Source organism: Hyperolius riggenbachi, chromosome 3 (assembly GCF_040937935.1).
Source record: "Hyperolius riggenbachi isolate aHypRig1 chromosome 3, aHypRig1.pri, whole genome shotgun sequence".
Taxonomy (NCBI): domain Eukaryota; kingdom Metazoa; phylum Chordata; class Amphibia; order Anura; family Hyperoliidae; genus Hyperolius; species Hyperolius riggenbachi.
In genome coordinates, this window is record NC_090648.1 from 376,754,060 (window position 1) to 377,235,883 (window position 481,824).

Sequence of the window (481,824 nt, forward strand, 5' to 3'; positions counted from 1 at the left end):
CCGAGTACGGCGATACCACATGTGTGGCACTTTTTTGCACCCTAACTGCGCTAAAGGGCCCAAAGTCCAATGAGTACCTTTAGGATTTCACAAGTCATTTTGCGGAATTTGATTTCCAGACTACTCCTCACGGTTTAGGGCCCCTAAAATGCCAGGGCAGTATAGGAACCCCACAAATGACCCCATTTTAGAAAGAAGACACCCCAAGGTATTCCGTTAGGAGTATGGTGAGTTCATAGAAGATTTTATTTTTTGTCAAAAGTTAGCGGAAAATTGATTTTTATTGTTTTTTTCACAAAGTGTCATTTTCCACTAACTTGTGACAAAAAATAAAATCTTCTATGAACTCACCATACTCCTAACGGAATACCTTGAGGTGTCTTCTTTCTAAAATGGGGTCATTTGTGGGGTTCCTATACTGCCCTGGCATTTTAGGGGCCCTAAACCGTGAGGAGTAGTCTGGAAATCAAATTCCGCAAAATGACCTGTGAAATCCTAAAGGTACTCATTGGACTTTGGGCCCTTTAGCGCAGTTAGGGTGCAAAAAAGTGCCACACATGTGGTATCGCCGTACTCGGGAGAAGTAGTACAATGTGTTTTGGGGTGTATTTTTACACATACCCATGCTGGGTGGGAGAAATAACTCTGTAAATGGACAATTGTGTGTAAAAAAATCAAAAGATTGTCATTTACAGAGGTATTTCTCCCACCCAGCATGGGTATGTGTAAAAATACACCCCAAAACACATTGTACTACTTCTCCCGAGTATGGCAATACCACATGTGTGGCACTTTTTTGCACCCTAACTGCGCTAAAGGGCCCAAAGTCCAATGAGTACCTTTAGGATTTCACAGGTCATTTTGCGAAATTTGATTTCCAGACTACTCCTCACGGTTTAGGGCCCCTAAAATGCCAGTTCAGTATAGGAACCCCACAAATGACCCCATTTTAGAAAGAAGACACCCCAAGGTATTCCGTTAGGAGTATGGTGAGTTCATAGAAGATTTTATTTTTTGTCACAAGTTAGTGGAAAATGACACTTTGTGAAAAAAACAATAAAAATCAATTTTCCGCTAACTTTTGACAAAAAATAAAATCTTCTATGAACTCACCATACTCCTAACGGAATACCTTTGGGTGTCTTCTTTCTAGAATGGGGTCATTTGTGGGGTTACTATACTGCCCTGGCATTTTAGGGGCCCTAAACCGTGAGGAGTAGTCTTGAAACCAAATGTCGCAAAATGACCTGTGAAATCCTAAAGGTACTCATTGGACTTTGGGCCCCTTAGCGTACTTAGGGTGTAAAAAAGTGCCACACATGTGGTACCGCCGTACTCAGGAGAAGTAGTATAATGTGTTTTGGGGTGTATTTTTACACATACCCATGCTAAGTGGGAGAAATATCTCTGTAAATGACAATTGTTTGATTTGTTTTACACACAATTGACCATTTACATAGAAATTTCTCCCACCCAGCATGGGTATGTGTAAAAATACACCCCAAAACACATTATACTACTTTTCCTGAGTACGGCGGTACCACATGTGTGACACTTTTTTGCAGCCTAGGTGCGCTAAGGGGCCCAACGTCCTATTCACGGGTCATTTTGAGGCATTTGTTTTCTAGACTACTCATCGCGGTTTAGGGCCCCTAAAATGCCAGGGCAGTATAGGAACCCCACAAGTGACCCCATTTTAGAAAGAAGACACCCCAAGGTATTCCGTTAGGTGTATGGCGAGTTCATAGAAGATTTTATTTTTTGTCACAAGTTAGTGAAAAATGACACTTTGTGAAAAAAAAACCAATAAAAATCAATTTCCGCTAACTTTTGACAAAAAATAAAATCTTCTATGAACTCGTCATACACCTAACAGAATACCTTGGGGTGTCTTTTTTTCTAAAATGGGGTCACTTGTGGGGTTCCTATACCGCCCTGGCATTTTACGGGCCCAAAACCGTGAGTAGTCTGGAAACCAAATGTCTCAAAATGACTGTTCAGGGGTATAAGCATCTGCAAATTTTGATGACAGGTGGTCTATGAGGGGGCGAATTTTGTGGAACCGGTCATAAGCAGGGTGGCCTTTTAGATGACAGGTTGTATTGGGCCTGATCTGATGGATAGGAGTGCTAGGGGGTGACAGGAGGTGATTGATGGGTGTCTCAGGGGGTGGTTAGAGGGGAAAATAGATGCAATCAATGCACTGGGGAGGTGATCGGAAGGGGGTCTGAGGGGGATCTGAGGGTTTGGCCGAGTGATCAGGAGCCCACACGGGGCAAATTAGGGCCTGATCTGATGGGTAGGTGTGCTAGGGGGTGACAGGAGGTGATTGATGGGTGTCTCAAGGTGTGATTAGAGGGGGGAATAGATGCAAGCAATGCACTGGCGAGGTGATCAGGGCTGGGGTCTGAGGGCATTCTGAGGGTGTGGGCGGTGATTGAGTGCCCTAGGAGCAGATAGGGGTCTAATCTGATAGGTAGCAGTGACAGGGGGTGATTGATGGGTAATTAGTGGGTGTTTAGGGTAGAGAACAGATGTGAACACTGCACTTGGGAGGTGATCGGACGTCGGATCTGCGGGCGATCTATTGGTGTGGGTGGGTGATCAGTTTGCCCGCAAGGGGCAGGTTAGGGGCTGATTGATGGGTGGCAGTGACAGGGGGTGATTGATGGGTGGCAGTGACAGGGGGTGATTGATGGGTGATTGACAGGTGATTGACAGGTGATCAGTGGGTTATTACAGGGAAGGACAGATGTAAATAATGCCCTGGCGAATTGATAAGGGGGGGTCTGAGGGCAATCTGAGCGTGTAGGCGGGTGATTGGGTGCCCGCAAGGGGCAGATTAGGGTCTGATCTGATGGGTAACAGTGACAGGTGGTGATAGGGGGTGATTGATGGGTAATTAGTGAGTGTTTAGAGGAGAGAATAGATGGAAACACTGCGCTTGGGTGGTGATCTGATGTCGGATCTGCGGGCGATCTATTGGTGTGAGTGGGTGATCCGTTTGCCCGCAAGGGGCAGGTTAGGGGCTGATTGTTGGGTGGCAGTGACAGGGGGTGATTGATGGGTGATAGGTGATTGGCAGGTGATTGACAGGTGATCAGTGGGTTATTACATGGAAGGACAGATGTAATTAATGCACTGGTGAATTGATAAGGGGGGGGGGGGGGTCTGAGGGCAATCTGAGCGTGTGATTGGGTGCCCGCAAGGGGCAGCTTAGGGTCTGATCTGATAGGTAACAGTGACAGGTGGTGATAGGGGGTGATTGATGGGTGATTGATGGGTAATTAGTGGGTGTTTAGAGAAGATAACAGATGTAAACAATACATTTGGGAGGTAATCTGACGGCGGGTTTGCGGGCGATCTAATGGTGTGGGTGGGAGATCAGATTGCCCGCAAGGGGCAGGTTAGGGGCTGATTGATGGGTGGCAGTGACAGGGGGTGATTGATGGGTGATAGGTGATTGGCAGGTGATTGACAGGTGATCAGTGGGTTATTACAGGGAAGAACAGATGTAATTAATGCACTGGCGAATTGATAAGGGGGGGTCAGAGGGCAATCTGAGCGTGTTGGCGGGTGATTGGGTGCCCGCAAGGGGCAGGTTAGGGGCTGATCTGATAGGTAAAAGTGACAGGTGGTGATAGGGGGTGATTGATGGGTGATTGATGGGTAATTAGTGGGTGTTTAGAGGAGAGAATAGATGTAAACAATGGATTTGGGAGGTGATCTGATGTCGGATCTGCGGGCGATCTATTGGTGTGGGTGGGTGATCAGATTGCCCGCAAGGGGCAGGTTAGGGGCTGATTGTTGGGTGGCAGTGACAGGGGGTGATTGATGGGTGATTGATGGGTGATTGACGGGTGATTGACAGGTTATCAGGGAAGATAGATGCATACAGTACACACACAGGGGGGGGGGTCTGGGGGGGGGGGGTCTGGGAGAATCTGAGGGGTGGGGGGGTGATCAGGAGGGGGCAGGGGGCAGGGGGGGATATAAAAAAAAAATAGCGTTGACAGATAGTGACAGGGAGTGATTGATGGGTTATTAGGGGGGGTGATTGGGTGCAAACAGGGGTCTGGGGGGTGGGCAGGGTGGGGGTCTGAGGGGTGCTGTGGGCGATCAGTGGGCGGGGGGGGGGCAGATCAGTGTGTTTGGGTGCAGACTAGGGTGGCTGCAGCCTGCCCTGGTGGTCCCTCGGACACTGGGACCACCAGGGCAGGAGGCAGCCTGTATAATACACTTTGTATACATTACAAAGTGTATTATACACTTTGTATGCGGCGATCGCGGGGTTAACATCCCGCCGGCGCTTCCGTATGGCCGGCGGGATGTTACGGCGGGTGGGCGGAGCCAGTTGCCGGGGGAAGCGCGCGTCATCAATGACGCGATCGCTCCCCCGGCATGCCTAAAGGACGCGCCGCCTGAAGGCGTATTGCGGTCCTTTAGGCGTCCACTTTGCCGCCGCCCATGGGCTGTGGGCGGTCGGCAAGTGGTTAAACTATGATGTCACTCTTGCCAAGCTAATTGCTTGTTATATTATGTAATCTGATAATGATGCAGAGCACACAGATCCTTGTCTTTGCTATATGGATGAATTTGTTAAACCTGCTGTATGTAATCATGGAGATGACCAGGATCTGCCCCAGATATACAGTGATGTGAAAAACTATTTACCCCCTTCCTGATTTCTTATTCTTTTGCATGTTTGTCACACTTAAATGTTTCTGCTCATCAAAAACTGTTAACTATTAGTCAAAGATAACATAATTGAACACAAAATGCAGTTTTAAATTAGGATTTTTATTATTTAGTGAGAAAAAAACTCCAAATCTACATGGCCCTGTGTGGAAAAGTGATTGTCCCCCTTGTTAAAAAATAACTTAACTGTGGTTTATCACACCCGAGTTCAATTTCTGTAGTCAGCCCCAGGCCCGATTACTGCCATACCTGTTTCAATCAAGAAATCACTTAAATAGGAGCTATCCGACACAGAGAAGTAGACCAAAAGCACCTCAAAAGCTAGACATCATGCCAAGATCCAAAGAAATTCAGGAACAAATGAGAACAAAAGTAATTGAGATCTATCAATCTGGTAAAGGTTATAAAGCCATTTCTAAAGCTTTGGGACTCCAGCGAACCACAGTGAGAGCCATTATTCACAAATGGCAAAAACTTGGAACAGTGATGAACCTTCCCAGGAGTGGCCGGCCGACCAAAATTACCCCAAGAGCGCAGATAAAACTCATCCGAGAGGCCACAAAAGACCCCAGGACAACATCTAAAGAACTGCAGGCCTCACTTGCCTCAATTAACCACTTAACGACCGCCTAACGCCCATAGGCGTCGGCGGGTCGTTAGTGGTATAGCATGGAGCCGCCGATCGCGGCTCGCCGGCAAAATGTAAACACGCGGGGCTGAAATCCCGCTGTTTACATCACACGGCGCTGCTGCGCAGCAGAGCCGTGACATAGATCGGCGATCCCCGGCCTCTGATTGGCCGGGAATCGCCGGCATCTGATAGGCAGAAGCCTATCCTATCAGGCGCAGGATGGATATCCGTCCTGCACCGCTCGGAGGGTAAGGGAGAGGGAGGGAAAGCCGGGGAGGGCGGAAAGCGCTCCGGAGGGGGGCTTTGAAGAGCCCCCCCCCCGGAAAGTGCGGGTAGCCGGCGGCGATCAGACCCCCCCCAGCAGGACATCCCCCTAGTGGGGAAAAAAGGGGGGGGGGGGGAGTCTGATCGCCCTGGCTATTTCCTGATCGGTGCTGCGGGCTGGAGAGTCCACGCAGCACCGATCAGAAGAAAATCCCCTGGTCCTTAAGTGGTTAAAGTCAGTGTTCACGACTCCACCATAAGAAAGAGACTGGGCAAAAACGGCCTGCATGGCAGATATCCAAGGCACAAACCACTTTTAAGCAAAAAGAACATTAAGGCTCGTCTCAATTTTGCTAAAAAACATCTCAATGATTGCCAAGACTTTTGGGAAAATGCCTTGTGGACCGACGAGACAAAAGTTGAACTTTTTGGAAGGTGCGTGTTCCGTTACTTCTGGCGTAGAAGTAACACAGCATTTCAGCAAAAGAACATCATACCAACAGTAAAATATGGAGGTGGTAGTGTGATGGTCTGGGGTTGTTTTGCTGCTTAAGGACCTGGAAGGCTTGCTGTGATAGATGGAACCATGAATTCTACTGTCTACCAAAAAATCCTGAAGGAGAATGTCCGGCCATCTGTTCGTCAACTCAAGCTGAAGCGATCTTGGGTGCTGCAGCAGGACAATGACCCAAAACACACCAGCAAATCCACCTCTGAATGGCTGAAGAAAAACAAAATGAAGACTTTGGAGTGGCCTAGTCAAAGTCCTGACCTGAATCCTATTGAGATGTTGTGGCTGTGACCTTAAAAAGGCGGTTCATGCTAGAAAACCCTCAAATAAAGCTGAATTACAACAATTCTGCAAAGATGAGTGCAAGTTATCGCAAACGCTTGATTGCAGTTATTGCTGCTAAGGGTGGCCCAACAAGTTATTAGGTTCAGGGGGCAATTTCTTTTTCACACAGGGCCATGTAGATTTTGAGTTTTTTTTCTCTCACTAAATAATAAAAACCATCATTTAAAACTGCATTTTGTGTTCAATTATGTTATCTTTGACTAATAATTAACGGTTTTTGATGAGCAGAAACATTTAAGTGTGACAAACATGCAAAAGAATAAGAAATCAGGAAGGGGGCAAATCGTTTTTCACATCACTGTATATATTAACATCACAGAACAAGATATGGTGTTGTGTGCCTTTAAAGGACTTCAAAAAAGTTCACCAAGAGCACTAGTTGCATAAAGTTCTTCATGGTTGTTTGGGTAATCACCCACTGTCCAGAAACTTAGGGGCAGAAAGAGCAATCATGAAGCTGGGGGGAAAGGGACTATAGCATGCACTGTGACAGGCAGCTAAATAAAAAAAAATCCTCCCCAGCACTGCTCTTTATGGCCGCCACTGCAGGTTACCACCAGGGAGAGTGCTGGCAGGAGGTAAGGGAACTTTCGCACCAACATGTTGCATTGTAAAAACACTTTAAGGACAACTGATGTGAGAGAGATATGGAGGCTGACATATTTTAGTTACTTTTAACCACTTGCCGACCGCCCACAGCCGATGGGCGGCGGCAAAGTGGACGCCGAAAGGACCGCAATATGCCCAAGGGCGTTGCGTCCTTTCGGCATGCAGGGGGAGCGATCGCGTCATTTATGACGCGCGCTTCCCCCCGGCAACTGACTCCGCCCACCCGCGACGACAACCCGCCGGCCATTCGGAAGCGCCGGCGGGTTGTTAACCCCGCGACCGCCGCTGCAAAGTGTATAATACACTTTGTAATGCATACAAAGTGTATTATACAGGCTGCCTCCTGCCCTGGTGGTCCCAGTGTCTGAGGGACCACCAAGGCAGGCTGCAGCCACCCTAGTCTGCACCCAAACACACTGATCTGCCCGCGCCCCCTAATCGCCAACAGCACCCCTCAGAACCCCCCCTGCCCACCCCCAGACCACTGTTTGCATCCAATCACCCCCCTAATAACCCATCAATCACTCCCTGTCACTATCTGTCAATGCTATTTTTTTTTTTAATTCTCTAAACTGCCCCCTGGGGACTCCTGATCACCACCCACCCCTCAGATTCTCCCCAGACCCCCCCCCCTGTGTACTGTATGCATCTATCCCCCCTGATCACCTGTCAATCACCCGTCAATCACCCATCAATCACCCCCTGTCACTGCCACCCATCAATCAGCCCCTAACCTGCCCCTTGCGGGCAATCTGATCACCCACCCACACCATTAGATCGCCCGCAAACCCGCCGTCAGATCACCTCCCAAGTGTATTGTTTACATCTGTTCTCTTCTCTAAACACCCACTAATTACCGATCAATCACCCCCTGTCACTACCTGTCACTGTTACCTATCAGATCAGACCCTAATCTGCCCCTTGCGGGCACCCAATCACCGGCCCACACGCTCAGATTGCCCTCAGACCCCGCCTTATCAATTCGCCAGTGCATTAATTACATCTGTTCTTCCCTGTAATAACCCACTGATCACCTGGCAATCACCTATCACCCATCAATCACCCTGTCACCCCCTGTCACTGCCACCCATCAATCAGCCCCTAACCTGCCCCTTGAGGGCAATCTGATCACCCACCCACACCATCCGATCGCCTGCAGACACGCCGCCAGATCACCTCCCAAGTGCATTGCATCTGTTCTCTCCTCTAAACACCCACTAATTACCCATCAATCACCACCTGTCACTGCTACCCATCAGATTAGACCCCTATCTGCCCCTAGGGCACCCAATCACCCGCCCACACCCTCAGACCCCAGCCCTGATCACCTCGCCAGTGCATTGCTTGCATCTATTCCCCCCACTAATCACACCTTGAGACACCCATCAATCACCTCCTGTCACCCCCCTAGCACACCTACCCATCAGATCAGGCCCTAATTTGCCCCGTGTGGGCTCCTGATCACTCGGCCAAACCCTCAGACCCCCTTCCGATCACCTCCCCAGTGCATTGATTGCATCTATTCTCCCCTCTAACCACCCCCTGAGACATCCATCAATCACCTCCTGTCACCCCCTAGCACTCCTATCCATCAGATCAGGCCCAATACAACCTGTCATCTAAAAGGCCACCCTGCTTATGACCGGTTCCACAAAATTTGCCCCCTCATAGACCACCTGTCATCAAAATTTGCAGATGCTTATACCCCTGAACAGTCATTTTGAGACATTTGGTTTCCAGACTACTCACGGTTTTGGGCCCGTAAAATGCCAGGGCAGTATAGGAACCCCACAAGTGACCCCTTTTTAGAAAAAAAGACACCCCAAGGTATTCTGTTAGGTGTATGACGAGATCATAGAAGATTTTATTTTTTGTCAAAAGATAGCGGGAATTGATTTTTATTGTTTTTTCACAAAGTGTCATTTTTCACTAACTTGTGACAAAAAATAAAATCTTCTATGAACTCACCATACACCTAACGGAATACCTTGGGGTGTCTTCTTTCTAAAATGGGGTCACTTGTGGGGTTCCTATACTGCCCTGGCATTCTGTGAATAGGATGTTGGGCCCCTTTAGCGCACCTAGGCTGCAAAAAAGTGTCACACATGTCATATCGCCGTACTCAGGAGAAGTAGTATAATGTGTTTTGCGGTGTATTTTTACACATACCCATGATGGGTGGGAGAAATTTCTCTGTAAATGGACAATTGTGTGTAAAAAAAAAAAAAATCAAAAAATTGTCTTTTACAGAGATATGTCTCCCACCCAGCATGGGTATGTGTAAAAATACACCACAAAACACATTATACTACTTCTGCTGAGTACAGCGGTACCACATGTGTGGCACTTTTTTGCACCCTAAGTGTGCTAAGGGGCCCAAAGTCCAATGAGTACCTTTAGGATTTCACAGGTCATTTTGCGACATTTGGTTTCAAGGCTACTCCTCACGGTTTAGGGCCCCTAAAATGCCAGGACAGTATAGGACCCCCACAAATGACCCCATTTTAGAAAGAAGACACCCAAAGGTATTCCGTTAGGAGTATGGTGAGTTCATAGAAGATTTTATTTTTTGTCACAAGTTAGCGGAAAATGACTCTTTGTGAAAAAAAAAACAATTAAAATCAATTTCCGCTTACTTGTGACAAAAAAAATAAAATCTTCTATGAACTCACCATACACCTAACAGAATACCTTGGGGTGTCTTCTTTCTAAAATGGGGTCACTTGTGGGGTTCCTATACTGCCCTGGCATTTTAAGGGCCCTAAACCGTGAGGAGTAGTCTTGAAACCAAATGTCGCAAAATGACCTGTGAAATCCTAAAGGTACTCATTGGACTTTGGGCCCATTAGCGCAGTTAGGGTGCAAAAAATGTGTTTTGGGGTGTATTTTTACACATACCCATGCTGAGTGGGAGAAATATCTCTGTAAATGGACAATTGTGTGAAAAAAAAAAAAAAAATTGTCATTTACAGAGATATTTCTCCCACCCAGCATGGGTATGTGTAGAAATACACCCCAAAACACATTATACTACTTCTCCTGAGTACGGCAATACCACATGTGTGGCACTTTTTTGCAGCCTAACTGCGCTAAGGGGCCCAAAGTCCAATGAGCACCTTTAGGCTTTACAAGGGTGCTTACAATTTAGCACCCCCCAAAATGCCAGGACAGTAAACACACCCCACAAATGACCCCATTTTGGAAAGTACCCTTCAAGGTATACAGAGAGGAGCACAGTGAGTCCGTGGCAGATTTCATTTTTTTTTTTTGTCGCAAGTTAGAAGAAATGGAAACTTTTTTTTTTGTCACAAAGTGTCATTTTCCGCTAACTTGTGACAAAAAATAAAATCTTCTATGAACTCACCATGCCTCTCAGTGAATACTTTGGGATGTCTTCTTTCCAAAATGGGGTCATTTGGGGTGTATTTATACTATCCTGGAATTTTAGCACCTCATGAAACATGACAGGTGGTCAGAAAAGTCAGAGATGCTTCAAAATGGGAAAATTCACTTTTGGCACCATAGTTTGTAAACGCTATAACTTTTACCCAATCCAATAAATATACACTGAATGTTTTTTTTTTTATCAAAGACATGTAGCAGAATAACTTTCGCGCTCAAATGTATAGGAAATTTTACTTTATTTGAAAAATGTCAGCACAGAAAGTTAAAAAAGTCATTTTTTTGACAAAATTCCTGTGTTTTTTGATGAATATAATAAAAACTAAAACTCGCAGCAGCAATCAAATAGCACCAAAAGAAAGCTGTATTAGTGACAAGAAAAGGAGGTAAAATTCATTTAGGTGGTAGGTTGTATGACCGAGCAATAAACCGTGAAAGCTGCAGTGGTCTGAATGGAGAAAAAGGCTCTGGTCCTTAAGGGGTAGAAAGACTGTGGTCCTCAAGTGGTTAAACAATACCAGTTGCCTGGCCGCCCTGCTGATCTATTTGGCTGGAGTAGTGCCTGACTCTCACCAGAAACAAGCATGCAGCTAATCTTGTCAGATCTGACAATAATGTCAGAAACACCTGATCTGCTGCATGCTTGTTAAGGGTCTATAGCTTAAAGTATTAGTGGCAGGGGATCAGCAGGGCAGCCAGGCATCTGGTATTGCGTAAAAGGAAATAAATATGGCAGCCTCCATATCCCTCTCCATACAGGTGTACTTAAAGGGATACTGTAGGGGGGTCGGGGGAAAATGAGCTGAACTTACCCGGGGGCTTCTAATGGTCCCCCGCAGACATCCTGTGTTGGCGCAGCCACTCCCCAATGCTCCGGTCCCGCCTCCAGTTCACTTCTGGAATTTCTGACTATAAAGTCAGAAAACCACTGCGCCTGCATGCCCGTGTCCTCACTCCCGCTGATGTCACCAGGAGTGTACTGCGCAGACACAGACCATACTGGGCCTGCGCTGTGCGCTCTTGATGACATCAGCGGGATCGAGGACACGGCAACGCAGGCGCAGTGATTTTCTGACTTTAAAGTCTGAAATTCCAGAAGTGAACCGGAGGCGGGGCCGGAGCATCGGTGAGTGGCTGCGCTGGCACAGGATGTCTGCGGGGGACCGTTAGAAACCCCGGGTAAGTTCAACTCATTTTCCCCTGACCCCCCTACAGTATCCCTTTAAAGGTTTTTGACGTGAGTCTCACATCGTTTAGAGCTCATGTAGGTTTCTAGACATGAGACTGACATCCTGCACTAAATGCCACCTCCACATACGCGGTCCCATTGCTGTTCGTGTACTCTCGTCATTCATTAACCCTTTCCCTGCCAGCCGATTTGTCCTAAATGCGAACATGTACTGCCAAGCAGTTTTTAGACATTTTGCACTCATTTGCTTTACATAGGATTTTTGACAGGAAAACCTACATGAAACAGGACATATTATATATATTTTTTTCCATAATGAATTGGGCTTGAACAAATTAAATTTTGTACTTTTTCCGGAGATAACATTTTTGAGTGACATGAAAAAAAGTGAAATAAAAAATAAAATATTTTTCTGTTGTGTTTTTTTTTTCTAAAGAAGAATTATATTAACTGACAAAATGTTACGGTTTGTAAAAGCCCTGAATCTGCTGAATACAATGATACCAGATATGTATTGGTATCCCACTTTTCTGTCCTGGAATAGGTGCCACCAGTGCAGGTAGCCAGATGTGGGTGCAGCTAGTATAGATAGCCAGGAATAGGTGCCCCCCTTCTGTTGCCCCTCAGCAGAGCTGGGGTGCAGCAGTCGGTGTGTAATTACTCACCCGAACACTGGCTCTGGCCACCCGATCCTGTGCGACACGTTTGTAACCAGCCTCGTCACTGTCACATTACACCGATCCTTCGCTCACTGCACTGGCTACCAGTAAAATGGAGAATACTCTTCAAGATTGGACTGCTGACATTCAAATCACTGCACAACTTGGGCCCTGGATACATGAAGGACTTGCTGAAGCTGCACCACACTCCTCACAACCTCAGATCAGCAAGATCCATAAACTTGGTCACCCCCAGGAGTGCACCTCAAAACCTCTGGAGACAGAGCTTTCTGTCATGCTGCCCCTACTCTTTGGAACTTCCTACCACACCTAGTAAAGACAGCCTCATCCCTGGAGTTATTCCAATCCAGACTGAAAAGCCACCTGTTTAGCTTGGCTTTTCCGGACGTATAAAATTCTTCCTCTGTAGCACGATTTACCAATCAACCAATAATTGGTCTGAGCCATGCTTATGCGCTTTGAGACCTATGGGAGAAAAGCATTTTACAAATGTTATTTGTTGTAATCACGTATCATACAGGAAACAGGAAGAAGAGAGCAGGCGGCTGCCGGCAGAGGACACACGGCATGGAGCGAGCGATCGGGTGAGTAATTACACAGCGACCACCGCTCCAGCATCGCAGTGAGGCAGAGGAGGGGGGCCCATGTAGAGGGAGGGAGGAAGGAGGTCGGCCCCCCTCCCTGGTGCTTACACCGGGGGAAAATGCCAAATAACATACTATGTACATTGTTGGCAGTTGGAACCTTTTCCAGCCACAACGTATGTGCTTGGCAGGGAAAGGGTTAAAAGTATTTTATTTAATTTTTTTACATTTATTAAAGTGACCATGCCACATTAGAAAATAAAATATATATTTTCTCTGTACAGTTTTCTAAATTGGTCTTTTGTAGGCATATTAAATAACAATGAAACATTCGGACCCAAAGCGCATAGGCTTATCTTAGATCAGTACATAGTGATGTGTGCAGGGAAAACAGTTATGTGATCATAAATGCCAAACAAATGCTGGGTACACACCATGCAATTTCCCGCCCGATCAACAGGTGATCGAACGGGAAGTTGCATCGTGTGTACCCGATCCATCGTGTAAACCCAAGCTGTGCACAATGTTGGAGCTAGTAAGGTCTGAGTTCCCTTACCTCAGTGGTGTTGACTGTGTCTGCAGCTGCTATGCGCTGGCCTCCGATGACAAGAACCTCAGTTTTGACAGCATTTTGTTTTAACCTCCGTGGCGGTGCACTTCTGTCTGGAATAATGTGTCAAAAGCAGTACATTTTTTTCAATAATTTTAGACCTCCAATTCTTAAGTCATAACTCACCAAAATATATCAGAATAAATGCCTGGTAGACATTCTACATGTAAATAAAAGACTGGAACACAAATTTGTTAAAATTGTTAAAATTTTACGCATTACACCCGCAACGCGTAAAAATGTACTTGTTGATGTCTGCAATAGCTTCCTGCACCAGCAGTGATGCGTAAAAACATACGCATGGCGGCCGGCCACCAGTCGTCAAAAATTAAGCTAGCTGGCAGCGGGGGACCAGAGCAGCAGTGAGTGACTGCGAGGGCACAGGATGGCTGCAGGGGGCTGGTAGAAGCCCCAGGTAAGTAAAATCATTTTTTTACAGTTAAGGTTCCCTTTAAATGCATCAATAAACTGAAAAAAAAAATAGCAAAACTGTACAAATAAGGCAGCAGATTATATACAGTATACAGGATGTACATGCAGTACAGTGAATACCTAATACACCTCCCGTGTGTGGTATATCTTGAAACAGGGAACGGCACAGAGGGTAACATTACAGTCAGGGCAGTACATTCGGGATTCCTTATAGATTGTTTTCCCTTTAGCATCAGTCTTGCCGCAGCAAACCACACACATCCTGGTTGGTGCATTTTTTTTTGGGGGGGGGGGGGGGGGGGGGAGTTGGCGGTATGTAGTCCATAAAGTGACGGCAAGTTAGGCACTCAGGATTGACCACATACTAGGATGTGCGGCACCCAACTCTAGCAGCGGATGATGAGGTCTGGTACTTCTTGCAGATGCATTTGCAAACCTTCCAGATAAAGTCTGCATGCGTTCCTGGCCTGTCACTGTGCATGCCTTCTGAAGGGACTGTTCCAGCAGACTGCGAGGTAGAACGTCATTGCCTGGTTGGCTCTGTCCATCCAACCCATTGTGTTATAGTTTAGAACGGCTTGAGGCTCATTGACTACTTTACTCCCTCGTGTCCTCGTGGTGACAGTTGATGCATCATGGGCCGTGCTGAGGAAACACTCATCTTTCTTTTCCCTCCAGCAGAGAGCTAACATTTTTCCCTTCTGCCACGCAACAATGTCCCCTTTTTTCATTTTTGTTTGGCGAAGCTGGTTGGCATTTCTTGACGGTTAGGCCTAACAGTGCCGTAGGTATACAGAATGCTGTTCCATATATAGGCCTCAATTCACTAAGCTTATCTCCTGTCTTTAATAACGTATCTAGAGTTGTCACCATGGTGATGAGGCAAGTAGTATTCAGGTAACATTTTACCTCAGGCAAACCTAAAGTTAACTCTTCTGTCTTTAAGTTAACTCTTCAATCCTTAAAATAACTCCAGAGTTAAAGACAGGCTGTTAATTAACTGCGTGTGAAAATAACCACAGAGGAGGTAACTTAACTACAGAGGAGGTAACTTGAGTAATGAAGAGATAAGATAACTCTCACTGTGTGGTGGTAAGTTTTCTTTTGCCTTATCTCCAGCATGATCTTAGTGAATTGAGGCCATAGCCCATTGCGGACTCGCATAGCATATAGCATTTCACTCAAAAGCGGGCCCTCTTGGATGCTTTGTACTGTATCCAGGATAGTCTCCCCTTGTAAGCCATCAGGTTTTCATCAACACTTCCCTCTGGGGTACGTGTTTTGGAAGTTTTCCTCCACAAGCTGATAAACCCAATTTTTTTTCATCTTTGGCGCAGTCCAAAACGGTATTCAGACGTTACCATGCCAAAGAAGGAGGTAGCGATGATCTTGTTAGTAGACCAATACCATTTCTGCAGGAGCTTCCCCACAACCCCCTGCAGAATAATAAGTCAGAGGAAAAGCCATAGATCCTCCTTAGTGACCGGCTCCCACATCCTGCTCTTTGAAAAGGGCCCTCGTGGAGCAGTCAGTTCTTGCAAGGCATAGCAGTTTGTCTCCACCACTATCTTCTCAATGACAGCGTCACTGCAAAAGAGCTGCATGTACGCCAGGGGGTTAAGCTCGCAGACGATCTTCAGGCCGGGCTCCCCAGTAAAAGGGAAATGTGGGGGCGGTGGCGGAGCCCTAGTTGTGTCGATGGAGCCCCAAACCCGTACATCACTAACCTTGGTGGTGATGGAGTCACCGTCGCTCTCGCAACCTGAGTCAGATGACAGATCCCCAGGTACATCAATGTCACTAGAGTCCGCCAAAGTCTGCAGATCCGGATCGCTACCTTCGAATTCCATCAGCGCTTCCGGTGTGAGACACCTTGAAGCTGATGCCATAGAAGGTCACAGGCAGAGAGTAATCAAATCCATGCGGCAGGCAAAGAGAATAGTCGTAATCCAGGCAGAGGTCAGTACAGGCAGCAGGCAAACAATTGTTGTAATCCAAGCTGAGGTTGGTACAGGCAGCAGGCAAAAAGAATAGTTGTAATCCAGCAGAGGTCAGTACAGGCAGCAGGCAAAGAGAGTAGTCAAAATCCAGGCAAAAATCGGTACACAGATAATCAAATCCAAAAAATCAGCAGATCACACAGACAGCACTTGGTCAAAAACAGCAGGGAATCAAATGGCTACAATGCATTGGATACAAATGCATTCGACACATTTGTATCCAATACAATGCAGAATTAGGGCCAATTAACTTTAGCATTTTTAGATTTCATGCACCTCCCCCATGACGTCACGCCGCATCCGCTCATCTGATTGGCCGCCGGGTCCCTGAAAGAAGAGTGGGGCTGTGGGGATCCTGGCAGCCATACACTGTTGCAGGCTCACGGGGAGAGCAGGGAGGCATTCTGAAATTCCGCTGCACATCGCCGATCGTGCGCGGGACTCTGAAAATTGCAGGAAATCAGGTAATTAGCTGGCCCGCGCTGAGCACGGGGTTACCACTCCTAGCTAATTTCTCCCACCCTGAGCACAGCTCGGGCTTACCGCTAGGGAAGTTAAGGGAACCCAAGGTGAGAGGGATATGGAGGCTGACATGTTTATTTCCTTTGAAATAAAGTTCCTGGTTGTCCTGCTGATCTTCTGCCTCTCATACTTTAAAGTAAACCTTAACTGAGAAGGATATGGATGTTTCCTTTTAACCACTTGAGGACCTAGGGCTTTCTACCCCTTAAGGACCGGCCACTTTTTTTCCATTCAGACCACTGCAGCTTTCACGGTTTATTGCTCGTTCATACAACCTACCACCTAAATGAATTTTGGCTCCTTTTCTTGTCACTAATAAAGCTTTCTTTTGGTGCTATTTGATTGCTCCTGCGATTTTTACTTTTTATTATATTCATCAAAAAAGACATGAATTTTGGCAAAAAAATGATTTTTTTAACTTTCTGTGCTGACAATTTTCAAATAAAGTAAAATTTCTGTATACATGCAGCGCGAAAAATGTGGACAAACATGTTTTTCATAAAAAAAACCCCATTCAGTGTATATTTATTGGTTTGGGTAAAAGTTATAGCGTTTACAAACTATGGTGCAAAAAGTGAATTTTCCCATTTTCAAGCATCTCTGACTTTTCTGACCCCCTGTCATGTTTCATGAGGGGCTAGAATTCCAGGATAGTATAAATACCCCCCAAATGACCCCATTTTGGAAAGAAGACATCCCAAAGTATTCACTGAGAGGCATAGTGAGTTCATAGAAGATATTATTTTTTGTCACAAGTAAGCGGAAAATGACACTTTGTGAGGAAAAAAAAAAAAAAAAAAAAGTTTCCATTTCTTCTAACTTGCGACAAAAAAAAAATGAAATCTGCCACGGACTCACCATGCCCCTCTCTGAATACCTTGAAGGGTCTACTTTCCAAAATGGGGTCATTTGTGGGGTGTGTTTACTGTCCTGACATTTTGGGGGGTGCTAAATTGTAAGCACCCCTGTAAAGCCTAAAGGTGCTCATTGGACTTTGGACCCCTTAGCGCAGTTAGGCTGCAAAAAAGTGCCACACATGTGGTATTGCCGTACTCAGGAGAAGTAGTATAATGTGTTTTGGGGTGTATTTTTACACATACCCATGCTGGGTGGGAGAAATATCTCTGTAAATGACAATTTGTTAATTTTTTTTACACACAATTGTCCATTTACAGAGATCTTTCTCCCACTCAGCATGGGTATGTGTAAAAATACACCACAAAACACATTATACTACTTCTCCTGAGTACGGCGATACCACATGTGTGGCACTTTTTTGCACCCTAACTGCGCTAAAGGGCCCAAAGTCCAATGAGTACCTTTAGGATTTCACAGGTCATTTTGAGAAATTTCGTTTCAAGACTACTCCTCACGGTTTAGGGCCCCTAAAATGCCAGGGCAGTATAGGAACCCCACAAATGACCCCATTTTAGAAAGAAGACACCCCAAGGTATTCCGTTAGGAGTATGGTGAGTTCATAGAAGATTTTATTTTTTGTCAAAAGTTAGCGGAAAATGACACTGTGAAAAAACACAATTAAAATCAATTTCCGCTAACTTGTGACAAAAAATAAAATCTTCTATGAACTCGCCATACTACTAACGGAATACCTTGGGGTGTCTTCTTTCTAAAATGGGGTCATTTGTGGGGTTCCTATACTGCCCTGGCATTTTAGGGGCCCTAAACCGTGAGGAGTAGTCTTGAAACGAAATTTCTCAAAATGACCTGTGAAATCCTAAAGGTACTCATTGGACTTTGGGTCCTTTAGCGCAGTTAGGGTGCAAAAAAGTGCCACACATGTGGTATCGCCATACTCGGGAGAAGTAGTACAATGTGTTTTGGGGTGTATTTTTACACATACCCATGCTGGGTGGGAGAAATACCTCTGTAAATGGACAATTGTGTGTAAAAAAATCAAAAGATTGGCATTTACAGAGGTATTTCTCCCACCCAGCATGGGTATGTGTAAAAATACACCCCGAAACACATTATACTAGTTCTCCCGAGTACGGCGATACCACATGTGTGGCACTTTTTTGCACCCTAACTGCACTAAGGGGCCCAAAGTCCAATGAGTACCTTTAGGATTTCACAGGTCATTTTTGTTTCAAGACTACTCCTCGCGGTTTAGGGCCCCTAAAATGCCAGGGCAGTATAGGAACCCCACTAATGACCCCATTTTAGAAAGAAGACACCCCAAGGTATTCCGTTAGGAGTATGGTGAGTTCATAGGAGTTTTTATTTTTTTGTCACAAGTTAGCGGAAATTGATTTTAATAGTTTTTTTCACAAAGTGTCATTTTCCGCTAACTTGTGACAAAAAATAAAATCTTCTATGAACTCGCCATACTACTAACGGAATACCTTTGGGTGTCTTCTTTCTAGAATGGGGTCATTTGTGGGGTTCCTATACTGCCCTGGCATTTTAGGGGCCCTAAACCGTGAGGAGTAGTCTTGAAACCAAATGTCGCAAAATGACCTGTGAAATCCTAAAGGTACTCATTGGACTTTGGGCCCCTTAGCGTACTTAAGGTGTAAAAAAGTGCCACACGTGGTACCGCCGTACTCAGGAGAAGTAGTATAATGCGTTTTGGGGTGTATTTTTACACATACCCATGCTAAGTGGGAGAAATATCTCTGTAAATGACAATTGTTTGATTTTTTTACACACAATTGTCCATTTACATAGAAATTTCTCCCACCCAGCATGGGTATGTGTAAAAATACACCCCAAAACACATTTTACTACTTTTCCTGAGTACGGCGGTACCACATGTGTGACACTTTTTTGCAGCCTAGGTGCGCTAAGGGGCCCAACGTCCTATTCACAGATCATTTTGAAGCATTTGTTTTCTAGACTACTCCTCGCAGTTTAGGGCCCCTAAAATGCCAGGGCAGTATAGGAACCCCACAAGTGACCCCATTTTAGAAAGAAGACACCCCAAGGTATTCCGTTAGGTGTATGGCGAGTTCATAGAAGATTTTATTTTTTGTCACAAGTTAGTGAAAAATGACACTTTGTGAAAAAAAACCAATAAAAATTATTTTCCGCTAACTTTTGACAAAAAATAAAATCTTCTATGAACTCGTCATACACCTAACAGAATACCTTGGGGTGTCTTTTTTTCTAAAATGGGGTCACTTGTGGGGTTCCTATACCGCCCTGGCATTTTACAGGCCCAAAACCGTGAGTAGTCTGGAAACCAAATGTCTCAAAATGACTGTTCAGGGGTATAAGCATCTGCAAATTTTGATGACAGGTGGTCTATGAGGGGGCGAATTTTGTGGAACTGGTCATAAGCAGGGTGGCCTTTTAGATGACAGGTTGTATTGGGCCTGATCTGATGGATAGGAGTGCTAGGGGGGTGACAGGAGGTGATTGATGGGTGTCTCAGGGGGTGGTTAGAGGGGAAAATAGATGCAATCAATGCACTGGGGAGGTGATCGGAAGGGGGTCTGAGGGGGATCTGAGGGTTTGGCCGAGTGATCAGGAGCCCACATGGGGCAAATTGGGGCCTGATCTGATGGGTAGGTGTGCTAGGGGGTGACAGGAGGTGATTGATGGGTGTCTCAAGGTGTGATTAGAGGGGGGAATAGATGCAAGCAATGCACTGGCGAGGTGATCAGGGCTGGGGTCTGAGGGCATTCTGAGGGTGTGGGCGGGTGATTGAGTGCCCTAGGGGCAGATAGGGGTCTAATCTGATAGGTAGCAGTGACAGGGGGTGATTGATGGGTAATTAGTGGGTGTTTAGGGTAGAGAATAGATGGAAACACTGCGTTTGGGTGGTGATCTGATGTCGGATCTGCGGGCGATCTATTGGTGTGGGTGGGTGATCAGTTTGCCCGCAAGGGGCAGGTTAGGGGCTGATTGATGGGTGGCAGTGACAGCGGGTGATTGATGGGTGGCAGTGACAGGGGGTGATTGATGGGTGGCAGTGACAGGGGGTGATTGATGGGTGATAGGTGATTGGCAGGTGATTGACAGGTGATCAGTGGGTTATTACAGGGAAGGACAGATGTAAATATTGCACTGGCGAATTGATAAGGGGGGGTCTGAGGGCAATCTGAGCGTGTAGGCGGGTGATTGGGTGCCCGCAAGGGGCAGATTAGGGTCTGATCTGATGGGTAACAGTGACAGGTGGTGATAGGGGGTGATTGATGGGTAATTAGTGGGTGTTTAGAGGAGAGAATAGATGTAAACGCTGCGCTTGGGTGGTGATCTGATGTCGGATCTGCGGGCGATCTATTGGTGTGGGTGATCAGATTGCCCGCAAGGGGCAGGTTAGGGGCTGATTGATGGGTGGCAGTGACAGGGGGTGATTGATGGGTGGCAGTGACAGGGGGTGATTGATGGGTGATAGGTGATTGGCAGGTGATTGACAGGTGATCAGTGGGTTATTACAGGGAAGGACAGATGTAATTAATGCACTGGCGAATTGATAAGGGGGGGGGGGGGGTCTGAGGGCAATCTGAGCGTGTGGGCGGGTGATTGGGTGCCCGCAAGGGGCAGATTAGGGTCTGATCTGATAGGTAACAGTGACAGGTGGTGATAGGGGGTGATTGATGGGTAATTAGTGGGTGTTTAGAGAAGATAACAGATGTAAACGATACATTTGGGAGGTAATCTGACGGCGGGTTTGCGGGCGATCTAATGGTGTGGGTGGGTGATCAGATTGCCCGCAAGGGGCAGGTTAGGGGCTGATTGATGTGTGGCAGTGACAGGGGGTGACAGGGGGTGATTGATGGGTGATAGGTGATTGGCAGGTGATTGACAGGTGATCAGTGGGTTATTACAGGGAAGAACAGATGTAATTAATGCACTGGTGAATTGATAAGGGGGGTCAGAGGGCAATCTGAGCGTGTGGGCGGGTGATTGGGTGCCCGCAAGGGGCAGATTAGGGTCTGATCTGATAGGTAAAAGTGACAGGTGGTGATAGGGGGTGATTGATGGGTGATTGATGGGTGATTAGTGGGTGTTTAGAGGAGAGAATAGATGTAAACAATGGATTTGGGAGGTGATCTGATGTCGGATCTGTGGGCGATCTATTGGTGTGGGGGGGTGATCAGATTGCCCGCAAGGGGCAGGTTAGGGGCTGATTGATGGGTGGCAGTGACAGGGGGTGATTGACGGGTGATTGACGGGTGATTGACAGGTGATTGACAGGTGTTCAGGGGGATAGATGCATACAGTAAACAGGGGGGGGTGGTCTGGGGGGGGGGTCTGGGGAGAATCTGAGGGGTGGGGGGTGATCAGGAGGGGGCAGGGAGCAGGGGGGGGGGGATAAAAAAAATAGCGTTGACAGATAGTGACAGGGAGTGATTGATGGGTGATTAGGGGGGTGATTGGGTGCAAACAGGGGTCTGGGGGGTGGGCAGGGGGGGGGGTCTGATGGGTGCTGTGGGCGATCTGGGGCAGGGGGGGGGGGAGAAATCAGTGTGCTTGGGTGCAGACTAGGGTGGCTGCAGCCTGCCCTGGTGGTCCCTCGGACACGGGGACCACCAGGGCAGGAGGCAGCCTGTATAATACAATTTGTAAACATTACAAAGTGTATTATACACTTTGTATGCGGCGATCGCGGGGTTAACATCCCGCCGGCGCTTCCGTATAGCCGGCGGGATGTTGCGGCGGGGCGAGCGGTGACAGGCGCCGGCAGAGGATCGCGTCACGGATGACGCGATCGCTCCGCCCATGCCCTTAGAAGGACCGCCGCCTCTGTGGGTGAGCCGGTCCTTCAGGGCTCCACTTCCCGGCCGCCGCTGTGCGTTAGGCGGTCGGGAAGTGGTTAAACAATACCTGGCAGACCTGCTGATGTCTTTGGCTCCAGTAGTGGCCAAATCACACACCTGAAACATGCATGCAGCTAATCCAGTCTGAGTTCAGTCAGAGCACCTTATCTGCATGCTTGTTGAGGGGCTGTGGCTAAAAGTAACTGGGATTATTTTAAAAGGAAAAATCAGTTTAGGTTCTCAGTTTAGGTTCCCTTTAAGCCATAGATCCTGAAAAAGCATGCAGATCAGATGTCTATGATAAATCTGACAAGATTAGCTGCATGCTTGTTTCAAGTGTGTGATTCAGATACTATTGACCAGAAATATCATCAGGACTGCCAGGCAACTGTTGTTTAAAAAGAAATAAATATGTTAGCTTCCATACATCTCACACCTTGGGTTCCTTTTTAGCCAGTTTTCATTCATCCACTCCTGAAGCTCAGCTAAGCAGGTATTTATTTTTGGAATGGGGTCTGTCATGTCAAGTTTGAATGACAAATATAGCTGGGTGTCATCAGCATAGCAGTGGTATGTCAAACTGTTTTGGGGTGATTTTCCAAATGGCAGCATGTATTATTGTAAACAACAAAGGGGACAGTATCGAGCGCTGGGACACACCATATTTTAGTAGAACAGGGTTGGACCAGTAAAGCTCCAAGGCTACCCTTTGTGTTCTGCCAGCCAGGAAGGAGGAGAACCATTGGAGGACTAAACCATCAATGCCACCGTACTCTTGTAGCCTGTTGAGCAAGATTTCACAATCAACTGTATCAAAAGCCAGTGAGAGATCAAGCAAAGTCAGGATGGGACATTGGCCTCTGTTTTGGCCACGAGTAGGTCATTGCAAAGCTGTACAAATGCTGTTTCACAGCTGTGGTGCTTTAAAGGATACCCGAGGTGACATGCGACATGATGAGATAGACATGTGTATGTACAGTGCCTAGCACTCAAATAACTAACTATGCTGTATTCCTTTTTTTCTTTCTCTGCCTGAAAGAGTTAAACATCAGGTATGTAAGTGGCAGTTCCTGTCTGAGTCAGGACTGGGTCAGACTACAGTGTGACCCTCACTGATAAGAAATTACAACTATAAAACACTTTCCAAGCAGAAAATGGCTTCCGAGAGCAGGAAAGAGATAAAAAGGGTCAATAGTTCATAGATTTTAGCTGCGACATACTTCAAAAAATGTGTCATTGAGCAAAAACAATAAAACAGTAAAAACTTAAAAAGTAGATTAAAATATAACATAAAACTGTGGAATATCTTAAAAAGTCATTTTTAGGAGAAGGAGGATAGATACAATTGTCCTGTAAAGCCAGAATGTGGGGGGGGGGGGGGGTGTCAAAGTTCCTTGAGAGCCTAGCTTCAAGTTGGAGCTACGCAGTCTTCTCCGTAACTTTTCCCAGAAAGGGGAGGTTGGAGACAGGTATGTAGCTGCTCACAATATCTGGATCTAGGGATGGAGTTGTGGCCTATTGATTGGTATAAATGAACAATGGTACACGTTTTTAGTCTTTCGATACACAAATACATACAATTTTTCCTTTGGCATTCAATAATACCAAATTGGAAATAAATACACACATTTGGTGTTTCTACATTCAAGAAACAATGAAAAAATAATTTAAAGGGACTCCGAGCAGTGCAGAAACTATGGAAAGATGCATACCATTTTGAAGCTCTCTTTCTCCTCTTTCCAAGGATATATAAACCGCCACCCTACGCCTTTTAGCTTTCACGGTTTTTGCGATCGAAATCGCGGCCGCCGCGATTTCGATCGCAAAAATTAAAAAGCGTAGGGCGGTGGTTTATGTGTCGTTGGAAAGAGGAGAAAGAGAGCTTGAAAATGGTATACATCTTTCCATAGTTCCTTGTATTACACAGGACGACTTTTCCCCAAAGTCAGCAGCTGAATAGAGCTGCCGACTTTGGGGAAAAGTCGTCCTGTGTAATACAAGCAACTATGGAAAGATGCATACCATTTTGAAGCTCTCTTTCTCCTCTTTCCAACGACACATAAACCGCCGCCCTAAGCCTTTTAGTTTGATATTTTCGTGATCGAAATCGCGGTGGCCGCGATTTCAATCGCGAAAATAGCGAAAACTAAAAGGCGTAGGGTGGCGGTTTATATATCCTTGGAAATATGAGAAAGAAAGCTTCAAAATGGTATGCATCTTTCCATAGTTTCTGCACTGCTCAGAGTCCCTTTAACCACTTGCCGACCGCGCACTCATACCGCGCGTCGGCAAAGTGGCAGCTGCAGGACCAGTGACGCAGTATTGCGTCGCCAGCTGCAGGCTGATTAATCAGGAAGCAGCCGCTCGCGCGAGCGGCTGCTTCCTGTCAATTCACGGCAGGGGGCTCCGTGAATAGCCTGCGGGCCGCCGAACGCGGCTTGCAGGCTAAATGTAAACACAAGCGGAAATAATCCGCTTTGTTTACATTGTACGGCGCTGCTGCGCAGCAGCGCCGTAAGTCAGATCGGCGATCCCCGGCCAATCAGCGGCCGGGGATCGCCGCCATGTGACAGGGGACAGCCTGTCACTGGCTGCACAGGACGGATAGCGTCCTGTGCAGCCCCGATCACCGGGGATGAGCAGATAGGAGAGGGAGGGGGGGAATTTTGCCGCGGAGGGGGGCTTTGAGGTGCCCCCCCCGCAACATGCCAGACAGGAGGAGCGATCAGACCCCCCCTGCACATCATCCCCATAGGGGGATAAAAAGGGGGGCGATCTGATCGCTCTGTGTGCCAGCTGCTCTGTGCTGGGGGCTGCAGAGCCCACCCAGCACAGATCACAAAAAATAACGCTGGTCCTTAAAGGGGGGTAAAGGGTGGGTCCTCAAGTGGTTAAGTATAAAAAAAAACCAAAAAAAAAACCCTGCTGACTCCCCTTTTAAAATATCTTTTGTTACATCAAAATTATTTTTTTTTCAATGTATATGTATGTAAAAAAATTGCTCTGGTACTGAGAGCTGATTTCACTGACAGTAGTGAAGTGGGGAACTTCAGCCTAAACAAACATACTGTCATTAAGTTACATTAGTTATGTTAATTAAAATAGATAGGTAATATAATCTATTACCCACCCTTTTTTAAAAGAACAGGCAAATGTTTGTGATTTCATGAGGGCAGCCATCTTTTTGGTTGAAAGGAGGTGACAGGGAGCATGAGACACAGTTCCAACTGTCCTGTGTCCTGATCACCTCTCTCAGTTGCTGAGCAACGTGAACAACAACATAGGAAATCCCATCATGCTTTGCACAGCATCAGGGAAAAAAAACCCAGGCAGTTTTCTTTGATGGGTGGAGCTTAGCTAAAAATGCAGCTAAAAACGATGCTTTGGTAAGAAAAACAAAGTTCTGATGCTGTGAAACTGTTAAAGACACCAAGCCTTTTCAGTTCTGCTGAGTAGATTTTTAGCCCGCAGGTTCACTTCAAGGAACCTTGAATGTCTTAGGACATGAAGTGAGGGGAATCCCTGCATGACGACACAATCAGCAGTAGCAGCCTGACAGAGGTTCTTATTTCCCAAAATCTATCCGGAATCTAATAAAAAATAAAAATAGTTTTCACTGGGGTTGGGATTTAAATAAAAATTCCAACAAATTATTTTTTAAACATTTATCAATAATTGATCACAGCATTGGAAAAGTCATTTAATTTTAATAATTATCCAGAATAATCCCTGGGTGATTGCTTGGGCGGAGATTCCTGGGGGATTTCTTCACTATTATAACAAGGATGCAGAGACAGACGTGACATCTGGTTGGCTCACACACCTCTCCAGTACACGGGCATATGTTCAGTTCACAAAGTTTTGCCTCACTCTAAGTCCACTTGAAATTCTATGTATTCTTTAAACCTAAATCAATACTCATTACACTCTACCTCCAATTTATAAGTTTGAAAAGCCCCACCCTTCCTTTTGAAAATGGGGGTTGTCTTGCCACATAAGGTACAAAGACCCAGGACTGGGATATTAGGCTCACAAATTCACAACAAACCTAGAAAGTTTAGCTGCGTGTCAGTGTTCTTCCATCTCAATTCCACAATTGCATCCAGCTCCTAAGAAATGCGCTTGGTCCTCATAATATACTCCAGAAAGTGGTGCCCAACAGCACTTTGCATGTAAACACCTCTATAGTAACCGCAAACAAACAACTACTCATTCCACAATACTTCTCTGTTACAATACCATCACCCCAAAAATATTTGCAGCCTCCAGCCAATAAGTGACGGACAAAAGAGACAATGCGGCTTCCATGCTCGAAGTATAAACGCAACATTTTGAAAAGCTATATTTTGGAAAAGGCAGTTTACCATCTCACTTCATTAAAACGTCCACAAGAAACAACACTCCAATGTTTGGAATCCTCTATTTGGGGAGACTGGATGACGAAACATGGAATTATTTACTCAGAGAGCCAAAACCTGACATAAACAGCACTGTACTCAGGAAAACCTCAGTGATCAAGTTTACTAAAAATGACTAATTATGTAAATGAAAATTAGGGGGCCAAGACTCACACAAAACATTTATAAAGACCTCATCTTAAATATAAAGGTCAGATTTTGTACTTGCAACAACTGATATAACTGGGAGGAACCTTCGCTAGCTGGATAGGATAAGCACAATGTGCCCATCGCTGATCTGCCTTAAAGGGACACTTAAGTCAAACAAAAAAAATGAGTTTTACTCACCTAGGGCTTCCAAATAGCCCCCTGCAGCTGTCCGGTGCCCTTGCCGTCTCCCTCCGATCCTCCTGGCCCCGCCGGCAGCCACTTCCTGTTTTGGTGACAGGAGCTGACAGGCTGGGGACGCGAGTGATTCTTCGCGTTCCCAGACACATTAGCACCCTCTATGCTGCTATATAGTATATGATATATGCTATAGCAGCATAGATGGTGCTATTGTGGCCAGGAACGCGAAGAATCACTCGCGTCCCCAGCCTGTCAGCTCCTGTCACCGAAACAGGAAGTGGCTGCCAGCGGGGCCAGGAGGATCGGAGGGAGACGGCGAGGGCACCGGACAGCTGCAGGGGGCTATTGGAAGCCCCAGGTGAGTAAAACTAATTTTTTTTTTTTACTTAAGTGTCCCTTTAATTAGGGATACCTAAGGACATGTGACATGATGAGATAGACATGTGTATGTACAGTGCCTAGCACACAAATAACTATGCTGAGTTCCCTTTTTTTCTTTCTCTGCCTTAAAGAGTTAAACATCAGGTATGTAAGTGGTAGTTCCTGTCTGAGTCAGGACTGGGTCAGACTACAGTGTGACCCTCACTGATAAGAAATTACAACTAGTTTCTGAGAGCAGGCAAGAGATAAAAGGGTCAATAGTTCATAGATTTTATCTCTGACATACTTCAACAAATGTGTCATTGAGCAAAAACAATAAAACAGTAAAAACTTTAAGGTCCTATAAGAAAGGTTATTGTGCAATCTTGAATCATTTCCCCTCCGCCAAGACTATGTTCAATTCTATGGAGAGAAGAGGGGGGAGAGGAGTGAGGAACCATTTACTGTGGTCAAATGCAATTGGCATTAGGTTTACCCGATAAATAACCACCAATGCATTTTAATGGTACTATTACCACTTGAGTGTCAGTTTTTGAAAACGTTCTGCAGATGCGATTTTGTGATGGCTGAAACCCAGACACAAAAACATGATACTGCTCAGGGTTTTCTCCAGAAGTGCTTACTTACAAATTAATGGCTTTGAATTTCCCACATTTTCTATCTTTTAGGCTGCTTACACACCAAGACGTAAACGTGCGCCTGTAACGCTCCCCCAGCGCACAGCAATGTAACACAAGTGGGCTGTTCACACAGCCCACGTTGCGTTACATGTAACGCTGCACGTTCTGTGCAAAGTGCAGCATGCTACGGCGTTGGAGCGGCTATAGCCGCGTTAGACTGTTTGCACATGCGCAGTGGGGGGCGGAGAGGAGGCGGGGAGAGCCAGCTACAGTAGCCGCGCACATGGCTACTTAATATTCACTGCACTGGCGGGCGCTGATTGGCCGGCGGGACCACGTGATGCGGAGTGTCTCGCTCCGCATCACGTGGTCCCGCTGGCCAATCAGCGCCACTCTTGGAGACATTATAGGACTCGAGCCGCCTAACGCGGCTCACTCTGCCGTCGGCTCTTGCAGCACCATACGTTGTTTTAGGTGCACGTTATGCGACCTTAACGTGCCACCTAATGCAACGTCTTGGTGTGCAAGAAGCCTTAAATGATCAGCCTTATCTGTTCTGATCAATTTTTAGAAACATTTCAACAAAGTATGGTAGATTGGTTTGAGTCTTCAAACAATACAATTAATCAACAAAATTGATTGAATTAAAAAAATGCCACATTGAGTCTGCATTCATTGTTTATACAAATGAGCCTTGGGCAACAGAGATGGGCACTGAAATGTAAATAATTTTGACTTTCATTCAGATATCATGTAAATTGTATGTAGTTTGAAATTGGGACCTCCTATCAAAACTGACAGCTCCAATTGAAAACTGCATAAAATGTACATGAAATCTGAACACAAATCCAAATTCTTTGCATGTCATTGACCATCGCGGCTGGCAAAACAGGATACTTCCTTATCCATTTTGACCTCACAGCACTGTATGTCTCCTAGTAGTGGAACTAGATACAGCTCTACACCTCGTCACCTTAGCACTAAATGCAGCAAGCCAACGCACAGACGCAAACAGCTTCAAGGGTTTGCACCCACCACCTGCAAGTATAGAAGTCTCTGCATGCCTCTGGCCTCAGGAGTGAGGGACTCGCTAAGTATCATATCACACTAAGTGCATATAAACCATATGAAAATGGATTGAGTTAGTGCAGTGTTTGTACCACGACTGCACTGCAATTGCAAATGTAGAAGAATTGAACAAGCATTTGGAAAACCGCATGCAACAGTAGCTCCATAGTGGATAAACTGCTCATGTCCAGAAGAAACTGTATGATCTTATGTAAACCACGTGGATGCAATTCCTAAACACTTAATAAATAGCAGACAATGGTTAATGAATTCAGTCCAGGTTTGCTTGATCACTTCTTATATCCCCCACTTGAGGATCAGTAGAGGTGCTTTTGTATCATATCCTTTAAGCTGCAACTCCAAGGTTACATTTCAAATATATTCTGTGCCTGAAACTTTTCCATGTTATTGAAATTTGGGTGAAAGTTCTTTTGTGTAATCAAATTTGAAATTAGTCTTAGCAGCTATCTAACAAGTTGTTTTGAATGTCCTGAGTGCTAGAGAAGTGTCGGCTCCCTTCCTATTGTATCCATGCCTTCATGTTCTCATCTGAGTCCCACCATCTCTCTGTCACCCCAGCCTCATTAAAACACTCTGCTTTGACATATTTTTTTAAAAACAATCCTCTTGACCCTCCTCTAACCTGCCCAATTACCATTTTGTCCTGAGCCCATCACTCCGCAGTCTGTGAAAAGCATTTCCCACCTTCTCACATGGGGATCTCTCCCCTGCTAGACCTCTAGTGTTCAGCCCTTGTTGGGCTCGCTCAGATGAAACAGGAGCACCAATTTAGAGGACGACCTTCACATAGCTGGACCTACAGGTCACAGCTTCCAGGACTTGTCTATAGTCTCTAATGTGCAGACCACCCAACCATTGCTCCATCCGTAGGACTAGCATGAAGGTTAATGTTTTAAGTTGTGTTAAAACTTTAGGTTCATTTGTAACCAATTGCCATTCAATAGATTTAATCTTAAGTCTAGCTGCAAAAACTAGGAAACTTGCTGAAAACCATGGCAACAGTATAAGAGTACAGTATAAGGTTTGTAGTTAGCATTACCGAGTAATCTCCCGCTCTTTCTCTTGTCCCATCAGTTCATAACTCTAAAGCAAGATACATCTCTTCTCACCACTAGAGCTTTGCTCAGTTTAAACGTTTTGCCCAAATCTGTGGTAATTGCTGGCTCACAGCTGGAAGAAATCACTCCCATCTCAGCAACAGCTAACAACCAAGCAAGAAAGATTTTCCAGTGAGACATGTGAACATTTTTAAAGGAACAATCAGACAACACCAGAGTCATAGCAGCTATATTCCTATGTAGTGATCTGATGAAGATTTACTTATTTAAAAAAAGAAACAATTTAAGAGAGGAAATAAAGCCTTCTGGACATCTAATACTCCACTCACTTTCCTAACTAGACTTAAAGAGACACTGAAGCGAAAAAAAATTATGATATTATGATTTGTATGTGTAGTACAGCTAAGAAATAAAACATTAAGATCAGATACATCAGTCTAATTGTTTCCAGTACAGGAAGAGTTAAGAAACTCCAGTTGTTATCTCTATGCAAACAAGCCATTAACTCTCTGACTAAAGGCCCATACACACGTCGGATTTCCGCGAACGACGGGTCGTTTGAACGTCCCGTCGTTCGCCTGCTAAATCGGGCGTGTGTACAGACTATCGTTCGTTTGATAAGAGTGAGTTTGATCGATCCGCCCTACGGATCGCTCAAACCCACTCTTATCAAACGAACGATAGTCTGTAGACACGCCCGATTTAGCGGGCAAACGACGGAACGACGGGACGTTCAAACGACCCGTCGTTCGCGGAAATCCAACGTGTGTATGGGCCTTAAGTCTTAGTCGTGGAGAGGCCTGTTATCTGACTTTTATTATCTCAACTGTAAGTGGACTGTTTACTTTTTCTCTGCTAGAGGAGAGGTCATTACTTCACAGACTGCTCTGAAAAAATCATTTTGAATGCTGAGTGTTGTGTAATCTGCACATATTATAGAATGATGCAATGTTAGAAAAAACACTATATACCTGAAAATAAAAGTATGAGAATATTTTCTTTGCTGCTAATCTTCTAGTAATTATTCATAGTACACAACCAATTCACTATATCATATTTTTTTTTCGCTTCAGTGTCTCTTTAAATGCCCTTCCTGCTGATTCTGATTACCCCAGGTCCAAGCTGTGTACAACGTGCGTTGAAGTTGCATGAAAGCCGGAATTATGAGCAGGGATAACCAATGACATGCAAATATTTCCGAGTTCATGCAGGACTATGCAATTTTTTTATGCAAATATATACAGCTTAAACATGAACCAATCAATTAAAACCTTGCTGGGACTTGATTGGTTCATTTTCACGCTGCATACATTTGTATACAAATTTAAATAAATCTGCATGAACTCAGAAATATTTGCATTGCAAATAATTGATCATCCCTAATAATGAGATCTCATTGACCACCGCAGTGGAGCCTTTCGAAGGGGTTATTGATGCCTCCTGCATTAACCTTCCTGGCGGTAAGCCCGAGCTGAGCTCGGGCTATGCCGCGCAGGAAGATATCTCAGCCCCTGGTGGGGCGATTTGGGCCATTTAAAGTGCTGTACGCGCAGCTAGCACTTTGCTAGCCGCACGTACAGCTTGATCGCCGCCGCTCTGCAGCGATCGCCCGCACGCAGCGGCAGAAGAGGGCCCCCGCCAGAGCCCTGCGCTGCCCGGACCAATGAGTTCCAGGCAGCGCTATGGGCTGGATCTGAGGCGTCTGACGTCAGGACGGCGGCTGACTTCCATGACGTCATTCCGATCGTCGCCATGGCGACAGGAGAAGCCAAATGGGAGCGCGTTATATACGCGTTCCCCTGTTTGCTATTGATGCCAGCGACGATTGCACTAGAGGGACACATGCGCCCTCTAGTGGTGTTTCATGTAGCTACCACTCTGGTAGCTTTACATGAAACCAAAAAAAAAAGATTAAAAAAAAAATGATTTTTGCCTATTTGGCAAAAAAAATTAACCGCCAGGGAGGTTAACTACCTGTTGGACAAAAGGATTAATTGTTCCATGGTCCCTAGTTAAAGAGAAACTCCAACCAAGAATTGAACTTTTTCCCAATCAGTAGCTGATACCCCATTTTACATGAGAAAGACAATGATTTTCACAAACAGACCATCAGGGGGCGCTGTGTGACTGATTTTGTGCTGAAACCCCTCCCACAAGAGGCTCTGAATACCGCGGTACTGCTGGCAAACTGCCACAATGTAACAATGTTCAGAGACAGGAAATAGCTGTTATTAGCTGTCTGTAACAGACAGAGCAGCTAGAAACAGCTAAATAACCTGCCCACAGTAACAATGTCACCATGTAATAAATGTCAGAATGTGAATCTGGGAGAGGAAAGATTTTACAATGAGCAAACACTGACTAAATCATTTATACATAATTATGGTAAAAAATGAAGCACTTTTTTTACTACATTATTTTCACTGGAGTTCCTCTTTAAGAATACTAGCTATTAATACCCAGCTGACATCACCGAATTCCAATACCTGATGTCAGATTTTAGTTCTGCTTACCACTGATCGCAGCAGAGTAGAATGACAGTAACTCATTTCCATTGTCTTTCAAACACAGGAAGTGCAGCCATACTGACTTTCAGCCAAATCTGCAGGAAAATGAAACAGATAAGAGACAAGTGAAGGTATCACAGTATCTTCATTTAACTTTTGTACATTTTGCCTTGCTCAACTCCAGAACTATTGTTACCTTACTTTTAGACAGTGTGAAACGATGCTACAACCTTTATGTTCTTAAAGGATACCTGAAGTGAGAAGTATATGGAGGCTGCCATATTTTCTTTTAAACAATACCAGTTACCTGGTAGATATGCTGATCTTTCTTCCATCAGTAGTGTCTGAATCACACACCTGAAACAAGGATACAGCCAGTCTAGTCACACTTCAGTCATAATAGACATCTGATCTGCAAGCTTGTTCAGTGTCTATGGCTTGAGCCACCTCTGCCCCCCCCCTCCTCCTTCAGTTCACATGAGCATCCTTCTGCCTTCATGTGCCTCCTACAGTTCCCCTGTGCCTCCTTTGGTCCCCCTTTGTGACTCCTTGTTGCCCTTGTGCCTCCTTCTGTCCCCATGTGCTACCTCTTCCATCCTGCGCATGCCTCTGTCCTACTGTGTACTCTGTCCTCCTTTGTGCCTCCTGCTGTGTCCCTGTGTCACTCCTTCTGTCCCCTTGTGCTATCTCTGCCACACTCCTGTGCATCCCTCTCTCCTACTGTGTCTCCTACTCTGCCCCCCTTGCCTCCTTATGTCCTCTTGTGCCACTATCTGTCCCCATCCTCCTCTTGCACTCCCCCAGCCCAGTATGTAACTGCAGAGTATACCGCAGCTGTGCTCTCACCTCACCTTTCGCCTGATTGTCATTGTCCACAGTGTGATGCAATTTACCGGAGATATGGAGCGGGGCTTTATGCAGCAAAGGTAAAAAGCAAGAAAAAAGCATATTGTGTTTGTTACATGATTTTTGTGCGCTCTCATAGACTTTAAATCTAAATGCAGATGCAGGAAACCTACAGCATGCGCTATGTTTACGTTACAGCAGGCTACTGCAAATCAACAAGCATTTCCATTAAAATCTGTCAATCCATTCGTTTTAACAGGTGAAATAAAAAAACTCAAACATCATGCTTTTGTTCATCTTTTTTTATTTTTAGTATTTTTTGGCATCTTGTCAGGGAGAAAAAAATTCAAAATAACAAAAATATTGGTACATGAAGTATGACAAATAAGGGATACAGTAACCTCCTCACCGTCAAAGCCCAAGGGTAGCACCACTGAGTGATGTACTCAGAAGGCCAGTGCCACCAGCAGGACTCTCTGGCTAGGAAAAGATTTATTTATTTTCTTGTTAAAAAAAAGTTTTTACAAGGTTTAAAAAAAGGCACAACACAGCCCAATAGAATACAGAGTGAGGACGTTGGTGAACCCCTTGTGTGGTGGGCAGCGGGGTACTTCCAGGCTGGCCGCTGGCGTAGCGGCAGGGTAAACTGGAACATAGAGGAATACAATGGACATACAACAACAGTAGTGGATTGCCAGCAGCACTAGTATGGCCACTTCATTTGATAAACTGGGGGCTGCCTTCAAACCCCATGAACATCTTCCCCTTTATCCATGAGACAACAAACCACCCTCCCCCGTAACATGCCATAAATACATTCAACAGCCCTCGTAACATTCCCCCCCACCCCACTCTGTGTGAGCATCTGAACTGGAATATGTCCCCCTCTGCAGCTTCCATCTACGGCAGCCATGCAGAGGGGTAAAGCAGCTGATCACATGCTCCCTTGTACAGCCACTACATTACATTGGATTGTACAAATCCTCCTTCTGCCTTGTGGAGGGATCTTGTTCCCTCAAGGTTTGCTGTGATTTTAAATCATGGTTAGAGGAGATCTCCATGAGGCATCAGTGGATCAGGCTTTCAACAGAAATATTATTTGTTGTTTATTTCTTTAAAAAAAACAAAAAAACTGTCCTTAAAAGTTATCAGCTGAGGAATTCTAAAGCACTTTCTCTAGCCAGCTTCACGTACTTGAATGAGTCAGGACATTAGTGGCACGCCAGAGATTGTTTTGCAGGTTGTTTTCGTGTAAAAAAACAAAAAACAAAAAACACGTGCATTGGCTTTCATTAATGTCATGTTTAAATTGTGTGAGTGTGAACTACAATGGAGACTGGATATAGACTTTAATACAACGCCTGCATGCAAGCGAGTTAGAATGATGTGATCACTTTCAACCCAGTACTGTTAACAGGCCCATAGAACTGTATGGCCAGTGAGTTAACATGCAGAATTATTCTGAAACGCAACTGACCCACTGTGAACCAGCCCTTAATGGAAGTTTTGTTTTTTTTTAGAAACCAAAAAAACTCGCAAAACGCTCTCTGGTATGTCAGGGCGCTATTTGATTAATGACTTCATAGTCATAGTATAGATTTAAGGAGGAATTAAGGTGCCCATACATCAGACGATGTATGGGCAGATCAACCAAGAGACAGATCGCTCTGTGATCAGAGAGATCTGCTGCCTGCCAATACAGCAGAGGAAGATTACCGATTGACTTCAGCATGAAATCTCTTGGGAATCAGCCTTCTGACGCCACATCTGCCGCCTCGCCATCCCCGCACTGTCCACCCAAATGTAAAATGTGCCCCTTCCGGTTTACCTGTCCATGTCCGCCAATGGCTCCATGCTCCGTCCGCAATTTGCACACACACGCTCCACATGCGGATGGAGCATGGAGCCAGCGGCAGACAGAGACAGGTAAAGTATACTGCACGGCGCACATTTTACATTAGGAGGGACAGTGCCAGGAGTTCAGTCGCTCATCACAATATCACATGGCGTTACCACCCCACATCTGATCGAACACGTGGGCCCTATATCTTGCAGCATGTCCAAACGATACATGCAACTAATTTCGGTCCAAAATTGGTCACATTTTCGATCTGGCATGCTCTTGGCAGCACTGATTTTTTTCTAAACGGGTGGTCGATTAGCCGACAAGTCGCCTTATATATGGCCACCTTTAGACTGCACATTGCATAATGCACACGTTTTAATGTGTGAGTACTGCTATGGACACTGCATGTGTTATAACTTCTTAAAGTACCCCTGAATCTGGAAGAAAAAATTTAACGAAGCCCATGGTGGGCTAGATTAATTCCTCCTGAGTCTTTTGATGCTGTTTGTTGTCGTCAGGATCTCCTCCATTCCTTGTCCTAGGTCCTCTAAGTGTTATACTGGATCCCTCCATGGAATACTTTTCTGGAAGTTCCCCTGAACGGTGCAGAGCAACTCAGAACTGCTCAGGTGCCAGTTCCAAATCTGGCATGCACAATAAAAGTAAGCACTTGTTCACAAGAGCATTCTTTCACTGCACATGTGCAGTTCAGAATCCCTTGGCACTGCTTAGAGGAACGTTCAAGAGGTTGGAAGACGGGACTGGGCATGGGGAGACACTGACAACCATGAGCAGCACCAGGAAAATCAGGAGAAGGTAATTTAACCCATCATGGGCTTCATTTAGTATCTTCTTCCTTAGATTCAGGGGCATTTTAATTCAAAGCCTGCATGCAGCAAGTTTGAATAATGCAAATAATTACAACACAGAGATGTGAACGTGTCCATAGAACAGTATGGGCAGTGAGTTCAGCTTCAGATTTTTGCTGCAATGCAATAGTGTGAATGCACCCTTAAAGAAAACCTGAACTGAAAACTAAAAGTCAAAATAAGCATACACAAGTCATACTTACCTTCCATGTGGTCTACTCCTCAGTGTCTTTCTCCTGTCCCGCGTCCTGTTTGTTCACTGTGATCAAGGGAATTTTCCGTCCTCCATTTTGAAAATGGCCATTACCGAGGAACAGCTTTCTGCTCAGCACACAGTTAAACTGTAACATCGCCCACTTGAGCCATAGGGAAACGTGGACATTACCTGGTACATCAGTTTTCCTCTCAGCTATAACTGACAGCAACTGATATTTTACCAACAGCAACTGATATATTTCAGATCTGACAAAATATTGTCAGATCTGGAAGGGATTATTGTCAGAAGAAAATGGTGAGCTTCTGAGAGGAACTGATGGCACGGTAACTATGTAATGTTTATTTGAAGTTACCTCATGTGTTTATTTTAAATATGTTTACTCAGTACAGGTTCTCTTTAAAGCGGACTTGAACTCAGAACTTCCTCTCTGCTCTAAAAGATCAGTTCTTTGTTACAGCTGATACAAATCCTGCAATAAATCTGCAGTTTGTCTACTTTCTGCTTTCATGGAAGCAGACATTAACATCATGTGCTTTCAAATTACCTTATCTGCCATCTCTGCCATGGCAGTCAGCTGACATAGCTCCGGAATCAAATTACAATTTAGTCACAGATGTGGGGGAATTAGACAGGCTAAACTCTCTAAATACATACAGGGTGCATTTCTCTATGCGTTAGTTCTATCCTATGCAAGACTTCAGTTCCACTTTAAGGACAATACAAATGACCACAACTCTATTTGGGAAATAGCTCAGGTGTTAACTAAATCTAAATGTCAATTTCAAGGACACCTGAAGTGAGAGGTATATGGTGGCTGACATATGTATTTCCTTAAATATGGCAACTTGCATCCTGCTGATCTTTCTGGCATCAGTAGTGTCTGAATCACTCACCTGAAACAAGCATGCAGCTAATCTAGTCAGACTTGTTCAGGGTCTATGGCAAAAACAGGCAGAGGATCAGCATGAAAATGCTACTTGCCCAGTTAACAAGCTGATCCTCTGCCTAGGATAATCTCTGCATTACTGATCCAGCAGAGGTATGCAAGTCAGTCTAAGTCTCTGCCAGGATTCCTGATCCAGAAAATAAAGATGGTGGCCCTTATATTCTTCGCACTACAAATTGCCTTTAAAAGTGACCTAAAATACATTTCAGCAATATAAACTGAGTATATCATACTAATTCACGTAACCAGAGTTCAGCTTAACTAAAAACTGCATGGGTTAATTTCCAGCAAATGGAGATTGAAGCATATGTAAGTGGAAGTGAAAGTAAAGAGATATGAGTTCCTAAGCTTATCGGTTAGCGAAGACATCCATGACAGTAAAAGAACAATAAGGGCCTGTACACACTGAAGATCGCTATGTGCAATCACAAACGCAAAGAGATTTTAAAATCGCATAAGGTATGTTTTTTAATGTGTTCACATTTTTCTTGTGCGTCCTTCAACAGTAAGTTGCAAGGTCTCCTAGGATTTGACCTAAGAAAAATGCAATGCAATCGCATCATGTTTATTGTATGCGATTTTTCAAACAGCACTCAAAAAGCTGTGCAGTCTCTGCAATTGCAATTTTCTAAAATCGTATCGCATTACTGTGTACAGTTCATCACTTTTAAAAAGGCTTTGTGTTATAGGCCCTAAGGAGGCTTGAAAGGATACAGGGAAAAGTCTTCTTTCTCACACTGAGAAACCTCCTCCTGACACAAAAATAGCATTCTCCACTGTGCATCTCTGGAACACACAAAATCTCTGCAATGCAGTTTTCATTGAACGTAACATCGGATTGTATATTAATACCATATGCTCAGTTTACATTGCTCAGGTTTACTTCAGTAAATCAGAAGATGATCAATCGCTATGGAAGTTCATAATATCTCACCTGCACAGTTCTGCCTACCTCAAAATTGTAGTGTTCACCTCCCAACAGGAGGAGAGGGAGAGCTCCATGTGAGTGTCATGGCAGGTGTGTAGGAATGCAGAGATCTCACCACAAGTGCCCCTGACAGACAGAAAAATCTATTTGGTGGATGACCTATCCATTCTCTGCCAGACACTCAAATATAATAATTAGGTGGAGTAACCCTTTAAAGATTATGTAGGAAAAGCATCCTGACCAACACTAACCAAAAACGGAACATGATTGGTCAGATAATACAAAAATATTTAAACATGATCAATTGCTTCGCTCCTCAAGAACACAAGGATCCACTTCACCTATTGGTGCCCACGTGAGCAAGAGAGAACTTGTACAACCCAATAAAGTCAACAGATGAAAATTGCTGTAACTTGCATCTCAAGTACATATTACCTAGCTACGAAAAGCTTGCAGGTGTAATACCTCTGTGGAGCTTTACCTGGGAGCAGTGACTTTTTTTTTACTTTAAAAAAAAAAAAAAAAACTGACGAAACTGCTTTTTGTAGTGTACAAATTCAAGCAAAAACAAAAAGACAAAAAACATTGAGAACCATTTTAGATATGGCAAATGATCCATACATAAAACACGCAAACACATATCATACATATCTCTATACACATGTGCGCGCCGGTACAGTCTATATGCACACACATTTTTTTCTACTTCTGCAGGATGGCCATCTTCAGCACCCCCTTTGATTGTGCCAACAATCAGAACAATGTGGGGGGTCATTCTGCCGAGATGGGGAGCAACAGACAGACACGTACACAGAGGAGTAAATCGTTCGTTAAGGACCAGGCGCAGGCATAAACCACGAGAGAGAGAGAGAGAAAATTATATATTAAGTAAAAAGGCCTGAAAATTCAGGTTACACATTACTTACTCCTCAAAACACACCAGGAATGGAGGTTTCTCTTAATTCATTTTTTGACACAAAAAAATTTCAAAAACACCCCCCTCCCCCCAATATTCTTACTCTAAAAACGTAGCAGTGCCAGCCATTTTGCTCAGTAAAGATATGTCTGTAGTTTAGTTACGAACCATTTTATCTTCTTAATATATATTTATCATATAGCTTTTTTTTGTAGTGTTAAGCTTTATAACTCCACCACCCCAAAAAGTGAACGTTTCTTTTAATAAAAAGAGATTAAGTTTTCAGCTTAAAGAGATGAGAAATGAGGCACGGTTATCTCTTATGGTATATAGTGACTTCTGACTTGTACAAAGCAACTTAGAGGTGTCTGCACAAGGGTGACTCCCCTAAAAGAGTTCAGGATGACCATGGGCTACCAAGACCCTTCCAGCAGATTTTCTACAGTCCAAACCAAGGAAGGAACTCCATAGTCAACTTCTTAGTGTTTTTTCATTTCTCTAATCATATTTACTTGCTTTGGCAAACAAGCAAAAAAAAAAAAAAAATCACAGTAGTGGTAGACCATTTGTTTCCAAAACTTTTCAAAGGCTGCTTACTCAGGAATACTGGCAGAAGCCATAAATCATTGACCTGCTTTTCAAAATAAAACTTTAAATTTCATTAGACTTGTTGCTTTTCAATTCTCTTGACGAGTTTTGCCCAGTAAAATCTTTGCTGCCAACTTGCCCATAATTCTGTAGGACTAAGATTTTCCCATAGAACAGAGATACACAGGATGGACTGTGGCCGAGATATTTAGCAAAGTAACAGTCATGAAGGCCACAGTTCCCTGAGTACTGAGGCCAATCATAGAGCCCTTTTCTGGTGGGGAATTTTCAAGTCATTGCCTGAAAAAAACATTCACAAATTATGGCGGGATTCATCCGCACCTCCCACTGCTTCCAGAAATCTGCAGGATATGCTGCCAAAGAGCAACCAGTCAAATACCAAAACGAGTGATGACATTATGGTGGTATTGTCAGTCAAAGTAATATATGGGAAATTCCTGACACTACACACTCATGGTGATTTTCAAGGCATGAACAATACCACTCATGAGTACACAAGGGCCCTTCGACAAAACACAAGTCCCTTGCAAATCAAAAAGCATCACAAATGTTTGTAGTCTAGCCTTGTTGCAAAATCTTTCTTTGGTCTTCACAAAGGGCATTGAAACTGGTGGTGGATTAAACCTAGAAAAGCAGACTGAAAAGTTTACAGAAAATGAACCCAGCTGTGCAACAGATCTGTTCTGGTGGAGTTTGGAATTATCTTGTGATTGGTAGTAACCTTTGACCTCACATGGTGATAACTTACTGGAGCAGCCTAAACATTCTAACAGGGGAAGCTTTAGTGGGCACATATAAATCCCTATATTAGCTCATCTTTCACTTCCAAGGCCTCCTTTGAACCCCTTATTTAGACCTGAACTATACAGGTTCTTGATGACTATGTGGATTCCTGAGATTGTCAGAGGCAGAAGGGGGGAGGGGGTCGCTGCAATCCAGGCAGAGAAAAATCTGCCCAATCCACCATTGAATATGGGAGGTAAAACCTAATATGTAACAGCTCATTTAAAATGATCCAAAATCTAATGCTGTAAACTAGGGCAAAGGCTTTCTTGTGAGAGCCTCTAATATTCTAAACAGCTGCAAGCAAATACTTCTAGATTTGGATTGTTTTTTTTTTCTAAACAACAGCATAAGTTATAAACCCCTATGGCAGATCTTTAGGTTGAGGTGCTATAACCAGCCAGGCTACATCCATACAGCTAGGTTAATCTTTTTAGATGTATTAACAGCTCGTGGTGACCTGCAATCCTACTATGGAATTTCCATCATCCAGTTCACATAAGCAGGCAATTTGCTGTTTGTGGGAGTGACAACATACTATCTGCAATCTCTGCCACATATAACGTTGGCTGCTTATAGTCTTGCTGCAATGGGAGATGTTTAGGCAAAAGTTCATTCACATATAAGGTGGCGGTGCTGTGACATAAAATAATATAACTGCAGGGTAATAAATTGAGTGTTCTCAAAGTAACACATCAAGTGCAGATTGCTCCTGAAAAAGAAAAGATTTTGCAGGCAGGCAGTGGATATTATAACTGTCTTAAGCAGGCATTTTTCTTTATTTGACAAGACCTTTATGCATGTTTAAGACTCATGCATGTTTCTGCATAATGTTTAAATTTACTTTATGTATTTTTAGACAAAAATGTATTTCAAGACATGAGTAACTAAAGATGATCAGTTCACCCCATCTACCTTCTCCTAAAGGAGAAACTATGTAGAGGCACCTGATCAATTTGTACTTCTTAGATTGGTTGTGAACATGTTACTTCTGCTTCCTATTTTAACAACAGAAGTGAAAAGTTACCTTTGCCAGTCAATAAATAAACCTTACAAAACACATGCTTATGTGGGAGAATCGGACCATATCTATTAGCACCCCTAAAACATATTCGATCACAGCTTCTGTGGGCAAGATGAGGACACTGATGCAGTCACATGTCAAAGAAGTTAGAACAGGTCCGACCTACAAACTGACTGCAACAATTCACTAAATTTATGTCTGAAAGGCCAAAAACAAGAAGCAATTTAGGTTCTTTTTAATGCAAGTCCAGAAGAAAAAAATAGATAAAAAGCTTGATAGTTGGTTAAAAACCAAAAAGATCTTGGCCAATATTCATATCTTTTGAGTTGGGCTGAGCTTGTAGGACAGAAACGTCATCTCTTTAGATTAAAAGTAAACTTTGTGTAACAGTTTAATTTGCTTACACCATCCAGGATTGGTGCAGCAGACCCCTGACGCAGCTGCATTCAAATATTATGACACAGGGCCCAGGCAATCTCTTATTGCATTTCTGTGGGAAGTCTCTGCTAAGTTGTAGACAAGTGGACCCACTGAGGACCCGATGAGATCAGTTCCACCCTTGAACGAATAAAGGAATCTAATTTGGTCCTGAGGGTTTGTGCTGGCACCCCAGAACTCCATGAAACAGATCGGCTGCTGCAGGGAGCCGAAAGGCAGTGCAAGGCTGTGAGTGTGTGTGTGCGCAACTCCACCGCCCAGGGTGGAGAGAAGAAATAATTCATCAACTAACACTGTTGTCCATGTAACAGGGCCAAACGGGACTTCCTTGGCTACCCCTTGGGATGGATGAGGTCAGGATGACTCTTCTAAGGCATTGACAACTTGCTCCAGGATGTCTGGACAGTGATCCGCGATCTGCTGCAGGATGGCATTGGCAAATTCTTGCAGTTCCGCACTCTCGTGCTCACACTTCTCCAGTTCTTCGCTCAGCTGAAGGGAAGAAACAGAGTCGTTAGGACAAGGGAAGGATGACAATAGGCACTACCTTTTACACTGTCAGACTACTAAAATAAATGGAAAAAAGATTGACAGTAAGTTTATTTAATGTAATCCAACAACAGATCACTAATGACAAGACTATACACTGCAGAAGATGTCAGAGCTGCATGTAAATACAAAAGGAATAATGAAAAAAAAAAAATCACCTCAGACTCTCTCTCCCCCACTCTTTGTAAGAAGACCTCCCTTACCACACACAAAAAACCTTTATACTCGCCAAACTGCTGGTAAAGATCCAGCAACAATGACATTTTTAGCCTTGTCTCAGAGAGGTATTCTGCTGTGGCATTTCCTTAGCCAGGCCTTCAGTGTCATCTAAATTGGGGCATATATGGGTGGTGTGGTGCATGTGTCCTGCTCACACTTTCCCCCTAGCTTGATTAAAGGGCGACATGGCTCTGGCAACATCCTTTAGGGTAGAGGTGCCCACACTTCTTTGACTTGTGAGCTACTTTAAAAAATAAAGTCAAAATGATCTACCTATGCACAATTTTAGGAGCACAATTGTATATAAAGAATGGAAAATGTAGTGGGGTTGCGATCTACCATGAAGTCTTTCACGATCTACCATGAAGTCCTTTGCAATCAACCTAATGGGCACCCCTGCCTTAGGGTGAGGGCCAGGGAGGTGCATTGTGGAATGTAATGTAGACAGTTGTGAGACTAGGTGTTAGGAATTGTGGAAGAGGTTGGTGCTGGCCTGCCATTCTCTCTCCAGTGCTGGTCTATGGAGGAAGGTAAGGGCCTAGGGGGTTGGAGGATGACACATGGACAGGCAGTAGTTTAAATGGCAGGAATTACATCACCTCCAGAACGGATGATGTACCATGTTATTAGGGAGGGTCTGGAGGGCATTCTTAAGAGTTCAGTGGAGCTTCAGGTTTAAAAGCTCCTTCAAGGGAACCTGAAGCAAGAGGTAGATAAAGGCTGACATATTAATTTCCTTTTAAGCAAAAACTAGTTTTCAGTTTTAAGCCTGGCTAGTATTCAGACACTACTGCAGCAAAATAGATCAGTGGGGCTGCCAGGCAACTGGTATTGTGTTTAAAAGCAAATAAATATGGAAGTCTCCATATCCCTATCACTTGGGATGTCCTTAAAGAAAAAAAGGTATAGTCACATATGCACCTTCAGAATGGTACATATGGTGTTACTACATATGTACTTTAACACATCTACATAAACGCGTGTCGGGACTGTTAGTTCACATTTTGTGTTCACGTTTTTCCGCACATTTTTAAAATCGCACAGCTTTTTTTTTCCACGCAACTTGCACGTTCGCATACTGTACATGCCATTGGAAATGTTTCCGGAAAACCATACGCGTTAAACGCGAACGCAAAAGCCAAGGGAGACCCAGGAATTGCAGCGGAAAATGGCACTGTAAGTGTGTTCCCCGCCTTAACCAGTTCACCTCCAAGGGGTTTTACCTTAACGGAACAGAGCAATTTTCACATGTCAGTGCTCCTTCCTTTTATTCCCTAATAACTTTATTACTACTTATCACAACAAAATGATATATACCTCGTTTTTTTCGCCACTAATTAGGCTTTCTGTGGGTTGTACATTTTGGTAAGAATTTTTTTTATTCTAAATGCGTTTTAATGGGAAAAATACAAAAATAATGAAAAAAAAATCATTATTTCTCAGTTTTCAACCATTGTAGTTTTAAAATTAAACGTTCTCCTATGGATAAAACCAACACATTTTATTGCCCAGTTGTCCCTATTATTAAACCATTTAAATTATGTCCCTATCACAATGTATGGCGACAATCTATTATTTTGAAATATAGGTGTTATTTTTCGGTTTTGTTTTTTTTGTCCGGTCCATAATTACAAGTCCCTATGTAGTAAAGTAAAAGTCATTTTCCCTCATAAAATATAGAAGAAAAAAGCTCAGTCCCTAAGGCAACTATTAATGTATTTTTTGTAAGCTGATTTTTTTCTTTTTATAAATGTGGGGGGGGGGGGGGGGATGCTTTGGAAGTGTAAGGTATTAATTTTATTAATATTGTGTATAAGTGTATGTGTATGTATGTGTAATATACCTTTTGGCCACAAGATGGCGCTAGTGAACACTTTCCCGTTATGGGAAGTGTTCACTATATTTTTTACATTTTGTTATACTGTGACGGCTTCCTGTTTTCTGAATGGACGTGGCCGCTGTTCGCGGTCACGTCCATTCATTCCAGGCATTGCGATTGGGTAGAGGACTGCTCGGTCCTCTTCTCCAATCACTTAACACGGAATCCCGACGGAAACGGCGGCGGGAGCGGCGCGCACACGTGCGGGGCGGTGGCGGGAACGTGCGACGGATTAAAACGTCATGTTGCCGTTAACAGGCTCTAACATTACGTTTTAATACCATACAATGTCATTAACTGGTTAAAGTGCACGAGAAGCGGCTCAGGTACCATACTTACCTGGCGCTTCCTTAAGCCCCCTTTAGGGGGCTCCGGTCCCCAGCAATTGAGCCCGAAAGCCTGGCCGAGTCGCGCTTTGTTGCGCATGTGCGTTCCAACCGGGTGCACTCCCCCATCACCCTCCCGTCCCTGGGAGAGTTCTGCACCTGTGCAGGCTGCACTCAGGGTTCTGTTCCTGCACAGGCTGCACTCGACCAGGCTTTCGGGCTTAATTGCCGGGGTTCGGAGCCACCCGGGGAGACGGCGAGGGACTAGCGGCCTTAAGGGGGCTTAAAGGAAAGGTCAGAGGAAAAAAAATAACAAGTTCTACTTACCCAGGGCTTCCTCCAGCACCTGGCAGCCAATATGTCCCTCGCTGCAGCTCTGGTGTCCCGGGGTCCCCTCCATTGCAGATGCTGACCTTGCCAGGTCAGCATCTTCTGCGCCTGCGCAAGTGCGCTCACATTCAAACTCACGTGGCCTTAAGCGCTCTGACAGGCACATAACCAGCGTGCATGCGCAGAACGATCCCAACCACTGGATCGCGAATGAAAGCGGGGAGAGGTGGCGCACTTGTGCTGGTGCAGATGATTCTGACCTGCAGAAGTTGGCATCTGCAATGGAGGGGACCCCATGACACTAGAGCCGCGGCGAGAGACACATCGGCTGCCAGGGGCTGGAGGAAGTAAATCTTGATTTTTTTATTTTCCTCGGATGTGTTCTTTAAGGAAGCCCCAGGTAAGTATGGAACCTGATATGCTTCCCAGGGCATCTCTATAGCACATTAAAAAATGCATGCCAGCGATGTGACTTATTGTTTAAAACCACCCTGGCATTCTAATACCTGCGCCAGGGTGGCGGCGCAGCAGTTCTTACATTTTTTTAAAAAATCATGAAGCTAGCCTAGCGCTAGCTACATGATACGAAGCCCCCCCCCCCACCCCCCCCCTGCGGCACCCGGCGCGTAGCTTCGATCGCCGCCGGCGCGTACCCACGTAAGGAAATCCCGTTCTGAACACGATTTCCTTAAAGTGAACCTCTGGACTAAAAATCGACTCAGCAGCACTGAAAAGGCCTGGTGTTTCTTTAACAGTTTCACAGCATCAGAACTTTGTTTCTCTTATACAATTCTCATTTTTAGCTGCACAGAAGAAAACTGCCCAGGCTTTTTTCACCTGATGCTGTGCAAAGCATGATGGGATTTCTGATGTTGTTGTTCTCGTTCTGCTGTTTTGGTGCAATTTTTTTTTTTTTTACATTTTGAATTTGACATTTGAAGCCTAGCGCATGCAGCTGGGAGGGGTAATCAGGACACAGGACATTTGGAACGGTGTCTCCTGTTCCTTGTCACCTCCTTTCAACCAAAAAGATGGCTGCCCCCATGACAAAGATGGCAGCCCCCATGAATCACAAACATTTGCCTGTTCTTTTAAAACAGGGTGGGTAAGAGATTATATTACCTATATATTCTAATTAACATAACTAATGTAACTTGATGACAGTATGTTTGTTTAGGCTGAAGTTCCCCTTTAAGGGCTTCCCCCGTCGCCATGACGACGATCGCGATGACATCATCGACAATGTGACGTCAGACGGAGTCCCGTTCCACCCATCAGCGCTGCCTGGTACTGATTGGCCAGGCTGCGCAGGGGTCTCGGCGGGGGGGGGCAGTTACGCGGCGGATAGCGGCGCATCGGCGGCAATCGGGACCAACACGCAGAAAGCAAAGTGCTTGCTGCGTGTTTTGAAAAGAAAATTGTGAAAATCGGCCCAGCGGTGCCTGAGCGGCGCCCTCCAGCGGTCATGGACGAGCTGAGCTCATCCATACCGCCAAGGAGATTAAAACAAAAAAAAAACTTCAATTTGACCTCTTCTTTTTACATTTAAAATTAGCAGAGGCATTTTTACCCTATTTCCTCCTACTTCCACAGCCTGCCTCACTGCAGAAATTTGAGGCAGATAAGGACTAATGTGATTATTTTTTTTGCACACATTATCACAGAGCAAACCAGAACCTTTTTTTTTTCTTCATTCAGATAGCTGACTAAGCAGCGAGCAGCGGTGACATTGCAATGAGAGCAGCAATCACTGAGTGCACAGCAGGAACAGCTGAAATCTACATCTTGTCAGAGGCTAACAGCCACAAACAGCATGTAGAATTTACCTGCAGCGGTCTTGGAAAGGTTAATAAAAAGACACTTTTTGGGGGACTCATGGCCGTCAGTTATCACGCACACAAAAAAAAAAAAAATTACTTCCTTGTCCCTGGGACTTTTTTGTACACGTAAGGCTCGGTCCACACTTGTCCAGTTGCAGATCGGACCTGTTTCAAACGGATCAGTTTATTTTAAAATGTTGTCCTTTTGTAGCATACGTTTCCAGTCCGTTTAAACGTATGTCCTTTCTTCATGTGTGTTTCTATTGGATAAGAGATGATGTTGACGGGAGGAGCAGGCAGTAGGCAATCCGTGTTTGCCTTTGTTTTGTGTGCAAAAGTTCTCCGTGTAGAAGAAGATCTGTTTTTGTGTAGCCTTTCACTAACCCTCCGTGTATCTGGGGTCCGTGAAAAACCTGCAAATCCGAGCTCTCCGTTCGAGTGTGGTAAGACGGTCGCTATTTTAAACATTGGTATCCGTGGCTCCGTTTTTCTCCCGTTTTTTAAACAAGTGTGAACCAACTCTGAGTAATTAGGAGATACTTGATCTTGTAATAGTCAATCCATTACACTATCAGAGATTAACAAAAACTATGGTCATATCATATATAAATAAAGCTTAATAACATAATATTTGTTAATATCTGTAACAAATTAAAAGAATTATGAAATGTTTAAAAAGCATGTATACACAATTATGGAGCACTTCCAAAAATACATATGTCTCAAGGGGTCCTTGAGAAGTATGTCCCTATAATTGGGGTTACTTGGCTAAGTGTCATTAATCAAGAGGAATACGGTGTAATAGTGTTCAGAAACTCTGGTTAGGGGACTGCAAATAACAGACCACAATAAAAGTTATTTGGGGATTCTAACTTTTCATTGCTCTGCAAAAAAAAAAAAACATTCATTTGTTGCCATCTCTGTCACTTTTGGAGAGATTTTTTTCCTTTTATGGCTGAACTGAAAAAGATATAATTTCCCAAAGAAGGGGACATAAAACCGTAATAAAAATCTAATTCTAACCGATTACCACACTAAACAAAATTTAATATTTTTTGGCCCTTGGATTTGAAAGTTTTATTTACAGGTTGCCGGGACAGCGATGAGGGCCCAGTGTGCCCCATCATATGCTGGTCTATTTTTGGGGTGGTGGGAGAGGGAGGTGGTTTTTGGCGCTGCTTTGGAGCGATACCAGTCCCATATCTTGGGCTGGCATCGCTTCACTGATGACATCATATTCTTCTGGGATGGCTCAGTTGAATCGTGTCAGGAATTTATTGATTTGCTTAATGACAATAACCTGAATATCCATTTGACATCCCATATCTCAGATCAACAGGTTGATTTCCTGGATCTTCGTCTAACAATGGGGGGGGGGGGGGATAATCGAATCTGCTTTAACCCTTTTCGCAAACCAACAGCAACTGATAGTTCATTACACTTTCTAAGTTGCCATAAACCAGATCAAAAGACAAACCTTCCAGTTGGCCAGTTCCTCATGCTAAGAAGGAACTGTTCGGAACACGAGGTTTTTTAACAGCAAGCCCATAATTTAACGCAGCACCAACGAGATAGAGGATACCCTAAGAAGGTAATTGCTCGTGGATTTAGGAAAGCTTGGGAAGCTAATAGAGCTGATCTGTTATGCCCCAAAAATAAAGCAGAAAACACAGCTATCCAATTTATCACCAATTACAACAATCAGTGGTCTGACATCAGACAAAAATTGCAAAGACATTGGCCCATCTTATTATCTGATAACCATTTGGCCACGGCCCTAAAGCCATTTCCATCAATGCCAGAAGAGCTAAAAACCTCAAGGATATCATGTGCAACTAGATCCTTGGGAAGTGGTTTTTAAATTGTCACAACAGTAATAATTGTGTGTAGTTAGGGCTGGAACGCTGTAGCTATTTGAATGATAAACCTGAATAATGACACATTCCGACTTCTCTGTAATGATCCGCAATTGATTTGCGAAACTTATAAGCGATGTAATATTGAAAAATTTTATAAAAATTTTGAAACTGGGAAGTGGTTTAAGACTTAGGGGTAGTCACCCATGTGGCAACTGCTGTTTGCCAATACATGCCCCCAATCTGCTCAGTAACAAATGCCTCGGGAACAGAGACTCTCCAACTTTACCAATACAATAACTGTAGATCCAGTGGTATTGTATACCTCTTGAGTTGCCCTTGCAATAAGATATATATATATAGGGCAGACGAGAAATCAACTTAGGAAGAGAGTCCAGCAACATTTATCAAATATCTCGCTAGCAAATGGGGACCACAAAAATCACAAAAAACTAACAAGTGTCGCCTCCCATTTCTTATTCCATCATCAGGGGAAAACAGCAGGTTTAAACGTAGTTGCTTTGGAACGTATAAAGATCGGCCCCAGAGGAGGGGATGTGACCAAGTGTCTGTTACAAAAGGAATTGAGATGATCTACCAAATGGCGAGTAGAGCTCCTAGAGGCTTAAATGAGGAATTTTCCTTTAAATCATTTCTTGGATAAGTATCAAATACATGTTGTATAATTATTATTCTGTTTTGGTTTACATCACAATGAGAACACAGGATATTAGGTAGCATGTGGGTATGCATGCTTATTTCACTTATTTGCACATAAGTGTGGTAATATTATGCGAAGGTGAGCGCAGACCACTCAGGATTTTTACACTTTTTATCGGTTGTTTTCATGTGGGTTGGTGGTCCGGTCCTTGGTGAGTGGACTGCTTCTGCCCATTTCTGATTTGTTACCACTAGGTCACATTGCATGTATATTTATTTTATCAATATATGGGCAGTTATGGTCCTAGGTAAGTGGACTGTACCAACCCAATTAGATCTATCATATCACTCACGGGAACGGTGTTCACCAGATTATTGTAATATGAATAGACACGATTACACTTAGACTGGACGGCTTAGCTGCGTCAGGCTGGTTAGCCTGGCTCCCCTAGAGGGCGGAGGTGATGCTGAGTAATGCAGTCTAACGGTGAACAGTTCCATCCTTCCGTGCGGCGTGAACAGCCGCGAGACTCCGATGTAACTCCTTCCCCTCTGTTTGTGTGACGTCACAGAAGCAGCCACTGCTGACGTTTCGGGAGGAACTCCTCCCTTTCTCAAAGCTAGGCTAAGCTAGCTAGGCTAAGCCGTCCAGTCTCTCTTGCCTCGCCGCCGGCCAGGGCGGGCAAGATCGAGCGGCTCCCTTGAAGAAAACTTTGCCGCCTGCCTATGGATCAAGAGTGGTGAGATCTAATTCATCTACAATGGCCTCAATTCACAGAGCATTATCAAACGTTTATCAAACACTTTGTCAAACGTTTGATAATTTACCTCATGTGTAAAATCTCACTAAGGTGTTATATATTTGTTGAACGTTTTATCGGTAAAACATTCGATAAATATATAACACCTTAGTGAATTTAAAATGAGATTTTACCCATGAAGTACATTATCAAACGTTTGATAAAGTGTTTGATAATGCTCCGTGAATTGAGGCCAATATAAGTGTTGAATACATTATTGATATAACAACGAACAGGGCATAACATCCCATTAGACTTTAACAACATCAGAGACTTCTCAACAACAGTCCAGGTAGCCATATTACCCCACGGACACTGCTCCTTGGACTTTCACTTATAAGTCACCTTGAACCTCTATCCTCTATAAGGAAGTCACTGTGCAATTAATATACTGCCAAATTAGGCCCAGTGCACACCAAAACCGCTAGCAGATCGTCAAAACGCTAGCGGTTTTGGGAGCAGAGAGCAGATATTTGGCCGGGTGCACACCAAGCGGATTTTGTATGCGATCCACCAGCCGCATCAGTCAGTGAAAACGCTTGGCTATTGTATTTCAATGTGTGGTGCACACCGGCGGTTTGAGGTTTTTTAGCAAACCGCAAACGCGCAGCAGGAGGCGCGTTTGCGGCTTGGCATAAACCTCAAACCGCCGGTGTGCACCATCCCATTGCAATACATTAGCCAAGCATTTTTCCAGGCGGATGCGGCCGGCGGATCGCTCCAAAAACCGCTCGGTGTGCACTGGGCCTCACTACCATCCTTGTGCAAAACGTTCTTTGTGCAATATGCATTTGCAGCTCATGTGAAACTGACTTTTGGGCCAATATAGGGAATTATTCCCTCATCTACCTCAGGTTGATTTTATTATTCACTTTATCAATTTTATCTACTATTAAAGTTTTTATGAATTCATATTAGCGCAGTCTGTTACATATTTCTGTTTGCTACATTTACGAGGAATTGGGGTCCCCAAACAGTACTAGCAGCTCTTGGAGCAGGCGCAACACTATCCGATCACCCCGTTTTTTTTTTTATCTGTTTGTGCTTATAAGCCAATTGATCAAAAACCTCTACTTGATGGTAGGAGCTCAAAGTTTCCCATGGTGAGTGTTAGGGCTGGTGCACACCAGAAGAGCTTTTCTGAGAACTTTGTGATTTTAAAAGCTCCTGCTAATGTTATCCTATGTGTGTGTGCACACTGGAGTGATACAATTTTGTAAAAATCCCCCATAGCGTTGCATTAGCAAGAGCTTTTAAAATCTCTAGCATTTAAAAAGCTCTTGTGGTGTGCACCAGCCCTTATCCTTGCGTTATGGACGTTCAGTGCCGATAGTGACCTCTGCTGATTTTATGACCCACTGCAGGATTTCCTTTACCTGCCTTGGTGCAGCTACTGTACCAGGCCATGATGAAGTATCTTCATAAAGTAACCAGCAGCTTCTGGCAAACCTTAGTGCTTCTTAGCTCTCTCTCCAAAAAAAATAGGATAAAAAAACAGAGGAGTTCTGGTGCTTCGTCAAATACAGTTAAGGTGTTGTCAGCCCAGGACAGATCCTCTGCGATGGTGACTCGCAGAAACTTAAAGAAGAGAACTCTCTACACAGCCTCTACTATAATTATTATTGGTTTGTGATCGATCTTTTTGGTGGTTCTAAAGTCCAGAATAACTTATTTGGTCATATTTGTTTTAACAACAGGTTGTTAATGTCACAACGTGCAGCCAATTTCTCAACTTCTTCGTCTGACATAAGCCCAATGACAGTCGTTTCAACTGCAAATTTTATGTTTGATTTATGGATAGGCTGACAGTCATGATTAAAAAGCGAGTAGAGGAGAGGGCTTAAAGGATACCCGAAGTGACATGTGACATGGTGAGATAAACGTGTATGTACAGTGCCTAGCACACAAATAACTATGCTGTGTTGCTTTATTTCTGCCTGAAAGAGTTACATATCAGGTATGTAAGTGGCTGACTCAGTCCCGACAGACCCTCACTGATAAGAAATTCCCCTTTTTATCTCTTTCTTGCTCTCAGAAGCCATTTTCTGCTCGGAAAGTGTTTTATAGTTGGGATTTCTTATCAGTGAGGGTCACACTGTAGTCACTTCCTGTCTGAGTCAGGACTGAGTAAGCCACTTACATAAATGATATTTAACTCTTTCAGGCAGAGAAAAAAAAAAAAAAAAAAGGAACACAGCATAGTTATTTGTGTACTAGGCACTGTACATACACATGTTTATCTCATCATGTAACATGTCATTTCGGGTATCCTTTAATACACAGCCCTGTGGCACGCAAGTGCTCAGGGTAAGGGTGGAGGGTGTGTTTTCCTAACCGGACGCCTTGAGGTCGGCTAGTAAGAAAGTTTAATAATGAATTGCTTGCATTACTGATTTTATGCCCGCTGTATAAAACTGACATGTCACCCCACAATATATGATGTTACTCTGTACTTATAAGGATTATAATCTAGCTGCAGTATATATTGATCACAGTTTTAAATGCGTTTCTAAAACTGTCCCATTGCTTCTAAAGTTATTTGTTCCCTTCTTCCTTAATGTAGATTTTATCTCTGCACTCCTCATCATTCCTGTGCAAATCTTATCACCATACCAGGGACAGAAGTATGGACTAGTCAGAAGGCCGTCATACTGTAAATAATAGGAATGACAATTGTACTATAAAGCAGGGCTAAAATCAGTAATGCAAATGTAGGGCATGATGATTTAGAACCTCATTTTAGGGCTGGAACCCACTACAAAATGCTATCGCTATTTGCAATCGCTAGGTGTTTTTTATGAGCGGTTTGTAAGCGATTTCATTAGTGTTTTCAGTAGCAATTTTTAAAAAGTGTAATCAATTTGCCAGTGGTTGTGTAGCGATTAGCGTTTTTAATTCTAATTGGTCCTTTCAATTAATTTTAAGTTTCTTACAGTGTGCAGTAATGTAAAAACGCTAGCAAAATCGCTCTGTGTAGGTTTTGACGAGCGATAATGCCAGCGTTTTATATACTTTACATTGCAGAAACGTTAATGCTAATTGCTAACGATTATGGTAAATTTGGTAATCACAACCGCTCCAGTGGAATTAGGCCCATCCATTAATATTAGCTGAACGTTTAGGGAAATTGATAGCGGTCTGAATCGCTCTCTAAACACTCACAAAATCGCTCTAGTGGGTTCCAGCCCTTAAAATATTTTAACCACATTTGAGTATAAGCACACTATAATAAGTTAATAACACTTTAAATATAGCTAGTGCAATATGCTGGTATGCTTTCTTCAAGTGACTACACTTAATACAGACTGTACGTCTTAACAGATGCCTATTACTGAAGTCCTAATGAGAAACTTTTTGAACCAAAAAGGGAAAACAAGACAGATAAACATCCCTTGATCTCTTTTCGTTTTCTCACCTGTTCTGTGGTCAGCGTCCTCAACTTTTGCTCCCAGGCTGCCCGGTTTTCGTCCCGGCTGTAGGATTCTGGTGGATGAAGTGCATTCAGTATCTGGGGGTCCCTGTCCTGGCACAGAGATGTCAGGTGTCCGATGTATAGTTTGAGTTTGCTGCGGTTTTGGTCGAGATCTAGAAGGGGCTGGATAATCTGTGGGGGCGGAGAGAGAAAACTCATAAGTGAAATAACAGGAACATTGGGGTAACAACGAAACCTCTAAAGTTACAGAGCAGCAAAGTAAGACAAAACCAGCAACCTTTATCACAGACGTATTCCAGATCAGCATAAACTCTTAACTCTTTAGTGGCCTAAAATGGACCCAGCTGTGCTAGTCCCAGGCTGTCCATAACAATGCAGCATCATGGACAGGACAGTGCTGTGAATGTCCTGAGCATATTCTTGCTAATAGGAAAACAGGAAAAAAGAACCGAGAGCCGAATCTAGTGTAGTATGTTCAAAAATATGGCAAATGTATTTGACTGAGTATATACTCACAAGTGTGGGTCACCACGCAGGCGACCACTGTGAAGACAGGTGGGGAGAATTATTACCTGACCCCACTCAGGTTAAAAAGTCGCTCTCTATAGACAGGAAAAAATAGGGGAAACACCCCTCCACCAAGGGTGGACAAGATATGTATAATAATGGATAATAGAGGCGCCAAATCAGGATAAAATGGGTTAAAAACCGTTTAAAAAGAGGGGGTGGGTGGAACCGCTCCCCTTCGTAAATGACCAGGCCAAATTTAGCCGTAAATATTGTAAAAGATATTTATTTTACAAAGCAATATGTCTCCAAATAAAGTGCAACGCGTTTCACGGGCAAAACTCCCGCCTCATCAGGCAATAAACAAAGGAGAACACAAGTGTGGGTCAGCATAGAGCCAGAGCGCCTCTGTAGGCGCTCTGGCTCTATGCTGACCCACACTTGTGTTCTCCTTTGTTTATTGCCTGATGAGGCGGGAGTTTTGCCCGTGAAACGCGTTGCACTTTATTTGGAGACATATTGCTTTGTAAAATAAATATCTTTTACAATATTTACGGCTAAATTTGGCCTGGTCATTTACGAAGGGGAGCGGTTCCACCCACCCCCTCTTTTTAAACGGTTTTTAACCCATTTTATCCTGATTTGGCGCCTCTATTATCCATTATTATACATATTCTTGCTAATATTAGCCTCTAGGTGACAGGTTCAAACAATCTTTAACAACCCTGGCGTTCTATTACCTGCGCCAGGGTGGCGGCGCAGCAGTTTTTTTTAATTTTGTTTCTTTAAATCATGTAGCTAGCCTAGTGCTAGCTACATGATACCCCCCCTCCCTGGGCGTCCGCCCCTAACGCTCGATCGCCGCCGGCACGTACCCACGTAAGGAAATCCTGAACGGGATTTCCTTAAGGGCTTCCCCCATTGCCATGACGACGATCGCAGTGACGTCATCTACATCATCGACGTCGTGACGTCAGACAGAGCCCCGATCCACCCCTCCGCGCTGCCTGGCACTGATTGGCCAGGCTGCGCAGGGGTCTCGGCGGGAAGTCGTTACGCGGCGGATAGCGGCGCATCAGGGGTGAGCGGGACCAACACGCAGCAAGCAAAGTGCTTGCTGCGTGTTTAAAAAAAAAAAATGTGAAAATCGTCCCAGCGGGGCCTGAGCGGCGCCCTCCAGCGGTCATTGACGAGCTGAGCTCATCTATACCGCCAAGGAGGTTAAGGGCAGTGTAATCAGAGGCTGGAGGGCATGTGGAGCCAACTGAAGTGATACTGCAGTGCCATCTACTAGAATGTATGGTAAAATTATGTAGGAAATGCAGGCATACAGACGTTCCTAAATATATTAAAACCTAAACAAGATTAAGAGCTAAAAATGCTAACTAAAGTACACAGAATTCTCAATGTATTCCAATATTGTATTGTAACATGAGCTTATGTAAATCAAATTTTACGCGAGTTAAACAATGGTTTACTAGTGAAAATTATAGCAGATTCTATATTGTGCTCTATATGGATATTTTGAAGCTTTTCTGCACAGTTACATTATGGAGAGTTCTCAGTTTAGAATTGATTTGTGTTTTAGAAAGATTTATGTATTTCATGCAAAGCATAATTTAAAGAGACTCTGAAGTCTCATTAAAATCAAGTTTTTATATTAAAAATGTCTTTAACATGATTGCCCTAACTAAAACACCGCACCGTGGCTAAAATCGAACGAAATCCCCCCTAACTCCTCCTCGCAAAATCCACGACTTTCTTGGTCGTGGATTTTGCTGCCCTGTGCGCTTCCGTGAGAGGCAGAGCTTTAAGCTGCAGCTCTGCCTCTACACGCGTCTATCAGCGCGTACCTCCGCCTCTCTCAGTGAAGGAAGACTGAGAGGGGCGGGCGAGACGGAAATGCGCGCTGATAGACGCGTGTAGAGGCAGAGCTCCAGCTGAAAGCTCTGCCTCTCACGGAAGCGCTCCCCGCAGTGTGCCCCGGGGGGATTTAGTTAGATTTCAGCCGCGGGGATGCAGCGTTTTAGTTAGGGCAATCATGTTAGACATTTTTAATATAAAAACTTGATTTTAATGAGACTTCAGAGTCTCTTTAAAGTTCAAGCTCACCCTCAAGGATTTTTTTGTACAGGTGTATGAGTAGCTGAGCCATTAGCCACACAATTTTCATATCTCATACATCTGTTTCAGGGAAAGTCCCTTTGAAAAAGTCAGCCACATGACTCATAGGTCTTTGAACAAAGTATTAAGCTGCCAGCAGATTGGAAGTTTCTTCCACTGCAGAGAGCCATCAGCTGACATGCCCACCACCTTCGTCTACTCCCTCCTCTAGACCAAACCATGGAAGTGGGCAGGGGTTGTTTTCCCTTTACAGGGAAAAAAAAAACTAGTTAGCACTCCCTCCAGCACCTCCGTAACCACCCAATGATGGAAATGGGAGAGGAGCTTGACATCACATAGACTGGTGGTTCTATTCAGTGAAGCTGCATCTGATAATTACTTAGAAAGACAGAATTGCAAACCCAGGCAGCCAGCCAATTAAAAAAAAAGTAAAAAAATGCTCAAATGGCTTATGTGCAAAACTTTGCACATTGTTAATTATGATACGTTCCATGCAATATGCATTAAAAAGACCAAGCCTGAACTAGGGCTTAAATACCCAGTGTAACCATTGGAACGCTCTATAATTCCACTAGCAAGTGAATGATAAAATCGGTCTTCGTCTAAAGTGGTTTACATATGGGTTGACTGAATCTGCCAGTGATCTATGAGCCCCAACATATATGTTTTATTTATTTATGTATTTATATAGCACCGACATATTATGCAGCGCTGTACCTAATATATTGTCTTGTCATTAACTGTCCCTCAGAGGGGCTCAGAATCTTCTGGTCCCTACCATAGTCATATGTCTATGTATGTATCATGTAGTGCATGCATCATAGTCTAGGGCCAATTTAGGGGAAGTCAATTAACTTACCTGTATGTTTTTTTGGAATGTAGGAAGAAACCAGAGAGCTCAGAAGAAACCCACACAGACACAGGGAGAACATACAAACTCCTTACAGATGTTGACCTGGCTAGGATTCGAACCGGGGACCCAGTGCTGCACGGCGAGAGAGCTAACCACTACGCCACCATGCTACTACTACTGCGGTAGATTAATCGCTACTCTCTGATTGATTCCCAATCGAAAAACTGTTGGCCAGAATCAGCCACCTTTGACGAATGTATAGTTAACTTTACTCAAGTGTATTTGACAACAAAGGCCAGACTACAGAAAAGATTTGACTGCGAAGTCCTCTGTCGTGCTCACAGCCCGATCTATGTAGAGAGTACCAAATCAATGATTCTCCATAAAATTCCAGATCTCAAGAGATTCCCTGAAGAATTCCAGTATTTCATTCCATGAAGAATTCCACATCTCAGAGATTACCTGTAGCATTCCAGATCTCAGAGATTCTCTGTAGCATTCTAGATCTCAGAGATTCTCTACAGAATTCCAGATCTCAGAGAGTCTCTATAGAAATCCAAATCTCAGAGATTCTCTGTAGAATTCTAGATCTCAGAAATTCTCTGTAGAATTCCAGATCTCAGAGATTCTCTATAGAAGTCTTAATTTCAGGGCAGGACCAAATTACAGTAGGTGGAAACAAAACCTCTCTAGATTCAACACATCTCCAACATCTGTCCTAACCTCTCCTACCCTTGATAGTTTGAAAGGTGTAAAGCAAGTTTGCTTAATATATTTAAGGGTAGAGAATTAATGACGGGCCACCAAAGGGCTTTTAAAGAGATCCTGAACTGAAAATAAAAAGTCAAAATAACCATACACAGGTCATACTTACCTCCTGTGTAGTCTACTCCCCAATCTCTTTCTCCTCGTATGTGTCCCATTTGTCCACTGTGATCAATGGAATTCTCAGTCCTCCATTTTAAAAATGGCCATGACCCCATAACAGCTTCCTGGTCAGCATACTGTTAAACTGTAATACTGGCCATTTGAGCCATAGGGAAACATGGACATTACCTTGCACATTCAGTTGCAACTGACAGCAGCTGATATATAACTGACATCAACTGGTATATTTCAATTCTGACAAAATATTGTCAGAATTGGAAGGGATCACAGTAAGAAGAAAATGGTGAGCTTCGGAGAGGAACTGCCAGTGAGGTTAGTATGTAATATTCATTTGCTGCTATGTCATGTGTTTATTTTAAATAATTTAACTCGCTTCAGGTTTCCTTTAAGGAAGGATGTGGTAACCTCTGACCACTCCTCCATCAGATCTTGAATATCATTCCTCCATATAAGCAAGGGTTTTTGAACAGCAAACTTGTCAGTATTTATTAGTATGTTATAGAGTAGAGAAATTATCCCCATATGATCCGAGTGGCTTCGTAATTGTTCTACATAGTGAGAGTGCATGATAAAATCATGTCTACCAAACGGTGTCTAGAATGCATGGCGGTGCTGAAAGTAGCGAAAATACGAAGAGTTCGGCAAGGAGTATTGAGTTTTAAGGGCACTGAACTGCATTATTTCCCATCCGTCTGTAATATCTCTTTGTTTTACAATGCCTATTTCTACCCATATACAGTACATGAGTTAGGGGATAGTTAAGAATTCCTTTTTTTTTTTTTTGCGTTGTTCCACCCTCTCCTCCCATCGAAACGTCCTGGTCAAAATCATGTTTTTTTTTTAGATCTTCCACAAATGGGGCATTGATAGCCCCCCATCCACCTCCTCCTGGTCGAAGAGAATAAATATAGCCATGGTGTGGTACAAGTTTACATACCTTAAAGGACACCCGAGGCGAAAATAAACGAAAGAAATAAACGATTGTGTCTATCTTCCTTCTCCTAAAAATGACTTTTTAAGATAGTCCCTAGTTTTATTTTATGTTTAAATCTACTTTTTAAGATTTAATTGTTTTCGCTCAATGACACATTTATTGAAGTATGCCAAAGCTAAAATCTAAATCTTTCTAAACAATTGACCCTTTTTATTTCTTTCCTGCTCTCAGAAGCCATTTTCTGCTAGTAAAGTGTTTTAAAGTTTGAATTTCTTATCAGTGAGGGTCACACTGTAGTCACTTCCTGTATGAGTCAGGAATGAGTCAGCCACTTACATACCTGATATTTAACTCTTTCAGGCAGAGAAAGGAAAAAAGGAACACAGCATAGTTATTTGTGTGCTAGGCACTGTACATACCCATGTCTATACCATCATGTCCCCTCAGGTATCCTTTAATTGAAACTGTCCCGTTAAGTTTGAGAAGATTTGACAGAGTTGAGCTGACTATGCAGGCACACATTATGTTCTGGACAGCTCTTTAGCATGAGTGTCTATAAGGCCAGTGGTAACAGGTATCTCGCGGTTGATTCTTCAGTGCAGTGTTCAGATGCAAATTGGTGGTCTTTCTTAATGTCTGATTAGTGCACTGAACCACAGGGAGGGAGGGTTGTTATGTACTGTTTGTATGTTCTACACCTTTAAAATTAAACAAAAACAACAAAAAAGTTGAAGAACGGGCGAGCAGGCAGATAGGAGTGTGTCTAAACACATGGATGAACTTTGGCAGGATGCAAATTGTTATTAAGTTAGCACATCCTATAAGAGGAAGAGGCAATGTGCTTCAAGCTCACCGAACCAATGGTTCAATGTTCAGAGAATAATAATGCCTTACGTTTGAGGTGATTTCAACGCCTGCGTATTTCATTTTACCAATTATCTGTAATGGTATATTCCTCATTGTTGAGTCTGCATGGGAGTTCAGTGGCAGTAAAAGTGACTTAGTCCAGTTTATGGCAAGACCTGTGTGCCAAAATGTAATCTCAACTTAAAGTGCACCTAAACTAAAAGGGATATGGAGGTTTCCTTTTAAACAATACTAGTTGCCTGGCAGTACTGCAGATCACATTGGCTGCAGTAGTGGCTGAATCACAGATCTGAAACAAGCCCGCATCTAATCCAGTCTGACTTCAGTCAGAGCACCTGATGTGCATGCTTGTTGAGGGGCTGTGGTTAAAAGTATTAGAGACACAGGATCAGCAGGAGAGCCAGGCAACTGGTATTATTTTAAAAGAAAAAAATCAATTTCCTTCTCAGTTTAGGTTCCCTTTAAGGGCTGTAGCTAGAGGTATCAGGGTCCACCAAATATAGCAGCAGGATGTCTGCGAATACAGATATCCTCTCACCCACAGCCAGAGTGATTTATACCAAGAATTCCCTATACACCTACACCTGTATGGAATGCTAATGCTTGGTACACGAGAGGTAATTTACCGTCAGATTGACGCTTGAATCGATTACTTCTAACAGGTCCAATCTGATTTCCAATTGTTTTTTTTGATCACTTCTATACAAAATCGTTCGGAAATCAAATAAGACCTAGCGGAAATTATTGGTTCACCATCAATCTGAGGGGAAATTGCATTGTGTGTACCAGGCATTTCAATTTAGCGTGCAGACCAATTTCTACTGGTCAATTGGTAATTAAACTGTAGAACTAAACCCCAGGGAGGTATTATAAGGTCTCTCAAACCATGTGTAATACTATACCAATCTCTATGACATTTCCAGCACTAATTGTTTAAAGTCCTCATGCCAAAAAGCAGGTCTGGTGTTCACATCTTTGTTCTATAGTATACCATCATTACTGATGGCAGACAAGAAAAGGATACCATCATTACTGATGGCAGACAAGAAAAGGATACCATCATTACTGATGGCAGACAAGAAAAGGATACCATCATTACTGATGGCAGACAAGAAAAGGATACCATCATTACTGATGGCAGAAAAGAAAAAAAAAATAGCTCCAACTTCCATTATCAATAACCACACCCGCTAACAATGTGATACACTGAAAAGTTTTTTGTATAGATATACATATGCACAGAGGGAGATGCTGTTTGCTTGGCAGTTGGAAACAGACGTTATTTCCCACAATGCAACAAAGTTTCCAGACTGGAAACAGTCATGGCCATGATATCACACTGTGGGAGGTGTTTCACCACAATATCAGCAACAGTGTTCTCCCCAGGTTTTTTTAGCCGGGTCCTCCACCCGGCTAGTTTTGGTGACCACCCGGCTGTCATCGGCTCACCTCCTCCTGTGCTGTAAGCAGAGTTGCTCATAGAAGCACTGGTCATGCATTCTGTCATCTCGCCCCACCCGGCTACTTTTTCATGCCACCCGGCTAGAAAAGAATTCTGGGGAGAACACTGAGCCATACAAGAACCCCCTGATGATCTATTTGTGAAAAGGTAAACATTTCTTGTGGCAAAAGGGGTATTAGCTACTGATTGGGCTGAAGTTCAATCTTTGGTTAAAGTTCCTCTTCAAATGCATTCTTAAAAGTGCAGCATGTAAATCCAACACATTTATGAAAACATTATAAAAAGAAAAAGATTGGGACTATATTGTGGCAGTGAACAAAATATTATAGCGTTATCCTCCCTCCTACCTACGCCTAACATTAACACCTGCTGATTTGCACACTGTAATCTCCACCACTAAGGGCTTGATTCACAAAGCGGTGCTAACTGTTAGCACGCCTGTGAAAACCCCCTTAGCATGTCTAAACGAGCTTTTCGAGCGCAAAACTTTACGCGCGCAAAGCTTTATGTGCGTAAAGTTTTACGCGCGCACTGCACAGAGCGCAGGGCGCTCCGCACGAAGTGCCCATTAAAGCCTATGGGACTTTGCACGCGATACTTAGCGCGCAATCTGATTGAGAAAACCGGTGCTAACCTACTTAGCACCCTGGTTAGCGCGCCTAAAGACTTTAGACGTGCTAAGTAGGTTAGCACAGCATAGTGAATCAAGCCTTAAGTGTCCCTCCGCCAATATCTGTGCAGTCTTCCGCCACTTGTTGCTAGCAAAACTCAATTTATAGACTGCACCCCTCCAGTGCTAAAATTATACACTGGGTGCAGAAATAGATGCAATTAACATTGCGGTCTGTGCTGTGTCCACATTACCAGGCATACTGAGGCACCCAAATCAGCTACTTTGCTTTTAAATTTCCTTCAAGCAGTATGGTTGCCCTTAGTTAAGCAGAGTGTTACTGCAGTGTGATTTGTTCTGCATATGCTGTGACATGCTCTATCAGGTGTGAAAAGATCTGGGATGGGAGATACGCCTTCTTTGTCGTGTCACATTCACAGTCTGTGAAGGTGGCTAGAGGGGTGACATGTCTCAGTGCACGTGGGTTTAAGGGCCTGTCAGCACCTGAATCTGTAGCATTAACAGCTGTGACTGGAGCCAGGCCCTGCTTATACAGCACTGGGCTGAGGCTCCAAGGGGGTCTTCTCTGTATGGCATGGAAAAATGGATAAATGAAACGTGCACTTTAGAACATTGGTGATAAGACTGCACTCAGCAGCACTTGACAATCAGTGCTAAGATTCCAAGAAAAGTACTTGCTGCACTGCTGCCACTATTAACAGAGATGGCATAAATGTTTACCTGGTCCATATTGTAGGAGGTGGTCAGCTTGTACTACACCAGTTTACATGCTACCAGAAGGAGAATTATGGATGAAACACAAATTTAATCAAACATTTCTGCTTTTCTCCATAAATATAGACGTTGCTTAGCCAACTATTGGGCGACCATCTACAGTTTCCTTGAATTAGATGACCTCTCCTCCTTAGAAAAAAAATGTAATGGGAGATATGGTGGCGTAGTGCCATAGTGCTCTTGCCTTGCATTGGGTGCCAGGTTACTGTATGCATTTTATTAGTATGATCCACCTGTGTTTGTGTAGAGCACTCCCACAGTCCACAGTTCAAAAACATAAAAATTAGCTTATTGGCTTTCCCCAAATTAGTCTTTGACTGTGACAGGGTAGGGGGATTAATGCCCCTCTGAGAGATAAGACTATGTACTATTTTAAGCGTTGCAGAAGATGCCATTGCTATATAAATACAAAATAATTAAAAAGAAACTAAATCTCCTCAATATTATTATTTAATATTGTGCTGATATGTTCCTTAGCGCTTTACACAGTATATTTAGTCCCATCACTATCTGTCCCTCAGAGGAGCTCACAATCTAATCCCTACCATAGTCTAGGGCCACTTTTAGGGGGAAGCCAATTAAGTTAAGCGTATGAAATTATATATATATAACGCTGACATCTTCTGCACCGCTGTACAAAGTTAATTGTCTTGTCACTTAACTGTCCCTCAAAGAAGCTCACAATCTTATCCCTACCATAATCATAGGTCTATGTATGTGTAGTGTATGTATCATAGTCTAGGGCCAATTTTAGGGGGGATGCTAATCAAGTTATCTGTATGTTTTGGAAATGGTTTTCAATCATTCAGCTATGCCTTTAACTAACTAAAACACTTACTCTGATTGGTATTTATAGAATTTATTTTTTAATCTCCAAGAATTGACTGGCACGTTCTGCATATTCATTCACATCACACTCAAAAAAATTATCACAGGACATGCTAACTGGGAGTATCAATCTGCTGTAATCATTTCATCAGTCCCACGTCTGTAAAAAAAGAGGACATCTGCTCATCACTGTAATTGTGCACTGAAACAAAGGCTCGGTCCAGTAAAACAGAAGATGATGCCAGAAGTGGCTTTAATACCACTTTCTGCTCTGGGCAGCCATCATACAGCAGGAAGATGTAGGATTCACAGCAGACTGAACTGTTGCTATGGCAAACTTTTGGCAAACTTTTGGCAATTTTAGAAACCCTATGCAAACTGCAATGGAAAGCCAATTTATAATGACATTAAACTGCTAACTATTTTGCTTTGCACGGATGTGTTTAATATCAGTTACTGTATTTAACGGGAATGGATTTCCTCTTTGAATGCACAATTTTCACTTTCCTTAAAGAGGCTGAACCGCAGACATCTGGCACAGACAATGGATGCAGAGCCACAGCAGGGGCTGAGATTTACAAGACATCTGATTTGTTCCACATGATGCGAGGAATAAAAAATGGAGTTTGTACATGACCATTGTATTGACAGAACCCTCACTGTTTCCATACATCAGTTCATATTACCACCTGTTTCTCAACAAGCACTTCATAGCCTCTTCCCTATAACTGTCCCTACAAAGTAAGGCTGCTTGTTCAGGTTTAAATGCTAAGAAACAATTGAAGCGTAAGTTCAGGCGATTGATAAAATCATCTTGGTGTAACAAAGCAGCCATGTATCTACTAATCTAGTCATGAAAATTGTTCTCCTGTTCGTCAATAAAATTATGTTATCTAGGAATAGTCACCTTGGTAAAGCCAACAGGCAGCTCCTGCATTTGCTTCAGACTGTAAATGGGAGAGTTTTTCAAGTTGCTTTATATAATCCGTCACAACACAGGTATCTGAGTGAATTGCTAAGCTGTGGCTTGTAAGGAACCAACCACTACCATTTAGATAATCAGGATCTTCCAGACTCTGCTATGTGATAACAGCAAAATTCTGCAACAATTTAGCACTGGTGCTATGGATGGAGTTTTGCACCAAGTGTAGTTGAAAAAAGGGGGAAACCTTGATGAAATCATGACTGATAAGCCAAGCAAGAACACATGCACTTTTAATATTTTACCTTTTAGTCCTGCCTGGACTACTTAAGGCTCATACACATGCTCACCAAAAGTCTTAACTGCACAATTAGCAAACAACTTTTGTTGTTGAAACAAACCAAAAAAGTTGTTTGCTATTGTTCAAACTAATAATAAGATGCAGCTCAAGTCAATCCAACTGTTGGATAACACTCTAGTCGGCATTCCCAAAAGATTAATAGGGCCTCTGAGCATGCTACCAGGCTACCCCAGCAGTTGAGAGCCTGACTGTCCAGATAGCACCTCTTCTTTCATGCCACCCATGGGCTTACTCTAGGGAGCCAAGCACAGCTCTCTAGTGAGTTTGAATCTCCTGTTTAGTAAGCCAGCACCTATTCAGTAGGCGACCTTGGGCATGTCTCCCTAACACTGCTACCGCCTATAGAGCCCATCCTAGTGGCTGCAGCTCTGGCACTTTCAGTCTGCCAGGAGAAAAGCATGATATAAATGTTCTGTGTCTTGTGTGTCTAGTACTACATTTCAGGGCTATCTTCTGGATGATGGGCAAGTGTCTCCCTTAGCTACTCCTCCTCATGTAAGGAATACTGATTGGAATTGGCAGTATTTTCCACTTCTCCTCCAGAGGTGCTCAAGGGACAGGGGTAAAACCATGCCTCTGGGGTCCTGGGGCAATTGCCCCCTTTGCCTCTATGGAAACACTAGCCCTCCAGACATCATAAACAAAAGTCTAAAGGTAAATACTCACCACCCGACGGAGGAAGATGGTTCCAGCAACGTCCCCCTCACAACGAGCATTTCACAATTCTTTTTTCCGGCCAACGGGTATGCGCAACGTCACACAACTGGCACGAACAGGAAGTCAAGCGATCCCTAAGTCGTTGGGGATTTTAAATATCCGATCCGCCGTGGCGGTCATTATAACGCTAAATGACATTTGCGTACCCACATCACAAGATTGCGGGGGAAAAAATCACTTGTCCTTCTCCGAGGAGAAGGACGAGAATATAGTCCCAATCCGGTCGTCGGAAAAAAATCACGTGGTGTTATGGGCCTTAAAGTGAACCAGAGACGAAGCAACCTCATGTATTTTACCATACTATCAGCCCTGATGAAATCCCGGACTGAGCATTCAGTCTGGCTTTGCTCAGGAATCATAACTGAGTCTGATGTATTTTCAAGCCCAAGCCTGCCCCCTTCTGACTCTACTATAATGATTTCTGAGCAAAGCCAGACTGAATGCTCAGTCTGGTATTTCATCAGGGCTGATAAGAAGCAGGCTGAGCAGTAAAGAATGAAACAGAGAGCAGGGTAGGTGTTTTCTCTAATGTTCCCACTGATATATATGGTAAAATACATGTGGGTGCTCAGTCTCTGGTTCACTTTAAGAAGAGGCCCAAACACTTCCTGGCTCCATCCAAAACAAAGAGTTTTGGTTGTGTTTGCTGCACTTGTGGTGATAAAACACATGAATTCACAACTCCGATACAGCAGAGACAAGGAGTCAGAACAGGCTATGAATGCTATTTTCTGTAACTGAAAGGAAAACGCAGCGGGGAATGCTTGATTATCGCTGTCATAACACAGGAGGTGGTGAGGGAACGCCAACATCTGTTTGTGATATTATAGGAAAGAGTCCTTGCCTTGTACAAAGCTTTGAAGTACAGGAAGAGCGCTATAGGAAGCTGCTAAACTGAAGGGCCTGGTTAATTTATTACATCTAGGCAAGGGCCATAATAGACACTCCAACAATACAACAGGGACATACACACATATGCACATTTTTTTGTGTTGAGGATGTTGACATGAGAAGTTGTATAGCTTTTCTTAAATGTCAGGAAAATGCCCACTGCACCAATTCATAGATTCTCATCTCCTCAATAGTGACCTATAGATGACTACTCTCCCTCCTAGCCAGCCTCAAATACTTCTCATTCAGTAAATGGGTATGCAGGAAGGCCAGAGAGTAGAAAATCCGCTTTCCTACTGAAAGCCTATCATGGCTGTCAGTCTCTAGTAGGAAAGGGGGCTTTAGAATGATTGGGGGAGGAGAGCAGGCAGTAGGAGGTCACAGAGAAGGAGATACAGGTCTATGAGTGGAGTAGGTCCATAAACACACCCACAAATAAATTCTTACAGTAAAATTGCATGTGAGTGGCGTTACTTGCCTCAGTGTTTCCCAGTGGGAGGGCAATCCAAAAATGTTGTATTACTTTATGTAAGCCCTGCAACACTTCCTTCCATCAGTGACAATGTGCTAGCCACATGCACCCTCTCTAAATTCGTACAGGACTGGGTTCACTTTGCACCCTGTACTGATACACAAGTAAAATCATCATGTTAGAATCATACAAGAGGCTAATACTCTGAAAGAGCAGTATGTTAAGGTACCCTGCAGGGATTAGACTTTAAAGTGTACCTGAAAGGTAAAAAAAAAAAATGGCCCTATGGGTTACACACCTTGAGAGGGGGAAGCCTCAGGTTCCAAGAGGCTTCCCGTCCTCCTCTGCACGTTGGTTCCTGTGCTGTGACCCCCTGGAAAAGAGCTCGTCGACAGCTCATGCATGCTTGGATCCGCTCGTGCTCTGGCAGAAAAAGCGGAGCCCAATCGGCCCTTGCTACTGCGCTTGCGCGAGTAGTCTGTGCCTTAGTGCAAACCCGATCTGGCTCGGCTTTTCCCATCTGAGCTAGAGTTGGTTTAGGTGTGTGTGTGTGTGTGTGTGTGTGGGGGGGGGGGGGGGGGAAAGAGAGATGGGGTGGTGAGGATGTCCCCCCCTTCTGAGGTAAGTATCAAAAATAGCCCACAGCAAACCTCACAGGTTTGCTCTAACTAGATTGCTCAGGTGACAGTTTTGGCTGAGTTCTGTATAGATGTGTTGCTAAGCGTTCTGTTGCCACGGGTGGGAGGGGGAACACGATTGTGTGGCACATGACGAGTGGGAGAGGTAGGGAGGAGAACATTGCTCTCAGATGACGCATCGGCCAAGAACCATTTAAAATGTATGGGGCCAAAGTTAGATTAATGATTATTTAAATAAAGGGTTAACACCCTCTGGCTCTGGGTGCACACCTGGTATACGGAGGCAAAAAGCGATGATTTCTATTACTCGGTTCACTGTCCTGAAGTGATGACTTAGGAGTGTTCCATTTCTTCAAGGGTGAGTGGTTCTATGAAGGTAACACTGTAGAGAAGACCACTGAGACTTTGTACTCTGCAGAGATTCACTGAAATCGTATCCATGAAAATGGGCCCAACAGGTCTGATACTGGAAATAACATTTGGTGACATACAGAGATTTCCTGAGATGTGAAACTTTACAGAGATACACTGCAGTTTAGTACTGTATAGAGATTTTTGTTTGAGATTTGGTGTTCTGCAGTGATCTGATATGCAATTTAGAGATGTGTTAACCAGTTTTGTTTTTAGGCATAGGCAATCCAGGCAGATGCCTGGGGAGACAACTATAGGAGGGGATGCCACAAACCTAGTCTTGGCACACTATTCTTTATGGAATTCTTATAGCCAATTGCTTGTCCAATTAGAAAAGGATGGATGGTAATTTTAATACCTAAGGCCCGGTTCACATTAGCGTTCGCTATCAGGATTTTCCGGATCGGATCCGGAACGCATACTGTACAAACGGAACGTACGTTCCGCATAGCAATGTAATGTCTATGCGAACGTTCACATGCGTCCGTTCCGTACGTACCGGAGCCAGATCGGATCCGGACTCTTTTCCAACATGCGCTATTTTTTGGGTCCGGATCTCCGGCCCACGCATCCTGACCGGAGCCTGACCGGAGCCTGACAGCACCATCAGGCACACAGAAACCAATGGGGAACGGAAGGCACAAAACACACTGCCTACAAAAACCTGACATTCTACCCCACTTCCTATGCGTATCCAAGCGGCCATTTCGGATGGGGACACATGGGCCAAGCATGTCTGGAGTGGAGCAGCAGTGACAGACGTGCTGGAGCTGTTTTGGCAGAATGTCGGAGGTGGAGGTGAGGCCTACAGCGGAGGAACCTGATTCTACAGGTGCACCAGGTGCACCTTCTGCTGACCCCAACATTTTGTTATTTAATTTCGCTATTTTTTGCCCACAGATCCTGATGGCAGCCTGATGCAAACGGACCGGATCCTGATCGGATCCTGATCAGAACCGTACGGTTCCGATCAGGATCAGGTCCTGATCCGATCAGGATCCGATCAGGATCCGGTCCGTTTGCAAGGCAAAACGCAAGTGTGAATGGGACTTAAATGGGTACTATGTACTGGGTTAATTGGTGCAACTCTACTAAAGACCCAAGCTGTACATAAACCATATCATGTTTATAAAGTGGATACACACCCCTCAAAATAGTTATAGAAAGGTTTTTTTTCATATGGATTCATTGGGGTTAGGTTAATGAGATGCATATGGTCTGGTATGTGTGTATCCTTTCCAAACTTATTCTATGAAACAACATTTTTTTCTATGTAAACTATGAATATAAAGCAATAATAAATAAAAAAAAAATCACTTACCTAGGGCTTCTGCCAGCTCCCTGCAGCCAACCTGTGCCCATGCCATTTCAAACGATCCTCCGTTCCCCCGCCTCAGCTCACTTTTCTTCATGCAGTGGAAGCCGACTTCTAAGTTGACGTCCACTGCACCCTGGCCATGTGTATCCTCGTACACATTCCCGTGGCTCTTGCAGTATAATCCCGTTGACGGGAGTGTGAATGAGGACGAGCGCGCGAGCGAATTGCAGCGGGGGAGCGGAGGATCGTTTTGCAATGGCATGGGCACAGGTCGGCTCCAGGGAGCTGGCAAAAGCTCCAGATAAGTGAAACTCTTTGTTTTAAAGAGAACCTGTACTGAGTAAAAATATTTAAAACAAACACATGAGGTAACTTCAAATGAACATTACATGCGTTGAAAGACATCCATGGCTACAATTACTAGGTAATGCCTAATGATGTTGATCCAGGGATTTTATCTGATTGCCATCTGGAGTCGGGAAGGAATTTTTCCCTTTAGGGGCTAATTGGACCATGCCTTTTAAGGGTTTTTTCGCCTTCCTCTGGATCAACAGGGATATGTGAGGGAGCAGGCTGGTGTTGTACTTTATACTGGTTGAACGCGATGGACGTATGTCTTTTTTCAACCAAAATAACTATGTAACTATGTAGTTACCTTGCCATCAGTTCCTCTCAGAAGCTCACCATTTTCTTCTGACAATTATCCCTTCCAGTTCTGACAATATTTTGTCAGATCTGAAATATATCAGTTGTTGTCAGTAAAATATCAGTTGCTGTCAGTTATAGCTGAGAGGAAAACTGATGTACCAGGTAATGTCCATGGTTCCCTATGACTCAAGTGGGCGATGTTACAGTTTAACTGTGTGCTGACCAGAAAGCTGTTATGGGTAATGGCCATTTTCAAAATGGAGGACGGAAAATTCCCTTGATCACAGTGAACAAACAGGATGCGGAACAGGAGAAAGACACTGAGGAGTAGACTACATGGAAGGTAAGTATGACTTGTGTATGCTTATTTTGACTTTTAATTTTCAGTTCAGGTTTTCTTTAAGGATACTTCAGTTCCACTTTAACATAAACAAATTACTTTTCAGTTTAACTGTACACTTCTTCTGTGGCAGGCTTTAATGTGAGTGGTTCTGTGGGCTCAGTATTGCACTGCGGAATGTAACAGCATGCGATAAATGCTGGAAATTATGAAAATAGTGTAGCTAAGGCAGTTTATGGTAGATATTTGCAGGCCTGGAAGTTCCCGCAGAGAGTTGGGAAGGAGGAGATGGACCGTAGGTGAGAACACTATACAGTACAATAACACCCCACGCTGTGTCTCTCACATCTCCAGGGTTCTCCAGTACAAAGCTGCGTGGTAAGATAAGCAGTCATTAATCCTGCTATTCAGGGGCCGATTCTGGTGACAAAACACAGATAAAAGAGGAAATGGACCGGGGCAAAGCATGTTAAGCGGAGCAGTGATTCACAGAGATGTGTGGATGGGTTTAAGCAAGTGTGCAAATCTTATCTATCTGTCCTAATAAAGATACAGGAGCCTGTGCACTGAAGTCACTAAAATAAAGGCTTTAAGTCTATTGCCTTATTCTGCTGCAAAATGATAGATCATTTCTGTCATGTCCGATCTTATTTTCGATCGTTTTTCTGATCGATTTCTCATAGAAGTGAATGGAAAGAGATAAGAAAAGATAACAGAATCGAATCGGAAAATCGAATCGGAAATTGATCAGATGGAAAATCAATGGAAAAAATGCGTTGTGTGCATCCAACATAAAGCATAAACATTTGATCTGGATGTAGTGCAACATAAAACCTGCGCATGCTGACAACCTGGGTAGGCAAAAGGAGTCATATAAACGTAATGGAATCTGGCTGTTGTGGACAAAAGCAATAATCTGTCCCAGTTAATTTAGCATGAATTAGTTAATGCTAAATGACATGCAGTGTTTTTCATAAGCAGTTATGCTAAATCTAGAAAAGGAACTCCACCCTTCTACAATATCCACGTTTTGTTGCTTTGCAGGCAGAAATTAAGACACACAACATAATGTTGTCAGCTGTATATACTCAAGGCAATTTATAATTGCCAAGTGAATGATATAAGAGCAAGAGAATTACCCCAGGGGCACCTGGACACCCAGTTCCTCCTTTCTAAGGGCCGGTTCAGACTACGACGCTCCTTGTCCACCACTCGTCCCGGAGAGCAGGAATCATGGGGCTTCCTTGTTGAATTGTAAAAATTAAATGTGAATCCGACCTAGCAACACAGAGGATTCTCATTGGTCCACCATGAACCAATGAGTATTCCCATGTTGCAGCAGGATTCCCATTGGTTTTTATTTATTATTTTTTTTTGCAATCCAATGAGGTGCCCCATGCTTCTCCTGGTCACTGATCCCCTGCAGTGGACCGAACGGCGGTGGTAGAACTGAAAATCCACTGGACAGGTGAGCGTTTTTCATGTGGTTACCAGGCTAGGGGGAACATACATCATTTGGTCCCATAGCCTTCCACTGTGTCCAAGGTTGTGACAGTGTGACTAACATAGGATGCGATGCGTTCGCCGTCCGATTTTGCATTTTCTTGTGTTCTCGGAATTTTCTTTAATAAATGAATAACACACCCCTCTTAAGACAAGACAAGTGAAAATGTTCTTCTCCTGAGAAAGAGGTCCGTATAGATCCTAGGGGTTAACTGTGCAACAAAGGGTGCATCCCCGATATGTAAAGGTAAATAGTACAACGTATGGAATCCACACTATATACAATAAATCTATTCTTACTATAATCTCCTTAGTAACAAATTCAGTTAAAACTATTTGTACATCCTATTTTATTACTATTTAGTATTTATATATTTGCTTTACAGAGTATGGCCCATATGAAATTAACTTTTACAGAGTTATATTCTATGAGATAATTTTCATCTTCTCTTTAAAAAAAACAAAAACAAAAAAACTTTTCAGCATTTTACAAAGAACCCAAAATTGGTGAAAAGTACCATCAAAATTATTTTGAGTATTTTCTTGCTTGCTGGCAGTTTATGACAAGGTGTGAAAATACGACCTGGGAGAAAATGAAGGAGAAAAAGTAAATTGTATATGTCACTAACTGTCCGTCAGAGGGGCTTACAATCTAGTTCCTACCAAGGTAATTTGTGTCTACATTGTAGTCTATATGACAATATTGGACAATTCATACAGCACGATGCATCACCTTCAATTGCCTGACGCACGTTTCATGCTGGATTCACATACCTCTGTGCATTGTGTGCTCTTCACTTTTTTAGTCAAGAAAGGCATGTGACGTTCCCTCCTATCACTCTCCTTTTTCCACCTCTTAAGAGGAGTGAATTCTTCATGGAGTCATTATGGGGACCAAGGGGAACGAGGAGTGGACAACACACAGTGGTATGTAGATCCAGCATGAACATACCAGTGTGCTTACCTTAGGTAGCTTTTCCTCAGGCTAGGTGTGTTTTAAAGTTACATTCTGAATGTAAAGAGTCACATGTGCAAGAATTTGCACACTGTAACAACCTCATTCTTGGCTATTTAAGCCTGCTCCTGGAGATGGCCAGTTCCGTCCGTTCTGCTTTGTGGTGTTGTTTTAATTATTATACTGACAATTTCTGACCAGCTTAACGTGTGATTCAGGCTCCTATTGCCAACCCAGCTTATACTCTGATTCTGCCTTTTGAATAGCTGCCTGCCTCTGCCTTGGTCTGGATAATGACTTTCTGTCTGTTTGCCACCTCAACAATGTCTGACATGTCTCTGACTTCAGGTTGCCAAGCTCCACTTCCAGTCCTATCTGCCTATACCTCAATACAAATTTATCTTATCTTTTTGTCTATGGTGAGGCAATTTCAGGTCCTGTGACCTGGTAGCTATCTGCAGTAAAGCAGTCAACTGGCCAATAGGGGTAGTGGCCCATGAACCCTTAGAACACATGACCTAGGAGAGCCCACACCAACCACTGGTGCCTGTGTCCACAAGTTCCCTGCTAACTAAAAAACTAACCTGTTTGCTTTCAGTTGCACCACCAAGCATTGAAATGCAATCAAAACAGTTACCACTAATCACAGTTAGAAGTCAGTTAGCTTGGCATCCATGAAAAGGATCACGCAGACATGGAGTCAAATACTATATATATATTTTTTGAGGGGGGGTCATCCTTTATCCATTTCAGTGACTGTAAGCTTTTTATTGCCTTTACTGGCTGTTCAATGTAGCATTGACTGAGTATAGCTTTTATGTATCTTGATTTCATACTGCAAAGCAACAAAGTGTGAATAGAACATTATTTTAAATTACCATAGGTATGTATACAAAAGAAGACAAGTTAATCGAACCATGATGTCTCTCTGGGTATAAAGGCTAGGAGTTGCACAGCAGCCCCAGAGATAGATGCCTACACAGAAACGTACAGGAAAACAAACAGGATGATTAACCACTCTGCCAGTACAACAGCCTCTCAGTACTGGGTTTTGTTTTTTTTTATTAGAGATACACTTTTTTTTCCATCAAATCTCTTATACCTCAACCAATATGCAGTCTTTTGCATCATTGATTTAATGCCAAATTTTAAAAAAATGTATTCTAACTTTGGAAAGTGTGCCAAGAGGTTATAAGCTTTATCCTTCAATGTAACCATTTTAATTCACTTTACAACAGCCTTATTCAGCTAGTATGAGGTTAATAAGGGCCAAGCGGGTGGAAGGATCCATTCTCCCCTGGGGGAACTGCGTGTCATGGAAGGTCAAAAGGTAGAGACCATCCAGAAATGAGATGTTACTACAGGCCGCTGTGCTCATGCCAAGTGACACAGAGCTATTTCAGAGATAATTCTCTAAAGTACCGCCAGGAATGTATGACCCCCACAGAGCCATCGGACGCTACAAGGGAGATCTTAAAGTGAACCGAGCACCTTTTTTTTCACTCAGGACATTTCTATAGCACATGAAAAATGTATGCCGACTATCTGTTTCATTATTAAAATAAACTTTAATTTTACCTTGTATTTTACATTCAAAGTTGTTAAATTGGCCTGTTTGAGCAGGCCTTCCGACCGCCCCCATCCGCAGAGACTTCAGGAACCTCTAATTGTTTTATTGAGCTAATTGCCAAGAGGTAAACAATGCCTTTCATCAGCAAAGGGGGTGAATAATTAGGAGTGTGTCTTCAAAGCCATGGTGTGTGTCAATGTGTCAAGATAGCATCTCTGACTTCTGTAAATAAGGAATGTGAGAAGGGGAGGGGGGAACATGGCAGCTTCTATGTCAGGAGAGATTCTAGTGAAAGAGAATGTGGTCAGTTCCCTTTAAGAGCCTCCGACCAAAGCCAAACCTGGGGAGGTGGGATGGGCCGGCTGTAAACAAGTGTTATATGTATTTCCCCTTATTCCCCAGAGTACGCATCAATGTTATTCTGAAGAGCAAGATAAAAAAATGACCAAACACATCTGCACCATCAGAGTGTGTGTGTGTGTCAGAGTGTGTGTCAGAGTGTGTGTGTGTGTGTGTGTGTGTGTGTGTGTGTGTGTGTGTGTGTGTGTGTGTGTGTGTGTGTGTGTGTGTGTGTGTGTGTGTGTGTGTGTGTGTGTGTGTGTGTGTGTGTGTGTGTGTGTGTGTGTGTGTGTGTGTTTTGCAGCAGTCTGTCACAAATGGGGAGATTTTTCCTCACTAGTAAGTCAAGGGACAGGAAATGTGGTATAATGCTTGTTTATTCTAGGTTTACCCTGCTAGTCAGAAATAATTCCATTTGGTCCTTTCTCTGTTAATCTTGAAAAGATTTCCCCACTTCCTGTCTAAAGACAAGGCCGAAGATAGACCATCAGTGAAGGGAGGCTGGTATGGGGCCCAGAGAATTATAGGACCATGCCAGTGGGGTCCTACCATGAAGCACATGAAGGCATTTATCAGATACTTGGTCAGAGCTGCAAGCTCTGTGGGGGATGCTTGCTGGTATAATCATGTCATAGCAGCACCAGCTTTCCGTTTGTCACAGAGACCTCTTGACGCCCCTCCTTGTGAATGCATCTTATCATTATTCACTTCAGTCTCCACCCCTCCCCATGTGCAGACAGTGCTGACTGTTGGCAAGAGCTTGTAACTCCTGTTCACATTTGTACATAAGTTTATCTTAGTATGGAGGTTTTTTTGGTCTCCTTCAGCCATACTCCTAGGAGTTCTGGTTCACCATAACCTTGCTGGGCAATCTGTAACATTTGTACATGTGATTCTACTATTGTGTAGATATTGACAATGGAGACAATGCTAACCAGATCAGAGAAAACTGTAACTGATCTCCTTGCTATCTGTTTCCAGTTCTGAACAGAGCTGATAACCAGGGTTATGCTACAAGGAATTTCCAGGACAGGGAGACAGTGAGGAATACTGCTTGTGTGTGAGGTATGCATGTAGTATGTCTTTGTATTTAGTGTTTTCTATACATTATGTACAGATGGCTATGTTGGTTTTGGATCTGAGAGCTCATGCATACTTATGTACATGTGAATGCATTGTTTCTTAGGTGTTTTGTCATTGTCCCAGCTCCTCAGCCCAGAAACAAAACAAAAAAATGCATGTCATCTGTAAAAATGCATCCTGTCATGTGGTAATGCAGAGGATAGAAATGCATGTTTATATGAAAGCTTCATAGGTCCATGCACATCACAGAGCATGTGAAGTACACTAACGTCACCATAAGGCTTGGGACACACTAGAGATTGCGAAACGCAATCGTTAGCGCTTTGTGAAGCACTCTGTAGGCGATTGCAGCTGCATTTTCCAGTGATTACGCTAACTCATATACTATGTACAGTATATGTATACAATATGCTGCATGTCCTGCGATTATGATTTCCAAAATCGCAATCGCTCTAGTGGGTTTAACACCATAGCTTGGCATTAGCAAAGCTGTTTTACAAGTACAAGCATATTAAACGCATATTTGATGCATGTTACAAAGAAAGTAAAGTAGCTAATTCACTTTAGTCAAAGGAGAACGTGAATGTAAATGGCAGAAATGTGAATAAGCCCTTGAATCAGAACTCTAACCATGTGAAATTTCACCTGTAGTGAGAAAACCCCATGCTCACCTCGAGGACGGCTCCTGATATTCTGTAATTGTCTTCATAGGCCTCTTCTCTTCCCCAATGCTGTGTTGGCTGTGGTGAAGATGCTCCTACACATATTTTCAAAGATGACCACCCTTTCCCACAGTTCCAATGACTGAAAGCAGCAACGGTGGCCATTAAAAATGCATTGGAGGGACCAGTAATTCACCCCCAACATGAACGGGGGAGGCAGAAGGAGGGAGCTTGGGTGAAGTCCTGCATATTATGGAAGCGGAGAGCCAAGCACTACAAGGAACATTCCTGAGTCGTCACATTATGATAAGTTACACCTATGAGTGGATTTTAGATTTTGTCAGGACATTTACTCTAAATTTTCCTTTAGAGGGAATTCTTAAGCTCAGATCTCTACAATCCTGGGATTAATGGTAAACATTATTTCAGCTCCATTAGCTTTTTTATATATATAAGAATTACTGGATTAGTGCAAGTGTTAACATGGGTGTAAGAGTTCCTGCTTGGTGCAGATACTCATGCAACAAGATGTTTATTCCAGGGCACTGGTTACCAGGGGCTCCCCCAACCCCCCCCAACCCCCCAACCCACCCCCACCCCCCAAATATAGGTTGGACAGGTTTTGTGGACCGATTTGTAGGTCAGACACAGTATCTTGAATTTGATTCTGGACTGGATAGGAAGCCAGTGGAGGGATTCTAGGAGGGGATCTGCCGTGGTGGAGCGATGGGAGCAGTGGATAATTCTGGCTGCCGCATTCATGATGAACTGCAGTGGGGCAATGCAATGTATTTGCATGATTGATTTCTTGCCCTGCTTTTCAGATACTAGCATGTATCTCCTGCTGTTTGCAGTTGAATCTTCTGACTATCCATTCTCAAATAGTCAGTGTGAGCTTAACAGCTTATGAGATGTGTACCGGAGGACAAGCAGTGCAGAGGAACTATTTACAATATGGGAGGAGAATAATCACTTTAGAATCAATAGAAACATTTAAGAAGCACATTTTTCAGGGAGCCATCACATATACTCCAGCTAGTTTACAATCAGTATAGGCACACGCTAATGGTTTACACTGTACATTGTGGAGGTGACATGCAAGAAGTATAAAATGAAGCAAGTAGACCAAGGTTTAATTAAAAAATAAATAAAAAAAAAAGTACCCCAAAACTTGGAAGCCTTATACAGCAGGAGAGATTGGTAGCGCTTTCAGACAAAGGCTGTACCAGAATAAGCCATTTGCAGAGATGTGCAGAGCTCCACAATATGGACAAATTTACACAGCATGCATTCAAAACAGGTACAGCAAAGAAGGGCATTAGCTTCAGTATAAATAATATGTGCACAAATTATTTCCTACTAGAATTCCCCATGGTGTTGACAGGCCCTCGAGGGAGGGGGACCCCGTCTGCCAATCTCTCCTGCTGTACAAAATTAACATAAGTATACTATTGGGCTAGCTGCATTCATGTGCTTCAACCTGCATTCAAATTTTTAGATTAGGAATTAGTGCATAATTTGCATCTGATTTGCATTCAAGGCATGTATTTAGCCCCTGTGGGGCTCTGCATGCCTCTGTTGGCTTCAGTTTACAGCCTGGAGCGCTGTCACTTGTTTAATGTCTACTTGAAAGCCTTAGTTCTGCCTCACATTTTTTTCTATTATATATCATAGTAAATTTGCTAGAATTAACATCGCACAAAGTTTTGATTACCATATTTTTCAAACTATAAGATGCTCCTAAACATAAAACTCACTTAGGTTTAGAGCAGCATTTTTCAACCACTGTAGTGTGCCGCGGAACGTTGCCTGGTGTGCCGTCCTCTTCTCCCCCTCCCGCCCGTCCCCGCCGCTGTTATTACCTTAGCAGCGGCCGCTCTCCCCTCTCCAGCGCATGTATATTCTAGCAGCATATCTCCCGGCTGCTCTGTATGTGATGTGCAGGAGGCAGGGCTCGGTTACCATAGTAACGGCAATACATATCGCCGTTACAGGAAGCCGCTGCCCTGCTTCCTTCTGCATCACACAGAGCAGCCGGAGATACGCTGCTTGAATATACACGCGCCGTAGAGGGGAGAGCGGCAGCTGTTAAGGTAATAACAGCGGCGGCCGCGTGGACGGGCGGGAGGTCACTAAACTGGCTACACTGGGGCACTATTCTGGGGCACTATACTAGCTATACTGGGGCACTATTCTGGCTATACTGGCTATCCTGGGGCACTATACTAGCTATACTGGGGCACTATTCTGGCTATGCTGGGGCACTATACTGGGGCACTATACTAGCTATACTGGGGCACTATTCTGGCTATACTGGGGCACTATTCTGGCTATACTGGGGCACTATACTGGGGCACTATACTAGCTATACTGAGGCAACTAAACTCCCTACACTGGGGCAACTATGCTAGCTATGCAGCCGCACCCTAGCCCCCCCCCCCCCATAGCCTGCTGCGCACGGCACTGTCCACTAGGTCGCGCAAACAACCGGGGGCCGCATCCCCCCCCCCCCCCGCGCCGTTCACCGGAGAAAAATTTGGTCAGACAGTGTTCCCCGGGCCGGAAAAGGTTGGGAACCACTGGTTTAGAGGACAAAAACCAGGGGGAAAAATGTATATATGAAACCTGGTGCATCCATGTGAAGGGGTATCTTGTGGATTATGCTCCCAATGTACCTCATGCCCCCTTGTACCTCTTGTGTCTGTTTTCTCCTCTGTTCCCCTTGTGTCCTCCTCTATGCCTATTTGTGTCCCCCTGTATAGGCACCGTACAGGGAGTCCCCGACACTTCGGCAGGTTGGAGGTTCGTATTGGCAAGCGTTCACAAGTCAGGAACTCCCTGCATTTGAACTATAAGATGCAGTGACTTTTTTCCCTGCTTTTGGGGGAGAAAAAGTGTCTTATAGTCCATAAATACAGTAATTAATTGCCATTATCACCTGCATGAGCTAACATAGTTCCCAAATATCCTTGTTTTGAAACAAAAGAACACTGCCCCAACTTCTTCATTATGTGCACATCTTAAATTTGATGTACAGACCTGTGTAACTATCTGTATTTCTCAACTAAATATTGTGTTTATGTGACTATTTCTGCTCTTTACTAAATGTAGTGAGAATAGGAAGGACTGGTGTTTTGGAATATGTAAGTCTTGTCTTTTTTTCCATAAATTCTTTGTGGTATGTGTGATTATAGGTGTGGTGGGAGTCTGACTGAAAATGTGGCAGAGGCATATTTTAATGGCATCCCTTTTATTTCCTTGGGGTGTATACGTAGTCAGGGAGGGTACACTAGCCAGTCTTTTCCTGTGTGTACACAGCTGATGCTGCCCACCTCCTCCCTATGTTGGGCTGAAAGAACAACTTTTGCAGCCAGCACTGCAGCTATAGCTCAAGAAAGTGTAATCTCCCTTTTCCTGCATAATGGGCAAAAAGCAATGAAACCTTCCCAGATAAACTAACTCTCAAACCAGAGTCTACACCAGTGCTTGGGTATTCATTCGGGCTCAAATTGGTTTGAGGAACATCAAATCAGAGTTTAACCGGTTTCCATGGCCAGCTCAGTCCCCTGACCTCAACCCTACTGAACATTTGTGGGACAAAGTCCACTTCAAAGCTTGTAAATACCACCATCCAATCTCACCCAACTTAGAGCTGCCATTATGTCAGCATGAGCATACATTCTTCAGCAATGGTATCAGCATCTTGTTGAGTCCATGCCAAGAAGAATATAGGCTGTGATCAGAGCTAAAGGTGGACCAACTCGTTATTAGAGGTGTACAACCCCTCCAACAGAGGGCAAAAACATATTCATAGAGTGGTTTGAAGTTGGAATGTCCCCAACACAGATAATTCCTACACTTCCCTTTTCTAGTGATACCCTGAGATCACAGGAGAGACCTGCATGTAACACAAACAGGAAGTGAATTTCATTCTCTCTAAAAGGGACACAGACAATGAGTAAACACCTGTGTGGGTTACAAATTAGCTATGAAGAAAGTGCAACCATAGGTGTAATGACATGTTATGCAATTTGCAGTTATCCAACCCCTTTTGTGAATAAGCCCCTTGTTGGCTAAGAACGGGTTACAGAGCGCTCTGGGAAGAGATCACCCAGCTCCCCAGCAACAATGCATGAATAAGCGGCAGTTATTCTGGAGAGGGGAATGAGCTGCAGGTTCCCAGAGAAAAGCTCCACTTTCACAGGTGCTCCAGCTCTTCACATTCCACTAATTACATGCTCTGTAAGTTCTTCAGCATCAACAAGAAGGGGGGGGGGGGTTATGAGAACCCCCCAGAAAGGCAGGATTAAATCCTGATTAACCCCTTCACCTTTGCCTTTCAGCTCCTCCAGCACGGCAGGAGTTGCGTTATTGGGGACAAAGCGATACTTTCATGATGTAATTGTTCGGGGAAGGGTGCGAAAAGACATTCCAATTTTTTTTTAGATTAAATTTTTTTTTCACTTTAAAGGGGAACTGAAGAGAGAGGTATATGGAGGCTGTCATGTTTATTTCCTTTTAGACAATACCAGTTGCCTGGCAGCCCTGCTGATCCTCTGCCTCTAATACTATTAGCCATAGCCCCTGAACAAGCATGCAGCAGATCAGGTGTTTCAGTGGTTCAGACTTATAAGTCTGATCTGACAAGACTAGCTGCATGCTTGTTTCTGGTTTTAATCAGATACTACTGCCGAGAAATAGACCAGCAGGGCTGCCAGGCAACTGGTATTGATTAAAAGGAAATAAACATGACAGCCTCCATATACCTCTCTCTTCAGTTCCCCTTTAAGTATTTTCCCACTGGTTGGGATCATCAGTTTTATTGGAGAATGTGACAAGAATGAGAATAGGTCAGTTAGGGAGCTGAAGGCACAACAGAGATGGATAAGCACTGCAAGCTTTACTTAAGATTACTAGCTTATACAGAAGTGCTATCATTGCCTTTCTCCATAGATATGTTTTATTGTACAGGAATTGTGTAGCTGCTCTCTTTTCGCTCATATTCTATAGCAGTAACATTACATGTCTGAAGACGCACTATACTTTAGTAGAACTCCTCTCTAGAAACAATATGTTCTACAGGAGTGACATCACTACTATCCAGATACTCCATGTTCTGACATGACATCACTACTCTCTAGACTAGACGTTATATTCTACAATCGTAAATTCACCACTCTCTAAATACATTATATTTATAGGAGTGAAATAACTGCTGCCTGGACATTGGCTTGATATAAGGAGGAACTGAACTGAAAATATCGGAATCTATAAAATTGCTGTTTTTTTGTTTGTTTGTTTTACCACAATATTTCTTTATAACTTAGTCAGTTAGTTGCAAAATTCTTCCTCCCCGATTTACAATCTGAAATTTATCACAGGTGGCTACATCATTAATGCGGTCAGGTGCCTCTCTGTGGACTAGGATAATAAATAGGGTTCAGAGGCGCCCACCTTATTTATAGATCTATATAAGATGAGAGGTAATCTTACTTCTCCATATGAAAAGACAACCACATTATTGGAAAGGATTTTATTTGAGCACCAAGGTAAGGCAACTTCCCCCACACAAAGGTATGGCCAACTTACATGTGTGCTCAAATAAAAACCTTTCCAATAATTTGGTTGTCTGTTCATCTGGAGAGGTAAGATTACCTTCTCCTATCTTGTATAGATATTTAAATATACTGTACAATTTGGGTGCCTCTGAACCCTGTTTATTATCACAGTCACACCTCCTCAGGAGGTTAAACCTTTAAAGTAGCCATACACTGGTCGATTTGCCATTAGATCGACCAACTGACAGATCCCTATCTGATCGAATCTGATCAGAGAGGGATCGTATGGCTGCCTTTACTGCAAACAGATTGTGAATCGATTTCAGCCTGAAACCGATCACAATCTGTTTGTTGAGCTGCTCCTACCGACTGCCCCCCCCCCGTATACATTACCTGAAGCTGGCTCCGGGTCCTCTTCTTCGCGCTGCACCGTACCGTATCCCAGCATACACTGTGTCACTCCGGGACCAGGAAGTTCAAATAGAGCACCCTCTATTTGAACTTCCTGGTCACTGGCGTGACACAGGAAGTTCATGTACGCTGGGATGGAAGCAGGAACAGAGCTGTGCAGCGCGGAGAAGATGCCCGGGAGCCAGCATCAGGTAACGTATACCTGTATCGGATCGGCCGCCGCTAGTGACACGCTCCCTACCTGCGGGCGATCGACGGTAATTTCCCGCACGGTGCGATCGACGGACCGATCCGATTTCAGGAGGAAATCAGATCGGCGGGTGCGTTTAGCACGAACCATTGGCAGCAGACTCGATCTCAGTGATCGAATCTGCTGTGGAAACGGCGGCAAATCGGGCCAGTGTATGGCCAGCTTTAGTCTTACTGTCTACTAATCCTAAAGATCCAAAGGAGAACCCAGTTCCAGTTAAGTCCTGAAGAGCCGAGCTGGGACAGTTATTTCCCTGCAGGCTTATGCGTCGGTTGCAAGGATTGCAATCCACCTTTGTGAGTATAAATTGTTCACAATATACACTATCATAACCTAAAAAGATGATACTGCACAATTACCTCCTCTCTCACCCTTAGGTGACAGACTCATCGCTCTTTCCTATATCTGTGGACTATTTGTTTACTATACATTTCAAAGCCAAAATAAATATCTCCTAGAATAGGGCTTTTCAACTTTTCACTAATTGTACCACTTTTATCTCCTGAAAATTTTCAAGGACCACTAGTGTGCCAGTGCAACAGATTGAACCAAATCGGGCTCATCTGTTACCATCAGAGTGTAGAGCCGGTACTGCTCATGCTCGCACGTTAACAAGGAGCTTTTTAGGGGGTCCCAGCACTGGATGGATTCCTTCTACTGAGGAAGAAGGGGGAAGCCTCTTTAGGATCCAGAGCTTCAATATAGGTAGCCTCTCACCACCACCAGAGAGCTGAGCAGAGACTTGCCACAAAAATCAGCTCCCCCTCGTTTGTTCCCTGCTGTGCCACCCTGTGGAATAGTTCAGATCAGCGGTAACCAGGCCGCAGTGAAGAGACAGCTTGACAAACGGTGCAGTGACAGCGCATACACGTCAAATACAGGAAGTGGCCAGTGATGTCTGGTCTCTTCGCAGCTGATCTAAAGTCTGAAGTATGCCACAGGGCAGTACGGCAAGGAGTGAGTGAAGGGGGAGTCGAACTTTGTGGAGGCAGAACGGGACCAGGACAAGCTGCAGGCAAGCAATCAAGTGGTAGGCAAACCTGGAGCGTACCACCTGGCAAACCACAAAGTACTGCTGGTACTCCACAATGTACAGTGTAAACCATTAGCGTGTGCCTATACTGATTGTAAACTGCCCCCCACCCCACGGCTCCCCGCAAGTTTTTCTCAGAATTCAGAATCTGAACGGCGGAGCTCTGCAGAGCTCATGTCTAGCTATGGCATCACTGGGAGGGCGGGGCTACATACCAATGTTGATATAGGAAGTGCTTCTGATGCTCAAACCAGGATAATTCAAATAAAGTGGGTCTCCTAAATAATTTACTACATTCTTATATATGTCACTACAGTGCATCTTAAAAGGAATGTATAAAAATGATTTACATACAAATATTGAGTACGCCAAACAAATATACGTTTGTCAAGGTGTAATTGAGATGACACTACTAACAACAGGGATTGCTCAGTAAACACCAGCTATAATAAAGGCATTCATGCTCAGAAATTCTGAGAAACACTGCTCTACAGAGTGAAATCCGAGCTCTGCAGATACAAAATATTCTACAGTATTGATAACATTGCTCTCTAGAGGGTCATTTTCTACAGGACGGACACACCTGTTTTCCAAATAGGATATATGTCACAGGAGACGCATCATCGTTTTCCAGTTAGATTTTACAGGAGTGACATCACTGCTCTCCACAAAACTTATATAGACTTTAATAAAACAGGGTTGCTTAGAGTTGTTGGATGTTATAAGCTAATCTAAGAAAGCTACAACAAAACAACAGAAAATTAGATTTTAGGTGGGTGCAGTCTGCAAAGATGCTCCAGAAATATTACAGGAGTGATATCACTGCACTCCAGAAATAAGTTCTATTTTACAAGCATGACGTCATTACTTTCCAGGTACATTTAACTGAGGCATCACTGCTTTCCATACTTGCCTTACAGCTGAAAAATAACCCCAGATATAGGTTATGTCACACTACCTTTTACAACTAGTATCTCTCTGACGTACATCTCGGGCTAGTTGCACTCCTTGAGGTCTCTGCCTTGATCCTGAGCACCTTTTCACTTTACCAATCATAGCTTATTGTAGATACTTTGAATAAAAAGAACAGGATTTTTGACCCCAAAAATGACTTTGCCTAAAAAAATCTCAGTTTATATTTTGATTGTTGATGCCGGACACCTGCTACAAGCAGAGTGGGCATATGGAAGGCTGCCTTTCCTCTTTCCAGCTGTCAGGAATCCCAATCTTTGTTTTTTACCAGTCTTCTGCTGCCTGTCATCAACATCATTCAACTTTGTAGTGGATTATGATCCGCAATGAGGCTTGACCCACAACGAGGCTGAATGATGGCGACATGATACCAAGTGAGGGTACAGCATGTTCTCTCTGTGTTTCTGTGGGCTTCCTCTGGACACTCCAGATTATTCCCATATTAAAAGAATACAGTTAACATGACCAATCAAGGTTGTATCATTAGTGGACACCTTGAGGACGCTGCAGAAGGTGTGAACTATATAAATACACACTAAATAATAATACAGCAGTGAGTAGCAGAGAATAAAAATGGTAGACCGGATGGCTAGAACAAGGGAAGTTAGCCATAGTGATCTCAAACTGGCACATTCGCACTACTCTCCACAATACCGTTTACTCTTTCAAATTATACTTTATATGTATACACTCAGCCTGCAATGGCTATAAAATAAAGGGCAGAATCAGGCTGAACAATAAGGCAAACTGAAGGATGAAGCATCTCTCAAAGGGCTAATGAGAGTAGTTTAATGACAATAGAATTTGATCCCAGTGGCTGGACCATGGGCAACACTGGATAGTTGATATAGAATATTGAGCTCATCTCAGACATGCATGGATCGTTATGAAATACTGCAGTCTTAAAATAGGGTGCATCTCGCTCATGGTGGAAGCAGCCTTTAAGAAGGCAAGCGTGGGCCGATCATGGTCCTTGTGAGCAGACAGGCTATATTCGTACAAGCTTTGTTGCGGTTCTGACTTTGGTTTCCTTCAATATGCACAAAATAACATTAAAGGCAACAGTTGAAGTTACACAAGCACAACACAACAAAAAATACAACACAATAACTGTGCCATGCAAACAGGACAGGCTGCAACATGCAAAAGGTCTTATGACAAGACCTCAGTTACTGAATCAAAAGTACGTTCTCACCGTTCTGAACAAAATGGCTGACCTAATCATCTCATTGGCTATGCCCAAATACCCTCCTCATCATCCTGTTAGTTGACAGATGATGAGGACAGAGGAGCCGTCAAAGAGCAGCATGAGGGACAAAACAGATATCTGGTTAGTGACGAAGAAACACAGAAAAATGACATTATCAGCATTCAGAAAAGCTTAAATTGCATGATGAACTCATTTGTTAGAGGATCAAGTGCAGAAAGGCCAGTATGGATAGCCAGACAACAGGTCACAATGAATGACTTTCTGGAGTTACTTTACCAAGACCAAGGTGAAGAAAATTGGAACTAAATTCTCTACCTGGATAACCCAGCTGAAAGCTGATTGGCTGCTTTGTGCAATAGATAATTTGTAACTCAGTGCCTTTGTGCCTTATGCCTGGCACAGTAACTTGAATATTAATAGGGTGAATTTTGAAATGACCAATTATACTATGCAGCAGAAAGTTTAAAATTAAGGAAACAGTTAATATGGTGTCCTGACTGCCTCGCCTGATGCTCATTAAGATTATTTCAGAGTTAGTAGACTCAATCCTACACGGTCTGGGATCTGGGTAGTCAGCTTCTGCAGGTCTCTCCTGCCTTTCCCATTTTCTTATATGGAATGGAATATATGTAAAACAATGTGCAAAGTGTTGCAACCTGCAGTCATCAGAAGAGATCTATTATCTACTTCGGACAGGCATGCCCAAAGTCTGGTCCGAGGGTCAAATGCGGCCCACCGAGCCTTTTCTGGTGGTGAAGCTCTCTACAGTTGTTAATTCCATGTGGTCCATAGGCCGTAGCTGTGGTGCCGCATGCAGGGGCCACCTTGTATTGCCACTCTGCCTCTGCTTTCCTGTAGGTTATCTGCCACCACTGTAGCAATAACAGCCACTGATTAGCAACTGCCAATTTACCAGTAGTACCATGCCTGCATGCTTGAAGGTAATGCTGACTGCACATGGTACAGCAAAGTCCTAGTTATCCAGAACTCAGGCAACAGGAAGTCTCAACTAACTGGCATGCCTGAGGGGATAATGGGGACTGTTTATTGGGGGAGGATTGCCAGCCTTAAAATGCTCATTGATCCTCCAGCAACATCCTGTAGCTCCTAGCGGCTTTCTGGTGTCCGTGCACAACCTCCGGCGTGTCATGTGACCTGACGCGGGTCAGGGGACACTCTGGGAGACGTACATGGAGGATGGAAGGCGGAGAGGTTTGTGTTTTTTAGGCCGGTTGCTCAAGCAACCGGCAAGCACGTGTATCGGGCATCAGGTGATCCCTGCTGGTGCCAGATACTGGGGACTCTGCTGTATATGGATTATTTCCCGTGGAAATGTTTTATTTGACAAAATGTCACAGGCATAGTACACCTAATGGCAATCAGCAAATATTGTGTTCAATTTCGCTAGTTCAGCCCCCTAACATTCTCAAGAACGGCGATATGACCCTTGGCCTAAAAAGTTTCGGCACCCCTGACTTTGTAAATATTAAATCAGTCCAAATATTTTACCTGATCCTTAATGTAATAAAAATCCACTATTGATTTTGCTCACTTGAAGAGAATGAGGACACCTGGGCTGCCTACTGTTAACCACTTCTACAAATCAAAAAGTAACTTTTGCGTGCTAGTTGCGACGTCTCTGCCAGTTCTCCCATGCTTTTCTCTGCTGCCATAAAACCCTTCAGTGCTGTCCATTTCTATGTGAAAGCTAGATGGACTCATCTGTGATCTGGACTGAGATCTAACTGCTTTCTGCACATGACTTCCTGTTCCTGTCTGTGTATAGAAAGCTGGTAAGGCACTTACAGGAAAAGGAGGAACAGTATACAGCAATTATTAAACCCAAACTAAATGAATGCAGAGCTATTAAAGCTGTTGTGTACACTGCAATCAGTATAGAGTTGGCTGTGAAGAAATATTTGTAAACTACAGGTGGCCATGGAGTTCACATAACCACAGGGATAAGGCTGGAACTGATTTAATGCATGTATAAGTATATAGAATTCTTGTCTTTTAAATTACTAAAACAAACCACACATCTCAATGGTTGTTTTGGATTACAAAGCTCTGCACCAAATCTTCTTTCCTTTCCACTGCTCTTCTAAGTAGCCCTTTACCATTTTTGTAAGCAGATAAAATTAGCATACAGGGTTCATTTTAAGCAAACAGATTTAGAGCCTGGATATGGCTAAAGGCAAGGTGACTTGAATTTGAATGACAACAAGACCAACAAACTGATATTCTGTTGGTCCAATTTAATAATCTGTAGTAGGTTTATTCCATGTGTCTAAATGGCACAATAATCCATTGGTCCTTCTGCAGAATAGCTCACAAACTGCTGCAATGTGGCCAATAAAGAACAATTCAACAATGGGCATTTGTAAAAATGTGAAACTCATTTCTCAAACTGCTTACATAGTAAAGTTTTACCTATCCGGGGTTGCTGTTTCTCCTGTTACAGACTTATAATGGGACAAAGAACTGTAAATTCCAATCATCAGCTCAGTTGCAGGCCACAAGTCTGCAATAAAACTGTCTAATGAACTACCTGAGTTTGCTTAGGTAAAAAGAGGATAGCTTTATTGTAGTAAAAAAAAATAAAATAGATGGCAAAGCCTTTGGCCTACATTTCGGTTTACAAGCATCTGTATTCAGCAATGAGCTGAGACAGCAGAAACAGCAGGCTTTCCAGCTTATATTCCCCCCAAAATAGCCAAGGCAAGTAATTAGGACAGGTAAGATGCCATCATCAGAGGAAGTTAAGAGCGAAGATTTAGATTATAGCAAATACTTATTAATGGCCGCTTCTCTTTATATTGAAAAACAAAAACAAAACAAAACAAAAGACAGAACTGTAAAGAGCTGTCTTTTTCCAAAGATGGCCATCATGCCCTCAGCAGCACCTTCTGTCCCACACTTAACATACCCTTCCTCTTAATATCAGCAAGTCCTTCTACTCAATCCCAACAAGTCTCTTTCACTTAAGGTCTGCAGACCCTTCCATTCAAATCCAGAAGTCCTTCTGACTAAAACATTCCCATAAATACTCAGCCAACAACAGTAAACCTTCTGATAGTCAGAAAAAAATCCCACCTGATCTGGGGAGGGCTTGTGGTTGGTTTGGTTGGACTGGGCAGAAGACTTCAGATGGTCGGCTTCGTAGTTATCTGCCATGAGTTTCATCCTATTCTGCGTCTGTTAGAAAAGGACACACAAAATTTTACATTAGACAGCAAATATCACATTTATAGATTATGCCATGTGAAGAACACAGCTAAATAAAATATCAGCCTACTTACTGACCACACAGGGCCAGTCCTTAATCACTTCTGATGTCAAGTTATTTACACTGTTACATGAACCAGTCGCAAGGAGGAAAGTACAGAAGCTTATCGTAACCGCATATACTATATTCACTTGCATAAGTAATGTATAGTAAATATTTCTTAATTTTATTTAAACATTTGGCGCAAAACTATTTTTTTGTTTGTTTTCCTTAATGAACAAGATATTCATTCCCCAAAATGAAAATATGATTCTTGTTTAGAGCACAACCTGCTGGTGTAACTCCTAGGCTTTGTAAGTATAATTAAAAGCCTCAATTAGTTGATTTAGTATTTTTAAAAAAAGAGAGAAAAGGGATAGTTTTTTTTAGTCACCAAGTGTAGAGCCTATTATTTTGTAATACTGTGGGTCCCTCAATGCAGGAGGTTGAGCTCAAGGACTGAATGATCATGTTTTAAAGCACAAAGAAATTATTTGCATCTCATTGGTCATCATTGATGATGATGATGAGGGCAGGAGAGATATGACTGGAAGGCCAATACCAGTACAAAGAGTTTCAGAATCAAGTACAGGGGCCAATTGACCATTATGTGTCTATGAAGACGTACTTAAAGGCGCCCATTAATGATACAATCTTAACAGTACAATTTTACCAAATATATATAGCAAAAAGGTAAATTGAGTAAATACACAATGAACAAATATTCAAGTTAACAACCTAGAACACAGAAGTGGTAAGATTGTATCATTGATGGACACCTTAAAAGGCCAGGCACTCCCACTAAAAGCCTGACCTCCACTTTCAGCTGAATGTGGCATCTTCCTCTACAGATTTCCAGATATTTTGAAATATAATTATTAAGCATAAAAAATAAATAACTAAACATAAAAGAAACGGCTTAAAAATATTTGCCTTGAGTTGTTCAATTTACAGGTCACAGCAACGTCTTGGATGCAAGTGCCAACGCTGCTGACATGGCAGCCAAAGGGTCGTCCAGCCACAACAAGTCCTGGAGTTTACAGCTGAAAACATACGTGGGACATCAGACAGGAGATGAGCGCAGATGTGGCGGACGATCATCCCCAGCTGAGCACGGGGCTGCTGACGCTGCGCTGTCACCCTCCAGGGAGCCAAGAGTAAATATTACTTAATGTCCAAACTATTTCAGCTTGTGCTCTTTGCATTAACTCAGGGTCAACTGTTTGTTTGCAAGGCTAGCCATCCAAATCAAAACTGCTTGTTATGTTCCTGATCAGGATGGGCCACTCCCAGGGTACAGTGTGCCAAGGACACAGCAGTCCAGGTGGCAGAGGGGCCGCAATTGAACTTCAAGTACTATTTCACATTCTTAAAACATAAGGTATTCACAAATTTTACCTCCACACGAGTTAGAAATAACACACATAATACATCATTTCAGTATAGCAAATGCAACATGCAGATTATAAGTTTATGCAAATATAAACCTGGAATACAGCAAGAACATAAGTTTATGCCACACTAACAACTTCTTCATTTTACAGGACCATATAAACCAACTTGCAGACAGAGGTTTCAGCCTGCTTTAGCTTTTGTCAGCGCAAATATGGATTGGATATGCCCAGGGATAAAACTTGTGATTGGGGTACTATAGGACTTTACAAAGAAACCATATTCTGCCTTTTTAGGCAAAACTTCCTCTTTTACTGAATATGTGGGGTATATTAAAGATTTTTTATGTATGTAGTATTCAGCTCATTTGACTGATCAATACAGTTGGATCCAGTGTCTACCAACTAAAATGTAAACAATAATTCAACAAAGTACGATTAATACACTGATCAACAACCAATCTGGACTTGATATTTCACCGTTATATGTATAACTTAGCAACTGTTCAAATATCTAGTGTCCAACCAATGACCCTGGGCCACATACAGGTCCTGGGCACTTAGTGTACAACCCCCTTTACTAAAGTGAGGGCCTGATTGAGAAACTCTCAGTACATCTTAAAGGACAACTATCAAAGTTAACTAAAATTCTAAATGCCACAAATATTTCCAGTGATTACTAGCAATACAAAGGCTTTTTTCAACTTTTCATGTTTTATGTGAAGAAAACATGATAAATATGACATTTACAGAGAACAGTTTTCACTGTGGGCATTACTATGGAGAACTGTGTCCAGCATATCCAGCACACAGAAACAATCTTCACTGGCTGTAAGCCTGTGAGTAAAATGTGTTCAGAATGACAGAAAGACAGAAGCTTCAAATAGGCATGTAAATAACTCATCAGCTGCAGCTCTGTGTGGCCTGATCCTGTGCGTCTCTCTCTCTCTTTGCCTTCACATTGTAAAGTAAACAGTTTAAAGACAGGAAGAGCTCATTCTGAATGGGAGGGTGAAGCATGCAAGAACAGGAATAAAGTACAGGTCCTTCTCTTCAGATCCTATCTCTGTAGCTGTCAAATCCCTCAGCTGTTCTCATATGATAACGCAGTGTGGTGGGCAGTGCAGAAACAAACAGTAAATCATTCCTTTGTGAATCGTGTCAGAGAAGTGGAACCTATCTACATGGTATAGCTCTAGTATGACGTAGAAACAAACTGTTACAAACAGCTTATACACTAAGCATTTTTTTCACAAAGGCTGTGATGAGAGACCTCTGAAAAGCTTTCTATTGTTGCTGGTTAAACGCTCTATAGGAATGTGGGGTTTACAGAAGGATGGTTTATTTAGTAGTTGTTCTTTAATTTCCAGTTTTGGTACATGTAAAGGTTCTTTGCTTAGCCAAACATTCGATTATGCTATGGAAACTGAAGCAAAAACTATGTACGTGCCTCAACGGTAGGCAAACCTATAATGAACAAAACAGGTAATATGCCATAATGTCAGGGGTTGCACTTGAGGCACTCTACCACCAATACCTTTAAATATCATTCTCAATACAACTGATGGATCATTTGAAGGGAATTCTCAAGTACAGGAGATTCCAATGAATACAGAAGGCAACTAAGTTGCTCAGTCCACCATACTCCACCTAGAACAAAAATATTGTATTCAGTTGGTACCAAATTGTTAGATTTTTTTTCTTCATGAAATAAAAGCTAAACCCAGAGAAAAACAACCTTTTTTTCAGGCACATTAATACAGCTTCTCATCAGACGAAGAAAAGTGGAGAGACAAAAGTGATGGATTGTTTGGTAGATGACAGAACATCAGATATTCCGGGGGAGTTCTCACAGTCTAAACACTGTCTGAAAGTGGAAAGGAAGCGACTGACATGCTGGGTGTGCAGCATTAACAGCAAATCATTAGCAAATGCACGTCTCCTGGCAACCTGGCTAAAGTACAACTCCAACCAGAACTGTGTTTTGTGCCAACGACAAGAAAGAAAGAACAGAGAGATTTCTTAGGTAGGAAAGCAGCATTAAAACCATCCTGCGTTTTCACTCTATCTAAAATAGTAAGTTTTAGCGATATTCCTCATGGGTCTCCCCAGCCAATAGCTGACCTGCAAATCTGCATGAGAACATCTGATTTTCTAATTCACCCTCAACTGTGCTATATGGCTATGTATAAAGAGGGAGGCTACATCTTCCAGAGCCCATCACTGTTCAGACTGCAAGCCTTGGTTAGTGACATTGTGACAATGTGTGTTTCAAGTCTTACCACATAGAGCCACATTAATCCATGCCATGCACCAATGAGGACCAAAAAGTCTGAAACCGTCTGTATGCATGTTGGATTATTGTGGCTCTGTACAACTAACAAGCTGACACATCATTACATTCCAGTGGTTCTGGAGGTGTGTTTTGGCTTCCAGGTACAACAAATGGATGATCTGCATTATCAGCAGTGAAGCATTGTGGGAGACCTGGTATGCTCACTCCAACCTGAATTATTACAACTATCTTCTGTTTAAATAAGGCACATTTCTGTTTTGCATAGCGTTTTAATAAGAGGACTTTTTGGTCCATTTTAAACCCTTACACACACCCAGGAGCTTTGGTTCACCATGAGCTTGCTAGGCAATCTGTAACTCTGCGACAATGGTGGAGCCCAGGCTGAGATTTTGTACCTAATGCATGTCTATCTTATTTTTTTAAGGCGACAATAAATCTAGCGATGGTGGTCAGATTTGACGTGACTACCGGCATTATAGCATGTGGGGCGCGTATGATATCACACATGTGGCCCACGTGCTATAACGCCAGTAGTCACGTGGGGCCAGAAAGCGGAAGTGGGGGGGGGGGGGGGGGGCACATAAAACATTAGGGTGGCAACAGCGAGGGTTTCTGCCATTTTGCAAGCATGTCAGGCTGACCCTCTTGGTGGCACAGATTTTCATCCAATTTGATTATTATAATCAAATCAGATGGTCGTGACCAAGCCACCTGATGCATGGCCACTTTTACTCTCTCTCAGTAAAGGAACTATCACAGCAAGTCTAACCAGGCCTTCAGCTAGTGTGTGGCAGCTCAACAATGAACAATTTCTCATGATGTCACCAGATTCATTTCAAGAGTGAATAAAGGGGCACTACATATACCTGTCCAAGTTCTGGACATGGAATTTGCGTTGGTCAGGATCATAGTCACTGCCAGGTTTCTAAGGGCCCTTTTACACGTTAAGTGTGAACTGTGCCATAGGAAAACATGGGCATTACTTTGAAAATCAGTGGGTTTTTTTTCAGTTATAACTGAGAGCAACTAGGCCCTATAAGTAAAGTTTCTACTACATTTCTAAGCCAGTGTAATTTTCTAATGGAGAGATTATTATCACTTACAGCAACTGGTAATTTCTAACACTACATTCACATGTAAGACTAAAAACTTGTCCAAGGTGGACACTCAGCCAAGCATCAAGCATGTGTACAGGTGTTACCCGAGTTCACTTACAGGAACACTATTAAACCAAGTGTTCTAAAATGACAATGTACAAATAATGTCTAAGTAGCTGTGTAAACATTTTCCTACTTTTCATGTTAAATATCAGAGGCAAAAGCTATAATTCACTGTGTGTAGATTTTAGCTATGTTTGGAATGTCTCATTTGCATAGGTGAATCTCTGCAGTCTGACATGCTAAGAACAGTGTAATATTGAAGCAGATTTATATTAAAAGCCTGTCAGGTGTCATGTTTCACACACACAATTACAAATGTTTATGTTGCACATAAGATACATTTCCTCTGCTCTCTGCAGAGAGCTCAGTCAGAAACACATGTAGAGCTTTCTCTCACACACAGAGTTAACAGATGAAGTGTGGGGGAATTGTCCCTCCCCTCATGGCTCTGTCTGCCCTCAGAATTGCTATCAGAAAAGTGTGAAAGAAATTAGATAACAGTAAACAAAGAGAAAATAATTAAAATGTATACACCAGTACTTAGCAGCACTTCCCAAACAATTCCTGTGTGAACTGAAAAAAAACATGTTGACCGATGGTGTTCCTTTAAACATCCAGAATGCAGGATCTTTAAACTACAACAATCCCCAAGCGAGCTGTTACCCTCCCCACCTGAAGCCGCTCCATTGTGTGTTGTTTTATTGTCCCTCTTCCCTTCTCCATAGAAACAGATGAGTTGCTCGGCTGTTGCCTGGAGGACACGTCTGTATGAAGTTCATTCACTAACCTGTAACCCACAGGGTCAAGCTCGATCCTGTAGGGGTGACACTAATCCAGCATGTGTGCATACTTTCTCATTTCCCCACTCTATCCAATAGTAAGAAAAAGTTGTGGCATGAGTAAGACTTGAACTGGGCAGATTTCTGCTGATGCAGCTCCGGCCAGCCCAATCTCAGCCTCATTCATCATACGGCATGCCTTTTCCAAACATATTTGTGGCATAATGTAATTCGGGTAATTGTACCCCTCTCGAGATGGAATACATTCATTATTTATTCTGCGTCCAGTCCCTTAGAAAAGACTGAAGACTGAGGACCTGCTATTGAGACCTCAGCTAGCAAACACCAGAATAGTAAGGGATGGATCCTGCCCATGGCTGATTCCAAAGAGCAGTCTTGGGAGATGAGGGCTGAGAAATCGGACACTGCAGCACTTCAAATGTAATCAGAATTTAATTATTGTCCTTGTATGGTCAGTTTCCAAAATGTTATGCAGATCTGCTCTGCCAAGGTAAATAGTTCATATTTGCAGAAACAAATCATCCCCACTTACCTTTCCGAAGACCCCAAAATGCAAAACTACTTCAGATCAGCTCACAGAGGGTCCTTGTAGACCTCTGGGGCTCATGGCAGTGTTGCCAACTCATCCCTTTAAATACGGCCGCTTATAAATTATACATCTCTTGTGGCTAGTTAGATGCAGTTTAGGCACTGATTATGTGTGAGAAGCCCCAGAACCTGTATATCTTAGATGTGTTAGTATTTAAAGGGATGAGTTGGCAACCCTGGCTCATGGGTTGATTTTTTATTTTTTTTTAATCTCTATTTGGACTTTCCAGGGCAGGTGAGGGGAGGGGAGGTAAAGCCAGCCCAGTTTCATCCTTCTCTGCTCAAAGTATAAATATAAACAGAAGCACATCTAGGAGTCTTTTCACTTCCTCTTTCAACAGCTATGCAAGCTGTATTGTATTTCTGTGTCAGATAGCATAGCATAGGATGTTGGCTCCCGTGCATTTTAAACAGCAGTTAAAGAACATCATTAAAACAATATATTGTAATATATTGTAAGAAAGAATATGATGCTGGATGTCAGCCTGGACTGCAGAAGATCCCGCAACAAACTGTGGTAGAAAATCTCTTGCTCATCATACTTTGTTTCCTCGACCATAGAGGGCAAGATGCATGATTAAACATATCTGTATTTTCTAAGTATTCATGCAGTCCCTAATTTGATATAAGTGTATGACTGTGTTATTAGAACAGTGGTGGCTGGATGGTGTAATGGTTAAGGACTCTGCCTCCGACACAGGAAACCTGGGTTCGAATCTCGGCTCCGCCTGTTCAGTAAGCCAGCACCTATTCAGTAGGAGACCTTGGGCAAGACTTCCTAACACTGCTACTGCCTATAGAGCACGTCCTAGTGGCTGCAGCTCTGGCGCTTTGAGTCCGCGAGGAGAAAAGCGCAATATAAATGTTCTGTGTTTGTTTGTTTGATTATAAGACAGCTAACAAAGGTATTCTTGCCTGCAGCATATTTTAATTATGGAGAAATAACTTCATATTTCATTTTATTCTGAAAATGTGTATGTCCCCCTTTAAAATAGCATACTTGCATTATTGATTATAATGCATTTCAAAGTGAGCCTGAGGTGAAAATAAACTGATGAGATAAATAATTGTATCCATCTCCTCTCCACCTCCTCCTAAAAATGACTCATTTTAGATATCCCATGGTTTTATTGTATATTTAAACCAGGGGTCCCCAAACATATTGGGTGGAGGGCCGGGTCACCACTACTTCAGACTGCTGGGGGGCCGGAGTACGTATAAAATGATGTAGAAGACTTTGCGGGCCAGACAGTGAAGCATACCAAGGTGACAACCTGCAGTCCAATTGGACAGCAGTGTCCCCTGATGTGGAATTTGATTGGAAACCAGAGAATTACTGCTTTCTGGCTTCCATGTGGATGGGTGGTGCCAGCACTGCTATTCTATATGTGGACCAACAATATTTAATGATGTAGCTGACCGCATCTATAAATAATACATTTTGTGTGTGTGTGTGTGGGGGGGGGGGCAGTAAAAAAAAGCCTCAGGGACCACATTCGGCCCGCGGGCCTTAGTTTGAGGACCACTGATTTAAACACTTACAAAGTAGATTGAATGTTATATAGTTTCTGCTCAATGGACGCCTATTAAAGTGGACCTGAACTTTTGAACAGGACAGAAGAAAAACAGAAAGAAATGCACTCTGTATGTATTTAGAGAGTTTAGCCTGTCTAATTCCCCCTCATTTGTGTACAATCACAACTTGTAATCTCTCCCCCCCCCCCCCCCCCCCCGTGTCACATGACTGACTGCCTATGGCAGATAAGCCCATTTGAAAGCACTGGATGTTAACAATATGTCTGCTTCCATGAATCAAGTAGTAGAAACAGTGCAGAATTATTTTAAGATTTTTATCAGCTGTAACAAATAAATGTTTTTGTTTAAAGAGGAGCTGTCAGCCATACTATCTCAGAAAAAAACCCACATATATAAGTAGATAAATACTTGCTCTACTTAGATAACATATGTATTGCACTGTCCACGTTTTGATTTTAGTGATTGTTCTACAGTAAAAAAAAAAAAGAGAAAATCCTTCTTAGCATTTTCCATTTTAAGTGTGGCTATTCTGAAGCCAATCCTCATGTCATTTCCTGCCCTACTCTCCTCCTGATTTGCCAGCCCTTCACTAAAGAAAGTGCATTGTCTCAGTATGAGTAATATTGGCCAATCAGAAAGGAACAGAGGTGTGGGAGGGGAAAACAGGAGGGGAAAAGGTTTCAGCCAATCAGGCTGCATTAGTTTGTGGGGAAATAGAGAAGCAAAAAGGGACAACCCAGCATGCCCTCCAACTTCCTATTTGTGTACCAAATAAGAGTTGGTAAACTGGGGAATGATCATCTATCAACAAGAAAAGTAATAGTGATTTTAACTTGATTGCCTGGTTAGCATCCTTATTACTTGTTTACCAGATAAAAATAAAGAATTGATTTTTTATTTTATGCCCGACAGTTACACTTTAAAGGTTATTATGCTGTTGTGTAGCTTTTAGAGCAGAGAGGACTTCTGAGTTCAGGTCCACTTTAAGTATCCCAGAGTTAAAATACATGAACTATTGACCTTTTTCTATCTCTCCCTTGCCATATGAAGTTGTATTCTGCCAGGAAAACTTATATGGCTGTAATTTGCTTATCAGTGAGATTTACAACATTCCTGACAAGGCACAAAAAGACAGAAGCTGTCACTTGCATGCCTGAAAATGAACTCTTTCAAGGCAGAAAAATAAAAGAAGAGAAACCGCCTGGTTATTAATGTTTTGCACTGTTCATACACGTTTATCTCATGTCTCATATCACATTGGGTACACTTTAAGTACAGTGTTCTCCCCAGGCTCTTTTAGCCAGGTGCACCACCCGGCTAATTTTGGTGACTACGCTATCATCAGCTCGGCTCCTCATCCGTCTCTTATGCTGTAAGCAGAATTGCGCAGAGAAGCGTCGAACCTGCATTCTCCCCCACCCAACTACTTTTTCATGCCACCCGGGTGGAAAAAAATTCTGGGGAAAACACTGAAGTATGTAGAGTTAAAGCTGTACTCTATGTTAATGGTAAACTGCCTGCAGTATGTGCTTAACTCAAAATGTTTCCTCTACCTTTTCCACTTGAAAAGTGTCCTTCTGCACTATATATATCTTTCCTGTGCAGATAGTTATCAGCACTTCAGTAGACACTGACAACAGTGTAGGAAAAGTTTGTTTTCACATTTTTTTCTTTCAAATACGTTATTGAACATATTTAGGACTCAACAATGGCACATAGAATATTGCCTATATACTGTAGACAATTCAATGTTACAAAAACATTGTCCCAACATGGGTCTCAATGATCAACAGGACAGTGTCATAGTAGCAAATTTAAAGCTATCTCAGCTGACCAATTACACGGCCCTTACAAGCTTTTTAAGATCTTGCAACAAACTATGTTGTAAGGTTTTAGCCCTTCACTCACTTACCTGGTTACCATGGGTTAAGGTTAAAAATTCCCCCCCCTCCCCCCCCCCAAAAAAGCTAAGAAAAATAGAAAAAGAAGAGAGGTAAACAAGGAAAACGAGAGGGAAAAAGGAATAAGAATCAATACGAGTGGGAGCAGGTAGCCACTCTGTCCATGCCATCTACACCCTACCTCACTGACAAATGTTTGAGATTATGGTCAATTAAAGTATGTTATCCAAGGAATCCAGCTTTTCGAGACTAAGGCTTGGTGGTCAATCAGTATACTGACCATCTTTTCGTGTGTCATAAAATGTGTAACCCTCGTGTTTACCTCTTCAAATTTAACCATTGGCTGTTTCCAATGCCAATGGTCTTGCAAGCTGGACCACGGCACCATCATTGGGCCAATCACTGCACTCAATCAGTAGCACTGACATCTGATAGGTCACTGCTCCCAGTGACATCTGACAGGTCACTGCTACTGATCAGGTTCAGTGAGTCGCCCAATGTTGGTGACTTGGTTCCGCCTGTGAGACCATTGGCACAAATCAGCAAAAGAAGCAGGGGACCGTCTTAATTGGTCGGTCTGGTTCCAGCACCCTGCCTGATTGGTAAAGTGCCAAAGCAAGACATAGTATTTTTTTTTTCCAGTGAAGGGGTTTATATATATGACGTATATATAATTTGGGGGGGGGGCAACTTTGCATCCTCTAAAGTCAGAAGGTCTATAACTGGCCCTGATGTTAGTGAATGGATCAGTCTAAAAGTCCTGGACCAGATACTAGAAAGTTTGGGGCATGCCCAAAATGTTTGCAACATATCACCTGTCAATCAATACGTCCAAAATAGGTGCCTGAGTTACCTGGGGCCAGGTGCGCCAACCTAGCAAGCACCCAATGTGCCAACCTGGCAGGCACCCAATACCATTGCATCAGCACCATATATGCTGTTAGTTTTTAATATTACCTTTGGTATTGACAGATTTGTGTTCTAAAACAGGGTTAAACATTAATGATGTAGGTATAATGCATTATTGTTTACAGCTTAGTTCTTTCTTTAAAAGAAGGCCATGTTTGTAGACTATAACAGTTCAGATATTGTGTTTTTATTTTATTCACACTTTTAGAGTGATAGTTGTGACCTTCATTAAAGCCAATTTTCAGACAATTAAGTAAAACTTGTTATGCACCTAAAGTTTCCATAATCTTCTCCTAATAATCACACACCAATACAATCCGGCCATATGATCACATTTCTCTCGTTCTTCATTCATATAATGCTATCAAACAGGAGGGACTGTGTGTGCAGCCAACAAGCCGGCCTTGTATCTAACCAGTCAGGGAATAGGATGTGGTTTTCAGACTGCAGCATACAAACAATCAATCAGTCAATCACAACACTGGTTTTTGAGCAGTTATTAGGTTATTTAGGTTGAAAAAAAGACACACGTTCATCGAGTTCAAACAGAAAATAAGGTACAACACTAGCCTAAATCCTACACCTCACAGTTACATCATTAGTTTGATTAACAAAAACAAATCCGTCCATAATAAAGTTCAAAGTCCAGAAAACACACACACACACACACACACACACACACACACACACACACACACACACACACACACACACACACACACACACACACTTGATCCAGGGGAAGGTGAAAAACCTTACAAGGTCGGGGCCAATGAGCTTTAAAAGGGAAAAATTCCTTCCCAACTCCAGGAGGCAGTGGAGCCATGGATGCCCTTCAATGCAAGGACGGCATTCAAACCCTCTTTAAGTGCAGATATATTTGTGTGTGAGTGTGAGAGTGTGAGTATGTGTGAGTGTGTGTGTGTGTGTGTATATAAAAGTTTGCCATAACTACTACTTGAGGTAAGATGATTTTTAAACGCTAGAGATTTTAAAAGCTCTTGCTAATGCAACGCTATGGGGAATTTTTACAAAATCACATCTCTCCAGTGTGCACACACACAGGATAATATTAGCAGGAGCTTTTAAAATCACAAAGCGCTCAGAAAAGCTCTTCTGGTGTACGCCAGCCCTTACCGTGAAGGACTCCTTCCTAAATAGATGGCAAAATGGTTTTCCTCCATACGCAGATCATGTCCCCTTATTGTATACATGTTAACCGCTTGCCGACCACGTCACGTCGATGGGTGTGGCCGCAGCGGCAGCCCCAGGACCAGCTAATGCCGATTGGCGTAAAGTCCTGGGGCAGCAGTTTGCATGAGATCGCGCGCACGCTGAGCGCGCATCTCCTGCCTAGTGGGCGGAGCTAAGCTCCGCCTTCAGTCACCGCGCTCGGAAGACTGTTACACGGCGAAACCGCCGTGTATTTACATGTGCAGTGCTGCAATCAGCAGCAGCGCTGTACTGGGGACAGACGTGTGACACGGCTGTCTCCCTGGGGGACAAGAGAGCGATCGGCTCTCATACGCAGAAGCCTATGACAACCGATCGCCGTGATTGGCCGGCTGGGGGGAGGGAGGGGATTTAGAAAAAAAATAGACATAAAATAGCAAAAAATATTTAAAAAAACTCAAAAATATTTATAAAAAAAAAAAAAAATAAACACGGAGGGCGATCAGACCTCACCAACAGAGAGCTCTGTTGGTGGGGAGAAAGGGGGGGGGGGGAAATCACTTGTGTGCAGAGTTGTACGGCCCTGCAGCTTGGCCTTAAAGCTGCAGTGACCAATTAAGCTTAAATTAGCCTGGTCACTAGGGGGGTTTAACACCATGGTACTCAAGAGGTTAATCAGGTCTCCTCTCAGTCACTTTTTTTTCCCAAGCCAAAAAAGCCCAGTTTGTTCAACCTTTCTTTGTAAGTGAGATCATCCCTCTGCTCCCTCACATTGCAACAAAACACATCATCAGCTACATAGCTGACATGCCTCTGTACAGGCCAGCCAGCGATGTTGCCCTGGGGCATCGTGTCTTGATCCCTGACAAGGCCAAAGTCAAGAGGTGTGTACGCACCTTAAGGCGTCTTCTATCTAGGCTAAATAAGCCCAATTTATCTAACCTTTCCTGGTAAGTGACACATTCCATCCCTAATCAATTTTGTTGCTCGTCTCTGCTACTGCTCTGAAACTGCAACATCTTTGCTGTAATGTTGCAGATGCGGCCTTACTGGAGAGTTAAACAGGGCCAGTATTAAGCTAGCATCCCACGTTTTTATTTCCCTTTTAATGTAACCTCTGGTTCATAAGGACCATCCTTTGCTTTCCAAATACTCAGCTCCTGGCACTGCTGTAGTACATTCAGTAGCCATTAATTACTGGTGTCAGAATTATTTAGTAAAGGTTGAGCATATGGGAAAACCTTGCTGATATATTTTAAGACTTTAGTAAGCCAAAAAAGACACTTAATGTTGATGACAGGTATATTTTTGTATCCTAAATTTTGTTTCTGCTTGGACTAGGGCTTAAGGAAGAAGTTCTCTCTACTCACAGGAAGGAGGTTCTCCCCCACTGAAGACTTAAGGAAAGGACAATGGAAAAAGAAGTCAGGTCAGGCCTTAACAAGACAGCAGAGGAGAAGTGACATGCTGTGAGGGGCAGCAGGTGACAGAGGAGAGGAACCGATCACGGAGGTCCGGTGCTGATGACAGAGAAATTGCACTAATGTTGGATCTGTGTGAGACCAGAGATGTAACATCTGGACCAGCAATGTAGTGGAATGTGGGGCACTATCCAAGCCAGCATGGGGCTTCCATCTCCTAATGGAGAACTGCACAGTGCGGACTGTATTCACAAAGGTCTGGACAGCCAACTGTGATGGGAAGTTGTAAAAGTTCACAGAGCTGTAAACAGATACTGACAGTCTGGAAGTTTATAAAGAACGTATTACCTCTTGGACAGCCAAAAACCTACAACCTAAAAATTTGTATGGCCAGGTTCAAGCACAGAGTACAGCCTGTATTTGTAGTCAACAACTGCATCATCTATAATAATCTTCATGTGTCGCTGCGTCCAGCTGTCCCTGTTATTTGCTACTGCACATCTGCGCAGTACAAACAGCTGGACGGGACCAGGGAGCGAGGTCGGTGAGTGCGTGGCGGGTGCGTGCGCGCGCATGCGCACTGGCGGTGGCGGTAGAAAAAAGACCTAGAGCCCGCTTTTAAACAGGCTTGGGTCTACTAGTACGATAATAAAGGAGTGCCCAAGGATCTGCATAGGTCTGGTAGAGGAAAACCGTAGTCACGGAATAAAGCTTCACTTGTAGCCCAGATTTCATTTCAGAAACTCCTTAAAAAAAAATTAGCTAATTCATAAAAGACAAAAGATAAGCAGGCTGCATTAAGTGTTTCAGGCTCAAAGGCTTTCAACAACTTTTCAGATTCTCTTGCGGAGCTCACCGAGAGATGTAGTTCTGGTACAGATATGACCACAGTGTCAGCTATGTTCCTCGACCTGACATTTAGAAAGTTCCCCATAACATCAACCCCGCATCATGCAAGCGTCACTGAGAATCCCCCAGTGATGCAAGCTGTACCATCCCCTCCGTGACTCAGAATCTGGAAAATAAAACAGGAAAATCTGATTCTCTCTGGTAACCTCCATCTGCCAAGGGTGTGGTACAGTCCAGGGATGCCCGCACCCGTCTCACCCCTCCCTAGAGACAAAAAATGGACCAACCCAAGCAGCTGGCGACAACCATGGCTTGCTTAGAAAGAACCAGTAAAGGAAAAGTGTGTTAAAGAAAAAGAAACTACATCCTAAATTCTGCTCTACAACTTTCTAAATCTGATGTTTTAGCAACTTGGATCAGTCTACAACTTTTCCTGGGCAAACTTGAAACCGTTTCACCCCTCCTTGCTATATTTTTTGGCATTAATGAGCCAAACAGAAAGACAAAATCTTTAGCAAGCAGAATGTGTTTTTTTTTCCATATATAGATGTTGTGATGACAGTTTAAGGCTATGTTATGACATGTTTAGAGCTAAATGGCGCTGGGCCCCCTGTTCAAATACCAGTCAAGGCACTATCTGCATGGTGTTTGTATATTTTCTATTTGTCTGCATGGGTTTTCTATAGGCACTCCAGTTTCATCCAACATCCCCCCCAAAAAATACAGTTAAGTTGATTGGCTTCCTCCTAAATTGGTCCTAGACTAGGACTTTGGTAGGTATTAGACAGTGAGCCCCTCTGAGGGACAGGTAGTGACAAGACTATACACTCTGTAAAGTGCTGTGGAAGATTTAATGCTATACAAATACTTAATAATGATGATCATAAACTGTCTCCACAGCAGTACAGACTCTACCATCACTGACTATATTTTAACCAGTTCTGGGCCGGCATCAGAAATTTCTGGGCCCAATACTGGACAAATATAATGCCCCCCTCTTTACAAAACATCTCTAGTTCATTCAGGTTTCATGACTTCTGAGTGTGGACAGCTGTATTTAAATCACACCACAGATTTTCAATTATATTCAGGTCTTGGGATTGAGATGGCCATTCCAGAATGTTGTACATGTTCCTCTGCATGAATGCCTTAGTTGATTTTGAGCAGTGTTTAGGGTTGTTGTCTTGTTGAAAGATCAAGCCCAGGCGCAGTTTCAGTTTTGTCACCGATTCCTGGACATTGGTCTCCAGAATCTGCTGATACTGAGTGGAATCCATGCGTCCCTCAACTTTGACAATATTCCCTTTCCCTGTACTGGACACACAGCATGATGGAACCACCACCATATCTTACTGTAGGTAACGGGTGTGTTCCTTGGAATGCTGTGTTATTTTTCCTCCATGCATAACACCCCTTGTTATGCCCAAATAACTCAATTTTAGTTTTATCAGTCCACAGCACCTTATTCCACCATTATGCTGGCTTGTCCAAATGTGCTTTAAAATATCTCAAGTGGCTCTGTTTGTGCTGTGGGCGGAGAAAATGCTTCTTCTGCATACAGCATCTCCTTGTGTAAAGTGTGCCGAATGGTTGAACGATGCACAGTGACTCCATTTGCAGCAAGATGATGTTGTAGGTCTTTGGTGCTGGTCTGTGGGTTGACTGACCAGGGCTGTGGAGTCGGTCCAAAAATCCACCGACTCCGACTCCTCAGTTTAGGATTCCACCGACTCAGACTCCTCGACTCAGACTCCTCTAATTTGCATATTACAATTTTGTTGATTAAAAGTATGTAACATGAAATTCGTCTCTTAACTGCCAACGCTTAGGAATTTTACAAGACAACTGAAGTGAGAAGGATATGTAGACTACTATATTTATTCCCTTTAGACTAAAACTAGTCCTTGGTAAGAGTACTTGTAAAAGGTACAAACCGGAACAAAGAACATCTATCAGGCCCTAGGCAATGTAACTGTGGGTACATGTAAAAATGATGTGCAGGTACTCTGCAGGGGAATGAGGAGATTCTTCCTCTATTACACATTCTTCATGCACAATCTGAACAAGGTTTATGGGTGACAGACAACACCTCTGTGTTCAATGTGCACAGCATTCTCAGTGGATTCCCTGCAGCTCTGTGGGGAGTGCATATGTAGAGTATAGTACTACTGTGTAACAAAGTAAACCTGAGACAGATGGAATTAAAGTTTTATACCTGGGGCTTCCTCCAGGCGCCTTCAGGATAATCAGTCCCTCGTTGTCCTCCTCCACCACCTGGATCTTCTGCTATGAGTCCAGGTACTTGAGCCAGTCGGGCGTAGTGCGCATGCACACACTCCGCCGCCAGGAACATACTACACCTGTGCAGCACTATTGCACAGGTGCAGAATGTTCCTGGCTGTGGGAGCGGCATATGGCCGGACAGCGCTGACTGGCTGAATTACCAGGACTCATAGCAGAAGATCGGGGTGGTGGAGGACAGCGAGGGACTGATTAGCCTGAAGGGGGCTGGAGGAAGCCCCCAGGAATGTATAAAACTTTACTTTTCATCCGTCTCAGGTACCCTTCAATTTGTAGTCACTAAACCAAATTTTAACAACATATCAAATTATTTGATTTCATCAGCAAAGGGAGTGCATACATTTGCATAAATCAGCATCAGTGCAGAATTATTTCCACCTCATTGACCATCTCTATTAGTGACACAGCTACACATCAGGCTTTATTCTTACAGCATAGATGTTATTTAGTATATATAAGAGATTCCTGTGTACACATCATATATACAGTCACAATCAGATATGTATATCTGACCTTAAAAATACGGGGACTGCTTTATTGAAGCAGCACAACTAATTAATTTTGATTGGTTTATTTCATTTTTGTGGACTAAGCACAGCTATTACTGTATATATACTGTATATATACATTATTTTTAATGACTATTATCTGAGAAATAGAATATTTTATCATATTTTCTATTTTAATTACAGTTACAAATTCATTAGGAGTCGGAGTCGGTGCATTTTTTCCCGACTCCGACTCCAGGCACCCAAAATTGCCCGACTCCACGACTCCGACTCCACAGCCCTGGTTCTCACTATTCGTCGCTTCTGTCTATTCAATGTTTTTTTTGGTCTGCCACTTCGAGCCTTAAAGGGAACCTTAACTGAGAGGGATATGGATGTTTTCTTATAAACAATACCAGTTGCCTGGCAAAGCTGCTGATCTCACACCTGGAACAAGCATGCAGCTTATCCAGTCTGACTTCAGTCAGAGCACCTGAAGTGAATGCTTGTTGAGGGGCTGTGGCTAAAAGTAATAGAGACACAGGATCAGCAGGAGAGTCAGGCAAACGGTACTATGTTAAAGAGGAGCTGTCAGCCCTACTATCTCAGGAAAAAAACAACAAATATTTAAGTAGATAAATACTTGCTCTACTTACATAACATATGTATTGCACTGTCCACGTTATGATTCCTGTGAATTTTATAAAGGAAAAGTAGAGAATCCCATTCTAGACAGTTTCCAGATTTACTGTGGCGTGGCTATTTTGAAGCCAGTCGTGATGTAATATCCGCCCTTAGTCTCCTCTGCCTCATTTGCCCGCCCTTCACTATAGAAAGTGCATTGTTTCAGCCTGAGAAATTTTGGCCAATCAGAGAGGAAAGAGGTGTGGGAGGGGAAAACAGGAGGGAAAGAGGCTTCAGCCAATCAGGCTGCATTAGTTAAGTCTGAGGGGAAGTAGAGAAGCAAAAAAAGACAACCCAGCATGTCCTGCAACTTCTCTTTTGTGTACCAAATTTTCTGTGTACCAAATAAGAGTCATGTAAACTGGGTAATGATAATTTATCAACAAGAAAAGTAATAGTGATTTTAACTTTTGGATTGCCTGATTAGCATCCTTATTACTTGTTTACCAGATAAAAATAAATAATTGATTTTTTATTTTATGCCCGACAGTTACTCTTTAAAAGGAAAAATCCATATCCTTCTTGTGGTGATATATTGAGGTGCTGATGATATTAGGGAATACAGGAACATATTTCTGTCATTTTTCTGTCTGCTATATCTCACATGTGTATTCTGCTTTGAAGCGATGGTCATCTGGCTGTACTACATTTGCATCTAAAGAGGACTTCAGTGAATAGAGCTGGGGTAATCAGACAATGGCAGAAGTGAAGTGTTGAAGTAATTGACACTTGAAACATTTACACTTCTGTTGAGGAAGGCCGTTAAAGCATTGTGAAGAACTCTAGACTAGTCAGGAAGAGTCTCTTCACCAAAAGTTGACTTGTGTTAAACACTATTTCATTGTGAGGAAATTGAATTATTGGTGGAGGTGCAAACTATACCCTGTAAATTACATCTATGGGAAGGGGTTGGAAATCTCTGCAAACTTTAAAAACCGAGACAGGAAACAGCCTTAATCAAGTTTTCACCTGGAGTTGAAAAGCCTCACTTCACAATCTTTTGATGTATAGACTTTTACCTGGAAATAGAATTATGTCTGAGAATTAATTAAAAACTAGTTCCTCCCCAAGGAAGTTGCAGCCTACAGGCGTATCTCACAGTATAAAACAGCAGCTAGGATAGCCACAACTTGTAGTTCTTGGAGATAGCACATACGGCTAGAACTAACCTGGTTCCTGACCAGAAAGTGCGTACTCCCGCAACAACGCCAGATCGATACGCTGGTATGTTTATTTCCCCGTTTATTTTGGTAAGCAAATCGCTTTTGTGTGTATTTTTGTAACTTTTATCTTTGTAACTTTTTATTTTGTTTTTTGTAATCTTTTGTATATATTCTGTTCTGCATTGTTCCACTTTTTTCCTGGAATATTAAATTATTATTTAATAAGCTTGACTTCTGCTGTACTAAACGAATACTCATAGCCTAGAGGAGACTGCAGTGTAGCTGTGTATAAGTCCATGCCTAATTGTATGCTTGAACAACACTACCATATGAAATTGTAATTGCATTGTGTGTATGGGTCACTTGTGCGCTCGACAGCCGAGTGTGAAGTCTAACAGTATCGTTCGGAACGACTGTTAGTGGTTTTGCTTCACTACAGTGTAAGATTGCAACTGGGTGTGTGTGCGTGGCGTGCTCGTATTCGGCCGAAGCGCAAAGCTGACCCAAATATGAAAACGCAGATTGCGTATTGAGCACTCGACAGCTGAGTGAACGTGTCTAGCAAACCGCTAGTGGTGGCAGTAAGGAGCTTTTGAGGGGTCCCAGCCTTGGTTGTAGCTCGAATAAGGCTGCTCCCCGCTTGATCTGGTCAAACCCGCAGTCGGGAACCGTATACGCAGGCGTGCCGCGGGCCGGTTTCTGACACTTCTCAGTTTAGGTTCCCTTTAACTTTTACTGAGCCTGTGGTCCTCCATTTCCTCAATATGTTCCTAACTGTGGAAACAGACAGCTGAAATCTCTGAGACATCTTTCTGTATCCTTCCCCTAAACCATGATGGTGAACAATCTTTGTCTTCAGATCATTTGAGAGTTGTTTTGAGACCCCCATGATGCTACTCTTCAGGGAAAATTTAAAGAGAAGGAAAACTTACAATTGACCCCCTTAAATTTTCTCTCTCATAATTGGATTCACCTGTGTATGTAGGTCAGGGGTCACTGAGCTTACCATGCCAATTTGAGTTCCCAGAAAAAGTTCTGAAGGTTTTGAAATCAATAAAATGACACCATATGTATGCACCTGCCTAATTTTATTTAAACAATTATTGTGCACTTTCTGTAAATCCAATAAACTTCATTTCACTCCTCAAATATCACTGTGTGCGTCTCCTATATGATATATTTAACTGACATTTTTTATCGTAACAACCAAGGATTTATACAAGAAAATCATGACGATTAACAAGGTTGCCCAAACTTTCGCATCCCACTGGGACCTACCTAGGGCTTCCTCCAGCTCCATCCGCTCGGATTGCTCCCACACCACAGTCCTCTGCAGCTTCAGGAACCGTGGTGTCCCTGCACTTCCGTCAGTCGGCTCCAGTCTATGCAGAAGAAGTGGGCCCTCTATGTATCTCTCCAGCGGCTGCTGGAGAGATACACAAAGAGCGCTTTTCTCTTACGTCAGACTGGTGCCGACTGATGGAAGTGCGGGGACCCGATTCCCGAAGCTGTGGGCAGCGGAGGACAGCGGTTTGGGGTCATTGTCCTGTTGAAAAATAAATGATGGTCCAACTAATCGCAAACCGGATGTAATAGCATGCTACTGCAAGATGCTGTGGTAGCCATGCTGGTTCAGTATGCCTTCAATTTTGAATAAATCCCCAACCGTATCATCAGCAAAGCACCCCCACACCATCACACCTCCTCTTCCATGGTTCACGGAGGGAACCAGGCATGTAGAGACCATCTGTTCACCTTTTCTGCGTCACACAAAGACATGGTGGTTGGAACCAAAAATCTCAAATTTGGACTCATCAGACCAAGGCACAGATTTCCACTGGTCTAATGTCTATTTCTTGTGTTCTTTAGCCCAAACAAGTCTCTTCTGCTTGTTGCTTGTCCTTAGCAGTGGTTTCCTAGCAGATATTCTACCATGCAGGCTTGATTCACACAGTCTCCTCTTAACAGTTGTTCTAGAGATGTGTCTGCTGCTAGAACTCTGTGCAGCATTGACCTGGTCGCTAATCTGAGCTGCTGTTAACCTGCGATTTCTAAGGCTGGTGACTCAGATTAACTTATCATCCGCAGCTGACGTGGTCTTCCTCTCCTGGGGCGGTCTGCATGTGAGACAGTTTCTTTGTAGCGTTTGATAGTTTTTGAGACTGCACTTGGGGACACTTTCAAAGTTTTCCCAAGTTTTTGGACTGACTGACCTTCATTTCTTAAAGTAATGATGGCCACTCATTTTTCTTTACTTAGCTGCTTCTTTCTTGCCATTATACAAATTCTAACAGTCTATTCAGTAGGACTATCAGCTGTGTATCCACCTGACTTCTCCACAACGCAACTGATGGTCCCAACCCCATTTATAAGGCAAGAAATCCCACTTATTAAACCTGACAGGGTATACCTGTGAAGTGAAAACCATTTCAGGTGACTACCTCCTGATGCTCATCAAGAGAACACCAAGCAGTAATCAAAGCAAAAAGGTGGCTACTTTGAAGAACCTAGAATATTTTCAGTTGTTTCACACTTTTGGTTATGTACTATACTTCCACATGTGTTAATTCATAGTTTGGATGTGAATCAGTGTGAATCTGCAATGTTCATAGTCATGAAAATAAAAAAAACTCTTTGAATGAGAAGGTGTGTCCAAACTTTTGGTCTGTACTGTACATATGCTGGCTGAGCCGGCAACGTGAGCAAAGGGCAGCCACACCACAGACACACAAATGCAGAGGAGCTGGAGCCCGTGTGTGTTGCACTGTTCATCGGGCCCCAGACTCACTTGAGCCCCATACTCTAGTCTCTGCTGCGAAGCCCTGAATGCGGCCTGAATCAGTTTATAGTCTAATGGAAATTACTCATCTTCATGGTTTAATTACTCCAGGAAAAGGTTAGTTTTAGGATTAGATAGTGTGAGTGTTATAAAGTTCTGGCCAGTATTCAAATTTATGTGAGCACTGTTTTATGTCTTTCCTGTCTCGAAAGGAAGTGCAAAAACTTCTCTAACGGGATAAAAACCATTACAAATGAACCCAATTTACGTGTGGGGAAACGTTAGCACATGCATTATGTACCTCACCTCCTGTACTCAGGACTACTAGGGTAAATATTACAGCATGGCCACAGGCTTGGTCATGGCAAGAGGTGTTGTTACACTGCTATATTAAAAATATTATATTGCAGTTTAACCAAATAAAAAAAATATTGCCCAAAATTGATTTTTCCACTATAAAATCAGTACTTCCTTCCCTGCTGGATGGAAGATGCATCAATAATGGGTGACACTTGCATCCTACAGTTTTGCTTTTACTGAGATTAGCAATGAGTGGAAGGTTTTAGAACCCTCAAGTATTAATGGAAAGCATTCACCATAAAATTAAACTCTACAGTCTTTAGGTGCCACAGCTATCATACCTGGGCCAGAAACACTTTTCTGATTAGAACGTGCAAAAAGGAGGGAGACACACACACACACACACACACACACACACACACACACACACACACACACACACACACGATGAGTGAATAGTGTGGTTTAGCACTCTGCACATTTATTAGTCGCACTGCAAAGTGAAGATGGAAATGAGACTAGAATCTGAGTGTGCGGGCAGAGAGGAGCTGGAAACTGCCCTGCCTGATGTCACAGGATGGTCTGCAGAATGTCAGTCAGCCTGGCACACATCCCCAGCTCACACAGACTGTTCCCAGCATAAAGACACCTGGCACAGCCAGCCCCATCACTGATTCATGAGCAGCAAAGTGCTGCAGCTCACACCCTGCCAGGAGAGGGATAGAGAGGGTGCCAATGTTTAAAATGTAAGCTCTGCAGCCAAGAAGCTACCTTGCATTGAAGTGGTGGCACTGTTACAAGACAGAAGACCTCAGACATCAGAGAGCAATGGAAGCAATGAAACTGCAGCAACAAGATTCTCCTTTCCCTACCCTAGGGCTATATAGGAGAATAAAAAGCAATGCAGACTGCCATATGCTCAACCCTGAGACATGACCAAAGCTTAGTAAAGACTAGCTCTATTACTCTATAGTTGTAGTAAAGCAGGTCTTCTAGAGTAAAGAAAACTCACACCTGGATCTGTCTTTCAGGCTTGAGTCTTGTTCATTTCTAAATTCCCAGACTAAGCAAAGGCTGTTCTAAAGCCAAATATTACTGGAGCCCAGATGTGTGTTGTGCACCCATCTAAACGTACACTGCAATCTAGAACCAGGAAGAACCTCTTAGTATCAGCAGCCAAAGCAACTGTAAAAAACAAAAAAAACAAACAAACAAAAAAACTGGCTAAAAGATTTTCAGAATTACTAACAGGGATATTTAGTGTCATCAGCAGGAATTGACTACATCCTGCAAAATTCATAAAATAAAAAAGGCAAAAGGAAGATGCCTAATGTGTTTATTCGACATATGATTGGCTAGTCCTACAAACCTTCTCAGCCAGAGTATGGTACAGACACAGTGATAGGGAAGCTGTTAGATGAATTGGCAATCTTGGTGACAGGCTATGGGCCTACTTAGCAATTCTATTCAGTGGCAGTTTGACAGCATTCTTCTAGTCAGTTTTTTGAAGACTAGCATTCAAATGAATATTTGAAATAATGGCTAAAAGAGTGAACCTCTGTTTCAGGAAAGGCAGAGAGTATCATTGTCTTATATGAACATACTCCTCTTGCAAAGAGATTCACTGTATTTATGTTACATCTCTGTTGGTAAACTTTCCATAGACTTGAAGTAGGGGGATATATAAGTTTACCAAACACTAGGTCCACTACTAGGGGACTAAAAAGCCCTATAAGGGTACTAAAACGTAATTGCCTTTATTATGAAAGTGAGATGCGTGTATACCAAAACAACTAGGAGAGAGAGTGAATGGGAGGGCCCTTGTTTATCCCCATCACTCATCAATTTATGCAAGTAACATGAGTCACGGAACATACACCAAATGAGATATGAGGGATGGTGTAGACATATACAGCCTGAAAACTGAAAGGGAAGGAACATATAAAAAATGGATGTACAACAATTGCTGCTGTTAACATGCAAATGTATGTAAACATGGATAGTATTCTAGGACTCTAAATGAATCACAGGAAGCTAGACATTTATCTTGGCATCCTCGTTCAGACCCTTTGATGCCAGGGTTTCCAGTCTGAAGATCCATTTGGATATATAAGTTTTCTCCATTTCAAGTCTAGAAGTGCTATAATTATTCATGGATCCAAAATCATGCGTATATTTACATCCTGTTTTATACTATTTTTAATACAATGGGGCGTTGTTCAACACCACTACTGCCTGTAATGGAGAACAGTGCAGTCCAGTGTTTAAATGTTGTCAGCAACATTTTTCATGACAGCGCATGACCATCGATGGTACCAGCCACTTACAGGCAGCACTTTTAGTTTTCTAACTTTAAAGAGAGGAGAGAAGGCTGGTACTGCTGTTCATGCGTTTATTATAAGAAGTAAAGTGCACTTACAGTACCTTGACCATATAGGGCTATATGCGGCTAGATGGGTGCCAGGTACAAGGATCCTTCGCAACTTTTCATTTTCTATCATTAAATAACTTTTCCACTGAGCAATCATAATTAGCTAAAATCTGTGCCTTTTAATACTTAATACACCCAAACACAGTGGATGTGTAGCTAACAACAGTCAGGAGTATTTTGAATATGATGAAATAATCAGCATGGTGGGTACCCCTGGGTGACTGAAACGCCAGCTGTAAAGACACGAAACATACGAATTGGATGTTTGTTTACACCTGTACTCTCCTGTGAATGTGCTAGGGATGTTTCATCCAAGGATGGCATCAGACTTACCACACGAGCAAATAGTTCATAATCAACTAGATTAAAAAGAAGTCTTCTCCAACAGATTTCTTTGCCCATCCATTGTGTAGGGGAAGATTAAAGGACAACTTTAATGAGAGGGATATGGAGGCTACCATATTTATTTTCTTTTAAACAAAACCAGATGCCTGGCAACCATGCTGATCTATTTCGCTGCAGTAGTGTCTGAATAACACCAGAAACAAGCATGCAGCTACCGTAATCGTCAAATCTGACAATAATGTAAGAAAAATCTGATCTGCATGCTTGTTGAGGGTCTGTGGCTAAAAGTATTAGAGGCAGAGGATCAGCAGGATAGCCAGGCAACTGGTATTGATTAAAAGGAAATAAATATGGCAGCCTCCATATCCCTCAGTTTTCCTTTAAAGAAGCACTTTACAATGCATATAATTAAATTAAAGGTTTACAATATTCATTTGTAAATTATTTGATCAGTGTTTGCCCATTTTTAAATCTTACTTCACCCCTAGTTTAGCTTGACACATTTATCAGAGATGAGGGCAGCGTTACTGTGGAAAGGTGAAGCATTGGTGAATTATTTTAGGTTTTTGTTTTTCTTTATGTGTGAAGTGAGCAGAAACATTACATGATCTTTCTGAGTGCTCTGGCAGAAGGCTGCATGACATCATACTAGGCTACACATCACTAGGAGGACGGGCTAATGATGTTTAAACCATAATAGTAAAAATTAGTATCCTGAATAATGTATTACATCTATTATACGTCATGAAGGTTACTCTTTAACTGCACCACAAAAAGAAAGATGAAATCAGGCTAGAAGTGGGAGTATCTGCTCTGTAATACAGTTGTGGGAAGGAGGGAGATCAGAGTGGGTTTCACCAACTAATCAGCAAATTTTGGTGCAGTCATAGGCGGTAATGAGAATTATGGCTATAGCAGCGCTCAGTGACTAATTTGGTCGGAGGAGGAATAGCGTTAATGCCACCCAGGAGTTTGCCTGCAGCAGGGTTAGCAGTCTTTCAGCTTTACCCTGTGCCAAAATCTAGCTGTTAACATTTCAAATGTACGAGTCATCAATATCCTTAGTGTTAGGATAAGGTCTTTCTTCTCACCTGCTGTTTGAGCTGCTGAACCAGACGGTCCTTCTCCCTCTTCAGAGACGCCACCTCTTCCTGCGTTTTCTTCTTCCTGGAGGCAGAGAGCTCCAGCAGAGCGATGTTGGCATCCTTTTCACTGATGGCCGCCAGGAGGGCTTCCTGTCTGTTGGAGGAATGGAAAGATGGGTAAATTGGAAGTCTAAATGCTAATTTTTAGTTTTCAAACACAACCTTGATCAAATTTACCAGCAAATCTATAAAGGGCATAAGATAATTTGCACTAAATAGGTATCTGCAGCCTTGCAAATGCAAATTATCAGCATGAAACTACTGTCAGAACTCACAGACCAGGAACTAGCAGAGACGGTATGGAGGTAGCAGGTGTCCAGGCTCAAAAACAGTGAGGGACAGACAGACAGACAGTGAGCAATTTTATTTCACAACAAGGTAAGAACAAGCTGCCTCCAAAACACCAAGCAGCAGAATACAAAATGTAAGAGACAGATTTAACCATAGTGATGCTTTTATTTTTATTCTCCTGCCCTCATTAGGTAAATGGAAAAAACAAGCGGGTTTAAAAGAACATTTTCTGGCATTCAGTATGACCACTTTATGATCTAACCAAAAATCAGCCTAATCCAGCTAACATGGAACTAGACTGACTTGAGCCCCTTCCAATTCTCCTCTCCTTTACCACTGTTTGTGAGATGTTTACTGACTTATAAGTAGGTAAAAAGATATTGAGGTCTCATTTGATTCAGGTTACTAACTGCCCTGCTCAACTGTTCTGTGTCTTGTCTTGGGCTGCACTCCTGTACTGTCATGCTTTTTACAGATGTCAAGAAAAAGTAATTATTATTATTTTGTATTCATATGGCGCCGACATCTTACGCAACGCTGTACAGTGTGTGTATGTATGTATGTATGTATGAGTGCGTATGAATGAGTGTGTGTATATATATATATATATATATATATATATATATATATATGTGTGTGTGTGTATATATATATATATATATATATATATATTTGCGTCACTAACTGTCCCTCAAAGGAGCTCACAATCTAATCCCTACCATTGTCATGTGTATGTATGTATCATGTAGTGTATGTATTGCAGTCTAGGGCCAATTTAGGGGGGAGCCAATTAGCTTGTCTGTATGTTTTTGGGGTGTGTCAGGAAATCAAAGTGCATGGAGGAAACCCACGCAGACACTGAGAGAACATACAAACTCCTTGCAGATAGTGCCCTGGCTGGGATTCGGACTGGGGACCCAGCGCTACAAGGCGAGAGAGCTAACCACTATGCCACCGTGCAGCCCAGTAAAGTAATGACAGAGATTGTCTACTGCTGACCTTCCTCTGTGAACATGTGCCACTATGTGGAGAAATGTGCCTGGTAGTATTACGGAGAGTCACAAAACTCTAGACTCTTGCATCCACACCAACAAGGTTAAGAAAAAACTCTGGTTCTAGACTGAGCATGAAGTGCTCGCTTGCATGTTGACTGGTGTAGATGGAGTAAGGACCAGGTCTAAGGAAGGAAGCCATGAAGGGTTTGAACTGGCTAAGTACAAAAGAACTGCAGTTACCGAGGAAAGTAAAATATTCAATTTGACATCTTTTCATTGCTTTTATTGCTGTGTGTGTTCCAGGCTGTTGTGAGCATATGTTTTAAGTGCGGAGGGTTAATTACAATTTGCGTGTAAATTTACCACATCCCTTGGCGCCTGTCCTCTCTATTTAGGTTCCTGCAGGAGGAGCATAGCTTTCCTGGTTTGTCTGCATTTATATTATCTCACAGAAAAATCACACTCCTATCTTTTACAACTATCACTAGAATATACCTATCACTTACTTCCTGTCACAAAAAAAAAATTCTTGCTTTGTTCCCCCACACCGCACTCTATTTAAATCGAAAAACACTGCGTTACCCAGAACAAGCATGTTTTAATGTACAAGAACAAATACGAATACGAATGTACAAAGCTAAACTGAAGGTCTTGCCATTTCCCAATAGCGGGTGGGAGATGGAAGTGGTAAGAGGGTGGTCACCAACTCACCATCCTGAAACATCTCTTGTAGTGTTCTTTACACTTCAGTAAATATAGTGCTAAACTAATGTGCTAGCAAAAGTTTCCGTGAACTGGCTTCTGCATTACCATTGCACACATGACACTCATTTCCCGAACAGCAAATTGAGAGATTTTCAAAAGATACATAAGCGAAAAGACTTCTCTGAGAATTTGCTCTCATGGACATGAAAGGCGGCTCTATAGATTTGTTCTGCAGCGATCAGCAAAAAAACTTGCAGCTGCAGCGGGGAGTGAGCCGAACCTCTGTTCTGCTCTGATCTACTGTCGATTAGGTAGATATCGATTGTTTACCTTATCTACTGTACACGTGCTCTGAGAAACAGGAAAGAGTGCGTTGCCACACAAAAGTTTTCTAAACCAGACTGAGCTCTCACAATTGGTTCATGTCTTTTTATACCAGATATATTCTATTTGTCTTATTCAAAAAGCTAGGAAACTATCCGTAAACTAACCTCTCAGACTCAGTCGTTGAAGTCTCTGAGATCTGAACATGGTGAAAAAAAGTGCCCCCCGATTTGAGTGGCACCACTAAGACCTACAGTACACTGCTGATGTGTCTCTGCCTACTGCCAGACAGTAGTTAAAGCTAACCTCAAGTGAAAATAAACTTATGATATAATGAATTGTATGTGTAGTACAGCTAAGAAATAGAACATTAGTAGCAAAGAAAAGAGTCTCACTATTTTCCAGTACAGAGTAAGTAAAAAAACAAACAAAAACAAACAAAACAACTAACTTACAGGCCTGTTTTCTGAAGGACTTAGACAAGAAACAGTGAAACACAGCTTGAGAAGGTTTTACTGCAGGAATGTTAAAATGGTCATGATTTCTGCTTTCTTTTATAGCTTAAAAGTGTGCAGCTCTGACAGTATGATGCAGGTTATGGAAAAAACCTATACACCTTAACTGAAAATAAAAATATTAGACGACTCTTTACTACTAATGTTCAATTAGTTATTTGTACTGCAAATACAATTCATTATATACGTTTTTTTTTAATTTCACTTCAGGTTTGCTTTAATTTGAGTGCTGGCATTCAGCTATAATTGTTGCACCGTTTTTGGCTACTGGGGTGTCAGATTGAATAGCAATGCTGACCTACTGCATGGCTGATGTGTCGGCTGTTAACCAGTGAAAGGTGACTGGATTAGCAGCCAGGGGTGAAGATAACAAAAACTGAATAAAACAGGGTTATCGATTAGAAGAGTTAGTGTATGGGGCGGTTAATTCTATTGGTCTGGATAAATAGGTTAGTGTTAGGTATCAGGAAGGCACTTTGGTTGAGGAGAACAGACAGGGTTAAGTGATAGAAAGAGATTAAAGTTCATTAGGTTAGGATTAGCGCCAGGAATAAACCTCTGAAGCACAAAACACTTTTAAAATGTATTACTTAAAGGGACACTGTAGGGGGGTCAGGGGAAAATGAGTTGAAGTTACCCAGGGCTTCTAATGGTCCCCCACAGACATCCTGTGCCCGTGCAGCCACTCACCGATGCTCCGGCCCCGCCTCTGGTTCACTTCTGGAATTTCAGACTTTAAAGTCTGAAAACCACTGCACCTGCGTTGCCGTGTCCTCACTCCCACTGATGTCACCAGGAGTGTATAGCACAATCCCTGTATGGTCTTTGCCTGCGCAGTGCGCTCCTGGTGCCATCAGCGGGAATGAGGACACGGCAACGCAGGCGCAGTGGTTTTCAGACTTTAAAGTCTGAAATTACGGAAGCGAACCGGAGGCGGGGCCGGAGCATCGGTGAGCGGCTGCGCAGGCACAGGATGTCTGTGGTGGACCATTAGAAGACCCGGGTAACTTCAACTCATTTTTCCCCGACCCCCCTACAGTATCCCTTTATGTGAAAAAGTTTTTTTTATTTAAGATCCAATGACACATTCCAAGTACGTTCCTTATCGTTTTACATTTAGCTGTATAATGTTGTATGAGTTAAAATGTTTCATTGCAGTTCTTTGGTTTACATGGTGGTAAAAGTCAAGCTACAAAGTGTTGCTCCAATATGAAGGTGAGCCCAGACCCAAGTACCAATACATCAAGAAAGTATTGGTAATTACTGGAAAGGTGTATACACAGGGGAACATGGGAAGTTCTGGCGGCGTGGAAGAAAGAAGCAGGCAGACAGCACCGAATAAGCAAGAGTCTAAAATAAGAGCCCAGCACTGGAAAATAAACTATGTTAAGTGGGGCTCTGACCTTTGCAGGCAGAGTGTTAACAGGCTGAAGGGCCTGGAGGACATAAATTCCCAGCAGTGCCTCAGTGTAAGGAGAGACGTCACTAGACCTGGTGCTAGCAATGTGCATCAGCCCAGGAGGATGAGATCACATGATACCCAAGAAGTTCACATCCTCTAAACTACTTAGAGCAGGAGTCCACTTTTACTGATTAAATACAAAGAATAGAATAGAGAAAACTACTACAGAGGTCATGCTAGAATTGAATACAAACTACCAACTAAAAATGATAAAGGGAAATATAGTTCAAACCAGGGAGTAAAGACAGATCATGCTAAAGCAGGGAGGACAGTTGAGGCTGAGACAAAGAAGGAAAGCAGTACAAGCTGGAGCAAGGAGGGAGGACAGTACAGGCCAGAACAGGTAGAGAGGACAGTGCAGGCCGGAGCAGTGAGGGACATCAGTGCAGGCCAGAGCAGTGAGGGAGGATAGTGCAGGCCAAAGCAGAGAGGGAGGATAGTGCAGGCCAGAGCAGAGAGGGAGGATAGTGCAGGCTGGAGCAGGGAGGGATGACAGTACAGGCTTGAGCAGTGAGGGAGGACAAGGCAGGCTTGAGCAGGGAGGAAGAACAGTGCAGGCTGGAGCAGAGAGGGGGGACAGTGCAGGCCGGAGCAGGGAGAGAGGACAGTGCAGGCCAGAGTAGAGAGGAAGGACAGTGCAGGCTGGAGCAGGGAGGGAGGACAGTACATGCTTGAGCAGAGGGGGGGAGGGGGGGGGGGGGGGGAGGACAGTGCAGGCTGGAGCAGGGAGGGAGGACAGTGCAGGCTGGAGCAGGGAGGGAGGACAGTGCAGGCTGGAGCAGGGAGGGAGGACAGTACAGGCTTGAGCAGAGGGGGGAGGGGGGGGGAGGACAATGCAGGCTGGAGCAGGGAGGGAGGACAGTGCAGGCTGGAGCAGGGAGGGAGGACAGTGCAGGCTGGAGCAGGGAGGGAGGACAGTGCAGGCTGGAGCAGGGAGGGAGGACAGTGCAGGCTGGAGCAGGGAGGGAGGACAGTGCAGGCTGGAGCAGGGAGGGAGGACAGTGCAGGCTGGAGCAGGGAGGGAGGACAGTGCAGGTAGAAGTTCAGTACAGGCCAGAGCAGGGAGGGTGAACAGTATAAACAGAAGCAGGGAGAAATGCATGCTGGAGTAGGGAGGAAGGATAGTACAGACCAAATCAGAATAGAAGGTACAAGCCAAAAAGAAAGGAGAGGCTGGTTCAGTCCAGGGAAGGGAGGCAAGGGCTGTACGGGATAGAGCAAGGGTGGGAGGATGAGAAAGGTTGGGGTAGGAAGCATAGTAGAGACCAGTGGAGTAAAGAGAGGACAATACAAGCTGGAGCAGGGAGGGGAGATGGTACAGGCCAGAGCAGGGTGTGAAAACAGTGTAGGCTGGAGCAAAGAGAGTTAACAGAACAAACTAAAGTAGAGGGAGTTGGGGAGAAGAGAAGACAGCGCACAGTACAGGCTGGATCAAAGAGAAAAGGCAGTACAGGCAGGAGCAAAGAGAGTGACAGTACAGGCTGGAGAACAGGGAGAGGGACAGTACAGGCCAGAGCAAAGAGGACAATACAGGCTGGAGAAAGGAGAGAGGACAGCACATGCTAGGGGAAAGGAGAAAGGACAGCACAAGCTAGGGGAAAGGAGAGAGGACAGTACAGGCTGGAGGAAAGGGAGAGGACAGTACAGGCTGGGGAAAGGGAGAGGACAGTACAGGATGGAGGAAAGGGAGAGGACAGTACAGGATGGAGGAAAGGGAGAGGACAGTACAGGCTGGAGGAAAGGGAGAGGACAGTACAGGCTGGCTCAAGGAGAGAGGACTGTACAGGCTGGAAAAGAGCGAGAGGATAGTACAGGCTGGAGGAAAGGGAGAGGACAGTACAGGCTGGAGGAAAGGGAGAGAGTACAGGCTGGAGGAAAGGGAGAGGACACAGGCTGGAAGAAAGGGAGAGGACAGTACAGACTGGAGAAGAGGGAGAGGACAGTATAGGCTGGATCATGGAGAGAGGACAGTACAGGCTGGAGGAAAGGGAGAGGACAGTACAGGCTGGATCAAGGAGAGAGGACAGTACGGGCTGGAGGAAAGGGAGAGGACAGTACACGCTAGAGCAAAGGAAAAAGACAGTACAGGCTAGAGCAAAAAGAGTTAGGGCAGTCAAGGACAGAGCAAGGAGGGAGGGGGAACAGTATTGGCAGGAGCAAAGGGGAACAAAACAGGCCATAGCAGGAAGGGAGCATAGGTTGGAGCAGTTTAGGCAGAAAGGAGTCAGGACAACATGCCCATTGATAAGCAATCCATAGCTCACAGTCTGCAGTAAATGGCATTGCATGCTGGAGCCGATAAAGGACAGGCCAGGCTGCCTCTCTATATATGAGACAACCTGTGGGCCCCTGCTAACAGTCTCTCATTAGTGACAGGTTTATCTGGAGGTTAGGGGCTTGGTAAGTGGTGTCACATGATCCAGGGGGACCCCACACATCACCGCTCGCTCCATTCCATGCCTGGCCTAAATCTTCCTGATGGTTTGTTAATCCCCTTGTCTGCCTGGAGGCTCCTGCAGGTAATTACCTCTGCTCTGTCAGTGACCAGCTGTTTATCTCCGACTCAGAGGCAGACCCCTGTATCATTCCCGGGTGAGCCATGTTCCCGGAACCCCCCTCCTCTGGGCCCCACATTCCACATCTGACACTGGCAGTGAAGTGATGCTGTGCTGGTCGGGTCTCAGAATCTAGGACATTAATCCTCAGACCCCAGCTGACTGACCCTTCCCTGGCGGGGGTCACCGAGCTGTCTGTGGGATCACATGGCCAATCAATGACTGCCTTCTGGAAAGTATATTCTCCTCAGAGCTTAAAGGGCAACTCTGTGCAACAACAAATGTATCTGAATATGTTGTTAGAAGCAGAGCAAAAAATGTAATTTACTTTTAAGACATTGAAATGCCTGGAGGAAACCCACGCAATCATAGGGAGAACATAAAAACTCCATGCGGATCATGTCCTACATTGTATTTGCCTTACAAGGTTTAGCATTGTATTAAAATACTTCCTGTAGGTTTCCTCTGTTTACATATACAGATATTAATAGTCTTACACGGGTCAGCATTTCTGGCAGGTTTAACCACTTTGATTGAATCTATCACTAGGGATGATCAATGAGTAGCAAATAATTCAAAGTGTTCATGCAGGATTATGTAAATTTTGTATGCAAACATAAGCAGCTTGAAAATGGACCAAACAGGTCCCACCTAGGTTTAAAATGATGTCCATTTTCAAGATGCATATATTTGCATCCAGAATTTACATAATCCTGCATGAATTGAGAACTATTTGCATCTCATTGATCATCCCCATTTATCAGTGAGATATTGACCCCATGATATTCAACAGACATTCTGATTTTTGGGCAGGTTTTCAATTGAAATAACATTTAGATGCGGGCACTGAGTTTTATACTATGCAAGTCTACTTCCTTTGAGGTTATGTTAGCAGCCTGCAATTGAAGCCTGCACTGTGGGGACCTATATGGTGTAAAAAATCCTGTGCCCTGCTAGCACTGTATGAACGCATCAATCCGTTGGTTTTACACAGCCACGAGGGTGGTGTGGTGGCAGGGGAATTCATATCTGAGAGTCTGCAATCCACTTCAATCCCACAGAGCTTTTTTATTAAAACTGCTTTATTGTTCAGATGCAAAAATAGTCCAAAAAATTACATTAAAAATGCTGTAGCTACAGCCCGCTTTTTCGAGCCTCCATAGCTCTTGTTCAACTTGAAACAGCAGGCTGTAGCCACTCTAACAGCATTTTTTATGTAACTTTTTGCACTATTTTTGCATTTGAACAATAAAGCGATTTTAGTAAAAGAGCTGTGCGGGATTGAAGTGGGATTGCATTTTCATCCGGAAGATACACGGGTGAATCCTTGCACACTTATACACCTGGGTCATTTGAGTGCTGCTCAATTTTTCTTTTTGGATTAATATCTGAGAGTCTAACAGTATTACACTATCCAGTGTTTTTATCTTGCAGGTGGAATTAAAATTAAACAGTGTTGGAATGGTAACCACACTCACCACAGCATATAAGTATACCCTAGCAGGCTGCTGAGAGAGCGCAGAAGTTTTGCATTTTAACTAGCATTGTCTAAAATGAATAAAGATCTCAGACTCCATGTCTCTTTCACTTCAGGTTCCCTTAAAGTGGTCTAACACCCAGCATTTCAACTTTGCTTTAAAAGATTGCTTACAGCTTATAAACTATTATGCCAGATTTTTTTTTTTAGCAGAAATTCACTGAATGGATTAAACATGACATTTTAGTGCTGCATTTAGCTAGAAATCCTCCTCTGTGCTTGCTTGTTTAATTACAAATGTATCTGTCTACAATGTAACAAACAAACACTGCTCTGAGAGAACAAAGAGGGCTTCCCCCGCAGGCTTTTCAAAGGTCTATTTGTATTCCAAATAAAGATACATTTGTAACTAAAAGATAAGAACGGATGCGGATTCCTAGTTGAATCCAACACTAAAATGTCATGTTTAACTCATTCAGTGAATTTCTGCTTAAAAAACAATCTGGCATAATAGTTTGTAAGCTGTAAGCAATCTTTTAAAGCAAAGTTGTAATGCTGGGTGTTAAACCGCTTTAAGGGCTCGTTTCCACTCGAGCGAATCTGCATGCGTTTCCTGCATGCAGATTCGCTCAACCAATACAAGTGGATGGCGCTGTTTCCACTTGTCAGGAATTCTGTGCGGCTCGCTATGCCGAAAAAATCTGCACAGCAGAGCCATCAGAATTTGCACGCCGCACACCCGCTCGCGAATCGTCGGTAATGTAACTAAATAGGAAAACCGCAAGCTCTTTAGTCTTGCGGTTTTCCCGGCGTTTCCGTCTAAAAACCCATGTCAATGCTTGCCGGCATTGACATGGTTAAAATCGCGTCGTTAAAACCGCGGGCGATTCCGCGTGAAAATCCGCATGGAAACGTCAACGAATCCGCAACTGCATGCGGATTCGTTGACGCGGTTTCCGCGAGCAAATCGCGCCGCTCAAGTGGAAACGTACCCTTAAACAGGGGAGGGGAACAATTTAATGATGATAACCCCTATTTAAAGCACATGTAAAGGTTATAAATACCACCATAGCACCAGACAAAATGGACTGCTATTATTATTGATTTATATAGCACCAGCATCTTCTGTGGCACTGTACAGCAGTAAACAAGGTATAACAATGCAAAACAAGTTTTGAGACTGTCAAAAATATTGGAAATTAGAAAAGTTGGTGCTTAAGTTTTTATAATAGCAATTTGCATATACTCCAGAATGATATGAAGAGTGTTCACATGAATTGCATAGTCCTCCTTTGCCATGAAAATTCACTGAATCCCCCCCAAAAACCTTTGCACTGCATTGTATTGCTGTCATTAAAGGACCTGCTGAGATCATTTCAGTAATCATCTTGTTAACTCAGGTGAGAATGTTGACGAGCACAAGGCTGGAGATCATTATGTCAGGCTGATTGGGTTAGAATGACAGGCTTGACATGTTAAGGAGGGTGATGCTTGAAATCATTGATCTTCCATTGTTAACCATGGTGACCAGCAAAGAAACGCATGCCATCATCATTGCGTTGCATAAAAATGGCTTCACAGGCAAGGATATTGTGGCTACTAAGATTGCACCTAAATCAACAATTTATAGGATCATCAAGAACTTCGAAGAAAGAGGTTCAATTCTTGTTAAGAAGGCTTCAGGGCGTCCAAGAAAGTCCAGCAAGCGCCAGGATCATCTCCTAAAGAGGATTCAGCTGCGGGATCGGAATGCAACCAGTGCAGAGGTTGCTCAGAAATGGCAGCAGGCATGTGTGAGCGCATCTGCACGCACAGTGAGGCGAAGACTTTTGGAAGATGGCCTGGTGTCAAGAAGGGCAGCAAAGAAGCCACTTCTCTCCCAAAAAAACATCACGGACAGATTGATCTTCTGCAGAAAGTATGCAGAATGGACTGCTGAGGACTGGGGCAAAGTCATATTCTTCAATTAAGTCCCTTTCTGATTGTTTGGGGCATCTGGAAAAAGGCTTGTCAGGAGAAGAAAAGGTGAGCACTACTATCAGTCCTTTATCATGCAAACAGTAAAGCATCCTGAGACCATTCATGTGTGGGGTTGCTTCTCATTCAACGGAGTGGGCTCACTCCAAATTTTGCCAAAAAACACAGTCCTGAATAAAGAATGGTACCAAAACACCCTCCAACTGCAACTTCTTCCAACACAATGGAGCACTGTGCCATAAAGCAAAAATTATAACTAAGTGGCTCTGGGACCAAAACGTTGAAATTTTGGGTCTATGGCCTGGAAAATCCCTAGATCTTAATCCCATTGAGAACTTGTGGTCATTCCTCAAGAGGCGCGTGGACAAACAAAAATCAACTAATTCTGATAAACTCAAAGAAGTGATTATGAAAGAATGGGTTGCTATCAGTCAGGATTTGGCCCATAAGTTAATTGAGAGCCTAGTCAAATTGCAGAGGTCCTTAAAAAGAAAGGCCAAAACTGCAAATACTGACTCTTTGCATAAATCTCATGTAATAGGCAATAAAATCCTTTGAAACGTATGAAGTGCTTATAATTATATATCTCAGTACATCACAAACAAATGAAACAAAGATCTAAAAGCAGTTTAGCAGCAAACTTTGTGAAAACGAATATTTTTGACAGTCTCAAAACTTTTGGCCAGGACTGTATAACAGGATAAAGAACTTCATTCCATTCAGTAGCCAACACCCCCTTCCCCACAAGAAATGTTTACCTTTTCTGGAATAGATAATCAGTGATATCTCTATGGATGATATTGTGGTGAAACCCCTCCCACAATGTCGCCAGGACCATGGTCACGACAGTTTACTGTGTAACCTCATTGTATTGTGGGAAATAACGGCTGTTTCCAACTGCCAAGTATAAAGTATCTCCCTCTGTGGAATGTTTGTTTACTTTGAGAGATCTATGCACAGAGATCACCTAGCAGGACTAAAGATGTCGCCACCTGTTATAAATTTCAGAATGTAAATCGGGGTGATAGCAACATAACTGTTACTAAAGGGATCCAGTCGTTAACCCTGTAGACAGTAGGTGTAGAAGGGGAGGACAAGCAGGTGACATCCTGCTGCAGCAGCGGGCCGTACAACAGGTAGCTTGGTGGATCTTGGCTGAGGAGGCCTCCCATATCTGTGAACAACTCCATTCATATTTGATTTACCTGACCTAATCAAAATTCTCAGTCAGCAGCAGAATGAAATGGTTGCAAATTGTTCAACCCGTCAACCTGAGGGGAAATCACATCGTGTGTACCAGGTGACTAGTAACAGTAATAGTAAGCGACTAGTAATAGTAACAGTACTTTTTATAGAGCTCTGGATGATGTCAGCACTATAAAAATGCATAATGATAACATGGTAAAAACCCAGTGAGTTTTTAAACACACTAACATTCAACTGTTAATATATTCATAAAATAGTATGACATTTATTTTCTAAAGCTTTATCTGGGATTCTGCGTAAATCATTTCTGTTTACTGCTGTCAGTTTCCTCTACCCTGGTGAGAAATCTTGCATCACAGGAAAGACTTTCTCAGCTGTGGGAATAATGAGTTTTTGGTTGTACAATCTAGTGTTTATACTTCGATTGTCAATAGAGAGAGAGAGAGAGAGAGAGAGAGTGTGTACAGTTATTTATTCATTTATATATGTAAATTATTCTATACCATGCATCCCCACATATAGTCATGTCCCTTAAAACCTAACTTCCACTACACAATCGCACATATACGACACAGTAATGCCACACACAGCGTTCTGATTATGCTTTTTATCTCTGTCAAATTTCAGTGTGATACACCTGTTTATTGCCTGATGAAGCGGAACTATCCCTGTGAAACACGTTGCCAGATGTTTCTAGGCGTATGTGAATAAATTGTTACTACCTCAATCGACAGCATCGTGTCTGCTTTGTGGAGTGGCTGGTCCACCACCGCCTCCTGAACATTTTAAACGATTTTAGCACATTTTATTCTTTTGGCGCCTCTGTACACCTATACAAATCAGCTTTGGGGAGGAAACACTGGCCCCAATAGACGCCCCGGGGTTTGCAAGCCTCACCTGAAAGTTATTAAATAAATTGAGTTTCCTACAGGCAGAACTGCGTAGCACCAACCCTGCCCCCCATCCCACCCCAAACTGAGCCTACTGCTGGACTGCATCCAATCTCTACCGCAGGCTATGTCACATTAGAAAATCAAAACACACACAAATGTGGGGATGCGCAGATGCCTGCTGCTGCGATCTGTGCAAACAGCCGATGCATGGGTGGACTGACATGCAGTAGAAGGCAAAAAACACTAAAATGAAAATATAATGAAGACTGGTAGACTTAAACTATGCATACATGCAAGATATCTATTGCCCGAGACAATCATTCATGATTGTTTCAGGTAACAGCTAATCATCAATCATTGAATATGCTATTTCCTACGGAGACTTGAGAGAGGAAGATTCGCAGGAGTTGTTCGTGCTAAAAGATGCAGTGGAAATAAAAATAGCAGCCAGAAAACCTGTCAGGCCCCGTTTCCACTACAGCAGTGATCTGCAAACTTGTCTCTCTGCAAGTCTCACAGTGAATTTGCCTTTATGAATCATGACTGTGGCTGCCAGACTCCCGCAATGCATTGCGAGACTTGTAGTTCCTTAACAGCTGCAGAGCCAAATTTGCAGATCACTGCACTAGATTGAATCTGCATGCGTTTTCTTTTTATAGCCAATAATAGTCAAGTGAGCCGGTTTCCACTAGCCCAAGAAAAAAATCTGCACAGCAGAGCAATCAGAATTCGCACACCGCAAGGCTAGTGTGCGATTTTCCTGTAATTAATTGGAAAATCGCATGCATTTTTTCCATGCAAATTTTCCATACGAATATGCGTACATTTTCGCATAAAATGAACGTAAAAGCACACAGACAGACTGATATGGGTAAATTCCCAAACTTACAAAAATACGCAAGAACTCATGCATTTTCGCGTATTTTTGTAAGTATGCAAATTTAACCATGTCAGTGCCTGTGTGCTTTTACCTTCATTTTACGTGAAAACATACACGAATTTGCATGCGAACATTGAAAATTTGCATAGAAACGCATACAAATTTGCATCTGCATGCAAATAGGTTTACGCATTTTCCGCAATGGAAGCGCACCGCACTAATGGAAACGTAGCCTCAAACTTCATTGACCTCTCAAGAGGAAGTCACCAATGTCAGGGGACATTTACAGTAGACTGACACACACACTGGAGAATTCATAAGAAGAAATCATTTATTCATCCCTACAAAGATGCCGTTATGGTAACAAAGAAATGCTGGAAAACCAGGCTGAGCTATAAAGTAGGCGATACAATAACTTAGAGGTTGTATGTAAAGTAAAAATACTTATTTCTGCCCTAGTGTCCTGGCTTACTGTATACCAATACCAGAACGTTTTCACATCGATTTACACTGGCAGTCTTTCTGAATTTCACAAATACTTTCAGTTTAGGGCTAGGCTAGATGGGTGACTCCCTGGGACTCGTTTCCTCGCGTGCAAACGCTTTTATGCTGCTGCTCAGAAAAGTGTTTGATGTAGTTTGTCATTGCATCACATTTAAAGCCCCAAGGGAGTACAATGTAACCACAAATGCAGCAGATTCCAGAAGCTGCATGTAGCTTCTGGGAAAACTGAATCGACCCCAGCGCTTGACTACACAATGTTTAACACAGTGAGATTCATTTATTTATCTCAATGATGAGGCTGTGGATCCCTAGCGTTAAACGCCAGGGAAAATTGCAGGCAGCCATCCGTCTGAACCAGCCGTAAAACAGTGCTGTGAATTCAGAAGCGGAAAGAGAGCGGAGAGAGTACACTCCCGCACAGACATTTCCTCCACTCTCCCGAGATTATGCAACTGTGATTCTGACATACAAAACTGGAATTTAAGTCTTTTTTAAAAAAAGGAAAAAACTTAAATATGCTCTTTTAGTCTTATGACGTGGGGTTGGGAAGCAGAGGCCAAAAACTTTAAAAAACAAACCTTTCTATACATTTAAATTAAAATGAAAGCTACAACCTTTGTAAGGTACACTGCAGACCTGGAGGGGAATTTTCCCCTCAGCATTTAGTCTATTCCAGTAAGAGGTTATTTTCCCAGTAGGAGTCTGCACAGTAGCTTCCAGTACAGGTGCACAATATATACATATAGGGGAAATTGGATATCGCAGCAATGCAGAATAGACGCACCTGCAGGAATGTGGGTGGCGGTGATGGTGCCAAGTCTCTGTTGGCACAACAGAGCAGCACAGTTAGTGGTGTTGCGCTTGCCTTTGAGGGGGGAAAGGGTTAATGTCAACTTTAAAAGAGAGGTAAAGCAGCCGGCAGGTCCAGTCTCTCAATACTTCTAACCTGCGCGGCCCCCCTTGTCCGAGTGTCTCTATCACGGCGCACAATTGGCTCATTGTACCTAAGAGAGGGATTAAGGATTGTGTTTTCCATTATTCTTCTGTTGATTAATCCTGACCTGGTGTCAGTTTCCTCTTCAGAATGGACTAGGGAAGGAAGGGGGAGCGGGGTCCCTGGGCTCTGGCACCCTCGGCGCGGTGCTGCCAAACTGCTTCACGCCTCATTTGCCACGTAAGCGATTACATTTTAAACTGACGGGCAGCAATGCCTACTTGATGGTCGCACAAAAGAGAATCAACCTTTGTGTTCTAGGAATGCTAAGCTGGCGAGGCTGGCCTGTGGCATTCTGGGTATGTCGTTCAGTGGCAAACGTAAATCCCAGCGAGGGAAAAACGGCCATAATATGCCCATTCTGGCAATATTGCTATGACTGGAATGGCGGGAAGGCAATTTGGGTAGGGCCCTAAACAAGCAAAATGTAGAGAAGAAACTAGTGCAATTTCAGTGCGCACAGAGTTATCAAACGCCCATAAACTAGAAAAGATGCTGCAAAGTAGTCTAAAATAACTCCCGACTTACCCAGACCTGCTATTGGATTACTGGGAATCATTTAGAGACTCTAAAGCCTGGTACACATTAAATTTTGACTTGCCGATGATTGGCCAATATTACCACCTCTATGTGGTATGAGGAACAACAGACTGAATACTATCAACAGATTGCGTAGGTAGGCTCTCATACTACATAGAAAAGGTAAAACTGGCCAAAGATTGGGCAATAAAAATTGGATGTGTACCTGGCTTAAAGCAAACCTATGACTTTAAGGGGGCAAAAGGTTGAATACTTAAAGGAATACTATTGATTCACATATTTTTTTCAATTGACACAGGAATGGTTTGGGAAGTGCTGCTAAGTACTGGTGTATACATTTTAGTAGCAACTTCTTTGTTTACTGTTATCAAAATACATTCAAACTTTACTGACGCCAAAACTGACGGCTGACTGAGCCATGAGGAGAGGGGAAATTCCCCTCACACTTGATCAGTTAACTCTATGTGTAGCTCTGTGTGTGCCAGAGAGAGAGAGAGAGCTCCCAACAGCTGCAGTTCCTGTGTCCTGTGTTTCTGACTGACGTGTCTGAAGAGAGCAGAGGAAATGTAACTAATTGTCACAGCTTTTTCATACTGTTTTTGCTTTCAGAGTTTGATATGTTTGATATTTGCTTTCTGTAGTCTGATATGCAACTCTGGCTGTGCATTGAAGCAGTCACCCCTTCTGCAATTGATTTGTCCTAATATAACTAAATCCTACCCTCAATAAATTACAGCTTTTGCCTCTGATATTTAACATGAAAAGTAGGAAAATGTTTACACAGCTACTTAGACATTATTTGCACACTGTCATTTTAGAACACTTGGGTATCGATAGTATTCCTTTAAACTTTGGTAAAGGGAAGGCTCTGGATCCTCCAGAAGCTTTCCATATCTACCTCCAGACCACCACCACTGCCCGGAACCCTTTGTAAGTTTGCAGTCATGCTCCCGTTCGTGAACTAGTGCAGGCGAGCTGACTGCCCGCACCTGCGCAGTAGCATGGAGCTGCTCATGCATGGTGGGAAAAGCAATGCACAAACAGCTCTGTGCTACTTCGCAGGGCGTCTTGCACCTGTGCAGTGTTGCCATGCTTATGCATGGACGGGAGCGTGGCCGCTTCAAGTAGCCCTTGTCAAAGAGGTTCAGTGGGTCCCTTCCAGCATTGGAGTGGCCAGCTCAGAGATGATGCGGGATATCTCTGGATGTTAAGAGTTAACTGCTCCATTAATTGATTCACTGTAGTTTGGTGGTGCTCAAATTGTTGTCCAGCTAAAAGGAAAATCTCTGTGCAAGGTAAAACTAAGAGGGGGAGTCATCAAACTTTTTACTTGGGTTGTATCAATATTAAGCTTATGCATGAGAAAAGAAAACAGGGACATAAATGAAAAAATGGCACCTGGAAAAGTGGGTGCAGGGCAGAGCTGAAAAACTGCTCACCCTGCTCCTGCACAAGTCCAAGCAGCATTAATTACTATTCCCCCTCCAGGCCACCATGGACTCAGGGGAAAGACATAATTCAGCTTTCAGCTATTGCTGGCAGCCAAATCATGCTGTTTTTATAGTAATTTGAGCTTGGGCGTAAGCGCATGGTGGGCCAGTGCATTGGGGTACCCAAACCTCCCTGCGTTGTTTGTACCTGTCTCGACACTGTGAGCCCGTTCTGATGTAGTATGGTTATAGTAGGTTTAAAGTGCTAAATAAGCATAGGGTACTCCCAATTCTGGAAATTCCTAAACAGGGACACAGACTACAAATACAACTCAGAGGTTCTAACCATTTCTCACACAGAACACGTCTGAGTTCCTGGAGAAAAGACCTACAGTCACCATCTTGCAATATTTTGCAATCCCCATGACAAAAACAGCAAGTGAGTGAGATTTGGCATACACAGAAACAGGAATTAAAGTTTTGGCAAAAGAAAAGGAGGAGGATAATAATTCAACTCTGAATAAATTGAAACTCTTCACACAGTAAGGCAGCAAAACATATGACTATGATTTACTATGTCATGTTCTAAAGCTTCCATGTTGCAGTAATGGCTGAGAACCTTTTAACCGGGGCTTAGTGGAAACTACAGACAGCTGTAATACTATCAGCACTGCAAAGTGTTCCCTGACCAAAATGTCATAAGGTTAGAGAAACCTTTCCTTCTGAGGCCAGAGGGCAGAACTCAGCAGAAAAAAGTACAAGACATGACTGTTACCGCTACAGCTAATTACCTCACACCACTCGGACACAAGACTATGCTCCATCACCTCTGATCACTATCTTACTCCAGGACAGTGACATCACTGAGTATACAACATCTCCGTGCAGCTAGAGAACATGGACATCACTGACAATGCAGCCTATGCGTTCACTAGAGACCAGTAAGACACAAGGCCGGATTACTGAAAAGGCCTCAAAGGCGCCTTGGGCGGCAGAAACCCAAGGGGGCACCTGAGCATGAAAGAGGAGTTTCTGGGGGAGCAACACATGAAAAAAGGTAAATGACCCTCAAGGAAACTGTTCATGAAAGCAAGGCCCCGTTGTATTATTTTGCATAATTATCAGCCTAGGAGAAGTGTTAATGGGAGTGCGAGGCTGCAAACATATACAAGCCAATGTATAGTTATAGGAAGTGTTTCTGATGCCAAAACCAGGATTTTTAATATAAAGTGAGTATCCGGAATAATTTACTGTATTCTACTACGTGTCATTACAGTTCCTCTTTAAGGGCAGCACGATGGTGTAGTGGTGGTTAGCTCTCGCCTTGCAGCGCTGGGTCCCTGCCAGGAAACTATCTGCATGGAGTTTGTATGTTCTCCCCATGTCTGTGTGGGTTTCCTCTGGGCACTCTTTCCTCCCAAATTCCAAAAACATACAGATAAGTAAATTGTCTTCCCCTTAAATTGGCCCTAGACTACGATCAATACATTACACGATACATACATAGACATATGACTGTGGTAGGCAATACCGTATATTATGAGCCCCTCTGAGAGACAGTTAAGTGACAAGACAGTATATCGTCTCTACAGCGCTGCGGAAGATGTCAGCACTATATAAATACTAAATAATAATAGGACAATGTCCTACTTCTATTACATGAATGGCTATAGGAGCAGAAGAATGTCGCAATGAGCTAAAGACCCTTTAAGAGCAGTGCAAGCCATTTGCTATGGGTCACTACACTCAGCACTGATTTATAACCTGTGATATTCCCAGGTCTTCTCTTTTTTGTCAGTGGAACAGAGCACACTGCTTCATGTTTCAGCTCTGTGCAGTCAGTACTGCAGATTGTATTCCTGTGCAAGTCTCCACGCCTCATTAACACAAACATCTCTCCAACCGTCACACAAGGCTGCAACATTATCATAAGTGGACGCTTGGACGAGGCTTGTAACTAATAACTGAAAGCTTGGGCCAAAGAGCTGCCGCTGGATATTGGAGAAGAGTGGGAGGGAGTTTATTATGAATCCTGTAAATTGATGTACATGCTGGGCAGAGCGCCTGCACGCAGTCAGCTGGTGAAAGTACTCTGACAAATGCCTGCTTGAAGTCTTATCAGGTTTAGTGCATGAAGGGGTGACTGCTGCATGATATATGTTCTAATAGCATCCCTACAGGTGTTGAAGAAAATTAATTCAGAACATGGAAATAAAGACTGCAAAATGTATGAGCTATTTTATACATAATGTTATTAAAATGCCCTTTTTATACAATTTGTAGTGAGAAGTGATTATTGATTTATTCTACCTAAAGAGAGATGAATGTGATTGATCAAGTGACTGCTGGTGACAATCAAGTGATTATGTTTTAGCTTAAACAGGAAGCAGAAGGGACACGATTGCATTCAGCCATTCAGAAACGTACAAATCAGTCACTGGAAGCTCCAGGGATACTAGTGGCAGCAGACTAGTGAAGATGGACCACCATCCTGACGGCAGGGACAACAATATCAGTGGAAAGGACAGGGAAACGTTGGTAGAGTAACCGTGGGGTGGAAAACTTCCCTTCAATTAATATAGCCCACTCAGAAATGTAAAGTGACACTGAAGCACAAAAAGTATGATATAATGAATTGTATGTGTAGTACGGATAATAGGACATTAGTAGCAAAGGAAAGAGTCATTTTTATTTTCAGTTATATAGCTTTTTTATAATATTGCATGATTCTCTTTTATTTGCAGTTTCCAAACTTACACTCTAAGGCCTAGTGCACACCAGGGCGGTTCTGCTGCGGTTTGCGATCCGCTTGCGGGTGCGGATCCGCTAGGGTAATGTATTTCAATGGGCTGGTGCACACCAGAGCGGGAGGCGTTTTGCAGAAACGCATACTCCCGGGCTGCTGCAGATTTTGGATTGCGGATGCGTTTCTGCCTCAATGTTAAGTATAGGAAAAACGCAAACCGCTCTGAAAAACGGCACTTCAGAGCGGTTTTCCAGGCGTTTTTTTGTTACAGTAGCTGTTCAGTAACAGCTTTACTGTAACAATACATGAAATCTACTACACCAAAAACGCTTCACAAAACCGCAAAATGCTAGCTAAAACGCTACAGAAAAATAAGAAAAAGCGTTTCAAAATCTGCTAGCATTTTGCGGATCTGCTAGCGGTTTTTGGTGTGCACTAGGCCTAAAACAGAGCAGAGCTAATGACCCTTTGAACTTCCCTGCAGTAAAATCTTATCTGAAGTAGTTTTTCTTTGTTTCTTTGATGTATAAATGCTTCAGAAAATAGCACTGCTCTCTAACTAAATTAGTGGGAGAGCTCAGATAAACTCTTTTGCATAGATAACAAGTGAAGTTTCTTAAAGAGAACCGGAGGCAGGTATTTTAAATCTTAATAGGACACAGAGGCATGTTCTGTGCATACACACATGCCTCTGTGTCTCTCTATTGCTGCCTCTAGTCCCCCCCCTCCCCCCCCGGTTTCCACCGCTGCCAGCCTCCGTGAGCTTCCTCCAATCGGAAGCTGAGCCGCGACCCAGGAAGTACCTCCCAGGTTGCGGCTTAGCTTCCGATTGGAGGAAGCTCACGGAGGGTGGCAGCGTAGGGGACAGAGGCAGGGGAGCGCTGACTGAATGACAGGCTGCAGGTAAATAGAAGGCTAGTGACGAGCAGATTGCCGCTAGCCTGGCGCTTTCAGGGGGGCCCAGCAGACCCGGAGGGGGAGGAAACTAGAGGCGACAATAGAGAGTCACAGAGGCATGTGATTATGCACAGAAACGTCTCAAGACCCGCACCATCAAAATGTATCTTTATTTAGTAGCAAAATTAAAACATGATAAAACAATGTGGGTCGTAGATGGATGACGCACAGGCGTTTCGGACTTGCCCAGTCCTTTCTCAAATCTTCCTAGACCCACACTGAGTGTACAAATACTGTGAATATGCACAGAACATGCCTCTGTGTCCTCTTGATTTAAAATTCCCGCCTCGGGTTCTCTTTAACTCTTCCTATACTGGAAGCAATATGAGACTCATAACTGCTACTAATGTTCTATTTCTTAGCTGTATTACACATATAATTCATTACAGCATATGTTTCTTTTCCCTTCAGATTCACTTTAAAAATAAATTTTCTACTTACATCACAAGCTATGGTATGGGGTAATTCACATATCTTTGCTCTGCCACTGTGCAGTGACTGCGGAGTAAGGAAGGAGTGAGGCATCGAAAACACAAGTACTTTCCATCCTGTCCTTCAGTTGTACTGCTGTCAAGCAGTAGAGCTCCTTAATACTAAACTCAAACAGATTTCAGCAGAAATATGAACAAGGATTGATTGCACCACTGCATTCACTACCTTCATTCCAGTTCATGCAGAACCAATCTAGGTGACCTTTCCTCTTCCTGCTCGTTCAATAAATAAAAATGACTGCTTTTCCTGATAAATTTTTTAGTTGATAATTCAGCTGATTGAGATCCTAATTTTTGTTAAATTTTTGATAAATTTTATGGGCCTGATGCACAAAGCAATGGTAAAATTACTATGTGCTGGTACTAAAATGGCAAGGGAGCAGTGAGCATTACTGGAGTTGCACGTGTGTTTCTATGGTGACACGCGGTAATGTGCAGTGTACCACGCGTTACCCCAGTAACACGCACTTCTCCAATAAGGCAACGCTCCCTGCCCCCATCGTTACTACCAGTAAAGTTACTGCATGGCAATGTCTAATCAATTAAAACAAAGATAATATTTTAGTGGATGGGGGCCTCAAACTCGTCTACATGACAACTGCAACACTAACCCTGACAGGGCAATAATTGGTAAAAATGTGTATATACATTTGTGTACAGTGATTGGGTAAGGGTATTAGTCCTTACTTCATCTCCAGGACTTCCTCCAGGTGTTTGCGGCGCTCTGCCCTCAGGCTAGTTAGATGTATTTCTTTCTCTGCTAGAGACTGCTGCGTAGAGGACAACTTGGCCTTCATGGACTCCAGTTCCTGCTTCACTTTTTCCATGGCCATCATAAGCTCCTCCACCTACAAAAGAAAAGTCATAGTTACTAAAGACAAAACAGAAAGCTTTGGTTCATTAAGTGTGAATTTACCAACTCCAGGTAACAACAACTGTACCCGCAATGATTACAGATTCTCTCTCTACATAAATCTCAGTAGTGCTATGCGGTCTAAACTGATGCCTGTCTGTGCTACAAGGCTGTGGGAAATCTACTTCACAGTCACTTCATCATCACCACTGGAGAAAAGGAAAGAAGAAAATACATCACTTTTAGCCACTGACCAACAGTCATTGCTGCCCCAATTCACATATGGTCATGCCCTCCTCTGTGACCTACAGCTTCCTGCTTGTCACATGAGCATGTACAGGAAACAGTGATTGCTCCTTCAGCTGAAACCGCGCCTCCTTGCTCATTCATATGCCATCATGATTGTCAATTTGTAGTAGGAAGATGTAGCTTTGGATGACTGGAAGGGGAGAGGGAGCATGCAGCTGTAAATTGCTGAGGAGGTGAGGATTTATGAATTCTTGCATTATATTTTCTACTTTTCAATATCTTAAACGTTTATTTATAATTTTTTTTAATACAAAATTATTTTGACATGTGTTCTTTTAAATGCATGTCAAATCTGTGCCTCAACTTAGTAAGAAGGTGCAATATGATGACCATGTTTCTTTAACTCTACAGCAGTGATAAAGTTTAAACAGAGCGTCTGACCACCTCAGCTGTGTGTGAGGGGAGAGCAGCCCTTCACAGACACACCGAGAACAAGAGGGTGTTTCAGAGGAGCTATAATAACCCCCTGATTATGAGGTAATTATAATTACACAGGACTTTGGTTTCTACATGCCAAGGTCACGCACTGAATAAGAGCTCAGTCTATAAAAGTGAGTGCATTGTAAGCACTTGTCCTTTTTCCATGTTGCCAAACGGCGTCCCGCCAGCGCCCCTCACTTATCCCTGGAGCGAGGTGGGATAATAAGACGCCGGATGATTTCAGCGCAGGCCGCCTCCAGGAACGCCAGAGAGAAGGTTTAACAAGACAGTAAGAAAGAGAGAGGGCACAGAGCGCAGACTGTCTCTCTAAGCTGTGGTCATCTGGGTTTCTTTCTGACCTCACCGCTTAATTGCAGAGGACGTCAGAGGCAGGTGGAGCGCAGCCCCGTACTGAGACCTTGCTGGACGTGATAGGGCGCGGCCAGCAGTTTACAGACAGCCAAAATTCTGCTTTCCACAAACAGCCCAAGAACCAAGCTAATAAAATAAACAGCGCTCTCTTAAAATAAACTCGCAAGGGTACACAAATTCTAATAAAAAAAAAAAAGACCTAAATCCCTCGCTTTAAAAAAAAACAAAACACAACAACAATATGTGTACATTCGCTCTAATAGCTCAGAAATTTCCACAAATTTTTAGCCCAACTCCTGTCAAAACTTATTTCGGCTTGTGATAACAGCGGTGGAGTGAATAGCACTTTCACCTTACAGCGCTAGGGATCAGGGATCAAACTTAGGCCAAGCACTACCTCCGTATAAAATACCTGCGTGGGTTTTTTCTGAGCAGTCTGGTTTTCCCCCACATACCAAAAACATACAGACAAGTGGTTCCCCATAAACCTGGCCTTAGACAACAATGGGGACATTAGAAAATGACTATGGTAGGGATCAGAAAGGACAGTTGGGGCAGCACAGTGACGTAGTGATAAGTGAACTGGCCTTGCAGCACTGGGTCCTCGGTTCGAATCCCAGCCAGGTCAACATCTGCAAGGAGTTTGTATGTTCTTCTCGTGTCTGTGGGGGTTTTCTCCCACATCTCAAAAACATACAGCTAAGTTAATTGGCTTTCCCCTAAAAATTGGCCCTAGACTATGATACATACACTACACGATAAATACATAAGCATATGACTATACTAGGGGTTAGAATGTGAGCCCCTCTGAGGGACAGTTAGTGACAGGACAATATACTCTGTACAGCGCTGCGTAATATGTTGGCACTATATAAAATACTTAAAATAAATAAATAAATTAATATGACTTTGTAAAGTGCTTCTAGTGATTCCAGCGCTATATATTAGTAAACAGTCAAAATACTACGTGTTCATCCCAACTTGTGTTTAAGGTGTGTGTGATTTATCATAACTAAGAGATAGATTAATGAAAATGTTGCGATAGAGCAAGGTTTATAAGCTTTATCAAAAAATTGTATATTTAATTCATAAGGGAATTTTATGATAACTTTCTATAATCGTTAGTTTTTCTTCATATTAACATTTGAAAATAAGAAATATATCAAATTCAAGTGTGGGAATGAAATCTAGGGTCAAACATATTTTCAGTAGAAAAATACATATATTTAAATAGATCTGTACATCAGTTTTTATTAAAAGGAGGGACAATGAAGAAGAAAGAGGGACCAAGAATTCCTAACAAGCAGTGGCATAGCTAGAGCTTATGGGGCCCATAGCAAAACTTTCCTGGGGCCCTCAGATATAGGCACTCTTTAGCTATGCCACATGCCCCTACCCTATGGATGAGTTAATCTGCAGTTTACATTCTGGAGCAATCTACACTGCATATAGTCTATGGGCACTGATAGTCAGGGGGTGGGAGAACACAAGAAATGTAATAGTGAATAAATCAAGTAGCTACTGGGCCCCTTTTGCTCCAGGGCCCCATGGCAGCTGATATGGCTATTGCTATGCCCCTACTAACAAGGGAATCTCCTCCGCCAAAAAAATAAATAAATAAAACAGACAGAAGCAATTCACATTAAATTTTCTATCCAATCAACCTCTGTTACCTCTTTCTGCCCTCACCTGGTATACAACTCTGAACATGTAAGTAGCTATTCCTGTTGAACAGTGATTATGAGGTTATGGGTGTTGTCCCTCTGTAAAACAAAAAGGTGATGGCATGGCAGAGAGTGCTTAAAACCTTTGCAGGCCAAGACAACGACAGAGCTGCAATCTAGCAACACCTAGAAGCCATGGAAACACCAGCCTTTTATTAATGTTCCTGGAAAGACGACTGTGGTTATTACGCTGGCAGGGGATGGAATGTCTGCAGAGAAACATCTGCCACCAGGGTGATGGCTTAACAAGGGGCGAAATGAGGATATTTGAAATTGTGCAGGGTAAGAGGGAAGCACACTGGGTGGGACAACTTGGACAACTGCCATTAAAGTCCCACTTCAGGCACAAATGTTTTCCTAGGCCTGGGCAGATCTCAGTTGCAGAGCTTAATGCAGTAGATCTGTAAAAGCTCCTCGATTAACTAATGGCTAAGGGCCTGAACCCACTAACGCAGTTGTGCGCAGTTGGGTCCGCTTTTTAGCAACACATCAATGTTACAGATGCTGAAAAGCGGACACAACTGCGTACAACTGCATTAGTGGGCTCAGGCCCTTATAAATCATTTTTGAAAAGCATGGTCAGGCGCTCAGACAAAGCACACTTCCTGCCACTGCTACAGGTTGCAATCTTTTCAGAGAGTTCAGTCTGTACCTTACATCCTCGCAGTCTCAATAGCAATATGATGCACTCAACCCAGCAGCTTCTTATCAAGTGATCAGACTGGATTTTTAGATGCAAAAGCTTCCCTTCACACAAAATGGCAATGTCTGGGTACTCTGATTAGAAAGCAGTGAAATTATTTTACATCTGTGACTGGAGGGGGAGTTTAAAATGTTCCCTTTCTAATGACAGCCCATGAATCACTGGTATAAAACTTGTAGGAACTGTAGTGAAAATAAAGTAATAAATATATATACAGTGGTTTGCAAAACTATTCGGCCCCCTTGAAGTTTTCCACATTTTGTCATTACTGCCACAAATATAAATCAATTTTATTGGAATTTCACATGATAAGTGGTGTACACGTGAGAAGTGGAACGAAAATCATACATGATTCCAAACATTTTGTTTACAAATAAATAACTGCAAAGTGGGGCGTGCGTAATTATTCAGCCTCCTTTGGTCTGAGTGCAGTCAGTTGCCCATAGACATTGCCTGATGAGTGCTAATGACTAAATAGAGTGCGCCTGCATGTAATCTAATGTCAGTACAAATACAGCTGCTCTGTGACGGCCTCAGAGGTTGTCTAAGAGTATATTGGGAGCAACAACACCATGAAGTCCAAAGACCACACCAGACAGGTCAGGGATAAAGTTATTGAGAAATTTAAAGCAGGCTTAGGCTACAAAAAGATTTCCAAAGCATTGAACATCCCATGGAGCACTGTTCAAGCGATCATTCAGAAATGGAAGGTGTATGGCATAACTGTAAACTTGCTAAGACAAGGCCGTCCACCTAAACTCACAGGCCGAACAAGGAGAGCGCTGATCAGAAATGCAGTCAAGAGGCCCATGGTGACTCTGGATGAGCTGCAGAGATCTACAGCTCAGGTGGAGGCAATCTGTCCATAGGACAACTATTAGTTGTGCACTGCACAAAGTTGGCCTTTATGGAAGAGTGGCAAGAATAAAGCCATTGTTACCATTGGTAACAGAAAAGCATAAGAAGTCCCATTTGCAGTTTGCCACAAGCCATGTGGGGGACACAGCAAACATGTAGAAGAAGGTGCTCTGGTCAGATGAGATCAAAATGGAACTTTTTGGCCAAAATGCAAAAAACTAAGTGTGGCGGAAAACTAACACTGCACATCACTCTGAACACCATCCCCACTGTCAAATATGGTGGTGCCAGCATCATGCTCTGGGGGTGCGTCTCTTCAGTAGGGGCAGGGAAGCTGGTCAGAGTTGATAGGAAGATAGATGGAGCCAAATACAGTGCAATCTTGGAAGAAAACCTCTTGGAGTCTGCAAAAGACTTGAGAGTGGGGCAGAGGTTCACCTTCCAGCATGACAACAACCCTAAACATAAAGCCAGGGCAACAATGGAATGGTTTAAAACAAAACATATCCATGTGTTAGAATGGCCCAGTCAAAGTCCAGATCTAAATCCAATCGAGAATCTGTGGCAAGATCTGAAAGCTGCTGTTCACAAACGTTGCCCATATAATCTGACTGAGCTGGAGCTGTTTTGCAAAGAAGAATGGGCAAGGATTTCAGTCCCTAGATGTGCAAAGCTGGTAGAGACATACCCTAAAAAACTGGCAGCTGTAATTGCAGCAAAAGGTGGTTCTACAAAGTATTGACTCAGGGGGACTGAATAATTACGCACACCCCACTTTGCAGTAATTTTTTTTAAAATGTATGGAATCATGTATGATTTTCGTTCCACTTCTCACGTGTACACCACTTTGTATTGGTCTCTCACGCGGCATTCCAATAAAATTGGTTCATGGTTGTGGCAGTAATATGACAAAATGTGGAAAACTTTAATAATTTTGCAAAAATATATATTATATTTTATATATATATATATATATATATATATATATATATATATATATATATATATATATTATATTTTATATATATATATATATATATATATATATATATATATATATATATATATATATATATATTATATTTTATATATATATATATCTATATATATATATATATATATATATATATATATATATATATATATATATATACACACACACACATATATACATATACACACATATATACATATACATAAATATAATTTATTTATATTTATAACAATATTCCTTTATAAACGATTTACACATTGTTGTAAAATCTTTCCTCACTCAGATTGAGATTCTGAAATTTATCACAGGTGGCAATAGCTTTTGTCCTACCAGGTGATCTCTCCAGAATGTTCGTTTACTGAAAGATCTATGCACAGAGAGAGAGAGATGTAGCTTGCTTGGCAGTTGGAAACCGTGCTCATTTCCCACAATGGCCTCAATTCACTAAGATCATGCTGGAGATAATAAGGCAAGAGATAACTTGCCACCACACAGTGAGAGAGTTATCTTATCTCTTCATTCTTAAAGCTACCTCCTCTGTAGTGAAGTTACCTCCTCTGTAGGTATTTTCACATGCAGTTAATTAACAACCTGTAGAATTCTGTAGTTATTTTAAGGATTAAAATGTTAAAGTGGATCCGAGGTAAACTTTTACTCATTGCATAATAGTGTTCCTTTCCTATTGTTTATAGGGCATTCCTCAAGCCAAATACTTTTTTGTTTTTGTTTTAATACTCTAATTCCCTATAAACTAAACAAACCACGCCCAAAGGTTTTCAGAGAGCCTTGGCAGTAGCAAGGGCTCATGAGAGCTCAGTCTGAGCAGGAGGAGGAGGAGGTGTTACTAGCAATTGATTTCAGAGGCAGAGAAGGGGGGATTAGGTTGTTTTCACAGGCTGAGTGCTCAAGATACAGATAAGCCTGCCTCTGTGTAATGTTTACAAACAACATGGCTGCTGTCATTGTATCACAGGAAGAAATAATCATTTTCTATTAAAGCGGTTTGCAGCTAGATTTGCTGTGTAAACTATCTAAACTTTAGATAAGATATATAGACAGGTTACTTGTTATAGTTCGTTTTTCATCTCGGATCCGCTTTAACTTAAAGACAGAAGAGTTAACTTTAGGTTTGCCTGAGGCAAAAAGTTTCCTGAATACTACATGCCTTATCACCGTGGTGATAACTCTAGAAACATTATTAAAGACAGGAGATAAGCTTAGCGGATTGAGGCCTTTGGCCTCAATTCACTAAGATCATGCTGGAGATAATAAGGCAAGAGAAAACTTACCTCCACACAGTGAGAGAGAGAGTTATCTTATCTCTCCATTCCTTAAGTTTCCTCCTCTGTAGTCAAGTTACCGCCTCTGTAGTCATTTTTATTATTTTAAGGATTGAAGCATTAACTTTAGAAATCTCACCTTAACTTAAAGACAGAAGAGTTAACTTTAGGTTTGCCTGAGGTAAAATGTTTCTTGAATACTACATGCCTTATCACCATGGTGATAACTATAGAAACGTTATTAAAGACAGGAGATAAGCTTAGTGAATTGAGGCCAATGTAACCAGTTTCACAGATGTTGGCCCTGAAATCACACTGTGGGAGGAGTTTCACCACATTTTCAGCCATACATTTGTCCCTGATGATCTATTTGAGAAAAGGTAAAGATTTCTGATAAGAAAGGGAGTATTGGCAACTAGGGGAGATCAATGAGATGCAAATAATTCCGAGTTCATGCAGGATTATGTAAATTTGTATGCAAGGTTGATTGGTCCTTTTTCAAGCTACATACAAATTGACATAATCCTGCATGAAATCAGAAATATTTGCATCTCACTGATCATCCCCATCAGCAAATGATTAGGATGAAGTTCAAAGTGTTTAAAGATCCTTTTTAAAGGGTAGGATAATGCAAAAAAAAATTTTTTTTAGTCTAGTTCTGGATACAGTTGAAAACCGTATAAGCCTGTCAGGATAACACACACACACGCGCGCGCGCACACACGCACGCACGCACACACGCACGCACACACTTCCTTTTCTCAAACATGCTGTCAATGGGAAAGGAAGTAAGGGAAATCTTTTTAATTGTGAGATGGAGTGCAGTATGAACTACAACCATACCATTCTAAACTTTTCAGATGATAATTTAAGGTATTTTTATTGGTACCTTTGCTTCAATTACGAAAAATTGTACCCTGCTTCCGGTTCTCAGAGATTGTGCTAAAAACACATACTAAGGAGAACGCACTCCTTCACAAACACCATCAACAGTAATAGTGTCTGAGAGAAAATATAAACTAACCATACCTTTTTAAAGCAAAAAAACAAACAAATACAGTTCTACTTTAAAGGATGGGTGGACTTCTAACAACATGAAAACCAGATTTGCAGATGTTCACAGCAGTCAAGCAAATATGTAATTTACATCTATTACAAGTTTGGAAGTCTGTACTTACTAGTTTATAGTCCTTTCCCTGGCCTCTAGTGCTAACAAGAGTTCAAGGCAGCCAAAATGTTACTGTCAGTTTGTCTACAAGTTGTAGATGGACTCCAGAAAGTTTTAACCAGCCAGAAGTGATTTATCATAGCCATAGAAGTCTACCCAGTAACAAGTGATGGTCTGCACATTTATTTGATTGGCCTGTACTGCATTGCTTCATGACAGCAGTCTATTTTGCACGATCAGGAATTAGAGACCCCATTCCATGTAGAGGGAGACAATAACGGCATCAGTTGTGTGTGGTCTGGTATTAGTCATGGAGAGAATCTGAAGTCATAACAACAGAAGTTGTTTACAACCTTTGCATTACATTACAGAATAAAATATACAGGCAGTAAAAAAAAGAAGCAATATTAAAGTTATAGCTTTAACTACAAGCTAGGTTACCTAACACTATAAAAATGTTCACAGCTCAGTGCAATAGAATATCGAAAGGACATGCGTGCTAGCCATAGGCTCACATACAGAATAAATGATAAAGCACTGAATAATAATGACCAATCGTAGTTCACAAGGCTCAATTTGCAAAACCAATAACAGCTCTTTAAAGAGAGCAAACTAAATAGTGCATATACCAATATCAAAATTACGAGAATTGTCCATCCTCCAATTCAGGGGGAAGACTCAGACCTCACCCATCTCATTCTTTTCCTATCAAAAGTAGTTAAAACCGCCCTACTTGTGTATATACAGAATCTACCCATGTCGTCCAAATTCTGTTAAATCTTGGCAGAGCTTCTCTATTTTGGTAAATTGCTTTTCTATAGGGTAGTACCACGTTATCTGCTCGTATCCAGTTCGAACAAAAAGGGATTGTTGCAGTTATCCAATTTTTAGTAAGTGTATTCCGCGCAATATGTAACTTCAATCGCAAATTGTTTAGAATATTTATCCGTGATTGTATTAGAAAACAAGTTTAATAAACAGGGTTTAATGTCACAGGTTACTGGGCAACCCATGCGATCATTCAAAAACGTGACAATCTGCAACCAGTATAAATTTACCGATGTGCAGGACCACATCATGTGATACCTTTTTTTTATTTCAATCGTTTTTATTGGGTTTTATAAGATAAAACGTTAACATAAATCTGCACAGACTATATAGGCATAGGCATATGGATAGGCTGTAGGAAAGGTTACAGTCGTGTACAGGATTTAACATCAATAACAATCGTAACAGGAATAGTAGGGATAAACATAGTCAAGTTTCTGAGGTATTGTTGACCGGCATACATAAAGCAATTAGAGGGTTGTGGTAGTTTGGGGCATTGCCTTCGTTGTATTATGTAAAGATTAGTCTTGGTGGTTATAATTATGACAAAATGGCTCTTGCCCATTCATAGAACCAAAATTTTGGCTGAGCAAGAGCCTATTTTGTTCCGATATTGTGATTAGCTAATGTTACCTGTCTCCCAGTGGAGGCAGGAGTAGATATCTGGAAGGCCCGTCTAACAATAAGTAAGGAAAGTAGTAAAGAAGGAAGGGGGGGAGAGAGGAGAGAAAGACGTGGGGATAGGAAGAGAAGTGGGGCTGGGTATGGGACGAGGAGAGAGTCAGCTGTTGCAAATTAGTCAGGGCAGTGAGGGCCAGGGTGGCTCCGGGGTGTCAAACCGTGCCAGTCCTAGCGCAGTAGTCAGCCCCTAATAGGTATTCCATGAAGGAAGACCAGACTTTGTTGAATTTAGTCATGTTATCTTCTAGTCTGGCTCGCAATTTCTCGAAGAAGAGGATGCGGCTTAATCTGCTCCTCACCAAGTCGAAGGAGAGGAGACTAGAGTTCCATGCTGCGGCAATCGTCAGTTTAGTTGCTGTAAAGATATGATTTACCAACGTATTTTGCGATTTAGTAAGATTTGGGTAAGGAAGGCCCAATAAGGTATGGGTTGGGTTCCTAGGTATTGGTTGGTTGACTAGAGAGGAAGCCCAAGTACACACTCTTAGCCAGAGTCGGCGGACTTTAGCACATTTCCACCAAATATGGACATGAGTTCCAGGAGCGTTACAGCCTCTGAAGCAATTTGGGGATGTATCGCTTTTAAACTTGGCCAAACGGGAAGGAACCAAGTACCATCTGAAAAGTAGCTTATAGTTAACCTCGACTAGGTCGGCATTGATAGAAATTTTGGGGATATTGGTCCAAATGTCTGACAGATCTTCAGGATCGATCGAGATATTTAAGTCTTTCTCCCAGTCAACTATATATTTAGGCTTGTGCTTGGATTGTGCATGAGATAGTGCCTTATATATGGTTGAGACAGTGCCAGGTGAAAGTGGGTCTGTAGCGCAGATGTGCTCAAACGGAGTTCTAGTTAAAGGAGAATCCGTGAAGGAAAGGTGGGATTTAACAAAGTGTGAAATCTGCAAGTATCGGAATCTTTCAGGGGGGGGAGCTGCTTATGTTCATGTAGGAAAGCTAAAGTTTTCATGCCTGTGTCTGAAGATAAGGCACAAACCGTAGTGAGGTGGGAATTTGCCCACCAGTGAAAGCTAGCTGGTGAGATTAAGGCTGCAGCGAAAGAGGGGTTCCCTAGAAAGGATGCTAGGGGCCTGTGAGGGGATAGTAAGTTTCCGGAGTATTTGCAGCTATCCCAAACAGATAGGGAATGTTTAATTATAGGGTTAGTGATTGTTGTTCTATCGGCTGGGGTGATCCAGAGGAGATTAGAAGGTTTAATTGGGTCTACTAAAGACTCTTCAATATCGACCCATGAAGGTCTATGGGAGTTCAGCTGCCATAGGATTAATGGAGAGATTTGTGCGGCCTTATAATAGTGCTTCAGGTTGGGTACTCCAAGACCTCCGTCAGATCTTAATCGATATAAGTATAGACTGCGAAATCTCGGTTTTTTAGAGCCCCATATAAAATGATTGACCTTACTCTGGATGTTATTTAGGAAAGAGGCTGGCAGTGGGATGGGTAGCATACGGAAGGCATAGAGGAGTTTTGGAAGGAACGACATTTTTATTGCCGTGATTCGGCCTAGCCAGGAGATAGAGTATCGTTTCCAGCATTCAAGCAGTTGAAGTAATTCTTTGGCCAACATTGGGTAATTGTGACGGAATAGGGAATTGTATGTATTTGTAAGAAATATGCCCAGATGTGGGAGTTTTTGCTGTTCCCATTGGAACTCAAAGGCATCTTGGAGAGCTTGCATGAGCCTGTGCGGCAGTGAAATATTCAGCGCCTTTGATTTATCAGGGTTAACTTGTAGGCCCGAGACAGTACCAAAAGTTGCTAGGAGTTTGTTTAAGGTTAGGAGAGAGTTAGTGGGGCGGGAGATGCAGAGGACTAGATCGTCAGCGAAAAGGTTAACCTTAAATACCTTTTTTCCCAGTGGTATCCCATAAATGTCCGGTGAGTTTCGAATTTGGATGGCTAGGGGCTCTATTGCGAGAGCGAAAAGGAGAGGGGATAGGGGGCAGCCTTGACGGGTACCTCTAGTGATTTTAAAGGAAGGAGAGCGGAATCCGTTGTAACGCACGAATGCAAGGGGGGTAGAATATAGGGCCTGTATCCAAGCGATAAAATGATCGCCAAAGCCCCATTTGCGCAATATTGCAATTAGGTATTTCCATGAAACAGAGTCGAAGGCTTTTGTTATATCTAGGGAAAGGAGCATGGAGGGTATTTGGGCAGTGCGGGCGTGGTGGATGATGTGGATGAGGCGTCTGACACTGTCGCCTGCTTGCCGATGCGGCATAAAACCTACCTGGTCGTTGTGTATGAGGGATGAGATTTCAGTGTTGAGGCGAGTGGCTAGGATTTTGGCCAAGAGCTTAACATCTATATTTAAAAGCGAGATTGGTCTATAATTGGACCAAAGTAGGCTGTTTGTGTTAGGTTTTGGGATCATGCTAATGGAGGCCGTGATGGATTCAGAATGGAGCTTTGTACCTTTAAGGATGCTATTGAAGGCGCTAACTAGTTTAGGAGCGAGGACATGTGATACCTTTAATGACTAACTGTACAAGATTCCTTTGCAAGATTTCTTCAGGCATGTTTCAGAGCTGGATCAGAACCATACAAAGTACTGTCACATACACAGGCTTTATATAGGATTTTGTAGAGTATCTGATCTCATGTAGTCTTCCTCTTTTTTTGAAATGTAAATGATCTCATCAAAGCTTAGATCTATTCACTCTACAAAATCATATATAAAGCCTGTGTATGGGACAGTACTTTTTATGGTTCTGAGCCAGCTCTGAAACATGCCTGAAGAAGAAACTTAAAGGGAACCAGAGGCCCCAGAAAAAAGATTTTATACATACCTGGGGCTTCCTCCAGCCCCATATGCACGGATCGCTTTCACGCCGCCGTCCTCTGCTGCCTGGATGCGCCGGTACCGGGTCCCGTCATGGCCGCCAGTCCGCCAATAGTCCGCATCACACGGAGCTCCCTCCATGTACGTACGCATGAGGCTGCCTACTGCGCAGCCTCATGCGTACGAGTATAGAGGGAGCCCCTGTGATACGGACAATTGGCCGCATCCGCCGGAAGTGACGGGACCCGGTACCGCCAATCTAGGAAGCGGAGGATGGCGGCGTGGGAGCGATCCAGGCTTATGGGGCTGAAAGAAGCCCCAGGTATGTATAAAAGCTTCTTTTTTTTTTATTACGTTCCTCTCTGGTTCCCTTTAAAAGTTTTGAAAGCTTGCAAAGGAATCTCGTACAGTTAGTCATTAAAGGTATCACCTAAACAACTTTTAGGTCTTCAGATTCTCTCCATGACTAATACCAGACCACACACAACTGATGCCGCTATTGTCTCTCTCTACATGGAATGAGGTCTCTAATTCCTGATCGTGCAAAATAGACTGTTGTCATGAAGCGCTGCAGTACAGGCCAATCAAATAAATGTGCAGACCATCACTTGTTACTGGGTAGACTTCTATGGCTGTCTTCGAATAACGGCATCAGTTCTCTGCTGGCTGAACTGACAAACATCTCTCTGTTCTTACCTATGGTGCTCAATTAAAATGGTGTAGAGCTAAAGCTAGCCATATTTGAGTTGACAATAGCCCGATCTTGCAATTAATCACAACTTATTTGTTGTGAAACTGCTCATGCATGGAAGCCTTTTTGTAGGCCTTAAAATAATGGCCATGAGGACAGTGTGCCTGTTACTAAAACACATTTGGATCAGCTCCGTTTGAGAGTCTTTGAGGATGTCTCCAGCTTTGAGCATTGTGCTCCTGCCCCAGCTGTTTGGGCCTTCCAGGGTGGGTAAGTAAAGCCAGCTAAGTCTAAATCCATCTGATAAAGGTGTATGTAACCAAAAGCAAATCTAGAGAGAAGAGAAAGATTTTTCCGACCAGCTCTGCCAACAACTATGAAAGCTGTAATTTAGTGTCGGAGATCACAGCTTAGAAGAGGTCTGCATCATTTTCCAGATAGCAAGCAAAGGATCTCAAACTAGCAGGAAATGGCTACTGGATGCTAGACTAGCTGTACTGAACGTTTGGAATTTCTGTGACTGGAAATTCAGTTTAGGGATGGAGAATCTCATACACAGCACGTTGCACTGGTAGAAAGATGTCTTCACAGCTACTCTGGCAACAAAGTAACACTCAAGCATATGTATTTCTACAACCCCAAGGAGTGCGTCAACAACTCTATATATAAAATCTGGATTTTTTTTTTTAAAAAGCCAGGTGATGGTGTTCCGATCAACATTGCAATGGCAGAAAAGGGCAATGTAAAGGTAACAGAGGATGCCAAGTTTGGCTGACCGATTTGGCTAACAAATAATATGTTATGCCAGGCAGCGATTAGGGGTCATATAAAAAATAATCCAATCCAACAATGGACCAGCTAAATCTACATTGCAGTATCTACAATCTCAGTCTGCTGAAAGCTAAAACTTTTACAAAACAAATCTCATCTTTACCTGGGCAAGGCTACCAAAAAGGAAGGAAAGATTGCCAGGGATATTGGAGGATGTGATAACCCCAAGGGGGTTTGTGGAATTCAATTCATCCATTTTAAAGCTGCATAAAGTTGTATACAGAATCTGCATAATCCTGCATTATCTCTGAACTATTTGCATCTAACTGACCATCCCTAGTCCTGTCACGCTCTCTGATGGCCAAGTCGCTATCTGTTAGGGCAATATCAGTTGCCGAGTTCCCACTATGCCATCAACTGAGGTGCCAGATCTTGCCATTCATTTTCTCAACTTTGTGACCTGCAATCGCTCCTATTGGATGGTTACTGGCAAAACGAGGTGAAAATTGGTCTCTGACATCTTTCAGACAGTCCATGGGCGTGTAGCAATGTTTTTCCCTACATAGCACGGACAATTTCTGCAGCATTCAGACAATTCTGGTCTCTGACAGTCTTTTATAGGAGCTTACAATCCAATGCCTATCATGGTCATAGTTGATGTTGGGATAACAATACAAGGGCTAGCAAGAAGCAGGAACTGGTAGTGGTATAGGCACTGAGGGCAGGTGAAAAATAGGATAGGCATGTGGGGACAGCCAATCACAGGATGTGGGAAATAATGCGTACCTTGCACCATTTAAAGGCGGAAGGGGAGACATCATGAAGCGATTCCGAAGACAACTTCAAGCAGTCGGAGAGAGCAATGCAAGAGAGGAGGGAAGCATGCAATTATATCATCATTATCAGTGCACGGGATACTACTCCAAGCAAACTAGAACTCCAGACAAAACTTATTTCAATACTGGGCAAAGTATGAAAGCGTCGATTATGTTTTTCAATATATTACATTATAAGAAAAAATGATCAAACAGGATGGACTTTATACGCCCAAACAAAAAAAAATAAATAAAAATAGTGGGTGTACCTGACTAGGTATACAAGTCATGATGCAATCACCTTTATGAAGAGGTAATGCTGTGCCCTTTTTAAATATCTCCCTTGTCATTTCTGTCTGCATTCTTGTTTGCTTCCTGTTGCATTATTGGTAACAGAAGGAAAAGTGGTAATCTCCAGACAGGGGTCCTAACACTTTATTCAAAACCTTGAAATAGTTATTGTTTGTGTTATACAGAATAAATAACCTTTTCTCTTGTCTACTGCCTATTCAGGTGTCTAAATATGACCAACAAAAATCTAGTCTAAGGGCATCTACCCTGCGTTTACCGCTGGTGTTCGGGACACAGCGTTAATTGCTCTTTTGTACCGGGCTTTTACCGGTGTTTGCGTAAATGTGGCGTTCCAATGCCGACTTTCCCTGGTGTTTGAGGCGACCCTGGATGCTACATGTGGTGTCCTGGGGCAGTTAACCGCTGCTGCTAATGTCCCCCTATGGAGAAGAAAAACGGGGACTGCAACTGTAAGCCACTGAAAGCCTGAATGCACCGCCACCGCAATGTCACCGAACGCGACACCGACGAAAGCCGGAAAGACGCCCGTGTGAACCAGCCAGGGATACTGTAGGGGGTCCCCCACAGACATCCTGTGCCCGCGCAGCCACTCACCGATGCTCCGGCCCGCCTCCACTTCACTTCAGGAATTTCAGACATTAAAGTCTGAAAACCACTGCGCCTGCTTTGCCGTGTCTTCGATCCCGCTGTCACCAGGAGCGTACTGCGCAGGCAAAGACCATACTGGTACTGAGCAATACACTCCTAGTGAAATCAGCGGGAGCGAGGACACTGCAACGCAGGCGCAGTGGTTTTCAGACTTTAATGTCTGAAATTCCTGAAGTTAACCGGAGGCGGGGCCGGAGCATCGGTGAGTGGCTGCGCGGGCACAGGATGTCTATGGGGGACCATTAGAAACCCTGGGTAAGTTCAACTCATTTTCCCCCAACCCCCCTACAGTGTCCCTTTAAGGTCAAGTCAAGTAGGAAGGCTCAAAATGCAGATTAAATAAACCGTGCGTGATCCCGCTCTTCTGTAACTCTTCTGTGGTAATAAAGCATTATGAAACTACACTCACCTAAAGAATTATTAGGAACACCTGTTAAATTTCTCATTAATGCAATTATCTAATCAACCAATCACATGGCAGTTGCTTAAATGTATTTAGGGGTGTGGTCCTGGCCAAGACAATCTCCTGAACTCCAAACTGAATGTCAGAATGGGAAAGAAAGGCGATTTAAGCAATTTTGAGCGTGGCATAGTTGTTGGTGCCAGATGGGCTGGTCTGGTAATTTCACAATCTGCTCAGTTACCGGGATTTTCACGCACAACCATTTCTAGGGTTTACAAAGAATGGTGTGAAAAAGGAAAAACATGCAGTATGCGGCAGTTCTGTGGGCGAAAATGCCTTGTTGATGCTAGACGACAGAGGCCGACTGATTCAATCTGATAGAAGAGCAACGTTGACTGTCCTTTGGAGGCTGATCCCTGACTCGCGGCATGCAGCACAGACCTCATCCTCAGCATGGTGGACAAGGTACTTCCTGTAAACACGCCGTCACCATGGTAGCCGCTCTTCTGTCTCACTCACTATTTGCAGTGTGTCACCACACTGAGGACGAGGTCGGTGCTGCAAAGAAGGGCCTGGGAGTCTGGGATAAGCCTCCAAAGGACAATGTGGTAGAGGAAGGTGGCCCCCTATTCCAAGAGGTAAGGGAGCGCAGCCGGGGAGGGGGGCGGAACAAAAGCCCATAGAAGATGCCGCCTGATGCCCGCCCATCAGGTGGCATCACAGCAGGACTACTAATAATATAAAGAGTAATACATTATAACTGTGATAGGGAACATTGTGTAAACAATATAATGTATGCTCTTTTGGTGCAAAAATTGATGTGAATAGTGTATAATAATAATGTTTTTGATGACTGTGGTAAGGATATTAGGGTTTAAAGAGACTCTGTAACAAAATTTTCAGCCTTAGTTCTTCTATCCTATAAGTTCCTATGCCTGTTCTAATGTGCTCTGGCTTACTGCAGCCTTTCCTAATTGCACAGTGGCTGTGTTATCTCTGTTATATGATCTAATCTGTTTTGTTCTGTAGGCTCTGTTGGCTCAGGCTGGAAAGTGTAGAATGTGCAGGGCTGCTTGTGATTGGCTAGAAGATATACACACCCTCTCCAGGCCCCCTGCAGGCTCTGTATGACTCACACACTCTGCTTTTGTGAGCCTATCACAAGCTGGTTAGTTTGTTTGTAAACACTGCCTAAAGCTGTTAAAGAGAGTCTGAAGCAATAATTAAAATGGCTTTTTTGCTTATATATGGCAGGGGCATGTGTGCCCCTTCTAAAACGCCGCTATCCCGCAGCTAAATGAGGGTCCTTTCCCCTCCAAATCCCCCTGTGCTGCCCGGGGAGCGCTTCCATGTGAGGCGGGGCTATGAGCTGCAGCCCTGCCTCACACGCGTCCATCAGCGGCGGATCTCCGCCTCTCCCCCGCCTCTCTCAGTCTTCCTTCACTGAGAGGGGCGGGGGAGAGGCGGAGATCAGCCGCTGATAGACGCGTGCGAGGCAGGGCTGCAGCTCATAGCCTTGCCTCACAAGGAAGCGGACAGGGGTAGCAAAATCTACGACCAAGTTGGTCGTGATTTTGCAGGGGGGGGGGGGGGGATTTGGAGGGGAAAGGACCCTCGTTCAGCCGCGGGATAGCGGCGTTTTAGCAGGGGCACACATGCCCCTGCTATAGATAAGCAAAAAAGCCATTTTTATTATGGCTTTAGACTCTCTTTAATTACAAGCCAGGATTGCAGCAGAGAGTGGCAGAAACAGCACAGAGGAATCCAGGAGAACATAATGAATAGAATGGTATGCTTTTTGCTATAAAAATTTTAGAGTACAGATTCTCTTTAAGCTCATGTGGAAAGGGGAATGGTTCTATGATCTCTATACAGAATGTACACACTTTCAGGGATCTTGCATGCTACGTTGCTCCGTGGTATGCTTCCCCAATGCAAGGGCCGTGCATGTCTATGAAGACTTGCACAATTCACGGGATTTGATGGAAGCATCCAAACCTCCACAATGCAGACGCAAAGGCTGCAGCGTGTTACTGCAGGATCCATGCCTACTGCACGAATTATGCAGCAATGCAAGTCAAAGGGCAACGCAGCACGTGTGCACACCGGGAGTGCGGTGAGACGCGGCAAGCATGCGTGGACCAATGGGAATCCCAGTGATGTACTTCCTGAGCTGCATATATTCCATGAACCAGTAAATACCAAACATGATACAAATTTTACATGAAAGAACAAGCCTTTACTGAATTAGACACCAGCAAACAAGACAGGATAAATATCACAAGCTTCTATACTTACATGTTATAAACTAGCATTTCTATTTTAAGCCCTAACTTTACAAATGTTATAAATGAACTAAGCATCCGCACTGAGCCAAACAATAACATTGTTCAGACATGGCAAACTAGGACAGACACCACCAGATAGCACTGCATATAGACAAACTTTCTGGAACGTGTTCCTACCAAACAAAAACCCTGCCCAAGCATAACAAACAAGGACAGACACCACCAGAGAGCACTGCACATAAAGGATACGCTTTTTGGAACATGTCCCCACAGAGCCAAGCGATAACTCTATAAAAAACATGCAAAACAGGAAGAGACAACAAGAGAGAACCACAGGAAAAGAGACGAGTACCACAAGAGGATGCATCAGTGGGCCCTGGAATATGTTCCCACTCACTGAGCCAAACACAGCACAGAAGTGCCATACATTATGGAATAGTAAAAACTGAACCTCACAAACGGGCAAAACCACGCCAGAGGACAGAGAGTTTTGTAGTCTAATTCTTCTTTGGGCTGCTAGTTGGTCACTTGCGATAGCTAAGGGCTGGTTCACACTTGAGGCTTGATTCACTAAACAGTGATAACTCAAATATCACACCTTATCAAAGATCTCACACCTTATCAACATTAACACGCCTTATCAGAGTAGCACAGCGAGCGATACCAACTTATGCCTGCTAATTGGCAATGACACTCGTCCTGCCCTGAGCCCCTGCAGGTTTGAAGCGCTCGCTATGCTACTCTGATAAGGCGTGTTAACTTTGATAAGGTGTGATATTGTTGATAAGGTGTGATATCGTTGATAAGGTGTGATATTTGAGTTATCACGGTTTAGTGAATCAAGCCCATGGAGCACAAATAGCAATCTGCCAGCGATTATGATTTTGCACCTCAATATTTTGGGATTTTGCCACTATTTGCGATTCCTGTTCAAAAGAGTGAGAATCACATCGCAATCGCTGCCAAAATTTGCATGCAGCAGGTTTGCGATTTATGCAAATCGCAAACGCTGCAGTGAGAATGATCCCATAGGTATACATTAGTCACAGTGCTTTGCTGATCACCCTTCTCCATAGAACAGTACACTGAACAGCATGTCTGCATAGCACTTGTTCCGAAAGCGGTGACTCTAGTAATTGGTTAATTAATTAAAGACGACCGCAGTTGAAAGTGTTTAGGTATATTGGGCAGCAGGTCGAGAGAGGTGAGAGGGATGAACAAATGCTATGGAAGAAGTAAAGTAATATGGATCAGGGAAGTACCAGTCATAAGTGGCTCCAAATACCTGCCAGCACAGCACAAGTGCTCCCCAGTAATATCTGAAAGGACTAGTGCACACCAAAATCGCAATTAAAATCGCTAGCACTTAGCGATTTTGTAAAGCAATTTTCAGAGCGATTTGTGAATAAAAGCACGTTAAGGCAGGGAACACACTTGACTGTTTTCGTACGCGTTTTCTGCACAGAAAAACTGAGAACTCATGTTAATCAATGGGCTAGTACACACTTAATATTTTGTTCGCGCGCAGAAAAAAAACTGACATTCCACATCCTGACTCTGCACATTTTGTCAGTTTTTTGTATCGATTACATCAGCTGCTATGAAAAAACGCGCACGTTTTCCTGCATAGAGACACACTTGGTGTGCAGAAAAAGTATGCAGGAAAACGCGCGCGGAAAACTGAAAGACAAGTGTGTTCCCTGCTTAAAATTGCAGATCATGTTTTGATCTGCTAGCTTTTGACCTGATATATGCAATCATTCTAACTGAAGCGTTGAGATTTTTTTGCAGTCTGGTCTGAAAAATGTATCAAACAGGAGAACTTCTGCAATTGGAGTGACATTTTTCAGTTGGTGCGATACAAAAGATTTGGGCATACATTAGGTAATTTTCTTTCGGCATACCATATGTGAAATGTATCTAAAAAAAAACAGGAGAGCCATCTATCCTCTTGTCAGATGCAACATCTGACTAATCCCTTCTGTTCCCACTGCCTGTAGGCTTCATACATCATTCCTGTCTACAAAACCAGGGTGACCAATCATAGCTATGTATTTAGAAACCTTTCACAGCAGTTTGAATAGCTTCCTCACGTCTTGCCAAGCTATTATTATATCTCTATAGATACTGTTATGTTTTTAAGCGCACTGGCATAACATCCCAACCTACCTGGCATAACATCCCAACCTACATGATGTATCCTAGGTAGTGTCTATGGTTCTGCTATTGCGGCTTTCAGCCTGTAGTTAGAGAAATGGCCAGCTTGTCCAATCCAGTCCTTTAAGACAGTGCCAGAAGAGGCAAGTCAGGTTATATCGCCATATCATATATAGTCAGGTTATATCGCCAAAACATCAAGATGGCGCCACCAACGGCTGCCTCGGCACATGGCTCTCTGCAACTTCTCTCTTTTTTGTAGCTTTTAGTTAGTTTTTAGCTTAGTTTTCTAGTATTTTAGCATAGGTTTAAATAGCTACACTAGACTGCGATCTCTGTGCACATACCTCAGATTTTCAGGCGGAAGGAATCCTGTGTCCACGGATGCTCTGCGCTCCCGATCAGCTGCTGGACCACGGAGGACCCGATGCCACTCCACTGCTGCAAAGACTTTACTGGAACGGTCTCCTCGGTCCAATCTCCAGCCGGAACCGCTGGGCTACCGCTGGTCTACTGCCGCTCTCCCCTGCGCTGGTATACCTGCGCTACACTGCTGACGGAATACAGGATGCACGTGCTCAGCACGTGTAGAGGCCTCTGCCATCTCCAACGCCGCTGTTAACTGTTGCTAGGAGTAACCTGCACCACCAGGATCCCTCGGCTGCTCACGGAGAGAGCGACCCTGCCGCCTGCCATCCGCTGCTCTGCGTTTCTGTACGGGAGCGCCACTCGCCGCCGGATTGCTGCTGCTCGCTCCCCGCTCACCTGGGCCACCCACGTGGAGGGCTGCCCGCTGTTCTGCCTGCCGCACTAGCACCATAGGGAAGGGACCCTCTGCTGGACTGCCTCAGCATTCTGAGAGGGCATAGTGATTACATCCGACCGGTCAACCTCTGCCACAGAGTCCCAGGGCTGGATCCATCGCCAGGGCAGCCCCTTACCTGCACCTCTGCCGGGACTTTTTATAAAGCTGCGGAGGCACACGGACTGAAAGCTCACAGCGGACTTTCTCAGGAACAGCAAGGATCCACCAGCTTATCTAGCCTGCCTGCACCGGACCCAAGGACCTCCATCCACATGTTCAGGTACTCCTTGCGTATGTCCCCTCTGCCTTAGGAAACTGCTTGTGTCTGCCCTCTCTGTCATGGGAACTGCTGCCACCCTCTCTGCTGCCATCTCTCTCTGCCATGCTGGCTAAGCCCACACACCCATGCCCACGCTGCAACACTCGACCGCTCCTAGATCGCTCTCACAGCCCTGCCCCCCCCCCCTGCAAGGGTGGGGTGTATTCCATGCCTGCCTGATCTCCCTCCTTGTCCAGGTTGGACACTGGCACACTCTCCCTATCTATCTTTCCAGGGCCCGAATATGCCCCTGGAATCTGAAGCGAATGACCACTGGACATCCAAAGAGGATGCCCCTCCACCAGCCCAAAATGGCCGTTCTTTATCCTCTTTGCCACTCCACAACCCTCGCACTGCTTACACAAGATCGCAGCTCACCCTCTGGGAATCTTGCAGTACTTTCCCCCCTGAGGGCAGACTCCTCTACAACTCCGTCTGGAGCCACATACAAAAAATCACCAGCTCTGCCCCACCAGACAGGCCAGGACTACGTCGGAGGGGCAGTCGTGCGGGGGCCCTGGTGAGATTGAGGAAAAGGGGCCTGCGCTCAGCCATTCCCTCAGCCCTCCTGGCAAATGTCTGCTCCCTTCCTAACAAGATGGACGAACTCCGCATTCTCAGCAACAAGAGGGAACTCGGCAGCAACACCCCAGTCCTCTGCTTCACGGAAACGTGGCTGCATGAGGACATTCCAGACAGTGCCCTACTTCTATCAGGCTTCAACCTCACACGTGCGGATCGAGATCTCACCCTCTCGGGGAAGAAGAAGGGTGGGGGAATCTGCTTCTATGTCAGCTCCGCATGGAGCCCGAGCACTTCACTACTAGCCAAAAAGTGTACCCGGGACCTTGAACTACTACTCATAAACTGCAGGCCCACATACTCACCCAGAGAGTTCTCCTCCTATGTCCTTGCGGGTGTGTACATCCCTCCTGATGCTGACGTTAAAAATGCCCAGCGCGACCTCAGCGACACCATCATGAAATGGGAGACGTCCTTTCCAGAGTCCCTGTTCATCATTATGGGCGACTTCAATAAAGCAAACCTACGTCAAGAATTGCCACGCTACCACCAGCACATAACCTGCCCCACCAGGAATGCTAGCATTCTTGATCACTGCTACACGCCCTTAAAGAATGCTTACAAGTCCACCTCATGGGCAGCTCTGGGTTCCTCTGATCACTGCCTCATACATCTGGTGCCAACCTACAGAAGGCGCCTGGAATCAGCGAAACCAGTCGTGAGGTCTACCAAAGTGTGGTCAAATGAGGCCAAGCTCAATCTCCAGGCCTGTTTTGACTGCACGGACTGGAAGGCCCTAGAAGCACCAGACTTGGATGAGTGGGCAGATGTTGTCTCTTCCTACATCAGCTTCTGTGAGGATTCATGTGTTCCTTCTAAGTCCTTTAAGATCTATCCTAACGACAAACCGTGGTTTTCCAACAAGCTGCGACAACTGCGGAAGCGCAAGGAAGAGGCCCACCGGTCCGGCACCCTGGAGGACTTCAGGTCGGCAAGAAACTCCCTCAACCGTGAACTGCGAACTACAAAACGGACATATGCTGAAAAGGTGCAGCACAACCTCTGCTCAAATGATACTCGAGCAGTCTGGAAGGGCCTCAAGGCTGCCACCAACTACAAGCCCCCCCCTCAGCGAGCTTCACCAAGCCTTGAGCTAGTAGAGAACCTTAGCAACTTTTACTGCAGGTTTGAGGACCCAGCAGCCTTGAGGGGTCATCCAACACCTCCTGCCCTCCCCACCCCTGCCTCTGTAAGAACTGAACTCAGCCCATGCTCAAGCCCACTGGGAGTAACCGAGGTCGACGTTCAGTATCTCTTGTCTACCCTAAACGCGAAGAAGGCCTCTGGCCCTGATGGCGTGTCACCAGCTTGTCTGAAATCCTGCTCACGTCAGCTAGCCCCCCTCCTCACCTCTGTCTTTGCCAGGTCTCTCAGTGAAGGGAGGGTCCCTACCTGCTTCAAGAGATCCACCTGTTCCACCCTGTACCGAAAAAGCAAGGAGGATCCGACCTGAACAACTTCCGGCCTGTGGCCCTAACATCCGTGGTCATGAAGACCTTTGAAAGAGTGGTTCTGTCCCTCCTCAAACACAGCACACTGGACCGACTGGATCCATACCAGTTTGCGTACAGAACTAACAGGTCAACCGACGATGCCATCAATATGTGCCTAGAGTTTATCACTGATCACCTGGACAGGCCAGACTCGTATGCCAGAGTCCTTCTCCTGGACTTCAGTTCTGCCTTCAATACAATCTGCCCCCGCATTCTGCATGACAATCTCATGGAGCTCAACGTCCACCCAACTCTCCGTCAATGGATCTCAGACTTTCTCTCGAACAGGTCCCAGGTCGTCAAGCTGGGCGATATCTTCTCCAGTCCCAGAGTGACCAACATAGGAGCCCCCCAGGGCTGTGTCCTGTCACCATTCCTGTTCTCTCTTTACACCAATAACTGCACATCCACTGCAAACTCCGTCAAAGTAATCAAATTTGCAGACGACACTACAATTGTTGGCCTTGTCAGTAAGGGCGACGAGCAGGCCTACCGACAGGAGGTAGACAGAGTCTGCAATTGGTGCAGAGAGAATAGGCTAGTCCTAAACACAGCCAAAACCGTTGAGATGGTCATTGACTTCAGAAAGCATGCCAAAAACCCACCCCCAATCTATATCGACGGAGCTGAAGTCACTAGGGTATCTAGCGTCCGCCTCCTGGGCACGACGATCTCTGATGACCTAACCTGGAGGGCAAACACCATCTCAACTCAGAAGAAGGCGCAGCAAAGACTCTTCTTTCTACGCCAACTAAAGAAGTTTGGTATGGCTCAGGAACTTCTGAGATCCTTCTACTCTGCCACCATTGAGTCGGTCCTTTGCTCATCCATCCTGGTCTGGTACGCTAGCTCCTCCGCTAGCGACAGATACAAAATTCAGAGGGTCATCAACTCAGCGGAGAAAATAACTGGAAAACCTCTTCCCCCCTTAGACCTCATCCATAACACTAGACTACTTTCCAGAGCAACGAAAATCGCTGGTGACCTCTCCCACCCGGGCCACAGCCTTTTCAGTCGACACAAATCGGGCCGGAGGTTTCGGTCCATCCGGTCCAAGACCTCAAGGCGCAGGAACACTTTCTTTCCCACGGCAGTCAGACTCTTGAACTCTGCCCTCTCTACAAATGCTTCCCCCTGTAGCCGTCTACGAACTGTTATCTGACCATGTTTGTTGCTGCCCCTGATCACTGTTCTCTGCTAGAGCGTATAGTAGTACTACTGATGTTGAATTTCTGTATCGTGATGCTGACTCTGTAAACCTGTGTTGTCTTACTTCCAATGTTACGTTTTTGTTACTCTATTATGCCATAATCTCTGTGCCAAATCCAGTTCCGGGCACGGCCCAGCCGTGCTTGGCAAAATAAAGCAATTCTGATTCTGATTCTGATTCATATATCAGGGAAACTCATTTCTCCCATATCTTTAGGTAATTGCTTTCTAGAAAGCTTAATTCGTGTCCTCTTACCACGCCATATATAACTAATTGTTTGGACTATAAGGCGCACTTTTCCTTTCCCAAAACTTAGGGGAAAAAGTGGGTGCGTCTTATAGTCAGAAGATGCATTACAATTGATGCAGAGTGCGCAGGGAGCACTTACCCATCAAGAGACACTATCCCCCCCCTCCCCCTCCCGCGCTCTGGTCGTTTTCATGGAAACAGGCTCCTCTTCTCCTCCTGCAGCGACTCTGGGTCCTCCATACTTCCTATCGCCGCTGTTGCTCTTCTCCCCCTCTCTCAGATCATTGTCATTGAAACAGGCTCTTCTTCTCCTCCTCCTGCAGCTAACAAGACACTGTGGCTGCCTCAGCTCCTCTGGGTCCTCCATATTTCCAGCTTCTGTATTGCCACATTGCAGTTGTTACTGTAACCACAGTGGTGCACATGCGCTGCACATCATACACGACCACGTGCACTGCTGTGGTTACAGTACCAACCACTATGCGGCAGTACAGATGCAGAAAGTATGAAGGGAAGGGAACGGAGGACCCGGAGGCGTTGAGGCGGCTGCAATGTCCCAATCGCTGCAGGGAGAAGGAAAGAGATGCCTGCCTACATGAAGGAGAAAGGAGTGCAGCACCTGGATCAGGTGCAGTATGGATGTGTCAGAGTAGTGTAGTGAAGTGTAGTGTTAGTCCATTGTTTGTGTAGTGTTGTGTAGTGTAGTTTAGCTGGTGGGGCTGCAGGGGTTAGTGCAGTGTAGAATGTAGTGTAATGTAACTGGTGGGACCAGGAGGGATTAGTGTAGTGTAGCTGGGCAGAGTAACTTCAGTTTTATGGGTGGAAAAAATGGATTTTTCTCATTTTTATTTCCACAAAACTAGGGCTACGCTTAAAAAAAAGTGATCTGACCATTCTCCAGACCATCACAAATATCATAGCTGGTTACTACAGTAGCTCATGAAGGCTTGGTCCAAGTGTTAAATCTGACAGGAGGAAGAAAGATATTTTGCGCTCCCCTTCGGAAGTCCCAGCTGTGGAAAGCTCTTTTCCTCTGCCATCCGCAGATCATAAAAAACATTTTTATTCCTGTCAAATTTCACCACAAAAATAAACCAAGAACCCGGCTCATAACGTCAAACAGAATCCAACCGCAAAGAAGTAAAACATTCATTGAAATGTAGTGAGACAATTTTAAGTTATGTAAAAGGCACTTTTAGAAGTTAGGCTTTGCTGGCTGGCGTAAACCATCGTCATCTATATAAGGTTTACACGTGGTGCAGGGAAATTTGGGCGTGGGGTGTAGCTGAATGATGGCACTCCCTTAACTAACTGTTCCCCTACCTAATTTTTTATATGTTCCTAACATTAACCCTATTCCTTAATTTCCCTCTCAACTTTCTTTCTGAGGCTCCTGAATTACAGCGTTACAATTCAGGCTCTAGCTACTGCAGGCGCCCAAATTACATGGTCAGCACAGCTATAGCTGCAATTTACAGTATGGCCTATTATGCCCCAAAATGCAACACCCAATTTACCTGTTTCACCTTTAAAGTGAACCTAAACTGAGAAGGATATGGATTTTTCCTTTTAAATATTACCAGTTGCCTGACTCTCTGCTGATCCTGTGTCTCTCCAATATATTTAGCAACAGCCACTCAACAAGCATGCAGATCAGGTGCTCTGACTGAAGTTAGACTGGATTAGCTGCATGCTTGTTTCAGGTTTGTGATTCAGCCACTACTGCAGCCAAAGAGTTCAGCAAGGCTGCCAGGCAACTGGTATTGTTTAAAAGGAAATATCCATATCCCTCTCAGTTTAGGTGCACTTTAAGTAACAGGGATGCTTTTGGCTTGTATTGTAAATATAGGTCTGTCATACCAGCAGAAACCGGAAACTTACAATGGATCAAAATATCAGTTACTGTAGTTCATTTTTAAAGGTTACTATTCCAACAAGTATTTAGCAATAACAACCTACAGTGGTAGTGGTCATTACTGCACATGTTCCCATAGGGGACAACGGAATCTGGATTTATCACAGAATGGGCATATCCATAGTGAAAGGTCCACTAGTGCTGCTTAAAGGGACTCCGAGCACCTCTCATGGGCATGCCTTTAAGACTCTGACCAGGACTGCAAAGTACTTAAAGATGAATACCTTTCTGTAGCTCATGCTTTCCTATTTCACTTGATGCCTGAATCGCCATTCTACACCAAATTGGTTTCGTTCGATTTCATTTTAAAAATTGCGGCTCCCTTCTTGGCTATGTTATAACTCCCGGGTCACCCCTGTCTTCTCAGTTAGAGAAGAGCATCACTAAATGAAGCAGGAAGAGGAAATGACACGCAAGCCATTGCAAGAGGCTCCTCCAGAGGGGTAACAGCACGACTTTGTTGGAAGTCGTCTGACTTAAAGGCATGTTAGCATTAAAGCTTAGATCCTCAGGTAGCGGTGGGGATTGTGAACATCTAGCACATCCTACAAAGTTGCCGGCGATAAAAGTTAAATACTAATGGGGACAGTAAATAACAGCACTTTGATTCACTGGTAAGTTATTAAAACACAGGATTTCTGACATGCCTCTCTTCCTGTGGAAGCCACTCTATGAATCATCAATTGCTTCCATCTAAGTGATGTGATATACACATAAAAAGGTCATAAATGGTTTCAGATGGCCATAAAAATTATTTTTTTCAGATGATTCAGTCACAATTTATCCACGCTATTCACTTTTGATAGGTACTGGACAATTTATGGATCAAAGGTGTGATCAGATATGATGGAAAAATCCCTGTGCAAGAGGCGGGGCAGGAGCAGAGGGGAACTGATGGTCATCTTGTATGTTTGGGGGGCAGAAAAAAAAAATGTGTAGAAAGGCTTTAAAATGAGACGAGGGAGAATAAAAGTTTTATAAATATCTGGGTTTTTCTCCAGCACCATTCCCTCCCTCCCTTCCCCCCACGCAGATTGCTCCCTCGCCGTGGTCCAAGGCCTCCTAGATCTCCCGGTAGTAGCCCTATTCTCCACAGCCAGTCGGGCGTACTGCGCATGCGTGGCCCAGCCGCGCGTCACCCTGCTCCTGTTGCTGGGTGCCTACTTTGCAGGCGCAGAACGCTCCCAGCCACGGGAACGAAAAGGAGCAGCATGCTTGGCTGCACTGTGCCTATGCCAGCTGGTCACGGAGAACAGGGCTGCTACCGGGAGATCTGGGAGGTTTTGGACTGCAGCGAAAAAGCCATCTGTGTGTAAGGGGCAGGAGGAAGCCCCAGGTATGTATAAAACTTTTCTTTCCCCTTGTCTCAGGTACACTTTAACCAAAGTGCCAGTTTACAAATGTTGCATATCTCAAAAGTATCAGTAAATCGCTTACCTGATAAAAGCATAAATCCGATCCAGAATTCTATGCATCACGGAAACTGCTGTGCCTCCCTACAGTCTGCTAAATGTCTGCTGACAAAATTTCCACCTCAACTTTATGAAAGTAGCCTACACTCTACAAACGACTTTTATTGTCAACAAAGTGGGCCTCAGAAGGAAAAAAATAACATTACATTAGATACAAAGAATCTATGAGATGGTTAAATCTGTAATGAAGAGGAGCTTGGCACTGGTCTTGAGTTCTACTGTTGATATATTGTATATACTCCAGTGTAAACAGAGATGTTTTGCCCTTAAAATGGCCCCCAGAGCAAAATGTCAGTTTATACTCTAGTCATATTGCTTCTGCGTTTGGCTACACACGTGACAGGATGTGTTGACTCCGCCTACACATAAATACACTGTCGTCCAGTAGTCCCCCCTCCCTTTCCTGTAGTGTTCCCTGGTGTCTAGTGGCCGCCTGTCCTCCCTGCATTGCAGAGTACACGGAGCAGGCGGCTTTTAAAGAGCATCTCACCTGATTCTGGGACGGTCTGGACACATTGCCTGTGACTCCTCCAGGTCTTCTTCCGCATTCAGCCTCTAATGTTTTAACTTGGGTGACACCAGGAAATGATGTATGGGGAAGGGAGGTGGCCACTAGACCACCAGAGACATGGTATGGGGATGGCGATATTAAAAGTAAAAGCATGGGTTTCTACCCAAGGTTTATACTGAAATCAAACTATTTTTTCTGGTGTCTGAAGGTAAATTAAGTATCTTAGTTTATACGCGGATCGGGTTTTATTCAAGTATATATGGTAACTGTTTATCATTCATAAAGAAGAGAAAACCGGCGTTCACTTTAACACCTTGGAAAAAATTGTGGCTGACCTGCTTCTGAGTATTGATCCTTGAGGACTCTTCTTGGGCCAAAACCATCTCCCTTTCTGCAGTGATCTGAACACTTTCCCGCAGTGCTTCTTCCAGCTCTTCAATGCGGTCATCTTTCTGGCGCATGACATCCTGTAGGGAGGAAGGGAAATTTCATGAGGAGAGGTTCACTTGTGTCGTGGGGCAACTTGAGAACCATATTGGGAGAAGCAGAACCAAATGTGAGCTGTTGGTCTTCAAGGTTATGACTGAATAGCAGGAGAAGGTTAGCGAAGAGAACCAGGAGGAGTTATTGCGTACAACAGAGGTTAGGAGGCCAGTCACGTGAGGCATAAGTGAAAAAGAGCATCAGAATGAAGAGGAAATGGTTAGTTTGGAGACTAAACATTCTCGATTAGTCCGTTTCTTGCACAGAGGTGTCTGCTGGATCAGTACTTGGACAAAAGACAGGATACTTAGTCTTGCAGAGTAGAATTTGAGGCACACAGTCACCAAGAGGAAGATACAGAACAGGTGCAGGAAAGCAAAGTGATCAGATGAGCAAGAAGGACAGCTGGAGGTTGGTTTGCAGCTGGTTAGTAAAGGCATTATATTCTTAGGAGGAACTCGTGAATTCTGCATATCAATCTCCTCAGATGAGGCATTACAAATTGCGTACAGACACAGGCTCATGCAGTTTTGCCAACATCTGTAAGCCCAACTCGTTCAGTTTTTTCAGCAGATGTTCCATGTCAGTTTCACAAGGTTTGCAATGGCCATCTGGGTTTAAATGCCTCTAAATTCTAGGAATGGATGCAAATGCAGAAGGGCTGCAAGGAGCAAGCTGAATTATTCATTAGAAGCGGAGATGCACAAGCTGAAATAACGCAGAGAAGCAGGTCCAACATCCAAAATTGGAACAGTGTGTGTAGTTTTGCGCATACATATGATGTACCCAGACATTAATTACTTGTTTTTTTACACTGTGTTTTGATTAATTTTGTATATGAATAGCAGTACAGTACAGAAATATTATGATATTAGCTACAATCCTTAACTTTTGTTTCTGTGAAGTACCATTCCTCAGATATTCCCAATTCCTGCTTGTGGATACACTGTAGGTGGCTGCAATAGCCAACTGCCCCCTCTAAACCATTTACTGCTTTCTAAATGTCTTTATATTAGTGAGTGAGGCTTTGAGGCAGAAATAAACTAATAAATAATAATACATTTGTAGAAATGTCTCTCTCTCTGGTAAGGTTAAGTGTAAACGTGCATCAGTTAAATGTGACATGAACACGTCAATTCACAAAAGTTTATGGTAAGGTATAACTTCATTTTTTGCACACAAAAAAAACCTCAAACAATTAATCAAAAAATGACTGGAGGCAGTGCGGCCTATATCCATATTTTTACTGTGGAGTGTTACAATTGGCTATCCATCTGTGTACATTGTTAAATCAAACATGTGAACAACCCATTCAATCAATTCACGTCATTGCCTAATGCTGGGAATGCACCAGGAGATTTTTTGGCAGATAGATAGTTCGATAGTTAATTTCCGACATGTCCGATCTAATGTTGGATCGTTTTTCTGATCGGTTTCTCATAGAAGTGAATGGAAATCGATTGGAAAAATGATATATATATATATATATATATATAAACGATCGGAAAATCGATTGGACAGTGAGTCTGCTGAAAAATCTCATCATGTATTCCCAGCAAAATGTCCTTTCCATAGTCTAAAGCCAATTCTGATAGAAAGCAAGTTAACTTCATAGTATGTTCTCGGGATGTAGGAGAAAACTGGATTGCCCAGAGGAAACAACACAAACATGTGGAGAACACACAGACTCCATTGCACACAGTAACTGTCCAATGACATGAGTACACAAAAACCTAGACAAGTGAGAACATTCCCACACACAACTTATTTTATCCTCTAGATAGAAGATCCAAATCAATAAATAAATCCTCTTTTAAACTCAAACTCCCCTCGAAACTCTTTACAAAGTTAAAATAAGGTCTTGGCTGGAGTTCCACCTCAACTATTGTGTGGTTAATCAAAGAAAGACGAGAGTGCAGCTCCAACAATTATTTTACTATAGGCCTCGCTCACGGATGACGGTTCCCAAATGATCCATTAAGTCCCGGCCCAGAAGTCCTCTCCAGTCAGCTGTGCTGGCGGCATGGCAGCCGGGACTACAGCGTCTAAATGGCGGGAGGGGAGACCAAATGAGATCCAGATGCAGCTACAGAGTGGATTTCTAAGGCCAGAGCCTTGCAGGCAAGGATGGAGGGATAGAGTTACAAGCACACATCTATTTATCTGCTATTATCTGAGGGAAAGGCCTTGTGTTAAGACTTTTAAGAGCCTCTCTGAATGTGCTGGGACCCTTTGGTTCAGGAAGCAGCCCTCGCTTAATTTCATCACCGTCATCTGTAGGTGAACTTCAAACTGGATATGCGCAAGGTTTCTCTCAGCAGCTGTGGGTGCTGGGCCATGAGAAGGCCAGCCACATCAAAACATACTTACTCAATACAGTTTTGGGTTCCTGTGATATAGCACTGCTAAGATAACCGATTTTAAAGGATTCATAACAGGAAACTTTATTAGCACCTGTTCAGTAATTGAAATACATCATTGCCTGGAGGAACAACTATGGATTCTGTAAAGTGCTGTGGAAGATATATACATACACAGTAATAGTTGCCTTATACTTTTGCTCTTAAATCATTGTCAGCATCCAGCAGCAGCCTGTTTGTATGCAAAGAGCCTGTATAAACCAAACCCTATCTGCACCCTGCTTGTCCTGTACTTTAGACCCGGTTGTTAAACAAACGGCATCTCTTACCACCAACACTGCACTTCGATTACCTCGCTTATGGATCACAGCCCTGGTTATGAAGTGTTCCGCCTCCCATATTCATCTTATAGACCAGCAACTCAGACCAAGCAGATGAGGGAAGGAATTCCCAGAGGTTGGATTCAGGATACAGAATAAGCAACAGAGCAATGGGATAGGCTGATCTAGAGCTTTCATTCTTCATCAGACTGGAAGAACAGGTTACATATAGGAATTTTTACCATTAGTGCTCACCTTATAATCTCCTCTTCTCACTACTGCATACAGGAGTTATCAGGTGCTCATCCCCTCCTCTGGAACTCCCTCCCTAAACTGACAACTCAGTTCTTCAGACAAGCATATAGCCTGAACTAAGGGCCCATTTCCACTATCGCGAATTCGCATGCATTTTTCGCATGCAAATTCGCATAGCAATACAAGTGAATGGGACTGTTTCCACTTGTCAGGATTCCGTTGAGTTTTTCTGTGCAGAAAAAATTTGCATGGCAGAGCCATCAGAATTCGCATACCGCTATGCGAATCGCATACAATGTATTTAATAGGAAATTCGCATGAGGTTTGGGTTTGCGAATTTTCATGCGAATTTGCATAGAAACAATGGAAAAGCACACCAGCACTGCCATGGCTAAATTCGCATACATCGTCATCCATGCGAATTCGCATGGAAGTTTGCATGAAAATTCGCATAGATCCGCATCGGCGATTCGCACCGCACAAGTGGAAATGCAGCCTAACCCATTCCTGTTTGCTACTAGAGATGGTAAGTGAGACGCAAATAATTCCTGCTTGCAGGCAAACTTAATACAAATTGTATGCAGCATAAAACTAGGCTAATCAAGTGTATGTCCTATTGATTTTGCCTGGTGTTGTTCCATGCTGCATACACCTTGCATGAAATTTGCATGCAGGCAGGCATTATTTTCATCTCACTGTAGCTAATGTATACAAAGCATACAGCATCAACTAACAAATATTATAATAAGATATTACACTATTTACAAATATCAGATTTTTCTGCACCAAAACAACCATTTCTGAACATTTTGGGTGGAAATATAAAATGTGGCCTCCCCCCTGTAGCAATCTGTCTAGTTCAGGGGTCTGCAACCTTTAAGACATAAAGAGCCACTTGGACCCGTTTCCGAAAAGAGAAAAAAACTGGGAGCCGCAAAACCATTATAAAACAAATCTAACACTGCATATATTGTTTCTTACCTTAATGCTATATACAGGATCAGATATGACCCCCATATGCACAAATTGTTAGCAGATATGACCCCCATAAGCACAAATCGTTAGCAGATATGACCCCCATATGCACAAATCGTTATCAGATATGACCCCCATATGCACAATCCTTTGCAGATATGACCCCCATATGCACAAATCGTTAGCAGATATGACCCCCATATGCACAATCCATTCGCAGATATGACCCCCATATGCACAATCCTTCGCAGATATGACCCCCATATGCACAAATCGTTAGCAGATATGACCCCCATATGCACAAATCGTTAGCAGATATGACCCCCATATGCAGAATCCTTCGCAGATATGACCCCCATATGCACAAATGGTTAGCAGATATGACCCCCATATGCACAATCCTTCGCAGATGTGACCCCCATATGCACAATCCTTCACAGATATGACCCCCATATGCACAATCCTTCGCAGATATGACCCCCATATGCACAAATCGTTAGCAGATATGACCCCCATATGCACAATCCTTCGCAGATATGACCCCCGAATGCACAAATCCTAAGCAGATATGACCCCCATATATGCACAATCCTTCGCAGATATGACCCCCATATGCACAATCCTTCGCAGATATGACCCCCATATGCACAAATCCTAAGCAGATATGACCCCCATATATGCACAATCCTTCGCAGATATGACCCCCATATGCACAATCCTTCGCAGATATGACCCCCATATGCACAAATCGTTAGCAGATATGTCCCCCATATGCACAATCCTTCGCAGATATGACCCCCATATGCACAAATCCTAAGCAGATATGACCCCCATATATGCACAATCCTTCGCAGATATGACCCCCATATGCACAATCCTTCGCAGATATGACCCCCATATGCACAATCCTTCGCAGATATGACCCCATATGCACAATCCTTCGCAGATATGACCCCATATGCACAAATCGTTAGCAGATATGACCCCCATATGCACAATCCTTCGCAGATATAACCCCCATATGCACAAATCCTAAGCAGATATGACCCCCATATATGCACAATCCTTCGCAGATATGACCCCCATATGCACAATCCTTCGCAGATATGACCCCCATATGCACAAATCGTTAGCAGATATGACCCCCATTTGCACAATCCTTCGCAGATATGACCCCCATTTGCACAATCATTTGCAGATATGACCCCCATATGCACAATCCTTCAGAAGATCTGAAAAGAAAAACCCATTTACTCACCTCGTCAGAAGACACGTTCTCCTCCTGTTCCGACCTCCGGTCCCGACCTGGTGCGCAACTCCCACAATCCTCTTCCTGCGTCACGTCCTGCCTGATTAACACTGCAGGGCTACGGGAAAATGGCCGCCCGAAGCCCTGCACTGCACTGGTCCGGCGGCCTCTCTGATAGGCTGCCGGCCAGCGACACCACACGTCACGCGCGCGCCGCAGCCACCGGAGCCGCGGCGAAGGTGAAAAAGAGCCGCATGCGACTCCGGAGCCGCGGGTTGCCGACCCCTGGTCTAGTTAGTTCCTTGTTCTACAGATCTCTTTTGTACCCTGCAGGGACTTCAAAGGACATTCCTGCTGCATGAAGCATTTCCCTAATACCATCTCCACAGAACAGTACAAGCTGTTCAGTTCAAAGCCAGACAGCATGTTTGTACAACGACTGATCCTAAACTACTTCCTAAAAATATCTGTAAAGGGTTCCATACACTGGTTGATTTCAGCCATCGATTGATCGATTCTATGGAATCGATCAGAAATCAATTCTATCAAATGTATCGATCGATCGATTTGCAGCCAATTTCGATTGATTTGATATGACAAGATAGAAAATCTAGGCCCATAGAGTTGCATTGGATCTAATGGTCCAACAATGCATTTAGATCGATTTCCCTGTTCCTAGTGTGTGGCACCCATCAAATAGATTCCTGTCAGATTCAACTTGACAGGCATCTGACAGAAATCTATCTGATGGTCGAATCTGCTGCAAATCTCTAAGTGTATGGCCAACTTAATTGTTTTGGGTGAGAAACCTTTCAAGTGTGTATATAGCTTAACCTCCCTGGCGGTATGCCCGACACAGTGTCGGGCTAGCCGCCGCAGGGGATCGCTTGGCCCCGGGAGGATTTTTGGCTATAAAATGTTATTTATAGTGTTCAGCTAGCACTTCGCTAGCTAAGCCTGCCCCCCTCCGATCGCCGCCGGTATACGTACCCCCCAGGGATTTCGCGATGGCACAGTTACCCAATCAGCTCCCGGCTTCGCTATGGGGAGGATCGGAACTACGCATGATGTCGATGACATCATGTCCGATCGCCGCCATAGCGACAGTGAAGCTGCATGGAGAAGCTGCGGCTCTCGCGGGATCGCGGATGGGTAAATATTACCGGCAGCGATCAGGGGGATCAGAGGGGACTGGAGGCACTTAGGGGGCATACTTAGCTAGCGAAGTGCTAGCTGAACACTATAAATAACATTTTATAGCCAAAAATCCTCCCGCGGACGCAGACATTAAAACTGTGTAACGCCAGGGATGTTAAAGGACACCTGAACTGAGAGTCATATGGTAGCTGCTGTATTTATTTACTTTTAAACAGAAAAACTCGTCCCTCTCTAGAACTTGTCGGAGCTAATAGAGAGAGAGTAGCTCTCTGCTGCAGTCAGTCATGTGTTATCGTATGCTGATGCTAGTTTCTGACACATCAGAGCTGGTCTTAAATACTGAACATCCCTCCTAGCTTTACCGCATGCTCAAATCTTTATGAATTGACATTTACGGACACGTGTTGATGTATTTTATTTACCACACAAGCCGGTAATTTACCTCACTGCTCAGTAATTTCAGCTTGCCATGTGGTAACAGCTTTTATGAATTGACATTTTACAAAAGGTTTGTTAATATCAGCACATTTCTGTATTACCACATACAGTAAGGCTTTATAAATCGGGGCCAATGTGTTTTCCCATCCTTCTGATCCATTCCTTATAAGTATAAAATAAAGTAATGCCCTTGAACTGAGCGTAATAGGTGTGCTGAGCTGGAAACTTAGTGAAGCAGAGATCTCACCAACAGGGTCCCTGAGAGTTGGAGAGGGAGCCTCTAATAACCAGGTGCAATGGGGAACTCAGAAATACAGAAATACAACTATTGGAGAGCTGCAGAGATGCAGGGGCGCAGAGACTTAACCTCTGAAATCTCTGAGAGATGGACTTTCATGGCCACAGGGTCACCAAGACAACAATAAGACACCTAACTGATGCTCTGACTAAACAAGTACTTTATTACTTTACCTGTTCCAAACAACATGGGCTGATAAACAAAAAAAGCTGCAAAGCTCACATGGTTTTACATTTTTCATGTGAATGAAACCCTAAGGTGGTTTATACCTGCAGCATCCACCATACTTGTGGGTATTATAGCTTTTTGTAAAGATCTGGAGAACACAAACAGCCCCAAAAACAAACACACACTACTTAAAGTTGCCCTTTCCTAAGCTGCCTCTATTGTTTGAATTAGGCCATTTTAGCTTTATTCCAGCACTGAGATCTCACAGGAAAACAGTCTGTCAGCGCTTCCATTAATCTCGCTGTCATGATCTAGCACAACAGAGCAGCACTGATCTTAATCTTGCAAAATAAGAGCTCGCAGCAGAACCCCGGAGGGGCACAAAGAGCCAAAACTTTGTGAAACAACGTCCAATCCCAGTGGAATATTTAAATTATCTATAAGGCAAGAGCCAGAATACCAACAGACTGAGGAAACAACTGCTTTGAACTCAAACACTGACTAGAGCAGTGATTCCCAATGATATTACAGCATGTCCCTATTTATAACCGTGTTGGCCAAGTACCCCTTACTGTGAGCAATATAATTTCAAGCACCCCATTTTATATATTAGGAGTACTCCATAATTGTGTGGAAAACGTTTTTCAAACATTCTTTGATGTTTTTATTTAACTATAAAAACTCAATCTCATTCATTATAGGATTTTTTTTTCCTTTTTTTCCCCAGTCACAAAACTTTTTGTAGCAGACTGCCTATGACAAGCTAAGGCAACCCCTGAGTCATACCTCTGTTCTGTTGCTGAACCCACTCTGCTGTCTCAGCGACAGCAGAGCCTCCACATCTCCGTTAGGAGCCAATTTCATTGGCTTTTGACCTCGTGAATACTTTGAGCTAATCACAGTAATCATAGGGCACAATAGGGAAAGGACAGCTCTGATCCTTAAAGGGGCTAGAGCCATCCCGAAAGGGTTAATGTATTTCAAAATAAGCTATTCACCTAAATTGAAAGGAGATAAACATGGGTACATAGAACTTTTCGCTGCAAAGGTTAATAAATCAGTGTTTTATCTGGGCAAATGAAGCACTAGAATCACAGCCTCAACACATCAGCACCTTTACTGAAAAGTAAATAGAAGCAAAAATACTGGATCTGGCTGCGGAAACATTCTTGATAGCAGGACAGTGCTGAAAAGACCAAAAGCTTGTTGATTCTCTTTGTTCAGAGCTCAATGAACAAGATTTTAAGTTGCACTGACATGGCTGCTGAGAATTTTCAGCTCTTACATAAAAAAACGTGAGAATCCTGGAAAGTTTCATGTACCATAACTACTACTACTACACATACAATTAAGATTATTTTCAGTTTAGACCAGGGGTGTCAAACTCAAATACAATGTGGGCAGACGTTAAATACTGGGACCTAGCCGCGGGCCAACCGCTATGTCTACTGGCCACCTTATAAAGGTCCCTGGTGTCCAATTACTCCCCTCCAACTCCTATACAGTTCCCTGGTGTCTAGTGGTCCTCCCTCCCATACACAGATCCCTGGTGTCTAGAGGCCCCCACCCTCCCCGATACAGTTCTCTAGTGTTTAGTGCTTTCCCCCCATCCTCCCCTATATGGCTTCACCTACAATATAGCTTCCCTAGTGGTCTAGAGTGGGCCAAAAATAATGCAAAGTGGGGGAACCCCTTGAGGGCCAAATTTAATGGCTCTGGGGCCAGATTTGGTCCACAGGCCGGAGTTTGACATGTATCGTTTAGACTAAACGCGGGGAAAAGGCACCTAGAAAAATAAAAAGCAATAAAAACCAAGTAAGGTGACTTACCTCAAAGATGACGCAGAATTGAGGAAAATGTATTTGCATTATAGTGACACGGTTCATGAGTATTTGTGACCAACTTCCTCAGGTCACATTTCAGTGCCAGCAATATGCAAAAGTCAAGCACTGAGCTCCTCGTAAGTGCTCACGAAACGCACTGAGTGTTGTACTCACGGAATGCATTTCCATAGTGCAAATAAATATTGCTTTACATTGGAACCGTAAGGTGGAAATGAACTCACCACCAGTGTGAGCAGGTTTGTCAGGGAAAACTCCATTCTCAGAGGGGAAAAAGTAATGCAGCCAATAGAAACCCAGCCAAAAAGGTGAAGCCCCTCCCACAGTGTAGGCCTAATTACAATGTGGCCTACTGATTCAAAGCCATTGGGACTTGACATCACATGCAGCTCATTCTTGATTTGCATATGCTGCTATTAAAGAGAAACTTAAGTCACGCTACAAAATGCAGTTTTACTTACATGGGGCTTCTACCGGCCCCTGCAGTCAGCCTGTGCCGGTACTCTAGGATGCTTTGGTCCCCCGCCGCAAATTAGTTTCACTCTCGGCAATGACCGGTCACTGCGCGGCCTAGGCCGTGTACGTCCTCAATCGCACTCCTGGCACCTGGAGCGTCCTTGCAGGCGCAGAAGAGATTTTCTCGTACTGCCCAGAAAGCTCCCGGTGATGGTAGCATGAATGAGGACAGTGGCCGGCGACTAACTCAGTCGCCAAAATCTAAACTGAGCCGCGGCGGGGGACCGGAGCATCCTAGAGTACCAGCGCCTAGACAAGCTGACTGCAGGGGGTCGGTAGAAGCCCCAGGTAGGTTTTGCCCCCCTCCGGCTACCTAAAATCTGCCTCTACAGTAGCACTGCAATGTGGAGGTGGTTCTGCTTAAAGAAATTGTGTAGCAGGAGATTAAAGTGGGAGGGGCAGGCACCAAAATAGTTTGCTCAGGGCAGTCAGCATTGTGAAACCTGAGGCCAGCACTGGGTCCAATAAGGTGTTTTTTTTAAGGAATTTGGACAACAAACAGGTAAATATACTTATGTGCATTAGTGCAGTTATGCCTTCAGGTGTGACTACAAGCAGCAAATACACTGTCTAGAATGAATTCCATGCTTTCTCTGTAGCGTAAGCTATAAAGCACTGGCAATATGTTTCATGGTGTTGAAGCTCAAATAAACTAGTGTCATTGAGGAGAGAGGACACTCATACAGTAATTTGAGGATCAAAATGTCAAGATATATGAAAAAGCAGTGTCTAATAATAACAAAATGTGACGGGCTTTCATCGTGGCCACATCTAAAGGAATAGAGTCCTATTTCAGAGAATAGAAATAGTCTTTCAGAAAAAAGGCAAAACTTAAAAGAATAGTTTTCCTGAATGTAAGAAACATAATCAGACAAATATCAGAAGCCTGCAGGGTCCCGGGGTGTCCCTCTCAGAACGCTGCACTCTGGCATGTAAAAGATGAGACTTCGAGCGAGTTCAGTGAAGCGACTTCCCGTGCAGCTCAGCACAGAGCCTGCACACACAACAGACCTCCAGAAACACCTTGTTTATCCAATGTAAACAGACTGGGTGAGCTGGAGGGGCCCCAAACCACAAAACTTGTGCAGGACAGCATGGCAGAGAGCCAGCATTGAGGAACAAGATGGCTGCCTGCAGGTCCCTTGCTCCACTCTGTGGCATCTCTCCAAACCACCGTCCTTCGGGACCTGGATTCATCCTTCCAAGTACAATAAGCGGAGAGACAGAGGCCAAGGCCCTAAATCGCAGGCTCTTAGAGAGGGCACGAAGAGCCCCCAGCGACTAATTGGAGACATTTTTCAGAGGCCTTAATCCGTCTTTTGAGCTCGGTCTCTGTGAATGGGCCTTCTGTCACTGCCCTCTACCAGACGCTAATAGGAAAAGCTCCGGGGATGTTACTGAAATATTTCCAGCAAGAGACGAAACACTTTCTAGAGAGAGAAAACCGGGGAAAGCTGTCGCTGGGGAATGTTTAGGTATCTTCAGGAATTCAGATTTTAAAGCAGCGCTTAATTCACAGTTTAAAACACATCAATCAGCATAATTTAAGGCAATAACAGTGCTCATTCAGTAGATCCCAATACCTTATTTCGGTGCACAGACTGGCAGAGCACCGATCGGTGTAGTTTTGCAAAGAATAAAAATGTTTCTGTAATTAGTAACAATCAGTTAGCTAGACAAAATATAACTTGGTCAGCCAGGGCTAAAGATCACAACAAACTAGCACTGCAAATAGACAATACTCCATTCAGAATCCAATACACATGAGACCTTGGTTTCCGAAAGTCTTTTATAATCATCTCAAGCAACAGACTCCCAAACAAATAAGATGTTAAACTTACTGCCCAGTAGCCTGTTCTGTCCTATGGACAGGGAAGGGAAATGAGAAAAATTAGCTGCTGCAGTAGTGATTGGGCAAGTATTTCAGAGGCGCTTGTCTTAGTCCTAGACCTGCATTGCTGTATACTATCCCTATTTCCTAATGAAGCAGGGTCATTCCTGCAAAACCCATTGTACCGAATCTTAGAGTTGATACAACATCATTACTAATTTGCGTCTACTTGGAGGAGGTAAGTCCACCTCTCCCTCCTCTATATTTAAACATTTTACCTTTTTTTTTATCCTACTGGCGCCTCAGTTTACTTCTACAAAGTATTTCTGTTTGCCAATGACCAGTCTATGGACTTCAAAGAACACAAATATAAAAAAGTATAAACATTAGATAGCCAAGTCTCTGACGATAAAAGCCTAGAGTGTGTCAAAGTCTTAACACTTTATTTGCAGTATAATAGTTGACATTGAAGTTGGCCTTTATATCTTGTTTGTGGTCTTCGTCAGACAGGACTGAAAAGGACAGGGGAAGGGATTCTGTAAGACAGCTGCTTGTAATACAGGAAGTAAATGTGATGGTGTGGCCATGTCTGATCCTTGAAACGCACATCTCCAAAACATAGTTCACCTATGTCCAATCTCCTGAATAGCCACACAGTGCAGGATATTTTCTGAGTGGGATCCTTAATTTGAGATCAGGCAGAAAATGTATAGTTGTTTTTGCCAGTCTCCTTTCTGTATTGTGGTGGAGTCCAGTAGAGGTGCAGCAGTGCTGCGGTGAGGATGGTCATGTGACAGAACAGCAAAAAACAGAAGTCTAGAAGATTAGAAGTTTAAATAGGCCACGTGGTACACATTTGGAGCGTTATAGAGACTTGTCCAAGGACCATTTACAGGTTAGGTACTGGTTCCAGCATCAAGGTGTCACAGGTCAGAAATATACAGAAGATGATGACATCACAGGACAGTAGTATACAGAAGGAAGTAAGGTTACAGGAGAGATGGAAGTAAACAGATGGAGAAAAAAAAAAAAAGCTACAGATGGAAAATACATTTCTTTCCATTCTTTTCTAAGATTTTTGTGTTAACTTTTATTTCACATAAAATCTTTTAACCCTTTGACATAAATAGGGATTGGGTGAAAAATTGTCCCCTTTAAGCCACTTACCTGGAAGGGGAAAGGCACCTGAAGACCCCTTATTAACATGGGCTTTCAGATTTTTGTACAAGTAGACCTACAGTACCTCTACAAGCATGGTGTAGTTACCCTTACCTCCTCCTAATAACCGAAGGTGGTGACGAACACCTTGTCCACGACATGGAAAATTTGTAAGGGGTAGAAAGATGTATGTCCCTCATAAAAGAGGCGAGAGTTGTATGGCTTGCAACTAGTTATTAGTGAGAGCTATGCTATAGTTGGTGTAGGTTCAGTTGGAAAAAAATTAATTTGCATACCTGAACTCTTAACCACTACAGCAGAAAAAAGAAAAATGAAACACAGCTTAGTCCTATGCTGAAATGGCTGCGTATAAGTTTAAGTCATTATGTTGTGCCAGCTCAGGTACACTTTAACCTCTTGCAGACTTTACCAATTGAAATGTACGCCCTGTTTGGAAGGGGTTATCCCAGTCACGGTGAAGACCCCAGCTACTTACGCCATGTGATCTTATCAGTCTCGCTGCTTTGTCATGTCTGCAGCCCACTCGCTTTGTTGTCATAAGTTACGTGCACCAATCAGGAGCCAATTGATTCGGGTCCTTACCCCCTTAATCAGTGTTCACAGCTTGTTTTTTTTAGGGGAAAAAGTCTCTGGTCCTTAAAGAACAACTATCAAAGGAACTGTTTTTTCTGTAAACCCCATGTACCTATAGAGCTTTTAGACAGCAATACTAGAAAGCTTTTCCGAGGTCTCTCAGCTCAGCCTGTGTGAAAAAATAGCTTTGTTCACCAGCTGTTTTGTAACAAATTTGAGTCTGCATCAGGAGGAGGGGGAGGCAGAGCTGAACTGTAACCTGGCTGTTAACTGTTTACTTTAGACTGCATGACAGAGAGAGAGAGAGAGAGAGAGAGAGAGAGAGAGACAGACACGGGATCAGGCACACAGACAGAGCTGCAGCTTACGATCCATTTAAACACATTTGAAGCTATATTTCTGCTTTATAGCATTCTGAACAGATTCCAGCCACAGTATTAGAGCCAGTGAAGATCATTTCTGTATGCTGGATCTGCCCACAGTGAACACTGTTCTTTGTAAATGTAATATTTTCTTCTCATAGGATATGAAAAGATGAAAAAAAAAAGCCTTATTGCTATTTGCTACTTGTTACTGGAAATATATGTGGCATTCAGAATTTTAGTTAACTGTGATAGTTGACCTTTAAGGCCAGAGACTGCAAAATCTGCAAGAGATCAAGCATGTGATAACTGATGTGTGGTCCTGAAAACAGCAAATGCTGCACCCTCCTCCATCTACCTCTTTCTCTGGCCGATTGTCACTGCAAATGCTGCATCTCTTCCCTCTACCGCCTTCTCTGATTGCCCCTGCAAATGCTGCACCGCTTCTATCTACCTCTTTCTCTGACCAATTCCCACTACAAATGCTGCACCTCTTCCCTCTACCTCCTTCTCTGATTGCCCCTGCAAATGCTGCACCTCCTCCATCTACCTCTTCCTCTGACCAACTGCCCCTGCAAATGCTGCACCTCCTCCATCTACCTCCTTCTCTGATTGCCCTTGAGAATGCTGCACCTCCTCCATCTACCTCTTCCTCTGACCAATTGCCACAGCAAATGCTGCACCGCTTTCATCTACCTCCTTTTCTGACCAATTGCCCCTGCAAATGCTGCATCTCTTCCATCTTCCTCTGATTGCCCCAGCAAATGCTGCATCTCTTCCATCTACCTCTTTCTCTGACCGATTGCCATGGCAAATGCTGCACCTCCTCCATCTACTTCTTCTCTGATTTCCCCAGCAAATGTTGCACTTTCCCCATCTACCCTTTTTTCTGACTGATTGCCACAGCAAATGCTGCACTGCTTCCATCAACCTCCTTCTCTGACCGATTCCCACTGCAAATGCTGCACTGCTTCCATCTACTTCCTTCTCTGATTGCCCCTGCACATGCTGCACCTCCTCCTTCTACCTCCTTCTCTGACTGATTGGCCCCAGCAAATGCTGCATCTCTTCCATCTACAGCACCACTAGAAAAAGGAAAGCCGTATGGTGAAACAAATCACAAATACACACTACCCTATATATAGTCCTACAAAGATCATTGTTTAGAGCATGCGCCATGCCAACAAAAACAATTATTTATAAAAACTGGGAGAAAAAATTGGCTCTTGGGTGCATGCAAAAAACTTTTATCATATATATCAAAGCTATAAATCTCAGTAACAACACACAGTGTAATTCAGTAACAACACACTATATAATACATATAAAAAAACCCTAAAATCAAACCGCCTTATTTAACAAAATAGACACCCCAGGGAGGCTGCAGTCCTCCGTATCCATATTGGCAAAAAAAGCGTCCTGGTAATAAAGTGCACTTGATCAAAAATTTAAATCAAAGAGAAAGGTCACTCATGCCAAAAAGCAATCTTAATTTGCAAGGTAGCATATGTTGGCAAAGCAGGCTGGTTAAAGCTGGATATAGATGTTTGTAAGTTAGAAGGTTAATGTAGAAGTCCTCCTTTCACATATTCCACAATCTCACTCGCAGATTGTATGTCAGAGGACACAGGCAATTTATGCATGCAGCTGATCAAAGTTCTTATCCATCATCAGATAAGCAAGAGAATTGCACATGCAAAGCAGAATGTGATAGCCAAGGGACCCAATCGCAGTCCAGAAACATATTTCAAAGATAAACTCCTCCAGTTTTCGACGGGTGTCACTACCTCCAGGTGCAGGGCGCAGCTATAGGCACCATGTGTGCTCCTTTGCTGGCGAACCTGTACCTGGGGGAGTGGGAGCGACACATTTTGGAAATGACTCCTTAGTCATGTACCTGTGCCACGTGGTATCGTGGCACAGGTACATAGACGATATCTTGATGTTTTGGACCGGCGGTTCAGATTTGTTGAGCGACTTTGTAATTACACTAAATCAAAATGATTTCAATTTAAGATTCATGATGAATAGTGATCTGTTCACTGTACCTTTTCCGGATTGAAGGCTCAACATTAATCCAGATGGGTACATCAATACACAATGGTAACGCAAAGAGATGGCCACGAACTCCTTTCTGAGAGCAGTCAGCCATCACCAACAACACACTATCCGCAGAATTCCTGTGCGACAGTATTTGAGAGTTTGCTGCAATTGCTCTAGTGAGAAGGATTTTGAAAGAGAGGCAAAATTACTACGAGCCCGGTTTCAGGAAAGGGGCTAGAAGGATAAACGGCTCAAGAAAGCATATAAAAGAGCAAAAAATACCCCACGTTCTGATTTATTTATTAAATATGTTTCTGGACTGCGATTGGGTCCCTTGGCTATCACATTCTGCTTTGCATGTGCAATTCTCTTGCTCTGATGATGCATAAGAACTTTGATCAGCTGCATGCGTAAATTGCCTGTGTCCTCTGACATACAATCTGCGAGTGAGATTGTGGAATATGTGAAAGGAGGACTTCTACATGAACCTACTACCTTACAAACATCTATATCCAGCTTTAACCAGCCTGCTTTGCCAACATATGCTACCTTGCAAATTAAGATTGTTTTTTGGCATGAGTGACCTTTCTCTTTGATTGAAGTTTTTGATCAAGTGCACTTTATTACCAGGACGCTTTTTTTGCCAATATGGAGGACTGCAGCCTCCCTGGGGTGTCTTGTTACACAAGGCGGTTTGATTTTAGGAGTTTTTTATATGTATTATATAGTGTGTTGTTACTGAATTACATTGTGTGTTGTTACTGAGATTTATAGCTTTGATATAATAAAAGTTTTTTGCATGCTCCCAAGAGCCAATTTTTTTCTCCCAGTTTTTATAAATCTTTTCATCTACCTCTTCCTCTGACCAATTGCGACAGCAAATGCTGCACCGCTTCCATCTACACCTTCCTCTGACCGATTGCCACAGCAAATGCTGCACCGCTTCCACCTACACCTTCCTCTGACCGATTGCCACAGCAAATGCTGCACCGCTTCCATCTACACCTTCCTCTGACCGATTGCCACAGCAAATGCTGCACCGCTTCCATCTACACCTTCCTCTGACCGATTGCCACAGCAAATGCTGCACCGCTTCCATCTACACCTTCCTCTGACCGATTGCCACAGCAAATGCTGCACCTCCTCCATCTACCTCCTTCTCTGACCGATTGCCCCAGCAAATGCTGCACCTCATTTACAAGTTTGCAAAATGTGGACTGAAAGAAAATACTTTTTATTCCTGCCTGGAGAATTGCTTGTAAAATGATTCTGTGTCATAATAGATTACTGGATTTGAGTCCAGTCATACTGGATGCGGTACAGTCTCATTTACATGACTGGTGATAACTTACACACAAAGAGTTGACCGTTCCTGATTACGTCAGGTAAAACAGTGAGCACAGTCCTGTGCCCCCCTCTTTTCAGCTATCTGTAATGCCTGGTACACACAGATTTTCTGGCAGATTTACTGCCAGATCAATTAATTCCAACATGTCCGATCTGATTTTCGATCGTTCACTTCTATGGAAAATCGATCGGAAATCAGAACGGATATGTTGGAAATAATAGATCTGGCAGTAAATCTGCCAGAAAATCTCATTGCGTGTATCAGGCAATAGGCCTGCTCATTCTCAGCTGACTGCTAATGTAGTTCTGCTACAGGGTTCTCTCTCTACACAGAAAATACTTATTTTTTCTAGATGCAGCAACATTCCTTAACTGTCATTAACAAATCTTTCAGGCAACCGTAATACAGCTTCCTTACATGGCTAAACAATACAGCTCTACCAACACTAAAATATCTACTTTGGGACAGTGATCCTTTAAGACAGTGGTTATAAATTTCTTATATAAATAGGTAATTATGAGTTTATGTAACGGCTATTCAGTCCAACACACAAGAACGTCATATGCCGGCAGAATCTGCTCCCTCAAAACGTTCCCCCTTGTCTTTTCGGCAGCCCAGAACACGGGATGTGAGCGGAATAGTTGATGTCCTTTACGGGAACACAGTGATCTTATTTTCCGAGGTCTTATAATATCGTACTATTAATTCCACCCAAAGCCTCAAACCACCAGCAGAGTCTAAAACTAGGTTTTCTGTGAACTGACCCCAAACCCAGAGTTGGTTGGCTGACCTATAAATCCATCTGTACAGCCACAATGTACGTCTCTTTGCAGCAATTAAATTGAAAGCCAGAGCAATCGTCCAACTGGGATTCAGCTTAGTCAAGGCCTTCACATCTGATCCATGACACGCTGATCTACACCGGCAATCATTCAAGAGGCATCAAGTTCTGTGATAAGACACTCTTTTGGGCATGCTCAACAGCAGTGTAAAGGTGCCCCTTAATGGTACATTTTTTTCATCAGATGTAATCTTTCAATGCACTTTTTACAATAGTAAGTAATTGGAAAGTAATTAATCCCATAAATGTGTCACTTAGGCTAGGTTCACACATGTTTTTGGCCCATTTGCGTTTTTTCCCTCCCCCCAAAAACGACCCCAATAGGTGTCCCCCAGGTAGCCTGAGAGGGTAACAGCCAGGACAGGGTAGCGAGCACAGCGGCGGGGAGAGGGGACCCTTACCTGGGTCCCCCGTCTCCGCTCCCCCTCCAGCTATTTGCGGCAAAAGTAACACCGTGACTTCCTGCAATGCCGCCCTCTAGTGGGAGGCATTGCCAGAAGTCATATGGCAAGCAGAAGAAAGGTAAACTTCCCCTCTTGCTCGCTCTTTATTTTTGCCGCAAATAGCTGGAGGGGGAGCGGGGACGAGGGGACCCAGTTGAGAGGGGGTGACCCCCCCTCCCCGCCGGTGTACCCACTACCCCCCGTCCTGGCTGCTACCCCCTCAGGCTACCTGGGGGACACCTATACGGGTGCGTGAAGGGGAGGAGCAGGCAGTAGGCAATGTGGATCTCCATCCGTTTTGTGTGCCGTGTTTCCGGATCCATGTGCGGTCCGTAAAAATGCTGCAAATCCGGATCGTCCATTCAGGTTTTCGAAACGGATCCCCCTGAATGCAGACAGTTTTGTTTTGGGTTTTTGTGAGTGAAGGCTGCTATTTTTAACCACTTGAGGACCTAGGGCTTTCTACCCCTTAAGGACCGGCCACTTTTTTTCCATTCAGACCACTGCAGCTTTCACGGTTTATTGCTCACTCATACAACCTACCACCTAAATGAATTTTGGCTCCTTTTCTTGTCACTAATAAAGCTTTCTTTTGGTGCTATTTGATGGCTCCTGCGATTTTTACTTTTTATTATATTCATCAAAAAAGACATGAATTTTGGCAAAAAAATGATTTTTTTAACTTTCTGTGCTGACATTTTTCAAATAAAGTAAAATTTCTGTATACATGCAGCGCGAAAAATGTGGACAAACATGTTTTTGATAAAAAAAGCCCCATTCAGTGTATATTTATTGGTTTGGGTAAAAGTTATAGCGTTTACAAACTATGGTGCAAAAAGTGAATTTTCCCATTTTCAAGCATCTCTGACTTTTCTGACCCCCTGTCATGTTTCATGAGGGGCTAGAATTCCAGGATAGTATAAATACCCCCCAAATGACCCCATTTTGGAAAGAAGACATCCCAAAGTATTCACTGAGAGGCATAGTGAGTTCATAGAAGATATTATTTTTTGTCACAAGTAAGCGGAAAATGACACTTTGTGAGAAAAAAAAAAAAAAAAAAAAAGTTTCCATTTCTTCTAACTTGCGACAAAAAAAAATGAAATCTGCCACGGACTCACCATGCCCCTCTCTGAATACCTTGAAGGGTCTACTTTCCAAAATGGGATCATTTGTGGGGTGTGTTTACTGTCCTGACATTTTGGGGGGTGCTAAATTGTAAGCACCCCTGTAAAGCCTAAAGGTGCTCATTGGACTTTGGACCCCTTAGCGCAGTTAGGCTGCAAAAAAGTGCCACACATGTGGTATTGCCGTACTCAGGAGAAGTAGTATAATGTGTTTTGGGGTGTATTTTTACACATACCCATGCTGGGTGGGAGAAATATCTCTGTAAATGACAATTTGTTAATTTTTTTTACACACAATTGTCCATTTACAGAGATATTTCTCCCACTCAGCATGGGTATGTGTAAAAATACACCACAAAACACATTATACTACTTCTCCTGAGTATGGCGATACCACATGTGAGGCACTTTTTTGCACCCTAACTGCGCTAAAGGGCCCAAAGTCCAATGAGTACCTTTAGGATTTCACAGGTCATTTTGAGAAATTTCGTTTCAAGACTACTCCTCACGGTTTAGGGCCCCTAAAATGCCAGGGCAGTATAGGAACCCCACAAATGACCCCATTTTAGAAAGAAGACACCCCAAGGTATTCCGTTAGTAGTATGGCGAGTTCATAGAAGATTTTATTTTTTGTCACAAGTTAGCGGAAAATGACACTTTGTGAAAAAACACAATTAAAATCAATTTCCGCTAACTTTTGACAAAAAATAAAATCTTCTATGAACTCACCATACTCCTAACGGAATACCTTGGGGTGTTTTCTTTCTAAAATGGGGTCATTTGTGGGGTTCCTATACTGCCCTGGCATTTTAGGGGCCCTAAACCGTGAGGAGTAGTCTTGAAACGAAATTTCTCAAAATGACCTGTGAAATCCTAAAGGTACTCATTGGACTTTGGGCCCTTTAGCGCACTTAGGGTGCAAAAAAGTGCCACACATGTGGTATCGCCATACTCGGGAGAAGTAGTACAATGTGTTTTGGGGTGTATTTTTACACATACCCATGCTGGGTGGGAGAAATACCTCTGTAAATGGACAATTGTGTGTAAAAAAAATCAAAAGATTGTCATTTACAGAGGTATTTCTCCCACCCAGCATGGGTATGTGTAAAAATACACCTTAAAACACATTGTACTACTTCTCCCGAGTACGGCGATACCACATGTGTGGCACTTTTTTGCACCCTAACTGCACTAAGGGGCCCAAAGTCCAATGAGTACCTTTAGGATTTCACAGGTCATTTTTGTTTCAAGACTACTCCTCACGGTTTAGGGCCCCTAAAATGCCAGGGCAGTATAGGAACCCCACTAATGACCCCATTTTAGAAAGAAGACACCCCAAGGTATTCCGTTAGGAGTATGGTGAGTTCATAGAAGTTTTTATTTTTTTGTCACAAGTTAGCGGAAATTGATTTTAATAGTTTTTTTTCACAAAGTGTCATTTTCCGCTAACTTGTGACAAAAAATAAAATCTTCTATGAACTCACCATACTCCGTACGGAATACCTTTGGGTGTCTTCTTTCTAGAATGGGGTCATTTGTGGGGTTCCTATACTGCCCTGGCATTTTAGGGGCCCTAAACCGCGAGGAGTAGTCTTGAAACCAAATGTCGCAAAATGACCTGTGAAATCCTAAAGGTACTCATTGGACTTTGGGCCCCTTAGCGTACTTAGGGTGTAAAAAAGTGCCACACATGTGGTACGCTGTGGGAGAAATATCTCTGTAAATGACAATTGTTTGATTTTTTTACACACAATTGTCCATTTACATAGAAATTTCTCCCACCCAGCATGGGTATGTGTAAAAATACACCCCAAAACACATTATACTACTTTTCCTGAGTACGGCGGTACCACATGTGACACTTTTTTGCAGCCTAGGTGCGCTAAGGGGCCCAACGTCCTATTCACAGGTCATTTTGAAGCATTTGTTTTCTAGACTACTCCTCGCGGTTTAGGGCCCCTAAAATGCCAGGGCAGTATAGGAACCCCACAAGTGACCCCATTTTAGAAAGAAGACACCCCAAGGTATTCCGTTAGGTGTATGGCGAGTTCATAGAAGATTTTATTTTTTGTCACAAGTTAGTGAAAAATGACACTTTGTGAAAAAAAACCAATAAAAATTAATTTCCGCTAACTTTTGACAAAAAATAAAATCTTCTATGAACTCGTCATACACCTAACAGAATACCTTGGGGTGTCTTTTTTTTCTAAAATGGGGTCACTTGTGGGGTTCCTATACCGCCCTGGCATTTTACAGGCCCAAAACCGTGAGTAGTCTGGAAACCAAATGTCTCAAAATGACTGTTCAGGGGTATAAGCATCTGCAAATTTTGATGACAGGTGGTCTATGAGGGGGCGAATTTTGTGGAACCGGTCATAAGCAGGGTGGCCTTTTAGATGACAGGTTGTATTGGGCCTGATCTGATGGATAGGAGTGCTAGGGGGGTGACAGGAGGTGATTGATGGGTGTCTCAGGGGGTGGTTAGAGGGGAAAATAGATGCAATCAATGCACTGGGGAGGTGATCGGAAGGGGGTCTGAGGGTTTGGCCGAGTGATCAGGAGCCCACACGGGGCAAATTGGGGCCTGATCTGATGGGTAGGTGTGCTAGGGGGTGACAGGAGGTGATTGATGGGTGTCTCAAGGTGTGATTAGAGGGGGGAATAGATGCAAGCAATGCACTGGCGAGGTGATCAGGGCTGGGGTCTGAGGGCATTCTGAGGGTGTGGGCGGGTGATTGAGTGCCCTAGGGGCAGATAGGGGTCTAATCTGATAGGTAGCAGTGACAGGGGGTGATTGATGGGTAATTAGTGGGTGTTTAGGGTAGAGAATAGATGGAAACACTGCGCTTGGGTGGTGATCTGATGTCGGATCTGCGGGCGATCTATTGGTGTGGGTGGGTGATCAGTTTGCCCGCAAGGGGCAGGTTAGGGGCTGATTGTTGGGTGGCAGTGACAGGGGGTGATTGATGGGTGATAGGTGATTGGCAGGTGATTGACAGGTGATCAGTGGGTTATTACAGGGAAGAACAGATGTAATTAATGCACTGGTGAATTGATAAGGGGGGGGTCAGAGGGCAATCTGAGCGTGTGGGCGGGTGATTGGGTGCCCACAAGGGGCAGATTAGGGTCTGATCTGATAGGTAAAAGTGACAGGTGGTGATAGGGGGTGATTGATGGGTGATTGATGGGTAATTAGTGGGTGTTTAGAGGAGAGAATAGATGTAAACAATGGATTTGGGAGGTGATCTGATGTCGGATCTGTGGGCGATCTATTGGTGTGGGGGGGTGATCAGATTGCCCGCAAGGGGCAGGTTAGGGGCTGATTGATGGGTGGCAGTGACAGGGGGTGATTGACGGGTGATTGACGGGTGATTGACGGGTGATTGACAGGTGATCAGGGGGATAGATGCATACAGTAAACAGGGGGGGTGGTCTGGGGGGGGGGGGGGGTCTGGGGAGAATCTGAGGGGTGGGGGGTGATCAGGAGGGGGCAGGGAGCAGGGGGGGGGGGATAAAAAAAAATAGCGTTGACAGATAGTGACAGGGAGTGATTGATGGGTGATTAGGGGGGTGATTGGGTGCAAACAGGGGTCTGGGGGGTGGGCAGGGGGGGGTCTGATGGGTGCTGTGGGCGATCTGGGGCAGGGGGGGGAGAAATCAGTGTGCTTGGGTGCAGACTAGGGTGGCTGCAGCCTGCCCTGGTGGTCCCTCGGACACTGGGACCACCAGGGCAGGAGGCAGCCTGTATTATACACTTTGTATGCGGCGATCGCGGGGTTAACATCCCGCCGGCGCTTCCGTATAGCCGGCGGGATGTTGCGGCGAGCGAGCGGTGACAGGCGCCGGCGGAGGATCGCGTCACGGATGACGCGATCGCTCCGCCCATGCCCTTAAATGGACCGCCGCCTCTGTGGGTGAGCCGGTCCTTAAGGGCTCCACTTCCCGGCCGCCTCTGTGCGTTAGGCGGTCGGGAAGTGGTTAACATTGGTATGGGTGGCTCCGTTATTGATCAGGGCCAAAAAATGGAGCCACGGATACATTTTTAAAACAAGTGTGAACCTACTCTTAGGGCATTTTCTCTCTACAGATACGATTGTAAAATTCCACTTTCAGGTCGATTAAACTCTGTTCCAACTGACAATAGAATCATTTTACAACAGTTTTCACCACACACTGCGCAGTTTTCTGTACAATTCGATTGTAAAAAGTGCATCAAAAGATCGCATCTGATGAAAAAATTGTACCGTTAATGGGCACCTTTAGCCACATATCTAATTTACCATGTAACAGCAGCAGAATAACAACCTCAATACTAATTCACTAAGACAGAGGACTGCAAACAGTGATCTTTAAGCTTAGTACAGCCCACAATCCACATATGTAGAGAATCGCAATTTATAGAGATTAAGGCGCACGGGTGCATTTTCCTTATATGCTGTCAGGCGTCTCACTGCACCTTCTACAGGCTGCATGCAGCATTTATTCTTACATGGAGAATGCCAAGCAAAGCAGTTATGTGAAGGGAAGGTGTGAGGCTGGCACATTATTCCATAATGGCCAGTTCTGCAGCACAGGCATCCTGGACATAGGAAATTAGAGGAGGAGACACACAGGAGATAGGAAATGATACCAATACAAACATTTTTTCTTATCCAAAAAATAATTTGCTTCAAAATAACCTGCAGAGCGAATGTAGAGCTCTTTGAAGGAATAAAACAATATTAAAAACAACAGAGTTTCATTCCATCCCTGCAGGCACAAATCAGACAGAAGACACAGGCTCAGTGCGGAGGTAAGTGCTCCCCCTACCTGCAGCTGCTGAGAATTGTCAGTTAGGTTGTCCTCTCTCCTCCTCGCTTCCTCCAGCAGCTGTGCATTCTTCTTCTTCTCCACCTGCTCCTTGTGCTTCAGAGTGGCCACCTTTTTACTCTGGTCTTTGGTTTGCCTGGAAAAGAAAAAAAAAGTAATTATGGAGGTGAATAAGAATGAGCTATTGATGCTACAGGAAAGGACAGGATTTGTTAAAGGACTCATGAGGTGACATGACAAGATGAGATAGACATGGGTATGTACAGTGCCTAGTACACAAATAACTAGGCTGTGTTCCTTTTTTTCTTTCTCTGCCTGAAAAAAAGTTAAAAATCAGGTATGTAAGTGGCAGTTCCTGCCCGGGTCGGGACCAGGTCGGACTCTAGCGTAACCCTCACTGATGAGGAATTGCAGCCATAAAACACTTTTGTGACAGTAAATGGCTTCTAAGAGCAGGAAAGAGGAAAAAAAAGGTCAACAGTTCATATATTTTAGCACTGGCATACTTCAATTAATGCTTCATTGAGAAAAGGCCATGAAACAGTAAAAGCTTAAAAAGTTAATTGAAATATAAAATGAAACTGTGGGATAACTGTAAAAGTCAATTTTAGAAGGAAGAGGATGGATACAATTGTTTATCTCAGGTTTTTTTTTTCCGCCTCGGATGTCCTTTAAAAATGTATATAACCTATACTTGCTATTACACAATCCATTTTATCATTCAATATTAAAGTTAACTTTCAGAGAATCAATGATTTTGCCTCCCATCCCTGATCAAGTATACTTTTATAACTGCCATAAAATAATAAGTGCAAACATCACATGGCCGTAGCTTTCTTGTCTATGGCACAGTGAACGGGGTGGATTTAATAATGCAATATTTTCCTATCTCCTCACAATGTCCTATGGGAGGAGGTGTGTGGCCAGGTCCTTTCTGGCAATTCACGGCCAAGGTCAGGGAAAGTGAAGTGTCAGCTGGGTGTTTAAACGCATTTTTATACTGCATGGCTTTATTGGAAGTGCAGCAAGTAATTCAAGAAGGTAAAAGATTACTGCATTGCTGGATGCGCTCCTCAAATTATTTACCTTTAAAAAAAGAAGGAACCCAAGGTGAGAGACCTATGGAGGCTGCCAAATTTATTTTCTATTGAACAATACTGGTTTCCTGGCAGTCCTGCTGATCTTTCTGGTCAGCAGTGTGTGAATCGCAAACCTGAACAGAGCATGCAGCTAATCTTGACAGACTTGGGTAAGAAACATCTGATCTGTATGCTTGTTCAGGGTCTATGGCTAATAGTATTAGAGGACAGCCAGGCAATGTGCATATTTAAAAGTAAATAGATATGGCAGCCTCCATATATCTCTCAGATCTGGTGCCCTTTATAAAACAAAAAAGTCCCCAGAAGTAAACCTAAACAATACATAGTACACTCAGCACATGATGATAAAGTACACGGTCAGAGATTACCTTTAGTGAAAACTACAAGTCAAAATGATTTTTTCGTACCATAGATATACACCTTTTAGAATAATATGCAAATCATTTAACCTTTCAAGGCTTCCCATTTGTAGATAGATGGCTTCACTGGCAAATAGAAAAGCTCAAACTCTGTTCTCTGTTCCAGTTTCCCGTAATTCATCTGTTGGACTCTCTGGAACCACTAAAAATATAATCATAACCTTTTCACTGTAGTCATCCTCTTATTCTGGAATTTTTCATCACATGATCTGCCTGTGTTATTTGAGTTGGCTTTGCAGTGTTTTCCATTATCAGACTTAAGAAAAAGTTAATATTGAGATTCTGCCTCTTAAATTCATAATTTGATTCCACCCAGCCAAGACAACAGCTTCCTGACTGTGTATCTCTTACAGCAGCTTCTGGTTATGTGGTCACATTTTCAAGACAGGATTTTTAGTTGTAGAAAGCTCTTTCACATGAAAAGGTAACGTTTGAGCACTCTGCCTACAAAGCCTGTTCATCCCATCACACAACCTGTTTTAGCTCATGTGACAAAACATTTTTTTAATGGATTTTTAGCTGCAGAAGACTCACTTATCAAGTTTAAGTAAACAAATGACATAGCTTCCAGAGTTGAATTTCATGAGTCTTTTCTGGAGCTCTAATCTCATTTCATCTGTGAATGTAATTAATCACACTCCGATACAAGTAGACATTCCGCTCTGGGTTACTGTCAATATATTTCTTTGGGATGCAAAAAGTAAAAAAGACAAGTAGCCAACTGAGGGGAAAAAAGGACTGGCTGAAAATGAAAGGGAATTTGTGAGACTGGTAAATATAATTAAAGTTTTGATGTCATGGCAGCTATTATAGTAGAAGAGGTTTGGAGTTAATGGGTTTAACCACACAGACAGAGCACAAAGTCAGGCGATGAGGTGACGTGTGGTTTGGGCAAAAGACACAGTCCGTGACTTTGGTCCAATCTAAGTAAAATTTAGCTGATGCGGATACTCTAACCAACCCCGCTGGACAAAGACCAGTTCCTGTGTCCTCTAACTGCCCAACACATGGCAAGCAGGATGTGCAGGCCTCTAATTTATCCAATGTAGCAACAGACCATAAATACTCCTGTCCTAAAGAGTCAGGAATAGCGCAGCTGAGAATTAGAACGCTACCAAAGAGATACATACAAGAGGAATAGATGAAGAGGAATACATTCTTAGAGAGCACATGGGGAGTATTGTCAAGCTGATCGGCAGAAAAAAAAACAATAAAGAGAGAGCAATAAGAGAGGTGGTGACAAAGTAAATTACGGTAGTTAGAGAGAGAGAGAGAGAGAGAGAGAGAGAGAGAGAGAGAGAGAGAGAGAGAGAGAAAGAAGAGAGTAGATGAACAGGAGTGGGAGAGTCAACGATGAAGAAAAAGAAGGAAAACTAAAGTAGGGGACGATAGAAAAGAGAATAGGAGAGACAAAAATAGAGGGAAGCATCTGGGATGAGAGGTGGAGTGAGAGAGGGGGAGGGAGAGAGAGAAAACGAGAGTGGGGGGAGAGAGAAAGCGAGACGGGAAGAGCAAGAGAGGGGAAGAGAAAAGGAGGGAGGGAGAGATAGAGGGTGAGGAACAGAGAGAGAGAGCGGGAGAGATAGGGGGACCGGTGGGAGGGAGAGAGAGAGAGAGAGAGAGAGAGAGAGAGAGAGAGAGAGAGAGAGAGAGAGAGAGAGAGAGAGAGAGAGAGAGAGAGAGAGAGAGAGAGAGAGAGAGAGAGAGAGAGAGAGAGAGAGAGAGAGAGAGAGAGAGAGAGCATGGACTCAAATTTCGAAAGGATCCCGGGCTAGTGGCGGTGGTCTAAAGGAGGACATAGGAAGGCCTCTGCAGAATCCAGAGGCATCCGTCATCTTAGGTAAGTACATATGTAAAGATATTGGTATCCAAATGACAATATCACAGAGCACTGCGTATCATAGAAGTGACCATAACATACCAATAATTAACAGACCACCTCATTATACTCGCGTTGTGCTTCATGGCAAGTTTAAACGTAAAACAGGTGAGGTGTTTAACTTGTTAAGATTAGAAAATCACCTTTCGACAATCAAATAGAGCCTAGACTCCATGGAGCATGGGGAAAGCGAAAAAGAAAGAAGAACAAGAAAGCAGGATGAAGATACAAAAGGAAGAGGAGGATAGCAGAAGATAAGGTACAGAAAGAATAAGGTTGCCAAAACACCCAGGTCCGCTCGACCATATCCCTTGTCCCACCCCATCAACTTGCTTTATTGGTCGATCAGCCGTTGGCTATGGGTTCCAGATTTCGTTAAACCATGTCATACAATCTTTAAAGAACAAGACACCCATGCTAACCTAGAAATAAAAAACACATATATAAGTAGATAAATACTACTTCTACTTACATAACAGATGTATTGTGCTATCCACAATGATTTCTGTGAATTTTATAAAGGAAAAGCAGAAAATCCTATTCTAGGCAGTGGCCATCTTGCCAAGCTAATGCTGACATTATATCCTCCCTGACTCTTGTTTTGCCCCCTCCCTTCTCTTACTCATTGTGTATTCATTAGCTGCCCTCCTCCCAGAGTCTTCAGACACTCCCACTGAGATGTATACTAACAACTGCACTGTCTTTTTTTTTTTTATTTACACATCCAATCACTGAGTCACCTCAGCCTTTCTAGTAAACACAAGTAATCAGAGGGGTGTTTCTGATCAGCAGCTAGGCAGGGAAATAAATGGAAGAGGATGAATATATTATAGATAAAAATAACTCCCAGCATTGGCTTGTTTGGCACTAGGGCCAGTGCTCCTAAAGTATGTGATAACTACAAACCATAACAGCAGAAAACGTTTTGCAAGTTTTAAATGCAGGATTAGCAAATTTATCACTTAATACACTCAGACCAGTTGCTGTTGAAATTTGATTTTTATGGTGACAATACCGCTTTAACCGCCTTCCAGACCTTGTTGGTAGAAATCTACATCCTGCAGGTGGCTGCGCAACTCTGACAGGACGGAGATTTCACCTTCCTACACTGCGCGCTCTTGCCGCTACCGCTGATCTCGCTGCTCTGCACCTGCTGCAGTTCACTCGATCTGCCGTCTATAAGACGACAGAGCTCTATGAGCAGGTCAGGAGACTCTTTCATTGGCTCCTGACTGCATGATCATTATGCTCATAATAACACTGGCTAACATTGATGGACAGTGTCTGGAGCCAAACATGGATCAATACAACCAGAAAGATTTCTGCAAAAAATGAGGCAGTGTACCACCTGATATAGTGCAATATCATGCAGCCATTGCTTCATTTCCCCCACCCCAGCAACAGAAATTTTCCATTTCAACATATACGACCACATTTTTGATCAACAAATTCCCCAAAATTATTATTGACAATACCGCCCCTACCTCAGTGTCAGTGTCTTCACCCTAATCCTACTCTGCAGCAGCGAACAATGGGGCCATGTCACCTACGCAGATCAAAATGGGAATCCAGCCCAACAGAAATATTCTACCTGGAATTTTATAAACAACTCTCCACCTGGAGAGAGGTTTATAAAATGTATTCAATTCCATCAGATTTAACCCCTCCAACTTCATCCGAGTACCACAAACATTGCTTGCTGAACTAAACTGGGTAGAGATTTCTGTTACTGCTTGAGGGACAGAAGAGAGTGGAGTCCTACACAAAACAAAACAGCAACCCAGGCTCACACAATCAAAGTTTTCTAGCAAAAAAAACAAAAAAACAAAAAAAGACATACTCTAAAGATAGTAGTCAGATCCCTGTAAACCCCAATCCCACATCCACACAGCTGGACATCCGATCAGTTCCACAAAACCAGGAGAAAAAGAGGACTGTGGATCATTTGAAGAGGAAAAAAAAGAGTCACAGATGCTAAGATACACCAATCAATGAAGAAAAGCTATACAATGGTATTATATAAGTAAAATGTTTAAAACCGTAATGAGAGTAAAGTCTACAGGCTGACAACCCACAACCTGGAAATTTATTCTGGGACAGTTTGAGTACTTGCTGCAACCGGAGAGCGTGCAAGAGGAGGTACACTTCCTGCTGCATTGCTCCAAAAACAAACCGTGTAGAATAGTATCCAAATTCATGTTGTTTTTCGTCCCAAACGCCTAGAGAAGGAAAGATCTCATTCTTCTGAGAGAGGCATCCACAATGAAAACATGCAGTAGGCTCTATTCACAAAACTTCTCATAAATGACTTATTACCTAATTGATAAAAATAACCTTTCATCACATTTACAAGTAAAATAATCACTCAAAGTAAGTTGTTCCTGATTAGCTTCATTCCATTTTAATATTAATTTTCTCTTTATATTATATTTTTGCTCTTAAAAATGTAACATAGATAAGGTGAAAACAGTTGAAAAAGCTTTGTGAATCATGCCCAATGTGTCATGAGCATGCCACACACTGATAGGACAGTGTCTATAGACTGCTTGCTCATTATTATAACTCTAGTCCTCCCTCACATTCTAGAAATCAAACCATGTATTTGTTTTTCCATTTGATGTTACAGAATCAAACATCTGATCAATTAAAAAGTATGTGGGAGAGGAATGGGGGAGGGAGAGAGAGCAAAATCTCAGTGTGATCGGTAGTGTGGTGCAGCATGCATAATTCTCATGCAGAGTGGATACCCCTTGTCATGTGCTCATTTCTAGGCGTGAGAATCTTTCTGGCCATATACAGCATCTAATTTGTGATATCAACTGTGCCACTAAAGCGGCCTAGGAAGAATCAGCATGGAAAGGGTTATAATCTATAAGCTCTCAGTGCAAAAAGCAGGCAGAAGCCCGGACGCTGGGGAAGTCTGGGTGTCACCTGGTCCTGTGGACACAAAAGCTTTGCTGATGGCCTTGGAACCATCCAGGGAAGCAGGGCCTATTCACCCAGACAATGGGCAGTCCTATTCATCCCCAGGACAATCGCCTGTTTTGTGCAGGTAACACAGACTCAGCACAAGCTGACGGGGCAGAGACCTCACTCACCCTGGATGCTGCAGTTCAGTCAGGCTGTTCAAGAGCACCTGTCACACAGCACTGTCAGTTTCTCATCAAACAAACCAAGTGAGTTTCTATCCCTTCCTTATTCTATTCTAAAGAAATAAGAAAGAATCAACTTAAAGACTAATTCCAAGCAGAAATATGTTCATAATTCCATAAAGCAGTTAGTGACAGACCTGTATTGAATCTATGAGCAATTTCCTTTGTCACCTGATAACAATTGTATCATTTTTAAAGTATCTGGACAGAAAATAGTCCCTTAACCACACACTTTCTGTAACACAGACATTCAGAGCATCAGGCTGCATACCCTCTCAGACAACTCTGTCTGTGCTCCAACCCCTAGTACCCTCAACAGTATGGTGAGGCTGAGACAAGTAGAAGAAGACTTGTCCACAGAGTAGGCTTTTAACTCCTCCAGTTGGGGTATTAAACCTGAACTTAATGTTTACAATTTCCCAAACCTGCTCAGTAAACAGCCATAACAGGGTATTTAATATACTCTAATTTAAGAGACGTCTACAGAAAATGGTTTTGAACGCAGGTCAAATTTACCTGCACACACAAAAAGTGGTTTTCTAGGAGCACCCAATTTTGTGAGAATCAATTCACTTTAACCAGCCTTTTCTCCTTATCCATTTTCTGCACTGCTGGCTCTTTGGACTCTACCTTCTTTTTGAGTATCAACTGGAACTAACACAAGAAGTACAATCAGGCATTGGCAGTGGCAGATACTCAGTGTCTCTCCTCCGCTACAACTGCTCTATAGATCCCTAAATGTTCAGCACAACCTGGTTGTGTGCTCAACATCCCTCAAACACCCCACAGTTCAGAATTACGCTCAATGCAAGAGGGAACGAGTGCTGCATGCAGGCATGGTTAGCAAAGGCTTATGGTGGCCATACATGGTACCATTTTTTCATCCAATCTTACCATTTCTATGTAATATAAGGGAACTGCCTAAATTATCCTTCAAGTATATTCACTTAATTTACCCTTATACTACATAGAAATGGTAAGATCGGATGAAAAAATTGTACCATGAATGGCCACCATAAGAGTGGTAATACAAATCATGAAACGTCAAGGTTTCGGGGTGTGCACAGGAAATTTGGAGGTCCATGCAGTGGGTTATCAGGATCAGAAATGGGAAGAATCAACAATATGTTGGTGCAGGCTGTGTACTGGAAAAAACTTCAAAAATGTATGCTCAAGTTTATGTTACTTAATAAAACTAGGATTTATTAGCTGCATTTTGTATTTACTTACTACGTTTCTTAAAGAGGAACTCCAGTGAAAATAATGTAATAAAAAAGTGCTTCATTTTTACAATAATTATGTATAAATTATTTAGTTAGTGTTTGCTCATTGTAAAATCTTTCCTCTCCCAGATATACATTCTGACATTTATCACATGGTGACATTTTTACTGCTGGCAGGTGATGTCGCTGGAAAGAGATGCTGCTTGTTTTTTTGGCAGTTGGAAACAGCTGTAAACAGCTGTTATTTCCCACAGTGCAACAACGCTCCCACAGTGTGATGTCAGAACCATGGTCCTGACATCACACTGTGGGAGGGGTTTCACCACAATATCAGCCATACAGAGCCAAAGGGGGTATCAGCTACTGATTGGGATGAAGTTCAATTCTTGGTTACAGTTTCTCTTTAAGTGCTATAAAGTCCAAGTTCAGACACAGATTTGATTTTTATATTATTATTTTAAATTAAAAATAACGTTTTTGCAATTCTCACGTTAACTCAAACTCCTCTCCTCTGCAGCGACCTACAACAGTCAGCTCACTTTCTGGTGGAATGAGCCATTACCCCCATAATCACATAGGCATGCAGAGTGTAAGTCACTGCACAGTAGGATGAAGTGCGCTGACTGATAGTGTATCATGTCTGTCAGTATTGAGTGGGTAGATGTGGACCAGACTGAGGCGGTGGCTGCAGGAAGTTGCTGACAAGGATATGTAGATCTATGAATTGGTTTTGCAAGTATTTTCCTTTAAAGGTCTGCAACCTTTAAGAAAAAAATACTGCAAAATAATGTTAAACTAAAGTTCTATTAAATGCATAAAAGAATGTACCTGGACTTTAAAAGGATAGTGACAGCTCCCCTTTAAACTCTTCAGTGAGCAGGGAAAGGATGTAGTCGGTAGCTGTAAACATTTCAACTCCCAGTATGAGTTTTATCACTGTATGAGGTTTGGGCCACAACCAAAGAACATAAGTCAGAGCCAAAGGAAAAACCACAGAGATAAGGAAGTGAATTAAGCCCGGCCAAGCCTGGCAGATGTTGTGTTAATATCCAGACCAGACATTTGCAGGAGAGACCAGGCATGATGAGGGTCCAACTTGGTTTAAGAAACAACAAAACAAACGCCTGATTTTAGCAAATTGTGAACATGGCAGGCCAAAAAAAGGGACTCCGCTTTAGTACAAAAATCTATACAACACATGAACTAGTCGTCATACAACTGTAACTGAATTCCATAAAATTTTGTTCAATTTCAGTCTGCAGTCTCACTTTCTTTCTAGGGGCTTGATTCACAAAAGGGTGCTAACTTAGTTAACACACCTAAAAGCCCCTTAGCACGCCTAAAGCCCTTTAGGATTTGCAAAGTTTGTCACGCAAAGTTTAGCAATGTGCGGTGCGCGCGAAACGTCGCACCGGGTGCGATGAAACGGACACAAAGGGTGCTCCTAAAACCCAAAACGTTGCACTGTGCGCTGTTTCAGGCACACCCGGTACGACGTTTTGGGCGTACCCAGTGCGACAGTTCCATCGCACCTGGTGCGACATTTTGCATGCACCGCGCAGTGCTAAACTTTGCGCGCAATCAATAAATCAATAAAAGCTTTAGACGTGCTAACTGCTTAGCACCCTAGTTTGGACGCCCAAAGCTTTTAGGAGTTGGCACACTTTTGTGAATCGAGCACTAGGAATCTTCCTGGAAACCAAGGCAATAGTATACAATTTTGTGTTGAAGGATAAAAAAAATCTTATTTCTTTAACCTCCTGAGCGGTATGGACGAGCTCAGCTCGTCCATCACCGCCGGAGGCTGCCGCTCAGGCCCTGCTGGGCCGATTTGCTTCAAACAAAAAGCAGCACACGCAGCCGGCACTTTGCCAGCCGCGTGTGCTGCCTGATCGCCGCCGCTCTGCGGCGATCCGCCGCGAGCAGCGGCGAAAGAGGGTCCCCCCAGCCGCCCGAGCCCTGCGCAGCCGGACCAATCAGTTCCGGCCAGCGCTAAGGGCTGGATCGGAGGCGGCTGACGTCCATGACGTCACTCCGCTCGTCGCCATGGCGATGAGGAAAGCCAAACAAGGAAGGCTGCTCATTGCGGCCTTCCTTGTTTGTTCTGGGCGCCGGAGGCGATCGGAAGAACGCCTCCGGAGCGCCCTCTAGTGGGCTTTCATGCAGCCAACTTTCAGTTGGCTGCATGGAATAGTTTTTTTTTTAATTGAAAAAAAAACCCTCCCGCAGCCTCCCTGGCGATCTCAATAGAACGCCGGGGAGGTTAAAGAGGAACTGAACTCAGAATATGAAAACAGAGCATTGCAATCCATGTTAAAAATTGTAGGCAAAAACAGTACAATATATGTACAAAAATATGTGAATAAACTAGAATATACAATTATATTGATAAGCCACACCCTCTGTGACTTACTCTGCAGAGGCAAGGCTCCCAGAGATTGATGGGAGACTTTCTCCTGCATATGCAAATCCCCTGCAGCTTTGTTTGTTGACACAGTGAGTCATCAGGAGGCTTCCATGAAAAGAGAATCCTGACAGCCAGCTTAGGGAAACTTAACTTTGTTGTAAGGCAATGGGAAACACTGGGCTAGCTGATAAAAGTGCAATTAGAGGGCAGCATGATGCAGAGCTGTGCATGGAGGGTCCATGGGCAAAAATCTGTCTGGTCTCTCCCCATTGTTATAATGACTGTATGTTTGGATAAGGTGTTAAAACAAATTGAAAAATTTTTGACAGTCCCTAGACTCCAGGAGGGCTGCTTTCTGACTTGTATGAGACTGGCAGGGACAGGAATCCTATTACAGGCAAGTAGCCTCTGTGTGATGTGGGTCTGCAATACAGATAAGATCTCTGCTCCATCTCAGGCTATTCTCAATTTCTCCCTATACCTCTTCTTTCTGGACTAGTGCACGCCAAAATCACAATAGCAATCACTAGCAATTTGTGAGTGCGATTTTGTGACGCGATTTTTGAATGAATCGCTCCAAAAAATGCTACATGCAGTGTGTTTGCGTTTTTGAAAAAATCACTACGCTGCTGTGAGAACACAGTCATAGGGTAACATTAGCCAAGCGCTTTTCAAATCATTGTTGATTTGAAAAACGCTCAGAAGTACTCTTGGTTTAAAAACGGCCTCTAGGTCTGTTTTTTTTTCGCGCGTGTCCACCGCCCGCTTACCCGGCCGCACGCGTCTGTCGCCTGCTCACTCGCCGCACATCCGGCCATCCGCTCACACGCCGCCCGCTTGGCTCCCTGGCCCCGTCCTCCTGTGTGTGAGGCGCTGGGTCCGTGCTGCGCACATGCGCAGTAGCAAAAAACACGGACTCCGCTACACAGAAACAACTTGCCTATTATATAGGATTTATATAGCGCCATCTTTCGCAGTACTGTACAGAGCATATTGTCTTGTCACTTAATCTTTTTCCTTCTCTTTCAGCTTTTCTCTCCTCACCATTTCTCCCCTTCTCTGCATAAGGGCTCAGACACACTATAAGCGCTTTTTACTGCGCGATTTTACCATGATCGCGATTTTAATGCAAGTCTGGCTAAAAAGCGCTCATAAAAGCGCTTATAGTGCTTCACAACGTAAAAAGGACTGAACAAGTTTTTCCCTGAAAAAACATGAATACATATATACAGTGGTGTGAAAAACTATTTGCCCCCTTCCTGATTTCTTATTCTTTTGCATGTTTGTCACACTTAAATGTTTCTGCTCATCAAAAACCGTTAACAATTAGTCAAAGATAACATAATTGAACACAAAATGCAGTTTTAAATGATGGTTTTTATTATTTAGTGAGAAAAAAACTCCAAATCTACAAGACCCTGTGTAAAAAAGTGATTGCCCCCCTTGTTAAAAAATAACTTAACTGTGGTTTATCACACCTGAGTTCAATTTCTGTAGTCACCCCCAGGCCTGATTACTGCCACACCTGTTTCAATCAAGAAATCACTGAAATAGGAGCTATCTGACACAGAGAAGTAGACCAAAAGCACCTCAAAAGCTAGACATCATGCCAAGATCCAAAGAAATTCAGGAACAAATGGGAACAAAAGTACTGTAATTGAGATCTATCAGTCTGGTAAAGGTTATAAAGCCATTTCTAAAGCTTTGGGACTCCAGCGAACCACAGTGAGAGCCATTATCCACAAATGGCAAAAACATGGAACAGTGATGAACCTTCCCAGGAGTGGCCGGACGACCAAAATTACCCCAAGAGCACAGAAAAAACTCATCCGAGAGGCCACAAAAGACCCCAGGACAACATCTAAAGAACTGCAGGCCTCACTTGCCTCAATTAAGGTCAGTGTTCACAACGCCATCATAAGAAAGAGACTGGGCAAAAACGGTCTGCATGGCAGATATCCAAAGCGCAAACCACTTTTAAGCAAAAAGAACATTAAGGCTCTTCTCAATTTTGCTAAAAAAACATCTCAATGATTGCCAAGACTTTTGGGAAAATACCTTGTGGACCGACGAGACAAAAGTTGAACTTTTTGGAAGGTGCATGTCCCGTTACATCTGGCGTAGAAGTAACACAGCATTTCAGCAAAAGAACATCATACCAACAGTAAAATATGGTGGTGGTAGTGTGATGGTCTGGGGTTGTTTTGCTGCTTCAGGACCTGGAAGGCTTGCTGTGATAAATGGAACCATGAATTCTACTGTCTGCCAAAAAATCCTGAAGGAGAATGTCCGGCCATCTGTTCGTCAACTCAAGCTGAAGCGATCTTAGGTGCTGCAGCAGCACAATGACCCAAAACACACCAGCAAATCCACCTCTGAATGGCTGAAGAAAAACAAAATGAAGACTTTGGAGTGGCCTAGTCAAAGTCCTGACCTGAATCCTATTGAGATGTTGTGGCATGACCTTAAAAAGGCGGTTCATGCTAGAAAACCCTCAAATAAAGCTGAATTACAACAATTCTGCAAAGATGAGTGGGCCAAAATTCCTCCAGAGCGCTGTAAAAGACTCGTTGCAAGTTATCGCAAACGCTTGATTGCAGTTATTGCTGCTAAGGGTGGCCCAACCAGTTATTAGGTTCAGGGAGCAATTTCTTTTTCACACAGGGCCATGTAGGTTTTGAGTTCTTTTCACACTAAATAATAAAAACCATCATTTAAAACTGCATTTTGTGTTCAATTATGTTATCTTTGACTAATAGTTAACGGTTTTTGATGAGCAGAAACATTTAAGTGTGACAAACATGCAAAAGAATAAGAAATCAGGAAGGGGGCAAATCGTTTTTCACACCACTGTATATGCTTCACTGTTAATGCTTCACTCTATATAAAACTAAACAAATGTCCACTAAAAACATATAACAGTCCTTACACTGTGAAGCACCAAACCTCTCTTAGGGCTGGTGCACACCAAAACCCGCTAGCAGATCCACAAAACGCTAGCAGATTTTTAAACGCTTTTTTTTATTTTTATAAGGCGTTTTGCTAGCGTTTTGCGGATTGCTGCTGCGGTTTTCAGTATAGTAGATTTCATATATTGTTACAGTAAAGCTGTTACTGAACAGCTTCTGTAACAAAAACGCCTGCAAAACCGCTCTGAACAGGCGTTTTTCAGAGCGGTTTGCGTTTTTCCTATACTTAACATTGGGGCAGAAACGCATCCGAAATCCAAAAAATGCCTCACCCAGGCATTTTTCGTTTCTGCAAAACGCCTGCCGCTCTGGTGTGCACCACCCCATTGAGATACATTGACCAAGCAGATCCGCAGCCGCAAGCGGATCTGAAAACGCCCAAAAAGCCGCTCGGTGTGCACCAGCCCTTAGTGTGTATGTGATCTCACCCTTTTGTGTTTTGGATTTTGTTACACATTTATTAATATTAATTCTGTTAGAGTTATTACCGATTCTGTACTTTGACTAATTCTGTATTTTGTACCAACTTTGTATTTTGTATATTGGTGTAAATCATTGGTTTCTTACTTTGTACAGTACCACTGAATATGTTAGCACTTTATAAACTAATAATAATAATAATAATAATAATGCCATTGCACACAAAACATAATGGAAGCGACCTGGTCTGATCGGCTGCTCTTGCACTTCTACACCATTCTCTGCACCAATGAAAGGGTGAGGGAACAGGTATGGAGGGTGAGTGGGCAGGCTATGCATGTATAAGTTCTTCAGGGACAGGCCGGCATTTCCACAGTAGATGTGATGGGAGGGATGGAGCCTAGAAGGAAAGTAGAATAATCTGGGCAAGTATGCATTTTATAATGTTAGCATTGTTCAGGGCTGGTTCAGACGGGCGTTTTTGTGGCGTTTAACGCAGCGTTTCAGACGCAGCGTTTTTTGGGATCTACTGCCATCCCATGCAAGTGAATGGGAGCATTTAGAGCTGGCTTTTGCAGGCTTTCATGAAAGCCTGGCAGTAGATCCCAGCGTTGCGTCTAGTCTCAAAAGCAACATGCTGCTTTCAGAGGCAGTAAACGCGAGGAAACAATAGCAGAGACCAGAACTGCTAGCCTTGAACGCTTCCCAAAAGCCTTCAAAAGCTAGCTTTTAAACGCTGGCGTTTAAACGCTGGCGTTTGAACGCAATGCCAAGCAAAAGCTCAGCAGACGCCCATGTGAACCAGCCCTAAGTCCAGCACCAGTACCTCAATCTGTAAATGGACATACAAAGCCAATTAAAATTAAACAGTAGGTTATCATTACAGATTTGGTAGGAATAATCTGGGGATGCCTATTTGTTTTTTGATTATACAACTATACCTCCTATGGAGTTCCACCTACACAAGCTATAAAGTGGTCTGAGCAAACTGCCATTTGTTTTTGCAGTTCTGCTGCAGGAGCAGTGCTGGCTATGTTCTGAAGTAGATATTTATTTTATCTTTTGTGATTCTTAAATATAGCTCCAATGGACTGACCTATAGCCTATATTTTCCATTAATTAAGAATTTAAGGGGGGTAAAAAAAATAATTACAAACCTGTGAGCTTAACATCAGTGTGTGCAAAACTATTTGATGTTTTCCTAGACTTCATACAAGAATAATGTAATTTATTAGCAGCAACATGGGTTACTAAGGACAAATCTTGTATGACTAACATGCTCATCTTTAATGAGGTGGTGAATGCTAATGTGGATATTGGGGTTCCTGTAGATGTGATATACTTGGCCTATGCAAATGCCATCAATTTTGTTCCCCACAACAGTCTGGTGCAGAGGTTGAGGGTGCAGGGACTGGGGAAAATCTGTGCATGGATAAGCAAATGGCTACTGCACAGAAAGCACAGAGTGGTCAATGGATCATATTCAAAATGAGTGACTGTTAGCAGTGGGGTCCCACAGGGGTCAGTACTGGGTCCAGGACTCTTCAATGTACAGTATTTGTTAATGATCTAGTAGAAAATAATCTTACTATTTTTGCAGATGATACAAAGTTGTGCAGAATTATCGACACACAGGAAAAATAATAAAATATTGCAGAAGGGTCTGGGTAAATGGCTATGTGGGCAAGTACACTGCAGATTAAACTGAATGTTGAAAAATGAGAAGTCATGCATCTTGGTCGTACCAACGGTCTAGCACAATACACAAACAGTATACAGGTAGGGACATCAAACTTGGAAAATAACTTAGAGGAGTATTGGGTGACACATGAACTAATCATATTCAATGTCAAGCAACTGCAGCCAAAGCAAATCAAATTTTGGGATGCATTACAGAGAAATACATATACCACAGTGGTAGGAGCACTCAATGGCATGTATTTATTAGCCAAGTTCTCAATAAAGAGCATAGAATTACTTTCAAGGTGGTGCCGACCCTTGTTCTGTGTACTGTGTTACAGAGAAATAAACACTGTGGATACTAGTATAATACTGCCCCTGTTTTGCTCTTTTTCGAGGTTATGTCTGAAATACAGAATATAGCTCTGAATAACGCATTACAGGAGGGACACTGCAATTTTGGTACAAGTGAGAGAGGAGTCACACAATTGTCCTTTTAATTGTGCTGAATAAATCATTTAATCTTTTTACATTTACCCTGTGGTTTGGGCTTTTACATCTGGAGTGGTAAAGACACCTCCTTCCTCATTTGTGGTTTCATTACCTATTTTTGGGCACCTCCACCCCCCAGAGCCAAAAATTGGTCACAGGGATGGAAGGTCTCACCAGGAAAGAAAAACTGATTTTCTTTAATATTAAGAAAAGATGCCTAATGCTAGGTACACACAATGCAATGTTCTGACAGATATACTGTCAGGTCGATTTCCAACATGTCCCATCTGATTTCCAATCGATTTTTCGAATACATTTTCATAGACGTGAATGGAAAATTGAGCAGAAATCAGATCGGAGATGTTGTAAATAACCGATCTGACTGTAAATCTGTCAGAAAATTGCATCTTGTGTACTTCGCATTGAAGGAGATCTAATTAACATGTAAAAATAAACCCGAAGCCATAGAAAAGCTTGGCGGATGAGTTTTTTGTCCCTAAACTTGTGCAAAGGGACAAACAAACAAAACAAACAAACAAACACAGAACATTTATATTGCGCTTTTCTCCTGGCGGACTCAAAGCGCCAGAGCTGCAGCCACTAGGACGCGCTCTATAGGCAGTAGCAGTGTTAGGGAGTCTTGCCCAAGGTCTCCCACTGAATAGGTGCTGGCTTACTGAACAGGCAGAGCCGAGATTCGAACCCAGGTCTCCTGTGTCAGAGGCAGAGCCCTTAACCACTACACTATCCAGCCACTACAAGGGTACATGACCTGCATATGGAGAGAAAAAAGGGTTTTGCCACCCATTTAGAAAGGAGTTCTTTGCAGCAAGAGTGGTTAAAATGTGGAATATACTGTATTACCACGAGAAACAGTTATGGCAAATTCAATATCCACGTTTAAAGACAGCTTGGATGCTTTCCTTGCATTGAAAACATAAATAGCTATAATTACTTGTTAATTGCTGGCAGTTTTGATGCAAGGATTTTATTGGATCGACATCTGGAGTCGGGAGAAAGATTTTTTTTGGGTCCAAAGCCTTGTAAGGGTTTTTCACCTTCCTCCGGGTCAACTGAGATATACAGTGGTTTGCGAAAGTATTCGGCCCTCTTGAAGTTTTCCACATTTTGTCATATTACTGCCACAAACATGAATCAATTTTATTGGAATTCCACGTGAAAGACCAATACAAAGTGGTGTACACGTGAGAAGTGGAACGAAAATCATACATGATTCCAAATATTTTTTACAAATAAATAACTGCAAAGTGGGGTGTGCGTAATTATTCAGCCCCCTTTGGTCTGAGTGCAGTCAGTTGCCCATAGACATTGCCTGATGAGTGCTAATGACTAAATAGAGTGCACCTGTGCGTAATCTAATGTCAGTACAAATACAGCTGCTCTGTGACTGCCTCAGAGGTTGTCTAAGAGAATATTGGGAGCAACAACACCATGAAGTCCAAAGAACACACCAGACAGGTCAGGGATAAAGTTATTGAGAAATTTAAAGCAGGCTTAGGCTACAAAAAGATTTCCAAAGGCTTGAATATCCCACGGAGCACTGTTCATGCGATCATTCAGAAATGGAAGGAGTATGGCACAACTGTAACCCTACCAAGACAAGGCCATCCACCTAAACACACAGGCCGAACAAGGAGAGCGCTGATAAGAAATGCAGTCAAGAGGCTCATGGTGACTCTGGACGAGCTGCCATAGGACAACTATTAGTTGTGCACTGCACAAAGTTGGCCTTTATGGAAGAGTAGTAAGAAGAAAGCCATTGTTAACAGAAAAGCATAAGAAGTCCCATTTGCTGTGTCTCCCACAAGCCATGTGGGGGACACAGCAAACATGGAAGAAGGTGCTCTGGTCAGATGAGACCAAAATTGAACTTTTTGTCCAAAATGCAAAACGCTATGTGTGGAGGAAAACAAACACTGCAAATCACTCTGAACACACCATCCCCACTGTATGACAAAATGTGGAAAACTTCAAGGGGGCCGAATACTTTTGCAAACCACTGTATAAGGGATCAGGCTAGTGTTGTACTATACTATTTGGTTGAACTCCATGGGCGGACGTCTTATTTCAACTCAACTAGGTCTACAGGTGCCGGAGGTGAAGGGCAGCTTCCAGTTAAGTCTGCGGTCTAAGTTTATCTTCCTGCTCTGTACTGTACATTCAATGGGGGACAGTTTCATTGTAGGGCAAGACAGCAGGTAAGATAACCTTGCACAGCACTTTATGTTTAAAGACATGCAAAATTTATCAAGCTTGGAGGTAGTTATTACAAGTTATAAAGTTTTCTTCTCCATTTGCATTTGTTAGTTTTGTTACAGGGCACATTGGTAGCTGGGCTCTGCAGAAGCTGTTCTGTCAAAGCACTTTCCTTGCTATAAACTGCACATGTAAAGATGCCTTTACATTACAAATGTTTAACTGCTGCTCTACACTATATGTCCAGTTGTGGATGTTTTCATTGTAAAGCAAAACTCTAGATGCAGAGACAGCTCTGAAGAAGCCCTGCAGCTTTCGGACATCAATGTAGGTAGATTTTGGTGCCACTATAGTGCCAATGCTGCCACCAAGTGTGTAATCCGAAATAAGATACAAAGGAAAACAGCACTCCAAGAAAAGCAACACTTGGGGCCACTGGGACTCCTTACTGTGTAGCTGATAGCCAGTGTGAAGCATTAATGTTCCTAATAGCTGGTGCTTGGCTACAGCTATGTGCCTAAATTATATTATTATTACAATTATGTTAGAAAGTAATCTGCATCCTACATCTTGTGAGGATCCAGGGATGCATTACCTGATAAAGGCAATCCAGCCTGCAGAAGGTACAAAAATAGCCAGCAGAGGTTTGAATCTTCCAACAAATGGCAACATTGCTGAGCCACAGGGACTGCATTATTTCTTTCTTTGTGATAGATGAAAACTTCATCTATGGTACTTGGTTTCTTGGACTGCTGGCTTTGTTTTGTACATTCTGCTATCTGGACTGCCTTATCCAGCCGTAGACCCCCGGATCCTGCTCTACAGATTACCGGAACTTTGTACCAACCAGTGTATATGAAACCATCTTCATTGAGATCCGTGGTGCTCGGATACCTCTTTTTGATATCCGGATTGGTCCGGATTCGGAGAGCAAAAAATTTGGATAAATCCGGATATTCGAATTCGAACCGTTCGGAAATCCAAGTCGATCCGGATATCTGAACCCATTATCCGGAAATTCGGTATCCGAACTGAAATCCGGAACTGGCCTTTAAATTGCTTCCAAAACGTTTTTTATATGCTAAATCATGCATGAAGCATCATGTTGTTGTTTTTTTTAAAGAAAAACAGCAATTGTTTATGTGGGGAGGTATAATAATAATAATAAAAATTAAAAAGAAATAAAAAGAAATGGCTGTAAATTAACATCAGGAGGTTCCAGACAGCGGTCGCGCAGCCCACATTGTGTCCAATACACAACTGGGACATCACAGTTTTCAGCCCAGACACCTCAAAAAAAATTAAAGTTTTTTTTTTTTCAACAAAATACAGCTATCGTAGTGGCGTAATAGCTGGTGGCAGACTGGCAGCAGAAGATTTGTTCTGTGTGGACCCTGGCAGTGGATAACACCGACTAACACAGCAGGAGGAGGAGGTAGATGCAGCTATTGTAGTGGCGTAATAGCTGGTGCAGACTTGCAACAGCAGATTAGTTCTGTGTGGACCCTGGCAGTGGGTAACACAGACTGACACAGCAGGAGGAGGAGGTAGATGCAGCTATTGTAGTGGCGTAATAGCTGGTTGCAGTGGCAGACTGGCAGCAGAAGATCTAGTTCTGTGTGGACCCTGGCGGTGGGTAACACAAGACAGTAGCAGCAGGAGGAGGAGGTAGATGTAGTGGCGTAATAGCTGGTGGCAGTGGCAGACTGGCAGCAGAAGATATAGTTCTGTGTGGACCCTGGCGGTGGGTAACACAAGACAGTAGCAGCAGGAGGAGGAGGTAGATGTAGTGGCGTAATAGCTGGCGGCAGTGGCAGACTGGCAGCAGAAGATATAGTTCTGTGTGGACCCTGGCGGTGGGTAACACAAGACAGTAGCAGCAGGAGGAGGAGGAGGTAGATGTAGTGGCGTAATAGCTGGTGGCAGTGGCAGACTGGCAGCAGAAGATATAGTTCTGTGTGGACCCTGCGGTGGGTAACACAAGACAGTAGCAGCAGGAGGAGGAGGAGGTAGATGTAGTGGCGTAATAGCTGGTGGCAGTGGCAGACTGGCAGCAGAAGATATAGTTCTGTGTGGACCCTGGCGGTGGGTAACACAGACTTCACACAGCAGCAGGAGGTAGATGCAGCTATTGTTGTGGCGTAATAGCTGGTGGCAGTGGCAGATTGGCAGCACAAGATATTCTGTGTGGACCCTGGCGGTGGGAAACACAGGCTGAGACAGCAGGGGGAAGAGGTAGATGCAGCTATTGTAGTGGCGTAATACCTGGTGGCAGTTGCAGACTGGCAGCAGAAGATATAGTTCTGTGTGGACCCTGGTGGTGGGTAATACAGACAGCAGCAGCAGGAGGAGGTAGATGTAGTGGCGGATTAGCTGGTGGCAGTGGCAGACTGGCAGTAGAAGATATAGTTCTGTGTGGACCCTGGCGGTGGAAAACACAGGCTGAGACAGCAGGAGGAGGAGGTAGAAGCAGCTATTGTAGTGGCGTAATAGCTGGTGGCAGTGTCAGACTGGCAGTGGCAGCAGAAGATTTGTTCTGTGTGGACCCTGGCAGTGGGAAACGCAGACAGCAGCAGGAGGAGGAGAAGGTAGATGCATCCTGGCGGTGGGAGCAGCACAGGCAGCAGTAGACAGGAGGAGGAGGAGTGTAACGTGTGGCAGGCAGCACAGTTAGTCCACCATGGCACCTAGTGTTGGTACCACGGCACAGTTGAACCATAACAACCGTGAGGTTCCAGGAAGCGGTCGTACTGCCGCAGTTGTGCCCTCCCCACAATTCGGACAGCACAGTTTACATCCCAGACACCTCTAAAAAATTACACAGCAATTGCGTTTTGGGCATAATAGGTAGCAGTAGCAGTGGCCTGTGGCACCCTGGCGGTGGGAACACAGGCAGCAGGAGACAGGAGGAGGAGGAGTGTAACGTGTGGCAGGCAGCACAGATAGTCACCACGGCACAGTTGAACCATAACAACCGTGAGGTTCCAGGAAGCGGTCGTACTGCCGCAGTTGTGGCCTCCCCACAATTCGGACAGCACAGTTTACATCCCAGACACCTCTAAAAAATTACACAGCAATTGCGTTTTGGGCATAATAGGTAGCAGTAGCAGTGGCCTGTGGCACTCTGGCGGTGGGAACACAGGCAGCAGGAGACAGGAGGAGGAGGAGTGTAACGTGTGGCAGGCAGCACAGATAGTCACCACGGCACAGTTGAACCATAACAACCGTGAGGTTCCAGGAAGCGGTCGTACTGCCGCAGTTGTGGCCTCCCCACAATTCGGACAGCACAGTTTACATCCCAGACACCTCTAAAAAATTACACAGCAATTGCGTTTTGGGCATAATAGGTAGCAGTAGCAGTGGCCTGTGGCACCCTGGCGGTGAGAACACAGGCAGCAGGAGACAGGAGGAGGAGGAGTGTAACGTGTGGCAGGCAGCACAGATAGTCACCATGGCACAGTTGAACCATAACAACCGTGAGGTTCCAGGAAGCGGTCGTACTGCCGCAGTTGGGGCCTCCCCACAACTCGGACAGCACAGTTTACATCCCAGACACCTCAAAAAAAATTACACAGCAATTATGTTTTGGGCATAATAGGTAGCAGCAGCAGTGGCCTGTGTGGCACCGTGGTGGTGGGAGCAGCACAGGCAGCAGGAGACAGGGCAATGCAGCAGCAGCAGCAGGTGTAACGTGTGCCAGGAGCATGCAGGAGATTGTACCATGGCACGTAGCGTTGGTACCACGGCTGTAAAAAAAAAAAATTGTGAACCAGGCTTACTTAACAATCAGAAGGAGCCAGGAGGTTGTGGTGGTAAAGGGTGGTAATGCAGGCATAGTGATTCTCAGCCACTTCATGTCCCCCTCTTGTCAACAACAGGGGCCAGGAATTCACCAACCACCCAAGCCTGGTTGATTTTGAGAAACAGACAAGAGTGCTTCTCGGTGACCACGCCACCGGCCGCACTGAAGCACCTCTCTGACAGCACGCTGGAAGGCGGCCAGGACAGCACTTCCATGGCGTACTGCGCCAGCTCGCTCCAGATATCCAGGAGCTTGACCCAGTACTGCCAGGGGTGTTCAGTGTCAAGCCCGTTGTAGGACCCCATGTAGTCTGCCACCATCCGGGTCAGGCGCTGGTTCTGGCTTTGAAAGGAGGAGGATGCTGCAGGCACCTCCTCTGTAGACAGCTGTACCGGCATGGTGTAGAGCGCCTTTGTCAAAGACAGCAGGTTTGTTGGGCGCCTGCTGCTGCTGGACACAGGCACCTGCTGCTGTGCTGGCTGGACTCTGGCAGCAGGGGGAGTCAAAGGCTGGGGGAAGGCTTCCTCCAAGCACTGAACCAGGGACTGCTGCAACTCCCTCAATCAGCGCACAGGGTCTCCTCCTGCAGGCAGGAACTGAGCCAGCTTCCCCTTCAGCCGTGGGTCCAGCATCATGGTGATCCACATGTCCTTCCGAGCACGCGTCTGGGTCCCTGCGCAGGCAACGCAGCATGTGCACTGCCATGGGGAAGAGGGACGCCATCTCTGTTGACACATCATCGGCACCCCCAGAGCCGATAGTGCTGTCCTCCTCCTCTGACCCCTCAGCCTCCTCCTGCTTTCTCCACCCCCGCACCACTGCAGCTGCACTAGGCGGTGCCCCCTCATCTTTAAGGTCAGGGACCTCCAACTCCTCTAACTGCAAGTCCTCCTCCCACGCAGAAGTGGACTGTGGCTGTGCAGCTGGCTGCTGCTCCTGCTGGGTCATGACTGCATCTCCCTTTTCCAGCAGAGCATAGAGGGTCCTGTCCAGCATGCAAACCAGGGGCACCCACTCACACACCAATGCACAGACCATGTTGGTGGCCTCCAGGAAGGGAGCCAGCACCAAACACATCTGCTGCATGAGCCCCCAGTCAGCACTAGGGATGAGGGGCGGGAGGTTGGTGGTGGCGGTCCCGGATATGGTGGCGGCCAAAGTGGCATTGACCAGGTACTGGCTGACAGCCTGCCTCTGTTCAACCAGATGCTCCAACATGGCCAGGGTGGAGTTCCATCGTGTTGGAACGTCGATGATCAGCCCATGTCGTGGCAGGTTCAGCTCCAGCTGCAGGGATTCCAGGGACGCTGTGGCACCACCCGAGCGGCGGAAATGACCCACGGTTCTCCTTGCCGCTCCCAAAAGAACGTCCATCCCCTGGTAGGTGCACAGGAATTTCTGCACCATCAGGTTCAGGACGTGGGCCAGACAGGGGATGTGGTTGAGGTTTCCCCTGTTGATGGCGGCAACCAGGTTGGCCCTATTGTTGGACACCATCTCTCAGACTCTGAGGCCTCTGGGGGTCAGCCAACTCCTCTCCTGCTCTCTGAGTTTGGCCAGGACGTGGGCTACCATCAGCTTGGCCTTCCCCAGGCTGACCATCTCCAGCAGCGCTTGGCAATGGCGGGCCTTCACGCTGCTGCTGAGGCGGGGGTGTTTGGCAGCGGTCGTGGCGGAGGATGGAACTGGATCAGAGGAACCTGCTGCACTTCACCGGACCCTGCTGCGGGGTGGCACCACCCACTGGATTGCTGCTGCTGCTAAGGTGCCCGATAGTGCTGTCCCTCTCTTCACCCCCTTACACCAAATTGACCCAATGCGCGTTGAAGGACAGGTAACGGCCTGTCCCGAACTGGCTGCTCCATGAGTCCATGGTCACATGGAACCGCTCACCCACTGCATGATCCAGCCCATGTTCCACATTGGCCATCGCAAAGCGGTGCAGTGCTGGGATGGCAGTGCGTGCGAAGTAGTGCCGGCTGGGGATTGGCCAATCCGGCGCTGCACACTGCAGGAGCACACGCATGTCGCTCCCCTCCTGTACGAAAGAGTACGGCAGGAGCTGGGAGGACATGGCCCGTGCAAGCAAGCTGTTCAGCTGGCGGATGCGACGGCTGCCGGGAAGCTGAGCCCTGACGAGGAAGGACTCGCTCAGCAGGGTCTGGCGCCGTTTTTTGCTTGCAGGGGAAGCAGAGGAGGCCACTGAGGGCTGGCTGCCTGAACAGGCCTCAGTGTAGGCAGGACTGGTAGAAGGGGTTCTGGTGCTGTTCGGAGTCTGACCACTGCCAGCGCCAGCTTCCTTTAGCCTCTTGAACTTCTCATGCTCTTTCAAATGCTTTTTGGACAGATGGGTGATAAAACTGGAGGTGCCATATTTGGAAGGGTCACAACCTCTGCTCAGTTTTAGATTGCAGACATTGCATGTGGCAAACTTACTGTCCACTGTGGGCAGAGTGAAGAACTGCCAGATTGGGGATAAGAACTTTCCCCTGCGGCATGAATGGGATGCTGCTGCTTTTCTCCCTGTGGTGATTGGGGGTTGAGTGGTGCAGCTGGTGGTAGTAGTGGCAGAGGATAAAGCAGCAGGCTGTGGGTCCTGTGTTCCACGCCCACTGCTGCTCTCGCTAATGTCTGCAATTCTGATCCTCCGTGCCAGATCCACCGACGGATCCTCCTCCTCAGAGCCGACATCCCCCTCCTGTGGATGGTAGTCACAGTCCTTCACCTCATCACCAACATCATACTCCCCTCCTCAAACAACTGTTGGGATGATGACTCCCAAACTCCTCTTCTGCTGACACATCATGCAAGACCCCCTCCCCCCCAACCACCATCAGCATCTGACTCCTCCACATAGCCCATCGCGCCCAGAATATCCTCCTCAAAGTCGCTGGTAAAAGCCCTGATCGCGCTCGTGGTGCCTGGAGTGAAAAGCGCGCTCACTGAGGGTAGGCTGCCCGCTGGGGTCGACATGATGACCTCTTCTTCAGGCCCTGCTGGGCGGTTGCTGCTGCGAACAGGAGTGCTGGTGGGGGTTGAGGTCTCTGTTGTAGAGCTGGTGGTGGCCTGCTTATCCACCATCAGCTGCATCACAGGCCCGGCGTCTTTCTCCTCCAATTTGCGCCGATGACCCTGCTGGAAAATGGCCGCTGCACGCTGCTGCGGCTCTGCAGCGTGACTCACCCTAAGATCTGGGCAGCAATGCTGCTCTCTCTCCTGTTGCCCTTGCTTTTCATGCTGCCCTTCCCCCGGCTGCCAGTGCCAGCAGACATAGTACAACTTTATGTGTGTCCAAATGAAGTGGGGTACTTGTACTTTATTCAAATCAGTGGTAGATAGTAGCAGTAGCAGAACTTAAACTAACGGAGTGAAAGCAGAGTAGCAGACACTGACACACTCTGTCACACTGTAACAGCACTGCAAATGAATTAAGATAACTCAGTACAATTTTACTATATATAACTGGTAGTAGTAGACTAGTAGTAGTAGTAGTAGTAGTAGATAGTAGTAGGCTAGTAGAACAAACTAATGGAGTGACAGCAGAGTAGCAGACACTGACACACTAACTGTCTGTCTATCTGTCACACTGTAACAGCACTGCAATTGAAATAAGCTAACTCAGCACAATGTTACTATATATAACTGGTAGTAGTAGACTAGTAGTAGTAGTAGATAGTAGTAGGCTAGTAGAACTTAATCTAACGGAGTGACAGCAGAGTAGCAGACACTGACACAGTAACTGTCTATCTGTCACACACTGTAACAGCACTGAAATTGAATTAAGCTAACTCAGTCCAAATTAACTATATATATATATATATATATATATATATATATATATATATATATATATATATATATATATATATCTGGTTGTAGTGAACTAGTGGCAGTAGTACTAGTAGAACTTCGACTAACGGAGTGACAGGAGCACACACTAACTGTCTATCTGTCACACTGACTCAGCAGCACTGTCTGCAGTAATCTGTAGTAAATAATAAAGCTAACACAGTAGTACTCTAACAACTACTAGTAGTACTAAAAACACAATAACAGTAATCTAATCCCTAACCTACAGGCTATACTGTAGCTAAGGCAAATAGCAGGCCTGGCCTGCACACACACAGGCCCTAACCTAGCCTAGCAGCTGCTGCAGCACGGAGTCTGACTGTCAAAATACAAGCTAGCAAACTACAAAGCAATACAATACAGGTGTAGTAATGGTGTTTAGGAGCAAAAATGCTAGGCTTAGAATGTTTGAAAAGCACTTGCTTGGCCAACAGCACTGGAGATATCTCTCAGTGAGCAGTCACCAAAGCAAGGATGAGATTTTGCAAATGGCGCCTGCCTTATATAGAGGAGATTACACATAACTGCATTTTGGGTTTTGTCACTGTGTTTGTCATGTGACATGAGGCACATAGTTTAATACACCTTGGTCTTGTTTGGTTGGTTCTTGCATCTGGCTTCCAGGGTTACACGATCTCAAGCTAAGTTTGGACTTCTGTATGCTTCCATCTGCATGATTTTAATGTGTTGCTAGCGACATGGCTGAGGTATTTTTTTACTTGGGAATTATTTTCATCTCACTCTGGAATCGTTTTTGATTGGCTAAATAGCATATACACTTTGTTTATATTTCTTTTATTACCTTTTTGTTTCTGTAGATCTTTGCCTCAGAGCAAATATCGCCTTGATAAAGGGGTCCTACGTAGCACCGAAACGTTGGCCATAATTTTAAATAGAACCAATAAAGATTGATTTTGAATGTGCCAGCTTTCTTCCTTGTTCAATACTGCATAGAGGGCGTCATCCCTTTTTTCAGCTGTCGCACTCCCCTTAAAGACTATGGGTTTGATCCATTAGTGAGTGCGAGACAATACTACCAATGTGTTATATAGAGGAGGGGCTGGCCAGAGTTCCCCTCTGTTATTGGTTGCTAGGGCCTCGGCTGGGAGCCCTCTGATTGGCTCAATGACTTCAATGGTCATCTCCATGGTTACGCTATCCGGATCCAGGTACTCGAACTAGGTATCCGGCCGGATACCTAATACATATTCGAGTTCACTCGAATAGTGCACTCTACTATCCAGAATCGGTATTCGAATACCGAAAACCAGCTTGAGTATTACGGTAGTTCAAGTATCCGGAAGAGCAACCCTGATTGAGATATTTTGTTTTCCCATGTCTGCATTAGTGTATTCCTAATGTATGAACAGTAGTAGGTTAACTAGCTTTTTCGCAGAATTAGCCTAAAGCAGGCCATACACTGGCCCGATTTGCGCCCGTTTCGACAGCAGATTCGATCACTGGGATCGAATCTGCTGCCAATCGTTCACGCTACACGCCGAATTTCGATCCATTTCGTCCGATCCCGTCGATCGTGCCGTGCGGAAAATAACCGTCGATCGCCCGCGGGTAAAGAGCGCATCGCTAGCGGCGTTCGAGTGCCCGACGACCGACGCAATAGAGCCCGCATACATTACCTGCTCCGCCGGCGCGACTGCAGTCTCCCGGTCACCGCTGCTCCGTCTGCGCTCTGGTCTCCAGGTCCGGCATGCCTCACTTCTTCTAGCCCGGCAGGAAGTTTAAACAGTAGAGCGCCCTCTACTGTTTAAACTTCCTGCCGGGCTAGAAGAAGTGAGGCATGCCGGACCTGGAGACCAGAGCGCAGACAGAGCAGCGGTGACCGGGGGACTGGAGTCGCGCCGGCGGAGCAGGTAATGTATGCGGGCGGGCGGGGGCGGCAGCAGCAGCAGCACCACCACAACAGATTGTGAACGGTTTCAGGCTGAAATCGGTTCACAATCTGTTTGCTGTAAAGGTGGCCATACGATCCCTCTCTGATCAGATTCGATCAGAGAGGGATCTATCTGTTGGTCGAATCTGATGGCAAATCGACCAGTGTATGGCCACCTTTAGACTGTGACATCAGATTGAGCAACTCTGAGGGTCAGCCAGTGACACAGTTCTGTTTAATGAGAGAGAGAGAGAGAGAGAGAGAGAGAGAGAGAGAGAGAGAGAGAGAGAGAGAGAGAGAGAGAGAGAGAGAGAGAGAGAGAGAGAGAGAGAGAGTGTGTGTGTGTTCACCAGCCATCACCATTTTTTTAAAATGCATAAGAGACTTTCCTGACAAACAGAAGCCATCACTCTTTTGCAGCTAAAATAACCAATAATTGTTCTAATGTATTCCACTGGGGGAGGATGACCATGCCATTTGGCTTAGCAATGTACACAGCAATTCCACTCTAAGCTACAAGCAAAGACAAATGTTTTCTGTTACCAACAGGCATCACTGACAGTGTGACTTTTTAAAATCTGTTGTTTTTGTTTGTTTGTGACACCTGAGGCCAGTGCTGGGGGTCTCTGAGGATTCTAATGTCTCTGACCCCTGACGACCCAAAGCAATTAATGGTTTTGACACAGTAACAACTTAAACAGCCTAACAGGAGATAATGGCAACATATACACAAACTGACCACACCAAGTCATACAGGATCCTAACTCCGGACATAGGTAATGCCTTCTAAATCCTGGCATTGTGGGATAAGCCGGGGTTACTTACAGACAGCACAGAGGTGACAGTTTGGGGTGTTATGTTGCGGGTTCCACCTGAGGGGGTTACTAGGGGTCACCACTGACTCCTGGCTACCAGATAATGATCTCTACAAAGCCCTGGCCATGGACTAATGGCAACATTAATCTCTCACTGTCCAGGAATGTCAGGCTAATCCCAAAATCCAGCATAAGCGCAAAAGTTTCCTGTGTGTGACATGAGAGATTTAAAAAACTGTGATCTGACACTAGTGGGATTCTAACAACTAATGGGCCTCAAACTCGTCAAGAAAGCGGAAGTCAAGGGAAATTGTTTCTGTCATGATGCAGCATGGTGGGCGTGTGTGTAACATTGTCCACTTCTTATTTCATTCTACAGGACTGCAGGACTTTCTGACTTCCTGTCCCAGCGATGTAACAGGAAGTTGAATGAAAGCCAGAGAAAATAACACATTTTGACAGCTATTACCAACTAAAACAGAAGATTAAATCATAACTTCTGTTTGAATGACAGCTGTAGCATTTTTGTAGCTCCAAAAAATTTGTACAAAAGAGAACAAAATGCCCCACAATGACAAGCACTGGCTCAGATTACATATAGATGAGCAGGAAAGGCTGGTACAAAGTGCTAAGTAATGAAAGCGTGTGCTCATCCAGGTCCAAAAGTGCAGTCCCTGCTTTTTGTTAACTGTTTGATATTAAACTCAAATGAAATGAAGACAAAGACGGGCTCTGGATACCATAGTGAGGATCCACTGTGAGGCATAACTATGGGGGAGAAGCCCCAGAGACCGCAGGGGGATCCCAAATTACTAACCTTCCCTCCTTCCGATACAAAGTTCCATCCTTCAGATTAAGTGTTTTTGTAGCCACACGTGTCATGAAGATCATGATGGCCACACCTGTTTTATAACCCATACAAGATGGTCCGTCAGGCTAATAATGACCACCAAGAGAATGGAAAGCTGTGAGAATATTGGGGGCCCCATGATTTGTAGATAGACCACTGCTAGATAGGCATGTGGGTGCTGAGACTTACCTATCAAAGAGCTGCTTTGTGTGACCAGCTTACTCGCCAGTCTAGGTGTACGATAGGAATATCACAGGTCACTGAGGCTTTTAGTGCCCTCCATTTTGGAATATAAAGCTCTCCAGTGGCAGTATCCGCTATATTTTGGACAGTTATTTAATAAACTGCTGTAAAATGATGCACAGATGCTAAATTTTCATTATTATCAGAGGTCAGCAGAACTACAAGGAGCCACTGTTACCCAGCACTGTTAACATTTTACACAGCACCATTGCTCAACCAAACCAGGACAGAACCCTGACACAAGTCCCTGGGTCTTAAGCTGTTAGAAGCTAGCAATCAATGTAAGGGATAACAGAAAATGTAGTCGTGTGTCCAGCAGGCTTTGAGTTGGTGCAAGAAGCACTCCCAACAGTCTTGCTGCCAGGAAAGCAGTGAGGCTACAATCATCGTGTGTGTTAGAACTGTCCCAACTAGGCCATACGTTAACAATACGCTGGTTGAGTGACAGAGGGGATCTCTGTAACATTAGGCAACATCAGAGACATTGAAATATCATGTCAACACATCTTATACATCATTAAAGGGAATAAGGGGGTTGTGATGGAAACAACTGCACATAAATCATTGAAAACCAAAAGCAGGCGCAAGAAAGCAATGACAACATGAGCAAGAAATAATGTACATACATGTAAATAGCATGTTAGTAAGATATACATTGATTTTAAAGGTTTCAGGCCAAATTCAAGTCCAGTCAAGTCAAGTCCATGCACTATAAAGTACTTAAATAATGCTTAAAATTACTTCAAATGAGTCAATATACTGGATTTTGCATTACTGATTTTAAAGTGGACTCAAATTAAAAATACAAGATTTCAGAAATAAAATCTATTTCCTGAATTATATTAATAAATAGCAGCCTTTTTTCAGCTGCATGATGACAAATATAAAATATTTTACATTTCTTGGAGGATCCCCTCCCTTCCTTTCATATTGCCAGGACAGAATCCGGCAAACTGATGGAGTAGGTGGTGTCCGGCAAAGGAGGAATTGCTAATGGCTGCCGCCTGTATAACCCTAGTTATGAAAAGAGAAGTGTGAAAAGCATGTACTGAAATGCTCATAGGCTTGAAGGAGTGTCTATTTATCTTTGTATGTGTCAGAGTGGTGCAACTAAATATTTTGAAGTAAAAAAAATGTTTGGTTTTAAGATACATGCATGCCATTCCTACATTTCACATTACAACAAATGACTCATCACTGGACTGTACTTCTTACTCAGTTTTACTATGTGCCGAAACATCTGCACATGGACAGGATGCGGAAATAATTTGCAAAGCAGAATAAAAGGCATCAGCACAAATTGCTGTTAGCTTCTAATAGAGAGTAACAGCTTATATTGAATATATTGGCAAGATTATTTTCAGTTTATTAAGAGAAAAAAAAGGGAAACTTCTGTAAAAATAGATTATAGTCCCATTATAGTCCCATTTAAGGTCCCTTTCCAGCAAAAATGTTAAATTTTGTTTTCATTCCCCTCCCAGAAATCCCTGTACTCAGAATTCTATAGTGACTGTCACATGACTGCAGCTGCAATGGAGTCCATACTGCTTTATATGATGGAAAATGTGCCTGAGCTGCTGCTCACCATCCCTCTCAATCACTAAGAGAAGGGTGTAGCTGAGGTGCCACTCAGCCTCACTGGGGTTAGTGAAGCGGGTTGCATGTTTCACACTCTAGGTCCCCCATAGTCTGTCTAATTTCCTTTTACAGGTCTAATAGGATGGGGAAAAAGAACATTTTGCCTGGTAATGGTCTTTAAAACATTTTAAGCACATATGTTTAAAGGACTTACGAGGCCAAATGCGTTAAATAAGTGAAGTACCTGCAAGATGTCTAAATGCACGGAGGACGCCATCCGCGCCCTCCGTGCACTTCCGCCGGGTCCCCCTCCTGAAAGCGCCCCCCGTGCCGCTGGCGACCCCACGGGCCGGGTCGGGCTCTCCTGCCGCTCCCAAGATGGCCGCCGGAGCTGGCCGCGGCTGCGCAGTCCGCATTGCCGTGAGTGCGGCTGCGCAGCTCTAGGGCCAACCCCTCTGTACCACGCACTGTAGCGTGGATCGGAGGGGTTGGCCCTAGAGCTGCGCAGCCAGCTCCGGCGGCCATCTTGGGAGCGGCAGGAGAGCCCGACCCGGCCCGTGGGGTCGCCAGCAGCACGGGGGGCGCTTTCAGGAGGGGGACCCGGCGGAAGTGCACGGAGGGCGCGGACGGCGTCCTCCGTGCATTTAGACATCTTGCAGGTACTTCACTTATTTAACGCATTTGGCCTCGTAAGTCCTTTAAGTACACTAATGTTTGACATACACTGTACAATTTATGGTAGACCACAAACAAAAGACAGCTTACTGAAGTGAATTGTTTAATTGATCTACCCCTTTGCACATTAGATATTAAACCAGCTTTCAGGAAAGAAATGTCTAGCATTGATGTCACCACCACTGTTGCTAGCTTTGTACTGTTTTGTTTTCAATCTTTTTTTTAGAGAAAAGGTGTACAACTTGTAACATATTGTAAACTGTATGAAAGCTTTGTACTGTTTTATTAAGTATGACATGGGGGTAGGTCAACTGCACTCTGCTGCCCACCCCACAATGAGATAAGGAATAGACTTGTTGCATACATGTTTGAACATTAAAATGACCAAACCTTGATCAACAAGTCCTTCTTAACATATTTTCATTTGATTTGGTGAACATATTTTCATTTGATTTGGTGTTCATATTGAATATAACCTCTAATCTACTAAAAACATCTAAAAGCGTATGGCTAGCTTAGCACTTTAAAACTAAATTTCAAGCATAGCAGTTGGTTGCTCACATTAAGACTTCCACAATATCTTCTGCCACATCACCAATCCACAAGATTTTCAATATGCAGTATGCAGTATTCACTCACCGTGACGTCATGCTGTGCCAATTCACAAGTCCAGGAAATGGGGAGAGCAAGAAAGAGTTAGAGAGAGAGAGACAGTTAATAAACACAGAGAAAGAGAATGAATAATAAGAGACATGCAGAGAAAGTATACAGACAGGAAGAGAGCGTTCACTCCATCACTTCATGTTGCTGAGAGAGACAGCACTCTATGTATATTAATATCCATAAAGTGGAGACCTGATTTTGACAAGTCCTGACACATTACATAGAGATTAGTAGTAGATGTTGGTAGAAATGAAAGTGTGCACTCACATAGGTCCGAAAGTAAAGTGTAATCCACGCTTTCTGCGAACTGCTTAATATTCAAATCAAAAAGAGGATAAGGGTAGGGCACTGGACACTCAAGTGCAGACTATTCATTGATCCACTGTGAGGCACAAGGTGACTGGATAGGCATGAGGGTGCCGAGACAGACCTATCTAAGGGCTGCTTTGTGTGACTTGCTTGTTCACTGGTCTAGAGGTTGGACAGATATATGCAGGATCAGCAGACTTCAATGAGGCGTTCTGTGCCCGACATTTTGGATGTTTTGGAATATGCTTAATATCCTGTTCTAGTGCCACAGGAAATGGAAAGTAAGGAGAAATCTCTCCAGAGGAGGCATACAACACAACACATTGGACAATTATTTAATGGACTGATAGAAAGTTACAAACAAATACTTGGTTTTAGTTATTATAGACAATTTTTCATGATCATGATTATCTTATTTTCCTGCACACACACAAAAAAAAAAAAAAAAGGAAAATCAGTGACCAGCAGAAACACAAACTGCCACAAGCCACTAGGACACAGTGCTGTCAACCCAAGCCTCTGCCAACATTATTCGCAAAGCCCTGCTGCTCAGGCATCCCAAGACAGATCCCTGACACACGTCACTGGATATCAAGCTGATAAAAGCTAACAATCAATGCAGGAGCATAACTAGAAATCACTGGTCCTACCTGCGAAATTCTGGACGGACGGACGCACACACACACCTCCACTAGTGAGTGGCATTGGAGTCAGAGAAGACCGGCGGTGCATGGAGCTCCAGCACATGGAACCAGAAAGTGGCAAGTCTCCCTGCTGCTCTAATTTCTGGAAGGGGCATCGTTGAAGGGGGCCAGAGGTAAGCAGGTAATCGAGCCCCCCTCCCCACGGCTGTGTGTACCCACTTCTCCCCCTCCTTGGCTGTGCCCTGCCCCTTTAAAGCGGTCCTGGGCAGGTCCCAGAGCCACCATCAACCCCCGATGCCCCCCTTCAGTTACATTCACTGTGTGGGTGATTATTACACTCTTGAATCAATGCAAGGAATCCTAGAAAATGTAGTCGTGTCCAGTTCTACTGCTAGGGAAGAGCAGTGGGGCTACATGTCTAAACTAGGCCATAATTCTGTTTTCATTTGCAGCACTGTTTGAGTAACTATGCTGCATACAAGACCGGATTTCCAAACAAAGAAACCTGGGACCATCTTACATAATAGCTCTTTTTTTATTACTACAGAAATGGAGTACAACATAGCGACCTTTCGAAGCTATGAACAGAGCTCCTTTTTTCAAGCTAGTCCATCTGAATACTATCACAGCAATGCAGAATCTTACAAATATGGATCACTAACAGCTAGTGGCCAATATGGATCACCTCAGCTGCAAAGCTACATCCAGTTAGGTCCATAAATATTTGGACAGAGACAACTTTTTTCTAATTTTTATTCTGTACAATATCACAATGAATTTTAAATGAAACAACTCAGCTGCAGTTGAAGTGTAGACTTTCAGCTTTAATTCAGTGAACAAAATGATTGCATAAAGATGTGAGGTAACTAAAGCATTTTTAACACAATTTTAGGGGCTCGAGGTAACTGGGCAATTGATTCAAAGGCTAATTTATGGGCAGATGTGGCAAGTCTGTCGTTATGTCATTATCGGTTAAGCAGATAAAAGGCCTGGAGTTGATTTGAGGTTTGGTGCTTACATGTGGAAGATTTTACTGTAAACAGACAACATGCGGTCAAAACAGGATAGAAGCAGCCAAATTAATTCATTAAGTGTTCATAGTGATGTCCATGAGTTCAAGACTTCAGGCTTTCATTGCCAACACAGGGTTTTCAACCAAGTAGCAGAAAAGAACATTTTATTTCCAGTTATTTAATTTGTCCAATTACTTTTGAGCCCCTGATATGAGGGGATTGTGCTAAAAAATGCTTTAGTTTCCTCAATTATTTCAACTGCAACTGTTTCATTTAATATTCATTGTGGTAACGTAGAGAACTAAAATTAGAAAGAAATGGTCTCTGTCCAAATATTTATGGACCTATCTGTATATGTGCCTATATGATGACCATGTATCTAGTCTCAACTGTGTAGGAGTTTGTGTTGTCAGCTTCCCATAATGCGGCTCCATGGAGCGGCGAGAAATCATTGGGGAGATGAGGATTTAGTATGTTTGCCATCATGGTTACGCCATATATTGATGTTTTTGTGACGTGTGAGGAAACGGACGTTCAGCGGATGTTTTTGTATACTCACAATTTTATTCTTTAAGTTATATTCAGTAAAGTAGCTCTTTACATGGATTAGTGACACAGCCCAACCAAGTAAACTTGGATAAGGGCAGAGAGTCAAGCCATTACGCACTATAAGCTTGCACAAACAAATGATGCTGACTTTGCACAACTCATGCAATGTAAAATAGCCTTAAATTTACACTTGACACGCCTCACAAAAACCTCCCTGCAAGAATGGCAACAGGCCACATTTGACAAAGAGGACAAAAATGGTAAACTGCTGGCGAATATTTCTCCAAACCCCGCTGCTCAAACCACCATACCAGAGATCAGACTGCCCTCGGGAGCCATAACTTCTCCCCCTTAAGAAATGATGTCTAGATTCCATGCCTATTACACTGAACTGTATCTTTCCCAATTTACTAGCTCATGTGAAAGTATGCTGGATCAGCTGGGTAAGGTAGATCTTCCATCACTAGTCAATGACACAACAGTAGCCCTGGAGTCTGAGATTATGGAAGAAGAAATCATAGATGCCATAGCCTCCTTTCCTCCACATAAATCTCCTGGCCCAGATGGTATTCCCATTGAATTTTATAAGAGACATGCAAGGATAATTGCCCCCCAATTGAAAACAATATAAAATAGTGGTTTATGTAACGGTGTTCACCCACCCACCTTCTACCAAGCTCATGTTATACTAATTCCCAAACCAGAGAAGGATCCGCTGGACTGCCAGGCGTATCGTCCCACATCCTTTCTTAAACATGATCTTAAAATACTAACTAAAATTCTTGCATTGAGGATCAATAAAATCATCACGGATATAATTAACCCTGACCAAACTGGCTTCATGTCACACCAAACTACAGATCTAAATCTTCTGAGAATTTTCACTCATATACAACTTAATTTTAATGAAGAAAAACCCAAAGAGCTTTTGTTGATATACGAGCATTTGACTTGGTGAAATGGAACTACCTCTGGGCCACACTGCTAAAAAATGGGTGTTACATCAAAGTTTGTATCATGGATCCAAATTATTTACAAACAACCCTTGACATATTAAAATTGGTAGTGAGATCTCTGAGCCTATACAGCTGCATAGGCTCACACGGCAGGGCTGCCCTCTCTCTCTGGCTCTCTGCCATAGCTATGGAGACTATTGCATCTATTGCATGAGACAGAGCAAAGATTTCACAGGATTTGTGGTTCAGGGGCTGGAGGAGAGGGTATCCTTGTACGCAGAAGACCTAGTGATCCATCTTACCAACCGTCATCAATCGATCAAAGGAGTTTTGGATATATTTTCCATGTATACGGGCCTGGCTGTAAACCGGGAGAAATCTAAATTCCTCCCCCTGAACAACGTAACAACTACTCAAATCCCTCTCGAAATAGTTACCAAAGCCAAGTATCTCTGTATCTGAATAAATAACACTACTCCCAAATGTTATAATAATGACTGACTTCCTCTTATCCAGGATACTAAGAACAAACTGACAAGCTGGCAAGGTCTACCCCTTTCATTGGTTGGCAGAATAAAAGTTATCAAAATGAAGATCCTACCAAGATTCCTATATGTATTTAGAAACTGCCCTATCTGAATCCACAAATCCTTTTTTGCCCAGCTCAACTCACTCCTGGTCAGCTTTATTTGGTACAATAAAACTCCTCGCCTAAGCTGGCCATACACTGGCCCGATTTGCGGCCGTTTCGACAGCAGATTCGATCACTGGGATCGAATCTGCTGCCAATCGTTCGCGCTAAACGCACCTCCTGATCCAATTTCCTCCCGAAATCGGATCGGTCCGTCGATCGCGCCGTGTGGAAAAATACCATCGATCGCCCGCGGGTAGGGAGCGCGTCGCTAGCGGCGGTCGATCCGATCAGGTATACATTACCTGACGCTGGCTCTTCTCCACGCTGCACGGCTCTGTTCCGGCTCCATCCATCCCAGCGTACATTAACTTCCTGTGTCACTGCAGTGACCAGGAAGTTCAAATAGAGCCAGCTTTAGGTAATGTATACGGGGGGGGGGGGGGGGGGGAGGGGAGACAGACGGCAGGTGCAGCTCAACAGATTGTGATCGGTTTCAGGCTGAAACCGATTCACAATCTGTTTGCAGTAAAGGCAGCCATACGATCCCTCTCTGATCAGATTCGATCAGATAGTGATCTGTCAGCTGGTCGATCCAATGGCAAATCGACCAGTGTATGGCTACCTTTAGTCTTAAAAAACTGACTCTTCCCATACCTGCAGATGCTGGTGTTGTGATGTACCCTGTGCAGATTTTGTACACGTGATGTGGTCTTGCCCAAAATTGGCCCAGTTATGGCTGCAGGTATGTGATTACATTACACAGGTGACCAAAATAAAAACTCCCCTGAACCCCAACTGGTGCCTCCTAGGCCTCACAATGTCACTGGCCCACACTGGAGCACATTGTTCGCTAATTGGGCTGTTCTTGTTCCAGAATGCAGCTCTGCCTCCTTGCATGGATGTGCCATGTCGCTACCTCTATCTGAGATATAAAGTGCCATGAAAGCACCATAGCATTTCTCTGCAAATAGGTGCAGGAAGTCGGGGGCACAGGGCTTGGGGAGGGAGTTGGAGGAAAAAGATCCAACAAGTAATTATAACTTTTTCTAAGAAGAAGATCCATGGAATGTTTATTTTACACTGAATAGGCTCTTTAAGCAATTTTCTATTAGGAACTCTGAAATTTCTATACAGACAGTTCCCTACTTACAAATGACTTGAGTTACAACTTTTGATACATACAAAGTTGTCTCCATGTTCAAAATATACAATATTGTATTCGTTATTACATATTTTTGTTGTTACATGTTACAGTTTTGTATAAACTGTTGTAAGTAGTTTAAAACAGATTGAAAGCGCATTGAAAACAACCAAAAAGCATGGTTTATGCTATATATCCAAATCCAGAGTTGTCCAAAAGTAAATAATGTATGCACAGTTCCCTATGCAAACACATGACTAGAACGAAAATTGGATTGCAAGTAGAGGACCCCCTGCACTTCTTGTAGCACATAAAACCAAAGATTGAAAGATGAAAATAACTGTAAGTGTGTACAGCATATGTCTGGACAGGAGATGGATTGTGCTCCGTACATGTGTATTTCTGCTTAAAAAGACCTCTGTCGTGAAAATCTTAAATTTTTAAATATATGTAAACTTATACAATTAAAAAGTATGTTTCTTCCAGAGTAAAATGAGCCATAAATTTCTTTTCTCCTATGTTGCTGTCACTTACAATAGGTATTAGAAATCTGACAGAACCGACAGGTTATGGACTAGCCCATTTCCTTATGAGGGGTTCACAGGGATTTCTTTATTTTTAAAATGCAGTTAGTGAATGGCAGTTGCTCTGACCAACTGTTAAAAAAGTGTATGGTGACCTGGGAGGCTGGCCAGCATCTTTGTATAAATCTTTTTCAGGGAGTGTCTTTATAAAGAATAAAGGCCATGCTGAGAATCCCCTATGGAAAGATGGACTAGCCCAAAACCAGACGGTTCTGTCAGATTTCTACTAATCATCTACCAGGAACAAAATGATTAGCTATTTCCAATTACAGGTTTTCTATAGCATTTGTTAGCCATGGAGATCCCCTTAAGAACCCCTGGTACAGAAACATACGTTCTGCAACAATGTACAAGTAGGAAAAGACTGCCCCCTAGACGGCAAAAACAAAAGTGCAATCTGATCATTAACGGTAACCTGAACCAAGAAATGGTAAATAAAAAAAAAAAACAAGCAATTTGAACCTGTAAAGAAAGCATACATACTTATCTCACCATCTGTATCCCTGTGAAGTCCTCCAATTTCTTCAGCCAGGTGCCCTTAACAGTTCTGACAAGAATTTGTTGGAACAGTTTCTGGAAAAGCTGAACAGCTTACAGTGTCCTTTGCGCATGTGCTGTCACCGTTCTCGTGCTCTTGTCACCATGACTCCTAGCTCTGTATAGAGTAAAATGCAGCCCAATGCCTTGCTTTGCTGAACACAGCGCCGAAGCTGCAGAATCGTTTCTCTTTTGAGGTATGATCTGTGATTCTCTCACCGTGGCTCCCTGCTTCATATATCAGCTCATACATTGCAACATTCAGCCCAATGCCTTGCTGTATTAGTGCAGAAGCTGCAGAACTGTTCCTCTTTGAAGACAGAACTCTGTCACTGTGGCTATTATCTCTCGCCCATGCTTGCTCCATACACTGTAGTATAATGCCTAGCTCCACCTTACACTGTGCAGATAGATGGAGAACTGCTCTTCTGGAATAAAGCAGGATTGATTCTGGCACTGTGGATGCTCATTGGTCCTTTGCTTGTACTAAATAGGATCCACAGTGCCAGAGAGAAACAAGACATTGGGTTGTATATTGCAATGTACAGTTCTGGGAGCCGTGGAGAGTCACAGATGCTGCTCATTGGTCAAGAACACTCGCGTACCAGACAGCATGATGACAGGGGATCCAGAAGCCATTATGTGATTGCCACCATTTCAAACAGGAAGTGCACACATTTTTAGCTGTCAATGTGGACATTCAAGTTTAATTTAAAGAGACCCTGTACTGAAAAAAATGTCCCCTGGTGGGTACTTACCTCGGCATGGGGAAGCCTTAGGGTCCCAATGAGGCTTCCCCCTCACCTGTAGCTGCAGGCAGTCCAGCGCTGGCTCCTCCAAAGTCTCTGCAATGCTCGCTCGACAAGCCTGACAAGGCTTGATATATTTACCTTCCCTGGCTCCAGCTGGTGGCGGTGTTGTGGCTCTCAGCACGGAAATAGACGGAAATAGCCGATCTCTGTCAGGTCCGCTCTACTACACAGGTGCAGGAGACTTGCGCCTGCGCAGTAGAGCAGCCTGACAGGGATCGACTATTTCCGCCTATCTCCGAGTGGAGAGCCAATACTGTTCCTGCGCTGGGAAGGTAAATATTTACATCCCTGCTGTTCGGAAGGGCAACGCGAGACCGCCGTGGGACGGAGGACGACAGGGGAAGTCTCAATAGGATCCGGAGGCTTCCCCCACCCGAGGTGAGTACCCCCCAAGGGAACTTTTTTTAGTTACAGTTTTCTTTAAGGCAAACAGACAAACACAATAGAAAATGACTAGAGTATAACTCTTATGTAGGTAATACAAGCAGACGTAACTTCTTTGCATTGGGACACAAGTCAAAATAGAGAGGACTGTACGTCATTTTGAAAAATAAAAAACGCAACCAACAGCTATTCCTGAGCCAAAAGAGCAAAAGAATAGAGAGAGATGGACTTTAATTCACAAACTATTACCGTATGTGGTATAGAAAATAGCTGATTTTATCGAACATTAAGTGAAATGTCAATTCATGCTACTGGAAAAAGGCCCTTAACCCATTAGACCCAATTATAATGCATATAAATCTGTCCTGTTTACTGGTTACAGTGGAAATCAAGGTAAACCCCATTTTTAAATTTAACCTCTGGATAAGCTTGAGAATTGTTAGAATGTTTAATTTGTTTATGATTTTGTAAGTGTCCCTGTTGGCGAGATGTAGCCTCAATTCTTGTTCCCATGGAGGTGAAAGTAGGGTGTATTCCCAAATGTTCATCTGTCACCGAAATAATGGAAACATCTGTTAATGGGGACACTTGTTCTACTGCAAACTGTCAAGCAGGGGCACAGGCAGCACTAAATAGTAAAAACCTGACAGTGGTTCTAACTCTACCAAAGCTCATATAAAAAATAACTAAATAAAAAAACAAAGAATTTAATATCATTTACGTCTGCTTCAAAGTCTTTTAGGGCCATTTCCCAAATATGTTTTAGGATAATGCTTACGATTAGCATAACACATTTGTGCCTCTTTTTCAGGTCCGGTATGGATGTGTAACATACATTTGATGAACAGCAATCCAAACAGCTATATGGGAAAATGTGCAGGGCTGAATTGTAACGCAGCAAACAGCAATGAAACAGACAAATATAAAAGAACCCATAGCAAAGCATGAGCTCATTCTGCATGCTGTCTAACTTGCAGTCTTCTGTATAACTTATTACTTTTTATGGAGTAAGCTGTTTTTTAATTAGTTGCTAAAATGTGATGGGCAGCTTGACTGGTTAGCAATAACAACTAACCAGAGCTCCAACAAGGAAAATTGATTGTCACTCTGAGATACTGTTTTACTATCAGAGTAATATGTTTTGTACCTCTCCAGCTCAGCGATCTTGGTGTCCTTTTCATTCTTCTCATTCTCCATCTCCTTTAGGATGTCCAGCAGCCGATCCACCTCAGCTTGTGACTTGCTGGCGTCCTCCCGACACCTCGCCACCTCCTTCTCCATCTGCTGCACCCGCTCGTTCACCTCTGGGCTGGATTTGCCCTCTTGTGCAGCCTCCTGGGCCTTGGAGAAAAAATAATATACCTTAACAGAGAAGCTAAAAGACATGCCAATTGTCAGCCATAGTTGCTCAAAAACTGTCTTAAAGTGGTATAAAACCCTGACATAATATTCAATAAAAACTGGTTTTCCTACTTTTTATATGCCATACGGTTATATTTGCTTTTGTGCATACAGTGGCTTGCAAAAGTATTTGGCCCCCTTGAAGTTTTCCACATTTTGTCACATTACTGCCACAAACATGAATCCATTTTATTGGAATTCCACGTGAAAGATCAATACAAAGTGGTGTACAGGTGAGAAGTGGAACGGAAATCATACATGATTCCAAACATTTTTTACAAATCAATAAGTGCAAAGTGGGGTGTGCGTAATTATTCAGCCCCCTGAGTCAATACTATGTAGAATCACCTTTTGCTGCAATTACAGCTGCCAGTCTTTTAGGGTATGTCTCTACCTGCTTTGCACATCTAGAGACTGAAATCCTTGCCCATTCTTCTTTGCAAAACAGCTCCAGCTCAGGCAGATTAGATGGGCAGTGTTTGTGAACAGCCGTTTTCAGATCTTGCCACAGATTCTCGATTGGAATTAGATCTGGACTTTGACTGGACCATTCTAACACATGGATATGTTTTGTTTTAAACCATTCCATTGTTGCCCTAGGTTTATGTTTAGGGTCGTTGTCCTGCTAAAAGGTGAACCTCCACCACAATCTCCAGTCTTTTGCAGACTCCAAGAGGTTTTCTTCCAAGATTGCCCTGTATTTGGCTCCATACATCTTCCCATCAACTCTGACCAGCTTCCCTGTTTCTTCTGAAGAGAAGCACCCCCAGAGCATGATGCTGCCACCACCATATTTGACAGTGGGGATGGTGTGTTCTGAGTGATGTGCAGTGTTATTTTACCATCACACATAGCGTTTTGCATTTTGGCCAAAAAGTTCAATTTTGGTTTCATCTGACCAGAGCACCTTCTTCCACATGTTTGCTGTGTCCCCCATATGGCTTGTGGCAACCTGCAAACGGAATTTCCTATGATTTTCTGTTCACAATGCCTTTCTTCTTGCCACTCTTCCATAAAGGCCAACGTTGTGCAGTGCACGACTAATAGCTGCCCTATGGACAGATTCCCCCACCTGAGCTGTAGATCTCTGCAGCTCATCCAGAGTCACCAAGGGCCTCTTGACTGCATTTCTGATCAGCACTCTCCTTGTTCGGCCTGTGAGTTTAGGTGGACGGCCTTGTCTTGGTAGGGTTACAGTTGTGCCATACTCCTTCCATTTCTGAATGATCGCTTGTACAGTTCTCCGTGGAATGTTCAAGTCTTTGGAAATCATTTTTGTAGCCTAAGCCTGCTTTAAATTTCTCAATAACTTTATCCCTGACCTGTCTGGTGTGTTCTTTGGACTTCATGGTGTTGTTGCTTCCAATATTCTCTTAGATAACCTCTGAGGCCATCACAGAGCAGCTTCATACTGATGTTAGATTACACACAAGTGCACTCTATTTAGTCATTAGCACTCATCAGGAAATGTCTATGGGCAACTGACTGCACTCAGACCAAAAGGGGCTGAATAATTACGCACACCCCACTTTGCAGTTATTTATTTAAAAAAAAAATGGAACCATGCATGATTTTTGTTCCACTTCTCATGCGTATACCACTTTATATTGGTCTTTCACGTGGAATTCCAACAAAATTGATTCATGTTTGTGGCAGTAATGTGACAAAATGTGGAAAACTTCAAGGGGGCCGAATACTTTTGCAAGCCACTGTAAGTAGTATTATTCATTTAGAAATTACAAGTTCCCAAAGTACACGTTTATTGCTCTGTGAGCTGACTTTACATTTTATTCATAACATGTTTATTTATCTTTTAATTTAAGCAGAAATACTTTCTGATTGTCTTTCTGTGCTCAGGAGACTGCACAGTCAGAGAATGTGTCACGTTCCTCACTTGATACAATTAAGTAAACACAAGATAACATTATCTACAGTTCAGTTGCGCCCAACTTTCCCAGCAAGTAACTTGTAAAGTCCTGTGTTTAACCCTTTGAATGCTGTTCTAGTAAAAAAAAAATGGTGGTAGTATAAAATATGCTGTAAATAATCTTTTAGAGCAAAGAAGAAATGCTGGGTTTCATTCCGCTTTAATGTTAAATTAGGTTAAAGAAACAACTTCACAAGATAACTTACTTATGTACCAAAGGACAGCTATACGGTATGTTTTTCCTAGAAATTGCATCAAAAACTGGTTTTGATTCCCGTGCCTAAGGACCCATTTCCACTAGCTGCAAATTTGCATTGCATCAAACCTGAAGCCAATGCATATCAATTTAGTATGGTAGTTTCCATTGCATGCAAATTTTCATTTGCGATGCGACCAGGGGAAATTATGGCTGGCATGCTGCAAATATCTGCAACATGCATCTGATTCCCCCAAGCACTCAGACAGCCATATCCATACTTCCGTAAGACAACCAGAAGTCACTGCGGCTAGATGCGATAGCATCCGGCCAGTGGAAACGGGCCCTTAGATGTCCAGATTAAAAACTTTGGCCACTGCAGCCTACTGCCCATCGAATCAACACTGGCAGGTATAAATCGTGATGACACCTTCTGTCTACCTAAGAGACCTAGGGGGTGGATGGGGTTTCTTGTGGCCATGGATGGGGTCTCTTAGAGAAAAGCTTAGAAGATCACAGTCAAAGACAGGCATTGCCAAACTCTACAATATCAGGGGCGCTGCCACTTTGTGCACATTTTCGCTTCTTTAGGCAGACAGGTAATAACAACTGCGGTTTACAACTGTGAGAATAGATTGAAGAGGCACCTGGCCACAGTGGCCAGATCTCTGGATTCTAACACTCTAGGCAGGCGGTCAAATTTAATTTTATATGTACTTGGAGGGAGAAACAGAAAACAGTAGTCTTGTGTGCAAGCAAATTAATTGATTCAAAGATTTTATTTTTTTTAACCCAAATTAACAGGCAGGCAAAATGTAATAGAAATCTACTGTTCCATCTGCTATTGAAAAGTTTTTATCTTTTTAAATAGAACCCGAGGTAGGATTTAACTATGTTAGTGGGGCACAGAGGCTGGTTGTGCACATTAACACCAGCCTCTGTTGCCCCATGGTGTGCCTCCAGGACCCCCCTGCGCACTGCTATACCCTCCGCAGTGCTAGCGACACACAGCGTGTCGCCAGCACAATGTTTACCTATGCGGTGTCAGTCAGCGCCGCTCTCCCGCCTCATCTGTATCGGCGCTACCCGCCCGCGTCCCTTCCCTCCAATCAGCGGGAGGGAAGGGACGCGGGCGGGTATCGCCGATACAGAGGAGGCGGGGGAGCGGCGCTAAGAGACACAGCATAGGTAAACATTGTGCTGGCGACACGCTGTGTGTCGCTAGCACTGCGGAGGGGATAGCGGCGCGCAGGGGGGAGGGGTCCTGGAGGCACCCCATGGGGCAACAGAGGCTGGTGTTAGTGTGCACAACCAGCCTCTGTGCCCCACTAACATAATTTAATCCCATCTCGGGTTCTCTTTAAGTAAAACAAAAGTTAAAGTGAACCTCCGGACTAAAAATCTACTCAGCAGAACTGAAAAGGCTTGGTGTTTCTTTACCAGTTTCACAGCATCAGAACTTTGTTTTTCTTACCAAAGCATCATTTTTAGCTGCATTTTTATCTGAGCTTCACCCATCAAAGAAAAAAAGCCTGGGATTTTTTTCCCTGATGCTGTGCAGAGCATGATGGGATTTCCTATGTTGTTATTCACGTTGCCTAGCAACTGGGAGAGGTGCTCAGGACACAGGACAGTTGGAACTGTGTCTCATGCTCCCCGTCACCTCCTTTCAACCAAAAAGATGGCTGCCATCATAAAATCAAACATTAGCCTGTTCTTTTAAAACAGGGTGGGTAAGAGATTATATTACCTATTTTAATTAACATAACTAATGTAACTTAATGACAGTATGTTTGTTTAGGCTGGAGTTCCTCTTTAACTTAATCATTCTATTGTCAATGTAGCAATCAATTTCCAGAATTCTCAACTGTAGCCCCAATCAATTTTCTTATGAATCTGATCAAACACTTAAAGAGACACTGAAGCGGAAAAAAAAATATGATATAGTGAATTGGTTGTGTACTATGAATAATTACTAGAAGATTAGCAGCAAAGAAAATATTCTCATACTTTTATTTTCAGGTATATAGTGTTTTTTCTAACATTGCATCATTCTATATTATGTGCAGATTACACAACACTCAGCATTCAAAATGAGTCTTTCAGAGCAGTCTGTGAAGTAATGACCTCTCCTCTAGCAGAGGAAAAGTAAACAGTTCACTTACAGTTGAGATAATAAAAGTCAGATAACAGCCCTCTCCAGACTAATGCTGGGAATACACGGTTCGTTTTTGCCTTCGTTTAAACCTTCGATTCGTTCGGTAAACGAATCGAGTGTTGAAAACGTATGTGAAAATAGTCATAATCTCATTATAGTTTCGATTAATAGACCCCAAAAACGAACGACTAGTGATCGAACATGTTTGATATTATCTCTCTTTATCCATCTAATCGAGCCATTGGTAGGCTTGATGGCTGTTCAGATCGATTATATATTCGTTTATGCTAGTCCGTCCCTGTAAAAAGGGAATTTCGTTTCGTTTCTTTGCAGCCTTCGATCATTGGAAAAACGAAACCATCAGAATCGAAAAAAAAAACGAAACCGTGGGTGGTGATATTAACCGTATGACCGATTATTTCGGGATCGAAAAGGACAAAAGGCACAATCGAAACGAAGGTTTAAACGAAGGCAAAAACGAACAGTGTATTCCCAGCATAAGACTTAGTCAGAGAGTTAATGGCTTGTTTGCATAGAGATAACAACTGGAGTTTCTTAACTCTTCATGTACTGGAAACAATTAGACTGATGTATCTGATCTTAATGTTTTATTTCTTAGCTGTTCTACACATACAAATCATAATATTATAATTTTTTTTTCGCTTCAGTGTCTCTTTAAACAGTTTCATAGGATCCTTTGAGTTTCATTGGGTAGCTTTGATCACTTTGTTATCGTTTAGAAAAACTCTGAACATACTTTTTCTATAAAGCTGAATAATAGTCTTCTGAAGCTGCAAGTGGCAGTTAACATGCAAATTAGTGGACTTGGGGCCTATTCACATGGCATCCGATTGGTAGAGTGTATTAATGCTTCGCATGGACCCTTTTACACCTGTCCATACCGCTTTAGTGCGCTGTGCCACAACGCAACTTGGCATATTCATCTAGGATAACATATATACGCTAACATAACATATACATCTAGGATCTAGGATAACATATACGCTATAGCAGCATAGAGGGTGATATAGCGGCTGGGAACGCGGAAAATCAGCCGCGTTCCCAGCCTGTCGGCGGCTGTCGCCGAACCCGCAAGTAGCCGCCGGCGGGGACAGGACGATCAGAGCGGGGCTGCGAGGGCACCATCCAGCTTCGGGGGGCTGAGGGATGCCCCGGGTGAGTAAATATCATTTTTTATTTTTGACTTAAGTTTTCCTTTAAAGTCCTACCCCATAGATCCACATTAATCCATGCCATGCACTGATGAGGATCAACCAATCTGAATCATTCTGTACGCATGTTGGATTATTGTGACTCTGTACAATTAACAAGCTGACATTTCATTCCAGCGGTTCTGGCGGTGTGGCTAGCTTACAGAGACAACAAAGGATGATTTGCATATTCAGCAGTGATGCATTGTGGGAGACCATCATATGCTCACTCCAATTTGAATAATCGCAAATCCCTTCTGTTTTAAGAGGGCAAACTTTTTTTTGTTTTGTTTTGAAACCAATGCATTGGAGAATTGCACCATAGTAAACTGGCGGTTAGACTATGTTCCAAGCAGGTTCAGGTGGTGGGATACCACAGTATGCAACCATACCACCAAGTGAGTACACAGTGACCCACTACAGAGGACTTCTATAAATATTATTTTGAAGGCTGTAGTGCTCTGCTTCCAATACTTTGAGGTTTCTAAAGCAGAAGAAAAATGCAGACGAGGTGTTTTCATTACATTGTCTGTCTGCTCATTCTATGTGTGTACGTCAGACTAAACGGATGTAAAAAAAAAAATGTTCCAACTATAAATGCTTCTATGTGTGTGAATGATAAAACGCTAACGAATGGCCCCTACCCCCATTTAAGTAGGAGATGTCAGTTTAAGAAAGCAGTACAGGTTTTAGGCTAAAAACATTTTATCTCCGACAAACCTGACATCCGGCATACTGCAAGACAACAAGAACAATTCGCCTACCTGTCCCCAAAATTATTTTAGGTAATAATTAGCAAATGTTTGTTTAGACAAGGCACCGCCTCATTCACCTAGTATGTCGCTGCTGACACTGAAGCTCTGTCCCTGTCTGCCAGGACTGAGGTCACATCAACAGGACAAGTCTGGGAGGCCAAAAACCACATTGGACTAATGACAGGGTGACACAGATTACCGGACACACCCAGGAAATGGAGCCCACAGGAGAACGTGAACAGAAGCATAACGCTCACAGCTAAACATAGACACGCCAGGCCTGAGGAACTGAAAGTCCCAGTATTCTTTACATTAGGCAGAAAGACTTACTAAGTAAAAACAGCATGTACACATAGCAGTTATGCAAAGGCAAAAGGTAGACACAGGGTGTACTCATTAAGCACTTTACTGGGGAACACCTGGACACCAGCTCATTTAAACCATCTAATCTGTGGTGTGAGACCCCCAGAACACATCTTCCCAAGTAGTAAGGGATGTGTAGACCAAGTTCCGTTGAAATCGATCAATTTCGAATGATGGTGTCACAAACATACATACATACATATGTACACATGCTGAAACCAGGAAAATTAAGATAAAAGTGGGTATCCGGAATAAGGCAGGGCATTCTGCTATATATATATCTCATTACATTACCTCTTTAATAGACAAGCCAGAACTAGGGCAAATTAGAATCTTGGCAGACATTTTTGCATATTCAAAATATAAAATGTGAAAGATTTGGAAAGGAAAGGGAGCCATTCATAATGGGCGCAATGGGTCGAAACTTAGCACAGAGGTAAAACCTTAAGAGATAGAAGAAATCATTTTGTTGCTTATTTTGTAGGCCTATTAGTTGTAGATGAACTGATGCAAGGTGAAAGTGACACAGCCCCTACAGACTTGATGAATAGCACTAAGTGACTGTGGCACGTTTCTACATTTCACAACAAATGGAGGGGTTTGGGCAGGGTGGGGTTACATCATGCGAATGTGACAATGTGCAGGAACACGCACGCTGGTGTCCATGCAGATGGGACTTACCGCTTTCCCGGTGTGCGGTAACCCATCAGAATGCTGAGACAGGGAAAGAAACATGGTAAAGTCAAACAGGAAATGGGGGAAGATAAAAATTAAAGTAACAAAGGTAAAAGATAATTCATAGGAAAAAAACTGATTCTGTGGGGCACCATTACAAATTCTTATACCCATCCTGACAATTACAAAGTGAGGACACCTGAAAAACCTGCGCAAATGCCACAAGAATGTAAAGTCTTAAACCTAACTGTCCCGGCCAATCTCTGGAATGTGACTATAATGGTGAAAATCTGTATCTGAAATATGGGTTGGAGAGTTTGCGTTTTGCATCATAACTGGTTGTTTACATTTGTGCTTAGGAATCAATACTGTGATTGGCAATACAAATCTTGGAGGGGATACTATACAGCATTAGGACAGATTCAATGCTAGGAACACACATTGAGAATTTGTCAGATTTACTGTCAGATCGATTATTTGACAGGTTTGATCTGATTTCCGATCGATTTTCCATAGAAGTAGAAATTTCAACGCGTCTTCCTAGCATTAGAATTAGTGATTCAGACTTTCACAACTAACAATCTGTGTCCTGGGGCAGAATAGTACCCAGATATAGCATTTATGGTTAGAGTTCTCGAATGAGGAAGGTAAAAAAATAAAAATAAGAATAAGCATTGTGAATGGCAGATGCTGAGTGAAGCCTCACACATTTTGTGCAGTTTTCTCACCTTCCTCAGCTGGTTCTCCAGCTTCAGAAACTCTTCTTTCCTTTGCTCCAGCGCTATTTCCAGACTCTTCAGCCTAGAATCCTTCTTAAGTCCAGAAGAGGCCAAGGTGGAGGCGTGTTCCTTCAGGTCCAAAAGAGAGGACTGCAGAGAGGAATAAAAGATTACAAAGAAATTCTGCTAAACACGGTTCTCATTTGACCGGACTAAAATAATGTCTAATAAACCTGATGCCACTTCAAAAATTCCCCACCCCAGTGAAAGCCATATACAAAAATCATGAGGACCAATTACTCGAAGTCCAGCTTGCGCCTCTGTAATTGTTTCAAATCACAGAGCAAAAGGAGAAGGGCTAGTTTCCAATTTGGACAGGGAATCGTAGCCTATTGAAAACAATAGGCTGCTTTCGAATTCACATGGGGAGAAAAAAAAGTAGTGCCTGCATACATTTTTCGAACAACGCATCCAAATCCCCATAGCCGTGCATGTCAAGGCTAGAGGGGTTCGGATGCATAATCGCATCAGCACAAGTGCCAGCGTCTGTTAGAGACAGATGACAGCACAAGTGGAAACCTGGCCTTACTATACACATGAACAATTAAAATATCTACCTTCAGTTTTCAATGGCGCTTTAAGTTGTTTCAGATGTAGTAAGCTGCATTTCCATTGGAAAAAAGTAGCAGCAGGTGTATTATAGATTTAAAAGACAACGAAGCGTAAACAAATTATGATATAAGAATTGGTTGTGTAGTACGGATAATTACTAGGAGATTAGTAGCAAAGAAAATATTGTCATATTTTTATTTTCAGTTATATAGTGTTTTTATAACATTGCATCATTTTCTAATATTTGCAGTTTACACACTACTAAGCATTCTAAATGTTTTTACAGAGCAGTCTTGTGAACTCTCTCAGTCCTCTGTAGAGAAAAAGAAAATACAGTGACTGAAAGTTGAGATAACAAGCTTCAGAAGACAGAGCTCTCTGCGAGTTTGAAAGTCGTGGAGCTCAATGGCTTTTTTGCATAGATAAAAACTGGAGTTTCTTAACTCTTCCTGTACTGGAAACAATATTAAGACTTATGTCTGCACTCCAAAAGTTTTATTTTTTAGCTGTACTACACATACAAATCATTGAATCATTATTTTTTTTCCGCTTCAGTGTCTCTTTAATTGCTGTTACTAATCTAATCTTGTGTGGTTAGAGGCAATGAGGGACTCTCAGGAGCAGGCATCTGCTTCTAGCAGAAAAATAATAAACAAGTACCAATGATTAAAAAAAAAAAAAAAGTGTTAGGCAATGAAAAAGCAGCTGTAGCTACACTTAGAGGAAATCTTTAGGGTCATCACTAGTTCATGACAGACATCCAGACAGCAAGCATGCTGCCCATATTAATTGAAGGTTTATGCTATGTACACACCATACAATTTACTGGCAGATTTACCTACCAGATCGATTACTTCAACATGTCCGATCTGAATTTTGATCGATTTTTTTTTATCGTTATTCCGATTGATTTTCGTTCAGTTCTATGAAATTTGATCGAAAAAACTATTTAAAAAAACGATAGGAAAGTCGATCGGAATTCAGATCGACATGTTAAAAATAATCGATCTATCAGAAAAATGTATGGTGTGTACCTAGCATTTTAGTCCAACCAAACCCAAATCGGAAAAAGGCAAATTCTAATATCAGTTTGATAAGTGAATATAAACAGAAACAGCATACAGAATCAAAGTAGTGAACACAATACCTATTTCATAAGGAATATGTGCTTCCCAAGATGCTTTGCAGCTCCCTTCCATTCCCCTCTGCATGCAACTGGTTGCTGGGCCGATCAAAAGTAACCATATGATACTCAAAGCAGGAATATGAAAAGATGTCAGACTACAGTTCCTAACATATCCACATTAATTACAAAACAGGTTCTTTGGCGGAAGGTGCACACTTGTAGTTCACAGGAAGTAGGTGGTGAGCAATCATAAGACCTTCTCTGCTCAGAGGAAACTTAGGCTCTAGAGCTTTTAGGTTTATATAGACAGGTGCAAAGCTGCAGGCAAGCAAAGCTAAATAACAGATTTTTGAATATTAAAGTTTTACTTTAGTTTACCCTATTCTATTCTACTCTATTCTATTCCTTTAAAGCAGTGCTGTCCAACTTCACGGGTATCAAAGGCCAAATTTTTTTCTGACTACATGGTGGAGGGCAGACTTTGCCTCCCCCAACTCCGCCCTTCCACCAACTCCACCCTCACCCCAGACTCTACTCCAACTGTCAACCCCAGTATAAGTAGCCAAGTATAGGTGCCCAATACAGGTAGCCAAGTACAGGTGCTCAGTGCAGGCAGCCAAGTATAGGCGCTTAGTACAGGTAGCTCAGGATAGGTGGCCCAGGATTGGTAGCTCAGGACAAGGCCCAGGATAGGTAGCTCAAGATAAGGCCCAGGATAGGTAGCTTAGGATAAGGCCCAGGATAGGTAGCTCAGGATAAGGCCCAGGATAGGTAGCTCAGTATAAGGCCCAGGATAGGTAGCTCAGTATAAGGACCAGGATAGGTAGCTCAGTATAAGACCCAGGATAGGTAGCTCAGTATAAGGACCAGGATAGGTATTTAAAGGGATACTGTAGGGGGGTCGGGGGAAAATGAGTTGAACTTACCCGGGGCTTCTAATGGTCCCCCGCAGACATCCTGTGTTGGCGCAGCCACTCCCCAATGCTCCGTCCCCACCTCCGGTTCACTTCTGGAATTTCTGACTTTAAAGTCAGAAAACCACTGCGCCTGCGTTGCCGTGTCCTCTATCCCGCTGATGTCATCAAGAGCGCACAGCGCAGGCCCAGTATGGTCTGTGTCTGCGCAGTACACTCCTGGTGACATCAGCGGGAGCGAGGACACGGCAACGCAGGGGCAGTGGTTTTCTGACTTTAAAGTCAGAAATTCCAGAAGTGAACCGGAGGCGGGGCCGGAGCATTGGGGAGTGGCTGCGCCAACACAGGATGTCTGCGGGGGACCATTAGAAGCCCCGGGTAAGTTCAGCTCATTTTCCCCTGACCCCCCTACAGTATCCCTTTAAAGGGGAACTGAAGAGAGAGGTGTATGGAGGCTGCCATGTTGATTTCCTTTTAAGCAATACCAGTTGCCTGGCAGCCCTGCTGATCCTCTGCCTCTAATACTATTAGACATAGCCCCTGAACAAGCATGCAGCAGATCAGGTGTTTCAGACTTTAAAGTCAGAACTGACAAGACTAGCTGCATGCTAGTTTCTGGTGTTATGCATACTACTGCAGAGAAATAGACCAGCAGGACTGCCAGGCATCTGGTATTGATTAAAAGGAAATAAATATGGCAGCCTCCATATACCTCTTACTTCAGTTCCCCTTATAAGTGCTCATTATAGTATTAACTTACCTCACTCCAGTGGTGGGGTCTGTGGCTTCCCCTCCTTCAGCCACAGCTCTTCTGATAAGCAGCCAGGGTGGACAAGCAAGTCACGGAGAGCGTGGCGTTACGATAACAAACGTGGCCGCGTAACATCAAATTTTGCTGCCGCACTGCTCTTGACCAATCAGGGAAGGGATGGGGAGTGGAGATGCGTGGCTGAACGGAAGAGAGCCTCTTCCCTTCAGCCGTGCATTTCCACTCCCCATCCCTTCCCTGATTGGCTGCTAGCAGCAGAAACAGTTCCCGGCAGCAAAATTTGATGGGATGCAGCTTAGCGGGCGCGATGTAACAATACCGATGAAAAAGACGAAGAGGTAGAAATACCAGGTGGGCCACGGAAAGACCTCTGGCGGGCCGCCAGTTGGACACCGCTCCTTTAAAGTGACCCTGAGAAGAGAGGGCATAAAAGTTTTATACATACCTGGGGCTTCCTCCAGCCCCCTCCGCACAGATCTCTCCCTCGCCGTGGTCTAAATCCTCCTACATTCTCCCAAAGCCCCATTTTTCGTGGCCAGCCGGGCGTACTGCACGTGCCTGCCCTGCTCCCGTTGCTGGGTGTGTTCTACTACTGCACAGGCGCAGAACACTACCAGCCACAGGGAGCAAGACAGGAACCGCAGAGAAAGCCCTGCTACCAGGGAATCTAGGAGTCTTTAGGGAGCGATCTGCGTGGAGGGGGCGGGAGGAAGCCCCAGGTATGTATAAAACTTTTATGTCCCCTTGTCTCAGTTGCACTTTCAAGCTTTGTTCACATCTAAAATCAAAATTGCTGACATCTGCATTTTTAGATTGTTAGCGCGATTTATTTATTTTTTTGCACCTTCCAGCGCTCAACTGCGTGCTTTGAATTTGTATAAAGCGCTTTTCTAAGCACTTTTGCAGAGCGATTCTGTTTTTTCACTTCCTGACGTTATTCAGGAAGTAAACTCTTTCATCCGGAAACAAATAAATACAATGCATTTATTTATAGAAGCGCTGGGGAAATCGCTACATAAAGAGTTTTTTCAAGCGCTTTGCGATTTCCCTATACCTTCCATTGAGGCAAATCGCCCCAAAAATGGTACAAGGCAGCTCTTTGGTGAGCGGATCGGAATCAAACCTCTCAGATGTAAACTCTCTCATAGGGAATCATTGCACAAGTGCTTTTTAGGGCGATTTTGAAAATTGCCGGAGCTTAAAGAAAAAGGCGAAAACACCCTAGGTGTGTGATTTGTTCAATTCAGAGCCAAGATTGGCGTTAAAAATGCCCACTGTGTGAAGAACACTTTCATTGTTGACAAAAGTTGGAAATAAGGTACCTCTTTTTCAGATAGGTCTCCCTGCAGTGTGGTAACTTTTTCCTTCAGATCCTTGAGCTCCTTCTTGCAGGTTTCAATCTCTTCCTGCTTCTCTCTCTCATCACGGTCACGCTGTTCCTTCAAACGTTCAATAATTCTCTCCTTTGAGAAATAAAAACAGGTACACAGGCGATAGAATCACTCCAGTGAATAAATATTATTTAAAACCAAGATAATACATTATCCAGGAATAGGTCCTTAAAAGTAAAATTATTGCAGAATTCTAGTTTGTTTTTATTTTTCCCTAGATAAAAAAAAACAACAAAACTGATTACATCAGACCAATGTAAGCAACATTGTCAACCTTGTGTCTAGGTTTAGCTTCTAACCTTTCCTCTTTTTCTTTCTAGTTGTGCTTTAAAGAGACACTGAAGCGAACGTATTTTCCCCATTTTACCTTATAAGTCGCTTCAGTGCTCTCAAGCCAAGTAATCCGCCGTGTCCCCGCCGCTAAACGAGCGCTGCAGAGCCCCCAAATCCATCAGCAAATATCCACAACCAACTTGGTCGTGGATTTTGCTGTGCTGAGGGGCAGAGCTTTCAGCTGTAGCCCTGCCCCTCCTGACGTCAATCGCCGCACAGATCGCCGCCTCTCCCTGCCCCTCTCTGTGAAGGAAGAGTAAGAGGGGCGGGGAGAGGCGGCGATGCGCCGCGATTGACGTCAGGAGGGGCAGAGCTGAAGCTGAAAGCTCTGCCCCTTCTAGGAAATGCCGACCAGATTGCCCTTGGGGATTTGGGGGCTCTGCAACGCTCGTTTTGTGGTGGGGACGAGGCGAATTATTAGGCTTGAGAGCAGGGAAGCGAATTATAAGGTAAAATGGGGAAAATGAGTTCGCTTCAGTGTCTCTTTAAGTGAACATGGCCAGATTTTGGAAAAAAAAACATACATTACTTAAAAAAAGACGCTTGATCAGGCAAATTACATATATCATAACTTATATTTAACAGAATATAAGGCATCACAGAATAACACTACTATTAATAAAAACATAGTATAAAGGAAAATAATGGAATAGTGCCTGTTCAGATTTTTGCATACTCTTAGTTGTCAATACTGTGTATAGTTCTCTTTGAAATTAATAATGGCAAGCGGTCTTTTTTTGATAGTTATGAATGAGGCCCTTTATTTTCTCAGGTGGTAGAGCTGCCCAATATTCTTGGCTAAAAGCCTCCAAGTTCTGTTAGGCCTCTTTTCCTCGGACAGTTGACAGGCAGTACAACTGCTTGCTGCTGCCGCCTGGTAACTGCTCACTGCTGCCTGGCAACTGCTTGCTGAGCACACAGTTCAACTGCCCGTGGAAAAGAGGCCTTAAAGAAAACCTGAACTGAAAATGAAAAGTCAAAATAAACATACACAAGTCATACATGCCTCCTGTATAGTATGCTCCTCGATCTATTGTTCCTCTCCTGCATCCTGTTTGTCCACTGTGATCAATGGAATTCTCCGTCCTCCATTTTGAAAATGGCCATTACCCCATAACAGCTTCCTGGTCAGCACACAGTTACATCGCCCACTTGAGCCATAGGGAAACATGGACATCAGTTCTCCTCTCAGCTGTAACTGACAGCAACTGATATATAACTGACAGCAACTGATAAATTTCAGTTCTGACAAAATATTGTCAGAACTGGAAGGGATTATTGTCAGAAGAAAATGGTGAGCTTCTGAGAGGAACTGATGGCAAGGTAACTATGTAATGTTCATTTGACGTTACCTCATGTGTTTATTTTAAATAATTTTACTCAGTACAGGTTCTCTTTAAAGAGGAACTCCAGTGAAAATGTAATAAAAAAAGTGTTTCATTTTTACCATAATTATGTATAAATGATTTAGTCAGTGTTTGCCCATTGTAAAATCTTTTAAATCCCTGATTTACATTCTGATATTTATTACATGGTGACATTTTTAGTGTGGACAGGTGATGTAGCTGCTGCATGCCTTTTTGGCAGTTGGAAACAGCTGTAAACCGCTATTTCCCCCAATGCAGCAAGGTTCACAGACAGGAAACTGCCAAGAGCACGTACTCAGAATTTCTTTGTGGGAGGGGTTTCACCACAATATCAACCATACAGCACCCCCTGATGGTCTGTTTGTGAAAAGGAATAGATTTCTCATGTAAAAGGGAGTATCAGCTACTGATTGGGATAAAGTTCAATTCTTGGTCGGAGTTTCTCTTTAAAAGTGAACCTCTGGACTAAAAACCTACTCAGCAGAACTAAAAAGGCTTGGTATTTCTTTAACGGTTTTCACAGCATCAGAACTTTGTTTTTCTTACCAAAGCATCATGCATTTTTAGCTAAGCTCCACCCATTAAAGAAAACTGCCCGGGCTTTTTTTCCCTGATGCTGTGCAAAGCATGATGAGATTTCCTATGTTGTTATTCACATTGCCCAGCAACTGGGAGGGGTGATCAGCACACAGGACAGTTGGAACTGTGTCTCATGCTCCCTGTCACCTCCTTTCAACCAAAAAGATGGCTGCTCTCATGAAATCAAACATTTGCCTGTTCTTTTAAAACAGGGTGGGTAAGAGATTATATTACCTATCTATTTATTTAACATAACTAATGTAACCTAATGACAGTATGTTTGTTTAGGCTGAAGTTCCTCTTTAAAGATAAACTCCAACCTAGAATTGAACTTTATCCCAATCAGTAGCTGATACCCCCTTTTACATGAGAAATATAATGCTTTTCACAAACAGACCAATGCGGAAGTGATTCCCCCACTGCACGGAGGGGATTTAGGAGGTAAGGGACCCCCGTTTAGCGGCGCGACAGACACGTGCCCCTGCTGAATATAAGCACTGAAGCGAGATTTATTCTCGCTTTAGTGTCTCTTTAAGTACTGTACGTACTTATGGTGCATCTTAAAAAAGCAAGGAAGCCTTTATTTAAGCTTAAGTGGCTTGTGGGGTTTTCTTATTATCTTGACAAATGATACTGGCAGCTGTGGCTGAAATCTTGGTTGGTCTACCTTACTATGACTTGGTAACAGAACCCCTAACTCTCCACTTGCTTGAATGTTCCAGATTGGCACTTTCAGATTTCTAGATTTTTTTTAATAAACCTTTTTTTTTTTTTTTTTAATTTATTCAAGGCCTTATTACAATTTTTTTTCCTTTCCTTATGACAAGGTGTCCAGCATAATCATAGTTAATATAAAATTATAATTAATTTATATTATATTTATGCATAGACACTAATTACAATCTAATAAGTTACAGGTGTGGACAAAATTAATTTGACAGTGTGTGTATATTATCATCTCCAACTTTAAAAAGCATGTAGATGTTGATTAGTCCCATTTGGGTGTTTTTCGTTATTAAAATTTAAAAAAGGTTGCACACTATCCTGTGGTAGTTCACAAAAGCTGCCAGGATATGCAACATTCTGAGCACAACTGTATATGAATATAGATAGCAGCCATATTTGCTTTTGTGAATGTAGTGTCTCTTCATACTGTACTTGTACCTTACAGTTCCTATTATCCCTACTTCACATCTGGTCTCAGTGTAAATCTGCCAGACTGAACTGGTCTTATTGACCAATACAAGTCTCCCTAGCATTGTCAGAGAAACTATTTATAAAATAGACCGAGCCTTATTAACCTCTTGTTCCTCACACAGGTTGATATATCCTGCAAAATCTAGAGACCACAAACATGGAGCTCTGCCAATGGGGAATACCAACACACATTATCCAAAATATTGGGAGTGGGGGGTAGCATAACTCTCCACCTTCCCCCAGCACCGCCTTCACAAAGCATCCATGTCTTGATGTTATGAACAAGGGCTCATTCTACCACAGTTGCCCAGAAGGATCTCAAATATATTCACCCCTGCCAAGCAATTCCCCCACCTACTTAAAAATACCAAAAGAGAAAATACTGACACTATGATCTTATTTACATGGCAAAGGTCTTTTTATGATTCCAGATAGAACAAGTCCGTCTACACTATTACCCTTACCTACTCTTAAGCAATCCTGTGGATGAATAACATCAGGATAAGGATGCTTGGCCAAAGAGGTGGTTTTGTCCTCCCTCTCAAAGTGTACCTGATGTGACATGATGAGACAGACGTGTACATACAGTGCCAAATATACCCTTTTTCTGCATGAAGGAACTAAGCATTCAGGTATGTAAATGAGTCTCTCCAGTTTGGACCCAGGCACATATGTCTGACAAATGTGTGACCCAGTGCCATTTTAAGCAGTACAATGGCTGGCTTTTAAACAGAGAAATGTGAATGTATTATTTCCCTATTCATTTTAATGTAGCCATGCATGGTTGCTATGCACATCTCTTGGTATGCAGAACAGCACAGTGGCTCACTGTTTCGTTGCACTGCTGCATAGTCTGTTGAGGCAGCAATAGCCGCACCTGTTAGTAAATTAACCTCCCAGTGTTTAGCCTGTTCATCTGGATTGGTGTGAAACCACATGAATCTTGGCAACAGGAGAATGTGATCATGAGATTGAATCTGTATCCCATGAATGACAGTAGCCAGCTAGCTGCAATGCAGTCCTCTACAGCCTAGGTTCTCAGAGTGCGGTTTCAATTAGGTTCAGGTACACTTGAACTTGTCATAGTCAGACTATTAGGTTACTTTCACACCAAGACGTTGCGTTTTAGGGGACGTTAAGGTCGCATAACGTGCCCTTAACGCAACGCATGGTGGTGTTGAAGTTGGACGTCAGATTGAGCCGCGTTATGCGGCTCTCAAAGCAGCCCTCCAGGATAGTGATGGGAAGTCCGGATCTTTTTAAGGATTTGGATAATTCAAATCGAATCATTGAAAAGATCCGGATCTTTAACCCGAATCATTTGAATCATTTTACTAGGGAAGCAGACTGTGTGAAATGACTAGCAGGACAGGACTTTCCCTGCACTGTACATTCTGTATGTTCCTGTTTCTCCCAGACAGACATCCATTGTGAACCGAATCTTTCATTGTGATGATCCCAATGATTCAACTCACAAAAAAAGATCTGGATCAAATGAACGATTCGTTCATGATCCGGACAACACTACGAGTCCCAATATTAATTAGCCATGTGGCTAGTCACTGAGCATGTGCAAACAATCTAACACAGCTCTATAAGGGTATAACGTACAACATGCTGCACTTTCACTTAACGTGCAGCGTTATACCCTAACGCAACGTGGGCACTGTGAACAGCACATTGATTTTACAGTGCTGTGAGTTAGGCTGCGTTACTGGCTGCTGTAACGTGGGACTTTAACGTCCCACTGTGAAACCAGCCTTAAAGTGAATTTTGGGATTTAAAAAAATACAAACCAATATAATATATATATATATATATATATATATATACACATATATATATATATATATATATATATATGTATGTTTGAGTTATATAGCGCCAGCATCTTCTGTGGCACTGTACAATAGCATACAAGGTATATATATATATATTTATATTAATATACAACAACCAAAATAAATATTTTAGTTAATAAACAGCAAAAAGGTATGTGTGAACAGCCCTTATAGATAAATATGGGCTATTCTTTTCAAACAAATGTGTGGAGGGGTTCTCAAAATTATGTTCACAATATAGGGTGCTAAGCAAACAAGTTGTCTCAAAAAGGGGTAGATGCAGAAAAATGATGAGATGCACTGCGCTACAGGATCACTTACAAAGGAAATGATATCAAAGTTTATACTTTAACAAAAACTTTAGGATTTCATATTAAAATAAATTATCAGTTTTAAGTTTGGGTCCGCTTTAAAGAATAGGGAGGGAGACAGCATTAGATAGGGTAGGGACAATAATGAAAAATTATAAAAAAGTATAAACTTACTTTTAAAGTATTGTCCACAGAATGCCTTCAAGTACTCTTGGCCAATAATGCACACACCTTCCATATTAATTGACACTACACAAAACAAGGTTTGGAGGCGTTTGCCAGAATCTCAATCTTCCTGCTGCTGTACCGAGCAAAGCAATCAGGCTGTAATGAAATACTGGAATATGGGCTTCATTGATCTATCAACATGCAGATGTTCTGCTTCTGAATTGTCCAGGGCTGAAATCAGTCCTGGAAAGTTGATCTGTATTCTTGTCCCTGGACTTTGTACTGATTTCACTACAGAAACAACCAAGGACTCTGGACAGCAAAAAGTCTGTGTACTTAAGGATGGGCCATCTTCGTTGGGAAAGTACAAAGAGTGTTTATAAGTTGCTCAATTGTTTTTCTCAAGACAGAGACAGAACGATAGATGTAAGTTCACAGCTGAAATGGTGCCTCCCTGCACAGATGCAATGGCCTGCCAAACCCCAGTAGAAAAAGGTTTAGGGCCCTTTCACACTGAGGATCGCAAACGCTAGCATTTTTTCAGGGAGGCTTTTGTTGCATTTTTTTGTGTATTTTCACTGTATACTTCCGCGATTTTTTAACATTTGTACCTCGCTCGCTCCAAAATGGTGGAAAAGTGATGCATGTACAGTGTTAATGGTTTCTGTGAATTGCAATCACTGCAGTGAGATCACTGCAATATTCTATTAATGTTACACTAGGGCTTTTACCAAAATGAAAGACCAGTTTTGAGTAGAATGACTTTTGTAAGGCAAGTGGTTGCTACAGTAACAGATGTGATATTGTGAGTATATCTCACCTTCTCCGCCAGCGCCTCCTCCAAGGTGGTCAGTGCAGTGTCTGTGTTGGTGGTGTCAGCCTGAAGGGACTTAACTCTCTCCTTCAGGCTGCTGAGCTGCTTCTCCTTGTCTCGGAGTTGCTCCTGCAAGTTCTCAATCTGGAAAAGAAAAAACAAAGTGATTTAGATAGAATCAACAGTAACAAAGGTGAAAATTCATCTTCGTCAGTTGAACCAAATTCAAAACTGAACAAAGAAAATTCAGAATGCATTCAGGGTGATAAGTAAGTATAAACTGTCTGATTTCTGTGCGGGTGTTTTGCCCAAAATGAGCTTTCAGATCAGATGCTTTGACTCTGGTCTGACTCCACTGGCGACATGCTTGTTGCAGGTATATTATAGACTAGAAATATAGACTAGAACCCAACAAGTAATGAAGTATAAAGAACTACCCAATAAATACAATAAATAAAAAGCATTGTACAGTGGGATGCGAAAGTTTGGGCAACCTTGTTAATGATTTTCCTGTATAAATCGTTGGTTGTTACGATAAAAAATGTCAGTTAAATATAACATATAGGAGACACATGCAGTGATATTTGTGTAGTGAAATGAAGTTTATGGGATTTAAAGAAAGCATGCAATAATTGTTTAAAAAAAATTAGGCAGGTGCATACATTTGGGCACCACAAAAAAATGAAATCAATATTTAGTAGATCCTCCTTTTGCAGAAATTACAGCCTCTAAACACTTCCTGTAGGTTCCAATGAGAGTCTAGATTCTGGTTGAAGGTATTTTGGACCATTCCTCTTTACAAAACATCTGTAGTTCATTCAGGTTTGATGGCTTCCGAGCATGGACAGCTCTCTTTAACTCACACACAGATTTTCAATTATATTCAGGTCTGGGGACTGAGATGGCCATTCCAGAACGTTGTACTTGTTCCTCTGCATGAATGACTTAGTGGATTTTGAGCAGTGTTTAAGATCTTTGTCTTGTTGAAAGATCCAGCCCTGGCGCAGCTTCAGCTTTGTCACCGATTCCTGGGCATTGGTCTCCAGAATCTACTGATACTAAGTGGAATCCATGAGTCCCTCAACTTTGATTCCCAGTCCCTACACTGGCCACACAGCTCCACAGCATGATGGAACCACCACCATATTTAATGTAGGCAGGTTTTTTTTTGGAATGCGGTGTTCTTTTTTCCTCCATGCCCCATGCCCAAATAACCCAATTTTAGTTTCATCAGTCACATACAGCACCTCATTCCAAAATTAAGCTGGCTTGTCCAAATGTGCTTTAGCATACCTCAAGAGGCTCCGTTTGTGCTGTGGGCATCACTCTCGCATACAGCATCTCCTTGTGTAAGGTGAGCTGAATGGTTGAACGATGCACAGTGACTCCATCTGCAGCAAGATGATGTATGTCTTGGTGCTGGTCTGTGCATTGACTCGGACTGTTGTCCCCATTCGTTGCTTCTGTCTAAGATTTTACTTGGTGTGCCACTTCAAGCCTTAACTTGAACTGAACCTGTGGTCTTCCATTTCCTCAATATGTTCCTAACTGTGGAAACAGACAGCTGAAATTTCTGAGACAGCTTTCTATATTCTTCTCCTAAACCATGATAGTGAACAATCTTTGTCTTCAGGACATTTGAGGAATGTTTTGAGACCCCCATGTTGCTACTCTTCAGGGAAAATTAAAAAGAGGTGAGGAACTTACAATTGACCCCCTTAAATACTCTTTCATAATTGGTTTCACCTGTGTATGTAGGTCAGGGGTCACTGAGCCAATTTTGAGTTCCAATAATAGTTCTAAAGGTTTTGGAATCCATTTTTGGAATCAAATTTATGAACCTGCCTAATTTTATTTAAACAATTATTGTGCACTTTTTGTAAATCCAATTAACTTAATTTCACTTCTCAAATATCACTGTGTGCGTCTCCTATATGATATGTTTAACCACCTTAGCGGTATGGACGAGCTCAGCTCGTCCATTACCGCCAGAGGGTGCCGCTCAGGCCCTGCTGGGCCGATTTTGATCAAATAAAGAGCAGCACACGCAGCCGGCACTTTGCCAGCCGCGTGTGCTGCCCGATCGCCGCCGCTCTGCGGCGATCCGCCGCGAGCAGCGGCGAAAGAGGGTCCCCCCAGCCGCCTGAGCCCTGCGCAGCCGGAACAAATAGTTCCGGCCAGCGCTAAGGGCTGGATCGGAGGCGGCAGACGTCAGGACGTCGGCTGACGTCCATGACGTCACTCCGCTCGTCGCCATGGCGACGTAGTAAACAAAACACGGAAGGCCGCTCATTGCGGCCTTCCGTGTTACTTTTGGCCGCCGGAGGCGATCAGAAGAACGCCTCCGGAGCGCCATCTAGTGGGCTTTCATGCAGCCAACTTTCAGTTGGCTGCATGAAATAGTTTTTTTTTAATTTAAAAAAAACCCTCATGCAGCTGCCCTGGCGATCTTAATAGAACGCCAGGGTGGTTAACTGACATTTTTTATCGTAACAACCAACAATTTATGCAGGAAAATCATGACGATTAACAAGGTTGCCCAAACTTTCGCATCCCACTGTAACAATTTTCAGTCACTACCCAAAGAGCTTTGCCACCTTGATGTTCCTATTTATGTAATATGTCCTTATTAAACTTGCCATCCTTCCTAATCTTTTAAGCTATGATGCCATATGCCCAATTTGGCCAGTCTGGATTATTTTCCTGTTGGGCAATTCATGATATGGTACTCATGCCCTCAAATGAAGTAGATTGTTGACCACAAAACGTGTTAGGATGTTCTCTTTCTTTGAAGGGAATCATTCATACCCATGTACTTGCTGGCCTTTTAGCCAAGTAATTAAAAAAATAACAGTGTATATAACGATCCTGTCGTTTCTTCCCCAACAAAATTAATGGAAATATGTCTTGTGTTTCAGCCACATAAATTGTGTCTTTCTATATTAACCTTTGGTATAATGAATAAGCAAATACAACACCCATTTATCATTGTGAATAGCATTTTATGTTTATTGTGGGAAGGGCATAATTTACGGCTGTGAAATCACACCAGTAGAGTAGCTGAGAACTACAAGGGCTTAACAAAATAGGTAGACCTAGAATCTACTTTCATTCATCTTTTCCCATTTCTAGTGTTATGTGGACCCCTATGGCAATACCTTCTAGCCCTCCTCCCATAATTCTAGACTACCTATTACTGTTAACATATAGAGCAAATATATATATATATATATATATATATATATATATATATATATATATATATAAATAAGAGAGAGAGAGAGAGAGAGAGAGAGAGAGAGAGAGAGAGAGAGAGAGAGAGAGAGAGAGAGAGAGAGAGAGAGAGAGAGAGAGAGAGAGAGAGAGAGAGATATATATATATATATACCGTATATACTCGCATACAAGCCGAATTTTTGACCCCCAAAAAGGGGGTCAAAAGTTGGGGGGTCGGCTTGTATGCGAGTCTTCCCTGGTGGTCCGTGGTCCGCGGCCCCCGCTCCCCCCGCTGCCGCTGCTATTACTTGTTTCGCAGCGGCTTCCTGGTCCCCGGCGGCGCTTCCTCTTCCCCGCTCTCATGCCTCTATGAAGAGATCACAGCAGCGCGCCCGGCGCTGCTGCTCTGATAATGCAGGGGGCAGGAAAGAGCGGTTCCCATGGTAACGGCGATACAGATCGCCGCTACAGGGAGCCGCGCTCTTTCCTGCCCCCTGCATCATCAGAGCAGCAGCGCCGGGCGCGCTGCTGTGATCTCTTCATAGAGGCATGAGAGCGGGGAAGAGGAAGCGCCGCCGGTGAACCAGGAAGCCGCTGCAGGTAATAGCAGCGGAGGGAGCAGGGCACTATACCGGCCACTACCTACCTACACTGGGTACTATACTAGCTATACTGGGGCACTACCTACCTATACTGGGCACTATACTAGCTAAACTGGGCACTATACTAGCTATACTGGGGCACTATACTAGGTACTATACTAGCTATACTGGGGCACTACCTAACTATACTGGGTACTATACTAGCTAAACTGGGCACTATACTAGCTAACCTGGGCACTTTACTAGCTATACTGGGGCACTATACTAGCTATACTGGGGCACTACCTACCTATACTGGGGCACTACCTACCTATACTGGGCACTATACTAGCTATACTGGGAACTATACTAGCTAAACTGGGCACTTTACTAGCTAAACTGGGCACTATACTAGCTATACTGGGGCACTATACTGGCTATACTGGGGCACTCTACTAGCTATACTGGGGCACTCTACTAGCTATACTTGGGAACTCTACTAGCTATACTGGGGCACTCTACTAGCTATACTGCGCACTATACTAGCTATACTGGGGCACTACCTACGGTACCTAAACTGGGCACTATACTGGCTAAACTGGGCACTATACTAGCTAAACTGGGCACTATACTAGCTATACTGGGGCACTACCTACCTATACTGGGCACTATACTGGCTAAACTGGGCACTATACTAGCTATACTGGGGCACTACCTACCCATACTGGGCACTATACTAGCTATACTGGGACACACTGGGGGGATTACGCGGCCTGCACCAATCCAGCATTTCCTACCCCCGGCTTATATGGGGGTCAATCATTTTCCCCTGTTTTTTCTTGGAAAAGTTGGGGGGTCGGCTTATATGCGAGTATATACGGTATATATAATTTTTTATACAGGTCCACTCTTCACTTGAATTGTAATTTTGGAACTTTGATTGTAAGCCTGGTTGCACACCTGGTGGTGGGAAGTGTGGAAGAACAAGGGAATCAAGGTAATTGCTGATGTGCTGACCAATGGTAAAACAGATGACATGATCCCAACTGACACGTAACTTTGACTTACCTGCTCCTGAAAAAATTATTTTACATATCACAGGGTCTATAACAAAAGCTCTGAAAAGGAGTCTCTCCTTGAAACTAACCCAATAGAAAGAACATTTTGTAGGTTTAGCCAAGAGAAGGGCAAGATTAATATGTTCTGCAATCTGATATATATATATATATATATATATATATATATATATATATATATATATATATATATATATATATATATAAACAATCTGAGTTTACTATAGCCATGCCCAAGTAGCAAGAAAGGTTCAAGGGGAACTGGGATTCCGAACAATGGCAATCCATATTTTTAAATATGGCTAGCTCATCCATAAAGTGTACAACAAAAGAAAGGAGTTATGGAATGGTTTATGACTGCTACAGAATCCCAGTATGCCTCAAAAACTTTGCCATATGGATCTGTCTCTCAAAGATCACTGCTTTCCTGTTGACAAAGTGCACTGCTGGTGGGGGTACCACAAGGTCAATAGATTTTGAAAAGTCTGATTTTTCCTGGCGACCAGTCTTGTAGCGTACTGTTCAACTTGGACTTAGGTGTCCTTATTTAACTACACACTACATTCTACTGAGCCAAAATATAAAATGCAGCCTAATCTGCGAGATGGAAATCTCATACCCTCTCTAAGGGCTATTTTCTACTAGGATGTGATCCCTATCGTACTGTGATTGTGATCGCAATTCCTTGCGTCAGGCTGCGACTATGTGAACTTGTTTACAAACAGATGGAAAAAGCAGCAGGGATGACATTTGTGATCAGGTAAAATTGTCTTGCAATCGCACTGCAGTAATAGAACTGGTCCCACGCAATTTCCATTTGTATTTTATGATCCACAAGCAATTGAAATCAGACCACAAACTTCTGGTAGCGGAGCACAGCTCCAAGACTGACCTAGAGCATAGAATACAAAAGATTTACCAGTTTGAAAGAAAAAAAAACACACTTCTTATTCCCTTAACTACAAGGGAGCTTCAGGGGCGTCTCTAGCCATTTTGTCCCTCCAGGCGAGAAATCCTGTGGTGCAAAGGTGATTGCCCCCCAGCCCCATACACCCCACCCCCGTGGTGAACACCACCCCTGTGGTGAACCCCACCCCCCAAGACCCCCGAAAATCATAATACAGCAGTGTTTCACCAGAAAATACACTTATTGCGGCATGGGTTCACCAGAAAATAGTTGTAATGCAGCAGAGCGTTTCACCATAAAATATACTCATTGCGGCATGCACACAGTACACACAACACACACACTATACACAGTACACACACACACACACACACTATACACAGTACACACACACTATACACAATACACACACACACACACACACACACACACACTATACACAGTACACACACACACACACTATACACAATACACACACACACACACACACACACACACACACACTATACACACTATACACTATACACACACAGTAGATATACACTATACACACACACTATGCTGCTACCAGGGGAGGACTGGGACCTTTAGGCCTGTGGGGAAACAGACTTGAGGCCCATTATCATGGCAGCCTCAGCCCAAATTATCAAGTCGCATTTGCAAATTGCTAGCGATTGCTATTGCGATTTTGTCGTGCACCAGTCCAGAGGGAGGAGGAGTGGAGTGAGACTGAGAATTATTATTATTATTATTATTGTTTTATAAAGCCCCAACATATTCCGTGGCGCTGTACAAAGTGAGAAACAAACATGGGGTACATAATACAGACAATGGTGTACACTAATATACAAGATACATAATTAGTGACAAAATACAAAAAAATGATACAGCATACAGAATACAAAATACAGAAGTGGTAATGACAGTGATAAAAATAACATGATGAATAAAATGTATAATGATTTCAAAGACACAAAAGGGGGAGAGAGCCCTGCCCTTGCGAGCTTACAATCTAAAGGAGAACAGCAGGAGATGGAGCAGAGAGCTAATCTGTATTGCAGTCCCAAATTACACAGAGACTAGTTGCTGGTAATAGGACTGCTGTCCCTGCCAGTCTCCCACACAAGTCAGAAAGCAGCCCTCCTGGAGTCTAGGGACTGTCAAAACGTTTCAACCTGTTTAACACCTTATCTGCACATGCAGTCATAACAATGGGGAGAGACAAGACAGATGTTTTCCCAGGGACCCTCCAGGCAAGCTCTGCATCATGCAGTGTATATTTACTAGCTTGCCTGTCCTAATTGACCTTTTATCAGCTAGCCTAGTGTTTCATACTGCCGTACAACAACAAACCTGAATACACCAGACCATCCCTAAATCACTGAATAAAAGCCTGGGGGGCAGTCCATGCCTGGCTGCTAATCCTGCTATGCTCAGTCTCTACATCCACTCAGTTACCAGTAGCAGAGAGAGAGGAACTGAATGAATCAGAGTGAAGAGTCAGGACTCAGAAGCTGATGCTGTACTCGGAGCCTTCTCTCACTGACTCATTACTGTGGTTCTTTAAATCATTGAGCTGAAGGAACTGAATTAATCAGTCAGTGAATCCAGTTATGAGTCCAGTCAGGCGCTGCTGTTAGCTGCTGCTGTGTAAACTGATACCTGAGTGGGCTGAGAGGCATTTCTTCTCTCACTACTCAGCAGCGCTCCTGGCTCCTCCTGCCGCTCTAGGCAGGAATGTATAGCTGCCTGGTGGGTGAGACGGCTCTATGGAGTTTAATGCAATTTGGGACCTGTGGTCAGTTGGGACACTTTCATGTTGGTAAAATATTAGCTAGCCTTGATAAATTAAGATCAAGTCCTGACATTAGGACTGTGGGCATATTGCTATTTCTACTTCCAAGAAAGTGTCACTTTGTATGGTTTTGCAACATTTGAAATTTCGAGAGACTTTGACATATCTTTTGGACCTGGACTTTGTATCTTTGCTTTTTCTTAGTGGAAAATAAACAGATTGTGAACTAGATCAGTAAATATCAATTTCTGAAAGCTAGAAATCTACTATTCTGCATGTTACTGCATGGATTTTTTTTTCCAATTTCTCTCTGTGAACATCCAAGAGGCAAGCAAGGTCACGGTTTAACCACAGAAGTGAGGCTAGCCTGGTCTGGCTGGGAGGATGAACACACCTCTGAGTTTATGGCCCTGTTTTGCTGCCCTTTAATTAATCACAACTTCTGGCCACAACATGGCCCTTCGAAGATCATTACGCGTGCAGCTCGGACCCAAGTTCCAAAAATACCTGCAGACATAAAATAGGTTCTTTCAGAAAGATAGGTCAAAGCAGGAAGTCCCGAGAGACAAGACGTGTTTGTCGTCTGAAAACACCTTTAAGATAGTGAGCAAGAATTAATGTGCTTCTCTTAACCAAACTAAAGAGGACACTGAGGTCACTTGCTGCAGTACTTCTCCATGTGTAATCCATTCACTGCTTTAAGTCTTAGAATGAACTTATCAGGGTTCCAAGTGCCTGTACATCGAAAGTATTGTTTAAAGTGTATTTCCAGTCACAGAAGAGAGACTGCACAACTTTCAGTAAGGCCAGGCTGAAATCCAACAATATAATATATGGAATTGTTTTAATAAGGTCTTGCTGTGGCAGTCTAAAAATGTTGCAGACACCTCTTATGCTTTAACACCAAATGACAGCTTGCATGGCTGCTGAAAGCGCAGGTCAGAAAACCCATCTTCTTCCTCCCCATCTAGATTGAGTGAATGGGCATGAGATTTTGAAAAAAAGAGTTGTGTTTTGGGGGCAGCACGGTGGCAAAGTGGTTAGCACTCTTGCCTTGCAGCGATTGGTCATGTTTTGAAACCCAGCTATCTGCACAGAGGTTATATTTTCTCCCCGTATCCGTGTGAGTTTCCTTCGGGCATTCCAGTTTCCTTTCACATTCCAAAAACACACACAAGTTAAGTGGCTTACCCCTATATTGTCTCTAGACTACGATACACTACACGATACATACATAGACATAGGACTAAAGGTGGCCACACACGATACAATAAAATGATCCGATTTTACGGCAATTCGATAAAAAACCGATCGGATCTCCCGAAAAAAATTGAAAGCTTTTTTTCATTCGACGGAAAAATCCGAACGGATTTCCTGTTTTTTCGATTTTTATCTATCCGAATGCCAGATATTTTTCTTCAATTTCTCTAAAGATTGTAAGGTGTGTGTTAGATTGTCAGTTTATTAATATACACACCCATGCAATTTTCCCAGAATTTCCAATCATTTTATCATAATTGGGGAAAAATTGAACATAGGTGTGTGGTACATTGTAACATTTCAAAAAAATGACCAATCAGTCAGAAAAAATTGATTGCAATTCTTAAATTAAACAGATATTTAAAAAATTGTATGGTGTGTGGCCATCTTAAAGAGAACCAGAGATGAAGCACCCTCTTGTATTTTACCTTATAAATCAGTGGGAACATGACAGTAAACACCTAATCTGCCCTTTGTTTCATTGTTCTGTGTGTAATCTGACTTATCACCTCTGATAAGAATCCCCGACTGAGCAGTCAGGCTGCTCCGTCTAGCTTTGCTACAGAAAGATTATAGCTAAGTCTGTCTTCTGTGGTGTTATTTCAAGCCCAAGCCTGCCCCCTTGTGGCTCTGCTATAATGACTCAGCAATATTCATTCCCAGCAAAGCCAGATTTAATTGCTCAGTCTGGGATTCTTGTGACTGCTGATAACAGACACTTTTAGCAGTGAAGATGAAACAGAGAGCATGGTAAGTGTTTTCTCTAATGTTCTTACTGATATACATGGTAAAATACACAAGGGTGCTTCGTCTCTGGTTCCCTTTAAGGTAGGGATTAGATTGTGAGCCCTTCTGAGGGACTGTTACGTGACAAGATAATATTACTCTGTACAGCACTGCAGAGGAGGTTAGCACTTTATAAATACTAAATAATAATAACCATTGCCCAGCCTAAAAGTGGAGTATAAGAGCCAAGAAAACGGGAAAAGGCCATTAAGGACATGCCCGATGAGTTAATCCAAATGAGTTCTAGAAAGAGGCACGAGGGCCTCATAATCAGCATTTTGAGATCTATAAAATGGGACTTGAGCTGTAACTTTTTATGTAAATGTGGGCTGTGTAACTTGTGTGGGTGTTGGGGAAGTAAACGTACATGAAACCTTGAACTGACCACACAGATGAAAGAGATCATTGCTGCTAGTTTGCTGCAAACTGAAATACAAAGCCAACTTCCAAGGGCATTAAATGGCAAAGACTTCTGCAGCACTGATCAAGTTTTATGGCAATTTTCTGTCAAAAGTAAATCTTCCTCTCAAAATTAAACCTAAAAATGTAAAAATTCGAGCCAAACAATTATCAAATAAAAAAAAAATATATACTTGTCAACCCATTATATGTCCACATAACCAAAGTAAAATCATTCACAGCGAACTGATGTACCGGTAATTTTGCTTGGCTCAGGCTGACTGTAGTGTCGAGGGTTCATGTTTGATGCAGCAGCCCAGCTGAGTTTGTCTATGTCCTGCAGAATATTTATATATGATCAGCAGGGTGGCGGTGTCAACTTTGCGGATGTTTGTGCATCTGGTGCAAAGCTGGAGAGCTAGAACTATCTATTTCTCATCAAAATGGTGGACTGAGCAGATTCAAGGCCTCTGCAGTTCCTGCAACCAATTAGGATTTCGGGGTCAGTGACTTCTTACAAGAGATAAGAAGAGCAGCTGGAATGTGACACCCATTGTGAGGACAAGTGATGACAGTGATCCTAAACCAACTGCCAACTATCTAACAAAGATGCTGGCACAAGAAGAGAGTCAGCCGTGGCCGTGAAGCTTAAAGAGAACCTGCCACGGAAGTACTAATAAAATGGCACTACTAGAATGTTAAGTAAACTGAAAATGCAGTAAAGACCAGTATTGTAAATCCAAGATTGCCAGAGCAAGATTTACAACAGAATGAAGTGGTTAAAGAGGAACTCCAGTGAAAATAATGTAGTAAAAAAAGTGCTTCATTTTTTACCATAATTATGTATAAATGATTTAGTCAGTGTTTGCTCATTGTAAAATCTTTCCTCTCCCAGATTAACATTCTGACATTTATTACATGGTGACATTGTTACTGTGGGCAGGTTATTTAGCTGTTTCTAGCTGCTCTGTCTGTTAGACAGCTAATAACAGCTATTTCCTGTCTCTGAACATTGTTACATTGTGGCAGTTTGCCAGCAGTACCGCGGTCTTCAGAGCCTCTTGTGGGAGGGGTTTCAGCACAAAATCAGTCACACAGCGCCCCCTGATGGTCTGTTTGTGAAAATCATTGTCTTTCTCATGTAAAATGGGGTATCAGCTACTGATTGGGAAAAAGTTCAATTCTTGGTTGGAGTTTCTCTTTAAACCCATGAAATACATTGCATCACTGTAGTAATAAACTTGTTTATTATCACATAATGGTGGTTACTTCAGGCACCCAATCCCTACTTTTCAGATTCTTACTCTGTACTTTTGGAGCCTGTTACACTCCATGTGTATAACAGCTAGAGGGGACTGCATCCCTGTTGTCTAAAAGCTTTGTGTACACATGGCTGATTTAAGTCAGCCGAGACAGCTGATAACAACCGCCTCAGCTGACAATCAGGTCTGTGGAGCCCAATGACCCCCAACGCCCAAATTGCAAGCGTTGGGAGCCAAACCCTCCCGCCGATTCCATCGTTCACACCGTTCCCCCGCCCATCGTGTGATGTCACGCATGTGCCGCTCAACCCCTCCCCCTGCATAGCAACACAGCGCTTCGTCAGTTACAGAGATGACACACGTGTGCAGGCTGGCCCAGCGATGTCACCCAAGGGGAACAGCTCCGGGTCCCCAATGGACGACATCAGTGGGAAATGTATACGAGCCCTAAAGGCCTGGGACCCACTACGGGTGATGGGTTTTTGTAATAAAACTAACCTTTTGTGGTAATAAGGCTCTTTGCACTGAATTAATATGGATGTGATTACTCTGCACAATAATGTGAATTGCCTTCACGAAAACCGCAGCTGCAAAACAACATTTGTGCCTCTGCCAAACCATTTAGCCATGACTGTATGAATACCAACACATTTTAAACAATTTCCCAATGCAATAAATTCCACTCCAATAAAAAAATGATATATGCTTGATGTGAGATAAGGATACAGAGGTAAGAGCAGGTCTAACTATCCTAATTGTAATATTGTCACTGGTGGCTGTGTATGGCCATTGTGACTTTCTTCCCCAACTTCCACCAACTAAGCAATGCTGTCTTCTGGTAGAGGGAAGGTGTTGCTGAGCTGCCAGTCTCCAACTCTCCCAATGGGAATTCTGGAGGGGGCTGGACCAAGCTGTCACTTAGCCCCCTTCATTCTGGGGAAAAAGGAGGCATAGTCACTTCATATTTCATAATTATAAATGTTTTTAAAAAATGAAACAAAATGAACTTTCAACACCTACACATGTATAGATAGTGGCTGACTTTCGCTTCACTGGCTGTCAGTCACTAGGGAAGCCTGGTGGTGGCAAGTACAATAATTCTCAAACCCCCATTATGTGGATCACATCACTGCAATTGTCATGTGAGTTGCTGGGGTCTGGTACTGGTTGCTAGGAAGGGGAAGTGAAGAGGTGGCGGGATCTTAAATGCAATCATTAAAACTAAAGTTGAACTACAGCTTCAAACCTGAACCTTCTGTTCCATTATTCTCTTATCAGGCGGTGAAACACTTGAAAGTCTGTGTTCATAATATCTGCCCCATATCACATATGGACAACCTAAAACACTGAAAACCAAGAAGTGTTTTATTTTTAAGATTACTTGTACTGGCATTCATATTGTATAATGTAAAATCAATTACTGTACATCTGAAGCTCAAAGGAGCTAGCAGTGTCCAAGAAAAATGAGAGCAGAGTGCCATCTAGTGGTCATGTAAAACAACTACACTCACAATAATTCAAAACAATTAGCTGAAAGCGAAGTAGTATCATTTACTTTAGTTCTGTAATGCAGACATAGTATGTATCAGATCAATATTATGCACAGCTATATTTAGGACTGAAGTAATCGCTGTTAAAATAGAATAAAAGGCAGAATGCATTTAGTTATAAGCAAGAAGGCTGTCTAAAGAAGGATAAAAAGATTTGTATTGCAGTGAACAGTACAAAGCATATGGCTGTTGTGGGCAAAGAGATATCACATCCAATTTCTGCTGATATTTGATCTAATATCCAGTGAGGCATTGTGGTAAGGTGATCAATTTACATTTTCAGGTACATATTAAATGTTTTCCACTAATATAAAGTACTGTATACAGTGGAGGAAATAATTATTTGACCCCTCACTGATTTTGAAAGTTTGTCCAATGACAAAGAAATGAAAAGTCTCAGAACAGTATCATTTCAATGGTAGGTTTATTTTAACAGTGGCAGATAGCACATCAAAAGGAAAATCGAAAAAATAACCTTAAATAAAAGATAGCAACTGATTTGCATTTCATTGAGTGAAATAAGTTTTTGAACCCTCTAACAATAAAAGACTTAATACTTAGTGGAAAAACCCTTGTTTGCAAGCACAGAGGTCAAACATTTCTTGTAATTGATGACCAAGTTTGCACACATTTTAGGAGGAATGTTGGTCCACTCCTCTTTGCAGATCATCTCTAAATCCATAAGGTTTCGAGGCTGTCTCTGTGCAACTCTGAGCTTGAGCTCCCTCCATAGGTTTTCTATTGGATTAAGGTCCAGAGACTGATTAGGCCACTCCATGACCTTAATGTGCTTCTTCTTGAGCCACTCCTTTGTTGCCTTTGCTGTATGTTTTGGGTCATTGTCGTGCTGGAACACCCATCCACGACCCATTTTCAGTTTCCTGGCAGAGGGAAGGAGGTTGTCGTTCAGGATTTCACGATACATGGCTCCGTCCATTTTCCCGTTAATGCGATTAAGTTGTCCTGTGCCCTTAGCAGAAAAACACCCCCAAAGCAAAATGTTTCCACCGACATGCTTGACGGTGGGGACGGTGTTTTGGGGGTCACAGGCAGCATTTTTCTTCCTCCAAACACAGCGAGTTGAGTTAATGCCAAAGAGCTCTATTTTGGTCTCATCAGACCACAGCACCTTCTCCCAGTCACTCACAGAATCAGTCAGGTGTTCATTGGCAAACTTCAGACGGGCCTGCACATGTGCCTTCTTGAGCAGGGGGACCTTGCGAGCCCTGCAGGATTTTAATCCATTGCGGTTAAATGTGTTTCCAATGGTTTTCTTGGTGACTGTGGTCCCTGCTAATTTGAGGTCATTCACTAACTCCTCCCGTGTAGTTCTAGGATGCTTTTTCACCTTTCTCAGAACCATTGACACCCCACGAGGTGAGATCTTGCGTGGAGCCCCAGAGCGAGGTCGATTGATGGTCATTTTGTGCTCCTTCCATTTTCGAACAATTGCACCAACAGTTGTCACCTTCTCTCCCAGCTTCTTGCTAATGGTTTTGTAGCCCTTTCCAGCCTTGTGCAGATCTACAATTTTGGCTCTGACATCCTTGGACAGCTCTTTGGTCTTTCCCATGTTGGAGAGTTTGGAGTCTGCTTGATTGATTGATTCTGTGGACAGGTGTCTTTTATACAGGTGACTAGTTAAGACAGGTGTCCTTAATGAGGGTGACTAATTTAGTAGAAGTGTCTAACCACTCTGTGGGAGCCAGAACTCTTAATGGTTGGTAGGGGTTCAAAAACTTATTTCACTCATTGAAGTGCAAATCAGTTGCTACCTTTATTTAAGGTTATTTTTTCGATTATCCTTTTGATGTGCTATCTGCCACTGTTAAAATAAACCTACCATTGAAATTATACTGTTCTGAGACTTTTCATTTCTTTGTCATTGGATAAACTTACAAAATCAGTGAGGGGTCAAATAATTATTTGCTCCACTGTATGCCCAGCATTACTCCTTGTCACAGTGTCTGATAAAATATCAGTGGCTGTTTAATTGAGGTCAGTGAACACAGCTGTTATAAACAGAAATAAAACAATGGAGAAAAAGTGAAGAACTGCAGAGAACTTGGGCTACTCCAAATTTTACTTTAGCCGATATGGGCTGATTTTAAACAATAGTGATTTTGAAGAACCCAATATGCTCTCTACATATGCAAGGGGGTAAAACAAGCAGAAAATACTGTTACTTTTTTTCCTCACATGTTAACTAATTTGCAGGTAGATGATCGGATGAAAAAAAAGGGAGGGGAAAGAAAAAAAAAGGGGGGGGGGGTCTCACCTTTTTCTGCAAAACGTTGACTTTCCTCTCTTTAACATCTAGCATATCCTTGAGATCATGGATTTCCCCGGACAAAGTACCTTTCTCCTCAGACATTTCCTGGATCTGTTTGGTTTTCCTGTTCAGCATAGTCTCTTTCTCCTCCAGACGCAAGCGAAGAGCATCCACCTACAGGCCAAGACAGGATGCAAAACGATGTGTCACTATGCATATTTGGCATTCTAACTCCACCTTACACTACATCTATAAAGCCCCGCATTCACTGCTGGTTCGATCAGGGAATGCTCAGCAACGCGGTCCAAAGAACAATAGTTCCCCGATACATCTTCTTACGTGTGACGTCACACAACAGGTACGAACGAGAGTTCAAACTATTGTGGCATATTTTGCAGGAGTAGTTGGGCATTCTTAAAGATCCGATTCGCCATGATGGTTGTTAATACCAAGCGTAATTTGCCTAATTGTGCACACGTACCCATATTGCAAGACTGTGAAAATGATAGCTCATTGCACAAAAAAATCATTTTCGCTGGAAAAATAGCTTGAAAAATCGCAACATGGGTACGTAGCTTAAAGGGGTTCTGTGGGGGAACTTAAGGATAAAAACCGCCACTTATCTGGGGCTTCTATCTGCCCCATGTAGCAGTAATGTCCCACGCCGTCCTTCTCCGATCTGCTGGTCCCCGCCGCTGGCACCAGGCATTATTTGTCTGGCATAGCCGAATAATGCACGCTGCTGTTCGTGTCCTCAGCAGCTTACTGCGCAGGCGCAGTACGAAGTTTTCTTGTACTGCGCCTGCGCAGTGAGCTTCCAATGATGCGGGCGGGAGCGAGCAGGCCGCGGCCACTGGCGCACAGCTGCAGTTGGACAGCGTGACGCGCTAGACCGGTGCCGGCGGCGGGGAACGGCGGATGGGAGGAGGACGGCGTGGGACATTATTGCTACATGGGGCAGATAGAAGCCCCAGGTAAGTGGCAGTTTTTATCCTTAGGTTCCCCCACAGAACCATTTTAACTTTAGTTCTGTCTTCAAACGGCAATTGCCAAAGTCAACTGTAAGCTTGGTCAAGTAGATCTAAAAACTTTAAAATTTCCTTGGGAGGCGGTGGTGGACTCATCTCCCCGAAGCAGACATGATACTGTCGGTTTTAGTACAAACAAATATTCCCGCTGCCTCAGGCAATAACGAACAGGAGGAGTACACACAGTGCAGTCTTAAGGTCACGATAAGTGCCTCTGTGTCACCTTAAGACTGCACTGTGTGTACTCCTGTTCGTTATTGCCTGAGGAAGCGGGAATATACCCGCGAAACGCGTTGCGCTGTATGTTGGAGTATATAAATAAATTTGTTTGTACTAAAACCGATAGTATCATGTCTGCTTCGGGGAGATGGGTCCACCACCGCCTCCCGAGGAATTGTAAAGTTTTTAGATATATTTTAGTCTGTTGGCGCCTCTGTTCTCCTTACAATATCAGCATCCACCCCTGGTGGAGGGGTTGAATTCCCTTTCTTCTCCTAATCTACAGAGAGCGATATCTTAATCCTGAGTGAGGACAGGCCTAATCTCCTCAGATGCCTACACAGTGGTTGCCTAATTGGTAACCCTGACTTGTGAGTATATCTATCATATACTTTTCCATTTACCCATCACCCAACTTACTACACTATATTGGGCTCTCGGTGTCCCTTCTTTTTCTTTTGTAAGCTTGGTCAAGCACAGCTACTGCAGTTTGCAGGACAAATATATAGAACTTAAAGGACAACTGTAGTGAGAGGTATATAGAGTCCTGCCATATTTATTCCCGCTTAACCTACTTTGGTTCCTGGACGTAGAAAATACGTCCAGGAACCATGCGCGCTCCCGCGGCCGACCTCGCGCGTGCATGCGCGCTCCCGGCCGAGGATTCGGTAGCCACGGATTCAATGTATCGGGCTATGGTGCCCGATCACTGATTCCTCTCCCCCGCTGAAAAAGCGACAGCTTCTCTCGGAAGCTGTGCTTTTTCTGGCCGTTGCCTCCCCCCTGCGTCACTCTAAGCGTGTTACGCTTAGAGTGACATCATGTAAACAAACTCATGGCTGCCATCTTGTGGCCAAAAAGTAAAATTACAACTAAAAGTAAAAAAAATTAAAAACAACACACAATTACATTATAAAACTATAGTTTACATTCCACCTTCCCAAAAATACCCAAATAAAATGTTTAATATAAAAAAAAAAACATTCTAATTAAAAAAAACAAAAAACATGTAAATATTTACCTAAGGGTCTAAACTTTTTAAATATCAATGTAAAGATGAAATATTTCTATATTTTTTTTATTTTAAACTTGTAAATAGTGATAGATGCAAAACGGAAAAAATGCACCTTTATTTCCAAATAAAATATTGTCGCCATACATTGCGATAGGGACATAAATTTTAACGGTGTAATAACCGGGACATATGGGCAAATACAATACGTGAGTTTTAATTATGGAGGCATGTATTATTTTAAAACTATAATGGCTGAAGACTGAGAAATAATGATTTTTTTCCGTTTTTTTCTTATTCTTCCTGTTAAAATGCATTTACAGTAAAGTGGCTCTTAGCAAAATGTACCCCTCAAAGAAAGCCTAATTGGTGGCGGAAAAAACAAGATATAGATCAGTTCATTGTGATAAGTAGTGATAAAGTTATAGGCTAATGAATGGGAGGTGAACATTTCTCAAGTGAAAATGACGGAACGCGAATGGGTTAAGCAATACTAGTTGCCAGACAGCCCTGCTGATCTATTTGGATGCAGTAGTGTCTGAATAAAACCAGAAACAAGCATGCAGCTAATCTTGTCAGTTCCGACACTGATGTTGGAAACACCTGATCTGCAGAATGCTTGTTCAGGGTCTATGGCTAAGTATTAGTGGCAGAGGATCAGCAGGACAGCCAGGCAACTGGTATTGCACAAAAGGAAAAAAAAAACATAGCAACATCCCTACAGTTGTCCTTTAAGGTGACCACTAATGAAACTGATCTGAAATCTGGATGCTCCAGAGGCTTCCCACGTCTGCCTCTACCGCACTTCTGCTGGCCGGTACCCTCTGCCTCTTTGTGGCCATGCTCCATGTACGTACAAGTAAGGCTGCGCTTGTGCAGTAGTTTAAAGCTGTTCACCCTTAGGTGGCTTCGGCTTTCTGTGCAGGCTCGCTCGTGCTCATAAAATGGCAGGAATGCAGTCATGAAGACCTATCTGACAAGCTCTTGTCGACTATATGTTCAGAGGGACCCCGGGCAAGAACAGCTGGCACCTGGATTGATTGGAAAGCCTCTGGGCTGATCAGAGGCTTCCCTCTACTGAGGTGAGTATTCAACTTTATTTTCCTGGGACATTCGATTTCTGATTGGGTCAATGACCGGGACACGAACACAGACAGTGGAGATGGTCAATGAATCGGAGCAAACTGTATGTGAAATTATGCAACTAGGAATTAGACCAATCATAATCATCAGCTACTGCACTGGTCAAATTCCAAGCTGCTAAAAATTAACATTAAATTTAGATCATCTTGAAATTATTAGCAACTTGCTGACCATCCTTAGTAGTCAGTAAAGACTCCTGCATGCTGCCAAGTCACCAAGTAGAGAGATCTGCAAAAGGATGATGTCATTAACTTGGGAGCATGCAGGAGTCATAGAAGCAAGGTAGATCTCATATTTGTGTGCTAAAAAGTTTCCTAATCTCAGTCTATCTTCAGCCAAAAAGCTTTAGAGAACCAGAGAATTGTTAGGGCCTCTAAAACTGAACACAGGGCAACCCAAAGGTCAATAAACAGATACTTACCTAAGAAGAGGGAATCACACCTTTTTTCATATGAAGTGGGCCTGGTGGTTAACCATTTCAGCCCGCTGGGATTTTTCACCTTATGCATCAGCGCAATTTTCACCTCCCATTTATTCGTTAATAATTTTATCATTACTTATCACAATTTATTGATCTACATCTTGTTTTTTTCGCCACTAATTAGGCTTTCTTTGGGTGGTACATTTTGCTAAGAATTATTTATTTATAAATGCATTTTAACAGGATTAATAAGAAAAAAATGGAAAAAAAATCGTTATTTCTCAGTTTTCGGCCATTATAGCTTTAAAATATTCCACGCTACCATAATTAAAACCTATGTATTTTATGTGCCCGTATGTCTCGGTTATTATACCATTTCAATTTTGTCCCTATCACAATGTATGGCGCCAATATTTTATTTGGAAATAAAGGTGCATTGTTTCCTTGTTGCGTCCATCACTATTTACAAGCTTATAATTTAAAAAATGTTTGTAGTATACCCCCTTCAAATGCATATTTAAAAAGTTCAGACCCTTAGGTAACTATTTATGTTTTGTTTTTGTTTTTTATTGTATTTCTTTCTTTTTTTACATTAAAAAATGTATTTGGGTAATATTTTGGTGTGGGACATAAACAGGGCATTTTTAATGTTGTAAAATGTGTAGTGTGTAATGCAAAAAAAGTGTAGATGTAGTTTTACTATTTGGCCACAAGATGGCCACCTTCGTTTTTGTTTTCCCTCCTTGTACTTCTCGCTAAGCGGAAGTACAAGGGTGATGCGGAAATTGTTCCGGGCAGAAGAACTGAAGCCTCACGGGTGAGCGCTTCGGTTTTTCTGCGGGCGAAAGGGATCAGTGATCGGGAACCATGTTTCCTTTCACTGATCCCAGGGCTAGCGGCGGACACCACAGGGACACGGGGGCGCGCCCGGGAACGCGCCAAACAGCGGGAGCGCAGCACAGCAGCCGCCCGGACGTGAGCTTCACGTCTGGGCAGCTGAAATGGTTAATGCATACTGGACACAAGTAATCAAGTTCCTCAATGATTATATGGGTTGTCCAGTAACCTGTGATCCTAAAGCATATCTTCTCTATATTTTTCCTGACTCAATCACTGGGAAATACACTCAGCAGTTCACCATAGAGATACTACATCTTGCCCCTAAACTTCTCACTATGTCCTGTATTCTAGTTCTGATCCTAGTTTGAGTGGATCCGGTTTGTTAACCATATACTTCCCCTCAGGAAAGAAATCTATGAGAAGAGGTGCTTTATCCAAGTTCAATTAAATATGGACTACCTGGATGAGTTTCCCTTGAACTAAGGTGTAGATTGTGATTTTTTTTCCTGTATATATTGTATAATGCTACCTCCTTCCCTGCCGGTGATGGATTCCCCCGCCCCTGGGTTACCTAAATGTGGATATATCTTCGTAACTGACAACTGTGTTCCTTGTTGAGTTGTTTTTTTGTTGTGGGTTGTTAAATTGTATAATTGAAAGCAAGTCAGGTGTATCTCTTAATCCTATGAGACCGTATAACTATGTTTTGTTGTTCAAGAGTAAGTTCTCCTTACTCTAGTTATTTCAAAAGAAACAAAAAAGTGCAAATAGGAAAGCATCTTGATCCTCCAGTGGCTCCCCAAGTCCTCTTCTAGCCCACTGCAGCTGCCAGGGACCCTCGTGAAGATTGCAACCACTCTACTCTTTGCACACGACTGCCACAGGAGCAAGGTCATGCTTGTGCAGTAGCACAGCACCACTCATGGACGAGCAGCCCTGGCTTACTGCACTGGCACAGGCGCACAGTATGGCAGAGCTCATGCATGAAGAGAAGCTTGGCTACGATCAGAAATCAGACAAGTTCTTGTTGAGATGTGAGAAGCCTCTGCAGGATCCACGGGGCCTACTTCTTGTTGGCCAAGTATTTTTATCCTTAGGTTCGTCAAGGGTACACATGATTAAGCTGTTTCAAAGCTAAAGTGATCCCTTCTTTCCAGTCCCAGTGATGCCACCATCCCTCACTTTGACGTGAATCATGGTGTTCCCCAAGACAAGAGGGGAGATCTGCACCAAAAAATTCCTTCTGCTAGCTTCCTATAAACAGAATCCTACTTTCAATTATAAGCAGTTCAATATAACTGCTGCCCAGCCTCAGATCCTTACCTCAGTCTGCAGGATGGCCGCCCGCTGCTCTTTTGCCGTTAGCGACTCCTTCAGGACCTCTACATGTTGTTTGCTGTCTGAGAACTGGTTGGTGAGAGTCTCTAGTTTGGTCTGTAGCGCCAGCAGCTCAGTGTCCTTACGGGAGAGCTCCTGTTTAACCTGCCCGATCTATGAGGGATGACATAAGTTAGAGAACATAATAGACAAGCGAGAGGGTAAAACAGCAGCAGCAAATCTTCACCTGCAGAACTCTATGTTCACGTGCTCAATCATTTAAAGAGGTGAACATTAAAGACTTTCTGTCTATCTCTAATAGGAAACTGCACAAAGATATGCAGTGTTAGCTTAGACCTTTAAACTTCCACAGGACACCAGAGGACTATATGAGGTCATGCAACCTTACTGAAGATCAGATCAGCTGTGTCAAGAGTGCCCATTTGTGACAGAGTACTTCCATAATGAACATTTCTGGTCTTTGGGCAACTATTGCAGTGACACCCCAGCAAGGACAACATGACTGATGTGCCAAAACAACTCATACATCACACAGCCTCTCTCTGTCTTGCAGAAGCTAACAGCTTGGAAATTAAAGTTAAAGGGAACCTGAAGTAGGAGGGATATTGTGGCTGTCATATTTAGTTCCTTTTAAACAATACCAGTTGCCTGGCAGTCCTGTTGATCTCCTGGCATCAGCAGGTCGACTCGCACATCTGAAACAAGCATGTGACTAATCCAGTCAGACTTCAGTCAGAAACACCTGATTTGCATGCTTGTTCAGGGCCCACACGAAAATTATAAGAGGCAGATGATACAAAGGTAAGTCAGGCAATATGCATTGTTTAAAGGGAAATAAAAGTGCAAATAATTGAATTCCCCTGACCCTGTCCACATATCTGGGTGCAGTGTGGTGATTGGCGAATTCGGGTTTTTCACATTTTAAGAACCTGTATTCGAACACCAACATTAATGAGCAGGTCTATAGGCACATCAATTTACAAAATAATTATAGAATAAAAAAATAAAAAGATTAAACACACAATCATTAGACTTTTATATTCAATTGATCACATCAAAACAGATATTTAAAAATGAACTAAGAGAACCTGTCACACCACAAAATAAAGGCTACATTATAGCCAAGTTCAGGTTTGTGTTTTTTTCCCTCCTTTCTTTTTATGGTTCAATTGTACATTACTTTGAATTATGCATGAAAGTGTACTTTTAAAAAGAAAAAAGGTTGCAGCCCCCCAAAATAAAAGAAAACCACCAGCCATACCACTTCACAAATTCTCATTTCCTCCTCAGCATTCGTATACTGCCTGCTCAATCCATCTCCTCCCACCCTAGTATGAAGCCACACCTCCCTTACTAGCAACTGACAGTGGTGATAGGCAAGTAGGTGTGGCTTCAGCTGACAGAGAAAGCACACTTCTCCTTGCATGCCCATTATCAAAATGGGAAGTTCTTCTGATGTACTAGGTGTGAGGACTCTGAATGGGTCAGGAGGAGATCAGGATCTGAGAACTAGTGTAGAGTGCATCTTTGCAGCAACCTACAATTTGAATACACTTTTTTTATACATAATAAATTTAAAATACGGTAATGTTCTTACAAAGTGCATATGAAACACTGTCTGAACTGGGACTATTCTGAAATTTCTGAAAAAAACTTGGGAGTTTCTGGATCCCTTACTGCCTTCTATATGTGCAACATAAGCTCCACCCCAAATAACTGCACAGTCTAATGCCAATGCATTATTCACCAGTAGTGGCAATTAAAGGCTAGGGTGAGGAACATCTCTGAAAGGGGAGTTACTTATTTCCAATTTAAGAAAGTCTGGCTCTCTTGAGTACAGACAGCAATCCAAAGACTCCCCAGATGTGCAATAATTGACATGAGGCAGTATGCCTTAACTTGACCATATTATATGACAAGAAAGGTTCGCTGTAATTAGAAATGGCTCATGAGAGACATTATAGCTATAAGATGTTGCCAATGAGTTGCAGCTAATGTTATACAATTTAGCTGATAAGCAGGAATTAGTTGTAGCCACTTACAAGTTTCTGCTACAATGTCTCCTGAGTGCCATTGCCCTAAGCCTATAGGCTCCCTTGGAGCAGTTAGCAAAGGTTATTGTATCATGGCAGACCGGAAGTTAAGGTAAGAGACATAGAACAGGCATCAAGGAAGCTGCCCCCATCCTGTGGAACTCTCTCCCACTGCCTGTCAGGCTCACTCCCACCTTCAACACCTTCAAAAAAGCACTCAAAACTCACTTCTTCAAGGAGGCCTACATCAACTCAACACTGCCCTAATCCTTTCTGCCAATAACTTCTTGTTGCACTCCCTCCTTCGTGTCACCAACCCCTCCCTCTAGATTGTAAGCCTTTGGCAGGGCCCTCTCCCCTTGTGTATCTTACTTGACTGTGTGCACTTTATCCAGAATTTGGAACTGGTAATTTTTACCACTACCACTCCGGTTTATGATCTGGTATGTACTACTATCTGCATTGTGTTGTGTATCTTATTGCTATTACCTGTATTGTTGTATCTATGATTTGTTACCTGTATTGTTCTGTCACCCCAGTTATCATTGTCTGTAATCCTATTTATTGTACAGTACTGCGTAATACAGTGGAGGAAATAATTATTTGACCCCTCACTGATTTTGTAAGTTTGTCCAATGACAAAGAAATGAAAAAGTCTCAGAACAGTATCATTTCAATGGTAGGTTTATTTTAACAGTGGCAGATAGCACATCAAAAGGAAAATCGAAAAAATAACCTTAAATAAAAGATGGCAACTGATTTGCATTTCATTGAGTGAAATAAGTTTTTGAACCCTCTAACAATAAAAGACTTAATACTTAGTGGAAAAACCCTTGTTTGCAAGCACAGAGGTCAAACGTTTCTTGTAATTGATGACCAAGTTTGCACACATTTTAGGAGGAATGTTGGTCTACTCCTCTTTGCAGATCATCTCTAAATCCCTAAGGTTTCGAGGCTGTCTCTGTGCAACTCTGAGCTTGAGCTCCCTCCATAGGTTTTCTATTGGATTAAGGTCCGGAGACTGACTAGGCCACTCCATGACCTTAATGTGCTTCTTCTTGAGCCACTCCTTTGTTGCCTTTGCTGTATGTTTTGGGTCATTGTCGTGCTGCAACACCCCATCCACGACCCATTTTCAGTTTCCTGGCAGAGGGAAGGAGGTTGTCGTTCAGGATTTCACGATACATGGCTCCGTCCATTTTCCCGTTAATGCGATTAAGTTGTCCTGTGCCCTTAGCAGAAAAAACCCCCCAAAGCGAAATGTTTCCACCCCCACGCTTGACGGTGGGGACGGTTTTTTGGGGGTCATAGGCAGCATTTTTCTTCCTCCAAACACAGCGAGTTGAGTTAATGCCAAAGAGCTCTATTTTGGTCTCATCAGACCACAGCACCTTCTCCCAGTCACTCACAGGATCATTCAGGTGTTCATTGGCAAACTTCAGACGGGCCTGCACATGTGCCTTCTTGAGCAGGGGGACCTTGTGAGCCCTGCAGGATTTTAATCCATTGCGGTGTAATGTGTTTCCAATGGTTTTCTTGGTGACTGTGGTCCCTGCTAATTTGAGGTCATTCACTAACTCCTCCCGTGTAGTTCTAGGATGCTTTTTCACCTTTCTCAGAACCATTGACACCCCACGAGGTGAGATCTTGCGTGGAGCCCCAGAGCGAGGTCGATTGATGGTCATTTTGTGCTCCTTCCATTTTCGAACAATCGCACCAACAGTTGTCACCTTCTCTCCCAGCTTCTTGCTAATGGTTTTGTAGCCCATTCCAGCCTTGTGCAGGTCTACAATTTTGGCTCTGACATCCTTGGACAGCTCTTTGGTCTTTCCCATGTTGGAGAGTTTGGGGTCTGCTTGATTGATTGATTCTGTGGACAGGTGGCTTTTATACAGGTGACTAGTTAAGACAGGTGTCCTTAATGAGGGTGACTAATTTAGTAGAAGTGTCTAACCACTCTGTGGGAGCCAGAACTCTTAATGGTTGGTAGGGGTTCAAAAACTTATTTCACTCAATGAAATGCAAATCAGTTGCTATCTTTTATTTAAGGTTATTTTTTCGATTTTCCTTTTGATGTGCTATCTGCCACTGTTAAAATAAACCTACCATTGAAATGATACTGTTCTGAGAGTTTTCATTTCTTTGTCATTGGACAAACTTACAAAATCAGTGAGGGGTCAAATAATTATTTCCTCCATTGTATGTTGGCGCTATATAAATCGAATTAATAATAATAATAATAATAATAATAAGGAAGCCCAGACATGACAGGAGAGAGGTTAGCAAGTTAAGACACCCCAGAGTTACGTTGCGAGCAGAGAGTTAAAGGCAGCAAAGACCGCCAAGAAGAGACACGGAAAAGCCAGCGGACAGACAGGACGTGGAGCCTTACGCCAGACAGCTCCGTCTGCAGAGCTGACACTTTCTTCTTCAGCTCCTCCGCCTGACTCTCCTTGGCACTCAGTTCCTCTTTCAGCTGCTCAACCTGTCAGGACATTGAGCAAGTTATACCATCACAACACAATTTCATCAGCAGCAGCATCATCATCATATACAACATCTACCTAGGCAACCAGAGAATGAGGTGTATGGCAGGACTGGAGTCTTCCTGAGCAGCCAACAGGAAGACAGAAATGCAAAATACAGAGAGGAGCAGGTAATGTGTCCCTTTCCCTTCTCACACATAACTAACTGAATTCAGTTTTGTGACGCATTTATGTTTAACTTGGCTGCACTTTTCTGTCGTAGCCAAGAGAAAGTAACTGTATAAGCAGTGAATATCTGCAACAAAATATTCACAGCTCTGCCGAAAGAAAAAACAACTTCCCCATTTTCTATCACAATAAAGAATGCATGTATATAATAAATACAGTATATATAAAAAGTTGTTGATTCTCACTCTGGGCTTCTGCATTAGACTTCTAAGTTTCCAGCAACCTCAACTATATTCCAGTAGGACTCAGATGAGGTCTGTTATTCTTTATACAAAAAAAAAATTCAGTGCAGGTTTGCTGGATTCCTTATATCTTCATAGTTAAAAGCCCAACTCTAGACACCGATCACAAAATCCCATCTAATAGATTAGCAATTAGAGCATTCAAATGAAGCATGAGTTGAAACAGTTTTACAAAATGCTAAACGTTCTTGGCATATACAGGGAGATGGTTGGCGGCAGAAGTGGCTAATGTACCTATGTCACCGATGTACTACACGCTGCTCTCTAGCGCCACTTCTCGCTTCACAGCCAGATTTCCGGTTAAGAAGGTGGAAATGTCAGACGTACAGCACATCGCTAAGAGGTAGCAACATAGGTATGTTAAACCCTTCTGCTGCAGATCATGCCCCTGTACACAACAGGACAGCATCGCACTTGCATCTTTTCACATGCATTTTCTCACGTGTGAAATTGCATTACAACTTAGAGCCAATGTAAGTCAATGGGAATGTTCATGCTTAAATACTTAAAACTTACAAACTTGCAGTATAATTTCACACACAAAGTGCATTTTCTCATTAAAGTGGACCTGAACTCTTGCCCAGGACAGAAGGAAAACAGAGAAATGCACCCTGTATGTATTTAAATAAAGTTTAGCCTGTCTAATACCCACTCATCTGTGTCTAATCACAAGTTGTAATTTGATCTCTTCCCTGTGTCGGCTGACTACTACGGCAGGTAAGCAGATATGCTAATTTGAAAGCACAAGATGTTAGCAATATGTCTGCTTCCATGAAAGCAGGGAGTAGAAACAGTGCAGATTTATTTTAGGATTTGTGTCAGCTGTAACAAAGAAATGTTTTTCTTTAAAGGTTATTATGCTGTTGCATATCTTATAGAGCAGGGAGGAAGTTCTGAGTTCAGGTCCGCTTTAACATTCATTAGGTACTACGGCATAAACCTGCACATTGTAATGTATCTGAAAAGGTATGTTTGAAAGAACATGCATGCATGTTTGTCAAGCTGACAAGTGTGAACCCTCCCTCAATGTTGTTAAACTGAACTCCCTTCTATATTGCCTATCCAGCAAATAGTAAGTTATTACCAGCTGAATGACCCCACTAGCAGCGATCATGGGGAATTTAGCCCTGTATCCAGGAGGTAGGTTGGACAGGTGAAGGAAGCAGCATCAGCCTCTCCCAATAGCCCTGCTGCTAAGAAAACTTAGTTGAACTAAAGTGACGAGGTCATAAGTAAGGATAGAACATATTTAAATAGAAAATGTACGCTGGTTAAAATTTGCTAAAAACATGACCTTTTTTTTCAAATTAACATTACTTAAAATTACTTTTCCCTGTTACATTGCAGCCAGTTCTGAATTTCCAAAACTAAATGTATGCCCAAGTTGCAATAGTTTTCTGTTCTGAAATCTGTGCAGTTTGGTGCATTAGTTTTCAGCAGATACAGCTCCGTTTAGCTTCCCCTTCCTGTATGAGAATTAAGCTCCACAGATCAGGAACAAGTGTTACTTGTTTACCACACCTGCACAAACTCGGTGACTGGCAAGAAGCTGAGCATCTAAAACCTAATTTATAATGTAAGTAATTACAAAGAATATGTGCCATTACTGCTAACAATATGTAAAGCTAAACTTATGGTATTTGCAATTTTTATTTTTTAAGAGCTAATGTATATGGAATGTTCTCTTCATGTCTCTTTTTAAACTTTAGTCTGAATTAGACGAACGTCTAAAAAACGATGTCTATACCTAAAAAACTGAAAAACTTCAGTTGGCCATAAGTCAGTATTACCAACTCATCCCTTTAATTACTGACACATACATTATACAGGTGTTGTGGATAGCTGGATTCAGTTTAGGCACCAATTACGTGAATGTAACCTCAGAACCAGTAAAACAGACTTTTTAATAATTAAAAAGATGAGTTGGCAGCCCTTCCTAAAGTCAACTAGCATTTAACTGGCACACGACGTGCAATAAAACTGTTGTTAAAAGTCTCTGTATACTATTGCTGAACATGACTGGCCAAACATACGGGACCAGTTCAGTCCACTTTCAAAAGTCAGCCAAAAATTGCACTAAAGTGAAGCATCCATGTACAACTGCAAAACCTGACCTACTGATTTCTAACTGCAGTTGGCCTGTACTACATTAAAAGAAATGTTACAATGGCAGCTGAACTCAAGTCAAAAGTCTGTGTACAGAAGCCTTTAACGAAACTACCTACCCTACCTAGGATACCAAAATACAGGAACCTAGCAACTTCAGCAGGCTGTAGTTCTCCTCCAATGGAAAATAAAAAACAATAGTGATGTAATTTCCTGTCTACTCAAATGAGTTAGGTGTAAGCCAGTAGGTTGGGGATTTCAGTGCATAGGGCCAGGAAGTCAGTCAAGGAGGGTATCCAACATTCCAACAACAGATTATCATGTCCATGCCCAGTGCCATCAGAAGCCTTGCCTCCCATGCCATTTCCGCCGCTAATATGGTCATGTGCCCTAAATGCAATCAAGAGGATGGTACGTTTATACATGTTTTCTGGGCCTGTCTGGTTATTTCTCAATTTTGGGATGACGTTTTCCGGATACTAAACACTATTCTATCCACCCAACTGGTGCTGATGCCTAAACTAGCCCTACTGGGTATCCTAGGGGAAACCTCACTCAATAAACACTCCCAGTATCTAAATTAAAATAGTTTTCTTGTATGCCCGGAAAGAAATTCTCAGGGTATGGAAGGAAAATACAGGCCCTTCAATAAATGTTCTTAAAAAATCTATTAATCAGGTATTGACCTTATACAACATTACCTACCTGAATAGGAACTGCCCGTCTAAATTCGACAAAATCTGGTCACCTTGGATTAATAATACAGACACCACTTCTGAGATTCCCTCTTAGTGAGGACCTATAGCCCCTACCCTTAAGGTTGATCTCTTATACTGAGTGACTATGGTGGCCTCCTCCATCCTTCCAGGGGGGGGGGGGGGGTGTTGGGGGGGGGGGGGGGTGATCCAGCGGTTCTTTCTGTCTCTTTTTCTTCTTATCTGTCTTCTCTACATTTTTCTTCTAATGTTAACTTTGCAACCTAACTTCCGAGGTGAAGCAGCAACCTATGTCTCAATCTATACTACCTGAAGACTGGATGCCGGGATACACCTCGTCTGATTACCTTTTATACCTATGCATGATACATCCTAGTAAACTCAACTGCTGAATTGTCTATGCTGCACGTTGTTGATAGCTGACTTCTAGCTAATTACATACTTCTTGTGTTGAATGCTTCCTAATGTTGGCCTATGGCCATGTTTTCTGTTACAAAAATTCAATAAAATGATTTGTTAAAAAAAAGAAGCCTTGCCTCCGGACTACCTCCAAATGTTATTTATGTCTACAGGAAATAACATAAGTATTGATTTCAACTGCCATCTGGGGATGCACTAGATTTCAATGGCAAGATCTCAGTATCCTGAAAATTTTGGTATAGGATTCAATATTTTAATGGACTTTTTTGGGCATAATGATATCTGTATTAACGTGTACCCAAGGTGACGTGACATGATATGATAAACAAGTGTATGTACAAGTGTATGTACAGTTTTTTTGTTTTTTTGTTTTGTTTTGCTGCCTGAAAAAGTTAACATTTTCAGGCATGCAAATGAAAGCTTCTGTCTTCTTGATACCATGTTGAAAATAGAGTAAACCTCACTAATAAGCAAATTACAGTCAAAAAAATTTTCTGAGGGCAGGAGAGAGATAGAAAAATCTCAATAGTCAATAGTTCATGTATTTTAAAGAACACATGGTGAAGGGGGATGCCTCTGGATCGTAATGAGGCTTCCCCCGTCCTCTTCAGCTTTGGGGATAAAGCACTGGCAGCCCGTAACAACACGTGGCAATATTTACCAATCTGCGATCCTGCACTGGTGCAATACAAGCCTCCCCTCAGGCCCCGGCCAAAATAGCCGAGCCTGATCAGGTCTGCTCTACTGTGCAGGTGACTCGCTCCTGCACAATAGAGCGGACCAAATAGGATTTGGTTATTTCTCCTAGAGCCCAAGGGGAAGCTTGTACTGCGCCTGTACAGGAGGGCAGATTGGTAAACATCGCTGTGCGCTGAAGCCCCCACTGCACCTGCTTGCCAGCCAATAAGCTTGTCGGCGGATTTTTGGGGACTGCCAGAGATGGATCCCTGAGGCTGAAGAGGATGTGGGAAGCCTCATTTGGATCCAGAGGCTTCCCCCTACAGAGAGGTACTTTTTTCTTTACAGGCTTACTTTAACTCTGAGAAAAAGAGAGAACACCAAGAGCCCAATATAGTGTAGTATGTACTGGTAAGGTATAATTGATAGAGTAATAATATTAATTTAATACTCACAAACCAGGGTTACCAAGTAGGCAACCACTGTCAAAGCAGGTGGGGAGATTGTCCTGACCCCACTCAGGATTAAAAAGTCGCTCTCTGTAGTTGAAGAAGGAAGGGTACAACCCTCCACCAAGGGTGGACTTGATGTAGATAATAGGATAACAGAGGCGCCAATAGGATAAAAAACACTAAAAGAACTTAAAAACCAATCTTGGTAATAGAGGAGGCAGTGGTGGACTCACCCCCTCCAAGCAGAACACACGACTGTGGATTTTCAGTCAAAACAATTTTATTGGATACTCCAAATAAAGTGCAACGCGTTTCACGGGATACAAACCCGCTTCATCAGGCAATAACAGATAGGAGTAAACAGCATCTGCCAGTATCATCAACACTGAGCGCCTCTCTCTTACACAGAGGCGCTCAGTGTTGATGATACTGGCAGATGCTGTTTACTCCTATCTGTTATTGCCTGATGAAGCGGGTTTGTATCCCGTGAAACGCGTTGCACTTTATTTGGAGTATCCAATAAAATTGTTTTGACTGAAAATCCACAGTCGTGTGTTCTGCTTGGAGGGGGTGAGTCCACCACTGCCTCCTCTATTACCAAGATGGGTTTTTAAGTTCTTTTAGTGTTTTTTATCCTATTGGCGCCTCTGTTATCCTATTATTTACTTTAACTCTGGGCTGCCATTAAGCAGAGACAATAAAACATGCAATCTACTTTGTCAATCTTTAAATATAAAATACTATGGGATATCTTAAACAATTAAATTTATCTTTCTACGCCTAAAAATAATTTTTTATTTCCTCAGTTTATTTTCACTTCGGGTGTACTTTAATGTACATAATTGCAATTAAGTTTTAAAGTAAATCTCATCATCAGGAATGTGTATGGGAGATGATATAGAAGAATGAATTTCCTTTAAAAGCTCCAGAGCTGAGCCAGTTTAGATCTTAATATGCATATGTGCTGCAGGCAAGTGAATTGGCAAGTGGCCAGTGCCAAAGATTGTTGGCAGAAGAGTAGGAGGCGTAGCGTTTTACTCCTGTAGTTTTCCTGCCATTAAGGCTACTCCATGAATGCAGAATCATTGGGGTTTATTAGTGAACAGAGTCAAACTGAAAAGTAGTGTAAGTAGTAGGTAATGATACCAGTAGTGTAGTAGTACAATACAAGGAACACAAACAAAAAAAAGTCTGCTGAAAGCCACAGTACATAAAATAATTTTATGTTGGCATAAAAAAAAAATTAGAGAGTTTTTAGTTAAGGTTAGAGATTGGGGTAGAAAACAAGCTTCTTGAGAGGGAGAGTGCTCTTAATTAAACCTGGAGATGTCAAATAATTATAGGCGAGATCTACATAGTTACATAGTTATTTGGGTAGAAAAAAGACATACGTCCATTGAGTTCAACCTAAGAGCTGCAGATCATAGTATAATTGAAACTGGGGAAGATATCCATTTATTCTACCATACGCTGATAGGTTACCTTGTTCTTCATGAACTTTGAGTGACTCCGGTAGACCTCCATCTGTTTTATCTCCTCTTCTCGTTCTTCAATACTCAAGGCTCCATTGGACTTCAACATTTGTATTTCATCCTCCAGGTCTCTCAGTCCTCGCTCCATTGATGTAATCTTAGAATCCTATGGGGAAACAAGGCGATGACTACGAATTCCAAGACTGGCTGATAGTACTTGACTGAACGGTTAGGATGGGCCACGTCTATACTCAAGGTCAACCCAATTTTTGAAGATCTGATGCCATTATGGATCAAAATTATTCTCAAGAATGTGTTTGTCAGTATTCTTCAATGGTCATAAAAAATTTGCAACAGACTGCGGTTTACACCAGTGTTTTCCAAGCTCACTCCGATGGTGGTGGCAGCCCCCATATAATTGGTAAATTAGCACACAGGATGTATGTACCCTATGTAAGTGACCATTTAATCACAGTGCACTCAAAGAGTGGTTATAATGTTGGGTAGGAAATATATGGGATGTGATTCAAAGTTCACTTGGGGAGAAAGCAGAGAGTGAATTGATGGACCAGACCCTGGTCTAGAAAGTACACTGAGCCCCATATCATAGATCCAGTGTTGGGACAGTACAGGTGGGTGACAGACATTTTGGAAAGGTCACAATTATAAATAACAAGCCACCAATAACTTTCCAATAGGATACAAAAGGACAAACACACATGAATGTATGCGATAAGAATTTCAGGATTTCTTCTCTCCATAGAATTCTTGCCTTCTAGACTCCATGTACTGGAATAATATCTATACAAGCATTTAAATATGTGACATTTAATCTGGATGAATGTCCCAAACTTTCTCTATCCCCCAAAAAATAACGAAAAGGGCAAACAGCCTAAGAGTAAGGCTCAGAATTTAATTAACATTGTTGACGTATTGGCTATGGAGATACTACTGGCTGTGGAAGGAACAATTAGTAGAATTTATTCTTCCAAAGTGTCATCCCATTGACTTGCCACATGGTTAATGGTTTGAGCAGACCAAGAGTAAGGTTCTATTTCCCTTTACATTATGGAACTCATAGTCATGAAACCGCTGTTGAAACTGGAAGAACTGAAAGCCATTTTCTTTACAGTGGCACCAGGATGGATCTGCACATGGTTTGGCACAGCAATAAACTTAGGCCAACATGAAAACAGATGAGAACACTAGTACAGCAGTGAGTGAAATGCCATCTAAAAAGTTTCCAGAATTCGTGGTCTAGAAAATCAATTAACCCCTAGGGAATCGCTAATTAAGTTTAAGTACAGGTAGTCCCCAACTTACGAACGACCCATCAATAGGAACGGCATGGATTCGGTGATTCTGTGGGAACAAGTCAAAAAATTTTTTTGCAAATTGGACTTGTAGTTTTTGAGAAAATCGATTTTAAAAAATTTCTGTAATACCTGTTTTTTTCAGATACTAAATACAGGTTTCAATAAGGACTACTGGCAGACCTGAGTGTATATGGGTTTCTTCAGTCTATCCACTTGCAGTGCAAAGCATCGCCTACATTCACCATTCGTACAGAGACTATATTAACTAGTTTCAATCTATGTTTTTCATCTGCAAATTTGGACAGATAGAGAGTGCACAGAAGAAAAGGGCAATTATAAAACTCATAATTACCACAACAGAAAAGCAAAGGAAAGTAGAACTTTGCACGCAAAGTGCCCTCATCCCCCACAAAAAATCCCTACAGTCAGCAGTTCCAGTCGCTCCTGTTGAAATCAAATAAGCAACTGCCAGCCTAGCCGGGTCAAGATAGATTACTTTTAGCAAAGGAAAGAATCACACCTGATGAAGGGCTTATACCTGAAACATGCAGTGCAATGTGACAGCTCCAGCACATCTGCTTATTTGCAAGCATGCAGTGTCTTATGTTTATTTGACATCCAAAACAAGACAGTGTGAAGCCATCCAAAAATACAAAAATATTAGGTTCATGGGCTGTTAGTTGTTTTGAGTCCATTCTAGTGCACTGAAATACCATCAAGTTTCGCCTCTTTCTGAGGAACTTCAGCAATAAGATCAGAGTTCCTTAAGCTAGGTATTCTCAATGACCATGCCAACAAGAAGAAAAAAAAATTGTCTCTTCAGCAGATAAGATTATTTGGTAACTTAGATGTAGAGAGATCAAGAGACAGCTGCTTCTTTTTGGGTAAATTAAGATTCTTTTAGACTTGTCACTAAGCTGCGACCATAAACATTACAGTTGTCTTACACTCACAGGCCCCTAGATTCATATATCACCAAAAACACTATATGCACACTGTTTGCATGTTCTCTCCATGTTCATGTGGATTTTTCCTTCACTATCCAAAAACAAACTGCTACCTCAGTTGGCAATTGGACTATTTGAATTAGATGGACCTGAACTCTTACACAGGACAGAAGGAAACCGATCATCTGTGACTAAGCACTATTTGTAATTTGCTCCCTTAGCTGTGTCAGCTGACTGCCACATTAACAATATATCTGCGAAAGCAGGAACTAGACAAACTGCAGATTTGTTGCAGGATTTGTATCAGTAACAAATATGTTTTTCTTTAAAGGTTTGTATGCTGTTGCTTATCTTTTAGAGAGGAGATGAAGTTCTGAGTTTAGGTCCACTTTAAGGGCTGGTGTACATTTCTAAGCACTTTGTGATTTTAAAAGCTCTTGCTAAGGTTATCCTATGTGTGTGTTAACACTGGAGCGATGTGATTTTGTAACAATCCCCCATAGCATTGCAATAGAAAGAGCTTTTAAAATCTCTAGCATTTAAAAAGCTCTTGTAGTGTGCACCAGCCCAGAGTGTGCATTGTGTGGTAGGAAAATCAGACAGATCTTTTGGTGACTAGTTCAGATATGAATGGGTTTATGGTCTAACTACAGAAATACATAATAAGTTTGCATTATATAAAAGTGGGATTCCTCAATAAATCCATGTCTACTTTAATGTTCTCAACAAAAAAGACATTGGACTGAAATACAAATGAATAATGGAATTCCAGCCAATATAATGTTTCTTACACACCCCAATGAGTTCTGGGTCACCATGAGCTTGCTGGTTTGTTTGTACCTCTGGGTGTTTCAAGCCCTACTCCATAGAGCCAAATTAATCCATGCCATGCACTGATGAGGATCAACCAATCCGAAACAGTCTGTATGCATGTTGGATTATTATGGCTCTGTACAAATTAACAAGCTGACACATCATTACATTCCAACGGATCTGGAGGTGTGTTTAGCTTCTAAGGGCAACAATGGTTAATTTGCATAGATTCAGCAGTGATGCCATGGGTGACATCTCAAGCTCACTCCAACCTGAATTATCACAAATTCTTTCTGTTTTAAGAAAGCAAACTTTTGTTCCCCATTTAGGATAAAGGGAGTTTCAAATATGCTAGCAGAGGCCCGTAGAAACGCCTAGAGCAAAACGGCACTCAAGCATCAGCACCCTGTACCCACCCACCAATATCACTGTTCTACACCTGAGCACGGTATGGAATGTCATTCATTTTGTACGTAAATTGTATGCTGTAATGTACTGAAATAAAACGGTTTGCTAGCAGTGCCGGATATTCTGTATCTTCCATTGATATCATTGCATTGCTTCACACTGGCCAGAGAACGCCATATGACACAATGTAATCAGAGGCAAAGGGTCACTGCCTCATCCATCCTCCACCCCCTTACCTAGTGTATCCCCCACTACCCATTAGATTGTAAGCTCGTAAGGGCACGGTCCTCCTCCTAATGTTTACTGTTTTTGTCACAATATTTGTGCTGCTTGGAACTCTGTTGTACATTTTGTTAGTGTACCTATGTTCCCCTTGTCTTATTGTGCTTTGTAAAGCGCTGCAGAATATGTTGGCGCTATGCAAATAAAAAAAAAAAATAATAATAATAATATGCAATCAGCTCAGAGGCGTTTCAAGCTTATTTCCTGTTTTTGACCCTCTGATCCCTACTTCCAATGTGCAACCCTCACCGCAGTCTCATAATAAGTTTATATATTTGATTTATGAAGTATCCACAGCCAGATGGATCGGGGGGGGATCTCCGTCAGCGAATGATCGCTTCCAGATCCATCTACCCTGATTTTAGAGTGACGCTAGCAGCCAAAAAAAAAGCCCATCACTGAAATGTTTGTTTCTGCGATCGTGCTAATTACTATGGGAGTCTATTGGGAACGCCTATTTAGTGATCAGACAAAACAGTCACGATCGTTGTGCATAGCAAAACACGATACTATTACCACAAAAACGTACCCACCATCGCAAAGTTGGTAAACCTGTCGTTCAACACAAAAATGTCTGTTGCTTAAAAAATTGCCGCAAAAATAGCGATGTGGGTACGGTCCTTAAAGGACTACTGCAGGAGGCAGGGAAGGGGAAAAAAAAAAAAGGGAAAAAAAAAAAAAAAAGAGGTGAACTTACCCAGGGCTTCTAATGGTCCCCCGCAGACGTCCTGTGCCTGCACAGCCACTCAACGATGCTCCGGTTCACGCCTCTGGTTCACTTCTGGAATTTCCGACTTTAAAGCTAGAAAACCACTGAGCCTGCGCGACCGTGCCCTTGATCCCACTGACGTCACCAGGAGTGTATTGTGCAGGCCCTGTACGGTCTGCGCTTGCGCAGTACACTCCTGGTGACATCATCGGGAGCGAGGGCACGGCAGCGCAGGTGCAGTGGTTTTCCGACTTTGAAGTCGGAAATTCCAGAAATTATACCAATGAAACACATAACCTGCGGGCCTCAGTACAATAGCAAACACTTTACCGTTGGGAGTCACAGATTGGAAAGAGGGTCCATCAAACCTCCAGTGTAAAGTCCAATTTGCAATACCAATCAAAGCCAGGAAGTACTCCAAGATTTTTAGTTTATTTGCAGCGGTTATATAGCACATACAGATAAGAACGACGTTTCGGGCGTGGAGCCCTTTCTCAAGTGCTTAATCCAACTGGTGAACACATACTCCATATATACTGTGACAGACACACTCTTCTGACATCAGTGGGTGGGCACAAACTTAGATTCACAATTTAACCCTATCCTTAGAAAACAGCTATAGTATTACAAAAACATTTTAGGCCAAAATCATCGTTCAGACCTTTCGGCAGTTGCGTACCCAGTCGGTCCATCCACCAGGCCTCACGTCTTAACAATGCATTTCTGAAATCTCTCCCTCCCAGTATTTCAACGACTTCAATGATCTGCCACCTCAAGTGACTGACAGTATGCCTCATTTCTATAACGTGTCTAGCCAAAGGGTACCCTCTCTTTTTTCCTTTCTCCTTCTCCTCCTTCTCAATTCTCTCTCTGAGGGCATCAGGGTAGCGTATGTGACTACGATGTTCATTCAAACGTGTTTTTATATCCCTAGAGGTCTGGCCAACATAGGCCAGACCACATGGACATTTAATCAAAAACACAAACCCCCTTAGTATCACGTGGCATAATTCCTCAAAGGGATAGGTTCACCCATCCTCGTCTTTGTGTACAACAGGACCCTTAATGATCCCATTACAATGTTGGCAGTTCAGGTAAGGGAACGTGCCTTTTTTAGGGTCGCCTAAGAACAATTGTCTAGGTGGCTTCGATCTACCTATATTAGCTCATACCAATGTATCTTTGACTGACCTGCCCTTTCTGTACACAAACCTGGGTGGTGACCTGCATACACGGGCCAACTGGGAATCTGCCTCCACCAAGAGGTCAGAACTTCAGAACATTATCACGCAAAACAGGAGATTCACTACAAAACGTGGTAATGAAATTGACATCTATATCAGCATCCTGCTCATGTTCTTTATACGTCCCTAATGTTTCTCTCGCTACTCCTCCCATCTCTATAGCATAATCCTCACACATCTTACGACCATAACCTCTTTTTACAAAATCCTCAGTGAGGAGCTGCGCCTGCATCCAATATAATGCGTCACTTGACGTGATGCGTCGTAAACGTACATATTGACTTTTAGGCAGGCCATTGACCAGGGGTCTCGGATGGCAACTGCTGGCCAACAGGAACCATTTTTGTCAGTGTCCTTGTGATACAAATCAGTATCGAAACCGTCCGCTTTTTTAATTACCTCCATATCCAGAAAATGCAGGACGTGTTGACCATATTCCATTTTAAATGTAAGTGTTGCATGCTTGTCATTCAATCTATTGAAAAACAATTGCAGCTCCTCCTCTGTCCCCGTCCACCCAAAGAACAGGTCATCAATAAATCTGCAGTACCCCCGGATGCCCCTGGGAGCCTCCGGGCCCAAAAAGTGGACCCTTTCAAAGTCAGACATGACAATATTAGCTTCAGTAGGAGCATAAGGGGCCCCCATCAGCACCCCGAGGCACTGCAGATAAAATTCGTCCCCCAACCTAAAATAGGAATGGGAGAGAGAAAATTCATGGCAAGACATGATAAATAAGAGCATCTCATTAGATATTTGATCATCAATGAGTCTTCTCATAACCAAAGATAGCGCTTCCTCATGAATTATATTGTTATACAGATTGACCACATCCATGCTGACCAAAAATTTGATCTCACTAGCATCCATGCGGTCAAGCATATTCAGAAAATGCGTAGTATCCCTAAGACACCGTTCCTCAGTTTCAATAATAGGTTGCAACCATGTGTCCACAAAGATACCCAAAGGTTACAAGAGTGAGTCCACTGCCGACACTATAGGTCTTCCAGGGGGGTGGTATAAATCCTTATGGACTTTCGGCAGCGTATAAAAGACCTTGGTGTATCTTTTTTTAAGGCCATTGCCGATTCCCTACAGATTATCCCGGTCTCTGCTGCATCATCCAATAGTGTGTCAATCTCAAGTTTAAATTCTATTTTTGGATCTCTAGGTAATAATTTATACATATTGATGTCCATCAGCTGTCGTCTGATCTCATCGATATAGTCCGCTCGATTCTGAATAACGATTGCTCCCCCCTTGTCCGCTTTTTTAAATAATTATCGACGGATCCCCCTTTAAGCCTTTTAAAGCAGCCTTCTCTGCACGTGTCAGATTATACTGCCTAGGTATCCTTTTCTCTTTAATGGATTTTTCAGTTTCTCTTTAAGAGACACTGAAGCGAAAAAAAATATGATATAATGAATTGGTTGTGTACTATGAATAATTTCTAGAAGATTAGCAGCAAAGAAAATATTCTCATACTTTTATTTTCAGGTATATAGTGTTTTTTCTAACATTGCATTATTCTATAATATGTGCAGATTACACAACACTCAGCATTCAAAATGATTCTTTCAGAGCAGTCTGTGAAGTAATGACCTCTCCTCTAGCAGAGAAAAAGTAAACAGTTCACTTACAGTTGAGATAATAAAAGTCAGATAACAGCCCTCTCCACGACTAACTTAGTCGGAGAGATTAATGGCTTGTTTGCATAGAGATAACAACTGGAGTTTCTCAACTCTTCCTGTACTGGAAACACTTAGACTGATGTATCAGATCTTAATGTTTTATTTCTTAGCTGTACTACACATACAAATCATAATATCATAATTTTTTTTTTCGCTTCAGTGTCTCTTTAACACTAACTTCTCAAATAAATCTAATGTCCCACTGGAGAATGGCGGATCAGTCTTACATCTGGTCCTTAATTTACTCTGTATTTCTAAAGCCCCATACTCACGGGGGACGGCCGTCGCCGCAACCGCGTGGCACGCGCATGTTGCGGCGACAGTTCGCCCGTGTGTATGATGCGCGCGCCCCGAACCGTCGCCCGTCGGAGCTGTCGCCAGGCGATTGACATGTTCAATCGCCGGCTACAGCCGTCGCCGCAACCTCGCCGGAACTGTCGCTAGCCCCGCATGTGTATGCGGGCTAGCGACAGCTACCCACAGACAGTACACGGAGCATCCGGCGGGGGGGAGGAACCTCGGCGACAGCTTCCGCCGCATCGCTAATCCCTCTGCTGCCGTGTGTATGCAGAGGGACTTGGCGACGAGCTGTCGTGGAACTGTCTCCGAACTGTCGCGCACACGCTCCCGTGTGCAGCGACAGCTACAATTGTCCCCCCGTGAGTACTTAGCTTAATGGCCCATACACACGGGCTACAACTGTTGCTGGAAACACATGGCGCGCGCATGTTGCAGCAACAGGTCCTCCATGTGTATGAGGCGCGAGCAAACAACTGTTGCTAATCAGAGCTGTCTCCAGGCGATTGACTTGTTCAATCCCCGGCAACAGCTGTTGCAGCAACCGTCCCTAGTCTCAAGTCGGTGCAGTCGTGTGTATGCTAGTCTCTAGCAACTCCGTGAGAGGCAGCCAAGGACACATCGGCTCCCGGCAATTTTTCTATTTTCTATTTTCTACCTTAGTTTTAGTTTCCCAGTTTTTAGCCTTCAGTTTAGCTTAGTATTTCAGCTCAGCTTAGTTCGGAGCCAGTCTTTTTAATTTTAGCCACCGAGATCCAGGAGATCCAGGGGCCGGGCGCCCAACCAGCCCTCAACCTCCCGCAGCCACCGAGGCCAGAGGCCGGCACCCACACCGCACCTTCCTGCAGCCACCGAGGTCGTCCAGAGGCCGGCACCTGCACCGCACCGTCCCACAGCACCGAAGTCCAGAGGCCGGCACCTTCACCGCACCTACCCGCTGCCACCGAGGCCCAGAGGCGGGGCACCTACACCAGAGCGCAATCTTCCGCAGCCACCAGGATCCAGGGACCGGGCACCCACTCCAGCGTACAATCCCAGCCACCGAGATCCAGGGGCGCCCACACCAGCCGGTACCCTGCCACCGCTGCCATCTCTACTGCGCGAAGGAGATCCAGCGGCCGACACCGTGACTAGGAGACCGCCCACCTTCATACTGCAGATACCGGGACCTGTTATTACCCAGCTGCCGACTCCGGAACGGAACACCGCTGCTGCCGGGGACCACCCACAACTCCACACAGTCCTCCACTGGAGGCTGACGCTGCGGCCGGATAAAACTGCCAGCGGTCTGCAGCCCAGCTTCCCCCCTGCTCCCTGAGATCTCCACCAGTGATCATCCATCCACGTGGCCCGCACGTGGCTAGCCGCGGCCTACCCACAAACTTTCCTCTGTCCTCCCAGTCTTCCACCGGAGGCAGAGGCAGTAGCCGCAAAAGAAAAGCACTACTGTACAGCGGCCTGCAGCCCAGCTTGCCCCTGCTCCCCGAGAACTCCAGTGATTCATCCACCCACGTGGCTCGCTGCGGCCTACCCTCCAGGCAGACGCAGCTACCACCACAGGAGCAGCTGTGTAAGGCCCCCCCAAGAACGCTGGCCCGCAGCACACCCCGGCACTGTAACTCCGGACCCTGCCCCTCTTAAGTCCTGCCGGTGAGGAAGCATGTGAGTAAAGCTGTTTGCCAACAACATATATGACTGTTACACGCTAAATGCCCCATCCTTGAACTGCATGCCATGAACTTCCTGCTTACCTGCATATGACTGTCCTGTACTAGCTCCCAGCCTGCTATATGAACTGTCTCCCAGCCGGTATATGAACTGCTGTGTGCTCCCATTTTTATGCTTCTCTTGCTTTATGCTTCTCTATGCTTCTTTTGCTCGCTTCAGTTTATGACCCCCTCCCCCCCCCCCCCCACTCAACACCTGATGGCCGGTCCCATACCCCCTGCCTCGCAGGGCACCATCGCCTACACCAGAGCACAGCTCCTGGAATGGGAGACACAGGCACAGGTTCTGCCAATCCGGGTCACAGTTCGGTCACAGATCGACAATTTAGCCAACATCAGCAGATTTCGGCCTAGGGGGAAGAGGGCGGGCGCTCAGGTCAGACTTAAAAGGAAGGGTCTGCGGTCTCCCATCCCAGCCATTCTATTAGCAAATGTCCGCTCCCTCCAGAATAAACTAGACGAGCTGCTGCTACTACTTGGGAGCAAACCCTCGATCGAAGGCAACTCCCCGGTCCTCTGCTTCACTGAGACCTGGCTTAATCACAACATCCCAGACAACTACCTCGACATACCGGGCTTCAATCTTTTCCGAGCAGACCGGGACCCCTCTCTCTCAGGGAAAAGTAAGGGCGGCGGAATCTGCTTTTATATCAACAGTGCTTGGTGCTCAAACACAACCATCCTGCACAAAAGCTGCTCTCCAGATGCCGAGATTCTACTTATCAACTGCAGACCTCAGTACTCACCAAGAGAGTTTACCTCCTATGTCCTGGTAGGCGTCTATATCCCCCCGGATGCGGACACCAAGACTGCCCTGCGCTCACTCAGCGACACCATATTAGTGTGGGAGACCTCCCTCCCGGACTCCCTCTTCATCATCCTAGGGGACTTTAACAGGGCAAACCTTCGCCAGGAGCTGCCTCGTTACAAGCAACACGTCTCCTGCCCCACCAGGAACCATAACACCCTGGACCACTGCTACACGGTCCTGAAGGATGCGTACAAGGCTACTCGCCGGGCTGCCCTAGGCAACTCCGACCACTGCTTAATTCACCTGATCCCCACCTACAGAAGGCTCCTTCAAACCTCCAAGCCGACTGTCAGAACTGTTAAAAAGTGGACTGAGGAGGCCAAAGGTCAACTACAAGCCTGCTTTGATAGCACGGACTGGTCAGTTCTCGAGGCTCCCTGCCTAGACGAATGGACGGAAAATGTCACCACCTATATCCGCTTCTGCGAAGAGTCATGCATTCCAACAACGAACGTTAAAGTCTTCCCAAATAACAAACCTTGGTTCAATGGCAAGCTACGCCACCTACGGAAAATCAAAGAAGAAGCACACAAATCCGGCACCCCAGAGGAGTTCAGGGAAGCCAGAAACTCCTTAAACCGAGAGCTGAAGGCGGCAAAGCGGGACTTCTCAAACAAACTAAGACAGGACCTTCAGTCTAACAACATACGGGATGTCTGGAAAGGCCTCAGGGCAGCTACTAATTTCAAGCCCCCTCCCCAACACACACTTCCGAGCATTGCGCTAGCCGAGGAGCTCAACAAATTCTATTGCAGGTTCGAGCACCTTCCCACCCACTCTGAGGACCTAGCAATCTCATCCTCACCCGGGAAGCCTCCTGCCACACCCCCCCAAGCGGCCACTGCCCTCCAAGCACCGGTAACTGTTTGGGAGGCTGACGTACTACGGCACCTCCAGAAGCTCAACCCCAGGAAGTCTCCAGGCCCGGATGGCATATCTCCAGCCTGCCTGAAAACCTGTGCAAGCCAGCTAGCCCCGATCCTAACGTCAATCTTCAGCAAATCCCTGACAGTGAGCAAGGTCCCTTCCTGCTTCAAGATAGCGAATATCATTCCGGTCCCCAAGAAGCCAGGTGTTACGGAACTAAACAATTACAGACCGGTTGCCTTAACTCCAATAATCATGAAAACCTTTGAAAGGCTGATTCTTTCCTATCTGAAGGAGCACACCGACACCAAAACGGATCCCCTGCAATTTGCATACAAGGCCAACCGGTCCGTGGAGGACACTATCAACATCAGTCTAGCACACATCATGGAACATCTGGATAAACCAAGCTCCTACGCCAGGATCCTGCTCCTAGACTTCAGCTCCGCTTTCAACACCATTTGTCCAACCATCCTGTATGAAAGCCTAGCACGACTTGGTGTTGACCCTAACCTGTGCACCTGGATCAAGGATTTCCTGACCAACAGGTCGCAGTTAGTCAGGATCGGCGGCTGCTCTTCCAGTGCTAGAATCACCAACACTGGTGCCCCGCAAGGGTGCGTGCTGTCCCCGATTCTCTTCTCACTGTATACGAATAGCTGTACCTCATCCGCAGACTCTGTCAAGGTCATCAAGTTTGCAGATGACACCACCATAATAGGCCTCATAGATGAAAACGGCGAGCACGAATATCGTAAGGAGATTGAGCGGATCCTCAGGTGGTGTAAGGAAAACAAACTTGTATCAAACACAGCAAAAACCGTGGAACTAATTGTGGACTTCAGAAGGAACGCTCCGTCTCCCAGTCCAGTCTCCATTAATGGTACTGAGGTCTCCAGGGTACACAGCGCTCGGTTCCTTGGCACCACCATCACAGACAACCTGAAGTGGGAGGCGAACTCCTCCGTAATTCAAAAGAAAGCCCAGCAGAGGCTGTTCTTTCTCAGGCAGCTGAAGAAGTTCGGGATGTCGCGGGAGCTAATGATCAGCTTCTACTCTGCCACCATCGAGTCTATCCTTTGCTCCTCCATCATTGTCTGGTATTCCGGGGCTAATGCAAGGGACAAACACAAACTCCAAAGGGTAATCAGTGCTGCTGAGAAGATCATTGGGTCACCCCTGCCGACCCTGGACATCCTGCAGTCATCTAGAATGAGGTCTAGGGCAAACAGGATCATTCAGGACCCCTCCCACCCGGGCAGTCGCTTCTTCGTCCCCCTTCCTCTAGGTCGCCGTTATAGGACCATTCTCACCAAAACCACGAGGCATAAAAACACCTTCTTTCCCCAAGCGGTTGCTCTACTTAATTCTACTTAATCATGCACTCTCCCAACTGACACCCCCTAATCTCCCCCAGCCACCCCTCTGCGGAATACGAGCACAGAAGGAACTTGTCTCTAGCTGGCCACGCAGTACCACGTGTCACCGTACAGTATGTCCGCTTGCATAAGATAATTCTGCCAACCAGATCTATGAACTGATCTATGAACTGCTGCTGCCTGTTAAACTGACGTCTGGGTGTCTCTGTAGCTAAGAACCTGTACCAAGTGCTGTTTGCCAATTGCTGTCACTGTCTTGTCAAACTGCGGTTGTGTCTATGTAGCCATTATCTGTACCATGTTGACGTTGTTTTTTATGCCAATTGTTTTTGATTTTTGCTTTTCATGCCAATTGCCGTGTGTCCACAAAAAATTCCGGGTGCGGCTCCTGCCGCACTTGGCGAATAAAGTTGATTCTGATTCTGATTCTTGTGAGTCCGACAGTTCATTGAACCTGCGACACAAAGTTTCCGCTATGTTGCAGACAGGTTGTTGCCGCGTGTATACATCCGTTGCTTGTATACAACTGTCGTTGCTGGAGACTTTCAACTGTTGCTTGTCTCCATGCAACTGCAGACATCCGTGCCTCATGTGTAAGTAGTAAGACATCTGCAGGCCGGGTGATAGGTCCGTCTCCGCCTCTGGCTCCGCCACTTCCTCCTCTCGCACAACCTCCTTGTCCCCCTCTAGTACCTGAGGGTTGGTCGTAGGAAAAAGGGGTAGCATAGTCGGGCTCACTGACTTCAGAGTCTGATGCAGATGCGCCCTCTGTTGGTGGGGAATTTTTCTTCAATTGGCGTGCTAACGCTGACTGACAGGGATCAGAGGGTGATTAATATTTCAGGTCGTGTATTATCTTCAGCAGAAGTGTCGTTTCTAGATAAAGGATTGGTATTTGTACCCACATGTGGCATTAACATGTTAAATGTGAAAAATGACTTGCACAAGTACACCAGAAATGTGAAGTGGCGTGTATGGCACAGTTTACAAGTGCCAAAAAAGGGGACCTATCACACGGCCTGCAGATGTTTTAGATGTTCTAAAAAAGGCACGTTCCCTTGCCTGAACTGCCAACATTGTAATGGGATCATTAAGGGTCCTGTTGTGCACCAGCCAAGGATGGGTGATCCTATCCCTTTGAGGGATTATGTCACATGTGATACTAAAAGGGTTGTGTTTCTGATTAAATGTCCGTGTGGTCTGGCCTATGTCGGCCAGATCTCTAGGGATATAAAAACACGTTTGAATGAACATCGTAGTCACGTACGCAACCCTGATGCCCTCAGAGAGAGTATTGAGAAGGAGGAGAAAGAGAAAGGAAAAAAGAGAGGGTACCCTTTGGCTAGACACTTTATAGAAATGAGGCATACTGTCAGTCACTTGAGGTGGCAGATCCTTGAAGTCGTTGAAAGACAGGAAGGGAGAGATTTCAGAAATGCATTGTTAAAACGTGGGGCCTGGTGGATGGACTGACTGGGTACGCAACTGCCGAATTGTCTGAACAATGATTTTAGCCTAAAATGTTTTTTGTAATACTATAGCTGTTTTCTAAGGATAGAGATAAATTGTGAATCTAAGTTTGTGCCCACCCACTAATGTCAGAAGGGTGTGTCTATGTCACAGTATGTTATATATGGAGTATGTGTTCACCAGTTGGATTAAGAACTTGAGAAAGGGCTCCACATCCGAAAAGTCGTGCTTATCTGTATGTGCTATATAACCGCTGCAAATAAACGAAAAATCTTGGAGTACATCCTGGCTTTGATTGGTCGAGTCTGGATTGGTATTGCAAATTGAATTCCAGAAATGAACCAGAGGCGGGGATCGAAGCATTGGTGACTGGCTGCGCAGGCACAGAACGTCTGCGGGGGACCATTAGAAGCCCCGGGTAAGTTCAACTCTTTTCCACCCTATCCCCCTACAGTAGTCCTTTACCTAAAGACCGCCCCATGCCAATGAGCGTTGAAGCGGTTGCAGCCCCAGGACCGCCTAACGCCAATTGGCGTCACGTCCTGGAGCCGGCTATTGAAGGAGATCGCTCACAGGCTGCGCGTGCATCTCCTTCTCGGGGGGCAGAGCTCAGCCCCGCCTTCAGTGTCCGAATGGCAATCGCCGCTCGGGAGAATGTTAGACAGCGTAATCGCCGTCTATTTACATGTACAGCGCTGCGATCGGCAGCAGCGCTGTACTGGGGACAGCCGTGTGACACGTCTGTCCCCTCCATAGGCTGGACAGTGCTCGGCTGTTATAGGCTGAAGCCTATGACAGCTGATCACCCTGATTGGCTGGCGGTGGGAGAGAGAGAGGGAGCAGGGGAAAAGAAATTTAAAAAAAGGCTATTTTTATTAAAAAAAAAAAAAAGGAAATAAATATTTATAGAAAAAAAAATAAATGTGGAGCGGCGATCAGACCCCACCAACAGAGAGCTCTGTTGGTGGGGGAAAAGGGGGCTCGTGTGCTGTGTTGTGCGGTCCTGCAGCTTGGCCTTAAAGGGGAACTTCAGCCTAAACAAACATACTGCCATTAAGTTACATTAGTTATGTTAATTAGAATAGATAGTAGTAGCAGTAGGGTATTGTACCGTGTTAGCCATCAGTAAAAGCAAGAAGTTTTAAATCAGGATGATACCATTTATTGGCTAACTACAAATGAATAAGAATAAACAAGCTTTCGGCCTTGCAGCCTTCGTCAGGTTTATGTCCTGTTAGTTTGCAAGCTGGTGGTACAGACAGCTTATATACATGCAACATCAAAAGGAAAAACAGATATTTTTTTCAAGCATAAATACATCATTAAGATGCCTTAATACAAACAGACCATCTAAATGGGGTAAGATAAGGATCCTTGTTTACTTTATTGCTCACAGACCTGGTATTAGGATTGACCCAGAGGTATCGTAAATTCTTAGTTCACAAGTTCAGCTAGGGTGGCTGAGACAGTTCATATATCATCAATCACATACCAATATAGAAAGTTGTTGTCCTTATTCAGACCCTTCTGCACAGCTTTGAAACAATTTATAAATTTTGTTTCTGCTATTAATCGGTCATTTGACGTTTTGAAGCCGCCCTTCAGGACAGTGACACGAAGATCATCCATGCTGTGTCCGTTGGACCGAAAGTGTGTAGCAACTGGGAGTCCAGATTTGGTATCATTAATAGTGTGCCTGTGTCCATTCATACGTTTGCGCAGAGTTTGTCCAGTTTCTCCCACGTACATAACATTGGGGCATTTAGCACACATGATCAGATATACCAGATTGGTGGACCCACAAGAAAATTTACCTTGTATTCTGTACTCCTGTTGTGAACCTGGTATCGTTACCCTGTCAGTGGAGTAAATGTGTCTGCAGGTCCCACATATTTTTTGTCGGCAGGGTGATGTTCCGTTTTGTTGAGGCCTATTCAAAGAGCTCCTGACAATCATCTGTTTTAGATTGTGTGGTTGCCGATATGACAAGAGTGGAGGTTTAGGGAATATCGTTCTAGGATCACAGACTGAGAACGATATTCCCTAAACCTCCACTCTTGTCATATCGGCAACCACACAATCTAAAACAGATGATTGTCAGGAGCTCTTTGAATAGGCCTCAACAAAACGGAACATCACCCTGCCGACAAAAAATATGTGGGACCTGCAGACACATTTACTCCACTGACAGGGTAACGATACCAGGTTCACAACAGGAGTACAGAATACAAGGTAAATTTTCTTGTGGGTCCACCAATCTGGTATATCTGATCATGTGTGCTAAATGCCCCAATGTTATGTACGTGGGAGAAACTGGACAAACTCTGCGCAAACGTATGAATGGACACAGGCACACTATTAATGATACCAAATCTGGACTCCCAGTTGCTACACACTTTCGGTCCAACGGACACAGCATGGATGATCTTCGTGTCACTGCCCTGAAGGGCGGCTTCAAAACGTCAAATGACCGATTAATAGCAGAAACAAAATTTATAAATTGTTTCAAAGCTGTGCAGAAGGGTCTGAATAAGGACAACAACTTTCTATATTGGTATGTGATTGATGATATATGAACTGTCTCAGCCACCCTAGCTGAACTTGTGAACTAAGAATTTACGATACCTCTGGGTCAATCCTAATACCAGGTCTGTGAGCAATAAAGTAAACAAGGATCCTTATCTTACCCCATTTAGATGGTCTGTTTGTATTAAGGCATCTTAATGATGTATTTATGCTTGAAAAAAATATCTGTTTTTCCTTTTGATGTTGCATGTATATAAGCTGTCTGTACCACCAGCTTGCAAACTAACAGGACATAAACCTGACGAAGGCTGCAAGGCCGAAAGCTTGTTTATTCTTATTCATTTGTAGTTAGCCAATAAATGGTATCATCCTGATTTAAAACTTCTTAGAATAGATAGATAATATAATTTTTTACCCACCCTGTTTTAAAAGAACAGGCAAATGTTTGTGATTCATGGGGGCTGCCATCTTTGTCATGGGGGCAGCCATCTTTTTGGTTGAAAGGAGGCGACAAGGAGCAGGAGACACAGTTCCAACTGTCCTGTGTCCTGATAACCCCTCCCAGCTGCACACGCTAGGCTTCAAATGTCAAATTCAAAATGTAAAAAATAAAAAAATTTGCACCAAAACAGCAGAACGAGAGCAACAACATCAGAAATCCCATTATGCTTTGCACAGCATCAGGGGAAAAAAGCCCGGGCAGTTTTCTTCTGTGCAGATAAAAATGAGGCTTGGATAAGAGAAACAAAGTTCTGATGCTGTGAAACTGTTAAAGAAACACTAGGCCTTTTCAGTGCTGCTGAGTCGATTTTTAGTCCGGAGGTTCACTTTAAAGGTACAGTGGCCAATTAGGGAAAAAACAGGCTGGTCTTTAGGGGGGTTTAACACTGCGGTCCTCAAGTGGTTAAAGAAGATGCAGCAATCTGCCGGCCTGCAGAGACAATGCCACACCCTACATGGCATCATTTTAATAAAGAGCAGGTGAACTGGTCACATGTGGCTGCAGCTAAAGAGTGTTGCAGTAGATTAGGAACCTGCCAAAGGAATTAAAGATATTTTTCTAATTTGCCTGGATGTCGGCCTTAAAGGGAACAGAGCATCATTTCTAACTCCTAGGTCAGCTCAATATAATGGCCACCTAAAAGCCTAATGTACTCACTGGTTTGATGAGGGGTTCCTCATGGTGCTTACGATAAAGAGAAGAGATACTTTTTGTGTTGGGGTAATGATTGCCAACTTATTTGCTCTTGCATATTGATTGTATATAATGCTATATGAATCAATTGATTCTTCTAGTTTTTGTTTGGACTTTACCTGTTATCTTTCTCTTAAAGAGTAACTGTTAGGCATGAAAAACAAAATCAATTCTCTATTTCTATTTGTTGATCATATAAAAGGAATGCTAAAAAGGTAATGCATAACTTTAAAATCAATCTTACTTTTTATTGCAGAGATTAATCCTCGTGTCCCCAGCTCCTTAGTACGCAGCCAGTAATCAGCCGCAAAAGAGAAGTTGCAGTGCAGGTTAGGGCGGCGGAGTTTCTGCACAGACACAGCTAGTTCAGCCTGATTGGCTGCAGCCTGTGTCACTCTCACTCCTTTTCCTCTCATTGGCTGCCTCCCATGACTGTCCGTGTCTGACCCCTCCCCACACTCCAGCCCGACAGGCATCCAGCCGATTCATGAGGGCAGTGGCTGCCACCACCGCATCACATCCATGGGGACCCCCGTCCCTGCTACCATTTCCTTAGAGATTCCCTGCATTTACAATCAACGCTTGCTATTGGTGTGGGGAGGAGGGGGGAGTAAGGGAGGAAATGACTTCACCATTGGCTTCAGCTGGAGGGAGTAAAGATGGCCCCTGCCAGCGAACAGAATTCTCTCCATTTACCTTTTTTTATTTTATAAAGTTCACTGAAATAAACACTTGGACCGTGCAATACACGTTATGTAAGCAGAGCTAGTATTTATCTACTTATATATGCCGTTTTTTTATCTGGCATAGTATGGCTGACAGCTCCTCTTTAATAATGCTGGAACTGAGATTTTAACTGTTTAAAGCCCAGTGTCCTGTCTCCCTCCCTCTTTGCTGATGAAAGCTTTTGTTTAGGCTCTGCTACTGTACAATTAATACTAATAACAACAGTCCTTTTCTCCACGCAAATTCTACTGGCCCTGCCATCCAGTGGAAGCAGGGGAACACAGTATCTACTAACCTGTAAAATGTTAAAGGAAACCAGAGACGTGAAAAGGAAAAAGAATTTATACATACCTGGGGCTTCCTCCAGCCCCATGCACCTGGATCGCTCCCACGCCGCCATCCTCCGCTGCCCGCAGCTACGAGAACCGGGTCCAGTCACTGACGTCATTGGAACCAGCCTACGCAGGAGACGTGCACCCTCTACGTATCTCTCCAGCGGCTGCTGGTGAGATACGCAAACAGAGCACTTATGCTAGATTGGGTCCGACTGACGGAAGTGCGGGGACCCGGTTCTCGTAGCTGCAGGCAGCGGAGGACAGCGGCGTGGGAGTGATCCAGGCGGATGGGGCTGGACGAAGCCCCAGGTATGTATAAATTATTTTTCATTTTCGTCTATGGTTCACTTTAAAGAGGAATATAACCCTGCATTTCAACTTTGCTCTAAAACATTATTTACAGCATATTATATGCAACCAGCATTTTTTTTTTTTACTAGACCAGCATTGGAAGGGTTAAACACAGAGGTTTAAAGTTCGGTGGAGAGATATGCAGAAGTTCAGATAGATACATTTAACTACATAGAATGTAACAAGTGATAAATGTTACACTCTTTGGCTGTCCTCCAGCTCCTTCTCAGTCAGAGAGAGTGAGTCACATGCCACACTTAGATACATTTATGTAAACAAAATGTATCTATGTCAGCTTCGGATGCGTCTGCAGTTCTGTCCAGGAACTTTAAAGCTCTGTGTAACCCTTCCAATGCTGGTCTAGTAAAAAAAAAATGCTGGTTGCATATAATATACTGTAAATAATGTTTTAGAGCAAAGTTGAAATGCAGGGTTATATTCCGCTTTAAGTATTAATGAGCCACATTGTTAGCATGCATTTTTAATGTGCCATTGAGGTGCCCTGGCAGTGTTAAAAATATTGCTTGGTTCCCTTTAAAGTGACTCTGTAACAAAAATTACAACATTTTTTCTACGATCCTACAAGTTCCTAAACCTATTCTAATCTGTTCTGGCTCACTGCAGCACTTTGTACTATCACGGTCTCTGTAATAAATCAATGTATCTTTCCCCTGTCAGACTTGTCGGCCTGTGTCTGGAAGGCTGCCAACTCTTCTGTGCTGGTCTGTTCCTCTATGCACACTCCAGTGCGTGTTTTATTTACATAAGCCAGCAGCTTCTCTGCTATCTTATCAGTGATAGAAGAGTGCTGGATAAAAACCCTCCTCTGTTAGGCTGTGAAAGTAGCTGGCTGACACATACTGAGGAATTACAAACACAGGCACAGGCAGAGCTGTCTGCAGGAAGCCTGTAATGTTCAGTGCATGAGAGAAGAAGGGGACAGAAGGTAAACACACAAATGATCTTTTGAGATTCAAAAGGAAAGCTGTATACAGCCTGCTTGTGTATGGATGTATTTTCTATGTGTGGACATATTGTACATCAATCTACTTCCTGTTTTGGTGGCCATTTTGTTTGTTTATAAACAAACTTTTTACAACTGTTTTTGACTACTTTTAATGCGGCGGGGAGCGGCGAAATTGTGACAGAGGGTAATAGGAGATGTATCCTAACACACGGGTATGTTTACTTTTGTGCGATTTTAACAATACAGATTCTCTTTAAGACAGAGGCTTGTTAACTGCAGGATATGCAATACGTTGTTATGCTCCTTGCTTACACTGACAGTAAAGTAGCCGCTGTGTCTGCTGATCTTTGCTTGAAAAATGTGCTTTTGAATCTCCTTCCATAGATGTAAATGAACTTTCTGCAATCATTATCATCCCTTTAATGAAATGCTGCCAACATCTGCAAACAGAGTACAGAAGTGAGAACTACTGATCACTCAGTTTTGTGACAAGACTGTATTTCAGAACAGAACTGTATTATTGATCAGAACTTCATGTTAAATTCAACACACTAAAGTAGAAGTACACTAACACTTCAAAGTGTAGAATGGATACCAGACAACTCCACTCCAACAGTCTTAGAATGTTGTGCTCTCTGGTCCTCGTTTCACCCTTCGTTTTTACGATAGAATACTTCTTACAGAAAAAAAAAATTATGATTTGTATTAGGAAAAAAAGTAGCGTCTTCAGTAATGACTTTTTTCCTTACTAGCATTCTGTACGCTTCTGCCTCCCTTACCTTCATTTCGATGACAGTCTGGAGAGCCTTCGTCTTGGCAGAATCTGGAGCATTTTCAAATCGCCGATGGATCTCCTGCAAGGAGGAGGAAGGAAGAAGAAAACACGACAGGTGAGCGAGAATACCATCCCCAATGCAGGGAATTAATGTGAGAGCTCCTCTATTGCAGACAGAAAAGGCATCATTAGCTACCTGACCCATAGCAGCAGAACCAAGCATCCTCTCGCACATGAAGCGCCATCATGAGGCAGAATTCACACACACACACACACACACACACACACACACACACACACACACACACACACACACACACACACACACACACACACACACACACACACACACACACACACACACACACACACACACACACACACACACACACACAAATAGAACCAGATGCTTAGACCCCTGTATTTGCCTCACGGGGACTGGATCTTGGTCAGCCACACTCGTATTCAAAGCATATGTAGGAAATCGGCAGGCTCAGGTGAGGATAAAACCAGTATCTTTTACTAGAAAAAAGGCAAACACAGGACACGTCCACAGACATAGCTGACACGTAGCAGACTTACAAACTGCCCTTAAAGTGTACCCGAGCCGAAGCTTGGGTACAGAATTGGATATTGGATCAGTATCCTATTGAGGCTTCCGGCTGTATTTAATGTCCGCTGAGCATGGCCCCCTGAAGATTAGCGACAAGGCATTGCTGCTAATCACATTGGGGCCATGTAGTTCTTTTCGAGGTCGCACAGTAGCCATGCGAGCTTGCCGTGCAGTAAGTCGCAGGCTACTGTGCTTGTGCGGCTGTGCTCGCATATCTACTGCGCAGCTTTGAAAAGGAGCCTTACTCAGCAACAAGGAACATCTGAGTAGCGAGTAGTACTCTCTTAAAGAGACAGTGAAGTGAAAAAAAAATATGATATCATGAATTGGTTGTGTAGTAGGGATAATTACTAGAACATTGGTAGCAAAAAAAAAAATATTCTCATATTTTATTTTCAGTTATACAGCTTTTTTTTTATAACATTGCATCATTCTCTAATACTTGCAGTTTACGCACTACTCCGCATTCTAAAAGTTTTTTCAGAACAGGCAGTGAACTTTTGACCTGTCCTGAACGGTTTTCTGCAAAAGAAATACACAGCTGAGATAAACCTAATCAGAAGTGGGAGCTCAATGGCTATTTGCATAGATAACAACTGGAGTTTCTTAACTCTTCCTGTACTGGAAACAAATATTAGACTTAGGTCTCTGCTCCTAACACTTTATTTCTTAGCTGTACTACACAACCAATTCATTATATCATAATTTTTTTTCACTTTAGTGTCTCTATAAGGAGAGTATCTGATTTTGATCCCAAGCTTTGGCTTTGGCTCGGGATCGTTTAAATCATAGTTGCAAGGACACTAAGCACAGGTGGAAACTATTATAGGTGTGGAGGAGGAAAAATTGCACCCACCCCACAAGAAACCACCCCTTTAAATCAGTGGTTTCTTTTGGGGTGGGGGAGTTTTTTCTCCTCCATACGTACAGTATATAGTTTCCACCTATGCTCAGTGCCGTTGCAACTATGAGTAAAGGGACCCTGAGCAGTAGACATAAATTTAATCGGTACTTACCTGGGGCTTCCTCCTGCCCACCGTAGGCCGCGAGGTCCCCGGCATCCTCCTGGCTTCTCTCGCAGTCACGCTGCTGACTTCATTACCGTCGGCCCGACAATTCCCGAACGGTGAAGCTCCGTGACATCACGCCGACCGGCATGACAGTCCTGCGCATGAGCAGTTTTCTAACTCTGAACCGTGCGTGCGCAGGACTGTCACGCCAACCGCCGTGATGACGTGCAGCAGCCGGTGTGATGACATGGAGCGTCACCGTTCAGGAAGTGTTGGGACCTCGCGGCCCACGGTGGTCCTGAGGAAGCCCCAGGTAAGTACCGATTTCATTTATTTCTACTGCTCAGGGTACCTACTGCTCAAGGCAGATTATAAGACCGACATGTGTCAGTTGTATATGTGGATATGTCATGTGTTTGCCTATTCTCCAATAAAAGATGCCAGTTTTAGCCTAAAATGAGTCTACGGATCACCCCCATTTGCTTTGAATATATTACACGGTTAGCTTTATCTGCAATAAACAGTTCCTTACAAAAGGACTCTCCACTTTCAGATAAAGAACAGAGACTGATAATACACTTTCCAGTGTAAAATAGATGTGCACAGGGACAGCATCTCTAGCCACTCCCACCTGTGGATCCAACAGCATCCCTGGAAAGGTGGTTGGGTAATCCTCGTGCACCCCTCTACAGCATATGCAATTTGATTTGAGCATTCCGATCTAATTTTCCAATTGATCGGAAGTTTCAAACAGAATCTTTGAGGTACCACACATATTCTTAAACGATTGCCACAATTTCAGGATAAAAGAAACTGAAAAAATTAGTTGGTTACAAGAACCAAAAAAATGTACTGAATAGTTACATACAATTTTTTCTGGTTGAATACAATTTCACAATCAATCACACACCACACAATTTTTGCTAAAATTGGTCTGAATTTTCAAACATTTCCAATCTCCCCCCCAAAAAAAAAAAAAATCGACAAAAAGAAATGAAAAACTCGATTGAAAACAAAAAAAAGATAGATTTTTTTGGGGGGGGGTCGGACAATCGATTGTATTTATCAAATTGGTGTAAAATTGGATCTTTTAACCTCTTGAGGACCATGGTGGTAAACCCCCCTAGTGACCAGCCTAATTTTACATTAATTGGCCACTGCAGCTTTAAGGCCAAGCTGCCGGGCCGTATACCTCTGCACACAAGTGATCTCCCCCCCCTTTTCTCCCCACCAACAGAGCTCTCTGTTGGTGAGGTCTGATCGCCCCCCCCCCCTGTGTTTATTTTATTTTTTTTATAAATATTTGTTTGTTTGTTTTTTTAATATTTTTGGACATTTTCTTTTTTTTTTTTTTTTCCTAAATCCCCCCCCCTCCCCCCAGCCGGCCAATCACGGCGATCGGCTGTCATAGGCTTCTGCCTATGAGAGCCGATCGCTCTCTTGTCCCCCATGGGGACAGCCGTGTCACACGGCTGTCCCCAGTGCAGCGCTGCTGCTGATCGCAGCGCTGCACATGTAAATACACGGCTGTTTCGCCGTGTAACAGTCTCCCGAGCGGCAATCGCCGCTCGGAGACTGAAGGCGGAGCTCAGCTCCGCCCACCAAACTGGAGATGCGCGCGCACCGTGCTGCCCCAAGACTTTCCGCCAATTGGCGTTAGCTGGTCCTGGGGCTGCCGCCGCGGCCACGCCTACTGGCGTGACGCGGGCGGCAAGCGGTTAATTGTAAAGGTGGCCCCAAACCATACAATTTTTTTAATTCAATCCAATTTTCCGATTGATCGGAAGTTTCAATCAGAATCTTCAAGGTACAAGATTGCCGCAATATTTGGATAAAAGAATGTAAACTATGAAAAAATTTGTTGGTTAGAAAAATTGAGAGAAAAATGTACTGCATAGTTACAAACAATTTCTTCTCGTTGAATACAGTTTCATAATCCATCACACACACACACACCATACAATTCTTGATAAAATTGGTGTGACTTTTCCAACATATCCAATCTCAAAAAAATATTGAAAAAAAAAAGGGGGAAATTCAATTCGATTTTTACATTATTACATAGTTATTTGGGTTGAAAAAAGACATAAGTCAATCGAGTTCCACCAGAAAACAAAGTACAACACCAGCCTGCTCCCTCGCATATCCCTGTTGATCCAGAGGAAGGCAAAAAAAAACCTTAGGCTCAGTTCACAGTAGCTTTTGCCAACGGCATCGGCCGTACGGTTCCGTTGTCCGTTCTGCTGAACGGACAAAACAATACAGCAGGACCCAATTTTCCGAACCATTTCGCTCAGCGAAACGGAAATGGAAGGTTTTACAGCTACATAGGAACAAATGAAAAACTGACAGTATACAGCACACAAACTGACAGTTTTTACCTGATCCTGATGGTGGATCCATACAGCCGGCTCCGCTAAAAAAAACGCTGATGTGTACCGGGCCTTACAGGGCATGGTGCAATTAGCCCCAAAAGGGGAAAAAATCCTTCCCGACTCCAGATGGCAATCACATAAAATCCCTGGAACACCACCACTGGGAATTACCTAGTGGATATAGCCATGGTTGTCTTTCAATGCAAGGAAAGCATCTAAGCCCCCTTTAAATGCAGATATAGAATTTGCCTTCACTACTTCCTGCGGCAATGCGTTCCACATCTTAATCACTCTTACTGTAAAGAACCCTTTCCTAAATAAATGGCTAAAATGTTTTAACTCCATGCGCAGATCATGTCCTCTACTCCTTTGTAAAGGCCTAGGGACAAAAAGCTCATCCCCCAACTAAATAAACCAGTTTATCTAACCTTTCTTGGTAAGTGAGACCTTCCATCCCTTGTATCAATTTTGTTGCTCGTCTCTGCACCTGCTCTAAAACTGCAATATCTTTCCTGTAATGTGGTGCCCAGAACGGAATTCCATATTCCAGATGTGGCCTTTTTAGAGAGTTAAACAGAGGCAATATTATGCTAGCATCTCAAGTTTTTATTTCCCTTTTAATGCATCCCAAAATGTTATTAGCTTTAGCGGCTTGGCATCGAATATGATTTAATATTTCTCGATTTTGGGACAACCGATCATATTTATCGAATTGGTGTAAAATTGGATATTTTAATTGATTGGTGTGTGTGTTCACCTTAAGTCCAAACAACGGATTAGAAACCAGCACGGCACTATGGAAATATGCACTAAGGCTTGGAACCCACTATATTTATACTTTCTAGGGAATCACCGCTGATTCCCTAGATTTTAAGTGGCAAAATCATGCTAAAAATCACTAGCATTTTGAGAGCACTTTGCAATTGCAAGTGGGTCCTAGGTCTTATGATGCAAGAGTCACTAACAATTATTTTTTAATCCACATGTTCTGTCAGCATTAGAACATACTTTGTGAAGGTTTAGGATACTGGACTATATGCGACTAGTCACAGATAAAGCAAGCACAGCCTAAGCCTAATGAAAATGGTCCCATTTAGTGATGGGCATCACGTTTATGGGAATCATTAGACAAAGTAAGTGAATTCTAGTAGTCAGATTATGCGTGAATACAATATAGACATAGGAAGAGGCAGAGGCCCCCCCAGATCTTCAGAGACAGGGAGCAGGCAGGCATCAAATTCCGGCCTCTCCTTTCTCTGGCCTCCCAGATTACCCTGCATATTCTATTTACAGCGTCTGAGAAAAGAGCATTTATCTGACACCCGCAGTAGCCATGGTGATCGTCTCCATGGAAACAGGATATCAGCCGTCTGCTTCATGTATCCTGGGTGAACGGAGCTGTGTAGAAGGGAGCTTTTTAACCTCTACAGCACCAGGGCTGTAGCCTAGTGCCAACAGGGCCACACATCATGTGATAACCCTCTGGCTGATAGGAAGCACCAGATAAAAATAACTTTTCCAATGAATCGGTCAATGCACCCTGCTTCTTCCTAGACAGTCATGTGAATACCCAGATAGATTCCCACCCATCCCAGTTTACCTAACTGAATTATAATCTGCAATTTAGATTCCACCTATTGTACTTGCTACAGGCCAAATTCGATACTGTAGGGCAACCATTTACACAAATGCTGAGGATGCCATGATTGTTTGTTTTAAAACAATGCCTGCTGCCTGGCTGTCCTGCTGGTCTTTATGGCTTCAGTAATGTCTGAATTACATACCTGGAACAAGCATGTGGATCAGACTTAAAGAGAAACCATGACCAAGAATTAAACCAATCAGTAGCTGATCCCCCTTTTACATGAGAAATCTATTCCTTTTCACAAACGGATCATCAGAGGGCTCTGTATGGCTGATATTGTGGTGAAAGCCCTCCCCCAGGAAACTGTGAGGACCATGGTCCTGGCAGTTTCCTGTCTGTGAAACACCTTGCATTGTGGGAAATAACTGTTTACAACTCCAAAAAAAGCAAGCAGCAGCTACTTCCAGTGACATCACCTGCCAGCAGTAAAAGTGTCAATGTCAGAATGTAAATCAGAGAGAGGAAAGCTTTTACAATGGGCAAACACTGACTAAATCATTTATACATAATTATTGTAAAAATGGAGCACTTTTTTACTACATTATTTTCACTGGAGTTGCTCTTTAAGTCAGAGCCCATTCATGTTCTGGCTCAGAGGCTCTAAGTATTGTAGACAGAGAACCAGAAGGACAATCTGGCAACTGGCATTGTTTAAATGCAATGAAATGTCCCTCTATCTCATACGAGGTTGCCGTCTGTTGTCATGTGAAAGATGACAATCTCATGCGAGGGATGGGAAGCCTCAGATGACTCAGAGGGTGGGCTGCGACTGTCCAGATCCGGGGGAGGTGAGCTCTGAATGCCGCACCACTGCATTCTCTGCAGATCCTGCCTAGCAGTCATCCCGTCCTTGGCACGCGATTACCAAGCCGGACAGGTTTTTTTCACCCTGAGTTTAGGAATACTGGCAGTGAAATTAATGATACAATGTTGATTGCACAATCTTGCCAAATCTCTGTAGAGTGAATATACTTTGAACAGATACTTAAGGTAGTCCCTCATATTACACAGAGGTGGAAAGACTCTACAATCAAGACTGTACCATTAGTGGGCGTTGTAGGGGAAGGGTGCGTAGTCTGGACAGCAAATTTTCCTGGGGAAAACCCATGCAACTGCATAAAAAAAGCTATTTAGAAAGGTATTTTTTTCTACTATACTTTTGTGTGCCACCGGGGTGAATGGAAAGGAAAGCCCTTTATGAGAACTCCTGGAACAGGGTTATTACTCTCCAGTATCCACCACACACAGAATTACCAATTCTGGCTGAAGTGGTCCTTTATAGAAGCTTATTAGGCAGACTGCTCTGGCTGTATTTAATACAGTTGCAGAATGTACAATTACCTCTCTCAGCATGTTGGTCTCTTTCTCCTTCTGATCAAGCAGGCTCTCCAGATGGTGAACATGCATCTCAGCCTCAGCCAGCCTCCTGGTCCTCTCATGATCCTCATCCATGACCTTGGAGGAGATGCCTTTGCTCTGCAGCATCTCAAGCAGCTTCTTGATGGACTCGTCCCTGGCATTGAGAGTCTGTTTCTGCGTTTCGATCCTCAGCTCCATCTCCTCCAGGGTCTTGCGCAGCAGAAACAGCTCCTTGGCCTGGCGGTCATGCTCGGCATGGAGGATGCGGAAGTTCTCCTCATTTGGCTCTCCAGTGAACAATTCTTTGGCCCGGCCACCACTGTCCTGCTGGAAGAGCTGGTTGAGGTCTCGCTGGATGCGCAGCTCATCTTGCATGGCCTGAATGGTCATCTGTAGATGCTGCAACAAAAAGAGAATGAAAATGAAAGATGTGCTAATAAAAAGGATGGTGAAAGGGGTCCAGTGGGATAAAAACAATTAAAAAAAAGATTTAAAAAAGCCCCAGTTCAAATACATTATAATTGCATTTTACAGAAATGGTATGATAAAATAAAAATGTGTGTAAAATATTATTGTCACGGACAACACTGGCATCTGGCATTGACAAAATAAAATGTCCACTCCATGCACTATTGCGCATGCAAGTTAGTTGCTGAGCTAGTTTTGGTCTATGTAGATCAGGCTTTCTCAGCTAGGGTTCCCTGGAACTCTAGGGTTCCTTGAGCACGCTGCAGGGGTTCCATGGTATTTTTCCACCATCGTAGGGGCTGGGGGAGGTATGATAGCGAGCACACTATAACAGGGGGTACTGTAAAAAAGAGCACTAAATTGAGGGTCAGAATAATGATGAGCACATTAATAAAAAGCATTAGAATTTGTAATAAAGGGCACAGTAGTAGGGGGCAGCATAATAAAAATTACTTGCAGGGGTTCCTTGAGATCCAAAAAGTATTTGCAGGGTTCCTCCAGGGTAAAAAAGGTTGAGAAAGGCTGATGTAGATGATTGCTAATCAGCAAATTATTTCACTTTTGAAGTACCTAGTCAGACACACATACCAGTGGCCACTACCTACATTCAGTTTATTCTTGCCTCCTTGCAGTCTAAATAGAAGAAGAAATTCAGGCAGCAGCTGCCACAGTGTATAGAACTAGCCTTTGACAGAGAGCACTTCTGGCCACGTCACAAATATTCTTAGGACCACCTGCAGAAGCTTCACACACATAAAAAACTCCAAGCATCTGAGAAATGGGCTGTCAAGCGACTATATTCCTCAAGCTCTTTAACTGTCAAAGTAAAAAAACAAAGCTGCATATGTGCAATATTGCTGTACCCAAATGTCTGCTTACCCTCTTTCCCTAGGCCAGCCATTCCATGGCAGTGAAAATAAAAAAAAAATTGGCAAAATTTGGTGTTTGGCAGATAAGAATGCATTTTTAATGCAAAAAATGCCACCATCCCACCAATCAGATCTTCTAATGTGGACTTAGGAGTCTTAACAAGGGGGTCGGAGGGGGAAGCATATACATTTTGTTTAAGGTCATGGAAGGATGGACTCATTGCAATATAGGAATACCTGCCAAAACAATCCAATTGGCTGGCAGTCAGAAGAGAGCCATTTCTGCAACAGAGATTACACTCAGACCCACGCAACCATGTTACCATCTGGGACAGGCCGGTAAATCAAATCACAGGAACAGAAGAGGAAGAGGACAGTGTCAGCGGCGACAACCTGACCATTGGTGAAAGCCTTCAACCTAACCCTTTCGACTTTTTAGATTGCAATATATATCAAATGCCTATTTAATAACTTCACTTCTACAAAATACAATTATTTAAAAAGTGTAACAGAACTAGGGCTTCAAGTATCACCAAAACTGCCCTTCACATGAATTGCTGGGTCAAATTTAAGCATTATCAACTGGCAACATTATTCTACATAAAAATCTCACTATATTGTGTAATAAATGAATAATGTAAAATTCTCCTTAAAATTCCCCTTCATGCCCCTGGCAAAGGAAAAAAAACTCAGAAGGGGCAGAAGTATTCCAGGTGTTTGCATCACTACAAAAAACAAAAAAACTGAGTATAAAGAGTCTAAATATTTATACTACACAATTTAAAAAAAAAAAACAAGTTGCGAGATTGATGGCATAACCCCACCCCCATGTCCTGCTCTCACCCCACAACCACTGTGAAAAGAGCCGTAATCTAATGCAAGCACGCAGACAGACGTGAAATAAGATTTATAGCAAACAGAGAGGATAAAACAGGCTGCAGCAGTTCTCCTGTCTCCCCTTCTCCTACCCACTGTGAAAATAGATGTAATTTGATCCAAGCAGGCACAGGGAAGGACACAGCGCTGAGGGTGTGCTTGCAAGGTATCAGCATAAGGGCCTGTACACACTGAAAATCGCAAGCGCATGTAGTTTTAAAAACGCAACGTATGCGCTTTTGCCTGCGTTTTTGATGCGTTTGTGTTTTTCTTGTAATTGCTGATTGGCTAAAGAATCCTTTGTTTTTTGTCTAGATTACATTTCAACAGGAAGCAGGAAATTAGAGAGTCTTCTGGGATACTGACTTCTGAAAAATGCAATGGAATCGCATTGCATTGCATTTTTTCATGCGTTTTTCTAACGCTCCGCTTAAAAAAGTGCAGCAAGCATTGCGATTGCATTTTTCTAAAAACGCATCGCACCAGTGTGTACAGGTCATCAAGATTTTCATTATCTTTCAAAAGACTTTGCGATTTTAACAACGCATGCGTTTTTAAAAACACAGCGTAAGCGCAGCAGTGTGTACAGGCCCTAAGGGGAAAGAATGAGATGCTGCTACACATATAAATGTGAGTCTGTTCTATCTACTACCATGTACAAGATGTAAACTTCACTTTGGTGAGCATCCGGCTGTCATTGGCTCCCCTCCTCCTCCTCCTATGCTCGAAGCAGAGTTGCACCAGCCCTGAATCCCCAAGGCCCCCCCCCCCAGTGTTTTGACACACTGGATGTGACTTGCTATCCTGAATACCAGTGACATTTGCAGAGTGCAGACAAGGAACAGCAGCAGCTGGGTGACTAGCCTCTTGTGATATGGGAGAGTGCTTTCTCATGTCAAGGTGGCCTAGCTGGCTGTAATGGATTGCCTCATACTTCAGTCTGTTCTATGTGCCGAGACACCATAATTCAAGAACATTGGGATGCACCATTATACAGCCACAACTGAAACTATAAATTTTGGGATCCCAGCAGGTGTCTGGATGCGGAGACAATGCCAGTTTCTCCCACAGCAGCCAGGAGATGGTGTGCTGGGCGGTACAGAAGAAGGACAATGCGACGGTGACATTAAACGTTTTCGGATATGGACAGAATACATAATGAGTAGAGGGAGGTGGAGGCAGATGGTACAGGGTTCATTTGGGGTAAAAAATGCAAGAAGCTGCAGAAATGAAATCCTAAGCCCAGACAGGATAAAAAAAATAATATTTTGTTATGCGTATAAACTACTAAATAAGAATTTCATCAAGGTTCTCGCCATGTTATCTGATCCTGACCTCCAGAAATCTGACACTTGTACATAATGGCTGCTGAATTTACTATAGATGTGACAGATTTGCAAAGCATAATGGGAGCCAAGTGTTTGGATAGCAATGGGTTGGTTCCCTATAAACTGTAGTTTATCAGCTTTACTAGCAAAGTAAGCATATAGCAAGCATAGAAAAATAATCACAATTCAAGCCTGAAGTAGAGAAAGGGTCTGCATGCAATTACACGGGTTTTCCTCATGTCCAGTCTTTATTGTAGTTCACACTCATTACACATGCGTTATGCAACTGACCACTGTGAATCCAGCCTGCTGCATTCAAGGCTAAACCAAGCCATAAAAACTATGGCCTCAATCACTAAGCTTATCTCCTGCCTTTAATGACGTTTCTAGAGTTATCACCATGGTAATAGGGCATGTAGTATTCAGGAAACATTTTACCTCAGGCAAACCTAAAGTTAACTCTTCAATCCTTAAAATAACTCCAGAATTCTAAAGTTAGAGGAGGTAACTTAACTACAGAGGAGGTAAGTTAAGGAATGAAGCGATAAGATAACTCTCTCACTGTGCTGTGGCAAGTTTACTCTTGCCATTTTATCTCCAGCATGATCTTAGTGAATTGAGGCCATATACAGTGGGTTGCAAAAGTATTCGGCCCCCTTGAAGTTTTCCACATTTTGTCACATTACTGCCACAAACATGCATCAATTTTATTGGAATTCCACGGGAAAGACCAATACAAAGTGGTGTACACGTGAGAAGTGGATCGAAAATCATACATCATTCCAAACATTTTTTACAAATACATGACTGCAAAGTGCAGTGTGTGTAATTATTCGGCCCCTGAGTCAATACTTTGTAGAACCACCTTTTGCTGCAATTACAGCTGCCAGTCTTTTAGGGTATGTCTCTACCAGCTTTGCACATCTAGAGACTGAAATCCTTGCCCATTCTTCTTTGCAAAACAGCTCCAGCTCAGTCAGATTAGATGGACAGCTTTTGTGAACAGCAGTTTTCAGATCGCCAAAGATTCTCAATTGGATTTAGATCTGGACTTGGCCATTCTAACACATAGATATATTTTGTTTTAAACCATTCCATTGTTGCCCTGGCTTTATGTTTAGGGTCATTGTCCTTCTGGAAGGTGAACCTCCGCCCCAGTCTCAAGTCTTTTGCAGTCTCCAAGAGGTTTTCTTCCAAGTTTGCCCTGTATTTGGCTCCATCCATCTTCCCATCAACTCTGACCAGCTTCCCTGTCCCTGCTGAAGAGATGCACCCCCCGAGCATGATGCTGCCACCACCATATTTGACAGTGGGGATGGTGTGTTCAGAGTGATGTGCAGTGTTAGTTTTGCATTTTGGCCAAAAAGTTCCATTTTGGTCTCATCTGACCAGAGCACCTTCTTCCACATGGTTGCTGTGTCCCCCACATGGCTTGTGGCAAACTGCAAACGGGACTTCTTATGCTTTCTGTTAACAATGCCTTTCTTCTTGCCACTCTTCCATAAAGGCCAACTTTGTACAGTGCATGACTTTAGTTGTCCTATGGACAGAGTCTCCCACCTGAGCTGTAGATCTCTGCAGCTCGTCCAGAGTCACCATGGGCCTCTTGGCTGCATTTCTGATCAGCTCTCTCCTTGTTCGGCCTGTGAGTTTAGGTGGATGGCGTTGTCTTGGTAGGTTTACAGTTGTGCCATACTCCTTCCATTTCTGAATGATCACTTGAACAGTGCTCCGTGGGATGTTCAAGGCTTTGGAAATCTTTTTGTAGCCTAAGCCTGCTTTAAATTTCTCAATAACTTGATCCCTGACCTGTCTTGTATGTTCTTTGGACTTCACGGTGTTGTTGCTCCCAATATTCTCTTAGACAACCTCTGAGGCCCTCACAGAGCAGCTGTATTTGTACTGACATTAGATTACACACAGGTGCACTCTATTTACTCATTAGCACTCAGCAGGCAATGCCTATAGGCAACTAACTGCACTCAGATCAAAGGGGGCCGAATAATTATGCACACACCACTTTGCAGTTATTTATTTGTAAAAAAATGTTTGGAATCATGTATGATTTTCGTTCCACTTCTCACGTGTACACCACTTTGTATTGGTCTTTCACGTGTAATTTGAATAAAATTGATTCATGTGTGTGGCAGTAATGTGACAAAATATGGAAAACTTCAAGGGGGCCGAATACTTTTGCAAGCCACTGTATGTGTGGTGGTGCACCTTAAGTACACAGCCAGACCAGTTTCCAGAATAGGTAGCAGCGTACCAACATACAGGGTTGCATTGTTTACACCACATATACAAATTTCTGTTGCAACATTGTGACCGATATTCCCAACCTGTACTAGAATTGGAGCGTAGCAGATGTGTTGCATTATCCAAGAATATGGCATGTATGAGCATCTCCAGAAGGCTACTGAAGTGGGTACAGTGCATCAGGTACAAAACGTTCTAGATTTTGTTGACCTATAAAAATCTTGCTTACTTGGTAGGAGAGATCCACTTTAAGCTTAGCCCAATGATTCAGTGTAAAGCTTTGCCTTCCAAGAGGCCAAATCCCCCCAACAGGAATTTAATCCTAAGTACACACAATGAGATTTTTTGGCAGATTTACTGTCAGATCAATTATTTCCAACATGTATGATCTGATTTCCTATCGATTTCCACAGAAGTGAATGGAAAATCGATCAAAAATCAATCGGAAATCAGATTGGACATGTTGGAAATAAAAAATATGACAGTAAATCTGCCAGAAAATCTCATTGTGTGTACCCTTAAAGCGGAATATAACCCTGCATTTCATCTTTGCTCTAAAACATTATTTCCAGCATATTATATGCAACCAGCATATTTTTTTTTTTACTAGACCAGCATTCGAAGGGTTACTCACAGAGCTTGAAAGTTCAGTGCAGTGAAATGCAGACGCATCCAAACTTTAGATAATGTTATCTTGTGTTTACTTAAATGTATCAAGTGAAGAATGTGACATTCTCTGACTGCGTAGAAGCTGCTAGAGACAGAGAGACAGTGAAAGCATGTCTGCCTCCAAAACAGCAATGAATAAAACCAGTTATTAATAAAATGCAAAGTCAGCTCACAAAGCAAAAAACTGTACTTTTGGAAACCTATAACTTCTAAATGAATAATAATACTTATGCATAAATGCAAATATGATAACCGTATGGCATATAAAAAGTAGGTGAACATGTTTTTATTGAATATTATGTCAGGGTTTTAAATCGCTTTAATCCTTGTACACATACTAGACAATTATGCAATGAAAGGGGCTAGTCTGGGCTGCCTCAGCTGAGAATCTAGGCTGTATACAGCAGCCCTTGACCTCTCTCAATGCCATGGCTAGCGATCAGCCTTGTGGATCAACTTAGCCAAACATTGGCTGAGGGTAATGTTCTCCCAACTTCCCTTGTCCGCACTGTGTGCTTCGCTCACCCACCTCCGGCCTGCAAACAACACATGTTGCAAGCTTAGAAGCTAGCAATGTATCTGCACAGTATTGTCGTCCGAAAATGCAAGTCCCAATCCCTCCCAGGCGATAGTGCTGGTACAGGCGTTCGAGGCATAACCCCTAACTGCCAGACATTTTGTAAAAGCTACATGCCAGTGCCAGCTATGTTTGAATTGTGTTTATTATATGTCTAGTCCACATCTACATGTACCAAAGTCTACATTAGACAGTAGGATTGTCATTAAGATACAAATACATTTCAGATGACTGAGAATTATGCAAAATATTATGATGATTATGAAAATCTAAAATGTAAATTGACTAATCAAATATTGCAGTGAAAGCATTTGATTGGTCCACTTTCGAGCTGTAGATTTGAAGTAAAATTTACATAATTCTACATCTACTTATTGATGTTTAATTATTTGCATATTTCAAGTAAACTACTGTAGAAAGTTGGTACTAAGCCAAAACTTTGTACTAAATGCCTTAAAGTTTTGTTAAATGCATTTTAATGGGAACAATTAGAAAAGAGGGAAAACATACATTTCTGAGTTTTCGCCATAATAGTTTTAAAATAAAACGTGATACTGTGGACAAAACCCACACATTTTATTTGCCCATTTGTCCTGGTCATTACAACGTGTAAAATATGTCCTTAGTACAATGTTTGGCGACAATACTTTACTTGGAAATAAAAGGTGCAGGTTTTTTTAAGTTGTGTGTCAGTCTCTAATTACAAGCCCTTATCTGCAAAAAAGAACAGTAATACACCCTTATGATATACATGCATACATACGTAAGGTAACTATGAATGTATTTTTTTTTAAATGTCTCTTTTTCTTTCTTTTTTTAAACAAATGTTTTATTTTGTTAACTATGGGATAGTGGTAGTGGTATGGGTTAATTCTAATGGCGGATTTATGTATTTTTACCATATTTTCCGCTGCATAAGACGCACGTTTTCTCCACCAAAAATGGGTCTTATACGGCAAAGGCAGGGAATCCCTGACTTACGCACATCTGACAATACAAACCCACGACCTGCCGGGGATTCTCTGCCTGTGTGCCCGCTCTGTCCTGCGCCTCCGCTTCCCTCCTCCATGTCCCCGTCATCCTCCCAGTGTCCTTGCTCTGTGTAAATGTAAAGTGTTTAGCGCCAGGCTCTTACCTCTCCAGCAGCACCTGCGGGGTTAACCGACCTCTTCATTGCCGCACTTCTCCCACTAGTGTTGGCTTTTACTGATGATGTGATCAGTACAAGCCACGTTCACTAGAGGGAGCACAGAAGGGGACACACCTGGGAGGACCACAGGGGACACACCTGGGAGGACCACAGGGGACACACCTGGGAGGACCACAGGGGACACACCTGGGAGGACCACAGGGGACACACCTGGGAGGACCACAGGGGACACACCTGGGAGGACCACAGGGGACACACCTGGGAGGACCACAGGGGACACACCTGGGAGGACCACAGGGGACACACCTGGGAGGACCAAAGGGGACACACCTGGGAGGACCAAAGGGGACACATGGGGGACACAGGAGGATACCAATTGAGGGGGAACATCTGCAAGAAGCTCCTGGAACATGGACGCTCCGGGTTTAATTATTTTTCCCCCTGGTTTTTGCACTCTAAACCTAGGTGCGCCTTTTATTCTGGAATGTCTTATACAGCTAAATATACAGAATTTAATTTAGTGTATTAGGGTGTAATTTTATTATATGGAAGGTCAATGAGATGCAAATAATTCTCCATTGATGTAGGATTATAAAAATGTTGTATGAAAATATATGCAGTTTGAAAATGCAACTCCTGCCAAGGTGGAATTTGATAGTTCCACTTTCAATCTGCATACATTTGCATACAAAATGTGCATAAGCCTGCATCAACACAATTACCTGCATCTCACTGATCATCCCTACTAGTGACACGACTACTCTGCCTTTATTCTTACAGCAGAGATATTATTTTATATAAAAGATTCCTGTGTACACATCAGATATAAAGTCACTCATGTCTATCTGATTTAAAAAGACAGTGACTGCTTTATTCCAGCAGCACAACTATTTTTTTTTATTAGATTATTATTTTATTTTGGTGGACTAAGCACTGCTATTACTGTATTCACAAGTTATTTATGATAACTTATCTGAGAAATAAAACATTTTAACATATATATATATATATTTTTTTATAAACAGTTTAAATTTATTAAGAGTTGAAGTCAGTGCATTTGTTTCCGACTCCAGATCCTAAAAAATTGCTCTGACTCCAATTCTTGCTACAGCGCTGGCTAAATACACACACACTAAAATGGTCACACCACTTTTTAAAAGTAACAATCGGTGTAGATACTAGTCGTAAAGATCATGGTGGATCTTTGCAAAGCTGCTTCCCCTCTGTAAACAGCCTGTAAATATTTAACATCTTCCTCCCATGATGTCAAGCTGTAGCTTTAGAAAGGTCTGCTTTCTCCTTGTATAAACATGAGATAGGAGGAACATCTGCCCAGGAACAGCCTGTGGACATTGATCCTGTCTGCGGGCAATTTCCTGCCGGATGGCTAACATGTGAGACAGAAGCTACAGGGTCTCTTCAGAAAAGGGTGAATTTGTTATGGAATCATAGTAAAATTTACAAAACACATTCTCCACTAGTATTCACCTTCTGAAAAAGGAAAATTAGTGTGGCTGCAAAAAAAAACAACAACAAAAAAAAAAACATTATCCATCGAGTTCAACCAGAAAATATGGTACAACATTAGTTGTACTTATCCTTCAGTTGATCTAGCACATACATGTCAAACTCCGGCCCGCGGGCCAAATCTGGCCCCCAGAGCCATTCAATTTGGCCTCCCAAGTGGTTTCCCACTTTGCATTATGTTTGGCACTCTCTAGACCATCAGGGAAGCTATATTGGAGGTGAAGCCCTAGGACACCAGGGAAGCCATATGGGGGAGGCAGTGGGAAAGCATTAAATACTAGGGAACTGTGTAGGGGAAGGTGGGGGCCACTACACACCAGGGAACTGAACAGGGGAGGAAGAAGGACTACTAGACACTGGGGAACTGTATAGGGGTTGGAGGGGAGCAATTAGACACCAGGAAACTTTAAAGGGGGGGGGGGGCACTAGACATTGAGGTTGGCTAGGTCCCAGTGTACAATTTCGCCCCACATTGTATTTGAGTTTGACACCCCTGATCTAGAGGAAGGCAAAAAACACTTATAAATCTTAGACCAATAAGTGAAAAAAAATCGTCCCCGACTCCAGATGGCAAGAAGATAAAATTCCTGAATCAACATTACTAGGAATTATGCAGCAATTTATAGCCATGTAACTAATCCCCATAGCAGTGCATGGCACGGCTATAGCAATTTGAATGCAAAATCACATTAGCACGGTCGCCGTGTCCGCTTCGGGAATTGATTCAGCACCCCTGTGGAAACAGGGCCTTAATAAATGGCATAAACGTTTTTCCCTCCATACGCAGATTATGTCCTTTGTACAAGCCTACAGACAAAAAGCTTATATGCCAAACTTTAATACTGCCCTCTGATGTACTTCTGCATGTTCATTTGATCTCCTCTCAGGCGTATTTTCTTCAGACTAAACCATCCGGCTCCAACTAGTTTAGGATTCCACCAACTTCAACTCAAGACTCCTTTAATTTGCATATAATCTTGGTGATTAAAAGCCAGTAACATAAAAGGCATTTCCTTTTTGCCAAAGCTTAGGAATTTTTAAGCTATATAAAGATGGAATCTTCTTTTGGAAGCTAAAAGCTCCTGTTTTGGAAGCGGACACTCTACCATGTCAGCCATCCTGGACTGTCATTACCACCCTAAATGCCCCATTGTAAATGCATGTTGTCTGTACAATACAATTAAATAGAGCCCCATTTCAGCCAGGTTCCAGCGTGTAGCCCAGCCACCTTGCAGAAAAAGGCATCTACCTTTTCTATATCTGATAGCGAAAAGGCCAGGGCCATTTTCAGCAAGGTAGCAGATCTATGCATTAGAACCCAGCTGATACAGGGTTCCAGTGAATCTTCTTAAACAGACAATGGGCCTGATTCACAAAGCGGTGATAACTCAGTTATCACGCCTAAAAGACTTTAGGTGTGATAAGCTTTCCACCGCTGAGTTAGCACCGATTTGTGCTCTTTATCGCGCGCAAAGTCCCGCGCGCAAAGTTTTACGCGCGCAATCGCGTAATTCCACGTGCAGCGCCCATAGGGTTTAATGGGCGCATCGCACGCACTGCACCGTGCGCCGCGCGATTGCACGTGCAAAACTTTGAGCGCGGGAATTTCACGCGGGTTTCATTTTTCACAGGCGTGCAAACACTTTGCACCGCTTTGTGAATCAGGCCCAATGTGTTGGAACATTCTAACTTAAGCATTAGCGTACCTATGTTGTTTGTTTTTTTATGTACATCCCAGGTGCATTTAACTAAACTTACAATATAGCTGTAGAGTAGCAGTTCAACAGAAGTCAAAACTAGCGCTTGGTAAAAGTACAAGTAAAGGGTGCAGACAGGAACAAAGAACACTGATCAGGTTCTAGGCAATCTAACTGTGAGTACATCTATGTGATGTTCAAGTATTATGCAGGAGAATGAGAGGATTCTTCCTCTATTACACATTCTTCATGCACGATCTGAAACAGGTTTACAGGCGATAAACAACACCTCTGCATTCAATGTGCACAACATTCTCAGTGGATTCACAACAGTTCTGCAGGGTGTGCATATGTAGAGTATAATACTACTACTACTGGGTAATTAAAGAGGATCTGTAACAAAACAAAAAAAAGAGCACCGGTGATACTTACATCGGGAGGTGTTAGCCTCTGGATCCTAATGAGACTGCCTTCGTCCAAGCGTTATCAGCCACCGAAAATGGTCTCCAGGATCATAACAATCCTGTGAGTGCCTTGCGCAAGCACCATAGCGGCTTTTCTTTTAGGCTCAGGCGGAAATAGAGACACCACGCGCCTTTGCAATAGAGCGGATCCAATGGGCCTTGGCTATTAGAGTCTGAGACCGTACAAAAGCCGCTGCTGTGTCTGCATGACACTCTCACAGGATTGTTATTATCCTGGAGCCCGGCACGATCTTTGACGGCTGACAGCATTGGAAGAGGCAGAGGAGGACGGGGGAAGACTCATTAGGATCTAGAGGCTTCCCCCTCCCAAGATAAGTAGCCCCTCAGGGGCTCTTTTTTTGATACAGATCCTCTTTAATTTGTAGTCCCCAACCCCAAATTTAACATATCAAAGTAATTGATAGTGTGTAATGGATGGTGTAGTGGTTAAGGGCTATGCCTCTGACACAGGAGACGAGGGTTTGAATCTCGGCTCTGCCTGTTCAGTAAGTCCGCCAGGAGAAAAGCGCGATATAAATGTTATTTGTCTTGTCTTGCATCAACGCATAATTATTTGCATCTTATTGACCATCCCTACTTGTGACACAACTACACATCAGGCTCTATTCTTACAGCAGAGATGTTTTTTTATAGATTATTTTATAATTTTCAACAGAACGAAAAAACTAGACAACACAATGTCGTACCAAGATTTAAAGAGACTCTAACAAAAATGTCATCCTTTTTTCTACTATCCTAGAAGTTCCTAAACCTATTCTAATGTGCTCTGGCTTACTGCAGCACTTTCTACTATCACCGTCTCTGTAATAAATCAACTTATCTCTCTCTTGTCAGACTTGTCAGGCCTGTGTCTGGAAGGCTGCCAAGTTTTTCAGTGTTGTGGTTCTGCTATGAACTCCCCCATCCAGGCCCCTCTCTGCACACTGCCTGTGTGATATTTAGATTAGTGCAGCTTCTCTCTGTTCTATTATCTTTTACAAGCTGGATAAATCCTCCTCTGAGCTGGCTTGGCTTTCACATACTGAGGAATTACATACAGGCAGAGCTGTCTGCACTCTGCGGGAAGAAATAGCCTGACACTTCAGTGGAAGATAACTGCAGGGGGAAATAAAACACACAAATGATCTCTTGAGATTCAAAAGGATGGCTGTATATAGCCTGCTTGTGTATGGATGTATTTTCTATGTGTGGACATACTGTACATCAATCTACTTCCTGTTTTGGTGGCCATTTTGTTTGTTTATAAACAAACTTTTTAAAACTGTTTTTAACCACTTTTAATGCGGCGAGGAGCGGCGAAATTGTGACAGAGGGTAATAGGAGATGTCCCCTAACGCACTGGTATGTTTACTTTTGTGCGATTTTAACAATACAGATTCTCTTTAACGTCGCAATAACTGGGACAAATGGCCAAATAAAATGTGTGAATTTTAATTAAAAAAAATGTGTGGATTTCAGCCATTATTTTAAAACTATAATGGCTGAAATCTGAGAAATAATGAGTTTTTTCCATTTTTTTTCTTCTTATTCCCATTATAATGCATTTACAATAAAATAATTCTTAGCAAAATGTACCACTCAAAGAAAGCCTAATTGGAGGCGGAAAAAACAAGGTATAGATCATTTTGTTGTGATAAGTAGTGAAAGTTATTGAGAAATAAAAAGGGAGGAGCGCTTAAATGTGAAAATTCCTCTTGTCCGTAAGGTTAAAAATACCCCCGGGCTGAAATGGTTAATCTAATTTTATTCCTATTGGGGCCCCTCTATTCCCAAAATTTAACTGCCTGATTGCTCCATCCACTATTCTTATTCCCAGTCTGTATTAAGCCATGTGCCCATCAGTCAAATATGAAAAATTAAGTAAGTTCCGTTATTATGTCAAGTCCCGTATTCCCCTTTAACAACATTCGAGAATTTGAGAAGAGCTCAAAAATTGAATACACCTGTACAAAACAAAAAAACAAAACCAAAAAAAAAAAAATTAAAAAAAAACCTGTGCTTGTGCTGCGATTTAAATTTTTTTTTTTTTTGTAAAAACACACAATCTTGCGCCAGTTGGACTGCCAGCTGTTTAGTGGATATTGTAGTTTCCCGATTTCTACCAATAAAAATGATTATAAAAATCCACAGCGCTTATTGCATAAGTGTATTAACCTTTAGGCCAGTTAATACGCAGACAGGGTTTTATGCATAGCACCGCCCCCACTCAGTGAAGTACTTTCTGCCCGGCAGGGAGTGGAATTCCCATTGGTCCGAGAATGCGCCCCACACTGTGGTGTTTACACTTACTGCGTTGCCGATAGACTTCCATTCTCAAAAGCACTGTGCGGAAAATGGAAGCGAAACTGATGAATTAAAAAAAAAAAAGTTTAACTTACCAGGGAGTTTTTACCAGCCCCTTGCAGACATCCTGTGCCCAGGCCGTCAATTAGCGATCCCCCAGCCGTGTGTGAGCCTCACACCCCCCCCCCCCCTCCTCCCCCCACCCTCACTGCTCCTGTATGCAGGTAAAGATTTCTGCAAGGTTCACATAATCTGTGTCTTAGTCGTAACACTGTACATATGTGGGTTCCTTCTGGACACGCCGGTTTCTTCCCACATCCCAAAAACCTACAGAAAAATTAATTTGCTTCCCCATAAAAAAAATTGGCCATAGACTATTATGAAAACATGACTTTGGTAGGGATAAGATTGTGAGCTCCAAGGGACAGTTCGTGACAAGACTAATGCTTGGTAAAAATTGCTGTAATGGTTGGGTGTTATAACTCAGACATCTGATTATTAGGTGATCTGCAGTATCACCAATAATACAGACACTATGCCAGATTATTAGGTGATCTGTAGAATCACCAATAATGCTAGTATAGCTAACACAGACTGTGTGAGTAGTGCTTGATGCAATCGTAACTTTAAAAGTTTTGCGAGACCTTACCAGAGGAGCTGGTAAGGTACTATCAGTTCACTGACTGTGTAGATTAGATCAAACCTTCCCAGAGGAGCTGGAGAAGGTACTAACAGAGAGAGTACCAGCTGGTCTTTACCAGGGGAGCTGGTAAGCAAATCAGACAGATAACACCACTGACCTTTTCCAGAGGAGCTGGAAAGGTATAACAGGTGACTCGGATAGTTTTGGCTAAAGCTTCCCAGAGGAGCTGGAGAGGTACTATCGGTCACTAGGCAACACCTCACCAGTGAAGCTGGTGGGTACAGAACACCTCACCAGCGGCAAGGGCCCACTGGTGAGTAGAGAGGTCAGACAGGCAAGGTTCGGCAACAGAGAGGTAAGTATCGGTACAAAATCGTGAGGCAGAAGAATAATCAGTAATCAGGCAGAAGTTCAGCAACTAGTCAGATAGGCAGAAGTACAGAAACGCAAAGCAATAGCAAAGTCAGAGGTTAAGCCAGAATCATACACAGGTAATCAATAATAACAATTCCTAGTCTGGTGTAAAGTCCTTGGTTTCAACATCTGGATACTAGTCTAAGGTCTGAGCGCTAACACAAAGTATTCACGACAGCAGACAGGGAATAGCCCGAAGGCTTAAGAAGCAGAGGGAGACTCTCAGCCACTCCCACCTCGGAAATCCGCCAATCCGAGCAGCGAGAGTCACCCCTGACGTCAGCCGACCGGCAGGTCAGCTGACGCGCCTTCTCCGAGCATAAAGGTCCTGGCTCCGCGCGCGCCCGAGACAGCGACCCTATGGAAAACCGACAGTCCCGTCCTTGGCGTCCTAGACGCCGGAGGGACGGGCAGGGGCACGGAGGCAGCTGTGGTGGCGGTGCTGTTCGCCGCAGCTGCCGCTACAATTGTTACAGTTGCCTTCTTAAAACAGAAGGAAACTTGTAATAATTCAGCTATAAGTGAACATTTGTGGTTACCCACAGTGCACCACTACTGAATATGCAAATTATCTCTTTTCGCCCCTGTAAACCATGCAGGCATACAAAACCGCTGGTGTATAGCAAGCCTATAGCTTTAAATATTACACAGCCACATCAACCCCACATGTAGACAGCCTGTTTCTCGCTCTCGTCAGTACATGGCAGGAGTTGGCTGTATGGGATAGGGCTTGGACCAGTACAACAGAGTAAACAAGCAGCTCGGGGTGACCCAAACCACTAGGAATGTATAGGGGGATAAGAGACGGGTGTATGATCAGCTGATAGCTGTGATACAGAAAACCATCAGATGATTTCAGCGAACTGCATTTGTCCCCAGGCAGCAGATGACAAAAAAGCTAATATGTAAATTATTGGAAATATCCTGTCCCAAAGCTACAAACGACTATATGGCCGTGAGCCATGGATAATTGTGAGAGAAGAGAGGGCCGCAAGCTCCGGTAACAAGAGCCAGTGATGAGATCTATCACAGCTGCGACTTTGTGTGTTGGTGTAAAGCATCATTAGCAGGTCATTGTACATTGGGAGTAATTGAAAATCATCAGAGAAGGAAGGGAGGAAAGTAACAGGCAAACACCCCCAACTCCTCTGCAGGAATTCTGGAATTGCTGGAATGTCCACACCAACCACCAGCTGGAAAATTCCTCTGATACTAAACACACCTCCCACCTGACTGCTGCAGAAAAGTCTCAGCAGGGAAAAGGTTAACTCAGAACTGAACAAATTCCAACAGGGCTGGCCTTCTTCATTGTCCACCAGTGCAAACTCTTGTTCTATTTATAAGTCAACTCCACCCATATATGAGATTTCAGTTTGATACACTTGCTGGCAAGATTATGCTTTTACGCTTAACTATGTGAATCTTGCACTCCGTAATTTTTCGTTTCGCCCAATTACCACAGCATAGTGGAGAATTCCAGTCCTGGAATTCTCCACAGTGCAGAACAAACAAATAATTAGAAATTACAGCTCCAGTACAATGGAGGCTTCATAATGGACTTCTGAGATTGGCAGAGATGCAAGCTACGGGGAAACCTCATCACTGTGGCAAGGGATGGGAAAGTACTGCAGGGAAATATCACTGTGGCAGGAAAATATCACTGTGGCAGGAAAATATCATCACTGTGGCAGGGAATGGGAAAGTACTGTAGGGAAATATCATCACTGTGGCAGGGAATGGGAAAGCACTGCAGGGAAATCTCATCACTGTGGCAGGGAATGGGAAAGTACTGTAGGGAAATCTCATCACTGTGGCAGGGAAAGAGGAAGTACTGCAGGGAAATCTAATCAATGAGAAAGTGCCAAAGGGAAATTGCATTACGGTGGTAGTGAATGAGAAAGTATTGTAGGGCATTGTGGCAGGGAGGACACCCAAAGTACTGCAGGGAAATCTCACCATTTTGGGAGAAAAACAAATACACCATTTTGACGGGGAAAGGGAAATCTCACCACCAGTCTTATGCTGAGAATACACAATGAGATTATACAGCAGATTTACTGTCCGATCGATTTCCCAATCGTTTTTGTGATCGATTTCGCTCGAATCGATTTTTATTCACTTTCATGAGAAATCTATCAGAAATACTATCGAAAATAAGATCGGACCTGTCGGATTTATCTATCGAACCATCTATCTGCCAAAAAAAAAATCTTATGGTGTATTCCCAGCATTAGGCATCCTTCATACAGCCCGCGGCCCTGTGCACGAGCCTTGGCATAGGCAGTGGAAGGGCATTAAGACATATCTAAAAGCAATTGCAGCCGCACTCAGATGTAAGGTTAGGCAGTTATTTTCTGCCAAGCAACCGTACCATGTTACAATAAAAAACAGAAAAAAATAAGACAGACGTAGTTGTATAAACACCTAAAAGTGTATCCCAATGATTTGAAGTCCCAATTTCAGTTGGAGCTCCCTTTAAGAACACTGCACACCATTTGCAGCCTGCAAGCTGTTGTAATTAAATAACTTGAGGCAGCCGATTATATAAGGAACACATTAATTAGCAACTTCTCAGAAAATGGTTCGCGTTTGATTGCACTGCAGCGGCAATGCTTTTAAAGAGATCCCCAGGCTGGATTAGATGACAGAAGCAAATTAAGCAGTAAAGGGATTCTTTGGGAGCTGTTTGGGATTGTCACTAAACCCTCTACACACTATGGGAGGCAGCGCTGGAGCTGGAAGGAAGGGAGGCCTGAATTGGGGGACTTAATGTGGAGTCTTATGATTATTGATTGTGCAGCGTCACTGTGCACAGTGCCTCGCTTCCCTAAACGGCAGAATCCCAAGCAAGAAACACGTGGCCTTGTCAAATAAGCGACACGTCAAACCAGACACCCCAGGCGATGAACGAGCTCCAGCAGGACTCTTTACACCCAGATTGCACACATGCCTGATAAGTGCTGCTGCCTCAGTGCACAGATGTTCGCAGCCACGGCCCAGAGTAGAAGATCCTAGTGAACAACAATCTCCAGCATGACCTACCAACCAGCCAGGAAGAGGCACAGTATTGGAATGGCCACCATCCTTATCCTCCTTTCACACTATTCAGGATTTGTTAATTGCACTGCAATGTTGCAGAAAAGTCGTATCTTGACAGTGGGCGTGCACACATAATGTGAGACATACAGTACCAAGCAGGTATACCTTACTTTTAATCTAAATATGCACATCACCCTGCTAAGGCACAGAATGTAGCGTGTTACTGCTTCAGAGCCCACCGCACCTCAATCAACGTGATAGCCCCATAGGATTGTCAATCCATTTGCTTTTATCCATTGCAACGCAACGTACATAGCGTGAGAGCTTCCTTAAACCTTCATCTGAGTTTATTGTTACACTAGTAGACCCAAGCCCGTTTAAAAACGGGCTCTAGGTCTTTTTTTTTTGCTGCCGCCAGTCACTGCGCATGCACCCTTCGCGCGTGACCGCCGCACGCCTGCAACTGCCCACTCACCTGGCTCCCTGGTCCCTCCAGCTGTCCATTAACAAAATAACAGGGACACAGGGATGCTGGATGCAGCGACACAGGCTAATTATTATATAGGATAGTTACATAGTTATTTGGGTTAAAAAAAAAACATACATCCACAGAATTCAACCAGAAAAAGTATAACACCAGCCTGCTTCCTTACATAACCCTGTTGATCCAGAGGAAGGCGAAAAAAACCCTTATAAGGCATAGTCCAATTAGCCCCAAAAGGGAAAAAATTCATTCCTGACTCCAGATGGCAATCAGATAAAATCACTTGATCAACACCACCGGGCATTACCTAGTAATTATTGCCATGGATGTCTTTCAATGCAAGGAAAGCATCTAAGCTCCCTTTAAATTCATGATATAGAATTTGCCATAACTACTTCCTGTGGCAATGCATTCAACATCTTAATCACTGTTACTGTAAAGAACCCTTTCCTAAATAAATGGCTGAAACGTTTTACTTCCATGCACAAATCATGTCCTCTAGTCCTTTGTGGAGGCCTAGGGACGAAAAGCTCATCCACCAAGCTTTTATATTGCCCTCTGATGTATTTATGCATGTTGATTAGATCCCCTCTAAGGCGTCTTTTCTCTAAACTTAATAAAACCAGTTTATCTAACCTTTCTTGGTAAGTGAGATCTTCCATCCCTCGTATCAATTTTGTTGCTCGTCTCTGCACCTGCTCTAAAACTGCAATATCCTTCCTGTAATGTGGTGCCCAGAACTGAATTCCATATTCCAGATGTGGCCTTACTAGAGAGTTAAACAGGGGCAATATTATGTTAGCATCTTGAGTTTTTATTTCCTTTTTAATGCATCCCAAAATTTTATTAGCTTTAGCTGCATCGGCTTGGCATTGAATATGCTTACCGGTATTTAACTTGTTGTCGATGACTACTCCTAAGTCCTTCTCCAAGTTTGATGTCCCATCTGTATCCAGTTTATTTTGTATGGTGTTAGACCATTGGTGTGACCAAAATGCATGACTTTACATTTTTCAACATTGAATTTCATCTGCCATTTATGTGTCCATATAGCCATCCTATCCAGATCCTGTTGCAATATGTCACTATGTTCCTGAGAGTTGAGGATTCTGCACAATTTTGTATCATCTGCAAAAATAGCAACATTGCTTTCTACTGCATCTACTGGATCATTAATAAATACATTGAAGAGCACTGGACCCAGTACTGACTCCTGTGGGACCCCACTGCTAACAGCCTTCCATGTTGAATAAGATCCATTGACCACAACTCTGTTTTTTGTCCATTAGCCAGTTCCCCATCGATGCACACAGACTCTTCCCCAGTCCTTGCATCCTCAACTTTTGCACCAGACTTTTGTGGGGAACAGTGTCGAAGGCCTTTGCAAAGTCCGAGTTTATCACATCTAGAGCATTCCCAATATCCACATTAGCGTTCACTACCTCATAAAAGCTAAGCATGTTAGTCAAACAGGACCTGTCTTTAGTAAGCCCATGCTGAGAAAAAGGGGTTTATCAAGAACGGATGCAAGAAAATGCAAGTCTTTCACTATGGTCTCATTCCGACTGCATGCATTTTAATTTTCATGTGTAACACATAACCTGACTTCTCCTCTCCGCTGGGATCCTGTTTTTACTGGGAACGCAATGGAACACCCCAGTGTAAACCTTGCCTAAAATAGGGTAGCTCAGTCAGTTCAAGGGAGAAAGAGTGCAGACTGCAGCTTCTTGGGGGCCCGATTATTTGATTAACTAGAACTCAGTTGGCATACAAAAAGCTGAAGTACAGCCCTGAGATGGAATATGAATGAGGGGTTCAGACACCCCCTGAACACCTGAACAGAAAGGTGCCTAGGTGATCTTTGGGTAGGGTATATCTGAACGGCACTTAAACTTAATCTGAACTGTGTTTGCTGGCAATGGAAAACACCTTTGCATTCGAGATGCACAACAGATCTGCAGGGAATGTATATGTATAATCTTGATTAAATAAACACTAAGCCCACATTTAATATTATATCAATTTATTCTTGAGATCAAAGCGAGTTTAACATTCATGTGGGATTGGTCCAAGAGCTAATAGTAACACATACTTACACTCAACTTCCTTGTTTAAATGTAATAACAGAAATAACACTTTATGCTTTGTTACGTAATGTGCTATTATTTAGATTATAATTTATGTATGAATATCAGGTTGCGTAATAGCTCAGCTAAAGGTCACAATACTGAAACAGCAACATACTGAGCTTTATTCTCACAACAGAGAAGTACTTTATTAGGACAGTTATTTGTAAAATAGGACCTTTTAAAATATAGTATTTTATACATAAGAATTTATCATTTATACTTAATACAATTTAAAGAACCACTGTCACCAAAAATTGTAAAATGTAAAATGCATGTAATCACATACACATAAGAAGTATGTTTCTTCCAGAGTAAAATGAGCCTTAGATTACTTTTGTCCTATGCTTCTTTCCCTTACAATAAGTAGCAGACAGAACTGACAGGTTTTGGACCAGTGCATCTCTTCATGTGGGATTCTCAGCATGGCCTTTATTCTTTATAAAGAAACTCCCTGAAATAGATTTAAACAGAGATGTTGGCCTGCCTCCATGTTCACTGCACAATGATTTGGCAGTTGGAGTGAGCAAATGCCATACATGAAATGCTTTTGACAAAGAAAACCCTGAGAATCCCCCATGAGGAGATGTCCAAAGAGTCCAAAATGTGTCAGTTCTGTCAGATATCTACTACTTACCTTAAGTGACAGCAACGTAGTAGAAAATAAATTTATAGCACATTTAACTCTGGAAGAAATGCAATTCTTGTTTGTAAATGTACACGTGTATTTTAAATTTTACAATTTTTGCGCCCTTTAGTGGTCCTTTAAATAAAAGCAATAGTAGCAAGGGAAAGTTAGCACTTAAGATCCGTCTCAATGAAAAATCATGGTCAATGCGTTCGGAGAATATACTACCTTTCCTGAACAAATCTAAGCAGTGGATCTCTATATACACAAGTACTAAACTCTTTATAAAATAATCTCTCGCATTTATAATGATAAAAACAATATGTTTGCTCTATTTACTAATCATACATAAGCTCAAAAGAAACAAACTAAGTCACTCTGTCTCATAAATACTTGAAACCCAATAATACAGGGAATAAAAGTTTCTGCTCTTGTTATTGTTTTTGTTTGTTTTTACTAATTTCGTTAAAATTGTGTAATACTTGAACTATTTTATGGAAATGAAAAATGGTAGTACTACTACATCTAACTATAAAAAAAAATCTCAAATTGTTTATATATAGGATACGACTTTGGAGCCTTAGTAGGGTGTCTCCTAGGCCCCAGACTCCAGAGGACCTGCTCCTAGTTAACATAACAATAACAATAATATTTATATAGCGCTTTTCTCCCTGGGGACTCAAAGCGCTGTGACCCTGCATTATGCAGTCTCAAAGGCTAGGGAAAAGAGGTGAGTTTTTAGCCTTTTTTTAAAGCTGTCCAGAGAAGGAGCCTCTCGTACTGATTGTGGAAGTGAGTTCCATAGAGTTCCATCAAACTATATGCATCTTTTATTTAATACGCTACCATGATTAATGTATACATGTGAAAGTTCAAGTTCTTATCAAAGTCTGTCAAACATATGTATATGCACTCTTGGTCCAATATTTTGGAAACATAATCTAAATGTGTATGATCATTTCATGCATAAAACGACCATTGTTAATTTTCTTTCTTGAAAAAAACTAATAAAAATTATTTGAATATAAGATCCGTCTCAACAATACAGAGAGCCACTTGAGGATTGGGAGAGCAGGGGTCAGTCTCATGTGTTCGTGGTGGCTGTATTACCCTATTACTGGAATATGGCAGGCGTGCTGCACCTTGAAAGTAAGGCAAACTGTCAAATGATTGAGGAGAAATGAACAGGCGCACCGACCTGGTAATTGTAGCACTTTATTCTATTTAGCATACCACGATGAAGATATCACATTGACGTAGGCTTGAGACGCCTGGGCAGATGGATTACTTCAGCAACAGCTGCTTTGCACTTACTTGCACTTGTTCAAAGCCAACCATTGGTGCTCCCTTTCCTTTCTCCTCTTTAATCAATTTGCATTAGTTCTGTTAATTTTTGCCAACTCTACCTCTGATTTCAGGTACCCAATAATTGCTTTTGATTCCTTAGCTCTGCTTAAAATACAATCATCACTTTGGCCTCAATTCACGAAGCTTATCTCCTTTCTTTAATAACGTTTCTAGAGTTATCACCATGGTGATAAGGCATGTAGTATTCAGGAAACATTTTACCTCATGCCTTATCACCATGGTGATAACTCTAGAAACGTTATTAAAGACAGGAGATAAGCTTAGTGAATTGAGGCCAAAGGCCATTTCTAAGGTCTTTGCACAAAGCATGTTACAGGGCCAGAGTTAGGACACCTATAAATACTGGGGTACCTCTGTGTGGTGGAGGTGTCTACACAAGAAAATATATTCTTTTGTACTGAGCCCCCGTCTTTTAACTTAGCTGTAGGGATGGCAAACATTAGCATGTGAGTGTGCAAAGGGTTAACTATCTTTGCCCTATTGTAGGCCACACCCCTTCAGCATCTCCCTTATAACTTATTTAAATGTCCTAACGTGAGGCGATGTGCCTGGATCTATGTGTTTTGTAAAATTTAATATCAGATGCATTTAAATAATGGGAGGCTGCACTAAGGCTTTAAACTCTACTCAAGGTGGAGTAAATTTAAAAAAAAAAAAAAAAACCAGATACTAACCTAAGAAGAGGATCCTCCAGAGGCTTCCCACGTCCTCCTGGAGACACAGTTTTCATTAACGGACCCCCGGCACATATTTAACAAAATCTTGTCAGAAATGTTATTGCGGCTGGGCTGCCCGCCATGTATAGGCAAAGCCGTACGGGCACATGCATGACTATGGACACGCCTCCGCAGTTAGTTGAAGCAGTTTGTACATCAGCAACTCCATTCTACTGTACAGACACTGCCGTATTTGCTCAGGCACACTGCGGTCTTGCTCTTGCATGAAGAGGAGCGCGGACGCAATTTAAAAGAGAGTCCTGGGGAGCGGACACAATTTAAAAGAGAGTCCTGGGGAGCAGCGGTGGTCTTCAGGAGGACATGGGAAGCCTCTGCAGGATCCAGAGGCTCCCCTCTTCTTGGGTATCTGCTTTTTTTTTATTTTATTCAGCCTTGGATTTGCTTTAATTTACTCTATAAAGTGCTGAGGAAAATGTGTCATTGTGCATTAATACACAGTACTGTACTAAATTAATTTTTACATGGACTGGCAAGCCTGAAAAAACATAAAGCAATCCTATTATTGTAAAAGAAAATAAGAGAATGATTCAAACTGACAATAGTATGGACTAAGGACTGTAACATGTGGATCATGTCAGGATGCATCCAATCCCTTCACCAGATAGCTGTGACAGGCTCATGTCCAGTGACAGAATTGAGACAGAGGTGGAAGTATTGCCCAGACTCTCTGCCGTGGAAGTCTCTAACAACGGATGGTTTAGTCAGCATCAGCATCTTCCAGCACACAGATGAAAAGCTTGCAGGGCAAGCCCAGTGCCTGGGAGTTCAGCATGGAGCCGCAGGCAAACACGTGCCATCATTGCTCACTGATGACTCACTCAGCCAGTGTCAAACCCTTTTCAAATGTGGAAACAGTGCACTGAAGTCAGTGGCGGCTGAGGACGCCTTGTAAAAGACGCCCAAAGGAGCAATCTAAAATTAGGCCTCATTGCTGACGTCCCAGAGGCTCCCCATTACAATCCTTAATATCACTAAATCAAAAGTTCACATAAATCAATAGGGCACATGTCAGATTCAACAAATCACATTATTCACTTATTCACTCTGAGACACAAGATTCTTCATTCCAGTCATGCATGAAAACATGTTGCTTCTCAGCTTGCATGCATCCTGTGTGCAGAGGCACAGACCTGAGAATCACAAGGCAGCTTGGTAACAGCAGAAGCACAGAGAATGTTTTGCATTGTTATAAAATGTTGGCTGAAGAAAGTTCAACCATTTCAATCACAACAGATTCCTTCAGAGGGAAATGAAAAGATCAGCAAGTGTAGTGGAGGAACAGAGACGATGCCTATGAAGCAATGCTTGCAAGTGTAAACGGTAGCTATGGCTGTTTACATGTGCATTTATAATTATACTAGGGCTAGACAAATCGGTGGTAGTGGTGTGGAACTGGCTCCTGTAAACAAAAGCAATAAGACATTGAAATATATTGAAATGATTGACTGGTAAGTGCTGCAAACATCGCCTTTGCTATTGGATATAAACGACAGCTTGCATATCTGCTGAAAAAGCAGGTCAGAAAACAGCTCTATTACCTCACCTCTAACCCCGCTTTTGTTTACATACATCCTCTAAGCAGAGGGATGCGTCTGAAATGTATTAATCTCCCCTCATCTACCCTGGAACACAAACAGGCAGCGTAAAGAGCATCCCTCAAGGCTGTGGAAGTAATACAGACAGCTAATTCAAAGAACTGTAAGAAACAGGCCCTCAGAACCTAAGGCCAGTACATTTGGGTCTGTAACAGACATTTTTGGGAGATTGGACTACTTAACTTCTATGTGTGGTGGCCCTGGTGAGTGTGGGGGGAGATGTACCGGTACATAAAACCTTGGCAATTATAAACTATAAGAAATAAAACAGAATTGAGGTATGACTGCAGCCAAAACATTACATTTTCTTTTGGGAGAAGACAGGGTGGAGCACCAAACTATTTCATACTTAGATTGCCGGTCCTAGATCACTTCTTGCTCTACTTGAACCTGGCACCAGGAAAAATATTCTCAATGGAGATATACTGTAAGTAGCAAGGAAAAATGCACAAATTTTGTCATTCTTTGCCATATTGGGAAAATATCTATAAATGGAACCTATAACAGATTATTCAGATTGAATTAAAATATTATTTTTAATTAATCCATAGCATTAATAGATCCAAACTATTCACAACAATGCAATTAGTTGTGATCATATGTATGTATGATTGGCCAGTGATGTAAGGAAACAAGTAATGCCCCAAGAGGCAAGAGAGGATTGTGCTCCACAGCACTTGATTAGAATCTATGTATATATAGCACCAATGTCACCAATATAGCCGATCCGCAGACTTTGCTAGAGTACACACACTCTCCAATCACGATCCAGTCCACAGAAAAAGTTGCGATCACAATCCTGACCTCTCAGCGTGGTATAGGATTTCCCTGTAAAAACATGCGAATATAGTGCAATATTGCTTATCATGAACCACCCAGTGATTCACTTCATACAGTTGTGTAAGAGATAGCCTCCACCCAGATACAGAGGAAACACGGGGGGATACTATTCACCCCCTTAGTGAGTCTTACTCACCAGATTGCTTCTTGTATTTCAAGCATATAAGCCCTCCATCCTGGGCAACAACAATTCAGGACCTTCAAATATAAAAAGCGGGACTCGCATAGCAAAAAAAACTTTTTTCATTTATTGCTAAAACACTGCATAAAACATGCGTACCGGATTTCAATTCATAAGCGCATATCTGTGTGTATCAGCACCGCCGCGGTCGGATCTCCGCTGCACGCCACAGTACCCGCTTAGATTGCTTCCTCCTTCCGTCCCACGTGACTCCTTAGCTCCGCCCTGGAGGCTATCTCTTACACAACTGTATGAAGTGAATTTAAGGAAACAATCGATGTGATGATCATTCATGATTGACTGTGCACTTTAGCTTCTCTGCTTTTTTATATAATTCAATCTGTATGATCTGATTACAAAAGATTGTTCACTAATAATTGCACTATTCATAGGCACGCTAAAGTAATCTTTTAGGCCTATAGCGTGAACGAGGCCTAAGGCTTCTCGAACACTTGCAGACTGCGTGGGACCGCAGTAGGCTTTCACCCCACAAGGGTCATCATGCAAGTCTATGTAGACTTGCACAGTTTGTACGATGCAATGCGGTGCACCAGAAGTATCAAAAATCGTTGCAATGCCGATGCAAAGTCTGCAGCGTGTTACCGCCTGATCCGTGCCCACCGCATGGACTTTGCAGTAATGCTAGTCCATGAGTGACGCAGTGTGTACGATGGGAGGGGCAGACCTATGCACATGACCCTGTCGCTGCACCATGGTGTAGGAAGGCATATGAAGAATCATATCTGTGGTGCGATGCAGTGCTCGTGTAAAACTGGCCTAAAGGAGTCAGGCTGTGGGCGAGTGCCCCACCGAAGAAATCCTGTATAAAAGAATTTCTGGATATCAATTATATAGACAGTTGAGTGGGGGGGTTTAACTGCTCACTGCTCTGTCCACTTTTTATTTTTTTTAAAAAAGTGTGCCAGTCACAGATTATAAGGAAAGGGATGAAATGCAGGTTCAGGACAGAAGGGGCAGACAGGGATGCTTAGGAGAATAAAAATAGGAACAGAGTGTGAGAAAGAGTGAGGTGCTAGAAAGGAAATATAAAGAAAGACAGCAAGAGACAGAAGGAACATCCATTAAAATAGGAGGAAACAAACAGATGGAGAAGGCTAAATGTGGCCAAACATCTAGAAATTTGGTGGCCCGATCGTCTAACCGATTTGATAATTTTATCGAATAAGGTGTGTTCCACTATGCGCCATCAACAATAATTGACCGATATCTGGGTGAATCGCATCAATTTCTCGATCGAGCAGGATGAAAGAGATCAGTCGATCATAAAGGAATTGGCTACTGTTCACATGGTTTCAAGGCACAACATTGTTCAGTGTATGGGCCAATTTGAAGCTGTAACACAAATAGCTATAAATTAGGCGATAACACTTTTAGGATCCATTTGTTGCAGTGACTCTCCCTCCACTAAATAAGATCAAGATATACCTTACCACTATCACTGCTCAGATGTCGGCACAGCTGTTGGAGTCCTACAGCGGCCTGGAGTAAGGCTGCACCTATTCAGTAGGAGACCTTTGGCAAGTCTCCCTAACACTGCTACTGCCTATAGAGTGCGTCATAGTGGCTGCAGCTCTGGCGCTTTGAGTCCGCCAAGAGAAAAGCGCGATATAAATGTTATTTGTCTTGTCTTGTCTTGGAGTGCTCTCGCATGTCCATGACGTCATGCGCAGAGCAGCCAGGCAAACATTTGCGCAGTTATAGCGACTCCCGGCGAACCGGAAGAAGTCTTTAGGTGAGAATGAGGCGTGTCGGTGGGAAACGGGGCAGCGGTGGCCATCAGGAAAGCTCCCCCTTAATGCCTGCTTCCCCCGTTTCTCCAACCTTTCTAACCTCTGGTATCCTTTAAGATAACGGAGAAGCTCAAATCGGGCTGTACTGTAGCACTATAAGATACAGCATGGCCAAATTGGGGTTCGTTGGAATCTTTAATTCATGCTAAAAATAGTAGTAGCAGATTGGGTGTGTTCACAGAGCACAGTAGAATGTGTGCACACATACTGCAACCCTCTAATGAGTACACGATGAGTTTTTTAGCAGATTTACTTTCTGATCAATTTTTCAATCATTTTTCCGATCGATTTCCATTCACTTTTATGAGAAAATCGATCAGAAAAACGATCAGAATCAGATCAAACCTGTTGGAAAATATCCATCGAGCCATAAAAAACTCATGGTGTATTCCCAGCATTACACCTTGTGGTGATCTGACGGCAAAATTGATCATCTCCCAGTTGGCAAGCCCCAGAAAGGAAGCATGTAGAAGTACCGTATTTTCCGCCATATTAGCAAAGGCAGGGAATCCCTGACTTACGAACGTTCACCGATATGAACCGCCGACATCGGGGATTCCCTGCCTTTGTCCCCGCTGTGCCTGCCCCCCCCCCCACCCCTGCTTGCCTCTCATCCCTCCCCCTTGTGTCTCCGGGGGGGCCCGTGCGAGCAGTGGCAGCAGCTTACCTCACCAACATGCCCGCAGAGATTGAAAACATCCGGCTTCTCTGTGCGGCTTCCTATGATGTGTCATTAGAAGCTGACACTAGAGGAAGTTGCACGGAAAGATGGATGTCTTCAATCTCCGCAGGCATGTTGGTGAGATAAGCCGCTGTTTGCATGGGGGCTAGGGGAGGGCTGGAGACACAAGAGGGAGGGAGGAGAGGCAAGCAGGGAGGTGCTGATTGATTTCAGCAGACTGCCAACAATTAATTTCCTGCAGCTTCTCACTGACGCTCTGCCAGCCATTACTCTGTGAAGTCTTTCTTCCCCATCATCAGCACTGTGTATGTATTGCAATTTATACATCTACAGTCTAGAGGAGACACAAGCTTTCAGGCACAGCAGGGACACATTGGGGAGACCAGAGAAGACCTGGGGAGACGGAGGAAGCATGGGGGAGATGGGTGGAGGCATGCGGGAGGCGGCATGGGGGAGACAGGAGGCGGCATGGGGGAGATAGGAGGAAACATGGGAGATACAGGAGGAGACATCGGGAAACACCATTTGGGGGAGGACATGTACAAGACGCTCCTGGAATATGGACGCACTAGGTTAAGATTATATTTTTTTTCCTGGTTTTTGCCCTCTAAACCTGGGTGCTTCTTATATTCCGAAGCTTCTTATATGGTGGAAAATACGGTACATTGTTCAGGACATGTACATCTATATCAATTGTTGTTACTTTAACAACAAGTAATCTAGGCTATGCAGTGACCAAAAGTAAATGCAACCCAAGTACCATTTTCACCTGTATCCAATTTTATTTCATACTGAGTGCTATTTGTTTAAAAGTCTTGTTTCTGTAAATAATGAATGCACTGCATTTACCCTTTATTAAGGGATATTAGATGATTAGCATACCACAAGCCTATTAGTGTTTAAATTGTTGTCCTCATTGCTGAAATATCTCTGTGCACGGTGAGGCTGAAAACACCATTGTACTTTGAGGCCTGGTTCACACTGCAAGAGTTTTTTAAGTGCTCGTGATTTGAAAAGCTCTTGCTAATGCAATGCTATGGGTGATTTTTATAAACTCACATCACTCAGGGCTCGTTTCCACTATCGCGAATCTGCATGCGTCCAACGCATGCAGATCCGCACATGTAATACAAGTGGATGGGCCTGTTTCCACTGTAGCGTTGTTGAGGTGCGTTTTTTTCAGCGTGAAAAAAACGCACAAAAGAGCCAACGATTTCGCCTGCGTCGGGAATCCGTGCGAATCGCCGCTAATGTATTTAATAGTAAAAACGCATGCGTTTGTTACATGCGTTTTTACCCGCGATTTCGCGTGCGATTTCGCACCTTTTTCAATTTTATTTAGCCCTGGCAGTGTCATGGTTAATTTCGCATGGCACCCTGCCATGCGAAATCGCGGGTAAAAACGCATGTGGAAACGCATCCGCATGCGTTTTTACAAGCGTCGGAATGCGGCCGAAATCGCGTCGCAACAGTGGAAACAAGCCCTCAAGAGAGAAAGTACACACATCATTACACTAGCAGGAGCTTTTCAAATCACAAATGCTTAGAAAAAGCTCTATCAGTGTAAATCATCCCTGAGGCTGTAATGCTGGGAATACATATTGCAATTTCCCATCTTATCGACAGGAATCGTGTAATTATTTCCTACATGTTCGATCAATTTTCGATGGAGAAAGTGATCGATTTTGCTAAGTTATAATCAAAAAATAAATTCTTTATCAATCAGGAGCAGACTGGACATGTACACACAGTACAATTTCCCGTCCGATCACCCGTCGATCAGACGGGAAAATGCATTATGTGTTCCCAGCTTAACACAAATAACCTGCATTTCTGTGTACCGTATCTGCTGACTCCGGGAGATAGGCAAGGAGGCCAACTGTTTACAGAGCCTTAAAAGTATATATTAAAACAGTTGTTTCCATTTAATATTCAGTACATTAACTCTTCATGGAGTTCTCATTTAAACAGGCTGCTACCTCATCCCTTCAAATACAGACACATATGAATTATACACGTCTTGGGGCTAGTCAGATGAAGTTTAGTCACGGATTATGTGTGAGTAGCCCCAGAACCTGTATAGCTTAGATGTGTTAGTATTTAAAGTGATAGGTGGCAACCCTGTATTTAAAGTATATAGACGGTTCCCAACAACTTAATGCTAGGTACATACGATTTTCCGTTCGATTAATTTTTAATTCATTTTTCCGATCAATTTCCCGTTCGATGCTCTTATCTTTTCTTATCAATTTCCATTCACTTCTATGATAAATCGAGCGGTAAAACCATTGAAGGTAATATCGGATATGTCGGAAATTATCTATCAAACGCATCTATCGAACACAAAAACGTATCGTGTGTACCTAGCATAAGCTTCTCTCTATCTTTACCACAATTACAAGTCAAATAACCCATATTTGCAAAAGAAATTGTGCCCGTGCATAATTCTGCAGAGGCCAAATGTACTTCATGGTTTGTTTGTTTGTTTTTTGCACGTTTCCAAACTCCATCAGATCGGCGCACCGGAAACGTCAATGGTCACCTCCCACATCTCTGTTACTGCGCATATTTGTGTGGTCCAAGGCAGGTAAAGGGAGGTCCAGCCAGCTCAGGCGCCCCTCCCTACTAAGGCCCCGTTCACATCTAAAATCGTAAAGCGCTAGCGATTAACTCGTTTTGTGGAAGTGATTTTTCCGCGATTAAGGCGGAAAAATCACTGGACACTAGCGTTTTGGGAGCGATCGCTTTTAGTGGTTCTATACACGCTAATCGTGATTGCTCAAGAACCGCCGCAAAAATGCTGCATGTAACGCGTTTGCGATTATCGCTAATCGCCCGTGATCATGGCAGTGAGAACACTGCCATAGCAAACCATGTGCTAAGCGGTTTTAAAAACAGCTAGCGGTTTGCGTTGAGCAGGAATTGCGCAATTCCCGCTCAGAGGTGAACGGGCCCTAAGGGGCCATTAGCAAACCAAAGCTATGAGGTAAACCTGGGGGGACAATAGGACTCTGATGTGCACCTTTGATATCAGAAAGAGAAGATGTCTGCAGTACTATTGCAGGATCTAATTATAACAATCCCATGCCAAACTTGGCTGTTGGATATCAGCCTGACCATTGCAAAAAAAAAACCAAAAACACTTTTACAGCCTAAATTCTGATTATTTTAATTTGGCTCTGAATAAGAATGGTCAATGAGATGCAAATAATTCCAAGCTGACTCGGAATTATGAAAATTTCACATGCAAATTTTAGTAACTTGATAATGGACAAATCAAATTCCACCTTGAAAGGATTCAACTGGTCAGTTTTCAAGCTTAAACTTGCATCAACTTGAAATTCTTTTCATCTCACTACTCACTAGTGTAGGTCTGAAGTCAAGGATAAAACAAAAAACTGGTCCATTTCTTCTCTGGATCACAAAAGTAGTAAGGAAGGATTCTGAGCTCTGTTTAGTAGAAAGGTCTTAGCAGTGTGGAAGAAGGAACTCTTAGACCTGTTTGACGTTAATCAGATATGAAAATCAGTTTCTCTGGACAGTCATCGCCGCACTGTCTGAACATTACCAGCCCAAGGAAATGGCAAGGGATGGCAAAATTATCAGAACGGACATTTCTTTAAGCTTTCCTGGGGTAATGGACAAGTGGTGGCAAAAAGAACACAAGCAGAGCTGAAAGCTACTCATTCTGCAAGAACTGCAGCCTGAGTGTAAAACAAAGTTGGCAATGGAAAACCACTGGAAATACTCTTACCACAGTTGCATGTTTATACCTAGCTATGTACAGGATCTTCTCAAAAAATTAGCATATTGTGATAAAGTTCATTATTTTCTGTAATATACTGATTAACATTAGACTTTCATATATTTTAGAATCAAATACACACAACTGAAGTAGTTCAAGCCTTTTATTGTTTTAATATTGATGATTTTGGCATACAGCTCATGAAAACCCACATTTCCTATCTCAAAAAATGAGCATATTTCATCCGACCAATAAAAGAAAAGTGTTTTTAAAACTAAAAAAAAATCCAACCGTAAAATAATTATGTTCAGTTATGCACTCAATACTTGGTTGGGAATCCTTTTGCAGAAATGACTGCTTCAATGCGGCGTGGCATGGAGGCAATCAGCCTGTGGCACTGCTCAGGTGTTATGGAGGCCCAGGATGCTTCGATAGCGGCCTTAAGCTCATCTAGAGTGTTGGGTCTTGCGTCTCTCAACTTTCTCTTCACAATATCCCACAGATTCTCTATGGGGTTCAGGTCAGGAGAGTTGGCAGGCCAATTGAGCACAGTAATACCATGGTCAGTAAACCATTTACCAGTGGTTTTGGCACTGTGAGCAGGTGCCAGGTCAGGCTGAAAAATGGAATCTTCATCTCCATAAAGCTTTTCAGCAGATGGAAGCATGAAGTGCTCCAAAATCTCCTGATAGCTAGCTGCATTGACCCTGCGCTTGATAAAACACAGTGGACCAACACCAGCAGCTGACATGGCACCCCAGACCATCACTGACTGTGGGTACTTGATAGGGCTGCACGATTTTGGGTAAAAATTGAAATTGCGATTTTTCTGTCAAAAATTGTGATTTCGATTTTTTTTTCACGATTTTTTCCAAAACAAGCTTTAGCACTATATTCACAATGTACCCCTGAGCTTGAACAATAGTGTGTGGACTGTGGCGTCCGGCAGGGGTCCCCAACCTTTTCAGGCCCATGGACCACTTTCTGACCAAATTTTTTCTCTGGGGACCGGGTAAGGGGGGGGGGGGGGGTTTCGGAGGGGGGGGGGGATGGGTGGCATCCTAGTGTAGTGTACAGTGGGTTTTGGGGGGAGGGGGGCGTGGGTGTGGCGGCATAGCTAGCATAGTTGCCCCAGTACAGGGAGTTTAGTTGACCCAGTATGGCTAGTATAGTTACCCCAGTATAGCTAGCATGGTGCCCCAGTATAGCTAGTATAGTGTCCCAGTATAGCTAGTATAGTGTCCTAGTATAGCTAGTATAGTGTGCCAGTATAGCTAGTATAGTGCCCCAGTATAGCTAGTATAGTGCCCCAGTATAGCTAGTATAGTGCCCCAGTATAGCTAGTATAGTGCCCCAGTATAGCTAGTATAGTGCCCCAGTATAGCGCCCCAGTATAGCTAGTATAGTGCCCCAGTATAGCTAGTATAATGCCCCAGTATAGTGCCCCAGTATAGCTAGTATAATGCCCCAGTATAGTGCCCCAGTATAGCTAGTATAGTGCCCCAGTATAGCTAGTATAGTGCCCCAGTATAGTGCCCCAGTATAGCTAGTATAGTGCCCCAGTATAGCTAGTATAGTGCCCCAGTATAGCTGGTATAATGCCCCAGTATAGTGCCCCAATATAGCTAGTATAGTGCCCCAGTATAGCTAGTATAGTGCCCCAGTATAGTGCCCCAGTATAGTGCCCCAGTATAGCTAGTATAGTGCCCAGTATGAATAGCTAGGTACGCCGTACGGGACTCGATGGGCGGATCCAGTGGCAGAAGCAGTGCATATATATGATGCTAATGAGCCGAGCAGCAGAGGGAGGCGAGTCCAGTCCGGAGCGGCGCTTCAAACACAGCTTCTCCAATCGTTGGATAGCGATGGTATGACGGCAGCGGTAGGCGGAGCTGTACTAGAGCGTAATGAATCTAAAATATATGAAAGTCTAATATTTATCAGTACATTACAAAAAATAATGAACTTTATCACAATATGCTAATTTTTTGAGAAGATCCTGTATAATCAGAAAATGACAGGTAGCTCAGTCAGTGGAGATTTAACAAAATATGTGCCTGATTGAAGTAATTCAGCTAAATTTCAAAATATCAAGATTCCACATCCCTGCCCTGCTAGCCAACAAATAGTACTCCCCATCATCTTAAGCACTTGTGGTTTTTGAACATGAGGGTCTTACGTCCAGTTTAGTACTCGTATAGGAAAAATAAAGTTTATTAAAGTGACAGTGTTCCAATAAAAAAAATAAATCTGTATTGAAGTTTTAAACCTCAACAAGCTAATTAACCCCTTGTGTCATGTTAAATGTTAAATGACTGCCACCCGATGCGATCACTAGTGCAACAGATCAGGGACCCAACGCTGTATAGATGCATCACTGTGATGTTGCCTAGTAATGCATCTGTGCATCACTGGAGTCCTCAAACTGCACATTAGCGACTGCGTCCAGTCACAACAGAAGCACAGGCTGGAGATATTGGTCCCCTGCATGCACAACTAGTATCAGAATATGGCATGCATGGTATCTTTTTTTAATCTGGGCAAGCTAACAAATATATTTTAAGGTGCCTTAGAACATTGGCACTTTATAACTATGGCACTGAAAAATAGGATACTTATTGCATTTACATCTTTTTTTTATGTGCATGAGTACAAAATTACACAACTATTGGAGGAAAATATTATCCAAAGAAGCCTCTGTTATCCCAAAATTGCCAGGAACCTTATGGGGTAAAAACCCCGGACCCTGAAGTGACTTATAACAAGGCAGAGAAGAAGAAAAAAAAAAAAAAAGGAGGCAGAGAAGTTTATTTGGACGGGTATTTCACAGAGGTGAAGAGAGGACTACCTTGTTCTGAAATGATCTATTCTAAAAGTGTAAGGGCCCATTCTCACTTGGAAGCGCAAAGCGCTAGCGCTTAGTGCTAACATTTTGTGCGGGCGATTTTATGGCGATTAACACAATAAAATCGCTGTACACGCTCATGTTTTTTAAGCAATCGTGATTAGCACTTTTTAGCATTCTAATCGCGATCACTCTAGAATCTCGGAAAAATGCTGCATGTAGCGTTTTGTGAATGCCACTAATCATGAATCGCATGAGATCGCCGGCAACCGCGGTCGTAAAATCACGGCCATAAAGCTTGTATTACTCTAGCATTTTCAAAAGTGCTAGCGCTCACTGGCAGTTCGGTGATTAGCAGGAATCGCCGCTAATCACCCCAGTGAGAATGGGCCCTAAAAGCATCACCTGGTACCAGCCAGGGTGACAGAACACACTTCTACAGGAATTTAGGCACAAAAATATCAGAATTTGGGGGGATACCATTCTCTCATATATACATATTATATGATAAAATGGTATCCGCACCACTCTGCAGATAGAAACCACCATCATTTCTTACAACTGACACCTGTACTAAAATAGAAGCTTTTTCTACATTAGGAATCATCATTTCACAGGTAAGGCCTGCTTTAGCGTTACTATTTTATTGCTAGGAACCTTACTTTTCCCTCCACGTATAATTCCAATGGAAAACAGCTAAAAACAAGTAATCTTGGACTAGATTGTGAGCCCCTCTGAGGGACAGTTAGTAACAAGATAATATACTCTGTACAGCGCCACGTTATATTTCGGCTCTATATAAATACTTAAAATAAATAATCTTGTAATATTAAAATAGTGTCAGTCCATACTACACTGTGCTGTGCTCTCTACAGACCAAACAGGCTACTGAGAAGATAAAAAAGCAGCATGTCTGCACAGTGATCATGCCCAAACCACCACTAAGAAAAATCTCTAATCACTGAAATGTGTACATCTGTACATGTCAGGAAGAAGTACCCCAGTGTCAGGAGCAAGTGCCTGCTAGCATTTTAAGCCTCTTTTTAGCACAGATACTGAATTGTGAGGGCAGACTTCACTAACAGGGAAGCCTAGGATCTAAGTTACTAATATTGAGCTTATAACTGCTCTAATCTCAGGAAATACTGAAAATGTATCCATGCAGATTTCACTATTGGTAATCTTATGTATTTCATTTTATTTGCTTTATTAATGCTGTTCAAATTTACATCAAGATCATGATACCATCCACATGTATAACCGAAATATAATAGCTATATTGTAAAGGAACCATAGGTTAACAATATTAACATTACAGTTCAGTGTTAGGGAATGTTAGCTTGGTTACAAAGTAAGTAAAAAAAGTTACAAAAGGTGGCCTTGGACATCTATGGAGAAATATGCGTGAAGGGTCTGGGGCTTGTTTAAAAGAGCAGTTTGTTGCCCTGGCTGCAGACTCAAATTTGTGTACACAGCAAGGAATCCACGTCAAGCGCAATATAATCACTACACTCTGCTACAAATGTTAAGTATTGTCATAAATTTTACGAGTGAGTTACATTGTTGTTCTGTACAAACTTACACAATGCGCAACTGGCCAAAAAACCACCTACATGTGTAGTGCTAAGCTTAGAGGGAGTGGGAAGAGAGAAGAAGGACAGATTGAAAGTAGAAAGGGGGGGGGGGGGGGGGGAGAGTGTACTTAGCGAAGGGAAGAGCCTGAAGTGAAGAAGGTGAGAGGAAGAAGGAAAAGGGGGGGGGGGGTGGAGTAGGGGATGCAAAGAGGAAATATAAAAGGGAAAGAGACTAGGAGAGAGAGAGAGAGAGAGAGAGAGAGAGAGAGAGAGAGAGAGAGAGAGAGAGAGAGAGAGAGAGAGAGAGATGGGAAAAAGGTGTCAGAAAGAAAGGGGGGTAGAGACATTGAGGGAAAGAAAGAAAAACCGAATGAGAAGGAAAGGGACATAAAAGAGAGGGAGGAACTGAGAGAGCATGGGAAGTAGGGGAAGGGAGGCAAAGGCAGAAAGTGCAAGGGGAGGGAGAGGCCCAGCACATTGGGAGAAGCTGCCCAGCCCATGTCAGAACATAGAAATTCAGTCCTCTTGCATATAAAGATTAAAAGTAAAATAAACTGGGAAAACATGCAGAAGGAAAACTGGCGACAGATGGTTGGAGGAACACGAGTAAGAAGAGAAAAAATTATCTGCGTTGGTGGAGCGTACGGGCAGGACGCACAATCTCTTCACACATGTTCGGGGATCTGGCTAGCAGTATGGAACATGAAGTCTGAGGAACATGGATTTTATTCAAGAAAAATGTGTGTTTATGTTGGAGAGGTGAAGATCAGCATTTCTACAAAGAATCAAATACTATCTGAAACCCTCAGCTGAGCCATTGTAGTTAACATATAGCTTGCTGTGTTTTTACTAGGAAGTGAGCCCTATTGCAGGGTGACAACAAAAAATTCCAATGGTTTTTATGCAGAGTTCTTCCAAGTTATCAGAAAATTTCTAGAAATGACCTTCTGACTCTTATCCCACTGCAAATCACTGTGTGCACAGAGAACACTGTTTTCCTGTACGCTTACTGTGCAATTTCTGGTGAGCTTGCAAAGTTCCAATTAGCTGTAGTAACTGCAACAGCAATGCAACTGCCGCAAAAAAATAATAATAAAAAAATGTAACATGCAATGGGTTTGCAAGCTGCACCACATCACATTACATTAGTGAGGACAGCATTACATGGACTTTCTATGAGAAATCCCAGGTCACTGTGATTCCACCACAAATTAATGGATTTTGAGAAAGTCTACTGAAACTCATGTTCTTGGCCTCAAAGTCCCCCCCACCCTTCTGATAGGGAATGTAAGAAAACCATCATCACAAGTGCATCACTATATGCTCTCCCCACTCGGCCATCCTACCCTTCCTAACTGTATAACCCTAGAAACTCCTTCCACCACCAGCTCCTCAAATTTCCTACATTCCCTACTCTGCATTCTCCCCCACCCCACAAAATGCCCTATACTAATCACCCGCAATGTGTACTCACCTTCTACACAATTACATAGCTCCTCACTATGTGTGTTTCCCATCCCACATTCCCTACCATTTCCACAGTGTGCTCACTCCAAAGTACAGCTACTATTACATTATGAAAGTGTCTACTTTCTCATTCTTCTTTCCTTATTCTTTTCCTAAAATTGCCAACAAAAAAGGAGAACAGCTGGTCAGCTGGAGATACTGAGCTGTTTCCCTCAAAACCCAAAGAAGAGTTAGCACCTGGGGAGTCAGATCCTCCACACTAGAGAGAAATGCTAAGTTTAATTAATCACTAAAGCTAGTTAAGTCTAATGTACTAATTAGCACGTTCCCTTCCTAAAGTTTAAAGTGAGGCGTTTAAATAGCACCCTTCTCATCATGGAATGATATAACTACCAGTAATGTTCAATGAGATCAACTTTATAGCCTGCCAGCAAGGGAAAAAAAAGGATTTTATGTTTGGAAAGTGCGATAAGAGGTTAGAATCTCTTCTGGATTTTTATGGTCATCCTGCACTCCCATTTGTGATCGTGTCCATCACTTTTTGTCCAAATAGGAAGGTAGAAAATCTCTCCAATGTATGCATGGCGAGGAGTTTTAATCCATGAACAGTTTATATTATTTCTGGCTCATTTCCTGTAGTACTATAGTTCAAAGTAAAGCTACAAGGAAACAATGGAGGTCCAAAGAAAAGAAAATGAATGAAAAGCTCTTCAATTGGAACACCAAAAGCAACAAATTCTGAAAATATTGTAACCCCTTTTCACACTAGCTCCAGGCAAAATGTCATAAAAAATACGTGCTGTACCCATAAATGGTTAAAGTTTAATACGGATACTGTCCTATCACTTACCTGTCCTGTACTTTTCAGATAAAAAAATTAATAAAATACACAGCCGCACTTCATACGTTGTGATAACAGAAGGATTCTACGCCTTCCACTGCCACTAGACAGCAAGCTAAAAAAAAAAATGTGACATCAGCCATTGAGATTTATTGTTGTCATGTCGAATCCCCAAACACATCTTTAAAGCTTAACTGCTCGTCACTCAATGGCACACCTTTTAGAGAGCAAGGTGACAGTAACCACTCGGGATCATGGGAAGAGTAGTACTGGGTCCCACATGCAATACCCGTACCTCTAAACAGCGGGGCTAGAATTATGTCACCAGAATATAAAGAACTAAGTTAAGCTATCCACTAAGTTTTAAGGTGAATTTAATTAGAGGGCCAGGAATAGGTTTGGGACATTTTAGGCTGAACTGGAGTTTTTCTTTATAAAGACCCTGAAGTGAATGTAGCATGGAGAGCTAAACATGTTTATATTATATTAACCCTATTTACAATTTCCTGTTTCCCCCCGTTGGATATAAGGGTTAATAATACCGTGCAACAAATCCTGGCATGTCTTCAGTAAAAATGAATACAATGCTACCAATTCCTTGCCTATTCTCTTTCTAATGCATGGTAACAGGTTAAAGACTTATGTAGCCTGTGAGTGGTAGTGCCCTACTATTGAGGATATTGCTGGGAAGGTCCTTCTGCCTGCTGGAGTCATTTCCTCCTCTAGATCAACCAGAGAGTCCACAAAGCACACAAAAGAGTAGCAGAGTAATGTGGGAATTTAAGGGGGAGATCAGATTGGCACCTAGAAACAGGGCTGTGGAGTCGGAGTTGGAGTCGGGGCAATTTAGGGTACCCGGAGTCTGAGTAGTGGTTTCAGAAACTGAGGAGTTGGAGTCGGAAGATTTTTGTACAGACTCCACAGCCCTGCCTAAAAACACAGTAAAAACAAAGTGTAAAGGTGGCCATACACATCGATTTTTCCCATCGACTTCTGGCTGACTGGAACAATTCTGCTAGGAATCTATGCCCCCAAAATGCCAGCCTACTTGTCCATTAGATTGATTTTTGGCCATTTACGGTTGTAGCCACTTAATAGCAAAAGACCAACGAACTACCGTGACCATCTACCATGATCTACCATTTACGGTTGTAGTAACTTAATAGCAAAAGAGCAATGATCTACCTTTTCTATCACTATAGAAAAAGGCTTGTTCGCAAACTAGCACCAGTGGTTTCCTTCGAGGAAAATTTAATTTTGGCCTATCTTTGTCCATGAAATCCCTGATAATACTGAAGCTCTTATGCTTCTTACATAGCGGTCACAACAATTGTTCAATGCAGCATCAAGCAGCGTATCCTAAAACGACCTCCCCTCATTAATAAATCATGTGTTCTTCAGAAGCCTGTAAATTATGTAGTTACTACTTGCTGTGAGGTCATCTTATGTCCTACAGGCGCACTGTTCCGTCTAAGCAGCCCATTTAAAAAGGTCGGAGCAGCCATTTATTTGCATGTTGCAAGAAAAATATATTTTTAAGTTTCTCAATTGCGCTCCCCTAATCCTCCCACAATTCCCTCACAAATCAGGCCTGCTGCACCTCTCTTATAACACTACATGCACGTCCTACGGTAAATCACAATGTCTTTCTCAGGTGCGCTACCCATATAGTTCACCAACATGCCAAAGTTGGTGTCACCACAATGTTAGTTCTTAGTTGCATCCACACAAGTTCCATACAGCGTCAGGTAATCCACCACGATGGACCTCTGATTGTACAGGTGCTCAGAGAGGGAAACAACAGAAAACGGAGAGGGTAAGGAAGCAGCCAGCAGCAGCAGGAGACGTCTCCTGACTTTTTACCTTGATATGCGCATTTTATCTTAGGTTTGTGAGTAGAATACTTGATCTTATTCAATAAATGAGTGGTTTTACAGTATTGGAGGCATCTCAGTTTTAGATATACGTACACCTGAGTCTGTGCCAGGATACATGGGAAGCTGGAGATTGAAATCAAGCTTGAAATAAGGACACGTTCTAGGCTTAAGCAGCGGTCTGTGAGGGTGGGCAGCAACCTGAAAGGGTGAGCAGGAGAACTTGTGTTTTATACTGTGGAACCTGGTGTTGTGAGGTTTAACTGCACTATGATTGCTTAAATCCCTTTTTTTTGAGATATGGAGGAATGAAGATTGTCAAAGGAGCGTTCAGTTCTGACTTTAAGCGCAGTTGCTGTCTGTGAGGCGGGGCAGCCTTGCAGCAAGGTGAGCGTGCTAATTGTTGGTCACTGCACAGGGTGACAGAGGTGATCCATCCAAAACCACCAGGCGGAAGAACACCTTCTTCCCCCAAGCTGTTCGGCTACTGAACTCCAACCTCCCCGTCGGGCCCGCATACCATCGCACTCTAGCTAGGCCGATCGACAGGTCCCCGCTGCAGTCTGCCTGGCCTATCCAGATAGACTCGGGCTACTACCTGCATCATTATTATTATTACCATCATTATTATTGTTATTATTTTCTGGGCGGTTTTTTGCACCGCAGTGAAATGGACGATATGATCTGATAACTGCATTTTTTAAATTGTACGTGCTGTGCATCTGTCTTATACTCTGTCTATGCCATGTGAACCACAAATAATTCCGATTACAGCTCCTGCTGTACTTGGCAAAATAAAGTGATTAAGTGATTCTGATTCTGATCCTGTAGTGATACCACTGGGTCCCCATAAGGTGGAGGTCCCCCCGTGAAGATAACATAGCAGACTATACTATGATCTCTTTTTTTCTTCTTGTTTTCTGTTTTTACCCTCTCTGAGCACCTGTATAATCAGAGGTCCATCGTGGTGGATTACCTGACGCTGTTTGGAACTTGTGTGGATAGAGCTAAGAACTAACATTGTGGAGACACCAACTTTGGTATGTTGGTGAACTATATGGGTAGCGCACCTGAGAAAGACATTGTGAGTTAAGAAAAATATATTGTCAGAATGTTTCACCATCCCATAATGATGCTGTGAGAAAGTTTTAACCCATTTTGGCAGCATCTAAGCGAAGCTAAGATTTCTGACCTAAACTATTGTTCCTGATTATTTAAGGTAACCAGCATGTGTACAAGTGTCCCTGATATTCAGGCCTTGTAATCCACCAAGTTGTAGTACACACCCCATTCTGCTTGTTCACCCCAATGAGATAAACAAGGAGATATCTAAGACAGGACACAGAAGGTCAGGTAGAAATCATTCTCTTCAGGATTACAATACGAAAGATAAGAAAACATATGATACAGAAGGAAAAAAAAAAAAAAAAAAAAACACCTGTTCCATACAGCATATGCACCTTTGAATTTCAGTACTTAAAACCATAGCTCATGTAAGCACCATAGCTTACAATGAAAGAGAAGGAGGAACATAACATACAGTGGGGACAAAGATTACTCAAGATGTAGGGGAGCATAGGATGGGGGGGGAGTGGGGGAAGGGAGAGAGAGACAGGACTCTGCTCCGCCAGGCTTGCATTCTAATAGTACACACACAGTACAGTAGGAAGAAACTCTCCCCAATCGGACACACAGCTTAGAAAGTTACATAAGTTCACTAGATTTTTGTCGCAAGATTTTTAATTTTTTTTTTTGCAAAAAATTGTAAAATTTAAAATACATGTTACCACATACAAATAAGAAGTACATTTCTTCCAGAGTAAAATGAGCCATAAATTACTTTTCTTCTATGTTGCTGTCACAGTAGGTAATAGAAATCTGACAGAACTTACAGGTTTTGAACTAGTCCTTCTCTTCATGGGGGATTCTCAGCATGGCCTGTATGCTTTATAAAAACATTACCTCAAAAGGATTTATACAATGATCCTGGCCAGCCTCCGTTTGCTGCACAGTTTTTTGGCTGTTGTACAGAGCACCTGCCATTCACTAAGTGCTTCTAAAACTAAACAAAACCCTGGAAACCCCCATGAGGAGATGGGCTAGTCCAAAACCTGTCGGTTCTGTCATTTTTACTACCTACTGTAAGTTACAGCAACATAGGAGAAAAGTAATTTATGGCTCATTTTACTCTGGAAGAATTGTACTTCAAATTTGTATGTGTTTACATGTATTTTCAATGTTATGATTTTCACGATAGTGGTCCTTTAAACAGAGATATAGCATGGATAGAAGTATCCCCCATTGTCAGTGGCCTCCTCTTTAACACCGTGTCAAGGCAGGCAGGGGAAATCAGAGATCAGAGTTGTCTCTGGAACAGGTATCCACATTGTAGCTCATCTCCTCTGTTAGTGACAACTTATATTTTCCGAAACCCAGCTTATTTTTTCCAAGTGCCACATGGGTAGTAAGTGGCATAAAATTGTCCCAACAGAGACACACAAACAGCCAAAGGACTCTTATAGAATTTTAACAGATCTGTACAATATGAAAACTGAAATATTAGGGTGGAGTTACACTTAATTGCTAGCATAAATAACAATTTATTACTAATGTGGTTATACAGGAAGCTTTAGAAGGTGCTGCAGGATTGATATCACCGTACACTGTGTGCCAAAGCTTCACAAACGTTTAATACTAGCTCTGCCATGTACATACGTTTATATTAATAAGATGGGAGAAGCCAGATACTAACAGTGCCAGCTTATTAAACAAAACCGTTAACGGAACAAGCTTTCTAACTTCTTTAATCAACTGATCTATCCCAAGAGTTGGCATGCTTTGTGGGCGCTCATAAATCTGGAAAATTGCCCTACCATTATCTAAGGGCCCTAAACACATACAGAAAAATAATCTGTTGCTCCAAATGTTGGCCTTACGGCTCTTTCACACTAGCTGCCTTTTTCGGCCTTTTACCGCCACAGACATATTTGGCGTTTCCCATGGTAAAATGAAAGTCCATAGACTTTCATTTTACCTTTCACACTTAACGCCGCGTTTTTGAGTGTTGCGTTTTGACGCTCCCAGGCACTTTTTCAGGGACTACCGCGGCGTTTATCATTTCATTGCTAATCATATATTGGCGTTAAAACGCCTTCAAAACGCTGACAGCCAAAGGCAGCGTTTTTGGCCTGCCTTTGGCTGTCAGCGGTTTGAAGGCGTTTTAATGATAGTACATGATTATCAATGAAATGAGAAACGCCGTGGTTGGCTCTGAAAAAGCGCCTGGGAGCGTCAAAACGCAACACTCAAAAACGCGGCGTTAAGTGTGAAAGGTAAAATGAAAGTCAATGGACTTTCATTTTACCATGGAAAACGCCAATTATGTCCGTGGCGGTAAAACGCCGAAAAAAGCCTCTAGTGTGAAAGAGCCCTTAGATTACAGCAGCGTTTAAACTGAAAACTCCTCTGAGGGAAAGTTAGTGACATAAACTCTATAATAAGATGTCTGTGTTATATAAATGCATAAAGATAAAAGGTTAGCCATAGTCTCTTGCAGCACGGTCTGATAACACACACAGAGTCTTCTAGAATGTGGCAAATTACTGAGATATTACATCGTGGCCCGTGTGACCAGCCCAAGGAGGAGCCAAAACATTGATCAGTCTGAAAGAATTCACAAAAGGTTCCAAGGAAAAGTAAAGAGTTTGGAATCTGCAACCTCACTGAGCTAGGAGGGGCGACATTTACAGAATGTAAAAGAATGCACAATATGCAAAGAGCTGGAACAGAGAGAATTCAAAACAGGCACACATGGAAGGGTGGTGAAAGACAAAGCTTCAAAGAAAGGGGAAAGAGGGGGGAGGAGAAAAGATATGCAGAGGGTCTAGGTTATACAAAGGGTTAGGGGTAGAAGGGTACAAAGAAAAAAAAAAAAAAAGAGTCAATGTTCATAATATGAGAGAGAGGAAGAAGATATAGGAAGACAGAGACAAAGAGGGGAAGGGGAGATGGACACAGTGGTGCAGAGCAAGAAATGGATTTAACCTGGCCATACACGCACTGATTTGTCCAGCCAATTCAATCACTTTATTCAAATCTGCCAGACATTTATTACTCCCAATATGTCTAACTGATTCACTTTAAATCTATTCTGAACAGTTTATCAATCATTTGCGAGATCAGACATGTTGTAATATGTCAGTGCTAAAGGATGGGGCAGGAGCAGTGGGGGGATTGATTGCCACATAGTGTTGCACAGCATCAAGCAGAAATGAGCTCCGGTTCGATCTACTGAAATGTATCAAAATTGAGTTTGCAGTGTGGTGTAGGATTTGATTCATATCATATGAAATTACAATCAGTTGATCAGGCTGTAATCAACTACGATATGGCTAGCTTAATTCTTTAGACGCTTTCACACAGAAGAGAAAAAGGGGCTTAAAAGGAAGGAAGGTTGGGTAGGTGGGGGCGGGTGGATAGGGATAGAAAAAGAAAGAGAGAGAGAGAGAGAGAGAGAGAGAGAGAGAGAAAGATGGGAGGCCAGGGGAAGACAGAGAGAAAGCAGGCTGGAGAAGAGGTAGTGCAAGTGCATCAGCTAAAGGTACCCACAAAACATGATACATTGGTCAGAAGTAAGAGGCAATATTAATCAGCCAGAAGGTCTATTCATTTTCTCAATAAATAATCTTTCTCAGCTGAAAATCCATCAGGACAGATTTTTGGGTTGGGATATATTGTGCATCTGTGGCAACTTCACTGTGCCTTCAGATGAAATCTGACAACAGATACAGGGCAACATTGTCTAGTGCCTGGTACACCCAAGCGTCGGTTGTTCCTTTATGCTTTCTAGACTACTATACTATCTGCAGAATGAAGTTTCATGTCTACAGCTAACCAATGCAATACAGCAACAACAAGTGGAGCAATAAACAACGAAGGTTGCATCGAAAAGCAGGGGAGGAGGAAAGAAAGAGGAAGAGATAGTAAGAGAAGCTAAGAAGAAAGAGCAGGAAAACAAGCTGAAATGATGCAGTATCCTCCTTTGGTCCACTTATGAAGGTCAGAGTTGAAGCATTACAGAGATAGACCAAAAAAAAACAAAAAAAAAAAAACAAGAAAACACAAAAGCACAAACCTGGTTCTCTTCCTGCACTACCCGGTACTGCTCTTTCCAGACAGAGATTTTGGACACTTCATCCTTGCGTAGTGCTCGTTCTTTCTTCAGCTCAGGGCTCCAAAATGTCTTAATGCTGTTCATAGATGAGCTCAGTTTACTCTCCTTCACCTCAACATCCTTTCGAAGAAGCTCATTTTCCCGGAGGACCTCTTTCAGTTGGGCCTGAAGGTCCATTATGGTATTGTCCCTGGCCTGTCGTAGAGAATGAGGCACAGTTGATGCCACACTGACTGGTGGCAGGTGATGGTCTCCAAAAGCAATGGTGTCACTGGCCACTCCACTGGTTGCAATGTTGGGGCTACTTCCCATGGCAGTCATCCTTACCCCATAGGGCAGTCGGCCTCCTGACCGACCCAGAGTCATTGTGCTCTTTGGAGTTTCTGCTCCCACATTTTCATGGTCACTCAGATACATGGGAGTGGCTGTGGCATAGGCTGCATTCAGAGACTGAATATTCTCCATAGACAATGTCTTGCCGCTGCCTCCACCAGGGACCCCTCCCGAGCTGCCACCAGTGCTGTTAGTGCGTCGATGGCCAAGACGCGGGGACCGGGGAAGCCGCGGAGAACGTCCTGGGCTTTGGCTGCTGGACTCCAGCTTTCCAACGGAACGAGAGCTTCCATACATGGCTCCAAGAGATGACAAAAACAGCTGGCGTTTGAAACCTGGCCAAAGTAGCGGTTAGTTGTGCAAACTTAGAGTTTTACGGCAATAAGTGTTAAAGTGATTAACAGTTTGTGAGTGTAGCCTGACCTCCCATGTTTGAAAGATGTACAGATGTGACCTGCAGAGAGAAAAGTAAAAACATAACTATTTGACTGGTGAAAAATTATACAAAAATTTAATAAAAATAACTCTCAAAGGCTAACTATAAAAATGTCATAATGCAACTAGTCCAAGACAGAGTCACCTTCTTCCGTTATAATTACACTACTATACACAGAATATGAACAATCTGCCTTAGATCTTCAAAGCCAACCCCACCCAAAAAAAAAGTGGTTCAGATCTACTTGATGGTAAGACAAATCCCATGCTGGTTTCTCAGATCTTTCAGGAACTCCAGTGAAGCAATATATACACACAAATTCCAAACTCAGCAAACTACAGCAGTCATTACAAAGTTATACAATATTATCACCTCACCATAAGAAATAAAATAGTAAATGCAGTGCCCAGCTATGAAATGTCAGCACCTCTATTATGGCCTAGAGGGAAGAACGAAAGCATCTGCTGGAAATCTCACCCCTGGAGGTTTGGTGGAAAAGGCATAGACATACATCTCAATAGGGAACCTTATTGCATTATCTTTATAGGGTCTGCACTGCGATTTACCCCTTTTTAAAGTTGACTTAAACTGAAAATAGTAAGTCTTTGTCTATATTATCTGTTGTAAAATGATTGACAGATCAAAAATGTACTGTTATGACATGTGAACCAATGTCTGGCACTTATGAAATCTGGAGTGGTCTCTATATTAGCCCCCTATGTGACCAAGCTTGGCACACCTCAGCAAGTTCCTGATTCTATATTCTGGACAGGTGATCAAACTAATACTTTATGTTTATGACGGTTATCCTGAACTGTAGAAAATCAAATGATTTAAAAAAGATATTTAAACACACACATCGACAGATTGTTTATGGAGTTCCATAAGCTTCAGATGCCCATTTTGGAATTGTAGTACAGCCACAGGCAAAATCCTCCTGCAATGATGGCCACCTATGACTTTTAATACATAATTTTTTCAGCAATTAATCATTTGAGAAAAACATTAAACCAAACAAACATCAATAACAAAAGTAGGATCTCTGTTGTATATTGGAAAGCAGTCGTCATCTTAATTGATCAGGTGTGTGGAACAGAAGCAAGAGATCAACAGTCACACAGCATATTTATCTGTATAAAGTGTATAAAGTGACAATGGTTCAATTGATTCTCAATAGGATTTCTCCTGATACCTGACTGAAATAAAGTTGCACAAGGTGGTACAGCAACTGCTGCTCCCCAATCAGTAAATGATCATTTGTTGCATCAAACTGGTGTTATGCAGTAATAGGAAGTCAAAAACCAAGGAGTTTCTGTACAAACTGATTGTTCTCTCTCTTCTCTGTTTCAATTCCTAGCCACAGTACTGTATATTCATCTTCAAAAGGCTACATCAGTTATTCTCTCGGTAGCTTGGATAACTATCATACGTTTTCAGCATTGTAAATGTGTAGAAAATTGAAACGGAAGTAAGGCTGGGTACAAACATAAAAGGTGGTCAGTTCTGGCCTGCCAGTAGGCATCAGTTTTGTATGAGTTTTCTATAGCTTGGTTCCTACATAAAAAGGTGTACATTTTTGGTACAGTCAGTTTTGTATCAGTTTTCTGTGGGTGTGTTCACACATAAAAGATGTATAGTTCCAATCCTGTCAGGTAACACGGATAGAAAACTGATGCAAAACCGACAGGAATGGACTGAACCAGATATATACAGATTTATGTGACCAAGCCTAACAGTGCAGCTATAAAAATGGACAAAAAATATAGGCGAAAAAAGCCAAATAGTGCTCGGTGCAACAGTCAATGAAGGACAGTTGAGTGAATATGGTCTCTTTTGGATGCTGTGTGATCAGAGATGTATACCGGATGCACAATCTTACAGGTGGAGGTCAATCTATGACCACTGCATCAAGCAGTGATTGATATGCCCTTTATAGCAAATGTTCAGCTTGGGGTAAATTAAGGGACAGGCATGTAGTGAGAGAGTCAACATTACAAACACTCAGTTCTCAAGACCAGAAAGTATTCAGAGAATTCTTGGCATTCATCATGGCTCCCTCCATGGTCATATGGGAGAAAATAAAACAAAGGGGCTTTTAATGAAAGGGTGAACTGGTTGTTCACCAGTAAAATGATATTTCTTCAGAAATAGCCATTTTTCTGTTCTTCAAATTCATATAACTGTTGATCAGCTGAGGGAATAGCCCCTTTTTGCGTCATTTCAAATCAGTGCTATCTAGCACTCCTTTCCTCTTATGTAATGCTATTCTCTATATTTACAAAGAAGCAATCATGCCAGATCATCATTAGTGTTTATGTGTTTGAGTAGCTAGAATTCAAAGTTTCTTTCCAAATTCTTTCAATCAAAACATGAATCTTCATACATGTGCAACACAGCAGGAAGTGCAATATCACCCTTGTCACCTCCAGTCTAGGGAGGATTAATGAGATGCAAATTCTTCCAAAATTATGCTAATTTATATGCAAATGTATGCAGTTTGAAAATGGATCAATCAATTTAAACCCTGGTTTAAATTGATTGGTCCATTTTCAAGCTGCAGACATTTGCATAAAAATTTGCATACTTTGATCATCCCTACTCCAGCCACTGCCCTCCACTCTCATATTCTTCCTCCTTCCAGCTGAGAAGGAGGAAGGATTGGAGAGCTGGAACGGGAATTGGAGAGCAGCAGCCAGAGGTGGCCACAAGGATGAGCTAACACTCATGCGCTGCCACAATGCGCTGGTACGCAAATTCAGGTTCTGGAAGGTGACGCATACGAGGCTCAGAGGATGGACTTTGGGGTGGGGGAGGGGGGAAGACATGGCAAGACATAATGTTTTATCCAAAGGGGATGCATTGAATGTGTAATTTAGGCTTTATAGTCTCTTTAAAGTGGATCCGAGATGAAAAACTAACTATAACAAGTAACTTGTCTATATAGCTTATCTAAAGCTTAGAATGTTTGCACAGCAAATCTAGCTGCAAACAGCTTCAATAGAATATGATTATTTCTTCCTGTGATACAATGACGGCAGCCATATTGTTTGTAAACATTACAAACAGGCAAGCTTATCTGTATCTTGAGCACTCAGCCTGTGAAAAAAAACTACCAGTAATCTCCCCCGCCTCTGAAATCTCTGGCAAGTAATACCTCTCCCTCCTCCTGCCCAGACTGAGCTCCCATGAGCCCTTGCAACTGTCTGAAAATACCTTGGCTCTCTGAAAACCTGTGGGCGAAGCTTGTTTAGTTTATAGGTAATACGAGTATTAAAACAAAAAAGTATTTGGTTTGAGGAATGCCCTATAAACAATAGGAAAGGAACACAATTATGCAATGAGTAAAAGCTCATCTCGGATCCACTTTAAAGAACAATCAAAAAAATGACCTAAAATTCTAAATGCTACATGTATTTCCAGTAATTATTAGCAAATAACAATACAAAGGCTTTTTTAATGTTTTATGTGACTGTGTCCAGCACATCCATCATACAGAAAATCTTTACTGGCTCTAATACTGTGAGTAAAATGTGTTAAGACTGATAGAAAGGAGAAATATAGCTTCAGATGTGTGTAAATAATAATCATCTGTAGCTCTGTGTGCTCCCGTTTCTCTCTCTGCCCCCCCCCCCCCCCCCCTCACCCCCTGATGCTGGCACCAATTTTCACACAGCCTGTGAGGAGAGACTTCTGAGTAGCTTTTTAGTGTTGCTGGCTAAAAGCTCTATAGGTATGTGGCATTTACAGAAGAACTGTTCGATCGTTGTAAAATGTTGTTGCCAGGCTCACGAGACACTTATCTGTTTGAGGCATTAAAAAATCTCATCAGCATAAATGATGAGCAAAAATGTATCCTATCTAACATGTTATCCAGCTTTACCCAGGAGGTGGAAGCTGGAGCCAGCAAATCACAGAATAATTAACACAGCAGCTTGTTAATTAGCAGACAGCAGGTTTGATCTGTTAAGAGCTTGTAAAAGTACAAACTTTTAACTCAGGTCATTTGAAACTATCATTTGCCTTCTTGAAATGTGCATTGGTGTTTCCTTATGCTTGCTGACTGCTCAATCGCAATCAGGCATGCTGGAAAACCACATCTGATTTTTACGGTTCTTTCTCGCCACGGCTTGGTCCTTCACAGCATACATGTAATTGTGAAGCAGGGTAAAGCTGAAAAACAGCTCACCCTGCTCTAGTCCCAACGGCGTTATTATTCCAGCTTCAGGCCACAATTGATTCTGGGTTAAGACAATTCTGCTTCCAGCTATTGCTAGTGGCCGAATTATGCACTTTTAATCATAATTTGAGCTCAGTGTTTTGATGGCACCCAAATTACTGACTGAGCGCCATTATAGCTGTAATTCCCATTACGGCCTATGGCGGCCCTGGCTGTGCCCAAATTTCCAGCGCCGGTTTCACCTACTCGCCCCCTTACCTCCATATAGCAAAACACGTTCCACAAAAAAGTTAATCTAAAATTACAAAGTGCACTTATTGTGGATGTTCATTATTAAAACCATTCAGTTATCTGCACAGCAGTTTCTGTATAGCAAACACGTGGGCTTATCTCCACTGGGTGCTGCATCAGATTTGGGCAACCATGCTGCTGCAAAGCTGCCGCCAAATCGCTATAGCCTTACCATCGGCATGCAATTTGGATGGCATGCGATTGACTAAATAGGCAGCATTTCCCCGTGTGGCTTGGAGGTGAGAAACCCCACAGGTTCGGGTTTAGCATAAATAGGCCCTAAATGTGGAAACATGGCAGCTGTAATATTCTGAGTGTCCATGCCACTGTGTACTCGTTAGCTGCTGCTATATTGGGTTTTACTGCACCAATTTTTTAATCCCTGGAAGAGAATGCCAGAAATGCACTATTTCTTGTAAAAACAACAGTATGTGACATGCCAGCCTAACGAAAGCATAACCACTGTGACTACTTAATACATTCAGAACCTGAACACTGTACAGTAAGATAAGGTATGTGAATTATGACCTTAAGAACGAAAACAAAAATGTGAAAAAAGTTAGAGGAGAGGAGCATTACATGACCTAATTAAAGCTTTAGCACTGGTCCATCTTTAAAACTTGCATTGCAAATTATGCTATGCAGATCATGCAACTTATAGCAGTACCTGTAAGTACAGCCAAGTGCTGTGTTCACCGTCATCACTTTTTCCTCTCTACAGTGTCCCATTTATTATGATGAATGGAAAATGCACTTGCTGTCCACAAAAGGCAGATACGCACTGGACGTCCTACATACATACATCCTACAATGGAGAAAGTGAGAAAAGACCCATTTAAGAGAAATGGTCCATTCTGCACTTAGCACTGTGTAAATATGCAGCTCTATGTGTTGTGCAGGTTGTAGTATGAACATGCCCTGAATCTGCTCATCTCTTAACTCCTTCAAACTGCATGAATCAGACATCTGGCTAGAGGGCGTATGCAAAACTTCTGCAGCTGAACACATCTGAAAGTATGTATTTTTTTACCGATATGAGTTACAAATGTTAAGAATATCTGATTCAATGACACGTTATGGAGTTGTCCTTTAAAGGGAACCTGAGATAGGCGAATAAAAGCAAAATATACATCCCTGGGGCTTCCTCCAGCCCCCTCTGGCCTGATCACTCCCACACTGTCCTCTTCTGACTCCCCGTTCATCCGCAATTGGCCCCGGAAAGTCCCCCAGTCCAGCGCAAACTGCTCCCACTGACTGGAGCATTCTGCGTCTGCACAGTGCTACTACACAGGCGCAGAACGAGACAGGGAAGCGCCCCTGGCCGGACTGCACCTGTGCCAACTGGCCCAAACCGGAGGTTTTTCCAGGGCCAGTTTCGGGCGAAGGAGAAGGCAACTGAGGACAACAAGGGAGCAATCAGGCCGGAGGGGGATAGGGGAAGCCCCAGGTATGTTCACATTTTTAAAGGGTCTCATCTCAGGTATATTTTAAACAAAAATTTTGATATTTATTCTGTGTACTGCCTACTTGGATTCACCAATTTGTATCTATAAATATAAAAGTCACAAATTCAATAAACTTTACCACTGCATTTTCTTGCAGGATATTCAGGGCTCTGCCTCTGATACAGAAGACCAGGGTTTGAATCTCAGCTCTTCCTGTTCAGTAAGCCAGCATCTATTCAGTAAGACTCCCTAACACTGCTACAGCCTACTGAGCGTACCCTAATGGCTGCAGCTCAAATGCTTTGAGTTTGCCAGGAGAAGAGCGCAAAATAAATGTTATTTGTCTTGTTTTAAAGTGGAACTAAACTCAACTCGCTCTCCGCACTAAGGGCTCGTTTCCACTATCGCAAATCCGCATGTGGATTCGCACAGCCAATACAAGTGGATGGCCCGGTTTCCACTTGTCAGTTTTGCTGTGCGGTTTTCTGTGCAGGATTTTTCTGCACGGCAGAGCCCTCAGAATTCGCTTGCGTGTGGAATGCAGGCGAATCGCACGCAATGTATTGAATAGGGAAATCACATGCGTTTTCGCATAGGTACCCATGTTAATTCACACAGGCAGTGACATGGTTAAAATCGCATATACCCTAACCTATTCGAAATCGCGGCAAAAACGCATGCGGAATCGCACCCGCAAGCGAGTTCGCCTGCGGTGATTTGCCGCGATTCCGCAACGCACTAGTGGAAACGAGCCCTAAGAGAAAAGCTCCAGCATGATAAAACCTTAACTGAAAAAAAAATTCACCAAAATATAGAGTACTCCTTTAGAAACAGAAGTTTTAACTTGGTTTAACTTTGCAGGGAACACGGAGCGAACACGCTGAAACCAGCGCAGGAGATTTGGGCGAAGCCGGCACCACCATAAGCCGTAATAGGAATTAGGGCTATAGCAAGCACAGGGAGTACGGTAACTTCAGCACCGTCAGAAGACGGAGCTGCAGTTACTTTTAAAACACAATAATTCGGCTTCCAACAATTGCTGGAAGCCAAATTATTTCATTCCCCACCATCCATGGTGGCCTGGAGGGGGAATAGTATTTAATACGGCCGGGACTTGTGCGGCACCAGGACCAGCCAATGCCATATACCGGCTGTATCCTGCGCCCAAGTCTCCAGCGCCGTTATCTCTTGTACGCACACGGAGAGCCTAAGTGTTTACTGTATAGAGTGAGTTGCCTAGGCAGAGCTCCTGCAGCCTTTTCTCAACTGCTGATAACTAATTAAGCCCAATACACACCACGCAATTTCCCATCAGATCGATGGGTCAATTCAATAATTTCCAAATGGTCGGATCAACTGTAGATCGATAACACAATTGATTTTCCGTAGTAGTTAATGGAAAATCGTTCGTGCTATCGGGAGTTGAACCAACCGTTTGGAAATTATTGAATCGACCCGTCGATCTGACAGGAAATTGCGTGGTGTGCAGTGGGCATTAGACACTATGATATGGCTAAACAGAACATAGATAAGTGAATTTCTACGTAAACTATGGGGTTGCTTCATAAAAGACTGTGCGAAAAAAATCTGCTCTGGAAAACACCGCATTCGTCATTTTAGACTTTTGTGTGCCAATTCATAAAAATTTTCACAGGCATGGTAGAAGTTCGGTAAATTACCGAAGTCCATTGACAAAAACATATTCGTAACAGCAGAAGATAGTGGAGTGTCTCTGTTACCAGCTGTCCCATGCAGTGAGGACATTGGAATAGTAAGAGGCATCCTGACATCCCTTTAGATGTACATGTTTTATTATACTGCCTCTGTTTGCTCTGAATTAGTCTTTCTAAACATTCTATTTAACTGCCACAGCTTACTTCCAAGAAACTTTACACATGCCATGCTTAGGTGATTTTTTCCCACTAGCTCCTACACATCTTCAAACACAAACACGAGGTTAAACAGCCGAAGGTATTCAGGGGAAGCCTATTTTGTTCCAATCGCTCTGTTTCTGCCTGGGTATAAAAGCTTGTCCCACATGAGAAGGCTGCGGATCCTATGAGATTCCATCACTCAGACTTGCAGAAGACCGGTGTTTTTTTGGCTCCCTGCTCCTGTCAGTCACAGCTCTCACTGCTTCTGCTTGTGAGTCACGGCTCCCAGCACAGTCTCCTCGCTAAGGCCCGGTTCACATTAGCGTTTGCCAATGGAACCGGCCGTTCGGTTCCATGGTAAGTTCTGCTGACCGGATGAAAAAATGCTGCAGGACCCAATTTTCTGGAACGTTTTGCTCAGCGGAACGGACACAGAAGGTTTTGCAGCTACATAGTAACAAATAGAAAACTGACAGTTTACAGCACACTGGCTGTAAAAACTGACAGTTTTTCCTGATCCTGATGGCCGGATCCTTACGGCCGGCTCAGCAGAAAACCGCTAATGTGAACCGTGCCTCAGACTCCACACTCTTTTCACCACTTCAAAGCAGACAGTATTGTTTTGTGGCTCTTAACGCATGCTGTAGGCTTTATGAATTGATATTTACTGACGTGTTGAGGTATTTACCGTACAAGTCGGTAATTTACCTCACTGCTCGGTCATTTCAGCTTTTCATGCAGTAACAGCCTTCTGAATTGACATTTTCCTAAGTGCTCGGTAAAGTCAGCTGTTCTCTGCATTACCGAAAGGGGTAATGGTTTATGAATCAACTCCTATGTGTGTGGAATTAAAACTTTTCAATGTGTGCTGTGCAACAGTTCAGTCCACTTTAGCTGCAAAATATGTCTTTGGTACCAACCAGCTGAAAAAGTACAAAGTAGCTAAGAAAGGCAATAGCAAACTCATATAAATTTGGCAAAACTTATTTTGAGCACTTTTTTTTTGCTTCCTGAGGTCCCTTCCCAAACAGAGTTCTGGGGAAACACAAATGTACAAAATATTTCTTTAATGTTCCCCTGAAAACATGATTTAAAGCGAACTCGATGTGAGAGTGATATGGAGGCTACCATATTTACTTCCTTATAAACAATACTAGTTGCCTGGCAGCCCTGCTGATATATTTGACTCCAGGAGTGTCTGAAAAACACCAGAAACAAGCATGCAGCTAATCGGCTCAGTTCCCACAAATTATCAGAAAGACCTTTTCTGCATATGCTTGTTCCGGGTCTAGGGCTGAAATTAGAGGCAGGTGATCAGCAGGGCAGCCAGGCAACTTATATTGCTTAAAAGGAAATAAGTATGGTTGCCTCCATATTACCCTGGGGTTCACTTTAAGCACAGATATCCCTTCAAAACATTATTCCAAATATTGTACACCACAGTATCAGTAAATTTTGGCTACTGTTGTCTGTGTTTTGAAACACTTAAGCAAAACTATGAGAAAATAATGAATATGTTATTTTAGTAAAATGTATTAATTTCATGTATAATGGACCTAGTGTTGTGAGAATTGTGGTTCTTATAGTTTAATGTTGGTGATAATTGGCCAAGTCCACCAAAGGGGCAAAATAATGTCTTTTGCTTTTCTCTTTTATAACATGAGAAAACATAAGTGAAAACCTAAAAAATGTTTATTGAATCAGGGCCACAGTCTCACGAAAACTTCTACACAACCTAAAACAATGCTAAGCAGACAGCATTAAAAATATATATATTTTTCCTTCACGCTGGTGCCCAGCATTTTTAAGTAATGTTTCCAACAGTGCAATGCAGGGAAGAAGGCTACAGAAGTAATAAGATTGGGATGCTCAAACTCTTCTCAGGCAAGAAAGCGCATCGTCAGTGCTTTCTAATCCCTCACAAAAGTTTCAGGATGCTGAGGTTACTATAGCAACCCCAGCCATAATCAACCGCTCCAGATTAACTCATTGAGAGACTGCTGAATTAATACAGTGACAGTTCTGCTTATTTATGAAAAGCTGCTGCTGCACAAGAAAAAAAGAAATGCACAAAGGGTAGCCAAGCTAAGACTGTGCTGGAGTAATTTATAATGGTCTAGCTATCAACTCAATAGAACTGAGGAAATAGCTCTGTACAGGCCGTTCAGTCAAAATTGCAATGGAGACTGGACATTTAATACAAAGCCTGCATGTAGAAAAATAACACGATTGGTTACAATAGAGTACTGTGACCAGGCCTATAGAATTGTATGGGCAGTGACATGCAGAATTATTCTGCAACACAACTGTACACTGTGAGCTAGCCCAAGCTGATAGTTTACTTTTGTAGATAAAAAAATCCTTCAGTTCACATCTATTCATTGAATTGACTTTTGTAAACATTATTTGAGATTTCTTATTTTCTATCTGCAAAAACAGCTACAGCCTTGGCACAAGATAAGTAACAGCACAATGCCTATTCGGTATGTAAAATTGCTCTTTACTGCAGATGATTACTCCTCCAGGGTTATGCGGTGTACACATGCTAGATAGTAGCGTAAAAGTCAAGGAATATGGGGGGTTGGGAAGCATATGCAATAAACTTAATCAAACAAATTTGGTTTAAAAAATACAAAAGATACTTTAATTAATTACTCTTACAGAAAACATTAAAAACATGTCGCACATATAATGCAGCCGGACACTCAGCACAACCACGGCTCACACGTCCACATGCAGCCACTCCTAACTGCGACCACCTAATGTGGTCAGGGATCCCAAAAGAAAAAATATGTGGCCACTCCAGTGTAGCAGAATAGAAGTGTCCTGCTCAATCTCAGCAATAGTGCAAGCTGTAACAATAGCAATGGGGAAGCGGTTAAATAGCAAGCTGTAGGATGGTGTATATGCACAAGGAGGATGTGTGACCCGGACTCCGAGGCCAACTCTCAGGTTAGTAGACAAGGCTCATGCAAGCAGCAGCAGGCAGTGTACCCATATCATATGGTAGACAGTTCATGCTGCAACATAGACGGGAAAGGGCTGTATACTGTACCCACTCCGGGCGGCAGAGATGGCAAAATGCAGCTTGTGTTCCGGGTCCCTCAACCCACCGCCGGAGCTCACGGCTAGGGGAGAGACACTGCAGTCCCAGGGAGTCCACTTGTCACAGTGCAGGATCTCAGTTTGTCGGTTTCCGCAACAGCTGATGTATGGCCGGACCGAGGGATAGTCAAAGGTTGCCAGCAGCGGACAGCAAACCCCAGCAGCCAGTGGAGGGCAAGGGCGGAGAGCGGCAGGAGGCGAGCCTGGCTAGCACCATGTGCGGCATACGTAGCACGCCAGATGCCCTGACATGTTTCGCCGGGACTTCCGGCTTTCTCAAAGGGAGGCGTGGTGAACGTCACGTCCGTGCCCTGCCTAAATACACACACACGGCCATTCAAACAGGCAAGCGTGTGCGTCATCCGCTCACAAACAAGCCACAGCCAATCAAGCACTACAAGGAGGAGCTGAAACAGTTGTAAACAGCTCCGGCGTGTGAGAATCACACGCGCTGATGGTAAATAGTGAAGAGTGGTAAGTGGCTGTAACTGGGCGATGCAGGCAGACAACGCAGGCGCGCGCAACATACATATAATTCATAACTAGATTTTGCCACTACCCTCAAACAAAGGAGGGGATTAGGGAAAAACAAAATGGAAAACACTGATGAGAAAAACAAAAAACAAAAAAAAAGTTTTTATTTTCCTAAAATTTGTTAGATTGGAGCCGGCATTACAGAATTACCTATCAAATATAGCCAGGGGCATCATAGAAGCAACCTAAAACTGTGGTCAAATGTCCCCAATATAGTTGCTAAGCTAGCAGACGAATACAGTAATAGATAATTTAAAGAGTAATAAGCATGCCATGTGCAATAATGTCGCAGGAGGAGGACCCAGGCCCCGACACAACCGAGGCAACACGCCCGCGGGCACAGGGCGCACTGGAGGAAACACCAATCAAGAAAGGGAGGAGCAGTATGACCAGAGGAGCCAAAACACAGACCAGGAAAGGAGGGGAGAGAAAAAAGACCGTTCACCAAAACATGTATCAAACTGGCAGGAATGCCGCATAACCCACTGAGTCATTCAGACCAGGTGGGTCTGTGGCTTTTAATTCAAAAATCCATCGGGATTCTTTCTGGAGGAGCAGCCGATCGTAGTTGCCCCCCCCCTAATTGTCGTGTGTATGCGATCAAGGCCAACAACTCGCAACCCACGGCAGTCACCACCATGGACCGACTTGAAATGCCTTGCCACAGGTGTGGTGGACGTGGTGCTCCTAATATTGGTGAGATGTTCACCGATCCTAGTCTTCAGATCACGACCCGTCTTGCCAATGTAGAACGCTCCACACTGGCAATAGAGGAGGTATATCACAAAAAGAGTGTTGCAATTAACAAAATGTTGTAGTTTCCAACGATGTCCGTTGGGGAGTAGAACCTCCCTCCCCACGGATAAGAAGCGGCAGACACCACAACCACCACACCCATATGTACCAGTAACATTGCAATGGACCCGTGTGGGCTCAGTGCCACGAAAATGACTGCGAACTATGAGGTCACGGAGGGATGGCGCTCTTTTGAAAGCAATTTTTGGTTCAGATGCGACCAATGTATTAATCTTAAGATCATTTGTCAGGATATACCAGTGTCGCGCAAAAATACGCACAATCTCCTTATGTTGAACAGAATATTTTGTACAAAATCGCACATCCTCGGCGCCATCCCTCCGGGACCTATTTCTCAAAATCAAGGCAGTACGATCAGCAGCACTTGCCCTTTGATAGGCTCTCCTCAAAAGATTATCTGGGTAACCCCGGTCTCTGAACCGGGAGCGCAGGTCTGCCGCCTCCATCTGGAACGTAGAGACCTGTGAACAATTGCGTCTCACACGGAGGTACTGGCCCACAGGGATACCCCGAATTGTGTGTTCGGGGTGAAAACTATCTGCTCGAAGGAGGGCATTCGTGGACGTAGCCTTTCTGTAGAGCCCCGTGGACAGACAACCCTGCTCATCAACCATAATCATGGTATCCAAAAATGGAATTTTGTCAAAAACATATGTTAGCGTAAAACGTAAATTACGCGTATTCTGATTGATGACGCCTACAAACGACCGTAATTCGTCCACCGAACCCGTCCAGAAGATCAAAAGGTCATCGATGTACCTGTGCCACACCAATATGCGGCACAGGTACATCGAGAGACCATCATCCGCAAAAATTGTACGCTCCCACTCCCCCAGGTACAGGTTTGCGTATGACGGGGCACAAGTCGTGCCCATCGCCGCACCCTGCACCTGGAGGTAGTGTGTCCCATCAAAAACAAAAATATTGTTCAACAATAGAAATCTTAATAGATCTAGTAGGAAAATGTTATGGGCCGTCTGTCGTATATCGAGCTCACCCAGAAAGGTACCCACCGCTGCCACTCCTAAATCATGAGGAATACTGGAGTATAGCGCCTCAACGTCCAGGGCCACCAGGATAGCACCAAGGGGGAACCTGTGTGCCCTACAACTCCCTAAGGAGGTGCATGGTGTCCCTGACGTAAGAGGGAAGGGCCTGCACATGGGGCTGAAGATGCCTATCAATGTACACGCTCACCCTCTCAGTCAGGGACCCACGGCCAGAAACAATAGGTCGCCCAGGAGGGCGTTCTTTGCGCTTATGAATTTTCGGCAATGCATAAAATGTAGGTGTAATGGGATGTAACACCTTCAAAAATTGGCTAACATCTTCCCCAATAATACTGCGTCGCAGCGCATCGTCAATAATAGTGAACAACTGCTTCTGGCACCTGGTGACCCTGGACGCCGGCACACGCGCATAACACTCTCGATTATCCAAAATCTGTAGGCACATATCCCTGTAGGCCAGCACCCCCATAACGACAACATTACCCCCTTTGTCAGAGGGCTTGATCTCCCACCTAGTCTGTGACCTCAGCTCCTCCAGTGCACCCAACTCCTCCGCTGATAAATTCTGAACATCCGAGGTCCTTCCAGAGAGACGCATAATGTCCCTCTCTACAACTGAGATAAATGTCCTCAGACTAGGGCTGACCGAGAGGGGCGGGAAACGACGAGACCGATTTCTCAATTCCAATTCATATAAAGACGGCTGATATTGTACTGGTAAGGCATCTGGTAGCACATCCACATCAATACTAATCTCATCAGAACTGGACCCCTCTTGGAGATCCATCAAATCGGCTAGGGCCTGATTATCCTGATCCGACAAAAAGATCTGAGATGACGACGGTATGTCCCCCTGAGGGACACCCTCATTTAACAGTTTCATGAGGATTTTGCGTCCAAAAATATGTGTATCAGTTATTACTTCAAACACATCAAAATTATATGTCGGACAGAATCCCAGGCCCCTCGCCAATAATGCATGTATGGGTGCAGACAGAGCCTCACCAGTCAAATTAATTACCTGCAAATCAGGCATTGATTTCGTCTCGTCAGGTCCGCCTCCCTCCATCAGCCCAGTTACCCCAAAAAAGGCGAGGGCGAGGATCCCAAAAGTGGACCATCGCCATCCTCCTCTCCCGGGGCAGAGTCCGAGGTACCGCCACATGCTGCGCCTTTGGCAGCACCCCTGGGAGCTGTAATTTGTTTCTCTTTCCCTTTATTTTTTTGTTGATTAGACCTTGTATCGTATCGTTTCTGTCCTTTAGGGGCGACCCTGGTGTGTGTCACTGATTACTCCTGAACTGCCACTAACAACTGAGGAGTCTGATTCCACCACAATCTCAGCCTCAGATGGATTTTCTATCGGAACTGGCTTCCCACCCTTGGGTTTGATTGGCCTAGGAGGGCGGTAGCCCCACCGATAGGCGGAGCCTGTTTTGTATGCCACACGATCGCGTAACAGTTTTTGGTCACGTTGGATAACCAGATCTTTGTTAAATTTTCTAATATGAGATTCGAGTTCTTGATTGCGTTTCTTGTATAATGGATCAGTCTCTGAGGTCTGTATTGACAAAAGTGGTTTTAACAATCTCCGCCTCAGTATTAGCAAGATCTATCTCATCCAGTTCGTTCATCAGGGTCAAACAGACCCTGGCACAGCCCTCAAAATTGGTCTCCCACCTCTTTTTGAAATCTTCCGGAATATTTTTCCTATGGGGAAATGTTTGAAATCTAAGCCACATGGGGTTCAGTTTGTCCTCCAAATATATCTTATTGTATTTAATGTTCCACCAGAGACGGGACTTTTTTTCATACAGTCTTGTCAATCTACGGAAGGCCCCATTAATAAGTTGGTGTGAATCTTTCGCACCCTGCGTCTGCGAACAATCGCTCTCAATCTGCGAGACCAAGTCCTCCCACCGCAGCATCACCGCACATAAAGGATGGCTCCAAATATTGGTGTATATCACACACACCCGGAGCTGTGTGCTCCAATTAACCTATTCAAAAGCGGTATTTTACCCTTGGTGGGTGTGTGTGTAATCACCAACAGATAAGTCAATCACTGTATTGCATTGCCACCCACAAAAATAGTAGCGTCAAGGAAAGTGGGGGGTTGGGAAGCATATGCAATAAACTCAATCAAACAAATTTGTTATAAAAAATACAAAAGATACTTTAAATTAATTAATTACTCTTACAGAGAACATAAAAAACATGTCGCACATATAATGCAGCCGGACACTCAGCACAACCACGGCTCACACGTCCACATGCAGCCACTCCTAACTGCGACCACCTAATGTGGTCAGGGATCCCAAAAGAAAAAAAATATATATTGTGGCCACTCCAGTGTAGCAGAATAGAAGTGTCCTGCTCAATCTCAGCAATAGTGCAAGCTGTAACAATAGCAATGGGGAAGCGGTTAAATAGCAAGCTGTAGGATGGTGTATATGCACAAGGAGGATGTGTGACCCGGACTCCGAGGCCAACTCTCAGGTTAGTAGACAAGGCTCATGCAAGCAGCAGCAGGCAGTGTACCCATATCATATGGTAGACAGTTCATGCTGCAACATAGACGGGAAAGGGCTGTATACTGTACCCACTCCGGGCGGCAGAGATGGCAAAATGCAGCTTGTGTTCCGGGTCCCTCAACCCACCGCCGGAGCTCACGGCTAGGGGAGAGACACTGCAGTCCCAGGGAGTCCACTTGTCACAGTGCAGGATCTCAGTTTGTCGGTTTCCGCAACAGCTGATGTATGGCCGGACCGAGGGATAGTCAAAGGTTGCCAGCAGCGGACAGCAAACCCCAGCAGCCAGTGGAGGGCAAGGGCGGAGAGCGGCAGGAGGCGAGCCTGGCTAGCACCATGTGCGGCATACGTAGCACGCCAGATGCCCTGACATGTTTCGCCGGGACTTCCGGCTTTCTCAAAGGGAGGCGTGGTGAACGTCACGTCCGTGCCCTGCCTAAATACACACACACGGCCATTCAAACAGGCAAGCGTGTGCGTCATCCGCTCACAAACAAGCCACAGCCAATCAAGCACTACAAGGAGGAGCTGAAACAGTTGTAAACAGCTCCGGCGTGTGAGAATCACACGCGCTGATGGTAAATAGTGAAGAGTGGTAAGTGGCTGTAACTGGGCGATGCAGGCAGACAACGCAGGCGCGCGCAACATACATATAATTCATAACTAGATTTTGCCACTACCCTCAAACAAAGGAGGGGATTAGGGAAAAACAAAATGGAAAACACTGATGAGAACATGCTAGATAGTTCTCAGCTGAGGCAGCCAGATGGGGCAGTCTCTGGCAAGGATCTAGCTAGTGTGCAGTGGCCTCAGACCCCCACCCCCCTTTAAGCGTTGGTGGTTTAAATTAATCATGCACATCGTTTTCATACTCACCCTGCCTTCTTTGTCGTGCCCTTCACCATCAGTCCCCCCCTTCTCCCTGCATAGTAACGGAATGCATCACAAGCCTACAGGCTAGTGACACATCTTTACAATCGTAGGCCCAAGCATCGAGTCCCAAACGCTGCTGTGTATGAGACATTACACTGCTTCCTGTGCTGTATAGCCAATTACTCATACAGAAACATGGGAATTACTGGGCTAGGCTGAGCACAACATAAAACAGAGAGAACATAAATAAAAAGTATTTATTTTAGCTTAAAGTGCTTTCAGACATTCATAACTAGCTGCCTACTGAAATGGTAAAATCATTTTTAACTAATAAAATAGTAAATGGATTGCATTGCACTGGTAAGTGTCATAATTTTTTGATGGTAGAATATCAATGTAACTTTAACTGCCCTCCTCCACTGAAATCAAGGTTTCATTCTTGAGATACGGATAGTCGGTGTGTTGCGAGGTGACCGTCATAAACAGCCTTCTTTCTAAGTTGGACTCATCCAGTTGGTAGACCACTCAGCCATGACCATCTGCCACATTACATAAAAATGGGAAATTAATACCAAACTACATTTCCCAGAATTCCAGATCTACAATAGAAACCATGTACTGTATCTACAACTAGTAAAATCTTAGTAGCTCAAAAAAAATGGGTGGCAATTGTAAAAGTAATCGGAAATCGCCAAGACGGGTCTTAGGACTGTCTCCCACTAGGAAAAACAATCAAACTGCAACCACATTTCTTCCTGATTTCCACTACTGCAATTGAGTTACTTAAAGAGACACTGAAGCGAAAAAAAAAATATGATATAGTGAATTGGTTGTGTACTATGAATAATTACTAGAAGATTAGCAGCAAAGAAAATATTCTCATACTTTTATTTTCAGGTATATAGTGTTTTTTCTAACATTGCATCATTCTATATTATGTGCAGATTACACAACACTCAGCATTCAAAATGAGTCTTTCAGAGCAGTCTAAAGTAATGACCTCTCCTCTAGCAGAGAAAAAGTAAACAGTTCACTTACAGTTGAGATAATAAAAGTCAGATAACAGCCCTCTCCACAACTAAAGCCGCATCTACACACGTAGATGCGGCTGCGACTCTCATCAATCGAGCCGCTGATGCGGCTCGATTGATAAGATCCGACAGGACGGATCTTGCTTCCGCCGATTCCCTGCTCGCTCCCCGCGAGGGGACAATGGCAGGGAATTGAGCGGAAGATAAGCGGCGCCGGCGGGGACGAGCGGGGAATCGAATGCGGGGGACGCGCAAGAGGCCGCCGATCGCCACAAAATCTCCCCAACATCTCCCCGTGTAGACGGGGCTTAAGACTTAGTCGGAGAGTTAATGGCTTGTTTGCATAGAGATAACAACTGGAGTTTCTTAACTCTTCCTGTACTGGAAACAATTAGGGCTGGTGCACACCAAAACCCGCTAGCAGATCCGCAAAACGCTAGCAGATTTTTAAACGCTTTTTTTTATTTTTATGAGGCGTTTTGCTAGCGTTTTGCGGATTGCTGCTGCGGTTTTCAGTATAGTAGATTTCATATATTGTTACAGTAAAGCTGTTACTGAACAGCTTCTGTAACAAAAACGCCTGCAAAACCGCTCTGAAGTGCCGTTTTTCAGAGCGGTTTGCGTTTTTCCTATACTTAACATTGAGGCAGAAACGCATCCGCAATCCAAAAAATGCCTCACCCAGGCATTTTTCGTTTCTGCAAAACGCCTGCCGCTCTGGTGTGCACCACCCCATTGAGATACATTGACCAAGCAGATCCGCAGCCGCAAGCGGATCTGAAAACGCCCAAAAAGCCGCTCGGTGTGCACCAGCCCTTAGACTGATGTATCTGATCTTAATGTTTTATTTTTTAGCTGTACTACACATACAAATCATAATATCATAATTTTTTTTTCGCTTCAGTGTCTCTTTAAGTCAATACATGACCTCAATCTTACCCGCAGCGCAGCCGAGTGACAATTGTGCTCGGGAGAAAATCGGTAACGATCCTTGGTCATAGCATTATTTTGGGAATTGCAGCCAAAGCCCCATAGCCACACATTGGCACGGCAGAGGGGTTCGGATGCAAACTTGCATCAGCACATGTGGCGGCGTCCATTTTGGTGAAAGACACAGGCGCTAATGGAAACGTAGTCTTAGACATTAGCTCATCAAGGAGCTTGTATATAAATAAAATGAGATCTGCCATTGAGAGATGCACAGGGCTAGGAAAATATTTGACTCAGTCAGTCAACGATCCACAAGTACTCAAGTGGTAATGGGTCAAAGATTCCTTGTGACTGAGATCATGATTTAGGGCTGCTTCACATGGGCTTCTGAGTGACAACTGGTGGTGGCTCATTTAACGGATGCAAAACGCTTTTCTGATATCGAGTAGAAAACCATTCGGCATCGGTTCCCGACGTTTAATCGGCACACTGCATTTGGAACCCTATAGGGGACACAGAATTGTGCAAACAACTGATGCTGGAAGCTTGACCACATAGTGGTCAAGAAGGGATGATGGCATTTCCCATGAGGTTTACACGAATGATGGACGGTAACAGTTACCATCGCTTGAAAATAAGTTTCATTCATTTGAATAGAACAGTGATCAATCACACTTTGCTGACAATAACGTGTTTACTGCCTGTGTGAAACAGCCTTCACAAGGATTGAAGAAAGTGTGAGGGCCCTTTTCCACCGGGGGGCTGTGGTGCACACCCCACTGCACGGCAATGAAAGGCTCTGGAGCCTTTTATACCGATGCGGTACCGCGCAATACAACAGTAGTGACTTTTTCCCGCATCCCTGAGGGCAAAGCTATGTTACAGCATGGTTCTGCGGCGCCCTGCAGCAAAGTACGGAAATCATGTAAGTCTATGGCAACGCGTTTGTGTTTAAATGCCTGCAAGTTTTATGCGTCATGCATGCACAGAAGTGTATTTTTAGTAATACGCTACCCTGCACATGATCGCTTCAGCTGTAGGAAGAGAGTGCACTAACGCGGTAATCCCCAAAGGCCTGTTTTTGGCGATGCAGCCCCAGGGCTGCATTGCCCCGCTACCGCCAATCCCCAGAGTGAAACCGGCCTGAATCTTTCTCCCACTGCACCAAAACTTCACATCTAATTTCCCAGGAAACACAAACATGGAATGGGCTTGGCTCATGTAGCCAAGACCACCATTTTCCTCTAATTAGGAATCAGAATCTGACTAGATTCTGTACAGGAAAGAGAATCCTTGCTTAGCTCTGTAAAACATCCATCAGGCACAGAAATACTGCTCTGCACTGTTCTGGAGGATGTGTAAAAATAAACAACCATTCTATATGCCTAAAGAGGAGCAGAGTCACTGACACCAGGAAATACTCAGACAGACGTGATGGATAAATGACGTCTCACAGTACACACAGCCCACAACGCCTCTTGTGCAGGGATGTGAGTCACTTAAAGTGGTCTAACACCCAGCATTTCAACTTTGCTTTAAAAGATTGCTTACAGCTTAGAAACTATTATGCCAGATTTTTTTTTTTTTGCAGAAATTCGCTGAATGGGTTAAATATGACATTTTAGTGTTGCATTTAGGGCTGGTTCACACTTGCTTTAAAAACGTATCCGTAGCTACGTTTTTTGTCCCGGACGAAAAACGGAGCCACGGATACCAATGTTAAAAATAGCAGCAGTACACACTCAAGTTAAAAACGTATCCGCGTGCGATCCGCGGAATACGTTTTTAAACCCGGAACGCAGAGTCCGGACTTGCAGCATTTTTCACGGACCTGTATACACGTACGGGTAGTGAAAATCAATGGGGAAACGGGACTCCTTCTTCACTGACATTTTGGGACACTGGAAACGGATCAGTTTCCAGTGTCCCTTGTAGAAGGAGGGGGCCGCCATGCTGGAGGGGGTAACAGCCAGGACGGGGGGGCTGCGGACAAAGAGGCGGCCAGGGGGGGTCACACCCCCCCACCTTGCTCACCTGGGTGCCCCCCGTCCCTGCTCCCCCAGCTCGCACATTAAAAATGTAATAAAAAGTGATAAATTGTACCTAGGGAAGTTCGGCGAGCCGGGCACTTCTGCCCACACCGCTCCTGTCACTTCTTGCGATGCCGCCCACTGAAATACAGAGGGCGGCATTGCAGGAAGTGATGGGGATTGGTGTGGGCGAAAAAGCGGGGAGGGGGAGCGGGGACAGGGGGCACCCAGGTGAGCCAGAGGGGAGAGGCGACCCCCCCCTGTCCGCCGCCCCCCATTGTGGCTACTACCCCCTCTAGCAAAACAAAAACAAAAAAACACACAAACGGATCCAAAGCGTGTGCTGCAAAAAAAAGGCAGCACGGATCCGTTTGCATTCTAGTTTTTGAAAACCGGAGCCCGGACCGCGGATGCGTCTCACACCCGGAGCTAGTGTGGCCCTAGCCTTAGCTAGAAATCTGCATCGGTGCTGAAGTTTAGATACAAATGTATCTATTTACAATGTAAATAAACAAACACCTCGCTGAGAGAGCACAGAGGGCTTCCCAGACAAGCTTTTCAGAGGTCTACTTGCATTCCAAACAAAGATACATTTGTATCTAAACCTCAGCACTGACGTGGATTTCTAGCTAAATGCAAAACTAAAATGTCATGTTTACCCATTCACTGAATTTCTGCTTTAAAAAAATCTGGCATAATAGTTTCTAAGCTGTAAGCAATCTTTTCAAGCAAAGTTGAAATGCTGGGTGTTAGACCACTTTAAAGTGCTGCAACGTCTAGCACCTTCATGACTAGCAGGTTTAGCAGCGTAAAACGTGTAGAGCAGATGTAGTTTTCATCCATCCCACAATACAGGACATAAAACATTACTGAACAGATCAGTCATCCTTTTGTCTGGCCAAAGGCTGACCAAGGACATAATAGTAGCCAAATGAAATTTTAGATGCCCACTCCCCCCACATTCAGAAACCAGAGATGATCAGAGCAGATAATTATAATCAAAATGCAACCACAGTCAAAACATTCTTATTTTAGTTTTGGTTAGAATAGGGAATGCTCGTTTACATGAGGCTTTCATTGTGGTCTATGCGATTGTCCTCATTACCTGTTCTCAGTGACAAGGTCACTAAAACCACACTACAGAAGATATTGGCGCTTAATAAATAATAGTAATAAATGCCTTCTGTACAGAGCTGCATATATTGATAAAACTGGTTTGTAAGCTTGCCATTATTAAAAATAAAGTTTTTTATTGTGAGTTAATGTAAAAAAGGTACGAGATACAGGGTACGAGATACAGCCACTAGTAGAATATTGGTAAAATTACAGATATTTTACTACTTAATTACAATAGTAAAGTATCAGTAAACTTAACCGAAAATTTTTTAATGACCTGACCTAACCCTACTCTCATACAAAACCCTCCATCTACTGATGCCTAACCCTAAGATCCCCCCCCCCCCATGGTGCATAAACCTTAACCCCACTCTTGTAGTGCCCGACACAACCCCCCGCGCCCCCCCCCCCCCCCGGTGCCTAAATTTAACCCCCAGGCCCCACCACACACACTCCTAGCACTAAAGACCCCTGCCTCCTGATCATAAATATTTTCACCACCGGGCAGCAATGTTAAAAGCCATCGGGTAGCAGCTAGAGGCTGTAAATAGAAACCTTGAGTGCCCAAATTACCGTTTGTGTCCGCTTATCATGGTTTTTACTGTTGCTGTCAGCGCCATTTTTAACAGAGTTTCTTTAGTGCCCTTTTTACCTGCTTCATCTATTGCTGTTTGAGCCCCCCAAAAGAGAGTTTTATATCCTTTTTACTATGCTTCCTACAATTCCAACATTGGGATAGCATATGTGGATTCCAACTCGGTACAATACAAAAATAAAAGGTGGTTGCAGGAGTTCCATCTGAAGACTTTGCAGATTACCTATATAGCACACTCTAATTTTCTAGAGCACAAAAACATTTAACATGAATGAATTCCTATAACATTAGAGAGAATATTTACAAAGCGGTGAGACAAACTAAAACCAAACTGAACAAGTCAAATTCTAATAGAAATTAAGATAATATGTGTATATTCTGAGTATAGAAGTAAAGTGGAGAATAGAATAACCGTGTTGGGGACAATATGTGCTTTCCCCTGCGGTACAGCATTCTTCCTCTCTGGATTCAACTAGCAGGCAGGTAAATCAGGTGTGATCATGTGACACCCAATGTAGGTAATAGAGGTGTGTGTGAGGACTAAATTTTCACAAATCCACCTTAATTTTGTTTTCAACTCCGGATGTATCCAGGATGAGCAGGTTATGTGTGGGGATGGGTGGAGATGCTGTTTCTGCACACACCTCTAGTAGGAATAAAAATGGATACAAAGACTGCGATGGTCAGCATCACTGCAGTGGAGTAGAACCATAAGTCCAAATGAGGCGCAATGGCTGGTAGTTCACAGGAAGAAGGTAGTGATCAACTGCAAGACCTCAATCTGCTAACAAGAAACTATCCAAACAATACTGGTCTATTGGTCAATACTGGTCTATTTAGGGCCTGATACAGTAAAGTCTGGTTAAATAGTGGTGGGCAGGGAACACAAAGCAATTTTACCGTTACCAACACACGGGGAACACCAGTCATTAACGCCACATGCGTGTTGCTACAGTAACGAGTATAACCTTGGTAATGCACATGGCGCTAACGGGTTAAGAGCCAGTGCTCCCCCTACGCTACTAACGGAAAAAAATTGCAGAGCACTCCCTGCACAGGTACAGCACCAGTTTTCACAGAAAAAGTCAAGTTCCAAAGGTAATACTTTCTTAAAGGATACCCGAAGTGACGTGTGACATGATGAGATAGACATGAGTATGTACAGTGCCAAGCACACTAATAACTATGCTGTGTTACTTTTTTTTCTTTCTCTGCCTGAAAGTTAAATATCAGGTATGCAACGGGCTGACTCAGTCCTGACTCAGACAGGAAGTGACTACAGTGTGACCCTCACTGATAAGAAATTCCAACTATAAAACATTTCCCTAGCAGAAAATGGCTTCTGAGAGCAGAAGCGATAAAAAGGGCCAATAGTTCAGATTTTAGCTCTGGCATACTTCAATTAATGTGTCATTTAGCAACAACAATAAAACCGTTAAAACTTAAAAAGTAGATTCAAACATAAAATAAAACTGTGGAATATCTTAAAAAGTAATTTTTAGGAGAAGGAAGATAGATACAATTGTTTATTTCATTTGTTTATTTTCGCGTCGGGTGTCCTTTAATATCAGCGCCACAGAATATGTTAGTGCTTTATGAATTAAAAAAAAAAATAATATACTATAAACAACTTTATTGCTTTGATGTTCAGCCTTATTCATTTTTGGGGTTTTGGGCTTTTAATAAAGGATTTAACATTAATGTAGGAAGCAGCCAGTTACCACTGATAGCCTGGCTGATGCACAGCTTTCTCACTCTCTCCTGGACATGAACTATCTCACAAGATCTTATTCATGACTTGACACAAAGCTGACTTGTTATCTAGCTTGGGGCCTGAGGTGTTAAAATCTATTTTAGAATTCAGCGTGTCACGGGGATCCAGAGCCAGAGGCCCGCTGTCAGCCAACGTCTTCATGACACACTTCAAAATGTGGAGATTCCAATAAATAGCCCACATCCTCTCCGCAGGAGCCAGCTGCCACCACAGCACCGATACCGGCTCCATCTGCAGAGTCGTGAGTCTGTATGCTCACGTAACACAAGCTAACAACATGCCTGCCTCCCATCATGGCGCAAAGCAGGTTCGTTTTTTCGGCTAACTTGCTAGAGTCAGGTGGGCAAAAGTAAAAGACAAGCAGAAAGGGCTACTTTCCCCAGGACACAAAGTGCAAAAATTAAAGCCCCAGTTCTTTCCCAGGTTTTACATGGCTTGCACCAGAACATTACTTTACATTAATTCTATGGGAACTATTTGTATAAAAAAATTGTAGCATTTGTAAAATAAGAAAAAAAGAGAATACCTGTCATACCAATTCAAATCACATCTCAGCAACCCGCAGCTGTCTGCTCACTCCCAGTCAGACTGCAATGTTCCTTTTTCAGTTAAACAGACAGAGAGAATGGTGATTGCGCAGCCAGCTGACGCCATGCGTCCTTGCTATTAGCCTATCAAAACACAAAGATGTGGGATGAAGACTAACTGGGCAATCAAGTTGGGGGGGCGGGGGGGGGGGGGGGGACAGGCACCTGGAGGATATTAAGGAGTAGATGAAAACGTCTCTGAGCTGGTGTAATAGATTCTTTTATAAAACTGCAAAATCTAAATATTTCTCATAGACCTGTTTAGGCAGAACTATTTAGCTTAATGTTCTGTTTAAGTAAACCTGAACAGGGAGGAATGTAATGTATGCCATATTTATTTTTCTTTTAACCACTTCCTGTAATATGGATATTGAAAATGTCCTAAAGTGTAGAGAAACCGAGAGCCCAATATAGTGTAGTATGTTAAGCATAAATGAAGTAAAGGTTATCGTGAGAAAATTATACTCACAAACATGGGTTACCACACAGGCAACCACTGTATAGGCAGGTGAGGAGATTAGACCTGTCCTCACTCAGGGATAAGAAGTCGCTCTCTGTAGATGCGAAAGGGGGTAGATCACCCCTCCACCAGGGGTGGACACGGTATAGCAGTAGGAGAACAGAGGCGCCAGCAGGATAAAAGCGGATAAAAACTTTAAAATTTGCTGGAAGTGGTGGACTTACCTCCATAAAGCAGACACGAAAGACTGTCTGAATAGTAGTCACATTTATTAATTAGTACCCCAAAACAGTGCAACGCGTTTCGCAGGCCCAGCCCGCTTCATCAGGCAATAAAAATGGGGACAAGACAGAATTTCAGCAATAGCAGGTGTGTTGACTGAGGCGCTACACCTGCTATTGCTGAAATTCTGTCTTGTCCCCATTTTTATTGCCTGATGAAGCGGGCTGGGCCTGCGAAACGCGTTGCACTGTTTTGGGGTACTAATTAATAAATGTGACTACTATTCAGACAGTCTTTCGTGTCTGCTTTATGGAGGTAAGTCCACCACTTCCTCCCAGCAAATTTTTAAAGTTTTTATCCGCTTTTATCCTGCTGGCGCCTCTGTTCTCCTATTGAAAATGTCCTATTCATGCACCTTTAGTGCAAAAAGGACATTTATATAAGTCAAGCTATTCTGTCAAAGTGCATGTGGGCCACAGGACCACTCAGGCCCACACATGCGCATTTTTCTCTTCAGCCCATAGCATGAAGTGGTTAAACAATACCAAATGCCTGGCAGTCCCATTGATCTTTTTGGCTGCAGTCGTGTGAAAAACACACCTGAAACAAGCATGTGGCTAATCCAGGTAGACTTCAGTCAAAGCATCTGATCTGCATGCTTGTTCAGGGTCCATGGCTAAGGATATAAGAAACAGAGGATCAGTAGGGCAGCCAGATATTACATTTGCACTGTTTAAAAGGATGTAAGCATCCATATCTCTATCACTTCAGGTGTGCTTTAAAGTGACACTGAAGAAAAAAAAAATTATAATTGTATGTGCAGTACTGATAATTAATAGAACATTAGTAGCAAAGAAAAGAGCCTCATACTTTTATTTTCAATTCTATAGCTTTTTTCCGAAGTTGTCTTTCACTGTTTCTTTGATGTATAAGTGCTTCAGAAAATAGCACTCCTCTCTGACTAAATTAGTCGGCAAGCTCAGAGAAGTTCTTTTGCATAGAGACAATAACTCTCTTAAAGAGACTCTGAAGTCTCTTTTGACCCGATTTTGTCATATAATCCTCTTAAAGGAGTTATCAAGGAAAAAATTACAAATGAGCTTTACTCACCTGGGGCTTTCTCCAGCCCCTTTCAGCCGACTGTCCCACGCTGTCCCCTCTCGGCGCTCAGTATCCAGGCCGGCCGCGGGGTTGGCCTTACTGCAGCTGCGCGAAGCGCCGCTGTCAATTATGGCCATGTGGGCCGCGGCAAACTGCACAGGCGCCACGGCCCACATGGCCATGACTGACAGCGGCGCTTCGCGCAGCCGCAGTAAGGCCGACCCCGCGGTCGACCTGAATACCAAGCGGCGCGAGCGTGGCAGCGGCGGGGAGAGGAGTTGACAGCGTGGGACAGTCTGCTGCAAGGGGCTGGAGAAATCCCCAGGTGAGTAAAGCTCATTTGTAGTTTTTCCCTGATAACTCCTTTAAGCATTAATGCCCTAGTTGAATTGCCGCATCCCCGCGATTTATTACAGAGAAATAGACGTTCTACGACTTTGCAGGTCGCAGATTATGCTGCCCTGGGGAGGCAGAACTTTGAGCTGTAGCTCTGCCTCTCCGCAATCAATCTCCGCGGATCTCCACCTCCTTCCCACCCGTCTCAGTGCAAGAAGACTAAAAGTGGTGGGGAGAGGTGGCGATCAGCAGAGCCGCTAACCAGGCAGTGGCGGTACGGCAGCAACCGATCCTGTACAGCGAAAGCCCTTATCTTTGGGCTCGTGAGTGTAATTATTTCAAACCCCCTCATTGTGGATGAAAGATGCTATGTGATGGACTGTGTCGGCAGGAAGTAACTTCATTGTCATTGGAGACAAGCAGACACTGACAGCTAAGTGCGGGGAGAGCTACCCTTACTTTATCCTTATTGAATCACAAATTGCAGTCTGCTATCTGGAACTGGTTAATTATCCCTCACATTGACAATTTATGGATTGAAGGGACACAGTTTACCAGCAAGTGACAAAATGCACGATGATGAGGTTTTTCTTAAAGGGGCCCTCACAGTTTTTTACTAGCATGGCACCAGTGTGACTGCGCGTGATATATGTTGTATGAGAATGCATTTGACCTCTTCACTTATGTGGATTGAGCTCTACCATTAATTAGCAGCTGTTTCTGATGGCTACAATATCTGCTTTGCATATGCAATTTTAATATTTGAATTGTCTGTGATTTCTCATTATCAATTTGTATTATGAGACTATGTGTCCTTTTGTACATCAATAAAAGCTATTTAGCTTTTGTATACCAAGATGGCCGATGACCCATGTATATTGGTTCCTTTTTGTGATCGCAGAGAGTGACTGTGGAGGAGGCAGAGCTACAGCGTAAAGCTCTGCCTCTTCAAGAAAGTAAAGCCCTGCGAGCCCGGGATCTTTGCACGGCTATTTCTATGTAATAAATCACTCATCTGCCGCGGGGATGGGGTGACTCAACTTGGGCATTCATGCTGAAGAGGTTTTTATGACAAAATCAGGTAACAAACTTCAGAGTCTCTTTAACTCTTCATCTACGGGAAACAATAGGAGACTCATACCTTTGATACTAATGTTCTATTTCTTAGCTGTACTACATATACAATTCATTATATCATAAGTTTATTTTCATATCAGAATCCCTTTAAATGTATATACATGAAAAATTTATTGAATTACCTCAGCATGCCTGCACCTATTGCTCCTACTTCTATGTCATTGTCTGCATCCCTTATTTCACCCAAGCAGTGCCTATGTGATTGAAAACAACAGACTCAGTGTTGCATCAGCAGCCTTATGTATAGCTATGTACTGTACATACTTAAAGAGACTGAAGTCACTATAAAAATCAGTTTTTACCTTTTATTTCGTTTAGGGGTCATTGTCGGACCTAAACCGCCGATATCCCGCGGCAGAACGAGGTTTTTTTTCACCCTCAAATCCTAGGGCAAAAATCCATGACTTTCCTGGTTGTGGATTTTGCTGCCCAGGGAGGCAGAGCTTTGAGCTGCAGCTCTGCCTCCATTCGCGTCAATCCACCGCGGATCTCAGTCTCTCCCCTGCCCATCTCAGTGAAAGAAGACGGAGAGGGGCGGGGAGAGGCCGCAATCAGCGGGGATTGATGCAATGAGAGGCAGAGCTACAGCCCTAAGCTCTGCCTCAATCAGGAAGCGCTCCCCGCAATGTGCCCCGGGGATTTGGGGGTGATAGAACCCTCGTTCGGCCTCAGGATAGCGTCATTTTAGCTCTGGCAATGACCCTTAAACGAAATAACAGGTAAAAACTGATTTTTATAGTGGCTTCAGTCTCTCTTTAAGATCTCCCTTTGCCAGAAATCCAAAGTAACTGCCATCCCCAGTAGTGAGCTGTCTGGTCAGATCACTTCCCCTGATCCCAATTGTTCTCTTCAGGGACTTCCAAGTTTTTACTGCATGTAGCTGCTCTAGTGTCTCCCTCCATCCTCTCCATAAAGCACAAGCAGCTCGATTTCAGGCGTTTTGCAATTAGCGCCAATTGCAAACGCGTTATTTGCAGCATTTTCCGGGTGATTCAGCAGCGGTGCTTATAAAGCACTTATCGCGATCGGTCTGAAATCGCTTACGTATACAGCGATTTTTACTGCGCTAATTGCTTCGTTTAGCAATTTTAAGTGTGAATGGGCCCAAAGTGTGAATTGGTTACTTAGCTGCAAACCTGTCCCTGGGTGCTGCACTGCTGAATGCAAGATCTCATTCAGGTCAACATAAAGGACTGCAATCTGCACACCTTTGCATGGAAAAGTCCCACGTACTTTATTCCATCAGTGCACACATGTACAGACCAAAAATTGTTTTGGGGCCTCGGAGGGTATAAAAAGGAGATAGGACAGATGGCAAGAAAGGAGAGCTGAAAGAGAATGGAGAATAAAGGGAGAAAAATAGAGGACACAGGGGAGTTTCAACAGACAAAATTAAGGACAGAAAATAAAAACAGAGGAAGAAGTAGAGAAGGGGTTGCTGGGGGAGATGGGGAAAAAGTGGGACAGAGGGAGACAGGTATGGGAAAGGGAGAACATAATGGGTGATGGTGGGGAGAATGCAGTATAGAGACAGACAGATGGAGGAGGGGGGCAGGTATTTATAGCTTGAGGTGGCTGTTGGAAACTGCAGCACGTGTGATCTTCTCCATGTGTGGTTCTGTGCATCACCGCTTTAAAACGCGATTAGACTGCAGCAGATTCTCGCTAGGAAAGCCATAAATGAAAAACACAACCCTATCAAAGTAAAAATACAAATTACCGTAAATTCTATACCAAGACTTCATAGCAGATTAATGTAGATTAATAGAATCTTGGCTTCTAAATAAGAACAGTTGCAGTGTACATCTACACAGGAAGGTTTCAGGGCCTGGATATTAGGGACCATCAGCGAACATAGCGGCACAAGTTTCCAGCCTTAAGCTCCAGGTAGAACGATTATTTTGCAGAGGGTAGGCAAGTTCGTGTCAGTTATATTTTCACCCTTGCCTCTCCCCCAGTCCTCCAATGAGGGGCGGGGGGTGTTGTGAATGGATGGCTGTGTTGTCCTGTTTTTGGCATCACAAAACTAGGAATGAAAAACTGATACTGTAAAAACTGATCCATTTTCAGTTTCAAATAAATCAGTTTGTTACATTAGGCATCAGTTTTTCATTTTTGTTTTTTATACGGTTTCAGGTCGCCATTCTCTTGGAATACCTGGCAGCATCCAATTAAGAATGGACGATCCGAAAAAGTTGTGCAAGATCCAAATTTGCGTTCCACTCATCGCAACAGACCTGTTCTGAATGGACTAATGTGAACGGATTATTTTGCTTTGCATAGGATCTTTTTCCATCTGTGCCAATCTGATCAGTTTAACATGAGCCGTGTGAATGCAGCCTTATGCTACGTACACACATGCGACAACGATCGTTCGTTATGAACGACGAACTAACTTTTCATTGAAGAAAGAACGACCTAACTAAAGTTAGTTGTAAAAGGTGTGTAACGATCTGATCGTTAAAACGGACGTTACAACAAATAAAGCAACGATTGCGCTTGCGCATAAAAATGAAAAGTTCCATGGAAAAATAGTGAAATGCGCATGTCAACGATGTACTACTTTTGCAAACGATCGTCGTTGGGAAAAATCCGCCATGCTAGATCATTCGTTTTGAACGATCTAGCTTGTCCGTAGTTAGACTTCATGGTCGTTGGCTGCTTTTTTCAAACGATTGTCGTTTGAAATGATCGGGGAACGATCGTTTCAAACGACTATAGTCGCATGTGTGTACGCACCTTAAGGCTTGGTTCATACTTCAAATTGGTTCATTTTCTACAATGGACCACAATAAACCAACGGACATGTGTAAGGATTTTATGTTAACTATAGAATCCATTCACTAGACATGTGTCTGTTGTGTCCGTTGAGGTTACGGAATGCAAAGTTCTGAAGGTGCAAACCTTTTCCAGATCCTGGACGATAACAGTAGACATTCTATTTATGACATGTCCAACGGACACTATTGGGAAAGTGAAATGATAGGATGGTCACAGCAGATCACACACTGGATCCACTGTGACCAGGCACAGCACAAAACCCCAGTGAATGGGAGTCTAGCCTTAAAGGACTTAAGAGCCCAAATTAAAAAAAAAAAAAAAAGTTCTGTACCTGAATGATTGTTGAAGGCACAGAGGACACTATCCGCGAGTTCCACCGGGTCCCCCGCTGCTTCATTCCCCCCTGGTCCGGATCCCGACCCCACAGCCTGGGTGGGCTCTTCCGTCTCCTCAAAAATGGCCGCCGGAGGTTGCCGCGGCTGAGCAGTCCGCACAGACGCGAGTGCGGCTGCACAGCTCTAGGGCCTCCCCCCCGATCCACGCTACAGGAGACAGCCTGTAGCGTCGATCGGGGAGGGAGGCCCTAGCGCTGCGCAGCCGCACTCGCGTCTGTACGGACTGTGCAGCCGCGGCAACCTCCGACAGCCATTTTTGAGGAGGCAGGAGAGCCCGACCCGGGCTGTGGGGTCAGGATCCGGACCAGGGGAGAATGAAGCAGCGGGGACCCGGCGGAACTGCATGGAGGGCGCGGATGGCGTCCTCCGTGCCTTCAAAAATAATTCAGGTACAGAACAATTTTTTTTAATTTGGGCTCGTAAGTCCTTTAAGTATTTTTTTTTACAGGTACATTTTTATTGTTTTCTTTGCCATTCCAACAAAATCTTTTATTACAAGACAGTTATAGAACATTCTAAAACATATAGCTGGTTACCTACAAGTAGGCCTTAGGCTATAAAGGGCAAGAAGAAGGAAAAAGAGGAGAGATCATTTTCAGCTTAGTTATCCCTAAAATAACAATCAAAGAAGAAATGCATAAGACAATATAGAAGTACATTACATGTATATTAGATCAGCTAACCATACAATAGTTATCCATATTTTTATAAAGAGAGAAGAGGACAATAGTACAATGTCATACGCGTGCTAATAGCATAGGTATACATGAAGTAAAAAGAATTGTAGTGACTCAATTACAAACCCTTAGATATCAACCAGTATATTCCTACAGTGTTTATCGCACCATCCGGACCAGATATTATCAAATGTATTGGGGCAGTTCCTGCTTTTATACGTCAATTTGAATAGGGGGAGCATGTGGTTGACAGCAGATATCCATTCAGTTTTTGTAGGTATCACTGATTGATTCCAGGGAGCCAGAATTATCTTTCTAGCTATGTGACAGAGCATGAAGATCATTGCTCGTTTGTATTTGTTGTAGCTACCTTTGTCAAAAATTCCCAATGTAGCCATCCTGATGTCAAGATTAAATGGCAAGTCAAGCACACCCCCAATAGTTTTCTCTATCTGACCTCAAAACCTCACTAGTTCCAGACATGTCCAAAACATATATAGAAAGGTTCCTACCATTGTTCCACACCTGGTGCACAAATTAGAATGAGCAGTGTTAATTTTGTGTAGTCTGTTGGGTGTAAAGTATACTCTACGAAGGTACTTCAGATGTATCAGCCCGTCTCTGGAAGAGATCAAGACTGCAGTACCTCTACCCACCACCCCATCCCACTCTTCCTAACCTATCTCACCTATATCCCTTACCCATTGTTCATGGAGCGGTATTGTGGCCCATCTGAATCAGGAGATCTGCATAAATAGCTGAGAGGCGCTTGTCTAGTCTTTCTGTTATGAATAGAGATTCCAGTGGATCAGATCCCAGCTGTATACCCTCACTACCAAACTGAGCCCTATATGCATGAAAGAGTTGCAGATACCTAAACTGCATTTGGGTAGGAAGACCGTATACTTGCTTTAGTTCTAAGAAAGATAGCAAGGTTCCTGTCCTAGTGATATCTTTTAATATTTTAATCTCGTATTGGGCCCATGTTGCTGGATCAGGGATCGTAGAAAAATGGGGAATATTAGGATTTCCCCACAATGGGGTATATGGGGACCATTTAGAGGGTACAGCAAATTTATGGTGAAGACACTGCCACGCTCGGATAGTCGTTTTCATGACAATAGTAATATTTGAAGATGAAGTCGGGCCTCTAAAAGGGAGATTTAGTAGAGCTTCATATAAACCCATTATTGCAGCCTCCACTACTACTGCTGGGTTGTACTCATTGCGAGAAAACCACCAGCGCACTGTAACTAATAGTGATGCTAGGAAATAATAGAAGAAATTTGGCATAGCTAGGCCCCCCTCTGAGATCGGCAGAGTTAAAGCTTTCAGAGACATGCGTGAAAGTTTATTAGACCAGATGAATGGAATCAATATTTTGTTTATTTCAATAAAGTGTTTTTTAGGAATCCATACTGGAGAGTTGCGGAAGATATACGTACATTTAGGGAGTAGAATCATCTTGATCGCATTGACCCTGCCTATCAATGTTAACGGTAATCCTTGCCAAGCATTGCATTTATCTTTGATTTTCTAGCCTTAAGTATTTACTAATTCATCTCTCGCTCCCTCTCTCTTTTTTATTCTTTGCTTCATTCCCTTTTTATGAAGTGTCCTCTTAAAGGTAATTTGATCATCTCCTATATTTTTTATTTTTAAATGCATCCTACATCTGCTTATCTGTATGTATGTAGCTTGGTGGAAGAGAGGGGGACACTCATGGTTGATGGGAGCTCTGGGATGCCTGATCTTATATAGCATTGGTTAGTAAAGTCTTATGACTTCAGAGGAAGGCAACCATGTCATCACGGCAGCCTAGCTTTAGAAAGCCACATTTGTAAGGGGTGGCACATGTGTCACTTACCCCTCCCCACCACCGCCTATTGCAAGTTAGAGGTGTGGCTGTCACAGCCATTAAACACCTCTTTACATTCAATCCATCAGCGGGGGTAATGAAAAAAAGGGAGTATGGAACGTGGGATCAGACTGGGCATTGCTGGGAAAGGTGGGGGTTCAACTGGTCTTCTACCCACCCGCCCATCTGTATCACCTTTTAAAATTCTAGCTGTCTGGCCGTCATGTTGATCTTTTGGACTTTAGTAGCTACACAAAAGACCTGAAAAAAGTATACATTCAGTGCAGTGCAAGTGGAATCTGAACCACCATACTCAATCTAAATTATTGGCTCAATGTAATACACCTCTTACTTTACATCTCCTAATAGGGACCCAGGCAGCAGATCTGGATTTGGGCTGAGAATAGTGCAATGTGACCCCATCCCTTGTGTGATGTGTCAGAGCACCGCCTGCAGCTCGAAGGAGTGTACACACAGTGTGCGGCTACACCCCACATCCTGGTGACCTTTGTTTGTATTATTCTGCTTCTATTCCAGCTATATCCCTGCTGTTCAGCCCAGAGGATGCTAATCACGCTCTGTAATTTAATAAAATAATGCTCAAGCAGTCTGCGACTTCTGTGATGAACTGAAAGCCCCATCACACTCCAGCAATCTTCTTTAATACCAAGATCACTGATTATCTCCAGATGCCAACACACACCCCATATCCTGGCTTTAAAATAGCAGATATTTACAACAGCAAGGGGTGACAGTAATGATCGTACCATGCAAGGCTAAATGTATCTCATCACTGCCATACCCCTGTCTTAGGACTATGTAAAGTCCACCTTGAGCTTTCATCACCTTAGGCCACTCCACTTTTTGTTAAGTGTAAAAAAAAAATCCACAAGTCTGACTGCAATTTTGAGGCAGCTGCGTGGTACATTAAACCACCACTCCAGACACAAATGTCTTCCTCAACCTATGCAGCACTCAAGTGTGACATGTCTGGGACCTTCATGGGATCTAATGAGTATGCAGAGTGGAGTTTTGGTGGCTGTGGGGCACATCACCGTGTTAGGTGAAAGAAGAAAAGAAAATAATATTTAGATGGAGTTAAAATAAACTGTCAACCGCATATTGCAGGAGTGCAGTACAACGTACTTGTTTCTGCTAGTTTAGTAGATGTAAAACCAGGGCTGTGGAGTCGGAGTCGTGGAGTCGGAGTCGTGGAGTCGGGCAATTTTGGGTGCCTGGAGTCGGAGTCGGGAAAAAAATGCACCGACTCCGACTCCTAATGAATTTGTAACTGCAATTAAAATAGAAAATATGATAAAATGTTCTATTTCTCAGATAATAGTCATTAAAAATAATGTATAGATACAGTATATATACAGTAATAGCTGTGCTTAGTCTACAAAAATGAAATAAACCAATCAAAATTAGTTACTTGTGCTGCTTCAATAAAGCAGTCCCCGTATTTTTAAAGTCAGATATACATATCTGATTGTAACTGTATATATGTGTACACAGGAATCTCTTATATACACTAAATAACATCTATGCTGTAAGTATAAAGCCTGATGTGTAGCCGTGTCACTAATAGAGATGGTCAACGAGATGGAAATAATTCTGCATTGATGCTGATTTATGCAAATGTATGCACTCCCTTTGCTGATGAAATCAAATAATTTGATATGTTATTAAAATTTGGTTTGGTGACTACACATTAAAGGGAAACTGAGACGGATCAAAAGTAAAGTTTTATACATACCTGGGACTTCCTCCAGCCCCCTTCAGGCTAATCAGTCCCTCACTGTCTTCCACCACCCGGATCTTCTGCTATGAGTCCTGGTAATTCAGCCAGTCAGCGCTGTCCGGCCGCATGCCGCTCCCACAGCCAGGAACATTCTGCACCTGCGCAATAGTGCTGCACAGGTGTAGTATGCTCCTGGCGGCGGAGTGTGTGCATGCGCACTACGCCTGACTGGCTCAAGTACCTGGACTCATAGCAGAAGATCCAGGTGGTGGAGGAGGACAACGAGGGACTGATTATCCTGAAGGCGGCTGGAGGAAGCCCCAGGTATGTATAAAACTTTAATTTCATCTGTCTCAGGTTTACTTTGTTACACAGTAGTACTATACTCTACATATGCACTCCCTACAGAGCTGCAGGGAATCCACTGAGAATGCTGTGCACATTGAACACAGAGGTGTTGTCTGTTCACAATCTCCTTATTCCCCTGCAGAGTACCTGCACATCATTCTTACATGCACCCACACTTACATTGCCTAGGGCCTGATAGATGTTCTTTGTTCCGGTTTGTACCTTTTACAAGTACTCTTACCAAGGACTAGTTTTAGTCCAAAGGGAATAAATATAGTAGTCTACATATCCTTCTCACTTCAGTTGTCTTGTAAAATTCCTAAGCGTTGGCAGTTAAGAGACGAATTTCATGTTACATACTTTTAATCAACAAAATTGTAATATGCAAATTAGAGGAGTCGGAGTCGTGGAGTCGGAGTCATCCTAAACTGAGGAGTCGGAGTCGGTGGATTTTTGGACCGACTCCACAGCCCTGTGTAAAACGCAGATTCATTTCAGGTATACTAACGCTTTAGAGTCGGATTACACTATGTCCGATATTTGTCCAGTTTTTCAATCAGACGTCAGCCAATAAACAGATGTGTCAACACGTAATGACTTTCTATTGGGCCTTTGCAAATAAGAACATCTCCGTTTAGTCGATTGTCTTACCGCTACAGAAAATCCGAGAGTGGCCAGAAAAAAAAAATTATATCCAAAATGGACATATTGAAAGTACCGTATATACTCGCATATAAGCCGACCCGCATATAAGCCGACCCCCCAACTTTTCCCTGAAAAAACAGGGAAAAATGATTGACCCCCATATAAGCCGGGGGTAGGAAATGCTGGATTGGTGCAGCCCCCCAGTGTGTCTCAATATAGCTAGTATAGTGCCCAGTATAGGTAGGTAGTGTCCAGTATAGCTAGTATAGTGCCCAGTATAGCTAGTAAAGTGCCCAGTATAGCCAGTATAGTGCCCAGTATAGGTAGGTAGTGCCTCAGTTTAGCTAGTATAGTGCCCAGTTTAGCTAGTATAGTGCCCCAGTATGGCTAGTAAAGTGCCCAGTTTAGTTAGTATAGTGCCCAGTTTAGCCAGTATAGTGCCCAGTTTAGCTAGTATAGTGCCCAGTTTAGCCAGTATAGTGCCCAGTTTAGCCAGTATAGTGCCCAGTTTAGCCAGTATAGTGCCCAGTTTAGCTAGTATAGTGCCCCAGTTTAGCTAGTAAAGTGCCCAGTTTAGCCAGTATAGTGCCCCAGTTTAGCTAGTAAAGTGCCCAGTTTAGCCAGTATAGTGCCCAGTTTAGCCAGTATAGTGCCCAGTTTAGCTAGTATAGTGCCCAGTTTAGCCAGTATAGTGCCCAGTTTAGCCAGTATAGTGCCCCAGTATGGCTAGTAAAGTGCCCAGTTTAGCCAGTATAGTGCCCAGTTTAGCCAGTATAGTGCCCAGTTTAGCCAGTATAGTGCCCCAGTATGGCTAGTAAAGTGCCCAGTTTAGCCAGTATAGTGCCCAGTTTAGCCAGTATAGTGCCCAGTTTAGCTAGTATAGTGCCCAGTTTAGCCAGTATAGTGCCCAGTTTAGCCAGTATAGTGCCCAGTTTAGCTAGTATAGTGCCCAGTTTAGCTAGTATAGTGCCCAGTTTAGCTAGTATAGTGCCCAGCATAGGTGGGTAGTGCTCCCCCCCCGCTCCCCCCGCGGCCGCCGCTGCTATTTTACCTTCTTAGACAGCGGCCGCTTCCTAATCCGTGTTCCTCTTCTTTCTCAGAGTGTCAGTGTTTCACAGCAGCACGCCGGGCGCTGCTGCTGTGACGATGCAGGGGGCAGGAAATAGCGCGGCTCCCTATAACGGCGATCTGTATCGCCGTTACCAAGGGAACCGCTCTTTCCTGCCCCCTGCATCGTCACAGCAGCAGCGCCCGGCGCGCTGCTGTGAAACACTGACACTCTGAGAAAGAAGAGGAACGCGGATTAGGAAGCGGCCGCTGTCTAAGAAGGTAAAATAGCAGCGGCGGCCGCGGGGGGAGCGGGGAGGGGGGGGGAGCGGGGCGCGGACCACCCGACCACCCACCACTAGACCACCAAGGAAGACTCGCATACAAGCCGACCCCCCAACTTTTGACCCCCTTTTTGGGGGTCAAAAATTCGGCTTGTATGCGAGTATATACGGTATATGGTAGCAGACGGCATGTATTCTCACACCCAATTTTTTACGTAAATGTAGATGACCTGACAAGTTTCCTGTTTTGTCTCTTTAACATCAAACTTGATGCAACGGGAAAAGAGAAGTCATCCCAGGCAGAATAAATGTGGCTTCTACGCGATGCATTTTGCAAGCAAATTTCTTTGGGTCCACTAGAAATCAAAAAATCCCTCTCAAAAACACTAAAGTGTTTGGAGTAATTTTAATAATTAACAACTAGCGCTCTCTGGAACAATTTCAAGGAAAGCCATTTGGAATCCAGTATTCCTTTAATTAAATCAATCAAAAAATGCTTTAGGCACCACAATAGTGAATATTGTAAACCGCAATTGTTCCTGTGGAATTACTGCCATAGGCTTACATTGGCAAAGTGATTTTAAGAATCGCTGAGCATTACTTGAAAGTAGAAAATGTTGCAGGAATCGCTCTAGTCAGCCCCTCGCTCTAGTCGGCCTTAGGCACAATTTACTGTAGAGGACTTACTGTGCAAGGCCTCTAAAATCACAAGACTGTAGAAAGGACACACCAGCTGTGGATAGAAATAACTGAACACATGAATTTGATCATTTTATTTTTTTTTTAGAAAAAAAAAAAAAATTATACAATGGAATAAAAAGAACACATACCAAACCAACAGAAGTTTATCACAGTAAACATGACTGAAATAATTATCTGAACAAATCTGTTTGGCAACAGAACCTGTCCCTCTAGTGACAAAACAGAAAAAACTCTGCCAATTTGTCTTTGGTCTGAATGGCTTGGGCACTAACCCTGCTTGCATACATCCTAAAGGGTGGCAGTCCCTGTCCAGATGATCAAAATATTAGCTATCCTCCTGTTGGATGATATTATAGAGGATGTGCCCCGCTTTAAAGAACATAACGTTGTCCATCTTGAGCTGCAACTGTGATCCAGAGCCCTGAGGATTGCCAAGGATACCTCACACCACCCAGGCCACCGCTTCTTCAGTCGGCTCCCAACATGCCAATTTTTTCGGTCCATCTCCCTCAAGGCATAAGAACAGATTTTTTTTCTCTTGGCTGTCAACTGTCTGAACTCTCTTCATGCGTGCCCCCTTCCTCCCCCTTTCAGGTCTTGTGCTGTTCCAACAAATCATGTTCATACTACTGTATATTTGTGGTCAACATGTGCTACCCTGCTGTTCTTTTTTTGTTCTAGAATTGGTGTTCTGCTGCATGTGAAACTGTGTTTGTCCCAATCCCAAATCCAGGCACAACCTGATTGTGCTTGGTGAATAAGGAGGATTCTGATATGGAACAAACTCAGTTTATTGGAAAGGATACCTATAAGGTACATTCGAGCATCTGGAATGCCCTACTCAGTCTGTAAAAGAACACCCTCTACTGGTGGGAAAGGCTTCTTTGACCTTATGACTTCATCATCTGAAGAGATAAGCCAAAGGCCTCATCTCTCACTAGAACATAAGGGTAGGCAGAGGAACCTGTGCTAGGCCATGTCTTGTCATCCAGGAGGTCCAGTTTTTCTTCTTGCAGCCTCAAAGAAAAGCTCTAGAATATTGCAAAGTCATTGAACTACTTTAAGACCCCACATTAATGTGAACAAAATAGTCAGCATCAACCAGGACCAACAGGACAATGCCGAAGTATTTATTTTAATAAAAACTACAGTTTCCCAGAGGTTTGTGCAGGTAAACAACATTTCCAGAAATGGCTCCAAACTAATTTTGAAAAATTGAAGCCTTCCCAGAAAAGGGCTGTTATTTCCTCTTGTCTGCAAACAGGAATGCACTAGACCCTCAACAATTCTTAGATGGCATTGCTTGTCCAGCTAATGATCTCAGCGATTGTGCTCTTCCCAATCCAGCATGTTAGATGAAGGGGTAGGTCTGCCCCACAGCCAGATACCTAGAAAAGAAAAGGATACATGTTTACGATAACAATTAAATAATTGACAGTAGAACATGAAGAGCATCAAGGAGGACTGCTTATTTCCATACAAAACCCTTGGCTTTCTCTATGCCCTACCTGGAGCCCATAGTGCAAGGTCTGAACAACTTTGATATGTTCATTTTTAAATGCTTTATTGCTGTGAAACTCTAATTTATAACTCGTTCTCTACAGCACAGAGGATACCTTTCAGGACGAAGAGGAGGAACCGCAGCAGGAAGAGTTGCAAGGAAGAGGAAGAAAACTTTTTCTCCACACCGCTGTACAGCCCCTTTAGCAGTTCCTCCCCCAGCTCCATCATCAGCAGGTAGAGCCCATAGTTGCTATAACTGAGCACCAGTCTGCTGCCTCTAACACATAAAATGCTAGAGAAGCAGCCTGAGGCAACTAGAGAGATGGTGACAAGGCACCCCACAGGGAGGAATTCAGCCCAGAAGTGGAACGTTTGGATATGATCAAGAGCCAAGAAACTGGTTGTTATAAACTGTTCTTATCACCTTGCTTCGACACCATCGTCTCACAGACTGTGAGATCACTTGACTCTCCACACAGCAAACAGGAAATAGACTTTCTCAGGCTTCTCCAATGTTTCCGTTATTTATTCAAGTCACAGAAAGACAGATAGATACAGTCATCATATCCTAGCTATGCAAATCTTCATGTTGCATCATAAGCTCATGATTAGGCTCCCTGCTGAAGTCTATCAGGTACCTTCTTCCTACCTACGTTCCACTAAACTACCTATGTACAGCAAACATATCAGATTACATAAAGGAAGAACATGCTTAGAGAAATAATTGGGTTCCAGTCAGTATTGCGAGCTAGTGCGGAAGGAAGAAGCAGAAGTGAGTTCCCCATCGCTCGCTCCAGATTTAATACCGACTAGGAAAGAGTTAAATATGACATCATCTTCGCCACCCCCTATATCAGTCTATTGGTGGACCCACTCATGGTGTCATCATACCCGCCTACTCGATTAATAATCAATGAGGCACTTGACCCAGATGCAGGCATGTGGATGTTTAGTAAACATGGCCAATGTTTTCTGTTCCTGTGGTTGAGGTCAGAATAGTCCGATGGCCTTCTCTTAGGAACATGTTCTCAGTATCTGCGTGTATCCTCTGCTACACGCAGACCCTGAGATGCCTCTGCCTGCATCACAAAACCTCTATTTATTTTAAAGGCATACACTGCGGACAAGCCTTTTACATAAAACTCAGGCCAAGTAACTGAGGCCTACTTAAATTATAACACTGGTCACCTAGCAGCTACATGGTATTCTACAAATGGACACAGAGGCATGTTCCTTGCTCAGTGACATGCCTTTGTGTCTTCTCTGTACTGCTCTGTTCCCCCTTCGCTCTGCAGTACCCCCCTGAAAATGCCGACAGGCAGCTTGTCGGCATCCTAATAGGGGAAGGGGCGTCCTTTGCAGGAAAGGTACTACTGCTGAATGCCCACTCCAGCTTAAGGAGCACCCCTTCTCAGCCACTTCTCTGCCACTTTGCACCCTTTCCCCACCCTCTGTGTCACTGCACAGCTTTTAGCTCTCTGTGAGAGCTGAGATGCTGCAGCATCGTGACCTTTGGGGTCGTGGCCATCTTGAAAAAGTAAAAACTTCCCTGTGACCCAGTGGACGAATGGCGCAACATGGAATGGTAAGGAGCTGATCATTAGACTCGGGTAGAAGGCCTGGTTCAGGTATTATTTTTTTCCTACCGGTTCAGGTTCACTTGAAACCGCAAAAAAACAAACAAACAAACAAACAAAAAAAAAGACCTTTGTTGTACACTAACAGAAAGGAATTATTCAGACAAAACATGTACTGTTAATGGGCTTGAGGCCAGAATTATTTTACAAAAAAATAATCTATTTTGTTTCCTGGGTTTGCTGTTGTCTAGATCAGTCTTTTGGCAACCTCTTTTAAAAGGTTTAACCTTATTTTGGCAAGAAATGCACGGTTTGTTGGCCTTGAGGACAGTTTTCAAAAGCACTGGCCTAGGTCTTCTCTAATATTGATGTTTACAAAATGCACAAAAGGTCTGTATACCCCTCACTAGTTTTCAGCATATGGTGCTGTTCCAAAGACCTAGGACATGGTTTGGGAAACCTATCCTCAAGGCTAAAGAACAGTGCATGTTTTAGCCCAGTCTTCCTGCATGACTGTTGTTGGGCACTGGGGTAAGTTTTGAAAGTAATCACTTGGAAGTGATTTTTTAGGGTACTCTTTAAAAAAAAAAAAAGCACATGAAACCTGGCAAGGTCCTCACCACTCTCTGTCTGAGCTGCTGTCACAAAAATGTAGGTCAGTGTTTTTGAGACCCATGAACAGTGCATGTTTCTGTCCAAAGAGTTAGTGAAATAAACACCAGTTCCAGACCCAAGCCCAGTTAACCTTGAATTGAATAGAATTCTTGAATTTAATAAGACTCATTTAGAGTATGCACAAGAGCCCTCTAAAGTCCTTGTTTTCTTTGTCATCTACTAGATGACAGACCAAGATGATCAATGTAATGCTGTTTTTGAAATTTATGTAAATTTGAAGGATTGTGGCACTGTATGAGGTCCCCACATTTACACAAACTAGCAAAAATTAGCATGTCATTGGCCATCTCTCCTGCTCCCATGCAGAGTTCAGATGCCCCGATAAACAGGTTGCATGTGTGATGCTGACATAATGGTGCCTGATGCTCACAGCATTTAATATTGTTATTTAAGTCTACTACTGTACCTTACGTGTAACAGAGCTGTGGAGTCGGAGTAATTTTGGGCACCCGGAGTCGGAGTTGGATGATTTTTGTACAAAACCCACAGCCCTGTGTTTAAAGAGAATCTGTATTGTTAAAATCGCACAAAAGTAAACATACCAGTGCGTTAGGGGACATCTCCTATTACCCTCTATCACAATTTCGCCGCTCCTCGTCGCATTAAAAGTGGTTAAAAACAGTTTTAAAAAGTTTGTTTATAAACAAACAAAATGGCCACCAAAACAGGAAGTAGGTTGATGTACTGTATGTCCACACATAGAAAATACAACCATACACAAGCAGGCTGTATACAGCCTTCCTTTTGAATCTCAAGAGATCATTTGTGTGTTTCTTTCTCCCTGCAGTTCTCATGCACTGAAGTTTCAGGCTGCTCTTTTTTCTCCTGCAAACAGCTTTGCCCTTGTCTGTAATTCTTCAGTATGTGAAAGCCCAGCCAGCTCAGAGGACGATTTATCCAGCTTGTAAAAGATAAGAGAGAAGAGAGAAGCTGCTCTAATCTAAATAATACACAGGCAGTGTGCAGAGAGGGGCCTGGAAGGGTGAGTTCATAGCAGAACCACAACACTGAAGAACTTGGCAGCCTTCCAGACACAGGCTGACAAGTCTGACAAGGGAAAGATACATTGATTTATTACAGAGACTGTTATAGTAGAAAGTGCTGCAGTAAGCTAGAACACATTAGAATAGCTTTTGGAACTTGTAGGATGATAAAAAACAGGATGCAATTTTTGTTACGGAGTCTCTTTAAGTATTAGGCTAAGGAGTCGGAGTCGAGGAGTCGGAGTCTAAGCAATTTTGGGTACCCGGAGTCGGAGTTGGAGTCGTGGTTTCATAAACTGAGGAGTTGGAGTTGGAAGATTTTTGTCCCGACTCCACAGCCCTGCCTTATAAGCTATCATTTTTGTCCATTCAACAGCAATATTGGCTGGTGGTCATAGCCATTTTTAGCCAGTGCCTAAATTAACTTTTATAAACTAAAAAAAGTTAATTGAGGCATGCGCTTCATGGCTACAACAATATATAACTTAATGACAGCTGTGCACATGTTAATCCAATCAGTCCATAAATGCTTAGCTTGTCCATTTCTCAATTTTAAATACATTTTAAATAAACACAAATCTAAAGAAATTAAACACAACCCACCTCAGGATCAGCAGCTTCTTGGAAATTACAGCCTAGTGCAAGTGGTGATCCACTGCAGGTCATTCTAGACAAGTAACAATCAAACCTGGAATACATGGCATACTTTAGATGTTCCAACATAATGACAGTTATAACAATAGAGGTAGGGAGTTAGGAGATTGATAGGAGTGTTCCATGGTAAAGAAGGGTAATTTGATGAGGTAGGGTACATGTGATAGAAAATAAACAATACTTACAACTTCAACATTTGGCAATACTTGAAAAACTTCTCAGTGTGCCTCCAGAGGTCCTGGTACCAAAGGTTCCTGTGCGTGAACCAACCATCTTCTTCAAGTAGTACATTTCTGCTGTCACACATAAAAAGCAGAGACTGAACATATGGGCATAATCCGTACTAAAATAAATAAAAAGCACAAAAAGTAACAAAAATCTGCAATAGTGGTCTCTCTGTAGTCGATACAAAGAGAAAAAAAATCCACAACTTAAAAGTACCCGCGGTACGAAGGAAATTGCGTAATGAAGCCAATGGTGGGCTATATTACCTCCTCCTAGGTCTCCAGATTCTCCACCATTTCATACCATTTCATGGGGTGCTGCTCCTCTGGCCTCCAGCCCATATAGCATGCGCCATCTTCTGCCAGACTTTGTAAATCGCGGGGGGTAGATCGTAGACGCCATGATGCTTGCCAGAATATGCAGTCCATGGATGTAAGTGCAGAAGCAATCGCTTTAGACAATACTTTTGTGCAGACTATACGTTAGAAGCAATTATTTTGTCGATTGGGGCAGTTAAAACATTTTGTTTACACTGAAACAAGTAGATCATTTTTTAAAAATGCAAACACCCGATCTGGATTCCTTTGCAATCACTTTAACCACTTCAGGTTCCAGGGATTTTAGCCCTTAAGGGTTCGGACAATTTGGCATATTGGCTGTGTCACTTTTGATACAGCAATAACTTTTTATTACCTATGCCATCAAAGTGATACATATATTGTTTTTTCAGGACATTGTAGGCTTTCTTTGGGTAATTTTTTTTCCAAGTATTATTTAATTTTGCAGGCAATTTAGCGAGGAAAATTAGGCGTACACACAAAAATCACACATTTTGTTCATGTTTCCCCTTTCTAACTTTTACATGGCAAGTGCCACAGTTTTTAAAAACACCTAAAAATATTTTATTTGACTCGTCCTGGTTAAAACTATACCCATATATGCCAAATTCACTAGTTGGGCATGTAGCGCACCATTATCGCCAGCATGCACGTCTGTAGCAATTGCATGCGATCGCTAGGGCACACAGTTTGGGGACCCCAGTACTGTATAGATGCATTGCCAAGCAACAACATTTTGATGCATCTATACAATGTTAGGTCGCCAAAGCTGTCACCATAGGGATTGCATCCGATCGCCATAACAGGTGTCCACAAATCTTAAAGTGAACCTCCAGACTAAAAATCTACTCAGCAGCACTTAAAAAGGCTTGGTGTTTCTGTAACAGTTTCACAGCATCAGAACTTTGTTTTTCTTATCAAAGCCTCATTTATGTCTGCACAGAAGCTAAGCTCCGCCCCATCAAAGAAAACTGCCCGGGTAATTTTCCCCTGATACTGTGCAAAGCATGATGGGAATTCTGATGATGTTCTAGTTGCCTAGCAACTGGGAGGGGTGATCAGGACAGTTGGAACTATGTCTCATGCTCCCGGTCACCTCCTTTCAACCAAAAAGATGTCAGCCCTCATGAAATCACAAACATTTGCCTGCTCTTTTAAAACAGGGTGGGTAAGAGATTATATTACCTATCTATTTTAATTAACATAACTAATGTAACTTAATGAAAGTATGTTTGTTTAGGCTGAAGTTCCTCTTTAAAGTGGATCCGAGATAAACTTTTACTAATTGCATAATTGTGTTCCTTACATAGTTTATAGGGCATTCCTCAAGCCAAATACTTTTTTTGTTTTGTTTTAATACTCTAATTCCCTATAAACTAAACAAGCATCGCCCACAGCTTTTTTAGAGTTCCTTGGCACTGTAGCAAGGGCTTATTGGAGCTCAGACTGGGCAGGAGGAGGAGGAGGTTACTAGCCAGAGATTTCAGAAGCAGAGGGGAGGAGGGAAGAGGAGAGGGGACTGAATTTGTCTCAGGCTGAGAGCTGGAGATGCTATCAGCTTGCCTGTGTGTAATGTGACAAACAAAACATAGCTGCTGTCATTGTATCACAGGAATAAATAATCATAAACTGTTGAAGCTGTTTGCAGCTAGATTTTCTGTGTAAACTTTCTAAACTTTAGATAAGATATATAGACAAGTTACTTGTTATAGTAAATTTTTCATCTTGGATCCGCTTTAAAGAGACACTGAAGTCTCTTAAAAATCATCATTTTATTATAAAATCCTGTGTAATATGATAGCACTACCTAAACCGCCGCATCCCCGCCGCTGAAGTGAAGGAAGACAGAGGGGCGGTGATCCGGGCTGACAGACATGCTGAGAGGCAGAGCTGCGGCTCATAGCTCTGCCTCTCATGGAAGCCCTGCCCGGATTGCGCCCCGGGGAGTTTGTGGAGATTTAATTAGATTAGAGCGGCGGGGATGCGGTGGTTTAGGTAGGGCTGTCATATTACACAGGATTTTATTATAAAAAAGAATATTTTTTAGAGACTTCAGAGTCTCTTTAAGGCCAAGCATATGTCACATAAGGCAGTGTTCACCAACCCTGTCCTCAAGGCCCACCAACAGTGCATGTTTTGTGGAAATCCTCAGAGGTAGTTAATCAGCTTTGCTGAGACACAAATTACCTCACCAGTGCATGTTTGTGGTTTTCTGCAAAACATGTACTGTTGGTGGGCCTTGAGGACAGGGTTGGGGAACTCTGAATAAGGGATTACTTAGTTTGGTAGGGTTAAAAACTTCACACACTATATACATTTTTTTTATGTTACTTTAATTAAAAAAAAAAAATTTCCCACCTGTAACTTTATGTGAATGACTGCTGCTAGCAAAAATCATTCACAACGGGATCGGTGCACAAGCGACGAGAGGCTTGCACGATCACAGCCGCAGCGGCTGTTAGTGCTGACGCAAGTCTCAAGCCCAGAAACATGCATTGCAACTAAGTTGGGACAATACACTTACGTCCAAGAACCAAAAGGGGTCAAAACTGATGGGTTTACGAAGGCTGCATCTGTAGGTTTATTGTCAGTGCCATGAATTGATTACAGTACTCTAAAGTTCATCCTGAAATAACATTTATTTTCTTCTATTATGAATAGTTTACTAGATTAGAGTTGCATTGCATCTTACTTACAGTTGGAGTTCTTAATTTAAAATCATGAAAACCCCTTTAAACAACACGTCATTGAGGTTAAAACAAAGTCATCTTTACCGCGCCAGAAGAAAGCCTATGACTATCACCCCATTATCACTTTCCTAGTTGTATAAACACAGTTTAAATATATAAGTGCTTGTCATCAGTGTGGTTTGTTCTGCCTGAGCTCCAATCTAGTAAGCTCTATTCCCAAGTCCACATAAGCAGCGGCAGCAAAGAACCGTTGTTTGCAGTGGTAACACGCCTTTGTGTCTTGTGTAATCCTAGCCGCCAGCTATGGACTATTTGTCTAAGCTGTTGTGCCCACGGCCATAGCAGGCGGAGGCAAAAAACAGACATTGCCTCTCATATATTCCCGACTCCCCGAGACTTAGTTCTGATGCCCGTTTGGCAACCCCAATTATACTCAGTTTCCCCTATATAGACATAGACAGAAGGGAATATTAGAATAAAAGATGGCTTTATTTAAAGCGGACCTCTATCTTGAGCTAATCTGATCACAGTACACTCGACTGTCTATTGCCCCCCAATGTTTAGTGGCATTAGGCTCCTTTCACACTGCAGCCATTGTGTTGTCACAACAGATATTATATTGCAACGCTACCTTTTCATTGGCGCATCAGCGTTGTGTTGGTTTCCGTCAGAATAATGCACATCATGCTGTGTGTTTACCAGACCATGTGCGCATTTACAGTGGTAGTGAAACATACTATGTACTGTATGCAGCACATTCTACTTCTAATGCGCAATGCAACGTATGCAAGTAGCCTTAAGAGGAACCAGAGGTCAGAGACATATGGAGACTGACATATTTCTTTCCTTTTAAGCAATGCAAATTGCCTGGCTCATCTGCTGTTCCAATTCCTCTAATGCCACAGACCCTGAACAAGCTTGCAGATCAAATGTGTTTGACAAAAATCTGACAAGATTAGCTGTATGCTTGTTTTAGGTGTGTAACTCTGACCAGAAAGAAGAGCAGGATTGCCAGGAAACCGGTGTTTAAAAGGAAATATTGCAGCCTACATACTACAGCTCCAGCTTTGTACAGCCGATTGCTTATGTAGGAAAAAGAAAATTCCTGGGCTGAGACTTCAGGTTCCAGACTGGAAATTAGGTGCAGTTTGTGCTGAACTTAAAAATGCATAGCCCTCTGCAAATTGGAAGCGAATGGTCAATTTTGCAGGACTACTGGATTTTACCTCACTTTCAGTACCTGGAACCCCCAGGAGTCTCTGTGGTTTTAACATGACTACTGGAACTTTTGGGGACAGGAATTTAGGTAGAGCAGAGCAGTTCATTGTGCTGAAGATTTCCCGTCTTCCCACCCTCCCTGCCTGCAGAGATCCCAAGACTTGGCTTGATGACATCAGCAAGCAGAGTCCCAATGCTGTGGACAGTAGACCAGAGCTGTACACGGTGGAGGTGGTTCAATCAGCGCTGGAGAGATGCACAGTAATACTCACACATGCTTCACAGAGCCGGGGATCTCTGCAGGCAGGGATGGTGGGAAGAAAAGAGGGAGAAAGGGGAAATCTTCAGCGCACCAAAACATATTTAGAGGGGCTAGAGATGCCACTAGATCGCCAGGGAATAATTTGGAAGGGGGGAGGGAGGGATACCACTAGGGTTGGTCAATGAGATGCAAATAATTTCGAGTAGATGCAGGATAATGCAAATTTTGTATGCAACTGTATGCAGCTTTAAAATGGACCAATCAAATTTTACCTCAGTAGCATTTGATTGGTTGATTTTCAAGCTGCACCACTGTGCATACAAAATCTGCATAATGCTGCATCAACTCAAAATTATTTGCATCTCATTGACCATCCCTAGATACCATTAGATCATCAGGGAATTATTGGGGGGTGGGGGGTACCACTAGATCACCATGGAATACTTTGGGAGGGAGGGATACTGCTTGCCTGCTTTGCTTCCAATGCGCACTTGGCAACATGCACATAGGGGAGGCTGGGGGGGGGGGGGGGGGAGACATTGGTGGGGCTTATAATCAAGTCAGCTTAAACTCGAGTATATACGGTAACTCACCATTTGCATGCTGATCCCCTCAACATCAACCTTCAACAGCTTCCCCAGTGTCCTCTTCCATGTTCCTTGATGGATTCGCTTCACCCTCGGCGATTACATGTTCCCCAGCGAAAGGTGTTAATTTTGGGGCAGATTTAATTTTTTTTATTGCATTCAGTACAAAAACATGTATTGAATTCAATATTTAAAAAAAAATGCTTCAAAATTAAAATTTATTGAACCAACCCCCCAAAAAATAGTGGGAAAATTGAACGCCAGGTTAATGTAATTTCTAAATTATCAATCTATCATCTGCGACCCTTGATAATTTGATGTATTATCTGGTTAAAAAATGTCCCATCAAAATCATCTGAATTACTTCCCACTAACTGATCCAAAACACTTGTTTAATTAAGCAGCGTTTACAAATATTCACATTTCCGATTCAGCGTTTTTGCAACATTTTGTTTTCAGATTTTATATGCAATTATACTTATAAAGTTAATTTGCATGACACTGTATTACCTAACTTGTTTGCATTTCATGCGATTCACACAACAAATGCAGCACTGCGTTGCAATTAAAAAAAAAAAAAAAAAAAAAAAAAAAAAAAAACTTGCAAAATTTAAATCTGGGAAAAAAAATGCACATCAACGAAAGTCAAATGCAATGCCACTGACTTGCATTAAATGTGTAGTGAAACTCGCAAAAAAAAAACACAAAAAAAACTGCATGCAAATTCTGTTATGTGTGAACAGCCTCTAAAAACCAGACTGAATCCATCTAAAGTGATGGCCCAACCCAAAATACCACATAGTTAATGTGAAATTCTACTAAAAATGCCCAAAATTAAACAACCACCTCAATTTTCTTAAAGCGAAACTGAAGTAACCCACGCCATCCTGGACAGATCCTCTTTTCCCCCGCCCCGGCTCACTTTTTTTCATGTAATGGAAGCCTACTTCTAAGTCGACCTCCACTGCGTCTTTGCCACACGTATCCTCATATGCGTTCGTGGCCAGGAGCGTCCTGTGAAGTATGAGAAAATCTCTACTGGGAGCATGAACGAGGACGCGTGTGGCACTGGGAACACTTTTTTTCTTCATACAGATGTAAACAGTGACTTGCAAACTCTCAACCCAAAGAATTAAAAAAAAAAAAAAACTTTAATATTTTAGCCCTCTACTCATACTCATTTCTATGGAATTCCTAAATAGGATCAACCAATTAACCTGAGGGTGCATACAAACACTACAGATGTGACCTGTAGGGATCGAGACTTCCCCAGAGTGAACGTTCTGGATTGCTACAGAGCAGTGTACAATGGAACAGCTCCTATTGGACAGGGTAAACAGGTGTTCAGCTGTTGCTGTCGCTTAAAGATCAAGCCTGAAACAGCAGTGCACATGCTAGATTTCCATCCAAAAGGGCCACAAAGGTAAGCCTTTCTCGCATTCACAATGGAAAGAAATATGGTACCACTGCAAACTTGGATAATATTAAAGAAGCTGCAAAAGATCCACAGTGGAGATGGGGGTATCTGTCCACAGGATAACTTTATACCATACAGCAGTATTTAATTGGAGATTGGTCTAAAAACAAGCCACTGCTTGAAGAAGAAGAAAAGAAAACACACTTGAAGTCTGTGCAACCGCACATAGCAGGCCCCAAACACATGGAGGAAGACTAAAATTAATCTTTTTGTCCATCAAGCAAAACATTTTAAGGGTTAACACCTACCTAATACTACCTTTCATCAACCAGAGAATAAAAGTCCCACAGTAAAGCATGGTGGTGGCAGAATCATGCTGTGGGAAAGTTTTTCATCCGTAGGGACAATAAAACAGGATTGAAGGCAACATGGAGCACATTGACCCCCAACAGCATTTAAATGTCTTGGAATGGCCAACTAAATGCCCAGACCTCAATTCAATTAATAATCTATGGCATGACTTGCTGTTGCACTTGTACGCCTACACAATCAAATACTTGAAGGAGTTGAAGCCATTTTCCCTTGAGGCCTGGAACCCACTAGGAACACTTTTCTGAACATTTTGCGATTTGAAAAGCTCTTGCTAATGTAATGCTATGTGTGTGATTCCACTTGAGCGATGTGATTTTGTAAAAATCCCCCCCATAGCATTGCATTAGCAAGAGCCTTTTCAAATCACTAGCGCTTAGAAAATGCTTCTAGTGAGTTTTAGCCCTGACAAATGGGCAAAAATTCCAGCTAGTCAGATAATCCAAGCTAATAGAGACATGTTCCAAGGGACTTGCTGTAAATGCAGGGGAAAAGCTTTACAAATGATTGACTTTGTGAGGTTAAGAACTAGGATTTTGTTTCTTCATTACTGTTTGAAGGTGCAAAATATGTTTTAGTGTGACACAAAGTGGTAGGCATGTTGTACAAAACAAACGGCAGAAACCTACAGAAAATAAATTTAATACCAGTTTGTAAGCAACGGACAGACACTAAGGAGGATGAATGCTTTTGCAGGGCACTATGTTCAATCAATTATAAGACAGCGCAATGCATGAAATCATGAAAATACAGACCAACAGGGTCAGTTAGTACTCACATAACACACCCAAACAAGGAAAAATGTGATTCTTACTGTGGCATGATTGTTCATGCTCTGATTATTTCTGTAACTGATGATCTCCAGAGAGTCTCACACACAGCAGTCTCTAGAGTTTACTTGAAAAGTTGTATATGCTAAAAACATCCAGCAATCAGTAGCTCTGATGGATGAAAATTGTCAAAGAAGGAAGGCTCAAGCTGATGAAAAGGTTATTGTACCATTCTCTACAACCGTGGCGAGCACAAAAACATCTAAACATGTGCAACATTTTTTTTTTTTTAACACTTATTAGCAAGTTGAGTTGTTACAAGAATAAACGTTTGCAGATACCAAAACAGTACATATCAAAAGATAATTAACGTTCTCGTCAATCGGGTACATAGAGTGGGATAATATAAATTACATCCACTGTAGTTATATAATAGTAGTACCTGGATGATAAACAGCATTGAAATACAGTACAGCATCTGCAAGAATAACATAATTGTTGCATACTCTAAAGGAGTTACAAAAAAATGGGTCGTTTTTGTATAACTAGTTAACCAAAACAGAGAAAACGTGGAATGCATAATCACATTGATTAATTGTAGTAAGGGTAGTTAGGTTATATATCCTGGTCATAGTATAGCTAGGTGTGAGAACATTATCGTATTTCCCAGGCTAAAACGCAATGCAATATTAATTATTCTACTACAGTCAGATGAGAGGAGGTCCACTTGCCACAAACTTTGTTGAACTTCCCAGGACATCCTCTGTGTGTATAGACAAGTTTAATAAAGGGCAATATACCATTTACTTGCGATAGCCTGTCAGATATCATCGGAGGTCGCAGGGTAATCCAATTCAACGTTATAACTCTGCGCTCATAAAGGAAAGATTCGCGAAATAAAGTAGTTTCGAATTTGGAATGGGTATTTCGTATCCCAATAGACAAATTTTAGGGCACAGTATACGGGGGTGATCGGTGAGATCTACTAGTATACGCACAACATCATTCCAGAATCTTTGAATATGAGTACAATCCCATATCCTATGCCAAAAATGTGCGTTAGGTTTGAGACATTTGGGACACGAAGATGGATAGTTATGTTTAATTTTTGGACAGCGTAATGGAGTAAGGTAGGCCTGATGTATTATATGGAATTGAATTAATCTCCCGTTCGCGAAGATAGAGGCATATGTGTGGGATTCTAATGCATCCTCCCATTCTTCTCAATCAAGATATGCAACATGTTTAACCACACTTCTGTCAGCCAAGAAAATAAATTTAGAGCTGCAGTGGGCACAGACCCACCAAAACAATACAAGTTACTATTGGAAACATGTATCCTGGTCTGATAATTCTTGATATCTCCTTAGGTACTTGTATTATAGTGTCAACATTAGCATCAACAGCATGAATCAAGAAGTCTAACCTTAGTCAGTAGTCCAGACTGGTGATGGCATGTGATAGGGTGGAACAGGAGATCAAAGCATGAATGTGCAGCTGACAAATCTGCAGTAATGTGCAATACAATCATGTGAGCATGGATTGGAAGCATGAAACTGGAAGGAATATAAGTATCAAACAGCTTGATGAATCCATGCTACAAAGAACTGAGGCTGTTCTATAAATGGGTGGCCCCTACCCAGTACTAGCACAGTGTAATAGGATGCTTAGCGAGTATGCATATGTATCTACAGTATGCATCTTGTGTATAAATCAGGATTGGGTCAGATATGACCTGCAGGTCGTGAGTCAGCAGATGTGCTGAGTAATGCTATCTTTGAGGGTTTCAAAAATACGTCAAGCAAAAGATGGAAATACAATTAAAAGTGAGCACAGCTACACCCAACATGCACCCCCTTCATCTACCATCATAGTAACGGAGACTCGGACACAAATAGCAGGGAATGAGACAGAAGGGATGCTGCCGGGGACCCTATTCATGTGCATCTGCTATTCATCCTTCTGGTGACAGGTAGCTAGAATCTCAATGCTTGCGGAAAGTGGAGCAGCTGCCTGCAGCGACAGCCATAGAGAAGGTTTAGTCTTCGTCTGTGCGTGCATATCAGGAGTGAAAGGATGATGTCACCGTGTAATTTTCTGCTCTGTCACAGCCACGAGAGGGTGTGTGGTGGGGAGGGGGAATACTAGACCACCGGGAAAACATACACCATTCTCTGTGGCTCTGAGCATGGGAATGATGCAGCACACAAGGAGTAAAAAGGGTTTTTTCGCATGCTACAGCACATAAGATGACATTACAGAAAGGTCAAGCTCTTAATAAATGGCATTAACAGCAAGTGCACAATGCTACAAGTCCCAGCATTACTCGATAATGATAACAAGCTGGGATTTGCAGTGCCACAACAGGCCGTACAGCACCCATAGATAAAACATTGGGCACCAGTTCTGGCTGAGACGTGCTGAAACGTGTTCTGTCTATAGGTTTCTCCGGGATACTTTTACTAATCTTTTTTAAAGGAAGCGTCAGTTTAAACATACGGTAATTTTATAAGCTGTTTCCAGCGATCGAGTCTTTACGTAGGTACACAGGTGAATGACCACCTGATCAATCACTGATTGGATGGGAAATGCCATATTAAGATATACATGTGTATGATGGCTCCTCGGTTTAATCTTTTGTTTCCGAGCAAAGTTCCTGTCACATTGTGATGGCCATTAACACATACACAGCAGGATATCTATAAGCTCGTACACACACCTGACGAAAGTCGGCAGAGGCGGCTGATAACGACCACCTTAGCCGATAAGGCGTGTGTACATAAGCTCGCGAACCCAACCTGCAAGCAATCCGCAAAGTAGACCAACTCACCCACGATGATGGCCGACCCCATTGTTCACTCTGATCCCCTGCCCACCGCATGATGTTACACATGAGTCGCTCCATCGTCCCTGGGCGTCCCTGCATACCAACACAGAGCGTCATCAGTTACACAGCTTACATGCATTTGTGCAACCCGACAGTGATTGATATTGCCCAAAGGGGGTCAAGTCCCGATCCCCTATGCGCAACAGCCATCAAAGGTGTGTACGCACCTTATGACTGACTGACAACAACCAGTCAAAGACAACTATCAGTTGTTTCCAATCTGTCTGCTTCAATACTCACTTTTGATTTCTGTGACAATGCAATTGTTTTACCAAATTGTTGATAGGAATGAAAAAGGATATCGGTGTGCGAGTTCTAGGACTTAACCTTCTCACATAATCTGGCTATACGTAGATCAAAGAGCTCCATAGTACTTCAGAAACTGTCAACCCAATGTGAAATTTATAACTCATGTCACTAATTCCAGCACCACTTCTAAAACTCACACGGTACAAAAGAAAAAAAAAAAAATCAAACCCCATAATTCTGAAGATGGGGAACTGATGTGCAAACACAATGCAACTTCTTTGATCATAATTTCTTTCTAGTAAAATCGCCATTTAAGATCAACAGAGGCAATCTGATTTTTTAGGGTGCCAATAAGCACTTTGACAACCCACCATTGTTTCTGAAGCTGCATTCACTGCAATGGAGCCTCATATCAGTAGGTGGCAGATGAACTGTTAGCCAATAAATAAAAAAGGGACCTGTTGTACTGCATCCATTGCATACACTATGCAATTATATTTCAATGGTTCGTTCACATCGGTGCAAAAGATCTATCACATCCAACGTACAAATTTTCACCTAGTAGAAGCAGCAAATGGGTGTCTGGGGCAGAAAAAAAAAAACAACCACACGCACCCTGATGAAGTCAAGAAAGTTTGCCACTTTTAAAAAGGCAAATGCCATTTATGATCTAAAATGTAGAGATCACATTAATGGCTATTTAAGTAATAAGATTGTCACCCACTCCCAAAATGTCTCACCACAGCCCCCATGTAGAATACACATTCGAAGTGTGCCCCGCCAACCCCCACCACCTTGTAGAGCACGCATTAGGAGTGTTGCGTAGCTATAGTTACCTCTAATGGCTCTGGCAGCAGTCCTTGTGTCTCCCGTGCAGCTTCTAAGCTCACTGTTAGTGCTCCAAGCTTCACTGTGATCACATGACCTTGAACTTGGTGCTCCAGCAGCGAGTTCCAAAGCTGCAAGAGAGACCTAAGCACTGCTGCCAAAGCCAGGAGAGGCAACTATAGCTACGGCAACACTCCCAACGTGCACTCTGCATAGGGGAGACAACGCAGGAAAGGTAGCACATGCAGATAAGCTAACCTCCCACTTTGTACCCATTTTTTGGGGTACAATATGGTTGGCTTAAGGTAATTTTATATTTTGGTGCCCCAAAATCACAATTGCATTGCTTATCACAGACACTGCAGAGAAAGTTGTTTAGATAAAAGGTCAGCAGTCAAACTAGTATTGCATCCCTTTAATCCTGCTCTTTTTTAACCACTTTCTGCAAAATGGACATTTATAAATGTTCTGTTTGTGCAGCTTTAGTGCAAATGGGATTTTTATATAAATGTCTATTCTTCTGAAGTTCAAGTGTGCACTTTAAACCTTCAGGTCATGACATGAAGTGGTTAAAGAAGCAGAGGCAAAATTTGCTGTCAGGCAGAACACAAGACACTCATTCAGCAATCTGAGGAAAACATTTTATGCTATAATAAAAATACATTGTAATACCAACAGGCTATTGAATTATAGGCTGGCCACTTGAAAAGCAATACTCTTCTACTTCTAGGGAGGTATGGTCCGGTGTTAGTCACGGAGCAGATCTGACAACATCAAACCAACAAATGGCTTTTCAGGGAAAACCAACTAACTATACACTGTTTTCTATCAAGCTGTCAAAACCGAAGCCAAACACAGGTGAAAAAATTACATACCTGAGGAGAGAGAGTAGTAGTACGGAGCAGCTTATGCACGAGCAGCTCGCGACCGCATACTCCTTTTCGACATTGTCGGATATTCTTTGGGATTGCTGTCCTTGAGAACAGCGGACTGGAATCCGGTGTGGGAAGCTTTTATAGGATCCAGAGGCTTCCCTCTTTCTATGCAAGTATGAGTTTCTGTAATCGGGATTCGCCTCAAGTACACTTTATGTTTCTCCTTCAGACATGATACAGAACTGGATCAGAACTGGTTCTTATCCAACTCTGAATCCTGCCTGAAGAAGCTTGAAAGAAAAACTATCTACAATAATTTAGGGTACTACCTTTACTTGGTTTAACGATCGGCTGTCCTAGTTCTGTAACCAGAGACGCACACGCAATGCTAAATGTGCTGTAACGACTCGTGGTGAGAATCCAGCAATCCTGAAAACTGAAATGGATGTAAAATGGTGACCGATCCCATAAGAGAACTCTCTTGTGTTTGACTGTAAACATGCAGCTTTCCTTAAAGCACACCTGAAAATAAGAAGGCATATGGAGGCTGACATACAGTATATATTTCCTTTTAAATCAATGCAAGTTGCTTGGCGTCCAGCTGCCTCTAATACTTTTAGCCATAGATCCTTAACAAGCATACAGATCAGATGCACTGACTAAAAGTCTGACAGGAGTAGCCACATGCTTGTTTCAGGTGTGTGATTGAGACCCTGCTGCAACCAAAGAGATCAGCAGGATCTGGTGTTTTTTTAAAAGGAAATAAGTGTGGAAGCCAGCATATCACTCTTACTTCAAGATCCCTTTTAAAGAGACTCTGAAGTCTTGTAAAAATTATGTTTTTAATTAAAAAATGTGTTTAACATCTTTGCCCTACCTAAACCGCCGCATTCCCGCCGATGTACACTAACTAAATCCCCCCCAACTCCCGGGGGGGGGGGCAATCCGGGCAGCGCTTCCGTGAGAGGCAGAGCTATGAGCCGCAGCTCTGCCTCAGCGCGTCTGTCAGCCCGGATCGCCGCCTCTCCCCCGCCCCTCTCAGTCTTCCTTCACTGAGAGGGGCGGGGGAGAGGCGGAGATCCGCCGCTGATAGACGGGCATGGAGAGAGAGCTACGGCTCATAGCTCTGCATCCAACAGCAGCAAAATCCACGACCAAGAAAGTCGTGGATTTAGCAGGGAGAGGGAGGGGGGAGTTAGATAGATTTCAGTGGCGGGTATGCGGCGGTTTAGGTAGGGCAAAGATGTTAAACACATTTTTTTTATTAAAAAACATGATTTTCAGGAGACTTCAGTGTCTCTTTAAGTGCTATTGCTGGATTTGGTGGGAGCAGACTGCAGACAATGCCACCAAGTCGTTCAGCATAATTCGACACTGATAAACCATTTGTTCGTTCAGCATAATTCACTTCATCTTGCAACTGTGCCTTGTGTGCATTGCAGTAAACGCGAGATTTAGGATGTTTTCTCTTTATAACACTTGGCTATTGTGCCATAGCATGTAAACATTGCTAGTGTTGACCTTCCTGAATCAATGAAAAAAGCCACAGGTACTTTACCTAACATTAAAGGGGTTAGTCCCATTTCTTTTGCTGAGATGCTTATATGTAACATTATAAACTATAGTATAGTTATATGTAACACTTTAAAAACAAAAGAGGATAGTCAAATTTCTATTACGGAGGTGCTAAAGTACAATCATGTGTAACACTCTGGAGGATGACATTAAGTACTGTTTTACACCTAAATTAAGAACCAAGTGTGGTGGTCCACTCGAATGAGGATATACTATCATGAAGGAACACTAATATTAATTTTTAAAAACTACAAATCGCAGCAGCAATCAGATCCCGCCAACAGAAAGCTCTGCTGGTGGGCAGAAAAAGAGGCAAGATTTATTTGGCTACTAAGTTGTATGGCCGTGCAATGCACTGTTAAAGCTGCAGAGTGCAGAATTGTAAAAAATGGCCTGGTCACTATGTAAGCCTATGGTCCTTAAGTGGTTGAGAAAAACAGGGACACAGACTGCATTGCAGGAACCATAGATGTGTCTTATCCTTAAAGATCTTTGGGTAACAATTTTAACCACTTCCCGACCGCCCACTACACAGGGGCGGCGGGGAAGTGGAGCCCTACAGGACGGCCTCACCCACAGAGGCGGCGGTCCATTTAAGGGCATGGGCGGAGCGATCGCGTCATCCGTGACGCGATCCTCCGCCGGCGCCTGTCACCGCTCGCTCGCCGCAACATCCCGCCGGCTATACGGAAGCGCCGGCGGGATGTTAACCCCGCGATCGCCGCATACAAAGTGTATAATACACTTTGTAATGTTTACAAAGTGTATTATACATGCTGCCTCCTGCCCTGGTGGTCCCAGTGTCCGAGGGACCACCAGGGCAGGCTGCAGCCACCCTAGTCTGCACCCAAGCACACTGATTTCTCCCCCCCCTGCCCCAGATCGCCCACAGCACCCATCAGACCCCCCCCCTGCCCACCCCCCAGACCCCTGTTTGCACCCAATCACCCCCCTAATCACCCATCAATCACTCCCTGTCACTATCTGTCAACGCTATTTTTTTTTTATCCCCCCCCCCTGCTCCCTGCCCCCTCCTGATCACCCCCCACCCCTCAGATTCTCCCCAGACCCCCCCCCCAGACCACCCCCCCCTGTTTACTGTATGCATCTATCCCCCTGATCACCTGTCAATCACCTGTCAATCACCTGTCAATCACCCGTCAATCACCCATCAATCACCCGTCAATCACCCCCTGTCACTGCCACCCATCAATCAGCCCCTAACCTGCCCCTTGCGGGCAATCTGATCACCCCCCCACACCAATAGATCGCCCACAGATCCGACATCAGATCACCTCCCAAATCCATTGTTTACATCTATTCTCTCCTCTAAACACCCACTAATTACCCATCAATCACCCATCAATCACCCCCTATCACCACTTGTCACTTTTACCTATCAGATCAGACCCTAATCTGCCCCTTGCGGGCACCCAATCACCCGCCCACACGCTCAGATTGCCCTCTGACCCCCCCTTATCAATTCACCAGTGCATTAATTACATCTGTTCTTCCCTGTAATAACCCACTGATCACCTGTCAATCACCTGCCAATCACCTATCACCCATCAATCACCCCCTGTCACTGCCACCCATCAATCAGCCCCTAACCTGCCCCTTGCGGGCAATCTGATCACCCACCCACACCATTAGATCGCCCGCAAACCCGCCGTCAGATTACCTCCCAAATGTATCGTTTACATCTGTTATCTTCTCTAAACACCCACTAATTACCCATCAATCACCCCCTATCACCACCTGTCACTGTTACCTATCAGATCAGACCCTAATCTGCCCCTTGCGGGCACCCAATCACCCGCCCACACGCTCAGATTGCCCTCTGACCCCCCCTTATCAATTCACCAGTGCATTAATTACATCTGTTCTTCCCTGTAATAACCCACTGATCACCTGTCAATCACCTGCCAATCACCTATCACCCATCAATCACCCCCTGTCACCCCCTGTCACTGCCACCCATCAATCAGCCCCTAACCTGCCCCTTGCGGGCAATCTGATCACCCACCCACACCATTAGATCGCCCGCAAACCCGCCGTCAGATTACCTCCCAAATGTATCGTTTACATCTGTTATCTTCTCTAAACACCCACTAATTACCCATCAATCACCCCCTATCACCACCTGTCACTGTTACCTATCAGATCAGACCCTAATCTGCCCCTTGCGGGCACCCAATCACCCGCCCACACGCTCAGATTGCCCTCAGACCCCCCCCCCCTTATCAATTCGCCAGTGCATTAATTACATCTGTCCTTCCTTGTAATAACCCACTGATCACCTGTCAATCACCTGCCTATCACCCATCAATCACCCCCTGTCACTGCCACCCAACAATCAGCCCCTAACCTGCCCCTTGCGGGCAATCTGATCACCCACCCACACCAATAGATCGCCCGCAGATCCGACATCAGATCACCACCCAAGCGCAGTGTTTCCATCTATTCTCTCCTCTAAACACCCACTAATTACCCATCAATCACCCATCAATCACTCCCTATCACCACCTGTCACTGTTACCTATCAGATCAGACCCTAATCTGCCCCTTGCGGGCACCCAATCGCCCGCCTACACGCTCAGATTGCCCTCAGACCCCCCCTTATCAATTCGCCAGTGCAATATTTACATCTGTTCTCCCCTGTAATAACCCACTGATTACCTGTCAATCACCTATCAATCACCCATCAATCACCCCCTGTCACTGCCACCCATCAATCACCCCCTGTCACTGCCACCCATCAATCACCCGCTGTCACTGCCACCCATCAATCAGCCCCTAACCTGCCCCTTGCGGGCAAACTGATCACCCACCCACACCAATAGATCGCCCGCAGATCCGACATCAGATCACCACCCAAGCGCAGTGTTTCCATCTATTCTCTACCCTAAACACCCACTAATTACCCATCAATCACCCCCTGTCACTGCTACCTATCAGATTAGACCCCTATCTGCCCCTAGGGCACTCAATCACCCGCCCACACCCTCAGAATGCCCTCAGACCCCAGCCCTGATCACCTCGCCAGTGCATTGCTTGCATCCATTCCCCCCTCTAATCACACCTTGACACCCATCAATCACCTCCTGTCACCCCCTAGCACACCTACCCATCAGATCAGGCCCCAATTTGCCCCGTGTGGGCTCCTGATCACTCGGCCAAACCCTCAGACCCCCTTCCGATCACCTCCCCAGTGCATGGATTGCATCTATTTTCCCCTCTAACCACCCCCTGAGACACCCATCAATCACCTCCTGTCACCCCCCTAGCACTCCTATCCATCAGATCAGGCCCAATACAACCTGTCATCTAAAAGGCCACCCTGCTTATGACCGGTTCCACAAAATTCGCCCCCTCATAGACCACCTGTCATCAAAATTTGCAGATGCTTATACCCCTGAACAGTCATTTTGAGACATTTGGTTTCCAGACTACTCACGGTTTTGGGCCTGTAAAATGCCAGGGCGGTATAGGAACCCCACAAGTGACCCCATTTTAGAAAAAAAAGACACCCCAAGGTATTATGTTAGGTGTATGACGAGTTCATAGAAGATTTAATTTTTTGTCAAAAGTTAGCGGAAATTAATTTTTATTGGTTTTTTTTCACAAAGTGTCATTTTTCACTAACTTGTGACAAAAAATAAAATCTTCTATGAACTCGCCATACACCTAACGGAATACCTTGGGGTGTCTTCTTTCTAAAATGGGGTCACTTGTGGGGTTCCTATACTGCCCTGGCATTTTAGGGGCCCTAAACCGCGAGGAGTAGTCTAGAAAACAAATGCTTCAAAATGACCTGTGAATAGGACGTTGGGCCCCTTAGCGCACCTAGGCTGCAAAAAAGTGTCACACATGTGGTACCGCCGTACTCAGGAAAAGTAGTATAATGTGTTTTGGGGTGTATTTTTACACATACCCATGCTGGGTGGGAGAAATTTCTATGTAAATGGACAATTGTGTGTAAAAAAATCAAACAATTGTCATTTACAGAGATATTTCTCCCACTTAGCATGGGTATGTGTAAAAATACACCCCAAAACGCATTATACTACTTCTCCTGAGTACAGCGGTACCACATGTGTGGCACTTTTTTACACCCTAAGTACGCTAAGGGGCCCAAAGTCCAATGAGTACCTTTAGGATTTCACAGGTCATTTTGCGACATTTGGTTTCAAGACTACTCCTCACGGTTTAGGGCCCCTAAAATGCCAGGGCAGTATAGGAACCCCACAAATGACCCCATTCTAGAAAGAAGACACCCAAAGGTATTCCGTACGGAGTATGGTGAGTTCATAGAAGATTTTATTTTTTGTCACAAGTTAGCGGAAAATGACACTTTGTGAAAAAAAACTATTAAAATCAATTTCCGCTAACTTGTGACAAAAAAATAAAAACTTCTATGAACTCACCATACTCCTAACGGAATACCTTGGGGTGTCTTCTTTCTAAAATGGGGTCATTAGTGGGGTTCCTATACTGCCCTGGCATTTTAGGGGCCCTAAACCTTGAGGAGTAGTCTTGAAACAAAAATGACCTGTGAAATCCTAAAGGTACTCATTGGACTTTGGGCCCCTTAGTGCAGTTAGGGTGCAAAAAAGTGCCACACATGTGGTATCGCCGTACTCGGGAGAAGTAGTACAATGTGTTTTGGGGTGTATTTTTACACATACCCATGCTGGGTGGGAGAAATACCTCTGTAAATGACAATCTTTTGATTTTTTTACACACAATTGTCCATTTACAGAGGTATTTCTCCCACCCAGCATGGGTATGTGTAAAAATACACCACAAAACACATTATACTACTTCTCCTGAGTACGGCGATACCACATGTGTGGCACTTTTTTGCACCCTAACTGCGCTAAAGGGCCCAAAGTCCAATGAGTACCTTTAGGATTTCACAGGTCATTTTGCGACATTTGGTTTCAAGACTACTCCTCACGGTTTAGGGCCCCTAAAATGCCAGGGCAGTATAGGAACCCCACAAATGACCCCATTTTAGAAAGAAGACACCCCAAGGTATTCCGTTAGGAGTATGGTGAGTTCATAGAAGATTTTATTTTTTGTCAAAAGTTAGCGGAAATTGATTTTAATTGTGTTTTTTCACAAAGTGTCATTTTCCGCTAACTTGTGACAAAAAATAAAATCTTCTATGAACTCGCCATACTACTAACGGAATACCTTGGGGTGTCTTCTTTCTAAAATGGGGTCATTTGTGGGGTTCCTATACTGCCCTGGCATTTTAGGGGCCCTAAACCGTGAGGAGTAGTCTTGAAACGAAATTTCTCAAAATGACCTGTGAAATCCTAAAGGTACTCATTGGACTTTGGGCCCTTTAGCGCAGTTAGGGTGCAAAAAAGTGCCACACATGTGGTATCGCCGTACTCAGGAGAAGTAGTATAATGTGTTTTGTGGTGTATTTTTACACATACCCATGCTGAGTGGGAGAAATATCTCTGTAAATGGACAATTGTGTGTAAAAAAAATTAACAAATTGTCATTTACAGAGATATTTCTCCCACCCAGCATGGGTATGTGTAAAAATACACCCCAAAACACATTATACTACTTCTCCTGAGTACGGCAATACCACATGTGTGGCACTTTTTTGCAGCCTAACTGCGCTAAGGGGTCCAAAGTCCAATGAGCACCTTTAGGCTTTACAGGGGTGCTTACAATTTAGCACCCCCCAAAATGTCAGGACAGTAAACACACCCCACAAATGATCCCATTTTGGAAAGTAGACCCTTCAAGGTATTCAGAGAGGGGCATGGTGAGTCCGTGGCAGATTTCATTTTTTTTTGTCGCAAGTTAGAAGAAATGGAAACTTTTTTTTTTTTTTTTTTTCCTCACAAAGTGTCATTTTCCGCTTACTTGTGACAAAAAATAATATCTTCTATGAACTCACTATGCCTCTCAGTGAATACTTTGGGATGTCTTCTTTCCAAAATGGGGTCATTTGGGGGGTATTTATACTATCCTGGAATTCTAGCCCCTCATGAAACATGACAGGGGGTCAGAAAAGTCAGAGATGCTTGAAAATGGGAAAATTCACTTTTGGCACCATAGTTTGTAAACGCTATAACTTTTACCCAAACCAATAAATATACACTGAATGGTTTTTTTTTTATCAAAAACATGTTTGTCCACATTTTTCGCGCTGCATGTATACAGAAATTTTACTTTATTTGAAAACTGTCAGCACAGAAAGTTAAAAAAATCATTTTTTTGCCAAAATTCATGTCTTTTTTGATGAATATAATAAAAAGTAAAAATCACAGGAGCAATCAAATAGCATCAAAAGAAAGCTTTATTAGTGACAAGAAAAGGAGCCAAAATTCATTTAGGTGGTAGGTTGTATGAGCGAGCAATAAACCGTGAAAGCTGCAGTGGTCTGAATGGAAAAAAAGTGGCCGGTCCTTAAGGGGGGTAAAGCCCTAGGTCCTCAAGTGGTTAAATACACCACAACACATTTCTTAATTCAATGTTCATAAGTGCTTTTCAAACATTGGTGCTTTTCTATAGATACTTATTCAAGTATCTAGTTATGTGATTGATCGTCGTTTATAACCTCAACACTAACTATAATGAATTGACTAGAAGTTCAACTACCCACAGGGTCCAAATAAACTAACACCTGCGGTATGTGTACCAGGCATTGAGAACCTAGGTATTAACTGCACTTGGAACTGCTGAAAGTGATTTAGCATTTACAAGACTGAAATCATGAGCAGAAGCTGCACAAACAAGTTCACGAACCTTTCAGATATCTATCTTCCAACATGAGCTGGGCAAGGGTAGTACACTTCTGCCATTTAGCGTGCAGTTTCCAAAGTCATTTTATAAATCGTACAGCAAGTTGCTTCTCGCATATTGTATGCATATCACATGTAATTTGCATGTGATTCACATGCAATGCTTTCCTATTGGAAATCAAAAAACATGTGATTTTCCAAAATTCAATTGCCTTGCAACTTTTTAAAGTGGTTTCATACGGGAATGCAGAACCGAAAATAGCTTTTCCCTCTAATCACTCAGCTTTTAAGAGGCAAAACCGGTCTCAAAAAAGGCTGTAGTGTTTGAGAGCAAGTTGCATTTGCAAATGGGTCCCAGGCCTAAACCTGGATGCAAAGTCCTATACATACTACACTACATCTATCATTCTAGATACCTTCAAAACTCATATACCATAGATTATCCTTATCTTATCCAAACCTTCAGTATTCTGAAACCAAAGATTAATAGCAGCTAAATATTTTACACTGGGTTCAGACTTGATGCAGTTAATTATGGAAGTTAAGCATCAGGAGTGCAATAGGAGGCTCCTTACTAAATCAATGCCCAATAGCTTAATCTAAAGAATAGTACTGTGACCAAAAATATACAGAAGAATTAAAACTCTTCTCAACTCCCAGCCTGAAGCAGATGCATGGGTTACTTGTTGACTGCATAAATAGTCACTCCTCCTAGATGGCATCATTTGAATAAAAGGGAACCTTAACATTAGTCACTACCTCATGGGCTTGTGAAAAGCTGTTCATCACACGAAAAAATGGCTCTGCGCGCGTTTTTCCCGAAAAGATTAACGCCGCACCCTTCGCACCCAGTGCGACCATAACGGCGCATAGGGTGCGACAATAACGTTGCATTGTGCGGCGTTATCGTCGCACCTTATGCGCCAGGGGATCGCACCGTGCGATCTTTTCGGCGCACCGCATATCACGCAATCTCTGGGAGTGCTAACTGGTTAGTTCCCGAGTTAGCACTCCCAAACTCTTTAGGCGTGCTAACTAGGTTAGCAGTTAGTGAATCAAGCCCCTTACCTGGTAGCAAAGATATACTGTATAGTATGCAGTTTTACTAACAAGAGCAGCATCAGCTGCTTTGCCCTTGTAGGTATCATGTAATTGTCTCTATAGCCTGCCTGTGCCAGTTTAATGGGTAAGCACGAAAGGATCCCCCCCAAATACATGTGTATGTGTATGATTCCCCCCCATGTGTATATGTGTATAAAATATTATGTAGGCTCCTCTGAGCTTCGGCAGTGCTCAGGTATTAGAACTGACTTCCTGGTTCGAAAGCAATGCAACCCCCTTTGCTGCCTGTCCCATGCCCTGCCCATACCTCACCCTAGTGATGGCATCATCTGGCTTCTGCATTAACATGGAGGTCAGGGCCAGGCAATGATCACATCATAGTCAAGTTTTGATCAGATTTTTTTTTTTAACTCACAGGGGCTCATCTGAGCTTTATTTGTGACAACAGCCAGTGCAACTAAGGTAGTAAGGCTATATTTTACACATCCTTGCCACCAGAAGTAGGTTCATTGATCCACTATACAAAAAAATTGGATCAAGTGACAAATAAATTAAATGTGTTACAATAGATTAGGGACGTTAAGATATTTTTCTTACTTGTCCAAACACAGGCTTTAAATAACATTATCCCATTGTGCCCATTCATTGTCCATAACAGAGCCCCCAGTACCCAGTTCAAAGAACGTGACAACAGCCAAGTGAAATGCGTAAAGGCCACTTAGTGCTGAATATGGATCATGGCTGAGGCTGGGCACACCCAGTATAATCAAAAACATGATTTCTCTCCATTATAATGGAAACCATAGATTAGCCACTCCGCTAGAGCACATGCCCTAGCAGGAAAGCAAACAATGAAATGCATATCAAAGTGTAGGTTCTATAGTAAAGCTAACAGGGTACAGTACTGAAGAAATGAACGCGCATTCAGTAAAATATATTCTGGTAGTTCTGATCAGCTTCCATACAACAAACACAAGGATGGCACTGTTTATTATGGTATATACAAGAAGTGTCCAGTATAGTAAAGGCAAGTCAGTGTACAGAGTGAATAATCTACACTGGCACAAGATGAAAGATAGCAGGAATGTAAGTAAGCCAAATATCAATTCTCACAGGAAAGTATTCCAGCAAAGAAGCGAAAAAAAAAAAAGCTTGTGCACTGGATCCATCCAACAGGCTAGGTGCACAGTGGTCAGTTGCATAACACACACGTTATGAGTATGAACTGCAATGTAGACTGAACATAGACGTTTATACAAAGCATGCTTGCAACGAGTTAGAATAACGCGATCAGCTACAACGCAGCACTGTGAACAGCCCATAGAAACGTATGGGCAGTGAGTTGTAATGCAGAATTATTCGGCAACATAACTGACCAATGTGAACAGGGCCTCAGGCCTTGTTCACATTGCGTTCCGTTCGCGTGTCCGTCCACGTTGGGGTTTTTTTGAGTTTTTTTTTTTTTATGATTTCCGGCTTGGGTGGGCATTTTGTTTTTGTGCTTAGCGGTTTTCTAAGCGTTTTTTCCGAGCGGTTTTGTAATTCACTCCCTGATGCAAGTCAGGAAGTGAACTCTTTGACCCGGAACAGAATAAATACAATGTAATTATTCTTAAAAACGCGGACACAATCGCCTTAATGCACGTTTTTGTACGCGTTCACCGATTTTCCTACACATTCCATTGAGGCGGAATCACCCTGAAAATGGAACATGTGCCGCTTTCCTAGCCGAAAGCACACGACCCGCGCTGATATGAACCTTCTCATAGACATTCATTGGCCACACGGTCGGGGAGCATTTTGAAAAAACGCAGGCGGGCGAAAAAAGCCAAAAACACCTGCAGTGTGAACAAGCCCTCAACCTTTGATTTGAACCACAGATAAATGTGTTACAACATTGGTGGTCACTGTACCTAGGTGCAGTTATCCTTCACCACTGCCTTTGCTACACATTTATCCGTGGAAATAATAATGACAAAAAATAAAAAATTATAGCTGGATGCATCCAGTCCATAGACTGTTCTTCTAATAGCACAGACAAGGTTGGCAGTACCCAGCACAGCATTCTGGTGGTACAGTATATACCAAGAAGCTGGTGGTGCCCAGTACGAGGTACATAAGAGGTCAGCAGTGCTTGGTGGTAGTAGTAGTAGGTGTGTGTGTGTGTGTGTGTGTGTGTGTGTGTGTGTGTGTGTGTGTGTGTGTGTGTGTGTGTGTGTGTGTGTGTGTGTGTGTGTGTGTGTGTGTGTGTGTGTGTGTGTGTGTGTGTGTGTGTGTGTGTGTGTGTGTGTGTGTGTGTGTGTGTGTCAATTGTAGCACATTTATAATGGGCTATTGGTGCTCAATACAGAAAATGACAAGCTGGTGATGCCCAGTACAATATACATAATATGTTGCATAGTACATATAATATAGACAACTCTTGCCCAATAGAATATATGAAAAGTATTTATGGCATAGGTCAGGCTGGCTTTGTTATTTGTTATGTTATAAAAAATGATGATAGGCTGTAAAGTATGTATGAACAATTAGTGTAGCCAAACACAGTGGGAAATAGGACAGGCTGACAGCAGTCAATACAATGTATAAGGGAGGATGTATAGTGATAGAAATATTATATATATAAAAAACAGGCTGGTGATGCCCACTGCCCATATCTTTCTCTAACACATTAGAGAAATGAATCAGGAGACCAAAGAAAATGTAATTCGTAGGGCCTTTTCCCTTTGCTCCATAGTCTAGTTCTGGCACCCATGTGTACACTGCAAGGTCAGTGGTGTACACAGATCTGCAAAACACACTGATCAGACAGTGGCTAATCATATACCACAAGTAGTCATACACTCTGTGTTCTAATACCTTTGTCTCATGGACAGCATTAGGGGTTGTTGTTTTTTCAGTAATTTGTGCTTCTGCATCTCTACTGTGGAACTGGACTAGACATGCCAAACTTTGCTCAACAGGAACATCTATGATCTTTGGGCACCCGTGTCCCTGTCATCAACTCATTGGTTGTCCTACCTCTGATCACGTTTGATAGATGCTAACCACTACATACTGGGAACTACCCACAAGACCTGACCAGCTCGGAAATGCTCTGGCCCTGACTCACAATTTGGCCCTCATCAAAGTCACTGAGATTCTTATGCTTTTCCTGCATCCAATACATCACCTTCAAGAACTGTATACTTGCAGATAGATATACCACAACTTGACAGGTCCCATAATTTGATATGATAACCAATGTTATTCTCACCACTAGGTAGTCTACAAAGTATTGGACACGCACAGGTTGCGACCTGCCTAGTATTGAGGAGTTCTACATAGTACATGTTCTATCGATCTATCTATCCATCCACATAACGGTATGACAGGCAGCACAGTCAGCATATACATATGACAGGCTGGCAGTAATGTCCTCCCTCCAGTCTGCACACACACGCATACAGTATAGCCTCACATAGCACGTAGCACTATGCGGCCTTCCCTCCCCCGCTCACCTGCTCCGCGGTCCCCGCCGGCCTCGCTCCGGTCCAGGGTTGAGAGCAGATCAGGCTATGACGGGCGCCTTCACCAGCTAAGCGCAATGTCCCCACCGGGACACCGTCCACCACTGTCCACGCCCAGTCCAGCTGCAACCTCCGCCTATCCGGCTCATTCCCTCCCACCCGTGTCTCCACCGCAGGCGACGTCACCTCCTTGGGCGGGTACTAACCGACATGCCTAGTGCTGGGATGCCACTTCCCACTCAGGTTGGCATTAGCCGCCATCTTGGGGAGGTCAGGGAATTAGGGAAGTAGATTGTACACAACGAGGAAAAAGTGCTCAGCCGTGACACAGTCTGGTGTCGATTTATCAATGAAGGTCCGAAGATAACTGCAGCAAAAGTGGAGTAGCAGAGCTCCCAAGTGACCCTCTTTCGGATAGATTGTCCCTTTTTGAGAACCAAATCCCCCTGTCCCCCTTTCTTCCTCATTTGTCCCTTTTCAGCACTGATGTAACGATCTTTATAAATCTATGTATTTTTCTAATAAAAAAGCATTTAATTGTCTATAAGCTTTAATCACGTCTTTGAAATTGATATATTTCTTATTTTCAAATGTTAACTATATTAGAATGACCAGATTTTTGTGGGTCCAACCTGGGACGGGGAGGGGGGAAGGGCTCGCGCAGCGCGCCGCGGCGAAAAGTGAGGAGGACTGAGGAGCGCGCAGCGACGAAGACTGGGGAGGGGCGAAAAATGCCATTGTATGGGCGGAGCTAACGTAATGATGTAACAGTGATGGAATAAGAATGCAGTGTTTACGCCATGATGTGGACAAACGAGACTTTGCATCATGGGTGTGCAGAAACTGTGTGATGCTAATAGTATACCGTAACCACAAAGCAGCAAACATAGCCATCTATGACTATTAAATAATAAATGCAGTAACAGTTACCCCGGACACCAGAAAATAAACACAATGGGCAACATGTCAGCACAAAATAAACGCAATGCGGGCAACATGTCAGTATAAAATAAATGCAATGCGGGCAACATGTCAGTACAAAATAAACGCGATGCGGGCAAACATGTCAGTACAAAATAAATGCAATGCGGGCAAACATTTCACCAGAAAATTAACGCAATGCGGGCCAACATTTCACCAGAAAAGAAACGCATGCGGGCAAACATTTCACCTGGAAAGAAAAAACGCAATGCGGGCAAACATTTCACCAGAAAAGAAACGCAATGCGGGCAAACATTTCACCTGGGAAAAAAAACGCAATGCGGGCAAACATTTCACCTGGAAAAGAAACGCAATGCGGGCAAACATTTCACCAGAAAAGAAACGCAATGCGCGCAAACATTTCACCAGAAAAGAAACGCATTGCGGGCAAACATTTCACCAGAAAAGAAACGCATGCGGGCAAACATTTCACCTGGAAAAAAAAAACGCAATGCGGGCAAACATTTCACCTGGAAAAGAAACGCAATGCGCACAAAAATTTCACCAGAAAAGAAACGCAATGCGGGCAAACATTTCACCAGAAAAGAAACGCAATGCGGGCAAACATTTAACCTGGAAAAAAAACGCAATGCGGGCAAACATTTCACCTGGAAAAGAAACGCAATGCGGGCAAACATTTCACCAGAAAAGAAACGCAATGCGGGCAAATATTTCACCAGAAAAGAAACGCAATGCGGGCAAACATTTCACCTGGAAAAGAAACGCAATGCGGGCAAACATTTCACCTGGAAAAGAAATGCAATGCAGGCAAACATTCCACCAGAAAAGAAACGCAATGCGGGCAAACATTTCACCAGAAAAGAAACGCAATGCGGGCAAACATTTAATCAGAAAAGAATCGCAATGCGGGCAAACATTTCACCTGGAAAAAGAAAGCATTTACTCACCTGGCAGAAGTCTCCGGCCTCTGGCGCGCTGCTCCCGGGACCACCTTCCTCCTGAAGTCTCCCGCGCTGACAGGCAGAGCAGGGCTACGGCAAGATGGCGCCCGAAGCCCTGTACTGGAGACACAAATAGTCTCCAGTGCAGGGCTTCGGCAGCCATCTTGCCGTAGCCCTGCTCGCCTGCCAGGGTCGGAACAGACACCGGAAGACGAGGCTCGAGCGGGGCTGCGGGCAATTAACTGGCACGGCGTCTATAGACGCCGCTGCCAGTTCATGAGGAGAGTGGCCAGAGTCCCGAGGCCGGGACGTCCCGCTGCTGAAAGCGGGACGTTTCCCGGGACCTCATGCAGCCTGGGACAGCGGACCCTGAATCCGGGACGTGTCTCGGGCAATCCGGGACGTCTGGTCACTCTAACTATATTGGTACCAGCGGTATCGATAGTACAGAAAAAAAAAATCGGGGCCCAGTGACGTCTTGCTGGACGGATTCGGTGCTACTGCTAGTGTTGATCCGAATCTTTTTTGTGAGTCGAATCGTCCGAATCATCAAAATGAGTGATTCAGATCGCAAAAGGGGCGGGCCAGGAGCGACACGCCCCCCTCTCAGCGGGGTTCTGGAAGCAGAGCAGAAACGGATCGCTCTGTTGGAGGGAAGCCAGGGACAGGTAGATGAGAGAGTGGGGACATGGGTGCCACTGCCAGATATGTGTAGAGCACACATACTGGCTATAATGTGCTGCTCATTATAGGCTGTCTGTTCCGCAGTTGTGCAGTGAACACATTGGAAGCTTTTGGCTCAGCTCAGTAACTTTGCAGGCACTGTGATTGGAGGGCAATATGATCCTCCTGCACTCGCTCTAAACAGCTGCACTTATATCTTCTGGGAATGCTTTGGGGAATGCTTTCTTTCACTGTGCGACGTTTGCATTCAAAGTGTACAGATCAACATATAGGTGAAATATATGTAAAGCATATGATTGCAGCATGTGGGTATTGTGTGCAAACATTTCTGCTCTCTGCTCGTCCCTCCTCCCTTCTCTGTCCACTCCCTGCCCTCTGTCCATCTTCTCCCCTTCTCTGCGTGTCCACCCCCCTCCCCTTCTCCTGTCCTGCTAGTCATTTCACCCCCGAAATGCTTCCGTAGTAAAATGATCCGAGATTCGGATCAAAGATCCGGATCTTTTCAATGATCCGATTCGAATCATCCGGATCATTGAAAAGATCCGAACTTCATATCTCTAGCTACTGCTGATCGCGGCACTCTCCGGTTGCTGAAGCTCGCTCCCTGTGCCGTTGTTGTGTCTGATTACGCTGCCTGTGGATTTGCCTGCCCCGCATGCGCAGTAGGAGACTGTGCGGCCACATTTCCTATAGAATGATGCTGCTGGAGGTAAAATACTAAATATCTCCGCTCCCACACCTCTTACACTCACCAAATTTTCAGGGTAGAGAGGGGACCCCCCGAACTACCTCTATACCAAATTGCAGTCCCTGAGACCCGCTGGTTCCCGAGATAGATTTATCTAATCTATCTCCTGAACCAGCGGGTCTCGGGGGCTGCAATTTGGCATAGAGGTCGTTCGGGGGGTCCCATCCCTACCCTGTAGTGTTGTCCGGATCATGAACGATTCGGATCTTTGATCCGAATCTATTTTGTGAGTCGAATCATCAAAATAACTGATTCGGATCACAAAAGGGGCGGGGCCAGGAGCGACACGCCCCCCTCTCAGCAGGGCAGGGGGTCCTGGAAGCAGAGCAGAGATGGATCGCTCTGTTGGAGGGGAGCCAGCCTTGCAGGGACAGGTAGATGAGAGAGGGGACATGGGTGCCACTGCCAGATATGTGTAGAGCACACATACTGGCTGCAATGTGCTGATCATTATAGGCTGTCTGTTCCGTAGTTGTGCAGGGAAGAAATTGGAAGTTTTTGGCTCAGCACAGCTCAGTAACTTTGCAGGAACTGTGATTGCTGTGCAATATGACCCCCCTGCACTGCTCTAAACAGCTGCACTTCACTTCTGGGAATGCTTTGGGGAATGCTTTCTTTCACTGTGCGACATCTGCTTTCAAAGTATACAGATGAACATATAGGTGAAATATATGTAAAGCATATGATTGCAGCATGTGGGTATTGTGTGCAAACAAACATTTCTGCTCTCTGCTCGTCCCTCCTCCCTTCTCTGTCCACTCCCTGCCCTCTGTCCATCTTCTTCCCTTCTCTGTGTGTCCACCCCCCTCCCCTTCTCCTGTCCTGCTAGTTATTTCACCCCCGAACGCTTCCCTTGTAAAATGATCCGAGATTCGGATCAAAGATCCGGATCTTTTCAATGATCCGATTCAAATCATCCGGATCATTGAAAAGATCTGAACTTCGCATCTCTACTACCCTGAAAATGTGGGGAGTGTAAGAGGTGTGGGAGCGGAGATATTTCGTATTTTATCTCCAGCAGCATCATTAACTTCACACTGAGCATGCGTGCTACTCAGTGTGGAAGGGAGCTTCCGGGCAGCGCAATCAAACATTACACCGTCCCTAACATTGATCACAGGGTCAGGAGCCAATTAAAGCTCTGACGACAGGGTGAGTGAGCTACTGCACTAAGTAGAGATGGGAAATTCGGATCTTTTCAAGGATTCAGATCATTGAAAAGATCCGGATCATTGATCCGAATCTTTGAGTCATTTTACTAGGGAAGCATTCTGGGGGTGAAATGACTAGCAGGACAGGGACTTTCCCTGCAGTGGACAGAAAAGGGGAGGGGGTGGACAGACAGAGAAGGGCAGGGAGTGGACAGAGAAGGGAGGAGGTGGACGAAGAGGGTTGAGCAGAGAGCAGAAATGTTTTTTTGCACACATTACCCACATGTTGCAATCATATGCTTTAAATATATTCAGGGGCGTTTCTAGGGTCCTTGGAGATCGGGGGCACCTGTGGGCACCAGGTGGGGGAGGTATATGCGGCGCGCGCGTGGCGCGGCAAAAATTGGGCGTGGCCATGATGTGAGTGGGCGTGGCCATGGGTGGGGCCAAATGTACATGAACTTAGCAGCGGTGTAAGCTACAGATAACGGGCCTGCCCATCGAAATATTGGATGGAGCCCCCTGTCCTTTATTTAGATAATTTACAATCAGTATAGGCATAGATCAAAGATGTATACGCACATACAATTTTGATTGGTCAATCACTGACCCCCAATTTTACCACCCTCGTGCAGTAAGTGGGCCAACAGACAATGAATTTTATGAACAGAGCTAAAATTGGCTAATCAAAATTGTATGTGTGTACCAGGCTTTACAGCTAATACTGTACATACTGAAAGTAGCAGGGATCAGCATACAATATAGCTGGGCACAGAGTAACACCTTACACTGTACACACTGGAGGTAAATCAGCACACAGTGCAGGCACTAGAGAACAGCGTATACTGTACATACTGTAGGCAGCAGAATTCAGCACACTGCAGCTAGCGTGCCAAAAATATGAGGATCACGTTGCGCGGCGTGCTTATCGTGCCGCACCGAAAAATGGGTGGGCCATGGACCAGAATATAGGTGTGGTAACGGGTGGAGACAAATTTACATGAACCTAGCAATGGTGGGACATTAGATTATGACAGTGGTGGCGAACCTTTTGGAGGCCGAGTGCCCAAACTGCAACCCAAAAGTCGCTTATCTATCGCAAAGTGGCAACAGCAATTTAAACTAAATACTGTACAAACGTTTTAACTCATACATAAACATTATGAAAAAAACAAGTTGAAAATAAGCTGTGAAGATAAACAATTTCATCCATTCTACTCCTGAAAAATGCATTCAATTTTTTAGAACCTCCCAGTTTTATTTTCTGTTTTAAAAAGCTAAAAAAGTAGGTTTAACCAGCCGGGCGGTATATATACGAGCTCAGCTCGTCCATTACCGCCGGAGGCTGCCGCTCAGGCCCTGCTGGGCCGATTTTAATGAAATAAAAAGGAGCACACGCAGCCGGCACTTTGCCAGCCACGTGTGCTACCTGATCGCCGTCGCAGCGCGGCGATCCGCCGCGTGCAGCGGCGAAAGAGGGTCCCTCCAGCCGCCCGAGCCCAGCGCAGCCGGACCAAACAGTTCCGGCCAGCGCTAAGGGCTGGATCGGAGGCGGCTGACGTCAGGACGTCGGCTGACGTCCATGATGTCACTCCGCTCGTCGCCATGGCGACGAGGAAAGCATAACAAGAAGGGCTGCTCATCGCGGCCTTTCTTGTTACTTCTGATCGCCGGAGGCGATCAGAAACACGCATTCGGAGCGCCCTCTAGTGGGCTTTCATGCAGCCAACTTTCAGGTAGTGAGTGAGTGACAGGGAGCCCCTTTAGGTAGTGAGTGAGTGACAGGGAGCCCCTTTAGGCAGTGAGTGAGTGACAGGGAGCCCCTTTAGGCAGCCCCTTTTGGTAGTGAGTGAGTGACAGGGAGCCCCTTTAGGTAGTGAGTTAGTGATAGGGAGCCCCTTTAGGTAGTGAGTGAGTGCCAGGGAGCCCCTTTAGGTAGTGAGTGAGTGACAGGGAGCCCCTTTAGGTAGTAAGTGAGTGACAGGGAGGCCCTTTAGGTAGTGAGTGAGTGACAGGGAGGCCCTTTAGGTAGTGAGTGAGTGACAGGGAGCCTCATTAGGGAGTGAGTGAGTGAGCATCGCCAGTCCTGGAGCAGACATTACAAGGTCTTGGCGTGTATGTTGCAGGCAGCCTCCACTATGTCCTTCTGTGCCACCTCTCTCCCCCTATGCATCCCTTTGTCCCCAGTGCCTTCTTCAGTCCCCTGTGCCACCTTTGCCACCCTCCCGTGTGTATCCCACATCTCCTTCTGTCCCCGTGTCACTTTCCTCCTTTGTTCCTCCTTCTGTATCCTTGTGCCTCATTCAGTCCCCCTGTGCCACCTCTGTCCCCTGTGCCTCCTTCTGCCCCTTTGTGTCTTGGTGTCCCCATTGTGACTCTTTCTGTCCCCCTTTGTGCCTGATTCTGTCCCCCTGTGCTACCTCTGCTCCACTGTGCCTCCTTCTGTCCCCCATTGTGCCTCCCTCTGTCCCCCTGTGTCTCCTTATGTCCCCTTGTGCCACTTTCTGTCCCCATCCCCCTCCTGCGCTCCCCAAGCCCAGTGTGTAAGTGCAAAGTATAGCTCAGCAGAAGCTGTTCTCTCACCTCCTGGCTGGAGTCCATTGTTGTGCCTGTGTGACCATCCAGTCTGTCTCCTGCTCCCTTAGGAGTCGCACCTCACTCTCCTCATGTCGCGTGTAATCATGCTACATGTGGTAGGAGATGCTGGGCACAAGCCTGACTGCTGAGCAGACAGGTGGAAGCACAGCACTGGACACTGGCAGGAAGGAGAGAGCACAGCTTCTGCTGCGCTATACTCTGCATTTACACGCTGGGCTGGGAGAGCGCAGGAAGGGTGCGCAATGAAATGCAACAGGATCAGCTGGTTGTTTATATCCCGAGGATGCCCTGTATTATGCATCCACCCTATATGACACATGGTTTATATTCTTTAGTGTGTGTGTGTTGCTTTTTAAAAAGGTGGGGGAGTGACACAGGATTTTTTGCCCGGGGTGACAAAAAAAAAATAGAAACGGCCCTGAAGCATCCTATAGCCATGAATTAACAAATGTGATGATGCGTTTTGCAGACCAAACCCGCTTCTTCAGGTCAGTACACAACATCTTGGAGTAAATCAAACAAACCATAGAGTGCTACTAGCTTTTTGGTGCTCCACGACATTGTGCAATGACCTGAAAAAGCAGATTTGAACTGCGAAACAGATCGACAATTTTTTTGTCTCAAAAAACAACTTGCGTTTTGAACTGAGATTCATTGAGATAAGTCCATCTTAACTTTCAAAAACTCCCTCCCAGTTTGTCCATTCCTCTTTGAGGGGACAGTTCTGTCAGTTTATTTTTGGGGAGAAACCTGAACCATCCCCAGGGTGATCATTCCATGCCTGTACCAGAACCAGGTGAGTATGACACACATGTTCTACTGTGGCTGCAACCCAGTTTTATGAATATCCTCTTCACTTAATTTCCGCTTGACCAAATATACTACACTAAACATTGTTCCCAGTTTCTCCTGTTTGTTTTCCCTTTTTTCCTACGTTATCCAGACTGCTGGTTTATTTATGATCCTGTCCTGGGCAATCCTCAGCTCTCCAGGACAGCACAGCTGTCAGGCTGTTTCCTTCTCAGTGTAACGATTGTGGAACTTTTTCCGTGATCAGCGCACAACGCGTGCGCTGACACGGCGGAAATCCTCCACAAGCGTGTAATTGCAGGAACCCAGCAAAAGGTGCTACGCACCCGTAGAGGGAAATTCCTGTCGGCAGATGGCGCTGAGGAGTGCAGAGGAACCAATCCTCTGTACCTCCACAAATGCCAGACAGGAATTGTACGAAGCGCAGAACGCAATCGCAAGGGAAGCAATTGCAAATGAGAACGAGCAAAGGGACAGGTTGTATGTGTGTGCGCCAATCTAGTTGCCACCCCGCGACAGCGCACACACAACAGCAGATACGAAACAGAAACGCAACCGCAAGAAAGGTGATTGCCAAAAGTGACACAAGGCAGATCAGAACAGAATACGAGGATAGCAAAGGCACAGCAAATCCTACAATAAGGAGATACGGAAAATAACAAACGCTAACTGAACGCGAACACCGCACTCATTCGCAACAGTGCACGCGTTCATGCGCGGTCTCCACGTGATAAGCACAATAGAGACAAGCACGCCTAACTAACCATCGACAGACAAGCATGTAACAGAGGACGCGAGCGCTTGCTTAACGGTTACCTCACCGAGCCTCCAGCAAGCGTTCCTGGCTGACAAGACAGACACACGAAAACAAGGACAAGCGAGAGATAGGATCCACAGCACTAGCGAAAGTGGCTAGCGCGATCCAGGAAGACAGAACAGAAGGATCCACAGCACTAGCGCTAGGCGAGTGCTATCCAGGCAGACAGAGTAGCAGAACAGAAGGATCCACAGCACTAGTGAAAGTGGCTAGCACGATCCAGGTACAGAGTAGCAGAACAGAAGGATCCACAGCACTAGCGGAAAGTGGCTAGCGCGATCCAAGGAGACAGAACAGAAGGATCCACAGCGCTAGCGCAAGATGCTAGTGCGATCCAAGTGAGACAGATCAGAAGAGATAGCTGGTAGCAACCGCTGCACCAGCTATACTCCAAGAACAGAGATCAGAACCATTTCCTGTCGACCACCGCTGGGACAGGACAATAGCAACAGAACAAACAAACAGATAAGCAATCCTAACTGCACTAAGGAAACCTGCCTAGTGCAGTTTTCCAGGAATTACTCTAAGCTGATCTTCAAACAGAGAATAAGGCTGACACCCCTCCAGGAGTGTTACACAGGACTAAATCCTTATGACCAGCCAAGCATTGTGGGAAACACATAGTACTTATAGTACACGCCTCCAATGAATGTGGCCAGGCAATTTGCATGACAACGTATGCAAATTCCTCAGCAAGCACAAGCTGCAAAACTGACAGAAGCTCTTCTTTCCAGAGTCCTGCAGCATGCAACCCTAAACAATGGTCAAAAAGCTGCCTGCCTGCACAGGCAGCTGAGCAGATCATTACAGTACCCCCCACCCCCCCCCCCCTCCAGGGTCGAATTCCAGACGACCCTCAAAACTGCTAATAGCAGAAGACTCCAACCGAAGACTCATGAAGGTCGGGAGAGCCCGACAAGGTCCAATTCCAGAGTCAGTCCACCCTAAACCGACCTCATCGGAAACAGAAGCCACCGAAACATGCCCATCAGCACTACAAGTCTCAGCGTAACACCCATCAGGACTGTGGATACCAGAGAAGAAGCCACCGACACCCTCCAGACAATACCCACCACCTTCCAAGGAGCGTCCGAAAATACCAAATCTGCCACAAAACCTGTTCGAAGTGTCTCTTTCAAAACAAAAGCCGCTGTTGATCGTATTCAGGGTACCAAGCAAAACTTCTCTCGGACTCTCCCAGAACGCCTTGAAGCTCCGCAGAGATTCCAAGAAGCCAGAATACTCACCAGGCTCACATGGAGAGCTACCAAGCACCCCCATGGAACCTATGACAGTTCCAGATTCAGAATTAGCAGGACACCATCAAGATCAGGACTTTCAGGGACCACTTCTGGGCATGCAAGCAGGCAGGCTAAATCAGAACATGTCTCCACCGAGGAAGCATCTGAGTACGCTGGTAACCAAGGCACACTTGGGCTTTCTGGGTCACAGAGCACACTGGGGTACACCAGCACAGGAGAAACCCCAGGACATGTCGGGGAACTGCAAACCTCAGAGTCCGGCACGACCAGACCAAAACCAGGACCGGGCAGAAAATCATCACGAGTAGAGGTCACAGGTACTGATATTTCAAAAGAAGACTCGGTCTCAGGCTTAGAGATCTCAATGACTGTAATGGTATCTGACAGAAATTCATCATTGACTACCCATGACTGAAGCTCCACCAGAGCTGAAAAGGTAGCCAGCAAGGCAGCAATGCCTACGGAAGAGGGCAACACCTCAGAAGGACTTGGGGGGCAGGAGACATCTCCTACAAGTTCTGCACCCTTTGGGAGGAACTCGGAGACTTCCAGAACATCAAACAAGACCTAAGGAACATCATTTTCCAGGTTTTCTAAGAAGGATTCTGAACTATCCATGTTACAGGGCTGAACATTAAATACCTCCTGCAGGCAGGGCAGATGTCCCAGGAATGGTTCCACCATAACCTGAGACTGAACTTCATCATAATTAGCGGGATGTACAGGAATATTTACTAGAACACACACTGACTCCCTAACTTCATTCTCACTGTACCTAGAATTCTGTGTGGCAGTCAAACTAGCTTGTAACTCCAAAACTGCAGAAAAACAGGTGAGTATAGTGGCAATACCTAGACGAGCCTCTAGGGACACTGCAGGGGATTCTAAGCAAGGCCACATTGACTCATCCAGAGTACAGGGTGCAGAATCAGCACTTCCCTCAGAGCAAGAAAGGGGCTCACAAACATCAGTGTGAAAGGAAAACATGTTTTCATTCATGGTACAGGGCAGGTTCAGAGAAAGCGTCTCTGAATAAGGCAAAGAAGGTTCAGCATCAGATTCGCAAAACCGAAGCGCTGTCTCACTCTTAGATTCGGCTAACAATGTCGAATCCGAGGAACCAGATCGCAAAACCTGCGAATCAAAATTCACTTTAGGTTGTGAAACTGACGCTTCCATAGCGCAAACCTCCGCGATCTGCGGAGCAGACTGCAAGGCATCTAGGACCGAAACACTGGAGCAACTGTCACCAGGCAACGGGCCCTTACAGGTGTGAACAGGGTGAGGCAGAGACTCATCTGTAGAAGAAATAGCGACATCAACAGGATAAACTTTATTAGGCATATTAATTTTACTTTTGACGCTGCATAGTCGAGAAATTTTCCCCATAGCAGGGTCACAGACGGAAGATCTCAAAGATCTGTTTCTAAATGACAAAGGATCCCACACATCCTTGAGGAAACCGGCAGACTCATGCCGATCACAATCTGCAGGAACATCCGAGAAACAGGCATCTGATCGCACAGATTAAAACTGCACACTGTCAGGAGCGAATCCTTCTATTATTCTCAAAATATTATTCTCAAAAACTTGAGGAAAATTTTTCTAACGCCGACTCATCCACAATATGGAAATCTCTACATGAAATTACCAGCTACAGGAAGAAATCTCCTCCCCCCTCACTACATAACCTGCAGCTTGCAGATGAACTGAATACATTTTATTGCAGGTTTGACACTACTAACAAAAGCCAAACACAACAAGTCAATTTGCATCTCTGCCACAGGCAAACTGAACACTCTTCCTGCCAGCCAATGTCTCCACCCCCTGCGGTGCCTCAGCAACTACACAACACAGCAGGCCAGACACAATCTGCTAACCTGTCCCCAGATGTGCATGCTCTAACAATATGCCAATCAGATGTAAATAGACTCTTTAAAAAACAAAACACCAGGAAAGCAATGGGACCAGACGCTGTGTCTGCGAAATGCTTGAATCTCTGTGCCGACCAATTAGCGCCTGTATTTACAGACATATTCAAAGCATCTCTAGAACTCTCAATTGTTCCTGCCTGTTTTAAATGCGCAACTATTGTACCAATTCAAAAAAAAAAAAAACCTACATGTTTAAATGATTACAGGCCTGTTGCCCTGACATCACTGGTCATGAAAGCATTTGAAAAACTGATAATGACTTATCTGAAATCCATCACAGATCCCCTGCTGGACTCTTTGCAATTTGCCTACAGACCTAACAGATCCGCAGACGATGCCGTGAACATGTGTATGCATTATGTACTACAGCATTTAGATAACCCAGGAACCTACACCAGGATTTTATTTATAGATTTCAGCTCTGCATTTAATACCATAATTCCATCACTGCTGCACAGCAAGCTCTCCCAGCTACACATACCTGAATCCCTCTGCAAATGGATAACCGACTTCTTAACCGACAGAAGACAGCGTGTTAGACTTGGTAAACTCACATCAAGCTCTCTGACAGTCAGTACTGGTGCACCCCAGGGCTGTGTGCTTTCCCCACTGCTGTACTCACTTTACACCAATGACTGCATCTCCACAGATCCATCTGTTAAGGTTCTGAAGTTTGCAGACGACACAACAGTTGTTGGTCTCATTCAAAATGGGGATGAGTCTGCATACAGGCATGTGGTGGGACAGCTTTCCTCCTGGTGCAGCAGCAACAACTTAGAACTAAATGCTCTCAAAACCATGGAGATGATAATAGACTTTAGGAGATCTCCCCCCCAGCACCTCCCCTTAACCATAAATGGATCCACAATAACCCAAGTAGAGTCATTCAAGTTTCTTGGGTCCACGATCTCAAACGACTTAAAATGGGACAACAACACTGCCACTATTGTCAAGAAAGCACAACAGAGAATGTACCATCTGCGGCAGCTGAAAAAGTTTGGCCTACCTCAAAATCTAATGGTGCAGTTCTACACTGCAATCATCGAATCCACCATAACATCATCCATGACTGTATGGTTCAGCTCCTGCTCAGCATTAGAAAAGGGGAGGCTGCAGCGCATCATCCGATCAGCGGAAAGGATAATTGGCTGTAGCTTACCTTCCCTGCAGGATCTTTACACTAGCAGGTGCAGAAAGAGAGCGACCAAAATTGCCTCTGACCCCTCTCACCCAGCTCACTCCATCTTCCAGCGCATGCCTTCAGGAGTAAGATTCCGGTCAATCGCTACCAAAACCTCCAGACACAGGAACAGTTTTTTTCCTCAAGCGGTAGCCATACTTAATGCTGAACCACGTTAGAGCTGCTAGGACTGAAAGTAATCAGCACAGAACTAAACATGAACAATTCTCACATTGCTTACTGCCACTATACTTATAATGTCCTTAACTTGTAATATTCACACTGTCTGTCCTTGTATTGTTTTTTGTTTGTGTTTGTTAAGCAACTGTCAAGACAAATTCCTTGTAGGTGCAAACTTACTTGGCGAAAAATAAATTGATTCTGATTCTGATTCTGATTCTTCAGGATTCGCACAGGAATCAACCACAGCGGCACACTCAATCATTTCAGATTGCACAAAGTCAAGACTCTCATGCTTTACCCCAGAAAGGCAGGAACAATCATCCGACAACGATGTCTCTTTATTGGAATCAATTGGTTGGTGTGTGTGCAACTCATCCAAAATCGTCTGCCACACATAAATCACTAGATCCACATCACCCTCGTCACATTAATCGGAATCAATCAAAAGGTACATAGAATCGAGACAATCATTCAAGACATCCTGGCTTTTTGCGATGTAAAAATCGCAAGAAGCTTTCCAATCAAAATCGAATTCCTCCAGCAAGGCCCCAATATACCAGGAAGCAAATGGGGATTCAAACAGGCCAATATCCAGATAATCTCCATAGGGGTGGAGTTCAGGAACAAGAACAGATTTTTTAACTACTTTAATATAGTGTGCAATCCTACCTATAATAGGATCCACATAAGCTTTGGATTGGGGCAAAAAACCAGGAGACAGATCAACATCATGGTAAACATCAATAGGGAGTGTTTTATTCCGATGCTTGCGTTTTTTAGTTTTTCTCTTTTTAGCCACTTTGCATGTCTGCTGTTTAAAACCTGAAGTGGCAACAGACACATTGAACTGATTGTCATACTGAAAAGTTTTGCATGGAAGGGAAAAATCAGCTGACTTATCAGCAGCTACACATTTAATCAGAGCAGGTGGTAAGCCAGGCAGTTTAAACCAGTGAGAGAATATCACTGCAAGAAACTGATACAGGTTATCATTCCAAGAATTGTTTTTTAGCACCTCATATGCCCAGTAGAGTTGGGCCGAACCTCCGATTTTCGGTTCGCGAACCGGGTTCGCGAACTTTCGCGAAAGGTTCGGTTCGCGTTAAAGTTCGCGAACCGCAATAGACTTCAATGGGGATGCGAACTTTGAAAAAAAAAATAATTATGCTGGCCACAAAAGTGATGGAAAAGATGTTTCAAGGGGTCTAACACCTGGAGGGGGGGATAACGGAGTGGGATGCATGCCAAAAGTCCCCGGGAAAAATCTGGATTTGACGCAAAGCAGCGTTTTAAGGGCAGAAATCACATTGAATGCTAAATGACAGGCCTAAAGTGCTTTCAAACATCTTGCATGTGTATACATCAATCAGGTAGTGTAATTAAGGTACTGCTTCACACTGACACACCAAACTCATCGTGTAACGCACCGCAAACAGCTGTTTGTGTAGTGACGGCCGTGCTTTACTGGTGCGCACCATGGCGAGAGTGCAGGTTTTGGTGGCTTTACAGCCCATATGGTCACCTGGCTGATGTAGCTGAATGACAGAACAGTGACTGTCCAGCTGATCAAATTTGGTCTGACCACAATGAGGCAACGACCTAATTATCGTGGGTGTGCCCCCCGAGACACTCATCTAGGCGCCGGTCATTGCTCCATTGTGATACGCAAGCCCCTTCACCACGGCAAGGTAATGATCACGAAGGGGAATGGGCGCATGTACATGCCTTTTCTTTTGTTGTTGCAGCTGCCCGCAGTGCAGCCAGAAAAATTAGGCAGTCATGTACACGCACCCGAAAAATTATTACAGCGGCCGCTGCTAGCAGCGGCCTAAAAAATTCAGCAATCCGCCTGGAGGGACTCCGGGACGGACCCTGTTGGTGGTGGCGGAGAAGGTAGTCAAGCGGCCTGCAGGCAGACATGCTGTGTGGAGGGACTGGGAGCGACTTAGTCTTCTTGGGGCAGGCCAGGCAGCCAGTCACACGGCGTGCAGGCAGAGATGCTGTATGTGCGGGGACTGACTTAGTCTTGGGGCGGGCAGCAGCCCTCCGGGATCCATGCCTCATTCATTTTGATAAAGGTGAGGTACTTAACACTTTTGTGACTTAGGCGACTTCTCTTCTCTGTGACAATGCCTCCTGCTGCGCTGAAGGTCCTTTCTGAGAGGACGCTTGCGGCAGGGCAGGAGAGAAGTTGGATGGCAAATTGGGAAAGCTCTGGCCACAGGTCAAGCCTGCGCACCCAGTAGTTCAAGGGTTCCTCATCGCTGTTCACAGCAGTGTCTACATCCACACTTAAGGCCAGGTAGTCGGCTACCTGCCGTTCCAGGCGTTGGTGGAGGGTGGATCCGGAAGGGCTACGGCGAGGCGTTGGACTAAAGAACGTCCGCATGTCCGACATCACCATGAGATCGCTGGAGCGTCCTGTCTTTGACTGCGTGGACACGGGAGGAGGATTAGTGGCAGTGGTACCTTGCTGGCGTTGTGCCGTCACATCACCCTTAAAGGCATTGTAAAGCATAGTTGACAGCTGGTTCTGCATGTGCTGCATCCTTTCCACCTTCCGGTGAGTTGGTAACAGGTCCGCCACTTTGTGCCTGTACCGAGGGTCTAGTAGTGTGGCCACCCAGTACAGCTCATTCCCCTTGAGGTTTTTTATACGGGGGTCCCTCAACAGGCAGGACAGCATAAAAGACGACATCTGCACAAAGTCGGATCCAGTACCCTCCATCTCCTCTTGCTCTTCCTCAGTGACGTCAGGTAAGTCAACCTCCTCCCCCCAGCCGCGAACAATACCACGGGAAGGTTGAGCAGCACAAGCCCCTTGCGATGCCTGCTGAGGTTGTTCTCCTGCCGCTGTCCCCTCCTCCTCCTCCTCCCCCAAAGAAACACCTTGCTCATCATCCTCTGAGTCTGATTCGTCTTCTGCACACGACTTCTCTTCTTCCTCCTCCTCCCCCCTCTGTGCTGCCGCAGGTGTTGAGGAAACAGCTGGGTCTGATGAAAATTGGTCCCATGCCTGTTCCTGCCGTAACGGTTCCTGGTCACGCTCATTCACAGCTTCATCCGCCACTCTACGCACAGCACGCTCCAAGAAGTAAGCGTAGGGAATTAAGTCGCTGATGGTGCCCTCACTGCGGCTCACCAGGTTGGTCACCTCCTCAAACGGCCGCATGAGCCTGCATGCATTCTCCATCAGTGTCCAGTTGTCGGGCCAGAACATCCCCATCTTCCCAGACTGTTTCATTCTACTGTAGTTGTAGAGGTAGTGGGTCACGGCTTTCTTCTGTTCTAGCAGGCGGGAGAACATGAGCAGGGTCGAGTTCCAGCGAGTCGGGCTATCGCAAATGAGGCGTCTCACCGGCATGTTGTTTTTGCGCTGAATTTCCGCAAAGCGTGCCATGGCTGTGTAAGACCGCCTCAAATGCCCACAGAACTTCCTGGCCTGCTTCAGGACATTCGCTAAGCCAGGGTACTTTGCCACAAATCTTTGAACCACTAGATTCATGACATGTGCCATGCAGGGTATGTGTGTCAGCTTCCCCATATGCAAAGCGGCAAGCAGATTGCTGCCGTTGTCGCACACCACGTTGCCTATCTCCAGGTGGTGCGGGGTCAGCCACTCATCCACCTGTTTCTTAAGAACAGCCAGGAGAGCTGCTCCAGTGTGACTCTCCGCTTTGAGACAAGCCATGTCTAAGATGGCGTGACACCGTCGTACCTGGCATGCAGCATAGGCCCTGCGGAGCTGGGGCTGTGTAGCTGGAGAGGAGAACTGCCACTCAGCCAAGGAGGAGGAGGACAGCGAAGAGCATGTAGCAGGAGGAGAGGAGGTGGCAGGAGGCCTGCCTGCAAGCCGTGGAGGTGTCACAATTTGGTCCGCTGCGCCCTGCTTGCCATCGTTCACCACCAGGTTCACCCAATGGGCTGTGTAGGTAATGTAGCGGCCCTGCCCGTGCTTGGCAGACCAGGCATCCGTGGTCAGGTGTACCCTTGACCCAACGCTCTTCGCAAGAGATGACACCACTTGCCTCTCAACTTCACGGTGCAGTTGGGGTATGGCCTTTCTCGAAAAATAAGTGCGGCCTGGCATCTTCCACTGCGGTGTTCCGATGGCCACAAATTTACGGAAGGCCTCAGAGTCCACCAGCCGGTATGGTAACAGCTGCCGAGCTAACAGTTCCGCCACGCCAGCTGTCAGACGCCGGGCAAGGGGGTGACTGGCCGAAATTGGCTTCTTCCGCTCAAACATTTCCTTCACGGACACCTGACTGCTGCTGTGGGCAGAGGAGCAGGAACCGCTCAAGGGCAGAGGCGGAGTGGAGGAGGGTGCCTGTGAAGGTGGAAGGGAGAAAGCGGCAGAAGCAGATAATGCACCTGATGGAGGAGGAAGAGGAGAAGGAGGGTGGCTTTGCTTTTGTGTGCTGCTGCTGCTTTTGCTCAGGTGGCCATCCCATTGCTGTTTGTGCCTTTTCTCCAGGTGCCTTCGTAAGGCACTTGTCCCTACGTGAGTGTTGGCCTTTCCACGGCTCAATTTTTGTTGGCAGAGCGAACAGATGGCTTTGGTCCGATCTGAGGCACACACATTAAAAAATTTCCACACCGCTGAGCCACCCTGGGATGTGGGCACTATGGGGACCTCAGCAGCTGATGCTGAAGGGCAAGTTGGCTGGCTGTACATAGGTGGCAATACATGGTGCCGGACACTGCCACCAGCTGTTTCTGACGAAGAGCTGCCCCAGCTTCTTTCAGCAACTTCTCTCCTCCTCCTACTCTCTGACTCCCCCTCTGAACTGTCCCCCTCTTCATCTCCTCTATTGGGTACATACAGAGGATCCCTATCATCGTCATCATCGTAATCATCCTGCCCAGCTTCGCTTGCCTCAGACAAATCCAAACATGCACCAACATCAGTAGGTCCTTCATCCTCCTTACACGTTACATCCATAATGTTGCCGCGTAACTCAGACATATGAGCTGGTGAAAATTCATCTGGCTGTAACAACAATGGCTGTGCATCAGTGATTTCACCACTAAATAATTCTTGCGAAGTGTCAAATGCAGCGGAAGTGGTGCTAGTAGTAGCACTGGTGGCTGAGCAAGATGAGGTGTTCTGTGTCGCTAAATACTCAACCACGTCCTGACAATCTTGGGAGGTGATGGGACGTGCCTTCTTCCGAGCACTGTACTGTGGGCCAGGTCCACACGAAATTACATTTACACGACCTCGCGCAGACCTGCCGGGTGGCCTTCCTCTGGCTCTGCCACTACCTCTTCCTCTACCTGTTTTGTCCATATCGGGTATGCACGGAGTGGTATATCACACTGCGTGCACTCACGTAGGTAGGTGGGTTCACTTAACTGCACAGGTATGCGCACTGATGCGGTGGGTTCACTGAACAGAACAGGTATACAGTGGCGGGTTCACAGAACAGGTATGCAGTGGCGGGTTCACAGAACAGGTATGCAGTGGCGGGTCCACTGAACAGAACAGGTATGCAGTGGCGGGTTCACTAAACAGAACAGGTATACAGTGGCGGTTCACTGAACAGAACAGGTATGCAGTGGCGAGTTCACTTAACTGCACAGGTATGCGCACTGATGCGGTGGGTCCACTGAACAGAACAGGTATGCAGTGGCGGGTTCACTAAACAGAACAGGTATACAGTGGCGGTTCACTAAACAGAACAGGTATGCAGTGGCGGGTCCACTGAACAGAACAGGTATGCAGTGGTGGGTTCACAGCACAGGTATGCAGTGGTGGGTTCACAGCACAGGTATGCAGTGGTGAGTTCACAGCACAGGTATGCAGTGGTGGGTTCAATGAACAGGTATACAGTGGCGGGTCCACTGAACAGAACAGGTATGCAGTGGTGGGTTCACTAAACAGAACAGGTATGCAGTGGCGGGTCCACTGAACAGAACAGGTATGCAGTGGCGGGTTCACTAAACAGAACAGGTATGCAGTGGCGGGTCCACTGAACAGAACAGGTATGCAGTGGCGGGTTCACTTAACTGCACAGGTATGCGCACTGATGCGGTGGGTTCACTGAACAGAACAGGTATGCAGTGGCGGGTTCACTAAACAGAACAGGTATACAGTGGCGGTTCACTGAACAGAACAGGTATGCAGTGGCGGGTTCACTTAACTGCACAGGTATGCGCACTGATGCGGTGGGTCCACTGAACAGAACAGGTATGCAGTGGCGGGTTCACTAAACAGAACAGGTATACAGTGGCGGTTCACTAAACAGAACAGGTATGCAGTGGCGGGTCCACTGAACAGAACAGGTATGCAGTGGTGGGTTCACAGCACAGGTATGCAGTGGTGGGTTCACAGCACAGGTATGCAGTGGTGGGTTCACAGCACAGGTATGCAGTGGTGGGTTCAATGAACAGGTATACAGTGGCGGGTCCACTGAACAGAACAGGTATGCAGTGGTGGGTTCACTAAACAGAACAGGTATGCAGTGGCGGGTCCACTGAACAGAACAGGTATGCAGTGGCGGGTCCACTGAACAGAACAGGTATGCAGTGGCGGGTTCACTAAACAGAACAGGTATACAGTGGCGGTTCACTAAACAGAACAGGTATGCAGTGGCGGGTCCACTGAACAGAACAGGTATGCAGTGGCGGGTTCACTTAACTGCACAGGTATGCGCACTGATGCGGTGGGTTCACTGAACAGAACAGGTATGCAGTGGCGGGTTCACTAAACAGAACAGGTATACAGTGGCGTTTCACTAAACAGAACAGGTATGCAGTGGCGGGTCCACTGAACAGAACAGGTATGCAGTGGCGGGTTCACTTAACTGCACAGGTATGCGCACTGATGCGGTGGGTTCACTGAACAGAACAGGTATGCAGTGGCGGGTCCACTGAACAGAACAGGTATGCAGTGGCGGGTTCACTAAACAGAACAGGTATACAGTGGCGGTTCACTGAACAGAACAGGTATGCAGTGGCGGGTTCACTTAACTGCACAGGTATGCGCACTGATGCGGTGGGTTCACTGAACAGAACAGGTATGCAGTGGCGGGTTCACTAAACAGAACAGGTATGCAGTGGCGGGTCCACTGAACAGAACAGGTATGCAGTGGCGGGTTCACTTAACTGCACAGGTATGCGCACTGATGCGGTGGGTCCACTGAACAGAACAGGTATGCAGTGGCGGGTTCACTAAACAGAACAGGTATACAGTGGCGGTTCACTAAACAGAACAGGTATGCAGTGGCGGGTCCACTGAACAGAACAGGTATGCAGTGGTGGGTTCACAGCACAGGTATGCAGTGGTGGGTTCACAGCACAGGTATGCAGTGGTGGGTTCACAGCACAGGTATGCAGTGGTGGGTTCAATGAACAGGTATACAGTGGCGGGTCCACTGAACAGAACAGGTATGCAGTGGTGGGTTCACAGCACAGGTATGCAGTGGTGGGTTCACAGCACAGGTATGCAGTGGTGGGTTCACAGAACAGGTATGCGGCCAGACAGGAACAAGCTAAGCCTAACTAATCTTTCCCTGAGAGACAGTCTGCAGCAGCTCGCCCTACTCTGACTAATGCAGGCACACGAGTGGCCGTAATGGCCGCCGCTGCCTGTCTTATATAAGGGGGGTGGGGCTCCAGGGGCTAGTGTAGCCTAATTGGCTACACTGGGCCTGCTGACTGTGATGTAGAGGGTCAAAGTTGACCCTCCATGTGCATTATGGGGCGAACCGAACTTCCGCAAAGGTTCGCCTGCGGGACGCGAACGCGAACCACTGAAGTTCGCATGGAACCGTTCGCAGGCGAACCGTTCGGCCCAACTCTAATGCCCAGGTGAACAAATCGTCTTTTAAGAGCACATAGGCAAACTGAACAGCCGACGTAGACGGATCAGCAATCTGAAAGGTGGGATCCAGCCAAACCTCACACATTCAGAGAGAAATTCCGCTTTGGTCTCTGAGTTTAGCCTTTTAAAGCTCGTAAAGACACAGGACCCATACTCGACAAAATCGTACAAATCAGAAATTCCCTCTACACTGGGAATTTTGGTTGGCTGGTCATACTGTAACGATTGTGGAACTTTCTCCGTGATCAGCGCACAACGCGTGCGCTGACAGGGCGGAAATCCTCCACAAGCGTGTAATTGCAGGAACCCAGCAAAAGGTGCTACGCACCCGTAGAGGGAAATTCCTGTCGGCAGATGGCGCTGAGGAGTGCAGAGGAACCAATCCTCTGTACCTCTACAAATGCCAGACAGGAATTGTACGAAGCGCAGAACGCAATTGCAAGGGAAGCGATTGCGAATGAGAACGAGCAAAGGGACAGGTTGTATGTGTGTGCGCCAATCTAGTCGCCACCCCGCGACAGCGCACACACAACAGCAGATACGAAACAGAAACGCAACCGCAAGAAAGGCGATTGCCAAAAGTGACACAAGGCAGATCAGAACAGAATACGAGGATAGCAAAGGCACAGCAAATCATACAATAAGGAGATACGGAAAATAACAAACGCTAACTGAACGCGAACACCGCACTCATTCGCAACAGTGCACGCGTTCATGCGCGGTCTCCACGTGATAAGCACAATAGAGACAAGCACACCTAACTAACCATCGACAGACAAACATGTAACAGAGGACGCGAGCGCTTGCTTAACGGTTACCTCACTGAGCCTCCAGCAAGCGTTCGTAGCTGACAAGACAGACACACGAAAACAAGGACAAGCGAGAGATAGGATCCACAGCACTAGCGAAAGTGGCTAGCGCGATCCAGGAAGACAGAACAGAAGGATCCACAGCACTAGCGCTAGGCGAGTGCGATCCAGGCAGACAGAGTAGCAGAACAGAAGGATCCACAGCACTAGTGAAAGTGGCTAGCGCGATCCAGGTACAGAGTAGCAGAACAGAAGGATCCACAGCACTAGCGGAAAGTGGCTAGCGCGATCCAAGGAGACAGAACAGAAGGATCCACAGCGCTAGCACAAGATGCTATTGCGATCCAAGTGAGACAGATCAGAAGAGATAGCTGGTAGCAACCGCTGCACCAGCTATACTCCAAGAACAGAGATCAGAACCATTTCCTGTCGACCGCTGGGACAGGACAATAGCAACAGAACAAACAAACAGATAAGCAATCCTAACTGCACTAAGGAAACCTGCCTAGTGCAGTTTTCCAGGAATTACTCTAAGCTGATCTTCAAACAGAGAGTAAGGCTGACACCCCTCCAGGAGTGTTACACAGGACTAAATCCTTATGACCAGCCAAGCATTGTGGGAAACACATAGTACTTATAGTACACGCCTCCAATGAATGTGGCCAGGCAATTTGCATGACAACGTATGAAAATTCCTCAGCAAGCACAAGCTGCAAAACTGACAGAAGCTCTTCTTTCCAGAGTCCTGCAGCATGCAAACCTAAACAATGGTCAAAAAGCTGCCTGCCTGCACAGGCAGCTGAGCAGATCATTACACTCAGTTTGTCCCCTGCATGTATTACATTTGTAGTGTTGTCTCGCACACACTAGGATCCAACCCTTTGTCTTTAAGGGGAGTGCAACAGCTGAAAAAGAGGGATGATGCCCTCTGTGCAGTATTCAACAAAGTAAAGAGCTGACACATCCAAAGTAAATCTTTATTGGTTCCATGTAAAATCATATAGCCAACGTTTCGGAGTCACGTAAGGCCCCTTTATCAAGGCAATATTTGCTCAGAGGCAAAAATCTGTTTGCCGCTGCAAATCTGTTCCTATCACTGCAAATCAGCTTCTGTTAGGGAGGTGGGAGTCAGGCTCCTCTAAACACTTGCATCCAGTGATGTGTACTCTGCAGGCAGCAACAGTCTGCATGGGTCTGCACAGGTCACTGATTTCTGACCTCTGTCAGCAACAAGGTACCATAATTAAAGTATTATAAACCTGCTCAGGCAGTACTTGGGGATGTTTGAGCACCTGCCTCTAATCTGCACTGAAACTGAAAAGCTTGTGACCATGATCTTTCTTCACCAGTAACTAGCCCTGAACCTAACAGTTAATCCAGACCCTGCTTTGTTGGTTATCAGCCCTGATCTCAATCCACCTCTAGACCCTGCTCTTTTGCCCATCAGCGCTGATTTTGGCCTGCCTCCAAACCCTGCATTGCTGGTAACAAGTTCCAAACCCAGCCTACTTTTAGACCCTGTTCTGCTGACCACTTGTCCTGACTTCAACTGCCCTTCAGACCCTGCTCCGCATTTCACCAATCCTCATCTTGCCCTGTAACCAGACCCTACCTTCTTTACAATTCAGGGTAGTCCTTGTTCTTCTAGTCACGAAGGTCTGTGTATGTGTTTGTGTGGGGGGCAGACGGAGGTAACCAAAGGTAACCATGGGGCACGCAACCTGGTACAGTATAATCTCATTATAGTAAACTGCAAGGGACCAAGAAAAGTGGTTTACTTTATCAGCAGTTCACTATACCAGAAATTGTCCTATGAATGGCCCAGCATGCCCTGGTACATTCTCTGCTGCAAATGAGCAACTCTGTCCTCCCATTGGAGGTACAGTACAAGCACTTGCACATTTGGTGGACTACAATATCTTAGGGCTGCATTATGCAGCCGGGATGGACAAATTGCTAGTAGAGTATCCAGGGCTCCTTAGAAATTGCAGCCGTCACGGAATAAAAGCAGCCACTTGCTTCCTGTGAGCGGCTCCGATACCTAAGTGGACAGGACTTTTAGCACTTGCCTTGCAAAACTTTCTGCTCACACATGAGCCAATCATAAAGCCTCTTTTTGAAATGCAGCGGATCATAATAAACCACTCGCATCTTAAATGCGAGTGGCTCCAATACCTCAGCGGGATGCTCTACTCTCCACTCCCATTAGTTTTGCAGCAAATAGGCCCACTCTAAACTGTACTACAAGTGAAAATAGCCTGTACTGCACTTCCACACGCTACCAGGAGCATCATCACTAGCAGGGGAAGAGATACCTGAGAATGCGTACAATACCGTGGGAGGAATGTGACAATACTTTTATTGGTGATTGCAAAGTTGAAGTGGTAACGCTGCATCCTCTTTTCTTTACGTTCACATTAGTCTTCATTTTCCCCAGGCTGCTTATTTGTACAGTACTGTATATCCAGTGCAGGGGCCATTCTTCTTTTCTTACAAATCTCATCAGGCATCAACTTACCTGCGACCAGCCTGAAGAGAGTAGCCAACCATTGGTTTTCACACTGACATTTGACGCATGCACCGCCCACTTTTTACTATATCCAGAGTCAGCCAAAATATATCCAGTAGGGGCCAAAAACTTGTTTACTATAACAGAAGTTTTATTATATCCTTGTTTACTATACCAGGCATTGCTCCAATATACTTATAATGAAGGATGACCTGGAGAGGTAGTTTAATTTACTCAAATTTTTACTATAACAGAATTTACTATAACAACTTATACTGTAGTTACTATCAGCAATGTAGCCCACTGCCTATTTGGGATAGTGGTCCAACAACCCATGCGGGATGCTTTGGTAAAGACCAATGGGGAAGAGACAAGGGATCTTGTATGTGTATGGATAGCTGTGCCAGTGCAGGTATGAACAGCTCTAAACATGTGTGCTTCCAGAATTTATCAACTTTTGGGTTAAGTCTAGCTTTAAAGTGAACCTCCAGACTAAAAATTTACTCAGCGGAACTGAAAAGGCTTGGTGTTTCTTTAACAGTTTCACAGCATCAGAAGTTTATTTTTCTTATAGAAGTCTCATTTTTAGCTGCATTTTTAGCTAAGCTCCGCCCATCAAATAAAACTAACTGGGCTTTTTTCCCCTGATGCTGTGCAAAGCAATATGGGATTTTCTATGTTGTTATTCACGTTGCCTAGCAACTGGGAGGGATGATCAGCACACAGGACAGTTGGAACTGTGTCTCATGCTCCCTGTCACCTCTTTTCAACCAAAAAGATGGCTGCCTTTATGAAATCACAAACCTTTGCCTGTTCTTTTAAAACAGGGTGGGTATGAGATTATATTACCTATCTATTTTAATTAACATAACTAATGTAACTTAATGACAGTATGTTTGTTTAGGCTGAAGTTCATCTTTAAAAATGTAGGCAAGCAGTTGCTGGGTAAAGGTTATCGGAGCCTGTGATGTGCTGTAGATGATGGAACATAATATTCATGGCATCGCGTTTAAAGGGAAAGGTTGCCTTGTCTCATGGATTTTTAATGAGCCTATGTTAGTCTTCCCAGCTAGATCTATACTAATGAAGACCAGCATTAGATACAGGCTGCATCTAGAAAAATAAAGGATTTTTTGTGCAGAGTAAATTTTATAAGAAAATTCTTAATGAAGAGCTATTGGTGGTGTTACCTTCCCCCATCCTGTATCACACAGTCAAGAGTGGAGAAAACTTCTCAGCAGTAGTTTATGTCTTCCCTACCATTTGCCAGTCTCCACAGTGGTTCACTCAGGGGCGTAGCTAGGGTTTTCAGCGCCAAGGAAAGAAGACAGTTTTTGCACTCCCCCTCTGGACAAAATGGGTGTGTCCACACATCAGAATGTGGTCATGGGTGGAGTTAAATATTGTTTAGAATAGCCATTCGTGCCCCCATACCCCATTCAGATAGCCAGTTGTGCTCCCTTTAGATAGCCAGATGTGCCCTGCTTTTTCTGCTGCTGTTAATGCTTTTGCACTCCTCTGCAGAGGGAGGGGAAAAAGCAGGGGCACTTTGGGCAGCCAGCGAGCCGCCTCTCATGCATGTGGGGGTGCAGCAGCCGTGCTGAGCGCCCTCGCAGTGCAGTGCCCAGGGACATACACTCACCTAAAGGATTATTAGGAACACCTGTTCAATTTCTCATGAATGCAGTTATCTAATCAACCAATCACATGCCAGTAGATTCAATGCATTTAGGGGTATGGTCCTAGTCAAGACAATCTCCTGAACTCCAAACTGAATGTAAGAATGGGAAAGAAAGGTGATTTAAGCAATTTTGAGCGTGGCATGGTTGTTGGTGGCAGACGGGCCGGTCTGAGTATTTCACAATCTGCTCAGTTACTGGGATTTTCACGCACGACCATTTCTAGGGTTTACAAAGCATGGTGTGAAAAGGGAAAAACATCCAGTATGCGGCAGTCCTGTGGGCGAAAATGCCTTGTTGATGCTAGAGGTCAGAGGAAAATGGGCCGACTGATTCAAACTGATAGAAAAGCAACGTTGACTGAAATAACCACTGGTTACAACCGAGGTATGCAGCAAAGCATTTGTGAAGCCACAACATGCACAACCTTGAGGTGGATGGGCTACAACAGCAGATGACCCAACCGAGTACCAAACATCTCCACTACAAATAGGAAAAAGAGGCTACAATTTGCACGAGCTCACCAAAATTGGACAGTTGAAGACAGGAAAAATGTTGCCTGGTCTGATGAGTCTCGATTTCTGTTGAGACATTCGTATAATAGAGTCAGAATTTGGCGTAAACAAAATGAGAACATGGATCCATCATGCCTTGTTACCACTGTGCAGGCTGTTGGTGGTGGTGTAATGGTGTGGAGGATGTTTTCTTGGCACGCTTTAGGCCCCTTAGTGCCAATTGGGCATCGTTTAAATGCCACGGGCTGTTTCTGACCATATCCATCCCTTCATGACCACCATGTACCCATCCTCTGATGGCTACTTCCAGCAGGATAATGCACCATGTCACAAAGCTCGAATCATTTCAAATTGGTTTCTTTAACATGACAATGAGTTCACTGTACTTAAATGGCCCCCACAGTCACCAGATATCAACCCAATAGCGCATCTTTGGATGTGATGGAACGGGAGCTTCGTGCCCAGGATTTGCATCCCACAAATCTCCATCAACTGAAAGATGCTATCTTATCAATGGGCCAACATTTCTGAAGAATGCTTTCAGCACCTTGTTGAATCAATTCCATATAGATTTAAGGCAGTTCTGAAGGAGAAAGGGGGTCAAACACCATACTGTATTAGTATGGTGTTCCTAATAATCCTTTAGGTGAGTGTATGTCACCCTTTGCCCCCCATAGTTAAGCCTCTGGGTTCACTTGCAGACATTTCTGTCTTTTTATCCCTACAATGGTGAAGTTTCCTTGTACTTTGCAACAGCATGTCCACTGAGGGATTTCTGCTGCTCAGAATCTACCTCAGAAACTGGGTTGCCTGTTTCTTTTTTTTACACTCATCCTAAACTTTGCATGTACAAGAAGCCCATCCCTTTAAAACAGGTGTCCGTCAATAGGTGGGTCCTAGGTGGCAGTGCAGAGATATAAAAGCATCCTCCTTTCTCCCTCTACTCAGTGTTTTTTCAGCTGGCAACTCTTTCTCTCTCTCCTACTAAATCGAAACAAGAGAGAGAGGCAATCGAGCCCGCAGCCCCTCTCCAACAACCCAATCCAGGCCAGCAGCAGGAGACTTCCATGACCTCTTCTTTCAGGTCCTCTCTTCCCCACCAGTCAGACTCCTCACCACAACACACAGCATTGTCAGCCAGGAGAGGAGGAAATAAGACAGCAAGGGGCTTGATTCACAAAAGCGTGCTAAGTGTTAGCACGCCAGTGAAAAGCTGTTTATCACGTGCAAACTGCCTCTTCGCGCGCTAGTGCGCGCGTAAGAGTTTGCGTGCGTAAAGTTTAGCGCACATAAAGTTTTATGCGCACTACTTCGCGTGCAAAATTACCCACTTCGCGTGCTAAGTAGTGTGATAAGCATACTTTGCACGTAAAGCAGCTGATTTTGCATGTGAAGATAGCACGCGAACAGTAACAGCTTTGCCGTGCAAACTACTTAGCACCCTACTTTGCACGTGCAAAGCTTTTAGGCATGCTAACTGTGTTAGCACCCTTTAATGCAGGTATGTCAAACCGATCCTACGAGGGCCGAGGTCCTCACACATTTTTGATACAGCACAAATGAATTGATGGGTCTGAATCAGGAAAGGTGTGGTCCATCAGGTAGAACACATTCCTTTCTTTCTCAGTCCATCCTAAACACTGGCATGGATCTGGCCCTCCAGGCCTGGAGTTCGACACATGTGCTTTAGTGAATCAAGACCCAGATCTAATGAGTGATTGTGTGTTTGTTAGGAATCATGTACTGTTATTTCCTGCCTGCTGGTGGCAGTATTGACTCTTACTGCCATAGACTTCCACTATCCACCAGCAGGTGGATATACAGCGGGATGCGAAAGTTTGGGCAACCTTGTTAATTGTCATGATTTTCCTGTATAAATCGTTGGTTGTTACGATAAAAAAAGTCTGTTAAATATATCATATAGGAGACGCACACAGTCATATTTGAGACATGAAATGAAGTTTATTGGATTTGCAGAAAGTGCACAATAATTGTTTAAACAAAATTAGGCAGGTGCATAAATTTGGGCACCACAAAAAAGAAATGAAATCAATATTTAGTAGATCCTCCTTTTGCTGAAATTACAGCCTCTAAACGCTTCCTGTAGGTTCCAATGAGAGTCTGGATTCTGGTTGAAGGTATGTTGGACCATTCCTCTTTACAAAACATCTCTAGTTCAATCAGGTTTGATGGCTTCCGAGCATGGACAGCTCTCTTTAACTCACAGCACAGATTTTCAATTATATTCAGGTCTGGGGACTGAGATGGCCATTCCATTACGTTGTACTTGTTCCTCTGCATGAATGTCTCAGTGGATTTTGAGCAATGTTTAGGATTGATGTCTTGTTGAAAGTTCCAGCCCTGATGTAGCTTCAGCTTTCTCACTGATTCCTGGACATTGGTCTCCAGAATCTGCTGATACTGAGTGGAATCTATGCGTCCCTCAACTTTTACAAGATTCAAAGTCCCTGCACTGGCCACACAGCATAATGGAACTACCACAATATTTTACTGTAGGTAGCGGGTGTTTTTCTTGGAATGCTGTGTTCTTTTTCCTCCATGTATAACGCCCCTTGTTATGCCCAAATAACTCAATTTTAGTTTCATCAGTCCACAGTACCTTATTCCAAAATGAAGCTGGCTTGTCCAAACATGCTTTAGCATACCTCAAGCGGCTCTGTTTGTGCTGTGGGCGGAGAAAAGGCTTCCTCTGCATCACTCTTGCATACAGCATCTCCTTGTGTAAAGTGCACCGAATGGTTGAATGATGCACAGTGACTGCATCTGCAGCAATATGATGTTGTAGGTCTTTGGTGCTGTTCTGTGGGTTGACTCTGACTGTTCTCACCATTTGTCGCTTCTGTCTATCCGAGATTTTTCTTGGTCTGCCACTTTGAGCCTTAACTTGAACTGAGCCTTAACTTGAACCGAGCCTTAACTTGAACTGAGCCTTAACGTGAACTGAGCCTGTGGTCTTCAATTTTCTCAATATGTTCCTAAATGTGGAAACAGACAGCTGAAATCTCTGAGACAGCTTTCTGTATCCTTCCCCTAAACCATAATATTGAACAATCTTTGTCTTCAGGTCATTTGAGAGATGTTTTGAGACCCCTGTGTTGCCACTCTTCAGAGAAAATTAAAATAGGAGGGAAACAATTGACCCCTTAAATACTCTTTCTCATAATTGGATTCACCTGTGTATGTAGGTCAGGGGTCACTGAGCTTAAGCCAAGCCAATTTGAGTTCCAATAATAAGTTCTAAAGGTTTCGGAATCAATAAAATGACAACAGTGCCCACATTTAAGCACCTAATTTTATTTAAACTATTATTGCGCACTTTCTGTAAATCCAATAAAGTTCCCTTCCCTTCTCAAATATCACTGTGTGTTTAAATTTTGACTCAGGCGGCAAAAAGTCTAGGGCCGGCCCTGAGTCCAGGGTCATACACGGGTAAACAGAGATATCGCAGTACAGAAGGGCTAGACAGGAGAGAGGTCATACTCAAAATGGGTGACTGTTAGCAGTGCGGTCCCACAGGAGTCTGTACTGGGTCCAGTGCTCTTCTATTTATTTATTAATGACCTAGTAGATGCAGTAGAAAGCAATGTTGATGTTTTTGCAGATGATACAAAATTGTGCAGAATCATCAACTCTCAGGAAGATATGGATAGCATGACTATATCGGCACATAAATGGCAGATTAAATTCAATGTTGGAAAAAATGTAAAGTCATGCATTTTGGTCGTACCAATGGTCTAGCACCATAAAAAATAAATGGGATACAGTTGGGGACATCAAACTTGGAGAAGGACTTAGGAGTGCTCATCGACAACAAGTTAAATAATCGTATTCAATGGCAAGCCGCTGCAGCTAAAGCTAATACAATTTTGGGATGCATTAAAAAGGGAAATAAAAACTTGAGATGCTAGCATAATATTGCCCGTTTAACTCTCTAGTGAGGCCGCATCTGGAATATGGAATTCAGTTCTGGGCACCAGATTACAGAAAAGATATTGCAGTTTTAGAGCAGGTGCAGAGACGAGCAACAAAATTGATACATGGGATGAAAGGTCTCACTTACCAAGAAAGGTTAGATAAACTGGGTTTATTTAGTGTAGAGAAAAGACGCCTTAGGCCCCGTTCACACTTGCGGTTTTGCGAAAACCGCACCGGATGTCCGGACCGCACCGGAGCCGGATCGGACCTGAACCGTACGGTTCCTGTCCGGATCCGGTCCGGATCCGGTCCGGTTGCATACGGTTTCCGTGCGGTATGAACACGGTTGCGGTCCGGATCCGGATTCTTAAAGAGATAACAACCTGTATAAATACCTGGGGTTCTGGGAGGTCAGCAGAAGCTCTGGGGTCATTGTTGGAGACAGCTGGACGTGTGGAGACCATCCTTGGATACAGAGACAGCAGTTGGGACCATGGATCCAGTCATTTTTTACGCTTATTACCTGGGAATTCTCTCCTTCCTGTTGTTTACCTACTACTATGTGGGGAGAAGGCGTGCTCCTCGCAGGAGATGGTGGGTGCACCCTCTACTAGCCAGGAGGCAGAGGAAGGGAGAGTTCCAGGCCCTCTACCGGGACCTCAGACGACACCCACAGAAGTTCTACAGCTACACTCGGATGTCCATTCCCCTGTAAGTATATAGGCCTAAATACACCAACCCCCACCATTCCTAAACACCACACCCTCACCCCCACAACACCTCATCCCTGTATACCTAGCTAAACACACCACCCTGACCCCCACACCCCTGTATACCTAGCTATACACTACACCCCCACCCTCCACAACACTCCCAAACCTCTGTAAACACACCTCCCCCATCCTTCACCCAACACCTTGTCCCACAACATACTTTACAGCTTCTTCCTTTACATCTCCTGACAGGTTTGATACCCTTTTGGAGATGGTGAAGGATGACCTTAGGAAGAAGGATACCACGTTCAGGAGAGCAGTCACACCACAAGAACAACTACTCATCACACTGAGGTATGTAAAAACAAATTTTTTTATTGCAAAAACAACCACTTTCCAACATGGAAACATTCTTCCAACATGGAAGACAAAAAAATAACATATCTATGGTATAGCCCGGTCAGTTTTAAGGAACACCAACCACCAACTTTGTGCTGGTAGAGTTGCAGGGCATAGCTGCCCAAGTGTCTTTCGGGGACACCAGGCCCTAATAAATTGAAGTGCTTCAAAAACCTAACCACTGGCACAGGACCCTCTGAGCCATGGATGAAGGACACAGGTCAGTGAAAAGGCTAGGCCTCTCACCGACCAGTGTAGGTGTCCTTCATCCATGGTTTCAAGGGTCTTGTGCAAGTGGTTAGGAACAAGAACAAAGTGAGGAGCAAGAGGAACCGATGGCAGAGGTGCATGACTACAGGTGCAGTGCAACAGGCACAAGGTTGTGACCCAGGTAGTGTCTTTCGGGGACACCAGGCCCTAAAATTGAAGTGCTTTAAAAACCTAACCACTGGCACAGGACCCTCTGAGCCATGGATGAAGGACACAGGTCAGTGAAAAGGCTAGGCCTCTCACCGACCAGTCAAGGTGTCCTTCATCCATGGTTCAAAGGGTCTTGTGCAAGTGGTTAGGAACAAGAACAAAGTGAGGAGCAAGAGGAACCGATGGCAGAGGTGCATGACTACAGGTGCAGTGCAACAGGCACAAGGTTGTGACCCAGGTAGTATCTTTCGGGGACACCAGGCCCTAAAATTGAAGTGCTTTAAAAACCTAACCACTGGCACATGACCCTCTGAGCCATGGATGAAGGACACAGGTAAGTGAAAAGGCTAGGCCTCTCACCGACCAGTCAAGGTGTCCTTCATCCATGGCTCCAAGGGTCTTGTGCAAGTGATTAGGAACAAGAACAAAGTGAGGAGCAAGAGGAACCGATGGCAGAGGAGCAGGACTACAGGTAGTGTCTTTTGGGGACAAAAGGCCATAAATTATTAGTGCTTCAAAAACCTAACCACTGGCACAGGACCCTCTGAGCCATGGATGAAGGACACAGGTCAGTGAAAAGGCTAGGCCTCTCACCGACCAGTCAAGGTGTCCTTCATCCATGGTTCAAAGGGTCTTGTGCAAGTGGTTAGGAACAAGAACAAAGTGAGGAGCAAGAGGAACCGATGGCAGAGGAGCAGGACTACAGGTAGTGTCTTTTGGGGACAAAAGGCCATAAATTATTAGTGCTTCAAAAACCTAACCACTGGCACAGGACCCTCTGAGCCATGGATGAAGGACACAGGTCAGTGAAAAGGCTAGGCCTCTCACCGACCAGTCAAGGTGTCCTTCATCCATGGTTCAAAGGGTCTTGTGCAAGTGGTTAGGAACAAGAACAAAGTGAGGAGCAAGAGGAACCGATGGCAGAGGAGCAGGACTACAGGTAGTGTCTTTCGGGGACACCAGGCCCTAAATTATTAGTGCTTCTAAAACCTAACCACTGGCACAGGACCCTCTGAGCCATGGATGAAGGACACAGGTCAGTGAAAAGGCTAGGCCTCTCACCGACCAGTGAAGGTGTCCTTCACCCATGGCTCCAAGGGTCTTGTGCAAGTGATTAGGAACAACAAAGTAAGGAACAAGAGGAATCAAAGGCACAGGTGCAGGACTACAGGTGCAGTGCAACAGGCACAAGGTTGTGACCCAGGTAGTGTCTTTCGGGGACACCAGGCCCTAAAGTTCAAGTCCAGCAAAACCAAAAGTTCCCTGACATGGTCATCTGAACACCTCTGAACCTTGGTTGAAGGAGATGGGGCAGGGAAAAGGTTGGGCTAAAAAGCCCTGTGATGGTATCCTTCCTCCGAGGATCGGAGGTATTCAGAGGAGCATGTCCAGGAACAATTTGACTTTTTTTTTCAAATTGTATCGGCACCACTACTAGAAAAGGTGGGAGTTGCTGCCTGGAAATCTGGACTCTCTTGGGTGCTGGTCGTGGATGAGCTGGACCCTGACAGCGGTGGCCCATATTGACTGCCTCTGTAGCCGGTGTACATCTGTGATGATTGCCAGGTGGGCACCGCTGTTGGTTGTGGGGGTCTAAAAATTGGTGGTTGCAATAATGGCGTGTCCATGTGCTGTTTGATCACCTCCAGCAAAGTGGAATGGCACGCCATCAAGTTTTGGGAAGGCACCTTTTCCAAATATGGTATTAGAGACATCACAGTGTGAAAACACGGGTGTGCCTGCAATTTCAGTAGTTCCTTGCTTTGTTGATGCATTTGCTGCATCATGTTCTGCAGCTGGCCCACCGACTGATGATGCTGCGCACGCAGTTGGTCGATTTCTCCTCTGTGCATCTCATGCATCATTTTAAGCTCGTCCCTGTAGTGCCCATGTACAGCGTCGAGCTCACATTGCAGTGAAGTGATGTGGGACTTGTACTGCTCCATGATATGGCCCCTGTCCTCATCTTGCAACTGCCGGGTTATGAGAGTTTGGTGGCTCTGAAGAATCCCGAGAAGTCCGGAGACAGCCCCGGACATCTCGGACTCTGTCTCTCTCCTTGTTGGGGGGAGGGTACCTCGACGCCTCACTGGTGTGGTGGTCCTCACTGGTGGTGTGGCAGCATCTTCCCGTCCTCTGGCCTGTGTCGGGGTTGCCCTGCGCGCTGGTTGTGCTGCAGTCTCTCGGTGCTCCTCACTTTGTTCTTGTTCCCCGGGAGCTTCCATAGCGGTCGATTGTGGAGGTGCAGCTTCATCCACACTCGGTCCTGCAACCTCAACATCCAAGCTCTCTTCTCCCAAGTCATCATCAAAGGAGAGAGCTGGGATAGCTAAGGACTCCCTCCTCCTACTCCTCTCCTCGGGGACATAGGTTACATCGGCGACGTCATCATCCACCAAGCTCTCCTCACTGCTGAACCGTGCCTCCTGGGTCGGTTCCTCTTGCTCCAAATTGTCTTCAGTCCTGTAGATAAAAACAATATTTATTGGTGTGCCAAACAGCATGTGGCGTCAATTCACAGAGCTAGCAAACACTTAATCAACCGTTTCTACCAAACATTTGATAAAGCTTGTGAGAAAAGTTCGCTAGCCATGGGAATTGAGGCCAGTTTATAGCAATACATGGCCGAAGTCATGGTAGTTGTCTGCTAAAATGAGCTCTCAGTTCCTGCCCACAGTAGTGGTACTTACAGTCTAGGTTCCAGGCTTGCATTGATGAAAGACAATTGCTTGGCAAATTGGTAGTCTTTTTGTCGCTTTCCCCCGCCACTGCCACTTCGTTCGGCAAGTTTTTTCTTCCGTAGCCATTTCACGTATGCATCACGTATATTGCGCCACCTTGTCTTGAACCTTTCTCCTGTAACGACATGAAAAATTGATTTCGATTATTTCTCTTGTAGGTACATCGCAACTGGACAAACATATACATCGCTACATGTCACATTTCGTATTGGGAAGAGCACGGTGGCAGGCATCGTCGTGAGGACTTCGAGGATCCTTTGGACGCGACTGAGGGCCAGATACATGCCTGTGCCAGACACCACGAAATGGGAGGAGATCGCCCAGGGCTTCTGGACCGAGTGCAAGTTTCCTAATTGTGTTGGCGCACTGGATGGGAAACACATCCGGCTTCAGAAACCCGTGGGGAGTGGCAGCCATTATTTCAACTATAAAAAATACTTTAGCATTGTTCTAATGGCAGTGGCAGATGCGGACTACAAGTTTGTGTACGTGGACGTGGGGTCGTACGGTAGTTCCAATGACTCTGGAATTTTCCAGCGTACGACCCTTTGCCGGCTGATGGAGGAAGGCAGACTGCGTCTCCCCCGTGACAGACCCTGGCCTGGGACAAGGGCACCGACCTACCCCTATGTGTTTGTGGGGGACGAGGCCTTCGCCCTGTCCGACCATGTAATGCGTCCGTACCCAGACAGGGGACTTGATGCCAGCCAGCTACACTTCAATGCTCGGTTGAGCCGTGCAAGGAGAATGGTGGAGTGCACATTTGGGATCCTGGTGTCAAAGTGGAGGGTGTTCCACACGCCCATGCTGCTGAAACCGGGCAACGCAGTTGTCGTGGTGAAGGCAGCATGCATCCTCCACAACTTTGTGCGGCAGGAGGAAAGAGAGACTCCGGAACCCCCGAATGTGCTTCCACTAATGCCCCATGCGGAGGTATGCAACCAGGCCAAGGGTAGTGTCACTGCGGAACAGGGACCAACTGAGACTTTATTTTACCACACCACCAGGACGAGGGTGAATGTTTGGTTTTTAATATGTTTTGTTGAAATGTGTTTATTTTGGAGTTTCAAGTTTTTAAGTGATTTTAAATGTCTTAATTTTTTACAATAAATTGATGTTTAATAATTGGTCATTGTGTATGTTTTATGTGCACAGGTGGGGTACATCGCAGGTGGGTGGGAGACATCACAGGTGGGTGGGATACATCAAAGGTGGGTGGGATACAGCACAGGTGGGGTACATCACAGGTGGGGTACAGGTGGGTGGGATACATCACAGGTGGGGTACAGGTGGGTGGGATACATCACAGGTGGGGTACAGGTGGGTGGGATACATCACAGGTGGGGTACAGGTGGGTGGGATACATCACAGGTGGGGTACAGGTGGGTGGGATACATCACAGGTGGGTGGGAGACATCACAGGTGGGTGGGATACATCACAGGTGGGTGGGATACATCACAGGTGGGGTACAGGTGGGTGGGATACATCACAGGTGGGGTACAGGTGGGTGGGATACATCACAGGTGGGTGGGAGACATCACAGGTGGGTGGGATACATCACAGGTGGGTGGGATACATCACAGGTGGGGTACAGGTGGGTGGGATACATCACAGGTGGGGTACAGGTGGGTGGGATACATCACAGGTGGGTGGGAGACATCACAGGTGGGGTACAGGTGGGTGGGATACATCACAGGTGGGGTACAGGTGGGTGGGATACATCACAGGTGGGTGGGAGACATCACAGGTGGGTGGGATACATCACAGGTGGGTGGAATACATCACAGGTGGGGTACAGGTGGGTGGGATACAGCACAGGTGGGGTACAGGTGGGTGGGATACATCACAGGTGGGGTACAGGTGGGTGGGATACATCACAGGTGGGTGGGATACATCGCAGGTGGGTGGGATACATCACAGGTGGGGTACAGGTGGGTGGGATACATCACAGGTGGGGTACAGGTGGGTGGGATACATCACAGGTGGGTGGGATACATCACAGGTGGGGTACAGGTGGGTGGGGAACAGGTGGGTGGGCCACGGGTGGGTGGGCAACACGTGGGTGACACAAATCCATAGCAAAAGTGGAATACATCACAAGCTAACCACAAGCCCCCCCAAAAACTTCTAGTCAACATACCCTCTGTGCCTTGCTGTCTCTTGCTCAAGTGCTCAAAGTCCTCCACATACAGCTTGGCAATTTTTTTCCACAGGCCTCTGCATTTTTTGATGTTGCTGTGGTCCGCATCCCCCTTGTCCCACAGGGCTGGTACCTGCTGCACCTGTAGGATGAGGTCTTCTGATGTGTAGGGCCTCACCCCCTCGCTATCAGACAGATCCTGCTCCATATTGCTGCCAAAGAGCTCCAGCATGAAGTCACTGCTGCTCCACTCTGTGAACGCTGGTGCCATGTGGTCCCCATCCAAAATGGCCACCATACCATAGAGTCAGCATAGGAAGTGTGGTATAACATCCGGTTTTTATAGCCAGTGTGTTGTGCGCTCTCCGGTTCTCATTGGTTTCCATTGGCCGGATGCAACATTCCGGCTCCGGTCCGGATACGTCAGCCGGACCAGCCGGACCAAAAAATAGCGCATGTTGGAACGGACGCCGGAGTCCGGATCCGGTCCGGCTCCGGTCCGGACGAAACGGACGCATGTGAACGGTCGCATAGACTTTCATTGCTATGCCGTGCGTCCGTTTCGTCCGGTCCGCATGCGGTCCGGCTCCGGCACGGCTCCGGCACGGCGATTCCGGATAGCAACCGCTAATGTGAACCGGGCCTTAGAGGGGATCTAATTAACATGTATAAATACATCAGAGGGCAATATAAAAACCTGGCGGACGAGCTTTTTGTCCCTAGGCCTTCTCAAAGGACTAGAGGACATGATCTGCACATGGAGGAAAAACGTTTTTAGCCATTTATTTAGGAAGGGGTTCTTTACAGTAAGAGTGATTAAGATGTGGAATGCATTGCCAAAGGAAGTAGTTATGGCAATTTCTATACCTGCATTTAAAGGGGGCTTAGATGCTTTCCTTGCGTTGAAAGACATCCATGGCTACAATTACTAGGTAATGCCCAGTGATGTTGATCCAGGGATTTTATCTGATTGCCATCTGGAGTTGGGAAGGAATTTTTTCCCTTTTGGGGCTAATTGGACCATGCCTTGTAAGGGTTTTTTGCCTTCCTCTGGATCAACTGGGATATGTGAGGGAGCAGGCTGGTGTTGTACTTTGTTCTCTGGTTGAACTCGATGGACGTATGTCTTTTTTCAATCCAAATAACTATGTAACTATGTAACGTATCCAAGGTCAAACCAGGCAGCAAACAGTCGTAACGATAATCCAGGCAATAGGTCGGTTCAGGCAGCAGGGAGGTCCAGTAAACAAGCAGAGGTCGAAATCCAGATAATCCAATATAACAAAAGCAGGTATACAGAGCAACCAGAAAGCTAGAGCTATCACGGGCAACATGCAACTGTCACAGCAAGGTTTAAATACTGAGAGCATTCAATCAGTGGCCGGCCACATGCACTCAACAGCCAATCACACACAGGCATTAATCCTGTTTAAGTGTCAGCTGACAGAGAGATCAGCTGACACAGGTGGCAATACATGTCAGCTGACTAACCAGTACTGACCAGCAAAACATCTTGACTGTGTGTCAGCTATAGCATACTGGTTAAGGGCACTGCATCCGATGTGAGAGACCAGGGTTCAATCCCAGCCAGGGTCAGCATCCATTATATTTATAAAAATAAACCCCTGCCTAAGTGTCAGCTGACAATCCTGTCAGCTGACACTACCTCTGTCGCCACCTCAGACCATACTGTGGCCGAGAGGAGCGAGACATCCGCCCACCAGTGTGCGCAGACGCCGCAGAGCGATCCCAAGTGCGCGTCACCAGCGGAGGACGGCTGCTGACATGCGGAAGTGCCAGGACGCGACCCGCTCTTGGCAGAGACGGCCGCATCGCTGGATCCCGGAGGTAAGTCCCTTACAGCAACTTGGAATTAGGCTAGTCAGATCTACTGCCTGATGACATTAGCTCAGTTCCAAGCTACATACAATTTCCATGTAAGCCAGAATTATTTGCATCTTTTTGACCACCTTCATGTAGGTTTTACATTTTTTATTGAACATTTTAGTTATAACAATAGCACATGTGTGTACATGAAAAAGTACATCATAATACGTCCCACGCAGGGAAGCAATTGGAATCACACTGAAAGAGTCTTCAGTAGCGTGTTTAAAGGGACTCCAAACAGTGCCTGTGGGTATGCCTTTAAGCATACCCACAACTAATTTATTATATCCGCACACCTACCAGCATGATGTTTGTAAATATATCCCCCTGGGTTCCTTGTATTTCATTGCATTGTGGTGAATGGAGCTGTCGACTTTGGGAAAAAGTCGCCCTGTGTAATACAAGTAACTATGGAAAGATGCATACCATTTTGAAGCTCTCTTTCTCCTCTTTCCGATGATATATAAACCGCTGCCCTACGCCTTTTAGTTTTTGTTATTTTCACGATCGAAATTGCGGCGGCCGAGGCGTAGGGCGGCGGTTTATATATCATTGGAAAGAGGAGAAAGAGAGCATCAAAATGGTATGCATATTTCCATAGTTACAGCACTGCTCGGAGTCCCTTTAAACCAGACAAGTACAGTCACTATTATTATAGAGCAAACAAATAAACCAATAAGGAACTATTAGGTCTCTAAGGTCAGTGGCTAGCAGTGCCATAGACCTGCAATCCTGGAAAAAGTTGTGTAAGAGAGGGTAGGGAGAATCCTCCTATCCTCTCAACATGCCCACCCCTGGCCTGGGGGGAGGAATGAGAAAGAAAAAGGGTGAGGGGAAATAAGGGTGGCAGGAGGGAAAGAGAGAGAAGAAAGAAAGAAAAGTGGTAGAAGAGTCCATAAGCGCAGTTAAACATCAATATGTAGTGAGCATTTCAATATCTAGGCCTGGAAATGCAAGCTGTATTCAATGTTGCCAAATGCGGAGACATTTGTTATGGGTATCACGGTAAACGCTGGTAAGTTTTTCATTAACCATGAAATCTGACTGCCTGCCTTAAAGGAAGTTCAAAGGGGTTTTCTTCCAGTTCTTTGCTATGGTCGTTTTAGTTGACAGAAAACGGTAAGAGGCTAATTTATTTTGGAACTCTGACAAGCCATCAATCTTGCCATGGGAGAGCACTATCCATGGATCTTTTCGTATAGCTATGTGGAAGAGAGACTGTAGTAGTTCAAAAGTCCTGCTCTACATTCTGGTCAGTTTTGGGCACTGCCACCATATGTGGTACATGGTGTCCTCCCTTCCACAGCCTCTGAAGCAATTGGGAGTTTATGATGCTGACAATTTAGTGAGCCTAGCAAGTACCATCTGATATAAGTACTTTATATGCTGATTACATGGCAAAGACATTGGTGAAGCATTCTCTGCCAACTATCAACCCAGTCTATTTGGTGTTTGGTTTGTCCTATCTCTCTTTCCCAACCTAAAACGTAGGAGTTGACCACTTTTATTTTGGAGCCACCTGCCACACATCTATCACCTCTGAACTACTGCTACATCATCACTGGGCTCCTTCAATATGACCAATGGGAAGCTCCGGTAGGGAATTTAGAGACATTTTGTACAGTTGCCTGTGTTAGTATAGTACTAGGGTTAGAGCGGTAGTTCTGCAGGGAGCAGCACTTTAACCATTTTGGGATGGAATGGTTATGACCCTTTAAGGACCAGAGCTTTATTTTCCCTATTTGTTAAGAGATATTACTATGATTGGCTCACAGTAATCATGGGAATTGACTCCTGACCTAGCGACAGTAGAGCAAGCAGTTGCAGCAATAACACAGCAGCCCAGACAGCGGGAGTGACGCAACCTCATGGCAGGTGTATTTGAAATCTACGCCCTGGCAGGGATAACAACTCTCAGGGCATAGATTTCAATTAGCATGGTCCAAAACCAGTTAATTCATATTTTAGAAGACAAAATGAAAACAAAATGGCAAATGCCTGCACCAGACATATGCATGTGTCTTGCTAAAAGTATTGGGCAGTATGGTGTCATTATGGATAGCACACTTCTCTTGCAGTACCAGAGAACTGGGTTTAGTGCCTTGGCTTGAACACAATCTCTGTAGAGTTTATACATTCCCTTGTTTGTCTGAATTTTCTCTAAGGCCCCGTTCACACTTGCGTTTTGGCAAGTAAACGGACCGGATCCTGATCGGATGAGGACCTGATCCTGATCAGAACCGTGCGGTTCCGATCCGGTCCGTTCGTATCAGGCATGCATCAGGCTGCCATCCGGGGTCCGTGGGCAAAAAATAGTGAAATTTAAATAAAAAAATGTTGGGGTCAGCAGAAGGTGCACCTAGTGCACCTGTAGAATCAGGTTCCTCCGCTGTAGGCCTCACCTCCACCTCCGACATTCTACCAAACAGCTCCAGCACGTCTGTCACTGCTGCTCCACTCCAGACATGCTTGGCCCATGTGTCCCCATCCGAAATGGCCGCTTGGATATGCATAGGAAGTGGGGTAGAACGTCAAGTTTTTGTAGGCAGTGTGTTCTGTGCCTTCCGTTTCCCATTGGTTTCTGTGTTCCGGATGGTGCTGTCAGGTTTAGGTCCGGCTCCGGTCCAGGTATGTGGGCCGGAGATCCGGACCCAAAAAATAGTGCATGTTGGAAAAGTGTCCGGAGTCCGGATCCGTACTGTACGGAACGGACACGTGTGAACGTCCGCATAGACTTTGCATTGCTATGCGGAACGTACGTTCCGTTTGTACAGTATACGGTCCAGATCAGATCAGGAAAATCCGGACAGGGAACGCTAATGTGAACCGGGCCTAAGCCCTCTGGTTTTCTCTCACATCTAAAAAAATATAAGTTAATTGGTTACACCTAAATTGGCCTGAGTCTATGCTAGGAACATAAGGCCAAAGATTAGTTTAACAAGGATTAGTTTGAAAGCTCGGCCAGGAGGACTTTGCGTGTGCGCAGGACGGCAAAATGACATCATTGTTAAAGTTTCACCTGTCTGCCAGTGTGACTCCTGGAATCCTCCATTGCTGTGCTTCTTCATGCGCGCCTGTATTACATGACTCTACGCATATAGTGATGTCACAACATATGCCAGTGTTACGTGGAACAGACGCTAAACACCGGAGGCCAGGAGTTACCAGTAGAGATGGGAAGTTGGGATCTTTTCAATGATCCGGATGATTCGAATCGGATCATTGAAAAGATCCGGATCTTTGATCCGAATCTCGGATCATTTTACAAGGGAAGCATTCGGGGGGTGAAATGACTAGCAGGGCAGGAGAAGGAGAGGGGGGTGGACACACAGAGAAGGGGAGAAGATGGACAGAGGGCAATGAGTGGACAGAGAAGGGAGGAGGGAAGCAGATAGCATAAATGTTTGTTTGCACACAATACCCACATGCTGCAATCATATGCTTTACATGTATTTCACCTATATGTCCATCTGTATACCTTGAATGCAAACGTCGCACAGTGAAAGAAAGCATTCCCAGAAGTAAAGTGCAGCTGTTTAGGAGGATCATATTCCACAGCAATCACAGTGCCTGCAAAGTTGCTGAGCTGTGCTGAGCTGAGCCAAAAGTTTCCAATGTGTTCACTGTGCACAACTACGGAACAAACCGCCTATAATGTGCAGCACATTTCAGCCAGTATGTGTGCTCTACACATTTCCATATGTTTCCATGGCAGCACAGTCGGGTTAAGTCCCCACCCACTTGACCCCTATAGGACCATCCTATAAATTTCTCCCTTTAGCTCCCCCCCCCTGTAATCTTTTTGTCCTCGTATCACCTTGACTCTTAGGATCATCCTGCTGCTGAACAAGAAAGTTTTCAACCAACTCCCTCCCTTTTACCCTCCATCAGGTCTGGCCTCGCCTGCATGAAGTCCCCAGCACAGAGTTTAAACAACTCACCGCTCGGGGAAGATACCGCTTCTGGCCGCGGTGTGGAGATGGTAAGGTAAACCCTTCATGTGCCTCCGGCAAATATGGCGTACAGCTTACATGCGGCTCCTACTTCCGCGTTAGATTCAGTGGGCGGAGGGGCGTGCGCTCCATCTGCGTCCCACTGGTGCTGCTTCCGCCTACCTCCGGTTCCGCCCGGCGGTGACGTCTGCCGGACAGGGCCTATGGCTGCGCAATGCTTCCACCCTCCTCCCACGTCCTCAGTCACGTGAGCACAATCAGAGGGCGCCCGTGATTGGTGGAGAAATGAGGGGAGGGCTATTTAAACCTGTCAGCGCTACCTCGGTGTGGCTACAGTATGGAGGACACTTTGCAGGACTACGCTGCGCAACTGCTGCTACAGGAACAAGGTTTTCCCTACATTGTCTCTGGTTAGAATATATATATATATATGTATATATTGTTTTCTTCCTGCTCCTATTATGTATATACATACTCAAGTCGTTTTCTCTTACAGCAGATGCTGTAGGTATGGAGCAAGAGCAGCCACATACAAGTGACCAGTCTAGAGCTATTAGGTAGGAAGGGGGGGAGTTGAGGTGTAAGTATATTTCTTTCAGGAGAGTGCTGAACTGACATCTGCTCTTATGTCTCAACAGCCCTATTAAAGAGACAGAGCACAGATCAAGCAGATCTGATCAACGACAGTCAAGATCACGATCTCGCCAACGCAAGAAAACAAGGAATACTCATTCTAGATCACGGAGTAGATCACGCTCCAGAAGGCGCTCATCACCCAGGAGACATTATTACAGTAGATCTCCTAGCAGACATCACTCATCCAGGAAGAAGTGCTGGGCATGTGGCGATTACGCCCTACCTGGGAAACTAGTATGTCACTCCTGCTTCCAAACAATGGCGAGAGAACAGGAACCACCTAAAGATATAGCTGCAATGATCAAAGAGGCAGTACAAGAATCGATGAACACGTATATCGCCTCCTTACCACCTAACCAACCACCTCAGTCGGAATCAGTAACAACACAGCCGGGGCCATCACACTCGGATACGGAAACAGATTCTGCCGAAATAGGATTCAACTTCAACCTAGTACAACTATATATAACGGCCATCAGAGAGGCTATAGAATGGCAAGACGAACAGGAACCGTCTACAAGTAGTCAGAAGGAGTACTATGCACATTTGAAAAAGTCAGTGAAACCATTTCCTCTAATGGATGTAATTCACGAAATAATGATAGAAGAATGGAAGAGAACAGACAAAAAGACCGTTCTATCTAACAGATTCAATAAACTCTATCCCATGGAGGAGGCCAGGTTAAGAACATTAGATGAGCCTCCAAAGGTGGACGCTTCCGTAGTCGGTCTAGCGAAGCACGTAACGCTACCCAGAGATGATGCCGCTTCTTTTAAAGACCCTATGGAAAGGAAAATTGATGCAGAATTCAAAAGATCTTACATGTCTTCAGGAAGTGCATGCAAACCGGCGATAGCTTTGACATCCGTGGCGGAGGCCTTAAAGGTATGGATACAGAATATCGAAGAGGCATTGAGATCTGACACAGATAGGGACACCATTATTTCCGCCCTCGATGACGTTAAGTTAACGGCCGATTTCGTAGGAGAAGCAGCAGTGGACGTTTTGAAATGCTCTACAAGATCCATGCTCCATGCTGTTATGGCCAAAAGAGCGTTGTGGCTGAAAAGCTGGTCTGCGGATTCCAATTCAAAACAGGATTGGTGTAAGATTCCGTACGACGGGAAAAACCTATTCGGTGAGGAGATGGACGCGGCCATCAAAAAGGTAACGGGAGGCAAATCAGGTCTGATCCCACAAGACCGCAAGAACAGAAGACCTACGTTTCAGAGAAACACTTACCAATCCAGATACAGAAGCAATATATCTTATAGACCTACTCGTGATTTCAAGAAGAATTGGCAGAGTTCCCAATCTACACTCCTGAGATTGAATCGACAAAAGAAAGCCGGACAGTCCACAGCCTCCCAGAAGTCGTTTTGATGTCCCGCCCGTCCAGGCATCACAAGTGGGCGGCAGACTTCAGGCCTTCAGAAATGTCTGGACGGAGGAGATCAACGACCAATGGGTAAAGCAGACGATATCGCAAGGACATCAGTGGTGCGATGGGCACAGTGGCATACCAGACAGTGGCAGACGGGACTCCTGCGCCAGTGGCGGAAAGGACATCTGGACCAGCCAATTATGATGACGCAACAGATGCGAGACAGCCTGTTTTGGTGGCTAAAAGGAGACAACCTGTCAAAGCCATTACTTATCCAGCAACCAAAAAGGATCATACTTACCACCGACGCCAGCCAGAAGGGCTGGGGGGCGCATCTGGAGCTATCCACAGTACAGGGGTATTGGAAGTCAAACAGGGATCATATACCAGCAAACATACTGGAAATCAGGGCAGCATTGCTGGCCCTCCTCAGTTTCAAAACCCAAATTCAGGGTGCAGATGTGACTTTACGTATGGACAATCTGACGGCAGTCGCATACATAAAAAAACAGGGGGAGACAAGGTCGAGGAGTCTTCTGCAGGAAGTTACTCCAATATTCACGTTTGCAGAGGCTCACCTCAGAAGCCTGACAGCTATTCATATTCCAGGAGTACAGAACATAACAGCGGATTACTTAAGCAGAACTCGAATAGACAACAACGAGTGGTCTTTGAACAACAAAATGTTCCAGTGGATATGCGAACAGTTTGGCGATCCGGAGATGGATTTGATGGCGACAAACCACAACAACAAGTGCGAAAGGTTTTTTTTTTTTAAAAGTTAATTTTTATTAGAAATGTTCCAACATATACAGAAGATAAACCACAAACAGTGTGGAGAAGGGGACAGTCTCTCCAATACAGACATGGATAAAGATTTAATAACAGCAAACATTGTGGTACATTCAGTTACATTATCTATAAAAGATGATATATTGTGGTTAAAGTGTCGGCTGTCACTGGTTTAGATCGCTTCCACTTGGGGCAGTCGCCCTCCACCTGTGAACATGTATGAGAAAAAGAAGGAAGAGAAAAGATAAGAAAGAAAGAAAGGTCCCCCCCCACCCCCCACCCCAGCATCATCATCAGTTGTCACCTCCAGGTTATTGGAAAATCAATCCAGGATTGGAATAAAGTTTGGGCTTGTAGGGTCTAGAATTTTTTCTTCCCAGATTCCCCATATTTTTTGATATTTTTTGGGGCATTTCCTGTTTAAGTAGGTAGTTTTATATAAGGGTAGAAGCTTGTTTACCGACTTGGCCCAATTACCTAGTGTAGGCACAGAGACTTTTTTCCAATTTAAGAGCATTTGTTTTCTAGCCTGGAAGCACAAAACCCGTACTAACAATTGTTTATGTTTATTTAGAGAGGTTTCCCCAATGTGTCCCAGTAACATTAAGGCTGGGTCTAGGACAAGAGTTATTTGAAGTATAGTATTGATTACATGTAATATATTATTCCAGAATGGAATGACAAGGGAACATGTCCAGAAGATGTGTATGAAGTTGCCAAGTTGTGTTTGGCATCTCCAGCACCTGTCAGAATTTACATTACTTATTTTGTGCATGCGTTCCGGAGTAAAATAGATTCTGTGTAGAAATTTGATTTGTTGTAAATGGTCTCTGGCTGATACCACTGTGCCCGGATATTCCTCCAGTATCATGTCCCAGTCATCTCTGTCAAGGTTAGGGACATCTTCAGTCCATTTTTGTATTGAGGAGTCCAGCTTACTGTTATTCATGGTTAAGAGTTCAGAGTATATTGTAGATAGTGTTTTTGTCAATTTTTCTGTTAATAATAGCTGCTCAAGGGCATCTGTTTCTAACGTGAGATTTGGAGTGCTGAATTGCGTATTATAGGCGTGTCTTAGCTGTAGATATCGGAAAAGGTGTTTGTTGGGGAGATCATACTGACGTTTAAGTTCCTCAAAGGGCATTATAGCATGATTGCCTTGTATATGTGATAGGTTTTTTATGCCATATTGTGCCCATATTATTGGGTCGGGAATGGTAAGAAAATGAGGTAAGTGAGGATTTCCCCACAATGGAGTATATGGTGATAATTTATGTTCTGTTTGTGACGGGGCTCTGGCCGCCCTCCATGCTTTCCACGTCGTTGTCATGGCTATTGTAGCATCTGGGTTAGATTTGGGACCTCTATAGGGAAAGTTAGTGAGCTGCTCATAGGAGCCCAATATTGCTGCCTCCACATTTACCGCTGGATTATGTTGATCTTGCGAAAACCACCAACGTGTAGTGACCAGGACCGAAGCCCAGTAGTATTTCTGTAAATTAGGCATCGCAAGACCACCTCTATTTTTTGGGAATTAAAGAGTTTCTAATGAGATCCTATGTTGTTTCCCTGCCCAAATAAACTTGAGCATGATGGAGTCAAGTTTATGAAAGAAAGTCTTGGGGAGCCAGACTGGGCATTGTCTGAAGAAGTATGTAAACTTAGGTAGAAATATCATTTTTAGGAGGTTGATTCTTCCTATTAGTGTAAGTGGTAGCTTGTTCCATGTTTTGCATTTGTCCTCAAGGTTACGGATTAAAGGGTCTATGTTTAGATTTTTATATGAGTTAAGGTTTTTTGTTATTTGAATCCCTAGATACTTGAATTGGGATACTATCTGCAGTTGTATGTTAGAAATTACAGTAGGTTTGGGGTTTTCATCCAGTAAAAATAGAAGAGATTTAGCCCAATTTATGTTAATGCCGGAATGGGAGCTGAATAATGTAAAGAGCCGAAGGGCCTCTTGCAATGATTGTGCCGGGTCATTAAGGTAAAGTAGTACGTCATCGGCATATAAGGAGATTTTCTCCTCCAAATTCCCTATTTTTAGTCCTTGTATAGCTTGTGATTCCCTAATATAAGCTGCAATCGGTTCCATTGCTAGGGCGAATAATGATGGAGACAGGGGGCAGCCCTGTCTGGTTCCTCTCCCTAATGTAAAGGAGCGTGAGATAACGTTACCAGTTTTAACACGGGCACTGGGATTAGCATACAAAAGGCGAATCCAGGTTAAGAAGTTTTCACCAAAGCCGAATTTTTTTAGGACAGTCAGCAAATATCCCCACTCCACAGAATCGAATGCTTTCTCAGCATCTAATGAAGCAATTGCTCTTTGGCCTGTGTTAGAATGTGTTGTGGAGATATTTGCAAGCAGCCTTCGGATATTTATATCAGTTCCTTTTCCTGGTATAAATCCCGATTGATCATGGTGGACTAATTTATTGATGAGTTTACTGAGTCTAGTTGCTAAGGTTTTAGCTAATATTTTAGCGTCTACGTTAAGGAGCGATATAGGGCGGTATGATGTACAGATTAGTGGATTCTTGTCCGGCTTAGGGATTACAATAATAAGCGCTTCCAGCATGGAGGGCGGCAGATACCCTCTGTTAAGGGAGGACTGTAGGGTAGTCTTCAACCTGGACGCTAGAAGTTTGTTGTATTGTTTGTAGAGTTCTACCGGTAGACCGTCCGATCCTGGGGTTTTCCCTGATTGTAAGTCTGTTATTGCGTCTGAGATTTCATCTACTGTCAGTGGGGCTTCCATCATTTTAATATCATCTGTAGTCAAGGTAGGGAGAGTGACAACCTGTAGGTATCTTTGTATATCAGATTCAGTTAGGGTAGCTCTGCTGGTATATAGTCTTTGATAATAATCTAAGAAGGCAGTATTAATTAAGTCTGGGTCAGAAGTCACTGTCTGATCATTAATTTGTAGTAATGGTATAGTGTGTGTGGTCTGAGCATCTCTCGCTAACCAGGCCAGCATGCTGCCATTCCTATCTCCCTGTTCAAAGATACGCTGTGTTTGGTCTAATAGTCTTTTTTTGGTGGAGTCTACTCTATATATATCTAGTTCTTGTAGGGCTAATTGCCAGTTTCTGTATATCGTGGTGTCTAATGAAAGGATATACTCTGACTCAAGTTTTAGTGCTTTTTGTTCTTTCCATTGTATAAGCGCTTGGATTTGGGATCTAGCGGTCTTAATAGCACTCATGTAGTGACCTCTTAGGTATGCCTTAAAAGCGTCCCATTCCCCTTGTGGGGAGGCTGTGTTAGTATTGATGGCCCAGTATTCTTGGCTTTTCCTTTTGATAATATCATCTATTGTTGGATCTACTATCCAGTGCCCAGATAACCGCCATACCCTATCACTTCTCCTCACACCCGTTCTCAGTATTATTTCTAAGGGGGCATGGTCGGATATACCACGGGCCAGAAATTCGGAGTTCACTATCATCGGGAGAAGATCTTTGGAGGCTAAACCCAGGTCAATGCGGGACAGGGAACCATGAGTGACAGAGTGACAGGAGTATGCCTTTGTACTTGGATGCTTCCATCTCCAGATATCTACCAGATTACAGCTATCCACCCAGTTCTTGAACTCTAGTGTGTCTCTGGTGGAGAGTTTGAGTCTATCTAATTTAGGGTTATGAATTAAGTTGAAATCCCCACATAGCAATACTTTCTGGGAGGGCATTTGAGTTAGTAATGTAAGGATTTTATTAAGTACTTGTATATCTGCCGGAGGAGGTAGATAAATGTTAGCTATTGTAAGAAGTTCGCTGTTAAATGTAGCATTTAATATAATATATCGCCCCCCTGGATCTATTTTGAGATCGTGTAATTGAAAAGGTATATTTTTATTGATAAGGATTGAAACCCCTCTAGCATAGGATGAGTAGGTAGTGTGGTATGAATGTGCTATCCACGGTCTCTTAAGTGCCAGGATTTTGCTGCCTTGGAGATGCGTCTCCTGCAGGAGACAAATATGTGGGTTGTGTCTCTTGAGGAAATCAAACACCAAAGAGCGTTTTTTTTTGGAATTAAGCCCTCTAACGTTCCAAGATATGATTTTTGTATCCGTCATTGGGGATTGAGTTGAGGGTATTTTGTTAAGTTGTGAATAGATTTAGCGACAATTATGTTTGTCATGAAATCAAAAATAAGTGTGCCATGAAGGGGGGGAGCGGACGGACGGACCCAGAGAAGAAAGAGAAGAGCCTCAAGGATAGTGAGGCAAAGAGTTTTAAACTTAATGGTTATCAGTATGGTATTGTATACTAATCCATATCCTATACTACAAGAAAAAACCCATTCCAAATCCCCCACCCTGCTACACCCTAACAACAGGTCCAGAGTAGCTTAGTTCCCTTAACAACAGAGAATCAAATTCCGCTTATCCTTCTATTGTGGAGGGACGAAGCGTTTTATACTATCTAGTGTGAAAAGTTAGTTCACACTTGTATTGTAGTAAATCCTAAACAGGAGGGGCGGGCTAAGACCCTGTAGGGTCCGCTGCCCAGCTGCACCCAACCAACTGGGTTGGGAGGTATAAATCTTAGTGTAACAACAGCTTAACTGATTAGAATAACATGGGGGGAGGTTCGTGAGAGCAGGTCCCGGGATCTACTGTAATTATCTATCGGTGGTCATAGGATATCTCTAGATTAGTCTGATCTGTGGGTTTAGGTGATTGCAGGTACCATGCAGTATATCCATAGGGTTCAAATGCTCAATTGTGTTCCAGCCAGTGCGATACCATTATCATAGCAAGTGTATTGTGCTCGGAGGAGTGGGTAGATATTTTATATATATCCCTGATCTGTTGCAGGTAGGTCGGTCAACTCAGATGGAGATCCGCACAGAATAACAAATGCAGGATTACCCCTAAGCTGGTACAAACCCGTGTTGTTCACATTAGGAGACCTGTCGACCAGGATAGCGCTGAAGTGGGACAGAGCCCGCAGGGACCACCCGAGTCTACCGCGGGTCCCACCGGCTCCAAGATAGCCAGCAGGTGTCAGTTATTTCAATATTTGGTAGTTTTTAATTAACAATCGTCAGTTATTGGTAATATACATTTCTTGAGATAATAGCGTTATCACATAGAGTTGAGGTTACATTTACTGTATATGCCAACTGGAGGCTGGTTTTAAAGGAGCATGGCTGTACTGGATAATAGTAGTGCTGTATACTTAGTATATATATTACATTAGTACCTTTCAATGTGAAAGAGAGAGGAGGAAGACCATTCCACAGGAATATGTTTAATTAGGGGAATCTCAGTGGATTAGTTCCTGTGGATCAGGTTTTTATGGCGACAGAGAGTATGACCCCACAATCAAGGCATTTATAAGAGCAGTGCAAAAGCACACATATCATTTTCACACTCGGTATTGTGGATGAGCCTGATCAGGAGCAGCAATCACTGCCTCTAGTTATGAATATTGAAGCGCATCCACTGTTGTCAGTGCATTACAATGGTGTATCACATGTTAGATGCAGGTGTCAAAGCTCCCTCTCATAGTATCACCACAGTCAGTAATTAGATATTATAAAAAGTTTTTTAGCTATCATACTGCCTCTGCATCTATGGGGATTTTTTAAGGCAACGAAAACGTGCAGTTATATTCGGAGATTCAAGTGTCACAAGATTAGCTTCAGTGAGCGTAACAGTTATGTTAGTTGTTTAGCATAGAACTCTGGTGCCATCTAGTGGCTGTTGCATTTAGATGCACATGGGATATTAAGTAATTCTGTTTATAGGGAATTATCGGTACTGGATTTCCCCCTCTCTCGACCAATTACGTTCTGTTACCCATGACCACAGATCATGCGTTAGACTCCCCCCCCCCCAGAGTGTAGGAATACAATCAAACCGAGATAGATAAAGTCAATTACACTCCCCGTTATACTTAATAACATTTAACCATGTAACAGGTAATTATAGCCCTGGAATTAAAGCATACTTGTCCGGGTAAAACGTAGCTGTTAATTAAAGACTGAAGCAATTCTCATCGCCATGTCGGCATAGATGTATAACTAATAGTACAGTTTGTGTCTTCTTGGGGCATGCTGCTCATTTAGTACATGCTGTCTCTGTAGTTCAAGGAGCGTTTTTAAAACCAGAGAATAGATTAGGTATGACATATCTTCTATTTAAGTGCAAAGGTTTTATTGTGTCACATATAGGATTTCCCTTCCCGGATAAAACAGGATTTGTGCTGTTGGAGAGTGCCAGACAAAATGGTGGTAGCGTGTTAAGAAGTTGTTTGTGTGAGGAGGAGAGGGGCGGGGTTGTTCGTCCCGAGCAAAGAAAACTCCTACAGTGGCAGGAAGAGTTATGAAGAAGAAGGGAGTTGACGTCATCAACATGGCCGGTCAACGGTCCAGTTCCCTCATATTTCCCCACACATCATCACACACTGTCCGAAATAATATTGTTAAGAGACAGCAGCCCCATTAGTAGATTTAACACTTACTTTGCTGGCAGTGACTCCAGCCAGGTCAACACTTCTTCTGGCTTTTCAAAAAAGATTACCTCATCTTTGTACTGGATTCTGAGACGTGCAGGGAATAACATCGCGTAGGTTATTTCTTTTTCACTGAGTTTTCCTTTTGCGTGTTGAAATGAGCGCCTCAGCTTTTGGGTTTCATTGGTGAAGTCGGGGAAGATCATGAGCCGGGTGTTTTGATACTGAAGATCGCCCACTTTCCTCGCTTCTGTAAGGATGGTGTCCCGATCCTTGTAATTCAGTAGCTTGAATATCATAGGTCTTGGTGCTGTGCCAGGCGGATTTTTCTTTCGGATCGCTAGGCGGTGGGCTCTTTCGATAGCGAAGTGCTTGGAATACTTGGCATTCGGTAGCAGGCGGTGTAGAAGTTCTTCCAGGAAGGTAGCCGCATCAGAGCCCTCCGCACTCTCTGGTATCCCGACAACTCTCAGGTTGTTGCGGCGATTTCTATTCTCCGCGTCCACCGCTCTGTCTTCTAGCTGGGTCAGGCGTTGTAAGACCCCGGGAATCACAATTCTGTGATGTTGTAAAGTGTCCTCAGCAGTGGATGTTCGGGCTTCTAATTCCTTCGTACGGTCACGGAGCTTAGACATATCATGCCGCAACAAGCTGAATCCGTTCTCGATGGTGTCAATTTTTGAGGTAAGTGTGGTCTGACAGGTGCGGATGGCTTCCATGAGTTCGGCTGTAGTAGGCATTGGAGTAGAGTCCTCTATCCGCTGATCCTCCGCATGGTCTTGCAGTGCTTTAGTAGCTGAGTTTTCTTCCGAGGGTTTTGCCTTCTCTCTTTCACCCTTTTCTTTGTCTCCTTTCTCTTTTTCCCCCTTTTCCTTGTTGTTTCTAGGTCCTCGCTGCGACATTGCGGGGTAGGGCGAGTATCTGTGGGGAGAGCGTTGGAGGCGGGAAGGTCCTTCTATCGGGTCCCAGTTCTCAGACGAAGAGGCCGGGGTATCAAAGAGTTCTGGATCGGTCTCTCCCGGCGGGTCACACCATGACACACAGGTGCTCATACGGGTCAGATAGTCTTCCAGCGTCTTTTTGTTAGAAAAGGGGAGCTAAAATGCTTGGTTAAGCTGTTTTTTTCTGAGCTGGGCAGCGGAGCCTCTGAGAAACACGACCGCTCAGTGCGCCATCTTGGCCACGCCCCCAAGTGCGAAAGGTTTATGTCCAGATGGCAAACACCGAAGGCAGAAGCGGTGGATGCGCTAGTGGCTCCATGGATTTTCCACACAGCTTATGTGTTTCCTCCAGTCCCAGTGATCCAACGCTTACTACAGAGACTAACCCAGGAAAATGTGACACTAATAGCAGTAATACCATTCTGGCCGAGAAGGCCATGGTTCCCGCTCCTATGGCAATTGAAACAGGGAGAACTGCTACTGTTACCAATAATACCGAACTTACTATCACAGGGACCGGTGGTTCACCCCAACCCAGCCATACTAAAGTTAGCAGTATGGAGATTGAGAGGAGGAAGTTAGAGTCTTTAGGATGTTCCACAGACGTGATCCAAACTATCTTGAAAGCAAGGAAACCAACTACAAATGCTTCATATCAGAGAGTCTGGTCAAAATTCGAAGATTTCTCGGCACACCAGAAGATAGACCCTCTTAAACCACAAGTAACGGATATCTTACTTTTTCTCCAAACAGGATTACAAAGGGGCCTAGGCTACAATACACTCAAGGTACAAGTGACAGCCCTATCAGCTTTAACAGATCAAAGGTGGGCATTACATCCCTTAGTGATCCAGTTCCTTAGGGGAGTAATTAAACAGAAGCCACCGATCAAGACCTTCTTTCCGAAATGGGACTTGCCTTTAGTATTAGAGACCTTATCCAAACCTCCATATCACCCTGTAGAGGAATGCTCCCTTACACTTCTAACGCAAAAAGCAGTATTCTTAGTAGCTATAACATCCGCCAGAAGGGTGTCTGAACTACAAGCGTTAGGCTGCCGGGAACCCGCACTGACCTTCTATACAGATAGAGTGGTACTTAGGCCAATACAGCACTTTGTGCCTAAAGTGGCCTCCATCTATCACTTCAATCAAGAGTGGACATTACCAACTCTCTTTGAGGAATCCAACCCAGAACCCCATCCTTTAGATGTGGGAAATATCCTCAAGACCTATATTGAAAAAACAAAGGACTTACGGAAAACTGACAGATTGTTTGTTATACCAACAGGGTACAGGTCCGGCCAGCCTGCGTCATCACGGACTATAGCAAACTGGCTAATGAACACTATTCAAAGTTCATATAAAATTAATAATTTAGTACCTCCACAACAGGTAACAGCGCACTCTACAAGAGGCATGGCAGCTTCTTGGGCTGCATTTTGCAAAGTTTTTCCCGAAAAAATATGTCAAGCGGCCAATTGGTCATCCTTAAATACTTTTATGAGACACTACAGGGTTGACCCTGCGGCCAACTCCACGCTACAATTTGGATCCAGTGTGTTAACTGCTAATTTGAGTTAATTAAACTTTCTTTCAGCATCACACTCATCCCTCCCTGTGTTTTATTGCTAGCTATCTCCCGACTGTGCTGCCATGGAAACATATGGAAT

General features: G+C 43.8%; 1 protein-coding gene across 13 annotated transcripts; it reads right to left on the reverse strand.

The window, feature by feature from the left end:
* Positions 1–33,736: 33,736 nt before the first annotated feature.
* Positions 33,737–427,276, reverse strand: ERC1 (ELKS/RAB6-interacting/CAST family member 1). Of its 13 annotated transcripts, none has more exons than XM_068277240.1 (20): positions 427,138–427,276; positions 356,860–357,685; positions 310,626–311,042; positions 303,646–303,720; positions 282,816–282,971; positions 276,398–276,490; positions 271,958–272,125; positions 265,978–266,145; positions 250,874–251,011; positions 244,189–244,329; positions 239,455–239,595; positions 238,733–238,765; positions 231,188–231,381; positions 190,154–190,289; positions 165,872–166,003; positions 136,584–136,744; positions 114,901–115,048; positions 89,123–89,224; positions 53,880–54,068; positions 33,737–42,517 (listed from the first exon to the last, which is right to left on the reverse strand). In XM_068277240.1, the coding sequence occupies exons 2-20, from the start codon at positions 357,526–357,528 to the stop codon at positions 42,380–42,382; spliced, it is 3,399 nt and encodes a 1,132-aa protein (XP_068133341.1). In that variant the 5' UTR covers positions 357,529–357,685; positions 427,138–427,276; the 3' UTR covers positions 33,737–42,379. The 13 variants fall into 13 exon arrangements, with proteins under 13 accessions (XP_068133341.1, XP_068133346.1, XP_068133343.1 ...); XM_068277248.1 differs by lacking the exon at positions 33,737–42,517 and adding an exon at positions 86,015–86,079 and having other exon boundaries at positions 53,981–54,068; XM_068277245.1 differs by lacking the exon at positions 282,816–282,971.
* Positions 427,277–481,824: the final 54,548 nt, after the last annotated feature.

Excerpts from the sequence above, each read along its gene's own strand:
- ERC1 (XM_068277240.1), bottom strand. The coding sequence starts at position 357,528 with ATGTATGGAAGCTCTCGTTCCGTTGGAAAGCTGGAGTCCAGCAGCCAA. Across the intron at positions 266,146-271,957 it reads CGGCCATCCTGCAGACTGAG|GTGGATGCTCTTCGCTTGCG; the intron begins GTAAGGATCTGA and ends CTTGGCCTGTAG. Across the intron at positions 239,596-244,188 it reads GAGACCTATCTGAAAAAGAG|TCCTCTCTTTTGGACCTGAA; the intron begins GTACCTTATTTC and ends TCCTCTCTGCAG.